General features: G+C 40.0%; 1 protein-coding gene across 3 annotated transcripts; it reads left to right on the forward strand.

The window, feature by feature from the left end:
* The first annotated feature begins 11,800 nt into the window (after nucleotides 1-11,800).
* Nucleotides 11,801-403,251, forward strand: LOC124605368 (nardilysin). 3 transcript variants are annotated; one of them, XM_047137001.1, is made up of 21 exons: nucleotides 11,801-12,141; nucleotides 46,769-46,857; nucleotides 49,514-49,650; nucleotides 110,032-110,172; nucleotides 126,912-127,080; nucleotides 131,566-131,771; nucleotides 131,855-132,019; nucleotides 138,684-138,805; nucleotides 138,886-139,006; nucleotides 201,933-202,151; nucleotides 205,404-205,527; nucleotides 207,444-207,699; nucleotides 234,599-234,749; nucleotides 271,216-271,352; nucleotides 293,755-293,989; nucleotides 297,706-297,849; nucleotides 297,930-298,066; nucleotides 317,478-317,685; nucleotides 347,820-347,912; nucleotides 362,884-362,911; nucleotides 403,023-403,251. In XM_047137001.1, the coding sequence occupies exons 1-21, from the start codon at nucleotides 11,891-11,893 to the stop codon at nucleotides 403,160-403,162; spliced, it is 3,273 nt and encodes a 1,090-aa protein (XP_046992957.1). In that variant the 5' UTR covers nucleotides 11,801-11,890; the 3' UTR covers nucleotides 403,163-403,251. The 3 variants fall into 3 exon arrangements, with proteins under 3 accessions (XP_046992957.1, XP_046992974.1, XP_046992965.1); XM_047137009.1 differs by having other exon boundaries at nucleotides 11,802-12,141; nucleotides 271,219-271,352; XM_047137018.1 differs by lacking the exon at nucleotides 362,884-362,911.
* Nucleotides 403,252-576,716: the final 173,465 nt, after the last annotated feature.

The raw sequence follows: 576,716 nt of genomic DNA on the forward strand, positions 1-576,716 counted from the left end.
GCAGAGGTCAACACCATTGTTATAAATGATAATGGCCATGCGACGTAATAAATATTTTTAATATTTGCTAATTTTGAGAAACAATAACAATAAATGTAAATGTAGGAGATTTCTCTTGATTAGAGGTTCTTCTTTTGAAGCAGTAATAGTAGTCAGCCTTTTTAAAATTGAACTATACTTAAAAACGTGATTTCAGTAAATTTTTTTTATCGCCACTTAACGGAAATTGCGAGAATCTCCTCAGCATTGCAAGATCACAAAAGTAAAACAAATTATTATTTACACAGCTGTATATCTGGAAGATTGTTTGTTGGTGGTGCCTTTTACTATAAAAACAGCTTCTCTAGAAAACTAACTGCGAGAACAACCATAACAGAGTCAATGACATAAATAATTTTTCAGTTGTGAAGCAGGCAGAATATCACATACTAACTTTAACTTTACATAACAAACAAATACCAACAATGCATATGTATAAAGAACCTCCACAACCAACATCTAAGTCACGTGAGTCGGGGCAGGTAGTTTGCCGAAGTCGAGTTGCTGCTATTGCAGTTGCTCGGTATATGTGTTAGCACACGACTTCTGGAATACGTTCAATTTATCGCGAGTGTAGTATTTTCATTTACAGTTCTGTATTGCAAGGTGAGATCTTGTACAGCATTTGGTTGCACCAAAAGGTGTGTGAAAGGAACCAATATTTCGCTCCATAGGTAAATTTCTTTTAACAATACAAAAAGCTTGTGAACACTTTTGTAAGTCTGACTTAGTATATTTCCAGGGTGGAGTATTTATTTGTGTCTACATATAAGATAAGAATCATTATACTATAAATTTTTCTTGTGAAGATAAATGTTTTACATAGTCTCAAAATTGATCACAGTTTTCCCAGAGATAAAGTACAGAGAAATATTTGGACCCTGGTCTGGAAAGAAAAAAATTTTAAGCAACCAACCACACAGTGCTGTAAAGAAAACTTTCACCAGAAAGTTTTGATGCTGAGACCAGTATAGGAAGGAAGCTCAAGCCAGATGCTGTACCATCAATTTTTTATTTTCCTCCATGCTTAGCACCTAAAGGAAGAAAGAGGAAACCACCAACTCAGAGAAATGCGCAAGAGGCATCGTCTAGTTCGCGAAATGATGTGTAAGATGCATTTTATTTGTACTATTATCAAAATGATTAAAGAAAGTTGTTGTGCACAAGTTTGGTTGACTTAAATCTATAATTTCATTCCAACTGAAATTACATTTAGCTCAATATTGGTTTAGTTTGTATAAAAACACTGACTAGTGTTGCTGAGGAAGATTTGTTGTTAGTAGAGCATTGATAGGCTACTAAGATCAAAGCATTTGATTTATTTATTTTTCTTTGTTTCCATGTCATTACATTATGTACAGTGTGTGTACTTGTGATATAAGACATATCAACTTGATCCAGTATCTTAAAATGCATAGAGTACATGTTACAATATAAAGCTTAAATTTATTGATAATGGTAATATATAGCATGGATTTTTCTCTTGATTGATGTGTAGGTCTTAAAGCTATTTGTACATTACTTAATTTCAGATCAGGCAGCCAAACACATATCCTGAATAATTTTTTCCGTGAAATAATCATTTGGCTCTTTCTAGAATACCTTTTCACTCATATTGCCCTGTAGACTCTTAAAAATTGTACAACCAGGTGCCAAGGACTTTTCTCAGCAGCTCTCAGTTTCTGTGGCATACTTTCCAGTTGGCCTTTATTTCATTTCGTATGAATTAACACATTTTTTTCTGGTATTACACTGGCTTTGATTCGCAAAATTGTTCTCTTTATGTACATTGATGGTAATTTCAATATTTTTAGATTATGGTAGGCAGTTCTGCATGAGTCAGTTTTTTTATTGAAGATGGTCTTAATGGTCTTTTTTGGCGATTCATAAACTCTTTTAGTATTATTGCTGCTGGGATTTTCCCAAGCAGTAATATACTACTGTAAGTATGGTTCAAAAAGAACATGGTATACTATACACAGAAATGGTTTGTTAGCATAATTTGCAAGCTGTTTCATGACAGTGTAAGTAGCTGACTGTGGAGTAAGGTTTAAAACTGTAGTTGATAGCAGTAAATTGTTAAATTTGTGTTCAAAATCAGTGTAGAAAATTTTGTCATTGTGTTGCTTTTTTTTAGTCCTGTCACTGATGGCCATCAACTAAAATGGCCAGGAACATTCAGGAAATCCTATATATGGGATTATGCGAAGTAAGCAGTAATTGTGTCTCCCAATAAAGTAACTAATCTTGTGGAAGTTGCTAAGAGTAGACGTGAAGTGGCAAGGAAAACGATACATTTAGAGAGACAGAAATGCCATTCTTTAACAAAGTCAGTACTGGTGCAGCACTGCTGTCAGAATTAAAACAGAAGCAGATGATCACTGGAAGTATAGCTCACATGTTGGAGGTAAACTAATATTTCTAAATTCTGAGTCTTATTACTCATACAGCGCTGCAAAGTTAAGAAATCTACAAAGTAAAATAGTAGTGTCAACAGTGATAACTGTTTTGTGTGTTGTACAAACGCAAGTGTTGGATCTTAAGGGAAGTAATATGCACCTACCATACTCTTGATTTTACTACAAATAAGTTGTCCATTTTTCTACTTTTGTGCAAATATATTATTCAATCGTTAGTAAAAGTTGTTCCTTTTGTTTTTGTCGAAGCTTCTCCCATCAGTTGTTGTTCATCTTTTGAGAAGCTTTAATGGAGAACATGGAAAGGAGTATCTGGAAGAGCTACATAAATTTGAACCTACTCTCAACTTTTTTTCAGTATTGGTTAAAAACAGTCTTGGTTGTAATTTTTGGTTTTTATTTTTCAAATACGCATTTCACCTTATTTAGGCATCTTCAGGTTATCTTAATTTGGTATTTCTTGGAAGGATCCTTTAGTCAGCGTAGCCAAAGGGCATTGTCGAATATATCAGGCAACATCGCCTTCGTTAAACTCAGTAAAAACTTTTCTAGATGGACGCGAGTGACATCAAAAACTGCATAACGCATTCCCGTTCACAGGAGCGAGTAACAGTTTATTCCGTTGCTCGTTCCTGTGAACAGGAACGCGTTATGCAGGTCTTGATGTCACTTTCGTCCATATAGAAAAGTTTCATCATGTCTTGCCACAAAAGGGGCTATTTTCAGTAAAAATGGCCCAATTAAATGGAGTTCCAGAGGGACTGCATTTGGGGACAAAACTGGCGAAACGCCATATTAAGTGGCACAAAGTACCTATGAAGGTTAAATCTGCTGCTCACACATTCAGGTGTTTCCAGTGCCCTTACATACTGTGACAAACATTTGGGTCTCTCCCAGTTGCAGGGTTGTGAAGCAATGGAGAAATCTGTCAGGTTGATGAATAATTTACTTGACATGTTAAACAGTAGGAATCTATTTTGCAAGGGATTCAAAGGACGTATGGTCCCAATTACATACAGTGATGTACGCAAATACGTAAAAGAAGCGAAAGATGGGGTGTTTACATTTTAAAAAATCTGTTGAGGGTACATTACCGGTGCATTGCACAAGAAGAATTGAGTTTCTAGGCATGATCATTAGTCTGTACTCGTCCTTAGCTGTGTATGAGGATATTACAGATAGATTTGCGCCAGGAATTACATTGTTATTGACTCACAAACTTAGTGAAAACCACTTGGAAGTATTTTTCAGTGCTGTGAGGAGTCGTGGGGGGCGAATAATACACCCAGAGCTCGGAAATTTGAAGCTGCGTTCAAGAGACTTCTGGTTCATGTCCATATTCGCACACCTGCAAGTTCAAATTGTTCTGCCATTGATGCTACCACAATTCTCAGTGTAACGTCAAGTACTATCAAAATGAGGAAGTTGAATGCAGTGTGTTGCCTTCTGTTCCAGGAGTGACATGAATAAATTATGACCATGGTTATATATTCCATCCAGCTTCCCTCACGTTATATGTGAATGATGTTGTTGAATATATTGTTGGATTTGTGTCCAGGAAACCTGTCAAAAAAGTGCAATATTAGCCAGTTGGCACCATGTTCCAATGTTTCAGGTTAAGGGCTGTTGAACATAAAGAACAGAGGTGGCTTGTCTATTGCATCGGATGATGATTCTTCTGTTTATAAAATGGGCGAGGGAGCAAGAGGCAAACATCAATTTTAAATGTGAAGAGCGCCTTGAACAAACTGATCACAGCAGGAGTTAAAGAATGATAGTTTTCCTCAGTTGAACGAACATCTCAATTTGTCCCCCATTCACCAGATAAAAAAATTTGTACTCACTTAAAATAAGGCTGCATCATGAAGCGAGACTCTGCAGCGAGAGACTTCATGATGCTCGGATTAGGATTTTCTACACCAAAATAGTATTGTATAAGAATCAGTGATTGTGTGTTTTCTGAATGGATGTCTGTGCTGATAGTGACAGAAGTCTGACCCCTACAGACAAACTATAGTTTTTGTTTTTGTGTGAAATAAATCAATTTTAAAACTGACTTAAAGTATTTGTCCTTCTTCACTGAAGTTGTTTCTTACTAACTTACTTTGTTACAATGTTTATTTCTATTGTCTTTGTTGCAATTATTTCTTGTCACTTTCCTTGTTGCAGTTATTTCTTATCACTTTCTTTGTTGCAGTTATTTCATTTCACTTTCATTGTTGCAGATATTTCTTACACTTTGTTGTAATTTCGTGTCAGTTCTTTGTCATGGTTCTTCATTGCAGGTTTCTGTATTGTAGTTATTGAGTGCTAATTTGTTTACTAAAGAGGTTTCTAAGAAATTCGAGACCGTCCAGTGGGTTCTGTATTTTCGTGAGGAATTTTCCAGCTGACACAGTTGCAGCGTGTTTTGGGAAAAGGACGAGAGTGAAGTGTGCTGACTATTTGCATATCCACATACAAGACAAACAAGAAAACAGATTTTGTTCAGATTTGGAATAAGTGTTCTCATTTGAAGACTGTTTCAAAGGGAAGATGTTTCCAGATACGACTTTTTGTGTTCTAAATGTTTTGACAGAATAACAACACTGGTAGCATCTGAAAAAGGTGAAGCCTCCCATGGTGCAGATGATGCAGATTTTGCATCAATAGAGGAAGAATTAAATACTCTGAATCTGTTAGCTACAGAGGTAGGTGTTAGTCCTGTCATGGTCAGTGAAGTTGAGCCACAAACTCTATGTGTCAAGAAAGTGCAGAGAAATTACTAAAGCTATGGATGAATACACTACAGCAAAACTGACCACACTCTTCAAAGTAGAAATTCCATCTACAAAAGAAAATGAACCAAAGCACTTTTCACAAATATCAGTATAGCTGTTGAATATTGTGTATCCTACGGTGAAAAGAGGCAAGTTTTAACTATTATTCCACAGACATTTTCAAAGACAATGTTTTGAACCACGTTTCATCAGTATCAATGTACATGGTAGACAAATCAAGAAATGTGAGATCTGTGAAAGGAGTCTTTAGATGACCAGATCTGTACTATGGTCACCCTGCAGAAGTAGCTCAAGTTCAGATAGTGCAGTCATTTTATCTGGAAGATAAATTGGACTGTTCTCACCAGAGTGCCAACATAGAAGGCAATACAACTGTAACAGTTGAAGGTCAAAAAGTTGAGAAAGTGAAGAGGTAGATGACTTGCAGTATTAAAGAAACTTTTGCAATTTATAAAAGCAACTACGCAACTTCACATATTGGAAGATCAAAATTTTATGCACTACGACCTAAGTGGGTAGTTCCACACCCACCTAGAGATGTCTGTTTATTTGTGTACTGTGTGAATTTTGAATTTTGTGTGGTAACTTTGAAGAACTTACTGGAGTACATGACATACAACACATTGGTTGGGTGCGTGAAGTTATTAGTTGTCTGTGACGTAAAGCGAGAAACTTGTTTGTTTCAAAAGTGTGGTGACTGTCCTGGAAAGGGAGGACTGCCTTTAGACACTTGGCCTGGAAGACATAGCAGATAACTCTGCAGAAATTACATATGAGACATGGGAGGTAAAAAAACTATTTAAGAAAACTGTTGCCTTTGACAGTTTCATTGAAGAACTTGGAAAATGGTCAGTGAAATCAGTAACACACCAGCATCTGAAGAAATTGCAACAACACATTGCAGAAGTGAAAGGGCGTGTACATGCTGATGAAATATGTTTAGTGCTTAGCTGTAATTTTGCTGAGAATTTGTCTATGGTTCTCCTACAAGAAGTACAAGGGTATCATTGGAGTAATGACCAGGTTTCAATTTTTACAGGAGTGACATATTTTCAAAACGAGACAACAAGTGTTGCAGTTATAACTGATGGCACAGGACATGACTCAGCACATGGTTTGCTAGCGATTCGCGATATTCTTCAACTGCAAAGGTGCTCCTAGTCATTTTAAAAATCGTTACCAGCTGTTTGAACTGGGTAAGCCGCTTCTGCCAACTGACTGGGTATACGGTGCTACTGGTCGTTGCAAGAGGCCTTGTGATGGTGTAGGAGGCCTGCTGAAGCACTATGCTACAAAACATAATATTTCCAGACCAAATACAGCTGCGATTCTTTTCTCGAAAGAGGAAATCGAAGCATTCCATGAGCAGAAAAAATAAGAAAGGTCCAAACAGATTACTCCTGTGAAAAGAATTCAGAAGACACATTTTTGGACTCAAAGTGATGGGCGAACACACATTTCACACAGGAGCAAGAAAGAAGAAATTTCGTTCGTTCGGCCAACACTTCAGAAAGAGCAGGATAATTTTCAGATTCACAACCTGAGAAGGAGGTTGTTTGTGGTGTGCTTGTGTGTGTGTGTGTGTGTGTGTGTGTGTGTGTGTGTGTGTGTGTGTGTGTAACTGTGACTGGTGGCTTGCAGAGATTATAGACACCAGTTATGAGTTACATGAAATTGTAGTGAACTTTATGCTACCACATGGACCAGCTGATGGATATAGGTTTCCAGCTGAAGCACAGCAACAGCGCCATCAGTGCTCATTTCCTGTTGACAATGTTTTGAATATTGTAAGTGCTCCAGTTCCTGTTGGTTCAACAGGAAGGCTTCAACAGGAAGGCATAGCTCTATAGCAAAGGAAGATATTGAAGCAGTGGAACATGTTTTTAGTTCATTGAGTGGCTTATTTCAGTACAAAACAGAGTGCACAGAAGTTGTATAAATTGAAACCTTTAAGTCTTTGGACCTTTCGCATACATATTGGACCCATTTGAAATCCTAGAATAATGAGTCTCTTACTCATCTTTCAAAACTACAATTGTGTTAAATAAGGCTAGTTTTTTATTTTAATGAGCCCCTTATGAGATAATGTGGTAATAGAACAGGTTTTATGTATGGAAAAAATTTCAGTTGTCTATAAAACCTAATGAACCTGAAAGTGGAAGCTCTCCTTTTCAAGGAATGTAAAACTAATGGCACTAATGAACAGAAAAAAGTCAAAATTTTATGGTCTGGAATTTTCGAAAAAGGCATTTTTTTTCCATAAATTAGGAAAATTTCAGAACGCTATAGTAAAAGAAGTTTGACACAGGGTAACTGTGTTGCAGAATGTCTCCATTCAACAATTTCCTTTCAAACAAATACTTGGAAAGAAATCTCTGTTTATCCGAATATGCACGCTCTGGCATCACAAAATCAGATATTCTATCACAGTCTAACGACACTCACTGCTGTCAAAGCTGTTACGGTTTGACAGATGGAGCGACACTAGTGCTCCAAGCGGCGAGTAAGGTGAACGTCAGACGCATCCATGTCCGCATTTTGCATCCATGTCCGACGTAATTTACGAAAAATTTGAGTTATTTTGTTGCCTCCAAGGGTTTGTGTAGTATCACAAGGAATATATGTTTCTAAAAATGATTCTAAAATAAGCGCAAGTATGGACAAAAACCATGACTTGAGTGGCAAGCTACAACACATTCGTGAAGAAAAACTTGTGACGTTGGACAGAATTACAGCTTACCATGTTGATACCAAAAGAATATAAACACACAGATTCACATGTAAGAAGCACAGACATGTACCTCTACATGCAAAAGCGATCGACAGCTCATTTATTGTTCTGCAGGCCTGCAATATTTGTCATTGCCGAATGTTGCCACAAGTACGACCTTCATCTTTACATTATTCTAAGTGGGACAAACAACTCTGAAATAGTGGGAGAAATATGTTAAAAACATTGCAATGAGCTGATTACATTACATTTCACGCAAAACCAAATATTTGAAGAATTTTCAAACAGTCTGTTTGTGAACAAGGTGCTGACAAAATAATGTCATCACAGGAAAGAAGCAAGAAAATTTAAGTGACTAACAACAGAAGTGAATGAAATGCTTATCAAGGAAATCAGCAGCCCAAGTAAGCCAACTTCTATAGTTTATTATTTGCTTTCTTGTTGTTCGAAAATATGTCTTGATTCCAATAAATATCGGGATCCTACTGTCTTCAACATTCGTTTGTCCTTGTTCTCTTGATCCTTCTGATAAAGTTTCTGTCGCTGTCTGTAGGCACTTTCCTTGTCCCGTAATAGTTATTCTCGAAGTCTAGCGATCTGCACATTCTGACACTTCACACGCTTTGGTAAGACACGAATAACTGCACTCAATCTAACCACTTCATCGTCAAAGCAGGTCTGTGCTGACGATTCACACGAATCTAGCACTGATACAAGGAGAGTTGAACTGGCTGCTTCTGTATCACACGATTGTTTTACAATTTTAGATGGAATGTCGAATCTTTGTGGCAGTTTCCTTTTCGTCGTCAGTTGAGATGGCTTATTAGGGATGTCAAACAGTGTGGATACTGCATTCCACACGGGTTTATTATTTTCTGCGTTCATGAACTGATTTTGCTCCAAATGTAGCGAACAAATCCTAATATTATTATACAGGTAAATTGGGTCTTTTTTCGTAAGGTCTTCTTGTCTGCTATTAACTAGCCATTTTCCGCTCCTAAAACGAAACACTAATCATTAATACACATGTAGTTTACAAGTGAATCCTGACGATACAGTTTAGTAACATGATGGTATGTACCTTTCAGGATCCTTAGGAAACCTTTAAAGACAGCTGTGGTGTCTTCTTCCTGTTGTTGCTGCAATTTATTGCGCTACAAACGCTCCCGCTTGCAAAAACCATTGTAGAAATGAAAATAAACAACCACTATTCGCTGTCACGATCGCGCCGAACTCACAATTTAACTTACTGGTCGCTTGGTGCGCTGCTGGAGCGGTAGGCAACAAAATCGAGGCGAAGTGTCGCGACTGCTACGTTAGACTGTGGTTTCTATTCTGATTAAATCTGTATCGTACTACTTGATCTTGTGTTTTATCACTGATCTCCCAAAAAAAGAATCTTTATCAACAGTAGTGTCTGATGCTACGACCATAGATATTTATAGACTGGTCATGACGTATATTTCGTGGCACCAACATCTCTACTGCTATACCACGTGACTATTGGCAAAAAAATGGTGGTATCCTGTTGTGCTTGTGGTTGTACCGAGCGTTTTGTGAAGGGAAGTAACATTGAATTTCACGTGCAAGTATTATTAGTATAATTTAGCGGCATTTCTTGAATACTGATAAACTATTGTGTGTATCACATCCTTACCCAGAACGCCACAGTTACGTAAATTGGCGGTTTGAAGTGCTGTGTGTGTTTCCAGGGGCACATTGCAATCGTATATATTTCATGAAATGGTAAGCTATACAGCTGCTTTTTCTCTTTCGTATAGGCTTCCAAAGGATGAAGGGCGCAGGCAGATGTGGATACAGGCAGTGAAACGAAAAGATTTCAAGCCTACTGCGCACACACGCATCTGTTCGAAGCACTTTGAAGAATATATATATATATATATATATATATATATATATATATTGTGTGTGTGTGTGTGCGTGCGTGTGTGTGTGTGTGTGTGTGTGTGTGTGTGAGAGAGAGAGAGAGAGAGATATTTATTACCAATAACGCTTCCCACTCCAAAAGCAATGGCAATGTGCATTGCTACTACATAAGAAGAAAGGATGATTTTTACTATCCTGGATTAACTCTGACTTTGGTACAAAAAGGGGTGAATTATGCTGGTATTATTTTAAAGAACAATTTGCAAAAACAAGTCAGGAGTTTGATTTCTCACCAGGGTTTAGTTTTATTTTGTACTTCCCAGTTACAAAACATACGAATATCAGAAACAAATACTGAGTACCATTTGCAGAAAGGTAGTTGTATGGCCTATGTTAGTTTCCAGATAATAAGCTGTAATGTATGGGATAAATAATATGCTGCTACAAAAATCTTTGGTCATTTACCAAAAAGCATTAAAAGCCTGACAGATAGCCAACCAGCATTTAAAATCAAACTAAAAGAATCTATGAATGACAGCTCCTACTCAGTAGACGATTTTTTAGGTATAAATAAGTTATTGGAAGAATTGTCGTGTAATGATAGGTCTACCTTTCATTAAACTGACACATCATTGTGAAGTATCGTATTCATGATCTGTGTAACAAGTATTCATGTAAGTAGGTACTGATTTTGTAGATATCTTATTTCATACATCTACGAAACAAACTGTTTAAACCAAAAAAGAGTTTTCTAATGAAACTGCTTTACGTTTTGTGGGTGAACGACACAATTCAGTTCGTTACATTCGATGTGAACACGTGTGTTTACGTTACAGGTTTCGTTGTATATGCCGATTTATGAAGTCTATAACACTTTCTACAACCAAGGCACTAATGCACCCACACACGCAATATTTACATTTTATGCAGTGCATAACGCGTATTGTGAGTAGAGAATGCATCTCATAATTGGTAACACTGAAATATTGGCGGCGAATATATTGCCGAACATCGAAAGTGTTTCAGCAGTTCACAAAGTTCATTGTGAAGTAATGGCTGTAAAACTAAATTTGTACAGTGATTACGCAATAATTTATCACTTCTAGCTGTGTTTATATAAGCTACATTTAATGTGGTGAAGTTAGCAGGAAATCCACTGAGAAATACTGGAAGTGAAATCAGGAATCAGAATGCTGCCTTGAACTCCCGCCGACGTTCTGTCAACAGTCACGTGATTCTATGTTGCAGCCACGCCAGATGTATAGCCGCTGCACTGCTTGACCAGTCTATTAGTATCTATGGTCGAAGGTCTGATGAAACTTCCCCTTGCCCCAACTGTGGTTCACTTGCTGTGTAGTTATTCGTTTGTTTGTTATCAATTTCAGAGTCACTATCGTCGAGCCTTCTATCGGATAATAGACCAGTGATGTCTAGCAGCGCTTTCTAGAAGGCGTTGTCTCTGGACTACACATTAACGCTGAGCAACGATAATAAACTCTTCCATTACGGCAAAGAGCGTAAAACAATCTCTGTCTGATAAGACTGAGCTATTTCAATTCCATTCATGTTATTAAATATAACTGTTCATAACAGTAAAATTAAGAGTACTATATCCCTATTTATGTACCGTGGGTAGGTTTGATATGGTTACACTGTTTTCTGCTAGGCAGAGCGAAACGACGACGCGTTGACATTTCATCGTGCGTAAACACACCTCCATTTGTCGTTGACTCCACCATACGTTCCATTAACATCCACTGTATATCGAAACTATAGTTCTAATTAAGTTCACTCAAATTTTTCACTGTCGAAAAACCGTATCAACTCTTGAAGCAGGCGCATGCGCAATGTGTTCATCATTCTAGCAAGTGCGAAACATGGGTGTGTGACACATAGTATCGATTTTATTGTCTATTAGTAAAATCGTTGAAGCTGCATTTACTGTAATTTATTGCCCTGTTTAGTAAAATCTTTGATATTGTTCATGTACTGTTTACCTTGAGCGAAGTCGTATCAAAATGTAAAAATTTAAACTCATGTTTAAAAATGTTGTACGTTTGAAGAATCTGGTGCCACTCGTTTCTAGAATAACCGGAATGTCTAAGAGAGTGGCCAATGAAGGGAATGGACATAACCTCCCAGGTCCCAAAATGTCAAGACGCGATGACATTGTTGCCAAAAATGAATCATCTACTAATGAGATTTGCAATACCAACGGAAGTGTCAGTCAGAAGTTCATTGTTCTCCCTACACCAACGAAATCGGAAAATGATAGTCGGGAATACAGGTAACGTTTTAAGGATTCTGTAAGTGACATATGTGTATTCGGAAGCCACTGTTGCTACGGTTTAAATGGCAGGTTAGAAAGCGTCCTCGCACACGAATGAAATTGTGATTTCGGGTTTTATATCCATTGACTAACCATGAATTGACTGTTTTTGAGTACGCTTTCCAATTGTAACATTCAGTTAATGTAGAGTAACTGCCAGATCATCAAGTTTCATGATTATTCGAGCAGATTCGTGAATTTTAACACACACACACACAGCAGTATTTATAATATTCATCTCTCCCTTGTCACAATCCACGATATTTATTGTTGATCTTATGTGCCCCGTATTAACTTAACCGTATATAAGTGTACGTGTGTTACAATGTGTCCTTATTTGACCATGTGAAGAATTTATGAAATGTCATAGTTCACCATTTAGGAAACGGTTTGGCTGTTGTATATTCATTAACTTAGAAGTTTCTTTCATTCCTGATGTGGTAGCACTTCCACATATTAGGAGCATGCGTACTAATGGCTGTACAATGTTATACGGTGCTACAGGAAGCCTTGTATGTCTGGTAGTTGATACTGCGCGGGTAATAGAATATACTCATAACGTATTTTCATTGTAAACATCATTTGTGTCGCATGCAGGACACAAACTTTAATAGAGAGAAATACTTGTGACAGCACCGGTAGAATTTGATCATAAATGAACAATGCCTTGGTGACAACTATTGGGTGATCCCACGTGAAACAGACTGAATTTTTTTAAATTTTATTCATCGTTTAAAGTATGTCATAGTTTCCTGAATTTGCAGAAGTTAAATTTTTCTGCCATGGAAAAATAATAAAAGTCACAACATTTGTTGAGGAAATGCATACAGTGTTGACACTGCTATAGGTGAAGATGGAGTAAAAGAAGATTAGATTTTATTTTGAAACTATTTAAATTTAGTTTACAGCCATTATTGTTTAGTGGTAAAGTTTAAAAAACAGAAGCTTATCTTTCATCATTAGGTAAGTGTCCCATTCCACCCATATGCTTCGACCCTTGATTTATTTTATTTTTCATTTATATGTATGTCCAGTTCTGTAGGACCAAATTGAGGAACAAATTTCTATGTCATGGAATGTGTCAGTACATGAAATTACAACATAAAAGTATAAGAGATAAATAAAATGTTTATGAACCCCAAAACGTCAAGCCATAAGTTTAAGTAAATCCAATCAGCACTCTAATGTAAGAATCAGCTTGATTTTTCAAGGAACTCCTCAGCAGAATAGGAAAAGTAACCCATGAGACAACTCTTCAGTTTCGATTTGAAAGCACATGGGTTACTGCTAAGATTTTTGAATTCTTTGGTAGCTTATTGAAAATGGACGCAGCAGTATGCTGCACACCTTTCTGCACAAGACTTAAGGAAGTGTGATCCAGATGCAGGTTGGATTTCTTCCAAGTATTAACTGAGTGAAAGCTGCTAATGGTTGGAAATAAGCTGATATTGTTAACAAGAAAGGACAGTAAAGAATATGTATATTGAGAGGCCAATGTCAAAATACCTAGACTAGTGAACAGGGGTAAACAAGAGGTTTGCGAACTTGTACCACTTATTGCCTGAACTGCCAGTTTTTGAGTCAATTATATCCTTTTAGAATGGGTAGAGTTACCCCAAAATATAATAGCATATGACGTAAGTGAACGAAAATAAGCAAAGTAGACTAATTTTTGTGTCGGGTGATCTCTTATTTCAGATACTGTTTGAATAGCGAAAATGGCAGCATTAAGTTTGTGAACAAGATTCTGAATGTGGGCTTCCCATGATAATTTACTATCTCTCTGAACACCTAGAAAATTGAGCTGCTCCATTTCACTGATCAAATGCCCGTTCTGTGTAATTAAAATGTCGGGTTTTGTTGAATTGTTTGTTACAAACTGTAAAAACTGAATCTTACTGTGATTTAGCACTAGTTTATTTTCTACAAGCTATGAACTTATGTCATGAGCTGCACTATTTGAAACAGAGCCAGTGTTGGCCACAATATTCTTTACTACCAAGCTAGTGTTATCAGCAGACAAAAATATTTTAGAATTACCTGTAATGCTATAGGGCATATCATTAACATAAATAAGGAGCAGGAGTGGTCCCATCACTGATTCCTTGGCATCCCCCACCCCCCTGCCCAGTTAACTGTACCTCACTCAGACCCCACATCACAGCCATTCTGAACACTGTGGATAATGACCTTTTGGTGTATGTTGTTGAAGTAAGAGGTGAACCAGTTGTGAGCTACTCCTCATATTCCTTAATGGTCCAACTTCTGGAGCAATATTTTTTGATCAACACAATCAAAAGCCTCAGTTAAACCAAAAAATATTGTTAGTTTTCAAAACCTTTTGTTTAATCTATCCAGTACGTCACAGGGAAATGAGAATATAGCATTTTCAGTTGTTAAACCACTTCTAAATCCATACTGTACCTATGATAGCAAATTATGGGATATTAAATGATCCATTATCCTTACATCCTAGCCTTGTCAATAACTTTAGAAAACACTGGTGGTATAGAAATAGGGTTAAAATTGTCTACATTATCCCTTTCTCCGTTTTTATAAAATGGCTTTTCTACTGATTACTTTAATCGTTCAGTAAACTGACCATCCTCAAAGGAAAAATTATAAATACAGCTAAGTACAGGGCTAACATGTGCAACACAGTACTTTCAATATTCTGCTAGGCACTCCATCATATCCATGACAGTCCTTAATTTTCAGTGATTTAATTATTGACTCAATCTCCCCCTTGTCAGAATCACAGAGGAGTGTTTCAGACATCAGTATTGGAAAGGCGTTTTCTAGGAGAGTTACACGATTCCCTTTAGAAACTAAGTTTTTATTTAATTCAAGAGCAATGCTCAGAACCTTGTTGTTAAATACAGTACTATATCTTACTTATCATAACAGAAATATTTTTACTACGAATTGACTTTATATCATCGACCTTGTGTTGCTGACCGACACTGTCTTCACAACTGACCATATGGTTTTAAATTTATCCTGTGAATTAGGTATTCTATTTGCACACCACATACTCTTTGCCTTGGTAATAACATTTTTCAGCACCTTACAATACTGTTTGTAATGGGCTACTGTAGCTTGATTGTAACTACTTCTAACATTTTGATATAATTCTCACTTTGTTCTACATGATATCCTTAGCCAACTAGTCAGCCATCCAGGCTCTCTTTTACTGCTAGTACCCTGTTTAGAATGTTCTAATGGAAACCAGTTCTCAAAGGGCATGGGAAATGTTTTAAGAAAAGCATTATATTTGTCATCTATTTTATCGGCACTATAAACATCCTGCCACTCTTGTTTCTTAATGAGGTTTAAAAAACTCTCTGTTGCCATTGCATTAGCTTTCCTGTATAGCTTGAAATATATGTGACATTTGTTTGAGTACATTAGCCTTTTAGTGTTAAAATTTGTGCATCATGGTCTGAAAGGCCATTCATGCTTTTACTAACAGAATGCCCTTCTAGTGATTAAGAATGAATAAGAATATTGTCTGTGCCTGTGCTACTGTTCCCAGCACCTCAGTTGGAAAAAACACAGTCTGCATCAGATCATATGACTTTACGAGACCTTCCAACATCCTCTTTCTTGCACAGTCATATATAAAATTAATATTGAAGTCAGCACATGTAACTGATTTTTGGTATTTCCTATAAAGTGAACTAAGAACCCTCTCTAGCTTTAGCAGAAATGCTATGAAGTCTTAGTTAGTGGACCTATGAACAACAACAACTATAAGATTAGTTTCACTAAATTCAACTGCTTCTGCACAATATTCAAATATCTGTTCAGTGCAGTGCCATGGTATATCTATGTACTCAAACATTTTATGTATGAGGGGCGTTTGAAAAGTCGGTGCAAAGTCTGAGAGATGGCACCACCGGAATGTATTGAGGTCATGTTTAGTTAGTAGCATCTTTGGAAAGAACACACACCAAGTTTCAGCCATATTGGTCTATTTCTTTGTGTTTGGCATTTGTGTGAATCAAAGAAGTTGAGTGATTGTCAAAAAATGGACGAAGAAGAATTTTGTGTGGTGGTTAAACATTACTTTATGAAAGGCAAAACACGTCAGGAGACTAAAGAGAAGCTTGATAAACATTACGGTGACTCTGCACCTTCGATTAGAACAGTTTATAAGTGGCTTCAAATTTTTCGGAGTGGCCTTATGGGCACAAGTGATGCTGAACGTTCTCGACTCCCTGTGGAGGTTTTGACTCCAGAAATCATTGATAAAATCAATGATATGGTGATGGATGACAGAAGAGTTAAGGTGCATGAGATTGCTAGTATTGTGGGCATCTCAAATGAACGGGTACATAATATTTTGCATAAACATTTGGACATGAGAAAGCTATCCGCGAGATGGGTTCCGTGTTTGCTCACACTTGACCAAAAATGGAATCGTGTGAAGCGTTGCAAGGTTGCTTTGCAGCTGTTTAGGAAGAATCCGCAGGGCTTTAAGTGTCGTTTCGTCACTGTGGATGAAACATGGATACATTATTATACTCCTGAGACGAAACAGCAATCTAAACAATGGGTTGCCAAGGGAGAATATACACCAAAAAAGGCGAGGACCAGTCCTTCGATCAGAAAGGTTATGGCAACTGTCTTTTGGGATTCGCAAGGGATAATCCTCATCGACTATCTGGAAAAGGGTAAAACTATTACAGGTGAATATTATTCATCATTATTGGACTGTGTGAAAACCGAGCTGCAAGAAAAACGCTGGCGATTGGATCGCAAAAAAGTCCTTTTCCATCATGACAGTGCACCAGCACACACTTCAGCAGTTGTGGTCGCAAAATTAATGGAAATAGGATTCCAACTAATTTCACGTCCCCCCCCCCCCCCCCCTCCCCTATTCTCCAGACTTGGCTCCCTTGGACTCCTATTTGTTCCCCAATTTGAAGAAATGGCTGGCGGGACAAAGATTTTATTCAAACGAGGAGATGATTGCAGTAACTAATAGCTATTTTGCAGACTTGGAGAGTTCCTATTATTTGGAAGGGATCAACAAATTAGAACAGGATTGGACAAATTGCATAAGTCTAAAAGGAGACTATGTCAAAAAATAAAAAGTTTACCCCAAACAGGTAAGTAGTTTTTATTTTTGCAAGGACTTTTCAAATGCCCCTCGTACATGGCCGCTCCACCACTTCGCAAGGAACCCCTTGGCGTCATCAGTATGCGGCAACGCCTACTTCAAGTGTATACAAAATGGCGATGTCACCACTACACACTCATGCCAACAAATGAGAACAAAAATAAAAGTCTCACAAAAATGTCTCACTCCAACAATAAAATTAAAGTAATGGACAACTGCAGCGGGAAATAGGGGGTTTGGGCTGGGGAAATGTAAAATATATAACAACACAAAATACTGCACCATCCACACCGTCCCCCTCCTCCCCCGCCCCACACCCCAAAAGAAAAGGAAAATCGCAACTTATGACATAATGCTACAGTCACAAAACCAACAGGAATCGTACACTTCACCCGACCTTTATAGCACAAATGAAGCCCATGATACAAAAAAACCAACATCTGCAGTTTCAAAAACCGGAATCTGATGTATCCTTTGACCAATGTAGCTCAAACAAAGCCCTCAATACCAAAAGACCAACACCTACAACTCTGAAAAGTGGAATCACACATTTTTCTTGAATTATATTGCTCAAACGCAACTCTTGATACCAAAAAAATAGTACCTATAACTCTGAAAAGTGGAATCGAACATTTCCTTTGACCTACACAGCTTGAACACAGCTCTTGAAATGTATAGGCTAACAAGTAATTGAAAACCACGATGACAAACCTTACACACCTGCCATACATAACTCACAAAACACAACCGAAAACACAACAATTCGAAAACCCAAAAACCCCATATTCACTATATCAATTAAAATGCAGCTGAAATTCTATAAATATGAAACAGACGCAACATTACATTTACTATAGAATGAAACGAAAACAAAAATTACTTACCAACAAAAGCCACCGAAGCCTCCAACAAACAAAATCACTTAGGTCCCTCCCCCTCACTGAACACAAAGCAAATACTTCCAGATCCACATTACAGCACTCTTCCCTGCAAGTCTGGGGGTTAGAATAGGCTCGAGGTATCCCTGCCTTTCGTAAGAGGCGACTAAATGGAGTGTCTCACTTTTTGGCCCTGTAAGTTCAGATTCCATTTTATACTTTGACCTGCCACTTTCCAAATTCTACAAAAGTGCAGGCCATACGGGGAATGCCGCCCTAGGTGGTGCATGAGTTATCTATAGTGCCCTTAGATTTGATCTCCTGAACCTCTTGTCATGGCTTTGCATCTCTACCTACAATTCAACTATTTGCGCGAGGACACTTTCCGGGGTATCTCGTTTTCCATTGTCTCCTGTCCTCTTTCGCCCCCATGGCAATGTTATTTCTCTGTGCTCAGTATCTAGCATGGTAGTCAGTGCGTTGTGGTGGGGCTGTCGTGTACCCATTTGGTGGTAGCCCCCTGACAACACAGGGATCACACTGCTGAGCACTGAGCTGTAAACTCCCCACGAATGCCAAGGAGTAGATACCTGTCTTCCTGGGGCATCAGGACTCCCGGAAACAGCCATCATGCCCTGATCAGAGTGGGTGGCACCAGGACGGATGACGATGACCCGCAATGAAGTGGACTAAGTCATCTCTTGCTGGGACTGTACGGTGCCAGCAGTCTCTAAGAAGGGTAAGATCGAGTACAATGCTGACAGATATGACCCTAAATCGTTTCCATCCCTCACAACACCATGGGAGGAATGTAGGGTTACGGATAGAAGAGAGCCATAGTATTTAGTCTGTAGCAGAATGGACGGGGTCTCCTTTCTACCAATGAAGCCTCAATTTTTTGTTGAACATCTTGAGGATAAGCTTTGGGGAAGTGACAGCACTGTCCAAAATGAGAAGCAGTGGTCTTCATTCAGACAGGATCCTCAGCCCAAATCCTGGGCGTTACTTGCTTATGACTGGCTGGGTGATATTCCTGTTTCCATCACTCCCCATAAAAGCCTCAACATGGTCCAGGGGATTATTTTACATCGTGACCTCCTCTTGCAGTCTGAAGACGAGTTCTGCACCAATCTAGAACAGCGGGGTGTTCATTTCATCTGGCGCGTTTACAGGGGACCCAAAGACACCAGGGTTGCTACCAATGCCTTCATCTTGGCCTTTGAGGGTGATTCATTGCCTGAAAAAGTCAAGGTGATGGTTTACCACTGTGATGTTAAACCTTATGTCCCACCCCCTATGTGGTGCTTTAAGTGCTGGAAATTCGGGCATGTCTTCCCGCTGCACATCCAGCACCACATGTCGAGACTGTGGACGTCCACTGCATCCAAATACTCCATGTGCACCTGCTCCCAGTTCTGTCAACTGTGGAGAGCAGCAATTATCGTGCTCGCCAGAGTGCACAGTACTCCAAAAGGAGCGGAAAATCTTGGAGTACAAGACACTGGACTGGTTGACTTACCAAGAGGCTAAACATAAATTTGAACGATTACACCCCATTCAGTTGATGTCCACATATGCTGCAGCTACATTACCATTGCCGTCACAAGTACCAGTTGTACCACACAATGTGCCACAAACAGTGGGCCCTCTGGGCCTCCAGAATGCATCCACCCCCTTGGTGGTTGGGGGGAAATTCTCCTTCCATTGCTCCCAAAGTACCTACTTTGGGAACAAGGCCCCCCCCCCCCCAAATGCAGGGGACATCGGTCCCCTTCCCCCAGCTCTTCCGGCTCCCCTAATGCGGAAGGGGTCCCTTGGGACCCTCTCTCCCAAGGTTTCCACTAATGCCACAGTGTACACTCGCCAGTGGCTAAAGGAACCAAAAGCTGCTGTACAAAGAGCTTCATGGTCTTCCTCTGTGCCTGAAGCTACTTTGGAGAAGCCCTTCCAGCAAGCCCCTAAAGAGAAGTGAGAGGTCAAGCAAACAAAGAAGTTTGCTAAGAAAAAGGACACTCCGGTGGTCCCAACACCACCACTCCCAACCAATTCTGCACCTGCAGATGAGGTGGAGGTCTCAGCTTCCCCTGAGGACCTGGATCTCACTGATGCATCATCCAGAATAGGAATGGATACAAATACTCAGTCAGTGGCAGCAGATGACCCTGGGTGTAACCTGACTCCTTGCGTGCTTCATGCCTTCCCAGCCTCACAATAACCTCATCCTCCAGTGGAATTGCTGCAGTTTTTTCCACCACTTGGCTGAGCTAGTGCAACTGCTTTCTGCATTGCCCTCCAGGAAACCTGTTTCCTGGCAACAAGATCTGTAGTGACTATAAGAGTGTCAGGTGGAGTTTGTGTCTATGTTCCGAACTCAGTGTACAGTGAACCTGTGCCCCTTCAAACCCATCTTGAAGCTCTGGCTGTCAGGATAAGGACAACACAGGAAATAGGTGTGTGGAACGTATATCTTCCTCCAGATGGTGCAGTACCCCTGAATGCATTGGCTGCACTGATTTATCAACTCCCTAAACTTTTCCTACTTTTGGGAGATTTTAATGCCCATAACCCCTTGTGGGGTGGCCAGGGCTTACTGGCTGGGGTAGAGGTGTCGAAACTTTCCTGTCTCAAATCAACCTCTGCCTCTTAAATAGTGGTCCCCCCCCCCACACATTTCAGTGTGGTTCACAGCACATACTCAGCCATTGATTTATCCCTCTGCAGCCCAGGACTCTTCCCATCTATCCGCTGGAGAGCCCACAATGACTTGTGTGGTATTGACCACTTTTCCCTTCATGTCACTCCCCAGTGCCATTCCCCTGGACGTCTACCACAGTGGGCTTTAAACAAGGCAGACTGGGAAGCTTTCACCTCTACTGTCTCCATTGAATCTCCCCCACATGGTACTATCGATGTTGTAGGGTGCTCCTGACAAAAGTCAGTACCTTGGTAGTGGAAATCGCTGAGGCCATTGAAGAGCGTTCGCGAGCTCTACAGTGACATAAGCAGCACTCTTCCCTAGAGCACCTAATAGCTTTTAAATGGCTCCATGCCTGCGTTCGCCAGCTTATAAAAAGGCGGAAACAGGAATGTTGGGAGAGGTACGACTTGACCATCGGGTGCCATACGTCACCTTCCCAAGTCTGGACAAAGATCAGACGTGTTTGTGGGTACCAGGCCTCGACAGGTGACACTGGCATGAACATCAATGGCGTGTTATGTACCGATGCAAACACAATTGCTGAGCACTTATCTGAGCAATATGCTCGAGCCTCTGTGTCTGAGAATTATCCCCCAGCATTTTGCACCCTCAAAACGGTGGATGGAAAGGAAAGCCCTCTCGTTCACTGAACGTCACAGTGAACCCTATAATGCTCCATTTACAGTTCCTCATCATCCTTCCACATTGCCCCGACGCAGCTCTTGGGCCGGATGAGATCCACAGTCAGATGATCAAACATCTCTCATCCAACTACAAGCGTCATCTCCTTGTCATCTTCAACTGGATCTGGTGCAATGGCATCTTCCTATCGCAATGGCAGGAGAGCACCGTCATTGTGGTGCTTAATCCCAGTAAAAACCCACTTGATGTGGATAGCTATCGGCCCATCAGCCTCACCAACTTTCTTTGTAAGCTGTTAGAATGTTCGGTAAGTTGGCAGTTGCATTGGGTCCTGGAGTCACATGGCCTTCTGGCTCCATACCAGGGTGGTTTCCCCCAAGGTTACTCTACCACTGATAATCTAGTTTCCCTCGAGTCTGCCATCCGAACAGCCTTTTCCAGACGTCAACACCAGGTTGCCTTTTTTTTTTTTAATTTAGGAAAAGCTCACGACACGACCTGGTGATATCATATCCTTTTCACATTATATGAGTGGGGTCACTGGGGCCCGCTTCCGATTTTTTTCCAAAATTTCCTCTCGCTCCATACTTTCCAAGTTGGTGCATCCCGTAGTTCCCCCCATATCCAGGAGAATGGGGTCCCGCAGGGCTCTGTATTGAGTCTCTCTATTTTTAATGACCATTAACGGGGTAGCAGCAGCTGTCGGGCCGTCCATCTCACCTTCTCTGTATGCAGATGACTTCTGCATTTCGTACTACTCCTCCAGTACTGGTGTTGCTGAGTGGTGCCTACAGGAAGCCATCCCCAAGGCACAGTCATGGGCTCTAGCCCACGACTTCCAGTTTTCAGCCGGAAAGTCATGTGTCATGGACTTCTGTCGGTGTCGTACCATCCATCCAGAACCAGAACATTACCTTAATGACTATCCACTCACTGTAGTGGAGACATACCTATTCTTAGGACTGGATTTCGACACCCAATTGAATTGGCTTCCTCACCTTTGTCAGCTGAAGCAGAAGTGCTGGCAGCACCTCAATGCCCTCCGCTGCCTGAGCAACACCAACTGGGGTGCAGATCGCTCTACGCTGCTGCAGCTCTACAGAGGCCTTGTTCAATCCCGCCTTGACTATGGGACTCTGGCTAACAGTTTTGCGGCGCCGTCAGCATTGCATTTACTTGACCCAGTACACCACTGTGGCATTGGACTGGCAGCGGGAGCTTTTAGGACGAGACCAGTGACCAGCGTCCTGGTGGAGGTCGGAGTCCCTCCATTGAAGGTTAGGGGTGCATAACTGAATGGCAGTTATGTTGCACACATTCATAGTTCTCCTGAGCATTCTAATTCCCATCTCCTTTTCCCACCCACGGCAGTTTATCTCCTACATCGGAGGCCAAGGTCAGCGCTTACGATTGCGGGTCGCGTCAGATCTCTTCTGTCTGAAGTGGAGTCCTTGCCATTACCACCTATACTTGAGGTCCATCCACATACACCTCGTCCTAAGGACTCAGTTGACCCCGCAACTCTCTGCTGTCATTTCCTCTTGATTCTTGACGTGTACCAGGACCATGAAGTGGTTTGCACCGCCACCTCGTCGGCTGATGGACATGTTGGCTTCGTGTATGTTCATGGAGGACATATTGAACAGCACTTCTTGCCACATGACTGCAGAGCTAACGTCCATTTCTAGTGCTCTTGAGCGCATCCACTCATGCCCTGGCAAGTCATTTCTTCTCTGTACTGACTCCTTGAGCAGCCTACAAGCTATCAATGAGTGCTACCCCCTCCATCCTTTGGTAGCGATCATCCAGGAGTCCATCTATGCCCTGGAATGGTCCACTCATTCTGTGTTGTTTGTATGGCCCCAAGGTCATGTCGGAATCCCAGGAAATGAACTTGCCGACAGGCTGGCCAAACAGGGTACACAGAAATTGCTTCTGGAGATCAGCATCCCCTTAACTGACCTGCGATCATTATTATGCTGCAAGGTTTTTCAGCTTTGGGAGACTGAATAGCATAATCTCAATATGCACAACAAACTTTATGCCATTAAGGAGACTCCGAATGTGTGGAAGTCCTCCATGTGGGCCTCTCACAGGAACTCTGTGGTTCTCTGCTGGCTCTGCATTGGGCATACTTTGCTAACACATGGCTACCTTCTCCGTCACGACTACCCACGTCGGTGTCACTGTTGACTCACATATGACTGTCATCCACATTTTGCTGGACTGCCCACTTTTAGCCCATCTGCGGCGGACTTTTAACTTTCACAGACTTTTAAATTTCTGCCTCAACAGCAGATTTAGTTTTACATTTTATTTGGGGGGGGGTTTATCGTACCATCTAAGCGTGGGCATTTAGCCATCTCTCCAAGGCTGCCACCCTCCCTCCATTTTAACTCTGTTACACTTTCTTTGCATTTGTTTGTCTTGGTGGTCGTCTTTTCCCTACAAGTGTTCATCTCGCCTTGTCTTTTTGGGGTGGGCATTTTAATGTGTTGCAGAGTGGCTGGCTCATCCTCTTTTTATTATTGTGATCAGCCAGCCCAGACCATCTGCTCTATGGTTTTAATACCTTCTTCTGCATTTCCTTGTGGTATGTTTTCCCCATTTTTTGTTTGTTCTATTCATTTTCTTTTTAGTTGTGGTTACCCATTCCTTTTCCCCCTTTTACTTTCTCAAACGTACTTTGGCTGTTTTTGTACCTTGAGCCTTGCTTGTGTCTGGAAAAAGGGACTGATGACCATGTGGTTTGGTCCTTTTATACCCCAACCAACTAACCAACAAACCAACCAACCAAACAAACAAACATTACAGCACTGACTAATCAGATTCGAATAATCCAATGTTACCATAGTGATACATATCAACATCCACCACCATCAAACACAACAAGACATCTACAAACATGAATCAACTCAAAAACACCGCGCCATAGTGACGTCACACGCTACAGCACTATTACGTCATGGGTTAAAGTAGACAAGAAGAATAAGGTGCTTCCAGTGACCCCATCTTTTCAGAAGAACTTGAGTTTTCAAGGAAAGAAGAAATATTTAGTATGCAGCTATACTGTCAAAACAGTTATGTATTTCGTGTCCCACCTATGACAAAAAAAAGTTACCCTCTATTTGTTTTAGAATTAAGGAAAACTGATAAAATCATATAGCGACACATAAAGAAGTGCTTAATATGTAAACGACCTTATATAAAAACAAAAACAATCTTTTTTTTTATTCTGGAAATAAATTGTGTCTCACCAAAGAAATTTTTTTTTGATGTTACTGAAATCTAGTCTTGTCAGTTTTTAAGTTATGTTGGTTAGTATAATTAGCATCTTAGTGGTTTACATTAATATTGGCTTATTGTTTATTCAAAGATTGAGAAAAACAATGTCAGCAGAGTGAATGTGAAAACTTCGAGAAAAGTTGCAGAAAGATATCAGCAAATGCAACACGCATAAAGAAAAGAAAGAGAATGAGATTAAAGAAGATTGGAAAACATGAAGATAAAGACATCCTTGTATGAAAAATATTTACTTTGGGATTATAAGAAGAAAGCTGAAAGAAAAGGAAAATAGAGGCTTAAGCTAAAATCCGTACCAAATCAAAATAAGTGAGAGTCTTGTGCTTCCCAGATCATATAAATGTGTTCAATGCTTCAGCAGATCTGTTTCTCGGGTAAAGATAGTAGTAGTAGTAATAGTAATAATAATAATATAACTTCTAGTTGTTTTTTTTGTCTTCAGGTGAAGACTGGTTTGATGCAGCTCTCCATGCTATTCCATCCTATGTGAGCCTCTTCATCTATTGCAACATATATCTTTTTGAATCTGCCTAGTGTATTCATCTCTATTCATCTCTTGATCTTCCTTTATCTTTATGATTCCCCCCCCCCCCCCTCCACACACACCCTTCCCACAATAACTAAATTGGTGATCCCTTGATGCCTCAGAATGTATGCTATCTGCCAATCCCTTCTTTTGGTCCAGTTTTGCCCCAAATTTCTTCTCTCCCCAATTATATTCAGTACTTCCTCATTACTTATGTGATCAACCCGTCTAATCTTCACTATGCTCCAGTAGCACCACATTTTGTAAGCTTCCAATTCTTTATTTTATCTAAACTGTTTATTGTCCATGTTTCACTTCCATACAGTTCTACACTCCAGACAAATACCTACTGAAGACTTCATTATACTTTAAATCTATATTAGATGTTAACAGATTTCTCTTCTTCAGAAATTCTATCTTTGCCATTGCCAGTCTACATTTTATATCTTCTCTACTTTGGCCATTATCAGTTATTTTGCTGCCAAAATATCAAAACTCATCTACTACTTAAGGTGCCTCATTCCCTAATCTGATTCACTTAGCATCACCTGATATAATTTGATTACATCCATTAACCTTGTTTTGCTCTTGTTGATGTTCATATTATATTCTCCTTTCAAGAAAATATCTATTGCATTCAGCTGCTCTTCTAAGTCCTTTACTCTCTCTCTCTCTCTCAGAATTACAATGTCCCACCTCAAAGGTTTTATTTATTCTCCCTGAAATTTAATACCCACTCCACATTTTTCTTTGATTTCCTGTACTGAATGTTCAGTGTGCAGATTGAACATCATCAGGGTAGGCTGTGACCTTGTCTCACTCCCTTCTCAGTCACTGCTTCCTTTTCATGCCCCTTGACTCTTATCACGGCTGTCTGGTTTCTGTACAAGTTGTAAATAGCCATTCACTCACTGTATTTTATCCCTGCTACCTTCAAAATTTCAAAGAGCATATTCCAGTCAACATTGTCAAAAGCCTTCCATGAGCTTGCCTCACCTTAACCTATCTTCTAAGATCAATCGTAGGGTCAGTATTGCCTCGTGTGTTCCTATACTTCTTCAGAATATTCTCTGAGGCCTGCTTCTACTAGTTTTTCCATTCTTTGTGTTAGTATCTTGCAACCATGACTTATTAAACTGATAGTTTGGTAATTTTCATACCTGTCAGCAACTGCTTTCTTTGGAATTGGAATTACCACATCCTTCGTGAAGTCTGAGGGCATTTTGCCTCTCTCATACATCTTGCGCGCCAGATGGAACAGTTTTGTCATGGATGGCTCTCCGACGGATATCGGCAGTTTTGATAGAAGTTATCTGCTTCCGAGATCTTCTTTTGACTTAGGTCCTTCAGTGTCTGTCAAATTATTCTCGTAATATCATATCTCCCACCTCATCTTCATTTACATCCACTTCCCTTTCTGTAATATTGTTTTCAAGGTGATCCCCCTTGTATAGACCCTCTATATACTTTTCCATCTTTCAGCTTTCCCTTCTTTGCTTAGAACTGGTTTACTACCTGAGCTCTTGATATTGATACAGGTGCTTCGCTTTTCCCCAAAGGCCTCATTAATTTTCCTGTAGGCAGTATCTATCTTTCCCGTACTGAAATTTGCTTCTAAATCCTTGAATTTGTCCTCTAGCTATCCTGCATAGCAATTTTGCATTTCTTGCCAATCTCATGTTTTGGACATCTTTATTCCCTTTCACCTGCTTCATTTGCTGCATTTTTAAATTTTCTCCTTTCATCAGTTTAATTCAGTATTCGTTGTGTTATCCAAGGATTCCTACTAGGCATTGTTTCTTTTTATCTATTTTATACTCTGCTGCCTTCACTATTTCATCTCTTAAAGCTACCCATTCATCTTCTACTGTTTTCCTTTCCCCTGTTCTAGTCAACCGTTGCCTGATGCTCCCTCTGAAGCTCTTAACCTCTACTTCTTTCAACTTACCCAAGTCCCATCTCCTTAATTTCCTAACTTTTGTAATTTTTTTAGTTTTAATCTAAAGTTCATAACCAAGGAATATTGGTCAGAGTCCAATCTACTCCTGGAAATGTATTACAATTTAAAATCTGGTACCTAACTCTATTTAACCATTATTCTGAATCCTTCCAATGTCTCCAGGTCTCTGCCACATATTCAACCTTCTTTTATGATTCTTAAACCAAGTGTTAGCAGTGATTAAATTATGCTCTGTGCTAAACTTTATCAGGTGGCTGCCTCTTTCATTCCCTTCCCCCAGTCCATAGTCACCTACTATTTTTTCCTTTTCCTACTATCGAATTCCAGTTCCCTGTCATAATGAAATTTTCATCTCTTTTTAACTATCTGAATAATTTCTTTTACTTCTTCATACATTTCTTCAATCTCTTCATCATCTGTGGAGGTAGTGTAAACTTGTTTTGCTGTGGTAGGCATGGGCTTTGTGTCTCTCTTGGCTATGATAATGCATTCACTATGCTGTTCATAGTAGCGTACCTGCATTCCTGTTTTCTTATTCATTAGTAAACCCACTCCTGCATCACCTTTTGTCTTTGTATTGCATTGTGCTGTATTGTATTGTCCTGTATTCACCTTACAGGAAGTGCTGTTCTTCCTGCCACCGAGCTTCACTAGTTCCCACTATATCTGACTTCAACCTATCCCTTTTCCTTTTTAAATTTTCTAACCTGCCTGCCCAGTTAAGGGCTGTAACATTCCATGCAATAATCTGTAGAATGCGAGTTTTGTTTCCCCTGATGATATCATCCTGAGCAGTCCACGCCTAGAGATATGAATGGGGGACTATTTTACCTCCGGAATATTTTACCCAACCATCATCATTTAACCATATAGTAGAGCTGTGTGTCTTTGGGAAAAATTACGGCTATAGTTACCCCTTGCTTTCAGCCATTCACAGTATCGGTACAGCGAGGCCATTTTGGTTGAAGTTAAAAGGACAGATCAGTCAATCATGCAGACTATTTTCCTGCAACTACTGAAAAAGCTGCTGCCCGTCTTCAGGAACCACACATTTGTCTGGACTCTCAACAGATATCCTCTGTTGTGGTTGTACCTATGGTTTGGCTATCTGTACCTTATAATAATACTTATAGCAGTAATTAAAAATAGTGTTTGGGAAAACTTTCCTAAAGAAACAAAGCAAATTTTCTATGTAAACAAGAAAACTTCATCTTGTGGACTTATATATGATAATCCGCCCGAAAATACAAAATTTTTTCACAAATGATAAAATCTGCAATTACCTTTGAGAGTAAAGGAAATATTCCAGATATGGGAATAAAGTTTTTGAACTTAGACCCAGTTTATATTTTCTCATCTGTACAGATTCTAAAATGAGTAGTTAACAATCATATCTTGATAATGTGCAGACAAAATTTCAAACAAATTACAGGGTCAGAACTAGCTGTGGAAAAGATCAGGGTTGAAATTCTGGAAAACCTGGAATCCTCAGGGAATTACGTTTTATCTGAAAAAACCAGGGAATTTCATAAAATCTCAGGGAATAATGCATTTTAACATGATACTGAAATTGAATTTTATTGAGTTTTCTAAATCACAAATTGTAAAATACATAAATCTAAAAGTGTGTTAATTAAATGAATATAATTCCATATAAATTAGTGATGATTAAAAACTGTGGTTAAACTACTGCATATGGCTGGTATATAGCCCAGTTGAGAGGAAAGAAAAGTTGTTATTGTTGTATTGCACCCTCTCCCGTACCGACTCACCATAAATATATCATAAGCTTCTTGAAACCATCTTGATCCTCACATCTGGAGTTCTCAGGGATTTTTTTTCCAAGTTTGAATAGCCATCATGAAGATCATGCCAGGAAATTTTTCTGGTGAAGTTTCAAGTTGCAAGAAAGTAAATGAGAAGGATGTGTCATATATTAAGTGTGAATAAGTTCTTTCTGTTCTTCTGAATCCATACATCAGAAATGTTATGAACACCTTAAAGTATGAGTTTTCAGGAATTCAAGTATTTTTGAAAGTGGATGAGTAATCAGCTGCGTAGCCTATTTTAGTGGTTGATTTTTTAAAAGTGGAATACTATAACTTAAAGTAACATTGTATTGAAACTTATGTTACTTTACAATAACAAAACTTTCCTACAAGATTATTTAAATAGAATTGATATAATAAAATTGCTTTTAACTGATAAAAACAGATTGTAATTTGTGAGGCTCCCACCTGTGACAATTCCTAGTCTGACTGGTGAAGATCTTAATTGCAATTTTTATAAATAAGTATTAATAATGTAACATTTATTGATATTTCATCATGTAGAGAATTCTTGTAACAGTGTGAACTCAATGTTTTCAAAACACGATATTTGCAAAATGTTGGTGAACTTTCAATACTATGTCCCGTGACTCACTTTTTGAACTTGTGATATTTAGATTTAAAGGGAGGGTAAAACAATTATTCATGCTATCACCAATCAATTTTTAATGTATTTCTATGTATAATTTTTGTTACATTAACTTTTGACTTTTGAAAAATGTAGTGCAACTATCCCACCTGTGACAGTGGCTTCCCCCTTTGTTTTATGTTGTCAATTGAGCCAACATGTTCACATACAAAAAGTAAAAATATGAAGCAAATTGTGGGCTGTAGAGACTTTGAGTGTAGACAAAGAACATTAAATTATCCCTGCCCACCACTTCCCAATGCCCATCCCCCAAAGCATTTTATTTAAACCATTCCTGTACTTGTGCAGCATAGTAATATGGTGTATCAGTCTTTATTGGGGGAAAGAAAAAAATCCTACTAGAGGACACTTGAGAATTCAATCCATTAATCCGTGAATGACTTTTTTGTTGATTTTTTCCATTTCTTACTATTACATTGTTTGTTACATTGGAAAAGAAACATTTACAGGGAAAAAACACAATTTTACTTTTCTAATTATTATACAGGATGGTCCATTGATAGTGACCAGGCCAACTATCTCACGAAATAAGCATCAAATGAAAAAACTACAAAGAACAAAACTTGTGTAGCTTGAAGGGGGAAACCAGATGGCGCTATGGTTGGCCCACTAGATGACACTGCCATAGGTCAAACGGATATCAACTGCATTTTTTAAAAATAGGAACCCCCATTTTTTATTACATATTCGTGTAGTACGTAAAGAAATATGAATGTTTTAGTTTAAGTTTTTCGCTTTGTGGTAGATGGCACTGTAATAGTCACAAACATATAAGTACGTGGTATCACGTAACATTCCGCCAGTGCGGACGGTATTTGCTTTGTGGTACATCACCTGTGTTAAAAAGGACCGTTTACCAATTGCAGAAACGGTCGATATTGTGTTGATGTATGGCTATTGTGATCAAAATGCCCAACGGGCATGTGCTATGTATGCTGCTCAGTATCCTGGATGACATCATCCAAGTGTCCGAACCATTCGCCGGATATTTACGTTATTTAAGGAAACATGAAGTGTTCAGCCACATGTGAAACGTCAACCATGACCTGCAACAAATGATGATGCCCAAGTAGGTGTTTTGGCTGCTGTCGCAGCTAATTCGCACATCAGTAGCAGACAAATTGCACGAGAATCGGGAATCTCAAAAACGTCAGTTTTGCGAATGCTACATCAACATCGATTGCACCCGTACCATATTTCTATGCACCAGGAATCATGTACAGTTCTGCCACTGGGCACAAGAGAAATTACGGCACGATGACAGATTGTTTTGCACGCATTCTATTTAGCGACGAAGCATCATTCACCATCAATGGTAACGTAAACCAGCATAAAATGCACTATTGGGCAATGGAAAATCCACGATGGCTGCGACAAATGGAACATCAGCGACCTTGGCGGGTTAATGTATGGTGCGGCATTATGGGATGAAGGATAATTGGCCCCCATTTTATCGATGGCAATCTAAATGGTGCAATGTATGCTTTTTCTACGTAATGTTCTACCGATGTTACAACAAGATGTTTCACTGCATGACAGAATGGCGATGTACTTCCAACATGATGGATGTCCGGCACATAGCTCGCGTGCGGTTGAAGCGGTATTGAATAGCATATTTCATGACAGGTGGATTGGTCGCTGCGAACATTATGGAAGGCGAACTACTCACTGTTGAGAGGAATGTCATTACACGTATTGCCAAATGCATTGAGGTTGATGGACATCATTTTGAGCATTTATTGCATTAATGTGGTATTTACAGGTAATCACACTGTAACAGCATGCATTCTCAGAAATGATAAGTTCACAAAGGTACATGTATCACATTGGGACAACCGAAATAAAATGTTCAAACGTACCTACGTTCTGTATTTTAATTTAAAAAACCTATTTGTTACCAACTGTTCATCTAAAATTGTGAGCCATATGTTTGTGACTATTACAGTGCCATCTATCACAAAGCGGAAAAAGTGGTTCAACTAAAACATTCATATTTCTTTTTGTACTACATAAATATGTAATAAAAATGGGGGTTCCTGTTTAAAAAAACGCAGTTGATATCTGTTTGACCTATGGCAGCGCCATCTAGTAGGCCAACCATAGCGCCATTTGGTTTCCCCCTTCAAGCTAGACAAGTTTCGTTCTTTGTAGTTTTTTTCGTTTGACGCTTATTTCGTGAGATATTTGGCCCGGTCACGAACAATGGACCACCCTGTATATGGTATGTAATGGTAAGCACTACTGAGAGCAAAACATACATTTATATGAAATGGGTATACATTTATGTGCTGAAAGAAATGAACTAAACATTAGTACAAATTAAAAATCAGAAACAAAAATAACAAATTATTTGGCATGATAAGCAGCAAAATATCTGTCACACAGCCTCACCACATTTGTTACACTGGCTAAGTGCTGATGTCTTACAGCTTATTCCAACATGTCTTGTTTTGAGTTCCTGTATTTCCACACACAGGTGCTTCATTCCATCCAACAGGAGCTCATCTGCTACAGTACTTGAGCAAGGGGTTCGTCCAGGCCCTTTTGGTGGTGTCGTGTACCTCTTCATGTATACTGTCACAATTTCTTTCCGAAAATTTAAATGAGAGACTGTTTCTCCATATGTGCAGTAGAGTACCTACGCATTGTGTACAGTGACATCCAGTAACCAACTGAAAAGAACCCAGTACCATTTCCTGTTATCATTATTTATCTTGTACTGATTAAAATTTTGATCCATTCAGTTGTTTCCACCCCTTTGTTTGCTGTATTCTGTCAGAATGGAGGTTTGTGGAACTGCAACATGTTTCCTCACAAACAATGGAGGTATGATGCCATTTACACAGAAATGGGCCATTGCCCATTTATGTTGCAGAATGAATAGTCCCCATTTCACCTTTGTGTTGCCCTCCTGTGGGAGAGGGCTATTTTAGGGGATACAATTTTCTGTCAGAGTCCCAGTGCCTTCAGAATATTACAGAATTACAACAGCAGTGGGCATAATGGAATAACACATTAAAGTGCAATCAGTAGTGCTTAGTGTCACCTTTATGTAACTCCGAACTTGTAGCCTATGTCCCTATGATACAAATAATAGTGATAAATTTAAATAAATGGTATGTGGTTGTTGGGGTATTAGGGAACTGTCCATAGCTTTTGAACTTGAAAGATAAAATGTTTTATACTTACTCTAAATGCAGGGTGTATTAGATTCAAGCTAAAATAAAAAATTTAAATTCAGTTGACAGTTGGTCCCGTTAATGAACCAGTTCTCTCAACTGCTAACACAGAAATGGAGGAACAGATGTTCAGTTGTTAAATAAGCATAACAAGATTACAGAAGTTCATCATTGTCCAGAAATTGCTAAAAGTCAAAGGTGAAATTAAATTGAAACAGTGTGTGTCTCCCCATCTTTCTCTATTCCTGTTTTTAGACCTCCTGCGTCCGTTCATGAACAGAAAAAAAGAAAAAAAATTAGTGTGAACAAAGACAGGCAAGCAGAAATGAAAGCAGGCAACAGAATACCAGAAGAGTGACTTTTTAAACCCTATAGGAATAATATTGTAATGACTCTGAATATTCATATGGAGTTGAAACAGAAAGGTGTGCCAATGTGTCACTAACCTATTAGAAGGTTACTCTGTGTTACTGTAATGATTGATGGAGGTTAGTGAACTGCTGATCCAAAGAGCAGTTCAGCAGGATGCATATACCACATTCACAGTGGATGATGAGCTGCTAAACTAGTTATTTGTGTAACAATTATACTTTTTAAAAATATATAAATGTCTCTTTTAACAGGAGTATAATTGACTACTTATTTACATTCTAACCTATTTTTGTGATTGTCAAAGTATATATGTGTAAGCTTCCGTTTAAAAAAAAATTCTGAAACCAGTCATAAATTTGTAATTAAAAAATATCACTTTTTCAAACCAACAGTGCAGTACATGGAATCAGTACTAAAAATAAGAATAATCTTTACAAGGATTTAAAGTCACGTACTCTTGTACAAAAAGGTGTGCATTATTCAGGAACACACATTCTCAATATCTTTCCAGCAGCCATAAAAAGCATAACATCCAACGAAATTCAGTTTAAGAGAAGCCTAAAGGATTTATTGGTGGCCAACTCCTACTCCATTGATGAATTTCTCAGTAGAGCCAAGTGATTTTTTGTTTGTTTGTGTACATATATAAACAAAGATGATGTAACTTACCAAACTAAAGTGTTGGTATGTTGATAGAGACACAAACACACACACAAAATTCAAGCTTTCGCAACCCACAGTTTCTTTATCAGGAAAGAGGGAAGGAGAGGGAAAGACGAAAGGATGTGAGTTTTAAGGGAGAGGGTAAGGAGTCATTCCAATCCCGGGAGCGGAAAGACTTACCTTAGGGGGGAAAAAGGACAGGTATACACTTGCACACAAACACATATCCATCCGCGCATATACAGACACAAGCAGACATATGTAAAGGCAAAGATTTTGGACAGAGATGTTAGTCGAGGCGGAAGTACAGAGGCAGAGATGTTGTTGAATGACAGATAAGGTATGAGCGGCGGCAACTTGAAATTAGCGGAGGTTGAGGCCTGGTGGGTAACGGGAAGAGAGGATATATTGAAGGGCAAGTTCCCATCTCCGGAGTCCTGATAGGTTGGTGTTGGTGGGAAGTATCCAGATAACCCGAACGGTGTAACACTGTGCCAAGATGTGCTGGCCGTGCACCGAGGCATGTTAAGCCACAGGGTGATCCTCATTACCAACAAACACTGTCTGCCTGTGTCCATTCAGGCGGATGGACAGTTTGTTGCTGGTAATTCCCACACAGAAAGCTTCACAGTGTAGGCAGGTCATTCGGTAAATCACGTGGGTGCTTTCACATGTGGCTCTGCCTTTGATCGTGTACACCTTCCGGGTTACAGGACTGGAGTAGGTGGTGGTGGGAGGGTGCATGGGACAGGTTTTACACCAGGAGGTAGGGTAGGAGCCAGAGGGTAGGGAAGGTGGTTTGGGGATTTCATAGGGATGAACCAAGAGGTTACGAAGGTTAGGTGGATGGCAGAAAGACACTCTTGGTGGAGTGGGGAGGATTTCATGAAGGATGGATCTCATTTCAGGGCAGGATTTGAGGAAGTCGTATCCCTGCTGGAGAGCCACATTCAGAGTCTGATCCAGGCCCGGGAAGTATCCTGTCACAAGTGGGGCACTTTTGGGGTTCTTCTGTGGGAGGTTCTGGGTTTGAGGGGATGAGGAAGTGGCTCTGGTAATTTGCTTCTGTACCAGGTCGGGAGGGTAGTTGCGGGATGTGAAAGCTGTTTTCAGGTTGTTGGTGTAATGATTCAGGGATTCAGGGCTGGAGCAGATTCGGTGGAGAGGTTGCATCAGTTACGTTTGGCGCGAAATAGCATTTAGTCATAATGGCGTGCTGACCCCACAGCATTGTGTGTACACTGTCAAAGCATTTTGTCAAAATGGTACTTCATACCAGCTAGCATGTCATACATTCCGAAACCACGTCAACATCAATCAGGATTGGCCGATGCCATCTGCCTGTGTGTTGAAAAAGTGGGTTAAGAACATTGAGGAGATGACGTTATCGAAAGGGATGTAACTGGGAGCAAAAAGTTGTGCACACACTTGAAAACATCAAACGTGTAAGAGGTGCCATTGAGTGAAGCCCTCATCGCTCAACTCGCTGGCACAGCACTACACTTGGGATTTCAAACAGAACGGTAAGAATAATTTTATACGAATATTTGCACTTTCACCCCTACAAAATCTAAATGGTTAGGCCCTTAAGGAAACAGATTATGTGAGCTGAAGCCAGTTCTGCTTAGAATTTTTGTACATGATTAATCAACGCGAGGATGTTGTAAACTGTTTGTAGATGAGTGAGGAAGCTCACTTCCATCTCTCCAGTATTGTGAACAAACAGAACTTTTGATTTTGGACTCACATTAATTCTAGAGAACTTCATCACCAACCATTCCACTCCACAAAAGTTACTGTATGGTGCGTCGTGTCTTTATTAGGGATCTTAGGGCCATACTTTTCCAAGATGGCCTTGGCAATGCTGTAACAGTGACTTCGGGGAGATACACAGACATGCTGGAAGACTTTTTTACTCCACAACTGGCACACTACATAGTGAATGATGAGGCATTTTTTCAGCAAGACGGAGGAACCTCCCACATTGCTTGAGTAAGCATAAATATTGTCAATTGTTTCTTTCCAAATCATGTGATCTCCTGAAATGGGGATACTGCTTGGGCCTCTCATTCACCAGACCTCACATGTGATTTTTTTCTTGTTGGGTTATCTGAAAAGCAAAGTTTACCAGGATAACCCTCTTTGAACAATTGAAGTGCTGAAAGAGCGGATCAGGCAAGAAGTTGTTCAAATCCCATTGGCAGTGCTGCACAATGTGATGAGTCACTTCAAGGTATGGCTGGAGGAATGTGTGCGTCTAAATGGACACCATCTTATCAGAGTTATCTTCAAAATATAAATGATGTTTTACTGTTGCAGAAAATGCTTTTTCTAGTATTTTAAGATTACGAAATTTAAAAAAATTAAAGAATTTTTTAAAATCGCTCTTTATTATGCCTCACCCTGTAGTTGGAGGAGTCAAGACTATTAGCAGAGACCTTCTGCCAGGTATTCACTGTTATTCGTAATGACAGTGGTGATAAGGTCAGGATCATTTTTGAGACTGTGTATGACTGTTCTTTCTTCTGCTGAATGGGTGGTGTTTTTAGGAAGGAACCTGAGGAAGGACGGTGAGGTTAAGTTGGAGGCCAGAAAGTCCTGGAAGGTGACCAGGGGGTGGTTAGGTGGGAGGAGGGAGGATCACTGAGATCAACTGAGAGAGGCAGGGTTCAATGTTGGGATTAGGTTGACTTTGGTTGGAAGGATTGGTTACTAAGAAGTATTTCCATTGTAGGGATTGGGAGAAGGGGAGTAGGTTTTTCACAAGTCCGATAGGGTTAAACTTGGGTGTAGAACTAAAGGAGAGGCCTTTGGATAGTGCTGAAAATACTGTGGGCCTGAAGATTTTGGTGGTAAGGCTAACAATGGTGTTCTGGGATTGTTTTGGCTCAGGATTTAGTGATGTGCTGGAAAGGTGGTTTGGGGGATATGGCAAGTTGAGGTGGTCAGCTAGGCAAGGTTTATGTGCTGCGAGGGGTTGATGAGGTGGAACACTATGGGTAGGGTAGGGGTTAGATAGAGGTGCCCCAAGGTGGCATTGGGAAGCTAGCTCACTGGATAACTTATGCTCTTCCAGGTGTTGGAGTGCAAGGGTTTCAGTTTCGGAGATGTGGTATATTTAGTTAAGTTTTGGACAGAACAATATCTTGAGAAGGGAGTGGAAGTGTTTCTGGAATGCCTGTGGCATGGAGTGGTGGTTCTGCAGTACCAGGTTTGTAAGGGATAGAGACTTGTGAGGTCCATTGTGGCAGGATGATGTTGGGGAAACGGGCACTGATGTAGGAAAGGGCAAATAAAATCATTGGGTGATTGTGAAGTGAGCTGAACAACAAGAAGAGATGCATAAAATATGTACAGATATGCACAAATATGTAAAAATGCACACAAATACAGACAAAAAGTGGGAAAGAGGAATGGAACAAATGGATATGGAAGAATGTGTGTGTTGGGCTAAGGGAAGAGGGGAGGGAGATTGTTTAGTTTCAGATGTTCACATGACACAGGTAGGTGTGGACAATAACACACAAAAATACAAGACGATGAGGGAATAATTGTGATCATAGGAATAATTATAATATAATATATGGTAATGACGCCCAGTGACCTACCCATAAAAAATCCTTTCCCTGGATCCAACCCCTCCTTTCACAATGACCTTCACCTTTTCATATTCCGCCAGCCCCTCTCCCTCACAAACCTGGTACTACAAAAACACATCTTCATGGTACAGGCATCCTAGAAACATGTCTGCCCTCTCCACAAGATATTGGTACTGTGCAGTCCCTACGACATACGTCACATACATGAAACTGAGTCCCTTCTTCTCTAGTACCTGGAAGAGCATTCCAAACACCATCTCCATAAGTTATCCAGCCAGCTGAAGTCCCATTGCCGCCTTGGGGCACCAATACCCAACCCCTATACTACCCACAATGTTCCTCCTCATCAGCCTGTCATAGCATCCAGAACTGCCTAGCTGACCTAATCAACTTGCCACAGCCCCTAAACTTCCTTTCCAGCACATCACTAAATCCCAAATAAAAAAAATTCAAGAACACTGTTAATACTACCTCTCTCAACATCTTTCAGTCTCCAAACCGTCTACCTCATTCCTCATACACCTTACTAACTATATCATTTAGTGGTGCCAGAACGCACACATGAAAGACTGTTGTGATTGGCAAGCTTTTGGAGCCAGTGGCTCCTTCTTCAGGCAGAAGGGTTGAAGGGGAAGGAAGAATGGTGAAGTAAAAGGAATGGAGAGGTGTAGAAAAAGGGATAGGTTTTGGGAAATTCACCCAGAATCATGGGTCAGGGGAGACTTACCATATGACATGAGAAGGAAAGACTGATTCCTTTTATGAATAATTGATTGTTTACTAACTATATCATAACACGCAACTACTACTCCTTTGAAGGGAAGGAAGGTGGCAATTTGTGGCACAGCCATTGGCACCCACGTAACACCCTCCTATGGCAACATGTTTATGGGCCTTCTAGAGGAAACCTTTCAAGCTTCCCAAAGCCCCGTACCCCCGGTCTGGGTCAAGCACATTGATGATACTTTCATGATATGGACTCAGGTCCAGGACACCCTACCCTCGTTCCTTCACAATATGAGCACCTCTCCCATCCACTTCATTTGGTCCTCCTCAGTCCTGGGTGTCACATTCCTGGATATTGATCTCTGATGGATCCATCAAATAAGCTGTCCACATTAAACCCATCAATACCCGCTTTTCGATAGCCATCATCCTGTCCTCACAAAAAAAGTTCTCCTGTACAGTGTGACCACATGGGGACGGGGTATCTGCAGTGACAGGTGCTCCCTTTCCCAGTATCTTTAAGATCTCACAAAGTCCTTCAGAGACTGACTCTGTCCCCCAGATGTAGTCTGCAAACACATTTCCTGTGCCGTATCCCTCACATCCCAATCTTCTCAGTATCCAGGAGAACAATTACAAAGGAGCAACTCCTTTTGTTACCCAATACCACCCAGGACTGGAACAGCTGAAACACATCCTCTGTCATGGCTTTGATTGTCTATAACGATGTCCTGAAATTAGGGACATCTTACCCAGCATCCTTCCCACTCCCCCTAAGAGGTGTTCCTTTTGCCACACTACCTCCACAAAATGCTAATCTGCCCCATGTCACTCGCAATATCAAACTTGCCATAGGGCTCATGTCCCTGTGAAAGATTCAAATGCAAGGCCACACTACCTCCATTGGCCGCACTACCTCCACAACATCCTAATCTGCCCCATGTCACTCCCAATATCAAACTTGCCATAGGGCTCATGTCCCTGTGAAAGATTCAGATGCAAGACCTGTCCAATCCACCTACCCAACACATATTAAATCAGTCCTGTCACAATCTTATCCTAGCTCATCAGACATCGGGCCATCTGTGAGAGCAGTTATGTCATATACCAGCTCTTCAGCAACCATTGCTCAGCTTTTGCTATTGGTATGAGTACCGACCAGCTGTCCACCAATATGAATGGCCAAACTGTGGCCAGAAACAAAGTGGACCAACCTGTGGTTCTATGTGTAGCTGTACATAACATGCTTGATTTCAATGGCTACTTGACAATCTGGATCCTCCCTACACCACCAGCTTTTCTGAACTGTGCAGATGGGAGTTGTCCTCATGACACATTCTCCGTTCCTGAAATCATCCTGGCTTCAACTTAATGGTAACCTGCTGACCTCGCACCTTCAATGCATTTCCGCCCCCCCTATGTTCTATCACCTCCTCACAATTTGCCACCCCTCATCCCCGTTGTGCGCTGTTCTCTGCTGTCCACCCACCAGTTTTTCCCCTTCTCTCATCCTCTCCTTCCTGCTCCCCATTTCTCCCCACCCCCTCTCCACCCCGTAAAGCCTCCTTTTGCTGTATCCGGCAGCCCTGTCCTGCCACCTGTAGTCGCTGCACGTTCCGCCAGACAGTGCTGATTCCTCTTCCTCCACCCGTACTCTGCTGTCCTTCCATTTCCCCACCCCACTCTGGAGTGTGCTTCCATTCTATTTGTTTCAGTTGCATCTGGCTGGGGATAGCGGTTAAGTGTGTGTGTGTGTGTGTGTGTGTGTGTGTGTGTGTGTGTTTTTTTCTGAAGAAAGTTTCGGTTGAAAGCTTATTTGTAACAGTCTTTTCATCGTGTCTGTCTGCTACTGAAATTGTAATCTTTACAGTGAGTAGCAATCTATTCTTTTCATAAACCTTTATGAAACTCTTTTCTTGCGGACACTCCTCAGAGATTGATGAAACGAAAAATTTTATCGCTTTTCTTGCAGTAAACCTTCAGCATCCGAAATTATGCTTTAGTTTATTACTTTTCTACTACCAACTCTATTCGCAACACAGTTTGCAGACAATATCCGCATTACCACTAAATGTGCCCGCAAAATTGCTTCTTTGTGCAGCACATTTTCAGAATATATGAAATCATAAATGTTTGTATGTGTGAAAAACTGCCTTCTCCAAAACTTTATCAGGCATGACTTTTAATTATTTCTTTACTAGTTACTCTATTCCCAACACACTTTGTAGACTGTATCTGGATATACCACTGAATGTACGTGCAAAATTATATCATCGTAGGACACACAGTTCAAGAGCTACGACATCACGAGCATTGAGATATATGAAAAACTTGCTCTTGCTTAAAATGGAGCACAAATTTTTCAGATGGACTACATCTAGTGTTTCACAAAGAGAGTACTTATTGACTTCCAACAAACTTTAAGCATAATTCCAACCCCATTTCTAAACTTTTTCTCACTTACATGCTTAATATAAAGTAATCAGACCCTTGGAGCTGTTTTATATGTGGGAATCAGTTTCTATAAAGAATCAGGGGTTTACTGGTAAAATACTAAACCATTAATTACATAAAAATGCAGCTTCGTTAGCAGAAAGTTTTGAGTGACAGTCAGATGACTTGGAATATTTGCAAGCTGTAGCAAACAGTGATACTTCATCATGCTCTAAAGATCAGTGTTTATTAACATATGTGGGATCATTTATATTTACCTACAACATATCCTGCAGACAAGCGTGAAACGCATGACATAGGGTATGTAGCATAGTACCACATGTTCGGGTTTCTTTTCAATCTAGCCACCTACAGATTGTGTGGAAAATAACTTCTAAAATGCCACTTTGCATACTGTAACTAATGTAATTTTGTTTTCATGGTCATTACAGGAGTAATACATATGGAGCTGAACAATGTCTAAAGTTTTTTCACTTAGTACAGGTTCCTGAAATTTTATAATAGGGTTGGGGGGGGGGGGGGGGGTAATTTGCATGTACCTTCAAGAATCTGTCAATTCAAGTTTTCAAAATTTCTGTGAATGTCATCAAACAAACCTGAAACCATTTGTGCTGCCCTTCTTTATATATGTTCAGTATCCCAAGTTAGTTCTATTTAGTTTGGATCCCACACCCTGGAGCAATGTTTCTAAGGCAAAACACACAAGTGATATGTAGGCAGCCTCCTTTGTATTTTTCTAGTTTCCTGACAGTGAACTGTAGTTTGCCACCTGACTTACCTACCCCCGAGCGTATGTGATCTTTCCTTTTATAGCCCCACAAACTGTTACACCTTGATATATGTAAGAGGTGACTGACTGTAATTGTACTCATTGGTTTCATAGTCACAGGATATTACCTTTTTACATTTGTAATGTGTGTAATTTTATATTTATGTGCATTTAAAGCAGATCACCAATCTTTACATCACTTTGAAATCTTATCAAGATCTGGCTCGATATTTTTGCAACTGTTTGAGACAGTACTTCATTATAGATAACTGCATCATCTGCAAACAGTCTGAGGTAGCTGTTGATACTGACTGGCAGATCATTAATATACAACATGAACAAGAAGGGTCCCAACATGCTTCCCTGGAACTTCCTGGCAGATTAAAACTGTGTGCCTGACTCAGACTCGAGCTCGGGACCTTTGCCTTTCGCGGGCAAGTGCTCTACCATGTGAGCTACCGAAGCACAACTCACGCCCGGTACTCACAGCTTTACTTCTGCCAGTACCTCGTCTCCTACCTTCCAAACTTTACAGAAGCTCTCCTGCGCAGTATCCTTTCTTTCAGGAGTGCTAGTTCTGCAAGGTTCGCAGGAGAGCTTCTGTAAAGTTTGGAAGGTAGGAAACGAGGTACTGGCAGAAGTAAAGCTGTGAGTACCGGGTGTGGGTCGTGCTTCGGTAGCTCAGATGGTAGAGCACTTGCCCGCGAGAGGCAAAGGTCCCGAGTTCGAGTCTCGGTGGGGCACACAGTTTTAATCAGCCAGGAAGTTTCATATCAGCGCACACTCCGCTGCAGAGTGAAAATCTCATTACGCTTCCCTGGAATTCACCTGATCTTAGTTCTACTTTCGCTGCTGACTCTCCATCAAAGATAATATTGTGTCCTCCCCACCTATAAATTCTCAACTCAGTCAGAAATTTTGATTGATATCCCACATAACCATATTTTTGTTAATAATTTTTGTGTGGTACAGAGTCAAAAGCTTTTAGAAAGTCAAGAAATAATCCTTCTCATACATAACCAATTAATTATAATATTTCAGTTTGTCTGGGAAGTTACACCAGAAGTAATGTTACCCACACATACACAAACATGCATTCGGTGTAACCACAAACAGTTGTTGAGTTCCTTACATAAGAAACAATGGAAAAAACTGAATGGAATAATAAGAGTATTATGAGAAGGACAGATAGCTTCTCACGAAATAGAGGAGATGGTGAGTCGCAGATAGGCAAAACAAAAAGACTGCTATACGTTTGAGCCTTCAGCCCAAAAGGCCTACTTCTAAAGTATCATCCAATCACAACTCATACACACATGACCACTGTCTCTGGCAACTGTGTGTTTCCTACCTTAGAAGTTCAGATGTATAGCAGTCTTAATGTTGTGCCTGTCTACGACTCAACGTCTCACGTATATGATGGGTAGTTATCTACGCTTTTCATAATATTGATTATGAACATAAAATATTCTGGGACTGGAAATTTGTAGTATCTCATGACAAATACTATTAACCCCACAATAACTTTTACTATTACAAGAGTTGATAACTTACCTTACACGAGAGAAGAATATAGAAGAAGCACAAATTAAAATGAATTCCCTGCTTGTTGCGGCTTCATTATAATTGTCAGCTTTTGCTATAAAACAATTTGAACCAATTTTTCCATTCATATTTGAAAGGTAATAATTAAAAGAATTGCTTACATGAACTTTCATGTTGCTATCATCTGTAGAAATGCTGGTGTTAGTTCTCTCAATTAGGTAATTTGAATTTTGCAGCTGGTTGCATTCTCTCCTGTTTGTTAACAGTTTCACATAGAAATTTAATTCCAATGCATCTCACACATACTATTGGATTTTTAAACTTGCCTTAGTGTGGTGCAGCACTATTTTATTGTGAAACTACTTAAAAATCATTGCTCATTATATAGATTTCCTTCAGATTTCTAGACACTGGATGCCTCGGTGTTATAAATGGTGGCTTAAAGGCTTTCATAGTTCCACATGCTATACATATTTATTTTTTGGGGGAAATTGTTTTAAGAAATAGAAAATCTGTCTCATGGAGGGTCTCCTTTTTTGCAGAGGATAACAGTACTGCAATTATGTCAGTATGTGCAATTGGCAATTCTTTATGTTTGGTTGCTTTTATGGACACTTCTGAATAATGTCTGTGAGAGAGTGGGGAATGGACAAGCTGTGTTCAGATTTAAATGCGGGAAAATGCAAATCAGTTTGTCTTGGGAAGCTACTGAAGCTTCAAAAACTAATTCTGAAATGAAGGAGGCATTGCGAGATGGACTGTATTATTCTTCTTGTGTCCAAAACAGCTTTATGCATGGGTCAAAAAACATTGCACTAAAAATAAGACCACTAGACAGAAATGCTACAGATATTATCTATTGCAGTTGGGTACTACAAACCATGATTTTTCACATATAGAAGATAATTTAGAACAATAAAAATGTAGTCAGCTTTCTGCTTGTGAAAGTTCCTGACAAAACTATGTGCCAGAATGGAATATGAGCCTGGATCTGTGCCTTTCAAGGGACAATGTAAGATCGTTCTGGACTTTTAAAAACTGTTATCCATGAAGAATGAGACTATGTTCACATTACATAGTATTCACGTATAGAACTGCATATAGTAAATAATAAAATTCTCATGCAGAGATATAGGGAATTTGATTTTTTTGTATGTGAGAATTTGAATATTCGTAGTTTTGGTGAATCAAGGAAAGAGAATTTTAAAAAATGTTGTGAACTGCACTGAAATAAATTGTACATACTAGTGAAGGAAAGAGAGGAAATAAATTTTTGTTACATTGTTATACACTCCTGGAAATTGAAATAAGAACACCGTGAATTCATTGTCCCAGGAAGGGGAAACTTTATTGACACATTCCTGGGGTCAGATACATCACATGATCACACTGACAGAACCACAGGCACATACACACAGGCAACAGAGCATGCACAATGTCGGCACTAGTACAGCGTATATCCACCTTTCGCAGCAGTGCAGGCTGCTATTCTCCCATGGAGACGATCGTAGAGATGCTGGATGTAGTCCTGTGGAACGGCTTGCCATGCCATTTCCACCTGGCGCCTCAGTTGGACCAGCATTCGTGCTGGACGTGCAGACCGCGTGAGACGACGCTTCATCCAGTCCCAAACATGCTCAATGGGGGACAGATCCGGAGATCTTGCTGGCCAGGGTAGTTGACTTACACCTTCTAGAGCACGTTGGGTGGCACGGGATACATGCGGACGTGCATTGTCCTGTTGGAACAGTAAGTTCCCTTGCCGGTCTAGGAATGGTAGAACGATGGGTTCAATGACGGTTTGGATGTACCGTGCACTATTCAGTGTCCCCTCGACGATCACCAGTGGTGTATGGCCAGTGTAGGAGATCGCTCCCCACACCATGATGCTGGGTGTTGGCCCTGTGTGCCTCGGTCGTATGCAGTCCTGATTGTGGCGCTCACCTGCACGGCGCCAAACACGCATACGACCATCATTGGCACCAAGGCAGAAGCGACTCTCATCGCTGAAGACGACACGTCTCCATTCGTCCCTCCATTCACGCCTGTCGCGACACCACTGGAGGCGGGCTGCACGATGTTGGAGCGTGAGCGGAAGACGGCCTAACGGTGTGCGGGACCGTAGCCCAGCTTCATGGAGACGGTTGCGAATGGTCCTCGCCGATACCCCAGGAGCAACAGTGTCCCTAATTTGCTGGGAAGTGGCGGTGCGGTCCCCTACGGCACTGCGTAGGATCCTACGGTCTTGGCGTGCATCCGTGCGTCGCTGCGGTCCGGTCCCAGGTCGACGGGCACGTGCACCTTCCGCCGACCACTGGCGACAACATCGATGTACTGTGGAGACCTCACGCCCCACGTGTTGAGCAATTCGGCGGTACGTCCACCCGGCCTCCCGCATGCCCACTATACGCCCTCGCTCAAAGCCCGTCAACTGCACATACGGTTCACGTCCACGCTGTCGCGGCATGCTACCAGTGTTAAAGACTGCGATGGAACTCCGTATGCCACGGCAAACTGGCTGACACTGAAGGCGGCGGTGCACAAATGCTGCGCAGCTAGCGCCATTCGACGGCCAACACCGCGGTTCCTGGTGTGTCCGCTGTGCCGTGCGTGTGATCATTGCTTGTACAGCCCTCTCGCAGTGTCCGGAGCAAGTATGGTGGGTCTGACACACCGGTGTCAATGTGTTCTTTTTTCCATTTCCAGGAGTGTATATTAGATCAATTTGTACATGGTTGTGGGGCACTAAAGACATGATTATTGTACTAAAGATGTTAGTTGTTTTATTATGCCTGTTTTTTTTTTTAACTATTCAGTATGTGTACAAGCACTTAAAATAAACCATATACTGCTCGACATGCCATATTGCAAGTTGTCATTCTGCTGGACACTGAGGCTTATAAAAATTAGGTAGTTGATAGAGATGTGGATGTTAGAAGTGAGAAAAGTGTATGCTTGAACCATGCATACTTTCATTACTACTGTATTGTTGAAGTAAAAATGCATTTAGAAGAGTATCAGTTAAAAAGCGAGGAACGGAAAATTATGATCAAGCAGTAGACTCGTCACAAGAAGTGAGGATTGCCTTGCTTGAATTAAATGTTTATCCATGGATTGACAGCGAAGTGTGTCTGCGGGAGTGCAGGACATATGTTGCTTTTTTTTATTTGCTGTGCTTAGTTGATATTGAAATTGCTTACAAGTTGGAAGAACTTCAGTTATAATAAGGCATTTTTGTTTTAAGAACTTGTCTATGTAAATATGAAACAGGTAATTTTTCATGAACTGCATATTCCACAATTCTGATGAACAGCCTAGTACAACAGAGGAAGTAATTGTCATTTATCTTTTCTCTCTTTCTTTTTCAAAGTAGTTGTAAGATTTTATTATTTTGTTTATAACTACAAATAGAATATATGACCTTAATGGTAATGGATAGTACTGCCCACAAAATTGGTTTGAGAGTTACTTCTCTCTGTTAATTTAGACTTACTTTGTGTAAATATGTGTTTTGTGTAAATGTGTGTGTGTGTGTGTGTGTGTGTGTGTGTGTGTGTGTGTGTGTGTGTTTGTACAAGTAGTGAGTCATAGCATCATTTTAACTGCCACTATACAAGCTTTGTATTTTTTGTTTGTTTCCATTATACCTACGGAATATTCTTTTGCAGAGTTATTAAACTGAAGAATGGTGTGACAGCCCTATTAATCTCCGACGTGGAGAATTTAACGACACTTGACCAGGAACCGATTAATGAGGGTAACGTGTATAACAGTTTCAAAAATATTAGAGAAGTAGTATAGACTACCATATTACTTATGTTCATATAAGCTCAATAAAAGAGGTAAGAAATTATTGTAACAAGGTATTTGCCAATCTAACCTTACAAATAGGGACTCCTATTTCAAATGATGTTAATACTCATTCAGAATAACATTTACACTCTCAATGGTTTCTCTTAATGTTTCCTCAGAGCTGCCTCATTTAACAATGTAATAGTGCTTTTATAGCAGAAATCGGCTACATGCAACTATTAATAAAGGAAATCATATTCATTGTGTTGGGTCCAGAAAGTTTTGATACTTACAATATTGCTTCTGAGCCATTCCTAAAACGTCAAGAATAACATCCGTATGCCGCATGAGCAAACTTTGACACTAATAAGATGCCTATTATGATGGCAAAAGCTTCAAGACATTGGATTCTTAAAACTGATATTCAGCATCCCTCGTCCATTACCCACAGTGTGCAAATTATTGTTTCCTTTAGGAGTTTGGACAGTATTAGTGCATTTTCACTGAAGCAGACATTGTTTGAACTCCTACAGGAATATTATTTGCAAGTCAGGGGTTAATGGGCAAGCGATGCATTGCACTGTGCAATAAGTTGGAAATTTGAGTTGGTCAGGGACTGTGTCCGGATGGCTCAGCGGTTGAGGCAACTGCTCATGAGAAATGGTAAATCCTGATGTAAGTCCTGGTCCAACACAAATTTTCAGCTTTAGCCATTGTGTTAACACAATACCCATCCATCCCTTCCCTTTCTTTCTCCATTCTCTGTTATATAAATGTATGCATCAGCCTTACCATCATTAGTGGTGTCTGTTCTGTCGGACACGTCCGACATGTGATGAAAGTAAAAAAATTTATCGCTGACTACAGTCTCGCTGATCATGCTGTAAAACTTGAGTAGCAGACATGATGTTTCAATTATTACTTGTTTACTAGTAGTTGTTTTCCCAGCACAGTTGGAGACAGTATCCACAAATACCACAGAATCTTCCTGCGAAATTATATTATTGTACAACACACAGTTCGGGAGATATGAAGTCATAAACATTTGCATGTGCGAAACACTAGCTTCTGCTTAAAATTCAACTTCAACATCAGGCATCTTTACTCCCAAATCTATTTGCAAAACACTTTGCAGACAGCATCTACATATGTCACTGAATGTGCTTGCAAAATTATATAATTGTATGACACACACATCAGGAGATATGACATTATAAACATTGAGATGCATGGAAAACTAACTTTTGATTAAAATGGAGTGCAAATTACCCAGACTATATTCATCTGGTGCTTGATAATTAGAGTACTCAGTTAGTTCCATCAAACTTGGAGCATAATTTCAACACTATCCTAAACTTTTTAGTGCTTACTTTATTAAAGTCAGATATTTTAACACATTACTCATTTGTAAAGTGATCAGACATTTGGAGCAGTTTTATACATGGGAGTTTGATTCTTTAAAGAACCGGGTTACTGGTATACCCTAAAATTATTCTGACCGATTGTTCTTTGTATCTGTTCTGTGGGTACTTCTTTCTTTGTGTTTTTAAACAGGAGGTAGCTATGTTATGGTAGTTTCAGTTTGTGGATAACTGTAATATTCTCTCTCTCTGAACACAGTGTCATGATTTAGTAGTATTTCACATTGTTCTAACCTTTGTGACTGTTGTTTGAATGTCTTCAGCATCTTGACATACTAATAAAGAATAATGGTATAGTGTTTCATTTGGAAACAGTTACAGTTCATCTACTTTTTAAGAAAGTAATGCTATTTTATCCTAATGGTGAGTGACTACTTTACTTTTACCAAATGATTACTATATTAAAAGTTCTTAACATTTGGATTTTGTTTTGTTTTGTGGGTGATATCAATGTTTTTAACATTTGTCATATGTGCTGATAGTGCAGTAATTTATACACTTATTGGAGATTGTGAATAATGTTATGACTTTCTCATTTTTGTAATTTTGAGAAGCTCTTCTGTAATTATTACATGTGATGGAGGTACTGGAAAAGTCAGTTTAAACACTTTTTCGGTCACTTTCAGAATTTTGAATTCCTCCTCGTTCATTAGCAAGGCATAACTGCCATGGAGATAATGTACAGGGATACGAATTTGGGAGGAATGCATGTAAATGAGATAAAGGGATAGGAATGTCGGAGGAATGAGGAGAGGACCACAGTTAGTACAGAAACTAAGTTAAGTGCTACGGAAATTTGAAGGAAGCAAAGCAGGAAACGGAAGTCATAAGAATAGACATTACAATTGGAATGTGCTGAATCAGGATTGTTGCAAAAATGTAGATGAAGTGTTAGCTCTTGCTGAATTTTGTGATAGCCGGCTGTTTCCTTGCTGTTTATCATTTGTGTTCGCATTTTTTTTATTCTCAGATTTCTGTGTGCTGTTAATGCTAATAATTCATGTGCAGTAGTTGGTATTTTTCAACTTTTATGACTGAAGTTTATTAAATGTATTAAAGTGTATTATTCTCCTGCTGAGTCATTCATGAGTCTTCAGATAGTGGAGCATGTAAAGCTGAGGTTAAGGGAGAACTTTTAGCTAGGATTTCATTTGACATAGCTTTAGTGTAATGGCATATAATAATTACTCTGTTGTACAGATGAAACTGTGGAAAACCAATCTCACGATGAATCTGATTCTTCATCTGAAGAATCTGAAAATGAAGGCAACTCTTCTGGAAGTTTGTCAGATGGTGAAGGCAGTGAAGTGGAGTCTCTGAAACAAGAGGAAAAATTGGTGAGAAAAAGGGTTACATTTTACAGTTTAACTATGATTTAGATAATCCCAAGAAAATGGAAATGCTCTAATGAGCCAAATCATTATGACCTCTACCCACCACAAGATTGGATGACACCTGGTGGTCTTGCAGGCACGGGACAGTAAAGAAAGTATACGAGTGGCATGGAGACAAATGAGGAATCATTGTAGTGACTATACGTGCTGCAAATGGGGACCGAGCGAGGTGGCGCAGTGGTTAGCACACTGGACTCGCATTCGGGAGGACGACGGTTCAATCCCGCGTCCGCCCATCCTGATTTAGGTTTTCCGTGATTTCCCTAAATCGCTCTAGGCAAATGCCGGGATGGTTCCTTTCAAAGGGCACGGCCGACTTCCTTCCCCGTCCATCCCTAATCTGATGAGACCGATGACCTCGCTGTCTGGTCTCCTCCCCCAAAACCAACCAACCAACCAACCAAATGGGGAAATCAGCTGTCATCAACAATGATAATAAATAGTGGATTGTTGTGGCCCAGCACCTGCAAATGAGCAAATGAGCTCATGAGGATCATGTACGGGTGTGAGCATCAGTGGAAAGTGGTTGAAGGACAATGCAACCACTAGTAGATTACAAAGGGTTGAGTGTCCACACTTCATCACAAAATGTGGAGATAATAGACTAGCTCACACACTCTGTAAAGCAGAACAGGTTGTGACCCGTGGCAAATCTGCCAACAGAATACACTGATGGTGCAGGAACAAGTGTTTTAGAGCACATTGTTGAACATGGGACTCTACGGCAAATAATCTGTAAATATTTCTGTGTTCACCCAGTGACACTGTCAATTGTGATAACAGTGGACGCGAAATCGTTGAGACTGGTAGTGTGGATTAATGGAAACATGGCATTTGGTTATGGTGTCTTCCTGCAAGACAGCTGTCCCTGACACAAGGCCAGAATCATGATACAGTGATTTGAGGTTCATGATAGTGAATTCATACGATGCCTTGGCCACCACCATTCACCTGATCTGAACTTGATGAAACATATCTGGGACACCACTGAATGCCAGCTCCACACCCATGAATCACCAGCCCATAATTTACGGAAATTGTGTGCTATGTGGGTGGATTTCTGATGCCACATACCTCTGGAAACCTACCAAAGACTTGTCAAATCTTTGGCATGCATTCCTAGGTGGACCAAATCTCTATTGAGCGGGTGGTCTTAATGCTTTGGCTTGTTGGTGTATAATTGTTTGATTGTCTTGCTTTAGCTCGTTGGTGTATAATTGTCTGATTGTCTAGACGTTGACTGTACATTAATCAGGAACACAGTGAGACATATTGACTTTTGTTTGTCTGTGACTGTGACAGAAATGTAGCTGTTGGCTTCAACCAGTCATGTAAAATTATTAATTCACATGTTTACTTGTTTACGTAGTCATAGCACTATGCGTTGCAGACTTTTGTTCATTGGCAGATCTAAAAAATAAAATTAAAAAAAAAAAAATAGGATGGATTTTATTTTATACTACACTGATTAACAAGAAATGAGAAGAAGAAAAGGAAACAAAACTTCATGAATTGTGAGCATATGCAATGTTATTGCAGTGATTACAAAATTAAATAAAACTGAAAAGGAACTTACCAGTATGAACCCACTTATCAGTGTGATATTGCACCACCTCTAATCTGTATGCATGCACAGATTCATTTGGGAGGTGTCATAAAGGTGTTGTACCCTTATCTGAGACGAGCTGGCCCACAACTGTATTAACATGTCCTGGAAGCTAACACAGGGTCTGTATTGATATTTGAGCAGGTAAGACACATTTGATCAAGGGTGGATATGGGGAGCTCGATGGCTGTGGGAATACATCAAAATCACTGTCACATTCGAATGATCCACAAATCTGCATAGTAGACAGTTCATCCAGCTGGCCAAATGGAGATTCACATTGAGACCCATTTCAGACTTTATCAGGTGCTGATAATGCTGTATCATGTGAGTTTGTGGCATCTTTGTGACCTTCATAGTGTTCACTCAATATCTGACACTGTTCTTATTCCTTATCTATCCTTCCAGGCCTGGTAACAATGCTACACACAAACAACACTAATACACTCTGGTGGTGCCTGTTCTACCTGTCATAGAGAATTGCAACTCTAATCATTTACCTAACCACTGATGATGTGTACATGTATGAAGGTACACTCTTTGACATAAAACTTGACCGGCGGCCGGCCGCTTCAGAGGCTAAGTCCGCGCCGATCGCGACATGGGACAAAAAAACTGGCCAACTCGCTAATTCTCTAAGTCCGGTTATCTGCACAATCTGGCAACACTGTAGACTGCAGCACTTCCTGGGTGAAAACTTGTCCCATGATAGAGAGACTCTATGCTGACTACGCCTGTGGTCTAGCGGTAGCGAGCGTTGTTTCTGTTCATAATGTCAGTGGATCGAGAGCAGCTGGTATAAAATATTTTTATAGCCTCTTCTGTCTGAATGCTGAAGACGTGAATGTAATGGTAGCGCAGATTCAATCTATTTCGCTTTGTGACACACCGATATCAAAATTTTATCCAGTAACGATTTTGCGGCAGATTTCCTGCAGACTGTCCTCCTCTGGACGCCGTATGCGGCAAAGCTCCGGGATCCATTTGCTGGCTACTGGCAGTGGCCGTGGCGACAGCAGCGGCGCTGCACTCCCCCGTTCTTTATCGAAAGCGCCTGCTACCGCTCATCTCTTTTGATGATTTAAAACGCTTTATTATTAAATGTTGCTCCACAGAAAATTTCTACAATTTCCATTCACGCTCAAAAGCAACGGAGACAGACGCCCTGATTAGTAGGCGGGTATTATATTACATTAATCGGCAAGAGCTGAGTATGGCCCGAAGTTAATTTTATAGACTGGGACGAAATGAAACCAACTCACTACATTCGATGAATTTATAAATGCTTCATATCTCGTTTCTTTTCCTTTCAAACTCAATTATTTGTGCAACTTTTGGTCAATGTTTGGATGTTTTCGTCAAGCCAGAGTGAGCGTCTGTGGTGTAAAGTGTATTACAGTTCTTGTTTCATTCCTTATGGTCAGTCTATGCGATAAACTGTGTGAATACCTTGCAATGCATGCTCTGTAGCAGTGCAGGAACACTGCACATTTGGAGTTCATGAAGTATTTATTGTTGATCGGAAGTGATAGTTAAGGTCATCAGATTTAAACCAGAAAAATTTGTCGTTTTGAAGGTTTCAGAGAACGGAAAGGAATTGCTAACGCCGGTGTTAGAAAACGTCTACAGTTAAATGCTATTGCAAAAATTTGGAAGAAGGGAACTATATTAATGAACATGTGCACTTCATAAACAACCTTCTGACATGTTAGACCTATATGACGAACAAAGCTCAAATTTATATCGTTGACAGTCGGTTTGAATCTTTTCAGGGTCTATTTTACAGTGAAGCACCTTGGAATTTGCAAAGCAGAAATCCATGATATTAACTTAATTTACTAAGTCGAAATCGGACGAAGATTGATGTTTAAAGGCATTCTTCAGATTTCGCATAAGAAATTTTTACTAGCAGTTTGCAACTCCATTAATTAAAATGGAAAATAAAAGGTTGTAGTCAGCGGCTTCTACCGTGATTCGAACTGCTATGTCTTATAGTACAAGCACTGCAACGCACAAGGGAACCTCTGAGCTAACGACACACTGGCTGCCAGAGGCGGAATGTAGTCACTGCGATGTTGCCTGTTCCTCAAAACGCAACCTTAAACACACGAACAGAGGAGGTGGAGATTACTGTTTTAACGTCCCGTCGACAACGATGTGATTAGAGACGGAGCACAAGCTCGGATTAGGGAAGGATGGGGAAGGAAATCGGCCGTGCCCTTCCTAAGGAACCATCCCGGCATTTGCCTGAAGCGATTTAGGGAAATCATTGAAAACCTAAATCAGGATGGCCGGGCGCGGGATTGCACCGTCCTCCTCCCGAATGCACACACAAACAGGTGTTACTTATGTGAAAAACGCCGTTCTTGGAGTCCAGAAATTAAATATACTTTCTAATTGTGTCATCTTGCAGTGGATTATATCGTACGAGTCTTCGATGTGGAAAACGAATGTCAAGTGAATTTAGCGAGGTAACGCCGACCTACACCCGGAAGTAAATGCACTATCGGAGTGTTGACAAATACTTGCTACGACGCTGCCATTTCTAGGCTCTCTGACGAGGCAGCTCTTCAGCGAAATGCTTGCCGTGATTCTCCGATACGGTTCTTCAGAGTGGAGACGCGCGCGCACGTTTGGTTTTTATGCGGCGTTCTCCCCTGATGGTTTCTGACGTCGCCTTGTGGGCTATGTATACATATGAGACATTCAATTATCATTAATCCAGAATCATACAAGTTTCAGCTTCCGGCGTGGAAGAAGGCTGTTGACGCCGACATTATATCATTTCAACGTAGGGAAAGCAAAACGGATCATTCAATGTTTCTCATTCAACATAAAGCATGTGAGATAATTTTCCGTAACGTTCATAATCATCTAAAACTACAAACGAAGTAAAAATACACCGGAAGCTTATTCGAATTGAATATAACGCTTTGCACCTCGATGTCGAATTTGTCCACTTGCAATCTTTTGCAGCATACACATAGAATGTCATGATTACCACGAGAATGAAGAAATATGTTGGTAAGGATGGAAGAAAGAAGAGACGCAGTCAACAAATATTCTATTCCTCATGGCATTCATTTCATTTGACACGTAAGAAGAGGTAAAGCGGGAATTTACTTTCGTTAACACGAAAGATATGCCGCACATATTGATAACGAGGAAGTCTGCGTCTTCATACGTTTCCTCCTTGAAATCTGTATGCTCTATTATATACTAAGTAGCCCGATCATTGTTTCAGTAACGTTACCCTCTTGTTTGACCCCGTAACGATGAACAGATTCCAAATGCATGTCTCCCTTCCTGGGTTGTTTTTTGTGTTTTATTGCTTGGAATTCCTGAAGCAGACCACTGTGCCTTCCCCCCTCGTGGGTTAGGTCTCAAAACTAAACCGCTTTGTATCCAATGGCATAATTTATTCAGACAGCATCAGCATAAGACTATCAAACAAAGCCTTCCATTTACAGTTGCAGCACTCTAACCAGCACTGACCAAAGTGTAATCCACGGTCATGGTCCTAAATTACCAGCTGTCTGCTACTGTGGCAAAGTCCGTACTACACTTTCGATTCCGCAGCACCATTTTATCTTGTAACACTGTGTAGTTGCACAGTTGTGCTACCAGGTCTGTCCTCACACTGTCAACTTTATGTATCTCACTTTTCCTGTAGCGTAGATCACGAGGAGCCGAAGTAAATGAGTGTATTCTGCATGACGTAACATTCAGTATTCCCTTCTTTCATAGCCACTCTTCATGTGCATCGATACCAAATAGGACTGCGAAAACTCTTGCGAGTGAGAGAATGACAATAACAATCGTAACAAGAACAAGCAAATAATGAATGATGTTTATTCCAACGCAGAACGAGAATGGCTTTAAATATAAAAATCTGTATCTATATCCATATCCATATCTATTGATCATTGAGTTGGCACAATGCAAATATATTCTTAGCATTTAGTTACTGAATTTAGTTCTGGATGTTTGCAGAGAAAAGGAAAAGTCGGTACTTCTCGCTAGTGTAATATAATGTGAACCAGCAACTATCCTTTCCTTAGAACACGACTCAAGCAGGTCCTCAAGTAGGTAGCAAGGCACTGCTGCATTCTGTTCCCTGACATTGTTCTGATGACGGTTAATGCAGATAGTTCCGATTATGAAATACAAAACGTATTGCAGGTTAGTTCCTAGGATAGTAACATTAAATTTGCGTTGTAGACGGCACATGAAGGTGACGACTATCCATATTACTCATCAATATAAAAAGACAATATTTTGGGAATTTAGCAGGATTACTCAAAATGAATTCTGAAATTGGGTGACTGACTGCACAGGTGCTAAACGTCGTCAAGAGTATACGATGTCCTAATCGCATTAGGAATATGAAGATCGTCTTCGACAGCTCGCAACTTTCACATTGCTATCGCCACCCTACTCCAGACAGCCCTCGGTGGAGTTGCACTACGTTGCCGATGTTATGGAAGGCCTTCAAACCGACAACAGACCACATATTGAAAAATACAAGCGAATTCTCTTGCAGCGTAAGCTTATTGTAACTAATCTAAAAATTATTGGAGAGGAACATTGTCCTATTCAAAAAAAGTAAAATGTTACACACTGTTGACGTCAAACGGACATTATCTATGTCCTGTCTTGTGTCCTACTCATCTATAATATCAAGTGTACTATGAAAATGATTATATATAATGGATGACAGGGTAATGCATTGATACCAGATGGTGGGGGCCGGCCGGTGTGGCCGTGCGGTTCTAGGCGCTTCAGTCTGGAACCGCGTGACCGCTACGGTCGCAGGTTCGAATCCTGCCTCGGGCATGGATGTGAGTGATGTCCTTAGGTTAGTTAGGTTTAAGTAGTTCTAAGTTCTAGGGGACTGATGACCTTAGAAGTTAAGTCCCATAGTGCTCAGAGCCATTTGAACTATTTAACACAAAATGACATTAAAAATTAAAGTTATTCACCAGCAGCTAGTTGAGAATATGTATGAACATTAAATGACACGACGAACTGAAATAATATGACGAAGAGTTCAGCGCTCACTGGGAATAGAGCCCCACACATATCGTTGTTGACTACACACAAAGAGACGTCAGCTACCGAATTTTTCTCCACCAGCTGCTCAGAATAGCATCTTGAACTTACAGTCATCTCGCAAATAGTTCTGTGTCTCACTGGGAGTTAAAAACGTCAGATATCGTTAGTGTTGACAACGAATGAAAATACATTAAAAATCAAAATTATTATCCACCAGCAGATAGGTGTTCTCCTGATAGAGCTTGATAATACATAATTAAATCTTTAGTGCCGGGCCAGGATTCGATCCCATTCACGCGTAATATGTGAAGTTGTTGAGGAATCTGCAGTTTTGAACAAACAACAAATTGTAGCCGAGCTGTATTGCCACGAAGGGATCAAATTCCGCGTTAAGGGCGGTCTGAGTTGCATTCCCAGTTTAGAACCAATTTTATCGACATACAGAAGCTCAAATAAAAGATGGAATAAGTGTCCTGTGACCATACATAGCGGTTGTGTCGTCACTTGAAATAAATAACTAGTATAAGAAAGGTTACTGGTGATAGAGTTTCTACATGTCGCCACTCCAGACTTTATTGTGGTTCAACCTACCGTCTACGTGGTAAAGAAGGAATATCATCTTTAATGTGAATTTTCAGACCACGCAGCCATTATATCTCCTTCACTTGGTGTAGCCAGGAGAGAATGGAATCTGTCTCTCCCTATCTAAAATCATTGACGGAAGTGGGAATCGAACCCAGACCATAGGTATAACAACCTACCATCCGTCCAACAGACCACGAAATCCTCTTCTCTGCGAGTCATTTTTCTATAGTAACGCAGTTGCGCCACACTGGATGAGAATTCTGACACACAGGCTCCATGTAGTAATTTGCAGCATGTTCAGTAAATTCATTTACTTGGTTGACCGAATCACCATGAACTAGCTGCCTCGGCTACCCAGTGCATACATTCGACTAGTTTGTAATCACAGAAATAAAATCACGTAACTGACACCTACACACAACTGCCAACAGTTTAGGATGCAGAAGTTTAAATAGGAAGTGTTCCTTTCCACTTGAGCTATTCTGTTGCGCTATCTGTTACTAGAAAACGTCGTTCAGTCCAAAAGAAAAGCTGTAACTGTTTGTCTCTCAGAAGTCAAGACCTGGCCATATGCATAATCTCACAGTGCTGTGGAATCCAAAAGTTCTGGAGGAATAGTTGCCGAGCTTTGGAGCTTATGTAGCTACGTGTCAGCTGGTAGCATAGATAAGATGTCGCGAGTTCGAATACATTCAGTGCTACATTTCTTAAAACGCAATTCTGCTCTCTGCTGAAGGTATCAATCTAATGGAACTTTGAACATAATTCCCTTCACTTCTCAACCCACAGTAGTCGCATGTGGAAAAAGGGCTAACTACTGTGACATTTTGTTCTATTCAGGTTTAATAGACAGCAGGCAGCAGATGCATCTCGAAGATGTGCAGGGAGAGCGCATCGTGCCATAATATGTCAGAAAAGTGTTTTCTACATTAGCCGTCGTGTGGTAGTGATATTTTATTCTTCTTCAAACTTTGTTTGACAGCTTTAACTCAGAACAAGTTTTCTACATGCATGTAATCAATAAACTGCATGTGCATTGTCAGACTGCCATAGGTAACATCAGAGATTAATTTCTCTCTCATGTTTACTATTGTTTTAACAACACTAAAGGAAACCTTACGAAAATTGTCCACTGTATTATAAGAAATGAAATAAAACTAACCATGATAACCTTACGACGAAAGTATCTGTACACAAGCATGCCTCTATCGACACGAATTAGTCAAATACTACTCACTTAGATTTTGATTGGGTCTGTGTTTAATTGGTATGCTGTGTCATACTCAAGAGGTGCAAATGTGGCAATTCATAAATATAGTTACGTATTCCTAGAAACCCAAAATTCGCTTGGCAGCAGCGGAAAGAGGCCTTACCTGTTGTGCAACATTGTAAGTTTTTCAACATTGCACTATGAGCTGAAAGCATTTTCTTGCGATTTCCTTATTGATGTTTGATCTGACTGCTTGTAGCTCTTTCACAGAAGGGATAAAAACGTTACAGTCAGTGAGACTGGAACTGCGAACCGAAACAGACGCTTTTTCACAGGTCAGCACGTTACCACAGAGCTGGTGAGGAGGTATGGGTCTGGGTTCCCTATTACGACGGCAATAGGAACTCGAACTCGTAAACCGCTATTTGAAGGTCGAGATTAGTTGCGGTTTCCACCTGCAACGACTTTCCTGGGCTGAAAACCGTAAATTTTCAATCTTTTGTTACCCTTCAAGCGATAATAACTCAGATTATTCAATGGAAATGACAGGTAAAATCAAGTGAACTTTGAGGCTTAATTCCGTGCGCACCAGGAAGTAACTCGTCGATCACAGAGTTGCCAAACATACGTTGCCTTGTTGCCAAATCTCAGTTACAGTACCAGCTGGAAGAAGACGAACCGATGTGATCCTACAGCGGTCTAGGAAGTGACCATAGCTGGTGTCTCCAAGTCGCGGCTGCTACGGCCTGGAATACGTAATGCGTCTGATTCGCTTTCTGTAACAAGGTTTAGGGACTGGAGCGTAGTTACTAATAATACTCAGAACTGACTGCAAACTGAGCATCATAAATCAGTAACTCTCATTGTTGTTTTTATATTTCTTTCGTAAGTGTACTCAAAACTAAGAAAGTCATTCACACGCGTTTTCGTGCCTCGCCGATAGTCGAGCACAACATACAAATAAAAATAAAAAAGAATGTGTGTGTGTGTGTGTGTGTGTGTGTGTGAGAGAGAGAGAGAGAGAGAGAGAGATAAATAAAAAGCAATGAGAGAGAGTGTAAAAAATAGTTGTAAAGAAATTGAATCATGGTATTTAAAGAAATCTTTCATTAAAATGACACGTTCCACATCATTACGAAATGTCGTATTCATGATCTATGGAACAAGAGTTAATCTAATCTAATCTAATCTAATCACATCATATTGATGATTAGCCATGAAGAGTCATGAATTACCGAAATTTTGGCCCATACCAGTAACCAAATCTAAACTTGAAAATAAAAGACGACAATTTTTGTAATAAACCGTGACTCCTATTAAGACCCTTTCGTCCCTGTTATCTAACCACGAAAGATGTCTGATATACATCCATTCTGAAGTAACAAAGTGTGCATGCATTTAAAGATGAAGTGCATGATGTGAAGTTCTGTGACGGAGATACGAACCCAACACGTAATCCGATTGTTAACTAAGAACAATCAAATGTTACGTATCGGTTTTTCTTACGAGCCGCTAGGTGTCTGAATCTAAAATAAGGATACAAACTTTTGTGCCTAAGCGACAATCGAACTGCACACCTACCGTGCATCCACGAATATAGCTTAAGTATCAGTTGCTTACTCATGAACAGTAAGATGTGTGCGTGTTTGACCAGAAATAACGACACCTGTTGCGATTGTTGGAAACACATGAACAGACATTGAAATTGCGCGTTAATTTTCACTAGCAGGTGGGTGTGCACTTGATAAAGCTAGAAATGAAATTATGAATATTTTTGTACTGGATCAGGTTTCAGACCCACATACTTACCTTTGGAGGAGACCTAGAGAAGATTGCAGTCTTGGGAAAAGGAACGAAATGACTGAACTATACTGTTCCGAGAGATTCAGATCCTCGAAAGAGGAGATACGAATTCGAATCACAGTCCAGCACCAAATTTTTAAACGTCTCTAGTTCAATCAAGTACAAGTAAAATAAGAGCCCTGTCCCTTTAAATGGCTATCGGTTCATCAAATAAAATAAAATTTTCTAATGTAAGTAAGCTTACTGGCGACTGTGTTTCTGTTTACCATGACTTCCGCTGTGTCATTTCCCAACGTAAACCGGCCCTGCCCAGTTGGTAATGAAGGAACATGATGTTTAATGCGGATTCTGGATTATAACGTCTTTCTCTTGAGGTTACCACAGGTAAAATAAATCTGTTTGTGCCTCTTAAAAGTAAATGCCTGAACCCACGCATTGCACCTGTGATAGCTCGTTCCACCATACCATTGTGGCCACATTACCCAGCCCCAAGAGTGTGCTGTAACGGATGATGTGCTTAGCTTACAAAATTAGTCACGGTGGAAAAAATGCGAGTCTATTAAATGGTCAAGTAGAAGCAAGCTTCTGACGCAGAGATTATGCTATTCTCATGTCAGCAGGATGTAAAGACTCTTCTAGGCATCATAGGCTGGATGTGAAGCCATTTTGATTTTTCACAAATTCAGCAAATTTCTTAGTTCGAGAAAATCCACTGCAAAGTGTGAAGTTGCCGGATAATGCGATTATTACTGTTATTATTGCTATCATTTTATTCATACCGCTGCTGTAACACAAGTGCTTGAACATCATTTAATGCCTTTTTGTCACTATAGATGTAGATTCCCAAGAACAGGTTCTTTCCCTGTCTACGGAATCCTTTTCATGTTAATATCAAACACCAGCAATTACTCGTAGATTACTTTAAAACTAAAGTAATTGACGAAGACATTACTTGGTAACAAAAACGCATTGCCTTTCTTCATTTACTTTCGCCTAGAAATGGCTATCGAGTACTGACAAACCAAAAGGCAAGAGATCTTACTGCCTTCCGATATACGTTGCTTTTAGTTCTTCCACATGATTTGGTCAACATGACCTGTTTCAAGTTGTGTATGACAGACAGTGTTTTAGAAAATCTATTGTTTCCATTAGAAATAAACAGAAGTATTTTCATTCTAAGCTGTCCAAGTACAAAATTTTCGCAATATTAGTTCAAATTTAATATTCGCTTCTATAATGTAGGAAAGTATTTCACAGTCGCAAAACTCGCATCCGAAACGTTGACCTTACACTTAGTCGCTGACCATAAATTCTAGCTCAGAGTGACACCAGTTCAAATAACCTAATGTAGCGAAGACTGTTTGCCAGTGCTCTTTCTCACCGGAAAATACGCAATTCACTCATTTGGCTCCATAAGTACACTGTAACAGTAATTTCTGTGTGAAATTTGTCAGTAAGCTTTTGCCTTCCAACCGGCAAAATACGGCAGAGTACGGCCGGTAAACAATTCACAAACCACGATTTAGTGCCAATAAGACGATTTCTTTAAACATTGTCGAAGCTGAGGGAATTTAGTTTCTGCTTAAAACGTCTTAAGCAGCAACGTTCACAGATATCTCATATAGGAAAAAGCTGAATATCCAGGTACGAAGGTTGTAAAACAAACTTCCCACAGTTTGTGTCAGGTTGATCTTTTCGTCTGATAACACTGCTTAAGTATTTTGTCTAAGAGGTATCACAAGTAGTATCCCTGTAGCTGTGGGAATCATTGGTTGAAAACGAGTTTAACACCAATGGGAACAGTGCTGCTAAATTTTCACAATTATTATCAACCTAAGTCTGAGTTCATCCACAAACTGAGGCGTATTTATAATATTGGAGCTAGACTGTGTATCCTTGTCTTTCTTGAGTGGTCATTGGAAGTCGTTTACACACACGTATACAATACTATGAATACTTCGAACGCTATGGTTAACGTTGCTCTCATAAACTACTTTTTTTTAAATTCTTCTGGGTCTTCAGCGTGCAATATGTGTTGTAGATACAGTCTCAGACCAACAAATTGACCGCCGAGTCGTTCACGTAAGGTGGACAATACAGTCGTGCTCCTCTCAGAATTCTATGTCTGGCAATATGCTCGATCTAGCAACATGTAGACTGCGGCACTTCCCAGAGGAAGTCTTGACTCCAGTCTTAGTACATTACTCTTGACTACGACCGTAGTCTTGAGGTAAAACGCGAGACCAGCTGATATGATATTGTAGATTCGCTTGAATTACACTCATAACTTCAGCACCGAGAGGAAAGGGGCGATAAAGATTTTGTCGATATGTGCTTTCGGTCGCCAGACGTCATATTAGCTGGTCTCGCGTTTTACCTGAAGACTACGGTCGTGTTCCAGCAGCGGTATGAATAAAATGATAGCAATAATAACAGTAATAATCGCATTATCCGGCAACTTCACACTTCACAGTGGATTTTCTCGAACTAAGAAATTTGCTGAATTTGTGAAAAATCAAAATGGCTTCACATCCAGCCTATGATGCCTAGAAGAGTCTTTACATCCTGCTGACATGAGAATAGCATAATCTCTGCGTCAGAAGCTTGCTTCTACTTGACCATTTAATAGACTCACATTTTTTCCACCGTGACTAATTTTGTAAGCTAAGCACATCATCCGTTACAGCACACTCTTGGGGCTGGGTAATGTGGCCACAATGGTATGGTGGAACGAGCTATCACAGGTGCAATGCGTGGGTTCAGGCATTTACTTTTAAGAGGCACAAACAGATTTATTTTACCTGTGGTAACCTCAAGAGAAAGACGTTATAATCCAGAATCCGCATTAAACATCATGTTCCTTCATTACCAACTGGGCAGGGCCGGTTTACGTTGGGAAATGACACAGCGGAAGTCATGGTAAACAGAAATACAGTCGCCAGTAAGCTTACTTACATTAGAAAATTTTATTTTATTTGATGAACCGATAGCCATTTAAAGGGACAGGGCTCTTATTTTACTTGTACTTGATTGAACTAGAGACGTTTAAAAATTTGGTGCTGGACTGTGATTCGAATTCGTATCTCCTCTTTCGAGGATCTGAATCTCTCGGAACAGTATAGTTCAGTCATTTCGTTCCTTTTCCCAAGACTGCAATCTTCTCTAGGTCTCCTCCAAAGGTAAGTATGTGGGTCTGAAACCTGATCCAGTACAAAAATATTCATAATTTCATTTCTAGCTTTATCAAGTGCACACCCACCTGCTAGTGAAAATTAACGCGCAATTTCAATGTCTGTTCATGTGTTTCCAACAATCGCAACAGGTGTCGTTATTTCTGGTCAAACACGCACACATCTTACTGTTCATGAGTAAGCAACTGATACTTAAGCTATATTCGTGGATGCACGGTAGGTGTGCAGTTCGATTGTCGCTTAGGCACAAAAGTTTGTATCCTTATTTTAGATTCAGACACCTAGCGGCTCGTAAGAAAAACCGATACGTAACATTTGATTGTTCTTAGTTAACAATCGGATTACGTGTTGGGTTCGTATCTCCGTCACAGAACTTCACATCATGCACTTCATCTTTAAATGCATGCACACGCTGGCCGTGGTGGCCAAGCGGTTAAAGGCGCTACAGTCTGGAACCGCGCGACCGCTACGGTCGCAGGTTCGAATCCTGCCTCGGGCATGGATGTGTGTGATGTCCTTAGGTTAGTTAGGTTTAAGTAGTTCTAAGTTCTAGGGGACTGATGACCTTAGAAGTTAAGTCCCATAGTGCTCAGAGCCATTTGAACCATTTGCATGCACACTTTGTTACTTCAGAATGGATGTATATCAGACATCTTTCGTGGTTAGATAACAGGGACGAAAGGGTCTTAATAGGAGTCACGGTTTATTACAAAAATTGTCGTCTTTTATTTTCAAGTTTAGATTTGGTTACTGGTATGGGCCAAAATTTCGGTAATTCATGACTCTTCATGGCTAATCATCAATATGATGTGATTAGATTAGATTAGATTAGATTAACTCTTGTTCCATAGATCATGAATACGACATTTCGTAATGATGTGGAACGTGTCATTTTAATGAAAGATTTCTTTAAATACCATGATTCAATTTCTTTACAACTATTTTTTACACTCTCTCTCATTGCTTTTTATTTATCTCTCTCTCTCTCTCTCTCTCTCTCACACACACACACACACACACACACACACACACACACACACACACACACACACACATTCTTTTTTATTTTTATTTGTATGTTGTGCTCGACTATCGGCGAGGCACGAAAACGCGTGTGAATGACTTTCTTAGTTTTGAGTACACTTACGAAAGAAATATAAAAACAACAATGAGAGTTACTGATTTATGATGCTCAGTTTGCAGTCAGTTCTGAGTATTATTAGTAACTACGCTCCAGTCCCTAAACCTTGTTACAGAAAGCGAATCAGACGCATTACGTATTCCAGGCCGTAGCAGCCGCGACTTGGAGACACCAGCTATGGTCACTTCCTAGACCGCTGTAGGATCACATCGGTTCGTCTTCTTCCAGCTGGTACTGTAACTGAGATTTGGCAACAAGGCAACGTATGTTTGGCAACTCTGTGATCGACGAGTTACTTCCTGGTGCGCACGGAATTAAGCCTCAAAGTTCACTTGATTTTACCTGTCATTTCCATTGAATAATCTGAGTTATTATCGCTTGAAGGGTAACAAAAGATTGAAAATTTACGGTTTTCAGCCCAGGAAAGTCGTTGCAGGTGGAAACCGCAACTAATCTCGACCTTCAAATAGCGGTTTACGAGTTCGAGTTCCTATTGCCGTCGTAATAGGGAACCCAGACCCATACCTCCTCACCAGCTCTGTGGTAACGTGCTGACCTGTGAAAAAGCGTCTGTTTCGGTTCGCAGTTCCAGTCTCACTGACTGTAACGTTTTTATCCCTTCTGTGAAAGAGCTACAAGCAGTCAGATCAAACATCAATAAGGAAATCGCAAGAAAATGCTTTCAGCTCATAGTGCAATGTTGAAAAACTTACAATGTTGCACAACAGGTAAGGCCTCTTTCCGCTGCTGCCAAGCGAATTTTGGGTTTCTAGGAATACGTAACTATATTTATGAATTGCCACATTTGCACCTCTTGAGTATGACACAGCATACCAATTAAACACAGACCCAATCAAAATCTAAGTGAGTAGTATTTGACTAATTCGTGTCGATAGAGGCATGCTTGTGTACAGATACTTTCGTCGTAAGGTTATCATGGTTAGTTTTATTTCATTTCTTATAATACAGTGGACAATTTTCGTAAGGTTTCCTTTAGTGTTGTTAAAACAATAGTAAACATGAGAGAGAAATTAATCTCTGATGTTACCTATGGCAGTCTGACAATGCACATGCAGTTTATTGATTACATGCATGTAGAAAACTTGTTCTGAGTTAAAGCTGTCAAACAAAGTTTGAAGAAGAATAAAATATCACTACCACACGACGGCTAATGTAGAAAACACTTTTCTGACATATTATGGCACGATGCGCTCTCCCTGCACATCTTCGAGATGCATCTGCTGCCTGCTGTCTATTAAACCTGAATAGAACAAAATGTCACAGTAGTTAGCCCTTTTTCCACATGCGACTACTGTGGGTTGAGAAGTGAAGGGAATTATGTTCAAAGTTCCATTAGATTGATACCTTCAGCAGAGAGCAGAATTGCGTTTTAAGAAATGTAGCACTGAATGTATTCGAACTCGCGACATCTTATCTATGCTACCAGCTGACACGTAGCTACATAAGCTCCAAAGCTCGGCAACTATTCCTCCAGAACTTTTGGATTCCACAGCACTGTGAGATTATGCATATGGCCAGGTCTTGACTTCTGAGAGACAAACAGTTACAGCTTTTCTTTTGGACTGAACGACGTTTTCTAGTAACAGATAGCGCAACAGAATAGCTCAAGTGGAAAGGAACACTTCCTATTTAAACTTCTGCATCCTAAACTGTTGGCAGTTGTGTGTAGGTGTCAGTTACGTGATTTTATTTCTGTGATTACAAACTAGTCGAATGTATGCACTGGGTAGCCGAGGCAGCTAGTTCATGGTGATTCGGTCAACCAAGTAAATGAATTTACTGAACATGCTGCAAATTACTACATGGAGCCTGTGTGTCAGAATTCTCATCCAGTGTGGCGCAACTGCGTTACTATAGAAAAATGACTCGCAGAGAAGAGGATTTCGTGGTCTGTTGGACGGATGGTAGGTTGTTATACCTATGGTCTGGGTTCGATTCCCACTTCCGTCAATGATTTTAGATAGGGAGAGACAGATTCCATTCTCTCCTGGCTACACCAAGTGAAGGAGATATAATGGCTGCGTGGTCTGAAAATTCACATTAAAGATGATATTCCTTCTTTACCACGTAGACGGTAGGTTGAACCACAATAAAGTCTGGAGTGGCGACATGTAGAAACTCTATCACCAGTAACCTTTCTTATACTAGTTATTTATTTCAAGTGACGACACAACCGCTATGTATGGTCACAGGACACTTATTCCATCTTTTATTTGAGCTTCTGTATGTCGATAAAATTGGTTCTAAACTGGGAATGCAACTCAGACCGCCCTTAACGCGGAATTTGATCCCTTCGTGGCAATACAGCTCGGCTACAATTTGTTGTTTGTTCAAAACTGCAGATTCCTCAACAACTTCACATATTACGCGTGAATGGGATCGAATCCTGGCCCGGCACTAAAGATTTAATTATGTATTATCAAGCTCTATCAGGAGAACACCTATCTGCTGGTGGATAATAATTTTGATTTTTAATGTATTTTCATTCGTTGTCAACACTAACGATATCTGACGTTTTTAACTCCCAGTGAGACACAGAACTATTTGCGAGATGACTGTAAGTTCAAGATGCTATTCTGAGCAGCTGGTGGAGAAAAATTCGGTAGCTGACGTCTCTTTGTGTGTAGTCAACAACGATATGTGTGGGGCTCTATTCCCAGTGAGCGCTGAACTCTTCGTCATATTATTTCAGTTCGTCGTGTCATTTAATGTTCATACATATTCTCAACTAGCTGCTGGTGAATAACTTTAATTTTTAATGTCATTTTGTGTTAAATAGTTCAAATGGCTCTGAGCACTATGGGACTTAACTTCTAAGGTCATCAGTCCCCTAGAACTTAGAACTACTTAAACCTAACTAACCTAAGGACATCACTCACATCCATGCCCGAGGCAGGATTCGAACCTGCGACCGTAGCGGTCACGCGGTTCCAGACTGAAGCGCCTAGAACCGCACGGCCACACCGGCCGGCCCCCACCATCTGGTATCAATGCATTACCCTGTCATCCATTATATATAATCATTTTCATAGTACACTTGATATTATAGATGAGTAGGACACAAGACAGGACATAGATAATGTCCGTTTGACGTCAACAGTGTGTAACATTTTACTTTTTTTGAATAGGACAATGTTCCTCTCCAATAATTTTTAGATTAGTTACAATAAGCTTACGCTGCAAGAGAATTCGCTTGTATTTTTCAATATGTGGTCTGTTGTCGGTTTGAAGGCCTTCCATAACATCGGCAACGTAGTGCAACTCCACCGAGGGCTGTCTGGAGTAGGGTGGCGATAGCAATGTGAAAGTTGCGAGCTGTCGAAGACGATCTTCATATTCCTAATGCGATTAGGACATCGTATACTCTTGACGACGTTTAGCACCTGTGCAGTCAGTCACCCAATTTCAGAATTCATTTTGAGTAATCCTGCTAAATTCCCAAAATATTGTCTTTTTATATTGATGAGTAATATGGATAGTCGTCACCTTCATGTGCCGTCTACAACGCAAATTTAATGTTACTATCCTAGGAACTAACCTGCAATACGTTTTGTATTTCATAATCGGAACTATCTGCATTAACCGTCATCAGAACAATGTCAGGGAACAGAATGCAGCAGTGCCTTGCTACCTACTTGAGGACCTGCTTGAGTCGTGTTCTAAGGAAAGGATAGTTGCTGGTTCACATTATATTACACTAGCGAGAAGTACCGACTTTTCCTTTTCTCTGCAAACATCCAGAACTAAATTCAGTAACTAAATGCTAAGAATATATTTGCATTGTGCCAACTCAATGATCAATAGATATGGATATGGATATAGATACAGATTTTTATATTTAAAGCCATTCTCGTTCTGCGTTGGAATAAACATCATTCATTATTTGCTTGTTCTTGTTACGATTGTTATTGTCATTCTCTCACTCGCAAGAGTTTTCGCAGTCCTATTTGGTATCGATGCACATGAAGAGTGGCTATGAAAGAAGGGAATACTGAATGTTACGTCATGCAGAATACACTCATTTACTTCGGCTCCTCGTGATCTACGCTACAGGAAAAGTGAGATACATAAAGTTGACAGTGTGAGGACAGACCTGGTAGCACAACTGTGCAACTACACAGTGTTACAAGATAAAATGGTGCTGCGGAATCGAAAGTGTAGTACGGACTTTGCCACAGTAGCAGACAGCTGGTAATTTAGGACCATGACCGTGGATTACACTTTGGTCAGTGCTGGTTAGAGTGCTGCAACTGTAAATGGAAGGCTTTGTTTGATAGTCTTATGCTGATGCTGTCTGAATAAATTATGCCATTGGATACAAAGCGGTTTAGTTTTGAGACCTAACCCACGAGGGGGGAAGGCACAGTGGTCTGCTTCAGGAATTCCAAGCAATAAAACACAAAAAACAACCCAGGAAGGGAGACATGCATTTGGAATCTGTTCATCGTTACGGGGTCAAACAAGAGGGTAACGTTACTGAAACAATGATCGGGCTACTTAGTATATAATAGAGCATACAGATTTCAAGGAGGAAACGTATGAAGACGCAGACTTCCTCGTTATCAATATGTGCGGCATATCTTTCGTGTTAACGAAAGTAAATTCCCGCTTTACCTCTTCTTACGTGTCAAATGAAATGAATGCCATGAGGAATAGAATATTTGTTGACTGCGTCTCTTCTTTCTTCCATCCTTACCAACATATTTCTTCATTCTCGTGGTAATCATGACATTCTATGTGTATGCTGCAAAAGATTGCAAGTGGACAAATTCGACATCGAGGTGCAAAGCGTTATATTCAATTCGAATAAGCTTCCGGTGTATTTTTACTTCGTTTGTAGTTTTAGATGATTATGAACGTTACGGAAAATTATCTCACATGCTTTATGTTGAATGAGAAACATTGAATGATCCGTTTTGCTTTCCCTACGTTGAAATGATATAATGTCGGCGTCAACAGCCTTCTTCCACGCCGGAAGCTGAAACTTGTATGATTCTGGATTAATGATAATTGAATGTCTCATATGTATACATAGCCCACAAGGCGACGTCAGAAACCATCAGGGGAGAACGCCGCATAAAAACCAAACGTGCGCGCGCGTCTCCACTCTGAAGAACCGTATCGGAGAATCACGGCAAGCATTTCGCTGAAGAGCTGCCTCGTCAGAGAGCCTAGAAATGGCAGCGTCGTAGCAAGTATTTGTCAACACTCCGATAGTGCATTTACTTCCGGGTGTAGGTCGGCGTTACCTCGCTAAATTCACTTGACATTCGTTTTCCACATCGAAGACTCGTACGATATAATCCACTGCAAGATGACACAATTAGAAAGTATATTTAATTTCTGGACTCCAAGAACGGCGTTTTTCACATAAGTAACACCTGTTTGTGTGTGCATTCGGGAGGAGGACGGTGCAATCCCGCGCCCGGCCATCCTGATTTAGGTTTTCAATGATTTCCCTAAATCGCTTCAGGCAAATGCCGGGATGGTTCCTTAGGAAGGGCACGGCCGATTTCCTTCCCCATCCTTCCCTAATCCGAGCTTGTGCTCCGTCTCTAATCACATCGTTGTCGACGGGACGTTAAAACAGTAATCTCCACCTCCTCTGTTCGTGTGTTTAAGGTTGCGTTTTGAGGAACAGGCAACATCGCAGTGACTACATTCCGCCTCTGGCAGCCAGTGTGTCGTTAGCTCAGAGGTTCCCTTGTGCGTTGCAGTGCTTGTACTATAAGACATAGCAGTTCGAATCACGGTAGAAGCCGCTGACTACAACCTTTTATTTTCCATTTTAATTAATGGAGTTGCAAACTGCTAGTAAAAATTTCTTATGCGAAATCTGAAGAATGCCTTTAAACATCAATCTTCGTCCGATTTCGACTTAGTAAATTAAGTTAATATCATGGATTTCTGCTTTGCAAATTCCAAGGTGCTTCACTGTAAAATAGACCCTGAAAAGATTCAAACCGACTGTCAACGATATAAATTTGAGCTTTGTTCGTCATATAGGTCTAACATGTCAGAAGGTTGTTTATGAAGTGCACATGTTCATTAATATAGTTCCCTTCTTCTAAATTTTTGCAATAGCATTTAACTGTAGACGTTTTCTAACACCGGCGTTAGCAATTCCTTTCCGTTCTCTGAAACCTTCAAAACGACAAATTTTTCTGGTTTAAATCTGATGACCTTAACTATCACTTCCGATCCACAATAAATACTTCATGAACTCCAAATGTGCAGTGTTCCTGCACTGCTACAGAGCATGCATTGCAAGGTATTCACACAGTTTATCTCATAGACTGACCATAAGGAATGAAACAAGAACTGTAATACACTTTACACCACAGACGCTCACTCTGGCTTGACGAAAACATCCAAACATTGACCAAAAGTTGCACAAATAATTGAGTTTGAAAGGAAAAGAAACGAGATATGAAGCATTTATAAATTCATCGAATGTAGTGAGGTGGTTGCATTTCGTGCCAGTCTATAAAATTAATTTCGGGCCATACTCAGCTCTTGCCGATTAATGTAATATAATACCCGCCTACTAATCAGGGCGTCTGTCTCCGTTGCTTTTGAGCGTGAATGGAAATTGTAGAAATTTTCTGTGGAGCAACATTTAATAATAAAGCGTTTTAAATCATCAAAAGCGATGAGCGGTAGCAGGCGCTTTCGATAAAGAACGTGGGAGTGCAGCGCCGCTGCTGTCGCCACGGCCGCTGCCAGTAGCCAGCAAATGGATCCCGGAGCTTTGCCGCATACGGCGTCCAGAGGAGGACAGTCTGCAGGAAATCTGCCGCAAAATCGTTACTGGATAAAATTTTGATATCGGTGTGTCACAAAGCGAAATAGATTGAATCTGCGCTACCATTACATTCACGTCTTCAGCATTCAGACAGAAGAGGCTATAAAAATATTTTATGCCAGCTGGTCTCGATCCACTGACATTATGAACAGAAACACGCTCGCTACCGCTAGACCACAGGCGTAATCAGCCTAGAGTTTCTCTATCATGGGACAAGTTTTCACCCAGGAAGTGCTGCAGTCTACAGTGTTGCCAGATTGTGCAGATAACCGGACTTAGAGAATTAGCGAGTTGGCCAGTTTTTTTGTCCCATGTCGCGATCGGCGCGGACTTAGCCTCTGAAGCGGCCGGCCGCCGGTCAAGTTTTATGTCAAAGAGTGTACACTGACATACATCCATGTCTTCCGGGTGCTTCACTTTTTTGTCAGCCATTGTATATATAGGATGCGGCAAATAAAAGTGACCTGGAGAACAGAGTTGTAGGGTACAAAGAAACACAGCAGAGGAAAGGAAATACAGCATTAATCTGATTATAGCAGATGTTGAAAGTGGCCACCATTCATATCTTGGCACTTTTGGTCCCTGGTCAGGAAGCTGCTGAAGGCAGATCGAAGCTGCCCCATGTCTTTATCACTTCCCACAACGAGTACGTGGTGCTCCACTGAGAGTACCATCGTCCCCTGTGCACTGCTTCACCCACACGGACACAGCCTGCACTACACTCTGAACCAGTGTGGATCATGTGGTAGGTGTACATGTGGTGGGTGCATCACGGGGTGTGGTTGTATGCATGCACTCATATCAAATCGCATCCATCTGGGCCACTGCAGACATGATTAGTATAACAATAATTGAAATTCCTACATGTATCAGTATGTAAAATAAGGTATGAGCAACACCTGTAGTGGACTGATGTGTGGAGCATAGAAAACAGTATTCAGTCTAGATTTCAAGTTCTTGTTTTTTTTTTCGCACTGTGGGATTTGGGTGTCTATGTGGTTGTGTGTGTGTGTGTGTGTGTGTGTGTGTGTGTGTGTGTGTGTGGTCGTATGTGCTATTATTAGCAAAGCAGCAAGAGTGTGAAAGCTAGTGTGAAATGTATACTCCACACATCAGTCCAATGTAGGTGAGTGGTTGCTTTTCCCTTATTCTATGTAGATATGTTATGTGTTAGAGTTTAGCGTCATAAGGCACAAAAGATGAACAAAAGTTCTTAATGTATAGTTCTTTATCCTTATATGCAATTAAAATATGTTAATTGTTAATGCTATTGACTGGTTGTAGCCATGCACATGCAGCTGTATATATTCATTTTTGTAATACTGGCATCACTGTAGTGTGAAATGTAAAGTTTTTATTCTTGTCCAATCATTACGAGAGTGGATTGAAATAGAGGATGAAAATCAAAAATAAAAGGTCTGAACAGGTGAATTGATTAGGTCTATTGATGTAACCTATGTTATGATAGATGAAAGTAATAGCAAAAATGTTACAACTCTTAATTTACTGTGTTGAGCAACATCTAGGCTGAAACACATTACGTACAACATTCTCATGAGAGACAGAATGATAGAGAAGGAAGACCAAGATTAAATGGTTTTTCCAATCAAAAGGAAAGAACTGATTGAATGTCGTAAGAGTATGGTTACTGTGAGTTTTGTCTCATAAAATGAAATGAATTGAGGATGGAGTCATGTGAGCAGTTACACTGTTATTGAATAATTTATTTAGTTTCAATTGTTATTGTAGAGATTGTTGAGTTTCAGATTTGTGTTGGATTTACTGGCCTCCCAGAAGAGGAGTATGTGTTTTTGGGACATTCTTGTTCGGGATTTATGTACCATTAAGACCATTTTGCATGATAAACTTTCTTGTTCCAATTGACTTCTTGAGACAAGTAAGTGTACTGAAATGTCCCTAACTTTTTATTCCTGTATGGAGTCTCATGTGTTTTGAGTGGTCATTTTTGTTTACACTTCAGTGCCAAAATTACAGGTGTTGTGAGAGCTGTCTATTATGCAGTTTGACTTCAGATTGGTGAAAGTGAAGCTATCAGGTACTACCCTTTTCATGAAAAAGTCAAAATATAGGTACTAAATGCAGGAACAACCACTGATAATAGAATTTATTTATGACTGTAGCAGAATTAATAGTGGAAGCTCGTGTATAAATGAAAGAATAGGAAAGTGTCATCTGATAGTAGGACTAGTAGTAGCTGTAGCAGTAGTACATGACAGTGGATCACTTGTACAAAGAAATGTCATGGTATTACAGTTTAAGAACAAGAACTGTAATTCATATATACAGGAAGTTACATACTTGCAGGTCTAATTTGACAAGGGTGGAACAGGTCATCGTCTGTGATCTTATAGCAGGAATCACCCTGGCATTTGCCTGAAATAATTTAGAGAAACCATGCAAAACCTACACTAGGATGGCTGGATGCCAGTTAGAGTCTCTATCCTCGTGCATACAAGGCCAGTCTATTTAACAGTGCAATATAATTCAGATTGTCCCTCGTGCACAATAATGTTTTGCAAACAAGTTAGTTAATACTGTAAAATGACTATTATTATTATTATTATTATAATTTAGTCATGTTACATTTTTACCAAATTCCTGCTCTCTATTATCTAAGTAATCCTTCACAGTATGCAATGAAAATTGCTTGACATGTACATTTTAAATGCCTTTTTAAGTAATGTCATTTTAGTAAGCTCTTTAACCTGCTCACTAGGTAATTTATTTTACAGTTATTTGCTTTATAGAAAATATTGTATGGTGTCATTTTATTTTATTTTAGCAAATGTAAATTCAGTCTAGAGCTTATTCTGCAGTCTTGGATAATGTAAAGAGTTGTTTTGTGCAATAATTATCAAGGTTGTTTTCGATGTGCATAACTGTTTGGTAAATGTACTCATTTGGTGTAGTGAAAATCCCTAGTGTTTTGAAGAGCTCTTCATAATGAGCCAGACTACTGTTCCTTGTTATTATTCATATGGTCCTGTACTGCAGTTTGAAAACTGTGTTCATATTTTATGTTTTTGTTCCCCTGAAATGAATAATGTAGATTGAAAAGACACTGGCTGTTACAAAATGATTATGGTATTCTAACGGCGTAACATACTGATTATATTTTGTTTGCAAATATGTTTGTGTGTATCACATCTTCAACTGAGACTCAGTATTAATTTTTGGAAATGTTGTGCTTGTTATGCAATCTCTAGAAGCAATATCTACATTTAATTTAACATTGCCATTTACCCTCTTCAAACTAATGTTCAGTGCAACTTTATTGCGTGTTGACTAATTGTTAACATTTTCAAGGGTTTCATTTGCTTTTTCTGCAAGGATTTATTTTGTTTTCTCAATGATTATAATATTAATGTCATCAGCAAAGACAATTTTTTCCCTTTGACAAACACTGTGGGGAAAGCTATTGATGTGTATCAGGAACAGCACGGGTCATAATATACTACTGGGAGGAGATCTTGTATTTCTATATTTTCATTGTAATAAGTGTTTCCTTGAAGGTTTAGCCTTGTTAGAGGTTTTGTTCTCTCTGCATTTTGTATGCCATTTGCTAGGTGTGTTCAAATGCTCCATTAGCTACACCTATCATATCCAGTGATTCTAGCTTATTTAATAGTATCTTATGATCAGAAATATTGAAAGCCATAGAAAGCTCTAAGAATATGCCAGTGACACAATCACTCTTGTCAAGAGCATCATGTCTGGTTCTGTACTTCTGCCACTTTGACTCAAACTGTAGGCTTTATTAATTCAAATAGTCTATTAATGTGTTGATCATAATTGAGTCTTTTAGTTTTGAGAATGATGACAGAAGAGAAATAGGCCTGTAGTTTCCTACATTGTCTGCCTTATCTTCCTGTAGCAGCAGCACAGCTATTCCTTGTTTTAAATACTGTGAAAAGTTCCCCTATGTGAATGACTCATTAGTGATGTTTCTTAAGGTGACTGGTATGCCTTGTTTTAGCACACAGACTGATACTTCATCTAAAGCAACTGACTTTATATTTTTTTGATTTTATACAGTTTTTTTGATCTTATGTTGTGTGGTTAGTAATAAAATTATTGTACTTTGTGCATAATTATTTACACATGATATATTTGTTTTGGGGTTTTTGTTAAAATCTCTCTGTAATAGTTGTAAATTGCTCATTCACGAAGTTTGCCAGAGTGTGTGGATCATTTGTTACTTTATCCCCCTACCTTACCTTTATGCTATTGTTCTTTAGTCTGTCTCCCCCAGTTTCCATTTTAATGACATCCTAGATTACTTTGCTTTTATTCTCTGCATTATACAGGGTGTCCCTCCTAAGAGGCATCTGGCACATTTTCCATTGCATTTCACTGGATATTTGCAATGTAGTTTTTTCAGTGGGGAATACTTGAATAAGTAATTCACAGTTTGAGTTGAAGTGGCAGAAGTACAGAATCAGTCATAGTAAAACTTACAATTCTTGCTGCTCTTGACAAAAGTGAATGTTCGCCAAAGGCACATTCTTAGATCTTTCTATGGCTTTTGGTACTCCATATTTCAAGTGGCACCCAGTGTCAACAGAAAGCGTTGATTTTGTTTTTCATAACAAGCAAATTGATTTTCAAAGCAGAATGTTATGTGCCCATGTGAGAGAGCAGTTCCAAATTAGTGTATTGCAGTATCTAGTTTATCAATATGTATTAACAGTGAAAGTGAGACATGAAGTGAAACCACTGCCTTTGCCCGCGCTGACTGCTACCACCATGCAGCAGTACTGCACAGTTGCTGCTGGAGTATTGGCTTGATTGGTTGATGTATGCAGGTGACAAAACAACAGTGGTTTTAACATACTGTTGCCTGCGCCAAAACTGAGTTAATTGCTTGGTTTCTCTCCCTGTATTTCTAGTAAAGCCAGGTGGCCTTTTACTAGTTCTGTATTCAGGAATTAATGATCTGAATATCCAGTATCTCTTTAGCCTCCAATGTGAACAGTTACAAGATTAAAGATGGTGCTTTTGTAGCCCACTCACCTTATAGTCTGCCCTTAAGAGACTTCTCTCTCTGTATCCATTGTGTGCTGTTAAAGTTCCTATTTGTTTCTGTCTCGGGTTCTTTGGCCGATGTTCATCTGATGATTTTACTGATGTTTCACCAGCATGAGTGGCTGTCATTGTCAAAGCTTCACCCTCCATTGCCGGTGGTGAAGTGGAGCCGAGCTCGCAGCCGCAGACTATATGTACCTGATGCACCAACATCCGAGGGCTTCTCCGTGGTCATTTTTGGTGCTGTTCTCCTCTTGCTACCTGCGACGGTCATTTGCTCCAGTACGGGGAGCCAGGACCCGTTTACCTTAAAGCTTTCTTCTTTCTTGTTGAAGCTATTCCCGTATTTGTGTATTTCTACAGTTCCTCTGAACAAGCGGGTGTGATAGTGCTTCTCTACAGCGAGAACTTCCATGTCGCTGAATTTATTACATGGTCGGTCTCACTCAGCATGGCCAATTTCTCAACCTGCCCCAACCTGCAATGTCGCTTATGTTCTTTGATCCTAGTGTTGATTGATCGTCCAGTCATTCTGACATAAACTTTTTCGCATTTTTCGCATGTGAATGGTAATCGGTATATTACCGACATTGCAAGTGAGTCCCTTTTATCCTTTGCTGATCTAAGACAGACTTTGATCTTCCTTGTCAGTTTGAAAATTGTCTTTACGCTGTGCTTGTGCAATTCTGTCCGTCACTCTGGGAATGTACGGCAGAAAGGCCGTACCCGACATTTCTTTCTCTGACTTCTTACTTCGCTGAGTGTTTGGCTCTGTTACACTTCTAATATAATTTGTGGAGTCACCATTGCTCCTCAGAACACTTTCCAGGTGTTGCATTTCACGTTTGAGGTGCTGCAGCTCACATATCCATCCTGCTCACGTTATGAGCGTATGAATCATGCCTCTTTTCTGGCTTGGGTGGCGGTTTGATAGTTTTTGCAGGTATCGGTCTATGTGTGTTGGTTTTCAATACACGCTGTGTCCCAGGTTATTGCCGTCCCTTGTTACCAGCGCATCTAGAAATGGTATTTTTTTGTCCTTTTCTACTTCCATGGTAAATTTTATGTTGCCGTGGATGCTGTTCAAGTGTCTTAAGAAGTCACCAGGCTGTTCTTCACCATGGCTCCACACAATGAAAGTTTCATCGACGTATCTGTACCACACCTTAGGTCTACAAGTCGCCGAGTCCAGTGCCTGTGCTTCGAAATGTTCCATGAAGTAGTTGGCCACCACTGGAGTAAGAGGACGACCCATGGCAAGGCCTTCCAGCTGTTCATAGAAATTGCCATTCCACATGAAATAGCTCACGGTAAGACAGGCATGGAAGAGCTTTGTGATGTCTTACGGCAAAATGGAACTGATGTGATCCAGAGTGGCACTTTCGTGAACAAAGAAACAATATCAAAGCGGACCAGGATGTTGTTTGGTGCAAGTTTTAGTTTCTTCAGCTTCTCAAGGAAATGTCCTGAGTCCTCTATGTATGTGTCGGTCTTCCCCATGTGTAGCTGGAGCAGAGAGGCCAAGCATTTTGCCAGTTTATACGTCAGTGAGCCAGGAGCTCTAACAATCAGTCTTAGTGGAACTTAGTTCTTATGAATCTTAGGAGTCGACTCGCGGCTGCAGACTATATATACTTGGCACACCAATGTCCAAGGGCTTCCCCACGGTCATTTCCAGTGCAGTTCTGCTCTTGCTACCTGCAACGGTCGTTCGCTGCAGTATGAGAAGCCAGGATCTGTTTACCTTAAGGCTTTCTTCTTTCTTGTTGAAGCTATTCCCATGTTTGTGTATTTCTACCGCTTCTCTGAACAAGCTGGTGTGATAGTGCTTCTCTACAGCCAGAACTTCCATGTCGGTGAATTTTATTACATGGTAGGTCTCACGCAGGTCTCTGCCACGGCCGAATTCTCCATCTGCCCCAACCTGCAATGTCACTTATGTTCTTTGATCCTGGCGTTCAGTGATGGACAGAATCGGCTTTATATTTCACAAACATGGTGTAAAGACAATTTTCAAACCGACAAGGAAGATCAAAGAATGTCTTAGATTGGCAAAGGGTATAAGGGACCCATTTGCAATGTGGGAATATACCGCTTACCATGCACATGTGGAAGAGTTCACGTCGGAATGACTGGAAGATCAATCAGGTTCCAGTTCATCACCAGCAATGGAGGGTGAAGCTTTGAGAATGCCAGCCACTCGTGCTGGGGAAACATCAGTAAAATCATCAGACGAACATCGGCCGAAGAACCTGAGACAGAAGCAAATAGGCAGTTTGTCAACAAGTGGCCACGAAAGCCTTAACAATTTTGTGTTAAAAGTTCCAACAGACAGTCATATGTCGCCTGTTCAAGATGTGGCTTTGGCGGCATTAGCTTGTCACACTTTTTTGATCTAATATTCTGCATGCTCCTCCTATTCCAACTCTACCTCATGATGACTGGGTGTTGTGTGATGTCCTTAGGTTAGTTAGGTTTAAGTAGTTCTAAGTTCTAGGGGACTGATGACCATAGATGTTAAGTGCCATAGTGCTCAAAGCCATTTGAACTATTTGAACCTATTCCAACTACATAGTTTTGTTCTTACCATCACCTAAGTGATAGGACAGGTTCTGGCCCAACAAATGGAGTCATTGTATCTGTCCTGGTGGTTCCTGAGTGATCAGGGACCCACAGCTGATTCCTCCTGTTGTATTCCTCTAGCCTCATAAGGGCTTCATGGCATTCTGCAGTGGTCCTTGCTCTCGTTGCAAGACTGATAGTGATTTCAAAGCTACCTGGCTATCTAAATGAATGTAGGTGCTACAGTCCTTGCAGCGTCTGCACAAATTCTCCTCCATGCACACTGTGTAGCAGATATTTCCGCCTACGGAGGTTGCTGTCGCTAGTGTAGGCTGTAACCTGTATACCAAGATCCCAGCACCTTTGTCTGATTTTGGTCCATCGGTAAACCAGACTGTATCTCCTGAGCATTATCAAAGTTCATTCTTCCACTGCTCCCTACTGCCAGTTATTACATTGAAAGGTTTACTGAAGCAACTGGAAGTTGTACAGTCAGTTGTCATTTGCCCGACTGCTCTTATATTTACCACATTCACGCTATTGGTATGAGATTCTGGATTTCCTAAAGGTTTCCAGCTATTTCCAGTTTTTAACCTGTATGCCCGTGCTGCTGCATCCATTGTAACCCAAAGGTGTAAAGGGGGACATGTCCAACATGGTCTCCATTCGAAGCTCAACGATGAAAAGGAGCTCGCCTACCAGAATCCATAAGGGCACAAATAGGTTCGCCACAACTAAATGCCCTGTTTGACCGTACCTGAAAAAAAGCCGCCATTCCCCTGTAGCAGACTCAGCTGATGTTGGTAGTCCGGAGTTCCCCTTGGTGGCACCCACGGGCTGAATTTTAACTTCACGGTGTCTATCGTCCGAGAGTGGCGACGCGGATATCGCTACAACGGTGGCACAAAGTTCTTCCCAAGTGGAGGGACGACCATGAAAAACAAAATGTGACCTATCCGCCGCTCTCATTCCCCTCAGGACAATTGAAACTAACTCCCGTTCTGGCAAGTTGACTAACAAGGCTAAACAGGCTGTCTTAACCCTTTCCACGTATTGATGCAACTCCTCCCTATCTTGCTGCATCTGCCGAATATAGCGACACTCGAGCTGTTTACGATTTTCCGTGGTCAATCTTTCACTGGTCACAAGTTCCCTCAACTGCTGCAATGAAAACCTTTCTGCCATAGCCCTGGATACTAGAGTCCTCAATTCGCTTCTAGTTAAAGGATACACTAGAGACAAAATTACCTGGTGTGAAACATTAAACATATCAGCGTGTTGCTCAGAGTGAACCAACAACCATAACAACCTTTCAATCTGCTCAAGTCGGTCTGTAGCTAATTCAGTGATGTCTCGAAACAGATGCACCAGGGATTAGGCACTTTAGCAAATGCCCCGGCTAACCCTTAGGAGGACATAAGGTTGTTATTCCTGGGTTCGCTAGTGCACCGCCCGGAAGATAACAAATCCTGCTCCCCCGTCCTCTTTCCATCAAACTCTAAACATATGACCTTAAACTGCAATTTATTAACCAAAGACCCCAACTCAGCGGTTGATTCCTTATCACGATCCTCTAACTTTAATGCCCTTACATCAGATATCTGGTTGGTTAAATGTATCAACTGTGCCTGCACCCTGTCTAACTGACTGCCACTAGGTTGAGTGACCCTCTAAAAACCTAATGTCCTCAAGATGCCTAACAGCTTTAAATAAAAACTCAACGGCTGCCTTTGTCTCACCCACAACATCTGGCGTGACATCAACCGGCTGAAGAACGGTAGCACGCAAGCGGGCTGCTAAGTCCGGAACACTACTCTCAATATGCTGGATTCTTATCGCCAGCTCATAAGTTAGGTGGTCCTTCCTCAGTTGGCTGATCCCGGCGCACTGCCTGACTGCCATTACAGTGTTGATCACTTAAAACAGAACACAATACCAAAGGCAGAAATCATACAACACTAACAGAGTTAAACAAATCAAACCAACAGTAACTGAAATGGCGATAATACAATCGTAACCATGCTGTGCTACAAGTTGAAACCTGGTATTCAAGGAAGGCAGGATTCGGTTACGATTGTAGACGGGGCTGTAATCAGTTACTATTGGTTTCCTTTTTGCAATTACACAAATTTATTTTAAATGGCAATTCCAGACTCAGCATTAATACAGATATCACATGTTATTAATGAAAGAATAAACAACTGTGTAATTAACAGTGCTTTAAGTGCTTTAAAATTTACCAAATGAGCATAAAATACAGACACAGCAAATAATGTTTTAAAACAAGCTAATGTGATCTCAATTAGAATTTTAAGGCAAGTAAACAGAGTCATGGCTGAAGGCCTTTAATGCCAAGAATGGAAATTATAAAAAATTTAAGAAATACACCGTAAAACAGGTTAATTTAAAAAGACAGACAACTGGTCACCAAATGGGTGAGACAAAATGATCGTAAATTTGGTAGCACAACCATTTAAACCTGCTGTAATGCCAAGAATAGCAATTATATAAAAAATTTTAGAAACATGCAATAAAACAGCAAATACAATAATATGACACAAGTGCCAGTCACAACAGATGCACCAGGAATCGACCTCTGAGTAGGTCCGGCAAAAAACACTTTCGTGAGCGATGAGATAGGCAGCCAAGAGCTGCATTCACTTCACACAATGGTTACTCATATTAGTGGCAGTCTAACAAATGACTAATGATAACCTTGCTGAGGCTATCTGATATCCAATAAACCAAATGTGAGATGTAAAAATACGTCAAAGCTGGAACTGGCAGTCTGGACTGTCCGCAGAATACTGTGCTTAGAGGGCATGGAACGAGAACGGAATCACTACCACTGGAGTAGAAGAATCGTCAACCAACCTACAATTAAGAAAGCTGTCAAAACTACATGCGTCACTGGACAGCAGCGGCAACGTGAGGAAATGTACACTGCCATTACATACACTAATCCCTAGGGCATGAAACTGGGGTGTTAGCGCCCACGAGGCAGGAAAAATACTGCTGGTTGAACTTAACAAATAGTAACAAACTGAACACAGTAAATAGTAATTAGAAGTCCAGGAAAGTTAATCAGATTTGCCTTCTCCAAGCACTCCACTCACTGCTCTTCGCCTCAGCAACACTACAGGCAGCAACACGAACCCATCACTGAAATATTGCAAGATGTCACAATGGTGGAGATTTCTCTACTTGAATCCGAATGCACTTAACTTAAAGCTTACAGGATCCGGTTTATGATGAGGTCGTGCACCGTCATGACCACAAGCCTTTGGTATAGCAGTCTATGCATACCGCCAGTGGTCCCAGCATGTTATCATACAGCACGGACCTGGCTCCTCCTGAGTCCCCAACCTATTTGCACCCTGTCACTACTCAGAAGAACCACATCACCACCCCAGAGATAGGGCCACAATTACTACATATCAATAACCGCCGCTGCTGCCACTAGCGCACAGGCAATGCTTGCAAAACCAAGTGGCACCAGTCAACACGAGAAGAAGACAAACAACCACAACCACGCAGCTAAACGATATGGTCCGGCCTCCAACAGAGGACGGAAACCTACAAACAGCACCAATGTGAGCCGCAGTACGGCTCAGTGTCCTTGGCAGAAGTATTTAACTGTTTGATGAGTTCGCCGACCACTAGGTTTCACAGTAGTGATGACAGAAACCCTCCTTGTGGACAGCCTCTGGTGGTGTTGATCACTATTTTCTCATTCAGTGTGATAGCTTGTGTTTTTTGTTTACTCAGTATGGTCTTAATCGACCTACAAATGGTGGTCTTAATACCATGTCCTTCTGCAGATCTATCCACAGATTTGAACGTTGTATTGCTGAAAGCACCTTCGATATCTGGGAAGGTGCAGAGAGCAATTTTCTGAAAGTGTAGTGCTTTTCCATCTTACAAACATGTTGATAAAGTGCTGTTTCACATGATTGCCTGATTGATATGCATGTTGATTTGCAAATAAAGAAACCTCTGTTAACCTCCCTTCTGCAACATTTGCATTAACTAGTTTTCCTTATGTCTTTAGGAGAAAGGATAACTAACTGATCAGTCTCATATCCTTAGTCCTGGTATGATCAGAAAATAGGTTTACTGCTTCTATTCGGGATTTCCAAGTTACAATTTATCATTCAAGAAGGTAAGCACCTCTGTTATTGGTGTTGCTGCTTCCCCATGTCCGATTATGGGCACTGGCATCACAACCAATCAACAGTTGTTCATTCAGCTTTGAACAGCTGTCTACCAGTCTCCTCACTTACTGGAAGGAGGGGAACTGTCCATTTAGCGCTTCCCTCCTTTTGCTGATTCATCCAGATGGTTGCTAATCCTTGGAACAAAATTTCACTATCAGAATGAATGAAATTCCATTCTTGACGTAAATGCGTGTTCTGGAGTTTTTGAGATTTCCAGCACTAATCAACTTAAATCCAGTTCCTCTGAGGCTTGAAATGCCTCCTTTATATAAATAGGGTTTCTGGCCCTCTTTATATAAATATGGTTTCTTGGGTCAGGGCCACATGTACCTTCTTTGTTCCCAGAAGACAACGCAGCTCAAGTTCATCTGTAACACTTGCAGCTGCTGCCTTGCTGCCATTGTCCCTTTTTGTGATTGTAACCTGTGAGATCTTTAAGTAGTTTGGCTTCCTGTTCTTGCTTTGCCCTCAAGGATTCTTCACCGACTTCTGCAACAAGAGTTTGGCTGTCCGATAAACCCTCTTGTGTGATTACCTTCTGGCTTTGCACCCATTCTGTCTTTAACAGAGTCTTTGGAGGAGTGTACGTAAGAAGTAGTGTTATCAAAATTAATATTGTTGTGGTCTTGAAGAGCTCGGGCAGTTTTGCCTCCTCCCAGGGAGATATCTTGGACACCATCTTCTTAAGCCAATCCACTGTTTTTAATTCCCTCACAGACAAAGATTAGAGTGTCTTTGTCCAAATAGACCCTCGTGAATTTGGGACATGGACTTGTGTCTTGCCTCAGTCTTCTCAAAGACGGCCATCTGAACAAGCTCCACCTGCTGTGAGGTGATGTTGGCCAGTGGATGTCCCTGTTGGATAACTGCCTTTCTGAAAACCAAGACTGCAGTACTATAAGTCTGTTTCCCTGTTTCTTGCCTGGGATTTTTCTCAATCCATTTATCCTGCTCATTGTCTGTGAGGTAGAAGGTGTCCCTCTTAGACAGTATTTTTTAGGAGATCTTAGGTTTGAGACCTTTAAATTTCCTCCATTTCTGTTTAGGAAGCCTTCCCTTTCTTTGAGGAATTTTCTCCTTCGAGCCTCAAGATTTGATCTTAACCTGATCCAACTTTTGAGTGATGATTCCAGCTCTAGGACTGAACTACTGCCCCGTCCACTTGTGGAGACAGCTTCCGTTGTTTCCAAACCCGATACTTGGCTATTTGAGATCGTATCATGTTCCTCAGTTTTTTTGTTTTGTTCTGTATTCTCCATTTTGGTCCCACAAGAATTAAAGATTTATTGGATCGACACTACATAGCCCCACACGGTGCAAAGCTAATTGAATACTTGCTGGCAAAAATGTTGTAACTCTCAAAAAGCCAAGTTTTCAGGAGAGGAGAACAACAAGGAAACCAGTGAATTGTTTGCAAATGCTTATTCTGGCATTGATAATCTGTTTGAGTCCAGTACAATAATTGTGGCAGTGTGCGGTTTTAAAATCAAGATATGAGAAGTGATCATTGGATGTATATGCAAACACATTGTAACTCTAACGTAAGTAGCACATTTTTGTGGGTTACAGCTTTGTGCAACTGAAAGCCCTTAATAATATTTCTTGGTTTTACTCTGTATACAAATAATGAAACAGAAACCATATTTGCAATTTGCATTATTTGTTGTTAGAGCTTCCCATTATTTAACAGAATTCACTGAATGCTAGAAATATTGTTGCAAAAGAATGTTTTGCAATGATTAAGCATTACATTGTCACTTCACTTTACCTTTAGGTTCTCGTAAAAGGTTCAGTACTTTTCAGGAATCTTTAGGTTCTCGTAAAAGGTTCAATACTTTTCAGGAATATATCTACACATGTCTAGCAGATTAGCTCTCTTTTCCACAGATACAGGCAGTGGGTCTCCATGCAGTCTGGGTATACTATTCATGCCGATTAGCACAGGTGGAACTGTAATAGTGTTTTTACATCTACAAAGTTTGGCCAAGTTTGCGGAGTACTAAGGTAGCTGTGGCTCTTGCAGCTCTGAAATAGTATTGGAGAGTCTGAGGATACCTTCATCCAAACATAATCTTTTACTTTGCATTTTGAATCTTTGCAGATCTGCTTTTCTGTAGTACTCAGATCAGTGAAATCTTCTGGCTGCTTGTAACAGACCAAAAACAAGTTGTCTGGTCTTGCAGTTGCTATTACCTGGAACCATTCAGATGGCTTATACATGAGGTGGGTCTTCTTCTTTCTCTCAATTAAAGCAAAATCTCTTATCACAAGGCAAAGAGCTGTGCCCTGTGATTAGAAATTTTTTATCCACAGATGTGAAGTACCTATACAGCAAGAACAAACACGATTTATGGTACATAGTACTTTATAGAGCAACACATAAAATACAGTGAAGTACAGGTTGTGTGTACCATTGAACACATTGACTTGGCAACAGCAATACAGGTTACAAAATAGGCCGAGCACACATCTGCAATCACTTAAATAATACTGCTTCTTTGGCAGCTTACAAGAGTGCGCCAGGGGGACTGACCCAGGTGGCCTCTATAAGTGGGCATGTGAACTGTATGGACTGCTATCTCTGAAATTGCACATGGGACGAGTGAAGGTACATCACTACTCCTTTCTAGGAGGTGGGAAAACCACATACTTGCATATAAACACTAGGCACAGAAAAATACGTGGTGCAGAAAAAATGGATGGCACAGAAAAAAATGCATGATACAAATAAAAAGCACTGGTATCGAAAAAAAATGGTACTGTGGAAAAAAAAGGGGTACTGATCTCACAAAGCTCTGAGAATGTGAGTCACAGAAAACACCAGTGGTTGCGCTGACATCCATTTCACTGCTCAACGATTGCAGCTGCTGCTAATTGAAGTGGGCGGTCACCAGCAAGTAGGTGCGGAAGTGATGAGGGGTCTGGTTGGTGAGCCATCCCTGCTCTCCTGAGGAGTAAGGCAGGACCAGGGACTGCATCTCCATTGCAATATCCTCACCGAGGTTAGCGGTTGGTGATGGAGGCCAAACCTATGTACTCAGTGGATGACAGAAAAAATTTAGATTTGGCAAGATTGCACTTGAGACCCACAGACTACAAAACAGAAAGCAACAATCAGAGATTGCTAAGATGGTCTTCGGTGGAAGAACCCAAAACAAAACAACGATATTGTTGAGGTAATTGATTTTTGAGGTTTTCAGCTGTTCCATAAAAACAGTGAAAAATTGCGGGTACACTAGCGATGCCAAAAAGCAAGTGTTGCTATTGGTATAGGGTGGAAGATGTAGTGACAATGAGAAGGTGACTGGTGACCTCATCCAAGGGGATCTGGCGGTACACTTTTGACAAATCAATCTTGGAAGAGTAGTGACCGCTTGATAATTTCATGAGCAACTTGTCAGGGCAGGGCAAAGGGTGCGTATCAATCATGGACTGTGCATTAATCTTGACGCTGAAGGTGCTGCTGAGATGAAGCTTACCCATCAGCTTCTTAATGACAACCAGTGGTGTAGCCCATTCAATGTAAGAAATAGGCCGAAGGACATCGAGCAACATCAAACGATCTAATTTGGCTTTAACAGATTTGCCCAATGTGACAGGCACTTGCTGTGGCCGAAGAAAATGAAGGGGAGCAGACACTTTCATGATAATATGGGCCTACAAACCAGTAGCCCAGGGGAAAACAGAGGCAAAAAGTTGGAGCAGAGGACTCCACCTGCTGATATGGAACTTGATCTGACATTAAATTCACATCACCGGCAATGGAGAAACTGAAAGCATTAATGCATCTAACCTGAATAGGTCTGCAATATGGGCAAGATGAAGAACGAGAAGGAAGGTGAAAGGGTGAAGACAGATTTGTAAGACACAGGAGTGGAGAACTGATCTAGATCGGAATCTTCTGTTTGTTGTAGCTAACCAACTTCTGTGAAACCTGTGTGAGGGGAGAGGCTCCAAGTCAGTGTACTTTTGCATGTTTACTAAACTCACTGCATCTCCTGTATCCACTTGCATTTTTAGTGGTTTATTAACCACGCGCAAGTCAATAAACATTTGTTTCGGGAGACAGTCATTGTAGAGATACAGTTTATGTCCATCAGTACAACTGTCCCCACCACATTTGAAGAGGAGTTACACACCGATGCAATGTGCCCTTTCTTTCCACACTTGTTGCAAACAGCCCAACACTTACGGCGTGCAGCATGTTCGTGTAGGGTGAAGCAGTATGGGCAAGACGGAAGAGGGGAGGGAGGAGGGGTGCATGCATCTGCTGTTGTGACATGGCCTGTTGCTGCTGTAGCTGTAATTGATGCTGCTCCATGTGATGCTGAGTGGAAGGTTGTACTGCTGCAATGGCTGCCCCATTGTCCTGAACATGTGCAGCATACCTAACAGGGGTTGACTGAGCAACTTCTGCAACCTCCTACCACACAGCAATCTGATCGTCTGCAGCCTATTACATTTCAGAGGACTCTGTCATACTGAGCACATCTATAAGCATCAGATTCTCTCAATGAAGTGCTTTTTCGTGGACTTCCCTATTCGAGATCAGACAAATAATGACGTCATGCTCCAGGTGGTCAGCTTAGGATTTGCGATGGATACTAGTGACAAATGTATAATGACAGCTGAGCTTGCATAAATCTGCAGCCCAAACTTTGTCAGATTGGTTTGGGCATTTCTGACAATGGTAAAATTCTACACGCATCACAATGACATGCATTGTGTCACAGTAATAAGTTGAGAGAAGATTGAACGTATCATCAGAAGATAAGCTGGCTGGTTCATGCAAAGGTGCAAGTTGGCACAACTATTGATAGATGTGTGGCAAAAGCCAGGAAAGAAAGAAAGCCCCACACTGGTTTGCATCGCCCATGTGAAAAATCTGGAAATGTTGGCATAACTATGTTTGTAGGAGTCCCAACCTTCAGCTGATACATCATATGCTGGAAAAGATGATGGTTGCACTGATGAGAGGGTAACCTGCACATACACATAGATGTCACTTCATTGAGTGTGGTGATGAGAACCTGCTGCTGTTCTGTGAAAACTTGCTGCTGGGCAATGATACGTTGGAGTATTTCTTCCATCAAGATGTTTGGCAGCTGACTGAACAGTGACACTAATATGCAGAGAAAACTTAACCCTCACTAGTTGCCAAGTTTTCTATAGCAAGAACAAACACAGTATGGAACATAATACTTTATAGACCAACACATAAGATACAATGAAGTACAGGTTGTGTATAGTGCTGAACACATTGACTGGACAACAGTAATACAGGTTACAGAATAGGCAGAGCACTGGTTTTCTATCGCTTAAGTAATACTGTTTCTTTGATGTCTCACTTGTGTGCTGGGCTGACCCAGGTGGCCTCTAAACCCGGCCTCTGAACTTTATGATCTCTGAAATCATGCACTTCATAAGTGAAGGTACATCAACTTCAAGTTCAGCAGATATTGATACAAAACAGTTGTTTTTCAGTTATTGTTCTGATCTTTACATCGATTTCACCACACCAATAAATTTCTTTCTTCACCCATGTTTAGTACTGAAAATTCAGAGGTCGTATACTTCAGGTGGCAAAAGGTAATTTCTGCTGATCCCCAGCTGGCCATATTTCCAGGCCATACACACATCCTCACCTTGCTGTCACCAACATTACATGTTGCTTGATTGTAGGTTGACAGCTGTTGTTGATAGCATACTGCAGAATGGTAGAACATTACACCTGCTGGAGGTCTGTGCAAACAGCATAGGGTTTTTTTCATTTTAACCTTCACTGTGTCATTTTGCAGCATTGAATACACTGCTTCTGTTCGAAGATGGTGCAGTTTGCTCTCTTCTTTAATTTTCTTACCTTCTGTTTCATTTTCACTGTTAATCAACTGCAAGAACAGTCTGTCATATCTACTTGAGTCTGAATGTGGTAATCCAAAGTGTAAATTATATTCTTGTCTGAAAATAACTTTGTCCTGTCGTTCACTGCATTGTACAGTAGGATTCACTCCTTTAAAGAGTTGGTGAAGTTTATTAACAGTCAAATCAGCAGAGATTTCCATTCTTATGTTTCGAGTAGTGGCTTTCTTGTTTTGGTAACTTCTTTGTGGTTTCTTATCAAATCCTTCACATCATCCTACAATTTGTGTGAGAGATTCTCATGCTCACCCCTTCTGTCTTCAAAGGGCATATCACATTTCATCTTCTCCTGGAGCACTTGCAGATAAGTGATTCTACATACCAAGCACAAAGTATTTTTGATATACAATAATGTGTTTTTGCATTTCTTCTCAAAAAATCCTTAAATGTACAGTGTCTGCATGAAATGGACTCCTTAGTATCCCCAAGTTCGATATCTGCTATTTCACTACATGATGAGTATATGTGTCTCATTTGTGCATTATAGCCTAAATGTGTTTTGTTGTCTTTCAAGCCTAATGTTGTTGTTGTTGTGGTCTTCAGTCCTGAGACTGGTTTGATGCAGCTCTCCATGCTACTCTATCCTGTGCAAGCTTTTTCATCTCCCAGTACCTACTGCAACGTACATCCTTCTGAATCTGCTTAGTGTATTCATCTCTTGGTCTCCCTCTACGATTTTTACCCTCCACGCTGCCCTCCAATACTAAATTGGTGATCCCTTGATGCCTCAGAACATGTCCTACCAACCGATCCCTTCTTCTGGTCAAGTTGTGCCACAAACTTCTCTCCTCCCCAATCCTATTCAATACCTCCTCATTAGTTATGTGATCTATCCATCTAATCTTCAGCATTCTTCTGTAGCACCACATTTCGAAAGCTTCTATTCTCCTCTTGTCCAAACTATTTATCGTCCATGTTTCACTTCCATACATGGCTACACTCCATACGAATACTTTCAGAAATGACTTCCTGACACTTAAATCAATACTGGATGTTAACAGATTTCTCTTCTTCAGAAACGCTTTCCTTGCCATTGCCAGCCTACATTTTATATCCTCTCTACTTCGACCATCATCAGTTATTTTGCTCCCCAAATAGCAAAACTCCTTTACTACTTTAAGTGCCTCATTTCCTAATCTAATTCCCTCAGCATCACCCGACTTAATTAGACTACATTCCATTATCCTTGTTTTGCTTTTGTTGATGTTCATCTTATATCCTCCTTTCAAGACACTGTCCATTCCATTCAACTGCTCTTCCAAGTCCTTTGCTGTCTCTGATAGAATTACAATGTCATCGGCGAACCTCAAAGTTTTTATTTCTTCTCCATGAATTTTAATACCTACCCCGAATTTTTCTTTTGTTTCCTTTACTGCTTGCTCAATATACAGATTGAACAACATCGGGGAGAGGCTACAACCCTGTCTTACTCCCTTCCCAACCACTGCTTCCCTTTCATGTCCCTCGACTCTTATAACTGCCATCTGGTTTCTGTACAAATTGTAAATAGCCTTTCGCTCCCTGTATTTTACCCCTGCCACCTTTAGAATTTGAAAGAGAGTATTCCAGTCAACATTGTCAAAAGCTTTCTCTAAGTCTACAAATGCTAGAAACGTAGGTTTGCCTTTCCTAAATCTTTCTTCTAAGATAAGTCATAAGGTCAGTATTGCCTCACGTGTTCCAGTGTTTCTACGGAATCCAAACTGATCTTCCCCGAGGTTGGCTTCTACTAGTTTTTCCATTCGTCTGTAAAGAATTCGTGTTAGTATTTTGCAGCTGTGACTTATTAAGCTGATAGTTCGGTAATTTTCACATCTGTCAACACCTGCTTTCTTTGGGATTGGAATTATTATATTCTTCTTGAAGTCTGAGGGTATTTCGCCTGTTTCATACATCTTGCTCACCAGATGGTAGAGTTTTGTCAGGACTGGCTCTCCCACGGCCGTCAGTAGCTCCAATGGAATATTGTCTACTCCGGGGGCCTTGTTTCGACTCAGGTCTTTCAGTGCTCTGTCAAACTCTTCACGCAGTATCGTATCTCCCATTTCATCTTCATCTACATCCCCTTCCATTTCCATAACATTGTCCTCAAGTACATCGCCCTTGTATAGACCCTCTATATACTCCTTCCACCTTTCTGCTTTCCCTTCTTTGCTTAGAACTGGGTTTCCATCTGAGCTCTTGATATTCATACAAGTCGTTCTCTTATCTCCAAAGGTCTCTTTAATTTTCCTGTAGGCGGTATCTATCTTACCCCTAGTGAGATAGGCCTCTACATCCTTACATTTGTCCTCTAGCCATCCCTGCTTAGCCATTTTGCACTTCCTGTCGATCTCATTTTTGAGACGTTTGTATTCCTTTTTGCCTGTTTCACTTACTGCATTTTTATATTTTCTCCTTTCATCAATTAAATTCAATATCTCTTCTGTTACCCAAGGATTTCTACTAGCCCTCGTCTTTTTACCTACTTGATCCTCTGCTGCCTTCACTACTTCATCCCTCAAAGCTACCCATTCTTCTTCTACTGTATTTATTTCCCCCATTCCTGTCAATTGCTCCCTTATGCTCTCCCTGAATCTCTGTACAACCTCTGGTTCGTTTAGTTTATCCAGGTCCCATCTCCTTAAATTCCCACCTTTTTGCAGCTTCTTCAGTTTTAATCTACAGGTCATAACCAATAGATTGTGGTCAGAGTCCACATCTGCCCCTGGAAATGTCTTACAATTTAAAACCTGGTTCCTAAATCTCTGTCTTACCATTATATAATCTATCTGATACCTTTTAGTATCTCCAGGGTTCTTCCATGTATACAACCTTCTTTCATGATTCTTAAACCAAGTGTTAGTTATGATTATGTTGTGCTCTGTGCAAAATTCTACCAGGCGGCTTCCTCTTTCATTTCTGTCCCCCAATCCATATTCACCTACTATGTTTCCTTCTCTCCCTTTTCCTACACTCGAATTCCAGTCACCCATGACTATTAAATTTTCGTCTCCCTTCACAACCTGAATAATTTCTTTTATTTCATCATACATTTCTTCAATTTCTTCGTCCTCTGCAGAGCTAGTTGGCATATAAACTTGTACTACTGTAGTAGGTGTGGGCTTCGTGTCTATCTTGGCCACAATAATGCGTTCACTATGCTGTTTGTAGTAGCTTACCCGCATTCCTATTTTCCTATTCATTATTAAACCTACTCCTGCATTACCCCTATTTGATTTTGTGTTTATAACCCTGTAGTCACCTGACCAGAAGTCTTGTTCCTCATGCCACCGAACTTCACTAATTCCCACTATATCTAACTTCAATCTATCCATTTCCCTTTTTAAATTTTCTAACCTCCCTGCCCGATTAAGGGATCTGACATTCCACGCTCCGATCCGTAGAACGCCAGTTTTCTTTCTCCTGATAACGACATCCTCTTGAGTAGTCCCCGCCCGGAGATCCGAATGGGGGACTATTTTACCTCCGGAATATTTTACCCAAGAGGACGCCATCATCATGTAATCATACAGTAAAGCTGCATGCCCTCGGGAAAAATTACAGCTGTAGTTTCCCCTTGCTTTCAGCCGTTCGCAGTACCAGCACAGCAAGGCCGTTTTGGTTATTGTTACAAGGCCAGATCAGTCAATCATCCAGACTGTTGCCCTTGCAACTACTGAAAAGGCTGCTGCCCCTCTTCAGGAACCACACGTTTGTCTGGCCTCTCAACAGATACCCCTCCGTTGTGGTTGCACCTACGGTACGGCTATCTGTATCGCTGAGGCACGCAAGCCTCCCCACCAACGGCAAGGTCCATGGTTCATGGGGGGGGGAGCCTAATGTTAGACATCGGTATTTAAATTTTCAGGTAGCAATCTGTAAAAAGAGCAAGACATATTTATAAGTGAAGTTAATTGTAATACAGGTGCAATAAAGGATCTGATTAAGCATTAAAATATAATATATGCAATTAAAGTTATGAATCTCTTGTTAAACACATTAATAAAGGATCTGATTAAGCATTAAAATATAATATATGCAATTAAAGTTATGAATCTCTTCTTTAAACACATTAATTTTGTCAGTTGGCTTACAACGTTTTTGCACCCACCTGCTCAGCAGGGGCTTCCGCAGGCACTGTTTTTTATTTATTTATTTATTTTTTATTTATTGTGGGTGAAACATGATAGCCCCAAATTCTGTTTGTGTTTCTTCTCATTCCTTATCCATTTATTCTACTTAATTTTGTGTTTCTGTCCACTGTTTATATCTTTGCAATTACTCCATCTTAGCAACACACGATTCCTTCCTCCATTGTTATTTCTGCACCTGAGTGACCTGCAGCGAAATTACAACAAAAGAAAAAGGGCACTAAGTGTACATGTTGGCCGACATAACTTCATATACCCCTCACTCTTACTGGATACACCGTTTATATGTCAAAACTCAGCATTCTAGAAAAATGAGGGCTACAACATTTTTACCAGAAGGTATTTAGTTACTCAGGGAAGTTGCCCTGAGGCTCCATTCATATCACACCTTTCCATGTCCCATGCACTCATTGGTGTGGTAGTTTCACACTTAGAATTGGGTACCTGGGGAATTGGGGAAGGAATATGGGAGTGGGTGTAGGAGAAATTGGGCATTTTGGAACACACATCATCTTATTCATCGACCAAATTCTCTCCACCCACAAGGACAGTACTTCGGCAAGACAGTGTCCCTCGGAGAGGGGAGTTCTGGTCATTTTTCATAATTTATTGTCCCTTTTAATTCTTATCAATAAAAAAATTGCACTAAACTACTTTTGGAGCACTCTGTCAAATAGGCACATACAATTCTGTTTAAAAATAATTTTGTTTTAAATGGGTAACAAATAGAGACTTTCTGTTGACAGCAGGCATCACTTGAAAGATGTTATGAGCATTATTTGTTTTGGCTGACTAGCTACACATTGCAAAAACAAAATTCCAATTATCTGCCAAAAACATCAGAGAAAATGCATCCGATGACATATAGGAGTGACACCCAGTATGTTAGTTGATCATTGAATGTTTTGCAGCAGTCAGGACCTCCCTATAAATATTTATGTATCTGTTGCAAAAAATAAAAATTAAAATTAAGAACTCTGGCTCATTATGACTTTCTTCACGGAACTGTGAAGACTTTTTAATAGTGTCGGTCAATACAGTTCAATTCAGTTCAAAGTATAGCTTTGCTGGATGGAGTTCTTTATGTCTGCAGCCATTGGGATAGTGAATGAAGGAACCTCTGCATCCTGCAGAAAATGTAAGCCTAAATGGTGTACTGCAAAGTGCCTTGTGATTCATAGGCAATAGGTACACTTCAAGAATATCGAGTTAATCACATCAAACAATTGGCAGAGTGCATCCTGAGCCAGAAAGCTCAACCAGCAATGGAAAGGCTTACATATTTGATGCTGCACATCACTGCATCTGTCCCAAGGGAACTTATATCAGTTGACATTATGGGAAGTCCCCAGTAGATGGAGTTGGAGCTCAATTTCTTTTGTGATACTAGACATATTTACAAAATACATTAACACTAGAAGGACCCTTTCCGAACTTTGCACTTGTTTTCTGAGCAAAATGTAAACTGGATTGACTTGATATTTTGTGACTTTTCATCAATTATATGAAATATTAACCACTCCTTCTTGGAGTGTCCTATTTTTATTAGGTTGTGAAACATGAAGCTATTATACATAGAAGGACGGTAGGGCCAACTTGGCCCTTCACAACATTTCTGTGTATTTTCAGGCTACTTGTTTGCAGTACTGCATATGAAATCACATCAACTGTAGTCCCTTTGTTGTTCAGATATGCATCAACAATGCCATTCAATGCTATGCTTATTTGTGGTTAGCTGAAGCAAGGATTTCAGTTATTGTCTGTTATGACGGTACCTGATAGTAATTCCTGCAGTCATGAGCTATGGCTACAGGAAGCACCTAACAGTTGCCGAAATACTAGAAGAACTGAGAAAAATAGAAGATGAAAGCTCAGGCGAAGAATTTCAGTTTTCTAACAGTAATCAGGACAATGAAGAAAGTGTTGTGGTTCCAGTATCTGCAGAAGAAGAATGTGATTTGTGCAACAAAAATGATGATGTAAACATGGTCCAGAATAGTTTTCCAACAAATTTGGGGAAAAAATGAAGCTTCTACATCCAACAAGCCTTCTGATGTTCCAAGTTCTAGCACTATAAGATCAGCAACCCAGAGAAGAGTTATCTGCCTCAAAGTCAGTCAAAAACTGATACGGGTCTACAAAAACCTTCCGAGGAAAGAGAAACAGCAAAAGATAGGACGGTGTGGAAAATTGTACCAGTGGGTTCTAATGCAGGTCAGTAATATTTCTGCTCTTTGTGAACAGTTTTAGTTTGTAAAATTACAATAAAGGCTAACACAAGAAAAAGCTTGTACAATAAATAGTAGTAATAGCAATTTAGTGTGCTATTGTGTAACAAAATAGGATATTGTACTACAAGAACAGATGCACTCATATAATATCGGTGCATTACACATTATAAAAATACAGTAATTTTTCATATGTTTTACAGGTCGCCTGCAAAGTCATAACATTTTGCAGGACATCCGAGGACCAACACCATACACTAAAAGGAAAATTCAAAATGGGAAACTTCTTAGTGCTTGGTGATTAGTTTTCAGTGCCTCCATGATATGCCACATCAAGCAGTACACTTGTCATCGAACACAAGACAATACCTGGACAGTAGACATTGAAAAATTGGATACATTTTTCGCCATAATGTATGCAAGAGGAGTGTATGGTGCAAAGAATTATCTTCTCAAAAGCCTATGGTCAGTGGTATGGGGGTCCTGTGTTTTTCAAACTAACTATGGGGCGAAACAGAGTTATCAAAATAATGAAATATATAAGGTTTGACACAAAGACCACTAGACCTGAACACCTCAAAACTGACAAATTTGCTCTTGGGTCAGATATTTGGAATGCTTTATAGAAAACAGTTCATCATTCTATAAAGCAGAACATTATCTTACAATTGATGAACAACTTTTGCCATCTAAAACAAGATGCCCATTCACACAGTACATTGCAGGCACGCGAGACAAGTTTGGTATAAAACTCTGGTTACTTGTATGCGTGACTGTACATATTGAGTGGATTCCCTTACATTAGTGCTGATTCCCATCAACCAGCTGACCAAGACGTAGATGGAAATGTTATGCTTAGGCTTGTGGAGCCATACTTAGACAAAAGTTTGAATGTCACTTTGCTAACCTTGCAAACTGTCTGAGGGCAGCAGCCGCAACTTTAGTGGGTACTTGGAATCATAATCGAAGGGAGTTACCTCCTAATGCAAAGACTGGAAAACAACCAGTTCACTCGACTATTGTGTATAAAAATGATGATGGAACAACCTAACAGTTTATCAAGGGAAAATTAATAAGACTGTTTTTCTATTGAGTTCACTTCACTCTCATGTATATCTGTCCAAAAGCCAGAACAACACCCCTGAAACAGTGTGGTTTTACAGTGAAAAAAATTTGGGGTTGACATTGTGAATCAAATGGCAAGGATGTAATCCACAAAAGATGGTACAAGACGTTGGTCAATACACGTATTTTACAACACTCTTGATTTTTCTGACATAAATTCCTGGATGTTGTGTAAGAAAGTGACTGGTAGGTGACTTATCAGGCAGAAGTATATTTTTGATTTGTGTGAAGAGCTTTGGGCGCAGTATGCATCAGCAAGAAATAAAGAGCTGGACCAGGAGCATGCAGACACTAAAGACTAAAAGGGCAACAAAGGGAGAGAAGTGTAAAAGTCGTACTTCATGCAAAGGAAATCATACTGCTACTGTTTGTTCAGGTTGTGAGAAAACAGTATGTGAGACACACACACACGACCACGGTTTCTAGCAGCTGTGGTCCTGTGTGTGTGGACTGTGTTTGCGTGAGTCTGCGTTTCTATGTTGCCTATTTTTGAGGAAGGCCTTGTTGGCCAAAAGCACACTTTCCAACAGTTTTTTTTGTTGTGCCTGTCTGTGACTCAGCATCTCCATTATATGGTGCATAGCAACTATCCTTTTCAAAATATTGTTACATTCCATCCTGGGTTTTCCCTATATAATGTATTTATTTTGTTAATAAAAATCAACAAAAACTGTATAAGTGTGTTACATTCCATTACCTGTGACAATCTGACCATACAAACAAAGACAAACTGACTTTACAAGCAATAAACAAGCATGGGCCCAATTTGACCATAGTGGTCCTTATAGGTATTTGCCTGCATGCGGTCCTTTTAGTTTTTATTTCTACCCAATGAGAACCACTTTGAGTATAACAGGTTTTGATTATGATGTGTTCCACGCAATATCTGTCACTCTGCTGTTATGTGTGCCAATGTTTACCATACAAGTATCTTGCGGTCGCCATTCTTGAAATTATTTGCTGTAGTGGACCTGCTATGCTGTGCCACTAGATTATGACGTGTGACTACTTCACCTTTTGCGATGGGCGGATGCTGGAAGAGAGCTCCAATCTATTCAGACCAATAAATGGCATAAACAGTTTTATGACAACTCGTATGTATTATTATTACAATGTTTCCATTGTACAATTTCGTTTAAAATTGCAGGTGATACAGATCGCTCATAACTTGTAGCTCACAATAGATCATAACATGTACTGCTGTGCTCATTTGACATTACAAAATGATTTTTCTGATTTATATTCTTCAACTGTCCTGGTGTTGACATTATTGCCCATGCCCTTTGCTCCACGGCTTACAAGGCACCGCCAAGCTACGACACCAAACAATAAGCGGACCTACAACAGGTGGAGACACACACACACACACACACACACACACACACACACACACACACACACTGTCACATCCTGTCGATGTTCTGAACTGGCGTGCATCAAATCTGCACATGTGGCAGACCAGAGTGTCCAAAATGGGATTTTTCGGTTTCCACGAACATCTTTTGTCGGGCTAAGTAGTTAGAAATGGAACATATTATTCTGCAGAATTGACATGTTGCACTACACAGTTCAGCAGTTGTTCTTGTGAGATGCCTATGACGTTACACCAAGACATTCAGGAACCCCAAATGTGTCTTACCTGACAACAGCCGACAGTGTGTTCATGTGCTTGGATCACTGAGATGTGGTGGTGAGGAGACACTATCGACAGGATAAGTGTGTATTGTGCTGTGGCAAACCCAGTCGAGTGTTGTTTCAGAGAAGTTGGGAGACTAATAAGAATTCACTGCTCGACTAAGCATACAAGATGGCTTGAATATTTTCTGCAGTTTGAGGAAGTTATGAATAGTAAAATACACGGCTTCTTGGGTTATGCACTGGCTGAACTCATGCTAGAGAGGCCAGTAATCATGGCAGCGAGAGAGGCAGCGCAGTTACCCCCTTCCCCCGAAGACAATTTGCAGTGAAAGTTGTCAGTTGCCTTGAGAAGAATTAGACGAAAAGAAGCATTAAGAAAAGGGTGACATAGTCACACTGCCTAATAATACACGTCTCTTGGCTAGCAACCTTCAGTTTTTTTTATTTTTTCTGGTTAAACATTACTCGCTCTCTCTAGACCAGGCTTTATTTAGATTTTAATTATGATTGATGTATGTATTTTTAGTTTTGGTCCTTGTTCTACAACAAGGAGGCATCTCACCAAGTCATGCACAATTGTGAATGCCTTCCATAAAATGCTGTGATAGGCTACCTTGCATTTGTGTGTCTACCTTCAATACATCGGTGGTTATAATTACACTAATGATATTCTGAGCACTGCAGTGTGGGTTGTACACATCGCAGTACGCTGAAACATCATAGGTGTGTTCATTAATCAGTGTGCACGTGGAGTATGCTGAGAAAAATAATAGTTCTGCTGTCTGCCACCAGGTGAAAATATGGCACTGGAAGCAGTCATAATGTGGCATGGCTGCAGAAAAAGGGGAGGAACGATCAAATACATAATAACAGTGGTCCTGACACACTTCGTAGGATATGGTCACAAGTTGCAACATGTGTTCAGTGTTGTCTCCTGACTCAGCATCATACTGCATCCATTACACAGTATGTCGCCAAGCAACAAACAGCATACTAACATCAAAATTTCACGTTCTGACTTCTTATAGTGCCATATTTTCACCTGGTGGCAGAAATTGGACCTGCAAAATTTCAGACCAATATCCTTAACATTGGTTTGCAGCAAAATTCTTGAGCGTATTCTGAGTTTGAATATAATAAATTTCCTAGAGACTGAAAAGCTCATATCCATGAATCAGCATGGCTTTAGAAAGTAACACTTGTGCAAAACCCAGCTTGCTCTTTTCTGACACACTGCGAACTATGGATGAAGGGCAACAGGCAGATTCCATATTTCTAGATTTCCAAAAACCATTTGACACGGTACCTCCTACAGACCATTAACACAGGTATGAGCATGTTGAATAGGCTCCCAGATATGTGACTGGCTGGAAGAGTTCTTAAGTAATAGAACCCAGTATGTTTTCCTCAATGGTGAGTGTTCATTGCAGACAGGGGTAACATCAGAGGTGCCCCAGGGAAGTGTGATAGGACCATTGCTATTTTCTATATACATACTCATAAATGATCAGGCAGACAGGGTGGGCAGCAATCTACGGGTGTTCACTGATGATGGTGTGCTGTACAGGAAAGTGCTGAAAATCAGTGACTGTAGGATGATACAATATGTCTTAGACAAAATTTCTAGTTGGTGTGATGAATGGCAGCTGGCTCTAATGTAGAAAAATGTAAGTTAATGTGGATGAGTAGAAAAAACATACTCGTAATGTTCGGATACGGCATTAGTAGTTTCCTGCTTGACACAGTCACATCGTTGAAATATCTGGACTTAACATTGCGAAGTAATATGAAATGGAACTAGCATGTGAGGGCAGTGGTAGGGCAGTGGTAGGGAAGAAGTATGGCCAACTTCGATTTATTGAAAGAATTTTAGGAAAGTGGTAAATCTGTAAGAGAGACCACATATCGGATGCTAGTGCGACCTATTCTTGAGTACTGCTTGAGTGTGTGCGATCCACACCAGGTCAGATTGAAAGAAGACATCTAAGCAGTTCGGAGGCAGGCTGCTAGATTTGTTACTGGTAGGTTTGGGCAGTAAGCAGTTGTCACAGATATGCTTCGGGAACTCATTTGGGAGTCCCTGGAGGGAGGAAGACATTTATTTTGAAGGACACTACCGTGAAAGTTTACAGAACCGGCATTTGAAGCTGACCGGCATTTGAAGCTGACTGCAGAACGATCCTACTGCCGCCAAGATACATTTCACATAGGAGCCACGAAGATAAGATACGAGAAACTACGGCTTGTGCGGAGGCATATAGACAGTCGACTAGTAGTGGTATAGCGTACCCTCCACCATGCGTCGTGCAATGGCTTGCATACTATGTATGTAAATGTAGATGTAGATATAGATGTGAAGTCTGGACAGTAGTATATGGTAATCTGCCACCACAGACTTCTCATGGAAACAAGATGATGTGTGAAGCCATTTAACAGCTGATACTGACTTGAATCATACTATTCTTTGCATGTTTTCAATCTCTTGTGAATAAAAAAAAGTACAACAGGTTGCTTATCGCCTTGTTGACAATGTCAACATACTTGATAAACTTGCCAAGTCAGGTGTCAGGAGAATTAAAACAACTATATAAGATCTAATGATGGTTAGTTTGCTAGACAAAACTAGTAATCCATCCAAATAAACAAGATTTTGTGTGCAATCTTGACTTCATGCGTTTGCAGACACTAACATAAATAAGGAAAAATTACAAAAGATCGCATATCTCCTCATTGAAAATGTCAACAAACTCCAGTAACAACTTGCTCAGCTGTTCCTTTGAATTTTTCATCCTCTGAGGCCAGCTAAGATTCGGTTCTCAATGAACACTTCCTCTAGTATTTTGCCCAGTCTCTGTAAACCAAAGCCTGATAATCTATGCAATTAGAAAACTCATTGCTACTCTCCTGGAGGGTGCTTGAAAACAAATTTTTGGGCCCTTCTAAAGCTCTTGGCTGCTTATCAAGTTTTACTGATAACTTAACTAATTTTGAACTATGACCATCTAATGGTAATCATAGTTTCTTACTACTTTGAGCTTGTAGCTTGTAACTTGGAACTTTTCTCATTGAATTTCTTATCCAGTTTATCTTAATTCTTGCACTCTGTGCGGCAGTCGTGGCCAGTTACTGACCCAACATACCCTGTGTCGTGTCAATGGCAACATCTGAATGTGGAGCAGTACCTGGTTTCTGTAGATTTGAATATGCAAGTGCTGGCATCAAGGCACATGTGCTGAATCCCTTGTCATCGATGTGCTGCAACAGAGTAGCATTGCCCTGTGTTGGCAGTGGCTTCAATGTCCGCAACTGCTGTAATGGTGGTGGCAGTGCTCGTCTCTTGGCTGGGGAGCGTGCAGGCACCAGCTGTAATGTTGCCAGCCAGTGCTTTGTCAGCTGCTAGGACATTGGGGTGGCTCATCTCCCCTTCCGTGTGGGCTGCTGATCTCCCACCATGCGGTATTTGCCGCCACATAGGGGCAATGTTCTGCGGCAGTGGTGTAGATCACCTCACCTCATAGGGCATCTGTTCATTCTCCTTACTCTTTGACAGGCCCATCTGCCCTGCTCCATAAATGGTCCCTTATGGCTGAGAAGTTGCAATAAGCAATGGAAAATAATAATAATAATAATAATAATAATAATAATAATATATGGATGATCTAAAACTACTGGCAGCAACAAATCAACCAATTACTAAAGATAACAGAAGTATTCAGCAATGATATAAATATGGCTTTTGGAACAGACAAATGTAAGAAAAATAGCATAGTCAAGGGAAAACACACTAAACAGGAAGATTACATATTGGATAACCACAGCGACTGCATAGAAGCGATGGAAAAAACAGATGCTTATAAATAACTAGGATACAGACGAAAAATAGGAATAGATAATACAAATATTAAAGAAGAACTAAAAGAAAAATATAGACAAAGGCTAACAAAAATACTGAAAACAGAATTGACAGCAAGAAACAAGACAAAAACTATAAATACTTGTGCTATACGAATATTGACCTACTCATTTGGAGTAGTGAAATGGAGTAACATGGACCTAGAAGCACTCAATACACTTACACGATCACAATGCCACAAATGTAGAATACATCACATACATTCAGCAACAGAAAGATTCACATTAAGCAGAAAGGAAGGAGGAAGGGGATTTATCGACATGAAAAACTTACATTATGGACAGGTAGACAATTTAAGACAATTCTTTCTAGAACGAGCAGAAACTAGCAAAATACACAAAGCAATCACTCATATAAATACATCAGCTACACCACTGCAATTTCATAACCACTTCTACAACCCTTTAGATCACATAACATCAACAGATACGAAGAAGGTAAATTGGAAAAAGAAAACACTACATGGCAAGCACCCGTATCATCTAACAACACCACACATCGATCAAGACGCATCCAACACATGGCTAAGAAAAGGCAATATATACAGTGAGAGAGAAGGATTCATGATTGCAATACAGGATCAAACAATAAACACCAGATATTACAGCAAGCATATTATTAAAGATCCCAATACCACAACAGATAAATGCAGACTTTGCAAACAACAATTAGAAACAGTAGATCACATCACAAGCGGATGTACAATACTAGCAAATACAGAATACCCCAGAAGACATGACAATGTAACAAAAATAATACATCAACAGCTTGCCTTACAACATAAACTTATAAAACAACATATTCCCACATACAAGTATGCACCACAAAATGTACTGGAGAATGATGAATATAAATTATACTGGAACAGAACCATTATAACAGATAAAACAACACCACATAACAAACCTAACATCATACTCACCAATAAAAAGAAGAAATTAACACAACTAATCGAAATATCCATACCCAACACAACAAATATACAAAAGAAAACGGGAGAAAAAATTGAAAAATACATCCAACTGGCTGAGGAAGTCAAGAACATGTGGCATCAGGATAAAGTTGACATTATACCAATTATACTATCGACTACAGGAGTCATACCACACAATATCCACCAGTACATCAATGCAATACAGCTACATCCAAACTTGTAACTACAGAAATCTGTAATTATTGATACATGTTCAATTACTCGAAAGTTCCTAAATGCCATATGACATACCGTACAGTTAAAAGGAAGTGACGCTTGATCAAGGTCCGCGTCACTTTCCATTTTAACCAGACTAACGTATGAGACAGGAAAAAGATAAAAATAAAAATAATAATAATAATAATAATAATAATAATAATTACTCTTTCTAAAAATGTCGATTGAATCTAGCAAATCGGTCGCCGCCTACAGCGTGTGGCTTGCGGGAATAGGACAGTACTACCATCATCAATACTAGATTGGCCAAGGGCGATCAACGACAACTGTGGTGAACTTTCAATAATTAGGGTAGACAACACATGACCATAGAGGATTTGGTGACTGTGAAACATAGTCGAGTCTTATCACAGTTTTACCATATCTGTAGTGACTGGTCTGTAGCTGATGAATTATACGATTAAAACTAGCGAAATCACTGCCTATAACCATTTTCCTTTCAGTCAGTGTGCTGTTCCTGAACATGGAGACATCTTCACTTGGCAGGTGTTTAATTGCCTAATTGACAAATTAATTTAAAGAACAGGAACAGTGGGGAAGCTACAGAACAGTAATAGCTGTAAATGGTATAAAATTTTGTTAAGGTGCCGCCTTGCTGCAGGACGAGGTCTTAGACTAAAAAAATACAAACATCAAACATAGTGAAAATCTAAACAGGCCCAGCTACTAGAGAGAGTGAGATATCTTTAATGGAAACAAATTGGGAAACTGAGAGTTGCTAGTCATGATTTGTGTGTCATGAGCACAGATTCGGGGGCTGAACGACAGGAATTACTCCATTGCGATCAATGGAGTCGTGATGCTGAATACTTGTGGTGAAAAACAGTCTGATTGCGTGAAATCAGTTACCATAGTTGCTGCACTTTTCCTAATAAGAAACATACTGACCAAACCTTACAATCTTAACAGGAGTCTGTTCCCAGGGTGGTGGAAGTCAAGAGTTGCACATCAGAATGGTGGTAACTGCCGCACTCCTGTCTGTGAGGTACACTTATCCGAGATTGGTAACCGAATGGTGTTGGAAAGTGACTCTCCATGCTATTTGGGAACTTGGATGCTGTATTGTCGTGTGTATATGCAGTTAACAAATGGGTCCCCACAGCCAACGTGACTGGGAAAGGAAATGAACCATTGGTGTGGCCTCACCCTGGTGCTCAGCTTGATCTCTTTGACTCATAGGTTGGAATATCTATTTGGGTGTAAATGTTCTGATTGAGGAAGAAACTGATAAGCTTCTATCATTGCATGGCTGCACTTAAATTCAAACGTAACGACCAGGAACTTTTCAGAATTTCATCCTTTTCTGCATTTTCTATAGTAAACAAATGGAAAGCATGTAAATTATTTTGGCCTCTCCATTCAATGGTCCTCCATGCAGGCAACCCATCAGTGATACCGCTTGGCTGGGGAAAATTCTAATTTTATAAATTGATTAATTAAGGTTTATGGATTTTCAATTAATTAACTATCTGGTCTGAGATTGTTACCAATAATCTCAAAATTTTGTAGGCAATGCTAATTTTTGTTTGAAATTAGGAAATTAATTTTATTTGGCTGTATTTCTTCATGATACAACTGGTGTGGCCAGCGATTGTGGCAGTGCCATGCATGTCGTATGCCCTCTGAAAATCTCTGTGTTATAGTATGATGTTCTATACTTTATCACATTTTTCATGCCCCAGTCACTACCACACCATCCTGTAATGTGCCATGATATCCAACTGATGTATCCCAAGAATCACCAGTAACACTTCAGTTGAAGACAATGTGCTCAGACACTGACACTGAATAACGCGCAATGTAATTTATTGTCAGCAGTCATATGCAGGGGTATTGTTCACAGAATTTTGATCATTTTCAGAGTAACAGGTTTTAGCTGTTCTTGAAAGTTAATTGCCTCATCTAGAAGAATGCCTAGATACCTGCAAACAGAGCTACATGTTTTAGGGATTCCATCGAGCTTCAGTGATAAATATCTGGTGAAAGAAAATCTTCCTTCAGAAGTATGCATGTGATTTAATGTATGGCTATAGCCAGTTCATTGCCCATGCAGCACCACTGCATTTGAATGAACTTGTGATTCATCTTCTTCTCAAGATTTGCTCTGGAGTCTGCAGACACTATTACTAGGATATCATCCACAAATTAAACATCGTCTTCAGCATTACCTGTCCTTCTAACAGATGTAAGTGAGGTTCAACATTTAAGATCTGAGGGAACAATTGTCCACTTATGGAACCTTGAGGACTGCTATTGGTAATATTTTTGATTACCTTGCTGTAACCCACAAACCAGAGGGGGCTGGTATGTCTACTCCAGTTACTGATACAACTCTTGTACAGACCTACAAATCTCAAAGCAGTTCATCACAGGCTACAAAAAATTGTTGAGTCCATGTGGAATGTCAGTTATGAGTGCCGCCACATATTTCAGACTTGAATTTTCTACAATCTGAAAAGCTCTGTTGTTGTTGTGGTGTGGTCTTCAGTCCTTACAATGGTTTGATGCAGCTCTCCATGCTACTCTATCCTGTGCAAGCTTCTTCATCTCCCAGTACCTACTGCAACCTACATCCTTCTGAATCTGCTTAGTGTATTCATCTCTTGGTCTCCCTCTATGATTTTTACCCTCCACGCTGCCCTCCAATACTAAATTGGTGATCCCTTGATGCCTTAGAACATGTCCTACCAACCAATCCCTTCTTCTAGTCAAGTTGTGCCACAAACTCCTCTTCTCCCCAATTCTATTCAATACCTCCTCATTAGTTATGTGACCTACCCATCTAATCTTCACCATTCTTCTGTTGCACCACATTTCGAAAGCTTCTATTCTCTTCTTCTCCAGACTATTTATCGTCCATGTTTCACTTCCATACATGGCTACACTCCATACAAATACTTTCAGAAATGACTTCCTGATGCTTAAATCTATACTCAGTGTTAACAAATTTCTCTTCTTGAGAAACGCTTTCCTTGCCATTGCCAGTCTACATTTTATATCCTCTCTACTTCGACCATCATCAGTTATTTTGCTCCCCAAATAGCAAAACTCCTTTACTACTTTGTCTCATTTCCTAATCTAATTTCCTCAGCATCACCTGACTTAATTCGACTACATTCCATTATCCTTGTTTTGCTTTTGTTGATGTTCATCTTACATCCTCCTTTCAAGACACTATCCATTCCGTTCAGCTGCTCTTCCAGGTCCTGTGCTGTCTCTGACAGAATTACAATGTCATTGGCGAACCTTAAAGTTTTTATTTCTTCTCCATTGATTTTAATACCTACTCCAAATTTTTCTTTTGTTTGCTTTACTGCTTGCTCAATATACAGATTGAATAACATCGGGGAGAGGCTACAACCCTGTCTCACTCCCTTCCTAACCACTGCTTCCCTTTCATGCCGCTCGACCCTTATAACTGTCATCTGGTTTCTGTACAAATTGTAAATAGCCTTTTGCTGCCTTTTTTTACCCCTGCCACCTTCAGAATTTGAGAGAGAGTATTCCAGTCAACATTGTCAAAAGCTTTCTCTAAGTCTACAAATGCTAGAAACATAGGTTTGCCTTTCCTTAATCTATTCTCTAAGATAAGTCATAGGGTCAGTATTGCGTCACGTGTTCAAACATTTCTACGGAATCCAAACTGATCTTCCCTGAGGTCGGCTTCAACCAGCTTTTCCATTCGTCTGTAAAGAATACGTGTTAGTATTTTGCAGCTGTGGCTTATTAAACTGATAGTTCGGTAATTTTCACATCTGTCAACACCTGCTTTCTTTGGGATTGGAATTATTATATTCTTCTTGAAGTCTGAGGGTATTTCGTCTGTCTCATACATCTTGCTCACCAGACGGTAGAGTTTTGTCATGACTGGCTCTCCCAAGGCTGTCAGTAGTTCTAATGGAATGTTGTCTACTCCCTGAGCCTTGTGTCTACTCAGGTCTTTCAGTGCTCTGTCAATCATATCACCCATTTCATCTTCATCTACATCCTCTCCCATTTCCATAATATTGTCCTCAAGTACATCGCCCTTGTATAGACCCTCTATATACTCCTTCCACCTTTCTGCTTTCCCTTCTTTGCTTAGAACTGGGTCTCCATCTGAGCTTTTGATATTCATACAAGTGGTTCTCTTTTCTTCAAAGGTCTCTTTAATTTTCCTGTAGGCAGTATCTATCGTGTCCCTAGTGAGATAAGCCTCTACATCCTTACATTTGTCCTCTAGCCATCTCTGCATAGCCATTTTGCACTTCCTGTCGATCTCATTTTTGAGACGTTTGTATTCCTTTTTGCCTGCTTCATTTACTGCATTTTTATATTTTCTCCTTTCATCGATTAAATTCAATATTTCTTCTGTTACCCAAGGATTTCTACTAGCCCTTGTCTTTTTACCTACTTAATCCTCTGCTGTCTTCACTATTTTGTCCCGCAAAGCTAACCCATTCTTCTTCTACTGTATTTCTTTCCCCCATTCCTGTCAATCGTTCCCTTATGCTCTCCCTGAAACCCTGTACAACCTCTGGTTTAGTCAGCTTATCCAGGCCCCATCTCCTTAAATTCCCACCTTTTTGCAGTTTCTTAAGTTTTAATCTACAATTCATAACCAATACATTGTGGTCAGAGTCCACATCTGCCTCTGGAAATGTCTTACAATTTAAAACCTGGTTCCTAAATCTCTGTCTTACCATTATATAATCTATATGAAACCTGTCAGTATCTCCAGGCTTCTTCCATGTATACAACCTTCTTTTATGATTCTTGAACCAAGTGTTAGCTGTGATTAAGTTGTGCTCTGTGCAAAATTCTACCAGGCGGCTTCCTCTTTCATTTCTTACGCCCCAATCCATATTCACCCACTACATTTCCTTCTCTACCTTTCCCTACTATCGAATTCCATTCACCCATGACTATTAAATTTTCATCTCCCTTCATTATCTGAATAATTTCTTTTATCTCGTCATACATTTCATCAATTTCTTCGTCATCTGCAGAGCTAGTTGGCATATAAACTTGTACTACTGTAGTAGACGTTGGCTTCACGTCTATCTTGGCCACAATACTGCGTTCACTATGCTGTTTGTAGTTGCTTACTCGTACTCCTATTTTTTTTTATTCATTATTAAACCTACTCCTGCATTACCCCTATTTGATTTTGTGTTTATAAACCTGTATTCACCTGACCAAAAGTCGTGTTCCTCCTGCCACCGAACTTCACTAATTGCCATTATATCTAACTTTAACCTATCCATTTCCCTTTTTAAATTTTCTAACCTACCTGCCCAATTAAGGGATCTGACATTCCACGCTCCGATCCATAGAACGCCAGTTTTCTTTCTTCTGATAACGACGTCCTCTTGAGTAGTCCCACCCGGAGATTCGAATGGGGGACTATTTTACCTCCGGAATATTTTACCCAAGAGGATGCCATCATCATTTAACCATACAGTAAAGCTGAATGCCCTCAGGAAAAATTACGGCTGTAGTTTCCCCTTGCTTTCAGCCGTTCGCAGTACCAGCACACCGAAGCTGTTTTGGGTATTGTTACAAGACCATATCAGTCAATCATCCAGACTGTTGCCCCTGCAACTGCTGAAAAGGCTGCTGCCCCTCTTCAGGAACCACATGTTTGTCTGGCCTCTCAACAGATACGCCTCCGCTGTGGTTGCACCTACGGTATGGCTATCTGTATCGCTGAGGCACGCATGCGTCCCCACCAACGGCAAGGCCCATGGTTCATGGACTGTGTTGACTAGAGACCTCAATTTTCTGAACCCAGTTTGGTGCTTCAAGAGCTCAAAGGAGACACTCCTGGATGTTGGCCAAGATATTCAATAGGCAAATGTGACAATAATCCTTTGATGCTGTGTCTTTACCTTTTCCTTTTGTAATCACTACTGCCTGAGCTCTGAGATAGAAATAAGAATTTTTGACCAATAGGCTATTTATACCAAAATGTACACTAGCTCAGTACTTATTTAAACAGTATTGACTTCTGGCTGCAAGGACAGTAAAAAAAGGAATCATTGAAGCTTTACAGTTCATTGCTTGCTGTGTTTTAAAAGTAATAATTTATGATTCGTATGTAAGTAGATGCAATTAATTACAAATGTTGCATACTAACTATTGTTTGATGAAAAGTAATTTCAGTATGGTTGTAATTAAACATTCATTACTTGAGCCAGTCCAGGTGGAAAGCTATTTACTGTATGGGTACCCAGCTTTATAGGAATGATGTTCAGACTGTGTGATACAGTGTTTGTGTTGTTAGTGGTATTAGTGTCATGACTTGCCAGTAGGCACCAGTATTGGTGCTGACGGGGTTGAAACACAAGCATAAGTGTGCATTACAGTTGCAGACAGTCTTCATGGGTCTCAACAGTGTGAGAAGGGCTTTACTCGTAAAACCATTTTATCAAAACAGCAGCCAATTGTGCCACAAATTGTTGAAGATGTTAGTTTTTCTGTGGCTGAGAATGCTGGAGGCAGTGTGCAATCTTCAAACAGTCCACGATCTGTGTCATGACAGTGAACATTCCATGGTCCACTGTTGTTTCGGGCAGCAGTAGAGTAATCTCTAGTGCAATTCCGTTTATGCAGATGGTCGTCACATTGAGCAATGTTTGTAACCTTGAAAGTAAACATGGTATGCAATTAACATATGTTTCCTTCCAGTGTTGAAATGAAAATGTGTTTCTTTCAATGGTCTGTTCATTATTTCTCTTCTGCATGCTCTTACAAGTGCTCCCATAAAGTTTCATTGTCCTATGATCACTTGTTTGTCATGGAGGCCCTCTCAGGTAGCAAAAGTTTGATTATAACCAACCTGTATATCATGTTCTTTTGTGGCAGCAATATTCATTCATGTTTGTGTTGCATGCATTGTTTATTACAATTTCTCATGTTTTTCAATTTTTTGCAGGCTGCTGTAGGTTTGTGTGTTGGAGTTGGCAGTTTTAGTGATCCAGACGAGATTCCTGGCCTTGCGCATTTTCTGGAGCACATGGTTTTCATGGGCAGTGAGAAATATCCTACAGAAAACAGCTTTGATGAGTTCATAAAGGTCAGTGTGTCTTTAAGTAATTGGTGGAATAAACGCTCATCTTACATATAAAGCAATGAATATGAAAACTTACTGTGTACAATCAACATAAAGATGGTAAGTGCATGAACATATTTTGTATGTGTATGGTGTGAAATAAAATTTGATTATACAATATGTGGGAGGTTCTACTTTGTGGCTGAATGAAGGAATTTTAAGTTTTGTCCGGGTGGGTTTCACTTCATTTATTTTTGAAGTGTCATTAGCAGCTTTTGTTTATTGGTTTCAGTCTCTTGGTGAGGTGTCACACTAATTCACACATCATATCTTTTATTTCAAAAGCACATGGTTGGAATATCCACTTCGCTAACTGATTATAAGTTTTCCATGTTTGCTGTACATCATTTATAGTGAATGCCAGACTAGCTTCTTCAATAAGGCCATGACTGATTCTTTCTTGCACCTCTCTCCAACTAAGCAAAGCACTCTATTTTAGATAAGTTCACTGTCAACAGGCCAGTTCATAACCTCCCTTACTTCCAGTTGTGTGTTACAGGCCACTGAGGATTTTTCAAAAATCAATGGAGTGTGATGTATCTGGCTAAAATGCAAATGTTTTTCATTTAATTGTAGAACTTAATCTTTCAGGCAAAAGAAAATCACAATGTCAGCAGGTACTCAGCTTGCTGACTGTGCTAGAGAAATGTGCAGCGATTGCTAGAAAATTAAAGAAGGTAGTCATAGTCACTTTCACAGTGAGCAAAACTGTGTAAATTTTTGTGATTCATTGGCAGTTCTGAGACATAGTGATATATTCTTGGAAAGGTTCCATTTAATGCAGGTGTCTACATAGGTGATTCTATCACTGCCACAAACTTACAAAAAACTTTTAGTTTCAGTGTTTTAAAGGTTGTGTAATTTGTTATCAATAGCCCCTCAGCACTCCCGTCAGTAAATTACGAAATAAATACGAGGATAATAGCTTATACATCTTTACTCTGAAAACCACTGTGAAGTGCAGATGAGTCTGCATTTTCTGTCATACGAGTTATTATGACTTTTTCCCCTTCCAGTCACATAAGGAGCACTGGCAGAATGACTCTTTAAATGCCCCTATGCATACTGTTGTTTAAATGCCCCTGTGCATACCATAACTTGCGTAATCTTATCCTCATGTTACTGATGGGAGAAATGCATAAAGGGGTTGGAGTACATTCCTAGATTCATTATTTACAGCTGATTCGTGGAACTTCATGTGACTATTCCTGCTGCTGTTCTCTGTATACATTCAATATCCCCCATTTTTCCTAACTGGTACGAGTACCATACACTTGAACCATATGCTAGGATGGTTTGGATGAGTGTTTTGTAACCAATCTACTTTGCACTCTGATTACGTTTATCTAGTATTCTGTCAGTGACCTGAAGTCTGCCACCTGATTACTTTTGCTAGTATTCTATCAATGACCTGAAGTCTGCCACCTGCTTTACGTACAACTGAGCCTATGTGATTGTTCCATTTCATATCCCTACAAATTGTTACTGTCAGGTACCTTGTATGAGCAATCAGTTCCAGCTGTGACTTGTTATTATTGTCGATATCGGGTAATAGATTTGTTCATTTTATTAAGTGCGCTGTTTTATATTCCTGAACATTTAAAGGAAGTTGTCAATCTTCGCACCGCTTTAAGATCTTACCAAAATCCAACTGAAAATTTGTGAAGATTTTTTGAGACAGTACTTTATTATAGATTACTGCATCATTTGCGAAAAGTCTTGAGCTTACCTTAAATATTGTCTGTGAGGTTACCAATATTCACCATGAACAGTAAGTGTCAGAACACACTTCCCTTGGGCAAACATTTGTTGATGATTCTCCATCTGAGATAACATGCTGTGTTCTCGCTGCCAAGATTCCCTCAATCTAGTCATAAATTACACTTGATACACATTTTTGACAATAAGCATAGGGTTGGTATTGTGTCAGATGCTTTTCAGAAATGTAGAACTACTGCGTATGAATGCGTTGATCCATGGCTTTCAGAATGTTATGTGATAAAAGTGCGAGTTGGGTTTCACATGATCAATGTTTTTGGACTGTTACTATTTTGCATTGAGGAGTTCATTCTGTTCAAGATGCTTTGTTGCATTTGAGCTCAGAATTTGTTCTAATAGTCTACAACAAGTGAATGTTAAAGTTACTGGGCAGTAGTTTTGAGTATCACTTCTGCTACCCTTCTTGTAGATGAGTGTAACTTGTGCTTTTTTCCAACCATTTGACACAGTTCCCTCCTCCCCCCTCCCCCAAGGGCTAATTGTGCTCCAAATTCAATGTAGAATCTGATAGGGGTTCCATAAAGACCTGGAGCTTTGTTGATTTTAGCAGTTTCAATTGTTTAGCAATGTCACTGACACTAGTCTGTGTATCACATCGTTTTGCTATGGTGCATGAATTAAATTGGGACAGTACTCCTGAATTTTCCTTTGTAAAGAAATGTTTGAAAACAGTTGAGTATTTTTACTTTTGCTTTTGTACCCTTAATTTCAGTTCCTGTCTCGTCCATGAGTGGAGTGAATGGACACTAACTCTGATACCAGTAAAACCTTTACATATTATCAGAATTTCTATAGGTTTTGGGAAAGCTGCTCTACAGAGCTAAATGGTTTGAGTTTCTTATTCATATATGAAAACATTTCTTTATTTAGTTTGGTGAGTGTATAAATAATTTTGCTTGTGTGTCCTTTGTACTTTGGTAATTATTGTTGCTACAGATGCCTGATGAATACTGATTACCGGTAAGCTTCAGTTTGGACATCCTTAAAGTGCTTAGGTCTATTTACTGCTGTTAGATCCAATATATTTCCATCATGATTTGGCTTCTAAAATATCTGCTCTAGGAAGTTTTTGGAGAAGGCATCTAGTAAAGTTTTGCAGGAGGCCTTGCCTTGCCCACCACTTCAAAACTGTAGTTTTCAAAATTGATTGTTGGGTGGTGATGAGTGTATGATCGGGGTTTATGTTCTACTGAATTTTGCTTTTCTCTCAAGGTTGCAGGATAAATTCATGGGCAAATGCCCAAAATTTAAAAATGCCCAGACATTTATGCATTTTAAAGATTAATTGACAAGTGGCACATAAAAAAAATTTAAGCTGATATTTTTTATTGGAAAAGGTGCTTTGGAACACTGCTGCTTCAGTGACTGGGTAACCAAATTGCAAAAGCTGCTTGAGAGTTAGGGGAGAGTTATTAGGGGAAGTAAACTGGACTTTTTGCATATTGAATGAGGTCAGTTCTTGGGGTAGCACATAATAATAATAATGATAATAATAATAATAATAATAATAAAAGAAAAGAAAATGACACTCAAGTTTAAAAGTAATTTTTGGAATAAAGTGTTGTTTATATTGAATATCTGGCATATAGGTAGTATTTTTACTTACACTACACTACTACAAAAAATAAATAAATAAAAAGCTGTTCTCATTCACTGTACCTAACTCAGGCACTTTTTCGAATTCTGAGGGCACTTGATACACTTTTTGATATGCTTTTCCATTTTGTTGGAATGTGACTGTTTGTATTCCGTAAAACAATATTTACAAGATACTCTTTTTCTATTTAAATTGAAAAAGTTCCAAACAGATCCTCTTTTCTTAACCATCTTGCAACTGTTCAATAGCATGTTGTCTATAACACTGTAAATAACACAGAGATGAGGTTATATTGCTTTTCACTCAGCCACATAGATTTGAATGACTGTCAGATGGTCAGACCGGTGTTACCAATTCCAGATAACTAAATAACCCTCAGAATTGCACAAATTACCTGAAATTATCAGCCACTCATTCAAAATTTCATCTACTATATACTTGCAATAATAGCAATGGCTCTAATATTTACTTAGAATAACTGGAATTAGATCAAAAAAAGTTTATCCATAATGATTTTAGTTAGGGATTTGTCACGTACTGATTCTGATTCCACAATTCATGAATGCAGATTGTCTAGGAATCTACTAATATTGGAATTATCTGATTCCAGTGTCTTGGGCATCGATTCTTTGTTATTAAATCTTTTTTATGTTAGTGTTGCCATTTTATCTTCACAGCAGTGCAGTTACACGAAAGTAGATGAAGAAAGGAACAGAATAGAAAACTATAGTTTGTCTCAAATGCCACTATATCTTATGAACACCCCCCCCCCCTCTCCCCACTGAAAATAGTTTAACATTTATCATGAAGAACATATAGCTAGCAGCTATTTAATACATTCAGTAATAATTTTGTCATCAATAGTTGTTCTTCAATAATATTTAGAGGTTTACGAAGGATTATAAAGTGTGTTACATTACAAAGCGATGACGTAAGGACAGTGTTTGTCATAGCAGCTTAGCTCTACACAGCTGGTCAATGTTGTGTGTGTGTGTGTGTGTGTGTGTGTGTGTGTGTGTGTGTGTGTGTGTGAGAGAGAGAGAGAGAGAGAGAGAGAGACTGATAGTGAAGTGTAGAACTGGTAAAAATAATGACATTATATATGATAAGCAGCTGTCAGCAACTTACACCCTTTCTTGATACAGCAAACTGGAATGCTAGTAAAAGAAGAAGAAGAAAAAGGCTATTGACACTTTCATCCCATTCCCCTATTTTAATTAATAAATTATACATTCTAGCAGAAAAAACTGAAAAATGGCTTTTTTATAAATGTCCTGATTTTGGACAAACTTTTAAAAAAGTACTTTTTTAGTAAATGTTGAGATTTTTGGCATTTAAAACTACTTTGGGCATATGCCCATTTATAGATGTCTGCCCACTGGATATTTGCCCGTCTCACATCACTAATACTGAGTCTTGCCAAAACAATCTCACATGCAGCTTGAATTTCTGTTTATGTGGATTTGATTTTCTTGTCTATTGCAACAAATACACCACCTCTAGCCCTGTTTCCTTAATGCATGAGCAATACAAAACCATGACATACTCATAAGCAGTGGTGCAAAAGTAAATTCTCCTACTGATAATATGGCATTAAGTTCCTTTCACAAGATTCAATAGTTTTGATAATAACATTTGAGTATAAAGTAGATGAGGGTGATGATGTGTGTGTGGTGTCAATATGTAATTTGTGCATGTGTAAATGCTAATTAGTGGCTGCTTGATAGCATTGCTTGGCTTGGGATGAAGAAATTGAGTCACTAAATAAAGCCCTGAAAAAGCCAAAAATGGAAAATGCTCTTATAAGTCAAGCAGTCATCAACCCTAAGATCACTCAGTACTCTTCAATGTATAATTGGACATGACCCTATTGAATGTGATTTACCCTTGTCTTACTATAACCTGAAAATTGAGTTATCCAACCAATTATAGGCAATGTACAGTTCACATTAACCATGATGTAATATGGAATTTTTTGTGTGCACATAGCATCACTAGATGTGGAAGTACAGTAGTGTTGTATGACAGAAAAAAATACTGGGACTAGCTGGATATTGAACTCAAAACCTAGGATCCACTCAATGACCAGACAGTGCTACAATAATGTGAAAATATAAGAACAATTTAGAAATTGGAAGTATATCATACTGGCTCTGTAAAACCAACATTTCGAAGAGAGTTGAACAAGTTGTGCAGTTACCCCTCTGGCAGTTTGCTTATGAGGCAGTTTTCACACAAATATTTGGATATGCATGCTACTTTTAACGTCATTATCTGAAGTCATAGACAACATACCAGCCACATCATGGATTGCCCTCTCACCATCAAACTCGTACTTTTATTGAGATATACATTAACTGTAATCGTGACAGGAGCTTGAGTACTTGAAAGCACACAGTGCACCTCGACAGTAAAGTCAGTTCGTGTCAGTGGGCAGTAAATTGTGCTGCATTGTGAATAACGTAGACCCTTCAACCACAGTATCTGACAAATTGTTTCACAAAATCTCTACATACACTGGTACCTAGCTGTGTGATACCCCTTCCGCAGGTTTTGTAGACAGAGAAAGCAGCTTAGAATGATAAGGTCTTCATTCCGTTTTGAGTACATGGGCACTACATAGCTGGAAAACCAACTAAGGAGTCATAATCAAGAAGAGCAGAGTTCACATCTTCACCTTGTGCTCTTGATTTGGGTTTTATTTGATTTTTGTAGATCACTGTGGGTGAATGCAGGAATGGTAGCTTAAATCGCCCATAACTGTTTCGTCTTCTCTCATCACTGCTGCTCTAACCAAAATCGATGAGATGTTAAACACTAACATTACTTACTTAGGGAATCTGTGCAGTTATTGCATGTGAAAGTCCAGTGCAACTCATGTCCTCCAAGTGCACTTGAGATTGCAAGTTTCCATAGGTTGATCTTGTAGGTTTATTTATTTATTTAAATTTTCTGCCTGTAGCCATTAAGCTGGTGACTTTTGCAGATGTCGTATGTAGGTTCAGTAATAAAACAACGGAAAATCCAGGATGGAATGTAACAATATTGTGGCTGAAGAGCCCAAATGCAGCTGGTCATAAGGCTTCACGCTCATCCTCAGTCCTGGAGACTGAGCCAGTGAAGTCCTCCCAGCCAGGGAAACCCAAGGAGCAATGAGAGAAATCCAAAAAGAAAACCCCTAAGACCAAGGAAATAGCAGTGGCACCCACACCAACGCTACCTTCAAGCTCTGTGTCTGAGGATGGGGTGGAGATTTTGGCGTCCGCTGAGGACCTAGATCTCCCCAGACCCTCAGACATAATGCTTATATACTGCTCAGGCAATAAGTCGGTGGCAGCAGGTGACTCTGAGGCGTAAACTACCTCATTGAATGTTCCATACCTTCCCACTCTCAGGATGACATCATTTTCCAGTAGAATTGCGGCGGTTTTTTCCACCGCCTGGCTGAGCTATGGCAACTGGTTAGCTTTACACCTGCTATCCGCATTGCCCTCCAGGAAACCTGGCTCCCAGCAATGCGGACCCCTGCCCTCCGCAGCTATAAGGGATATTACAGGAACCATAGTGACTATAATCGAGTGTCAGTTGTAGTTTGCGTTTATGTCCTAAACTCAGTCTGTAGTGAACTTACACCTCTTCAAACCCCTCTTGAAGCTGTGGCTGTCAGAATAAGGACGACGCAGGAAATAACTGTCTACAATGTATATCTTCCTCCAGATGGTGCAGTACCCCTGAGTTTATTAGCTGCACCGATTGATCAACTCCCTAAACCTTTCCTACTTTTGGGAGATTTTAACGCCCATAACCCCTTGTGAGGTGACACTGTGCTTACTGGCCGAGGCAGAGATGTCGAAACTGTACTGTCTCAATTCGACCTCTGCCTCTTAAATACTGGGGCCGCCACACATTTCAATGTGGCTCATGGTAGTTACTCGGCCATTGATTTATCACTTTGCAGCCCAGGACTTCTCCCATCTATCCACTGGAGAGCACATGACAACCTGTGTGGTAGTCACCATTTCCCCCATCTTCCTGTCATTGCCCCAGCATCAGGACCATGGATGCCTGCCCAGATGGGCTTGAAACAAGGCAGACTGGAAAACTTTCACCTCTGCTGTCACTGTTAAATCTCCTCCACACGGTAACATCAATGTCATGGTTGAGCATGTGACTACAACAATTGTTTCTGCGGCAGAAAATGCAATCCTTCACTCTTTAGGGAGCCCAAGGCATAAGGCAGTCCCTTGGTGGTTGCCAGAAGTCGCTGAAGCAATTAAGGAGCATCGGAGAGCTCTGCAGCGGCATAAGCGGCACCCTGCCCTGGAGTACCTCATAGCCTTTAAATGGCTCCGTGCCCGCGTTCGCCAACTTACCAAACGACAGAAGCATGACTGTTGGGAGAGACACATCTCGACCATTGGATGCCATACGTCACCTTCCCAAGTCTGGGCAAAGATCAAACGTCTTTTCGGGTACCAGACCCCAACAGGTGTTCCCTATTATCTACCAATGCAAATGCAATTGCCAAGCACTTTGCTGGAGCCTCTGCATTGAAGAATCCCCCTCCCCAGCCTTTCGCACTCTCAAATGGCAGCTGGAAGGGAACATCCTCTCATTCACTACACGCCACAGTGAATCCTATAACGCCCCATCAAAGAGTGGGAGCTCCTATGTGCCCTTGCTCATTGCCCGGACACAACTCCTGGGCCTGACCTGCTCCACAGCCAGATGATTAAACATATCTCATCTGACTACAAGCGACATCTCCTCGTCATCTTCAACTGGATCTGGAGCGATGGCATCTTTCTATTGCAATGGTGGGAGAGCACCATCATTCCGGTAAAAACCCGCTTGATGTGGATAGCTATTGGCCCATCAGCGTCACCAACGTTCTTTGTGTAGCTGCTGGAATGTATAGTATGTCAGCAGTTGGGTTGGGTCCTAGAGTCGTGTGGCCTACTGGTTACATGTCGGGGGCTTCTGCCAGGGTTGCTCTACCATTGATAATCTAGTTTCCCTCGAGTCTGCCATCCGAACAGCCTTTTCCAGATGCCAACACCTGGTTGCCGTGTTTTTTGATTTACGAAAAGCATATGACATGACCTGGCGACATCATATCCTTGCCACATTGTGTGAGTGGGGTCTCCGGGGCCCACTTCCGATTTTTATCCGAAACTTCCTGTCGCTCCGTACTTTTTGTGTCCAAGTTGGTGCCTCCCATAGTTCCATCCATATCCAGGAGAACTGAGTCCCAGAGGGCTCTGTATTGAGCGTTTCTCTATTTTTAGTGGCAATTAACGATCTAGCAGTAGCTGTCGGGCCCGCCGTCCCACCTTCTCTGTATGCAGATGATTTCTGCATTTCGTACTGCTACTTCAGTACTGGTGTTGCTGAGTGTTGCCTGCAGGCAGCAATCCACAAGGCGCAGTCATGGGCTATAGCCCACGGCTTCCAGTTTTCATCCGCAAAGTCATTGTGTCATGCACTTCTGTTGGCGTCGTACGTTCATCCGGACCCAGAACTTTACCTTCATGACGGTCCACTCACTGTAGTTGAGACGTATCGATTCTTAGAAATGGTTTTCGACGCTTGATTGACTTGGCTTCCTCATCTTTGTCAGCTTAAGCAGAAGTGCTGGCAGCACCTCAATGCCCTCTCTTGCCTGAGCAACACCAATTGGGTTGCAGATCACTCTACGCTGCTGCGGCTCTACAGAGCCCTTGTTGAATCATGAATTGACTATGGGAGTGTGGTTTATGGTTCGGCAGCAATGTTGCATTTACTCGACCCTGTTATATAGCACACATTTGTAGTTCTCCTGAGCATCCTAATTACCGTCTCCTTTTCTCACCCGCAGCAGTCCATCTGCATCGGTGGCCCAGATCGGGGCTAATGATTGCGCTTCGCGTGCGATCGCTTGTGTCTGAACTGGAGTCCTTGCCTATACCACCTCTCCTCGAGGTCTGAATATGTACACCTCCATGGTGTACGCCTCGGCCGCAGTTTCGTCTGGACCTTTCATGTGGCCCTAAGGACTCCGTTAGCCCTGCGGCTCTCCGCTGTCATTTTCTCTCGATTCTTTACGTGTTGCGGGGCTGTGAAGTGGTTTACACCAGTGGCTTGATGACTGACGGTCACTTTGGCTAGGCCTACGTTCACGGCTGCCATATTGATCAGCATTCCTTACCCGATGGCGGCAGTGTATTCACTGCAGAGCTGGTGACCATTTCTCGTGCACTTCAGTATCTCCGTTCATGACATGGGGAGTCTTTTCTTTTATGTACTGACTCCTTGAGCAGCCTGAAAACTAACGACCAGTGCTACCCTCGTCACCCTTTGGTAACGCCCATCCAGGAGTCCTTCTATGCCTGAGAACGGTCCAGTCGTTCAATGGTGTTCGTCGGAACCCCTGGTCACGTCGGATTCCCAGGAAATGAACTTGCTGACAGGCTGGCCAAAAAGGCTACATGGAAACCACATCTGGAGGTGGGCATCCCCTTGCACCGCAAGGTTTTTCAGCTTTGGGAGACGGAATGGCAAAATCTCAGTATGCACAACAAACTGTGAGCCATTAAGGGGTCTCGAATGTGAGGAAGTCCTCGATGAGGGCCTCTCGCAGGGACTCCGTGGTTCTCTGCCAGCTCCACATTGGCCATGCCTAGGCAACCCATGGCTACCTCCTGCGCTGTGAAGACCCACCTTAGCATCGGTGCGGTGCCTGGTTGACAGTGGCCCATATTCTTCTGCTCTGCCCTTCTTTTGCTGCCCTCCAACTTCATCTTCGGTTGCCGGACTCGTTATCATTGATTTTAGTGGACAATGCCTCATCGGCTGATTTTGTTTTACGTTTCATCCATGAGGCTGGGTTTTGTCATTCGATCTGAGTTTTCGTGCATGCCCTTTGTCCCTCTGTGTCCTCCACCCTAGTGCTTTTAGGGTGGAGGTGTTGCAGAGTGGCTGGCTTTTCATTTTTATTTCCGTGGTCGGTCAGCCACTGTAATCTGCTTCATTGTTTTACTCTCTTCTAACTGTTTTTTGCATCTCTCTGTTGTTTTCTTGTCCTCTTTTGTTCCTTTTAATGTTCCTTGCCTTTCTTTTGTTCTTGTGGTCTTCTTTTCTTTGTGTTTTGTGTTATATGTCTCGTCTGTTTTATTCTCACACTTGTGTCATTGTTTTATTAGGAACAAGGGACCGATGACCTCGTAGTTTGGTCCCTTCCACAAGTATCAGTTCTTATCACATAAGCCACAACAGATTGACAGGATGTGCGTGAAGCAGTCAAGTTGGCCTTTCTGCTGCGTCAATGCTAATATGCCTTTGGTCTCTCTGTTTGCCCGTAGCATGTAATCACTCCCTCAGTGGCAGTACTTAACCATATCACCAGGCAGCCCCTCATATAACTTCATGAGGCCAGGCTGAACTGTTCTCTTCAAGGCCTCTTGTGTTTGCCATTGGCAGTATCTCACTTTTACCCAACTGTGCAAAGTAAATTAACTACAGCATAACACACCTCTGTTCTTCAAGAGATCCCGCCTAAGGGATCTCGGCTCATGACACTTCTGCAAACTCTCGATATAAATTTATAACTTGGCAGATACATGAAGCACATTTAGTTTTCCCTGCACTAGTTCAGCTTAAACCACAATGTCCATTGGCTGTACTTCTAACCTAACAACTATTTCCCACATAATCCAACGGACTTCCTTTGCTCTCCTACAGAAACATCTCTCCGTTGAACTATCCCTTACAGACTAGTAAATTTTCATCACCAAACTCTTCATTGTCTACAAATTCCTTAGCAGTCACTTAACAGTAAATTCTTTCTTTAGCATTTCTCCTTGTGTAGCAGGTGGCTTCTTGTCTATTATTACTTAGCTAACCATTACTTGCTTCAGGTAACCCAGTCCACTGGTAGTTGATGGTTAATTTTCTGCATGAGGTGGATGCAAGCTTGCATGAGCTGGATACAAGCTTACAGGAAGCAAGATCAGAAACTCAGCAATATTGGAAACTCAGCAGTATCAGAAACTGAGGTGGTCATGATCATAATATTTCTGCAGTGCCTATCATGGTGCTGCCATATATGCTGGAACATTTGCTCAGTGATAATACGAACCTTCTGTGATGATGTTATAAGCACATCCAATGAATAAAGGAGGTGTGGTGTTTGGGTGTCATTTAAATGGGTAAACTTGGTTTCCAGCATATCTAATGGTTTATCTGGCCAGTACAACAAGGGTTGTGTCAGGTTCATTATGGTTGTTCCAGTAATGGTAGCTGGGAGATGGAATTTCGTAACTGCTATACCAGTGACTAATATTCCACTGTTCTGTAATTCCATCCTTGTCATTCCTTTGGACCGACCATCTTCATAAAAGTTCACTAACTCTGGCACAAATATGATATAAAACCAGTGCATACCAATCCTTTGAAAGTATGAGAATGACGTCAGGACATCCCTCTGGCATCCTACCACATCTGCTGTACCCATGAATAACTGCATGTCACATATTCGTGTGCTGGTCTGGACTGTCCTGGTTGGACATATCGTAATCGTCTTCCCTTTGGCTTCAACAGAGCTCATCTGGTGACATAAATACATAGTTATCCCTCTCATTGATGACTGACAATGTCACATGTATTTCCACCTGTAAAAATTTCTTATTGGTTTCCCAATTCACTGGGTAGGGGTGGGTTGTGAAACACTGTTAATGCACATTCAGTCTTATCACAGGAAACTGAACCAATACATGAAGCCTGGTTCCAGTTGTACCAATCTCAACTGTTGCCATATGCTAAAATAATGACAAATTATCTTCCATTGGTTTTACTGTATGCAGCAGCTCTGGCATAAATTCTTGCTGCACTCTTGCAGGCCAGTTAGAAACTGCCACGGAGGTAAGCAGTGTAGGACTTAATTGTCCATGTACCACGTGATGTATTGCCTCCTGCAATGGTATCACTTCTGCCCTTGGGTCACATTGGTTATATACCAGGGATTGTAGCAACCTTGCAATGGGCACTCTGACGTTTAGGAAGTTCAGTCAAGCTTGTACCATATCCAAATCCCAATCAATTGCTCCCATAGTTGTCTTCATATATTCTGTTAGTTCTGTAGTAAATTCTTGTACTACCCTGATGTTATACAATAGACCTTACTGCAGACTTGCCAAGTGTGTAGTATACAACTCCACAGCTGCTCTGTTGATATCTGCTACCCCCTGCACCAGCATGTCCCAATGTGTTGTTTAATTCCTGGATGTCATCACCATCTGATGTACTAAACACTGTCCTCAGTAACTTTTCACCTGCATTGAACCATTCCCTCTTCCATCGTAATGATGTATGTGATCCTGAATTCATCACTTAGTGCAGCTGGTTCCATAACTGCTCTTGTACGGTGGTAAAAAACATGCTAAAAATCTCACTCATAGGGGATGAGCATAGGAGTCATCATGGGGGGCCATTTAAAAGTCATTTCTTTGAGTTTCTTGAATAACTCAAAAACCATGGTTTCTAGCAAAAATGTTTCCCAATACAAAATTAAACTACCTTAAATTTCCTACAAAAAAGGTCCTATTCATTTTTTTCTCTAAGACCATCCAAGGTTGGTGTGGATAAGTTTGATGGAATGGGACTGCTCATTTTCAAGTCTAGAACAGTAATCTGCTGTAATGTTTCCATGTTGTAGGGGATGGAAAAATCACTGCACCTTGCTGCTGTCTGTCATTGACAGCGTATTGTAAACCTGTGTAATTGCTTGTAATCACTTGGTGGTGAATTATGAATGGCCAAAAGCTTGCTGCACTTCTCTCACCATCGATTGTGTTACCGTAAATTGCATAAATCTCTTCCATTGAGGAATTGGGGGCACTTGTAGAATTGGCTGCACTGAGTGCAGCCACTTACCACAAATCCACAGTATATCATCAAAGGTGGGTGTGGATAAATTTGATGGAACGGGACTGCTCATTTTCAGGTCCATATCAGTAATATGCCGTAATGGTAGCTTGCATTATTTTGGAATATCTGAAGTTCCATAACATCTATGTGACGCACTTGTTTTGCAAAGGAAGGCAATTTAAGCCTCTGGGCCTCTTCAGATGCTGAGAGAGCTGAGGCTGGGTTGATGTATGTGATACCCTTCATTCTGGGAAAAGTATTCCAGCCAGGAGACAATGAAACTGAAATTGTAATTACGTGTTGACAGCATGTTACTTCTGGGGTAAGCTTTTCGGTGTGGTAGACAGCTGACATCTCCAGCTGTTGAACTTTTTTTTGTAATACCTCACTTAACATCTGCAAATAAGAACTCATTTAATAAACTGAAAAAAAAACTCCGCTATATAAACATGAATTAAGTGAAGTTAATTCATCCACTCACACAAGAGAACTGGGCAGAAAATGCTGGGGAGGTATAGGCTGTCTGCAAAATAAAAAGCTAGGAGCACTTGTGGTGTGGAGTTGCCGTTCCTGGAAGAGCACTACATCTACATATATAACTACATCTATATGAATACTCAGCAAATCACAATTAAGTGTCTGGCAGAGGGTTCATCGAGCCACTTTCACAACAATTCTCTATTATTCCAATCGTGTATAGCGCATGGAAAAAATGAACACCTTGTGGTGCGAGCTCTGATTTCCCTTATTTTATTATAGTGATGGTTTCTCCCTTTGTAGGTCGGTGTCAGCAAAATATTTTCACATTCAGAGGTGAAAGTTGGTGACTGAAATTTCTTGAGAAGATTCCATTGCAATGAAAAACACCTTTGTTTTAATGATGTCCACCCCAAATCCTGTATCATTTCAGAGACACTCTCCCCTATTCATGATAATGCAATACAGCCGCCATACAAGATGACTACGAATCAATTTCCATTCTAGCAGTGTAGAACAATGTGCATAGATTATGTCTGTATGTGTTTCCTGCATTAGTATTATTAGAAGCTAGTATCTGTTAATGCACTTTGTGAAAAGTAAACACCTCCCAGAAATGTTTGCTCATGCGTTGCCAGTGATGTATAATGAGCAATGTGGAGGGTCAGTATAACTTTGTGAAACACCCAAAAGCTACTTCTTGTGGTGTAGTGGGGTAGATAGAGTGGAAATTGCCTGCTTGCTCTTTAGTTTGCAGACCTATGAAGGAGGGAGCAGCATGGCCACAATCTAGTGGCCTGCCTCCCCTTGCACCCCCAGCACACAATTTGTATCTTAATATGGCTACTGCACTTAGACATAGTACACTTATTCAACATTTGTTTTAACCCCTTCATTTAACAGTAATCAGTAGTTTTATACCCATAAAACTATTTTAGTAATCTGTGATTTTTCCACTCATAGACTTGAACATGATCAGTCCCATTCCATCAGACATATTCATGCCCACCTTGGAAGGTATTCTGTGGATGTGTGGTAATTGGCTCCACTTAAATAAATGCAGCCTATTCTACAAGTGCCAGCGATTCTTTAATGGAAGAGATTTGCACAGTCTACCAGTAACACAATTAATGGTAAGAGAAGTGCAGTAATTTTCTGCTTATCCAGTAAATCACCACCAGGTGACTACAACACAATTACACAGGTTTACAATACATTGTCGACAGTTGACTGCAGCAAGGTGCTGTGATTTTTCCATCCCCTGCAATGTGGAAACCATTAGCCCTAGAGAAAAACTGAATTGAACTATTTTTATAGGAAATTTAATTTTAGTTTAATTTTGTTCTTAGAAACATTTTCGATAGAAGCTGCAGTTTTTGAGTTATTTAAGAAAAACATAAAGAAGTGACCTTTAAATGCCCTTCCGTCCCCGTGCTCACACTCCATCGGCTGGGAGTTTTAGTATGTTGTTCATTACACTCATACCACTGTACAAAAATTTGTAACTACGCGATCCCCCCCAATTAGCCTTCGTTGACACTAACGTGCTCATCCAGAGTGACAAGAGTAGAACCGGATGTTGGAACTACATCTGAATCTTTGTCCTGCTCTAAAAAGTTTTTGTGGACTGTCGTGTCTGAGAATTGTCTATGTACTTTAGTAAATTCCTATTGCGAGAAATCTTTAATCTCTTTTAGATCCTTATTTACACCTCTAAATTGCTCATTAATTTTGTTTTGTATTAAGTCATCCTGTTAATCACTTCTGACAGTAACTCCTCTGCTAAAGATGAAACAGCATACTGTAATCATGATATCTTGCTGTTCATTTCTACAATTCAACCTTATTTGCTTTTACCTTAGTAATTAAATCAGCACTTGACTTATAACTAGTTTTCTACTGTGTCAATTGCAACAGTTTGTATATCTCTTCATTAAAAAAAAATGCTTTTCACACACAAAAATTTTATTTACTCCACATCATAAATCACCACAAAAATGATAAAAATAAAAATAGAGATAAAAAATTCAAATTGGCTTTAACACAGTCCAACTAACAATGCCTGAATAGCTCACTGCATTGCAGTGTCAACAGGAAGCAGGATCGCGCCACTGGGTTACTATTGGTGGAGGTGTGGCTGGATCACTGCACTGGGTTACTATTGATGGACGTGTGGCTGATGCTGCTGTTCCTCAACACTGCAGAGGATGAAACAATTGTAGTCCTTCTGTATATCCTAGCTGCCAATTTTCCAACTCATAGACTTTATAAAATCTTTTTTTACGTAATTGTTGTTGATTGATTTAATGAGTACTCATCAACAATTTAGTTGTTCTTAAATCTCATTGAAGGCACTGCTGCCAATGGCTTGTGTACTGTGCCACAATTTATGCTGTTAACTTGGATCTCAGTGATAGTCAGTGCCAGATGCCACTTCAGTGGTGGCTTTTGAAGCCCAGTTGGGGCATTTAATGCAAACGAGTAATCTGCGCCAGGTGGTGAGACACTAGCTAGAAGCTATTGATAAGGGAAGGTGAAAGGAGCTTCCTTGGCTCAACCTCTCTCACTCAAACCAAAAACCCCACCCCCCAACTCTTTACTTCGTACTGATTCTTGTTCATGACATAATTTGCATCTATCTACAGGAATCTAACAATTTCTGTTTTTTTGACATTGCTACGAGACTTTCTTGTGAATCAATAAACATATGACCATTTATGCCACCCTTCTTTGTATAGTTTCGATGTCCCAAGTTAATTTTGTTTGGTTGGTCCCAAACATGAACTGTATCAGATGAGTTCAAACGCAGTGAACCCTCACCTCAGTTACTACAGTTTCATCTAGTTGTATGAATGAATTGATACTTTACCATAATCTAATGTTTCTTTATGGCCTAATACAGAACTTATTTCTTAATAGCATTGTGTCATTTTTTTTCTCCATGCAGATACGTGGTGGATCTACTAATGCAACAACTGAAACTGAAACTACAACATTTTATTTTGACTGCCATGAAAGACATCTTTCTGCGGTTATTGACAGATTTGTTCAGTTCTTCATTTCACCTCTCCTACAAAGAGAGGCCATGACACGTGAAAGAGAAGCAATAAATTCAGGTATGTATGGAGGTAATTTTGTCTGTGACATTTTATTATACATTTAAAAAAACTATAAAATTACAATAAGACAGAATTACAGGTTAGAACTCAACTCATCAGGTGAAATTCTATTGGTAGACACATAAAAAAAGAGAATCTGTTCTATCTTTTGGAACTGTTAGTTCCTTCTTTGTGGAGGAAAGAAGAAATGGCTAGAAAGTAGGGGCAGATTGCTTTGACCCTAGCTAGTGAGGATAAGATGAGAGGAAGAGGAAGGGGGTAATACCAGAGATTGTATGACATGAAAGATAGTACATTGATAAGCACTGAGACAGCTTCAGTACAGAGATGGTAGAAGGACAGAGTGAGTAGTGAAGATAGATTTGTAATGAGATTCAATATTTTCTTGATTTTTGGAAATGTCATCTGGACACCTGTATTTCACAGTGAATCAGCATTTAATTTTTTTTTTTTTAGTTTAAAATATTGTCCTTTATCTGTATTCAGCAGCACTTAAATTTATTTGTTGAAAAAAATGAGCAACCAGTTGCGCAAAATGCATTTTATTTCTCTACCTAACATCCTTCTTCAGAAGACTGTACAGAAAAATATTGCACAAACAAGTACAAGCTAGATAAGAATATTTACATTTAAGAAAGAAAAGTTAACAATTTGAAGCTAAAGAGATGGCACATACTTAGAATTATCACATTATTAGCAAGTGTCAAAAACAAGAAGTTGTATGCAGCATATTACTGTTGTCCTAAAAAAATTCAATGTACAGGGCTATTACAAATGATTGAAGCGATTTCATAAATTCGCTGTAGCTCCATTCATTGACATATGGTCACGACACACTACAGATACGTAGAACAACTCATAAAGTTTTGTTTGGCTGAAGCTGCACTTCAGGTTTCTGCCGCCAGAACGCTCGAGAGCGCAGTGAGACAAAATGGCGACAGGAGCCGAGAAAGCGTATGTCGTGCTTGAAATGCACTCACATCAGTCAGTCATAACAGTGCAACGACACTTCAGGACGAAGTTCAACGAAGATCCACCAACTGCTAACTCCATTCGGCGATGGTATGCGCAGTTTAAAGCTTCTGGATGCCTCACGGTTAAAAGTTTAAGGCCCCTTTTTCTTCTGCGAAAAAAACGTTACAGGACACATGTATCTGAACATGCTGGAAAATTGGCTCATGCCACAACTGGAGACCAACAGTGCCGACTTCATCTTTCAACAGGATGGTGTTCCACCGCACTTCCATCATGATGTTTGGCATTTCTTAAACAGGAGATTGGAAAACCGATGGATCGGTCGTGGTAGAGATCATGATCAGCAATTCATGTCATGGCCTTCACACTCTCCCGACTTAACCCCATGCGATTTCTTTTTGTGGGGTTATGTGAAAGATTCAGTGTCCAAACCTCCTCTACCAAGAAACGTGCCAGAACTTGTGAGCTCGCATCAACCTTGCTTTCGAACTCATTGATTGGGGACATGCTGCGCCGAGTGTGGGAAGAACTTGATTATCGGCTTGATGTCTGCCGAATCACTAAAGGGGTACATATCGAACATTTATGAATGCCTAAAAAAACTTTTTGAGTTTTTGTATGTGTGTGCAAAGCATTGTGAAAATATCTCAAATAATAAAGTTATTGTAGAGCTGTGAAATCGCTTCAATCATTTGTAATAACCCTGTAGTAATCAAATTTGTTTATGCAAAGAGAGTTCATAAGTGCTTACATATGGATCATAGAGCATATTCAAATATGGTATAAGGAAACCAAACAGTAAAAGCAGTCATCAAGCCAGAAATGGATCATCTTGAGGTTGGTCTCAGATTGGGTGTAAAAGCATGATAAAATAATGAAACAAAAACTTGCACAACTATAGTAGCCTTAAAACATAAGTGAAAATGTAAGTGTGCATAACCAGTGCATTAACTAATGTATAAAATCCTTATGATACATAAAATAAGTTAATACAAACAACATCTGGCACTATGGGTGGGAAGTTTAGGAGGTAATCGCTGGAACAAGTGTAGTGATGTCAGTAGTCAACTAGGAGGGAACCAATCGGCAAAAACAAAGTGCAAAGCATATCATTGTATTGGACTGTAGCTGGATTAATGGAGAAACAATTCTCAATCAGTAGCTGATATGAAGGGTCAGAAAGTAATTACAGAGAAAAGGAAGTATGGGCACTATTGTATACTTCTATTACAGTGAAATAACTGGCACCAGAATATCACCAGGTTGCAGACACGATTCATGAAACAATTGAAAGTAGTGACATTTGGTTTAGAACACATCGCTTAACTCATGTAGAGAGGTCAATAGCATGCTCACAGGAAATAAGGCCGCACAAACAACGTGTGGGATGCTCCAAGGAGCCAAAAGCAATAACTGGAGTAACTAGACAAATGGTTCCTAACCAATAGCCAAAACAAAGGATCAAAAATAACTGCACGAGAAAAGAAAAGTGGACATAGCCGTATGATCCTGTTATAGTGAAATATATGGGGCAGTCAAAAAATTTCCATGCAAAGGCCGTACAGACCAGAATGAGTATGCCAGTTGGGCAAAATTGCTGCCAGCGTTGAGACAGTCATCCTGTCAATGCATAAGGTTGAAGACACCCGTTTTTTTAAAACACTACGTCCTGTTGCCTGCAGAAGTCTGTAACTGCCTGCTACACATTGTCATCTGACTGGAATTTTCGACCCTTCCATGCCTTTCTTAAGGGACCAAATGCATGAATATCATAAGGGAAGAAATCAAGACTATATCATGGTTGCTCGAGTGTCTCCTATTGATGTAACTTCTGTGGTACAACGTTTACAATATGTTTTCAATATGGGGATTGTGATTATCGTGAAGCTGCGGCACTCCTTACCACAGTTTTTCCAGTTTACAATCAACATGCTGCCTTTTACACATTCTTCATTCTGTGGTGGATGTGTAGTTGTGTCTTTCCTTCAGCATCCAAGAAAAGAAAAACAGTACATTGGTCCTATTTGTATGCATTTCGTAATAACATTGCCGTAGTTCACATTTCTGGATTTATGGCACACACCAACACAAAGACGTAAATGCCACATTAATCCCTTGCCTATATCTCATTGGTTATATACCTGCATCAAAATCGCACTATGTTGGACACCTGTAGCAAAAATGAATCATCACCTTTTGCATTTTGTTTTCATCTACAGATTCCCTGATAGCATGTTATTGACCTCAGTGCACTAGTTTCAGTGATTAGTTCCTAAACTTCCCATCCCTAGTGCCACATGTTATTTTGTATTAACGTACTTTATTCAACATTAAGATTTTAAATGTTAGTGAATATGCTCTTTATATATTTTTGTATATGTTTTTTTAGCAACTACTGTTGCATAAGTTTCTGTTTTATTATTTTATCATACTTTTACCTCCACTCTGAGACCAATCTTAAGATATGCACGTCTTTAGCTTATTAGCTCCAGTTCTGGCATGATGTCTGCACTTATTGTTTGGTTTCCTTGTGCCATATTTGTACATGCACTGTGATCCACATGTAAGCACTTACGAGCTCTTTTTACATTAACACATTTTATTATTGTGTTAAGTCCACCTCCGAAGCATAGCGGTAGTGTTTCCACCTACCACGCAAGGGGCCCGGGTTTGATTCCCGGCAGGGGACTGGGCGTTGTGTGTCCTTCATCATCATTGACCCGCAAGTCGCTGAAGTGGCGTCAACTAAAAAGGACTTGCAGTATGGCGGGCGAACTCCCCCGCCTGGGACCTACCGGCCAACAATGCCATATGATCATTTCATTTTTTTCTTCATTGTATTAAATTGTGTTCTTGTATTTTTTTAGGGCTACTGTTATATGCTGAATACACCTGCTAATATTTGATGCTCTATAATATGCGATAATTCTCAGTATGTATCATTTACCTTCGAATTGTTAAACTTTTCTTTCTTAAATTTTAAAATTTTTTCTAGCTTTTACTTGTTAGTGGTATATTTTTCTGTAGAGCCTTCTGAAGAAGGGCGCTTCTTTTTATTATATAACTTTCTCCTTCATGTTCATACGTCAGGTATATGCTAGTTTTTTTGCTCGAAACACACAAAAATGTAAAGCTGAGGATTTCAATACATGTTAAAATGTTATTTTCTCTGGGTGTGGTATAATGCATTGGTTATGGGATCATTGACACTGGACTGGAGATGACCAGTGTGAGGAGGTATCAGACACAATTCTCTGAAAGGTTGTGACCTGCTTAAGGTAGACCAAATGTAAAATTTCAGTTTATCCGTGTATGAGGTTGTTCATAAAACTTGTTTTACTTATACTGAAATATTAATTGATTCTTTGCATAACTGAAGACTTTTGGAAGTGCATAAAATTGTAACAACTGAGGTCACTGTTGGGAATTGTATGGAATGCAATGGCTGACTATTATTTTTTGGCTGTTTTTAATTGGTAATCAGTGCAGGTACATTTACTGTTTCAGAATTTCAGATGGCTGCACCACGGGACTCGGTTCGCAAAGAACAGTTTCTCTGTAGTCTTGCAAAAGAAGGTTATCCTGCAAGAAAATTTACATGGGGTAATATGAAAACACTAAGAGATGATGTAGATGATAATGTCTTATATGAAACATTGCATGCTTTCCGAAAAAGGCATTACTCCGCTCACCGGATGACTGTTGCTATACAGGTGCGTTCTTAGCATTACAGAATCAGCTCTCCTTTTTGTATTTGGTATCAGTTGTCTGTAGACTGAAGATGGCATATTTTCAGGCTCGTCTGCCTATGACAACACTGGAGGACATGGTTTGTGATAATTTCCTGGCTATTCAATGCAACAATGAACCTCGAAATGACTTCTCAGAGTATGTCAATTCTTTTGACACTGATGTATTTCACAAACTATATAGAATGTTGCCTGTGAAAGAGCTTATTCAGGTAAATATATTACGCTGTTTTGAATAAAATTGTGGCACACGAAAGCTGGTTGGGAAGGCCTTTGTACCGCCATAGGCCGCCTCCTAATCAGTTCCAATTATATATTCTGTGTCAGTACAGTAACTGTTTATGCACTTTTGGACATAAACAAATTTATCCAGTTTCATTATTGTGGTTTCTGTGTGATATGCAGATTGCAGAATATTATTTTAACCAGTGTCCACCTGAGAACAAAGTCATTTAGTTTCATAATCACCTTCAGTTAGGATGCAGACAGGAAAGACCAGCTTGATAAAGATATTTTCCTCTTAACCCATCTGTTTTTCAGTGTAGTTTTCCACAAATCTGGTTCTTGGTATTGATATGTTAATGCTTGTTGAATTTATTTTTCTTAATCCAGTTGCACCTTTTTATATGTTTACTATCATTTTCATACCTTGGGGAATGTCAAACCTACCAAGTCATGTGTCTTCAGTTGCCAAGCATTCAGAGTGAAATATGAAACACCCTACATCCTTGGAATACGTATAAACATTTCTGCATTCACATTACTTGATCAGACAAACAACAACCCACTGTCTTCCCTTCTTACTAGTAGTTACCCTATCCAACTCCACAACTGATTGTTGTCAAAACAACAGAGAGGGTGTGTCTATCATTATGGAATATTATAGTTGTCTGGAATAAGAAACCCAGGTTCTTGATTGGAACAGTTATCTTCTCTTGCCCAATACTAAAATGAGGTCCATCCTGCTCATTTCTTTCTGCACATAATTTGGAGTAATACTTTGCTGTCCTCCCATCCTGTACTGCAGTAATGTGTCAGAGGCACTCCTAAACTAACTATGTTGCCATGTGGTTAATGCACTTATGACTCTCCTGGTGCAAAACTTATCTGGGACCCTCACTGTGGGGTAGTTGCTTGTATGAAATCCAGTCATCAAAACAGCTCAGATTTTAGCTAATATTCCAATTTTTGGGTATATCACTGTCCTTCCGTTTTGTTTATTGTCTTCTTATCGGTCTTATGGGTCTTGCGTCATTTTTTATCTTCCAGTGTTCATGTCTTCTTCTTACATCCATTTAATTAATTGCAAATTTTTCTCTTTCCCCACTCTTAACATTTCTGAGTTTGTGTTTTGTTCAGTTAATGTTATTTCCGTCCATTGTTTATTCTATATCCTTAGCTTCCCTCCTTCTCCTCCTTCGCCTTGTTTATGGTTTGCATGTCCAATGTCTCATTCCTTTCTGTTTGCCTCGTTCCCCAAACTTCTAACTCCTCAAGTTTTTGTATCTTATCCATAACTGTATTATCCTTCCTTTCTTTTCTGTATTCTTGAGTAACTTCCTTCACTAATTGTTCTATAGATTTTTTCCCTCCAACACTTTTAGCAGATGGATGAATCCTACTTTTTTTTTTAAATCTGTCACTCTGTTACTATCTGGTAAGTAAATATGATTTCTTTAGCCATTAGGTTGTAGTGTTATTTTGGTTAGCACTTCTCTTTACAGAGCAGTAATATCTGCATTAAATATCTCATCATTATAGTCTTCTTTTGACAGTTCCCTGCGAATTTATGACAATAATTTATGATTTATGTGTGCCTGAATATACTTCCACCACACTTTTACACACCAAAGTCACATTCGGGAAGAGCAGGATTCAGTATCTGTGCATTTGGTATTACAACTAATGTTAGATCAAGCCTCTTTCAGATGAACTTATGTTTAATAAGATCAGTTACTGTGGACACAGATACCTATCTAGCTACTGAAACATGAGTTTTTCTTAATTTCTCTAAATAATTTTCCATGAACAGCAGGCTAGTTCTGGAAACACTGTGGCCAGTTTCCTGACTCTATATTATGTGCTCCACCTCTAATGTCTTCCTCATTTTATGGAATATTAAATCTTATTTTTTCCTTTTAATTTTGAGTTTCACATTTTTCACATTTGGCATTTATTTTTGATCTGAATTGTTGTATTCGCTCTTGTTACCTTGCCTCCTCTTTCATATTTTACTTCAGTTCTATTTTATATCCCATTATTCAGCCATGTTTTTCCAGGTTGTTCTTGAAACAACTCATTGCATTCAGTGTAACTATTTCATGCTTCAGTTTGGTTTGTATCTCTAAATGTTCCATGGACCCCTTTTATTCTGCATAAATTCACAGCAACATATTTGCCAGGAGTGTAATGTTCACTGAGAATTTGAGAACCGATATGTTTCTTTGTTTGTGGATATTTTTTATATTGAATCACTTTTGTAGTAGCAATGACAAAGTTTTTTTAATATAAATAGACCCCTTTCATAAGAATGCACTACCAATGAGAGCACAAAAATTTTCTTTTTCATGTGTATGGAAATATCTGTGTGTGATGGATTTCCTTATAGGAAGGAAGGTGTTGTACCTAGCTGAACGATGAAAGCTTTATTTGGGATTCAATTAGTGATGAACAAATGATTCACCTAGATCTCTGATCTAGCCATCATATTGCAATGTTGTTGTTGTTGTTGGTCGTGGTTTGCAGCCCTAAGCCTGGTTTGATGCTGTCCTCCCAGCTAGTCTGCCGTATGCAAACCTCATCACCACCTCTGCTACCCCACTGCAACCTATATACATTTGAACTGTACAATTTTTACCCCTCCCCCCAAGTTCTCTTCAATACCAAATTGGCAATTTTTTAATGCCTCTGTGTGTATCCTATTAATTGATCCCTTCTTTTAATCAAGCTGTGCCATAAATTTCTTTTCTTCCAAGTTTGATTTGGTACCTCCTTATTAGTTATGCACTCTATCAATCTAATCTTCAGCATTATTCTGTAGCACCATATTTTAACAGTTTAAACAAATACTTTCTAAAACTTAAATTTGTATTCTTTGATAAAAAATTCCTCCTTGTCAGAAATGCTTTCCTTGCCATAACCAGGCTGCATTTTTTTATCCTTTCTACTTTGGCCATCATTACTTATTTTGCTGCCTAAATAGCAGAACTCATCTACTATTTTCAGTGTCCCATTTCCTGATCTGATTCACTCTGCATTCCGATTTTGTTGCTCTTGTTTTACTTTCGTTGGTGTTAATCTTACATCCTGTTTCCTAGACACTCTGCATTTTGTTCAACTGTTCTTTCAAGCCCTTTGTTGTCTCTTACAGAATTACAGTGCCTTATACAGAATTACAATGTCTTTGCAAACATAAGTATTATTATTTCTTCTCCCTGAACTTTAAATCCTTTCCCAAATTTTTTCTTCGGCTTTGCTTTACTGCTTGCTTCCATGTATGTAATCTTCTTACATGATTCTTAAATGGAGTGTTAGCAAAGATTAAATTATTCTCTGTACATAGTTCTACGATGCAGGTTCCTCTTTCATTCCTTTCTCTTACTATTTTCCCTTCTCTTCCTTTTTCTACTGTTGCATTCTGGTGGCCCATCACAATTAAATTTAAATGTTTGAATAATTTCTTTTATCTCACCATACAGGGTGATTACAATTAAAGCTCCATTTTCAAAATGCTGTAAAAAAAGAACCACAGTTCAGAATGTTGTTGAACTGGAACAGAATGTTATGGAAGAAGGGAGAAATGTTTAACAAAAATTTTCCTATTAGGTGGTGCTTATTGCATGACCACACAAGTTTAGCATTAACAGTTGTGACGCTATTAATTAGTTAAGGCCATCCACCGTGCCAAGGTCCTGAGGCCAAAAACTTCATGAAAAGCAACAATGAGATCGGTTTTTAAATTTCGTGAGACTGGCACATGACATGTTCAACAATATGCTGTCCACCATTTTCTGCCACAAGTTGAAATGGAGAAACGGCATATTCCACAACTTACTACATTGTCTCAGGGGGTCACATTCAGAATGCATTGTGCAATTTGTGCCTTCATTTGAACTATGTTTGTAATTGGAGCACTGAACACAGCATTTTTCAAATAACTGCACATCCAAAAGTCACATGGATTAAGATCAGGTGATCTGGACAGCCAGACTGTGGGAAAATGGTGGCTGATAATTGTAGCATTTCCAAAATGCCTTTAAGTAGCTACTTTCACTGGCTGTGCAATGTGTGGAGGAGCTTCATGTTGCATGAAAATGGTCCCACCTACACTTCCAAGCTATTAAAGTGTTGGAATGAAACTGGCGAGTAAAAGACTTCCATAGCATTTAGCAGTTATGGTACAGGTAACAAGGCCTGCAGGACCTATCTCCTCGAAAAACTATGGCCGTATCATAAATGATGCCATCAACCCGCACCACACAGTTACCTTTGCAGAATGAAGTAGTACCAGTTGATGTTTGTATGAATTTTCCATTGTCTGTCTTTTGCAATTCTGCATATTGACTTGTTCTTAGAGATGGAAATAGGTTTTGTCTGTTCACAGAATATTTCATGGTCATTTATTGTCCACTAAAGTAGTAAAGTAGTTTTGCTATTTGGGGAGCAAAATAACTGATGATGGTCGAAGTAGAGAGGATATAAAATGTAGACTGGCAATGGCAAGGAAAGCGTTTCTGAAGAAGAGAAATTTGTTAACATCGGGTATAGATTTAAAGAAGTCGTTTCTGAAAGTATTTGTATGGAGTGTAGCCATGTATGGAAGTGAAACATGAACGATAAATAGTTTGGACAAGAAGAGAATAGAAGCTTTCGAAATATGGTGCTACAGAAGAATGCTGAAAATTAGATGGGTAGATCACATAACTAATGAGGAGGTATTGAATAGAATTGGGGAGAAGAGGAGTTTGTGGCACAACTTGACAAGAAGAAGGGACCAGTTGGTAGGACATGTTCTGAGGCATCAAGGGATCACAAATTTAGCATTGGAGGGCAGTGTGGAGGGTAAAAATCGTAGAGGGAGACCAAGAGACGAATACACTAAGCAGATTCAGAAGGATGTAGGTTGCAGTAAGTACTGGGAGATGAAGCAGCTTGCACAGGATAGAGTAGCATGGAGAGCTGCATCAAACCAGTCTCAGGACTGAAGACAACAACAACAACAACAACAACAACAACAACAACAACATATTGTCCACTTCCACGTGAGCAAGAAATTCCAGTGCAAATGTTTGCTGTCAAATCTGCAGGAAGTATCTCCTGAAAATGGGTAATTTTGTGCGAGTAGTGATGCAGGATGTTTCATAGGATTTTGTGCGCTGTGCTCACAGGCATGTCCAAAGTTTGGTCAATTTCCCATGCACTGCATGTGTGCACACCGCTGCTTGACTCCTGCAGTGCTGTGGCTCCATTTTCTACTGACATGGAATCAGTTGTTTTCCTCTCTCTGCCACATTGCATCTCAGAAGAGACTGTCTTTTTTTAAATTTCATGGTCATTTTCTCTAGACTCTTGGCAGACACAAAACCAGTGCCTTTTATACCCTTAAGTATCTTGAACTTCTACAGAGCTACTGGTGCACATTCACCATTCTTGTAAAAGAGCTTTATTTATGTTTGATGATGAACTACAGTTTCATACCAATTGTAATAAGCGGGAAATCTGAGTTCGAGTCCTGGTCCTGCACAAAGTTTCATATGTTTGTGCAGGTGATGTCTATTACTGTTAAGTTAAATTTGGGGAATCAATTTCAAGCAGCTTTACCAGCAGCTCGTAGTCCTGCATTGAGACAGTCATGCCAAGCATCTCAGAGGCAAATGGAGGGACAGACATGCACCCCATGTCTCTTATTTTGCTTTTCCTACCACTTACAGTACCATTTAGTGGTAAAATTGTTTCCATATCATTTCTCCCTTCTTTGATAATATTCTGTTCAAATGTAATATTGAACACAGATTCTTTTTCTACTGCATTTTGTAACTGGAACTTTAATTATAGTCATCCTGTACATTCTTTCAATCTCTGTGAATGTTGGCTTCGTGTCTTCTCTTGGCTACCTAATATTGTGTACCAGAAGAGAAGTGTGACAAAATGCAAAGTGTTGTTAATTTTATGGTGAAGTTACAAAATCTGATAATTTTTTGCTGTGCTCAATGTTGTTTCTAATTGCATTAAAACCAGAAGCTAAACACAATGATTATCACAGTGCACAGACGCCTTGGGAACGTGATTGAATATTTATTTCATGGGTGGTGAAATGTTTTATGTTTCCCTCAACTACTATTTTGAATTTGGGGATTTCACAGTGTGCACTTCCATCTTCTTTTGGCAACAAGGCTCAGCAATTCATTTTTTTTCATAGTACCTCATAAAAATGTCAGTGTACATACAGATCCCAGGGAACAGAATTTGGAAAAGATTGGACACAGTTTCCTGAAGCTAATTTTTTTCCAACACAGGTTGTTCCATAACTAATCTTGAAGCTTCTGGTAAATCCATCAGTACTGTGGAAATAACTCTTCTCTTGCCACAAAACACAGTGCCCACCACTGGTACAGATTTTTCAATTACAGAAAGTAAGCAGCCAATGAGCTTAACATGTTTATGTTTTGTGTTTGTTATCCGACCTTTGTGAACAATCCAAAATGTTTGTGAAATCTGCTGCCATGCAGGGGATTGAAATCATACACTTCATAAGTCAGATTTATTTCACAATTTGTACTTCCTGCCTACATTTTATTCCAGTGATGGAAGAACAAATATTCTGACAATTATATGTAGATCACAGTTGTAGTAATACATAAGCTTTCAATGTTTTAGGTAGACCTTACTTGGGCGTTTCCACCAATGTTGGCAAAATATCGCAGCAAACCGCACCATTATCTCAGCTGGGTCCTTGGACATGAAGGGAAAGGTGGTTTATTTGCGTTGTTACGTAAAAGGTATTTTATTCAATGTTGCACATTCACCTTCTTTGAAAAGTTTTAGTTTGGTTTGTGGTATAATTATGTGTATGTTTCAGATTATGGGCCACTGATATCTACTGTGGGAATGATGAAAGTGGTGGTGCAGAAAATTCAATGTACTCATTGTTTACCATAAGCATTGTACTCACAGCAGTGGGGTATAAAAATATTGATCAGGTAAAATGATTTTATCTTTTTTCACACTTATGTTACAGAATTTTAAGAGAAGTTGGTGTATGTTAACCATATAGTCTATTATAATGTAATTATGCAGTAAATGCAACAATGCAACACATAAAACATAGACAATTGTGAAATCAAATTTATAAAAGACATATCTGTTCTCAGGGGAGTCAAGGGAGTGAATGTGCTTTCAGGTGGAGTGTGATTCAAATCACCATCTGGTCATCAGCTTTAAGTAAATTACATAAAGCAGATATTGGGATTGGGGGGGGGGGGGGTGGGGGGGGTGGGGAGACATTAATTTTTCTTCCCATCCTTGTCCAATCTGAACTTGGGGCTTCACATCAAAGGGACACAATTTTAATGGGACTTAAATCTGTAATCTTGCTTTGACCAGCGTAAGTTTTCTTTCTGTATATCCATCATATGCCTTTCCCAGCCCATAGTATTCTCTTTGGCCAAAGTGCACATACAGGTGTCCATGGATCTTCCGTTGCTTGCTGCTGTTGGCAAATTTTTTTATCATTTGTCGTAGCCAAACAGGTGATAGTATTTGGTACCCAGTGATAATCACTCAGTCTTATAGTCTTGACTGTTACAAATATTTGGCTGTTTTTTTTTTTTTTTTTAATATGCCTCGATTTCTGATGTAGTGGTTAGGTTGTTACCTGGTAGTACAGCTTAAATATCTGAGAGTGAATGAGCAGCAGTGAAACTTTTAATCTGTGTTGTGATAAATATGTGGCTATTTTTTTGTGAATATGTCATGGTTTCTGAGGTAATGGTTAGGTTGGGACCTAATAGGACTGCTTAAATGTCTGGGAATGGAATGACCAGTAATGAAATGTATAATCTTCCTTGCCACAAACATTTGGCTGTTTTCTCTGAACATATCATGATTTATGAGCTTGTGGCTAGGTTGTGACCTAACAATGCAGCTTAAATTGCTGCAGGTGAAACAAAGTAATACCTGTTTTCTGTTATGAAATTTAGGATCGTATGAACAAGCAATGTGATTGCTTACCCATATCAGACTCATGATTTGTCGTGATCAGTTTCACTAATCATCACACAAATCATTACCAACAGCAGTATGCAACGGAAAAGCTGCAGACACCATAGCGCATTTTACCAATTTTTTTAATGCAGTGGATAACAGCAATATCTTTGGTATGTTCTCTATATTGGTGATTATTAACTAAGTAATCATCCATTTTCCTAACACTGAACATATTATTTCCTCAGGAATCCACTGTTACTATTTACAGGTGGACCTGTAACATCACAGTTCTTAATGAATCATTAAATCCGCATTGCTCATGTTTGATGGGTTACCATTTATCCTTTAAAAGGAATCCACATAATTAATTGTGATGCTTTTCCTATGTTGTTCAACAAAGCTGGATTTTTTGATATATGAGCCTTTTTTAAAATTATGTATAACAACTTCAGATTACAGGCTGTTGACCTGAGGCTTCAGTATACGGTTAGAAACAGTTTCGTAGAGCAAAATGCTGAGTCTGTTAATGTGAGTCTCTTCCACGTTGTTCAGACTGTCCAAAGTTCTTGATTTTTTACATCATTCATATTGATGTATATCTTTCTAAAATCTTTAAGAATGTCTTTCTCCCAAATATTGTAAGATCTTCCTTACGTCTTTGGTCCATTACAGTAATTTTGAAATATTTTGTAAGGCTTCTATTTAGAGCTTTTCATTTCATATGACAACACCACTGCAGTTTTTTGGGCTTCTTGACAAAATGATTTAACAGTACATTTATATGGGATGAGAAATTCCGCCTTAAACAAGGCACCTTTTTTCTGTTTTGTTTCACCCATATATGTTTCAGCACTTTTGTGCTATCTTCAGTGGGTTTAATTTTTTTTATTTTTATTTTTAATTTTTAACTGTTACGTATGTTACATATTAACATTTGTGTTGTTTATAACATTATGTCAAAGTTCCATTTATACCTTAATTGGCAAAAAGTGGATGTATGCATTAGTTAACATACCTTACATGATGCTAATGTCCATTTATTTTGGTAGCTATTCTGCTACACAATATATCTGTACCAATATATTATTTTGTACTGTTTTAGTAAAAATGGTGGATATGTTATGCAATTTGCTAGTTCTGTATAGTTCAATATTCAGAGTCTGTTATTTGGAATACAAAGACCAGATTTCTTGCTTTATGCACATGATTTCCGCCTTATGTTTTGTCTGCTGTGCGGCTGGTGACATGTTGTTTACAGTTATGGTTACGTAGTTAGGTACTGTTTTATAAGCCAAACAGAGTTTGTTGAATTTTATGTTGAGTACGGTTTTATGACGTCTGGGTGCCTTGCATAAGACAGAATTTCTCATCCCATTTTCGTAGCCAGCACGGACATAACAAGAAGAATTGCACCACAAGATGATTAGTAAATTTATACATTTTTGTAATTTTGTGCTTTATATGACTTATACATTATTGGACAAACACTCCTTATCATCCTGCACTACAATCTCATGCATTGCACACACACACACACACACACACACACACACACACACACACACACACACATACTGATTGAATTTTCTCAGTTTGAGAGAGCTATGCTGTCACCTTCAAGTTTTAAAATCTTTTGTTGTACAACATGTTCATTTCACACTGACCTCATGCACAAGATGTCAGGCGGATAAAAATAGCACATAATGAAAGGTTTGATATTGCTAAAATATTTAAAAACGTAAAGCACCATATGCAGCAGGCTGTGTTCATGTATGATTTGCGACAATAATGTAATTAGACTGTTTTTCTTTGCAAGATGTGGCAACCCTGCAGGCTTGCGTAGGCAGAATATCTTCGATGTTGGTCTATAATTTGCTTCTAGTCCAAGCGGCACATCGATGCAACTGCTCAGTCGTGAATTGTGCTGTAATAAGTTAACACGTGTGTGTGTCTCTCATCATGGAAATGGAACCGCATAATATTGCGCAACGGTATGCCGTTTCGTTTTGCGTTAAATTGGGTGAAAATGCGACGACAGCTTATGGTAAGCTTCAGAAGGCTTTTGGAGAGGAAGTTTTTCATTGGCATAAAATGTTTAGTGAAGGCAGAACGAATGTTGACGATGAAGACCACAGTGGACGACCATCAACCTCACGGACGGATGTCAACTTGGCCAGGGTGCGTGAACTCATACGATCTCATCGAAGATTATCCGTGGAAATGATTGCAGAAGAACTGAACGTCAATAGAGAAATGATTCATCTAATAATAACTGAAGATCTTGATATGAGAAAGATTTATGCGAAAATGGTCCCCAAAAATCTCACACCACAACAACGAGAAACACGGAAAAATGTGGTGGCCAGTCTCTTAGAGCAAACGGAAATCAATCCAGAATTGTTGAGCCGTGTTATCACTGGTGATGAAAGTTGGTTTTTTCAGTACGATCTAGAGACAAAATGCCAAAGTTCGCAATGGTGCTCAAAGGGATCACCCATACCAAAAAAAAGCATGAATGTCAAAGTCAAAAGTGAAATGCATGCTTGTGTGTATCTTTGATTCCAAGGGAATTGTTCATAAAGAGTGGGTGCCTCCTGGACAAACAGTTAACCAATATTACTACAAAGAAATTTTAGAAAGACTTTGAAAAAAGAGTTCTTTGTGTCTGTGCCAACATTGCTGATAATTGGATTCTGCATCATGATAATGTGCCATCCCATACTGCTCTGTCAGTACAGCAATTTTTAACCTCAAAACAAATTTCAGTACTACTACAGCCACCTTATTCCCAGATATCGCTCTGTACGACTTTTTTCTATTTCCAAGAGTTAAAACGGCAGTCAAGGGACACCATTTTCGAACAACACAAGATGTCCAAAAAGCTGTGATGAGAGTCTTGGAGGATATTACAAAAGATGAGTTCCAGAAATGTTACTATCAATGTTAGAAGTGCTAGAAAAAGTGTGTGCAAATTAGAAGGGAACTACTTTGAAGGAGACAACACTAAACTTGACTAAAACGGTAAGCAATATTTTTTTTCACATCAGTCTCATTACTTTATTGTCGCACCTCATACATATTGCTCACAGTTGCTTGTTGCATCATACAAACATTGCACACTACAGCACAACTGTTTACATGTGCTGGACATATTCTAAACAGCGTGGAAAAAAAAAAAGTGTCTTATACGATCTTGGCTGTTGAATGTCACACACACACACACACACACACACACACACGCACACGCACACGCAGGTGTGCGCCTGTCTGTCTGCATCAGTGGCAATACCTCAAAGTAGGAAAGAAGGGGAGGTGGTGACGTATACCAGATACACAACAACCTTGTAGGTTTCAGTATGTTCATGTCTAATTCATATATTTGAGACTAATCAATGAACACCCATTACACCTCTACCTCTATTCAGATATTGAGTCCATCAGTTGGTGGGTCTCTTCCTTTATATTTATACAGATGGAGCAAAGAATGTCCAGCTGTAAAAAGACATCCCATTGTTGTCTAATGTTGTATTTTGTTGCAATAGTACTCCACTTGAGTGAAATTTAGTGTCTTTATGACATGATGACCTACATAAAATGACACAAATATTGTGAGATCCTAAATAATTACTATATTGTTAGTAACTGTGAACTCCGGCCGACCAACCAACCAATCAAAACTTTCCTGGAACTTTAGGGTGGCAGGAATAAACTCAATAACACAATAATAAGATGTGCAGGAGGTTTTTAGAAGTGCTCCAAACATGAACAAGTGCAAATCCTTTTTGGGAGCCACCATATAAACAAAGATGTGTGATAGTGCAGAATTACAATTTGCTTACTAAAAACTGATAACAGGGACGTGAAAAACTGACATTTTGCAATAAATGCAAAAAGAATGTGAATTCTGTCCCAGAATGCGAAAACACAAAATTACTTAATATGTGCTGTGGCGTAGTGAATTGTACCCAGATGAACTATTTTATGGAGATAGTTTTAAACAGCTTTATCTTCTGCGTATATCAAAAATGTAACCAGTTTTTGGATACTGGTATTGCATGTCATCTGGCGAAGCCAGGTTTGGGAAGATACTGGGCGTAAGACCATGCTTACAAAGTAAAAAGTACAAGAAGGCAACACTGTATTGCTGTGCCTAGTGCTCTAGAACCACATCAGTTGTGGGCTGTAGAATGGCATGCATAACATAAATGCTGCATAATGCAATGTAGGGCACAGCTGTGAGACTTAGCATCTTAGAACAAAGAAACAAATGCATCTGTCTGCTAGCTAAAATTCAAAAGTTGGCATAATGTGGATACATTTAACATGGCAGTTTTAGGTAGTGGCTGTTATGAACTGTGGTAGCACCAGTAGAACTTGGGCCTAAAGTACCTCGTTCACAACACTGCCAACCTCACCAAAGAGTTGCGTGGTAGCCGTTGTGTGTTGTGCATTGCCCATTACTTCCTTTCCGTATTTTGAAATGAGAGAAGAGACTAATCCTGGTCCATCATGGGACTAGAACCCTCACAACAGCAGAAAGGGCCAGTGATCACTTTCAACCTTTGGCCATGTTTTTCTTGTGCTTTCGCAAAAACATACAGAGAAGTCATCAAGGTGTTACTGCTGCTGAATAAACATCAACAAGCAAATCAAATGTCAGATCACTTCCACCACAGGCGGTGTGTGTGTAAGTGTACACCCTTACACCCTTGCTGTGAACCAAAATCTGTGACGAGCATGCACAGTACTGCCACAGTGAAGTATGTAAGGCTGCACATGGCACCTCGTTGTCAGTCTTGCAACTCATTCTGAGGATGGCTGGATGATATGTGACTGGAGGGGGGAACTTAATTTGGTGGCATCAAACGTATTAAGACATTTTGTCAATAATTCATATATTTCATAAGATATTATATAAAAAAATGTATAGGGAAACAGAAATAAACACTTATTACAATAGCACCCTTCTTATGCACAGTGAGAGTTTGATATATTCCTGGAGAACATGATAGCAAGTGTTTGTATAAGAGGGGGGTGGGGGGTGGGGGGGGGGGGGGGGAGAGAGAGAGAGAGAGAGAGAGAGAGAGAGAGAGAGAGAGGGGGGGGGGGGGAGGGAGAGAGGGGGGGGGGGGTTGCTTTAGCTATCTTTTTACCATGTCTGCATGAGATATTAAATGTAACACTGACTCCGAAACTCTCTCTCTCACACACACACTCGTATGCACGCGCGTGCACACATATCAACAGCACAATTCTTCACTGCTCACAGAGTATGTGCAGTCACTTTTATGTGGCAGTCGTAAGTACGGGGTGTTTTGATGCATGGTTGCTCAAGATACCAGTGGTGATTGGGGCTGAACTACCACATTAACAACACTGCCAATTTCAGCTAACAATTGCGCTCTACCTATTACCTAATAATTTATATGCACTGCTTTGTTTGAGTTGTGCTTGCTGATTGTTTCCTTTTCTTATTTTGAAATGAGTGCAGAGAACAATCTTGCTCTGTCACGGGGTTTATATATGACTCACACAACAACAGAAGGAATCGCAATCCATGTGTCCATTATTACATCGGTTCTGCCTTTCCAGGAGCACAGAACATGGTCGTAGGCTGCCAGCCCTGTGAGACAGAGGCATGGGTTGTTCTCCCACTCCACTCTTCTCCCCTCGACAGCCAGAACTCCTCGTTTGTTTTATGTTTGCAGCAGACTGCCAGAAAAGTATCCACTACAACATGAGTATCGGAAATAATAGAGCATGTATAAATTATTCGAAGTTGTAATCTGGATCTTGCAAAGCAAAATTTAATCAAATTACTGACATTTAAAACTAAAGGCACTATACTCACCAAAAGCAGCAACTCCATGATTTTGGGATGACAGCTTCAAAATATTTAGTAGGAACGGTAATGGAAATCCATTCCTTGTTGGCAAATAAATCTGTCACTCTCAAATTGAAATCTTCAAAGTTACACACAAATGACTTTTCACAGGATAGCATCCCGAAGGCACTCAGTCGTTCTTCTTTCATCAGGTTTCACAGGAACGTTTTAATTCCCTTGAGAACGAAAAGAATCACTCGGCATCTAATGTCAAGATAGGCGTTGTTATTAGCAGTTCCAAAACTTTTAACAGTCTTGTTGAATGAGTCGCAAAGTTCATCCTCTAGAATCAGCGAAAGAAACGAAACTGTGTCAGAAACTTCTGTCAACTCAAGCTAACATAGAAGTCTTGAAGCTCAACCTTTCTAATTTCTTTTTTCCAGAAACGTATATGTGTCTGTAATTTCAAGGTGTTTGTGCGGAAAATTTGAGGTGTGTTTGTCAAACTAATTTATATCAAATAAGTTGGCTGCAGTCAGGTGTCCAGTGAACTGAAAATATAGTTTTGTTTCAGAAAGGATGGCAATCCACACTTCCAAAGCATCTCTTTGTTTTTATGCCCATAAAAAAATCCAAGGCTTCTTGGCAGGCATCATTTCGTCATTTTTGAAACTAATGTTGTTAAGGATTGAGTCAATGTCATCTCTGAAGTTTCGCGTTACCACTTCAAAGTTCTGGATGTCTTGTTTTGCTTTGGTCGGTTCGGTTATCTTCTTTTGAAGCTGATTAAAAAGTATGCGTGGATGAGGAATTATCTTATAGAAAAATAATAGCAGAAAATGAATTCGTTATCATACAGTCTTTGTTTGTATGAACCAGCTTTTTCAATAGTAGAAGATAGTTTTATGCTCTCACTTGTTTCAGTGACTTCCATAAAAGCAATAGGATCTTCCCTGTTTTCAAAAACGTCTTTTACCACTCCAGAATGGTAATTCCATCTCGTTACACACACACACACACACACACACACACACACACACACACACACACACACGGGCCAAGCTTTTGTAACATTACGAGTCAAGACAGCTGTAACGGAACTTGAATAGCGTAAAGTTATCGTTAAAAAACGCACGCCGCGCGATTTGTTATGATTTGGTTGGTCATAATAGTAGTAACATGCTTTTGAATACAATTAAAATATAACGGCGATACCTGTTTAGCGTTATTGAAAATAATATGTAATAAATTAATGAGTAAGGTAGCCGATCCTATAAGAAGAGGTAAAATTGGGCATATTAAGGTGTTTTGCTTTATATCGACTAAGCCGATGATACGGCGTCTTTTTTTTTCCGTTTACTCTTAGAAGAAAAAAAAAAGAAAACCAGTAACGAAGTGCTAATTGTGCGTTGTGAAAAATATAGGGGCGAATTTTAAATAGCTACAGTGTATAATCAGACTAACAAATGGACATTCAGTTACGCGAAATAGCAGACAGTGAAGTGTGGTCATTAAATTGAGTACACCTACAGGGCGGTCAATTCCAGGATAAGTCTATTCGCGTCTCACGAGGCACGCGGTATTGAGACCGGTTTTTTTTATTATATCACGGAGAGCGGGCTTCAATTTATAAAAAGGAGAAAAGCTGTATCATTATCATTGACTGTTGGTGTTATGCAACCAAAACTGTTCATCAAAGGGTTTCGGTGAATGAGTGATGGATGCGAAATGAAACTGTGAACGAAGTTATGTTAAATAAAGCAGAAGAGACAAGACAGTTTGGTCGTATCTGTTATTATTCTATAAACCGTAACATGTACTCTCGTTGTACGAAGCCTTTATAGACGATCGTTATGACAATTTGCTTTGAAGGGATCTCGTTACGAGTTAAGTTTTGGGGACCTGGTCAACAGGGGATAGTTTGTAGATCTTAACTACTGCAGCTATTCCGGAATCAGGTGCTACCGTGACCGTCGTGTGTTGTCTATGGCTTAAGGTCATCATATCTCATGCTCTAAGATCGACGCGCCTTTCCTCTTGGTATAACGGTGTCTCACGGTAACCACGACAACACCGACGGCGAAGGAAGATACGGTAGAAGTGGCGCCACAATGTGCGGCTCGAACGAGGAGGATTGCTGCATCGAGTCGAGTGTCATCCGGATTCACGAACCCTCGAGTTGGAAAATATTGTAGCAGCCAGTGAGTCTGTCCAATGAAAGAGGTATTCTTCAATAATCGCTAAAAGTGAGCGATACTACCAGGTATGATTAAAATAACTGTATAATTATATAAAAAAAAAAGGAAGTTGAGACTTGTGATTTCGGAAGATAAATATATATAAATACATAGTGAAAATAAGTGTATGTCTTGGTAGTGAATAATCATGTCAAAACGAACAAAAAGAATACATGATAATGTGCAGTTGAGTAGAGTAATGAGTAGAGAGAGAGAGGAAAGTGAAGAGGAAAGGGATGATGCATCCCATGAGCTCAATGTGGGACAGGAGACATGTACAGATAATAATACAATTATTGATTTAGAGCCGTTAGGAGATTCAAATACGATGATAAGTAAGGTAAGCAGCGTGGGAGAACATAAAGATCTTGAGGTTTCGGATGTAGATCAGCAAGTTGATCCTCAAAATGGAAATATTAATCAAAAAATGTTTGATATGCTGGTATCAATAAATACTCAAATGGGTGTAATGAATGGAAGACTTGGTTCACTAGAAAAAGATAATAAGCAATTAAAAGAGGACAATCAAAAGTTAAATGAAAAATTTGAGGCCAAATTTGGTTCATTAGAAGTTAAAATGGATTCTTTGGAAAGCAAACTGAACACCTTTGATTATAAACTGGAAAATACTAAGAAAGAATTAAAGGCGGACTGGGAGACTCAATTAAATGCGAAATTTGGAGAACTAGATGTAGAGTTTTCTAACACCTTAGAAAAGCAATATAATAATTTAATGGGAAAACTTCATGGCGTAGAAAAGAAATATAAGGTAGTTTCGAAGAGTTATGATGGCCTGTCCATTAGGATGGTTAAGTGTGAAAGCAGCTGTTTCAGTGCTAGCGCACAGATAGAAGAGCTTTCGAAACAAATAGTCGAGTTTGAGTCTGATGCTTGTAAGGGGATTGACAAGTATTTAGTAGATCAAACTAAAAGACTTGACGAAGATCTATCTGAATGGATAGAAGTAAAAGGAAATGAAATTGTAGACAAGGTTAAGACTACTATTGGATCCCAGCCAAATGAAAATATCAATGAGGACCTGAGTAGAAATGATGAATTAATTAAGCTCTTCACTAGCGAATTTCAGAAAATAAAAGACAAAATAGTTGATGAGTTACCTAAATGGCAAAAGGAAACCAATCATAAATTGGCGGAGTTAGAACGAAAGTCACCACAAAATTTGTTGACAGAGGACAAACGTTCGGAGAATAGGTCGAAAAACAACCGAACATGTGATAATACGAAGTACAATTGTGGTGAAAATTTGCATTGGGAAGTTGATGATTCGGTTGGTAAAGATGATGATTCTTTCGGCCAGCGAGGATATTTGTCTTCTTTAAAGGTGGAGAACAGCATTTTTAAAAGTAGACAATTCCCAACATTCTCCACTGAAAAGAACAACCTGCATCCGAAAATCTTTATCAATAATTTCAAAAGAATATTTCCGCGTAGCTGGTCAGAACACGACCGACTTCACTTTATAGTATCCAAAATTACCGGAGAAGCCGCATTATGGGCTGCCGAAGTAAGTGAAAGTTGCCATACTTGCGCTGAGTTTGAGCAACTTTTTTTGGCTAAATACTGGTCGTCGAGTAAACAAGAGAAATTAAGAAAAGAGGTTTACCAACCTGAGTATTTTAACAGTAAAAGGAGTACTTTATGGCAATATTTTGAAAAGTACATAAATAAGACACGTTATTGGAGTGATCCAATTTCTCACAAGGAAGTGATCAGAATTTTGAAGGGAAGGTTGCCCATAAATATACGTGAAAAGTTAATAAATGTTCCTGACCACGATGTAGAACAGTTCTTGTCGGTGATTGACTCTATAGATATGATTATGGAAGACGCAAGACAAATGAGTAGTAATCAAATGTCGACTCACACTCATAGTAATACGAATAATTATAATAATAATTTAACGTATGATAATAATAATACCGAAAACCAGGTCAAACCAGCATCACAGGAGCGTGGACAATCTTCATCCTATGGTTGCAATAAAAACAATGATTATAATAAATATAGAAGAGATACTTACTGTGCTAGAGGTAAACCTCGATATGATGACGCGAATGTGCATAGTAGTGATATTAATAAGAGTAACAGGTACCCAAGTGATGAACCCAATTGCATTCGACCTTGGGAAGATAATTCGAAGCATAATGTTCATCGGCAGGATGGAACAAATGCCTCGAGTCCTCATCCAGCATAAGGAGTTATACCAATGGGCGAAGGAGCCTCCAATGTGCGACGGGGTGAATACCATAACTCGGATCATACTGTACGGATTGTGGAAGTTCATGAACCCCCACCGATGACTCAACGAGATAGATTAAACTAATACCAGTCACCAAATGCCTTCCTAGGATGACTGGAAAGGAGAAGGAAGGCAGGCATCAATTTGAACTGAGAGTATTAAGGTACAATAATGATCAGGATATAAGTAATGAATTAATTGAAGAAAAACCTGAAGTTTCTAATAAATGTGGACAAATTTTACAGGCAATAATTCCAACAAGTATAAATAATGTTGATGTTGAAATATTAATTGATACTGGAGCAACTATTAGTGTCATGACGTTGGACTGTTTAAAACAGATAAGCCGAGGGGTAAAAATGCCCACTTTTCCTATCACAGGATGTACCGTGTCTGGCGCGTTCAGCGCAAAAATGCAAAAAGTTGTGAAACAGGTACGTGTTGACGTTACAATACAGGGGGCTCAAATAGAAAGTACATTCCTGGTTGTTCCTAAAATGACAGTACCATGTATCTGGGGTTTGGATTTTTTATGTGAGACCGGTGCAATCATTAATTTAGAGAAAGGTGAATGTATATTTAATTCCAATGGTAATGTTTTGACAGCCACCCTGAGAAAGGGCCGAGTAATTCCAAATCAATTGTGTATAAATCTAATGGTAAAATATGTCAGTATTGATGATGAAAATGTGTATGATATATGCCTTATTGAATGTTCTGAAGAAATGATGGATAAAATGTCATTGCAGGAAAAGGTGTTAGAATCAGAATATTTATCTGTTATCGAAAGGGATGAACTGTACTACTTGTTGGAAGCATATCAGTCAATTTTTAGTAAACGTCTGGGTATAATAAAAGACTTTGAATACCATATAAAGACGTATGCACATAAACCCTTTTGTCGTACTTCCTATTCTATCCCATGGACAAAGAAAGAAGTAGTCAGAAAGGAAATCAATAAAATGTTAGAATGGGGTATTATTGAGCCCTCAGATTCTGAATATTGTAACCCTCTTGTGGCGGTAATTAAACCCAATGGTGACATCAGATTGGTGTTGGATGCCAGAGAGATCAATAAGATCATTATACCTGTACAAACGCGACCGGAGAACCTAGAAGAGTTAGTACAAAAGTTTTATGGTGCCCGCTTCTTAACTTCTTTGGATATGCGTAGTTCATATTGGCAAACTAGAATATCGAAAGAATCTAGAAAATATACTGCATTCGTTTTTCTGGGCCGAAGTTACCAGTTTACTGTCATGCCATTTGGGTTGAAAATAAGCGGTGGTGTTTTCATATCGGCATTAGATACCGTACTGGGCAGAGACCTTTTGAATGAAGTTACTTTATATGTGGATGATTTGCTAATTGCTTCTGAAACTTGGGAGGAACATTTGGACTTATTAAGAAGAGTTTTTGTGAAATTTTTGGAATACGGAGTTACTGTAAATTTGAGCAAATCCAAGTTTGCTCATAACCAATTGAAATTTCTTGGACATATAATCACTCCTGAAGGGATAAAACCAAATCCTAAAAAGATGGATGCGATTAACAGATGTGCTTATCCAAAGAATAGAATGGAATTAAAGTCATTTATCGGCTTAGTTTCATTTTTTCGACGATTTTTACCCAATCAGTTAGGAAGCCAAGACTGTTTGTTACGGCTGTTAAGAAAAAATGTCATGTGGGAGTGGAATTCCGAATGCACGCAAGCTTTTGATAACATCCGCAATGCTTTGACTAATGCTCCAATGTTACATCATCCGAGACTTGATCAAGATTTTTATATTGCTGCGGATGCTTCTGAAACAGGATTGGGTGCCACTCTTTTCCAGATGGACAATCCAGAAGATATCAGTACCATCAAGATAATTGGGTTTGCCAGCAGAACACTCTCTAGCTGTGAACGTGCATATTGTACTACTGAATTGGAAGTACTGGCCGTGGTCTGGTCACTTAGAAAGTTTCGCTATTTTGTATATGGAAAGAAGATCATTGTATTCTGCGACCACAAAGCTTTATCTTTTATTTTAACAGGAAGGATGTTCCATTCACGTTTAACCCGGTGGGCCTTGCTACTGCAAGAATATGATATTACGCTCAAATACATCAGAGGGAAAGACAACATCATAGCCGATGCTCTTTCAAGATTACCGAAAAGAAAGAATGCTGACGAGTGTGAAGAACGGACTATTGACTTTAAAGTCATGAATTTATCAAGGCAATATTGTGAGAGGCAGATTTCACAGCTATCTCGAAGTCTTCCACAACTGAAAGAAGATGATAAGTTGTGGAAAGCCATTAGGCATGCTGTTGAAAGAAAAACGCTAAGTCACTCTCAAGAACAGTATCAATTAAAATCCGGAATATTGTATCGGAGGAAGGATGAAGAAGATGTTTGGAAAGTTTGTGTTCCAAATAAATATTTAGAATCACTAGTATGGTACACTCACTTGAATTGGGGTCATTTTGGTGCCGCTAAATGTACAGCCAAAATAGCACAATACTGCTATCATCCAAATTTGGGACGTATAGCTACAAATATTATTAAGAAGTGCAAAATATGTCAGAAGGCGAAACCCATAAACTATTGTCGGAAGATAGAATTACATCCTATCATCCCACAACAACCTTTAATGTTGGTGTCATGTGACGTCTGTGGGCCATGTCCCATGACACGTGGACGGTTCAAATATGTATTGGCTTTCTATGATCTCTTTTAAAAATATGTGAAATTATATCCTTTGAAAAATCTCCACGTTCGACCCATGTTACGCAAATTTATCAACAACTATATAACTGAGCTTGGCAAACCTATAATGATCTTGACAGACAACGCTGCTTATTATACAAGCAAAGTATGGAGAGACACTATGAAGGAACAAGGAATCCAGCACATTTACATCTCAAGATTTGACCCTTGTGGAAATCCGGTTGATAGAATCTTCCGAGAGTTGAACCGATTTTTACGGACGTACATACCCAAACAACATTATAAATGGATCGATTGGATTTATGAATTTGAGAAAGTGTATAATGACTTACCACACTTATCGACAGGTTATTCACCTAACCAAATAGTATTTGGTGAAAGTATTGTGCCAGAATGGATGAAGAAATTACCTGCAATAGAACAAAATATTACCAAGAAAGAAGATATGGTGAAGAAGGTCTACAAAAACCTGAAGCATCAAGCACAATTGAGAAAAACCCGTTTTGATAAAAATGTGAAGAAAGTAGTCACATATGATGTAGGGGAAGAAATTTTATTGAGAAATCACCCAAAAGCATCAACCAGGAAAAGACTGAATAAGAAATGGCAATATTTATATACAGGTCCATATAAAATAATGAAAATACCTCATGAAGGGAGTTACCTCCTGGCAGATTGTGATACTGATGTAATTAAAGGCTTGTTCCCCCACATAGACCTGAAGAAGTATTATCAATAATGAGCAAAATATAGATTCAAGAAACACTGAATGATACAAGACTGCACTCAGTGGACTAAATAAAAGCACCAATGGATAAATACGTACTTATACTAACTTACAAAGAAAATTAAAGAATGTACCGACGATTTCCATGAGATACCTTCTTGGTATCAGCAACAATGACGACGCTGAAATACGATTTATCCTCTCACCAAACAGCGAGGATGGATGATTTAAAAGTGGAATTAAGAGGAAAAGAAAAGGACCAAATCCTCTCTGGTTAAACAAGTGGCCTGATAAGGGTTTTGGGATAGGATGCCAATCGTCGAACCCGGCTGTGATCCCTGCCTTGCACAGTCGGTTGAAGAACTGAGGGCTTCATCCAAGAAAAAAAAATGTGGTGTGAATATGAAGTGATTAGTGCGAAGTGCTTCTAAGACAACCTATAAACAAATGTGGAATTTAGTTAAGGGCATTTTGTCTAGGCCCATTAACTCAACTTAAATATTGTAGAATGTATGTACTGACTTGTTGAGTGAATCTGAGAGTGAGTGTATTCGCCGAAACAAATACCCTCTCCTGTCACAGTACAAAAAAAAAAAAAAGCCTGTTCTGTCTGGAACCCTCTTCAAGACATCACAGTCTGGGGGGCCGTGTAACATTACGAGTCAAGACAGCTGTAACGGAACTTGAATAGCATAAAGTTATCGTTAAAAACGCACGCCGCGCGATTTGTTATGATTTGGTCGGTCATACTAGTAGTAACATGCTTTTGAATACAATTAAAATATAACGGCGATACCTGTTTAGCGTTACTTTGTTGAATAATGCTATGCAGCAACTTTGATCTTTGTGGCGAGTAAAAAAAGAACGAAGAAATACCTGAAAGACGTTCCAAAAAAATGCGGGCTTTGTGATTAACAAAGGCTGCCATAGATATAATAAGGTTGAACTGATGCTTATAACAGTGGATGTAGTTTTCATTCGGGTATTGGTCTTTAATTAGCTTCTGAACCCAATTCGACTTGTTACTTGTAATGTTTGCACCGTCGTAACTATGAGCTATTAGTTTTGCTCCGTCATCTCTAATTGTTTAATTTCTTTCAGAGTACTCTCAGCTATAGTAGGAACATTCTGAATTCCTCGATTAACAAAGTTTAAAATCTTTCAGGTTTCCCTCAACAATACAATGCAGAACAACCACCAGTTGAAATTCGCAAGTCACATCTGTGGTTTCATCTGTGATGATTGCAACATAATCAGCATGTTTTATCCCTTTATGAACTTCATCACGGTACACTTCCAACATGCATTGCAGTAGTTCGTTCTGAACAGTCTTAGGAATGCCTTTGAACACTGATGCTTGACTAAGATGAATGTGAAGATCTTTATCCTGTTCCACACTCAAGTGAATCAGCTCACGGAAAACCCCCTTAATTTGAAAGGCATCAGATTCATCGTGGCCGCTGAGAGCCAGTTCCAAAACACCACAGAATTGAAAACAGTTTACAATTAAATTCAATATATATCTCTTCTTTTCTACATGTTTGTTGTGGCTGTCAGTTGTTTGCCTATTTAGCGAATCTAATTTCTGCTGAATGTTGGTTTGGGCTAGAAATGAAAGGCCAAGCACATTGTTCATGTGTCGCTTTGACATTTCATGTAATTTTATTTTAGCCCATATGTGCCCAATATCAGTTATTTTGGTCATACCCCAATGAACATCTTCCCCAAATAACACACAAGGAAAACAAAAAACAACATTGATTTCTTCAGAGCTACAAATCCATTTGTTGTTTGGTAAATTTCTGGATTGATCTTACGACATAGATTTTTTGTTTGCTGCTGCAGATTTAGATTCGGGAGTGGCCTACCTAGTGTTTTTATCTGAATTTTTTCACTTAGAGTCCTGTCACTAAATGGCATTTTTAATAACTCATTTACTTTGTTCACGTTTGCTATTTTCACAGTCAACTAAATTTTCCCTTACAGATAACACTGGGCACACAGCTATATAAGGTCAATTACCTGGATACCGATGCCTCTTCTTTGGTCTTTTTCTTCTTTTTGTTTATCCTGGCTTCTTGAGATCTCTTGTAAAGAGACACGATACAACAAGTTCTGTAGTGGTGTAGGACAATCGATGAAGTTACACAACAGTTAATAATTTAACTTTTGAAAATGCGAGTTCATTGGCATTTATGGAAAGAAAAACACTCTCATACTCTCATGCGGTCAAGGAACTTCATGTAAAATTTTGTCTGTGTAATGGGCCTTACTACATCACAAATCATTCTAATGCTTTACAGTGTTGCTAGGCAACGTAATCAACAAGGTGATATGTATCTCAATGAAAACTGGACCTCAATATTTTGAATAAACTTTTGGTTCATTTTTTGTCAAAATCAGCACTTGTCTCAAAATTAATTTCTAACTTGGTGCATTAAGTCCAAACACATTTGTAACTATTGTACGTGATTTACTGGACAGCCTGATCACGCACTGGCGTGTAACGTATTTCAAATCAAGTGTGCAGGTTTCAGTTTTCCCTAATGGGCAAAATGACTCTTTTGTAATAACGTGATGTGTCTATCTCACGTAAAGTTTAAATGAAACTGGATTTACTCTCCATTCGGGTCAAGATCACAAAATAAAATTCACCACATACGTCATCAAACTGTACACGCTCACTTTTAGCACTCTGAGTGATAACTCGTCTCAAGCAAAAGCTGCACATAAATTCACATTTCTTTTTTATGCATACAAAATTAAAAACATCTTTATATTAAGCAAATAAATTATGGCATGTAATTACTAATTAAACATTTCCAGTTGTGAATAAATTTCAAGAACTTGTTTTTCATAATCAGTTGAATTTTATCGCCTGAGAGAAATTATTAGTTTGCTAAAACAGATTCAGATTACAGTTGACTTGTGTCTGGACAATGACGTCATGAATCGACACTTGCTTGGAATGAACAAAATACCTGTACTGAAAAATACTGTCCATTGAGTAATTTACTGACTTTTATAACAAAATTGGTACCCCTTGCATTGCTACACCTGACCTTACATAAGCTTGTACAGAACTGTATTACATGAACGTAACAAGTATAAACAGAAATACTACACTGTTCTTTGAAAAACAGATGCTCAACATGTGGTGAATACGTTAGATTTTTTGTTCTGTTCCTATAGCCCTGCTGTTGTGAAATATACCAATATTGAAACAGTGCATCTTAGTTTCAAAATCTAAGTGCATAATTATATTAAAATTGTACATAACTATTTATAACAATAATTAAGTTTATTGTTTATGTATTTGATTTAATTAAGCATTAATATGCATTTAGGAATGCTTTAGCATTAACTTGCAGAAATATTATAGAACTATGTTACAAGAAATTTGTGCCCCGATGTATTCTAACATAATCGCTACATGGCAGACTGTGCTTCTAATAGGTCCTTTCTGGTAGCCAGACCAGCTGTGGCTCCATTCACCGCTGTAATGAGTGTGTAGAAACGGATGGCCCACTCTTTCACTGAGAGAAGCAGTGCCAATCTGCAGTTGGCTCCAAGGTTCAGAAAACCACAGCGAGAGCGCACACGTCAAAATGTGCCTTTTCAAATCAGAAAATACATACTCTGAAACAGTGTTCTACACGCAATCCATGTAGATTTCTCTTTCTTTCTTTTTCATACAACTGGTGCCACGGCACAGCAGCACTGCCTCAGAAGCCACTGCTGAGTATTTGTGAGGCTGCATGCCCGAAATTTAATGGATGTAACCATTCCACATATTTTGACTGCTGCAAAATTTTTCCCCTAACATGTGAAGACAGTTATTCTCAGTTCTGCTTCGCTGAGTGCCATGTAGGTTCAATGTATAGCACTGTCAAGTACACTTAGCACGGCTATGAATGAACAAAGAAAAGGGGAAACATTCCAGTCAAAAAGCTCTCCAATACCACATTTTTTTTAAATAAAGAAAGACTTTTTCAAGCAATCAGGCTTTGTCTTCGGGCACATAGCATAACAGCCTTTTAAATTCGTACGTACGAATTTTGTCTAAAATAGGTGCTCCATTTACAGATTACATTTACTGGCCTCTACTGATAACTCTAGGAAGAGAGTGCAATTACTAATCAAATGAAAATCTAGTTAGTTGTTTATTCATTTGTAGATTATTCACAAAATTATTGTAGATGTGTCATCTTAATTGAAAAAGGAAACAATTTTTGGAAAGTAATTACTTCATGCATACAGCAATATTATCTCAAGTAGGTCTAGATTAACATGTTGTATTGTTAATTTTGGTATATTGTATTCACTGTTTTTTATGCATGTACTTATGCATAAAGAATGAGATGTTGAGCTCAAGAAAATGGAAAGAGATTAGAATTATCCATCACAAATTGTGTGCGTGGGATTTTACGGTAAGCAGTGGCAGAACACACACATAAAAGATGGTTCCAATTGGCAAGCTTTCAGAGCCATTGGCTCAGTCTTCAGGCAGAAGGCTGAAGGGGAAGGAAGAGGGCTGAAGAAAAAGGACTTGAGAGGTTTAGGAAAAGGGGTAGATTTCGGGAAGGTCACCCAGAACCGTGGGTCAGGGGAGAATTACCGTAGGTAAGGTTTGTCAGTAACTGATTGTTTTCGTTGTTGGATTTTACCGTAAGATTTCTTTGACTATGAAAGTTCACTGAAACTGATTGTTGTTTATTATTATTAAATGTTATTCCCTACTCAGTGTCATCAAAATAATCCTTGGCTTTGTAGTTAGAATTATGTAAGAGGTATTGTATTGTATTGAACTGGTGACTAGAAACAATGGAGAGGCTTAGTCCCTCATCCCTGCCATAAGCCCACAGTGGTACTCAACCCCACAACAGGCTACAGCAGTCTATTCACCCTACTGCCCCCCCCCCCCCCCCCCAACAAACCCAGGGTTATTGCGCAGTTCGACCCCATGTGAACCACCCCCCCCCCCCCCTCCTCCCCTCCCAGTCCCTGGGAACGTCTCACCAGACAAGTGGAACCCCAATGTTTGTGTGGTAGGGTAGTTATGGTGTACGCCTACGTGGAGACAGTGTTTGCGCAGCGTTCGCCGACATAGTGTAACTGAGGCGGAATTAGGGGAACCAGCCCGAATTTGTTGAGGCAGATAGATAACTGCCTTAAAAACCATCCACAGACTGGCTGGCACACCGGATCTCGACACTAGTCCACCTGACGGATTCGTGCCGGGGACTGGCTCACCTTCCCGCCTGGAAAGCAGTGCGTTAGACTGCACAGCCAACAGGTAGGCATTTAAGAGGTCAGGGTGTATACGACCCGGGACAACTGGGAGATCCGGGAAAAACCTGGGAATTTTTTAGAATTCTGGGAATTTTTCATTGTTTTAGTTTTCAGTTGAATTTTTTTGTAACATTGATCAATAAGAACCAATACTACAACAAAGGATATTACTGTATTTCGCTACTGCAGAATAATACTGCAGCAATAAAACTTGAAAAAAAATAAATAAATAAAACAAAAGTTGCCAAGGAAATGCGCCATATACAGCAACAAAACACAGTGCTCGCACAAGCATCTGCCAACAGTAAAATGTGTCAACGGGTTTAGGAAGACTATGTAATGCTTCATAACAGCAAATTGCCTCTGGTGAGTGTGATATCACAACTGCTTACTGTAGATTCATTTGTGCAGTTGTGAGTGAGCTCATGCGCATACACAGTTGAGTCGTGTATGAGTAGTACCTTCTCCCGCTTTTTTGCCAGAATGCTACACTGGTAAGGGCCAGTTGTACAGTCCTTGGCTAGCAGCCACTAAAGTTCTATTGTGGGAGCAGTGCGGAAAACGCGTTGTACGAACATGTGATAACGCGTAAACGGAGAAAAAATGCGGAATAACTAAAACGGTGATTGTGGCAGGGCCAGTCAAGTTAACCGGAGAATAAGTTTTAACCCTGGCAGGAATAGTCACAGAATTAGTGATGACAAGATTGTTAGAACGAGGAAGGAAAAGAAACGGGGACATCACACAAATTATGGAAGAATATGAGGACTCCAAATTTATATAAAAATTTCGTACTACTGCTTCAGAAGCTAGAGCGTATGAATGGAATGTGAAACTATTTCTTAACATGAAACTTTTTGCTTGTAGTAGGCCTAATAGGCATTTGATATTGGTACTTCGTGATTATATATTCTGTCGTGTTATAAAAATGACCATTTGTGCCAAAACAGTGTCGTTTATTCAGTGTGTGTTACAATTGCTGCAATATTAGGCAGACCTATTTCGTGACAAAATACACGTTATCAGATTGAGAAACCACACCAGTCTTGGGTTCTATTCGTATTAATAGTTTTGGTTTTTTTCATGTAGCAAAACGTTTGACGAACTTTGATGAGCTAATAGATTCTTACCCAAAAGGAAAGCACGCCATGTAAAGCTGTACTAAGGTTAGTGAGAAAAACAATGCAAGGACTTAAGGATTGATGAAATGTGTACTGTCTTGCTTGTCTATTGTCTTCACCAGGTTTATGTATCCTATACAGGGTTATTACAAATGACTGAAGCGATTTCACAGCTCTACAATAACTTTATTATTTGAGATATTTTCACAATGCTTTGCACACACATACAAAAACTCAAAAAGTTTTTTTAGGCATTCACGAATGTTTGATATGTGCCCCTTTAGTGATTCGGCAGACATCAAGCCGATAATAAAGTTCCTCCCACACTCGGCACAGCATGTCCCCATCAATGAGTTCGAAAGCATCGTTGATACGAGCTCGCAGTTCTGCCACGTTTCTTGGTAGAGGAGGTTTAAACACTGAATCTTTCACATAACCCCACAGAAAGAAATCGCATGGGATTAAGTCGGGAGAGTGTGAAGGCCATGACATGAATTGCTGATCATGATCTCCACCACGACCGATCCATCGCTTTTCCAATCTCCTGTTTAAGAAATGCCGAAAATCATGATGGAAGTGCGGTGGAGCACCATCCTGTTGAAAGATGAAGTCGGCGCTGTCGGTCTCCAGATGTGGCATGAGCCAATTTTCCGCGGGTTACGCGTGAAACTTGCCCGCACGCGTTCAACCGTTTCTTCGCTCACTGCAGGCCGACCCGTTGATTTCCCCATACAGAGGCATCCAGAAGCTTTAAACTGCGCATACCATCGCCGAATGGAGTTAGCAGTTGGTGGATCTTTGTTGAACTTCGTCCTGAAGTGTCGTTGCACTGTTATGACTGACTGATGTGAGTGCATTTCAAGCACGACATACGCTTTCTCGGCTCCTGTCACCATTTTGTCTCACTGCGCTCTCGAGAGCTCTGACGGCAGAAACCTGAAGTGCGGCTTCAGCCGAACAAAACTTTATGAGTTTTTTTATGAAATCGCTTCAGTCATTTGTAATAGCCCTGTATTTAATTTTATGTCACACAAAACATAACGTTATTAGCTAACAGGCAATAAAAAGTGCAAATTTTCTGAAGAGTTACTGTTCTCCTGATTACAAATAATCCCATCCAGTATTTGTTGTGAGTTTTTTTTTTAAACAGGGGCAGGTTGTCAAACTGGCCAATTGGGAGCAGGAGAGGCACCACAGGAAATTTTAATTTCCACTGTCCTCAATATAGTTTGATGGCACCCATTACAAAATGTTACATGTTTGAGTTCCACAGAACGAAATTCAGTGACGTGCGATAGAATGCTGTGTGAAGAGGCGAGCAATTGCACTTTGGCACATTTAAGACCAAACAATATGTCTTACATTTCCTCAAACACATATATTTTATGTATCAGACTCTTCAGAAAGATGTGTGCTACAAAATGGACATTTTTTGAAAAGTCAATTTTTAAAATTTTATGTTTTCTACCTCAAATGCTAGAGGGTTGGGTGGGGCACTATCTAGTATTGCCCCGGTTTGGAAATATCGTAGATCCGGTGCAGATCAGTATTGCCCCGGTTAGGAAATATCTTAGATCCGGTGCAGATCTACAGAGCAGTCTTAAGTTGTAATGGGGAAGTGGGTAGCCTCACGTGACCCATGTTTACATTTGGTGATTTTGCTGTTCCCTTTTCGTTTATTGCTCTTACATCAAATGAAAACAAAACTGATTTCTGTGACTGGGAGCTATCAAGTGAATTACATAATTACGGAAGGATAAAATATATTATTAGTTTCAGATTTTATTTTATTTCCCCTTTCTGACAGTCAAGCATTAATTGCATTGCAGAACGATGAAGTTATTTCTGTTGATTTGCTAAAGAAATTTGGCTTTTATTAATCTTTTCCACTGAACCAGCCAATTTATTTCCAGTTTATTTGAAATGGAGTGTTTAATTCCACAGTATTGGCTAGTTTAAACTGTTCACTGCATTTCAGGTGCATGTTTTCATCTTCTATAAGATATGGCATTATGCCATAATAAAGAACCAAACATGAGATAATACAGTACTGGTACTCAAACAATATTTACATCCGACTCTGGACATACGAATGCGCACTTTAAGCCGAATTATGCATGGTTCACGAAATACCCATGCTCTTAGAGTATCCTCTAATGTCTTGTTTCTTTTATGACATTATGTAAGTCACTTGTTATCAGGCGTCATCTGGCAAGTGCTGAAATGAACCTATTTCTAGCAGGTCGCTGGAAAATATTGTGAATGGTGGTTTGAAAATCGTTAGTTTCAAAGTAAATTTCCTTTTATGCAAGATGAATTATGTGCGAGAATGTACGATGAATTTCATAAATCTCAGAGCTTTTGACTCTTCATTTAAAAATCAACTCTTTGAGTACGATGATTTAGAATAATTTCGAGCCCAGAAGATCTAACATTATGTTGTTCTTAAACATTTTACTGGCACATTTGTGTGATGTATCATAAAGTGTAACACGCGCAGAAAGGGGCAACAGTATATGTGAAAGCTTTTCTTTTCTTGTAGCAACACTACGTGTATTAAATTAAACTATTAACTTTCCCTATTTGTGTGTTTGCGTTACCTAACAGTGATGTTGCTTTTGGCCGACTACATCACGTGTCCTACGCTCTGAATATCCGCTGTCATCGGCTGGCGAGATCACGTGAAGTGAGCTATGACTGACTTACAAAAGTGCATCGCAGTCACGATTTCAATGCTTCAGTAAGTAACATGCGGTGTTTGGTGGAATTCGAATTTATACTTTCGTAACATGAAAATATGCAGTGTACATGTTGCTGCACATCAGACATCTTCCCAAAACGTGTTTGGTTCCCAGAGTTCCATTTTCTAAAGTGCCGGGAAATTCTACGCCCATGTATAAAACCATAACCATTCAAAAGACTAAGTTTTACAGTTCCGAGGAAAAGTATACTCTCACTTAACACGGAAAAAGTGTATTTTTAACCTGGGAGGAAATATACTTTTAACCGGGAATTCCGAGAAAAATCCAGGAATTTTTTTTCCTCGTCCACATATACACCCTGGAGGTATACTCTAACTGACCTTTTAAATATTTGAATTTTAGTTGTCTCAATCTCCTTAGGCAATTTACTGCACAGTTTTTTCCATTGTAGAAAATCCTTTTTTGTGTTTCTTGTTTGCTATCTTTTAATTAGTTTAGTTAGGCTCTTGTTACACAATCTACTACTGTTTGTGAAGTAGGTGCTGATACTCTTCTTGATGTGCATAAATTGGTAAATGTATGAGGGTAAGTTAATTATTATCTGCAATTTAGCTATATTTTTGTTTATTTTGGTAGTACTGTCATTTTATGTTGATGATGCATGCATTGTTTATTTTTTGTTATATCTTTGCAGTTTTCAAGCTGCTAGTTTAGTTTCGCTATCACTGCTCCGCAGTCTATTTGCACCAAAGAAGAGCAACATTCAGTGATCCGCTTTTTGTGGTCAGAATGCGTATCAGGGGCCGAAATTCATCGAAGGTTTTCAATACATTACGGGAACAGTGTTTTGCCACAATGGAGTGTCCACGATTGGATCGAAAAATTCCGAAATGGTCGCACAAATGTTACGCACGATGAAGGAGCCGAACGCCGTTTACCGCCACAAATGAAGAAACCATTGAGCGTTCACATGAAATATTTCTCTTAGACGATTAACTATTGAGGAAGTGGCACATCGTCTGCAATTTAGTCACAGTTCTGCCTACGAAATCATCTACAACAGACTTGGGTTTCATAAAGTTTGTGCAAGATGGGTCCCAAAACAACTCACACTGTTGTGTAAACAAACATGCTTGGACATCTGCAAAAAACATTTGGATCACTATGGTAACGAAGGGGAGAACTTCTTAGATAGGATCATTACTGGTGACAAAACGTAGATCCATCATTACGAGGTGGAGAGTAAACAGCAGGGTATGGAATGGAAACATCCAAATTCTCCATGCAAGAAAAAGTTCAAGACCCAACCATCCACAGGAAAACTGATGCTTACAGTTTTTTGGGATGCACAAGGTGTAGTACTGGAACATTATGGGGAAAGGGGCACAATAATAAACGATGTACATTCAAGTGAGATGCTTACTGCCAGGCTAAAGCCTGCAATTCGAAGCGAACACCGAGGATTGCTGTCAAAAGTTGTGTTGTTGCATGACAATGCCCGTCTGCCTACAAACTCAAATTTGAAGCACTGGATCATCCTACATATAGTCCCGATTTTGCTTCTTCTGACTATAACTTGTTTGTTCCACTGAAACAGGCATTAAGGGGCCGTAGATTTGCCTCGGACAAAGCAGTGAATGAAGCGGTGCATTCCTGGTTCGCAGCTCAACTGAGAACCTTCTTTTATGAGGGCATCAGGAAGCTTGTACAACAATGGACCAAGTGCGTTGAAACACAAGGAGACTATGTCGAAAAATGATGATCTTGTAAATTTCCTATTTGATTACAATAAAATTTTATAAATACTTTGCAAATAATAATTGACTTACCCTAGTACTTCCATGGTGCAGTTAAAATCCCCCACCTGTTTCAACAGAAGACAAGTTGATTCTTGCGTAGCAGGAAACAGCAACTAGCCATGTTATTAATGCCATTTATTTGCACAAATAGTGTTGTTACTGGTTTCGAGGCAACAGGTTCGCCTTTAGGCAGCTTTTCTTGTTTAGATTACATTTGTTGTTGTTAACATTAGTTTTTGGCCATTTTTTCCCCATTGTGCCGGAAGATCCTTGGGATGATGGTGCCGTATAGCAAAAACGATGTGGGAAATAGCCTATTTAATTGCAACTGTACTTACTGATGAATGAAAACAATTAAACCAAATCTCTAAGGTATAACTGGATTAGTTTTCAGTTACTAATGTTGAAATTCCTGCCTGCATCATTATTTTGCACTCTTGACTGCAGATAAAACAGCGCCAAAGAATTTCTCTCTCCGAGAAATTACAATGTGTACGTTGATCTGACAGCAGAAGATTTAGAATGTATAATTGTTCCATTGTATGCAATTTACATTGAATGAGTATTGTTAACAAGTAAAATAAACAAATAAAGTTTTGTTATATGCGAAGGGAACAAAATAAGTATAAGAAAGAATTGTACATAAATAAATGTTATGATGGTGGACATTATGCTTACAAGTGATAACTAGTTTAAAATTCATATTAATTTAACTATTTTATTAATTTATAACTAAGTTGTTATAAATTTTAATGTACCATTTCATGTTGGGTTAGTTTCTACATGTTGTTATTGTCAAAGGGGGTAGTATTTATTTATGTTTTAAACTGGAAAGCAGGCAAATGAAATTTTATAGAAAGGCTGCATTGGCTGACTCATTCTGTTTATTGAGAAGATTATGATGGTGATCAGCGTTTATGTACATATATTTCTCTCTCTTTGAGCAGATTCATGAGGCCTTCTTTCTCAGCTTGGTGCAGCATCTCAACATAGTTTTGGATGTTTTATACTTGATGACTGTTGAGAGTTGTGTACATTGCTATTGTGGATTTTGTATGTTGTTCAAATTATGACATCTACATTCTTTTTGAACTTGATCTTGAAGCTTCTCCTAGTTTGTACTGTATAGCAGCAGTTTGTATATGTCTGATCGTTTGTCTTGGTCGTTGTTATTCCTTAAGTTATGAGTATCTAATCACTTAAGTTTATTGTTTTTGTGGAGACGTATCTTCATATTTGTAAACAAATTGCTGATTTTATCAGATATGGTCCCTAAAAAAGAAATTACAAAATATTTTTTGTTCTTTCTACTGTCTTTGGTGTTAGCTGCCCAGGTGCCTTGATTTATGTTGTTTTGATTTTTTTGTATAGTTTATCATAAAAGGACTATATCCATTGTTTGAACCTATGAATTTAATCTTGTTAAGTTTTTTTCATTGTTCAACGTGTATTTTAGGCAGCTGATGCTCTTTTTTCTTCGCAAGAGTCAACTTGTATTTTGTACACATCCACAATCTCAGGAGAATGTCAGTTTTTGACAAAATATGAAAAACAGGTTTTTACAAGGCCCTCGGTTACTATTTTCAGTTGTTACTCTAATGGCTCTGTTCTGTAGTTTGAAGACTGTGTCCATGTTTTGTCTTTCGTAACCCCCATAAACCATACCATAGCTAAACATGGATTGCATATAGGAATAATGTATATGTATAAATCATTGTCTCTTACATGTTGAGGCCAGGGCTTTAAGGGCTCATGACATGTTATTTGCTGATGCATTCATGTGTTAATTACATTCTGGCTGACACTCAATATTAACTCCTGATCAATCAAACAACGGGAAGTCCAGGTTGGAATATGATTATAGAAGTTCCTAAACAATTTCATGTATGCTGTACAGTCTACAAAATTCTCATCCACATTTAATTTTGCGGAATTATCTTCAAGTAAAAATTCATGTGTTTGTTTTCATATTAAATTCGTTGCATGGTGCTTGGTTATATACATCCTTTATACTTTCATTTGCTTTCTTTGATGCTACTTCTGCTGTGTTATTTGTTATTAGCATGTTGCTGTCATCAGCAAGATGAAAATTTTACTGGTGTCAAACATTGTGTGGGATGCCATTAGTGTATACCAAAAACAATATTGGTCTTAAGATGCTGCCCCGAGGGACTCCTACTCCTTAATGTGCCTGGAATCTGATAAATGTTTCGCCAAACATTTTGCTTTATTGGAAGCCTGTGCTACCTCTCCCCTTTGTGCTTTGCTTGTCAGATATGATCAGAAAGAATTACTAGCATTTCCTCTAATTCTTATCAGTAATTATTATAGATTTTTTAGTAGAATTTTGTGGTCAATAGTTGCAAAGACCATAGATTGATTAAAAATATACCTGTGCAGGGTGCATATAACTCGGCACAACTGGGAGATCCGGCAAAAACCTGGGAATTTTTCGTTGTTTTAGTTTTCAGTTAAATTTTTGTAATTTTGACTGGTAAGAACCGATACTCTAACAAAGGATATTACTGTATCCCGCCACTGCAAAATAATACCGCGGCATAAAAATATGAACGAGAGAAAAAAACGAAAATATAACTTAAATTGCAAAGGAAATGCCCCTATAAAATAACACAGTGCACGTACAAGCGTCTGCCAACAGCAAAATGTGTCAAAGGCTTTAGGAAGGCTATGCAGTGCTTCATAACAACGAATTGCCTCCAATGAGCGTGACGTCACAACTGTTTACATTAGATTCATTTAAGCAGTTATGAGCGGGCTCATGCACACGCGCATTTGAGTCGCGTATGAGTAATACTTTCTCCCGCTTCTGGCTACAGAAATGTGGCTGTTGGCTGTGTAAGCAGCAGTAGCAGCAGCAACCACCCACATGGGGTACCCGGAAAAATTTTACTGGCGAGCCCAAGGTTTTTGGACAATTTTGAACACATTCTAAGTTGATTTGTGCCAGGGGAATCCTCGTCACATCTAGAAATGAACTTTCCTGTAAACAAAATGGGACTGGGCTATACGAGCTGAGCGGAATAAGACCGAACCGCTGAATGCCAACTGCTGCTTGTTTAGATGGTTGATTCGGGTTGCAACGTTCACAGTTGTTATAATGACTAGCGAAATCCATAGATACAGACTACCAGAGTGGAAATAAACGACTAACAGGAATAACAGGTAAGAAAGATTATGTATTGTCATCTCGGTGTATCGAAGTAAGTGAAAGTCTGACGAAAATATTTGACCAGATTGCTACACTAGACAGGGCCAGTTATAGTCATCGGCTAGCAGCCGCTTAAGTTCCATTCTGGGAGTAGCGCGGAAAACGCGTTATACGAACACGAAATAATGATTAACCGGAGAGTAATCGCTGGGTAACTAAACCGGTGATTGTGACAGGGTTAGTAAAGTTAACCGGAGAATGAGTTTCGACAGTGGTAGGAATAGTTACAGAATTAGCGATGACAAAATTGTTTGTTAGAACGAGGAAGGAGAAGAAACGGGGGCATCACACAAATTATGGAAGAATATGACGATTCCAAGTTTATACAAAAATTTCGTTCTACTATTTTTCGGTCTCGTTCAAGAGAAATTGGAGCGCATGAATGAAATGTGAAACTATTTCCTAACATAAAGCTTTTTGATTGTAGCAGGCCAAATACGAGGGCAGTTCAATAAGTAATGCAACACATTTTTTTTCTGAAACAGGGGTTGTTTTATTCAGCATTGAAATACACCAGGTTATTTCCCAATCTTTTAGCTACACAACACTATTTTTCAACGTAATCTCCATTCAATGCTACGGCCTTACGCCACCTTGAAATGAGGGCCTGTATGCCTGCACGGTACCATTCCACTGGTCGATGTCGGAGCCAACGTCGTACTGCATCAATAACTTCTTCATCATCCGTGTAGTGCCTCCCACGGATTGCGTCCTTCATTGGGCCAAACATATGGAAATCCGACGGTGCGAGATCGGGGCTGTAGGGTGCATGAGGAAGAACAGTCCACTGAAGTTTTGTGATCTCCTCTCGGGTGTGAAGACTTGTGTGAGGTCTTGTGTTGTCATGAAGAAGGAGAAGTTCGTTCAGATTTTTGTGCCTACGAACACGCTGAAGTCATTTCTTCAATTTCTGAAGAGTAGCACAATACACTTCAGAGTTGATCGTTTGACTATGGGGAAGGACATCGAACAGAATAACCCCTTCAGCATCCCAGAAGACTGTAACCATGACTTTACCGGCTGAGGGTATGGCTTTAAACTTTTTCTTAGTAGGGGAGTGGGTGTGGCGCCACTCCATTGATTGCCGTTTTGTTTCAGGTTCGAAGTGATGAACCCATGTTTCATCGCCTGTAACAATCTTTGACAAGAAATTGTCACCCTCAGCCACATGATGAGCAAGCAATTCCGCACAGATGGTTCTCCTTTGCTCTTTATGGTGTTCGGTTAGACAACGAGGGACCCAGCGGGAACAAACCTTTGAATATCCCAACTGGTGAACAATTGTGACAGCACTACCAACAGAGATGTCAAGTTGAGCACTGAGTTGTTTGATGGTTATCCGTCGATCATCTCGAACGAGTGTGTTCGCACGCTCCGCCATTGCAGGAGTCACAGCTGTGCACGGCCGGCCCGCACGCGGGAGATCAGACAGTCTTGCTTGACCTTGCGGCGATGATGACACACGCTTTGCCCAACGACTCACTGTGCTTTTGTCCACTGCCAGATCACCGTAGACATTCTGCAAGCGCCTATGAATATCTGAGATGCCCTGGTTTTCCGCCAGAAGAAACTCGATCACTGCCCGTTGTTTGCAACGCACATCCGTTACAGACGCCATTTTAACAGCTCCGTACAGCGCTGCCACCTGTCGGAAGTCAATGAAACTGTACGAGATGAAGCGGGAATGTCTGAAAATATTCCACAAGAAATTTCCGGTTTTTTCAACCAAAATTGGCCGAGAAAAAAAATGTGTTGCATTACTTATTGAACTGCCCTCGTAGATATTTCCTATTGGTACTCGGTGAATTATATTGTCATACTATAAAATGATCATTATTGCCAAAACAGTCTCGATTATTTTGTGTGTTACAATTGCTGCAATATTAGAAATGCCTATTTTGTTTTTTCCAACACACGTAATCAGATTGGGAAACCACACCAGTCTTGGATACTACTTGTATTAACAGCTTTTTCAGTATTAGACGGCGACATTTCGATTTTTCATGTAGCAAAACGTTTGACGAACTATGGTGAGGTGATAGTTCTTTCGCAGAAAGGAAAGCACACCATGTAAAGCTGCAACAAGATTAGAGAGAAAAGTCACTAGGACCTAAGGATTGAAGAAATGTGTACTGTCTTGCCTGTCTCTTGTCTTTACTGGTTTTAGGTTCCCTATATTTAATTTTATGTCACACAGAAGAGCAAGCTATTAGCTAATAGGCAAAAAAGGTCCAGATTTTCTGAAGAGTTCTTGTTCTCCCGGTTACAAATAATCCCTTCCAGTATTAATTGCATTTATTTTTATTTTTTAGAGGGGCAGGATGTCAAACTGGCCTACTGGGAGCGGGAGAGGCTCTGCAGGACATTTTAATTTCCACTGTCCTGAAATAGTTTGATGGCATGCATTGCAACATATACACGTTTGAGTTCCACAGAGCGCAGTACAGTGAAGTGCAGTATAAGAATGTTGTTTGAAGAGGCGTGGCACTGCACTTCGGCACACTAAAGACCAAATAACATATCTTACATTTCCTCGAAGATATATGTTTTATGTATCAGGCTATTCAGAAGGATGTGCGCTACAAAATGAACTTATTTTTGAAAATTAATTTTTTTTTTTAAATTTTTGACGTGCGCAGAGCAGTCTGAGTTATACTGGGGTGGTGGGTAGTCTTCACGTGACCCGTGTTTACATTTCGTGATTTTTTTATTTCCTCTTCGTTTACTGCTCTCACGTCAAATGAAAACAAGACGGATTTCTGTGGCTGGGAGCTATCAAATGAATTAAAATACATTCACATAATTACGGAAGGCTAAAATCGTTACTAGTTTCAGATTTTATTTATTTCCACCTTTCTGACAGTCAAGCATTAATCGCCTTGCAGAACAATAAAGTTATTTTTGTCGGTTTGCTAAAGAAATTTGGCCTTGATTAAGCTTTCCTGCTGAGGCAGTAAATTTATTTGATACGAAGTGTTTAATTCCACACTGTTGGCTAGTTTCAACTGTACGCTGTATTTCAAGTGCACTTTTTCATCTTCTAGCACGTATGGCGTTATGCCATAATGAAGAACCAAACATGAGATAATACAGTACTGGTACTCCAAGAAAATTTACATCCCGAAAACCATACCGAAAAGCTTAATATCAGGTCGAGGCCTACGTTATTGGGAATCTGGGCATACAAATGTGCGCTTTAAGGCGAACTATGCATTTTAGTATGGTTCACAGAATTCCGACGCTCATGGAGTATCCTCTGAAGTCGTGTTTCTTTTATGACATAATGTAAGAAAGATCTTTTAATGTTTTACACGTACGAACATACTGGCTTCCTACGTCACCGTAGCTGCGCAAGCGCGGTGACGCCTATTTTCTGGCGCTCTCTGGCAACTGCTGAAATGAATCTATTTCTAACAGGTCGCGGGAAAATATTGCGAATTGTGGTTCGAAAAGCGTTATTTTCAAAGTAGATTTTCTTTTACGCAGGGTGAACTATGTACGATGAATTTCTTAAATCACACAGCGTTTGCTCTCATGTAAAAATCAAGTCTCTGATGACGAGCCATTTAGAAGAATTTTGAGCCCAGAAGATCAGAGATTTACGTCGGTATTAAAAATTTTACTGGCGTATTTGTACGATGTATGTGTAACATGCGCTAAACAGATCAACATTCTATGTGAAAGCTTAGCTTCTCTTGTAGCTTATTAATCTTAGAGACAAATATTATATGCGAAAGGTTTGCTTTTCTTGTAGGAACACTATGTATAGTAACTTAAACCATCAAGTTTTCCTGTTGGTGGAATTCGAATTTATACTTCCGTAATACGAAAATGTGCAGCGTACATGTTGCTGCATATCAAAGATCTTTCCAAAACGTGTTTTTTCCCCTTCAGTTTTGTTTTCTAAAGTGCCGAGAAATTCTACGCGCTGTACAAAACCATATCCATTCAAAGGATTGATAAGTTTTACAGTTCCGACGGAAAGTATACTGTCACTTAACATGGAAAAAGTGTATTTTTAACCGGGAGATCCGGGAATTTTTTTTCCTTGTCCACGGATACACCCTGCTGTGACACAGTTGTTCCTGTCTAGTGCATCAAGTACTGCTTTTATTAACTGTTAAATGGTTGTTTAAATGGTTGGTTCTGTACATCTGCAACTAGATAAACCAAACTGTGCTTCACTGAGGAGATTATATTTATTCAAGGAATTCAGCAATATTAGGAGAAGGATGCATTGCTACTCACTGTAAAGATGACACATTGAGTTGTGGACAGCTGCAATGTTGTGTCAGTCTGCAACTCAACGTTAAACAGTGGTGAGCCCATTTGGAATATCAACAATTATGAAAATGATAGTTTGTTACTCACCGTAGAGATGACACATTGAGTTGCAGACAAGCACAGTGAAAACACTGTTACACACTAAGCTTTTGCCCAGGAAAAAGCATACACACAGTCACACAATTCATTAGACTGGCTTTCACAATGAGTTGTATTATTTTTGACAATGACAACTACTGAGAAATGGGCATACAGTTTTCTATATACTATGCCTCACTTTTCTTCAGTAGAGGCACAACTGCTGTGTGTTCCAGATAGTCTGGAAAGTTACCTGAACTGAAAGACTCGTTTATTTTTTATATTAATGAGGCTTTTATACTGCTTATGCATTCTTTAACTACAAAGATTGGTTTTCATCTGTACCTGCTAACTTCTTACTTTTTAATTTTGGTACTGTTTTCCTGAGTTCACAGTGTGGTGGGTAACATATCATTATATTTGCCTTATAATTTTTTTCTGGAACATCATTTGGTTTTGGGAATTAATGATGTAGTTTCTTTGCTATACCTGAAAAATATTCATTCCAAAAATTTGTTACTTTCTGTGAATCATTTATTGCCATTGTTAGCTTACTTTTGTTACCTTCTTTTTTGTTTTACTCCTTTCCAGACTACTTTGCTTTCATTCTCAGCATTAAATTGTGCCGTGACACTTCAACTACTCAAATTAAACTCAGAAAATGAGTACAGAGTGTCATTTATCAAATATTAAAATTATATTTATCTAATATGTTACAAACCCTCATAATAAAATATTCATAGAGTACATAATATAATTAGGTTCCACAGTAGGAATACTTTATGGCCTAGAAGCCATTACAGAAAGATAGTTCATGATGCTTCAATGCCACTTAAATTCAAAAGCAACACCACACAGCTTTCCTAACATATATTTCCAGACGCATAAGTTATGACATTTCACATCAGTAATACCAACCATTAATACTAACAGGGCACATATGGCTCCAAAACAAGCTCAGTTCAGAATTATTTCAACACAGATTTTACTGTGAACCTTTTATATACTCCCAGTTGTTCTATGTCCATGCCGCATGGGCCTCGTTCCTCTCTGAAGGAAATGATTCGAGATCTCTGTAGACTTAACTACAGTAATCACTGCAAATTCCCATGTCAATCACAGAAAACTGATTGCAGTAGCTCAACTTGTTAAACATATGTTTCATTACATCCTGCCCCTCACACAACCCACTTTTTATTGTTATGGCTGCCACTGCCATCCTCCCAGTGGCGCACAACATGCAGCCTATTGAGTGCTACGTACTATTGATACGCAAAGACATGCCAGCTGGCACAAAATATTCTGCAGCAAGGCACACTTTGCGTAAAACTTTCGGTAATAATTTAAGAGCTCGGGCTCACTATGAGTATTTCTTATGGAACTGAGATATTTCTTATACATGCTATTATTTCTTTATTGGGTGTTGCTATTGATGTAGAAACTTTTGCAAATGACTGCTCCAAAGTTTAAGCATTGTACAGAACTTAGAGAATTTTGCATCCACATTGTTTTCTGTATACAGCTTTGGTTTAACAGTACCCTTAAAAATTTTGAATTTTTTTTTCTGTCTTTTGTTGATTAGCTTATCCAATGTGGCTTTCAGTTTCATTTAGTGGCAGGGATAATCAGTGTGTCCAAGATATTTTACATTTGCAACACAGTGTTTCTTGTATTCATTTGTAACATGATCATCAATCACTGATGCTGAGGTTTTTGTTACCTGTCTTGCACGGTTGACTAACTGTGGCCAACTGTGATAAGCCAAAACCATGAAGAATGTTAACGTGACTACAGCTGGTTTCAGCTATGATATTTGTTGATATTTATGTCTGCATAAGATTATCTTGTTCTTGGGTTTTTAAACTTTGTTAAAAAAACTCTCAGTTAATTTATTCAAAATGTGTGTGTGTTGTCACTAGCCGGCCAGTGTGGCCGAGCGGTTCTAGGCGCTACAGTGTGAAACCGCGCGACCGCTACGGTTGCAGATTCGAATCGTGCCTCGGGCATGAATGTTTGTGATGTCCTTAGGTTAGTTATGTTTAAGTAGTTCTAAGTTCTAGGAGACTGATGACCTCAGTAGTTAAGTCCCATAGTGCTCAGAGCCATTTGAACCATTTTTAGTGCTCAGAGCCATTTTGTTGTCACTAGGTGATTGGTACGCACTGAGAACTATTATTCTTCTTTTATAAATTCCAATACCTGTTAGTTCAGTAGCTGATGTCTTAAAATGTTTGTTGTCATTAACTGTGGTAAGGTCATGTCTGAGTTTGTACTGTGTTCCCTTCATGGTGTTTAGACAAAGGTATCCATCTTTAAATGTAACATCCAACATGGCCACGAACGTAGAAGTGTGTGATCCTAATTTCAGAAATAGTTGTAATTGTGTGGTAAGAAGGGAGTTTGTAAGAATTGAACGAATTTCAAGCTTAAAATTCATAGTTAGTGCTTTAAGAAGCATTATTGATTCACTCAAGAAAGAAAATCGGGATCTACGATCAAAGCCAACACCAAGTGAAGTGATGTAATTCAAGAGTAATAAATTGTCTGAGTGAATAAAAGTTCATATAAAGATAGTTTTCCAACTGTCAAAAGAACAACAAACTCTTCTAAAACTGTCACATTTTTCCATAAAAACAAATATCATGTTTTGCAACAAGTAATTGTGATAACAACTCTCCAAATGATCGTGAATTTGTAAAAATCAGTGAACTGAAAATGAATAGTGTTTTTGCAAAAAATGTAAACAACGAACACAGATCATCAGGGAAAAAGTGTAATGTACTGTTACTACCAGTCAGTCATGGCAGAAATCTATCCAGCATGCTCCACGAGAAAAATCGCGATATGGCAGTGACCAGTGTAGTGAAACCAGGAGCAGGGTGTAAAAATATTGTAGACACTAACTGGGGTAAAAATATTGTAGACACTAACTCTCAGACAAAATGAATGCAGTAAAATGACTTTATTGTCTGTATAATGGGTTCAAACAATGTGGTAAAAAATGAAGCAAGGGTTTGCATGAAAATGCTGCAGAACCTTTTATAAGCTATCAAATGCAGAAATACAGTACTTGCCACACTGCCTCATAGGCATGATCTAATTTATAGTTAGTTTGTAAACAAAGAAATGCGGAAAACAGTCATTAAAATAACGAAATTGTGTTCTCAATACGCTAAGTGCTATGTACTGGATATAAGCAAGCTGCATCAAAATCTGATCACGAAACATGGAACGCATTTGAACTGTGAAGGGAAAAGGTTTGTTTGTGATTGTGTTAGTGAAATAATTAAAGAAAGACTTATAAGGAATAGAACAACAACAACAGCGAGGGGACACAACCTGCTAGAGGAAGACAACCACCATCAAGAAGTGAGGATTTTTACTGGCCACAGATGAGGACAGCACCTCCGTAGTTCATCCCAGAAGTGTTCTTCAGATTTGAACGAAAGGAAGGCAGAGACAAAGAAAGGTAAGTGATGAATTAGATATATCAAGGAGAAACCCCAAGTTTGTAATTGTCCATCAAAATGTGCAGTCATTTTTAGTGAACGTTGACTAACTGATGAGATGATAGCAATCACAGGTATACAGGGTTATGTTATGAAATCTCGTTTCTGTAGAAAAATATCTACACATAGAGGAACATGTATATTTGTGATAGACAGTATTGGCTATTGCTGCCTAAAATCTCTCGAAAAGTTAGGAAAATAATGTGATTTTGAAATTTCTGCTGTAGAACCAACCTCAATAAAAACAAATGTCATTTGCCTGAACAGAAGTCCTAACTCAAACATTAAATAGTCTTTAACCAACTTGAAGGTAGCCTTGACAGTATCCAGGGACCTAAACAAAACAGTTATAATATGTAGAGACTTTAACATTGACTTAAGAGTTTCAAAAGATAGAGATGATCTAATGGCTATTTGTGCAACATACTACCTGCTCCCAATTATAAATTCCCCTACCAGAGTTACAAGTATATCCAGCACCACTATTGGTATGATACTGATAAACAAGGAAAGCCATGAATATGCAGCTAGAAAGTTCAACATAGGTTTCAGTGACCACTATGCACAGCTTCTTGAAATATCTTCAATGCTGAACTTAAGTAAACAAACAGAAACAATAAAAATAAGAAGAACCTTCAGCCATCAAAACATTGAATACTTTAGGAATTTACTAAAGAAGGTAACATGGACTGAAATACACAGATACGAAAACACGGATGCGAAGTTAAACATATTTATGGATATATCTACACATTATTTTAACATCTCATTTCTAGCTAAAAATCAAGTGCAGTAGGCTTAACAGAAAAATATGCTGGTTGACAACAGATATAAAAAAGTCGTGCCGAAAAATCCTCAAGTCTCCCATGGTATCCAATGAATTCCTTGCATGTTTCAGGAACTATAAAATGATACTTAAATAAGCTAAAAGTAATGGCAAATGACTGCTATATGAATAACTCCAATAACAAAATGAGAGCTGTATGGAGTGTAGTGAACCAGCAAACTGACGTTGTTACTCCTCAAAATTCCAATATTAAATTGAATTGTAACAACAAAGGAATTAATGATCCTAAAGAAACAGCAAATGTGTTCAATACTTATTTTAGCAATTAATTGCTGAAATAAAACCTTGCAGTACAAACTGCCCAGTATCATATGTAAATACCAACATAAATCCTACTTCACTGTTTCTCTTTCCAACAACCCAAAACGAAGTCCTGTCAATTATCAGAACTTTAAAAGTGAATCATTCCACTGGAATAGATGGCACCCCAGACAGCCTTATTAAAAAGTGTGGAGATCTCATTATTGAACCATTACCTCACCTTTATAATAGTTCATTTCAAACTGGAATTTACCCATCATGCCTAAAAACAGCTAAGCTCAAACCACTTCTCAAAAAAGGTAAAAAGGATGAAGTGAAGTGGCTAACTACACGCCCATTGCTCTACTATCTGTATTCTCAAAAATCATAGAAAAAATTTTTCAAAGGAGAGTACCAATAGTAGATTTTCTGGAAGAGCACAAAATACTATCCACAGCACAACATGGTTTCAGGATAGACCAATCAACTGATACAGCAATTTTTGAACTATTAAGTGAAGTACTTCAGAAACTAGATAATGGAGAAAATGTCATTGGAATATATCTAGAGCTCTCTAAGGCTTTTGATATCATAGATCACACAAGACTATTGCCTAGGCTTGACAACATGGGGATTAGAGGAACATCTAACAGCTGGATAAAGTCATACCTAAGCAGTCGAAAACAAGTGGTTGAAGTGCACCATCAAATTTCATCAAACTCACTCAACACTATTCAAACTATGAAACCATCAAATATGGAATGCCACAAGGCTCAGTTCTGGGACTTTTCTATTTCCGTTATATGTGAATGACCTAAACACATTCTGCGAAAACATCATCCAGTTTGCGGATGATGCAAGTGTGCTAGTGAGTGGGAAAGAAATGGAAATGCTTCAGATGTCTACAACAGAGACACTAAACAATATTGAAAACTGATTTAGTCACAGCAAATTGGCAGTGAATGCAAGTAAGACAGTGTCACTAAGTTTTTATTTTTATGTGAAAAAAAGTGAGAAAACTGTTCAGATTTCTGACAAAGACGTTCAGAATGTAGACAACATTAAGTTCTAGGGAGTATGGCTCCAAGATAATCTTAAAAGGGGAATGCATATTGAAAAAGTCTGTAACAAATTAAGCACTCACAAAACTGAAATATGGAATTATTTTATGGGGAAACTCTTCTCTTAGCCAAAAGCTCTTTAGGCTTCAAAAAATTATTATAAGAATAATGGAGGTTGTAAAATGGAACAAAACCTGTAGACTATTCTTTAAAAAACTAGAAATCCTCCCACTTCCATGTATATATGTGTATGAGATAACCGTGTTTGTGAAAAAATATTCAATGGAAAATCCCACTCTCTTCCAGAAAAATGAAAATATCCACTCCTATAACACCATGCAAAAAGGAAACTTTCATTTAGAACCCACCAACACCACCCTGATTAAAAAATAGCAACCCTGTATTGTGGGAAAGTTATTTATAATAAACATCCCCTACAAAGTAAATCAATAAATGACCAGGCAAATTTCAAGTCAACTGCTAAGGTGTATTTGACTCATCACTGCTTCTGTGGCCTCCACGAATTCCTTCAGGAAGTTCACTAACAATTTGTGTCTTTACCTTAGTGATGTATTGTATAAATGTTACTAGAACTTTAAGGATTTGCCATGTAAATGTTGCTGAATAAAAAAAAAACAAAAAAAAAAAAAACAAAGATGAGGTGACTTACCGAACGAAAGCGCTGGCAGGTCGATAGACACACAAACAAACACAAACACACACACAAAATTCAAGCTTTCGCAACAAACTGTTGCCTCATCAGGAAAGAGGGAAGGAGAGGGGAAGACGAAAGGAAGTGGGTTTTAAGGGAGAGGGTAAGGAGTCATTCCAATCCCGGGAGCGGAAAGACTTACCTTAGGGGGAAAAAAGGACAGGTATACACTCGCACACACGCACATATCCATCCACACATACAGACACAAGCAGATATATACACACACACACACACACACACACACACACACACACACACACACACAAACTGTTGCCTCATCAGGAAAGAGGGAAGGAGAGGGAAAGGCGAAAGGATGTGGGTTTTAAGGGAGAGGGTAAGGAGTCATTCCAATCCCGGGAGCGGAAAGACTTCCCGTGGGGGGGGGGGGGGGGGGGGGGGGGGGGGGGAAAGAAGGGGTATACACTCGCGCGCGCACACACACACACATATCCATCCGCACATACACAGACACAAGCAGCCATTTGTAAAGGCAAAGAGTTTGGGCCCAAACTCTTTACCTTTACAAATGTCTGCTTGTGTCTGTGTATGTAATACTGTACTCTACTCTACTCTACTCTACTCTAATTTTAAAGAAGTCTTACAGTATGTCGTGAATCACAGTAGAGCAGCGATTAGCAGTCTAACAACACTTCATTTCATAGTCACAGAACATACAATACAACATGTCAAAGATACAATGTCCTAAGAGTAAACAAACAGTCGCTCACTTGCCCGAAGTACATCACTATGTGACATCCTCCCCATCCTGGTTGACCTCCAAAGGTACGGCCAGCTGCACAGGACGACTAATGATGTGACCTTCTGGTGTCCGGGGTATTATCGTCCTTACTCTGCCGTCTCTTCCTGGGTAATGCTTTTTCTATCCTGGCCCTCTTCCACATGTCATGGACGAAGGTCCTCTTGGATCAGCACGAAGTCGCCAAAGCGAAAGGAGATGACTTCATGGTAGTTTCGGAGCTCCAATAGGTATTCTTTATTCCAACAGTTCCAAAAACTGTCACAGAGTTGCTGTCTCAGTCAGAATTCCTTTGTTAAATTCGTGTTCGCTGAAGGCTCTGGTCCTGTCGGAATAGACGTAAGTTTTTCTCCCATCAGAAAATGGGAAGGTGTGAGTGCATCAGAATCATCTCCTAGTGTGATGGGCTTGGAGTTCACCGCGGCTTCAATACTGATGAAGGTGGTGCTCAGTTCCTCAGTGAGCTTTGCGAGTCCCAATGCCTTCCGTAGGCAACGCTTTATAGTGCCCACCACTCTTTCCCACCATCCTCCCCACCAAGCCGCCCGGGAGACAATGAATTTCCAAATAATACCATGGTGGGCAAGGAACTGATAAGTTGTTGTGGTGGTTAATGCCTTCCAAAGTTGGGCTAGTTCCATATTCGTGGCGTGGAATGTTTTTGCGTTATCTGTATATATTGTATGGGGTAGTCCGCGTCTTCCGGCGAAACGCTGAAGTGCCATAAGAAACTTGTCCGTTGACAAGTCTGTACAGAGTTCGAGGTGTACAGCTTGTGTGGTAGCACATGTGAAAAGAATGTTATATGACATGTGCGTTTCCTTCCCCACTTTGATGAATAGTGAGGCAGCAAAGTCTGTTCCGGTTACAGCAAATGGTTTGGCAGGCGAAACTCGTTCAGGTGGCAGTGGTGCTTCGATCTGTTGCCCTCGTGGATTCTTCAAGATCTTGCATGCAAGGCATGAGTGTAGGATTCTTTTGATGGCCTGACAAACTCTAAGGATCCAAAATTCGGTCGCAGTTTGGATAGTACAGAACGAACAGCAAAGTGATGGAGGCAGATGTGTGTCTCTCGAATAACCAATTGTGTGAAGTAGTGGGAACCATCAAGGAGTACAGTATGTTTTTGTTCCCTATTTAGGCTAGTACACTGCAGTTGACCTTCTAGACGTATCAGTCCATCTTCTATGAAAGGATTGTATCGTGCAATTTTTGACTCTTTTGGCAGTGGTAAGTTATTCTGAAGTGCATTTAATTTGCTGGGGGAGGAATCTCTCTGACCCACTCGAATCCAATACATTTTGGCAGCTGGTAATTCGCTGGCTGTAAGTTCTCCTGAAGTTTTATTCTTGTGACGAATGTTGTGTAGGAAGCGGAGAGTCCATGCTGTGACACGGATGAGCTTCCAGTATGAGCTGAATTTAAATAAGTTCAGAAGGCTGGTTGGCGTAGATATTGACAAGACTTGTCTATGGGTTTTCTTCGTCATTTCTTCGGGAGGAATTCGTTCCATCGTTGGAGTATCGTTTGGCCAGCATTCAGGAGGACGTGTAAGCCAAGGCGGCCCATGCCACCAAATATCCAGAGAATTCATTTGGTAGCCGAGGAGTCTACGTGAGAGGTGGTCAGCAGGATTGTCTGGTCTTGAGCAGTGTTTCCATTGCGTGGGAGTCGTGTGCATTTGTATCTCGGTTACACGATTACAAACGAAGGTCTTCCATCTGTTAGGATCACAGTGAATCCAACTTAGTGTTATTATAGAATCCATCCACAATATCACGTGGGCAATGTGGTATAAGTAACACAATAGTCTGGTCCCAAATACTGCCGCTAAAAGTTCGAGTCGAGGCAATGTCACCTTCTTAATAGGAGCAAGTCTGTTCTTGCTACAGGCTAAGTGGGTTACGATGTCATCTACAAATGTACAAAGCTGCTCCATATGCCTTTTCCGAAGCGTCACAGAATACGTGCAGCTGAGAGTCTCTTCCATGAGTTGCAGCTATCCATCTAGGGACATGTATATGTGACAATGAAGGTAAGCTAATTATCCAGGTGCGCCATCGTGCCCCTAAGTCCCAGGGCATAAGTTCATCCCAGCCAATTCCTCAGCACCATGTGTCCTGGAATAGCAATTTCCCAACAAGAGAAACGGGGGAAAACAGTCCGAGTGGATCATAGAATTTAGCCTTACATTGTAAAAGGAGTCGTTTAGTGGCTGGCTCTTCTGACGACCTTCTGATGATTTTGCTGGGATCGATACAGAAGTAGTCACGTGCTGTGTTCCAGTCTATGCCTAAAACTTAAGTCTGGGTGTGGAGTTCTCGCCCTTCTGCTCTCCAGATAGTTTCGAGTTGTTCACAGTTGGTAGCCCATTTTGATAAGGGGAGACTGATCAATTTTATTAGGATTACAAGTTCATAGTATACAGTTATCACCAAGTTATCGCCTTGTACTGAGATCACAAAGTCGTCCATGTATGCAGTCTTGTTTATAAGTGGCGCTACGGTGGGAAATGCTGTCATACACTTGTTGGCAAGTTCTCTTAGTGTTGCAGAAAGTAAAAATGGAGCTGCAGGTCAGGCCGAAAGGGAGTCTGTTAAAATGGTATTCTGTTAATTCGTCCGTCGTTTGAAGATTTCCTGTTTGATCCTGGCTAATTTTGAACCAGAAGAATCTGGTCAAGTCTTTGTCCTTTTCGTTCAAGGTTAATTGAAGGAAAGCTTGTGTGCTGTCCGAGACGATAGCCGTAGAATATAGTCTGAAACGCAGAAAAATTTCCAGAATCTCTGGTAATTGGTTCAGTCCTACTTTTAATACCTCATTCAGAGAAGGTGCATTGTTTTCGTGAGATGAGGCGTCAAAGACTATTCTCCACTTAGTGGTTCCGTATTTCTTCTTCCTCACTGCGTGATGAGGGAGATAAAATAGCTCCTTTCCTGAGAGTGGGGTAGGAGCGACCTCTGCTTGACCCCTTCGTAATGTAGTCTAGCATAAGATCGAAATACATTTGCTTAAAGGTCTCTTGACACTGAAATCTTTCCCTAAGGTGCTTGAATCGTTTTTCCGTGATCGGTCTGTAACTCGAAAGCACTGTATGTTGTCTTTTGGGATGTGTAACCACTGCTTGATGATCCTTTACAGAGAAAGATGCTCTAAACTCTTCAAGAAGTCTCGTATCCTTGTTGTTCACAGGTAGATTCTGATCGGCAGTAATCCCTATAGTTTCCAAGTCCCAAAAGCGTCTGAAATCATTGTCCGAGTGCAGGGGAGATCGGTCAGTCTGAGCAAAATTTACCACGGTTGCATGCACACAAGCTTGTGACTTGAAACCACTGAGTATCCAGCCAAACAGAGAAGAAAGTAACACTAAGGTTTCAGAGATGCGTATGGGCGAATTGTGCTTCACTATCTTCCAATAAAAATCGCCTCCTACACGAATCTCCACGTGAAGATCTTCTGTTGAATCGGTTTTCCGATCTGCTAGCGTAATCTTACGGGCATCTGGTAAACTCTTTATATGTTGTGGAATCAAAGGCTGGTGAGAAATAACGTGAGTGATTTCGAAGGCAGTATGTGGCACTGAAGAATTCTGCCACAGCCCCTTCATATTAAACTGAACAAGCCTGCGGTGGCGTGGGTGTGTAGGGTTTGATTCAGAGGAACAAACGGTTAGTTCTTGTCGGTCTGCCGTTTGCAGTTTCAGATCATCAATCAGTGATTTTGCTGTGAAGCTGGACTGACTACCTGCGTTCAGTAGACATCGCATTGTCCTTCTCAATCCTGTAGGTCCTGAGACGCATACTTCAGCTGTCTGAAGGTACGTGTATCTGTGGGGAGAGACAGATACCTTTCCCATGGAAGTAAAGAATGTCTGACCTGCAGGACTCCTAATATCCTTTCGTTCCTCACAAATGGACTTATGATGCTGTCTTTTACAGATAACACACCGAGCCTTTTCTTTCTTTTTGTAATTTTACACTTTGTGCCCACGTTGAAGACAAAGAAAGCATCTGTTTGCTAGTTTCAATTTATCTATTCGATCATTAACGCGTATGATCTTCTTACAGTCTTGCGCCCAATGACCGCAAGATTCGCAAAAGACGCAGAATTGGTCCTTTACGCTGGTATCCTTTGGAGTTGATCTTTTAGATTTCGCGTGTACGTGAAGTGTGTACGCTGTGGGTAGATTACTAGAAGTGATAGAAGATTCACCGCGTATCTTCTGCATGGTAAGTGCCCCGTCGACTTCCCCATTCAGAAACTCCATCAGTTGCAAAATGTCCCCTTCGGATATTCCCATACGCTTGGCGTGAATTATCCACTGGCGGCATATGTCGTCCGGAAAACTGCATAAAAGTTTCAGCGAGAGGACTCGACCGTATCCGTTCACGTCTTCCCCAAGTGCCCACAGAACTTGAATACGTCGCTGGCATTCAATGAATGTTGAATTAAGTTCCTCTGGGGTGGACAGCTGAATTGGTTTTATGGCTTCGAGATAATCTAAGTGGGCTTGAATTATTCGATCTTTGTTGCCATAACGCGCTCGGAGAATCCTCTTCGTTTCTGCGTAAGTCTCGGCCATCACCGCAATACTGTCCACTAAATGCCTTGGTTCTCCCGAGAGAGAGCCGCTAAGAAAGATGTGTTTATTAATTGTAGTTACCGTCGGATCGTTGTCAACGGACTGCTCAAACTGCTCCCAGAATCATGCCCATGTCTCGAGATCGCCTGGAAAAGGCTCAAGCTTGATCGGCGGAAGTTTCACTGACGCTGTGGGAACACTAATTGTTACAGATTGTACTGGCAGATTGTCGGGAATATATATATCTGCTACCGATTTTGCAAGCTGTTTCTCTATTTCGTGAGACAATCAAGAAATTGTGAGTTTTGTGGTGTCTATATAATTTTTGGATTTAAGAACATCTTCTTCATATTTGTCATCGTCTAACAACTCGTGAATATCCTCATCTAATTTAACGAGGCAGTTCAGAACGCTTCCCAATCTGTCATTGTAATATTTTTAATCCGCGATTTCCGATATGTCTGACAACCTTGCAGCTTCTGGTATGAATCGCGTAATGTTTGCTCTTTCTCTCATCCGTTTTCTCTTTAGAGAGTGTAATTGTGATTCTGGTTTGTGGTCTGGCATGTCCATTCGGTCCGATTATTCCAAAGTTTAAAGCAGTGTCGGCTAGTGATCAGCTGGTCCTAGTAAGGCATTATCTTTGGATCGCTAGTCAAAGTAGTTCAATTGATGGTCGCCAGATGGCAGCACTAGTAATAAACAATCTACAGACGTAGCGTAGGATCTGATAATTCGTTAAAGCGCTAATCGAACAGCTACAATAGCAGTACAGAGCGGCAATAATGTAATCAGTTGCCTTTACAAATGGCAGTACAAAACAAGTCGCTTGATAATTCAGTTGGACTTAACTGTGTATACAGGTGGTTGTCATCGAAGAGCTTGTTGCGTGGTATGACAAATCGCTACAGTAAGCCCCATTGTAGTATTGCCGCATGGCGTGCGTCTAGAATTTGTGGTTCACAACAGCAATCGTGGAAATTGTCTCCCGGGTTTTGGCACCAAATTCTTATGTTGTGAATCAGAGTAGAACAGCGATTAGCAGTCTAACAACACTTTATTTCATAGTCACAGAAGATACAGTACAACATGTCAAAGATACACTGTCCTAAGAGTAAACAAACAGTCTCTCACTTGCCCAAAGTACATCACTCTGTGACACAATAATAGTTGCTCTCTCATATGGTGGAATTGTTATATTTTACATTTCTGAATATTTACACCAGTATTTATGCAAAATATGGTACACTTTAAAACTTTTCATTTCAACTATAAATTGCTGTATTTTCTTTGTTATTGACTGAATACTTTGATGAAGGATTGTTAAATCTGCATGAATTGCAGTATTACTTGCATTTATGACTTCTTCTGAAATTCTGATGCCTAATAAGAAGGTGTTTTGCTGTGATGGAATCTTACCTCTAGTGGGCTAATTGGAGAAGTTTCTCCACGTTTAGGGACATTTTTAAATAGGGGCACATCTTTTCTTGATTGACACTGAAAAACCCTAGTCCTGCTACAGGTTGATGGAAAAATATTATTTAAAGGCAAGAAAACATTTTATTAGCTTTGTAATTACACCCTGGATACGAAAAAAAAACACATTTACTGAAAGAAAACACAGAAGTTACACACAAGCCAAGAATAAAGATATTGACAGCAGAGTCATGGAGCAGCACATAAATATAGACGTCAAGGAATTTTTTTCTTTTCTTTTAACACTTCCTCCAAAAGAAAAAAATCATGAAATTATTGCTTTACTTTCTACAACTGACTTGTCCATGACATTGCACCACCTGAGTACTTTGCAAGAATTCCAGTTGTTGAGCGCCTTGACTGGTTATCACCTGCGAAATCTGCATCAGCGTAAATCTTTAGTTCTTCTTCAGTTTTGCAATACTTTGCCATTCTTCGGGTGGTCAACCAGCACCCAGGTATTGTTTTTCTTTAGTGATTGAGGTTCTTCACTGATAGCGTGCATCCATTCTTCCTTCTCGTTTGACTGCAATATTTCTGAAAAACAGTTTGGATCTTTGTATTCAAGTGCATCAACTTTTGTTGCCATACAAAATTCACCACTTTCCATCCAGGTTGGTTTTCTTCGTTGTCTTTTATTCTTCTGTTTCTTTTCATTAGAAGATTCAGCAGCTTCTGCTTTTAGAAATTCTGTTAATTCTTTATTTTCATCAGATTCACTCGACTCTTGACTTTCTTTGGAATCAAGAATGCCAATTTTTTCTTGAGTTTGACTTCCTCCAGAAGTGTACAGCCCAGGAGATTTACATTGGTCGTCTTTAGATGAATTTGGGTCATTAAATTCTTCCTGAGGGACTTCAAATTCAACATGATCACTATATTCAACATGATCACTATGTAAAACACAAACAATTTCTGGATTAAATTTCACATCGTGACTCAACACCACTTTTCTTTTAGATGGAATCCAAACTCTAAACCCATCCTTGTCATTAACATATCCAACAAGTCGTCCAAAACCTGCCTTATCTTCAAACTTGGAACGGAATTGTTTGTTAATGTGAACATAGCAGCCTGTGCCAAAAATTCTGAGACGATCAAGTCGTCCTACTGGTCGATTAAACCATAGTTCATAAGGGGTTTTATTTTCAACTGAAGATTTTCCAGTACGATTTATTAGGTAGACTGCTGTGTTACATGCCTCTGCCCACAACCCTTTAGGTAATTTACTCGGATTTAGCATTGACCGGGCAGCTTCAACAATGGTCCTATTTTCCTGTTCAGCCACACCATTTTGTTCAGGAGTGTAAGGAGGAGGAATCAGAAGCTCTATTCCCCTGTCTGCAAGCAGTTCACTGACATTATTATTGTTAAATTCTTTGCCACCATCACATCTAAATTGTTTGACAACATATCCATTAGTTCGTGCTTCATTTAAAAACTGCTTAATCACAGTACACACTTCACTTTTGTGTCTTAAAAAGAAAATTCGATGAAATTTACTAAAATCGTCTTTGAAATATACGTATTAATGCTTGCCTCCAAAAGATTTCGTGCTCATTGGTCCATTGACATCTGCGTGGATTAATTCACCAGTACTAGTAGCGCGTATTGTTCGTGTTTTGAATGGCAGCCTATGCATCTTTCCAACTGCACAGCCATCACAAAATTCACTCTCGACATCTTCCACATTAATGTTCATTCCTTTTAAAATATTCTTCACATGTTGTTTATTTTGGTGACCAAACCTTTCATGGTACACTTGCAATGTTTCAGATGAAGTCATCAAGTTTACACGACTCATTTTTGCATTTCTAACAACACGCATGTTCAACACATAAAGTCCATTTTTCACATAACCTGTCATAACAATATTGCCACTGACTTGTTTTCGAACACAGACATTATTATAACTAAAATTAGTACTGTAGCCTCTGCAGGCAATGGCTCTCACAGAGAACAGATTAGCACTTGCATCAGGGACGTACAAAACATTGTCCATTCTAGCATTGTACCATTTATTGTTTCATCGAATTTGGATGTAAACTGTTCCTTGACCGTACGCACACATTTTGATATCTTGCTTTCCCAATGAAATGACTTGAGGAACATCAAATTCACTGTACGAAACAAAATACTGTTTGTTGGGGGTGATATGATTTGTAGCGCCACTGTCACAATACCATTTATTTGGGTCACTGTGATTACTGGTACACACACCCGTAGCGTATGAAGTAAATGCAGCGTGTTCACTTTCTCACTTCTTCTCTTTTCTTTTATTGCTGTCATGAGTGTTCTGTGGACACTCTGTTACCCAGTGACCTAATTGTTTGCACATATTACACGGGAACTTCTGTTTTAATTGTGACTTCGTCATCTTTACTTGCTGATTACTTGTTTGCCGTTTTCTTGTTTTAGAAACGACAAAAGCTGCACTTCCATTAATGTCTTGTTCACGCAGTTCAATAGTACAGAGTTTTTCAATCAATAAATTAGCTTTGCTTTTCTGTCTGTATCGTATTCCAGAGATCCTTAAAATTGTCGTAGTCTTTTCCCAGTGGAGACAAAATTCGACCATTTAAGATTCTTTCAGATAGCGTATTTTCTTCATGTTTTGCTAATTCATCATTCAGGTCCACAAATAACTTTTGCAGTTTGGCCACATGTGCACTAATATCTTCCGTTTCATCACATTTAACACGGAAAAATGTTTCAATCAACATATTCAAACGCTGAGTACTGCTACGTTCAAATCGGGCGCGTAATTTGTCCCAGATTTCTTTAGCATTCTTGCACGTTAAGACGAGTTCTGCAACAGGTTTCCTTAGTGCACTTGCTGTAAGACTTGCTGCCTTTGCATCGTCCTTGTGTAATTCCACAAACGCTTCTTTTTGTGCACTTGTCGCATCTTGCGGCAACTCTACACACCCACGTGTACCGTTAATAATATCTTCTAGTCCATATGAACGCAGCACCATAGAAATATGCCATTTCCATTTGTCCCAGTCGTCAGGTCCTTCAAGCTTATCAATGCTGACCTTATAATCACTGCTAGCAGTCATGTTTCTTTAGAGACATAAGCTCATTTCAAATATTGTTTTAATTAAACTATGTTGTTTGCCTTTACACGTGTACTGGGCCCATAACCTGATGAAAAATATTATTTTAAAGGCAAGAAAACATTTTATTAGCTTTGTAATTACACCCTGGATACGAAAAAAAAACCACATTTACTGAAAGAAAACACAGAAGTTACACACAAGCCAAGAATAAAGATATTGACAGCAGAGTCATGGAGCAGCACATAAATATAGACGTCAAGGAATTTTTTTCTTTTCTTTTAACACAGGTGTTGGACTGCCAGGTGTAGAAGTATGAAACCAGAATTACCCTACAGATGGTGCTAGTCATCAGTGTAGGGCCCGTGAGACTGCGACTGCAGCACCATTTGCTTCCTGTAATGTCTGACAACAAATGTCAACACACAGTAAACCAAGTTTCATACGTTGGTGTCTGTTTCAAACTCGTAAACATACCGAGTTTTGTGCCTAAGAACTCTGATTTGTGGACAGCATTGGTTTCCTGTTATCATTTGAAGAAAACTGCTGCAGAATCACATCGAATGCTTGTCGGAGCTTTTGGCGAACATGCTCATGGGAAAACACAGTGTTTTGAATGGTTCAAAAAATTCAGAAGTGGTGGTTTTGACGTGAGAAATGACGAGCGCGGTAAACCACTGAAAAAGATCAAAGACAATGAATTGCAGGCCTTATTGGATGAAGATAATATTCAGACTGAACGGGAACTCGTAGAACAATTGAATGTCATGCAAAAAGCCGTTTCTCTTTGGGGTTGAAAGCTGTGGGAAAGGTGCAGAAAGTGGGAGAATGGTTTCCACATGAACAGAATGAAATGTACTAAGCAAATCGAAAGAAATGCTAGGGTATGTGGCTTATTCTCCAGACTTGGCTCCATCCGATTATCATCTATTATCATCACTGGGCGACACTATTGCTGAACAATGCTTCAATTGATATGAAAATGTACAAAAATGGCCCGCTGATTGGTTCGCTTCAAAAGATGAACTGTTTTTTGGCTTGGTGTTCATAGCTTGCAGGAGAGATGGAAGAAATGTATAAATAGCAATGGAGATTATTTTGAATAAAACATTGTTTATCAGTTTCAAACAACAGACATGTAATTATTCAACCAAATTCTGTTTTTATACTTCTACACCTGGTATATGTGGTCTGAGAAAAAATTCCGTGGAAAAGAAGAATTATACAGTATTACATCTTTTTGGAGAATTGATGCTGTTGAGTTGATAGTAAAATTAAACTGCAATAAGAAATGAACTAAAACGTCAATTTAACTTCCTCTTTTCATTCTTAAGTTCTGTAGGGGTTCTCAGAGTGTGCTTTTGGACTGTTGAGTAACACACGACTCAATATTTGAATGTGCACCACTATGTGTGTGACAGATGAAAAGTGTTTGCTTGACTAGTATTTGAAGAAGAATTTTTGTTGTATATAAATTTTTAGGAAAGAGGGAGAGGAGCAGGGGAGGGGTGGGCAGTGGGATGGAGGGTGGGGGAGTGTGTGTGTGTGTGTGTGTGTGTGTGTGTGTGTGTGTGTGTGTGTGCGTGCGTGCGTGCATGGGTGTGCGCGTGTGCTACTCCATAAGGTAATCTTTGACAGCTTACTTTTGGTACTGGATATAGCTGTGCAGATGTACATGTGAACCCTACAAGCATTATTAATTTGCCAAGACATTCATTACTTGTTTGTCTTTAATGAGACAAGTAATTAACATTAATAATCGTTTCTCTTTCTGTGGCCAGTGGCCTTTTAATGAAGTGTGTGTTACACTAGGTATCATGTTTATTATTGTATGCATTTTTGTTACAACTGGTTTTACGTACCAAAACTGTGTGTTGTGCAAATTGTACAAACATCAGGCAGATAGACCCAAGTACTTTTTGCATCAATAATTGTAGACAAGTAGAAGTACATAGGAAAGAGGCAAGAGTGAGGGAGAAAGCGGTAGTCTCGGACAAAAAAGATACTGTAGGTATGGATTATATTCTCATTACATTGGGTATATAATAATCTTAAATTATATAGCAATCTTATCCAAAATGTTTTTAGCAGTTATATGAAAACCTGGAAGTTGTTTGAAAATTTCGCATTGAAAGTTACGGATTCAACAAATATGTGCATTTTATGTAGGTGATGGTAGATGTACTAGTAATACTAAGACATTGACATATAATCTCCTCATCATTAGCAAGGGAAAAAAGGTTCACTGTAAAGACAGGTGCAAAACAACGAGGCTGTTCTGCAGTTTAATAAAACTTCAAACGATTATGTTGAGGTATTGTGATGTGGTTGCTCAACAATGCAGTTATTACTTCTCTTAATGAAATATTATTGTTTAATCTGACTCATTCAGAGTCTCTTTCTCATTATTTTGCACAATCAAACAGAATCATACAAAAACAAGAACTAATTGTGTAACTGTTATTTGAATATCTAGTAAAATAAATGACTATAGCCTGATTAAAATTATTTGTTTGTTGTTTGTTTGTTGACATCTTGTTGCTATAGTGTTGCCATATCAGTTACCGGCTACAGTTTTTATTATACACTCCTGGAAATGGAAAAAAGAACACATTGACACCGGTGTGTCAGACCCACCATACTTGCTCCGGACACTGCGAGAGGGCTGTACAAGCAATGATCACACACACGGCACAGCGGACACACCAGGAACCGCGGTGTTGGCTGTCGAATGGCGCTAGCTGCGCAGCATTTGTGGACCGCCGCCGTCAGTGTCAGCCAGTTTGCCATGGCATACGGAGCTCCATTGCAGTCTTTAACACTGGTAGCATGCCGCGACAGTGTGGACGTGAACCGTATGTGCAGTTGACGGACTTTGAGCGAGGGCGTATAGTGGGCATGCGGAAGGCCGGGTGGACGTACCGCCGAATTGCTCAACATGTGGGGCGTGAGGTCTCCACAGTACATCGATGTTGTCGCCAGTGGTCGGCGGAAGGTGCACGTGCCCGTCGACCTGGGACCGGACCGCAGCGACGCATGGATGCACGCCAAGACCGTAGGATCCTACGCAGTGCCGTAGGGGACCGCACCGCCACTTCCCAGCAAATTAGGGACACTGTTGCTCCCGGGGTATCGGCGAGGACCATTTGCAACCGTCTCCATGAAGCTGGGCTACGGTCCCGCACACCATTTGGCCGTCTTCCGCTCACGCCCCAACATCGTGCAGCCCGCCTCCAGTGGTGTCGCGACAGGCGTGAATGGAGGGACGAATGGAGACGTGTCGTCTTCAGCGATGAGAGTCCCTTCTGCCTTGGTGCCAGTGATGGTCGTATGCGTGTTTGGCGCCGTGCAGGTGAGCGCCACAATCAGGACTGCATACGACCGAGGCACACAGGGCCAACACCCGGCATCATGGTGTGGGGAGTGATCTCCTACACTGGCCGTACACCACTGGTGATCGTCGAGGGGACACTGAATAGTGCACGGTTCATCCAAACCGTCATCGAACCCATCGTTCTACCATTCTTAGACCGGCAAGGAAACTTGCTGTTCCAACAGGACAATGCACGTCCACATGTATCCCGTGCCACCCAACGTGCTCTAGAAGGTGTAAGTCAACTACCCTGGCCAGCAAGATCTCCGGATCTGTCCCCCATTGAGCATGTTTGGGACTGGATGAAGCGTCGTCTCACGCGGTCTGCACGTCCAGCACGAACGCTGGTCCAACTGAGGCGCCAGGTGGAAATGGCATGGCAAGCCGTTCCACAGGACTACATCCAGCATCTCTACGATCGTCTCCATGGGAGAATAGCAGCCTGCATTGCTGCGAAAGGTGGATATACACTGTACTAGTGCTGACATTGTGCATGCTCTGTTGCCTGTGTCTATGTGCCTGTGGTTCTGTCAGTGTGATCATGTGATGTATCTGACCCCAGGAATGTGTCAATAAAGTTTCCCCTTCCTGGGACAATGAATTCACGGTGTTCTTATTTCAATTTCCAGGAGTGTAGATGACACATAAACATGGCAGGTCACTTCATAAGTGTCGTTACTTTAAGTGTAATGCCAGCATTGTTGGAAGTGGCTACTGTGAGGTATGATGGGAACACAAGATGCTCTTTTGATAACTGATTTTAAGACTGAACTTCGCCATACTTTATTTTTGGTAGCCCTGAATTTAAACTCTTGTCCTAACTTTACCACAACCACATGATATGCTATCTGAGTAAACGGTGGACAACAATTTGCAGCAGATCTACACGAGATGCTGCATTATCAACTGATGAGCAGTCCTGGTTACATAGTATAGGCAACAAAAAATAGGAAGAAGAAGAAGAAGAAGGAGTGGAACAAAAAATAAGAGCAAATAAAAAAGTGAATATGATGGGGTGAAGTATTAGAAATAAAATTATTACATTTAAACTAACGTATTGAATAAAAATAATAATCAAAGTTGTTTTGGTAAGCTTTAGAAATAAAAACTTTCAAAGCAAGTGATGAGATTTGAATCCATGACCTTCTATATTACAGGAATATATCTTAACCACTAAGCTACACCACTACCCTAGGTTACATTGCTATGTTTTTGTCTTTTCAGAACCAGTTGCAGTGATGATTTGCTGTCTTCAGAAAGTTTGGTGTCACTTACAAAGCATATTTGATGTAGGCCAGCCTCTGTGATTGTAATAATAATAATAACCACAGCGACTGCATAGAAGTGATGGAAAAAACAGATGCCTATAAATATCTAGCATACAGACAAAAAATAGGAATAGATAATACAAATATTAAAGAAGAACTAAATGAAAAATATAGACAAAGACTAACAAAAATACTGAAAACAGAATTGACAGCAAGAAACAAGACAAAAACTATAAATACTTATGCTATACCAATATTGACCTACTCATTTGGAGTAGTGAAATGGAGTAACACAGACCTAGAAGCACTCAATACACTTACACGATCACAATGCCACAAATATAGAATACATCGCATACATTCAGCAACTGAAAGATTCACATTAAGCAGAAAGGAAGGAGGAAGGGGATTTATCGACATATAAAACCTACCTTATGGACAGGTAGACAATTTAAGAAAATTCTTTATAGAACGAGCAGAAACTAGCAAAATACACAAAGCAATCACTCATGTAAATACATCGGCTACACCACTGCAATTTCATAACCACTTCTACAACCCTTTAGATCACATAACATCAACAGATACGAAGAAAGTAAATTGGAAAAAGAAAACACTACATGGCAAGCACCCGTATCATCTAACACAGCCACACATTGATCGAGACGCATCCAACACATGGCTAAGAAAAGGCAATATATACAGTGAGACGGAAGGATTCATGATTGCAATACAGGATCAAACAATAAACACCAGATATTACAGCAAGCATATTATTAAAGATCCCAATACCACAACAGATAAATGCAGACTTTGCAAACAACAAATAGAAACAGTAGATCACATCACAAGTGGATGTACAATACTAGCAAATACAGAATACCCCAGAAGACATGACAATGTAGCAAAAATAATACATCAACAGCTTGCCTTACAACATAAACTTATAAAACAACATGTTCCCACATACAAGTATGCACCACAAAATGTACTGGAGAACGATGGATACAAATTATACTGGAACAGAACCATTATAACAGATAAAACAACACCACATAACAAACCTGACATCATACTCACCAATAAAAAGAAGAAATTAACACAACTAATCGAAATATCCATACCCAATACAACAAATATACAAAAGAAAACAGAAGAAAAAATTGAAAAATACATCCAACTGGCTGAGGAAGTCAAGGACATGTGGCATCAGGATAAAGTTGACATTATACCAATTATACTATCAACTACAGGAGTCATACCACACAATATCCACCAGTACATCAATGCAATACAGCTACATCCAAACTTGTAACTACAGAAATCTGTAATTATTGATACATGTTCAATTACTCGAAAGTTCCTAAATGCAATGTAACATATACCGTACAGTTAAAAGGAAGTCACGCTTGATCAAGGTCCGCGTCACCTTCCATTTTTAACCAGTTATAACGTCTGAGACAAGAAAGAAATAATAATAATAGTATTGTGATGCCGTATCTTGTCTTGTGTGAAAGTATCCAGCAGTGTTTGATTAGTGTTGTATATGGAGGGTCTGTAGTTTGTTAGCATCATTGCGTGTTTCCATTATGTCTGATGAAATGCGAAATAAAGGGCGGGCCCATGAATTGGGCTCCAGAATTCCGAACACATCAAGAAAGAAAGCTGGACAAGAAATTGGAAGTGTGCTGACAAATTGCTGTGGCAGTTTGGCAATGATGAACAGTTTAGTCGTGATGTGGATGATATGATTAAACTGGCTCAAACACGTGAATTGTCAACCCACAAGTTATTTTTATCAGACTATAATATTAAAATGTGAATTATCAATCACTTATAAATCTAAATGAACCGGTCTTTGAAAGTTTCTTTCTAGTAATTTAGACCGAGAACCAAACATGACACAAAATTTTGAAGCCCTAACGACATTCATATTTTCAAATAGAATCAGAACCAGAATTTTATTGTCTCATAACATACATGTCAAATCACTGATTTATTGTACAGGAGACTCATCAAGCTTACAACAGTGTGCTCCCTGCCGCCGTTGGATAAGCAGCTGCAGCAGCAAGTCGTATACTCTTAGCTCACTTATTTGTTACATAGTTTAATTCTTAATTTCTTTGTGTGTTTTTGGTATTTGCATTGTTTAATTCATAAATTTCGGGCATATTATAGTATTTGAGAGTTGTAGCATCGCGTTTTAGTACCTGAATAGTGTAAAATCGGGTAATCTCCTTCCGCCGCCGAGCAGTGTGTCAGCAGTGCGCAAGTAGCAGCATTACTGCATTTAATAGGCAATCTTGTATTTTAATAACCATTTAAATTTTGTGTCGATTTGTTTGCGCTCTCTGTAGATTAGTTCAGATGTTCTTTGCACAACAGTTTTTAGCATGGATAGGGACTGCAACCGCTGTGTTCGGATGCAGGCTGAGTTGGCATCCCTTCGCTCTCAGCTTCAGGCAGTGTTGGCTTCGGTCACACAGCTTGAGGCTGTTGCCAATGGGCATCGCAGTGGGGGTCCGGATGGGGGTTTGTCGGGGACTGCCAGCTCGTCCCACGCATCCCCCAATCGGACTACGACTGTGGTTGCCAGGGATACTGCCCGCATTGAGGCTGATCCCTCACCTGTGGTAGAGTGGGAGGTCGTCTCGAGGTGTGGCAGGGGGCGAAAGACATTCCGGAGGCTGAACGGAAGGCCTCTCCAGTTTGTCTGACGAACCGGTTTCAGGCTCTGTCTCAGGCTGATACTGATCTTCGGCCGGACATGGCCTGTTCCAGAGGTTGCCCCTCAGTCTGCAAGATCCGGGCGGTTGCAGAGGGTGGGCTTACTGGTAGTTGGGAGCTCCAACATCAGGCGCGTAATGGGGCCCCTTAGAGATATGGCAGCAAGAGAGGGGAAGAAAACCAATGTGCATTCCAGATGTGGAAAGGGTCCTTCCGGATGCCATGAAGGGTACAGGGTGCACCCATGTGCAGGTGGTCGCTCATGTCGGCACCAATGATGTGTGTCACTATGGATCGGAGGAAATCCTCTCTGACTTCCGGCAGCTATCTGATTTGGTGAAGACTGCCAGTCTCGCTAGCAGGATGAAAGCTGAGCTCACCATCTGCAGCATCGTCAAAAGGACTGACTGCGGACCTTTGGTACAGAGCCGAGTGGAGGGTCTGAATCAGAGGCTAAGACGGTTCTGCGACCGTATGGGCCGCAGATTCCTCGACTTGCGCCATAGGGTGGTGGGGTTTCGGGTTCCGCTGGATAGGTCAGAAGTCCACTACACGCAACAAGCGGCTACACGGGTAGCAGGGGTTGTGTGGCGTGGACTGGGCAGTTTTTTAGGTTAGATGGCCTCGGGCAAGTACAGAAAGGGCAGCAGCCTCAAAGGGTGCGGGGCAAAGTCAGGACATGCGGGGGCCAAGCAGCAATCGGTATTGTAATTGTCAACTGTCGAAGCTGCATTGGTAAAGTACCGGAACTTCAAGCGTTGATAGAAAGCACCGAAGCTGAAATCGTTATAGGTACAGAAAGCTGGCTGAAGCCAGAGATAAATTCTGCCAAAATTTTTACAACGGCACAGACGGTGTTTAGAAAGGATATCTACATCTACATCTACAACTATACTCCGCGAGCCACCTTACGGTGTGTGGCGGAGGGTACTTATTGTACCACTATCTGATCCCCCCTTCCCTGTTACATTCATGAATTGTGCGTGGGAAGAACGACTGCTTGTAAGTCTCCGTATTTGCTCTAATTTCTCAGATCTTTTCGTTGTGATCATTACGCGAGATATATGTGGGCGGTAGTAATATGTTGCCCATCTCTTCCCGGAATGTGCTCTCTCGTAATTTCGATAATAAACCTCTCCGTATTGCGTAACGCCTTTCTTGAAGTGTCCGCCACCGGTGGTGGTGTGTTCGTCGCTGTTAGTAGTAGTTTATCCAGTAGTGAAGTAGAAGTGGATAGTTCCTGTGAATTATTATGGGTGGAGGTTACACTCAACAACTGAGCTAGGTTAATAATTGGCTCCTTTTACCGACCTCCCGACTCAGCAGCATTAGTGGCAGAACAACTGAGAGAAAATTTGGAATACATTTCACATAAATTTTCTCAGCATGTTATAGTCTTAGGTGGAGATTTCAATTTACCAGATATAGACTGGGACACTCAGATGTTTAGGACAGGTGGTAGGGACAGAGCATCGAGTGACATTATACTGAGTGCACTATCCGAAAATTACCTCGAGCAATTAAACAGAGAACTGACTCGTGGAGATAACATCTTGGACCTACTGATAACAAACAGACCCGAACTTTTCGACTCTGTAAGTGCAGAACAGGGAATCAGTGATCATAAGGCCGTTGCAGCATCCCTGAATATGGAAGTTAATAGGAATATAAAAAAAGGGAGGAATGTTTATCTGTTTAGCAAGAGTAATAGAAAGCAGATCAAAACGAAAATTTCTGTTCCGACACTGACAATGTTGAGTGTTTATGGAAAAAGTTCAAGGCAATCGTAAAATGCGTTTTAGACAGGTACGTGCTGAGTAAAACTGTGAAGGACGGAAAAAACCCACCGTGGTTCAACAACAAAGTTAGGAAACTACTGCGAAAGCAAAGAGAGCTTCACTCCAAGTTTGAACGCAGCCAAAACCTCTCAGACAAACAGAAGCTAAACAATGTTAAAGTTAGCGTAAGGAGGGCTATGCGTGAAGCGTTCAGTGAATTCGAAAGTAAAATTCTATGTACCGACTTGACAGAAAATCCAAGGAAGTTCTGGTCTTACGTTGAATCAGTAAGTGGCTCGAAACAGCATATCCAGACACTCCGGGGCGATGATGGCATTGAAACAGAGGATGACACACGTAAAGCTGAAATACTAAACACCTTTTTCCAAAGCTGTTTCACAGAGGAAGACCACGCTGCAGTTCCTTCTCTAAATCCCGGCAAAAGCGAAAAAATGGCTGACATCGAAATAAGTGTCCAAGGAATAGAAAAGCAAGTGGAATCACTCTACAGAGGAAAGTCCACTGGACCTGACGGGATACCAATTCGATTCTACACAGAGTACGCGAAAGAACTTGCCCCCCTTCTAACAGCCATGTACCGCAAGTCTCTAGAGCAACGGAGGGTTCCAAATGATTGGAAAAGAGCACAGATAGTCCCAGTCTTCAAGAAGGGTCGTCGAGCAGATGCGCAAAACTATAGACCTATATCTCTGACGTCGATCTGTTGTAGAATTTTAGAACATGTTTTTTGCTCGAGTATCATGTCGTTTTTGGAAACTCAGAATCTACTATGTAGGAATCAACATGGATTCCGGAAACAGCGATCGTGTGAGACCCAACTCGCTTTATTTGTTCATGAGACCCAGAAAATATTAGATACAGGCTCCCAGGTAGATGCTATTTTTCTTGACTTCCGGAAGGCGTTCGATACAGTTCCGCACTGTCGCCTGATAAACAAAGTAAGAGCCTACGGAATATCAGACCAGCTGTGTGGCTGGATTGAAGAGTTTTTAGCAAACAGAACACAGCATGTTGTTATCAATGGAGAGACATCTACAGACGTTAAAGTAACCTCTGGCGTGCCACAGGAGAGTGTTACGGGACCATTGCTTTTCACAATATGTATATAAATGACCTAGTAGATAGTGTCGGAAGTTCCATGCGGCTTTTCGCGGATGATGCTGTAGTATACAGAGAAGTTGCAGCATTAGAAAATTGTAGCGAAATGCAGGAAGATCTGTAGCGGATAGGCACTTGGTACAGGGAGTGGCAACTGACCCTTAACATAGACAAATGTAATGTATTGCGAATACATAGAAAGAAGGATCCTTTATTGTATGATTATATGATAGCGAAACAAACACTGGTAGCAGTTACTTCTGTAAAATATCTGGGAGTATGCGTGCAGAACGATTTGAAGTGGAATGATCATATAAAATTAATTGTTGGTAATGTGGGTACCAGGTTGAGATTCATTGGGAGAGTCCTTAGAAAATGTAGTCCATCAACAAAGGAGGTGGCTTACAAAACACTCATTCGACCTATACTTGAGTATTGCTCATCAGTGTGGGATCCGTATCAGATCGGGTTGACGGAGGAGATAGAGAAGATCCAAAGAAGAGCGGCGCGTTTCGTCACAGGGTTACGGAGATATTTAGCAAACTCAAGTGGCAGACTCTGCAAGAGAGGCGCTCTGCATCGCGGTGTAGCGTGCTCGCCAGGTTTCGAGAGGGTGCGTTTCTGGATGAGGTATCGAATATATTGCTTCCCCCTACTTATACCTCCCGAGGAGATCACGAATGTAAAATTAGAGAGATTCGAGCGCGCACGGAGGCTTTCAGACAGTCGTTCTTCCCACGAACCATACGCGACTGGAATAGAAAGGGAGGTAATGACAGTGGCACATAAAGTGCCCTCCGCCACACACCGTTGGGTGGCTTGCGGAGTATAAATGTAGGTGTAGATGTAGAACTGTAATAGGTTGTACATGGAATACAACATTTACTGGAACTATTACTTTTATCCTGCTCAAATGGTCAGATTATCATTAAAAAATTCATCAGTAGAGTCGTAGCATTTTTGTACCAGAGTGCTATATAATTTTCCTTTTCTGAAACAGTATCAATCTTTGGAAAATTCTATTTTAACTTCTTGTATATTTTTATTCCCATATATTGTGGGGTCTGCACGTAAAGATTGAGTCTATGTGTAGGAAGCATGAAACTTCTTTGTTTATAGTTTCATATCCACGATGGAAGTTATTTGGAGCAAACAATTCTGGCTTATTATTTGTGAAAAGAATAATTTCATATAAATATAGTGAGGGGACACTTAGTATATTTATGTCTCTTGATAGTGGCCGACAAGATTCTCTTGGCTTTGCACTACATGTATTCATTATATTTTTTTTTTTTTTCTGCAAAGTTGATATTTTTGTCAGATCACTTGCATTTCCCCAAATGACAATGCCATATCTCACTATTTCCTCAAAGTAGCTATGGTAGAGTATCTTTTTCATGTCTATGCAGTGACATTGGTTGAGATTGACATAGCAAATACCAGGCTGTTCATTTTATTTTTTAAATAGTCTATACTTGAGGACCATGACAGATTTATGTCCAGCTGCATTCCTAAGAATTTAACACGTTCTGCTTTGTTTGGTTCCAGGCATAATTTGAATATCATTTATTTTTGACTGTTTTGTCTTAAACTGCATAAGCTGTGTTTCTGGAATATTTAGTTTTAGGTCATTTAGATGGAACCACACATCCAGATTTTTGGGAGTCTTTGGCATTTTTGGGAATTTCTTCTGCATTTTTATTTTCTATCAGTACTGATGTGTCATCAGCGCATAAAACTGATTGATGATTTATATTTATGGATAAGCCATGTATGTAAAAGAGAACTGTATTGGGCCTAGAATTGATACTAGTGGTACCCCTTATGAGACAGTTCTCCATTTCAAGGAACATTTTCCTTTGTCTAGTGTTATGACTATCCTTTGCTGCCTCTTTCTCAAATATGGCTTACACCACTGTAAGGCACTGACTCCGTACTTTTGCATTTTATGTAATAATAGTGTTTCACACAGTTGAACACTTAAGATAAGTTACAGAAGATTATTGCAACTTTTTGTGATTTCTCTAAGGCGGAACTAACTTTATATGTACATTCAGTAATTGTATAAATTGTACTTTTGCATTTTTGAGGTTACATTGAATTTGTTACAAAAATTTTGAATCTGGATTGCAACGATCATTTCAAATATTTTAGAAAACACGGGAAGAAGGGAAATTGGATGGTAGTTTCTCATATCTTCTTTAGAGTCTTTTTAAAATAATGATATTTATATTTCTGCATATTTTAGAACATCCGGAAAGTAGCCTTCTTCAAGCAATTTATTAATTATTTCAGACAGTGGGTGTGCGATTGTATTTGAAGCTACTTTGATTAACTAGAGGGCAACTCTAATGACAGGTTCACAGCTGCTGTCTTCTCAAATAAAAAATAAAGGTAACTTAAAACTTGGAAGACAGAAGTTAATACACTGAAAGTACAACAAGTGATTAGTCTTCTGGTGGAGGGTGTATCTGTCTGTCATCCGGGTATGTCCAATTTCAGCTCTCTTAGGACAACTTGATGCAACTGGATTGGAAGAATGCCAGCTCATCAATAAGAAATGTTACTGGAGTGCACTCTGTTGTGTTTGTCCTACAGTTCTGTGCAGCTGACAAGGGGTGTAGCTGGCAAGGAGCTGCTAGCTGTGTTATGAAAGAGATGGAGCTTATTTAGCACACTTTTTGTGACTGTGCATGGTACTCAACATGCATGTCACATACTTTAATATTTTGTGTATTACTTGTGAATTCTGGCAGTGGCTAATGGCTCTGGATGACTTAGCTGTAGTTGTCATACAAAATGTGACAACACAATTGCATACCATCTTCACACAGCAATATTAGTTCTTGTAAGTAGAGAACAGGCACTTGAAATCATAAGCAGCTTACATTGAAGAAGATTAAATATGGCGTCCAACTAGATACTGAGCTCTCATTTCCTGAATTTTTTGTACAGAGCTAAAATTTTATGCTGCTCATTGCTTTGCTTCACATGATTATTTATTTAAGCATATTTTATATTTATCGTGTTGGTGGTATTTGATTTTACTTTTGTCTATGTTGATGCTACTGTGATCTGATTTTGATATTTAAATTTTGAGTGTGCTTTGAAGTCAGATGGTGGATACATATCTTTTGTCACAGGTCTTGAATGTAACATTTGGTTACATAGAGCTACTCAAGAGAAAGGGTGCTTCATTCAGTATTTATGAGGAACTTAAGGCTTCTGAGGACATGGATTTTCGATTTGCAGGAGAAGTCAATGCATCTGAATATGTTGAACGCCTTGTTGAAGCAATGCATTATTACCCACCTGAGGATTACCTGACAGGCAGTGAGCTCTATTTTGAATACAATCCAAAGGTCTGTGTATATGTCCAATTACCTTGTGCAATATGTGATTATAAATGAGAATTTTTTTTTACTTACGTTCTGTATTACATGTGTATGTTTGGTTTGTTTAATCATAATTGAGGCTCATGCTTTAAATACAAAGGTGCAAGTTAATAAAACTTCTTACTGTGAAACATGCACACAGTCGCTCTGTCTCATCCTTTCCCCACCTGTAAGCCCAACTAAAAATGAATTGTTGCGCTAGATGGAATAGGAAGATATGGGAAGACAAGGTGTAATGAAGAAGATATGGATAGAGTAGGAATTAGAGAGACCTCCCTCATTTGCATGTTGCACATATGAATGGAGGGAGGAGGTGGGGTCAAGTAGAGCAAACTAAACAGAGGCCATTAAGAAAACAAGGTTGAGGATGCAAGGTGATAACATATAAGTTATCCAAAGAATGTTGTAGGATGAGAATATAGAAGTAGCAAATATAAATAAAGTGAATGAAAGGAAAGAGTGTGAAGCATAAGGGATCTGTTTCTGAATGAGGAAGACTTTTGCAACATCTTCAGCATGTTGAGAAAGAAATTGCTTATCTTTGCATATATATATAAAGTATCACTGTGTGTAAAGACTGTAAGGAAGGGACTTCTTGATATTTAATGGGTGGTAATGATCAAAGTGCATATATTTGTGGTGGCTGATTATACAGGGGGGAGAAAAATTGTGTCATGAAATATTAACCCTGGATAGCCGATGTCAGTAGGAACCAAAATTACTAATTTTTTAACTATGGAAACTTGGCGCCATATGCTCTGATTGGCTGTGGGGATTGCCCTGTTGCCGTTTGTCGGTTGACAGGCAGCGCTATGGTTGTTGGTTCCCACATACAAACGTCCCTCGTCCCCGTCACTGCCCCAATGTGTTGAATAGGTCTTGCTGTTTGTCTCCACCTCACATTATAGGCGTTCACATGTAAGCTTCGCTTCGGAGCATACACACGTCACCTGCGATTTAGTCATACAGTAAGCATTGCAGCACAGTATTCGTTTGAAGAACAATGAGATATGGTTTTTGTTTATGGGCTATCTGACAGTAATGCGCATGAAGCTCGACGGTTGTGTGAGGAACAATACCCAACAAGACGCCACCCAAAACCACAAATGTTTACAGCAATTCACCGGTGACCTGACAAAACAGGCTCATTAGCGGGATATCTTGGTGATACTGGAAGACTTCGAACACAACGGGATGCTGCATTTGAAGATACTGTTCCCTAGTGCTTCAAGGAAGCACCTACGACATGTACTCAAGCGATTGCACACAACATGGGGGTCACTCATCAGTTAGTCTGGGAGGTTTTGAGGAATGACGGCCAGCATCCATTTAGTTCTCATCCTGTCCAAGACCTAAATCCTGTGGCGGACTATGAACACAGGGTAGGGTTTTGCCAGTGGTTTCTGAAATGTGTTGCACGAGATCCTGACTACCCCACCATTGTGTTGTTTACCAATGAGTGCATCTTCCATCAGGATGGCCTTTACAACGGTCAAAACGTTCATTACTGGGCAAGGGGAAGTCCTCACATCACATACGTCCACTGACACCAGGAACGATTTTCGCTCAACATTTGTGCAGGCACTGTGGGTGACCATCTGATTGGGCCGGTCCGTCTACCTCCTTGACTTACAGGTGCAAATTACTTTCATGTTTTGCAAGAAACTCTACCCGGCCTGCTGGAAGATGTTCCCCTGGACATATGGCTACGTATGTGGTTGCAGCATGATGGGGCACCCTCACATAACAGTCGTCCTGTGCGCGGATATTTGAATGAACTCTTCGACAGCTGGGTTATTGGCAGAGGTGCTCATAGGTCATGGCCCAGTGATCGCCAGACCTCGTGCCATCAGACTTTTTCCTTCCAGGTTCTAGTTCACCTGCCAGGATGTTAACCACGTTGAAACAAAGGGGAATTAATGGATCGCATGCCGCCAATCACATCAGGGCAATGCCAAGAATCTTTGAAAGAGTTCAGCAAAACACTGTTCAACGTTTCAGAACTTGTGTCGCATCAGAGGGTTGCCATTTCGAGCACCTGCTTTAAGTAAACAATGTCCTAGCTACAAAAAAAGCCCTTTTCAGGGCCAACACTATTTATAAAAGACTTTCTGTATGCAAACTATCAGCTGTTGACGGGTTGGTTCCTGGTACTTCTTATCATGAAACTACAATGGATGTGTCGGGACGCCAGCAGGTTTGCACCCAGAGTGGAATGCTGGTGCACTACCACCGAGCCTCTGGCAGGCAAAGCATTCTCGGTCATGCGTTGTCCAGAGCATCCGGCAACAGGGCAATCCTGCGGCTAATTGGAGCATGTAGGGCCAAGTTTCCGTACTTTAAAAATTGTGTGTCGTCGTCCTACACAACATTAGTAATTTTGGTTCCTACTGGCATCAGCTATCCAGGGTTAAAATTTCGTCACACAAATTTTCTCCACCCTGTATATGAATTTATTAAACAGACGGAGGACAGGGTCCAGGAAGGCAGCTAATTGATCTGAAGTGAAGTGATTAGACAGAAGGTATTGAGGTACTGGTGCAATGAAACAGGCTGTCTTAGCTGTAATATTCTAAAGATATTGTCACTGATTCTGTTAACCAGATGAGATGTGTGGGATAGTTAGGAAGACTTCTTCATACATCACACCATCATAATGAATTTGTCATGTTGGCCTAGCATATAATGAATTTGTTATCTTGACCTGATAGGAAGTAGACTTTCAAATGGAATTAAGTTAAGTCAAACGTTAGATGTGCAGCCAGTGGTTTGAGAATGAATGCACTGTTTCAAAACTTGTCATTATTAAAGATTATGTGCAACTCTGACAGGAAAGTAAATAAATAATAAAAACAGAGTGATAGCTTGAAAGCTTAAGCAACTGGCATGTTGTTGGCTTTTCTCATTTTCATTTATTGAAATTGTTGTACCTTTCCTAATTCACAGTCATTTCTCATAGTATTGATATTTTAACATATAAATAGCTACACGCACAGCAAACTTTAGTTGTTAAATTAGATACTCAAAAACTACAGTTTACAAAGATGATTAATGTAATTTTTTATTGTTGCATTTCAAAATTTAATAAACTTTTAATATCAGAACAAGGATGTTTGGTTTCCAGGAAACGTATTTACTTGACAGTGAAAACCTTAATTATAAGTTCTCAAAGGAAAGCTCTGAAAAGTTAATCCACATTTTTCTGTATTTTAATTTTAGGCAATAGAAGACTGTATAAGGCTGATGAGCCCAGATACAGTTAATGTACTAATACTGACAACAGATAGCTCAATTAATTTTGATAAAGAAGAACCGTGGTTTAAAGCACAATATCGTTGTGACGGTGAGTGTATCATTGTAGAAAATTTTAGTGTCTCTACAATTCCATATCGGAAAGTTGTGATATACAAGAGTTTTATGCTGATTGATGTTATCATATTACTAGAGCTATATGGGCTTATTATTTCTGCAGCATATAGCCACAGCCGTTTTTGTTTAACCATAGAGGAACCAGCTATCACAATTATGTGGTCTAGTGCATGAACCTGTTAACCCAAAGAATTTTACTTCCGAAATATTTAATAAAATGAAAACTGGTAATATTTTGCTGCTGCTGCTCTGGTGTTTGTTGATGGTACTTTGCTCCTCCATCAAAAATTCTTGATGTTGTTCAGATATCAATTGACACAGATTCCACAGTTCCTTCAATTAAGCTGCACTGATTAGTAGGTGGTATTGGTGGAGAATGGTTAGACATGTTCTAAGTATATTACCTTTCTATGCTTGTTAAATCCTTTGCATTGTTCCATTTCTGGATTGTGTGAATATGCAATTCAGTATTTTCCTGAATATGCAAAGCTGCATTTTCCTGATAAGTGGTGGATAATCATGATGCTTGGAGACTTTTGTATTCTCATAATGTTGTTATCAGTGTCTTTCTTCCTAAATATTAGACGGTTCTTCATATTTTCAACTGACATTAACTCAACCTGGGCCATTTGTTTTAATGAAAAGGCTGTTTCATTTTTCGTGTTTCTACTATTTTTTGCCAACCTTCTGGTGTATATACAGCAGGTATTTTTTGTTTTCTTTTTTTCTGCAACACAAAAGTCACAGTTACAAGATAAGAATGTATGCCCAGGTATTTTCCATTGTATGAAGTAATATCCATACGTGAACAACAAAGTACCAAAAGGATACCAAATTCACATTTTTGTTTAGGCTTCTATGTGACTCTGGCAAAGTGATTACCGTAAGTGTTTCGCTTCTTTTGGTCGTTCTCATTGTTTGAGGTATGTATGTAAATGTGACAGTACTTCCTGTGATCCCCAGCCAGCAATATGCTCGGATCACATATGCGTGTGGGATTCTTCTTTAGAGTTGTGGACACAAAAGGTTTTGTGTCCACGATTTCCTGGCATGAAATGTGATACTTGTGAGAATGTGTAGAGTTGTAGGCTGTGCTGTGTATCAAAAGTTGTTATGAGAAGTGTTTCACTTTGAGCAGCTTTCTCAAAATCATTTTTCGTTTGCATTTGGGCTTTTTCAGCTTTTTGAAGGTGCAGTCCTTCTTTACTCTGAGGATGGTCCTTTTCTCTGTTTCTTCCTAGAGACATTTATAGCAAGTCACACAGTTTACAAGTGTCTAAACTGAGTTTGCTGAAATGTAAATTAAATTCTGTTCTGAAAATGCATGTGAAGAAGGTGGATGTTTTTGGTTCTTGTGCATTACCAGTGGTTTCTTGCACAAGAGAAGGCTTAGCTACAAATACACACAACCACTAGTGGCCTCTGGGCGTGAGACTGAAAACTGATATAACTCCATTATTTAGCAAATGATGGCAGATGGCGTTAGCAGTCACTCAGTTGCATGAACTCAGTTTTTTGATGTGGGTCACAAGGTTTATACACTGGCCACAGAATTGTATTCATATTCAAAGAGTGTTAACTGATGATTGATTTTAAATTAATTTTCTTTTTGGTCCTTTAAAAATTTCCAACATTTTGACCTTTTTTTTAATTTAAGCAGATCCATTTGGTTTTTGCTACTGAGTAATTTTGTATGAGCTTGGTATTAAAATTTATTCAAACTTAATCAATGGCCATTTTTCAATGTCAAATCATTTTTAAGAAAACTTTCTGTCGAAACTTTATTTCTTTGTTGTATTTATGTCCAACAGCAGAATTGAAACTTAACTATTGATATTTTGTACTATGATGAATGAATGATTAACTGATTGCTTACTAATTCTGTTTAAGATATTCCAACTGAGTGGATAGAAAACTGGAAGAACCAGGAACCACACACAAGTTTTGACCTACCAGAACCCAACATGTTTCTGCCAACAGACTTTGAGATCGTGGAACATGACGACCCAGTTCCAGGTGCTCCAGTATGCATACGAGCAGATGACTGGACAGAGGTGTGGTACAGACCAGATGACAAGTTCAATAAGCCTCTCACGTACATATATTGCAGTGTTTCTTCACCTATGGCATCAATCTCAGCTTACAAGTTAGTACTCATCAACAATATGTAATCATTTTTTGTGGCAGAATTATTTAACTGTCTGGACCCTGAATGTGTGTGAACAAAGAATATTTAGTCATTAACTGCTGAAGAAAGGCCCCCTCCAGACTTCTCCATACATTACAGTCTTCAGTCAAATGCATCCCTTGTGCTTCTGGACATTTTGTAAAGTAATCTACATCCCTTTCATTAGATTGTGCCTCAGTCTATTTCTGTCATTTGAAATCCAGCAGATTACTTCCTTGGCTCATTGACAATCCGGGGGCTTTGCATAATGCACCTCATCGATTTGTTTCAGTTTCATTATAGTCATAATTACATCTTATCTCCAAGTTGCTTTCGTATGCATTTATTGCTTACCCTGCTTCCTTATCCATTTATTTTTTTCTCATATCTCTTAGTTATTCTCATCATCCAACTCTCCATTGATTGCTAAACAGTGCTGAGAACCTGTGTGTTATTTGCTGGTAAGGCTCTGTGGTGTAATTTTTTTTTTTTGACAGATTAGTAATTCAGTTTTGACAACCCTATTTATTTACCAAAAACTTTCAGGCCCATTTGTACTCTTTTGATAATTTGGTTTGCTGTCCAAAGAGTTGTTGTCTTCAACTGCCCTCAATACAGAAAACTCATAAACTGATTATGCAGTTTTCTCTTTAATATGTTTGTTATTCAGTGAAACGTAACAGTTACATTTTTTACTTTATTTATTACTTTATTACTATATCTTCGTCATTTATGAGCCATGGCTGGACAGACTGCGTCACAAATACAATGTTTATCAACTAACATTTATACAACACCATGTACAAAATTTATATTACAAATAAAAGAAAATATTTATGCAGTGCACAAAAACACATAGAACATAGAGAAAATGAAATATAACTAAACAGGAAAGTAGAACTTCATAGCAGCAAATGAAACTACCATAAAGCAAAATGTTTACAAAACCATGTAGATCACACACACAAAGTTTCGTTTTGGCAAAATATGTACTTTAAGTAAGACACAAAATTAAATGTGCAGTTAACTAAGAACATAAAAAGAAGATTTAATTTAGGCAAAATTATATATAAAACATAACAATATTTATTATTTTGTCCATTCACTAGAACCACTGTTGAAAAACTCTTCCAAGGAATATAGTGGATGTTGTTTCAAGTTCTGAGCAATTTTTTTCCGAAATAATTCAGGTGGCAGGGATTTGACTTCTGGAGGCAGTTGATTGTACATTTTTAGGGCGACTCTTGGAAAGCTGTCTTGTGTGCTTGATAGGCGACACCTTAGCACTTCAATGTTCCTCTTACGAGTGTCATGATTATGTATTTCTTGTCTTATGCTAAAATTCCTTTGATTTTCTTTTATATAAATGAGGCAGAAAAACACATACTGGCTAAAAACAGTCATTATGCGTAGCCTGGTGAAAATGGGCTTACAGTGGTCCAGTCTTTTGCTAGAGGATATGATCAAAGATGATGTGACTTACCATACAAAAGCGCTGGCAAGTCGATAGAAACACAAACAGACACATACATACACACAAAATTCAAACTTTCTCAACAAACTGTTGCCTCATCAGGAAAGAGGGAAGGAGAGGGAAAGACGAAAGGATGTGGGTTTTAAGGGAGAGGGTAAGGAGTCATTCCAATCCCGGGAGCGGAAAGACTTACCTTAGGGGGGAAAAAAGGACGGGTATACCCCTAAGGTAAGTATTTCCGCTCCCGGGATTGGAATGACTCCTTACCCTCTCCCTTAAAACCCACATCCTTTCGTCTTTCCCTCTCCTTCCCTCTTTCCTGATGAGGCAACAGTTTGTTGCGAAAGCTTGGATTTTGTGTGTATGTTTGTGTTTGTTTGTGTGTCTGCCGACCTGCCAGCACTTTCATTTGGTAAGTCACATCATCTTTGTTTTTAGATATATTTTTCCTACGTGGAATGTTTCCCTCTATTATAACCATATATATATATATCTAAAAACAAAGATGATGTGACTTACCAAATGAAAGTGCTGGCAGGTCGACAGAAACACAAACAAACACAAACATACACACAAAATTCAAGCTTTCGCAACAAACTGTTGCCTCATCAGGAAAGAGGGAAGGAGAGGGGAAGACGAAAGGAAGTGGGTTTTAAGGGAGAGGGTAAGGAGTCATTCCAATCCCGGGAGCGGAAAGACTTACCTTAGGGGGAAAAAAGGACAGGTATACACTCGCACACACGCACATATCCATCCACACATATACAGACATATATGTCTGCTTGTGTCTGTATATGTGTGGATGGATATGTGTGTGTGTGTGCGAGTGTATACCCGTCCTTTTTTCCCCCTAAGGTAAGTCTTTCCGCTCCCGGGATTGGAATGACTCCTCACCCTCTCCCTTAAAACCCACATCCTTTCGTCTTTCCCTCTCCTTCCCTCTTTCCTGATGAGGCAACAGTTTGTTGCGAAAGCTTGAATTTTGTGTGTATGTTTGTGTTTCTGTTGACCTGCCAGCACTTTCATTTGGTAAGTCACATCATCTTTGTTTTTAGATATATTTTTCCTACGTGGAATGTTTCCCTCTATTGTAACCATATATATATATATATATATATATATATATATATATATATATATATATATAGAGGGAAACATTCCACGTGGGAAAAATTATATATAAAAACAAAGATGAGGTGACTTACCGAACGAAAGCGCTGGCAGGTCGATAGACACACAAACAAACACAAACATACACACAAAATTCAAGCTTTCGCAACAAACTGTTGCCTCATCAGGAAAGAGGGAAGGAGAGGGGAAGACGAAAGGAAGTGGGTTTTAAGGGAGAGGGTAAGGAGTCATTCCAATCCCGGGAGCGGAAAGACTTACCTTAGGGGGAAAAAAGGACAGGTATACACTCGCACACACGCACATATCCATCCACACACACACACACACACACACACACACACACATATATATATATATATATATATATATATATATATATATATATATATATATATATATATTATAGCAACACATCTTTGCAGCCTGAGGAGTGTCCCCACAACAACAATCCATAGCTAATGTGGCTGTGGAAGAGTCCATGGTGTGAGAAACTGCTCAGTTATCACCCTCTTCAGCATCCTCAGGAGGTATATCACACGAGAAAGTTTGGTGCATACATATGCAGTGTGATCATTCATGGAGAGTTTGCTGTCAATCTTGAAGCCCAGTAGTCTGACAGTCTCCATATTTTCTTGCTCTTCAATGTTGGTTAGATTGCATATCAAATGTTGGGTTTTTTCTTCATTAATCGTCATTTTATTTATGATGAACCATTCTTTTATTTCTTCAAACATCGAATTTGATGCATCAAGAGCTTCTGTGGCTGTATGTCCTTTGGCAATAAGGGTAGTGTCATCTGCAAACTGCAACATTTGTCTATTACAGCTCGTATCATTGAAATATATGAGGAATAGGAGAGGTCCTAAGACTGATCCTTGGGGCACTCCATGTTCTAGTTTTTGTTCAAGAGAAGTTGCTCCGTGCACTGATACTACCTGCTTTCGGTTTTCCAAATAAGATTGGAGTGTTGGTAGAATAACACCTCCAACACCATAGCATCTTAACTTGGCTATTAGTGTTGTGTGTGAGATGCAATCAAAGGCTTTGCTGAGGTCACAGAGTGTCAGTGCCACACTCTCTCTCTCTTCAAAACTCTGTCGAAATGTTTTTAATAAGTCCAGTATGGTTGTCACTGTTAATCTCCCTTTGCGGAATCCGTGCTGATGCTTTGGAATAAGTTGTTTTCCTCAAAGTAATTCAGTTTCTGGCAGTACATCACAGACTCAGTAACTTGGGCTATTACTGGTACCACTGAGATTGGTTTGAAGCTGGACACCTCGCATGGATCCCCCTTCTCATATATTGGTACTGTGCGCGCCAGTTTAAGGAAGTCTGGGAAGACACCAGAAGATAGACATTTGTTTGTTACTATGGTTAGTGGCTGAGCTAATTCTGCAATAACTTTCTTTAGCAGTGTGCAGGACATGCCATAGATGTCTACACTGTGAGTGTTTGTAGGAGTTCACAATTTTTATCGTGTCTTCAGGGTGTACTTCCTTCCAGTTTTTAATACTGCAACTGTCTGCATTTATTATGTTTGCAGTCGGATCTAGGTCAGAGTGTGTAATTTCACTCACTGTCTTTCCACTATTCTGACAAAATATTCATTGAAGTCATCAGGGCTACATGAATTTAAGCAGGAGGTGCTTTCTGTTCTCATTTACAAGATTCCAGGCAGCTTTACAAGGATTTTGGGCCTCTTTACTGTATGTATCATTATATTTCTTTTTTGCATCCTCTACTGCTTTCCTATAAGCTTTTTTGGCTTTTAGGTAGTTGTGGTGATGTAATTCTTTAGCTGGAATGTCTAAAGCTGATATCATTCGGTCCTTGCACATTGTTACAATACACTTCAATTTGTTGAGCTCGGGTGTGTACCATTGTTTCACATTGATACCTTTCTGCCTGCCTTGTGATTTGTCCACAGGATTCTTCACTGGTCTTACCGGAAACATGTCATCAAATATTGCTTTTAAGGTTTGTAGCAGACATAAGAAAGAATCACTGCCTACTAACTCTGCAATTTTTTGCTGCCAGTTTACACAAGACAGAGCTTCTTTGAGATCATTTAGTCTCTCTTCTTTAACAAATCTTCTTCTGAATGAGTAGTTTGAATGCCATGTGCTTATCTGCAGCTTGCTCCTCATACTGGTTTCCATTACTAGCGCACAGTGATCTGCTGTCATAGGTTCAACTACACTGAATTTATAATCCCAGATGTTGAGTTGGTGATTATGGTATCCAGGTACGCACCACCTCTTGTTGGGAGCTTATTTGCAATAAACAACCCATAACTGGCAATTAATCTCATAAAGACCCCCTCTCTGGCATCTCCATCACCTATGTGTATGTTGAAATCTCCACACAGTGTGATTTTTGACTTTAGGCGTGTTAGGTAACGCAAACAGTTCTCCATATGTCCAATAAAGTTCTCAAAGTTACCATCTGGTGAATGGTACACAGCAACAACAACTAAATCAATATTTGTTTATAACAGTGCAGCTAATTCAAGATCAAAATCCACACAAAAACTGCTTAAATCAATTTCCTTGATGTTATGATCTCTGTTGGCATACACAGAGACCCCACTGCGGGTTGCAGTTCTTCGAAACCAAGCACTGGCCATGTCTAAGTATTCAACAGATTTATAGAAATCACCTTCTGCTTCAGCTAGCCAGTGTTCACAAATACATAAAACATCTGGTTTAATTTCTTCTATAAAAATGATAGGAGATCCATTTTGGTTCTTATGCACTGCACATGTACATTTGTAATGATTATAGGCATATTGTTTTCAGTACTAGCAACATTCTTGTACAGTGATCCTTGATCCTTGTTTTTAATTTCATAATCTATTTTATTGGCATAATGGTTGGTCTCTGGAACAAAAAACGCTTAATTACAACATTTTTGGGCTTTAGATGAAAGTCTACACCAATCTTAAAACTACTATTTACACTCTTGGATTCCAATTTTTCTACGTGAAAGTTGCTATGACCTGGTAGGATTTTCTTCAAAAAGTTAATTACGTTTTCTGCTGTCGTTCCACTTTTCACCTTTCCTAAATGAAACCATGCTCTCTTTTTCCCCATAGGACTTATAGTGGAAAATGTGGGAAATAACTTTTTAAGAAGTAAAAGTTATGTATAGGATCCCCTCTTGCATTATCATAGTTTATGTATGATAATATGTATATGATAGGCATCAAAATACTCATCAGGGACTTGTTTATTATCCAGTCAAGATTGTCTCTATTTTGAACTATGTTTAGTTGCTGACTCAATATGAACTGGTAACTGTCTGGGAAGTAGAAATATGTGACTTAATTTCGTTCATCATAATCAATGTATTTGGAAAGCCTGCACTTGTGTATTCGTTATTTAAATAAAGAAACACTACACCTGCTAAACATTTTTCATCCTTAGCTTGATGATTTCCGAGAATGTTTTCTCATTGTCAAGCACAAATATTTACATAAGTATTTCGTGTGATGTTTGCATATGTCTCACTCTGCGTCTCTTGCACTGTAGTCATCTTTTTGAGGCTATAAGGTAGTGTGCCTCCTCCCTTATGCAGAAAACCACACTAATCACCACTCACATTGATTGTATGTGAAATATCACAAAAAATATTTATGTTAAAATTTGCATTTCACAATGAGAATAAATTCTTCAAATACATTTTGCTAAGCCTGTAAAAATACCTAACTGAAGCAATGCATCCTTACTTAAATCAGTAACATTTGAACAATGCATAGAGTGTGAAGGTCTTAACTAAACTTCAGGAATCCAACCAACGAAACACCCCAAATAAGCATTGGAGGTGTTATGACAATCACAGTGCTCATGAAGTTGTGCATGCACAGTAGAGATAGTTTGAAAACTGTTGTGATTGGCCATTGTTTGAGCAAAAGCAGTTACTTCCATCAGCCACCATTCCGAGTAGAGCTTGGCAATAACAGGAGATAAAGTATGAATTTTTCTGACATTTACTGATGGAAATCTGTTGACTAGTGTGCCCTGGTGTCAAGCAACTTAACTGTGTAACTTGTGTAAACACTACTTGAAGGCCAACACCATGCCAGTGTCATTTTATGTCAGTTACTTCAGTTATTTCCCCTGAATATTGTTCCATAAAGCTAAATGATGGGAGAATTATAATTAACACAAAATTGGATGTGAATTAACATTGTGAATGTAGGAAATTTATGGAAGTGATAAAAAGTGTCATAAATGGTGGGAAAACATTAATTCGAGAATGTAAAAGTGGGGTTATACTATATATGACTAGTAAAAACTGTGTTCTACACTGAGATTTGAATCTTGATCCCCGTTTTTCACGGCAGTGCACTACTGATTACGCCAGGCCCTTCCAGCTCAAATGCCTGTTTGTTGGCAGCTGGGACCGTGCTAGCAGTGATTAGCAGGGTTCAACAAGCAGCTGATGCATGGGTAGTCGGACAGCTGGACTATAGGCTGTGTGACTGTGTGTTCTGTTGACAGTGAATGTGTTCAATAGGGCCACATGGTGGGTAGCTTGTACTTCCTGCAGGTGAGATGACAGGCATTTGTGGGTGCCAGTGGCCAGTGGGGCAGTAGTGGAACATTACGAACTAAGCCTTTCAAGCATACTTCAGTCTTTTCTCTGCATCCTGGGACCAACTGCATGGAGCTCACAATGATGATGTCAAACTGGAGAGAGCTCTGGGCATCTTTATTGGCCAAAGACCTGCTGCTGAAGTGTGATATCTAATTGGGTGTTGTGTGGTTCCTTGGATTCAGTGTGAATGAGTTACATGTGATATCTACATGGGTTTTGTGTGATGCCAGCTGGCTCTACATGATTTTCATAAAATTGACAGCCAGCAGGCTGATTTCAGAGAAGGCGTCAGCTAGGGAGCTGATATTTGTTACCCTTGCTCCTGAGGACATTGTTTGACAGCAGTGATACCATCTTCTATGCTTCTTTGTGACACTGGCTCCTGCCCTTTCCAAACTCTGAAGAGTCTGTCTTATAGTGCTGTGACACCGACACCTCTCAAAGAAAGGATATAGCAAGGAGTTCTGCCTTTTCCACAGCCTCAAGATTGTTGCTAAGAATGAATTCTTTTACTTTCTGATAAATGTACACTCCATTCATTATCTTTGAGAAGTGAAAACAGTTTTAATAATCAAACATAATTCCTGGAGAAAGCTATCCAAGAATAGTTGAATGAAATGAACTGACATAATACTCTTAATGGAATCGGATTAAGTTACCCAAATTCTGGCCTTAAATTTGAATACCTTACTTTCACGGATGATCTAAAATTTAGAGGATAGAATTACACATTTCTTTTGAAAATAAAGAGAAATGAACATAGATGCAAAAGATCCAACATGGACAGTGGAGACTTGCAGGATGACACCAGGTGAACACAGAAGTTCAAGTAACTAGGCGAGATTTTCAACCCAAGTGCCAGTGAGAGGCAGCAGTTGAAGAAATCACGAGATAGATGGAGACAGTACTCATACTCTGCCAGGACACTTGCTAATCCAGATCCCTGTGTTATTGTGATAAATTGACATTCTACAGTAACTTAGCTAAAGCTGAATATTTATATTCTGCAGTGACAATTGCCAGAAAAGGACTCTCAGAAATAAATGAAAGGAAAGTAAACTTTTAAAGAAAATCCTGGGTCTCTAAAAGGAACAGCAGATGAGTTTACATAATTATCATTTAAGATCAAACAAAGAGTTATGTGAATAGTTCGTAAGATCTCAACAACAATGAATAAAGAAGGCTAAAAATAACAGAAAATCTTGCTAATAAGGAATTGATTTAGCAATAGAACAGAAATGCACATATCTCATTGGTTAAAGAAGTACATAAGGACCTAGGGAAGTGTGCAATCAGTAAAGAAGGTGCAGGAAACAGAGAGGGGGTTTAGAGCAAAAACCACTGGAAGTGATAGACCTAGCTGACTTCTTTCCCCGTCCTTCCCTAATCCGATGAGGCCGCAACAGAGTTTTCTCAGAAGAAGAATGAAAATGATTTATTTAGAAAATGTAAGAATATTGGAAGAGAGAAGAACTCGAGAAGTGATGGTAATTATATGATTGTAGCCCATATGTGGCTAAAATGACGAAATGAAATAAAAATGTAAATCTAATGCAATCAATGCAGCATATACTCAATAGAGAGCAAAAGACTTATTTCTCAGTAACATCACCGGAGTTGAATGTAAGCCACCTCTTTAAACAATTGGGCATACTGGCAAAAGCATTGCAGTACATTTACTCTGGTATGTAGCTTGTTGTTAATAGTCTCAGTTAAAGAACAGCAGTGGCATTCATATATGTGATACTGTTAGGATAAATGATTTATATTATCCTTTACTGAGACTGAATGAAGTATACAGAGATATCGTTGACTACCTAACCAGTATTATAAAAAGAATTTAATACATAATAAATTCAGAATGTGTGTGTGTGTGTGTGTGTGTGTGTGTGTGTGTGTGTGTGAGAGAGAGAGAGAGAGAGAGAGAGAGAGAGAGAGAGAGAGAGAGAGAGACTGACTGACTGACTGACTGACTGAACATAGTTAAATATAAATTACTGGAAAAAAATAAAAAAGCGTTTTAAGTCAATTATGTAAATAGTTATCATGTTGCCATTCAAATATACAATAACTGTTTAATTGTAAAACTGCCTCATTCTATTTCCCTGAGAGAGGTTGCAGTCATGATCCATGATAAAAGCGAATAACTAAATTAAAATTTCTGTTATATCCTTTTTCATGAAAGCACAAATCTTCAGCATCATAGGAAACTCTTTGCAGGGTGTAAGACGGAAAGTACAGACACAAATGACCAGTTGAAGCTTTGAATGGGACCACTAAGACATGCTTGGATGGTATAATGGGTAGCATACTATCCATGAAAGACATGGATACTTGTTTGAATACCGGTTTGGCACACATTATTGACTAACCACACATAAGCAACGCATCCCACACTCAGCAGAAAATAAGACAAGTAACCCATGACCAAGCAAGGTGGCTCAGTGGTTAGCACACTGGACTCACATTTGGGAGGATGACGGTTCAATCCCACGTCCGACCATTCTGATTTAGTTTTTACGTAATTTTCCTAAATCATTCCAGGCAAATGCTGGGATGGTTCCTTTGAAAGGGCGCAGCTGACTTCCTTCCCCGTCCTTCCCTAATCCGATGAGACCGATGACCTCGCTGTTTCATCTCTTCCCCCAAACAACCCAACCCAGCTAACCTGTATATTGATTATGCACTGCTCTTGTTTTATTGTAATTGATTTTTAGTTGCACTTCCAAATTTGCTGTATTAAGTTCTTCCATTAGTTGTTGATTTTTTTTCTGTGCTGATGGAAATAGTGTACTGCAATAATCACCAAAACGAAGGCTACTTAAATGTATGTTCCATTAACGCACATTCTTTCTTCAGTGTTCCAGTTCAGTCTCCTTGAAGCTTCCTCGAGGGCAACTGAATATAATGGCAGTAATATAGGATGTCCTTTTCTGATGTCAGTCAAGGTATTCACAATTGCAATTATGGGCAATCATCAATTGTATAACTGAATGATGACAATGAAAATTTGTGCCAGACTGGGACTTGAACCCAGGTTTTCCACTTATCACGAGAGGTTGCTGTACCATTAGGCCATCCAAGCATGTCTCATGGCCAGACCGAAACTTCCATATGCCATCAACCATGTGTCTACAACCTGTACTCGTATATCCACTATGCATATTTGTGTGCAGGTGAGACCTTTTGCTTGAAAGTTGTTTGCCTGGTGTTGGCGAGTAAATACAGTATTGCAGTGCATGTGATATCCTGACTTATGGTACTTCATGCATGTTTAAAGGAAAATGGCATCATGTTTTTCCACCTACACCAGAAAGTGACTTTAAAGTAAAATGTCTCGTGTGTACAGGGATATACATAATGGATGTAGCCTGAGTACAGGGTGTAGACACATGGTTGATGACATGTGGAAGTTTGGGTCTGGCCAAATCATGTTCAGATGCCTAATGGTAAAGTGAACATTTATGATAAATGGGAAATCTGGGTTCCAGTCTCAGTCTGGCACAAATTTTTATAGTTGTCATTCCATTCTGCAGCAGATAGTTGTCCACATTTGCAATTGCGAATACATTTCATGGATTTTATGATGCTTGAAGTTGCCACAGTGCCTGTTCTCGTGGATATGGATGCATGTACAAAGAAACATTACGTCGTAATCTGGAATAATACAGACATTGCAATATCATATTTTCTGACTTCTGTTGTAATTCAGAATTTCCAAAGACCTTGTGAACTCTGCAGAATATATGCAGCAGTGTTGAAATTACCACCAGTGTGCTACCATAGATAAATCAATGCCAGGTTTCTCAAGGACTGTTAGTGCAGATCTACTTGAAAATGGATCAAGAGCTTTCCCAAAATCTGTGAATATTAACGATTATTTATACTCATTGCTTGGGTCAGTAATTTCATTTACAACTTGCAAATAGTCTGTTGTGTTAATCCAGTTGTAAATCTTGCTTGGTTTGTGTAATAAAATCCAATATTTTGTCTATGCCACTGGTAATCATCAAATGTTTGTAGAGAGCATGTAGACGAGTGTAATGTGCTGCAGATATATAGAAAGAAAGATCCTTTATAATTTAGCTACAATATAGCAGGTCAGCAACTGGAAGCAGTTAATTCCATAAATTATCTGGGAGTAGGCATTAGGAGTGATTTAAAATGGAATGACCATATAAAATTAATCATAGGTAAAGCAGATGCCAGACTGAGATTCATTGGAAGAATCCTAAGGAAATGCAATCCGAAAACAAAGGAAGTAGGTTACAGTACACTTGTTCGCCCACTGCTTGAATACTGCTCACTGGTGTGGAATCCGTACCAGATAGGGTTGATAGAAGAGATAGAGAAGATCCAACAGAGAGCAGTGCGCTTCGTTACAGGATCGTTTAGTAATCGCAAAAGCGTTACGGATATAATAGATATACTCCAGTGGAAGACTGCAAGAGAGACACTCAGTAGCTTGGTACGGCCTTTTGTTGAAGTTTCGAGAACATACCTTCACCGAGGAGTCAAGCAGTGTATTGCTCCCTCCTACGTATATCTCGTGAAGAGACCATGAGGATAAAATCAGAGAGATTAGAGCCCATTCAGAAGCCTACCGACAATCTTTCTTTCCACGAACAATACAAGACTGGAATGGAAGGGAGAACCGATAGAGGTACTCAAGGTACCCTCCGCCACACACAGTCAGGTGGCTTGTGGAGTATGGATGTAGATGTAAGTGTAGAATTTCATCTCTTTTTGTTGATAGCTGTACATTATGTCAGCACAACTAAAGAAACATGATCATATTTTGTCTTGTTCATTTACTTAGTGTTTCTAATAAAATTTTCTTCAACCTCCTCAGGTACTGCCAAATATATATTTTGATTAGTTCTGCATATTTTCCCTTGCTCCTCTTGTTTTTTTGCTTGAACTCTTGTATATCCTTAATGACCTACAGTATATTATGCTGTTTGCCTTATTAATTTTATTGAATAGTTGTCCTTTTTATCTTTGCCTGTGTAGTATCTGTCTTAGAAGATACTGAACGTGTTGCTTAGTTTGAGCTGGTATGTGCCCTGAATGTTAAATAAATTTTCATAATTTGTATTCCTTATTTCCTGTCTCGTGTTTATTTGTTTCTAGGTTTATATCTACTTTTACTTTGGATCTTAATAGTTCCTGATAACTTGAAATTTTGAAGAGATCGAGTACTGTCACATCCTGTACAATTTTTTCATTGTTCAATAAACTATGTTCTGCTTCAGTTTCAATTCCAGTTGGTCATTTGCAGATTACTTGGAGATATATTTAATTTACATTGGAGCAATGAGAAGTTACTTGAACAATTTATTGAGAAGTAATTGTGGCTTCTGAATAATTCCCATCAACATCTGCAGTGCGAAAAACACATAAAGTTCATCTTTGTCAGTATCTACCCAGTTATGTAGCCAAGAACGAGGTTGTTACACAATTGTTTCTACGATAGTTTCCCTGAAATACAGCTTGAACGCTTCAGCTGCAGAATTTACCTGTATCACAGGTCCACATTTACCAACAAATGGTGTTTTCAGAGAGACATAAGAGCTGTCAACTTCTTGCCATTTCCAGTCTTCTTCATTCCGTGCGCGTTTCACTGGTGCACTTTGTTTGATGTCATCGTCACTATCCGCCGTTTCTTCTCCACTTCTTTCGGGTGTTTCTTCCAAACAGTCAAAATTACTTCCATCGTCAACGTCTAGATCACGCCAGCTGTCATTTATACTGTCTAAACCGTTTGTTGGTTCATTGAGAATTGCGAGAATTTGCTCTGAAGTAAGACCACGCGAAGTGTTTGGTTGCATTGTTTTGCATTTGAGAGTGTTGCTCAGACTGTAAGATACAACACGTTATTTCTCCCGACTGCCTCACTTCATGACAAAGATCTTTGAAGCAGAGCAGCACAGATATGTCTGTAGTTAGCTGACGAAGTAGTCTTGGCTGTCGTCAACAGATGGCAGAGCAATACAGTTTTACGTACAAGACTGCAACTAGCGAGTACGTGGTCGGGATGCCACCAGTGCGGACATTTGCAGTGCGCGAGTACGTACTTGGGCTCCCGGCTTGAGGGGTTAAGAGAAGTGTTGGATGCATACAAGAGAGATATGGAGGGAGAGGGGTAACCATAAAGGTAGATAACTTTCGCACTGAAGAAGTGAAGGAAGGAGACGTTGATAGTGAGTTTAGACATACTGTTTGAGGATGAGTGGTGCTCAAGGAGTGTGAACCACAAATAGCTGCAAGCTGCCATTAACACTGCATTATGTAGGAAATTGGAGCAACTAAAGGGAGTGGAGGCAGAGTGGATGGAATAATTGCTGTTCAAATTTGAGGATTTATTTTTTCCACAGGGTCTGCTGCCAGCAACACCTGTGACTCAACACGCAACACCAACATGGAACGAGTCACATGTGCGAAAGCATATCACATTGCTAGGTATTTGCAATCAATTACGGAAAATTTTATTAACCAGCAGATAGCTGATGCGATAATAGAAGAGAGTAGTAGTTCATGGCATGCAGGAATCGTACCCATACTGAAAAAGTCTGTGTGTAGGGTTCTAGACCATACAGGTTCAGCTGTGATTATTGTCACCTGAACGGCAAGACTGTAACAGATGCGCACCCCATCCCCAATGTTATTGAAAAGATAAATAACTTGGGATAATATGTGTACTCGTTGATCATGGATTTGAAGAGTGATTGCCATCAATTGGAGGTTGTTTGTGAAGACCCATTGAAGACAGCATTTTCGGTACCATGGGGGCACTTTCATTCAAGAGAATGTCGATTAGATTGAAAAATGTGCCTGCAACATTTCAGAGATTATTAGACAATGTGTTGAAGGTTTGAAATTGCATCACAGTGTCTAGCTTACATAGACAATATCGTCATATTCTCAAATGTTATGGAACAGCTTTGACAATGTGTGAAGGAAATGTTTTAAGAGATTGAAGGCTGCACGTCGAACTTGAGAAGCACCATTTTGCATTAGAAGAGCTAGGCTATTTAGGCCATGTAACTGGTAAAGATCTGAGGATATACCTGAGGCTAGTGTAATTTGTATGAGAGTCCCACTGCCTTAAAGCCTATTAAGGAACTGCAATTTTCTTTGGGAATCTCAGAGTACAACAGGAATTTCGTGAAAGGGTTTGCTGACATAGCATGACCATTTGCGCAGTTGCAAAGAACCGGTGTGAAATTCATGTGGACAGAGCAGTGCCAGGGTGTATTTGAAGAATTTAGAGAGAGTTTTGCCATTAGCCTGGTTCTAGTGTTCCATACTTCCAGAAGGAGTTTATCCTTTTATGTGACCCATCTAATCGTGCTTTGGGCTGTGTTTTGAGCCACAAGATTAATGGTGAAGAGCATTGTGTAAGCCTATGTGTCAAGAGAGCCAAATGCACCAGAGAAGAACTGTTCAACAACAGAGGAAATGTTGAGTCTTATTAATGGTGTCACATATGTTAGGTGTTATCTTTATGGGAAAAATTTTGCACGTGACTGACCATGCTGCTTTGAACTGATTATTGGGACTGATGGGCCCACCTTACAGGCTGACAATATGAGGCCAGAGACATAGTGAGTTCTACTGTGAAATAGTACACAAGCCGGGAAGAAAAATGGGATGCAGATGCATTAAGCAGGAAGGTAACAGTGGTGAAAGTTCTGGGTCATGATCTTGCAGAGTGGCATGCCGTGCAGGGCACTGACAGTGACTTAAATAATACTGGACACAATCACAGTTTAGTACACATGATGGATTTTTGGGCAAGGAAATGAGGGTGGTACTGCAGGTAGTAGTACCAATGAACTTTAGGGAGGAGACTTTAAAGGAAGCATATGACCATGTTATCTGGTCATGGAAGTTGCAGAGCAAGAAAATGGAGAGGGGCGAAGAAATACTGATGGAGAGAAGGAAAGTGGGTGTGGATCAATACATGAGGAATTGGGTACAATGTGCTCAGCAAACTGACTTGTATCATAAATGAGTCCATTTCAGTGGCTACCACAAGCAGCAAAACCGTTTGAAATGCTTGGGATTGTTGTGACTGATTTATATTAACAATAATAATCACTTTTCTCGTTATGTGGAGATGGTTCTGTGCCAACCAAGCAGGCAGTGACAAACGTGCAGGCAATGGCTAACAACTGGATATTGAAGTTTGAAATGGCAGATACAATAAATATGGTCCAGGGTATGAATTTCAAGTTGGATTAGTGAAGGAGCTGTTTCGATAATTGCATGTGAAGTTAAGAACTAGTCCTCTTCATCCACAGGCCAATTATAGAATGGAATAGATTCGTAGTACAGTTGGGAAAATATTAAGTTACTATGTGAAAGCAAATCATATTGATTGAGATACATGTTTACGGTATTTCATCCGAGTACGTAATTCAAAAGTACACTTGAATTCTGGATTGTCCCCCTACGAGGTGGTGTATAGTCAGAAAATGCCAGGTGAAGCTGGAGGTTCTGTAAACAAATTTGCAAAAACATTACATTAAGTATGGAAATGAATACAAAAGGCAAATACAAAGGTGTTAGAGAAGCAGGATGAATCGGCGTAACATATTGCAAGTTTACCGCAGCATGAAGTAGAACAGTGGATGGTGTTATACAGTCCTCACACACCGAAGGCCAACACAAGATATCAAGGACCCCATCAGATGGTGGAGACTACTTTGGCAGTCAACATGAAACTTCAGTTACCAACAAGAATGACAAAAGTACATGTTAGATGTCTGTGACCTTTCCGAGGTAGTCCAGAGTCATTTCCAGGAGTTTCAAGGATGGAACCAAAAAAGAACATGAGAAGAAGGAATCAGAGGAAGGTAAAAGATGTGACTGAGCTTGTGCACAAAGTACCATATTCATGAAGATCAAGATGACGGAGTGTGTTGTCAATCATTTCTTTTGTTTATATGTGTGCATATGTATAGGATTGTGGTGAGTAAGTTATGTTAGCATAGAGATTTTTGTTGTTGTTTATGAATGGACTTCTTAGCAGCAGCAGCCTTCTGTGGAAGGAGGAGGGGTGATATTTGTCCCTGTCCTCAGGTTGCAATACTTCAAGGGTGAGAGTGGTATGACTGGAAGTCATAGCAGTATTGCAGTTTATCATCTGAACAATACTTGTTGCGGTTACAGAAAACCTGTAGTGAGCTACTGCTTGAGTTTGACCTAATCGTGGAACACAGTAGATAAGGCCTACCTTTCTACTATCTTGTAGCATCAGTAGAAGCAAAAACTGACTGAGCACGATTGTATATTGTAATATGATTCCCAGTTACAAGAAGACTTGCGCAGTTTAAGTGTATTACACTGTTCACACCTGCCTAGTGAAATGGAGAGGTCTTGGAAAATTCATACAGGTAAGGATCATGGATCCAAGGGATATTACTTATTTTGGAAGACTGTAGGAGGCATGCAGTAATGTTGAAGGTGGAGTTACAACATTGTCCAAGGGGAAGGTCACATTGTGTCTGACCAGGGTTGTACAAATCAGCCAGGTCACATGCACAACAGAGTTGTTCTTAGTTAGAGTGAAAGAACTAGATTGTCTAAGGGATACCTTTGTAACCCAGCCCGCATTTCCAACAAGCAGATTTTCATTGGATTTACTTCACTTACAATGACTTGACAGAGAATCAGATGAATTGAACTTATGAGAAGTGGGTAATTAATCGTTGGGACTACATGTGAATTAACAGCGCCAACCACCCATCTACATGCCATGGTTATGGAAATGACACAGGTGAACTTTCCACAACTGTAGTTGTATTGGGCAGATGTACTTTTGGAGTTATTTCCAACACTGAATATAATATTTCCAAATCAAACTCTAGAGCCTGACCTAATCCATTCCTTGATTGAGTCTTTGTTGCACAGGAAGGGCACAGTTCAGCCGAGCAGCCAATACAGCACATAGAACAGTTCAGAGCAGGACGATGACACGTAACAGTGATTTGAGTGCTGCAATACCAAGTGCCACTTTGGCTCAGCTCTGCTGTGCGTAGCTTTTGTTCTTTTGAGTCAGAGAGCTGACTGTTAACATAAATCACCAATAGCCAGATTCCAGTAGACTGGATTCCTAGAGTGAGAATGTAACCTGTTAATGTGAATGTGGAAAAGATGTAAATTTAGGATTAAGAGAAAAGGAAGCACCGGGACAAGCTGTTGAAGGTTGCAATTGCCAGAAGTGGAAAACAAATGCAATAAATAGACTCATAAGTAAAGCAGCATTAAGCAACATAATAAGAAAGATTGGGTGCAGTATCTAACCAGTGTGGACAAGCCACCAGTTGTTTGGTTATCAATTTCTCTGCATCTTGTACAAACATGAAGCATAATATGAAAATGTTTTTAACTCTCAACCGGGCACACCTATGTATTAAGTGTGTTAACTATAAATAACATTGTCTGTTCTGTTCCATAGTTGTTTTACAATTGTGACTCCGAGTCTCTTCCTTCATTATTGCTTCAGCTAAATAGTGATAAGTTGTGTTGTCTTATGTCAAAGTGAGCAGTAATTATTTAAAAGCAAACCAGGTGAGAAAGAATTTACAATCTGTACAAGAAAATGACCCAGTTTTTGAGCTAGCAGTAGAACCCCACAGTGAGGCAATTGTCTACGAGATAATTAGTAATTAGGTAAGTGTTTGGCTGAGATGTGATGCAAATGCACTGTTTAATGCTCTGAGTGGGTCATTACTCTAGGGTAACACTAGGGGGCGGAAGCAGACTGCAGGTCAGCAAGGATGATGTCGCTGTAATAATTCAACAAAGCCAATACAATTTTGTGAGGCAGGTTAGTTTGTTGAAGCAGCAGGGAAGCAGATTTCCACACTGACGATGACAGTGGTGTAGGATATGGGGCAGATAGTGGTGCACATGCACAAAACGTGCACTGCTGCTAACTAAGTACTATGCATTTTTATATTGGAATTATTCTTAGTCTCACAGCCCTACCCATATGGTGGGGCTCTTCCAGACGAGGACGCCACATGGTCCTGCTCGCATAAGTCGCCTGTTGGAGGCCATGGCAGGGCAACAGCTTTACACACAAATTTACTCCCTGGAGTTACTGCCGTCGTGCAGCTGGCCATTCCATCGTCTCCAGCAGCATGACTGTCTCCTGCCCTGGGTGCAGTGAGTTGCATCTCTTGCGCACCAGCAGTCATCCACCATTGCTGTATGGGTGTCTCAAAGAGGTGGGCATCCACCACTGTGTTGCAGCCAAGTGTTACCCAGGGCTGGAACAGATACACCATCATCAATTACACATCACTAGCATTGGGACCATGTGTCCAACTAATGTAATGATGCTGCCAGCACTCTGTGGAGTAACTGCATAAGCATCCTGCAGTGAGCAGGCAACCAGCCCAGCAAAATTTGGTGACCAGCCGACCACTGACCTGTTTTATCAAGCAACACAAATGTGTCAATAAAGAATGTGTTACATTGGCAGCTGCCTTTCTCTGGAGCCTCCTGGACTCTTGCCCCTGCCACCCACTTGCACCAATATGCTGTCAGAGGGCTCAGCACTCGATTGCTGGGTATGAGCTTGGCGACCCAGGTGTTCCTGAACTGGGGACTGGTGAGAGCCACTAGTCCTCTGTTACTGTAAACTCTGAGTATGTTTCAGCGACCACCATGCGGCAGGGTGGTGGAACATTCTGTGTCACAGGGAACGGAAATCTCAGTTTAACTTGCTACATCGCGAGAATGGCAGAACCTCTATAAAAAACATCAGTGTCATCAGTAGAACAGTTGCTAGCAGGGAACCTATGAGGAACCTGCGGCACCTCAATTATATGAGGCTAAGTGGGGCTCTGTCTGGGTAGACTTCCTTCCCTAACTGTTCGTGGGAATTCCATGAATTGTAGATCTGATTTTTCTACTTCCAGTGGTTTGGGTGATCTGTTGAGCAGCATTAATACCAAAAGTCCTAAGAGGCTTTGTGTGACCGGTCCACGTTGGTCATCTCTGAAAGTCAGGCACAGTATCCACAGTACCGGACTACATCCTGTGTAGAGAATATCATTGTTATGATGAATCATTTGGATGATTCCATTGAAAAATGTCACCATTCTGCGTCCATAAAGCTCTGGAGAGGCTTTCAGGGCAACTCAATTCTATCAAGAGGCTGTGCAGTGGTACTCTTCTGCTTGAGACTATGAAAGCTCCTCAAGTACAGAAACTAATGAATGCCAATCTGCTTGGCCAGTATCCCATCAACATTGAGCTGCGCATGGGGTTAAATAGCATTAAAGGAGTTGTAACATGCTGAAACATTATCGATATGGATACAAAAGAACTGCAACAGCAATGGGAAAATGCAAGGTTGACTAAAGTCCAGAACGTTCTGAAAAACATTGATAGTGATATTCAGAAGTCAGTGTCTTTCAGCCTGACATTCAGTGTACTGAAGTTGGCTGAGTATATTGCAGCAGGGGGGTTTCTCTGCATGAAGGTTAATCCTTATATCCCAAAGTCAAGCACTGCTTCAACTGCCAACACTTCAGTCACACCAATGTGGGCTGTAGTGATCGGGCTACATGTGGAAGGTGTCGCACTGTGGCTCATGAACAAGGTTTCCAATGGATGGCCTGCCAGTGTGTGTTAATTACTTCCAGGCCCATCCTGTTTGCAGCAGGCACTGTTTGATCTTTGCTGAAGGAAAGACGATTCAGGGAATAAGTCACCCAGCGTGTCTCAACTCTGACATGAAGAAGGAATGTAATGCTGATCATTCACCAAGTTTCGTGAAATCTTTTGCCTTGATGTTGAATCAACATGTCCAGAAAATCAGTGTTAGCACTCAAATTATGATGGCTGAGCAGGGGACATCTTCCTGCACTTGTAAATGCAGCTTCCAGCCTGTGCCACTGGTCCTGCAACACAGCCCTCCTCTTGCTGCAACATTAATAATTACTGACCGTAATGTTGGCCAATGTAGCAATTCTCTTGGCAGACATCAGAAGAAATCCAGCAGTGTGTTTCTGTTACATCAGCCGTGCCACTGTCCCCGAAAGCCAAGCAAGGGACGAAGACCAACAGTCCAAATAATCCGCTCTGAATGGACCCTGTGACCTTGGTCCTGTCTGAAGGCTCTTGAGTATGAACATACCATTGCTGGTATGGATGTCGACATTTGTCTGAGAGAACCAGCGAATTCCTCAAGTGAACCGGCCTGTGCTTTAGTCTCATGGCCATGGTTGAATGACAGGGGGCAAGGCAGGGGTAAACATCACCTATAAGATGGCTTTTATACTTCGGTGGAACTTGCAAGGGTTCAGGACACATATGGAGGAAATACATCTACTGGCTCAAGATAGATCACTGTGTATATGTCTTCAGGAGACTAATTTCAAATCATCTGATGCCCCTGAGCTACGTGGCCATTTTCTCCAAAAAAAAGGGCAAACTTAGTGGAGAGAGAGCTAAAGGAGAAGTCACTCCTTGCCCGTCTCCCTCATGACTAGCTTGCAAGCAGCTGCAATGTCCATGTATATATGTCATCTGTTGACTGTATGTTCCTTTACCTGCCCCACACAACATGCTCAACAGAATGGATCTCCATGACCTCCTTACTTAGCTCCCAAACCTTTTCATCCTATGTGGTGATACTAATATGTACAGTATGATTCGGTTCTCTACAGCTCCCTGTCTGTGAGGTAGAGCAGTTGAGAGGCTTCTCCTGTCCTCACATGCATAGTTGCTAAATAGTGGATAGAGCACTCACTTCTGCACTGTAACAGGGTTGTTCTGTGTTATTGATGTCTTGCTTTGCTCTCCATCCTTCACCCATACTGCTTAGTGGTAATGGTCGATGACCTGCATGGCAGTGATCACTTTCCGATCTGGATTCACCTGCCACACAGTGTTGTGCCTGACAGAAAATCACCACAGTAGAGCAGATTGGACACCACAGTAGAGCAGACTGGACACTTTACAGATGCCTTGCTGAGTTTGAACATCATGAATGTGTCCAGGAGTGGGTGGATCATAAGATCCAAATGATCCACCACACCACAGAAACATCCATTCTGCAGTTTTCTGGGCAACTGAAGAGGCTGCCTGTCCCTTGATGGAGTAATGACTGTCACTTTGCAGTCAGCTTGGTGTATGTTCAAGTGCTGTCCAACTGCAGAGAACCTCACAGCCTTTTGGCTAACAAGGGCTAAATGGCACTGAATGATTTGAGAAAGTGAGAAGAGATCATGGTAACAGTTCCTGACAACCATTAACCTTTCAACACATACTGTTGTATGGGAAACCATCTGGAGGATTTTTGGGAGAGCAGGGAGGTGCCCAGTGGCTGCTTTAGGTGTAGAATAGTAGTCCCCAAACTGGCCCATGATACATTGCCCCGACTATGGCACCCTGTTTTGCCAACGTTACTGTCATAGCCAGTAAGGATCCAGTTTAATGGTGCCACAGAGTGGCTGCTGAGAGGGGCTATTGGGACTTTCGGTCCACCACTGATGAAGAGTACAATTGCCCCCTTTTCCATGTGGAGCTGAATTCCACATTGTCTGTGGCATGTGGCACGTGCCCTGATCACAGTAGAATCCGTTATAATAGGCCACAGCACCTCACAGGATAAAGCAAAGAAATCTTCCTCGCCCTTTTTAACCTAATTTGGGGAGGCAGGTCACATTATTGACTCATGGTGAGAGAAAATTTTAATTACACTTTTAAAACCCAGGGAAGACCTCAGGCACCCAAGTAATTATTGTAGGTTGCCCTCACCAGCTGCATGGGGAAAACCTTGGAGTGGACGGTCAACTGCTGCCTTGTCTGGATCTTAGAATCCAGGCAGCTCCTTAGTCACTTGCAGGTATTACTCCACCTCTGATAACCTGGCCTTTCTGGAGATGGCTATATAACAGGCTTTACTGCACCAGCATCACCTTCTGGCTATATTTTTTGACATTGAGTAGGCCTGTGATACTACTTGGGGGCATCTTATCATCTGGCAACTTCACGAATGGGAGTTTTGTGGATAACTTTCCACTTGTATTCAGTCCTTCCTCTAGCTATTTTCAGTACAGAGTCCTTCCTCTAGCTATTTTCAGTACAGAGTCCTTCCTCTAGCTATTTTCAGTACAGAGTCAGTGATGTCGTCCCAGATTGCTTTGAGCAGGAGAATGGTGTCACTCAAGGTAGTGTTTTTAGTGTAACAGTCTTTGCCCTTGGTATTAATAGCATGACTAATATCAGTAGTAAAATGTCCTGTCAAGTGTTCCTTGTTTGTGGATGGCTCCTTTGTCTTTTGTTCTTCTTCAAGCCTTGCAACAAAATATCAACTGCAAATGACTCTTCAATGGTTGGATGAATATGCCGAAAAGAGGGGTTTCTAGTTTTCAACTGAAAAGTCTTGTGTGTTATTTTTAACTGTTCCCATTCTGGTTTAAACTTTGAGTTGAGGACAAGGGACACTGTTGTTCATTGCAAGACATAGTTAGGTTTCTGGGCCTTAAGGACCTTAAGGTCGCTCAAAGCAATGAGTATTTAAAATCTAACAATGGAAAATCCAGGATGGAATGTAACAACATTTGAGAAGGAAAGTTGCTACTCACCATATAGTGGAGATGCTGAGTCGCAGATAGGCACAACAAAAAAACTTTCACAATTAAAGCTTTTGGCCGATAAGGCCTTTGTCAGCAATAGATAGAGAGACAGTATTTAAAATCTCTCAGCTACAATTAATGGGGGGAAGGGTATGGAGGCAGATAGGACATGTCTGACCCAGTTTTACAAATCCTTTGTACAATCTTGACTGGATTATGGATGCCCAATTTATGGTTCTGCAAGACTGTCTTATTTAAAGATGTTTGACATGATGCACCATGAAGGGATTTGGATAGCCACTGGGGCATTCCAAACAAGCCCCAAACTGGGCCTCTGCACAGAGGCCACTGAGCCGCCATTCCACATCATATTGTGGCATACTTATAAAATGCTGCCCATGCCATACATGCCTGATACTATGCTGTAGCTCAGCCTCCAGTGGAAAGACTTTTTGTAATCAGCAATGAGCAATGAGGCCCTGTGGGATTCGTAAGAAGGATTGCCTTTCGGAGATGAGTGTTGGAGCAGATGTACACTTTGGCCCCTCAAGAGGGCCTGTGTTTTTCACTATTTTAGATAGGCTTCATAGTTTTACAATGGTGTGCACTGATGGCACCAAACATTGGGATTTCCTTGGCTGTTCTGTCATGTTCCCCAACTGTGTCATCAGTATTTGCCTCCCCATTCCCAAAGGCACTGGAGCAGATGCTGTTTGCTCAGGGCACACAGTTTCTCATCTACTCGAATTCATTTGGTACACTAAAATCAATGCAGAACCTGCGTCCAATTGAGAAGTTGTAGCAGCTGATACATGACCAACTGTACTTCCTCCAACATAGGTGTCATTCTTCTAGGTGCCAGTGCATGTGGGGATTCAGGGAATTGAAGAAGCTGATTGGAGGAGGCCTGCAGCAGACATAATGTGACACTTTGTGCTATTTCCCTGTGGGCTGTCATTTCTGTGTTAAGTCAGAGGTACATGCAGGTGTGGGAGGAGGAATGGTTGGTAGTGACTAACAATAAGCTGTGAAGTCAAGTATCCAGCTGTGGTGTTCCTCCTGCCAGTCACTCACGCAGAATGAAGTAGTCCATACATAATTCCAATTCAGGCACTGTCACCTTGCACATGGCTTTAGTCTGGTGAAAGGACCCCACACTCCCGATTCTGTGAGGCTTATAGTGTGCACAAATCACTGTACGCCATATTTTAATTGAATGCATTCTGTTACGATGACAGGACAGAAGTGAGTCTTGGTGGGGATCTGCCCTCTATTTTAGCTGATATGAGTCAAGTGTGGTCAAAGTTTTAAGGTTATAGGATGTGTCTGGACTCTGGCATAAGCTTTTAGGCTGGAGGTTTAATGTGCTACAGAGTGACTGGTTCATTCTCTTTCTTCCTATGATCATCCAGCCATGGCTGTCTGCTATGTTGTTTTAAAGTTGTTCTATCATTTTCTCCTTTTAATCTTGACATGATAACCTCTTTTCATGCTTTGGTGTGGGTCCTCACATGGTTTGTCATAGTTTTGTTACCTTTACTGTCAGTTGTTCTTTTCTAGTCCTGTTTAGTGTATTTTGCTGTTGCTCATGCCTTACTATTGTCATTTGGGTGTGAAACACCTGTAGTGTGCCCAAACCATCTAACTGTGCTACTGTGTTTATTTTAGCTGCAGGGAAATGCTAAGTTATGTATCATAATGTATTTGATGAACTATCAGATGCTAACTTTTGTCGTAAGTCTGTTGCCTTAGGCTTTTGAAGTGTGACTTGTCATTCCCTGTTGTTCATTGGCTGATGAGAGATGCTGATGAGTTAAGGTAGTTAGCAAGTAGGAAGCACCTTACTTTTGGGAGGTGCTTTATGGTCTGTGCAGATTGGAGTTGCACTGATCAAGTGCTGTTGGCTGGGTGGACTGCAAATGGACACTTATACCTGCTGGGGTAGAAGTCTGTCCTTTGGTATTGCGGGTGAAGGACGTGGAGAGAATAGGATTTAATACGATTTGCGAGAAGTCAAAGAAATGCTCTCCAGAGAAAACTGATGTTGACATTTATTTTTACCAGTTGGTATTGCCCTGATGGACTCTGAGAGACACACATTCTCTTGCCTGTCCGGAATACATGCAGATTTAGTCAGTTTGTCATCATCTAGAATTGTATATTATAGGCAATACATCAGGTTCAAACTATCGGGACAGGTTATTCCAGTGGATACATTGAATGACAGAAATCTCTTTCAGTACTTTTAGATGCAAAAGGAGAAGTAGTCTACTTAAAAGAGTTGATCCATGGTTAAGGAGCATCGATTAGTGTACCGTTTCAGCACAGGAGTTATGGTGACCAATAAATATATTGAAAGTACTTTGAAGAAATAACCTACGAAAAGTCTGCAGGTTGACTAACAAATTGTATTACCTGTCAACATATATCAGCAACAGGAAAATAGGAAGAATTGTGACTAATACATATAACTTGATGTTGTAACCTTGTGCTGCAGTGAACTGCTGTGGATATGCCGGCAAGCTGCAGATGCTTCATGGAAATCAGTTGTAGTGGGCTGATGTTGAAACTGCCATGGTATAGCAGGTGGTAGGTAACTAGTGGCACTATAGACCGCATGTCGAGTTAAACCGCTGCCAAGGGGTCCGTCCTCTGCTACAAAGTTGGCTCACTACTTCTCAAAAACTAATGTAACTCTTCTGCATTGCAACTGCAAATGTGTGTATGTGACTGATGTCTACTAATCCATTAACACCCACAGTGTTTTAGTGGCTGACTCTCTTGCTTTGTACAATCAAAATTCATATCTTCCTATTATAAAAATAATTTCTTCTTTTTCTAATTACAAACAACACAAACATCTTCTACTTTAATATTTTACTGATTTGAATCCAACCCCACAGCATGTGCTTTGCTAGACTTTCTGTTGTTGACTTTGATTGCCCTGAGCAATGACATATCCTCTTGCTTAATTTCGTAAAAAGGGGGAAAAAATTCTGTAATCTTCTTTTCCATACTTTTTTCACACCTTTTTCCTTTCACATCCTGTCACATCCTCAACTGAAATGTTTCTTTCTGCTTTTACTATTTTGGTGATAGGTGTTCATAGGTAAAACAGTTCATTGCTCGATCTGTAGAATTTTTGTAATTTAAATTCATCAGAGGACTTGCAATGTATTTATCAGTTGCTGTAATTCTTGAGCTTAAAAGATCCTGCTAATCAGTACTCCTTTAACCATGGATCAGATCTTCCCAGTAGACTCTTCTCCTTCTGTGTTTAAAGGTGCTGAAAGAGAATTCTGTTTTCCAATGTATACACTGGAATAATATGCCAAGATAGTTTGAACTTGATGTATTACCAATCATATACAGTTCAAGACAAATATAGATCAACTGTATCTGCTTGTATTCCAGTGAGACAAGAGAATATGTATCAATGAGAGTCCATCCAGGAAATAACAATTGGTACAAATATATTTCAACACCATTTGTTCTCTGGCAAGTACTTCTTTGACGTTGTGAAGATCACATTTTCTCCATGCCCTCATCTGTGTCACCAATGAGCAGACAACTCCACCCAGTGGGTATAAGCACCCATTCGAGACCTGTCTCATAGATGGCACAGAATTGGTACAACTCTGATCTGCACTCACCATTAAACACCTCCCAAAAGTGAGGTGCTTCCTACTTACTAACTACCTTAACTCGCAGACATCTTTCATTGGCCAGTAGAGAGAAGGGAAATGGGACATATCATTTCCAGAATGACGTGCCACACTTCACTTTAAAAAGCTTCATCATTGCATATTCTCTGTTTATTTGCAAAGATTCTCTGTCTGCATCATTATTCACAATGTGAATAGAAACTTTTTGTGCTACTTTCCACATTATGACCTCAGTGTTTTAAATTACCCAGTCCAAAGTTTCAATCTAATTTTTTTTTAATAATGGCAATTAAAATTTCTGACTGGCTTTTCAAGTATGTGGCAATAATGGCATTTAACTAGCCTTGTAATAATAATTAACAGTCAATATAAGTTTTGCTGTAATAGTTCTTTGCGTTTCCTAGCTATGTAATGTTGGAGTTGTTTGTGAAGATCTTCAACCGACATGTTGCAGAAGATTTGTATCCTGCTGAAGTGGTGGGAATGAAAACAGTTATTACTGCAAAGCCACGAGGAATTGTTATCAAAATTGATGGATACAGCCATAAATTGCATGTAAGTATTTACTACAATCCTTTAATCGAATGTGAACTTGCAGGATTAGTGTCATCTGTTTTGTGTCGGAATCGCACACATTTTATGGTACAGCACAAGAAAAGTTCTATAGTAAATTACTAATCCACACCTAGTGATTTGGGCCAGGCAAATTCCCAGCGGGCAAGACATTTGTAAGTGAGCATTTGCTTAGAAATTTGACCAAAGCAGTCTTAAGGGCCCAAAATCTGGGCATTTATGAAAAAGTACTTTTTAAAGTTTTTACTGCTAGACTGTGTAATTTACCAGTTAAAATAAGGGATGGGATGGTACTCCCGGTATTAAAAGTTAGTAAATGTTTACACTTAAATGGTCATAATAGCATTCATTGCCTTTATTACCAAGAACATAAGGAAAGGAGAGAGAAGCATGATTGGTGATTTTTTACTAGCATTCCAACATGCTGTACTAAGAAAGGGCACGTGTTGCTGACAGCTGCTTGTCATTTATAATATCCTTTTTCTGTCTGCCAGTTCTTCTCTCTCTCTCTCTCTCTCTCTCTCTCTCTCTCTCTCTCTCTAACATGCGTGCCCCCCCCCCCCCCTCCCCCCACCACACACACTCTCTGTGTTGAACAGCTGTGTAGTGATAGGTAGTGTAGGGGAAAAAAAATGCCCTTAGGTCATTGTTTTATAATGCAACACACTTCATAATCCGTGTCAATCTCTGAATATTACTGAAGAATGATTATTGATAGCAAAATTATTACTGAATGAATTAAACAGTTGGCATGTGTTTCTTCATGGGGAAAAAAAAAAAAAAAAAAAAAAAAAAAAAAAAAAAAAAAAAAAAAAAAAAAAAAAAAAAAAGCTCCATTGTCAAATGTAGGAACATTCGAGATAGACTATAGTTTCCTGTTATTCTGAATTCTTTATCTACTTCCATATGATTGCATTGCTGTGAAGAGAAAACTGATCTCATTAAAGATGTAAAAAGTTATCTTTCTTGTCCAATTTGTTTCCTCAAATAACTCTACCATAACTATCAAGCAGCTTTATCAACTTGGTTACTCAACCACTAAAGAAGCAGTGTTGCTAAACACCTTTTCCAATACAAAATATCAGCTTACTTTTTTTTTTTTATAAGTGCTGCTTATCAATTAATCTTTAGAATGCATAAATGCCTTTGCACTTATGAATTTTGGGCATTTGCCCAGGTATTTTACACCACTACCCACACCTATTCAAATGATTGATTTCATTGAAATTTTGTCCAACTTAAGGGGCTAGTTCAAGTCCAGGCTAAGTTGCACACTAATATCCCACAGCAGTTTAGTATTAAATGCAGTGGTCATATTATTTCATCGGTTTCTGTTATAGATATTTTGCTGTATCTTAGTAGAGGTTCTTCATTAATAGACGTTACTTCTTGCATCGGGATATTTATGTAGAGGTTTGTGATGTCAAGAGAGACAAAGTTGCCATTTCTAGGTATTAGTACATCTTTGATTTTTTGTGTTTGAACAACATAAAAATAAAATAGGAAAAAAATAAAAAATCACAGAATATTATGACAAGTCAACCACAAGCTAACATCTATAAACAGGCAGTGTACAGTCAGTGCTACATAGAGTAAACAAACTACCTTTAAGCCAAGAAAACATGCAATAGGAAATAAACACAGTGAAACAGATTGCAGTTGTCAATAATTATACTGCTTGCATGGTTGACACAACTCTAGAGAAAGTGAAGAACAACCCAGACACCACAGAAGAAAAAGATAGAAACAAATATATATCTAGCATCCCATATATTGGCACTCTTATCACATAAGATTCCAAATATTTTCAAAAACCCCAAAGTAAAAATTGGGTTTTCCGCATCTAATAAACTATAATGAAAGCTAATACATAACATGTAGTGTGATCATGACCCATTCTCAGACTCTGGATTATACAGAATATCACACGAAGCATGCTCCGTGTTCTACCTAGGACAAACAGGCCAAGGTTTCAACACCAAGTACACAGAGCACATTAAAGCCTACACACAGAACACCAGCAATAGCCACAAATGTACAAAATACAGGATACCCATTTGAAGAAATAGAACAAAATGTCAAAGTACTCCACCAATTAAATAAAGGGCATAAAATGGATATGTTAGAAGAGATGAAGATGTATTCACATTTTAGAAAATATGAAGATAAGATATTGAACTTAAAAACTAAAAGTGAATCAGTGAATTTCTAGGTGCTTCAAAAGTATACGCAAATAAAAATAGTAACTCACAGAAATAAGCACCATTGTAAAGAAATACAACCAAATTATGATTGAGTTGTTAGGATAAATACCCTCTGTACAAAAGCATATCGTACTCTGTGAAAGACATATAACATTATCTCTGTTGACTACACCTACAATGTCTTTGTAACTGGTTTTTAAATCTTAGTTTGTTATTCTTGATGTATGCTCTACACGGAAAATTGTGTGTGATATTAAACATGTGTGAGAGACCGTAAGTTTAGGAAAACTGTAAGTACATGTTCTTTCAAATTTTGACACTAACTACGTATATGAAGATTGATAATCAATTAAAAATTGCGCTTTTTTATATAATGCAATAAAGTCAAGAGAACAAAGCAGAACCACACAAATAAATGTGGCATGTACACAGAGTACTGCTGGAATGGGAGCAGGGAAGGGGCTGGATGGGTGAGGACACGAATAACGAAGGTTGAGGCTCAAATGGTTCAAATGGCTCTGAGGACTATGGGACTTAACATATGGGGTCATCAGTCCCGTAGACTTACAACTGCTTAAACCTAACTAACCTAAGGACGTCACACACATCCATGCCCGAGGCAGGATTGGAACCAGCGACCGTAGCAGCAGCGTGTTCCGGACTGAAGTTCCTAGAACCTCTCGGCCACTACAGCTGGCAAAGTTGAAGCCAGGAGGGTTACGGGAACATAGGACGTATTGCAGGGAAAGTTCCCACCTGCGCAATTGAGGAAAGCTGGTGTCATTGGGAAGGATCCATATGGCACCAGCTGTGAAGCAGTCATTGAATTGAAGGATATCATGTTTGGCAGCGTGTTCAGCAACAGGGTGGTCCACTTCTTTCTTGGCCACAGTTTATTGATGGCCATTTGTGTGGACAGACAACTTGTTGGTTGTGATGCCTACATAGAATGGAGCACAGTGGTTGCAGCTTAGCTCGTAGGCCACATGGCTGGTTTCACAGGTAGCCCTGCCTTTGATGGGATAAGTGATGTTAGTGACTGGACTGGAGTAGGTGGCGGTGGTGGGAGAATGTATGGGACAGGTCTTGCATCTAGGTCTATTACAGGGGTACGAGCCATGAGGTAAGGGATTGGGAGCTGAGGTTGTACACAACCTTCTCCTTCGAAGGTATTACCTACAAACAAATCCATGGTACCACTATAGGCACCCGCATGGCACCATCGTATGCCAACCTATCTATGGGCCATCTAGAGGAATCCTTCCTCTTAACACCCAGAATCCTAAACCTCTCACCTGGTTCAGATTCATTGATGACACCTTTGCTATCTGGATTGAAGGTGAGGACACTCTATCCACATTCTTCCAGAACCTCAACAAATTGTCCCCCATTTCCTCACCTGGTCGTACTCAACCCAACAAGCCACCTTCCTAGATGTTGACCTCCACCTGGAAGATGGCTACATCAGTACCTCTGTCCATATCAAACCTACTAACCACCAGCAATATCTTCACTTTGACAGCTGCCACCTGTTCCATACTAAGAAATTCCTTCTGTACAGCCTAGCCACCCAACGTTGTCACATCTGCAGTGACGAGTGGTCTGTCTTGAAATATACCATGGGTCTCACTGAAGCCTCCACTGACCGTAATTATCCTTCCATCCGTGGACAGAAACACATCTCCCATGCCTTATCTTTCCAGTCTCCCACCACCTCCCAAAGACCCACCGTCAGGCCTCAGAAGAGCATTTCCTTCGTATATTCTCGTCCATCCCCGGCTCCGAATCCCTTACCTCATGACTCATACCCCTGTAATAGATGAAAGACCTGTCCATATGGATCCTTCCCAATAACACCAGCTTTCCTGAATTGCGCAGGTGGGAACTTTCCCTGCAATACGTCCTACGTTCCCGTAACCCTCCTGGCTTCAACCTTGCCGGCCGTAGTGGCTGAGAGGTTCTAGGAACTTCAGTCCGGAACACGCTGCTGCTACGGTCGCTGGTTCCAATCCTGCCTCGGGCATGGATGTGTGTGACGTCCTTAGGTTAGTTAGGTTTAAGCAGATGTAAGTCTACGGGACTGATGACCTCAGATGTTAAGTCCCATAGTCCTCAGAGCCATTTGAACCATTTGATCCTCAACCTTCGTTATTCGTGTCCTCACCCATCCAGCCCCTTCCCTGCTCCCATTCCAGCACTACTCTGTGGACATGCCACATTTATTTGTGTGGTTCTGCTTTGTTCTCTGGACTTTACTGCATTATATAAAAAAGCGCAATTTTTAGTTGATTATCAATCTTCATATATGTAGTTAGTGTCAAAATTTGAAAGAACATGTACTTACAGTTTTCCTAAACTTACAGTCTCTCACACATGTTTAATATCACACACAATTTTCCGTGTAGAGCATACATCAAGAATAACAAACTAAGATTTAAAAACCATTTACAAAGACATTGTAGGTGTAGTCAACAGAGATAATGTTATATGTCTTTCACAGAGTACGATATGCTTTTGTACAGAGGGTATTTATCCTAACATCCTCCCATCACCACCTACTCCAGTCCAGTCACTAACATCACCTATCCCATGAGGGCAGGGCTACCTGTGAAGCCAGTCATGTGGTCCACAAGCTAAGCTGCAACCACTATGCTGCATTCTGTGAAGGCATGACAACCAACAGCCTGTCTGTCCGCATGAATGGCCACAGACAAACTGTGGTCAAGAAACAAGTGGACCACCCTGTTGTTGAACCCACCGCCAAACATGATATCCTTCATTTCAATGACTGCTTCAAAGCCTGTGCCATATGGATCCTTTCCACCAACACCAGCTTTTCTGAAATGCGCAGGTGGGAACTTTCCCTGCAATACATCCTACGTTTCTGTTACCCTCCTGGCCTCAACTTTCATTAGTCGCTGTCCTCACCCATTCAGCCATCATTCCACCACCACACCCAGCCTTTATTTATTTATTTTTTATTTTATTTATTTCTTTTTATTTATTTCTCTCTGTTCCTCTCTATGTCTCTCCTTTGCTGCTATTCCCCCCCTCCCCACCTCTCCCCTGCCCGCTGCCCAACCTGCAGCACTTCACAGTTCGCCATCCCCACGATGCTATCCCTCCCTCACCCTGTCAGCACTCACATCATGCACTGGTGCTGCTGGTCACAGTGTGGTTTCAGTTACCTGAGACTACAGTTGTGTGTGTGAGTTGCGTATGCACGTGTGTGTGTGTGTGTGTGTGTGTGTGTGTGTGTGTGTGTGTTTGCTGTTGACAAAGGCCATTGGCCGAAAGCTTTAAGTGTGAAAATCTTTTTGTTGTGCGTATCTATGACTCAGCATCTCGCTATATGGTGAGTAGCAACTTTCCTTCTCATAATATTGTAACATTCCATCCTGGATTTTCCATTGTTTGATTTTCAACATTTTTGACATTTATATTTGTGGATTGTATGTATTGAAAAATATACAGCTTATCAAACAGTGGAAAATCCAGTATGCAGTGTGACAGTATTATGAAAAGGAGAGTTGCTACTCACCATATAGCGGATATGCGGAGTCACGGATACGCATGAAAAAAAGACCGTCAGAAAGTTAGCTTTTGGCCAACAAGGCCTTCATTGATTGAAATAGACACACACACACACACACACACACACACACACACACACACAAAACCTCCATCTGGCTGCTGAGGCCAGACTTCGAGCAACATCACTATACTAACTCATAATACGTGCACCTGCTATCACTCACAGGCGCTGGCCACATATTGTCTGTGGCCATTCTTGTGGGCAAACAGCTTGTTGGTTGTCATGCCCATGTCGAATGCAGCTTAGTGGCTGCAGCTTAGCTTGTAGAATACATGAATAGTTTCACAGGTAGTCCTGTTCTTGTACAAGATTGGGAGGATAGTTACAGTCTGTGAAGACCTCGGTGAGACTCGGTATAGTTAGAGAGCGACTACCCGTCACCAGAGATGCGACAGCCAAGGGTGCCTAGACTGTATGAAGAGACTTCTTGGTATGGAATGAGTGGCAGCTGTTGAAGTGGAGGTAGGTTTGATATGGATGGAGGTTCTGATGTGGCTGTCTTTGAGGTGGAGGTCAACATCAAGGAAGGTGGTTTGTTTGAAGTGAAGGTCAACATCAAAGAAGATAGCTTGTTGGGTTGAGTAGGACCAGGTGAAGTGAATGGGGGAGAGCCTGTTGAGGTTCTGGAGGAATGTAGATAGGGTATCCTTACCCTCAATCAAGATCATGGAGATATCATAAGCGAATCTCAACCAAGTGAGGGGTTTGAGATTCTGGCTGTTTAGAAAGAATTCCTTTAGATGACCCATGAATAGGTTGGCTTAGAACGGTGCCAAGCGAGTGCTTGTAGCTGTACCTCAGATTTGTTTGTAGGCAGTGCATTCAAAGGAGAAGTAATTGTGGATGTGGAGAGTCAGCGGAGGAAATAGTTGGTATATTTTATACTGAAGGATAGGCTGTGGGTAATAGGATGAAGGTAGAGATTCTCTCAGTGGGGACAAAGTAACTGGCCACAAAGGGGCATCCTGGGTGGTTGAGTTTATGGTCTTTAGGTGACATTTAGAAGGTAGGAGTGCAGGGAGTGGAGGGATGGGCCAAAGGATTTGAGGAGAGACTAGAGATTTCTGGAATGGGGTCACTGTGGCAAGGTTTGTAGATGGGTGAATCTGGCAGAGTCCTTCTGCCAAGTAGTCCTTGTGTTCAAAACAACAGTGATGGAGCCTTTGTCAGCAGCTAGGATTATAAGGTTGGGAATGGTTAGGTGGTGGATTGCAGTGATTTCTGTGAATGTAAGGTTGGTTTGCATGCTGAAGAATTTGGGGAATGATGATGAGGCAAGGTTCAAGGTTAAAAAATTCTGGAAAGATTACAGGGAGTGATTTGGGTCAGTGTGGGTGGATCACAGTTGGATGGAGGGGTGCATTGAGTCAGGCAGGGTTCAGCATTGGTCTCTGATTGGTAGGGCTGGCAATGAAAAAGTGAATCCACTGAAGGGAGCAGGAGAAGGTACTTTAACATGTCCTGCATGATTGAATTTGTTGATGGGGCAAAAGGTGAGACCATCGGAAAGGACTGATACTTCTGTGGGGCTAAGGCTTCTGGAGGAAGGATTCATTACTGTGTTTTGTGTCTTAGGTTCTGGATTCTGGAGTGGAGTGGAGTTTTTAAGGATGGGATAAATATAGTAGCTCTGTGAGATATGGTTTGTCAGTTAGGGGATGTGGGGGAGGTAGCCGTAGAGATGGTGGATAGTGGAAGTCCACGGTGGGAGTAGGAAGTGATTAGGTTAGAGAGTTTTTTGAGGTGATGTTCTGCATGTTGCTCTAGTTTGTGGAGGGCAAGAGCTTCAATGTGTAATATCGGATCCAGGAATTTGGGATTGAATAGCAGGAGAATTGTACGGATTGAGAGGAGGTATTTCAAGGTGGTTTGGGCCTGATTGATATGGTTTTGCAGGACTATGTCGATGAGGGTGAGATGGGTAATTTGATGGTAAGGTCATTTAGGGGCATTCCATGAACCAAGCAACAATGCAGGGACAGTATGTGGGACTGTGTTCTGGCTAGGGATAAGGAAAATTTTCTGTATTGACGCTGGTAGGAGGAGCAAGGATCCATGGTGGAGGATAAAAATGCTTAAAAATACGTAAATAATATAGAAAGACATCCAAAAATATTTGCAAAAGTACACCCAAACACATGGGAAAAAATCACGAAGAGAATGAAACAGATGAAGTACGGGAAAACAAGATGAAATCACAGCGAATAGGTCAATAGTGAAATGCGAAAACCAACTGAAATTGGCATGAAGACACATTGCGATCAAAGAAAAAATAAATAAAAAGATTGTAAAGTGGGTTGCAGGTCTGTGTGTGGATAAGTGGGAAGAAGGGGGCAGCAGATGTGATTAGATTAGGTGAAGTTAGTAGGTGCGAACTGGAATAGAGAGGAGAAGGAGTGAAATACGAGTTCATGTGGGACAGGTAGGTACAGGAAATAACACATGAAACTATGCAAAAAGAGATCAATCTGAAGGTCTAGGAATAGTGATATAGGTGGGATTAATGTGAGATGTGAAATACTGCACCAACAATCAGCAAGGTCTTGTAGCCATGTGTTGTGAGTGGCCGAGACAGTTGATACACTGTGGCTCGAAGTAGAGCGAGCAGTGTGGTTTGTAAGGTGACATATGAAACATGGGATGGACACTGAATATAGTAATGCAGGGGAAAAAAGGAAAACAGCACTGAATAAAAGAAAAGCTGTTAGCCATAATCAAACAATGGAAAATCCAGGACTGTAACATATTGTGTAAAAATTTGAAGCAAATGTATGTTCAGAGATTTTTAGTAACTACATTGAACGACAATGTATTTTTATATAATAGTGTAGGTTGTATTATCCATGTATTACATAACATCTGTGTTGCTTATGTGTTCTACCGTCATATACTCAACTTTCATTACTTCACAGTTTTGGTCTTTTCTTATCTTTTTCTGTTTCTCCCAGTACCCCCCCCCCCCTCTTTTTCTGTTTCTCCCAGTACCCCCCCCCCCCCCCCCCCTCTCTCTCTCTCTCTCTCTCTCTCTCTCTCTCTCTCTCTCTCTCTCTCTCTCTCTCTCTCACACACACACACACACACACACACACTCACACTCTACTATTCACTGAACAATCCTCAGATTTCAATTTTTTCCGCATTGACATCTATCACTGCAAACAATCAAAACCGTGTAATACAACCTGATTGTATCAACTTTGTTTTGCAGACATCAGGAACTTGTTTTAAAAACTCTATTTAATTTATTAAATGCATTCAGTATCACTTCTCACATCCACTTGAAGATTTTTTTCAATCTGGCTTTTATGATGAATTGTTTCATTGTTGAAATTTAGAGTAGAACAGATATTTATATTTGAGCTACATGTCCTTTTCAGCACAGAAAAATATTTCCATTAAATCATTTTTTAGTAAAAAAACTAATTTTTGCACAAAAAAATTATAGGGGAGGAAGATTCAACAAACACCTGTAACTTTATTTTCACTTGGTAGCATTTATATTTGGTAAAGTTGCATCTATTTGTGGTGAAATTTTATATAACTTTTTTTTGGTGTGTAAATGATGTGACATTCAAATTTGAAAGGTTGTTCTGCTAGGTGCCTGAAGATGAAGACTTAGTGCTTTTAAATTTACTGTTAAAGAAAAGTGGTGATTGGGGATCTCTTTAATTGAAATGTTTGCTTTTGTAAAAACTTCAACAGTTTTTTAATAGTCTTTGTTTGTTCTCTCCTTTTGGCTGCATTTAAGCTTTCAACAAATGAATGTTTCTGTTGAAAAACAGCAGCATTTTCCCACCAGTGAGCTGAGTGGTCATCTGAGTTAAGGTCTTTTTCAACATTATTTTCTTTTCTCACCTAATGTGATAATTACAAAATCTACAGTATATTGTTTTCTACCTTGTATGGGCATTCATAGCTATACGACCCATAGTTGAGAATGCTATAGTTAGAAATGACAAGGTACTTAGCATAGAAATATAATAAAAAATACACGAGGCACTTGCTAATTTGACCGTTCCTTACACATATGAGTGTGTCAGACTGTTGACAGTGTCTTAAATTTATTGTAAACGCATAGGGATTATACTTCATTAAATCCAAAGATACATTAATTTTTGTAGAAAACTTAGTCCTTGAATGCGTACATGTACAGTAGTATCACTCACTATGAAATATGTCCCAAATTTTTACTTGTCTCAATGATGACATGCAACGGCCAGTATGTTCTGTCGCACAATGCCTTTACAAGCATTGCATTGGTACTGCATGTACACGGTTGTTGCATAACACTTCAGGAAGATGCCTGCAGCTTCAGCACTAGCAGTGTGACACACCTTCATGTTCTCTCTTCTTGTGTCCTCTTCTTCGTCACTTTCATCGTAGCTTTCCTACACACTTTTGATTATTCTTTGTCTGTTAACATGTGGTTATAAATAGTTGCCAGTTCAGCAGTGGACTCAGTGGCAATGGCTTTTAGCAGTGGCATTGGCTTTAAGCGAAGAACCTTAGTTCAGTTTTTCTCTAATTGTGAGTTTCTGTTTGAGGTCTAGCATGAAGAGTTTTATTTTAGAAGCCATAATACTGAACCATAATGAAAGCCACAGTTTTAGACATAGTGCAGCATTGTTTAACATTATAACTTAACACACACCATTATTTGTACATGAGAATTCACTATTGTATGCACCATTTCTGCTTAAGCAGCTAGAGACTGGATGTGTGCTGCATTACTGAGAAGCTAGACTACTGAGAGCTGGATTAGTGAAAGTCTAGCGTAACTCTGTTGTTGCTGTAGGGGAAGATTTTCAACATGGTCGAAATATGTTGACAGGTTTTATTTTCTTGCCAATATGGTGTAGAGTGTGGCCAACATAAACTGGCAGTAGGCCACAGTTGTAAACAAACTAGAATTATGATGCCTCTCTCTCTCTCTCTCTCTCTCTCTCTCTCTCTCTCTCTCATAGTAGCAGCCTGCAGCAGTATTCTCCCTTTCTGCAAAAGCAGAAGTGAACATGGCCACAGGGATTGCCAGTCCCTTTTAATGTTGCAAGGGTCATAATTGAACTCTGTGATGGACCAGGACTAATCTTGTCTTTTCATTCATTTCAAGATAAGAAAAGATAAAATGAACAGTGCACAACAAAAAGTATTCGGTAACAGTTACCGTGCAGTTGCTTGCTGAAGTTGCTAGTGTAGTAAATGAGAGGTAGTGCAGGACTGACCTCTGTCAGCATTTGACGCAACCGCAGTTCAAAACTCCCGCCACATAAAACTTCAATGTTATATGTGTCCACATTGTACCAACTTTACAACTTTATCTAGCAGACAGATCCACACTTTTCTTTATTCTAAGATGCAGGGCTCCATATCCAAGTCCTATGTGAATCTTAAACGTACTGCTGCATGCCAGCCTTGTATATGGAGTAAAGCCCCAGAGCGAAGCTATCTCGGCACATTACAGCAATGTGGACATGAGGCAGCCACAAAGAAAACATTTTGCTTCTGAGACTGGGTCAGGACAAAACACAACATCAGTGTTTCTGTTGAGCCAGGCAGCAGACTTCAGCTGAATGTAGTGGGACAACCAAACAGGATCACACCATCTTTGTTATGTGCCGAAAGAAAGGTATAAAGAGCTTTTATGAACCAGTTCTGTACTATACCAAACTCATTAAGAAAGCAAGGTGGAAGGAAAACCACTGGTACCTTCATAATGGCAAGCCGTATGCAGTCAGATGAGTGACATCAGGTAAATGTTAGCCATTACTTTGCTCCATAAACTACCCCAGCAGTTTAGCCCAGTTTTTGTCTCAGTAGGTGCCATGGTTTGTTTACTGAGGTGTTGTGCATCATCACTGGCTAGGTGCAGATGAGTAAGTGTGCCCCTTCCCTACTCCCTCATTATCATTACTTCTCCCCTTCCTACCACTCCTCTCGGCTTTGCTATCAGTGCTGCCACCAATTCTTGCCACTAGCCTAGCAGCTGCCGATAAGAGGCAGGGATGTATGAGGAATGGTTTGTTTGGATCTGATTTTCAGAGACCGTAGATGCAACGGCTATAGAGAGCAGTCGTGTGCATGAATTGTGTCTGAGTGATTGTGTGAATGTGTGATGTGCTCTCGTTTTCTGACCAAAGCTATGGCTGAAAATTTAGTTGCGAGAGTGTGATTGTCTTTTCTATGTACCTGTCTGTGGCTCAGCAATCATCTTTACTATTCTAATTATTATTGAATCTCAAGAGTATTTGAACAAGTTATCTGTTGCATGGATTGATCACCATGGTCTCATTTCATCATCATGATGCCTGTGGCTCATGAATAGCTGGCCACCCGAGTGGATTTCTGTGATGGGCCAAAATCGCAGGCTGTTTCTATGGGTATCTGTAATGGATTGGGCCTGCTGATTGGAAGTTATTTGGTTCCTACTAACGTGCAGGCCTTACCTGTCAGATCTACTCTTACTGATCTGCCTGCAGGCCGGATCTGTATGTGTGTGGTGTAATGCAACGGATTTTCATGTTTTACCTATGCACCCAGGACTGTGGTACTCTCAGCAGGCCAGAAGCCATTTACGATGGATTTCAGGAATTGTGACTGTCTCACTGCAAGTACGTTGTATAGTTTGGAGTTTTATAGACTTTTATTTACTCTAGAAATTTTGACACTTCAAAATTAGTTAGAAAGTGTGGACAATAAGAAGAAGAAAATTGTGTCAGTCGCTGGCAGTTTGTATGCTATGCACTCATATATTTCTAAAGAAAAATCGCAAAATACCTGTAAAATAATGAATAATGGGCAATAACCGACAACGACAAACATAGTAGGACCAACATTTTATTGGTGGTCACCTACAGTATTGGTTTACTCAATTCTTCCTTGCCTTATCCATTTCTTTCGAGAGGCCTACTTTTTTGTGAGGTTATTTCAGAAATCAGTGAAGGTATTTTAAATCTGTCTTGTGACTTCAAGGAATTGCGAATTTTTGTCACCAAATGGGTTTCATTTTATTCCAATAAAATAATATCAGTGGTCTTAATGAAACACACATACCATTTGGCTTGCTTAATCCATCTAAAAACAGTTCATTCAAAAGATGTTGACATTAGTACATAAGATTTTTGCTCGGGAACACCATCTATTTTCATGTTTTTTATTGATATTTTCTTGTTGGCACTATTGTTGCTTGTACTGTAGCTGCAAAGACAGATCGTCAACTTAACGTCTTAACTTACCCTTGAGATCTCAAAATTTTTCAGGGCAGAATGCTGAAACTTGTCTGGAAATCAGGGAAATATCAGGGAATTTCACTTGGGGAAACTTGGGGCAACCCTGATGGTGATTGCACTTGATTCCCTGATTACAGCGAAGTGATATCTGGCGCAAGTCTGTTGTAGATTTCTTGCATACTGTGGACAACAGCCACTACTGGAAGAGATGGCGACCCCGCCATAATCACCAGTCACAAAGTTCAGCACCACAATCTGCCTATTTCGCAGATGGGAGGACTTAGAATTCTTTCCCACTAGGATCAGGGCATCTCAGCATTTCTCACATTCCTGCAGACTGAGTAGGACCTACGTAGATGGCAGGCCAGTATCATCGAACCTCATGGCAACACGGCAGCCGTCATCACTGTACGACGGGTGACAAAGTAGGGTGGTGAGCAGAAGGGGACAGAGCACCTCCCAAGATGGCATGTGTAAGTTCAGTACACACACCACCATCACTCGCTGCCATTACTTCACAGATAAAGCCAATGCAGGGAGCACTTCAAGCGGCACACCACCAGTGTAGCAACTGGCTGGAACAAAGTGTGTGGTGTCAGGTGTTTTGAGCGAGCTGAAGGTCGCTTATGACATGATTCCTCAGTGAGCATTGACATACAATGCCAACCACAAGTCAAGACGCTACCTGCATTTTCATGGAAATAAATGGGTACCAACGACCACAGGTCACTACCATCTTTCTGAGGAAAACTGGCAAGGAGCGAACTGGGAGTGTGTCTTCTGACACAGAACCAATCTTCTTACGCCCTTCCAGAGTCGTCTCTTGCAAAATTTTTCTCAGGGGAAGTGGTCATGCTTCTGATGTTGCAGAATCTGCATCTGAAGGCTGTACAAAACATTTTGTACAGAGCTATACCAGTTACGACAATTCTGGGGTGAGTCACCAAAAAGCTTTGTTTCTCACACAAGTATGTTTTGGTGGTGACCATGTCCAGAACAATACAGTGAGTTCAGAGTTACTTTTTGCAAAGCTTAGTACCTGAATTTAAGACGAATTATGGTAAAGTTTATTTTCTACTCATAGATGAAAATGTTTGTAATTTGTCTAGGCACAGAGTGCCTTGTGATGGATTTGTTCCCATAATACATTCCACTTGCAATATGATCATGCAAAAGAGATCTTATTTAAGTGTCATTGGGTTTCAGTGTGATAAAGTAATATGTAAATGTTCATACTCATTATAATGTATATTGTGTGGTGTATAAGGCTTATTGTGATAGAAAAGGAAACTGCACAAGTATGGTGCAAAAATGAGCAGCTACTACAGCGGACATGGCATCAGTTCTAACAGAACAGGTTGAATTATTAAAAGAACAGAATGAGCAAATGCCACTGGCAGTATTGATCCATGGATCTTGTAGCTGCTATTCTTACTTTCCTTTTTTCTGACAAAACATTTGAGGATGTCATTATTTTTATTCAGAATGTGTTATCCACAGCCATCTTATGCAACAGGTCTGCACAAACATCACTGTAGATGGCCAAATTGAGCTTGTCAGGTGATGCTAAGATATACAACATGTACCATAAGGTTTTCGTAAAGTAAACACATTAACAGAGTTGGCAAATGCTTTAAAGCAACAGTTTAGAAAACAAAATAGTGCTTGTTTCTTTTGAGAGAAGTTAAGTACTTGAAAACAACTGCCAAATGAGACTGTTGAAGCATTTTCGGACAGGACATGCAAGTTGAATGCCCAAACTTATGAGTTGACTTACAAACCGGCGGCTGGTGCAGTTTGATTGAGAGAGGCTGAGGATAGGGTGTGGTATGTGCTTGTAAGAGGGATTTCTCCAGAATTTTCTCTCGGAGAGAAAATTGAAAATTCATAAGATGTAGCAGCAGCACTGCAGATAGATAATGCTACTAAGTCTCTGAAGATCAGGAAATGTTTGTGTCAAACAGAGAATATTATCGCTGCTGAAGAAATGGTCACTTTAAAGCACGGTGTTGCCAACTGTAATGTTTTAATTGTCAATGTATTGGTCATAAGGAACAAGAGCATAGTTCAAAGAAACTGGGTAACTATAATGGGAAAAAGAAATCATTAAACAACAAAGGGAATCTTCTTTCCAGCGAGAGGTGTTTCCGTTAAATAGAAGTGCATTCAGCAAGCATGCAGAGACAGATTGTTTGTTGATGGCTTGTTTGAAAGGGAAACATACGAATTTTTGGTAGATGCAGTGGCACACATATTAGTTGTCAATCTGGAACTCGTGGATAAGAGTAGACTACAAGAGTCAAGCTGTAGGTTGCTCACAATAGACGGCAATGCATTTCATTCAGTCGGGACAATATGTCTCCCTTTTAAAATAGGAAACACAAGGTTTCATGAGCAAATGGAAGTGTTGCCACCTGTGGGACAAGGTGTCACTGCGATACTTGGGTTAGATTTTGTGGTTAGGCATTGTGCTAGAATCAACCTTGGGCAATGGACAATTGTACTCGATGGTAGGTTATTTCTGTTGGGTATAACAGTTGAAAATGATTCTACATCACAAGATGCATCCACTGCAAAAGTGGCATTGAATAAAATGTTTATAAGTGCATTAAAAGCTCTTTTGCATGAAATAGTACCAGCAGGTACAGTAAAACTAATCTGGGTTCCAGTAAATAGCAACAGTCCACAGGGTATAGTATGTTCGGTAGAACCACTGACAAGTAATGACCTGCTTGATAAGCAACATTGTTTTGTACATAGATGTATAGCGATATTAATGGTCAGGTTATGGTGCCGATAAGTCTGGATAATTTTGGGGGAGATGAAGTGAATCTTCCAAAGGGGTTGCTGATAGCCTTGTTAGAGGTTCTCGAAGAGAAAGACATTGAGGGTTCTGGGGTGCAAGGTACAACAGAGCGAACTGTCGACATACCGCATTCACCTTCAGGGTGAAGATGGGTCATCAGTGGAATCCGTGTTAATACAATATAAAGATTTGTTCGATCCTCAGGAAGTGTTACCTGCTTCACTAAACAGCATGGAATACCAACAGGCAACCATCCCCTAGAATTTAGAAAACAGTATCGCCTACCTAAGCATTTATAGCCTTTAGTAGAGGAAATGGTGAATTATCAGTTATCAGATGGGATTATAGAAAGTAGTGACGTCTGTGGTCGACAAATATCATGATTGTAGGTATTAAGTCAACAGAAGGAACAAAGAAATGCCAGTTTTGTTACAAATACAGATTCTTAAATGAAAAAACAGCAACAGATGTGTACCCAATTCCTAATATTACTGGCACATTAGATAATTTTGGTTAGTGCAAGTTCTTTTTAACCCTAGATTTAAGAAGTGGATATCATCAAATAGAGGTACACCCTGTGGTTAGACCTAAAACACCATTCACAACAACTTCTGGTCACTACCAACATTGCAGGATCCTTTTTGGGCTGAAAAACGCACCAGCTACATTTCAGTGTTTATTAGATGGAGTCCTCAGAAGTTTAAAATCAAACAAATGCATGGTGTATCTTGTCAGTATAATTATATTTGCAAAAACCCCAGAAGGGTATGTTCAATATTTGGAGATGATATTTGACATGGTGAGAAAGGCTCAACTTATGCTTAACATTGATAAATGTCACTTTGCACAATCACAAGTAAACTATTTGGAACATATAATAAGTCAAGATTGAGTAAGAACTGATTCACATCTTACATCAGCAATACATGACATTCTGGCCTCTCAGACAATTAAACAATTACAATCTTTCTCTGGATTAGCAAACTACTATAGAAAATTCGTGAAGGGGTTTGCTGAAATGGGACACCCGCTAATGAAATTAGTGTGGAAAGTTATTACATTTAGCTGGACAACTGAGTGTCAGACAGTATTTCAAAATTTAAAAGTTATATTAACTTCAGATCCAGTTATGATTTTTCCATATTTCATTAAAGAATTCTTATTGTCATGTGATGAAAGCGGTACAGCTTTGTGAGTGGTTTTAGGGCAAATCATTGGTTGGAGAGAACACCCAGGTGCATAAGCATCTCGCCAGCTTAATAAGACCGAACGAAATTATTTTACCAACGAAAAGGAGATGTTAGCATTAATATACAGTATTTCTAATTTTAGATGTTCACAGTGATTACTGATCATGCAGCTTTAAAATGGCTACTAGCTCTAAAAGATCCTTCAAGTTGTCTAACTAGGTGCACTTTGAAACTAAGTGAATTTCAATATCGTGTGAGTCACATACCGGGTGTTAAACACACAAATGCAGACCCACTTAGTAGGAAGACTGGGCTATTGCAAGTCTCTGGATTTAACCTAAGAGATCTGAAGAAAGCACAAGCAAATGACAAAGGTTGTCAAGTTCATTGCAAACAGCCACAGTTTATCATACAAGGTGTGGTTTTGTATAGGTCAACCAAGTGTGGACTGCATGTTGTACTTCCAGCAGCTGTGTGGACAGAAGTACTACAGCAAGCACATGATCATATGTTATTGGGTCATGGGGGGGGGGGGGGGGGGGGGGGTAAGAGAACAACGGATAAAATAGTAGCAGAAAGGTCCTGCTTGCGAATTAGATGTGCTGATGTTCAACAGTATTTCAAAAGCTGTATTTCTTGTGCATAATGTGCTTATTTATGTCATCAAAAGATACAATTACAAAGACTAAAAGTCCAAATGATAGGAGCAGATATTTTGGGTCCATTTTACAGGAGTGAATCATAACAAGTATGTATTAACAATTATTAATCACTTCTCAAGGTATCTGGTAAGATCAGAAAGCAAGCACACAGTAGCTCACACTATGGTAAATCATTGGATTCTTAAATTTGGGGTGCCACAAATGATTATTACAGACCAGGAGACAAGTTTCGTATCCGATCTCATTAAGCAGTTGTGTTGCTTACTGAAAGTGAAGAAATTACAGGCAAGTCCATTCCACCCACGGACAAATGGTTATACAGAAAGAGTTCATTAGATTATATCTAAGATCCTAAGCATTACGTGAATTCTCAACACCTAGACTGAGACATATATTTAGATTTTGTTCCCATAATTCAAAAACTCGTACAGGAGCAGGGTTATCACCTTACAAGGTCCTATATAGATGAAAAATATCTTCTCCATTTGATGTGATTCAGCCGAAGTAGGGAAAAGAAGGTGTACACATCAAGGCATTTGCAAAAACTCTAAAGCAAGTCTGGCAAAAGATAAAACGGGCTAACACAAAAGAGCTAGAATGTCAAGAATGTGTGGGGTTAAGTAAGAGGAGTTTACAACAGTATTGGGTAGGTCAGTGGCCATTATTGCAAACTGGGCATTATTGCAAATCATTATGCTCTCAAGGGTAAGACAAAAAAGTTTTTGATGAAGTTTCAGGGTCCTTACCAGATGGTTGAGGTAAAGTTGTCTGTAAATGTAAGTTACAATTTCCTAGATGAACTTCAGTAGTCACCTTTTCAAGGGCCATAGATTTCTTTCCTCAAGTACCAGCAGAGGTAGCATATATTAGAATTAAAAAGCAAAAGAGTAAAGAAATGCTGGTCGGGGTGGCCGAACGGTTCTAGGCGCTACAGTCTGGAACCGCACGACCACTACGGTTGCAGGTTTGAATCCTGCCTGGAGCATGGATGTGTGTGATGTCCTTAGGTTAGTTAGGTTTTAGTAGTTCTAAGTTCTAGGAGACTTATGGCCTCAGAAGTTAAGTCCCATAGTGCTCAGAGCCATTTTAACCAGTAAAGAAATACCACAGACTGGGCCATACAGGTTGAGGTCAAGGAATATATAGTTGTGGATGTGGAGATGCATAGGTAACAGTAGGATTTCTTCCTTTTTTTTCATTGATTCATGCAATTTACATAGGAATATAGGTATTTTTATTGTATTCCCAGTTTTTTCTAAGGAGGTAGGGAGTACATACAAATTATTTCTTCTAGGTGAAGGCAAGAGTGACGCCTATATGAAGTATAGCGGGTGTTATGACTTTGCTCATCATTAGAGCAGAAGGAATTGTCAGTCAGCTTTTACAGAATGGAGTTTTGTTCATGCAGCAGCCAGATGAAGTCCTCACGAATCACAGGTGGTTGTTGAGACTGACATTCAACATGTGGGAGGTAATGGACAAAGTGAGGAGACTGCAAGATATATCTTTAGAAGTACTAAAGGAAATGAAATGGAGCACCATGATAGGGGATATGCGAAATGAATGTTATGAACTTGGGTTCTCCTATGATAAGCTGAGAACAGTTGCGGCAAGTGACAGGTACAGTGCCATATTCTCTTGTACAGAAGAACAGGGGACAGCTGAATGCTGGTGGGAAACTACTAAAAACAGTGTTAGGTGCAGCAGATAGTGATGATATTTCAAGTTTGAATAGGACAATAGGCCAAGTGCAAGAAGTAGCGAGGCGTACAGAAACAGTAATGGATTGGCATATGATGCAAATTATATGTATGGAGCAAGGGTTGTTAAATGTAACTAAAGCATTGCATAAATTAACAGTGGAATTACAGCAGTATGCTAATGACACAATTATTACCATAAATATGGATTTAGGTATAATATAGCCTCATCTGAAAACAACAAAATAGGCACAGCTAGGCTAATGAGAAAATTAGCAAACAATGTAAGTGATGCTAGAATAGAACTAGAGAAAATTCAAGAAGCTATCCACCATAGTGCACATAAACAATGAAGCACTGCAATGCTAGCACCTTACATTTTTTGCAACAGCTATTGCATGTGAAAAAGGATTATTTATTACATGTCTTCACGTGTTCCTTAGTTAGTTTTAAGTTAACAATATTATGAAAAGGAAAGTTGCTACTAACCATATACCAGAGACACTGGGTCGCAGATGGGTACAATAAAAAGACTGTCACAAAATAAACGTTCGGCCACACACACACACACACACACACACACACACACACACACACACACACAAATGCAACTCAGATGCACATGACTGCAGTCTCTTGCAGCAGTGCATGATGAGAGTGGCAACTGGGTGGGGATAAGGAGGAGGGAGGCTGGGACGGGGAAGGGGAGGGATAGCAGGGTGTTGGTTGGGGACAGTGAAATGCTGCTGAGGACCATGCAGGGACGAGGTGAAGAGAGGGTAGGGCAGCTAGGTGTAGTCAGGAGGTTAGACAGAGGGCAGGGGAGAGGTGGGAGAGGGGGGGCTAGCGGAAAAGGAGAGAAGTAAAAATACTGGGTACGTTGGTGGAATGAGGACTGTGTAGTGCTGGAATTGGAACAGGGAAGGGGCTAGAAGGGTGAGGATAAAGACTAACAGAGGTTGAGGCGAGGAGGATTAAGGGAATGTAGGATATATCACAGGGAGAGTTCCCACTTGTGCAGTTCAGAAAAGCTGGTGTTGGTAGGAAAGATCCATATGGCACAGGCCTTGAAGCAGTCATTGAAAGAAAGGATGTCGTGTTGGACAGCATGCTCAGCAACAGGGTGGTTCACTTGTTTCTTGGCCACAGTTTGGAGCTGGCTATTCATGCAGACAGAAGCATGTTGGTTCTCATGCCCACATTGAATGCAGCACAGTGGTTGCAGCTTAGCTTGTAGATCACATGACTGGTTTCACCAGTAGCCCTGCCTTTGACAGAATAGGTGATGTTTGCGACTGGACTGGAGTAGGTGGTGGTGGGAGGATGTATGGGACAGATCTTGCATCTGGGTCTACTACAAGGATATGAGCTATGAGGTAAGGGGTTGAGAGCAGCAGTTGTGCAGGAATGGAGGAGCATATTGCGCAACTTCGGTGGATGGTGGAATACCATTGTGGGAGGGGAGGGAAGAATAGTTGGCAGGGCATTTCTCATTTCAGGGCATGACGAGAGGTATTTTCCCTCTTCCTACTCCAGTCTCGTCACGAACATCACTTATCCCATCAAAGGCAGGGCTACGTGTGAAACCATTCATGTTATCTACAAGCTAAACTGCAACCATTGTGCTGCATTCTATGTGGGCATGACAACCAACAAGCTTCTGTCCGCATAAGTGGCCACCACCAAACTGTGGCCAAGAAACAAGTGGACCATCCTGTTTCTGAGCATGTTGTCCAACACAACATCCTTCATTTCAATGACCCCTTCACAGCCTATACCATATGGCTCCTTCCCACCAACACCAGCTTTTTTGAATTGTGCAATAGATTCTATGTTCCCATAACCATTCTGGACTTGACCTTCGTTAGTCATTGTCAGCATCTCTGCTATATGGTGAATAGCAACTTTCCTTTTCATAATATTGTCACATTCCATCATGGATTTTCCATTGTATTAATTAAATTATCACTATTTGTCCTGCACAAGTAGATCAAACAGATAACCAGTTGTGTGAAGTACAGTTAACTTTGGGAATTAAGGGTGCACGAAAATGTAAGAAGGTAGTTATGAAGCCACAAACAAATTTTCTCTGTGTTGGAAATTGTCGGATTTATTCTGTATACAAGTCACAAATAGTAATAGTGATCTTCAATAAAAACAAGACTTTTATAGGAATAACAAGAGTAGAATTACAGCTTACTGGTATTTAATCAGCGGGACCTTCATCTACCAGCAGCCATCATGGGGACTACAGTAATTACTAATGTGAAACTGACATTGTATTGGCCAGAAATTCCCTTCAGGTTATCTATTCAGAGTAATCAGTTTCTAAACTACACACTAGATGCTACAGTACTACTTTGATTAATGAAGAAAAAGAACAAGCTGCTGTCAATCAAATATTGAGACATGTTCACTGAGGGTGAAAGCAGAACACAATTGTCATCAGTGTAGCAAGCACTAGTATAATCACAGTACTAGCAGTAATTTATGCAGTTTATCTTTTCCTTGGGAGTGAAATAATGAAAGCAGACATGAATCCCACACATGAAATCCCTCTAGAATTGGTTGTACCGGAAAGGAGAACAGAAATTGTTAGATAGCATAAGTTGATAAAGAATTCTATAAGTGGAATAAGATTAATGTAATAAAGGTTAAGTTTTTTCATAAAAATTCAAGACGAATTTGTTTTAGGGAAGAGGGATATGTTGTATGCCAATCTCATACGAGACAGTAAAAAATTTTTAAAGTTCCTGATTGAAGCTATCTCGCTACATTTCACTATCAAGACTGAGTCAGAGCAAAACACAACATCGTCATTTTTGGCGAGCCTGGTATCAGACTTCTGCAGGATGTAATGGGTCAGAGTAGCCTAACAGGGTCACATCACCGTCGTTATGTAACAAAAGGAAGGCTAATGTGTAAGCAACAAATGGTGCCAAGAGCTTTTACAAACCAGTTCTGTACTATAACAAACTCTGTAAGCAAGCAAAACAGAAGGAAACCCACTGATACCTTCATAATAACAAGTCCTATGCACCCATGATGAATGAAATCAGATAAACATTAATCACTACTTCGCTTCATAAATACCTCAGCCGTTTAGCTCCCAAGGCAGATGGTCAGCTGGATCAGTGGTGTATATGACATTCACACTTGATTCCTTGATTACAGTGAAGTAACATCTGGCACAAGTCTGTTGTAGATTTCCTGCATACTATGGACAACGATAGCCACTACTGGGAGAGATGGCTACCTCGCCATACTCGCCAGCTGCAAAGTTCAGCACCGCAGTCTGCCTCTGTCACAGATGGGGGAGGACATGGAGATCTTTCCTTCCCACCAGGATCAGGATGCCAGCATTCTTGGCATTCTGGCAGACTGAATATTGCCTACCTCGATGGCAGGCCAATGTCATTGAACTTCACATCAACTGTCATCGCAGTATGACGGATGATCAGCAAGGGTGGTGAGCAGGAGGGGACAGAGCATCTCTCGAGATGGTTCAATACACATACCGTTGTCACTCACTGTCACAGTGCCACAGGTACAGCTGGTGCTGGGGCCACAGCAAAGGGCAAGCCACCAGTGCAACAACCGGCTCGAACAAAGTGTGCGGTGTCAGGTGCCTTGAGTAGGTGGAAGGCTGCTTACGACACAGTTCCTCAGTGGACATTGACAGATGATGCCAACCATGAATCGAGGCACTATGGAAATAAATGACAACCAGTGGCCACAGGTCACTATCATCCTTCCAAGGAAAACTGGCAAGGAGTGTACTGGGAGAGTGCCTCCTGATACAGCACCAACTTGTCTTACACCTTTCCAGTAGTCTCTTCTTATAGTACTATTTTCCCGACCACTAATGACGTGGCAGCAGGGCATCAAGTGCAGTGATATGTCCTTGCATTCATGCACTTTTTTTTTTGCGTAAAAATTCGTACGCACATTATCTTTCCAAACTGGGCTTTGCCAGGTGATGTGCAATATCATTTATCGAAAATTGGTAACATTTTCGATATTTATATGCAAAAATTAACACTATTTCAACTACCTCTTATAAAGCAGAACTCACTTGTGTATTCGCATTGATAGCAATGAGTAAATTTTTCAGGTCCCCAGGCATTGCTAGAAACTTTTCAGGCCCGTTCCACCCTACAGTTAGCATCTATCCACCACATGAGATGAGCTTCGTGTGTCTTTAACAATGGTTGTTGTGTATGGTGCATGAGGGACATGGCACATCATAAACTGAGGTGACGGAAGTCATGGGATAGCAATATGCAGATACACAGATGGTGGTAGTATCGGTTGTACAATTTATAAAAGGGCAGTGCATTGTCAGAGCTGCATTTGTAGTCAAGTGACTCATGTGAAAAGATTTCCAATGTGATTATGGCCACATGACGGGAATTATTGTGGAGTGGTAGTTGGAGTCAGACGCGTGGGACATTTGATTTTGGAGTAGGGAATTCAGTATTCTGATATCCGCAGTGTCAAGTGTGTTCCATGAATACCAAATTTGAGGCATTACTTCTCATGATGGCCAATGCACTTAACAACTGAAAGCAATGGCGTTTGCATAGAGAGGTCAGTGCTAACAGACAAGCAGCAATGTGTAAAATAAGCACAGAAATCAATGTGTGATGTGTGACAGATGTATCCATTGTGACTGTACAGCAAAATTTGGCGTTAATCAGCTATGCAAGCAGAGTATGGCTCAGACCACCCAAAGCCATGGACCCAAGTTGTTAACAAGGCACTGTGCAAGACAGTGTTATCTCCATAATGTGTGGACTATGTCTACATGGAATGAAGTTGATCCACTGGCCCAGCTGAACTGATCGTTCAGTGGAAATGGTTATTTCCAGCTACTTGGAAACTATTTGCATCCATTCATGAACTTCATGATCCCAAACAGCGATGGAATATTTATCGATGACATTGCACCGTGTCACTGGGCCAGAGTTTTTCTCTGAAGAAACGATTTAAGTTCCATTCTATACTCTTGAGCGGCCTACATGCGTACAGAGCCACACTAATTAATAAAGATGACGATAAATAATGTACTGGAAGAGGCATGCAAGCTGGTTCGGAGATATTCCAAAAAGCTAACAACTACAATAAAGTTTAAGTAGTTAGTACCTCTTAATCAAAGGTAGTGGGTTGTTGCTTGTGGTGGAGGCTTTGACCAGATGGACAATGAATGGTTCACAGTACTTTGTTCAGCATCATCTGGCATCATGGGGAAACTTGCTTCAGTGACATGCTTGGCGGTAATGGGTTGTCACAACGGTCTGGAATAGAATGATAATAAACCTGGCTGATACCCCTGACACACACTGTGCTTCTCTGCACTATTTACACCATACTGCACACAGTATTACAGGTGCTAATACTGGTGGATAAACTGGGTGTCAGTATGAGGTTTTGTGCAGCCGCAGTCAGGGGAAGCCCCTCTATGGAGCACAGGTCGGGATGGTGATGTGGAAGATGTGGTAGCACCCCTCTCATTAACTGAACGACGATGAAACATTGACACTGGATGCCAGTGCAAAATCTGTTGTCACGCATACTTCAGTGGAGTGCGGCAGCCAATGATGTGGGCCAAGTGGTATTGCTTGAGACGAACTGCTGAAAGCGTGGTTTGGTAGTGTTGCCTCATTGAAGCGACAGAAGAGACTGTACAAGTGATAGTTTAGCATGTGTGGCGACTGGAAAACATGCCAGTCTTAAGTTCTACCTCCGATGGAAATAGCCGACGAGGGTGCTAGGGATATGCAGTGCTACCTTTGCTGGCAGGCACATCACTTATCACTGGTTTTCAGTCAGTGCAGGATGTCATCTGCTGCTAGAGGTGGATTCAAATGAAAGGAGTTGCTACAAAGCTCCCTCCTTCTGAGAGCAAAACACTGACGCCGACTGCACAGAGGGGTGTTTATAACTAACTGAGGATGCTTGCAGGGGGCCATGCACTGGTTATCACTGCTGTGCCATGCTTATGCTGTGGTTTCTGGTGAGAGGAGGGGTATCGGCAGGTCTTGTGCGCGGCATTGGGAGCATGTGAAATAGCATCTCTGCTCCAGTGGTGCAGGTGATAGCGGGTGCAGATGTTAGCAGAGGTGGTAATGACACTATGTCGAGAGTGGCAGCCACTTGTGGGAGCAGGACAATGTTGGTGCCGGCTGGGGCTGTGAATAGGGCAGTATGGTTTTGACATCAGTGTCCCAGGCACTGGGGGATGTGTCAGTTGCATAGTCGGTTGGCAGTGGGCCAGAGGCAGTGTCAGCTGGCGGTGTGTTGGACATTGCGTCAGGGGTGACATTAGCCGGTAGCATGTCGGGAACAGCTTAGGGGACAGTGTTAGCCTGCACTGTATCTAGGGGCTGGTGGTGGTGTGACTGGGTCAGTGGTAGGTGGAGTCATCTCCGCATCGATGGTACTCTGCTCGTTGGTTGTAGGTGGCTCTAGGATGTAAGCTGGCTTGAGCCTGTCTATGGAGACAGTTGTTGTGGCCCTGTTTAGACGTATGGAGACCATCTTTTCCTCATGTTGCAAAACCAAGTGTGGGGTCAAATACTGAGGGTGGAGTGGTGGCTAGTACACTTCCATGTGAAGCACAATGTATACCTGAAGCAGGACATGTTTTTATGCTGTGAGGTCACAGTGGATGAAGGTATGATGCTCAGCATGCCATTTCCGAAGTGTTCGTCTCAGCTGACCATGAAGCCTTCGTACTGCTGCAAGAAACTTGAGACTCTGCTTTTGGGAGGAAGTTGTGTCGCTTCCAAAAAATTGCTGGGAATGGCAATGGCTGTCCATATAACTGCTTGCTGGCAGAAGTTCCCAGGTTGGTTCTGCGTGCAATCCACAATCCTAGAAGTACTGGGGGCAGGGCAGCAGACCATGCTGTTAGCCGCAGGGTCACAACTGGTGGTATGGTAAAAATTGGAGCCACAAGTGGCTGTCAGAGGTCAGAAGAGGGCCAAGATGAACTGGCACCAGTGACCTATAGTGATGTTGCGAGTACATCCAAAGTGGGACACTCAGGTCTGGACAAATGCTGCAGCCACAGTTTTGGCTGAAATGTCGGGGATGAGGGTTGCTTCCGGCCAATGCATAAATCTCTCAGTAATTGTCAGCAGGTATCAACATCCATTGGAGGAGGGTAGTGGGCTGACAATATGGAGGTGTACATGTGTGAACTGGAGTTGTGTATGTTTGTGTGTGTGTGTGGGGGGGGGGGGGCGGTGTACGGTTGGAGCTGGATAGCTGGATATGGATCTTAGCTGGAGGTTGAGACCAGAGTCAGCATTCTGAAGGGTGTGGGCCAGGTATGGGCCACCCTCTTAAGCAGTAGCCAGGCCATTGCAGTCTAAGGGTTGGGTGATAGCACAAGAGGGACTAAGGCTATCTGTCACAATGGTATTGATGCTGGAAACATGCCAGTTGTCAGTAGTGAGTTGTGAGATACACTCATGTAGTCTAAACTGTCCGGCTGTCATGTGTTCTATGTCTTTTCTGCAAAACCTAGAGATGAAGGGGCATTGGCCTGTAAAGATTGTAAAGACACGTCTCTTGATTGAAGATCGGAAATAGTGGACAGGTTTGTGGACTACAAGCAACTCACGGTCATATACTCCAGTGAAGTTGTGGATTAGAGTGCTAGGACAAAAAGAAGGTGAGCAGTTACCAGATGTTCTGACGCATCTGGTTTGCATCTGCCACTTTTGTGAGGGGGCCACTACAATGAGGCTAAGCCAAAAGGATTGCATTGGCGAGGTCTCATTTTGTTTTTTTTTTTTGGAGCTCCCCATCATGGCCTGGGTCCAAGGGAACACATTTGTTTTTATTACCACATAGTGCTGTATACTAAGGGGATCGTGGATGGCAGCGACATCCTCAAGATGGCGCCAGAAAAAGTTGACCAAGCTGATGAAATGCCAGAGGCCTCTGAAAGTAGTAGGGTGTGGAAAGTTCGCTACTGCCTGTACTCTCTTGGGGAGTGGGCAGGAACCCGAAGTGGAGACTTAAGTGTCCAAGGAATTGGACACTTCACCCTGAAAAGGCATTTTGCCATGTTGAGGATCATTCCAATTCTGCAGGTGAGAAATTTTCTCGTAAGTGTTTTTGGTGTTCAGTAGGGTCCCTGGAGTAGATGAGTATACCATCTGGGTGGGCAAAACATCCCCGTGTGCCCAGAGGATGTTGTCCAAAAATCTCTGCTATGTTTGTGTGGCATTGTGGATGCCAAACTTCAAGAAATGCTTTCTCAAACAGGCTGAAAAGTGTGATTATGGCTGTTTTATGAATGCCCTCTGGGGTGACTGGGATTTGTGTGTAGGCTTTTGTGCAGTCTGCCTTACACATAGCAGATCCTGAGATGGTGTCATTGTAGGTGCCAAGGAGTGGGATGGGATAGTGGTCAGGGATGGTGCGGGCATTGAGTTTACAGTAAATGCTGTAAGGATGCCAGGAACTGTCCTCCTTTGGGCAAGGTGAAGAACTGAAACCCAGGGGCTTTTGGAATGGTGAAGTTTGTTAGTGATGAGTAACTTTTAAAACTACTTTAGTGTGATTTTGTGCTTGTGTTGTGTGTGTGTGTGTGGGGGGGGGGGGGGGGGGGGCATGACAGAAAACCTGGGGGGCCAGGTGTAGTGGCAGTGTAATGCAGAGTGCCTTGCTGAATGTTCTGGAGGGCTAAGGGCGGCTGGATGAGGAGGGGGAATTCGACAGGGAGCTGCGCTTATAGGCCTGAAATCGTTAGCTGTTTCACAGCAAAACACAGGAGCTGCAATGGACTGACTTATTGGAGGTGCTGTTGACTAAACGACACTTTGCTGCATCGGCCAGTACACTGTATAATGACCGAGGAAGTGTGTGCCCAGAATGGGGTTGGTAATGTCTGTAACTATGAAGTCCACACTGAAGGCCTAAATCGAATGAGCAGGTATGCATGCCTTTAGATGTCTAGGTTGTTGGAAATGGTGAGGAGGGTAGAGGGAGGACTGGGATGTAGGAGTAATTTGCGGGGAAATATGCATAAATCAGAGTTGTTGTCCATGAGAGAGGGGAATTAGCATCATTCAAATTCTGTATGAACAGGTACTGTGAAGTGATACAGCAACTTGGTGCACCTGCTGCTGGTCGTTGCTGGAGTTTGGGGACTTGGTGCATGGTCTGCAGTTGGTGGTGGTCTCGCCAAGTGTCTGGTGGTACCAACAACCATAGTTCACAGTGGTTGTCAGGGGTACAATTAAAACACAGGAGCTTGGGGTGGGATGAGAGGGGTGGTTGAATAGCCAGCTAGAACCATGGGGAGGGTAGCCAGCATTCCATGCTGCAGCCGTGGTATGGAAGGAGTGTTAAAACGGCCAGGGATGGAATGAAGTAAACTCGGCTGGTTCTCCTAGCACTTCCCCACACTATTTACACTACAATGCACACAGTATTCATGGTCTTAATAGCAGAGGGATGAACCGTGCATCTGACATCAGGCTTGGTTGACTCGCAGTCAAGGGAAGCCCTTTGAGGGTATATGGCTGAGGGAGTCAGAAAAACACTGACAATGGATGATGGTGCAAAATCCTGCTGTCCACGCATACTCCAGCTGAGTGTGGCAGGCGATGACTGGAGCAATGTGGTGTTGTGCAAGATGACTTGCTGAGAGCACGGCAGGGATGTGTTGTGTTGTTGAGTGAAGGTTCGGCATGCATGGCGTCCATAAAGTGTGGCATTCTAAGCTCTACCTCTGGCAGAAGTGACCAGCGAGGGTGCTGGGGCATGCGGTGGTACCTTGGCTGGCAGGCGCTTTGCTGATCACGAGTTTTTGGTCAGTGCTGCCGATTGTCTGCTGCTATAGATGGAGGGGAATGGAAGGAGTCGCCAAAATGTGATTGGTTTGAAGAACTTTTTGGACAATTCTAGTGAATGATTTGGCCCTCCAAATCACCCGATATGAATCCCATCTAATATTTATGGAACATAATCGAGAGGTTAGTTTGTGCATGACATCCTGTACTGGTAACACTTTTGAAATTATGGATGGCCATAGAGGCAGCATGGCTCAGTATTTCCGCAGGGGACTTCCAACAACTTGTTGAGTCCATGTCACATCAAGTTTCCACACTAAGCTGGGCAAAAAGAAGTTGAACACAATATTATGGTATTCCCATGACTTTTGTCACCTCAGTGTACACCATTGACAGTGGAAATACAGGGTGGTCCATTGATAGTGACCGGGCCAAATATCTCACGAAATAAACTTCAAACGAAGCTGTGAGGACAGGGCGTGAGTTGTGCTTGGATATCTCAGTTGGTAGAGCCCTTGCCCGCGGAAGGCAAAGGTCCTGAGTTCGAGTCTCGGTCCGGCACACAGTTTTAATCTGCCTGGAAGTTTCATATCAGTGCACACTCCGCTGCAGACTGAAAATCTCATTCTGGATCAAACGAAAAAACTACGAAGAACGAAACTCATCTAACTTGAAGGGGGAAACCAGATGACGCTATGGTTGGCCCACTAGATGGCACTGCCATAGGTCAAACGGATATCAACTGCATTGTTTTAAATAGGAACCCCCATTTTTTATTACATATTTGTGTAGTACATAAATAAATATGAATGTTTTAGTTGGATCACTTTTTTCGCTTTGTGATAGATGGCGCCATGCAGTGATCACGCGTTTGTTGGTGAATGACATGAGTAATCTGGCATGTTACTCTGTCTTCAACATTACATATTTTGCTAGTGGTGACATTAATACTTTGCAAATGAATAGAAGTACGTTGAGTGACAGAAAAAGTGAAACACCCACAAACATGGTTGGATGTCAGTGTAACTTCATACATATACACATCATCAGCAGGTATGTAAATGTTTGGAGAATTGGAGTTCTCTGTGGCAAGTAAAAGGACCATCGTAGTACATCTGATCTATCCGTGTTGAGTGTTATTACCGAGCCTGGTAGTGTATGTAAGGGTCATGAACATTGTCAGATGTTGAATGATCTATGTGAAGGATACATAGATGTCAAGTACTTGTGTGAGACAGTATTATCAACACGTGAAAGAGTTTGAAGGGGACCTCATTGGGGGTGGGGTGGGGGGGGGGGGGAGGGTGGTCTACATTTGGGTGATTTTTTAAAACTGGGCAATATCCAGATTTGTTGCATAGTCAGATGTGACAGTGGCCTGATGTTGGACTATGTGGGAATGTGAAGCCAGACATACTTGTTGCCAAGGTTCCAGTTGACCATATCTAACCACCACAAGGGTGAATTGCCATATTGTGTAATGAGCACATGTAACCCCTTCACATATGCATATGCCATCCAAGAACAAGTAACGGACTTTCTGCAGCATTCTGTGTCATTCTGTACCAGTGACTGGAGACTAGCAACAGCTGGACTAGGGAATTGCATGCCTATGCATAGGCCAAAATTAACACCACAACAGAAATGGCTGCATTTGGAGTGGTGCCATGACCAGAAAGCTGGGACTTAGCGACTCTTGCCATTTGTTGGTGTTGTATGCAAAACTGTTGACTTTGTTCCCTTGGCAACATGTGTATGTAATTGTGATTGAAACTGTAATGGATACTGTGGATAAATGTGTGAGCTGGAGTTATTATATTGAATTCCTTTGAAATATTAGTAGTAGCACCATTTGGTGCCAAAACCTGGTGTTATAAGAAGAGATTATGTGTTATTACTGTTGATGGAGAACATTTTGAGACTTACATCTCGAAATACCATCGTGCCATGTCACGTTCGGTTCATACAGATAAGTCTTGGCATTTGCTGTGCTCCACTCACTGACATTACTGGCTATAGTTCGTGTATGTGGTTTTACGTAGTACATGCTTGTTGGTGGCAGAGCAATATTGTGCATTTGCCATATTATTCACACAATATAAAGGGGACTCCTAATTCATTAGCAGAGTGCGGCACGATCTGTTAGCAAACAGTGAACTTACCTAAGGGTTGCTCAGGGTGAATACTGCACAGCTGCACCATCTCTTAATGACAGCGGATATCCCATTATGGGGGTGACTGTACAGACACACCCTATTTGCTACGCATTCAATGTTTCTATGCCAGCAGAGGAAGTCAGACACTGTCAGGAGTGCCTACAGGAAACTTTAGAAGAACTGATCACACTCAGTGAATCAATACAGGGTTTGCTGGATGACATGGAGTACAAGGCCGACACAGAAGCTTTTGAAGACTACACCAACAAATGCAATCACACCATCCGGAAGGTGAAAGGCCTTTTAGGAGGAACACATTCAGGGGATAGAAGTACAATTGATACATATTTGCCAACCTCAGCAGCTTGCCAACATGCTTATGTGGACATCAGGATAAGACCGTCGGGCAGAGCACAAAGTCTGTTGCGATGACATACTGATCAGTGGGCCTGATTCCCTCTTTGGTGAGTCAGTGCTCCAAATACTCCACTCCCATCTGAAAAAACTTGCACTTCTCTGGTCAAGAACACAGGCCAGTATGCTGTAGGGTCGTAAAAAGGATGCAGGGGTTTTGAATGGTCCGGGCAGTGTAATCATGTTACAGTTAAAATATGCATTGTCAGCTCTTGCAGAAACCATTAAAAAATTTTGGGGGCCGAGGCAATGCCATATGGGAGCCGCTCGTACTTACACAATCCAAAAGGCAAATTAATGACAACACTGTTCTGTGATTCATCGTTTAAAGGTAATTGGCGGTAAGCATTAGTGAGGTCGATCGTGGGGTAGTATTCCCCTCTAGCAGGTTTAGTGAGAAGGTCTTCTGGCTGGGAGGGAGCGTAAGTTTACACCTGTGATGGAGCATTAATTGTAGCCTTCAAATCTCCACACAATTGGAGAGAAACACTGGGCTTTCAGTGATGACTAGTGGAATGGGCCATGTGCTAGATTTCACCAGCTCAATAACTCCAGCAGTCTGGAGACAATCTAGTCCTTCACAACAGCATGTGAGGTAACAAGAATTGGACTGGTCAAGTAAAAAACTACATGGCGATCAACTGAAGGGTGATGTGCACCTGAAAGTCTGTAGCACTCTCAAAATCTGGCTGAAATACAGATGAAAATTCAGTGCAGGTATTGTACAGTTCTTCGAAAGAGACTACAGTTTATGACCATGACTTCATCAGAAATAGAAAACCCAAACAATGTAAAGGTGCCAAGGCCAAAAATGTTGGTGGCAGATGAGTTTCTGATGACAAATAACTTGATCAGCCACATAATGCTTCGAATAGACTGCAGTGATCAAGAACTACTCACAAAGAGGAGTAGAACCCCCTTGGCCAACAGATGCCATGAGGGTGGAAACAACGTGTGTATGCCCAGTTGCGCATATGTTGCCTGATTTATCAAAAAACTGGTGGTCCCTTTGTCCACATGGAGCTGGATATTCTGGTTGGAAATGCAAAGTATGAGAAACAATTTCTATGGTAAAGGGGTCGTCTGAAGGGGCTACTGAATGCAGCACATGTACAGTGTCCTAGCATACTCATGGGACAGGATGGGAGTGTGTTGCATGGCTTTGACACACTGAGTGAAGATGACCATCTTTGCCATATGTATGCAAGCTGCCCAAAGATCAGGACAGTTTGCTCAGCAGTGAGTGAAAAAAGTGCAGGCATAAAGGGAGTGGCGCACCTGACCATTGACAAAGATGACTGGAGGCTCGGATGACATAAAGATGTTGGACAATGACAGATTACAATGTTCCTGCAACTTGTTAGTTGTAACTTAAGCACTGGTTAGAGAATAATCACAAAATACTGCCCTCAAACACTAGATTACTGCTTAGTGTAACACCTTTTTTAGGTTCCGATACAAAAGGGGCTGCTGAGAATTGATTACAACACAGTTTCAATAGAGATTAGGAATATGCACTTAGTACATGGATAGGGGGACTTTGGATAATTTAAAAAGGCAAAGAATGATGTCCAAAAACATCTGTGACATTGTTTACTTTGAGTTTGTATAAAATCCAAGCTTTATGCTATGTAGCTCACATTTCAGTGCCTGAAGATTAATTATTTTCTAGTTGTATTCTGTATCATGCAATTAATTTTATAGTATAAGCAAGGGAATAATGTTTACTATTCTTAACCCGATAAAAAAGTTATGTGCTCAGCAGTGTAGCTTTTGGTATCACAGTTTGCATTCTAAGAGCACAATATTATCCATTAGGAGCTCAGGGTTTTCAGAATATGACTACAAAACTGCTACAAAAGACACAGTAAAAAACAAAATTGTTAGCATACATGAAATCTCTCCAAGTTTAAGTCATAGATTACATATGCTCAATATGGCTACTGATTGTGATGTGAAATATGACAGTATGCTGTATTAACTCTTCCCTTGTATGTTCCAACGTGTTGTGACATCTCTAGTCACAATGGATTTTTTTCTCTATTGCAGTCAGTAGGATAGGGCACATGTTATTTTTCATGAGACATTGAGTAAAGATGCATGTAGCCAGCATAGAGGAGCTAGTTGTCATGGCCAGTGACGTGGTCATTGCAGTGGTTGTGTTCCATCGAGAGCTGAGAGAAAGGGAACTAGCTTATGTGAATATTGTTTGGTAGTTGCTAGAGTGCTTGTTCTACTTGGGAAAGAATGAAAATTGCACAGATAAGAAAATTATTTAATAGATATCAATTTGTATGTGTAACAAAATCTGAATACAAAATAGCCATACTGTGTGTAAAAGTAGTTTGCTGATGTTGCTGTAATTATTGCACTTAATTGTATCCATGAGTATTAGTATGTGAAAGTGCCACAGAACACATCCATGTAACAAGCCTACATGGAAAGGTGTTTCCAGAAATGTGCTCTTTTCTCCAAGAGCATATTAATGGACAATTGAACAGGAAAGAGGGTATGCTGATGTTAGGGGCTGATTCAGAAGAATACTACATACAGCTGTTTCTTAGTGCAGTTGCCTTATAATTTGAAATCACATGTGTGACTGGCACATGTTGTAATTATGAGTTTCAGGAGCAAACCAAGTGCATAGAAACTGTTAACTGTATCTTCAGTTTACTGCGAAGAACTTACATTGTCATGGTGTATATCTACACTTACATCCACAATCCTTGTGTGCAGATGTTCCATATTACATAACTTTAGAGGGGCAAATATATGATGTTTATGTAATGCCGTAAGAAAAATTGCATGGAGCTGTACTGGGTGACAATGTATTTGCATAAGCATTATTGAGCAGAACGGGGAGCAGTAGTGCAGAAAATTGGTTTTATGATTACTCTTGCAATGAGTAGCAAGCCTTTTTAGTACTTACCTTGTTTTTGTAGATTATTTGCTGCTCTGATTGCCATCTCGATAATGTCTAGGGTATGATTTTCAGGTCTTGGCTTTGGGATGTTAGTTATTTCCGCTTATCACATGCCAAACAATCAACTTCAAGTCCTTCCAATTTGCACTTTTTTGCTAAAGACAGTCTTTCATATTATAACATTATAAATTGTTTCAGATTTTTCTTGAAAATCACAATTTGGAATATAGAAAATGTACATAGCACACATCTAATTCACACTACCATATGCAACTCTAAAAACATTATATATTCTGCCCCAGTTCCAAACGAAGACTTGGTTACTCAGTTTCCAAAACAAGACTTGCCCAATCCACCTTCAAGACAAGACTAATTTCTTTGAAAGTGAATCTAAGACACTTTCTGGTGTGAAACACCAGTCATATACTTGTATTTTACAGCATTATTTATAAAAATAAAATAATTTTATGTTACTGAACATAATTTTGAAATGGAGTTTTCATAAAGTGTATGATGCTCGTCACATTCCAAAAACGACCTTATACTTTCTTCCTTGTGACTGTTTTTATGGAGACTTGTAACATTTTATCATTCAATTGATTGCAAAATGTCATTAGAAGACTATATAACCAAATATTGCACAATGCACAATCATTGTCAGTTACAGTCAAATCAAAGAAATGGAATTTATAGGATAATTAACTTCTTTAAATTCAGAGATTAAATTGGTACTCCAAAATATTACAGAAAACGTAAAAAGCATGAAATATTTATAAATACTCTTGTACTATCCATCAGTCCCATAGGTTCCCTTTCTGAATATCGGATTTGTATTTTCAGATAAAACATAGCTGGAAAAAAAGAATGAAATTGCAAATTTTGTCAATCAGGCTAGGTATTGTAATAAACCACTGATCAAAGCTCCATGTAAAATAGGTTCATTCTATCATGAAACTCAGTGAAGATGAGAGTAATTCAGCAATTGCCAGTAACAATACTTGATATAGTTTCACATAATGTCATTTGCATAGAATACACTAGATCACTCTCTGCAGTATCTGCAACATACAACTCTCACAATTTGTGTCCCCCCCCCCTCCCTCCCCCCAAGGGGGGGGGGGATTTTGGTGTACATCTCTTGCACGTATTCCAGGTTCCCTGCAGGTTGTGTTTCCACAGTGCACAAACATACACTATCACTTAATTTGCTGTGCCATCCATAAGCTGTATCATCTCATTGAACTTCTGTGTGGTATATTGTGTGAAATCTCCAAACAGGCACAGCTGGTTCATGTTTGGCAGATTCAAAGACATACAATGTTCCAGTCAATACCATCTTTGCTATGGTTTGCCTGTCTGCCTCCGATGCTTCCTTTGCCTCCTCCCATATGCCTGCAAGTGCGCGCGCACCCCCCCCCCCCCCCCCTCCACACACACGCACACACACACACACACACACACACACACACATACACACACACACACACACCTGTAGTGACCTGTGGGCATTCGCTGCAATTACAGTACAGTGGGAATTGTGATTCAAAATGTGGACAGATCCGGAACTGATTAATTACAAATCTTTTTGCTTTCTCTCATCTTGCTGCAGTCATATTCCGAAGAACCAGATGTATTTATGAATGATGACTCAGTTTCCACTGTATGTTGCTATAAATGTGTAATAAATTGTAGAAGTGTTGCTTCAAACATGTAGTGTCTGTAAAATTTTAACAACTTGTATATATATACTTCTGTGAAAGCAGCTAATATTGGAACTGATTGCGCGCAATCTCGCATCATATGAGGATATGCTGAATGAATCAGTTTGTGACACCATGCTGGAAGAACTGAAGAAAGCATACTTTAATGAATTTGTCAAGCCTTCTGCATTGAACAGGTAAGTAGATTACTTTTATTTTCATCTCGGTTTGAAAAGCTGCCGCTTTTGCAGTTATAACAGTGTACATGTTTTTCTTTTATGGCATTGCCGTCATTGATGTTGAATTTATGGCACACTGGAAACCCAAAATCTCTCCTCTTAAATGAGTATGCTACCTCATCATTCATATTTTTTTATTGTTTCCTTTCAGTAATAGTAGACAAGTGATTTGTGTTGATAAATCTCAAATTAATGTAGTCTATAAAGCTGTCCTGTACACATATATTATTTGTTGCAAGTTGAGGATAATGTGATACAGTGAATATTAGTATGGCGCAGTGGATGGGCATCCGTAGAAATTTATCCAAGTGGAAGAAATGTTATAAAAATTTATATTTTTTATGCAAGTGATTCAGTGAATTTGGTAATATGTCTTACCTCATAAATAAATTCAACTGCAAATACACAAAATGTATTGTATGCCAAAAAGATGGTAGTTTAAACTAAGAACTTTTCGTAGGTAGATTAGATTGATACCTAAAAGATTGATACCTAAAAGATCAGCATACTTAATTAGTACATGCAAAGTACTTCTTTTTATATTATCAGTAAGAATATTGATGCCACCTCTTTATCTGAAATTGCATGCCCATAGGATTAAATCCAGCGTAACCAGTGAGTAGGGAAATCAAGGTAGAAAAATATTCACATTGAATATTTTTGCTCGTTTACTGTTAATATTATGCCAAAACAGTGTGTTGAGGAAGTTTTGTTGGTTACTAAGAAAAATAACCCACAAAAATAGCACTAAAACTTATTGGCATATTAAAACTCTGCTGGACTGGGACTGAAATGCAAAACATCGCCTTTTGCAGGCAACGCCACATACATCAGGTTTTCACAGCGTGATTGATTAATGGTGTGCAACAAGGTATCCTACTGAATTGTTCTTTCCATTTTATGCAAAATATTTTGATGATCGACCCAGCATTCTTCTTCAGGTACCATGAGCTTTGCTGTCATGTTTACTCACAGAACGTGAAGAAGACATCTAGACTGGTTGTTGAAATATAGTTCATAAACTGAAAACAACTTGGCAGAACATCTGGATTCTGTGCGTATGCCCTTACCGGCACAACTCTTGACCTGCCCTCACAGTTACAGTCCTGCCAGTGCCTCTCTTCTACTTTCCAAACTCTAAAGCTCTGAGGATGTCCATTGAGTTGTGCCTGGATAGGTCAGAGTCATGCTTTCTATTTTTTAAAGTTCACTGGTATAATTTATTAATGTGTTTTGAAAGCTACATCTTTTGGTTTGTTTGGATAAAGTATACCCTGAGATGGCTTTTGATAGAATGTGGAAAACCTCGCAATACAACTCAAATTGGCCAGTACAGCTCTGGTAGTGGGTGCCAAAATCTGTTCACTAGCATGTTGGAATGATACCTTTCTGTATCCTAACCTCCGTTATTGAAGCACTTGGAGACTAGCATGTCAGATATTTAGCTTTTCTGTTATAGTTTAAGCCTTAAATTATTTGAAAGTTGTTGTGTACTTGTATAGTTTAATTCTTAAATTCATTGCGTATTTTTGTAAACATGTCAAAAAAAGTTTTGCATCATCTCGGTTCCGAGAGGTTCGGAACCTGTACAGAAAATTGGAGGAGGAGGAGATTAGTGTTTAACGTCCCATCAGCAATGAGGTCATTAGAGACAGAGCACAAGCTCGGATTAGGGAAGGATGGATAAGGAAATCGGCTGTGCCCTTTCAAAGGAACCATCCCGACATTTGCCTGAAGTGATTTAGGAAAATCACGCAAAACCTAAATTGGGATGGCCGGACGTGGGTTTGAACCGTCATCCTCCCGAATATGAGTCCAGTGTCAGAAAATTGTAATAGAGATAAACATAAACATCACATCTGCCCTTTTTATTGCTCATGAAAACCACACATTGCTTGTTGTAGCACCATACAGCGAGACCTTCAGAGGTGGTGGTCCAGATTGCTGTACACACTGGTACCTCTAATACCCAGTTGCATTGATGCATGCCTGTATTTGTTGTGGCGTACTATCCACAAGTTTGTCAAGGCAGTGTTGGTCCAGATTGCCCCACTCCTCAACGGCAATCCGGCGTAGATTCCTCAGAGTGGTTGGTAGGTCACATTGTCTATAAACAGCCCTTTTCAATCTATCCCAGGCATGGTCAATAGGATTCATGTCTGGAGAACATGGTAGCTGCTCTAGTTGAGCGATGTCATTATCCTGAAGGAAGTCATTCACAAGATGTGCACAATGGTGCCATAAATTGTTATCCATGAAGACAAATGCCTTGCCAATATGCTGCCAATATGGTTGCACTATGGGTCGGAGGAAGGCATTCGCATATTGTACAGCCATTACGGTGCATTCCATGACCACCAGCGGCGTACGTAGGCCCCACGTAACACCACTCCAAAACAGCAGGGAACCTCCACCTTGCTCCACTCGCTGGACAGTGTGTCTAAGGCATTTATCCTGGCCGGTTTGCCTCCAAACACATCTCCAACGATTGTTTGGTTGAAGGCATATGCGACACTCATCGGTGAAGAGAATGTGATGCCAATCCATTTGGCATGTTGTTGGGCCCATCTGTACCGCGCTGCATGGTGTCGTGGTTGCCAATATGGATCTCACCATATACATCGGGAGTGAAGTTGTGCATCATGCCGCTTATTGCACACAGTTTGAGTCGTAACACAATGTCCTGTGGCTGCACAAAAAGCATTATTCAACATGGTGGCATTTCTCTCAGGGTTCCTACGAGCCATAATCCATGTGCAGTGGTCATCCACTGCAGTAGTAGCCCTTGGGCGGCTTGAACAAGGCCTGTCTCTCTGTATCTCCTCCATGACCGAACAACATCGCTTTGGTTTACTCTGAGACGCCTGGGCTCTTCCCTTTGTTAAGATCCCTTCCTGGCACAAAGTAACACGACCTAACCGTGTTATTGACTGTCTAGGCATGGTTGAACCACAGACACACGAGCCGTGTACCTCCTTTCTCGTGGAATAACTGGAACTGATCGGCTGTCGGACACCCTCTGTCTAATAGGTGCTGCTCATGCAAGTTTGTTTACATCTTTGGGTGGATTTAGTGACATATCTGAACAGTCAAAGGGACTCTGTCTGTGATACAATATCCATAGTCACCGTACTTTACTCTGAGACGCCTGGGCTCTTCCCTTGTTGGGAGCCCTACCTGGCTCAAAGTAACGCGATCGAACCGTGTTATTGACTGTCTAGGCAGGGTTGAACTACAGACACAAGAGCTGTGTACCTCCTTCCTTGTGGAATAACGGGAACTGATGGGCTGTCGGACACCCTCTGTCTAATAGGTGCTGCTCATGTATGGTTGTTTACATCTTTTGGTGGGTTTAGTGACATATCTGAACAGTAAAAGGGACTGTGTCTGTGATACAATGTCCACAATCGCCATACTTTCTTCAGGAACCAGGGTGTTGCAAAACTTTTTTTGATGTGTGTATTTGAGACATGTAGTATTGCATTTTAGTAACGGTATTGTGTACATTTGCGCAGTCTGTCATGCAATAGTCATTTGTTTGTTTATTTTGGATTGGTAGTAACCATTGATCAGCTCAATGGTGAAGCACCAGGAGATTAGCAAGTCTCATGTTTAACTTTTTCTGTTTGTTTTCACAGTTTAATTTGTAAGTTAGTAGTAGTAGGGTGGATAGGGTGTGTGCATGCTGTATGTGAGCACCGGTCGAGCTGGCCACAATTTGCAAATAACTGAAGATATTAATAACCCTGGTCAGCCATCTGCAGGTTTCTGCCTCTGAATATAACATCAGCAGAGGAAGTGGCACATCGCATGAGACACCTCAGGTGTCACTTGTCTCACCCTTGGACTCTACTCTTGAGGCATCTTGTAGTGTACTCAACTCAGGGAATCTGCATTCACTGCAGGATAAATGGCAGGTTGTTACGTGGTCGTGATGCTTGAGGCTAGGCATCTGGCCTTGCCTATCTACTTTGTGAATGCACTGGTGGCCACTATTTCAACAGAGTTCGATCAGGCACATGGGAGGAGAGATTTGTTAGCTATCGGGAGCTCAAGTGTTAGGTGCGTTATGGAAGCTCTTAGGGAAATAGCATCTGCAGCTGGAATGACTTTCAGTATGCACTTGCTGTGTCTGCTGGGGGTAGGGCATATCAGACGTGTGGAGGAGGCCCTGCCATTGGCAATCGAGGGTGCAGCGAGCAGAGGGCAAAAGTCTACTAGCTGTTGCTCATGTTGGCAACAATGACGCGTATTATTGCTTGGGTTCTGAGGCCATCAGCAGTTCTTACAGGAGGCTGGCGGGGGAAGTGCTGAAGACTGCTGATGTCGCTTGTGGGGTGCAAGCATAGCTCACAGTTTGAAGCATCATACCCAGAACTGATTGGGGTCCTTTGGTTTGGAGCTGAATAGAGGGTGTCAATCAGTGGCTTTCTGCGACCATCAGGTCTGTGACAGAATTCCTGAACTTAGTCCCTCCAGGAAAGTACCGTATTTACTCTAATCCAAGCCTCACTTTTTTTCCGGTTTTTGTAATTCAAAAAATCGCCTGCGGCTTAGAATGGAGTGCAAAGTAAGCGGCAGTTCTGAAAAATGTTGGTAGGTGCCGCCACAATCAACTTATGTAGCACTACACAGGCATGCTTTGCAGGCACAAAGATAAATACTGGCGCCAAAACCTCTGCCTCAGTAAATAAATTTAAAAAAAGGTAGAAGACTAGCTTTTTCTTCCTCGCCGATTTTCGAACACTGCTTTTTCATACGTTATCCAACGAAGTAAATAGAAATTCCGTATTGTTCATCTTCGAATGTAACAGCCTTTCAAATACTCGTAGCAAAAAAAAATTAAATTTCTTTACACAAAAATACCAACAATGCACAAGGCTGTAGGATTGTTGCACGAGTTGATACGCTGGGGCTCATTACCTATTGCTTCATGGAATTCTGTGAAGTGCTTGTTGGTGTTAGTGAACCATAATGAAGTGCTTTCATTATAGTGCCAAATTCAAGAGGGGAGTTATTTCTTTTGCGGAACAAAGTTCTAATCGTGCTGCAGGTCTGTGATACGGGACTAATGAGGAAACGTCAGGCGATGGCAACTGCAGAGAGACGAATTATTTTAATGTTCTTGTAGCAGGAAAGCATTTAGTGGGCCAAAGTGTGGCCGATATCGTGCATTAGAAGTGATGTTAAATGAATTTGTTAAGTAACAGCGTCAGAAATTCCTGCCTGTGAACGCCGAAATTTTAAAAATTAAGGCACCTGAAATTGCTAGAGAGCAAAAAACCGAAAATTGGATTCATCTGTTTATGAAGCGCTGGGGTTTTTCACTTCGGAGGCGTACTTCAGTTGCACAGAAGCTGCCAAAATATTATGAAGAAAAACTTTTGGAATTTCAGAGCTTCATAATTAGGCGGCGCACAGAAAAGCAATACCTTCTTGGTCAGATAGGAAATGCTGACCAGACTCCTGTATATTTTGACATGCCGTCAAATTATATGGTTGACACCAAAGGAAAGAAAGACATAAGAAGTTCTTAAATCAGGGGGTGAAAAACAGCGGATGTCCGTCATGCTTGCTTGCGCAGCAAAAAAATGGCTCTGAGTACTATGGGACTTAACTTCTGAGGTCATCAGTCCCCTAGAAGTTAGAACTACTTAAACCTAACCAACTTAAGGACATCACACACATCCATGCCCTAGGCAGGATTCGAACCTGCGACCATTGCAGTCGCGCAGCTCCAGACTGTAGTGCCTAGAACCGCTCGGCCACTCCGGCCGGCGCTTGCACAGCTGACTGACATAAATTACCCCCATTCATAGTTTTCAAGCGAAAGACTTTACCAAAATCAGAAGTGTTACCAAAACCTGTAATTGTACGAGCGAACGAAACTGGGTGGTTTTCGGAGGACATGGTGCTGGAATGGATTGGGTTACGCAGGCCATACAACACCTGCAGTAAAACTAAAATTAGAGGAAAGCAAAATGGATTTGGCAGTAATTCCAGGTGGGGTGACGTCAATTCTGCAACCATTTGATGTTTGTTTGAATAAACAATCTAAGGACAAGTTTAAACGCATGTAGACTGGCTTTCCAAAAGCAACAGACATCTGACACCAACAGGACGTGTAAAACGCGCAAGGTTGTCGCAAGTGTGCCATTGGATTTATGATGCATGGAAGTGTGTTACAAATCAGACTGTGCAACAAGCATTTAAAAAATGTTCGATATCCGATGCACTAGATGGTACGAAGGATGATGCTCTGTATGAAGAAATGAGCAACAAAGAGTTGAGTGATAGTGATTCAGAATCATGACTGATATTTTAAACATTTCGTATAAGATGTATTAGAAACCTAATAAAATTTTGTTTTAAATTTCATTTTAAATTTCAGAGTTTAATTTCTAAGTTATTTTCATTCTTATGTTATAAGTGTTGCTGCTCTGCATTGCACAGGATAGAAAAGTGTGGAGAGCTGCATCAAACCAGTCTATGGACTGAAAACAACAACAACAGCAACACACTCTGCATTTGAAGTCATCACTAAAAATCTACTACGAAAATCCGACTGGCAAGACTGTTTGGGATGTATGTCAATAAAGCCATCTCTAAGTTTTGAATTTTTTCCTACCTGTGACAAGAGATGGTTGCTAATAGGAACTATTATGAATCATAAATCGCATGCAGTATTCTCTTCACCATTAGAATAATACGAATGTAAACATTATGCCATGTATTCTTTTGTGTTTGCTGCTATCTCATTTAAATCCTGTCTGCCTAATAAACTATGAAACTAGTGAGACAACAGCAAACGCCGAAGAATATACATATCATGTCATGTTTATAATCATATTATTCTTATGCTGAATAGTGATACAGTCAGAAATGAAGCACGGCAACTGACTAGATTTTTAAATCTAAGATGACTCTAATTTCTGTGCAGAATGTAATGTACTAAAGAGGCGTCTACAAAGATTTTCAAACAGAGACAAATTATCGCTAAACTGTCGTTCAGAACATCTGCTATCATATGCAGTCTATTGTTTGGTTCTTGTTGATCATCATCAAAGAAAGCAGCAGTGTAAGTAACAACAAATAGCAGTCTCTTGGCATTGTTTCGCTAATGAGACAATTCCTCTTTTTTATTGTAAGCGGCGGTAGCACGCACGAAAGCAAGCCATGCCGCGAGCGGCGACAGGTAGGAAACACTCATTATCAAAATGCAACAAACAATACACGACACAGTACAATAATGTATTTTCAGCGTAGTGTGACGTAAATACCTACAACAAAGAGAACGACACTTATCAGATCAAAGCAAAATAAGCAATCGATTCTAACCAGACGAAGTTCGTGAAAAAGGAAGGGTACCCGTATAAGTCTCATGTTACAATGGACCAACTTTGTTTCGATTTGGAGGTGCGGTCTAAAACTTTCCCCTTGAATTTCGAGTCTCAAATGTCAGGTGTGGCTTAGATTCGGGAAATTTTTTCCCCTTGATTTCTAGTCTCATTTTTCAGGTGCAGCTTAGATTTGAGTAAATATGGTAGTCATGCTCAGATTATTCTCAGGACCTAAATCTGGCTAAAACATGAAATAGAAGCCCTTGAAAAAAGAAACAAGGCATGACAAGCATGTAGAAAAGACAGATTAGATGCCATATGAGGAGGAGTGTTCACTGCTGTTGACATAAATGTTGGGTCTATTGAGGTCAAATTTGTGTCCGACTGTGAAAATGTCTGAACACGAGTAGCAGCATAGGTGAACTCAGGTCAATTATTGGACACTTTTACCAGCCATTTCTTTCTCCGTAACAGTTATAGGATCATTCAAGGAAAGTCTCTGGTCCAAATACAGAAATAACCAGTATTAGTTTGATGCAGCTTTAACCTATGCTGAAGCTGTTAAGTGTATAGACTGGCATCTCTATGGATTCACTGCAGGTACGAGTAAACTGTCTTCTGAGGTACTATTGAACATGTTTCCGAAAAACAACCTGGAACAACTTGTTAGCCAACCAACTTGCAATGGAAATATTATAGACCTTGTATTTACATTCTGGCCTGACCTTATTGACAGTGTCAGTATAGAGACAGGGATTAAAAAAATGGTTCAAATGGCTCTGAGCACTATGGGACTTAACTGCTGAGGTCATTAGTCCCCTAGAACATCAAAACATCAAAACTTAGAACTAGTTAAACCTAACTAACCTAAGGACATCACAAACATCCATGCCCGAGGCAGGATTCGAACCTGCGACCGTAGCGGTCTTGCGGGTCCAGACTGCAGCGCCTTTAACCGCACGGCCACTTTGGCCGGCAGACAGGGATTAGTGCTCATGATGTCACCATAGTGACAATGGTTATTAAAGTTAATAAATCTATCAAGAAGGCCAGAAGAATATTTATGCTCGAAGATGAAGATGATGATGATGATGATGATGTTTGATTTGTGGGGCACTCCACAGTGCGGTCATCAGTGCTTGTACACATTCCCAATCTATACAAACTCCAATCTAGCCACCTTCATGAATGATGATAGATTCATGAGGACAACAGAAACACCCAGCCCCTAGGCAGAGAAAATCCCCAACCCAGGCGGGAATTGAACCTGGGACCCCGTGATCCAGAAGTAGCAACACTAGCCACTAGACCATGAGCTACGGACTTGGCTAGAAGAAGCATATAAGCAGTTGTTAGCATACCACTTAGACAATGAATGGACATAATTTAGTTCCAGTATGATGGTTGTAGAGGAATTACAGGCAAAGTCTAAACTGGTTGAAAACTGCTCTATGAGATGTATGTACCAAGTTAGTGGATGAAGAATGGAAAATACTGTCTGTGGTTTAAAACTCAAACTCAGAAAATTCTGAGGAGACAAAGTTGTTGCACTCTTAGTTCAAAAAAGAACACGCAGATGTTGACAGGCAAAAGTTAGTAGTTATTTGTGTGCCCATAAGAAGATCAATGTGTGAAGCATACAACTTCCACCATCATACCGTAGCAAAAGGTCTTGGCGAGAACCTGAGAAAATTCTGGTCATATGAAAAATAAATAAGCCATTTGACAGCTTCTATCCAGCCGCTCGTCGACCAGTCCGTTGTGGCAATAGAAGACACAAAAGGAAAGCTGAAGGTGTAAATTTCACATTTAATAAGTCATTAATGCAGGAGGGTTGTACAAACATACCTTTATTTGACTGTCACACAAGCTCCCACATGGAGGACATAGAATTAGGAATCCCTGATCTAGAAAGCAAGTGAAAGAGTTGAAAACAGATAAGTTGTCAGGTTCAGATGGAATCCCAATTCAGTTTTACGTAGCTTGCACTTACCATGAATCTCTTGCCCAGTGAAAATTCCCAAGTGACTGTAGAACAGCACAGGTGACTCCTGTATGTAAGAAAGATGAAAGAATAGACTAGGATAATTACAGACCAATATCCTTAACATCAGTTTGTGCTGCATAATTCTTGAACACATTCTGAGTCTGAATGTAATAAATTTACTTGAGATGGTAAAGCCTCTATCCACATATCAGTATGGATTTAGAAATCCTCACTCACGCAAAACTAAGCTTACCCTTTTCTCATATGGTACCCTACAAACCATAGATGGAGTGCATCAGGTAGATTCCATATTCCTAAAATTCTGGAAAGTGTTTGACGCAGTGCCCAACTGTTGACGAATGCGCAAGCAAATGGATTAGGTTTTCAGATATGTGAGTATCTCAAAGACATTTTAAGTAATAGAACCCAGTACTATGTTGTCATTGGCGAGTGCTCATTAGAGACGAGGGTATTGTCAGGGGTGCCCCATGGAAGTGTGATGGAACCACTCTTATTCTCTATATACATTAATGATCTGATAGATGGGGTGAGTAACAATTTACTGTTGTTTACTGATGATGCTGTGATGTTAGAAAGGTGTCATCATTGAGTGACTGTAGGAGAATACAAGATACCATAGACAGAATTTCCAGTTAGTGTAATGAATGGTAGCATGCTCTAAATGTAGAAAAAATGAAAGTTACTGCAGATGGTTAGGAAAACCAAATCTGTAATGTTTGAATACAGCATTAGTAGTGTGCTGCATGACACAGTCACATCAGTTAAATACCTATGCTTGACGCTGTAGAGCAATGTGAAATGTAATGAACTTGTCAGGTTGGTGGTAGGTAAGGTGAATGCTTGTCTTTATTTTCTTGGGAGAATTTCAGGGAAGCACAATTCATCTATGAAGCAGGCAGCATATGGAACCCTAGTTTGAGTCATTCTTGAGTATTGCTCAAGTAGGATTAAAGAAAGACATAATACCAATTCAGAGACATACTGCTAGATTTGTTACCAGTGGGTTCAATCAGCATGCAGGTATTACGGGGATGCTTTGTGTGCTCAAACTGGAATCCCCAAATGGAAGACAGCACTCTTTTTCGTGAGTCACTATTGTCAATGTTGCAGAAATTTAGGGAACCAGCATTTGAACCCAATTACAGAACAATTCTACTGCTGCCAACATACATTTTGCATAAGGAGCTCAAAGATAAGATGAGAGAAATTAGGGCTTGTATGAAGGCTTATAGAAAGTTGTTTTTCCTCGCCCTAATTGTGAGTGAAACAGGAAAGGACATGACTAGTAATGTACATTGTACCCTCTCCCATCTATACAGTGGTTTGCGGAATATGTGTTAGATGTAGATCTAGATGTAAATGTAGAAATTTCTGAACACTGTGTTCGGTACTTTTTACACTGATCTGATAAATACATCATTCATGCAATCTTGATGGATGCCAATGTTTTGAAAATTTCTGATTGCATTTAAATGAAACTTTTTGTACTGCATTTTTGTCACATATATTCGGAATAAACAAAATGAATTGAGTATTGCCATATCCAAAATATGAAAGAATAATTTCCTGTTGCAGACTTCCGTGTACTTTTCACTGTTTTGATGAGCAAGTCTCTTCAGTTGACTAGTCTCACTGATTTATTTTTATCAATTGCCAGATTCAGTTTCAATTTTGGGTCATTAGTCTAGTGATCTCGTTTTGAAGATAGAATCATTTCAGCATTGTGGAATGTTGACAAAATTGAAACTTACATTGCATTTCAGAATGATTAGTTTTCTGGTTTTAATTATTGCAATGTCATTTCTCCTTTCTTCAATTTCTTGTCCATTAGTGGCATTCCTTTGATGTTTGCATTTGTTGCTCTGGTATACAGTCAACAGTACAGCTCTAGGCTTGTATGCAAGTTATTGATGATCAAAGTATGTTCTTTACAGTATACAATTATTCTAGTGGATAGAAATTACAAAATTTTAGGCTAATTATCTTGCTCTTTACTGCAATATATTACTTTCTTTTCAGATGACCATAGATGACATGTGGTTCATCTCTACATAGTTTTTCAAAGAGGCAGAAAGTTTCTTTTGCATATGTTCTGTAATTGGCCGTAGTTTCAACAAACAGTCCCCATTTTGAGGCAAGGTGTTATTGTGAAACTCAACAGTAGAAGATAGTACTTTGGAAAAAATTGGAATTTCCGAAAGGAAAAAAGTTCTTAACATTTTTACTCTTGCCATAAGAAAAGATGCAATAAAAACATACATTTCAAGAATGTTTGCATTACTCCATTGTTTATTATAGGGTTTGACATCGCTTTACTATTTTCTAATCTGTATTATATAATAATTATTTATCTCTTGGCAAATCTTTCTAAAAATTTGTGTATCCACAACATGTTTAAGAAAATGCAGACAGCTGTTGTGTGCACTTACGTCAGCTTTCAGACCTGATGTGCATCTCTCGAATGGATACTGCTTTGTATTTATAGCTGCATGTTTCGATTTCAGTTATGTTTTACCTGTTGGCTGTTTTGGTTATTTATCAAAAGATGGGGAGCTCTGTATGTTTATAGACAGCAAGATTCGTCCTCTCATTCTGATTGGCACTACATTGGTAACTGCAGGTTATAAAGAGTGAGAATCAGCAGGAACAGATATATGAACAGAAAATAATTCACAAAAGAATCTTCATCTTCTGAATCCATCTCTGTTCATGAACATAATGATTCTTCAGGATCACCATCATCTGTATTATCTCAGGACCTTTTTGTATGCCAGGACAGTTAATAAACAGCACTGTAATGTAACAAACTTTATATTCTACCATAGCTGAGCAATAATCAGGTATATGTCTCAGAACTTTTTTAGCAGTCAATTGCACCATGGGTAGCAGTTAGCCACAGGCAAAGGAGTAGTAGTAAAACACTCTTGTTATTTATTCTGACTGGAGCAGTTCATCTAGGTGTGTTGCAAGGAACTGCTGACATATTTTTACTCCACCTACTTAATTCGAACTAGCCATATATGATAGGTAGGATGTTCTAATTTCTTCTTGAAATTGGCAGCTGAGTGTATATAACAACAGGCCACAAACTACTTGATGAGAACTTATGATGAAGCAGAGCAGTTCAGTAAAATTGTCATTTACATTATATGGCTTTCAGCAAGAGCACCATGAAGCCATTTCCAGAAAATTCTTCAAATTTTAATGTCATGGTGGCAATGATGACATTACAAGCAGAGCACCCACTCATTTGGAGGGGCACTCGTGAAAAGGCTACTCATGGTCTTGTTAGAGAAATCATCTGACTTTCAGGTAAATGATCTGGGTAAATCCAGAAATCCCAAAACACAACTACTAATAGCCTCCAAATGCAGACAAAAGACCTGCAGTCATGCAGAGTAAATATTGATGCTATGTAGAAGAAAGCAAATCCCTACTTCCCGTAAAGTAGACACATTAAATTGCAGATGTTACAATTGAAAGACACTTGCACAAAGTGTTTGGCCAAAGCTTTCATCAGCAAAAGAGAAACACCCATCATTCATACACACAAGCAAGCAAACCTCATGCACACATGACAACCAACTCCGACAGCTCGGGCCAGAATGAAACTACCATGTGGGATGCAAGCAGCAGTTTGGAGGGGCTGGGGAAGGGGGAGGGATAGCTGTGTACAAGTGGGGGGGAGAGACGAAGCTGTCTGACACAGTGTGCAGGAACTAGAATACCAACAGGCACAGCATCAGCAGGTTGTGGGACAGGGAGGTGGGGAAAAAAGCAACAAAAAAGGGGAGGAGCAGGCAAAGATGGGCGGATGCGCTGACAGAGGGCAGCAAACAAAGAGTTTGAGAAATAAGAATGGAGAGGAGATGATAGAATTGAGGGGGTGGAAACTGTTAGGAGGAGGGTGTGGGGTCAATATGTTACTATAGGTTGAGGCCAGGATAATTATGGGAGCGGAGAACGTGTTGTAAGGATAACTCCAATCTGTGCATTTCAGAAAAGCTCTTGGTGGAGGGGAAGATCCAGATGGCTTGGGTAGTGAAGCAGCCATTGAAATCACGCGTTGTGTCACAGGGTGGTCTACTTTGCTCTGAACCGCAGTTTGGTAGTGGCTGTTTGTCCTGGTGAACAGCTGGTTGGTAGTCATACCAATATAAAAAACTATGAAATGATTGCAGTAGAGCTGATAAATGATGTGGTTGCTTTCACAGGTGGCCCGGCCACTTATGGCAGAGGATAAACCTGTGACAGGAGTGGAATAGGAAGTACTGGGTGGATGTATTAGGCAGGTCTTGCACATGGGTGTTCCACAGGGATATGATCGTTGTGGCAAGGGATTGGAGTTGGGAGTGGCATAGGGATGGACTAGGATGTTGTGGAGGTTGAGTGGGCAAGGGAACACCACTTTAGGAAGGGGGTGGGGGGAGGGGGAGGATCTCAGGTAGGATGGCCCTCATTTCAGGGCATTATGATGAGGAATCAGAGCCTTGGCTAAGGATATGGTTCAGTTGTTCCGATATGGGGTGGTACTAGGTGATGAAGGGGCAGTACTTTGTGGCTGGTGCTTGGGGGTGATGGGAGGATTAGGGATGTGAGGGGAAATGGCACGGGAGATCTGTCTGCAGACTAGTTCTGTGGATAGCACCTGTCTGAAGGCCTTGGTGAGACTCTCAGCATTCTGAGCAAGGGAGTTCTTGTCACTGCAGATACACTGTCCTTAGGTGACTGGGCTGTACGAGAGGGTTTTTTGGTGTCAAGAGATGACAGCTGTTGAAATGCAGATGGTCAGTGGGTTTAATGTCAACAGAGGTGCAGATGGAGCCATTAGATAGGAGGAGGTCAGTGTCTAGGAATGTGGCATGCTGTGTTAGGATCAGGAGAATTGGATGGGAGAGAAGGTGTTGAGGTTGTGAAGGAACAAAGGAGCCCAGATCATGATGATATCATCAATGAACCTGAACCAGACTTGGACTTCGTCATTTTGGGAGGCTAGGAAGGTGTCTTCTAGATGGTCCATAAACAGGTTGGCATAGGAGGGTCCCATGTGAATGCCCATGGCTGTGCCGTGGCATTAGTTATAATGATGTATCAGCAATGAGTTAAGGCTGCCTGTGGATGGGAAAAGTGAATTACTATTAATGATAAAAATAAAACAATTTTCTGTGTCAGTCACTCACTTATTTGGTCACCATCATCTTCAGGTGGAGCATTGTTTTTGAAGAGCACAGAAGCCTTTCCACAGCAGCAGACTGAGGGCTATATTGGTTATGTTGCATCTTTGCTGATGTTGAAAACTTTTTTGGTACAACACTTTTAAAGTTGAAAAAAGAAACTCAAATTTGTGAGAGTAAATTGTACTTACAGGGGCACTAGAGTCATAAAATGCCTGCATGCTGCTACTTGTTGTACGACCTCTCCACTGTACATTATTTTTACACCGTCATGTCAGAGATGTTATACATATTAGAGATATGCTGCGTACTTGGGATACAAAGGTAGTTGAAAGGTGTTGTAGCTGGAGCTTGGTTATGTGCTACTCTACATCACAATTCAGTTACTGAATTAAATGGTTACGTACATAAACATGTTTTTCTTTTATTTTAAAAATATGAGTGGACTGCAACAGAATTAGGACATGTACACTATTCAGTAATTGTATTAGATCATTATACATAAAGAAATGTGTTCTTCCTGTATTTAAAAAAAATATGAATCACCTTCAACAATGTATGGATTTGTGCACAAGCAATTATTATATTAAATGGTTCTATATATAAAAAATGATTCCAAGAGACATACACACATATTTTAGGTTGAAGATAATGGAAAATGAATGGGGGTGGTTAGGTAAATTACTGTGCATTGAAATTGTAAATTATGAGAATGCTTTAAGTATTTTGTGAAAGATTTAGAAAAGGTTAGTTGAGTGTGTTTCATTATTGTCATCCAGTAGAGTTTCCTTGAGTTTGTTTCAGTGTCTATAGATTTCAAGTTGTTCATACGGAGGCATCTTGTGTCTTCAGTGTTTGTAGTGTTATAAGATTGCTTTGGGTACTGCCAGATGAATGTCTTGTCTCTTTTACGTGAGAGGGTATTGCAGATTTATATTGTGTGTTGTGTCAGAAAGTGTTGATGAGTTCTTTGAATCTAATATGGAAGTTACAGCTTGTCTGACCTATGTACTGAGCTGGGCATTTACGACACATGATTTTATATATGGCAGAGGATGAAAATTTATTTTGATTATTTTTAGGTTATGAGGCAGCCTGTGGAAAATTTTATTATTTCTCTAGAATGCAATTCTTATGTTATGTTATTTGAAGGTATTGACAGTTATTTGGGAGACATTGCTGTTGAAGGAAATGCATGTTATTAGTATATTTTCTTGGTTCTTGATGGTTATGTTGTTCATTTTCTGTTTTAGATAACAGCCAAAGAATTGAGAACAGTGTATTCTAGTATCATGGAATTGTATATCTGGTGAACAGTTTTTGTTGCTTATTCCTTGGTGTTCAGTTGTTGGTAGTGTTTCAAATAAAGTAGCATACTAGAATATTTTACATCTGATTGCTGTGGACTTTTCTAATTGGAAGGAAGTAACCACCAAAGTTACGACCCCAATGTTATACATTGTAAATATTAAATATTGTGAATGAAGTGGTCCCCCCCCCCCCCCCCCCCAAAGAGAATCACCGAAACAACCCTACAAACAACTGCAACAGAACTCAAAATAGAACAGCTCGTGTAGCATCAACTACATTGCAACACACAGACACCAACATCATTTGTCAAGATGCAAGTTCGATGAATCATCTGGGATTTGTCAAGCTTCCACCATGTTGACCCAACTGCCCAAAGACTTGGTTCATGCAAATTGAGGATATTTTCCAACAGCACTGCCTTTGAGGTGAGGATTTATCAGAAATGACTATATGTCCATCACACCAACACAATATAGATGCACAACAGCAAACAAGTCGGCCATTGAAACCTATGCAGAACAGAGACACACTGGACTTGGGTCTTTAATTTGAGCCTGTGTGGACATTCATAATCGCAAATGTCACTGGCCCCATAATCCGTGCCGACTTTGGTTACATTTCCACCTGTTGCCAGAGCTAGAAAAATTAATCGACTGTGCTCGCAACAGGATGACAGACCAATTGGAGGCTTTTCGCTCATTGGGAATGGATACTACATCATACAGAGATGAGCAGTTCACTACCAAGATGACATAGAGACACTCTATGAGACACCACACTTGCATGGTGCTGGCCAGCCCTTTGCAACTCTCCCAAGATCACTGCCACTGGACGAACTCTTGGGAGCATTGCTTGTGTTTGAAGAGCTCCGAGGAAAGCAGGTATTGTAGACAGATCTGATAGCCTGTGGACATCTGACATCTTCCTTACACATGATGAGAAAGAGAGCTGGATCATGTATGTGAAGACTATAGAGCACTCAACATGTGAACAATAACTGACCATAATCCAGTGCCAGACTTTAACAGTGCTATTGTCCATGGTCAGTTGTTTAGTATAGTTGACAATGCAAAAGCCTGTTTGCAAGTTACCATAGCAGTGGCAGATGTACCAAAAGCCACGGTAACATCACCTTTTGGGCTTTTTCAGTACAAATTTATGCCCTTTGGACTGAGGAACACTGGAGAGATGACAGCATTTTATGCACGGGATATTACAAGGTCTGCAAGTTTTCTACTGTTACATGGACAATATTTTTACATTTTCAACAGTAGCCAAAAAAAGTGCTCTATTTGGGGATAATAGTTATTCCTGATAACTGTTTATTCAGCAAACAAGAAGTGACTTCTTACAAGGGAACGTCCCCATCGCACCCCCCTCAGATTTAGTTATAAGTTGGCACAGTGGATAGGCCTTGAAAAACTGAACACTGATCAATCGAGAAAACAGGAAGAAGTTTTGTGGAACTATGAAAAAAAGAAGCAAAATATACAAACTGAGTAGTCCATGCGCAAGATGGGCAACACCAAGGCTAATGTTAGCTCAGGAGCGCCGTGGTCCCGTGGTTAGCGTGAGCAGCTGCGGAACGAAATGTCCTTGGTTCAAGTCCCCCTTGGAGCGAAAAGTTTACTTCCTTTATTTTCGCCAAGTTATGATCTGTCCGTTCGCGCATTGACGTCTCTGTTCACTGTAATAAGTTTAGTGTCTGTGTTTTGCGACCGCACCGCAAAACCGTGCCATTAGCAACGAAAGGACGTGCCTCTCCAATGGGAACCGAAAACATTTGATCGCAAGATCATAGGTCAACCGTTTCCTCCACAGGAAAACACGTCTGATATATTCTACACGACACTGGTGAGGGCATGTGCGTCACATGACAGGAATATGTTGTCCACCCACCTAACTTGTAGACTTGGCGAATGGGTAAAAAGATTCTTCTACTCTGCCCGATTAGGTTTTCTTGTGGATGTGATTATCACTCCCAAAAAAGTGATGAAAACATAAGAGTTTGTCACATAAACTAAAAATAAAAAATTAAAATTTCCACACAAGGGAAGATTTGAACCAAGGACCTCTCGTGCCGCAGCTGCTCACGCTAACCACGAGACCACGGCTCTCCTGAGCTCACACTAGCCTTGATGTTGCCTATGAGGCGCATGGACTACTCAGTTTGTATATTTTGCTTATTTTTTCATAGTTCCACACAACTTCTTCCTGTTTTCTCGATTGATCTGTGTTCAGTTTTTCAAGGCCTATCCACTGTGCCAACTTATAACTAAATCTGAGGGGGCTGCAATGGGGAGGTTCCCTTGTTAGGATATTGGGCGGTCTGACACGGTTGCCGGGATAGGTCGAGGTAGTACAAAATATGCCCATACCAGCAATGTACAAGGGATTACATAGATTTTTAAGTATGGTAAAATTTTATTGATGGTATCTTCCAGGTCCAGCAAGGCAGCAGGAACTGCTCACTGCTTTGCTCACAGTCAAACATGTGACCGGCAGTTGGAAATTACCTTGGTTACCCACTACCGAAGCCACATTTTTCAGTGTCAAGTGTTGTTTGGTGCAAGTGGCACCATTGGCTTATCCAAGAATTACGGCTGCCTTGGTCATCATGGTGGACACAAGTCAAAAAGCCACAGGAGCATCCTTGCAACAAAAGATGATCAGCCAATGGCAACTACTTGCCTGTTATTCACATAACTGCACTCCACAACAAAAGAAATGAAATGCTTTTGATTGAGAATTGTTGGCAACCTATACAGCCATTAAACACTTTCGGTCATCAATAGAGAGCAGTCATTTCACAGTCTTTATACAACATGGACCACTAATGTCGTTCTTCCAACGTGCCACAGATCACAGCTCGCCATGATGGTACATACAGGCAAAGTATACATCACAGTATACAACCAGTGCGCAGCTTATTTCCAGAAAGGACGTCATCCTCATCACGGATTGTCTTTCCCATAATTGCACTAGTCTGAGAGAAGTACCATGGGTGAAGATAGTGCTAAAGCAGTGAGATTATACAGTACTAAACGACTTGCTCACAAGTGAAAATATGGCCCTACAGGTGCGATGCATTCCTGCCTCATGTGGTGATATAAGCATTTGGTGTGATATAGTGTGAGGATTACAGTGACATTACATTCCCACAGAATCTAGACATAGGGTTTCCCGAGCACTACATAATTTGGCCCACCCAGGCATACATGTTACGCCAAATTAGTGGCAATCAAAGTGGAGTGGCTGGGAATACAGAAGTATTGCAGAACCTGGACGCACTGGTGCCTTGAGTGCCAAGACAGTAAAGTTAGTCGAGGTGCTTTAACAGCAGTTATGCAGTTTTCAAGACCCATGGTCAGATTTTGCCACATAAACATTGAGCACCATGGGACTGTTATCACATTTGGATGGCCATCGTTGTCTGGTTACAATCATAGATTGATTCATGAGATGGCCAGAAGCTATGCCTGTGCCAGACATCTCAACAGAGATGGTGGTGGAGGCATTAGTGATTTTCAAGATGTGGTATTCCGCACTTAATTACAAAGGATCACAGATGACAGTTAAAATCATAGCTTTTTGTGAAAATACTACAGCTATGTGATTGCAGTTATCTGTGCAATATGAGCTATGACCCTGAGAGTAACAGGGTGGTGGAAAGGCTGCATCATACAATAATAAAGGCTGCACTGATGTGTTCTTCATCTACATAAACACAGACAGTACCACTGGTATTACTGGGTGTGCACACGGTGATTGAGGAGGATTTACAAAGCTCACCAACTAGGGTGGTCTACAAAAAACAGTTTAAAGCACCATGAGGGCTCATGCACGTGACAAGAGTTCAAACCCCAGTACCAGAAGTAACGGAGTTCACACGGCAGCTCAGCATATATGCGAGACATTTGTGGGAAAGCCCACCAGTCGGACACAGAGAAAGATAGCCTTTCGTTCACAAGGACCTATGGCCTACATCAGATGTCTCATTCTGAGACCACATACGCCTGGCTCCGAGACCATACAGTGCAGCCCCCATCATGCAGACTGTATATTGGACCATACAAGGTTCTTTTGATGCACACAAGCACCTTCATAATTCACCAGAATGGTAGACCCCATAGACCGGTTAATGCTGGCATGTCTAAACATGGGGGAACTGGCACAACGCTGATTTGTGAATTCTATACTGATACAAGATGATCCGACAACACTGATTGACTCCAGGAAACATTGCTGTACCACTCACTGCTACCCTGTCAGAGCCTCTGTGGGCTGTTGTTATGAGGGCTGGGGGTCACCTCCAGCAGCAATACCCCAACATTGCCAGGGCATCAGGCTTAAAGAAGGTTTGGAGGTGACAGCTGTTGTGGTGACACTGGTAGTGCACTGTAGCATCAAGGAATCTGTACATTAGATGAACAGTTTTTGTTGTTTACTCCTTGGTTGTTCAGTTATTGCTAGTGTATTATACAAAGTAGCATATTAGATTATATAATGTCTGGTTATTCTGGCTTATCTTAATTGAAAGAAAGTAACTACCAAAAGAGAATTAGCAAATGAGAGAGTATCTTTTATTGGGTGTCTACTTTCAAACACAAATGTATCCTGTAGGAGCTTGTTGAGTGTCTGTAGAATTTTATTCCCAGGATAATTTATTGAGTTTGAGGTTGGTCTTGTGGAGCCATCTTTTTTGTGACCTTTTAATTGAGATCGTAGGCGTGATGCTGTTGGATTCAGCATATACAGTGGTGGTTTCCTTTTTCAGCAGGTTGGATGTTAGTATTTTTTTAGGAGGAGCTTAACTTCAGTTTGGAATTGTCTGACATAGAACAGAGCATAAAGGAATCATTGATCTATTTCAGTTTTCAGATTCATTTGTGAACTTGGAAAGTATTTGTCTTCTTCAGTATTCAGATAAATACTACTCTTTATGTATTATATAATTGTACAGCTCATTGGGAGTAATGTAATTGAAAATTATCATATTCATACTTTCATCATGCCCTACCAATGAAACTTAAACATTGAGTGTATAATGCTCTCATCTGACTGATAGTTTTCTGTAGATGTAAAGTCTGTATGAACTATTACTATAAAGAATATATGATAGATACTAGTACAGGATGATGGAGACAACTAGGGAAACATATCATTTGTGGAGATCAAACATGGGTAGTCAACTAGCTGTAAGAGGCAGTAACAACAGTGTGAAGGGCCTCATCTAGAAATGAGCATAAAATTTGAAGAAACGTAACAAGAGAAAAAATGTTAATAACTAGAAACAGGCAGCATGTAACAGATGATGGTGAAGGGTGTATACAGGGTGCAGTGCTTAAATCCAGACAAATGAAACTTTTTGTGAAAAACGAATTTATTAAAACAAAATACAAATGAAAATCCTTTTTGCAAATAAGTAATGGTATCTCTAAAAGTAACATTACTAGATGTAACCCCCTTCAGCCTCAGTGACCTGTCCAATCTTGTACTGAAGTGATCACACACACACACTCTTTAAAAACAGCACTGTCCATATTCGTTAATGATGCTTTGATAGCGGTGGGTAGAGATGCAACATTAGGGCACCTCGTCTTATTGGTAGCTCTTTTGAATACGCTCCAAACATAGTAGTTGAGGGGGTTCAATTGACCAGAACACCTCAACATTATCAGAGAGCCAGTTGTGGACAAAATGGCTTGTATGAGGTCCTCCTCTGCCATCCAACAAATTGTTTGCTTGCTGACATGCAGTACCGATGCTAATTTCCTCAGCGATTGCCCCAAAATCAGCGCCTGAACCTTTTCAACTACCGCAGTTCGTGACAAGCGTTTCCGCGAATGAAGATTCCTCACCGGGTCAGTGGAACCTTCCCCAGACTTCTATGAAGCATTATACTTGGCCACAATATTGTAAGCAGTTCCTCTCTGATACCTGAAGAATTGAATTATTTCAGTGGATGCATGCCCAGTGTCAAGAGTTGCGATAATCGCCGCTCTTCGGTTGTGCTCTGCACCTGTCCATAAAATCTCGGCCATTTTGAGGTTCTGACTGTTTACTAGATGCCTATGGCCTTCAAGAATGCCAATCACGACCTCCACCAAAACTATTATATGGTGGGAAATTCAAATTGGGATTTGTCTGGATTTAAGTGCTGCGTCCTGTGTAGGAACAACCAGAGCGTTACCTCTGTTGTTATGCCACAAGAAGACATAGTGAAATATGTGGAAAGCACAGCGGATAACTGACATGTGTAGTAGTTATGTGGTAATTTTATTATTAAAAATTATGTGCGCAAATATGCACAATTTATTGGCAGTGCCCTAACTAGGTCAGAATAGTTAGTTAATTAGCACAACTGGTTAATATAAGTAGTAACAAAAGCATTCTCTTACATGTAAAGTGTGTGAAGAACATCTCTTTTTATTTTCTTTAATGAAATTAATAAACAGAATAAATATAAGAATGTTTTTTGAGAAAATTGATTTAATTTTGTGAATATCTGAAATTTTGTCCTGCAGGGATCTGCGATTTTCTGTTCTGGTGCATAATTATTGGACTAATCTTGAAAAATATACAGCAGCAGATAGTGTGACATTTCTCAAATTAAAAGATTTTGTCTCCGAAATGTTAAACAATCTGTATGTTCAAGTACTTATCCAAGGTAATTACAGTGAAAAACAAGCACTGGACATCAGTGACGTATTGATATCTTCTCTGCCATGCAAAATTCCTGTTCCAGGAAATGCTATACGGGTAAGGTATTCATATCTGTTTGATTTTTATGTGGTTTCCTGCATGACTATAATCTTTTTTATTACATTTCAGTGATTATAATATGATCCACATCCAGTTAAATTATGAGCTCCATTTTTTAATAGTTTTCCCCATAAAATCATGTACCTTTACTTTTAAAAAAAAATATTGGCATGTGTGGTATGCGGAGTCATCTTGTAACAGGTTATTTACTTCAGTGTTCAATACAACAAACAGTGGCTTAAATTATTCATTTAAGATTTACTTATGTAATAAGCACAGTTAAGTTGTTCTGCACTTTACTTATGTAATAAGCACAATTAAGTTGTTCTGCACTGACATGTAGAGAATAAGATTAATATGTACTGATCATCAGACCAGATTTACAGTGGGTTTCAGCACTTCATGGCAGACAGAAACTGATACATTGCCCTAGGATAAATGAGAGTTGCAGGGGCTAGCAGTTGACCCTGATTGTAAATAAGCATAAATAAGCACAGTCTGTTGTGCATAAATATACTAAGAGATCTGTTAATGTTTAATAGTGTGCTTCTGGATGATGCTCTGCCATGTTTCCATTTTATGCCCATTATTTTGACAACCAACCCAGCCATTTTCTTCAAGTCCTTTTTTAAAGTTTTGCTGTCACTTGTATTCACTGCCTGGACAGTCTGAAGTTGACGGCTGGGTTGGTCATCAGAATATTGTGCATAAAATGGAAACAATAGTCCACAGCACTAGTCAGTCATGTCAAGGAAACTGGTGAGATCACTTCATTAATGTTTGATTACACTATTGTCAATAAAGCAATGAAAACAGTAACAACCATAAAATACCTAGCCGTAACTGTCCAGAGTGGCATGAAGTATATGATCACTTACTTGTAGAAACAATAGATGCCAGTGTGAGATTCCTAGGACGAACCTTTAGGAAATATAATTCATCAGCAAAAACACCTGTAAAATTAATTGTGCTGCTGTCCTGGAACACTTACCTCTTTCCATTCATAGCAAAAATAGGGAATATCCAATAAAGAGAGGCACATTTCATCACAGAATCAAGTAGTAAGTGCTAGAGCATTGTGAAGATGCGCAACAAACTCCTGTGGTATATGTCACAAAAGAGGTGTTGTGCTTCACAGAGAGGTTTACTGTTTAATATTTTGAAAACATACGTTCTGAGAATACTCGGACAACAAATAACTCCTTCAACATTCATCTTGCAAAATGTTTTATCAAGTCCTTGTTCCTGTACATAATTTGTGAATGGTGCAGGAAAGGGAGGAAATCCTAGAGGTATTAGAAGTGTCCTCATCCTCACACCATAAAATGGGTTGCAGTATACAGTGATACAGTTCTATGTCAGTGTAAATAAAATACAGATATACAGCAAAGACACTTTACTGCCTTTATTGCAAGTGACAAATACTTCAGCCAGGACCAATTTGAGTACATTTTCCCACACAAGTGAATTATCATTTGTAACCCTCCCCCCTCTTTTCCTTTCCTTCATACACTTTAACCCATGTGACTTTTTACTACTTAGTGTAATACGCACTCTACACAAATCTCACACTTGAACAGCTTTAGCGACCCTCTAAGCTTGATGCCCCAAGTGGACACTCCTGATTGTGGTGCTTCTTGTATAGAAGTCTTATAGTTGTGGTGTCTTTTTACCCCTCTCAGCTTGCACCCAAAGCAGTGTCTTGTATCACTTATGCCTTAAACCAGCCCTGACGTCAGCTCAAAGTGGGTGTGTTTCTTTCTACTGTTGTGGTCATTACACACACAATTTGCTTCAAACTTAACAGACTTGTTTGTAGTGAAGTATATAAAGAAACACACACACACACACACACACACACACACACACACACACACACACTTGGCTAAGTTTAGCGTAACATGTAAGATGCATAACACAGTTTAACTTTGTTCTTGGACTCACAAAAATAGATGTTCCATTTGAAATAATTAATTCGTAACTAATACTAACAGTCAGAAGGAGTATTTCAGAAAGTCGTGTATGAAACTGTTGAAAGAATGTGGAATTCTCACCTCCTAAATAGTGGTAATTCTATGAGACAGGAATCAGTAATCCAAAGTAGTCTACAGAATTAGTTTTTGCAGTTGATCCTCTTCCTTAACAGACACTTTAAACCTTTCCTTATATGTGTGGGTCCTTTATATTGTAATGTGTGGAGTATGATAATAGAAGAAGAGTGATTAAATACTCATGATATTCTTGTGTTGAACAGTTACACTTAAACACATACAACAGAAATGGAAACTTACTTATTAGTGATATTATGTGACAATTGAAAATGTTGGAACACTTGAGGCAATACTGACCTTACGACTTATCTTAGAAGAAAGATTAAGGAAAGGCAAACCTACATTTCTAGCATTTGTAGACTTAGAGAAAGCTTTTGACAATGTTGACTGGAATACTCTTTTTCAAATTCTAAAGGTGGCAGGGGTAAAATACAGGGAGCGAAAGGCTATTTACAATTTGTACAGAAACCAGATGGCAGTTATAAGAGTCAAGGGGCATGAAAGGGAAGCAGTGGTTGGGAAGGGAGTGAGACAGGGTTGTAGCCTCTCCCCGATGTTATTCAATCTGTATATTGAGCAAGCAGTAAAGGAAACAAAAGAAAAATTCAGAGTAGGCATTAAAATCCATGGAGAAGAAATTAAAACTTTGAGGTTAGTCGATGACATTGTAATTCTGTCAGAGACATCAAAGGACTTGGAAGAGCAGTTGAACGGAATGGACAGTGTCTTGAAAGGCGGATATAAGATGAACATCAAGAATAGCAAAATGAGGATAATGGAATGTAGTCAAATTAAATTGGGTGATGCTGAGGGAATTAGATTAGGAAATGAGGTGCTTAAAGTAGTAAATAAGTTTTGCTATTTGGGGAGCAAAATAACTGATGATGGTCGAAGTAGAGAGGATATAAAATGTAGACTGGCAATGGCACGGAAAGCGTTTTTGAAGAAGAGAAATTTGTTAACATCGAGTATAGATTTAAGTGTCAGGAAGTCGTTTCTGAAAGTATTTGTATGGAGTGTAGCCATGTATGGAAGTGAAACATGGACAATAAATAGTTTGGACAAGAAGAGAATAGAATCTTTCGAAATGTGGTGCTACAGAAGAATGTTGAAGATTAGGTGGGTAGATCACGTAACTAATGAGGAGGTATTGAATAGGATTGGGGAGAAGAGGAGTTTGTGGCACAACTTGACTTGAAGAAGGGATCGGTTGGTAGGACATGTTTTGAGGCATCAAGGGATCACAAATTTAGCATTGGAGGGCAGCGTGGAGGGTAAAAATCGTAGAGGGAGACCAAGAGATGAATGCACTAAGCAGATTCAGAAGGATGTAGGTTGCAGTAGGTACTGGGAGTTGAAGGAGCTTGCACAGGATAGATTAGCATGGAGAGCTGCATCAAACCAGTCTCAGGACTGAAGACCACAACAACAACATGTGACAATTTTGACTATCATATAGTTTAAGGCCTGCACTATATGTATGAAATATGTTCATATGTTAATTTGAGAATGACTTGTTTCAGTCCCTGAAGATTCTTCTTCTTGATGGGATTTGCAGAACATAATGAATGAATAATTGAATGAACGAATGAATGAATCTGTGTTGTTTGTAATTATTGTCAAATATACAGAGAATACTTCTGTTGTCTTTTGACTACTTAGGCCCGTGTCCGTGAAGTAGCTGTGGGAAAATTTTCATGTGCAGTTCCATCCTTTAATGATGATGACACAAACAGTATTGTCACTAATTACTATCAACTTGGACCTATTGATTTAAAATCATCCTGTCTTCTGGAAATTATTGTGGTAAGACAGACATGCCAGATCCCATTTAACATTTGGTTTAATGTTGTTATAGCGTCTTTAATTACTATATTGTATTTCAGATGCTTATGCAGGAGCCATTATTCAACATTCTTCGCACAAAGAAACAGTTAGGATATGATGTTTCTTGCTCATATCTGGACACATTTGGGATGCTGGGCTTCTGTATATCTGTTTATTTCCAAGCATACAAATTCACGTAAGAGAAATTTATTTCAGACTTCATATATAAATATTTTGTGTGTGTGTGTGTGTGTGTGTGTGTGTGTGTGTGTGTGTTATTTTGTGTGTGTGTGTGAATGGCCATTTTGATGCAATAAATCTTTTCTTTTTTCAATGCTTTGATTTTTGTGATGTATGATTGTAAATTAACAATAATTCCTCTGAAACTCTGAAAAAATATAATTTTTTTTTTTTTCTAACGGATAGCAAAACTATTTTGAAAGGGTGTTTATCAGTAGACTGGTAGATGGAAGATATGAAGACTTTCATGCCCCATAGTAAATGCATTAATTCTTACAAATGTGTATGTGACAGTGAGAAATAATGTAACTTCTGAATTGTTTCTTATCGTAAGAGACAATCTTGGTAATGATGATGATTTAAGTAGAAAAAACATAGTTCAAGGAAATAAAAGTAACTGATACCTATACAATTTCCAGGACTTGGGTTTAAGACGGACCGTAGCAGGGAAGGAAAAAAGTGAAATCAGCAATGAAAGGCTGGTAATAGTCAATCTTTGACAATCTGCAAAGTGATTTGTCCAGTTTTCAAAATCACATCTCATTTGGGACAAAAAATTATCATTGTGTACATTTTACTTCATTGTGTTAAACCTACTAAAAAATATCCAAACTGAATCCAAAGAGTATAATATCTCTCTCTCACGCACGCACGCACACACACACTCACTCCCCCCCCCCCCTCCCCCCCCCCCTCCCCCGCCATGCAACAATAAGGCAATTGCCAGGCTGAAGAGCAGCACCCTCTCATAAACCACCATTCGTGATTCAAAAAAGTCTTCAGGCAAGCACACAAAGAGACAATTGAGAGTTGCTCCTTGTATGAGCAGTATTTGTTTGGGCTGACCCCTGCTAAAGAAATATAAACTCCAGCTAAAGAAATATAAATTACAAATATCTGCTGCAACACCAGAGAAAATGCACCCAATGACTCATAGGAGGGCCCTCCCATATATGACTTCTGTAAGAGCAGCATGTAGATTTAATTAGTTTTGTTGTACATTTCTTCAAAGAAAGTCTGTTTCTGTGCTGTTAAGTTTTGATATTCCAGAAAGAGCATAAAGCAAGGAAAAGCTAATAACAGTGTATTAAGGAAAACAGCGGTCAAGTGGGAGGAGGCAAGAGAAGGTGGGAGAGGGAGGAAGAAACACTGATGAAAGTAATGACACTGATGTTTCAAATGGAGAATTGATTCAGAAGTAGAGGTTAGATGATTTAGTGTAAGATGGAGGTACATCATTAATGAGAAGCAAGGGGAAGCCTCAGAAAAAGTCTCTCTATAGGACTCTGGGTCACTTGTAGCAGGAAAAATCAAAATTGCATTCATGCTGAAACAAGTATAAAGATTACAGCTATTGAGTTGCAGACCATGTGCTAAGGCAAGGAATTGTTTTTATCAATACATACCATTGCTGACAGCTTAGTGATCATTATACTGACCTAAAAAGCTGAACAGTAATTGCAAGTCATATGATATGTGCAATTCCTTATCCCACAGGTGTTTCTTCCTTTGATGGAATAGATTTTATCAGTGAAAGTCATAAACATATGAACCAAATGGAAAATAAATGGGTGATGGAGGAGCATATCTCTGGATTCACAGTAATACACTCCTGGAAATTGAAATAAGAACACCGTGAATTCATTGTCCCAGGAAGGGGAAACTTTATTGACACATTCCTGGGGTCAGATACATCACATGATCACACTGACAGAACCACAGGCACATAGACACAGGCAACAGAGCATGCACAATGTCGGCACTAGTACAGTGTATATCCACCTTTCGCAGCAATGCAGGCTGCTATTCTCCCATGGAGACGATCGTAGAGATGCTGGATGTAGTCCTGTGGAACGGCTTGCCATGCCATTTCCACCTGGCGCCTTCAGTTGGACCAGCGTTCATGCTGGACGTGCAGACCGCGTGAGACGACGCTTCATCCAGTCCCAAACATGCTCAATGGGGGACAGATCCGGAGATCTTGCTGGCCAGGGTAGTTGACTTACACCTTCTAGAGCACGTTGGGTGGCACGGGATACATGCGGACGTGCATTGTCCTGTTGGAACAGCAAGTTCCCTTGCCGGTCTAGGAATGGTAGAACGATGGGTTCGATGACGGTTTGGATGTACCGTGCATTATTCAGTGTCCCCTCGACGATCACCAGTGGTGTACGGCCAGTGTAGGAGATCGCTCCCCACACCATGATGCTGGGTGTTGGCCCTGTGTGCCTCGGTCGTATGCAGTCCTGATTGTGGCGCTCACCTGCACGGCGCCAAACACGCATACGACCATCATTGGCACCAAGGCAGAAGCGACTCTCATTGCTGAAGACGACACGTCTCCATTCGTCCCTCCATTCACGCCTGTCGCGACACCACTGGAGGCGGGCTGCACGATGTTGGGGCGTGAGCGGAAGACGGCCTAACGGTGTGCGGGACCGTAGCCCAGCTTCATGGAGACGGTTGCGAATGGTCCTCGCCGATACCCCGGGAGCAACAGTGTCCCTAATTTGCTGGGAAGTGGCGGTGCGGTCCCCTACGGCACTGCGTAGGATCCTACGGTCTTGGCGTGCATCCGTGCGTCGCTGCGGTCTGGTCCCAGGTCGACGGGCACGTGCACCTTCCGCCGACCACTGGCGACAACATCGATGTACTGTGGAGACCTCACGCCCCACGTGTTGAGCAATTCGGCGGTACGTCCACCCGGCCTCCTGCATGCCCACTATACGCCCTCGCTCAAAGTCCGTCAACTGCACGTACGGTTCACGTCCACGCTGTCGCGGCATGCTACCAGTGTTAAAGGCTGCGATGGAGCTCCGTATGCCACGGCAAACTGGCTGACACTGACGGCGGCGGTGCACAAATGCTGTGCAGCTAGCGCCATTCGACGGCCAACACCGCGGTTCCTGGTGTGTCCGCTGTGCCGTGTGTGTGATCATTGCTTGTACAGCCCTCTCGCAGTGTCCGGAGCAAGTATGGTGGGTCTGACACACCGGTGACAATGTGTTCTTTTTTCCATTTCCAGGAGTGTAGTTTCATTAACTTCAGTAATACTCTCATTTTATTAGTGTTCCCATTAAAATTCAGAATGAAGAGAGATTGTCTCGAAAGAAATTCCAAGTAGGTGAGCATGTACTAGTGGAAAGCATTCAGTGTGTGATGGGAAGTTATCTTTCACTGATATTATAAGCTGATGTGATCTACCAGGAACTGCCAACAGTTAAATATTGTCTCATTTCAACAAATTAAGCAACATTATATCATGCAAAATTACAGTTTAACTGAGTAAAATGTTGTTGAAAACCATGGTATTGTACTTGAGTCATTTAAGTTGGAAGATAAAGACAATTGTATTCCCGGTTTTGCTCAAACTTCACAATTTCACAGATCCAACTCCAGTATGGTACATGCCAAATAAATCTCTAAAGTGATTTACAACTCATAAGGTTTCACTTGATTTAAACCGTGCACTTTCTAATAAGAACTACTGACATTCTTAATAATGCCTGCTACCAGCATAAGCCAGTTTTAATCCTATTCCACATTCACAAGGACCATTTCACTTAGGATCTGTGGGAGGGATTTCAATATCTTTTTAAATATGTATTATGTATTCTTGTATAATGAAATTTTCTACATCCTGAGTATCATTGAGTATCTTCTAACTGTGAATCTATGGCACAAAAAGTACATCTGATCTAACCAAACAACTATCACTCTCTTAGAAACATACAATAAAACAAGTTCAAAGGTAATTGCACATTCCTATTTTCATTTTTACCACCAGATTCATACTCAGTCACAGCACTTACTAATACAAAGAATCAAAGAAATGGTTGTGATAAATTGAATGATGAAAAAACTGTTTCATTGTTATATAGCATTTAGTTATTAAAAGTAGCTAAAGGGAAGCTGATTTTGTTTCTGCACTGGCAGTTACAAAAAAGAATGATTGCTAATATTTATGGAGACTGGCTTTTGATTCATAATGATGAAGACTGATAGAAAAATGATTCTACGTAATTACATTCATAGTATTAAAAAAATAACATTAAAATGTTTTGTAACTTTCTTTCAGTTGAAAGGAGAGGCAGTTTATATGTCTGACATGCCTTCTTTTCTCATACCTACCAATGAACAATCAACTAATATCAAGTTATGATCCAGATGTGCTGATAATGAGTGTAACACACTATCTGCAAACAATGTAATAGCCTCAGCATGCACAGGCTGCTTAATTTACTGCTTCCAGATACTGTGTTAGACTCATTATGAGCAATTTGTATCAGGAATTGAAATGATTTGATGGTTCATTGGTGGATACGTTAAAATTTGACAACAAACAAATACAATTTCAACTACATGAGACAGTAAAGAGTGCTATTGTACACCCCTATGCAATCTTCTTTCATAAAATCTGAAAATGTTTCTTAAATCACTATTATAATGCTATTTAATTCTTCATATTAACGGCTCCAGTTTTATTTTAGGTTTGTTATTTTCCATTTTTGACTGTCAAATCTGGATTGTAAGATGCTGTTAGCTGATTTTAACTGACATGTTAATTTCAGGTGTACACATAAAATACCAACAAAACAAAGTAAGAACAGTAATATTACATCTATAATCACACAGTAGAATACCCGAAAGTTAATTGTCTGTATTATAATTACATTTCCATTTTATGGAATGTCAAAGCATCATGGATGGATTTATCGTACATATTTTTGATAGCATATAGTTTGAGCTGTATCAGTTGATTGTTATACAGTGGAGACTCAATTAACTGGACTAATTCTTGTCATAAGTCATTCAGATAATCAAAATCTGGCAGTTGAATATATAAACAAAAGCTATGTCTGTATTATTAACTCACAAAAGATAACCTGTGTTGCCCACTTACGATCGTCTTTTACAGGCATTGTCATATGGTATTCTTTCTAGGGTTAATACATAATGTTAAGTGTTTATTCAAAACAACAAAAACAAATTAAACTTATTAAAATAGGCAAGAATAATTTTTTGTTAAGAGACTAGAGATCCTTTTTCATATGTATGTACACATTTTATTGAAGTAGCTAAAATACTCCAACCTTAATCATGAAATACCTAACAAAAGTTGCATAGGACAGTCACTGTAGTTAAATTTTGTTTAAAATATGTGGTAGTTGTCATTCCACATGAACATTTTTTGCTCTTCATTTGCTATGCCACAAATTCATTTGAACTGTAGTTTTTTGATTAATTTGAAAGCTCTTTCCACGGCTTGAAATGCTTCTACATGAGATGGTCCAGCATCACTTTCTGCATTGCCTGCTGTTCGTTTGCATGCAATATGTTTTCAACAATTTCGTCATCTGGCATGATATGGAAGCCTTGATCATTACTATAACAAAATAGCCACTCTGTCATTCAATAAAGTCACATTTCTGGCATATTTGTATGTTTGTCCTTAACTCATTTATATCCTCCATAACAGAAACATCCATATTGGTTATTGAATTACTGTGGTCTCGTTTTAATATTCTGTTCTGAGCTTTGTTCAGAGTCATTCTTTCAGTTGAATCCCATACATTTACAGCCATGTAACAACACTCCTTTAAATTCATTTTCTTGAAAGATCACAAAATGACTTCTTCATTATCTTCATCAACAGGTAACAATCTACATAAAAATTGTTTTCTATCAAGTGGTTTTAATTTTTCAGTAACACTTTCATCCATTGGTTGTTGTAAGGCTGTCACATTAGGAGGCAAAAAATTTACTGTAAATATTCCATTTTTCTCTCTTGAAAATTTCAGCTGATGGGTGGGTTGGCACTTTCTCCAGTAAAACCGGAACTTTTCCTTGCTTACCAATTTAATTTTGAAAGTTTTTTTGTTGCAGGTATAAATGCATTGCCACGCCAGTTAATGAAAATGCAGTCTTCATCCATGTGCTATTTTCGTTTTTATAAATTAAGGGAAACCTGATATTGTGAAGCATCTCGGGTTTTTGGATCTTCTGATGAGGAACAAAGACATTTTATGGGTCCCAGTAATGTTTGCACAGATTAATATTTTTCCTCACTCATTACTAATTTTGTCTAATTTCATCTCACTGAGAAGCTAATGATTTTGATGGCAATGATTTTGTCATGCAATCCGATTTCATCAACATTGTAAATGAAGTCCAAGTCGTAGTCATTTTAATATGAACCTTTTTTAAAACCATCTTTAAAAGAATTTGCTGCATGTAGGTCAGTTGTTGTTTGTTGTTGTGGTCTTCAGTCCTGAAACTGGTTTGATGTAGCTCTCCATGCTACTCTATCCTGTGCAAGCTTCTTCATCTCCCAGTACCTACTGAACCTACATCCTTCTGAATCTGCTTAGTGTATTCATGTCTTGGTCTCCCTCTACGATTTTTACCCTCCACGCTGCCCTCCAATGCTAAATTTGTGATCCCTTGATGCCTCAAAACATGTCCTACCAACCGGTCCCTTCTTTTTGTCAAGTTGTGCCACAAACTCCTTTTCTTCCCAATTCTATTTAATACCTCCTCATTAGTTACGTGATCTACCCACCTAATCTTCAACATTCTTCTGTAGCACCACATTTTGAAAGCTTCTATTCTCTTCTTGTCCAAACTATTTATCGTCCATGTTTCACTTCCATACATGGCTACACTCCATACAATTACTTTCAGAAACGACTTCCTGACACTTAAATCTATACTCGATGTTAACAAATTTCTCTTCTTCAGAAACGCTTTCCTTGCCATTGCCAGTCTACATTTTATATCCTCTCTACTTCGACCATCATCAGTTATTTTGCTCCCCAAATAGCAAAACTCCTTTACTACTTTAAGTGTCTCATTTCCTAATCTAATTCCCTCAGCATCACCCAATTTAATTTGACTACATTCCATTATCCTCATTTTGATTTTGTTGATGTTCATCTTATATCCTCCTTTCAAGACACTGTCCATTCCGTTCAACTGCTCTTCCAAGTCCTTTGATGTCTCTGACAGAATTACAATGTCATCGTTGAAGTTCAAAGTTTTTATTTCTTCTCCATGTATTTTAATACCTACTCTGAATTTTTCTTTTGTTTCATTTACTGCTTGCTCAATATCCAGATTGAATAACATCGGGGAGAGGCTACAACCCTGTCTCACTCCCTTCCCAACCACTGCTTCCCTTTCATGCCCCTCGACTATTATAACTGCCATCTGGTTTCTGTACAAATTGTAAATAGCCTTTCGCTCCCTGTATTTTACCCCTGCCACCTTCAGAGTTTGAAAGAGAGTATTCCAGTCAACATTGTCAAAAGCTTTCTCTAAGTCTACAAATGCTAGAAACGTTGGTTTGCCTTTCCTTAATCTTTCTTCTAAGATAAGTCATAAGGTTAGTATTGCCTCACGTGTTCCAACATTTCTACGGAAAAAAAACTGATCTTCCCCGAGGTCGTCTTCTACCAGTTTTTCCATTCATCTGTATAGAATTCACATTAGTATTTTGCAGCTGTGACTTATTAAACTGATAGTTCGGTAATTTTCACATCTGTCAACACCTGATTTCTTTGGGATTGGAATTATTATATTCTTCTTGAAGTCTGAGGGTATTTCGCCTGTATCGTACATCTTGCTCATCAGATGGTAGAGTTTTGTCATGACTGGCTCTCCCAAGGCCGTCAGTGGTTCTAATGGAATGTTGTGTATTCCCGGGGCATTGTTTTGACTCAGGTCTTTCAGTGCTCTGTCAAACTCTTTACGCAGTATCTTATCTCCCATTTCGTCTTCGTCTACATCCTCTTCCATTTCCATAATATTGTCCTCAAGTACATCGCCCTTGTATAAACCCTCTATATACTCCTTCCACCTTTCTGCCTTCCCTTCTTTGCTTAGGACTGGGTTTCCATCTGAGCTTTTGATATTCATACAAGTGGTTCTCTTTTCTCCAAAGGTCTCTTCAATTTTCCTGTAGGCAGTATCTATCTTACCCCTAGTGAGATAACCCTCTACATCCTTACATTTTTCCTCTAGCCATCCCTGCTTAGCCATTTTGCACTTCCTGTCGATATCATTTTTGAGACGTTTGTATTCCTTTTTGTTTGCTTCATTTACTGCATTTTTATATTTTCTTCTTTCATCAGTTAAATTCAATATTTCTTCTGTTACCCAAGGATTTCTATTAGCCCTCGTCTTTTTACCTACTTGATCGCCTGCTGCCTTCATTGCTTCATTCCTCAGAGCTACCCATTCTTCTTCTACTGCATTTCTTTCCCCCATTCCTGTCAATTGTTCCCTTATGCTCTCCCTGAAACTCTCTACAACCTCTGGTTTAGTCAGTTTATCCAGGTCCCATCTCCTTAAATTAGCACCTTTTTGTAGTTTCTTCAGTTTTAATCTACAGTTCATAACCAATAGATTGTGGTCAGAGGCCACATCTGCCCCTGGAAATGTCTTGCAATTTAGATCTGGTTCCTAAATCTCTGTCTTACCATTATATAATCTATCTGATGTCTTTTAATATCTCCAGGCTTCTTCCATGTATACAACCTTCTTTTATGATTCTTGAACCAAGTGTTGGCTATGATTAAGTTATGCTCTGTGCAAAATTCTACCAGACGGCTTCCTCTTTCACTTCTTCCCCCCCAATCCATAGTCACCTACTGTGTTTCCTTCTCTCCCTTTTCCTACTGACGAATTCCAATCACCCATGACTATTAAATTTTCGTCTCCCTTCACTACCTGAATAATTTCTTTTATCTCATCATACATTTCATCAATTTCTTCTGCAGAGCTAGTTGGCATATAAACTTGTACTACTGTAGTAGGCGTGGGCTTTGTGTCTATCTTGGCTACAATACTGCGCTCACTATGCCGTTTGTAGTAGCTGACCCATACTCCTATTTTTTTTATTCATTATTAAACCTACTCCTGCATTACCCCTATTTGATTTTGTATTTATAACCCTGTATTCACCTGACCAAAACTCTTGTTCCTCCTGCCACCAAACTTCACTAATTCCCACTATATCTAACTTTAACCTATCCATTTCCCTTTTTAAATTTTCTAACCTACCTGCCCGATTGAGGGATCTGACATTCCACGCTCCGATCCGTAGAACGCCAGTTTTCTTTCTCCTGATAACGATGTCCTCTTGAGTAGTCCCCGCCCGGAGATCCGAATGGGGGACTATTTTACCTCCGGGATATTTTACCCAAGAGGATGCCATCATCATTTAATCATACAGTAAAGCTGCATGCCCACGGGAAAAATTACGGCTGTAGTTTCCCCTTGCTTTCAGCTGTTCGCAGTACCAGCACAGGAAGGCCATTTTGGTTAATGTTACAAGGCCAGATCAGTCAATCATCCAGACTGTTGCCCCTGCATCTACTGAAAAGGCTGCTGCCCCTCTTCAGGAACCACACGTTTGTCTGGCCTCTCAACAGATACCCCTCCGTTGTGGTTGCACCTACGGTACGGCCATCTGTATCGCTGAGGCACGCTAGCCTCCTCACCAATGGCAAGGTCCATGGTTCATGTAGGTCAGCTGACATTTTTTTTCATGAGTTCTATGATGAGATTTAAATCTGTGCAACCATCTGCTATTTGCCACAAACAATTCATTGTTACCTTTTTTTTATTTGACTGTAATGCATTTCACATTCAAAGGACCATATATCGATTACCCAGTTGATCGTGTTTGTAAAAACAATCAACACAAAAGTTCATTTTACAGTTTTTTCTAACGTCTCGATGTTTACTCCCATCTTCACAGGTGTACTTCAAAATTCATCTGTATTCTTCTTAGTGTTGCCTATTGTAGAAGTACCTATACCATATTTATCAGCCATCTTACAACAGGTTTCTCCTTATTTTAGTGAAACTGCGATAACACAACTCTTTAGTGCTTTGAAATTTTTAAGCACAGACACGATGTGGCACAGTGTTTTGTAACTATCTAACTCAAACAATAATGAAACATGTGGGCCATGAATAGCTAGTGTCATCATGACATGTCCATATATGCACAGACTAGAGTATAAAGATATTTGTTCATGGTTGACAATCCGGACAACCGTAAATCTGTGTAACTGAGGTGCAGATAATTGAGTCTCCGTTTTATATGAATGATAGTCTCAGAATGCATGCTGGCACAACATCACAACGTATACACTTGGGAAAATGCTAACACCACATGTATTAACAAAAAGTCCAATATCACAGGTGACATATTTCCACATGCAGATTGAAGTACTGTATGTCTTGCTGGTACATAAAAAGTCAGTGAAAGGCACTGCTAGTGTACATTAGATCTCTCAGCTACCTTTGTAATGTACTAGAGCACACACACACACACACACACACACACACACACACACACACACACTTGTAGGGCTACATTGTGGCAGCTGAGAACAAGAATTTATCGGAAAGCTAGCATAGTTTCAGTGGTGCAGTGGTGTTGTTTATGTGCCTTTTGATGACCTAATGCCTCTCCTGTTCTGTGATTAATTCTTCTTATTGCTACTTAAATTTTTTTCTGGGTTAAGCAAATGTACACAGTGGTGGTACTCACTTGAAAGGAAATGGATAGAGGGTAATACTAATGTATTGAAATTAACTGCAAAGCCATGTAAGGTATATTTTCAATTATTTCTATCTTGTGAATAATTATTTCTATTATATATAGCACACACAATACCTGCAATATAAGTGTGTGTGGAAATACATGCTGTTTATTTACAATAAGAACAATAAAAACAGTCAAAAAAGATATTTCAAAACAAATCTACACATTTAAATGATGCTGACCTTGGTCATAAAATACTGTATAAACACATCTATAAAAACAAGAATGGATTTAAAAATTTCAAGTACGCATGTACTTGAACCTGGTAACATAAGTGAAGTAACTGCAATTTCAAGTATAAAAATATAGTAATAAAGCAAAAAAAATACAATTGTCCAGAACATTTTATGTATTTAAATAAAGTACATTTGCAATGGAGATGAAGAGTTGTAATATATGTATAAATTGTTCAAATACCTTCTATTTTTTAGGTGTGTTTTCCGTTTTAAAATGTTGACTGTAGCTTTTGCACACATTGTTATGAGGGCATGACCACCGATCAGCTATGTACCTGAATGAGTAATCACTCCTAGACTGTGGTCAAAGAACAGAGATGACCACAAGTGAGAGAACATGCCGCTGAGCGCAACGTTCTAGACTTTAGTGACAGTTTCACTATCTATGCCATCTAGATCTTCCCCAACCCCCTCCCCCTCCTAAACCCCTTTCTGCTCTCACCCATGCTAGCTTCTCTTAGCTAGATATTTGGGGATTCATTAAACAATTAGCACCTGTCCCTCACTCACCTTCTCCTCTTTCTCCATTTAATCTTTCTATACGTGAACCTATATTGTTTTGCACATTTACATGCCCTGCATCCATTGGACCCGTTACATTTAATATGAAATTTTAAATGAAAACAAGTATTTTTTTGGTCATTGTCAGGCAATAATATTTGATTTTAAAGTTTATCAGTATAATACAAGGCAGGTGAGGTTATTTTAATGGTTTTATTTAGGCAAAAACAATATATTCGTAGTCCTCTGTAATTTTCATTGAATAAATTACATTATGAAAGCTGAAACACAAGCCATCACTATTATCTATCACAAACTATTCACAAATTGGTGTCATAATATCGACAAAGAACAAATCATTAAACAAAAAAAGCATCAAATGGATTTTTAGAATTGTTGCACACCACAAGCTATAGTCCTGACATACAAATTTTGTGCACTTAGAGCACACTGTGCTTTTCTATTTTTTCAAGCAGGATGTACTGAACACCTTCTCTTCTTACTATGCACCATACTGTTGCTGTGACTACTGCCATTTTGTGTTTGAGGGATAGTAACAAACTTCTGCATATCCAGGTGTATGAGATTATAAGATCTTAAGATCATAAACAGTTGGATCAGTTCCCTTGAAAGTTCCTTGATGAAAAGCTTCCTCTTGCGCAAAAGCCCTTTGTGATATGAGGGATGTTGTGCTGTGTAGGGAATGAAGGCAGTTCGAGTGCATTTGTCCATAATGTTGCAATGGAGAGCTTTGGACCAGTGATTAGTTTGTCTTTTGCGTGTATAATTGTCCACTAGTTGATCCATAACTTCCATGCCACTCTTCATTTGGTTATGAAATTTCACAACCTCAGGCTTCTGTTTTTGATGTTGCTCTATAGAGTTAACTTTATGCATGGTACTTACGAGGATTACACACTTGTTTTTCTTCAGCAAAAAACTAATCAGTGTCATCTCTTTTGTAGATGAAAATAGATTTGAATTTACTTGTCTACTACTATTTGGCTTCACCTCTCTTGAATTTTTTCTTTTCTTCAACCTCATTGTTCCCACAACAGTTAGGTTTTTACTCAAGAGATGTTGTGTCACTATTACACTTCTAAAATAATTATCTGCATTAACATTTGTGCCTGAACCAGCAATATTATCTGCAAGGATCTTCACTGTGGTAAGGTCCAAATTTTTCTGCGGTGGCCCAACTGGTTGTCTTCGTGTGCACACAGTCCCATCAATTGCATAACCAGTTTCAGCTTCACACATCCAGAATATTTTTGTTCCATACTTTCCGAGTTTATTAGGCATGTTGTTGTGGTCTTCAGTCCAGAGACTGGTTTGATGAAGCTCTCCATGCTACTCTATCCTGTGCAAAGTACCTACTGCAACCTACATCCTTCTGAATCTGTTTAGTGTATTCATCTCTTGGTCTCCCTCTACGATGTTTACTCTCCGTGCTGTCCTCCAATACTAAATTGGTGATCCTTTGATGCCTCACAATATGTCCTACCAACTGATCCCTACTTCTAGTCAAGTTATGCCACAAATTTCCCTTCTCCCCATTTCTATTCAATACCTCCGCATTAGTTACGTGATCTATCCATCTGATCTTCAGCATCCTTCTGTAGCATCACATATCGAAAGCTTCTATTCTCTTTTTGTCTAAACTATTTATTGAGCACATTTCACTTCCATACATGGCTACACTCCATACAAATACTTTCAGAAACGACTTCCTGACACTTAAATCTATACTCGATGTTAACAAATTTCTCTTCTTCAAAAACGCTTTCCTTGCCATTGCCAGTCTACATTTTATATCCTCTCTACTTCGACCATCATCAGTTATTTTGCTTCCCAAATAGCAAAACTTATTTACTACTTTAAGCACCTCATTTCCTAATCTAATTCCCTCAGCATCACCCAATTTAATTCGACTACATTCCATTATCCTCATTTTGCTATTCTTGATGTTCATCTTATATCCGCCTTTCAAGACACTGTCCATTCCGTTCAACTGCTCTTCCAAGTCCTTTGATGTCTCTGACAGAATTACAATGTCATCGACTAACCTCAAAGTTTTAATTTCTTCTCCATGGATTTTAATGCCTACTCTGAATTTTTCTTTTGTTTCCTTTACTGCTTGCTCAATATACAGATTGAATAACATCGGGGAGAGGCTACAACCCTGTCTCACTCCCTTCCCAACCACTGCTTCCCTTTCATGCCCCTTGACTCTTATAACTGCCATCTGGTTTCTGTACAAATTGTAAATAGCCTTTCGCTCCCTGTGTTTTACTCCTGCCACCTTCAGGATTTGAAAGAGAGTATTGCAGTCAACATTGTCTAAAGGTTTCTCTAAGTCTACAAATGCTAGAAACATAGGTTTGCCTTTCCTTAATCTATTTTCTAAGATAAGTCGTAAGGTCAGTATTGCCGCACGTGTTCCAACATTTCTACTGAATCCAAACTGATCTTCCCCGAGGTCGGCTTCTACCAGTTTTTCCATTCGTCTGTAAAGAATTTGTGTTAGTATTTTGCAGCTGTGGCTTATTAAACTGATAGTTCAGTAATTTTCACATCTGTCAACACCTGCTTTCTTTGGGATTGGAATTATTATATTCTTCTTGAAGTCTGAGGGTATTTCGCCTGTCTCATACATCTTGCTTGCCAGGTGGTAGAGTTTTGTCATGACTGGCTCTCCCAAGGCTGTCAGTAGTTCTAATGGAATGTTGTCTACTCCCGGGGCCTTGTTTCAACTTAGATCTTTCACTGCTCTGTCAAACTTTTCACGCAGTATCATATCTCCCATTTCTTCTTCATCTACATCCTCTTCCATTTTCATAATATTGTCCTCAAGAACATCGCCCTTGTGTAGACCCTCTATATACTCCTTCCACCTTTCTGCTTTCCCTTCTTTGCTTAGAACTGGGTTTACACATGAGCTCTTGATATTCATGCAAATGGTTCTCTTTTCTCCGAAGCTCTCTCTAATTTTCCTGTAGGCAGTATCTACCTTATCCCTAGAGATATACGCCTCTACACCCTTGCATTTGTCCTCTAACCGTCTCTGCTTAGCCATTTTGCGTTTCCTGTCAATCTCATTTTTGACACATTTGTATTCCTTTTTGCCTGCTTCATTTACTGCATTTTTGTATTTTCTCCTTTCACCAATTAAATTCAGTATCTCTTCTGTTACCCAAGGATTTCTGTTAGCCCTCGTCTTTTACCTACTTGATCCTCTACTGCCTTCACTATTTCGTCTCTCAAAGCTACCCATTCTTCTTCTACTGTATTTCTTTCCCCCATTCTTGTCAATCGTTCCCTAATGCTCTCCCTGAAACACTCTACAACCTCTGATTCTTCAGTTTATCCAGGTCCCATCTCCTTAAATTGCCGCCTTTCTGCAGTTTCTTCTGTTTTAATCTACAGATCATAACCAATAGATTGTGGTCAGAGTCCACATCTGCCCCTGGAAATGTCTTACAATTTAAAACCTGGTTCCTAAATCTCTGTCTTACCATTGTATAATCTATCTGAAACCTGTCAGTATCTCCAGGCTTCTTCCATTTATACAACTTTCTTTTATGATTCTCGTACTACTGTGGTAGGCGTGGGCTTCGTATCTATCTTGGCCACAATAATGCGTTCACTATGTTGTTTGTAGTATCTTACCTGCATTCGTATTTTTTTATTCATTATTAAACCTACTTCTGCATTACCCCTATTTGATTTTGTATTTATAACCCTGTATTTACCTGACCAAAAGTCTTGTTCCTCCTGCCACCGAACTTCACTAATCCCCAATATATCTAACTTTAACCTATCCATTTCCAATTTAAAATTTTCTAACCCAGCTGCCCGATTAAGGGATCTGACATTCCTCGCTCTGATCCGTAGAACGCCAGTTTTCTTTCTCCTGATTTGGCATATATTGCACAAATCCACAATGGCCCCTAAATGGGACCATTTGATCATCTGATGTGGCGTTAATTTTAGGTAGCATTACTTGCCTGGACTGTCCTATAAATACACTGCCGGGGGAGGGAGAAATATTACACCCTTTTTGGAGTGTCCATTTCGTAAATGAAGTATTGTTGCAACAGTACATATAGAGTGCATGAAATGATTACATTTACACAACAATAGCAAGTACGGTTCTCAGGTACCAGTTACAAACCCATGCTGAAACATCCATATTAATAAGTGATGTAGCCTCCATGGGGTGGCAATGCAGGGGCTGACATTGGCATCCAGTCGATCGTACAGGTGGAAAGTACTGTCCTGGATATGTTATGCCATGCCTACTCAACGTGTGGTCTAGGGGTAGCGTCTTTGATTCATAATCAAAACATCATTGGTCCCTGGTTCGAATCCCACCTCTGCTTAAATTTTGATTAATAATCAGCCTTGGCGGCCTAAGACTTCTGGCATAAGAAGTCACCCTCATTCTACCAATAGCCTTGTCAAAGATGGCGGAGGAGCGGACAGAGGTTCAGGGCACTCTCTTGTCCTAGGGGTTGGAAACTGCCCATAAAGGCAAATGAATCAGCAATGATCAACGGCATGAGGATGGAGAAGGCAGTGGAAAACACTGCATTAAAGACACGTAACATGTATCCACAGGACATGTGGCCTGTAATTGGAGAAGTGTCATGATGATTCCTCCAATCGGATCTGCGGGACGGGACTGCCGAGGGGGAGGTTACCATAAGAAATAGATTGAATAATCAACAGGAGGATACTGTTCTATGAGTCGGGGCATGGAGTGTCAGAAGCTTGAACGTGGTAGGTAAACCAGAAGATCTGAAAAGGGAAATGCAAAGGCTCAATCTAGATACAGTAGGGGTCAGTGAAGTGAAGTGGAAAGAAGACAAGGATTTATGGTCAGATGAGTATAGGGTAATATCAACAGCAGCAGAAAATGGTATAACAGGAGTATGATTCATTATGAATAGGAAGGTAGAGCAGAGTGTGTATTACTGTAAAAAGTTCAGTGACAGGGTTGTTGTTCTCAGAATCAACAGCAAGCCAACACTGACAACGATAGTTCAGGTATACATGCCGACGTCACAATCTGAAAATGAAGAGATAGAGAAAGTGTGTGAGGGTACTGAAAGAGTAATACAGTATGTAAAGGAGGATGAAAATCTAGTAGTTATGGGAGACTGGAATGCGGTTTTAGGGGAAGGAGTAGAAGAGAAGGTTGCAGGAGAATGTGGGCTTGGGTCAAGGAATGACAGAGGAGAAAGACTAATTGAGTCCTGTAACAAGTTTCAGCTGGAAATAGCGAATACCCTGTTCAAGTATCACAAGAGAAAGAGGTATACTTGGAAAAGGCTGGGTGATAGGGGAAGATTTCAGTTAGATTATTTCGTGGTCAGACAGAGATTCCGAAACCAGGTACTGGATTGTAAGGCATACCCAGGAACAGATATAGACTCAGGTCACAGTATAGTAGTGATGAAGAGTAGGCTGAAGTTTAAGACATTAGTCAGGAAGAATCAATACACAAAGAAGTGGGATACAGAAGTATTAAGGAATGATGTGAGACGCTTGGAAGTTCTCTAAGGCTTTAAATGCAGCAATAAGGAATAGCTCAGTAGGAAGTACAGTTAAAGAGGAATGGACATCTCTAAAAAGGGCCATCACAGAAGTTGGTAAGGAAAACGTAGGTACAAAGAAGGTAACTGCGAAGAAACCACGGATAACAGAAGAAATACTTCAGTTGATTGATGAAAGGAGGAAGTACAAAAATGTTCCGGAAAACTCAGTAATACAGAAATACAAGTCACTGAGGAATGAAATAAATAGGAAGTGCAGGGAAGCTAAGACGAAATGGCAGCAGGAAAAATGTGAAGACATCAAAAAATAAATGATTGTCGTAAGGACAGACTCAGCATACAGGAAAGTCAAAACTACCTTCGGTGACATTAAAAGCAAGGGTGGTAACATTAGGAGTGCAACGGGAGTTCCACTGTTAAATGATGAGGGGAGAGGAGATAGGTGAAAAGAATACATTGAAAGCCTCTATGAGGCGGAAGATTTGTCTGATGCAATAGAAGAAGAAACAGGAGTCGATTTAGAGCAGATATGGGATCCAGTATTAGAAATGGAATTTAAAAGAGCTTTGGAGGACTTAAGATCAAATAAGGCAGGCGGCATAGATAACATTCTATCAGAATTTCTAAAATCATTGGGGGAAGTGGCAACAAAACGACTATTCACGTTGGTGTGTAGAATGTATGAGTCTGGCGACATACCATCTGAGTTTTGGAAAAGCGTCATCCACACAATTCCGAAGATGGCAAGAGTTGACAAGTGCGCGAATTATCGCACAATCAGCTTAACAGCTCATGTATCCAAGTTGCTTACAGGAATAATATACAGAAGAATGGAAAAGAAAATTGAGGATGTCTGAAAGCATAGAAACATTTGTAGTGTTACGGTACTTATGTGTACATCAACTTTACGTGTCTGTCAACTACTCAACACATTTACACCTCCCATCGTTCCTCTGTATTTAATGTGGTATCTTTGCTAATCGTGTATGTACAGGGTAGCCTAGGTATAATTTAAAAGTGAAACCAATCTCTCTCACTGTCTGGTATTGTATGAAGCAGCACAGTGTTTATGATACGGGTCTCGGATTTGGGAGGAATAAGGATCAGATTCCAGTCTGATCATTCAGATTTATCTCTTCTGAAAGTGAACACTAAGTTTTTTGAAAAGACCACAGCCTGTTTCCTTCCTCCTTTTCAATCTTTGCTTTTGTAAAAAATTAAAAATAATTAAATTGCAGCCCTCATGTCTTAAAACCACATTGTATAAATATATTAAACATGTGTTTAGTCTTAAGCTAGATATTGAAATGATAATACACTGGTCTTGTTTTAATGTAATTTTGCCCCAATTTTATTAGAATAAAATTGTGTTTATTTTCAGTTCTATTCGTGTTGCTGAAGAAATAGAAACATTTCTGAATGGTTTTATGAAGCATCTGAAGAAACTAAAGATAAATGATTTTGAGAAAGCACGAGATGCAGTTATAGTGCAGAAGCAGTGTGTTGATTTACTTGCTTATAGTCGTCTCTAATGACCCATTTATCAATATGACTTTAAGGCCTAATCCTTTCCCTCTTCTCCATATTATGTACAGTGTACAGCAAACTACCAATATTACAATAGGTACTATTCTCTGAAAGAGTAATTCATTCTCCAGTGAGACAAAAAGTAATTGGCATGGCTTAGACGTCATTTAAATTCATAGAGGAATCACTGGATTCCAGCAAAATATGCACATCACAGATGACTATATCCACTATCTTCTAAATGTTATAACAAGTCTGATATCCATGACACCTTACACATCATTTGTGTTCACCACATTTCCGTTGCAGTAATAGCTACTTTCAACTGAAATGGTTTCTATATTGCCATGCCACATGTCAATTTGTTTGCCATAAGTTACTGATGAAATCAAGATAAACAACCAAAAACATTCCGTCATTCTTCAGCATGATTGACAATGCCAGTACTCACACAGCACGTGAGACAGTTGAGAATTTGATGGGGAATAAAATTGAAATAATTTCTCAACATCTGTATTCATGTGATTATCACCAAACGACTTCTTTTTACTCCCTTATGTTGAAAAAATTAATAATAATAATAATTTAGATAGCAATTTTCATTGCTTCCTTTGAAAACTATGTTTTTCATAGCTCACATCGCAATGAAAAATGTTTCCTGAACTGATTTCATGGCACCCAAAAGTCTATAAAGTTTAAACATGGGTATTTTGAGAAACAATAAAATGATTTGCACTAAAAAATTCTTTTCAATCTTTGTTTCTGTAAAAAATTAAAAATACAGCCCTCATATCTTAAAACCACGTTGTATGAATATATTAAACATGTGTTTTGTCTTGAGCTAGATACTGAAATGAGAATACAGTGGTCTTGTTTTAATGTAATTTTGCTCCAATTTCATTAGAATAAAATTGTGTTTATTTTCAGTTCTACTCATATTGCTGAAGAAATAGAATCATTTCTGAATGGTTTTATGAAGCATCTGAAGAAACTAAAGCTAAATGATTTTGAGAAAGTACGAGATGCAGTTATAGTGCAAAAGCAGTGTGTTGATTTACAGCTAAAAGATGAAGTTGAGCGAAACTGGTTTGAGATAGCATCTGGAGATTTCCTATTCAATCGTTGGTGTAAAGAGGTATGTAGTGTTTATAATTATACAACAAACAGTTTGTAACACAAGGTAAGCAATAGTATAAAAAATTACCACTGGTTTCTCTCATCGACTGCTCACATTTTTTATACCTCCAAGTGTTAGTCACTGTTTTTTGCTGTATCATTACTTCTTCCCTACGTGTGCAAATTTTCTTCTCTCTTGTTAATTATATAATTTATCCTATATCTTGCAAAAGTTGTACACTACTGGCCATTAAAATTGCTACACCACGAAGATGATATGCTACAGACATGAAATTTAACTGACAGGATGAAGATGCTGTGATATGCAAATGATTAGCTTTTCAGAGCATTCACACAAGTTTGGCGCCAGTGGCAACACCTACAACATACTGACATGAGGAAAGTTTCCAACCGATTTCTCATACACAAACAGCAGTTGACCGGCGATGCCTGGTGAAACGTTGTTGTGATGCCTCATGTAAGGAGGAGAAATGCGCACCATCACGTTTCCAACTTTGATAGAGGTCGGATTGTAGACTATTGTGATTGTAGTTTATTGTATCGCAACATTGCTGCTCGCATTGGTCGAGATCCAATGCTGTTAGCGTAATATGGAATCAGTGGGTTCAGGAGGGTAATACGGAACACCGTGCTGGATCCCAACGGCCTCGTATCACTAGCTGTTGAGATGACAGGCATCTTATACGCATGGCTGTAACGGATCATGCAGCCACACCTCGATCCCTGAGTCAACAGATGGGGACATTTGCAAGACAACAACCATCTGCACGAACAGTTCGACGACGTTTGCAGCAGCATGGACTATCAGCTCAGAGACCATGGCTGCTGTTACCTTTGACGCTGCATCACAGACAGGAGCGCCTGCGATGGTGTACTCAACGATGAACCTGGGTGCATGAATGGCAAAACATCACTTTTTTGGATGAATCCAGGTTCCGTTTACAGCATCATGGTGGTCGCATCCGTGTTTGGGGACATCGCGGTGAACTCACATTGGAAGTGTGTATTCGTCATCGCCATACTGGCGTATCACCTGGTGTGATGGAATGGGGTGCCATTGGTTACACGTCTTGGTCGCCTCTTGTTCGCATTGACGGCACTTTGAACAGTGGACATTACACTTCAGATGTGTTACGACCCGTGGCTCTACCCTTCATTCCATCCCTGCGAAACCCTACATTTCAGCAGGATAATGCACGACCGCATGTTGCAGGTCCCATATGGGCCTTTCTGGATACAGAAAAGTTCGTCTGCTGCCTTGGCGAGCACATTCTCCAGATCTCTCACCAATTGAAAACGTCTGGTCAATGGTGACCGAGCAACTGGCTTGTCACAATATGCCAGTCACTACTCTTGATGAACTGTGGTGTCGAGTTGAAGCTGCATGGGCAGCTTTAACTGTACACGCCATCCAGGCTCTGTTTGACTCAATGCCCAGACGTGTCAAGGCCATTGCTACGGCCAGAGGTGGTTGTTCTGGGTATTGATTTCTCAGGATCTGTACACCCAAATTTCGTGAAAAGGTAATCACATGTCAGTTCTAGTATAATATATTTGTCCAATGAATACCCGTTTATCATCTGCATTTCTTCTTGGTGTAGCAATTTTAATGGCCAGTAGTGTATATTGTTGCGATAGGATCACATAACAGTCTTATTGACTTTGTTTTAGGGCATTATATTAGCAGTGATATATTTGGAAGAGGGTTTATTTTGAATAGAAATGCTGTATTTCCAAAAGAAAGAAATTGTTGTGTGCACAGTTTCAGAGTATGTAAGGTGTATGAACATTGATAATGTTCTTGCTGGAGTATTATGTGACTTCAAATAGTGTAATCAAAGGTGTATACGCATAACAGTCCATCAAATGTGTTAACCTTTTTTTGTAATGGAGAAGCTTACTTCTTGTTCTCTCACAATAAAGTAACAAAGAAGAAAGCAACAAACTATGCAAAAACTGTCTTGATCATTTCTTCCAGTTGAATTGCATTCGTATTTTACACTGTAGGTTTTTCGGGCTTCAGGTACTATATCAGAGGGACTGCATGTCTGAAGTCTTTATGGTTTATATGTGGGGAAAATCAGCATCTAAATGTAAAGACAATAATCACTTGGTACATATTGTTAAGAGCTTCAATATTATGTTGTTTTTTTGTGATACACAGTGATATGTGAATTCATTCTGTGTAGCTAAGTTCATGAATTATTTTTATGAATTCTAGAGATTGCACATCATTAGATAATCACTATAAACATTGTCCTGATCTCTAACCAGGCCAGTAATAATGCTCCGTTAGTTGTCACAATAGCAAGAGTGTCATGATGAACACATATTTGTTGTGTTGCTCTCAAATTTCAACCCACATTTTATTTACTTATTTTCTTAGCAATCATAAAGAAACACAACAGGTTGTATCTGTACTAAGTAAGTTTTATGGTACTAAGAATGCTAGTGCCAAGACTTTCAAATCATATTTTCTATAATGCTATCTTAGCGGTTCAATGTGCAGCAAACAAAGGTACTCTTTAGGGAAATGACAGCAAATGGTGAGAAGAATTGCCTTTTGCACTCAACTTTTTATGCTTGGAGGCATCATTCAATATGTTGAGAAGGCTATTCTGGGTGATACTGAAAGAATAAGGTGCAACCAACCACAGGCCGTGACGCACCTTGAAACAAATAATGCCTGTTACCTGGGCTATGAGATCATAATAGAATGATTGTAGTGACTGGCAAAAAAAGGTTTGAAAACAGTGTTGCTCATGGAATTTCAACAAGGTTCACAGTCTGAAGCAGTGACTGAGAACTGATCACAACCTCTTGGGTCTGAGTGGAACACTGAGACTAGAGACTTAAAAGGTTCTGTGACAAATTTGGCTGTGATTTCCTAGACTTGCACCACTTGAGTGCAAGTTGTAGGCATCCTTAAATGTTTCATGGATGCAGAGCATGTTAGAGGCTTCTTTCCAGCTATCTGACTGCATGTGAGGCTAATACAAAGGATCTTTTAATTAGGTGGCTCTCCATCCAGTCAAGGTAATGATAGCTGTTGAAGACCCCGAAGTATTAATGTGAGAAATGTCCCCCACTGATGACACTATCAAAATCCTAGTGATCAACTTCTCAAACATTCACAATGAAGTGTCAGAGCTGGAAACACTCCGAAAAAATTGTAGAATTGAGGAAACCAATCTCATAAGACCTGCAGCAGCAGCAACCTGTAGTTCCCATACCTTCACCATCATCTTTATAGCACTTCATGCTTGCATTTTGTTTCAGGTTTACGCAGTTTCCTTTCCTGTGTGATCATTCATCAGGGGCTTTAATTTTCTTTGCTTTCATTTCTTGTGGTTGCTGGAATTATTTTATTTGCTGTTTGTTGTGTGATGTTGAACAGTCTTAAAAGCAAGTTATGAGTAGGAACATAGAGAAAAACATCTGTGTGTTACATATCTAATTCGAGGAAGAAAAATGTACAAATTAGTAGTAGCAATAATAATAATAATAATAATAATAATAATAATAACACCCATGTAAAGGTTTGGAAGGAAATATATGGATAAGAAGGGGGAGCTAAAAAATAAACAATGGTGAAAGCTGAGGACAAAAACACCGTTTGAGTAAATGATAACAAAAATAGATTCATTTGCTGAGAATTCGATACATCATTACATTCATGATCATATCACAGAAAGATATATCTGTCATTCAGCAAATTATACAGCACTGTCAAGGAAGTGAGTCTTTTACAAGATAGTCATACTTTGTTACTTACAGTTAAGCCCAACGTGGGCCCTCACTGTGGTCAGTTATTTGGCCATAAGTTTTCAGTGTGTGGCCAACCATAAAATATAATAACAGGTTAATCATAAACTAAGCAGTCTGCTTCTCACAGTGAAATCCAATAGGCAATCAATAAGCTCTTGATACATGACTGAGTGGAGCATTATGTGTGACATTTAACTCAAAATATCATTTGTTAGAGAACTCTAACAAAGCTCAGGTTTGGAGGAAATGCAAATACACTATGTGATCAAAAGTACCTGTACACCTGGCTGAAAATGACTTACAAGATCATGATGCCCTCCATCGGTAATTCTAGGATTCAATATGGTGTTGGCCCACCCTTAGGCTTGATGACGGCTTCCACTCTTACAAGCATATGTTCAATCAGGTGCTGGAAGGTTTCTGGGGAATGGCAGCCCATTCTTCATGGGATGCTTCACTGATGAGAGTTATTGATGCTGGTCGGTGAGGCCTGGCACGAAGTTAGCATTCCAAAACATCCCAAAGGTGTTCCATAGGATTCAGGCCAGGACTCTGTGCAGGCCAGTCCATTAGAGGGATGTTATTGTCTCGTAACCTCTCCGCTACAGGCAGTGGGAAGCAAGAATTTGCTTAAAACATCAATGTAGGCCTGTGCTGTGATATTGCCGTGCAAAACAACAAGGGGTGCAAGCCTCTCCATGAAAAACACGACCACACCGTAACATCACCGCCTTGGAATTTTACTGTTGGCACTACACACACTGGCAGATGACGTTCACCGGTCATTCGCCATACCCACACCCTGCCATCGTATCGCCACATTGTGTACCATGATTCGTCACTCCACACAACGTTTTTCCACTGTTCAATCATCCAATGTATACGCTCCTTACACCAAGCAAGGTGTCATTTGGCATTTACCAGCGTGATGTGTGGCTTATGAACAGTTGCTCGACCATGAAATCCAAGTTTTCTCACCTCCTGCCTAATTGTCATAGTACTTGCAGTGGATCCTGATGCAGTTTGGAATTCCTATGTGATGATCTGGGCAGATGTCTGCCTATTACACATTACAACCCTCTTCAACTGTCGGCAGTCTCAGTGGCACTGGGGTAGATGTCCGGACACAATTGCAGATAGGACAGAAACCAAAAGTCAGGGTGGCAAAGGAATACTGAACTCTGCTTTCAAGCCTTATTTTGCAACAGAAGACAGAGGGGTACTACCACAGTTTAATTCTTGCACCACTGAAAAGAAGAGTGAATACACTGTTGGTGACTAAAATGCAACACTGTGAAGGCACCGTGCAATAAACATCAAATTGGCATGAAGTATACTACATGCTTGGGAAAGGAAGTGATAAGCATTTCAGCACAATTGCACAAAGTACATAGTAGTAACATCATCCATCTTCTTTAAAAGTGGAAGGATTGTGCAGCAGATTTGCAACTCAGAAAATGCATTTGAATGTTGGGTGTTTGTGAGAAGATGGTGTTATGCCTTGTGTAAGTGGAAAAAACACCTCCACTCATGTCAAATGGGATCCCACAACCATTATACAGGGGTAAGTAAATTATTATCCGCAGTTTAGTTATATTTTTGTTTATTTTGGTAGTATTGTTGTTTTACATTGATGACGCATGTTTTGTTTATTTGTTGTTATATCTTTGCAATTTTCGAGCTGCTAGGTTCGTTTTGTTATCGCTGCCTTGCTGTTCATTATGGTTGGTCCACTGTCTATTTGCACCAAAGAAGAGCAACGTTCAGTGATTCGTTTTTTGTGGTCGGAGGGCGTATCAGGCTGAAATTCATCGAAAACTTTTGGTACAGTACGGGAATAGTGTTATGCCCCAATGGAGTGTCTACAAATGGATTGAAAAATTCTGAAATGGTCGCACAAGTGTTACACACGATGAAAGAGCCAGACGATCATTTGCCACCACAAATGAAGAAACCATTGAGCAGTCATGTGAAACGGTTCTCTCAGACAGACGATTAACTATTGACAAAGTGGCATATCAGCTGCAAATTAGTCACGGTTCTGCCTGCGAAATCATCTACAACAGACTTGGGTTTCATAAAGTTTGTGCAAGATGGGTCCCAAAACAACTCGCACAGTTGCATAAAGAAATGTGCTTGGACATCTGCAAAAAAAAACATTTGGATTTCTGTGGTAACGAAGGTGACAACTTCTTAGATAGGATCGTTACTGGTGACGAAACATGGATCCATCATCACGAGCCAGAGAGTAAATCCCAGAGTGTGGAATGGAAACATCAAATTCGCCATGCAAGAAAAAAGTTCAAGACCCCAGCCATCCGCAGGTAAACTGATGCTTAAGGTTTTTTGGAACACACAAGATCCAGTACTGGAACATTATGGGGAAAAGGGCACAACAATAAACAGTGTGTGTTACAGTGAGATGCTTACTGCCTGCTATTCTAAGCAAACGCCGAGGATTGCTGTCAAAAGGTGTTGTGTTGTTGCATGACAATGCCCGTCCCTGTACTGCTGCCCACACTGCTGAAACATTCCAGAAACTCAATTTTGAAGTACTGGATCACCCTCCATATAGTCCCAATCTTGCCACTTCTGACTATTACTTGTTCAGTCCACTCGAACAGGCATTAAGGGGCTGTCAATTTGCATTGGATGAAGCAGTGAGAGAAGCGATGCATTCCTGGCTCGCAGCTCAACCAAGAACCTTCTTTTGTGAGGGCATCAGAAGCTTGTACGACGATGGACCAAGTGCGTTGAAACACAAGGAGACTATGTCGAGAAATGATGTTCTTGTAAGTTTCCTATTTGATTACAATAAAATTTTATAACTACTTTGCAGGTAATAATGGCTCTGAGCACTATGGGACTTAACATCTATGGTCATCAGTCCCCTAGAACTTAGAACTACTTAAACCTAACTAACCTAAGGACATCACACAACACCCAGTCATCACGAGGCAGAGAGAATCCCTGACCCCGCCGGGAATCGAACCCGGGAACCCGGGCGTGGGAAGCGAGAATGCTACCGCACGACCACGAGCCGCGGACTTGCAGGTAATAATTGACTTACCCTTGTACAAATATGAAATAAATGGTTTTAAGAGGGCCATACATAATCATCGCCGTGCAGGACCTCAACAAACTCACATGACTCGAGCCCAAGAGGATGGACATATTGTTCACTTACCTGTGCAGACTTATAGAGTAAGGTCACGTATCATGAGTCAGAAAATAGGCTTGTCCACAGCAGAACAGCTATCCATGTGGCCTGTGTGATTTCTGGGGTAACACAGATTGTCATAATTGCTGCTTCCAGTGATGCAGTAACACTGGGAGACTTGCCGACAGTGATGTGCCCATTGACAACACTTGTCTTTTCAGACAATTCCATAATGAAGCATGTATCTCTGTATGAAGGTTAGGAGGAGAATGAACATTACCCAATTGCATATGGTCCAGTGCTTGGTGTTATGGTATAAGGTGTTATTTACATCTATGAGTGGGGGCCCAAAAATAATCGGACTGAGAAGGTGCTGCCATTTGTATATCTATTACAGAGTTCTCCTGCTATATGGTGTTAGCAGTGACCTTCAGGAAGCATCTGTGCAGACAGTGGCAGTGTGTAGGTGAACATTTGAGCATAAGTGTTGTGGTTTTGTGACTGTTGGTGTGTTCCTCTTGCAAAGCTGTTAGGGCAACTTCAGCAGAACAAAGAGTGAGCATGAAATTTTGTTTCATACTTAAAAAATAGGTGACAGAGACTCGCCAAATGCTTCAAGAGTTGTTCTGGGAGGATGCTACAAGCTGCACACAAGTTTTTGCCTTGTTTGGGCACTTTCAATTTAGTGAGATGAATACTGAGGACCAATCTCATTCTGTATGCCCTGGAACATCGCAAAATGATAGAATGTTGAAAAAAATCTGTCAAACAAGCAACGAGGATCATTGTTCCATGATTGACCAAATTTCAACAGATTTTGAGTGAGGATTTGCATGTGCCACGTGTTGCCACTAGATTTGTTCTGCACCTTCTCACACAGGAACAAAAAACCATGTGTATGAATGTGTGTCAGGCCTTGGAAACAAAGACTGAAAGTGATCCAAACTTTTTGAACAAACTGATTTACAGGTGATTAGAGTTGATGTTAGAGATACGACCCAGAAACCAAGCAAGTAGCAAGCTAATGGAGGTCTCCCAACGCTACCAGACCAAAAAAGGCAAATTAGGTCAAATGTGAAGATGATGATCATTGTATGTTTCGATGCTTGTGGAATTGTGCATCAGGAATTTGTACCCCCTTGTCTGTTATTCCCCACCCTCTGCTTTCTCCAGACCTAGCCGCTTGTGACATTTTCCTATTCCTGCAAATTAAAAAAACACTGAAAGCGAAGTGTTATGATGATGTGAAGATAGTAAAAACTGCATTGCAAAGGGCACTGGACACTATCAAACTTGAAGAGTCCTAGACATGCTTCAAACATCGGGAAGAATGACTTGACAAGTGCATCACATCTAGTGGATGGTACTTAAGGTGACTGAAGAAATTTTGTAAAAATATTAATGAATAAATTTTTGATAACAAAAATCCTTGCCCTCATACAAACATATTCCTAAGCCACCTTTCAATGCGCAGCGGAGTACAAGTTATTGCTATTTCTTCACCACTCACCACAATCTGACTGTCAATACGCCACCCTGCAAACCTAATTTCTCTTATCTTGTCTTTCTTTGAACTCACAAAGAATTTCCATAATGTGTTGATTGAAACTCCTGGTGTCAAATCTAGCAGCACACTTCTGAATTGCTACAATATTTTCCTTTAATCTGACCTGGTGGGGATCTCAAACACTTAGGCAGGACTCAAGAATGGTTTGTACTAGTTTTCTTTCTATGTATGATCTCCTTTATAGATGAGCTACACTTCCCCAAAATTCTCCCAAGAAATCAAAGTCTACAATTTGCCTTCCCTACTGTCAACATTATGTACTCGTTCCAGTTCATGTTGTTGCAACATTATGACTAGATACTTCATTGACATGAGTGTGTCAAGCAGCACACCACTAATACTATATTATAATGTTACAGGATTGTTTTTGCTGCTCATCCTGCATTTAGAGCAAGGTGTCTTTCATCGCACCAAATAGAAATTCTGTCTAAGTCATCCTATATCCTTATACAGTCATTCAGAAACTTCCGTACACTAGAGCATCAGCACCAAAGACTTTCAGACTGCTGCTCACACTATCTGTTAGATCATATGTGTATGTACTCCTGACAATACCCTTGTCTAACGAACCCTCACCATTGAGGGCAACATACTGGGTTCTATTCCTTAAGATGTCATAGAGCCATTCACATATCTGAGAACCTATTCTGTATATTTGGACCTCCATTAACAGTCTACAGTGAAATATTGTGTCGGACACTTTCTGGAAATCTAAGAATATGGGATTTACCTGTTGCTTTTCATCCAGGAAGCTGAGTTTCACATTAGCAATACTTTCTAAATCTGTGCTGACTTGTGGACAGAAGAGTTTCTGCCTCGGAGAAATTAATTATATTTGAATTCAGAATATGTTCAAGTATTCTGCAGCAAACTGATGTTAAGGATATTGATTCATAATTTTGTGGTTCTGTTATTTTACCCTTCTTATGTACGGGAGTCAACTGCACTTTTTTCCAGTCATTAGGGACTTTGCACTGGATGAGAAGAGATTCATGATAAATGCAATATTAGTAAGGGGCCATTTCTGAAGAGCACTGCCTATAAAACTGAATAGAGTTCCATCAGGACCTAGTGACTTACTTGTTTCTAGCTCTCTCAGTTGCTCCTCTACACCAGGGATGCCCGTTTCTGTGTCACCCATATGGGAGTGTGTGCGATGGGCAAACAATGGTATATTTATACAATTCTCCTGTGTGAATGATTTCTTTTAAATGCAAAATTTAAATCTTTAGCTTTCTTTTGCTGTTTTCTGGTGCAACACCAACCTGATGGACAAGTGACTGAATATAAGCCTTCAACCTGCTTAGTAGTTTTACATCGGACCAGAACTTTCTCTGGTCCTTGGCAAAATCTTTCACTAAAATATTGTGATGAAAGCTGTTATGTGCATCACACTTTGATCTTTTTATAGATGCACAGATTTCTAATAATGTTTGCCAGTTCACATTTCCACACTATTTTTAGAACTGAGAGTGCAACATTCTCCGTTTCGTCATGATTTTCAGATTTTGTTATTAAACCATGATGGGTCTTTTCCATTTTTAATCCACACATTTAGTTCATATATCTCCAGAACGTGATTTACGATCAGTTTAAACTTTACCAATAATTCCTTTACTTCCGTCATATAGAAACTAAATAATGCTTATTGACGCTCTAAATAGGGTGCTAACAATTGCCTATCTGCTCCTTCCAGTGTGAAAACTCTCCTAGTCTTCTTGACAGATGCATTAACTGTAGCAACCATTGTTGCTATGATGACATCATGATCTCTTGTAGCCACAAGATCTAAAATATTTCCAGCACATGTGGGTTGTTGAATGAGCTGCTCAAGACAGTTTCAGAAAATGTGTTTAGAACTGCTAAACTGTCCATAATACCTGCCATGAATCCATAAACGCCTCAGTCTGCATTTGTGTGAGGGTCTTTGACTATCTTGCATCTTCAGTGGAGTGAACATCCACTAGCTATGGACAAAATCATTTTTTGTTTTGTATCACACTATTCTACTAAAGAAGTAGCACCATTCCTCAAATACAGAATAAAAATTTATTAATTCTTCTGAACATAGATGAATACAGACAAACAAAACTCACCAATCGTGTTCTCATGCCAGAAACAATTGAATTTTCTGTTGACATTCGTGTCACTCTATGTTCTGGTTTTCAGTATTCCTTGGGAGCTGCACATGGCCTGGGGTCTCTTTGCTGCTACTTGTGATGACATCACAGGCAGCCTGACTGCTCTGTGCACCGCACTTAGCTTGAAAGGATTCCTGCAGACAAGAATACAACAGCAGCAGACTACAAAAGCAGAACTGTTCTAAAAATGAAATAAAAATAATTAGCCCCTTAACAAGAAACACTATAATTCTCAACTCGTTCTTCTTGTTCATTTATTTGAAGCTATACAATGTGGACATAGAATCAACATATGTAAGGTAGACTTTGTACCCTTACACAGTCTTACCCTTATAAGTGAACAAGCAGGAAAGGAAGTAAAGAAGAAAAATAAACAAACAAACATAAAAGAGAAATATTTTTACAATATTGTGAAATGATAAATTAAATTGTGAACATCTTCGAGTCCTCCTTTAACTGTTCTCAGTTTGTCTTCAAAGACAATAAGTCAATCTTTTATTTATTTGTTTTACTTTTTTATGCTTTACAGGAATAACAAACCACTGTAGCTGTAGTCTGAAACGTTTGCATCTTTACAACCTAAGCTGATCGCTTGAATACTTCAATTACATAGTACAGCAGTGTGATAATTATCATTTGTAAACCATTAAACTAATATTAGAACCCAAGGATCTTAGTTTATATTTACATGCAAAGACTCGCATAACACTTGCTGGGGTGTTGTTATGAAGCATAGTTTCCATTATAAAATCCACTATAATCAAACAAAAAAACAAATAAAATGTCACATACACAAAAGGGAATAACAGGTCATAAGCATTTTATATCTTGTAAATGTCAATTTCTCATTACCTACTTCTGATAAAACTTCTCTTAAGTGAGAAATAATATTTAGTGACTTGTAACATGGTTATAAGTGGAGGAGCTGTGGAAAGGTTTCATTTCTGCTCAGTCATAATGCTATCAGTCTTAATATTAGTGTAGACATTATACATCACTTCATTACGACGTACACCTTTGGCATACCTAAAGCATGCATAACAACCCCATGATCGAGAACAGACTCCTCATCTTTGAGCTGCTACTGTATACATGCAGCAATATCAAGTACCTTTTATCAGTTTGGAAACCCTTACAGGGAACAAAAATTTCTTATTGTTTTTCTTTTTCCTGATTGGTTCACTGCCCAACTTAATACCTCATACTGAGTCCAGTCCTAACTTTCTCAACATCACCACTCACAGTGTAATCACCTTCCTTTTACTGCCCCTCAGTGAGGACACACTAAACAGTATACATCATTTTATTAATACCATAATAGTGAAAGTATACATTAGTCTTACCTCTAGCCCACTGATCTAAATGATGGGTTACCATCCTTATATCAACTCTGCTGATCACTAACTGCATACTATTTCTGAATTATTTAACGTGTTAGAAACTGCCTAATTTACTTGTTACACCCTACAATTTTGGAAAAAAAGGACTGGTACTCAATCACTTTTTAATTTCTTCCCCACAGGGGGCTCACAGTTCTTTGTGAGTTCGTGCATGGCGGCCCATTCTTCATTCCCTGGCTGTTTTTCCTTCACCATGCCCCCTCCCTCACTATACTCGCCCCTGCCCCGTTGCCACCTCCTTCCCCTCTCTCGGTGTTCTGATTTAGCCATATGGGGAAGAACTCCCTTCTTAGCATCCACAGTGTGGATTCCTCCCACTCCCCCCCCCCCCCCCCCTCTTCCTTTCCCTCTCCCTTCCCCACTGTACCCCCTTCCACCATGCTAGGTCACCAGCATGAGTAGCCCGTCCGTGTGGTGGGGCTGTTATGTACCCATATGGTTGAGCCCCCTGACAACACAGGGGTCACACTACTGATACCTGAGCTGTTGCCTCCCCATGGAAGTGATTGCTTATCTTCTTGGAGCATTGGAACTCCTGGCAATGGCCGCCATGCTGGATGGCCCTTGCTGTGGCTGGGTGGTGCCCATGGGGAGAGCCCCTGGTTAGAGTGTGTGGTACCAGGGCAGATGCTTGGCACATGAAGTGTATCAGGCTGCAAAAATCTGGTCGTTCTCAAATGGCATTTTCTTCGAATATGACCCGGCAACCTTACCTTACCTTACCTTGCTGTCTTGGAATGTAACCATCTCCCCCTTACCTCGTCTGTACTAGGATAGATGGGGACACATTCACCACCACTAAGCCATTGTTTTTCTTGGAAAATATCGGTGACAAGTTTGGTGAAGTGGAGTCTCTTAGTAAGATCCAGTCTGGCTCCCTGTTAGTCAAAGCTTCTTCTGCCACCAAATCTGCAGCTCTTTGTGCCTGTGATCGTCTTGGCAATGTCCCGGTATCTATCACTCCTCAGCAACCTCTGAACATGGTCTAGGGAGTAATTTTTCATAGGGACGTCATCCTGCAAACTGATGAGGAACTTCAGACTAATCTGGAGCAGTGTGGCATTGATTTTATTCTACGTGTGCAGAAAGGTCGCCAAGACAACCACACTGATACTGGCACCTTTATTCTGGCTTTCAAGGGGGATACCCTCCTAGAGAAGGTCAAGGTTATGTGCTACAGATGTGACGGAAAGCTGTATCATCTCTCCACATATTCAGTGCTTTCGATGCTTGCGTTTTGGGCATATGTCTTCCCACTGTATGGTAGACTTTTTGTAGTGACTGTAGCCACCCACTCTATGATGAAACCCCTGTGTTCTGCTGCTTGTGTGGGTCAGTTGTCCTGACCGCCACTCCCCTTGCTCACCGGATTGCCCAGTGTACAAGAGAGAAAAGAAGATCCAATAATACGAGTCTCTGGATCACCTGTCTTATGCTGAGGCTCGCTGGAAGCATGAGAGACTCCATCCAGTGTCAGTATATTCAACTTTTGCTTCTGTTACTTCCTTTCCTCCTCCTCCTCCTCCTCCTCCTCCTCCCTCGTCATTACCTCAGCCCCATCCCACTCTTCCCTCCCCCTCTCCTGCAGTTCCCACGACCTCCTGTCAGGGAGCCACTCCCCCTCCCTGGCCAAAGAAGTGCCTCCCTTCTTTGGCATCTGCTGGTGATCGGGCTTCCTTCTGGGAACCTTTTTCCTGGTGTCTCCTAGGCCAGAAGACTGTTACCACCACTTGGCCATGAGGGGCACCATCCGTGTGCCCGAAGATCACTCGCTCTCTTTCAGTTCCAGAACTTGCAGAAGCCTGCACTACCCCTGTGCGCTGCCCTCCTCCACCTCAGAAAGAAAAGAAGAAGAAACATAAATCCCAAGACAAGGCGTCCCCTGTGCCCCCAGAGGTGCCATCTCCCCGCCTGCAATCTGAGTCTGACATCTTATTTATGGGTGTCACCCCATCCTTGTCCGTGACAACTACTCACCGAGTGACCTGACCTCCTTCTCGGCTGTTTCATGTCTATCTTTGACTCATGCCACAAGATCATCCGATGTAATTGCAACGGATACTATCATCAGCCATCGGAAATGCAACGTCTTGTCTCCTCTTATTCTGCGTTGTGTATCGTTCTTAAAGAAATGCATTTCTGTGATGACCACTCTTCAACTTTTTGTGATTCTCAGGCATTCTGTTGGAACCGCGCTGGCCCCAGGGCAGCATTTGGTTGGGTCTGCACTTTGGTTCACTCTGATGTCAGTAGTGACTGGATACACCTATGTACCACGTTGGAAGCAATAGTGGTTTGAGTGCAAACGACTCCGGCAATCACCATTTTCATTGTCTACCTACCTCCAGGTAGGCCACTTCCTTACGTTGCACTGTCTGCCTTAATCCAGCAACTCCCGTCCCCATTTCTCCTCTCCACTGTGGGGAGAGTCACACCAATGGGTAGTGGTATCCTAATTGACCTACTTATCATGCACCTCAATTTGTGTCTCCTCAGTGATGGTTTCTTTAGCCATTTCAGTGCCGCTCATAGCACCTTCTCTGCTATCGATCTTATAATCTCCTCCCCTGCTCTCATGGCTTCCCTACATTGGTCATCCCATGATGACATTTGTGTCAGTGACCACTTTCCAGTGATTCTATTGTCTCCCTGCTGCCGCCAGTCAGACAGGCCCAAGTTGGGCATTCCGCAGGGCCAATTGGCCTTTATATATGCCTCCTGTGAACTTCGCCACGTCCCTTTCGAATTCCATTGATGTAGTCATGCAAGGCATCTCTGTCACTATTCTTCGTGCTGCTGGCACTGCTGTCCCCTTATCCACAGGTCCCCCCTCATCGTCGGCCAGTACCGTGGTAGACCAAGGGTGTCGCAGTCACTGTCTAGGAACATCGATGGGCACTTTAGCTATTTTAGTGACACCCTTCACAGACCAATCTCCTTACTTTTAAGCGTCCCTGTGCTAAGGCTTGTTACCTTATTACGTGGAGTAAAAAGGAATGCTGGGAGCACTGTGTTTCCTCCCTAGGGATGTACGCCTCTTCGTCGCTGGTTTGCTCAAAATGCCGTAGCCTTCTGGGCCCCCAGCGACTGTCAACTGTCCAGGGTCTGAACCTCCACAGTGCTCTGTGCACTGATCCATTGATCCTCGCAGAACACCTCGCGACACACTTTGTGACGGCATTGTCATCCTCTTCCTACCCTACTACCTTTCTCCAGCAGAAATGCAGAGTTGAACAGACCCCCCTCTGTTTGATCCCAAATCACGTTGAGCCCTATAAAGCACCCTTCGCTGAATGGGAATTGGTGCAGGCTCTTAGCTCTTTAGGAGACACAGTCCCAGGGCCAGATCCCATCCACAACCAGATGATCCAACACTTGAACATTCCCCAGAGGCAACAGCTCCTCAGGGTCTTCAGCCACATTTGGCTCATGGGTGCTTTTCCGTCACAAAGGCGAGACAGTATAGTTATCCCTGTCCTTAAGCCCGAGAAAAACCCAATGTCTCTCAACAGCTACTGCCCAATTAGCCTTATGAATGTATTTGTAAACTGCTCCAAAGGATATTATGTTGGGTACTTGAATCTCAGGGCCTTTCGTCCCCATATCAGTGTGGCTTCCAGGCAGGGTGATCTTCAACCGACCACTTACTCTGTTTGGAATCAGTCATCCGACAGGCCTTTACTCACTGCCGGCATCTTGGCGCGGTCTTCTCTGACCTACATAAGGCAAATGATGTGGCTTGGCACCACCACATTTTAGTTACCCTCCATGACTGGGGCTTCCATGGTCCCCTTCTGATTTTTATCCTTGAATTTTTATGTTACTGACTTTTCCGGGTTGGAGTTGGCACTTCACTCAGTGCCCCTCAGATTCAGGACAGTGGTATCCCACTGGGTTCTGTGCTAAGTGTCACACTCTTCCTCATTGCCGTCAATGGGTTTGTGACCTCTGTTGGGCCTCTGGTTACCCTGGTGTTGTACATTGATGATTTTTGCATCTGGTGCAGCGCCCACTCAGTAGCATCTGCTGAGTTCCAGCTCCAAGACACCATCCGATGGGCCTCTGTATGGGCCATCACCCCTGACTTCCAGTTTTATCCCTCCAAAACGCAGCTTATGCATTTTTCTCATCTACCCACAGTACAGTCCAATCCAGAATTTTATTTAGGCAACCTGCTCCTCGATGTTGTAGCACAGTCCCATTTCTTGGGTCTTATTTTTGATAACAAGATGACATGGCTGCTCCACATTCCCCATCTAGACTACATGTATGCGGAAGCTTAATGCTCTGCCTCCTGGACCACACATCTTGGGATGCAGACCATTCCACTTTTCTCCATCTTTACCATGCTCTGTTCTCATCCAGATTAGATTATGGTAGTCAAGTTTTGGCTCAGCAGCTCCTTCCACTTTGAAACTCCGTGATCCTGTCCATCATTGTGGGGTGTGTCTGGCTTTTGGTGCCTTTCTCACTAGTCCTGTTGATTCCCCATCTACACATCCGACAGAGCCAACTCCTTGTTTCTTAAGCAATCACCATTCGCCAATTCCCTGGCCATCCTGTGTACACTGTGCTCTTCGCCAATGAGGAATATGTCTGTCATAACATCCGCCCACAGGTGGGATTGCCGATTGGTATGCATCACACTTTCCCGCTGTTGGGATCTCCATCTCCACTCACTGGACTGCACCCTGTGTCTTTCCTCAACCCCCCCCCCCCCCCTCCCCCACCAGATGGTGCTTAGGCCACGGATTAGGACTGATCTATTCCAGGCTCCTAAGGTCTCTGTCGCTCCTATGGTTTCTGGCGCCTTGTCTGTGCCATTCTTGCAGAGTTCCAGGGTTCACCATCTTTTTACACTGATGGTTCTAAGACTGTTGATAAGGTGGGATATGCTTTCACATTTCCTACTGGCTACAAGCACCATGTATTGCCAAGATCATGTAGTGTGTTCACAGCAGAACTTCTAGCCATTCACAGGGCCCTCCTTTTTGTTTCTCACGCCTCCGTCCGCAGTGTTTTAATTCGTTCAGACTCCATTAGCAGCCTACAGTCTGTTGACTGATGCTTCTCTCATCACCCTTTGGTCTCTGCTATCCATGACCTTCTTTTTGCCCTTGAGTGTGATGCTTGTTCACTCGTCTTTCTGTGGGTCCTAAGTCATGTGGGCATCCCAGGGAATGAATTGGCTGACTGTCAGGCTAGAGAAGCAGATACTTACCCTCATTTCCTTCTATGATTCCAGCTGCGCATATGCGAATCTATGCCAAATCTCTCTTTGCCTAACAGTGGAATGCCATCTGGAGCACTACTGCTCATAGTAATAAACTCTGCACAATCAAGGTGTCTACTGCAGTTTAGTGCTCTTCTTTCCGCTTCTCTCAGAAGGAGTCCACTGTTTTATGCCATTTACGCATTGGTAGTACATGGCTCACCCATGGTTTCCTCCTATGTAATGACCCACCTCCACAATGTGGTTGTACAGCCTGATTGACAATATCTCACATATTGTTAGAATGACCCCTTCTTTTGGCCCTTCATTTTAAATATAGCCTTCCCGATTCCTTAAATTTAATATTAGCAGACAATCCACAGGTGGTTGAACTGGTCCTCAGTTTCCTCCGTAAAAGTGGTGTTTATTTCCAGTTATAAAGTTCTCATTTAGTCTTGGAGCAGGGGCAGGTTGGTTGTGGTTGGGACTTCTTTTACAGTCTTCTCGATCTGTGACACCATGACTGTGCCCTCCTTTTATTCCAGGTTTTAGATTTGGTCTCACCTTCTATGCCTTTGCTGTGTGGGTTTTTATGTTCATTATTTTATAATTTGACTCCCCAGTCTGGTTCTGTCAACTTTCAGCAGACACTCTTTCTTCTGTAACTCACTACGGAATTACAGGACTGATGACCTCACCATTTGGCCCCATGACCCCCTCTCAATCAATCAGTCAATCAGTTTCATTTCTTACGAGTCTCGTAAATCTTGGGTATTATACACACCCTTTCCTTTGCTGGGTGTTGGTTTTGTTAATATTACAGTGGTATCCTGGTTATTATGAATGACCCATCATGCAATGGGTAAAACTTTCTCATTGCCTTTCCACGCTTGTCACTTCTCCTTTGACTTTTAACCAAGACTACATCTCCCAATCCGTAAGATATAGGGGTGCCTTTCTCCCATCTCTTTTTCCATTTTTCAGCTTCCCTAGCCATCTCTTCTGTAATATTCTTCGTTAAAGTTGATTGGAGGGCAGAGTTTTCTTCTGGCCACTTAACCCATTTCAAGAAGAGTTCCCTGTCTACTTGTTGTCCTATGACCTCTACCTGTGACACATTAGTGACCCAGTTGGTATTTCATTGAACACTAGTTCTAATTCACTTACTAAGTCTGTCCACTTTGAGTGTTTAGTTGCACAGTAAGTATGGAATAAATGTCCCTGTTCATGTATAGTCTATCCTGATGGATTACTTTGTGGATGGTAGTGTGAAATCAAAATGTGGTTTACATTCTCCCATGTGAAAAACTCGTTAAAGTTGTTAGATGTAAATTGGCTGCCATTGTCCATTGAGAAGTTCTTTGGTTTACCAGCTATTTATAAAACAGTGGTCTCAGATATTATTTACTACACTATTGGTTGTAGCTTTTTTTAGCTCATTAGCACCTTCCACTTTGAAACTCCATGACCCTGTCCATCATTGTGGGGTGCATCTGGCTATTGGTGCCTTTCACACTAGTCCTGTTAATTCCCCCTCACACATTCGATGGAGCCAACTCCTTGTTTCTTATGCAAGGCATTGACATATGCTCTACTGTCTATTGCAAAACATTTTTCTGAAATATGCAGCATCTCAGGCTATAGTCGGATGCGCCTGCTGATTAGTGGAATAGTAGTGTGAAGTCTGGGTGAAATAGTGTTGATGAATTTGCTAAACTTTTCTTTATATTGGTATACTCCTTGGTACAATGTTCACCCCAATTCCAAGATGTGTTTGCTTTTAATAATTTCAATAAGTATGGTGCATTCAGTACTGCATGTGGAACAAATTTTCTGTAAAATCCTACCATTCTCAAATATGATTCTAGTTATCTTCTGTTTGAAGGTTCAGGACAAAGTTTAATAGCATCTAGTCTAATAGCATCTAGTCTATGTGGTTTGTTTCCTGTCATACTCACTATATGTCCCAAAAATTTCACCTCATTCCTGCCAAATTGTGATTTTTATAGTTTAATCATAATTCCTTGTGATGTTAGTCTGCTGAAAATTTCATTTAATGTTTGTAAGTGGTTATTCTACGTGGTAGATATAACAACAATGTCAGCAACATAAATTAAAATCTTATCTCATAAGTCATGATTAGTGGTGTTGCCTTATGCTCTTATAAGCACTGCCACTGAACTGTTCATTCCAAAAGGTAATACCTGAAACTTGAATGGTTATCCTTCAAATAGAAAAGCTGTGTACTTTCTGTAGTCTTTATGAAGCCATATTTGCCAATATCCAGCAGTGGAATCTGTTGCGCTGATGTATCTTGTTCCTGTAAATTTGGTTAACATTTCAGCTATTGTAGGTGGTCTGTCCCTTTCATGTTTAATTATTTTATTAACACCTCTTGCATCTAATACTAGTCTCACAGTTCCATTGGGTTTTTTGACTACAAGTAAGAGGTTAATGTAATAACTATCAGAAGATTCAGTGTTGATCTTCTCAATTTCCTTCTGAACTAACATTTTGATAGAAACATGTACTGGATATGGTGTTATGTAGAATGGATTGCGTGGCTTAATCTTTAGGGTACAAACAAAGTGTTTTATAATTTATAGTCTCATTGAAAAAGCATCTGTTTGACTGCTTGATGAAGAAGCCATCTGCTCTTTCTTGTTTGTGTTGAGTTTACTGATCTGCTTATGTAGTTAACTGTGTTCTCTTGATTTGTCAGTAGGTTTTAATCATGTAATTTTCTGTCATCATCATTGACTGCACTAGCTTCTACTACTAATGCAAGAGTCACCTCTTGAGTAGTCACTGGATCAAACTATAATGTGACTGTGTTTCCGTCATGTCTGTATGGGAATCATACTGTGCTCATTTGAAAACGTAATGTGGTCTTGTGTTCTGTAAACCAGCCTATTCCAGTACATTTATATTTATGTATTATATTTAACCCTGTGACCACAAACATTGGGTTCTGAAATGTATATCCACTCACTCCAAATATAGTCAATAATTCCTTATGAATTGGTTTGCTTGTGATTCCTGTTATCCCTGTGATTTTAACTCTTGTCAGTGACAGCCTTGGAAACATATGTAAAAGTAACTTTGTTATAAAATCCCGTAGTCTACTATACAAATATTGCTGCCAGAATCTTACTGCTGTATGTCTGACTACTCTGTAAGGTTTTGGTCGAACATGTTGCTTAGTGGGTTGTGTTCATTCTTCTAATAGAGTGTCTGTTAATGAATTTCCATTATCATATCTTATTGAAGTAGCAGTATTATTGTTAAATATTGTATCTTGGCATTCTGTATCATTGTTACCATTTCTCTGCCTATGTCCTGCTCTGTTACTGCCTTGACCACTGGACCCTCTGTACACAATTTTTGCATTAGTTTCTCTTGCTCACAATTGTCCTCTGTCGTAACACCCATTAATCATGTTGCATTGTTGCTGTTGTTCTTTTATTGATATCGCTCTGATTGTCACTCAGTGGTGTCTGTTCAAAATATTCTAAATATTCTAATAAAGTTCAAGTCGCCCCCAGCTCAGCAGTTTCCAGGCGGTGGTATGCGCACCACTGATGAAACACAAGGACATGTCAGGTGGTATGTGTACAAGTGAACAAAATACATAGTGTTACAAGAAAATTACTCTTTTATGTTACTTTATTTGTAAAGTAAAATAATCGAAGGCTGATTTATAAAAGTATCATCTACATAATATTAGAAAATGGGTTTGCCACAGAATATTGCTATTGATTGTACGCAGGACTCATTTGTAGTGTCTTTACCTTGTACACAATCTGATTACACTCTGTGCTTATCGACTGGTGAGCATTTGTCAGAGGACCTCAACTATTGCCTGGCCAAAGAAAGCCCCATATGCACTTCACAAGTATTCTCTTACCCGAGTAGCTGCTTCCTCGGTGTAATGAATGCCTGTTCTATCAAGGGGAATACTACAGTTCTCCACCTGATAGCACAGGTCCAGAAATCTGCACCCTAGACCATCACAGAATCGCTGGAGCCTCTGCTTGAGACCTTCTGTTTGACTCCAAACAACAGGACCATGATCAGTTTTGGGTATGATACTGCAAGTTGTAAGCTCTGCTTTCATCCCACAAGTGAGACAAGCAGTCTTCATCACTTGTGCCAGCCACCTGTATGAATTGAGAATGGCATCAAAGTCCAAGTGATGGGTATCATAGGTGCCAACATGTTTCACAGATTGCATATAAGTAATCCCTGCATTCTTAGTAGCCACAGGCAGGGCCTCCTCATATTGCACAAGGCCCCCCAGCAGTCATTTACATCTACCTATTCATGATTATTTTGTAATTCATACTCAAGTACCCAGCAGAGGGTTCTTCAAACCAATTTCACGCTATTTCTCTACTGTGGAGAATCCAGGATAGTATGTAACAACATTATGAAGAGGATAGTTGCTACTCACCAGGATAGCGGAGATGCTAAGTCACAGAGAGGCACAATGAAAAGAAAGACTCTCAGAAAATGAACTTCCGGCCAACAAGGCCTTCATTCGAGATAGAACATACACACACACTTATGCATACACAACTCACACACTTATGAATGCACCACACACACACACTCACACACACACACACACACACACACACACACACACACACACACTGCGCAAACACAGCTCACACACACATCGCTACAGTCTCTGGCTGCTGAGGTCACAATGTGAGCCACAGTGCAAGATGGAACACACGACTGGATAGTGGGAGTAGGGAGGAGGCTGGGGCTAGGAGGGGGAGGGATAGCAGGTAGGGGTGGGAGATGGTAAAGTGCTGCTTGTGGGAGCTTACAGGGACGAGGTGGGAAGAGAGTAGGACAATTACGTGCAGTCGGGAGGTTAGACGGAGGGCGAGGGTACTTTGGAACACAGCTCTTCTAATGAACAAGTGCTCATAATTTTTAAGGTACGCATTTTCGAGTACATGTTTACTGGACGTTTTTTTCTTGTTTTGATCCATATTATCACTTCCCAAAATATGGAAAGCAAAGAGCTTGCAGTAGAAGAGATTTGCTTCACAGTATCGAAGATGAAGATTGCTCTTAGCTGTTAAGGTATGCATTTTCGACCCTATGTTTACTGCAACTTTTTTGCTTCTAGTATTGTGTTCTTTCAACTGTTTGTGTTTACGTCATTAATTATGATACACCCTTTGTATTCTACTTTCCCATAACCCTCCTAGGTTCACCCTCCAGTAGTCTTTGTCCTTACCCTCTAGCCCTTTCCCTGTTCCCATTCCAGCACTTCACGTTCCCTTGTTCCACCAATGCACTCATAGTCTTTTAACCTCTCTTCTTTTCTGCTAACCTTCTCCCACCCTGTGTCTAACCTCCTGATTATATCTAGTTGCCCTACTCTCACTCCACCTTGTACCTGTATGCTCCCACAAGCAGGCTTTACCATCCCCCACCCCTGCCCTGCTATCCCTCCCCCTTTCTGCCCCAGCCTCCTCCCTGCCCCCAGAAGTTGGTTGTGTCCCATCTTGCACTGTTGCTCGCATTGTGGCCTCAGCAGCCAGGGACGGTAGTGGCGAGTGTGAGAGTTGCGTGAGTGTGCATGTGCGTGTGCGTGAGTGTGTGTGTGTGTGTGTGTGTGTGTGTGTGTGTGTGTGTGTGTGTGTAAGAGTTGTGTATGCATAAGTGTGTGTGTGTATGTTCTATCTTCAGTGAAGGCCTTGATGGCTGAAAGCTCATTTTCTGACAGTCTTTTTTTGTTGTTGTACCTATCTGCAACTCAGCATCTCTGCTATGTAGTGAATAGCAACTATACTATTCATAATATTGTTATGTCTCTACTGTTCCACTTTTGAATAGTGCACAGAAAAAAAAACCACTTAAATCACTCTATGCAAGCTCTGATTTCTCTTATTTTATTACAGTGATCATTTTTTCCTACTTAGGTCAGCATCAACTCACTTCCGGAGGAGAAATTTGGGGATTGAAATTTCATGAAAAGATCTCACTGTATGGAAAAACTCATTTCTATTAATCATTGCTATCCCAACGTATATATCATATCTCTCTCTCTCTCTCTCTCTCTCTCTCTCTCTCTCTCTCTCTCTCTCTCTCTCTCTCTCCCCCCCCCCCTCTCCATCTCCCTCTCACCCCCTCTCTCTCTCCCCCTCTACGTCTCCATCTCATCCTCTCACCCTCTCCCTCTCTCCCCTTCCCTCTCACCCCTTTCCTCTCTCCCCCTCCCTCTCACCCCTTTCCTCTCTCCCCCTCCCTCACCCCCCCCCCCCTCCAATTTCATGGTAATGCAAAACCAGCTGCCTTTCTTTGAAATTTTTCAATGTCCTCCATCAATCGTCTCTGGTAAGGATCTCAATATCGCACAGCAATACTGTAGGCAGTGTCTTTATTGGACTGGTTGCAGGTTATATGTGTTCTGCCAATAAAACACAATCTTTGGTTTGCCTTCCCCACACATTATCTGTGTGATTGTTTCGGTTAAAGCTGTTCTTAATTATAATGGTAATGGATACCCTGGCTGCAGCAGTATGTAAAATAAGGCAACCATTCAGCTTCAGCAGGTTGATGCTTGGAGCACAATAACATGTAACAGAAAACAGCATTCACACTAGCTCTCAAGTCCTGCTCTTTTTCCAGCAATAGTACACACATTCACCCATGCAACCACACTGATGCCCAAGCCACACTCCTGTGCACATGGCAAGACTTCTCTTCCAGCATGTAATGTTGCTGGGCAATTGAGAGCATTCGTTTGACCTTCTCCATCCCCTGTGGTGTGATAGTCTCTGCTCACTCTGAGAAACCATTGTCACAGTTCATCACAGCTCACTCTGAGAAACCATTGTCACAGTTCATCACAGCTCACTCTGAGAAACCATTGTCACAGTTCATCACAGTTCTGTGACCTATTCTTATTTTCCATTCTGCGTTTGGTACATTTGGTGCTGCATGCACATCTTTGTGGTTCATGCCAGTGTTGTCCAGCACAGATATGAAGTTGAGGCCATTGAGTCACATGAAATTATTATTACCACATATCATACATATATATTTTCTTCTTCTATACATTTACATATTAAACCTCCCTCCATGGTTTCAGTCTGTATATCATCATCTCAGGTCATGGTAATCGTCAGCATATCTGCCTAGTAAGCAAGAAGACCCGGGTTCAAGTCCCGGTCACAGCACAGCATCTATATGATCACATGTAGTAGAGCACTTCCCTATTACGTCCAATGCTAGGGTGCTATTCCAATGTCGGAGAGCCGTGGTAATAGTGACAACATAAGGGGAGATGTGAATTGGAATTTGTATTGGGGAGGGTACTTGGCTTGGGTAGTTCACGCAGCTATGTTGACCATAATGTTGCAGTGATGTAATGGTCAGCATATCTGCCTAGTAAGCAAATAGGCCTGGGGTCAAGTCCTGGATGCAGCACAAATTTTAATTCACTTCTTCAGCTTCCAATGCAACCCAGAAGAATTGCCATCTCTTTTTCATTGCCACTACATAAAAATAATCAAGTTTTTCTTTTGCTAATGTATAACATATTTTGGTAAAATAAATGTTACATTTTATGTAACAGAGCAAATTGATAAGTCTTATTACTTTTTGTGATAGCTTTCACCAGTTAACCCAGAAAAACAATTACCAACAATTTATTGTTGAAAGGAACAGCATCTGTAAGGCTTCATGGATCTTCTCCAGGGTTTATACGACCCGGACAACCTGGAGATCTGGGAAAAGCCCGAGAATTTTTTCATCCGGTAGAAAACCGGGAAAAATCAGGGAATTTTTTTAGAACTCCAGGAATGTTTCATTGTTTTAGTTTTCTGTTAAGTTTTTGTAATTTTGAATGGTAAGAACCGATACTCTAACAAAGGATATTACTGTATCCTGCTACTGCAGAATAATACTTCAACAATAAAACATAAACGAGAGAAAAAAACAAAAATAACTTAAATTGCAAAGGAAATGCGCCGTATACAACAACGACACACAGTGCTCATGCAAGCATCTGCCAAGAGCAAAATGTGTCAAAGGGAAGTCACAGGTGTTTATATTAGATTTGTTTCAGCACTTACGAGCGGGCTCATGCGCATGCACAGTTGAGTCGCGTTTGAGTAGTAGATTCTCCCGCTCCTGGCTACAGGAATGTGGCTATTGGCTGTGCAAGCAGTCGGAGCAAGCAGCTAGATGCTACCGGGAAAAGGAGGCACCAATTTTCACATTCTTGAGGAAAAAAAATTTGCTTCACAAAGCGCCTAGCATCCAGCGCGCGTTGGCCTATCGATTATTCATATGATTTTGAAACTCATCCCTGTTGGTTTTTGAACATTTTTGAACACATTTTAAGTTGATTTCTGAATGAATCATAAGTTGATTTTTGGATGTGTGCATAATGTACGTGATGCCTCTGTCAGGTGAATCCTTGTCGCATCTAGAAATAAACTTTCCGCAGAAAAAAGGGGACGGGACTATACGAGCCGAGTGGAGTAAAGCCGAATGGATGAATGCCAATCGGTGTCTGATTATATGGTTGATATGGTTTGCGAATGATCAGCGTTGTTATAATTAATAGCGAAATCCATAGATTCAGACTACCAGAATGGAAATAAACGACTAACAGGTGAGAAAGGTTACATATTATCTTCCTGGTGTATCCAAGAAAATGAAATTTTGACAGAAAATTTTAGGCCAGATCGCTACACTAGTAAGGACCAGTTGTACAGTCCCTGGCTAGCAGCCACTTAAGTTCTATTCTGGAAGTAACACGGAAAACGTGTTGTACGTGTAACAACGCCTAACCGGAGAATAATCGCAGGATAACTAAACCCATGATTCTGGCAGGGGTAGTGAAGTTAATTGGCGAACAAATTTTGACAATGGCAGGAATAGCTACAGAATTGGTGATGACAAGATTGTTAGAACGAGAAAGGAGAAGAAACGGGGACATCACTCAAATTATGGAAGAGTAAGACAATTCCAAATTTATATAAAAGTTTCGTTATACTACTTTGGATCTCATGCTCGAGAAATTGGTACGTATGAGTGAAATGTGAAACTATTTCCTAACATAAATTTTTTTGCTTGTAGTAGGTCTAATAGGCATTTGATGTTGGTACTTCGTGAGCTATATTCTGTCGCGTTATAATAATGACCATTTGTGTCAAAACAGTCTCGTTTATTTGGTGTGTGTTACAAAATTGCTGCAATATTGGAAAGGCTTATTTTGTTTTATCTAACAGACAGTGACAGAATAGATGTAATCAGACTGAGAAACCACGCCAGTCTTGTATATTATTTGTATTAACATCTTTTTCAGCATTAGGTTATGACATTTCGATTTTTCATGTAGCGAAACGTTTGACGAACTTTGATGAGGTAATAGATTCTTTCGCAGAAAGGAAAGCGTGCCATGTAAAGCTGTAGCAAGATTGGAGAGAAAAAAAATGCTAGCAGCTAAGGATTGAAGAAACGTGTACTTTCTTGCTTGTCTCTTGTCTTTATTAGTTTCATGCATCCTTAATTTTATGTCACGCAAAACAGCAAGTTAGTAGCTAATAGGCAATAAAGAGGGCAAATTTTCTGAAGAGTTCATGTTCTCCCGATTACAAGTAATCCCATCCGCTATTAATTGCGAGATTCTTTTTTAAAGAGGGGTAGGCTGTCAAACCGGCCGACTGGGAGCAGGAGAGGCACCACAGGACATTTCAGTTTCCACTGTCCTGAATTTAGTTTGATGGCATTCATTACAAAATATACACGTTTCAGTTCCACAGAGCAAAATACAGTGACGTGCGATAGAGGAATGCTATATGAAGAGGCGTGGAACTGCACTTTGGCACACCTGAGAACAAATAACATGTCTTACATTTCGTCGAACACATATGTTTTATGTTTCAGACTTTTCAAAAAGATTAGCGCTACAGGATGAAAATATTTTTGAAAATTCGTTTTTTTTTTTTTTTTTTTTTTTTTTTTTTTTTTTTTTTTTTTTTTTTTTTTTTTTTTTGACCCGATTAGCAAATATCGTAGATCCGGGGCAGATGCGGAGAGCAGTCTGAGTTATAGTGGGTAGTCACCTCGTGATGAGTGTTTACATTTAGTGATTTTGCTGTTTCCCCTTCGTTTACTCTCACGTAAAAAAAAGATATCTGTGGCCAGGAACTGTCAAGTGAATTAAAATACATTCACATAATTAACCGTTTCCTCAGAGGCAGACAATGTATTTGAAACGCAATGTTTAATTCCACAGTACTGGCTAGTTTCAACTGTTCGCTGCATTTCAAATGCATGTTTTCATCTTCTAAAACATACGGCATTACATTATAATAAAAAACCAAATATGATGTAATACAGCACTGGCGCTCCAAGAAAATTTACATCCCGAAAACCACACTGAAAATCTTAATATGAGGTCGAGGTCTACTTCATTTCTGGAATACGAATGTGCACTTTAAATGTACACATTTTAGTATGGTCCACGAAATTCTGATGCTCGTGGAGTATCCTCTGATGCCTTGTTTCTTTTATGACACAATGTATGATCTTTCTATGTTTTACACGTACATAGATACGGGCTTCCTACGACATGGTAGCTGTGCAAGCGTGGTGTTGCCTGTTATCTGCGCTCTCTGGCAACTGCTGAAACGAACCAATTTGTAACACTGAGTCTACGGAGCGACAAGCAACTACGGCACTGGAGCCACAGACAAGTTTTCTAAACAGGTCGCGGGAAAATATTGCGAATGGTTGTTTGAAAAGCGTTACTTTCAAAGTAAATATCCTTTTTCGTAAGTTGAACTATGTGCGAGAATGTACCATGTATTTCTTAAATCACAGGGGGTTTGACTCTCATTTAAAAATCAACTCTCTGATGAAGAGCCATTTAGAAGAATTTCGAACCCTGAAGATCAGACATTTATGTCATTATTAAAAATTTTACTGGCACATTTGTGTGATATATCTTAAAGTGTAACACGTGAAAAAAAATTTCAACATTATATGCGAAAGCTTAGCTCCTCTTGCAGCTTATTAACCTTAGAGACCAATATTATATGTGAAAGCTTTGCTTTTCTTGTAGCAAAATACGTATACTAATTTAAACTATTGACTTTCCCCGTTTGTGTGTTCATGCTGCTTAACAGTGATGTTGCTGTTGGCTCACTACATCACGTGTCCTATGCTCTGGATATCCGCTGTCATCGGCTGGTGAGATCACATGACATGAGCTATGACTGCCTTACAAAAGCGCACCTCAACCTCGATTCGGAAAGTAACATGCGGTGTTTGGTGAAATTCCAGTGTATACTTTCGTAATACGAATATACGCATCGTTCATTTTGCTGCACATCAAAGATATTTCCAAAACGTATCTTTTTTCCCTGAGTTTTGTTTTGTACAGTACCGGGAAATTCTATGCCCATGTATAAAATCATAACCATTCAAAGGACTGATAAGTTTTGCAGTTCCAAGGGAAAATATACTGTCACGTAACACGGAAAAAGTGTGTTTTCACCTGGGAGAAAGCGTATTTTTAACCGGGAAAAATCTAGGAATTTTTTTTCTTGGCTGCGTATACACCCTGTTCTCCTCTTAACATTCGTGTCCTATGCTGCAGGTACAGCTGTCGTCAGATTATTATTATTATTATACAGCATATGGTGGAGAACTATATTGTTATAAATGAAAAAATTAAATATTTTAAATAATGGTCCATTATAACAAATTACAGCCAAACTAGATGTTACTAAAAATTACCTGTGACTGCACTGGAAACAGGAGTAAATTTGTATGATTTATATTTTCAAAACATTATCTCATTCATACAACTACTTCAGTAGTGCCTCTTTTCTTGCCCTGCTAGCACTGCATCCAATGAGGAAATCTGCTCTAGCTACAGGCTTGTTTGCTCAAAATTAAGAAATAATTTAGGAAAGAAAAGACCTAAGAAATTATTGAAGATCTATAAATTTCTGCATGCTTCCAAAAAGTAATAAATTGTACTTTACAGTCATTATGATTTTAAATAAAGTTAAAGTTTTTTCTGTGACTGTAAATGATACTTAGCTGTGTTTCTTAGTTTGCAAGAAAAGTTAAAACACTGTATTAATAAAATCTACCCATCATGTAATTTGGAAAACACTATCAAGATACAAAAAACTTCTCTTACAGTGATGCTCCAAGTGCAGTATATTCAGATATGTAAATTTATCTGTCAGATTAGCAAATCCACCACTACCTTCAGGAAGCTGGAAGAAGATAGTACACTGTTGAATTTATTAAAAACTGGAGGGGCCGGGATGGGGGGATAAACTTGCTAGTGGGATTGTCTGCAATGAAAGTATGTTTGAAGCAACACAGGCATCCAATGCCTGTGTTGCTTCAAACATACTTTTCTCTTTGTCATACAAAAATGTGATAGTCTGTTAGTAATATGTTACTTTAGAAGTAGGGTGAACAGTAAAAATAATTCCTGTCTGCATGAAATGTATCTCCTCAGTTGTTGAGGAGTAATCATGATATAGTTAGTGCTTTGCAAGCCATTGTCTTCTCATCCATAGACAATTATTAGAGTAAGAAGATTTGTTCGATTGTGATTCTCGCAGTATTGTTTACCACTGTTTCATGTTAGTGTTTCTGTAGTCGTAGTGGTCCATGTTGTCAAGGTGCCTTAAACCTCAGTGTACTAACAAAGAAAAATTGTACTTAAGTTGTCATTTTCTGTGCTTTAGTCTACAAGTCCAAATAATTAATGTTGGTCTTAGAATTAGTAATTGGAATTTCCTTTCTGTAACATGTTTTAAGTATAAGTATTATATGCTGTTTATGTGATTAGATTTCATGCATTTTCTTGTTTGCAGATTGAATATCTTCAGCAAATCCAGTTTCCAGACGTTATACACTGGTTTGAGAGGACTGTAGTGTCTGGTAGCAGCAGAAGACTTTCTATTCAGGTAAAGAGACTGAAAATCAATGATTTCCACTTCATTTGGCATTATCTTGCCTATGCTTCTATTTAACTCGAGTTATTGTAATATCTGAAGGGTAAAATGTAAGAGGGAAGATCAGAAAGTAATGCATAATAATTTCATTAGCAAAAAGGTTTAATAGGTAACAAAACAAAATGAATCACAAACAAACTTACATCTTTTACCTACTTTTCTACATAGTCAACAACATTCTCATCACATTTCTCGCATTGTAGCACCATTTTCAATGTAATCTATTTGTTGAAGTCTGTTTGGTTGGAGTATAGCCATCTCACTCCTGCATCTGTTTCAAACCATTGGCCGGCCAGGAATTTCTTCATGGGATCAAACAGATGAAACTCGAATGATACAAGGTCCAGAATGTATGGTGGATGCTGGAGCACCTCACACCTAAATATGTCAGTTTTCTCACAAATAGGAATAGCAACATGGGGGTGTACATCAGCATTAATGTTGTCGTGTTTGTCACAAAGGGCATTGCGCAACTTAACCAAAGTTTTAATGTAGCCTGCAACATGCACAGTGGTCCAGTGTTCAGCGAAGTTCGCTAGTAACATTCCACGCATATCCCAGAACACTGTCATAAGCACATTCCAAGCAGACTGACCCACTTTGAATGTTTTCCGTACTAGGGAACCAGCGTGTTTCCGCGTCATAGAGTCGTGTAGTGGTATGCCCATGACTCATCACCAGTGAATTCCTTTCAGAAAGTCATGCATTTCTGTGGCATAACATGTTAAGTTATCCAAGCCTGCCATTGTTTGCAAGCCCTTGCGGTTGTCTGTCAGCTTATTAGGCACCTAGTGAGCAATAACTTTACAAAATTTCAACATGTCATGAACGGTATTGTACACTACACCATAGGAAATGTTGAACTGCTTTGATAAAAATAGATCTATGGATGGCTCTAACATTTGCACGGTTGTAGCTGTTATCAGCCACCTGGAACATGGCGAAGCACTAAGGTTCATGTGGCTCTCTTAGAAGAATGCACAGCAGCTGGAGCCATTGTTACAGTCTATACAGTCATCCCTGTACGCACTACGCATGTCACTGTGCGTTTCAGTTAGTTTATGCCATTTGGCCCACAAATATCAAACTGCACTTCGTTGCCCTTCACAAGTTGATTACAGTAACAGTAACAATATTTGTTTTTGTAGTTCAGATTTCTCTTGCTAGATCTGCACATGCAAACAAAATACACTTTGCAGTGCAAACTTCAAACTATATTGTCATCAAACTTCAACATTCCAGCTGCAATACCAGGGGAGAAAAAAAATTGTGCATTACTTTCTGATCCTTCCTCATAAATATGGTGTTAGTAGGGAGCAGAAAATTTACTGCATTCTATATGTAATTGAAGCGTTGGTCTATTTCATTGGAGGATACCACAATTGAACTATAGTTGTTAGACTACATGAACTGTTGTCTATTTTCTTTAATGACAGGGCTGAATAGTCATATTGTTGAATGGTTGAACAGCCAAATCTAGTCAAACTTTGAAAATCCAGAGAGAAAGTTGGTACCATTTAATATGCATAATTTTATGGGTTTTAGTGCATAAAGTACTCAGTGTTGAATGTTGTATTTAATTAGACAGCAGTATAGGGGGACTGTAACACAGTAGTAAAGAGTACTGCACGCCATAGATGAAGAGAATGATGAAATTTCAAATTTTAGACATAAACATTTCCTAAACTGGATAAGAGAATGAGTAAGCTTTACAGAGAAACTTCAAGGAAAAGAAAATGAGTAGAGTAGTTGATGGTGGAGAAGAATGGAGAAAAGGTAGAGGAAGTGAAAAGATTTCAAATCAGATGGCTCTGAGCATTACGGGACTTAACATCTGAAGTCATCAAGTGAAAAGATAAAAGAAGACAGAGAGTACAGTTTATTGTAAATGTTTTAGAGAACTTGAATCCTAGGAAACACACATAGTAACATGTAAAAAAAAGTTCTTTAAGATGTTCAAAAATTAGTATATTGTTGTGGAGTCAAATTATTATATTAATGTGTAGGGACAACTGGTCTTACAGGAACACAAATGTATTTCAATAAACCAAATCACTGACAGCAAAATAAAAGATGTAGAAAATTTGTGTCAGAAACAGTTGCTCTTGTCAAATTTTATTGCTTAGTAGAAGTTGAGAAAGGACACATTAGGAGGTTTAGTTTTAATGTAATTAAATTTTTTGTATAAAACTCTAATAAGTCCAGTAATGTTAGATAATGAAGAACCAGCTCTACAACAAAGCATGCTAGATACTGGGAAGAGGATACAAGGGAGGAATAATCAGAAGAATAGGAACCATATGGCAAGATATGTAGGGTTCAGAAAAACATTGGCAAATGCTATAGGATTTAAGCAGAATGATACAGTGGTTGGATGTGTGATGAAAGTTATTCCACTTAGTCCGGGGAGGAAGATGCATGGAGTGTCCCATATTTCATAAAAGTCACTACTCTTATAGAGACATTGGTTCATGAATTCCAGGCCAAGGTTGTATTGAGTAACATGAGTTATTTTTAGAGTGGTCTGTAGCTTTAGATTTGAGTTAGGTGGCATGAAGAACCTGCTGGAGGAACAGTTTGGTGCAGTAATTACATAACAACGCTGTCCGTGTCCCTGTCCCTGTTTTTTATTTCTTTCTTTCCTTAAATAGAAGCCAATAGTGACTTTGCTGAATTCCAAAAAGGCTGTTGGAGGGCTGTAATGGCATTTTCAGTTTATTTAGTAATATATAAACTTTAGATAAATTTCTCAATGCGTAAGTTCCTTTTCTTAATAGTAAAATTATGGGTACTGCATTGTATATTTTTCTTTTGTAATTTTAGTTAAAGTGCAATGCAATGCAAATAGATAAAAAGCTCTTGGGTTCTGACATGGGTGAGAGTGTTGAAATACCATGACATCTTCACATGTGTCGTACCCATTATCTTCTATTCGCCAGAAGATGAGTATGACACTTTTCAAAATGCAGCAGTATTACAACACTGCCACGTGGCTGAACACCTGAATGTATACAGTATGCAGCAGCCTAGACTATGTCTACGTAATGACAATGAGCAGTTAGTTGAAAATTATATTTATAACTAAACATTTTAAGTCTTCTGTAATAACTTCCTAAAACAGGTCTGTGAAAAAATGTACGAATACGGACGAGAGATACATCTCCTGTTTGTAGACTTCAAGAAGGCTTACGACAGTATACATAGACCTAGCCTGATTAGAACTATGACAGAGTTTGGTATACCAAAGAAGTTGGTCAAACTGGTAGAGGTATGCCTAAATGACACAAAACTTAAGGTTAAGATAGGCAATCAAATGACAGAAAGCTTCCAAGTTGTAACAGGATTACGCCAAGGAGATGGGCTATCACCTGTCCTCTTCAACCTGGCACTTGAGAAGGTAATGCGGGATTTCAACAAAGAAAACATCAAGGGCATTCAAATTGGTAATGATCACATTACATATCTGGCCTATGTAGACGACATTGCACTATTAGCATGCACACAAGAAGATCTGAAGAGAAGTATCCAGACCTTGGAGTTATTGGCAGCTAGGATCGGTCTACAAATTAGCTCTGAAAAGACAGAGTATATGACCATAGGAAGAAAGATCCAGAACTCTCAAGATTTAATTGTGAACAACACCAGGTATAAACATGTGAAAGAGTTCAAATACCTTGGATCATTTTTTACAGAAGTAACATCAACTGAAGCAGAGATAAAAGCACGACTGCAGGCGGGAAACAGATACTGTCACTCTCTAGACCCTATATTAAAATGTAGAAGTGTCTCGCAACAACTAAAGCTACGGTTGTATAAGACATTAATAATGCCAGTAGTACTTTATGGTTCTCAAACCTGGAGCACTCGAAAACAAGACCTTAAGCGACTGCTAACATTTGAAAGGAAAGTCCTCAGGAAAATATTTGGACCAGTCAGAGATCAGACTACTGGAGAATGGAGAAGACACCATAACACTGAATTAGAAGAGCTGTACAAGGAGCCTAACATCTTGGGAGTGATGAGAAGCAAAAGAGTGCAATGGGCTGGACATGTTGTTAGAATGGAGGCAACAAGATGGCCCAAAATCACAATGGACTGGATCCCGTCAGGCAGCAGACCAGTGGGAAGACCTAGAAAGAGGTGGATCGATGGAGTGAGAGAAGACCTGTTGCAGCTGGGAGTCACGGAAAACTGGAGACAGATAGCAGAAGACAGAGGCGGATGGAGAGCTCTAACTGTGGTGGCGCGCGGTCCTCTGGGCCTGATCGTGTGAAGAAGAGAAGAAGAAGAGTAATAACTTCATTACAGGTCCTACAGCTGAATATTTTTTAATAAAGCATTATCTTCATCTTGGCACATATATTGTTTTCAGTCATAACTGAACTTTGAATAGTCACTTCTAGATTATTTTTATTATTGTTTTTTCAATATTGAATAGGAGTGGCTTATGGTAACAGGGTTGCCATAAATTCTGGAAATCAGGGAATAACAGGGAATTTCAAATGTTTTAGGTAAATCAGAGATCTTGTTTTTGTCTCAGTAAATGAAATGGTTTGTTTACTGAGATGTTATGCTACGTCGCTGGCTGGGCGCAGCCAGGTATGCACACCACTTGCATATTTCCTCATTCATACTGCTTCTCCCCTTCCTACCACTCCCCCCAGCTTGCAGTCAGCGCTGCCACCACTACTTGCCACTAGCCTAGCAGCTGCCGATGAGGGGCAGGGAGGCGTGAGGAGTGGTTTGTTTGGATCTGATTCTCAAAGATTGTTGATGCAGCTGCCAGAGATGATGGTCATGTGAGCATGACTTGTGTGTGAGTGATTGTGTGAATATGTGTGTGCACTCTCATTTTCTGACAAAGGCTATGCCTGAAAATTTAGTTATGAGAGGGTGATTGTTTTTGCTACATGCCTATCTGTGGCTCAGCAATCATCTGTATGGTGAGGTGCTACCTATTTTCATTTGTATTGATTCACAGAGTATTTGCACAAGTTATCTGTTATGGATTGATCACTGCAGTCTCATTTTATCATCATGGCATCTGTGACACATGAATAGCTGGCCACTAGAGTGAACTTCCACGACGGGCCAAAACCACAGGCCATTTCTGCGGGTATCTCTAACAGATCTGAAGCCCGTCATTTCCCATAAATGTGCAGGCCCTACCTGTTGGATCTAGTCTCATCCATCTCGCTGCAGGCAAGGTCAGTTTCTGTGTGGCATAATGTGGCGGAGTTTCATGGATTATCCATGGATCCAGGACTGTGGTGCTCCTCGGCATGTGATGGATTTCAGGAATTGCGACTGTCTCACAAGTACATTGTGCAGTACAGCATTTTATAGACATTTTATTTATTCTAGTACACTTTGGCATTTTGAAAGTAGTTTATTTGTTAGAAAGTATGGACGATAAGAAGAAGAAAATTGTAGCAGTTACTGGCAGTTTGTACACTATGTACTCGTATATTTCTTGAAAGAAAAATAGACATATCACGGTGGGCAATAATCAACAATAGAAAGCATAATAGAACCAACATTTTACTGATGGCCACCTATAGTATTGGTCTACACAACTCTTCCCCACTTTATACATTTCTTTCAAAGAGGCCTCCTTTTTTCTGAGTTTTTTTTGGAAATCAGTGAAGATATTTTAAATCTGTTTTCTGACTCCAAGGAAATGCGTATTTCTGTCACCAAATGTGTTTAATTTTATTGAAATAAAATAACAACTGTGGTCTTATTGAAACACATATACAATTTGGCTTGCTTTCTACATATAAAAACTGTTCATTGCAAAATATGTTAATGTTAGTACTTAAGATTTTTGCTCATACGGGGGAGAAATACAGAAGTCTTACATTTTTTGTCAACTTCTACCACTTTCGACGACAAGAAACGATGTGTAGCTGGTTTGCCAAATTCACACCTCTCTCACATCAGCTGACTTACTTGGGATGCGCAGCCGATCTTCTTCTCGGGAAAGTCGGCCATGTGGATCTCCAAAAACTACTTCTCTATATATGACACAACTTCCACAAAGAACAAATTCACCATTTCTCCCATAAATATTCGAAAGTTTGCAAGTCTACCAATTTGTCTCGCATTAGACTTGATTAAATACATTTACAATAACATTGGTTTAATAACCATATAATTTATGAACATGTCTTGCTTCTAGCAAGTCCAACACATGAATTACTTAAAAGTCTAATTTCATTTCTTCATTTGTCCTTAGAAATCATCCCGTCACTAAAAGCACAGGATAATGCATAAACACTCCTTGTTCTTCTCTACACATACACTGAAACTCTATGGATTGTGCAGCAGTTACTTGTCGGCCGCCGCATCCACAATTTGCTCATGAATGTTTTTAGACCTGCACACACAAACATACAGTGTGCAGTAGGTCAGATTCATCTATCTCACACTTCTATTTAAAATATCCTGTGTTCGAGAAGGAGGAAGACCAGGTGGTTCTAGAATTTATGCAGAAATTCTTGAAGCAATACATATCCCCCCCCAGCCCCCACCCCCTGATTGAACATGTGATGTTTTATATACAATCATTATAATCATTATGTACATTTGTATTACATATAATAACAATTCATATTTCAACAGTATACCTTGTTCTTTTCATATCCGTGAATACCAGTTTTCTTATTATTTAGCTATTCCTTATTTTTTTCATTTTACTTTAATTTTAAAACGTGAACATTTCAATCAATGTTGAATTCGTTTTCTTATATCTAGGAATCGTGAGGACTAAACCTTCAGTTTCCAATCGTAATCTCCAGATGTTCATAACACTTGAGTACTTTATTCTTTATTCTAATTCCTTGTACTATTTTTTCCTTAGTACGTACTAGTATTATTATTTGTAGTAGTTTGTAGTCTGGAGGAACTCTGGGCAGCTGAAAGTGTTCTTTTCAACATTTCTAAATTCACATAAAACATAATAATGCTAGTGATATATAGAATTCAAACTTACCAGAATAATTCCTATTAAACATGTGACTTTTGTCACGATACTGTCCTTTTCCCCTAGGATGAGTACCTATACCTTACATGTGGGTTGACCCTATGAGTTCATTCCTCCTTCGGTTCTGGTAGGTATGCCCTTTTATAAAACATCCCTCTTCATCAGGCCACAGGTCGTCCTATCTGTATGTAGGTACATCTGCCATATATCCTTAGCAAATGCTGACTGCGCCCCCGTTATCCTTTATGAGTAGGCCTCATGGTTCATTGCCCTAGTATACATCTTTATGTACATTACAATTGAATATTTCCTGGTAAAATAAAAATCTGTTTTACACTTCACTCTCACTTCTTAGTACCTCATTTAATACCCTAGAGTCTTCCTCTACTTTTCAACTTCTATAATCTTAGTAGATACTATATCTACACATATTCTTCGACTCATGGTAGACATTATGTATACCAGTCCCACTATCCTACTATTCATCAATTTATCCGAGTATTCGCTACACTGACTTTTCTTAAACAAGCATCACAGTTCACTCCAATCTGGCTTGTATTGCCCTTCATTACTCATGTTTCCTGCTTATGTATACTTGTAAGATCGTCATAGTTTTTCTACACTTATGTACATATGCGATATGGAATCTTCCTTGTTCTTATACGTAATGGCTTTTCACGCAAATAGGTGATGTAGAGCCGTCATAACAAAAACAATGTGTGCATCTTTCTAGATGTACATATATCTTCTCCCCTACAACCCTTGGCGGTTCTTACATCTTTCTAATCTGTGACTTCGTTGTTTGTGTACTCGTATTTCTTTGTGTGTATGCGTAAGTGTGTTCCGATTTTTCGGCCTTCTTATGTGACAATAAGTTGTAGGTTATTGGAAACAACGGAGACTAGTAAGAACTTCTGTGATAGAAGTATATGAATATGGAAAGAGGGAAAAATAGTTAGGTCCTCAAAAGAGAAGTAAGAAAGGAAAAAATAGAAATGGTTGCTAAGATCGAAGAAGAGAAAGGAGACAGCCTCAAAGACAGGAAACCCCCCCCCCCCCCCCCTTCCCCAGGATCCCTATCTAGCTGGTACTTGAGTGAGAAGCTGGAGGAGGTATGGTGTCAAATTGTCTCCTACAGAACGGACTTTCCAACCTTCACGCTTGAGGTCCCTGAAGAAAATCTTAGCAACCCTATGGAAACGGCAAATGGTGAAGAACCAGCCACACTTGTTGGCGAGGGTTGTTTGAAAGGTGTGATGTGTTTTCTGTATTATCCATGATTTATCTGTTGGTGTAAACCATATTCTTATCTACTCTACCCACCCCATTTCAAAATCAATACAAGCCTTCCCATCTACATCACACCTCTTAAAAGGTATAAAATATTCTATAAAAAATAGAAAATCCATACACTACAGTCTAACGGTTGTTCAATTAGTTACTTGATATTACCTTTTTCCACAAATATAGTATTATATTCTGTTCATTTTATCTAGAGATCACTGTATATCCGTGATTCTCTTAAATTGTTTTTTATTTTGTTGTCATATCCAGTTTTCTCAGTACTAAACTTATAGGATAGTTTAAGATTTGAAGGGAATTTGGTGCAGGAAACTATTTTGGAAGAAACACCGAAAACAACTCGGGATCCGATGGTTGTCACTCTGCCCGTTATATCTCTGGGGGATATACAACATTATGTCCTTTACATTGTACTTTCATTTTTCTGATCCAGTTATAGGATCCACTAAAAATAATGTCATGGGATGGATTATTGTTTGTATTCGGTAAGGTTCTTCATATTTTTGGAAGAATTTGTGTGTCTCTTTTTGCAGGGCAGAGCTCTGAAGGTTCTGTTTTACAAGGACTAGGTCACTGACCTTGTACTGCAGTTCTACAGCTTTTTCATTATGCTTACTCACTCTTTGTTGTGCCTTTTCAACTAAATTTTTGGAAACTATTTCCTGATTAAATTCATAATCGACAGTAGGTTGTTCAGGCCCATTAAAATATTTAATAAGAGGTTCTCCTACAAAGGGTTTGCGTATTGCTTCTGAAGGTGTTAATCCAGTTGATATATGTGGTAATTCACTTTTAAAAAATTCAACGTCTTTAATTTTCATTGCCCATAAAGTATGTTTTTCATGGCAGTAGGTACAGCATAATTTCCCAATTTCTTTCATAACTCTATCACATGGATTTGAGGATGGGTTATAGTTGGATATTAATACTTGACGAATATCTTCCCAAACTGGAAATTCTTTTAAGTCATTACTGACGAATTGTGGTCCATTATCTGTGAGAAATCATTTTGGTTTTCCTACCTCCAGAAAGTACTGTTTTAAACATTATATAACCATCTGTGTATTTGCTCTTTTGATAGGATATAACTTAACATATTTTGACCAGCACTCTATGATGACCAAAATGTATGACACTCCTCCCTTTCCTTTCAGAACTGATCTAAACAAATCTGCTGCTGGAAGATCGTGTAACGACTTAGGAATAATTGGATATATTTTGTGTTTAACATGAGTGGTACTCTCTTTCACCTTCTGACAGATTTCACAGGTCCTTATTAAAGATGCTACTTAAAATAATAGAACTTATTTATAAGAGCTATATACTTTTTTATTCTGAAGTGTCCATGCCCCATATGAACATATCACACAATTTTGTCTTCCATTAACTTCAGAAAACATATGCACCAATGTTGTGATATTATACTGTCTCTCCAAAACAAATTATGCCCTATAATTTTCCACTTCCCTGCTTGATTAGGAGGTAAGGAATTTCTGACATGCATAACAAACATTTCTGTAAAATAGGGATCATGATGGATGTTTTCTTTTATTATTTGAGCCATCTCTTGTACCCTGGTATGCGGATATTCTACTGTCATAAAATTAATTGCAAAATTACACCGGGTCCTTCCGTACGTTTTAATTCTTCCATCCCTACGGGTAATCTAGACAAACAATCTGGTACAATATTCTCAGAACCTTTTATGTATTGTATCCTAATATCACATTCCTGGAGGAAAAGCATCCTGCGCATTAATCTACTATGTAATAACCGACTATTCATTAAAAAAGATAGACCTTGATGATCTGTATAGACATGGATTTCTGACCCACATACTAGTGTTTGAAACTTCTGGGTACTCCACAAATTGCTAACAGTTCCTTTTCAGTAGCTGTGTAGTTTAATTCATGTTTATTAAGACTACGGCTAGCAAAAGCTATGTATCTGTGATTTACATTATCTAGACCCCAGTCTCATTGAAAAAGCTCTGCTGTGATACCATAATCAGATGCATTGGTTGAAATTTTAGATGGCTCGCCCATATTCGGATGATAGAATATGGGTGATTCTACCAGTGCTCTTTTTACGTTTTCGAATGCATCATTTGTGTCTTTACCCCAAACCCACAGTATTCTCTTTCTTAACAAAAATAAAATTCTTGGGTCATTCAGTTCTTGACCCCGTATACACCGTCTATAGTATCCAGCCATTCCTATAAATCCCTTAAGTTGTCTTATGTTTCTAGGGGGTGGACATTCCTTAATACTTTTATGTGCTCAGAGTCTGGTCTAATCCCCTGCACCCCTACAGTATGCTCTAAAAACTTAAGCTCTTTTCACACAAAGTGCGATTTAGACAATTTCATTGTAATACTTACTTATTTAAATTTTTTCAGGGTGTTAATCAAGGTTAGACAATGTTCTTCCCAGGTAGCTGAGATTATGAGGATATCATCTACATATATTATTAAATCCTTTAATAAATCTCTTCCTAATGCCTCATCCGGAGTATATATATATATATATATATATATACTGAGATATTTAGTCCGAACAGTAATTCACTGAAATGATAACGATTTACCATCAAACAGAAACACTGTATACTTCTTTGATTCAGGATGTGGCCTAGTTTGCCAATATTCTGCCACCAGGTCCATCGTGCTAAAAACCTTGCTTTCTCAAATTTGGATAATAATTGATTGATGTTAACTGGTCTGTCTCATTTTGTCTCTATACACTTATTCAATGTACGTGCATCTAGCACTAATCGCACACATCTTGTAACTTTTTTTACCACTACTGAAGGGTTATTCATGATGCTAGAACTGTGTTCTATTATTTAAACATTTTGTCAATTTCTTCCTTAACTGCTTCTTTCAAACTCACCGGTATTGGATATGGCTTGCAGAAAAATGGAATGTCATTTTTGTTTTTAAACTTACATATGTAGTGCTGATATTACCGGGACGGTCGGAAAATACTACTTCATATTCCATTAGAATTTTATATAAATCTAGGTTTTGTTCACTGGTTAATATTAGAGATTCATTTACTTTGTTTTGTATGTCAGCTCGATGGGATACGTAATTCACATTATCGATCTCTGGTGACAATCGTGCTGTAGTGGTTAATCGTAACATTTGACATTTGGTTGTTTGTCTTGCAATGTAATTATCGGTTACAAACACTACTACTAGTGTTTTACCACCTGAAGGAGGTTCTTACTCTTTGGTCTGAAGATGACCACAGTAGTGGTCGAAACCAGTCACCGTAAATAATAAATAAATTGTGATCAAGACTGTTTTCGATAGTAAATTTTTGATCTTTTTTTATAAGAAATTTGTAGTTACTTTAACCTGTGAAACCTTGCTTTGCAACTGGGCTTTGGTTGTATTCAGTAACTTTTGAATGATCAAGTCACTTGTATTTTCTGTGAAACATAATATTGTCTGTTAACTTGTTTTCATTATATTCTGAAGGTGCAAAATTTCTATATTTATTTGTTCTGTTTTAATTATTGTTCAGAGTTCATGCCCAAACACTGCTTGAAGTAGATCCATTTTTCTGAATTGAAATCAACATAAGACAAGAAAGATAGTTCATTTTGGAAAAAGTATTTTATTTTGCTATTATCACTATCAAGAAGTGAATTGCTTTTGCACCTCTACAAATTTAAAATAAGATGACATATTCCATATTAGCCAGAATTGAACAAATTCTAAAAATACAATAAAAAAGTCTTAGTTTGAATCAGTCTAGGATTGCTTCAAAATGCACAGATACATCCTCTTTCAGCTGCATTCATAATGTGGCACCATGCAGCAGTACTACCGTATTTACCCGAATCTAAGCCGCACTCGAATCTAAGCCGCACCTGAAAAATGAGACTCGAAACAAAGGAAAAAAAGATTTCCCGAATCTAAGCCGCACCTGAAATTTGAGACTCGAAATTCAAGGGGAGAGAAAAGTTTTAGGCCGCACCTCCAAATCGAAACAAAGTTGGTCCATTGTAATATGAGACACAATTTAGGTCGAATGAATGACGATACAGCTACAGTAGTTTGGTTCGAGTCGTAAGCTTTACCAAGTAGCCATTGCTATGCGTCAGGCGCTCCATCCGTATTTATACGGGTACCCTTCCTTTTTCACGTGCTTCGTCTGTTTTGAATCGATTGCTTATTTTGTTTGATCTGATAAGTGCCGTTTTCTCTGTTATAGGTGTTTACGTCACTCTAAGCTGAAAATGCATCACTGTACTGTGTCATGCATTGTTTGTCGCATTCTGATAGTGCGTGTTTACGGCCTGTCGCCGTTCGCGGCATGGCTTGCTTTTGTGCGCGCTACCGCCGCTTACAACTAAAAAGAGGCGATTCGTCTCATTAGCGAAGCAATGTCAAGAGACTGCTATTTGTTGTTACTTACACTGCTGCTTTCTTTGAAAATGATCAACAAGAACCAAATAATAGGCTGCGTATGATAGAACATGTTCTGAACGAGAGTTAGGCGAAAATTTTTCTCCGTTTGAAAATCTTTGCGGCCGCTTCTTTAGTACATCAAATTCTGCATAGAAATTAGAGTCATCTTAGATTTAAAAATCTAGTCAGTTGCCGTGGTTCATTTGTGACTGTATCACTATTAGGCTAAGAATAATACGAATATAAACATGACACGATAAGTGTATTCTTCCGCGTTTGCTGTTGTCTCACTCTAGTTTCGTAGTTTATTAGGCAGACAGGATTTAAATGAGATAGCAACAAACACGGAAGAACACATGGCAAAATGTTTATATTCGTATTATTCTTATGGTGAATGGTGAAGAGAATACTGCTTGTGATTCACATTTCATCAGGTTACTATTAGCAACCATCTCTTCTCACAGGTAGAAAAAAAAATCAGAACGTAGAATTGGCCATACTGACAAACATCGCAAACGGTCTTGCCAGTCCGATTTTCGTAGTACATTGAAAAGCTGCTACATTCGAAGATGAACAATACGGAATTTGTATTTACTTCGTTGGCTAATGTATGAAAATGCAGTGGTCGAAATTCGGGACGGAGAAAAAAGCTCGTCTTCCACGGTTTTTTTTTTTTTTTTTTTTTTTTTTTTTTTTTTTTTTTTTTTTTTTTTTTTTAATTTATTTACTGACGCAGAGGTTTTGGCGCCAGTATTTATCTTTGAGCCTACAAAGCATGCCTGTGTAGCGCTACATATATTCGACGGCAGAAGTTAGTTGTGGCGGCACCTACCAACATTTTTTTGCACTCGATTCTAAGCCGCAGGCGGTTTTTTGGATTACAAAAACCGGAAAAAAAGTGCGGCTTAGATTCGAGTAAATACGGTAGATAATAATGTTATAAATGTGGCTCCATGATTAGTTGTAGAGCCACTTTAACGTACATGAACACAAAAGATGTAGCTGGATGAGTGTTTTACCCACGTACACTCATGAGCAACTGAATTAGACATCTAGTTAATAGTGTGTAGCATACTTTTTTGGAAATCACAAAACAGATTTCATGAATCATCAAAGGTATTGAGAAGGCATTCTGACCCATGACTGCTTTATCACTGCTCACAGGTCTCAGATACTGGTCAGAGCTGATCACAAGTGAAACCTATCTCCCTCAATGGCATCTGCAGATAAGTTCAATAAAATTGTGGCCAGAAGAACTGAGGGGGAGGGGGGGGGGGTAATCCCAAAAAAAATCCTGATGTTCTCAAACGGTTTAGGATCAATGGGGTGGTGCATTGCCATGCAGATTGTATAGGTTGTTGTATGTGAAAAAATAGATGCATACAGTCGTAGGTTCCTGTATCATGTGCATGTGAGAAATGATGGCAGAGATATTCGAGGTCTCATTTCATCCCTTGTGCACATCTGTTACTAATACCATCACTGCTACTTGAATAGTGTTTCCAAACTCAATGCATCACCTCATGAGGCTTTTGGCATACTCTGCCCTTGATTCATCTGTCCTTGAGAACACTTCTCATGCTTTGAGTGTGTGAGGGTGGTTTTCCTGTACACATGCTAATTTATATTGATGTGTGGGGTGCAGGCACCTGTATCCCCAATAGTGAGAAAATGCTTCTCAATTATCTGGCTATTTAACTATTGTTGATGCTGCTGCTTTTGTGCTGCACTGAATTGGTGAGCAGTTTGCTGTATTTTGCCCTTTCTATCTGCTGTTATATAATCTGTGACATCAGCAACATGTCAATGATTGCTCTGGTACCAAGATATTCATAGTATCTTGCCATGATGAAATGCGTTCATATTCCATGACTTCTCCATCCTGCACTTAGCCATCATGCTGATGGCCAATACAAGGTCTGACAACATACCTACTATTCCACACATTGCATCAGTTGCTCTTGAGGCTACATCCTAACATCTCTTCTAATGGATTACATTTTCCATACTGCTACAATATACTAGCATCAATTTTCATTTTAAACCTGTACCTGCTTATAACAACTGAGACACAGTAATGAGCAAAATTTTGAGGAAAAATTTTGTGTATCATTACAAATTGCTGTGAAGACATATAATTATGCAAAAGATACGTGTTAAATATTTTCAGATACACTTTTAAGTTATATTTCATTGTAAGTCTTTTTTTTTTTCAGGTGGTGGGATGTAAGGATGCCCGAAAAGGTAGGTTAAATGCTTCTTTGGTAATCTGAGTAATTCTAATTCTTGAAATTACCTGTTACTATTTGTGATTGATGAAGTAGAACACTTACAGATTTTTTACGTCTCATCTTATTTCTACAGCATTTCTGGCCTGTTGCCATTTCAGTGCTTTGTGGTGGATCAGTGTACCCCTAACCCTTATTTTATATCATTGTACCAGGGCGACATCATTGGGAAGTGAAGTGAAGGTTTTTTTTTTTGACAAGAATCAGTTGAGGAGATGCAGCAATCTTGTTTATTTAAATCTTTCAGTATAAGATTGGATGAGCAAATAATTTTCAGTCCCTGGGACTGGATGCAATTTTGGAACACCAGATGTCTAAAGAGCAAACACTGTGCCACACATCAGAACTTGCCCCAGCCCGATCAGTGCATCATTGGTAACAACGATGGCTTGAACCCTGAAACTGATGAGGCTGGAAGACATAAGGAAGGCACAGATGGCCTTACTCCAAAACAGAGACCTTAATAACTAACATGATCTATTAAATGTTTTAAATTCTTTCTCTCCAAAACCAGCAGCACGACTGGCTGTCAACATTCATCTTTAAAACACACCAATTATTAACATGCAATTAATGAACAATTTAGGACTTGATCAACAATGACAGTGAATTGAATGCTTCAAGAAATTAAAATTCTGATATCAAGGAATAGTGAATGTCAAGGCAGAAAAAGCTCTTCAACTGGTCAGAGAAACACAGCCACCTACTGATATTGATGAACAATGACAACCACGCCTGTAGCAGAGTTACTTACCTACATAACTCAGATATTACCAAGTACTCAGTAGTAATGGTTGGATGAATTATTTGGCACTAGCAGCAGCTTACTAAGCTACAGCCAAGCTAATTCTCAACCTACGGCGCTCATTTCATATCAGTAACTTTGTTAACAGTACTGGACATATACACCCTGGGAAAAACCTAAAAATTTTTTCATCTGGGGAAAAAACCCGGGAATTTTTTAGAAGTCTGGGAATATTTCATTGCTTTACTTTTGAGTTAATTTTTGTAATTTTGATGGGTAAGAACTGATACTCAAACAAAGAATTTCACTTTAGCTCACTGCTGCAGAATAATACTGCTACAGTAAAACGCAAATGAGAAAAAACACCAGTATAAAACTTAAGTTGCAGAGAAAATGCACCATTTACAACAACAAAATGCAGTGCATGGACAAGAGTCTGCTGACAGCAAAATGTGTCAAAGTTTTTGAGATGAAGACAATGCAATACTTCGTAACAACAAACTGGTTTTGATGAGAGTGCCATCACAACTGTTTAAATTAGATTCGTTTGAGCAGTTGCCAGCAGGCTTATGCTGCAGTCACATGTGAGAAGTGCATTCTCCTACTTCTCACTACTTGAAGCATGGCTGTTAGGTGCATAAGCAATAGCTCCAAGCAGGCAGATGCTACCCAGAAAACTTGTTCTTGCACGCCCAAGCTGCCAGATTTGAACATGCGCAGAGCAGTCAAAGCTATAGAGGAGAGTAGTCTCCACATGACATGCGTTTACGTTTAGTGATCTTGCTGTTCTCTCATCATTTACAGCTCTCAATTCAAATGAAAACAAAATGGATTTCTGTGGCTGGGAGCAATGAAATGAATTAAAATACATTAATATAGTTACAAAGACTAAAATATGTTATTAGTTTCAGTTTCCTGATTTTATTTTATTTACACATTATTGGCAAACAAGCAGTAATTGCTTTGCAGACTGATGAAGTTATTTTCATCAGTTTGCTAAAGAAATTTGTCTTTTATTAATCTTTTCTGCAGAGGAAGTCAATTTATTGGAAAAGAATTGTTTCATCCCACACTGTTACCAAGTTTCAACTGTGTACCGAATTTAAAGTGCATGTTTTCATCTTCTTGCACTTTTGACATTATGTCATAAGAAAGAATCAGGTGTGAGATAATGCAGTAATTGTACTCCAAGAAAACTGACTTCCCGAAAACCACTCAGAAAAGCTTTAGCAGAGTTTTATATAAATTTTCTCAAGTCTTTGTGTGGGTAAAGGCCCTTGTCTTTACCAGTGTTCACATGTGCCAATCTGTATGCTCCTGGGTAGGGGATTTTGGTAATTATGTATGGTCCTGTGTATAGTAATTGCCACTTATGGTTCAGTTTTCGAATTTTTGGGGATTTGGGACGTGTTCTATGCAACGCCTTTGTCCTGTGTAAAACTGTTTTGTATGTTTCAACTTTCTGTCATCAATTCTTTCCTATATTTAGCCCATATTTGTTGTACTTTATCATCCAGTGATAATTCCAGTATTTTTATCTTGGGTAAAGGTTTTTCCCGTTCGTCTACCTGATTGCAATTGAACAACAGCTCATTAGGTGTAAATCCAGCTGATGTATGGGGAAGGTTGTTAACAACTTGTAAGAAAGGAATGACATATTCAATCCACTTGGTATGTTTACGAGGTCTGTAGGTCCTCACAAACCTGTTGAATTCCTTAAACACACTTTCTATAGGGGCACTTCGGGATGAAATTTGGATACTAAAATGTGTTTGATTTGGTTGGGATCTACAAACTCCTTCCATTTACATCCCATAAAATATGAGGCATTATCTGATAACTTCTGGTTTTCCTAATCTTGCGACTCCTCTTTAATTCGTCTTATAATTGAACTGCCTGTAACTTTCTGTACAGCATACAGTTTTATGTATTTAGTGAAAATATCATACAGGCCTACTATATATTTTACTTCCCCTTTACCTCTGGGAAAGCGCCCAGCCACATCTAACGATACCTTTTCAACAGGTTTCTTAGCCACAATGGGATGTAGTTCTGTCTGTTTGGAGATGTTTGAATGTTTTGCTTTCTGGCAAACAATACACTTTCTTACCACCTGTAGTACTCTTCACCTAATGTTAGGGAAATAACAATATTTAGCTATTTTATCAGTGCATTTTGCAGTGCCTTAATGGTGCCAAGTATTGTGTGTGTATAAGGTAAACTCATTCACACATTCCTCTGTGAAACACACACACCATTTCTCTTGTTCAGGAGGTTTCCTATGGAACAAGAAACTTTGTGAATAGTGAAAAACCTTTTTGATTTTTCATCGCCATTATGTGCAAGTTTTGCTCTTACATTACTCCACCATGTGTCTTCTGCTGTAATTGTTCCATGTTTGCACATGTGAACATAGTATGGTTGGAGTGTTTTGCCCTCCATCAACATAGTTCTTATTTCACCTTCCTGTTCTAAAAGGTTGTTGAATTCCTCTAAACCTTGTGGAAGTCGAGAAAGAGCATCAGCTATTATGTTTTGATTTCCTTTTATGTATACTGTTTCAAAGTTGAATGAGACTTCCTTCTTCTTCTTCTACCATTTGGAAAAGGCATGCACCCAGACCGTAAGAAGATGCGTCGATCCAGAATCAAAAATCTTTCCTCATGTCTGTTTGAGATTAAATATTAGCGTTTAATAGGGCTCGCTTGATGTTTTCAAAGTCGCTTTGACATTGCTTGTCCGATACCCAAGGTCTGTTTTTCCGGGGAAGATTGAATAGAGCGTCACTGTTCATAAGTTGGTTAGGGATGCATTTCCTGAAAAATGACACTAGGCTTAAGTAGGCCTTAATTGTTTATGGTTTTGCAGAATAGGGCAGTCCATAAGAGCTTTTTAGGATCTGGCATTATGCCTTACAAAGAGATTATGTGTCCTAAAAATTTTACCTTTTGTTGTTCAAAATTAGATTTCTTGAGATTTGCTGTTACTCCATATTCAGAAAAACGGCTCAATACTTGTTCAATTAATCTTAAATGTTCTACCCAAGTGGGTGTAGCGACTAAAAGGTCATCCACATATACTGTTACCTTACTCAAAAGTTCAGGCCGTAGCACTCTGTCAAGTGCAGAGATAAACACACCTGTACTTCATTCAATCCTAACGGTAATATTTGAAATTCGAAGCTCCTGGCCCCCCCCCCCCCCCCCCCATACAAAGGCGGTATACTTCAAACTTTCTTCATGTAGTTTTATTTGCCAATATGAAAACCGGAGTTAGATTATAGTAAGAAATTAAGCACTATGGAATTTCATAAGCTGTTCTTCTAAATTGTTTGGACATGTTCGGACTGGTACAATAATCTTACTAATGTTACGTGTGTCGAGGACCAACTTCCAATATGTTGACCCCTGGCATTTGGTTACACCAATTAGTGTCCTTAGAGGCTCTCGACTGAAATTCTCTTTGTCTCTGCGTGTTATTCAGCATATGTGTGTTACTTTGGTGGCCGAATTCCACTGTCTGTGGGTTGTTCGGTTGTCGGTTATTGTTTTGTGTTTGCCAAGCGATCGGCTGATTATTGCCAGTATCTTGTGTCTGTACATATTGTACAGCCTGGCCAAATGCTACTCGTCCTTTGTAATTGTGTTTACTAATTTTTGCCCATTTCTTGTATATCCACCTTTGTATTTACGTCTTTCTCCATTTCCATTGCGATTACCATTACCATTACCATACGTCTGTGTGGGGTAAGGTTGTCATCCGTGTTGTTCTATGAATCCATTGTTTACTTGTTGGTCCATAAATCTCTGTGTTGCTATCAGCATATTAACAGGTTTCGGTTGTACTGGTCTCTCTTCATATATTAAATCTATTGATTCCAGTACAGATAGAAAGTATTCAGTGGCGTGTTCCGGGATGGTAATGAGTTTTTCCTTAATATGGACAGGAAGACGGCTCTTTAAAATTAGCTTCTTCTACAGTATCTACATAAATTTTGCTTTCTGACACTACCTTTTTAGCAAGGGTCCTGCCCTTATCCAGCATCCTGGCTTCAGCTTTTTCAGTTATTTCCTTTACATCTGCACATGACTTATCTCTCTGTTTTTTGGCAAATTCTGACTCTAAACTTAACTGATCTACTCTTAGACTCAACTTGTGTATTTCTGTAGGTAGGTTTTTGCATATGTCTTGCAGATTGCTGACTGCGTGTGTCCCATTTTTTACCGACGCATTCACATGGGATTGCATATCCTGAACTTGGGAGTATGCTTCACTGTGGTTTTGCAACTCACCTGCAAGTTGTTCCGGTTTTCAATATACAGAGGTTACCTTTTCTGTTAAAGTATTTATGTTGTGGGACAAGTCGGTAATTATTTCTTGTTTTAGTTGTTTAACTTCCTGGATATTTAACTTCCTAGATAGTTTGTCAGATAAGTCAGTATGTATATTTTTGATCTCCTCACTGAACTGTTGACTAATACTATTCTTGAGATCGTTAAATGCCTGATTTTGCTGTGTAAGCTGTTGCCCTATATTTTCCTGATGTTTTGTGAACTGCTATGTTACACTCGTGTTACATTTTCTTGAAATTCCTGTTGTCTTGTAAGCTGTTGTGTTATTAGTTGCACGAGTTGTGTGAAATTGTGGTTGGCACTAGTATTTACATTCCTTTTTTGAACTGTTTCCTGACCTTGCATTCGCGACGTACTGAGCAAATAGTCAGAGGAAGTTTCGCTGTCGCAAGCTTCAGTTTCACTATTTGGAAAAATGTTGCCCGGTGAGAACTGAGAAATTGCCCATCGAGTATCATAAAAGTGACATCATGATAAGTTATATCACCAGTGTCATCATTTTTTAATAATGGAATGCCAAGCTGGTTGTTTTGGTAGCCATCAGTCAGTTCACGAATTGGCGCATTACTTTCAACTGTTGGTAAGCTCGGATTTCTGCCATCTTGGCATATTGCATTTTGTAATGAATTTTGAACAGTGGCCTTTTCCTTTGACTCCATTGTTAAAAAATGTTTAACAAAATTATTAAAAGAAAAAAAAAATCCAAAAATGGAATTTTGTTTGTATCGGTATCTTTCAATTAAATCAGTTTCATGTGTGTTTTCATTAATGAACCTGAGTATTCTCTGATCTTACAGAATTTGCAAGAATTATTTTGCACCGTAATGTTGACTTTATACAGATTTTTGTCTTTTATAGAGAAATGCACTTTCTGTGAAGTATATTAACGAGAAGGAAAAGAGATTATTTACTGTGAGAGAGATGGCGCCAAGTGCGGCCATGTAAGCATACAGCGTAGCAGCTTCCTACCTTAACTGCTGAAATCTGCATTCCTGGCGTGTCTTGATTGTAGGCATTATTTAATTTTTAATTTGCTCCTTCAAGTTGTTAATAGTTCCAATCTCATGGACTTGTAACAAATGCAACAAAGGCCTCATTAGTTTCTTGTAATGATAAAATGGATTGGAAACTTTAATAAAAATTTACTGCTTAAATAATTAAAAGGAAAATTTTGAAAGAATAATTGAAAAAACAAAATTGGAAAGTACTCATATTCTGGGTGAACTTTAACTGGCACTAATATAAACAGACCTTCAATATTGAATACGTATCTTCAGCATCTAACATTCGTAAATTTATGTACATCCTCTTTTGTTACCACTTTTGTGTGTGGAGATTGGCATGATAATACTGGTTCCAGATCGCCCCTCCTCTGCTCACGCAGTCCTTTTGATGCAGGATTCTTGGCGTGTCGTGAAATAATGAACAGAAAATGACTGTGTGAATAAACTTTACTATCTTGATGACACTTTTTTACTGTACAGTTGAAATACACAATTTTTAACAATGTTAAGTCGGCAGAACTTGCAATACGTCCATCCGCTATCGCATATAGAGATGAACAGCTGAATCTAAAGGAATTAAAAAATTGAAGAGCATCTCTCTCCTTGTTTTGTGTCTTATATGTATAAAATGAAAAGAATGAGATGAAGAAAGGAAATAATAAAAATAATAATATGGTTCTTCACACCTTCCGAACAAAATGCTGGACTGCTGCACATGGTCAGGTGATGCTCCACTACACATGAAATTCCAAACAGAAATGGGCAAAAGGTGTACGAGCAGAGCAAACACCAAGTGTGAACTTTCTACATCATTGCAGCTGTGCATGCACAGTAACTCCTGTATTCTGCCGCTCTCTGGCAACTGCTCAAACAAACCTGTTCCTAACAGGTTGTGGGAAAATATTGCAAATAGTGATTTTAGAAGTATTATTATCAAAGTAAATTTCCTTTTGTGCAAGGTGAATGTTGTTACATGGGAGGATGTGTGATGATTTTTTAAAATAACAAAGCATTTGACTCTCATTCAAAACTTAACACTTTGAGAACCAGCCCCTTAGAAAATTTTTGGGCCCTGAAGACCAGACACTTGTATCATCATTGAAAATTTGTGTTGAATATGTCTTAAAGGGAAACACAAGCAAAAAAGATCAATATTGTATGTGAAAGCTTAGCTTTTCTTGTAGCTATGCCCTATGTATATAAATTTAAAGCATGAACTTTCGTATTTGTGTGTTCCTGCTGCTTAACATTGAGTTTGCTATTGTCTGACTGCATGACATGTCCTGTGCTCTTGATATCTGCTGTCATTTTCTGGTGGCATGTCCTAGGCTCTTGATATCTGCTGTCATTTTCTCGTGAGATAACGTGACGTGAGCTGAGTTTTGTTTTGTAAAGTGCCGGTCTATAAAACCTTTACCATTCAAAGGATTGATAAGTTTTACAGTTTTGAAGGAAAGTTTACTGTCACTGAACACAGAGAAAGTGTATTTTCATCTGGTAAAATGTGTAGTTTTAACTGGGAAATCTGGGAAAAGTCATGCAGTTGGTTTCCTTGTCCATGTATATACCCTGCAGTGACGTAACTTACACCTAAGGCTCTAGCCATTTATTGAAAGATATCACTGAGAGTTGTCTGTCAATAATCCTTATATCCAAAGTTAGTATTATAATCAATCAGATGAATGATTGGTGTTGACAATTCAGGTGGGCAGATGGAAGTGTTGCTGGACATGGCTTATGGCAACTCATGCCCCATTGGTGCTGCTGCTAGCATTCTCTAGGGGGCTGGTGGGGAAAGGGGGGGGGGGGGACTCAACAACAAGCAGGTAACATGTCTATGCCTGATTTTATTTACAGTTACTTATATATTTGCAATACATATACTAAAGGGAAAATGCCATTCTGATTGCTGTCAGAATCTGATTTAGAATGGTCTTCTTGTGACTACTCGAGCTATCACTGCTTCTTTTCAGATGTATAAATAGCTTTTCAATGGATTCCTCCACAACACCTACATTTTTGGGTGCCTTTCTGATGACACTTGCAATGCTGTTCACAATTTTCGTCCAGGTCCTGCTTGTCACTTGCCTAACAACTTCCACAAGTAGTTTCTCTTCAGATATGGCAACTTCTATGGCATTGAAGTGCCTCAATATTGAGTAATTTGCCGTTCTTCAAATTTGCTTTAAGATCCACTTTTAAGCCACTGAATAAGTTTGTCTTGCTTCATTGCTGAAGTTTGTGTCTTACCATGAACAGTGGAATAATATGGAGCATTATCCATGATAGTCACAGATGATCTAGTCTGATTTTTCATAAGCAGTGTCTTGAGCTACTCTTGAAAAACTACACAGTTCATCTCTTCATGATAATAAACTTCCTTTCTCAAACAAAACATTAACAGGCAACTCAACACAAAACTGTCCTATGTGCCTGCACATAAAACAAAAGTAACATATGCACTACTGTTGTCCACTTGGGCATTTTATCATTCCAACCTCTGTGTAATGAATGGCTGATAGTAATCCAAGTTTCATCTAGCCACACTGTACTTTCCATTGTCACACTAATGATCCTACACAGAAATTTGCTATACCATGCAACAACATCTGCTCATTCCATTAAGATTTTACATCTGTTAGACACTGAATAGCTGAAACATATGTCTTTGAGTGCTGTAAGCAATGATAATTTGCTTCCTTTTAAAAAATTGTCTTTCCAAGACAACACAAACAGTCTAGGTAGTGTGGTGTGTTCCTTTCTCGTGTAATAGAAATATATACAACAGCAAACGGCATCTTTCTAGAAATCGTCTAACACTATCACTTTCATTTTCCTCAGATGCTTTTTTCCTGTGGCTGCAACATTGTTGTGCCACTCCCATCACAGTTTGTTTTGTACTGTTATATTTCTCTATTGTTTCAGCAGTATGGTTGCTTAATTTCAAAGCTGTTGCAGTTCTCTTAATGACATGAGCAACAGGAAATAAGGATTCACCTATCCCTGTTTCTTTCCGAAAAACAGTTCCTCATCAAACACACAGATTCGTGGGCCTGCATGTGTAGCATTCTTTTCTTCCTCTGTTTCATTTCATGTGTCGGGCTGGCACTACTTATCGCACTCTTCATTGTTTGATATGAAACAGAGGAAACTAAACACTAAATCCACAAAAACAAAATAAACTATAAACCAAACTTCTATTTAGACAAACTATAGCACTGGTTACAAATTAGAGAGTCACTGGTATGTTTCAGAGAGGTGCGTGCATCACATTTGCAGCACAGCAATGTTTCTTGTGCTACCTACTCAAGCACAGTCTGCTATTGGTTGGATTACAGCAACTAGGCAATAGAAGAACACTACTGAGCTGTTAATACCTAGGAGTCATCTCCCATATGGACGTAGCTTAGGTATAACCTCAATGTACCTTTATAAATGCACAGGCTTTGGCCTAGTGAATACTAACAGTGCCATAAAATTGTATGGCAATAGCCTTGCTAGTAATAAACACACTAATATCGGCTTATCATTTGGTATAAGCAGATCCAGTCTAGGTACAGGCTTTTGCGGTATAGAGCTCAGACTACCCTCTGATTAAGGAGGTGAACTGTGACAAAGCACATACATTATTCTTTACAATCGTTCATAATTCTCAAACACATGAGGGCAGTATGTTCTGATCATCACAAAGGCAACCACTTAAAATACAAACAAAGATGTATGTTCACTAAACACAGCCACAAGATTAAGAAACAAAACAGACAGTGAGAATACTCGAGGCAGACAGTGAGCAACTTAATGCCACAAGTCAAAATTGATAGGCAGATTTGTTTTTGAATAATGGCAAGATACACAATGAGAATACTCGAGGCAGACACTGTCCATCACAAGGCAACAGCATAACTAGATGTGCACATGTTCATCCAATACTCACAGCCAACAAGATCAAGACGGATTCATAAAACGTAGCCAGCTGAAACTCAATGCTCACTCAGATACATCTTTCCTGAACCACCCGTCCTCAGCCAATCCAAACAGGGACACGTGTGACTGAGTGACAGTTCTAACAGAAGTGGCTCAGCTGGTTTTAGTTTTGCCAGTCACATTCAGTTACAGTTGCTTAACACTTACAGTACCACAAGTGGCACTGATTGACCATTTCCTCCCAAATGGCACATGGGTTTCATTCCATATCACTGAACTTACAATGTGAATGGTGCAAGCATTGATATAGGAAATCAGTACAAGAATTCAATCAATTCCACAACTCAACAATCTCAAAACACCGTTGATAGCGCAAAGCATCAGATTATTGATCCCTAATCTTGCAGTTGTTTTGCACACAATGGAAACAAAAATCTCCAAAATTACCAACCACATGTCACTGCAGAAGCACCGAGCGAGGTGGCGCAGTGGTTAGACACTGGACTTGCATTCAGGAGGACGACGGTTCAATCCCGCGTCCGGCCATCCTGATTTAGGTTTTCCGTGATTTCCCTAAATCGCTCCAGGCAAATGCCGGGATGGTTCCTTTCAAAGGGCACGGCCGACTTCCTTCCCCGTCCTTCCCTAATTCGATGACAACCAACCAACCTAACTCATCGAGCAATTGCCCTGGTTAGCTGATTTCTGGCAATCAAATTCAGGATCAGAGCTTGATAGAAGGTGGAATAACGCATCTGCATTAGGATGCTTAGCAGAAATGTGGCAATGAATAGAATATTGTAAATTTGCCAAGTAGAGTCATACGCTGAAGATGAAACGTGGGACTGATAAATCCCAAGATAGGAGGCTACTTGGAGGGTCAATTTTAATTTCTGAAAAGCCAGATTGCACCCTTCAGACCACTAAAAAGATAATCCTTTCTTGTGGAAACAGGGCACCGGTTACACCAAAGTTATCCTGTTACATTGATATAGTACAAATTGTGTGTTCAGGACTAATATCTCCTGACTGTTTTTGTCAAGAGGCAAATGAAAATACACCTGTATAAGATTGGCTTTGGAGATTTGTCTACCTCCTAGAAGTTTAGAAAAGAGTTCATCTGAATAAGGCAATTTATAAGAATCAATGTTCTGAGCACTAATGGCTTTTTAAGTCTTCAATCAGTTGAATAGACGTGAGCCTGCTGGTTTTCTATCCAACACTAATGGTGTTGCCCACAGACTGTTGGAAATGGAGACAAAATTTGTTGTGCCCATGTGTCAAGCCCAGTATTTACATTATCCTTAATGCCCATTGGCATCAAACAAGTTTTGCAAAATCTTGCATCTGCTGTCAGATTTAAAACTGTGTGGTCATATGACAATCCATTGCGTTCGCCAAACACACGTTTAAACAGTGGTACAAATTGCGTATGAAGCTTGTTACTCAAGGTACCAACGAGCTAAGGGTACACACTGCATGATGATGAAGATGTGGAGATGGAGTATGTATCAAGGTCAAATATATTGTTGACTAACAGATCTGCTACAAATGACTCTATTCGAGACACCTGGTTGTAAGTGACTGTTAGTTGCACAAGTCCTAGAAGTGACATGTCATAATGGCTGTCTGCTAACAATTTTGAATGTTGATTGCACTGCACTCAGCAAGGGAGTGCCCACACAGGTTTATCACTGAGATTGAGACACCAATAACAAAAAGAACAGTTACTGGAGTGTTTGGTATGGTTGCACGTAACAAAATTTTAAGTAGTGTCAGCATCTGATGATTGCTAGAAATTTTATTAATTTGCGTTCGCTGGGGCCACTGGCTGGTGTCCATCGTGCTGTGGGATACCTCCACTATGTAACTTTGATGTGAACAATCACATCATCATCCTTGTAATGTGGACATTCCCATTTGGCATCTAAGCAATTTGGAAACAAAGTGTACCACCGCAAAAGATGCACAACATTATCCAGGGATTTCAGAGAACAAAACTGGTTGGCCACTTCCGAATGAAACTTGTTTACCATTTTGGAATTGGTGATGGAAACTCGCTGTACTGTATCATGTCGGCTCTGGGCTACCTGTGATGTTACTACAATGTGCATTTTTTTGGGGAAATGATGAGACAATAAAGACATACGTCAGACAGTGGTAACACTGATGGACTGGACAGAGGGATAACTTTTGAACCAAGGAATATAATTGAGGATTTGTAGACAGCGGAAAGGCCTATTAGTTGTCTGGACATTTAATCTTACTTGCCTGGAAATACTGCACAAGGGGTTTTTCACGTACTTCCCAGTCCCGTTGATCCTTGTTAAATGACTGAAGCTGCTGCCGTTGATTCTGTTGTAGTTTTAGCCTTTTTGTTGATTTAGCCGTTGCTGCTGTTTCAGCTTTGTTGTTGTTGTTGTTGTTGTTGTTGTTTTAGTTGTTTCTGTGAAAGCTCGAAAAATCTGGTGTCCATTATTGCACTTGGTGGACCAAAGTTGTGACGGTCTCATCGCAAATGTGACTCTCACTTCAGCTCACAAAATTTATTGAACTAAATTACTTTTGCAACAATAGTATCAACTGTCAGTCTGTGAATCGAATAGTAATGGTTCTTAGTAAAATATCCATCTTGCAGGAGGAGAGTCTAACACATGGGTTACCGATTTTGATTAGTTTTTGCAAGGACATTTTATATTGAAAATAGAGAGACATGTTTCGGATTTTGCCAAAAACTCCCTAGTTTTTGAAAAAATTGAGGTCAATATTGATGACGGCAAATCATATTTTCAATGCCATACATCCAAAGATCATTTAAAAACAAACATTTTTTGTTAATATAATAATGGGTCTGAAGTTAATAACGTTTGAGTTACTAACATTTTTGTGTTTTCATGCAGTAACTTAGGTACCCATCATACATTGTATGTAGCAGACTGAGGTCTTCAGTTAAGCGGCCAAGGCATTTGACTGCCAAACCAATGATCCATTTTCAATTGTGGTTGTAGCATTTTGTTTATTAATTTTTTTTTTCATTGCATCTGATAATTGCAATACTTTTCTTTGCCTCTTTTTTTCTTTGTAAAATATCAGGAGGTGTGATTAGTAATCAAATAATTATATATTTAATGTATTGACAATTATTTTCTTCATGATAAATAGCACAAAAATACACCTAAGATATGTTACTGCATAATCCTAAGTCATTGTCTATTCATGAGCATTCTCTTAAATGGCGGGGTGAAACTTATCATAAGCAAAACATAAATATTTCTCACATCATGCACAATGCATGAATGAAATCTCACCGCATTTACATGTTTTCCAGTACACTGTTTGTGGGAAAACAGATCTATCAGACATCAATATAATGTGTACCAAAGGTATAAAAGCACATTTTGAAACAGGTGTGAAAACTGGTTACAGACCTACACACAGATTTTAATAGGATCTTCCCTGTCTTGTAATTCTCTGCAGTTCTGTGATGTCACGTGGTTTTGAAGTCGTACGATGAAATTCCTTACCTGTCAAGTAAACATCACACAGCTGACAGAGAGAGATACATTCCTGTGGTATTGCTTTCACAGTGCAGGTTGTTTGAGCATCATTATCTACTGAAATTCCTATCTAATGCATCATGTATCATCATGAAAATAACTGTCAATTCCTTATATATCCTTATTTGATTATTAATCACAACCCGTGACGTGTAGCTGCAGCTGCTGAGCCAAGATGATGCACAGCAGCAGCAGCAGCAGCACTTGTCTGATAAACAGTAAATTAACCCCCTTCTGCAAAGAAGTGAACTGTACATGTGTATTTTACTGTGTAGACTAGTGCTTAGAAAATAAATCTTAATTTCTGTTTTTGTGTAAGTCTTGTGAATATTCTTGTGCAGGGCGGCTTCCTAGTGTAAATTTTCCCACCGCCAGAAACTCTGTCAGCCACCAAGTTTTTATTTTGTGCTAGTAGGCAGCACACAGTTTAAACCAGTGCAGTCTAGTTTGAATATTTATCTCATCAGTAACTTTTTGGCAAACAGATTTTCTAATAACAGGTATCTGTAAACACATCAACTTCAGTAGAGAAATTAATTTCTGTTTAATAGCTTGCGGTCTCAGAGTACAGTGAGAAATCTGTACAGCAACTTTCAGTGTTACTTTAGTCTCTTTTGGTATATTTTCAAACTCAATAGTGCCATTTGAGACCTTACGTCTTTTATACACATTATGATATGGCTAGGTACAGTGCTTGTTGTGAGCGGACACAAGGAGAGTTGGCTGCTGTCTGTAAACAGCTGGAAGCTGCATTGGCTGACATCAACAAGCTTCTAGCTAATGTTCGATGTTGCTGTGATGTCGGGGTGCCAGTGACGAGACCTGTAACAGCTTTAGTGCCACTGGAATCCCATGGTGACCTGGACGTTGCTGGGGTTTCCGATACATAACATCTGACTGGCCCGTCCTCTCTCCAGAGTGGGTGGCAGACAATGGTGGGTTCGCGTGTCACAGGGTGGAAGACAAAAGAGGGAGCAGGCCATGCAGCTAGCTCCCTACGTCCTAGCAACAGATACGAGGTGCTATCCAGTGTTGATGATAACTCTGAGCCAGCATGGGATGCCTCTCCTGTTGGGCCAGTGGTCGATTTCCCTGCTCAGCCAAGACAAATACAGATGGTGGGTATGCCAGTCATTGGGAGCTCCAATGTTAGGTGGGTGATGGAGCCCCTCAGGGAGATACCAGGCAAGGCGGGAAAGAATTTCAGTGTTCACTCAGTATGTTTGCAGGGTGGTCTCATCCGTGATGTGGAGGAGGCCCTGCCGGTGGCTGTCGAGCACACTGGGTGCAACCGGCTGCAAGTAGTGGCACATGTCAGCATGAATGATGCCTGCTACTTGGGTTCTGAGGCCATCCTCGGCTCCTTTCAGTGGCTGGCTGATTTGTTTCAGTGGCTGGCTGATTTGGTAAAGGCAACTAGCAATGCACGTGGTGTGCAGGCTAAGCTGTCTGTTTGTAGCATCGTATTCAGGGTTGATCGTGGTCCTCTCGTGTGGAGCATAGTGGAAGGTCTAAACCAGAGGCTCAGACGGCTCTGTGACAGTATCGGATGCAAATTTCTGGACCTCTGCTATCGGGTGCAGAATTTTAGGGGTCCCCTTAATAGGTCAGGCACGCACTACACACAGGAAGCAGCTGCTAGGGTAGCGGAGTAGGTATGGCGTGCACATGGGGCTTTTTTAGGATAGAGGACCCCTCCCTTGGGAGCAGAGACAATTTACCTGTTAAATCAGCCACAGTGACCTTAGATACTCTTGGTCCTTGCAGATCAGAGATAGAAAATATTAATATGATTTTAGGAAACTGCAGGAGCATCCTAGGAAAGGTCCCAGAATTAGTATCGCTTACTAAAGGTTGCAACGCACGGATAGTATTGGGAGAACGCTGGTTGAAACCAGATGTCAATGATAATGAGATCCTAAGTTCAGACTGGAATGTTTATCGTAAGGATAGGTTAGTCACAAATGGTGGCAGCGTGTTTATTGCAGTAAAAAATTCGATAAAATCTGGTGAGGTTATCTCGGATTCTGAATGTGAATTAACCTGTGTTAAATTGAGTATCAAATAAGTCAAAAATGGTGATTGAATGATTTCATAGAACACCTAGGTCAGGATCTGTAGTTGTAGAGTGCTTCAGACAGAATTTGCAGAATATCATTAGTAATTCTCCTGATCATGCCTTTGTAATAGAGGGTGATTTCAGCTTTCCAGGCAGTGTCATGCCATCAAAACTGGTGCCAGAGACAGCAAATCGTGTGGCATTGTTCTGGGTGCCTTGTCTGAAAATTACCTTACGCAGATAGTTAGAGAACCAACTCGTGAGGGCAACATCTTAGACCTCCTGGCAACAAACAGACCTGAACTGATTCAATCAGTTAATGTAGAGGAAAGTATCAATGATCATAAGGCTGTGACAGCATCTACGATGACGGGTCCAATAAGGAATGTTAAAGTTAGGAAGATATATTTGCTCTGCAAGGAATACAGGCTACAAATTTCAGAATATCTCAGCAGTCAGCATCAAATATTCGGTGATGAGGATGAAGATGTGGAGAACAAATGGAAAAAAATCAAAGGCATCCTTCAATATGCCATAGACAAGTATGTTCCGAGTAAGGATTTAAGGGATGGGAAAGATCCACCATAGTTTAACAGCCATGTTAGAAAAGCACAATGTAAACAAAGAGCTCTCCATATCAGATTGAAGAGAAGTAAAAACCTAGCTGACAAACAAAATCTGAATGAAGCGAATATGTGTGTAAGGAGAGCAATGGGAGAAGGGTTCAATGATTCTGAAAGTGAGACGTTGTCAGCCGACCTGAGTGAAAACTGTAAGAGATTTTGGTCATATGTAAAATCAGTAAGTGTGTCAAAAGTCATCTATTCATTGACTCGGTGACCACACCTGCGCCAAAACAGAAGATAACAGAGAAAAGGCCGAAATACTGAATTCAGTCTTCCAAAGTTGTTTCAGCGCGGAAGAGCGTAACACTGTCCCTTCTTTCAATCGTCATACGAACATCAAAATGGCAGATATTGAGGTAACCAATCGCAGAATTGAAAAACAGTTACAATCTCTTAGTAGTTGAAAGACTTCAGGACCAGATGAGATACCTATAGGACTCTATAAAGATTATGCGAATGAACTTGCTCCCCTTCTAGCAGTAATTTATCATAGATTGCTTGAGCAACAAAAGGTACCTAACAACTGAAAAAAAGGGCAGGTCATTCCTGTTTTTAAGAAAGACTGTAAGACAAATCCACACAATTATAGACCTATATCATTGACGTCAGTCTGTTGTGGAATTATGGAAAATGTCTTATGCTCAAGAATTATGAGGCTCTCGGAAAATGAACATCTCCTCTATAAAAAATCAGCATGGATATCGCAAACAGAGATCCTGCAAAACTCGGCTCGCTCTGTTCCTCCACGAGATCCACAGCACAGTGGACAACGGCGCCACAGTTTGATGCCGTGTTCCTTGATTTCAGTAAGGCATTTGACACTGTCCCGCATTGCCATTTAATTGGGGGGGAAAGCTTATGGAGTTTCAGAGCATCCCTGCAATTGGATTCCAGACTTTCTTGCAGATAGAACTCAACATGTCACTCTTAACAGAACTAAATCGACAGGTAAAGATAATATCCTGAGTACCACAGGGAAGTTGGTGTTTACAATATATATAAGTGATCTAGTAGAAAGCGTCGGATGCTCTTTAAGGCTATTCGCAGATGATGCAGTTGTCTGTACCAAAGTAGCAATGCCAGGAGATAGTAATAATTTGCAGAATGACCTGCAGAGAATTGATGACTGGTGCAGATTCTGGCAGTTGACCCTGAACATAAATAAATGTAACATATTGCGCAGACATAGGAAAAGAAATCCACTTCTGCACAGCTACACTATTGATGACAAACAGCTGGAGACAGCATCTGCTGTAAAATATCTAGGCATAACTATCCAGAGTGACCCTAAGTTGAATGACCATATAAAACAGATAGTGGGAAAAGCAGACACCAGACTCAGATTCATTGGAAGAATCTTAAGGAAATGTAACTCATCCACAAAAGAAGTGGCTCTATTCTTGAGTATTGTTCATCTGTCTGGGATTCCTATCAGGTAGGACTGATAGAGGAGATAGAGAAGATCCAATGGAGAGTGGTGCGTTTTGTCACGGGATCGTTTAGCTGGCGGCAGAACGTTACAGAGATGCTAAACAAATTCCACTGACAGACATTACAAGAGAGGCATTGTGAATCATGGAGAGATTTAGTATTGAAATTTCGTGACAGCACTTTTCAGGAGGAGTCAGGCAGCATATTACTGTCCCCCCCCATCCCCACCACCGCAATACGTCTCGCATATTGACCACGAGGAGAAAATTCGAGAAATTAGAGCCAATACAGAAGCTTACTGACAATTGTTCTTCCCACGCACTATTCGCGAGAGGAACAGGATTGGAGGGATTATATAGTGGTACTGAAAGTACCCTCCATCACACACCAATAGGTGGCTTGCAGAGTATGATGTAGATGTAGCTGTTCTATTTAAAAAATAGGAAAGAAAGGTATCAAAGTATTATCAGGATAAATAAAAAAACTGAAAGCAAAGAAATTCCACAGCCAAAAATCAACAGTTTGGCAGTCTGCTGTGTTGACTGCAAGACTGCCGACATCGCTCTGTTACACACATTCAATGACGGATACTCAAGCTACAACATGAAAAAACAAGAACGTTAACAACTCAAACTTTATTAACTTTGGACCCCGTATTATTATCATTATTTATTTACTTTTTTTAAAAATTTGGTCACCTATGGTCAGCATACAACTTAAGACTTATGGTGTTTCTTTTCCTTCCATTCTTCCCAGTACTTCTTCATTTTCTCGCCAACTGCTCGTCTCAACTCATCTCTCCACACTCTCTTGGGTCGAGGTTTTGGCTCATTTTCTTCATAGTTAGCATTTTCTATCAATAGCCTGAAGTGATTCCTGTCACGTATTATTTCTTCTGCAACATCTATTTTGTTGGTTTACTGTTTCTATCCATCCTACAGTTTTTTTTTTAGCTTACTAACGTAATTAAAAATTTTCTTTGTAATCCGTGTTTCTTCCATTCTTTTTAAATGTTCATAAAATTTTAACCATCTCTTCCTCATTGTATCTGTGATCTTTTCTATATTTTTGTATTTCATTTCTCCTTTTAATACACCTGTTTTCCTTGTTTTTCTCAGGACCTAGAGTTTTTCTTAATATTTTTCTCTCTCTTTTTTCTAGTTCTCTTAATTCGCCTTTATTATTCAATGTTAGGCACTCTGATCTGTATGTTGCTTGTGTCCTAATAACTGAGTTATAATGTTTAATCTTTGTTTGTATGGAGATTGATTTCTTATTGTAGTAGTTTTGTGTTAATTTATATGCAAATTCTAACTTTTTTTATTCTTTCTTTGTTTGTTGTGTTATCCAGTCCATTGGCTTGGATCCACTCCCCCAGATATTTGGATCTAAAACTCTTTTAATTTTTTCATACTTTGTTTTCATAAACTTTTCTTTATTATTTTTGTGTTCTATATACTTGGTTTTTTTCATAGGATATTTTTAGCCCAGTCTTTTCAGCCATCTCGTGTAACAGATCAAGCATAACTGTTGCGTCTGTTCGATTTTCAGTTATCAATACCATATCATCCGCAAAGGCTAAACATTTCACTTCAAATATATTCTTTCCTTGGCCCATGCTTATACCCTTTGTGCCTCTGTTTTTAATGTGCTTTCCCATGTTTTTACTATTTTATCTAAAACCAAGTTAAAGATAATTGGGGACAGTCCATCTCCTTGTCGAACTCCTGTTTTGATTTTGAATGGCTCAGAAATTTCGCCTTGAAACTTAATTCTTGATGTTATATCTGTGAGCGTTTGTTCAACAAGTCTTCTGGTGTTTTCATCTATCCCTGATTCATAAAGTATCTGAAATAGTGTTTTCTGTCAACTGAGTCATGGACCTTCTTGAAGTCTACGAAAGTAATTACTGTATTTTTATTTTGTACAGCTCTCACTATCAAAATTGTTTTTAAATTAAGAATCTGTTCTGCACATGATCTACCTTTTCTAAATCCTGCTTGATAATCTCGTATATTAGGTCCTGCTTGTTCCTCTATTCTATCTAAAAGTGCTTTAGAAAGTATTTTGTATGTCACTGGTAACAAGGATATGAGCCTGTAATTGTTGGTGTCTGTTTTATCTCCTTTTTGATGGAGAGGATGGATCAGTGCTTGTTTCTAGTAACTGGGTATGATTCCTTTTGTCCAAATGTCTAATTACTTTGTGAATTTTCTGCCATGTGGATAAGCCCCCTAGTTTCCACATTTCTGCTGCTATCCCATCCTCTCCTGGTGCTTTGTTATTCTTCAATGCTTTGATAATCTTTTTCTAGTTCTTCTACTGTAGGTGGTTCCGATTGTGGATTTTCATGTTGTGGTTTTTGAAATTGTATTCTGTCATTAGGCTCTTCACAATTTAATAGCTTTTCAAAGTATTCAGCTAAAATTTGGCAGTTCTCTTTATTGCTTAAAACCATTTTTCCATTTTTATCTTTAAAATGTAAACTTGGTGAATGGAATCCTGTTAAAACTTCTCTGAAAGTCTTATAGTAGTCTCTAGTGTTGTTCCTTTTAAAGTCTGAATCCATTTCTTCTAATCCGTCTTTGTCATATTTTCTTTCCACTGATCTGATGATTTTTGCTGTCTTTTTCCTTTCTTCTTTAAACTAATCCAAGTATTCATGTTTCTTATTACTGTTCCATTTTTTTCCATGCCTTTAGTCGATTGTCGATTGCTTCATCACACAGTTCGTTCCACCATCTGTGTCTTGGTATTCTTTGTGGTTGTCCCATTTCTTTAACTGACTCTAGCATTGTTTCTTTAATTTCTTCCAAATCATCCATTTTTCTTGTGTTTAGTATATCACAGAATTTGTCACGATTTTGTATGATAAATCTAGTGTTTACTCTTGGAAATCATCTTGGTTTTGGTTTAGGTTTGTTCGGTTGGAACATGGTCTTTATTTCAGTCAGATAATGGTGTGAGTCTATGTTTAGGCCCTTCCTCACTCTGACATTTTTTTGTAGTTGCGAGTTGTTATTGCCACATGGTCCAACTGATGTTCACCTGATTTGGATTAGGTGATACCCATGTTTTTTTTCTTTCTTGCAAGTTTCCTGAAACATATTGACATCAGAATGAGATTTTCACTCTGCAGCAGAGTGTGCGCTGATATGAAACTTCCGGCAGATTAAAACTGCGTGCCAGACCGAGACTCGAACTCGGGACCTTTGCCTTTCGCGGGCAAGTGCTCTACCATCTGAGCTACCGAAGCACGACTCACGCCCGGTACTCACAGCTTTACTTCTGCCAGTACCTCGTCTCCTACCTTCCAAACTTTACAGAAGCTCTCCTGCGAACCTTGCAGAACTAGCACTCCTGAAAGAAAGGATATTGCGGAGACATGGCTTACCCACAGCCTGGGGGATGTTTCCAAAATGAGATTTTCACTCTAGTTCTGCAAGGTTCACAGGAGAGCTTCTGTAAAGTTTGGAAGGTAGGAGATGAGGTACTGGCAGAAGTAAAGCTGTGAGTACCGGGCGTGAGTCGTGCTTCGGTAGCTCAGATGGTAGAGCACTTGCCCGCGAAAGGCAAAGGTCCCGAGTTTGAGTCTCGGTCGGGCACACAGTTTTAATCTGCCAGGAAGTTTCATATTGACATCAGTTTTAGATTAAATTGTTTACAAAAATCTATGAGTCTTTCTCCATTTCTGTTGGTTCTTGCATGTGCTGGATAATCTCCAGCTACTGATTTAAATTTTATTTCTTTGCCAACTTGTGCTTTAAAGTCACCCACTAAAATTTGTATATATTCTTTTGGTAATATGGATGATTCTTGTTCTAGCATTTCCCAAAAATCTTCCAGTTTGTCAACGTTTGTTCTGTTATGTTGGTTGATAGGTGCATGTGCATTTATAATAGTGTAACATTTATTGCCTGACTTGAATGTCAGAAATGAAATTCGTTCTGATGGGGAGCTAAAATTAGTTATTGATTCCGTAGGTTGCTGTTTGACGATAAATGCGGTCCCTAATATAGTTGTATTATTGGAATTTTTAATGGCTGGTTTTCCTTTGTAGATCCTGTATCCACCTGACTTTAATGCGTTTTCATCCAGATACCTTGTTTCTTGAACTTCTAATATAAGTGTGTTGCGTTGACTGAGAATGTCTGTTAGGTGTTTTAGTTTTCCAACTTTTATAAGTGTGTTGCTGTTCAGAGTCCCCAGTAGATGTTTTTGCTCGGATCTTAGCTTTGAAGAAGTACTAGGAAGCTCTGACTCTTCCTTACATGATGTTCTAGGCTCTCCAGAGTCCAAAGGTCTAGTTGCACCACCATGAACGGCAATGGAAGATTGGTTACTTCCTGGAGTAGTTTTCCTTTTGACATTTACCACCATGTCTTAGGTTAAAGTTTGGTTTGGGGAAAGGTAGTTGAACCTTTCAATGATAAAAATTCAAGCATTTAGCTTAGAATTATAAGTGAGGCTGCCACTAACATTTGGGACAGATGACTTTTGTAGCCGCCCATTGTGGGAACAGACACTACAGTCTGTTGCTTTTATACAAAAGCCTGCCTCTTCCGCCAGTTCCACCATTCTGATGACCTTCATCGTCCCATATTATATTAATAAAAATGTATGTTTTAGATACTCTTTTGATGTACAGCATGGCAAACAAAATTTTCTGTCATCAACTTTGACATCAGTTATTTCAAAACCTTGATAATGTGCAGCAAAAAGCCATAATACATTTCTCTTCATATTCAATGTAGTACATTCTTCCTAAACTTAATTAAAATCAGTGACCCACATGTTAGACCCTCCCCTTGCCATACACAAACAGAAATTATTTTAAGATTATTCCAGATAAGAAGAATAAAATCAACAAGACTTAGCCAAATAATGCGTTTTTTTGCGGTCTGAGTTTCATACATGCAAGAGGTAATGAAAACAGAGTTCATTATTCATCATGCTGAACAAACTGTAAACAACTGTGGCATTGCAAAGTCCACTTGTAGAGCCTAATCAGCAAACAGTAACTGACGCAGAGACTGCCGCTAGGTGGCCCTATTTTTGCTTGCTACAGAAACTCTATATGATCTACCTGTGATATTGGCCTTATTCCCACTGTACGCATCATCACTGGACATGTGCGACATTACACATATCAAAACATTTGTATCATTCATCTGCACAACCAGCTGGTTTACTAAAACCAACTTCATAATTTTTTTGAAATTCTAGATTTATATTAAGATACCTTGTAAAAATTACTGGAAAAACAAATCTGAGATCTGTGTTAATTTAGCATTATACAACTAGTCTCAGGTTCAGTATTGGCTATTCTAACAACTGATTTATTTTACAACCTGTCCGCTTCAGAAGTAACCAATCAGGCTTGTGTACCCAGTTTTTATGGCTGCTAATAGTCCAATAGTGTTTGTGGCAGTGTACAGTGAGATCAGTTGCTGTGTGATATACTCTTAGTCTTCTAGTCTGGAGGAAGAGTCTTTGGTACTGACAACTCAATAGTGTTGTTTCGTTGCCCCATGATTGCAGGAAACAAGGCGTGGTTGAGCAGACAGAAAGAACCACTTTTCAATTTGCTTCTTTGTGATGTTTTTAGTGTTTATTCTCTGCTCCAATGCAGTGCAATTATTGGTGTAAGCCCAACAAAGCATGCTGCACAGCCAGGCTCATGAATTTGTGTGCTTGGTGAGGGACCACTTTGACAAAGAAAAGGAAAAAGGTGATCCCAAATATTATGTTGCCCAGACTCTAAAGAGGAAAATAAGCAAAAATATTTGTTCTAGCAATAAGGAAAGAAAAGTGCAATCTAAATTGTGATAAGAATGACAGAAGGCTGCAAACACCAGGAAAAAGGTAACTGAGGAAGAAGCAACTGACAGCTTTGAACAGTTTTTAAGAACACACTATTCATCATCATAACTGTTATAAGAGAAGGGAACTTCCTGCACTACCAGAAGTGCTTTTGTCACTTCAGAAAAGTGATCTTAAACTGCAACAAATTTTCATTGTGTACAGTGCTCAAAGACAAAGGCTTCAGTTATTTTGTGTTTGACAGACATAATATATTAATAATGGCTGGAAAGGACAGTTGTTTGTTCATAGTGGTGCAGATTTATGTGCAGAATCATGAATGTGATATTTAAAAGTATTGTACAGCTAGATAAAACTTGGGTTAAGACTAGCCATTCATTATGTGGGGGCCGGAGTGATGGAATTCCTGAGAGGACAATAACAGTGCTGTTGGAAAATGAGGGTGAATTACTGTTTTACATCCAAGTATGTTGGAAGTTTTGTGCCAAACTGCCTGTTGTTGTTGTTTGGTCCCAAAAATACAGGTGATTATCACGAATAGGTGAACATTAGTTTTCAAGAAGTGGTTCAGAACATTGCTTCTGGCATCAGACAAGGCAATCTTTGATTATCATGGATAATGTAATTTGAATAGTATGAATAATGTAATTTATTTGTTTATTTATTTATTTGTCCAAAAATCATTTTAGTATGTTGTTTGCACATGTGATATAGGACAGTGGTAAACCTAGTTAATTTACAATACAGTAGTCATTTTGACTACATTGTTGACATAATCAAAATGCATAATAATATAGATTGGTGTACTACATTGCTTCTACATGTGATAATAGCAGTTATTAAGTGAGATGTCACGATAAGCACAGTGTAAACTATATTATGAATTGGCAACTAGTAAAATTTGATAAATGAGGTTTACTTGTTACTATGTGCCATAAATTCAGTTCAAGCAAGAGCTGTTTTAACTTTATTTTAAATGCATTTGATGTTGGTATGCTTTTTAGGTAAGAAGGCAAATGGTTATGTAACATAGCTCCAGTCTGGTACACTCCTCTTTTGCATAAGTTTGTGTTCATGAGTAGGTTCATCTGCTGCCTAGTTTGATATGTGTGTATATCATAGTTATGTCTGAAGAGATTTTCCTTCTTGATGCTCCCTTTCATAAAAATTAGTATTTCATATATATACAAGCAAGGCAGCAGCAATATTTTGAGACTTTTAAAAAGGGGTCTACAGAAATCCTTACATATAGCTTTTTTTATCACCCTGATAATCTTCTTCTGTATTTTAAATGCTTTTGTAGAATTTATGGAATTCCACCAAAATATTATTCCGTTCATAAGTAGTGACTGTGTACTACAGTGGTACATTGTCGGCACTGATGAACAGCTTGTATTCTGAGTGACGATCCTAACAGCATAGGGTAGTGAATTCAGTCTCTTATTTAAATTTGTTATGTGCACCTCCTACTTCAGATCTGCCTGAACGTGAATGCCTAAAAACTTTGTATGGTTGACATTTGACACATTATTTCCTTCGATAGTGAAAACAGGATTTGCAGGATGGAGGTTTTGTGTGGTGTGGAAGTTAACTGCCACAGTTTTTTTCAGAATTTATTGTTCCTGAACCAGTGCATTAAGGTATGCATAACTGATATTGCAGCCTCCTGCAGATTTCCCTCATTCTGTGATTTAATTAGAATGGTAGTATCATTTGCAAAGAATGCAGTGGTCCCATCATGTGTTTTACTAGCCAAGTCATTTCTATAGAGCAGAAACAGGACAGGTCCCAGAACTGATCCTTAGGGACTCCATACTTGAGTTTTTCCTCATCACTGTAAAAACTAGAAATTTTTTGTGTTTCACTATCTTTGTGTGTTATTTCTGTAATCTGCTGACAATTACTGAGGTACAATTAAGTTGTTCATGGTAAGACACTGACTTTGGCAACAAGAGAAGACTTTATTCATGGAAAAAATGAGATGTGGATAGGAGAGAATATTTGAAGAAGTTGTAGAGTTAGTTACTAAGTTTGCATTTGTTGTGAAGTACACCAAATAACTTTGATATTAAAGCATACTAGAGACTAAATAGTTCTTTACAGTTTTTTTTAGTTTATGTATTACAGCAAGTAACTGTAAATAAAATCAGCCTTACAAATACAAATTGCATGTCACCAAGATATTTCTTCTTGCCATAAGGAATGTGAGTAGTAGCGAATGGCACAGGCAGCTGTAAGCCGAGTCCGGCAGCATTGCCATCTGGCCATGTGAACTGTCAATGCCAATAATTTCTCTCGCAGATTATGATTTCACTGTTTCTCATAAAGTAGTAATTTGGTTAGTTATACCATATCTCTAAAACATATTCGAGACATGGACAAGAAAATATAGGAAATGATATAGCTCAAGAAGAGGGTTAAAATTCATCTCTTTCTTCCAGATTTGCCAAATGTGATTTTACGCTGGAATTTCTACTTTCTTGTGAAAAACAGTTGTGAAACTTACATAATTATGATTTTGAATATGTTAATGGAAAGCCCATGATGGACTAAAACCAGGACTTTTTTGCCTGGAAGTTTAAATATTTAACAGTCTTTTTCAGTGTGCCTGTCTGCAACTCAACATTTTCTGAATATGTTAAACATATTTTTAAAAAGTCAGCATAGCACATGTGTAGCTGTATAAAGCAGATTTTCCCGTGAAAAAATATTTGTTCATATTGGAAATTAATCTTAATAATTGCTTGTGGCAATAGGTTGACTGCTAAAACTAGTATCAAGTTTGATACTAAAAACATGAACAAGGTTTAATAATGATGTTAAGAAATTGTAGAAGGCTTCTGCAATTACTGTGGAGGAGAATACAGTTATTGGACCTGACATTTGTTCTATTATTATTAGTGCTGTTTCCCTTTTCTTCATCTCTCCATATTCACAGTTTTCATAAGCATATAGTAGATTAGCCAATTGCTCCTATAGAGTACCAGTCACTGTCTTCATCTGCTCCCCCCCTCCTGCCCCCCCCCCCCCCCTTTTCCAGTATCTGCATTTATTACAAGGTAAGGTTAAGCCACTGGACTCAGATTCTGGTAGAGTTAGCTGCATACAGCCATCCCTATTTATGTTTCCTTGATATCTCTTAATCAGTTATGGCAAAAATCCAGGTTGATTCCCTTGAAAAGGGCAGAATAGATTTTTTCCCCCTGGTTTCCAGTTCAAGCTTGCATTATGTCTGGACCTGATTCTCTTTATCCAGTATTTTGAAAGTTTACTACTTCCATCTTTCAGATAAGAATCTCCCGGCTATCGTACTGTAAGACACAAACAACAGAATTTCCAAATATAGGCACAAACATACAAACAATCCATATACTAATACAAGCAGTTGCTGACAAAAAGGAAGAAAAGGACAGGCAATGAGGGTGGAGGCAGACATGGTGATGGTGATCGTCGCCGTGATATGAGGTCACTCCAACAAGTGACTAGGTGGGCATCATGAAGCAGATGAAGGATGGTGCATGACTGGTGACCATGTAACTTCTTGGCCAGACTCCAATCCCCATTGGTATAAACCTGCAGAAACTCAAGAAATATGTCAGGGTATTGTCAGTAGGTGGAGTCTGCAACATACTTCTTCTTTTGAACCTTGAAAGTGTGGACAAGATGGTCTGCCTCATCATTAGATTTGGGGTGAAAAGGGGTGAATGCCTTGATGGGCTCAAAAACTGTGGAAGACATTAAAAAAAAAATTGGAATAACATTGCTTACTAGGCGTGTATAACACAACTCATTGCCAGTACAGTGCTGCCTTTATTGTTAACCTAGCCTGCTTTGTTCATCTGCAGTGATTGTTTTTGGTAGCACTGTTTTGTTCTTGTATCATTTTTTATGATGGAAAGTGTAAGTGAACAATGTGCAGCTGTGAAATTTTATTTTCTGCTCAGTAAAAATGCTGATGAAACTGTTTTAATGTTGAAAACAGCTTGCCAAGATGACTCTATGGGAAAAACTCAAGTGTACAAATGGTTTGCTTGATTTAAAAATGGCAACATGTCAATTGATGACAAATCTCATTCTGGATTCCATCAACTGCCCGAATCGATGAAAATATTGAAAAAAATTATGAGCTTGTGTTCACAGACCGTCAGTAGACAATTGATCAACTATCAGAGATTCGTGGGTTATTTTGTTTGTCAAAAAATATCCGATTTGTGGCAAACAGGAGACTGATTCTTTCACTACTACAAGGCATCTGCACAGACAGCCATCTCTGTTAGACAGTTGTTGGCTAAAAATGGCAGAGTTCTGCTGCCCCACACAAGTTACTCACCTGGCTTGGCTCCATGTGACTTTTTCTTCTTTCCATACATGAAAAGGGACATGAAAGGGCACTGATTTGACAGCATTGAAGAAGTAAAGAAAGAAATAAGGGAGGTGCTGTCAGCCATTTCTAAAGATGACAACAAAAAATGTTTTGGACAGTGGAAGCACCAGTGGGACATGTATATTAGTTATAATGGAGAGTACTTGGGATAAGGTTGTTTTGTAAACAGTTTGAAAATATACCACTTTTAAAAATTAATTTCATTTTTTTGTCTTGGGTGCCCCCTCATGTAAGACAGTCCTTCGATAGAAAAATTTTAGGGAGCTCCTGAATCATAGCCACAGTGACGTCAAAGGACAGCGGATAATGTATGGAAACAAGGGAAAGCATCAACCAGGAAGAATTTAGGAAGGGTCCCATGTAATCAACATGGACTCATTTCCACAGACAGTGCAGTGCAGCCCATGGAGAGAGCATTGCCCACTGCGCCACCTATTGGGTAGGGTGATGTCAGGCCAACATGTGTCAACAGGCCAGTAACTTGCAAAGTGAGACTGCCTGATATTCACGAAGCTTTTCCCGCCATAAGGCGGCCTGGATCACAAACCTCGGTGGCAGACCATCCATAGCTAAGAGAACAACATTGCCAATGACTGGAGGGCAGCAAAAGATGTCAAAATATGTATGCAATGTATCAGAAGCCCTGCCCGGTGGGATGTTTGGCCAACCTATCATGATGACGTAAAAGTTTAATACTGTCCTGAGAAATCTCAAACTCCGAATATACAATGGATGTCTGAACAAAATATGTCTTGGCCAAGTTGCATTTCAACCCTACAGTTTGTAAGACTGTGAACAAGGTGTGTAAGTTACATAAATGCTCTTCCATGGATGCAACTGTCGTGACAATGTCATTAAGATAGTTAATGCACCCTGGAGCAGACATCGTCAGTTGTTTCAAAAAAATGCTGAAAAATCCCTGGGGCACTAACAACACCAAATGAGAGGTGCTGATATTCGTACAACACAAAGGGTGTGTTAATCACAAAAGAGTTATAAAGAATCCTTATCCAACAAAACCTGTAAGTAGACTTTGGATAAATCATATGTGGTAGCTGATCAAGTTGTTAACATTATTATGTCATCTTTACATCATATAAATGTCACTACTATAACATGTAAATAAGATTTATAGCACCAAGATTACAGCCAAAGGTATGAATACCATGGTGCACTCACATTTGTAATTGTATCTCATCAACCATTAACAAATACTATGATATCCCTAATTTTTATATTATGTTAAATTTAAATGTGCTGTTTAACATGAAATCTTTTGATTCTTTTATTGCTTAAATGCTTTTATGTACATGACATGTTTCACATACCTGTGTTACTTGCACTTACTCGCAAATAATGTTCCATTACATGTAACAGGATTTATCGCTTCAAACCTCACTGGTTAATTAATGAGTGAGTAGAATAAGTAATTGCACTGTATTGTATTAATTCTGAATTGAGGCAAAATTACACAACTTAAGAGTTGGCCATGTGTTAATGTCACATACAAAGCCGTATATTTACCTACTAAAATGTACTTTAAACAATGCCAGTGACTAGCTAGACTTTTATATTTGTGTATGCATCGAATATTATTGAGAGGTTTGTTACTGTTTGTTTATGGGCAGGCAACTTCATTGTATACTAAGATAAACAGGTATTGCAAAGATGTAACAACTACCAAAGAAAATAAATTTCTCATAACCTTTCCTGTCCTACCGGACACTGAGTCAAAAAATCACCTGCTTGTAACAGGAATTTCTTTGACCAAGACAGTTTGACACTTAGCCAACTGTCATTCAGTCAAGATGGTGTACTCAGTAATGAAACAAAGCAATAGTCTCTGCCAGAAATATCTACTCTTAGACAGTGTATCTAATAGTGTATTTTAATATGACAGTATGCTATCTTAGGCAATTTATAACACTTACAAGTAAGTATTACAAATATGGATTGTCACATGATTTTATCACTTTTTATGTATTTCAGTGTTATTGTCTAATCTGATTTCAGAAAACACTTGATAATGGCACTTTGAAGCAGAAATCATGATTGTGTAAGTGTAAATGTAACACTGTAAATAAACAACAGTCTAATCATGGTACTGATTTAAATATATTATGAATGTGGCCCTGCATTATGAAAAAATTATTCAGATAAATCATTTGTGAAGATGAACTGACCCTGGCAGGTTTAGCCAATAACTTGTCTGGGCAAACACTAGGTATCTATGATAGATTGAGCATTAACTGAAACTTTAAAAGTTACTGCAGAGGTGTAGCTGACCATTTGGTTTTTTAACAAAACCTGAGGTTAGTTGACCACTCAATGGATGGAAGAGGCTGTATGACACCGATGACATCAGCCTGTGCAATTCTGATTTCACTTGATCACACAAAGCCACTGGAATAGGGAGCACATGGAAAAAAGTGCAGCCAAGCTATAGGTTTCAGGGTATTGTGGGCTGCAAAATTAGTGACAGAGCCTAACCCATCTGAGAAAAGAGATGAGAACTCAGAACACAGACAATCCAACTGCTTGTAAGGGACTTGGTTGGAAACAACGCACACTGTATCCAAAATGGAAAAAACCAAAACCATTTGAAGCATCCATACTGAACAAATTTGCTGTACCAGCATCATTCACTACCAAAAAAGTCAAGGAACAAGCCACAGATATATATATATATTGTGGGAGCCATAAATAGTCCCAAAATTGGAATGTGCTGCTTGTTGTAACTCACCAAATGTCGAGTAACCCTCAAGCTGAAGATCCCAAACCCACATAAGTTTGTGAGTTCAGCAAAATCATGTGTCCACTTGTAGTCTCAGCTCTTTGTCCATCACTCACATTTGATAAACAGTTTGTTATGATTCGTACGTACTGAAGACACACAATTAAAATCCATGTCCAATACCACCGGAGGTGGCTGGAAACGACACACAGATGTTTTATGTCTTTTTTTCCTAAAGTTGTTGTAAGTTTGTTGTCAGTCACCAGCACTTAGGGCATGCTGTTCTACCATGCACGAAATAGTGTGGGCAAGATGGGAGCACAGAGTGCTGCCATTGCTATGGTTGTTGTTTGTTATGTCGCTGTCCAGTACGGTACAGAGGCCACTTTTGTATGGCTGCCACATAGTCCTCCTCCCCCCTCCCATCCATCCCCCCTCACTGCCACCTGAGAACTGACTGCCTCTAAGCAACCAGGAACAGGAGCTAACACAGCATTTTTGTGCCAAGCTTTAATTTGATCACCAGCAGGACAAGATATTTTGAAAGACTGAGCAACATTTAGCACTCAGCCAAAAATGGATCTCACTCTGCAGTGCATGTTGACGCTGCTCCTTGTCAAGAGCCAACCCAATGATGACACCATGGACCATAGAATCAGCATAGGAATCACGATGAGCATCAGTAACAAACCGACATTTATGACTAAGGCCACGGAGTTTGTCTGCCCAAGGCTGGTAGGACTGGTAGACTGTTTATGACAGCAGTAGAACTCTACACATGCTGCAGAACTTCACACATGGTGCAGTGACGTGCGTGTGCGTGTGTGTGTGTGTGTGTGGTGATAATTTGACAACTTATACATTTTATTGAACAAAATTAATGCGGGTTACTGGAGTGGGGCTTACTGGCACAGCAACTGGTAGAAATGAGGAGAAGTCCAATAAAGAAACAAAGCCTTACACATGTCTGCATCGGTGACACCAGAGCAAGGAAGTGTTGCCTAAGCCAGTTCACATGAGCCTCCCAGTCTTTGAATGCATTGTTGTAAAGGGGGAAGGGTGGCAGGTATGCCATCAGCATACAAGCCTGCCTAGCCGATGTGGCCGACAAGTTCATGATAGCAACCGTAGTAGCCTGCTGCTGCTGAAGGAGAGATTGGAGCACTTCCTCCATAGACAAAAGCACCGAAGGAACAACCAGAGAGTCTGAGCATGTGGACATGAACACCATACTCTTCACCATTTGTATAATATGAATGTACCAACGTTTATTCTTCTACCACATACAAGTGAACAACAGTCGAGAACACAGACACAAACATAGAAACAATCCAAGTACTGATACAAGCAGTTGCTGCCAATAAGTATGAACACATTGTGAGGGCGAGTGCCTCGTGCACTGTGCTTATAAAAGAGGAGGATCATGGTAGACAGCGCAGCAGATGCTGCGCCCTGTGCACAACCACCACAGGCAGCCTCTGGGACTGGCCCATCTTATTCAAAGTGTAGTGCACTGGTAACCTGGTGCCACAGCATGTGTTCAAGTATTATGGACAGGGTTATAACACTTAATGTTGGGTTAACCTTGGCTCTCTTCTCATGTGCATATGCACCATTACATTACTAAGGGAGAGGAAAAATGTCGTTTTATTAAAGGCTGTCAACATATTTTCAGTCTTTAGTTTTTTCTAGATTTGATCACTCTGCATTTCTTGTATATTTTGTTCACATTTTTCTTGCCTCGGCATTTGTTATCACACCTTACATAGTTAGAATGATAACTTATTATTTGACTTTGGTATGGAAGTAAAGAAATGTATACTTAAGTTGTTCACATAAAATAAAAGTAACCCTGACCTCAACCTGAAGGTTGATTATCTTTACTAGGCATGGTACTGTGGGATAGGCTTGGTACTATGGGAAGTGCTTATGATAACTACAATCCTCTCTAGGTGTTAGGTCTGTAGATGACCTAATATGGCCAAAACTGGTCATTAAAATAATATTTAAAATTGTGATATAGATCATGCTTTGTTCTTGAATTCATGGACTTATCATCAAATCAGTAGTTCCCTCAAACTGGATAGGCATCCATTGTTTAGGATACATGATGACACCATTGAAACCAGTAGGGATATTGCATTAAAGAGGTTCAAAGATTTGTTTAAAACTATTATAGTTTATCTAATTTGATGTGGTTAATAGATACTGGAGCACATATGTTCTCAAACATTTGTCACAAGATAGTTGATATGCTACCTCTGAACACTTGCAAATTGCAGAATCATGTTGTAGGAAGAGTATGTATGGTTACTACAGTACCTCAGGTGTATGCCTTTTTGAGAAAGGCTTTTCTTTATCTCTATGAAATGTCTTCCAGAGCTACTTTAAAAATCAATCAATATTTAGATCACGACCTCAGTTGCATTATACCAAGGAAGTGGAAAGTTCTGTGTTAAAATTGCTCAACAAAAACTGTTTTATGCCTTTTTGGAAGAGAATATTGAATAATTAAATACTGTAAGTACTACAGGAGGAAACAGGTGATAGCCAGAAAAGTGTCTTTTAATAACTAAACAGTCCGAATACAAAAACAATATTACGAAAAGGATAGTTGCTACTCGCCATATAGCAGAGAAGCTGGGTTGCAGATAGGCACAACAAAGGCCTTGTCGGCCGAAAACATTCTGTGAGAGTCATTTTGTTGTGCCTGTCTGTAACTCAGCATCTCCACTATATGGTGTGCAGCAACTATCCTTTTCATAATATTGTGGCTTTCTATCCTGGATTTTGCATTGTTTGGCTATAAAAAAATTCATTATTTGTAACGTTGTGTGATAAAGATTGTGTTACATCCGCACTGAATGTAACTTCAGGAAATAGTGGTTTAATATATCTCATATAAATTTTGAGATTACTTTTGTTCTTTACCTAATTAAATTGTATTAGTTTTTTAACAAAACTATTATGAACTATGACAGAACAACATAACTACAGAACATATTGTGTGACATTTTTTAACCATTCTTTATATACTTGTCACTTGCATTTCATAATTTTATTCACAAAGAACTTGGTTTTAAAATCTATATTTTAAAACTGTGACACACAGTATTACAGTGAATCATGACAGTTGCAGCCATCTTGAGATGAAGTACAATTTCTTAAACAAATAAAAAATATTAGTTATAAAAGCAACCATTTATGGAGCACTGTACACAGAATCTGTATCTTTCAAAAGTTGTGACTCATTTTATGAATGCTGAGCAATTTAAAGAATTAGGTAACAGGGTATAATACATGTAGATAAAGGAGGTCAACACAAATGGTCATAAGTTTGTTTAACCCATCAGAGAGCATCGCGGAAATGTTGAAAAATGTAAATTGGCAGATACCTGAAAAAATAAATAAACTATCATGTGACAGCGTACTTACAAAATTTCAGTAGCCAGCTTTAAGTGATGTTATGATACCCTACCTTTGGGACAACGAAGACAAGGTCAGACTAATAACAGCATGCACAGAGGCATTTAAGCAGTCATTCTTCCCACACTTCATATGTGATTCGAATGGTAAGAAAGCCTTAAATGTGCTACAGGGAAATAACCTCAGCCATGCACTTTATAATGGTTTCTGGTGTATGTACGTAGATGATCTCCCTTATCATTTTTAATTTGTTATAAAAGTATTATCATGTACTTTATATGTTAAATGAGCATATGGCTCTAATTTTTACCAAATGTCTTCAGTTTCTAATCTAGACTCTGTTTTTAATTTGTGTGTGTGTGTGTGTGTGTGTGTGTGTGTGTGTGTGTGTGTGTGTGTGTGTATGTATGTGTTCGTGTGTGCATGTGTGTACATTTGCATGATGTAATGAGCAATTTTCCATTTAATCATGAAGAAATGAGAACTAATGTTGTGAGATAATGCAAAAATAATTCCAGGACACAAATAACACAAATTTCATATATAAATAGAAATGTTGAGCGTTGCCAATGTTTAACCAATTTGTATTTCTCATGCCATACCACGTGTGACATTTGGTAGTCTTGTAACACTATAATTCCAAAATATAGCTTCGTTTTTCTGTTCTTGATACAGGTACAAATAGACGGGGTGTAATATCTCACACTTTTCCCCTGTTGTGACATAGCACAGTCTGTTTAGTTTCATGGTTGTAATGTAGCTTTTTTATTTTATTACAATCATATTGACCAACTAGGATCATGTTAACAACTTCAGTTCCTCTTCTTCCTTTGTTGCTGTTTTCCTATTTTTCCAGTATTTCCTCATTTTCTCCCTATGAAGTCTCTTCCTTTCTTCTGTCCATGTTGTTCCCGATTTTTTATTTCTTCTGCTTTGAAAGCCTTCCAAATTCAGTATTTTATATTTAAAATGTTTTTTTTCTGCTATTTCTGATTTTTTGATATTGTTTGTTTCTAGATCTTTCCTTACTTCTGTAATCCATGCTATTGTCGATTTCTTCTTCCAGAAATATAGGAGTATTTGTTTTGTTAGTCGGAAGAAGGTTAATCTTCGTTTGGCCATTACTTCAGATATTTTCTCTGTATTTTTGTAGATCTCCTCATTACTTCTTATCTTCCAACCCTCTGCAGTTTTTATTGCATCCAATATTTTTATAGTAATCCTTCTTTCCAGTACCTCTAGTGAAAATGAATGCTGAAAGGCATAATCAGTCTTAAATGTTGATGATGATGATGATGATGATGATGACTACCTCTAGTTTGTCCATCTTATAGTTCATCGTTAGGCATTCAGATCCATGTAAATATTCTGGTTGTGCCACTGTGGTGTAGTGTTTTAGTTCCGTTTTTCCAGATATATATTTCTTGTTGTAAATATTTTTGGTTAAAGCATATGCTCTTCCTATTTTGTTAATTCTTACATCTATTGCAGATTTTTCTAGTCCATTCTGTTGGATAGTTTCTCCAAGATATTCAAATTTATTTATTTGCTCTATTTTACCTATTTGTGTTTCTACGAATTTTGGCACATTTTTTATATTTGTCATTAATTTTGTTTTTTCAAGTGAAATTTTGAGACCAGATCTGTTTGATATTTTTTCCAGAAGTTTTATTTGAATAAATGCTTCTGTCAGGTTTTCTGAAAGTATTTCAAAATCATCTGCAAAAGCCAAGCAGTTTACCTTAATTTCGTTTGTTTTCCTTCCCAGGGTTATTGGTTCAATTTTGTGATTTTTTTTTTTAGCTCCGAAATCCAGATCCTTACAATTTTTTTCTAGAGCACAATTAAACAGTAAGGTGATAAACCATCACCTTGTCTAACACCAGTTTTTATTTCAAATGGCTGAGATACTACTTCCATAAATTTGAATTTAGATATTATACCTGTTAATGTTTCACGAATTATATTTGCTAATTTTGATTTAGCACCAAATTCTCTAATGTTTTTCTGTCTACACAATCAAGTGCTTTCTTGAAATCAATAAATGACACTATTATTGGTTTGCTGGTTAACATTCTATGGCGAATTATTGACGTTAAGTTAAAAATTTGTTCTGCACTGGATCTTCACTTTCGAAAACCACCATGATATTCTCCCAGTATCTACCACTCTGTTCAGGAGAATTTTTGATAATATTTTGTATGCCACTGGCAGAAGTGACACTCCACTGTAATTATTAACGTTTTGTTTGTTTCCTTTTTTATCTCAAAAAGAGGTTGTACATCCCTTATGATTCTTGGTTCTGACCACTTCAATAATTCTGCTGTAATGGAGTCTTCAACACTTGCTTTATTTTGTTTTTATTTTTTTTCCAGTGTTTTGATGGCTTCATGAATTTCTAACTCTGTTAGTGGGAAATCATCCTCTATATTTTGAGGTCTCACTGGAAGTGCTAATTGATCTGTTGGAACTGGACAGTTTAACAGCTTTTCAAAAAATTTTGCTAATATTTCACAATTTTCTTTGTTATTTAATCCCATTTTGCCATTTTCATCTTTGAAAAAAGTACTTGGTGCTTGGTGTCCTTTAAGTATGTGTTTAAAAGTTTCAATAAGCTGAGAATTTTAAAAGTTTCTTTTGATTTTCCGGATTATTTTTGATGTTTGTTTTCTTTGTTGTCTGAATTGTTCAAGGTCTTCCTCTTCTTTTGAACATCTCCATTTTCTCCATTTTTGAGCTCTTTGTATTACAGGGTGTATACGACCTGGGAGATCCGGGAAAAATCCAGGAATTTTTTCATCCGGCAGAAAACCGGGAAAAACCCGAGAATTTTTTAGAATTCCGGGACTTTTTCATTGTTTTAGTTTTCAGTTAAATTTTTGTAATTTTGACTGGTAAGAACCGATACTCTAACAAAGGATATTACTGTATCCCACTATTGCAGAATGCTACTTCAACAATGAAACATAAACGAGAGAAAAAAACGAAAATACCTTAAATTGCAAAGGAAATGCGCCATATACAACAACGACACACAGTGCTCTTGCAAGCGTCTGCCAACAGCAAAATGTGTCAAAGGCTTTAGGAAGACTATGCGTGCTTCATAACAACAAATTGCCTCCGATGAGCGTGAAGTCACAACTGTTTGCATTAGATCCGTTTCAGCAGTTTCGAGAGGGCTCATGTGCATGTGCAGTTGAGTCGCGTTTGAGCAGTAGATTCTCCCGCTTCTGGTTACAGGAATGTGGCCGTTGGCTGTGCAAGCAGTCGCAGCAAGCAGCTAGGTGCGTCCGGGAAAAGGGGGCGCCAAATTAATATTCTTGAGGAAAACAAACTTGTTTCACAAAGCGCCTACATCCAGCGCACGTTGGTCTGCCGATTATTCATATGGGTTTGAGACGCATCCCTGTTGCAGGGTGTATACCACCCGGGACAACTGGGAAATCCTACGTCAAATGAAAACAATACTCCTAAATCAAATGAAAACAAAATGGATTTCTATCAAGTGAATTAAAATACATTCACATAATTACGGAGGGTAAAAACATATTTTTAGTTTCAGTTTACTGATTTTATCGTATTTCCAAGTTATTAGCAGTCAATCATTAATCGCCATGCAAAACAATAAAGTTATTTTTGCAAGTTTGCTAAAGAAATTTGGCTTTATTAATCTTTCACCAGAGGCAATCATTTTATTTGAAACGAAGTGTTTAATTCCACAGTATTGGTTAGTTCCAACTGTTCGCTGAATTTCAAGTGCACTTTATCATTATCTGCCATGTGTGGCATTATGCCATAATAAAGAAACAGAAATTAGATCGTAGAGTACTGGTACTCCAAGAAAATCAACAACCCAAAAACCACACTGAAAAACTTAATATCACATGTGATCTACTTCATTGTGAATCTTAAAAAACCAATGTGCTCTTCAAGCCGAATTATGCGTTTTAGCAATTGTTTATGAAATTCCGATGCCCTTGGGAGTTTCCTCTGATGCCCTGTTTCTTTTATATTGTAATGTAAGCTCTCTTAGTGCTTTGTACATGCAGGCCGAGTTGGCCGAGCAGTTCTAGGCGCTACAGTCTGGAACCGCGCGACCGCTTCGGTAGCAGGTTCGAATCCTCCCTCGGGCATGGGTGTGTGTGATGTCCTTAGGTTAGTTAGGTTTAAGTAGTTCTAAGTTCGAGGGGACTGATGACTTCAGAAGTTAAGTCCCGTAGTTCTCAGAGCCATTTGCTTTATACATATTTACATGTGGGCTTCCTACGCCACTGCAGCTGCTGACGCGCAATAATGCCTGTTTTCTGGCGCTCTCTGGCAACTGGTAAATCGAACCTATTTCTAACAGTCTCCAGATAGTATTGCGAAAGGTGGTTTGAAAAGCGTTGCTTTCAAAGTAAATTTCTTTTTACGCAAGATGAATTACGTTACGTGTGAGAAAGTGAGATGGATTTCTAAATCACAGAGCGTTTAAAATTGAGCAGTTTGAGGACCAGCCACTTACAAGAATTACGAGCCCAGACATTTGTCATAATTTTAGATTTACTTGCACATTTGTGTGATGAATCTTGAAAGTATAACACAAGCAAGAAAGATTAATATTGCATGTGAAAGCTTAGCTTTTCTTGTAGCTATCCTATGTACATTAATTTAAACAGTTAACTTTTTTTCGTTGTGTGTTCGCGCTACGTAACCAGTGACTTGCTATTGGCTGGCTATAACACGTGTCTTATGCTCTGAATATCTGCTGTCATGGGCTGACGAGATCACGTGGCATGAGATACTGTATGGTTGGCTTACGAAAAGACATCGCATCCTCGGTTTAAACGCTGGGGAAACTAACACGCTGTGTTTGGTTTAGTTCGAATTTATACTTTCGTAATACGAAAATATGCAGTGTATGTTGCTGCAAATGAAAGGTCTTTCCAAAACTTCTCTCCTCCGTCTTTTTTTTCCCGGGAAGTTCTATGCGAGTGTATAAAACGTCAACCATTCAAAGGATTGATAAGTTTTACAGGTCCGAGGGAAAATTTACGGAAAACCTACTGTCACTTAGCACGGAAAAAGTGTATTTTCGCCCGGGAAAAAGCACATTTTTTAAACGGGATATCAGGGAAAAACCGGGATTTTTTTTTCCTTGTCCCCGTATACACCCTGTATTAGTGCTTCTTCACACTCCTCATTCCATGGCTTGTTTTTATTCTTGGCCATTCCTAAAGTTTTCTCTGCTGCTTGAGTTATTTGCATCTGGAGTTCACGCCAATCACCTTTACTTGTCTCAATTTCTTCTCTAAATTTTTGTATATTTTCTTTTGTAATATTAGCTGTAGTGGTGTTGTATCTGATCACTTTCTTGTTTGCCTGTTTCGTTTTAGATGGGAGAAATTTTATTTTTATCTTAGAGAGACAATGATCTGAAACGAATTCCCCATTTCTGACTATTTTAACATTCATAATTTTGTGATCTACCTTTTAGATATGGCTACATGTTCCAGTTGAAATTCTGCTAGGTTTGGATTTGGATGTCTCCCAAGTTTTGGAGTAAAAATAATTACAAATTGTGAGCTCCCATTCTTCACAACACTACTGCCACCTATATCATGACCACAGGCATTTTCTTAGTTTATTTATTTATTTTTTGTTCCTACTTCTTTTGATGCCAGTTAGGAGCTCACTTGAGCACCTGTTGCCAACTCAGTTTATCGTCAACAGGGGAGGAAAAGGAAAAAAAGATAGTGAGTCTGTGTGTTCTGGTAGCAGTAGTAGTGTGTGGACATAAGCCAGAAGTGGATTCTTGTTTTGTTACTGATTTTGCTTAATATTGTGCACAGTTGATGAAAAATTTTGTGTGTATGCGTGTGGGTGCGTTTGGTGCCTCAGTGTGTGCATGTATGCATGTGTGTATTCAAATCACTTTTGTTAATAAGTAATGTCATTATTGTCATCAATTTATAGAGAAGTGAAAATTGATTATTAAGACTGAAATGGCTAATTTGTTACAGGAAAACAAGGAGGACACAAGAAAGTAGATAACGCCTCTCGTACACTTGCACATAAGCAAGATGTAGAGAATGTTGTGAGAGACATTACTGCTTACAGGGAAAATCTGTTTCTTCATCCAGTCATTAATATAAAGTTGTGATCTTTTTGGTATGGTTTATTTTATATTTGTAAATATGCTGTATTTATATAACAATATTATTAAAATTTATGTGAGTTTTTTACAATCTGTGTTGAGTTTTTGAAAATTCCTTCTTCCCGATTCCTTTGAAACACACACACAAACACACAAACAAACAAACACACACACACACACACACACACACACACACACACACGCACGCACACACACAATGTGATGTTGTAGATCTGAGGATGAACTTTCCAGTATGATAAGAAAATGTCTGAACGCACATTCAATATTACATTTGTGTTCTGCCTACCACAAATCATGGATAAAAAATTGCAAAGAAAGAGAGAGAGAGAGAGAGAGAGAGAGAGAGAGAGAGAGAGAGAGAGAGTGTGTGTGTGTGTGTGTGTGTGTGTGTGTGTGTGTGTTAGCGTGTGTGTGTGTGTGTGGGTGGGTGAGAGAGAGAGAGAGAGAGAGAGTGTAAACAATGTTAAAACTTAACAATGGAACACACTAGGATTACAAGCCTGATCAAATCCCAGTCCAATATATAGCTTTAACTTCACAAAAAGTGTACTCGCTGAGAGTAAAAAAAAATTCCAAATTGTGAGCTCCTATTCTTCATGACACTACTGCCATCTATATCATGGTCACAAGCAGCACTTTAACCTATTTACACTCTTCATTGTCTTGAGTAACTGAGAATAAGCCATCAACTGGAGACAGACTCACATTTATTAAATGATTTTGTAGTGTGAAACTGGTTCTTAGGGCCAGCCATTAATGCAATTCACATTTTCCCCTGGTTTCCATTATCCAAGACTGGTTCTTACAGCAGCAATTAATGCAGTCTACATTTTTTTGTGGTTATGACTAGCTGAGAAACAGAAAATGTGATAGATCCATTTTGGTTTAACCATTAAGTATATGTCATTTAATAAATATTGGAACACCGTATGGGACAAAGATGCAATATAAGCATGCCTGCACCAAAAAGAGATATGCGCAAAAAGAAAGATGAACATATATCAGTATTTTATTGTTTTCTTAGGCCAATATCAAATTTTTGACTCTTCAGCTATATGTCTCTTCCCATTCGTGATTCCGGCTCGATGTGTGTCAGGCAGCTTTGTGTATATGTGTAAAAGTTTTTTACAATATATCTACTGGAAGAGTAGGCAGTTTCTTTCATTTCTAAATTACTCATTTTGGAATTAAGACCTGATTACACTGCAGCCTGCAATCTTCGCATATAACGGCGACATTGTTTGTGATTGTATTATGCTGCATCTTTATCACAGTGATGAATGGTGCATACGTTTTTTTCAAGAAAGAAGAGATAAATATCACTCTGTTCAAAGGAGACTTAATTTATCAAATCTACATCTACATCCATACTTCGCAAGCCGCCTGGCGGTGTGTGGCGGAGGGTACCCTGAGTACCTCTATCGGTTCTCCCTTCTATTCCAGTCTCGTATTGTTTGTGGAAGGAAGGATTGTCTGTATGCTTCTGTGTGGGCTCTAATCTCTCTGATTTTATCCTCATGGTCTCTTCGCGAGATATATGTAGGAGGGAGCAATGTACTGCTGGACTCTTCGGTGAAGTTATGTTCTCGAAACTTTAACAAAAGCCCGTACCAAGCTACTGAGTGTCTCTCCTGTAGAGTCTTCCACTGGAGTTTATCTATCAACTCCGTAACGCTTTCGTGATTACTAAATGATCCTGTAACGAAGCACGCTGCTCTCTGTTGGATCTTCTCTATCTCTTCTATCAACCCTATCTGGTACGGATCCCACACCGCTGAGGAGTATTCAAGCAGTGGGCGAACGAGTGTGCTGTAACCTACTTCCTTTGTTTTCGGATTGCATTTCCTTAGGATTCTTCCAATGAATCTCAGTCTGGCATCTGCTTTACCGACGATCAACTTTATATGATCATTCCATTTTTAATCACTCCTAATGCGTACTGCCAGATAATTTATGGAATTAACTGCTTCCAGTTGCTGACCTGCTATTTTGTAGCTAAATGATAAGGGATCTATCTTTCTATGTATTCGCAGCACATTACACTTGTCTACATTGAGATTCAATTGCCATTCCCTGCACCATGCGTCAATTCGCTGCAGATCCTCCTGCATTTCAGTACAATTTTCCATTGTTACAACCTCTCGATACACCACAGCATCATCTGCAAAAAGCCTCAGTGAACTTCTGATGTCATCCACCAGGTCATTTATGTATATTGTGAACAGCAACGGTTCCATGACACTCCCCTGCGGCATACCTGAAATCACTCTTACTTCGGAAGACTTCTCTCCATTGAGAATGACATGCTGCGTTCTGTAATCTATTCAATCCAATCACACAATTGGTCTGATAGTCCATATGCTCTTACTTTGTTCATTAAACGACTGTGGGGAACTGTATCGAACGCCTTGCGGAAGTCAAGAAACACGGCATCTACCTGGGAACCCGTGTCTACGGCTCTCTGAGTCTCGTGGATGAATAACGCGAGCTGGGTTTCACATGATCGTCTTTTTCGAAACCCATGCTGATTCCTACAGAGTACATTTCTAGTCTCCAGAAAAGTCATTATACTCGAACATAATACGTGTTCCAATATTCTACAACTGATAGACGTTAGAGATATAGGTCTATAGTTCTGCACATCTGTATGACGTCCCTTCTTGAAAATGGGGATGACTTCGGCCCTTTTCCAATCCTTTGGAACGCTACGCTCTTCTAGAGACCTATGGTACACCGCTGCAAGAAGGGGGGGAAGTTCCTTCGCGTACTCTGTGTAAAATTCGTTTAGACTGTTTCAGTGGTGAACGTAGTGGGAGACTGTGGAGGTTCGAACTTAGATGTGTGGATTGCTGCTGGTGAAAGTATCCATAAAATATCGAAATAATCCACATTATTTCCATCTCCTTATGGTGCCAGTACTTAAATAACAGTATAACATATTTGCAGAAGACCAAAGTGAGACTCATATTCAGCAAATGTTCCTCAGTTACAAGACTGAATGTGGTGATCACAAATAGCAGTCTGTTGCTTCTGTTGTTCCTCACTGTTTTGACCAGCCAGGAGGGACAATGCTACCTTGCTGAGAATTAAGGAAATAACACATGTTGCTTCTAATTTGTTGGCTTATTTTAATACTGAGCAAAGCATTAATTTTTTTTTTTTTTTTTTAATAAGTCGTCTGCGGACAAGAAAGCCTCATCAGTAATGTGAGGTTTGACAAAAAAAAAAGTGACTACTTGATTTCTAAGGAACTATTTGTTCTTGTAAATTAATGTGGAACAGTTTTTTGTTTTGAGCTGTGCCCTTTATTCTGTCTGAATTTCCTCAATCAACACAGGGTCAGTCGATAAGCAAGTAATTACAGTAGTGTTCTTCTGCTGATAGAAATGGGAATGGTGCTTCACATTTATGTGTGTACCACATATGTTCAATTAATAGTGCTCTCCTTCAAACTAGAACCTGTTTGAGGCTGCAAACATTTGAATTATTTCCTTTGGCTGCTTAAAAAACTTCTGCTGTGCTGTTTTCTTTGGAATTGTGCAGTAATGACATCATTATCTGTGAAGCTAGAACATTTCTGTAGTAAACTCATCCATTTATTTGAGGTGATTGATTTTAATGAAATTTCTCACAGCAGAATAACAGTTTTGAGGTAAAAAAAAGGATAATGTACATGTAAACTTATTAGTGTAAGTGTCTCTTTCCTTTTCTGTCGGATCACGTCTGACACAATATATAGTGTAATAACCTTTGTAATAAAAATCAATGAGAGTTTGTTTTTCCAAACCCTAGTCAGTCATTTTTAATTGGTTTTAAAAGCCTACAGCTGTAAAATAGTCGTTCTATTTTAATTATCGAAACATTGGCTGCTGCCAGTCTTAAAACTTTAATTTATCTCATGCATACTTCATTTAGTGAATTAAGTCCCATTGAAAAACTTGTTTTTGATTTATCATCACAGTTAATGACTTAAACACAAAGTTTACTATATGTGACCTGCTGCAACATTCTGGAATCTTCACTCTAAGGCAAACACATGGAATTTTTTATCTCTAGCTATTGAATGTCTTAGAGGTACTGGGAAGTATGAAAGGAAATTTACCTCCTGATTCTGAGTATTCTGTTATGTAGAGACTCACACATGTGAATAATCACGTACATAGTTCCATGAAGTATTTAACAAAATAGCTTCAATAACAAATAAACTAGTCACACAGAGATGATGTGGTCAGATTAAGCACTCATCACACTGATCTCCCAAAGACACCAGTAATGGTTTTCACTGGTAACTTCAGCATAACTTGGGGCAGTGCACATGCTTTATTTCGTCAAAATCCAATCATAAAAATAAAAGATTTCATAATTTAAAGCTTTTCTAAAATTTTCCTGTCTTTCTCGCTGTTTGATTGTGCTAATCTCTGAAACTACTAGATGAATTTTCATGACGTTTTTGCACAAACCTGAGTATAGCTTTGGGCACCGCATAGGCTTTATTTCATAAAAATGAGATCACAGAAAAAATATATCCATACACATTATAAAAATGTGTGTAAATATGCATGTTCCACATCTCTCACAAAATCACTGGACTGATTTCAACCAAACTATGTACACATATCACTTACTGTCCTGAAAGAATCACTGTGGGTTTGCGAACCACCAACCTATCAAAGGGATGTAGGTAAAGTAGAAATGTAGACCACGACGTGCAAATACCCACATTTTATTCATTCAGTATGTGGGAAAAACAGCCCTTTGTAACTGCCAACAACCATTACATATCATTTTAAACCTTTACAAAACTTTTTCGTACTGACTCCCCTTAGAAAATGATTAAAGGAACAAAATGTATCACATTTTTGCTGCTCATTTTTGCATTAAGTCTGTTTTTAGGTATTACTACTTTACTAATAACTCTATTCATGACACATTTTGCAGGCAGAGTTCATATATATCACTGAATGTACCTACAAAATTATATCATTGTGTGACACATAGCTCAGGACATATGATGTTATACACACAGAGATGTGTGAAATTTATTATTACTAACTAGCTGAAATGATTTCAATGAAATTTTGGTAGAATGGGATAGTTTGAAACCTGAGTAAGAACTTAGGCTACTTTAGAAAGCGAGTAGGACAAGTTACTTAATTATATGAAGAATGTTACGTGAATTAAGGAAAAATATTTACTCTTTGAAAAAGCTGTTTACTCTTGGACTTTTGAACTTTATCGTATTTGTGAAAATGCTTTTATTGGTTTCTAAGTACTGTGTGATATGGTTCACATTAAGGAAAACAATGCTTATACCGTCTTCATTGTGTTTAATCGATACTTCCTCACTATTTGTTGCATAATGTACACATTGCGTAATGTATAGCTATGATGCGCACTATCTAGTATTTAAGAATGATAGCACTTAGTGTCTTGCAACAAACTTTACACACAATTTTAAACCTTTATGAAACTTTTTCTCACTTACAACCCCCACAAAATCATGAAAGGAGAAAAGCTTATGACTTAACAACCTTTTTTACTAGCCATACTGTAATACTGTCGCATCAGGCATGATGTTTACATTTAGTACTTCTTTGCTACAAACTTTATTTGTAACACATTTGCCAGATAATGACCACATATTTCATTGAATGTACCTACAAAATTATATAATTGTACTACATAGAGAGGGGGAGGAGGAGATAGGCAGGAGAGAGGGGAAGAGGAGACGGACAGAGAGAGGGGGGAGGAGGAACTAGAGAAAGAGAGAAGGGAGTAGCAGATCGACAGAGAGAAGGGGAGAAAGAGATAGATGAATAGAGGCCCAGAGGAGATGTATGGAGAGGGGGAAGGAGGATTTAGAATACTAGAACTGAAATATGTACACACTCCCAGGCAACACCAGGTACTCAGCTAGTTAAGCATAAACTGAAACATGCTATTCATCTTTTAGATAGTTGATATGCACATATCAAAAACTTGAAACACTTATAAACAAACCAAACACAGAGATATATATCATCAACAGATAGTACACTACTCTACAAAACTTAAGGATGAGATTGATAAAGTAAAGTATCATATTAATAACTGGTTGGAGATAAATGAAAGTGCTGGAGCATGTTGCCAGATATTTCCAGTCATGCACAGAAAGTTGGTGTGTGATGATAGCGCCAAATGGGGCTCGCCCCACAATGCGAGAGCTGTTGAGGAAATGGGAAGAAACTGTGTTTGTCTATCAGTGAGCAATTACATTAAGCTGTGGAGATATTCTTCATTACAACATGGTGCAGAGACAACATCCGAATGACTTCACAGAGGGAAGAATCATTGGGAAACTGGAAAAGGACAAAGTGTAATGAGTGTAGCGCAGGAGTTTGATGTAGCTCAGAGCATTGTTTCACATGCATGGGGAATGTTTCGAACCATAGGTACTGCTGCCTGAAGGAGAGGACATGGTCTTTCGTGACCAAACAGCAGCAGGTGACCACTGCATTGTGCTACAGGCAAGAAGGGATCCATGTTAAACAGCAGGTGCAATTGCAATCACATTTAACAGGACAACAAGGCATACAATCTCATGCTATACAGTGGCATGGTGACCGCATGGGGTTGGTTTCTTTGCCTGATGACCGGTGTGTTGTGTTCCATTGACACCTGCACAGGGATGGCACTGTTTGCGTTGGTGCCAAGAGCATAGGGACTCAAATGATGAGGAGTGGGGTCACATGCTCTTCTTGGATGAGAACAGAGTACTGTTTCCTGACCTATTCTCATATGGCAAGAAGTGGAAACACATAGTGCACCCAGGAAAATTCTCGAACATAATCATTTTTGTGGTCCATTTGTTGTGGTGTGTCAAGGCATAACATTGTGTGAGCATACTGACCTCCAAATCTTTGAATACAGTACACTCGCCACTCAGCATTATTGTGACAATGTACTTCTTTCCCTTGTAAGTCATTTTAGCAATGCATTTGGCTCTGATTTCATGATCAACCATGTGGCCAGCATGAGAACACATTGCATAACATGCAGTTGTATCTGTGGTGGTAACACAACCTAGAAAGAACTATGTCCTGCCTTTTGTAATGTCCTGGGGACAATAAAAAATCACAGTGACCTCAGCACAATTATTGACTTTCAATGAAAGTGTCAGTTCTGTTCGTCTCATTCCATATTTCTTTCTGATGCCTTGTATACTATAGTGTAGCACTTCTTTCTGTGTGGTCCAGCTTCCATCAAGCTACGTTCCTTGGCAGTAACACACCATTTGAAAGTTACTTTCATCCTTAAGTTTTGCACATCAATGTAGATGGTACTCTCTCAATATACGAGGCGTTTTAGAAATATAGAGAATGTATATTGCTGATGTAATAACCAAAAGGTTTACTTTTTCTACACTCCAGCATAGTAATTTTGGCTAACTTAAGAACGTCATTGAAACATATGAAGAAATTCATTGAGCCTCTTCTGATTTGCCATTTAGCATTTTGTTTTAATTTTTTTAATGGTAATATATATCTAAACCTTCGAATACATCCATATCATGAGCTTTATTTCATCAAGAAGTACTGGAATGTTTTGTTCTGTACATCCAAATTGGTGTCCTGTGTTGTGAATCATTAAGGGACTTTTCATTTTGTGTGAAAACTGTTGTGCCTGTCACTAAGAGCACTGGCTTGGCAGTAGGGATGCTGTTTGGTTCTGTCATGCTTGCTTCCAGAATCAGCTGGACCCCTTGCAGCATTTCTCACCTGGGTCAATTTTTCTGTACATAACACTCATGTCCAGCACCTCACCAAGAACCATAATCTGCCCATTGGCCTCAATTTTTACAATAGACTGTGCACTCCACCCAATTGTGTTTGAGAATGGCCCCCAACTTTATAGCCTCAGCATTTAAACAGTTGTGCCAGCACAACAGCTCAAGACACCTGATCACTGCCTCCTTTGTAATTCTGAATGCTAAGCAGATGGTCAGGACATTTAAGATGCAAATGTGAAAGGTTATGCGAACATCGACAGCTGAGGAAACACTCATTGCTTCCTTGCTACCTTGGCCACATTAATGGAAGTAGCCCAACCATAATTCTGTGTATACTCAGCCCCATATATTATTCGACCTGCTGTGCACAACACATTGAGCCCAAAGTCCCAGACTGTACACACCCAAAGCCTGCCGTGCACAAATCAACTCCCTCACAGAAGCAGCAGTGGTACAGTCTTTTACTCTGCCCCCAGCCACAGCAGCTCACAGGAAGACTGACAGAGTGATGATGATGTTGGTTGTCATTCGAAATGGAACCCTGCCCACCATACTGACAACTCCAGGCACTTACTATTTTGCGTATGAGCTTGAGACATGCATTGCAGGCCCGTCCCATGAATCTACAACACCACCAGTTGGCTTCACCTCCAACATCTTTATGCAGGAGGTTATGGATGATACTTGTTGCCCCATCTGTCCTTGTTCCACTCCTTCAATTGTTATACCAATGTCCCAATACTGATTTGTAGACAGAGACCTGAGCAGTGTAAGAGTCTGCGCCTTCACGTAACATGTATGCAAGGTGTCAGTGGTGGGAACACTGGGCATGCTCTTAGCAAGCCGTCGCTAGCATTTTTTGATTTATGTCTAGGAAGCTTAAAATCCTGCTTGGCTTGCCAAGCTGTAATTTGCTCTCTTTTAATGAAGCTATTGATAATGCACCACAGCAGTACCAATACACCAATGCAGAATTATTTTATTGGACTGCACTTTTTGGAATTTTTTGTTGGTGCTAAGGACTTGGCTCATGGTGCCCTTGGTGAGTTATGGTCTTCAATTTTCTACTGATTGTTGTTGGCACTCTACTCACTGGTTGGACCACCTATAGTTCTAGCATTTTATGCTACCTTGGTTTCACTGCATGAGCTTGTGACTTCTACAGCTTTGCTGCTACCATGACCAACAGAAAAGTTTGTATCTAATAAAACATCATCATCCCTGAAAAGCTACTTTCTTAGATTCCACCATTTCAAAGTAGGTTATGATCGTAGCTTATATTGTGCATTGGCTTCTGGTAGAGTTTGTTAGCTTAGAATCATATTTTTACCTTGTGGTTTTTCAACACATTTTCGATATTTTGTCCTATATTTCGAATATTTAGGATTCTAGGTGAACACATAATTTCCCTTCTACAGTATAGTTTGTAGCCATTTTCTTCAATATTTTCTCATCTGTGGAGGGACGGGAGTCATTGCCTACCACGATCTGTTAAACTGCCTGATTACTGTTGCATATTTTCTTTTCTCAAAAGGTATTTTGGTTGTCCTGTGTTGCCCTGTTGTGATAGATCTTATTTTAGTTCAGCAATAATGTACAAAGGGCGTTAAAAAAGTTTTGCTCAGTCGTCTCTAATTTTTTAATTTTTTTACAGGAGGAGAGTGAAATTTTTTGTGAACATTTGGCTATAAGTTGGTATATAAAAGTATTTTCTTTTATTTACAGGTGAGTCATAATGGACTATGAAGTAGATGTCAGGTTGTGACAACGGTCTGTGATGGAGTTCCTCTTCAAGCCTGGGATGACTGTGCCACATTGATTCACAGGAAGATGCTCCCTGTTTATGGGGAGGATGCAGTGGATCACAGTAGTATCCAGTGGTGTTGCAGAGGTTTAAAGAAGGTGATTTCTCTTTACTGGGCAATCCATGATGCAGTTGACCATTGACGGCACTGAGTGATATGAATAAGGAGACCATTGATCAAATCATCCAAAATGACAGATGTGTGATGACACAACAGCCTGATGAAATGATTCATTTGTCATTGGGTAGTGTGGTATCACTAGTACAGTCACTAGCATACAGAAAAATCTGTGCATGTTGGGTGCCTAGATTATTGACAAGAGAAATGAAAACGATGAGGAAGAATGTGTGCGAGGGTCTCACAAAGACCTTTACGGAAGAGTGGAAACAGTGTTTTGACAGCGTCATTATCTAGGATGAAACATGGTTGTTTTTGTCCAAACCCGAGAGCAAAACCCAATCCATGGAGTGACGTCATCCAGGTTCCCCTCGGAAGAAGAAACCAAGACTTTCACAAACAGCAGAAATAAAGATGATGGTGTCCTTCTTCTGGGATCAGTGTGGTGTCATTTTCATTGACTTTTTCGGCCCTGGCTCCACAATTAACCGGGACCATTACTATTTGTCATTGGACAATCTGTGACGTGCCATCAATACCCACAGACCACAGCTTCAGGGTCAGTTCATCAGACTACATCATGACAATGCCAAACCCCATACAGCCCTTATGACACAGGAGAAAATCAGAAAAATGAGCTGGAAAATTGTTCCTCATTCTCCCTACAGTCCGGACTTGGCTCTGTCTGATTTTTACCTCTGTGGCTGTCTGCAGCCCCACCTGTGCGGTAAAACATTTGATAGTGAGAAAGACCTTATTTCCTGTATAAAGCAATGGTGTAAAAGTCAGTTCCCAGAATTTTACCAAGTGCAGTTACATCATGGAAAAGGCATTGGGCCAGATGTGTCACAGCTGATGGAGATTACATTGAGTAGGCTTAATGTGTAGCTAAATCTTCCAAGTATGTTCACAAAAAATTTCATTCTCCTCCTGCAAAGAATAAAAAATTACAGGCGACTATGCAAAACTTTTTGAACACTCTTTTTGTTGTTGTTGTTGTTGTTGTTGTTGTTGTGGTCTTCAGTCCTGAGACTGCTTTGATGCAGCTCTCCATGCTAATCTATCCTGTGCAAGCTCCTTCATCTCCCAGTACCTACTGCAACCTACATCCTTCTGAATCTGCTTAGTGTATTCATCTCTTGGTCTCCCTCTACAATTTTTACTCTCCACACTGCCCTCCAATGCTAAATTTGTGATCCCTTGATGCCTCAGGACATGTCCTACCAACTGATCCCTTCTTCTAGTCAAGTAGTGCCACAAACTTCTCTTCTCCCCAATCCTATTCAATACCTCCTCATTAGTTACGTGATCTACCCACCTAATCTTCAACATTCTTCTGTGGCACGACATTTCGAAAGCTTCTATTCTCTTCTTGTCCAAACTATTTATTGTCCATGTTTCACTTCCATACATGGCTATACTCCATACAAATACTTTCAGAAACGACTTCCTGACACTTAAATCTGTACACTCTTTTTATATGTCATTTAATAAGCATTGGAACACTGTCTGGGACAAATATGTGACAAACGTGCCCACATCCAAAAGAGATAATTTCCAAAAAGAAAGATGAACATATCTCTGTATTCTAATGTTTCATAAAGTGATATAAAATTTTTCACTCTTCAACTATCTGTTGCTTACCATCCCTGATTCTGGGTGGAAGTACTGTGTGTATGTCAGACAACAATATAGACATTTGTATAAAAGTTTTTACAATATATCTTCTGGAAAGGGAGATAGTCTTTATCTTTTGTAAACTGCTCATTGTACCTGGATACACTGTGGTCTGTGAACTTTGGATATAATGACATTATTTATCATTGTATTGTACTACATTCTTTGTCACAGAGATGGACAGTGCATCATTTTTGTCAAGAAAGAAGAGATAAATATCACTCTATTCAAAGGAAGTTAATCACTTTAGACATGATAATTGTAGCAAGAGACTGTGGAGATGTGAACTTAGACACCTGAGTCACTGCTGGTGAAAGTACCCACCAGCCACACACCTCAAAACAATCCACATTATTCACATCTCCTTATGGCACCAGTACTTAAATACCAGTATAACTGGTGACTGTAAAAAGGGCAGTGCCAGGTATAGATAACTGAAATAATTAAAATATATACAACATGTTATAATTTTCCATTGTATTAATTATATTTTGGTTTCTCTGATACATGAAACGAATAATGTAGCCAAGAGAAAGAGAGGAAGGATCACGAAAGAAAGATATTCGTGGACAGAGAATAAAATTTGTATGGGATCTATCACAAAAAAATGGTGAAACCCAATGAGAAGGTAGGGAAATAGTAACTTACAGCTTGCACGGGTATACTTGGTAGTGCCTCACTCATCTGCAATAGTAGTAGTACCTCTCCCCTCCCATCCTAAAACTTGGAGCAATTTAAATTGTAGTAAAATAGTGTATCTACTAAAAATAATTTTTTGGCTGATAAAAGTGTAAGTGCGGCAACAGTGAGTTGCAGTATGTGTTTGGGACACGTCACAGGATAATTTAGAAAATTTTCTCAGAGTAATTAAGAAAGGGATATTCATTTTAAAATTTTGCAGTTAGTAAATCAAAAGGACAGAAATGGATATAGCAAATAAAACCATTGTTGACAATTCAGTAATTAAGGTAGAAGCACAAAATGTGGCCACCTAACGTGACGACAAATGATAGTGAGTGTGAAAATGTCATTGGGTCAGATGACAACTGCGAGTATTATTTAAGGTCAACTGTGATTGAGGATAGCAATGTTTTGATTAATGATGTGACTTAAATTATGGCAGATGAAATAAATTCGCAAATATCAAAAGGAAGCCTTTTTTCACATGGGACTAGTGAAAGGTGCAGTAGTGCAGATTCTAAACTTTAATGATCTAACATGAAAATTTAATAATTTAACACAAGAAGTTGAAGATTCTTCAAACCAACAAACACAAACATTTAATGCTTTTAGTAATCATGTGACATAAAAATCTGAGGAGCTTTTAAATGAACAGATGCAAAAATTTGATGACCTATGGAAAAAAGTTGTGCATTGACATGTCAAATAAGCTAGGTAAAATGGTAATGGATGTTGACAGGGTGCAGGAGGAAATGGCAGATAAGCTGAAAAATGTGAGTGATGGACAGACTGAAATGCAGGGACCCACCCAGAAATTAATAAAAGTGTAAAGAAGATGCAAGATACTGTTATCAATTTGCAAACTATATGTAGAGTTGGCTGAGGAAGTACAGGAATACAGTAGGTACCTAGTACACAGCCTTTGTATATGGGGTCAGATGCTATGAATTTTGCATCTTGCCTTTTGGCTTAAATGTGAGCACAGGTGTCTTCATTTCCATGTGAGACAAAGTTTCAGGTCCAGAGATAGTTAATAAGTCACTGTTTATGCGGGTGACTTGATAATAGCAATGCCTATCTCGGAAGAGCATTTATAACTTTTTGGACAAGTACAATTCTCAGAATATGGTGTTACAGCAAATTTAAAGAAGTATGCATTTGAGAAGGAAAAGGTCAAATTCCTAGGACACGTTACGTCAGTCCAGAACCAGGGGAACTAGATACAATCAGATATTTTCCCCTGTCTCAGAAGTGTGTCTCTTTAGAAATTCGTTCTTGACGAGTCACTGAACACCAATGCCTTATTAAACTTGTTACTGCAGAATGATCCATGGATATGGCCAGTCAATTAAAAACCAACTTTGAAAGCATAAAAGGAACTACTCAATTCAAAGCTGTTGTGTCACACAGACATGTCCCAAAAGTTTTGTTTCAGCACTAATGCATCTCCACAGGGTCTGGGGGCATACCTATACCAGATGACTGAGACAAATGGATAGCACACACCCAAGATAATTAGTTTTTCAAGCAGAAATCTTACTGAATTTGAGCAATCATATTCAGTAATAGAGCTCGAAGCTCTGTCGATAAAGTGTGGTCTTTTAAGAAATATGATATTATTAGTGAGGAAAACACAGCAAAGTCTACTGTGACCACTAAGCACTTTCTTTTCTCTTGATGTGCAAATTGCAGCACGAAAGAACAGCTAAGTGGTGTCTTTACTTGCAGAAATTCAGATTCAAGGTACTGTACACCAAAGGTAAACAAAACATGATTGCTGATGCCCTGTTGAGGCTACTTCAAAAGGTTAAACGAATTTTAGAACTCATTGATCAGAATTCTGAAATCCGTGTCCTACGTATGCAAGATAAAACACACCAATCCTATTATGTAAAAATGTGCAATAGTCTGAAGCAATTGCAAGAAGAAGATCCACGCTGGAAAAAGATAAGACTCAAATGATGTGAAGGAAATGATGGTAATAACTTAAAAAATTTTTGTGCTGTTTCATTGATGTACACATAATCAAGAACAGTGGCATATAAGTTTACTTGAAAAGTTTGTAGATTAATTCATTCTTCACACTCACAAGGTATGGGATCATTGTGGTGTTTCTAAATGCACTGATATGGAATCCGCAGCTGTGATACATTGTTCATAAATTGAAGGCATAAGGGGAGGGAGGAGAAAGGAAAGAAAGGAAGGGACTATTGATGTCAGCTGCATCGGGACATTATGCGGAATCAGCGGCAATGAGTGAACATGAGTGCCAGACTGGGATTCGAAGCGAGAATCTCCTGCTTACTAGGCAGGTGTGTTAACCACAGCACCATTGTGGCACAGTGTTACTGCAACTGCTTGGAATATCTCAGTACACTTCATGGCCAACCCACACTTCCACCGAGCTCCACTTATCCACAGTTCCTATCCATTTTCTCCATGCTTGCTACTCTGAGATTCCCACAGGAAGTTGGATGTACTTGTGAACCGCACTGAAGAAGATGGATCCATTGCTCATCTAGGTGAATTGATGATATGAATGCATGGTGTCTGTTCTTTCGAACATGTGGGATGGGGGTGGGCGGGTGAGGGAAAGAGAAAGGAAAGGAAAGGAAAGGGAAGGGTTATTGATGTCAGCTGCATCAGGAAATTATGTGGAATTTACACGTAAACATGTACTGTTACTTCCCCAACATTCAGCGCTGAATTATCCAAGTTGTTCAAAAATGTATTACTTGTCAGAAGACCAAACACTTCAATAAATCAAAGTTAATTGAACTGCATCCAATAGTTCCCTCAAAACCTTTAGACTTAGTATCATTGGATGCTACTGGAGATTATCCAAAAAGAAAAGAGGTGTTAAGTATGTAACTGCCTTATATCATGTTTTTTTCAAGTGTGTTAAGTTATATGCAGTGAGGACAGTGAGTGCCAGTTCTATTGTTAGGAGAATTATAGACAACTATTTTCTGAGAGTAGGAAAGCCACAGATACTGTTAATTGACAATGCATCACACTTCACAGGTAATGGGTGGAAGGAATTCATGGCCATAAATAAAATGATACATGTACTGGTACCATGATTCCAACCCGAAACAAGCCCCATAAAAAGATGTTTAACTTTCCTTTGTTAACGTGGCATTATTTTACACAAGTGGTAACATGTGGTCCAGTCGATCCCCATGATGTGTTAATGCTGCTACATATGTATAATATTAATAACTAGGTTATTTAATATAAAATAACATAAAGGAAGCTGTATAAATTGTGAAATTGAATCACTTAATGCTTATTTGAACAAATAATTCATTTTGTTACATTAGAAAACAGGCAATACCTACAGTTACATTTACACTATCAAAACTGAACATTCAATGATTCAACAGTAGTCTTCTGATGACTCATTACAATTACCATTCAGACACTGATCACAGACTGTAAGCAAATGTTTCATGCATATATGTTTTCCACACTGATGAGAAGTAAGTCAAGTTTTTATGCCTTATTTATAGGTCAGTTGACGCACCTTCTTTTTGCAGCTGCATTCTTCTTTTGCTGGTTTCTCATTGACAGCGGATGCTGATCCACTCATCCTTTTTTTTTTGACAAATTTCTGTGGGTAAGTGAACCATTATTGCCCTCTTCTTTAGCCAGTCTTGCACTAAACTGAATTCAATTTCCCAAAGCAAATCCTTCCTTGCTATTTTCTTTTCAGGTTTATTGCTTCTAAATATTGCAAGGCTATTGATTCCAGCTACATCAATCGCAGAAGAATATCATCAGAGGCCATCTATTGCACTTCCATGCAGCTGAGTATGTGGCACACAACTTGCCCACTGTATCAACACACTAGTGTTGTCGTAGAATGTGACTAATTTTTGTTTCTTGTTTTCACTGGAGATAGGGTCTACTGATGTATCTTCAAGATTTATAGAAGAAATTAACAGTACATCTGTATTCTTCTTTGGGGTGAGTAAAGTGAAGTCATTTTGAAAGCCAAACATTGTGGTTTTTACATCTCTCTTCTTAGCCACAAATTGGGAAGGAACCTCTTGCTTATTCCTCTTCAGCATGCTGACAAATGTCAGGTTTTCCCCAAACAATTTGTGGACAAGAGGAATACTAGAAAACCAGTTATTTCCAGTTATGTTCATACCTATGCCACTCAGTGGTTCTGCCACTCTCATAACCACATCAGCTGTAGAGCTGGACAACTTGTATGGAACATTATTTTGAGTTCAATTGTAAATCTCCATGGAAATAGTGTACCAAGGTTTCACATGTGTCAGATAGAAGATTTTGAGGCCATAATAGGTCAGTGTACTTGGCAAATATCGTCAGAAGTTACTGTGACCTCTGAACGGAATGACCTGCTCATTTACCGTCAAATATTCAGAAGGTACATAATTGGCTCTGCAGTTGTGTATGAGATATTCAGATATAAACTGGACCGGTTCCAATTTGTTTTGTTGTTAAAGTTGTGTTCAAGTCTTTATGCCATCAAACTGCACATACCCTAGAAGAAATTGGAAATGTTTCAAAGTGATTGTTATTGGAAAAACTTGAATTTCCATTCTCTCTACATTCCACAAGTCGGGCAAGTTTTGGTGACATGAGCGAATGAATCCTTCTAAAATCAGAAGTCAGCCGGCCGGTGTGGCCGTGCGGTTCTAGGCGCTTCGGTTTGGAACCGCGTGACCGCTACGGTCGCAGGTTCGAATCCTGCCTCTGGCATGGATGTGTGTGATGTTCTTAGGTTAGTTAGGTTTAAGTAGTTCTAAGTTCTAGGGGACTGATGACCACAGATGTTAAGTCCCATAGTGCTCAGAGCCATTTGAACCATATTTTTAAAATCAGAAGTCTAATGACAGCAATTACTTCATCATCATTAGGCAAATATGCTGTCCTGTCATTCTTATTCCTTTCCTTGTATTTATCAGTTTGTATATTTGTACTGACTGTGGCAGCCCTAAGAATTGTGGTGTCTGTTAGTGCAGAGAAACAATCACTGGGAGATTTACAAGTCTTTGCTGATTCCTTTATTCCAGGAAGATGAGGCATGATGTTTCTCTTTCTAGCTGCGACCACTGACTGGCAGGAACCTTCCTCCAGTTTGTCTTCTCTTTACCTCTGAAAAAATTAGACTGGTTTGAATCTGCACTATCTGAATCACCAGACTGCTCACTAGTGGTACTACGCTCAGGTTCGATGCACTAGTCTGATACTGAATCAGAAGACAATCCATCTAGAGTTGCATCTTCATCTGAATCCTCCTCAATGAAGCAGTTGGCAGCATCTTCTTCCATCATCTGTTACAAAAATAAAATCAGTTCATGAGAAATGAATGAGCAATACAAGAATGAAAAATTGGTGCCCGGAAGTAAACGGATGTGTGAGAGGAATGTTAGATGACAGTTAGTGTTGTTAACTTTGCTCATACAAATTTAGCTAAACTAAATGTGCAGGGGCCGGTTGGACCCCACGATAATGATTGAAGGTTAAGGAATATAAGAGATTGATATGCTGTGACACACCACAGGAACATACCAAATGGATCGATTTCATCTCACAATTTCAGCAAATCATTAATAATTTGCCACATCCTTCTAAAGGTTTACACCAACTGAATTAATGTTTAAGAACTGAGAAATGGACAACTGGGGGGGACCACTGCCTGAAGTACCCAAGGGAGATATATGTCATCTGAAGAAAAAATGTGCCAAGCCTTCATTGATCTAGGAGAAAAGGCCAAGCACAGAAAAGTCTTATGATAAAAGATTAGAGTGCACTGCACAATTCCATTCAGGACAAGAAGTGTTGTGAATACATTCAGAGCTTATCAACATGGGAAACTTAACTACAAATGGCAACTCTTATACTCTGGTCCAATTGTAATTACACAAGCCCCACATCCAGGATCTTACAGATTAATTTACGCCATAAGTGGAAAGGACAAGGGCCTTTATCCACACAAGAATCTAAAGGAATTTATACGCTTAAGGGGTCTGACAAAAGATTAAACCAGCTGATGAAGTTATTGTGCTTAAGTATAGTGAAAATATTTCACTATGAATTATGAAAGATGTTTACTTAGTTTTAGAGTAAGTTATTTATATGTGTGTAAATAGAAATATAAAAGTCATTAGTTATTTAAAAAGGATAGTGAGAAATAAGTAATAAGCCGAATTTAATTGCCATGATGCGAATTTATTACTAAAATACATACACCTTCCAACACAAAATGATAAATGTGGTGGAGGGAAATAAATGATGTAGCATTACAACGAGATGCAGCAAGCAAGTGCAGTAGAAATTTGCATTGCTGGACAATGACTGCAGCACCTGGGTGAAGAAGAAATGAGTCCAACACGCTGCTTAACACTGAGATGCTCAGCTAACATTAGTATCTGTACACCAAGTAGAATATATCCAAAAGATTATGGATTTAAATTTATTATTAAAATTAAGAGTCAGTTGTATGCTATAAGAATAACACTAATATCGGAAAAGAGAACTAAGATAAGGAAATATTTACATGGAAGGAAAGAAAGTGAATTAACTATGGGCAGATATGTACACAATAGGTTTCTATTTACAATATATACACAAAAATCAGCATTATGGCTATATATAAAATAAACTAAGCACCACAGTACAGGAAATATATAGGTACTATGAAAGATTGAACAATTTAAGGTATATGCTAATGCTCTGAATAAGGTATGAGAGAAGGTAATGACACTTAGCCTTGTTTGGGAAGATATCCGTTAGTTTCATGTGCACTCATTATAGGAATATGAAAGAGACAGAAAAGTAAGTCAGAGTGACAGACGTGCTGTTAACATTCACATTTTCACAAAAAAGTGTTGGATTCTGAGAATCAGTTACAAAATGATGAACTAAAACCATTTATGTACTCAATGAAAATATTTATGTGATTAGTGTGAATGATATGTTGGTTGGCCTTCGAGCAATTGTGTACTTAATTTATAGGTTAGAATTTTTACAGGGAACAATGCAAGGATATGTACTAGTAAAGGGAGGAAAGAGAATTTAGGTAGCTGGTCGCAAAAAAAAAAGCGCCACACCATGATATGAATAATTATTTATACATAAATATGTGTGTGAATATGATAGTGTGAATGTTACATGTGAATATAAAGAAGTTACAGTCCACAAAATGTTGTGAAATGAAGTCAAGGTCCTGACTACCAAACGATAAAAAAAGGTCATACTTACATTAAAGAATCCAAGTAACAGATATGAGTGTTGAATATGAAGTGCTGTGTTACGTGCAGTGTAATGCTATGTGTGAGTGATCGTCATTTGCAATTATTATCTTTGGCGCAGTCTCTGACCTATGTTTTCTCTTCTATGTTTTCTCTATGATGGATGTACTTTGGTGTTATTTTCGTAGTAAAGCAGTTGTATGAATTGTGGTGTGTTTTTATGCTGCAATTAAGTGAGTACACCTAATCTTGCAACACTGGTGACCCTTACGTGATAACCGAAGGTCACTAACGTGAAATTCGATGATCACTATTGCTCCGTATTGTGCCGCATTGCATTAAATAGTGGCATCCGCACCACCCGCATCGCCCATCTTCCATGTTCCATTTTGCCGTAACTCACTGTTGCGGCCACATGTAGTAAGTGTTGCTTAATGCAGAGGAGAATGGAAAAACAGAGGCACACCGGCAACTGAGGCTTTGCAAAGCAAGCATGCACAGATAGCCTTGCTGACAGCAGCAGTCTACCAACAGGCTGATGGAAGGATGCACACAGACCGAGCTCCAAGCAAAGCCTGGAGAGTGCTGAGTAAGGGGAAGTGAGGCCAGCACGCTAAGTTATGCTGCAATATATTGCAGGAGTAATAACAAAAAGCTACCACCGAGGGTAAAAAACGTCCTCCTGCCGGATATAAATAGTGGAGCGCAGGCAGCAACAGACAGACACCATTAGGAAGCAGTTCGGTTCTGAGCATGGACGTGGTCCATGTCTGAATGTTCAATCTTCATAGGTGATGATTCCGGACGTCTGTTCCAGCTCGCAGGAATCATCCGTTTGCCACCAGATGTCAACTTCAGCTCTGGAGGTCGGCCCGAGTCAGGTCGGCACCGTGGATGACTAACTACAGTGAGAACTTCCAGCAGGACCAGCCGCAGCGTGGTCTTGGTCACAGGTGCCACCAGGGACTGACACCCGGACTTCACGGCAACCTGGCCCCACGGCACGTGGTCCATCCATGATAAGGCCTTGTGGACATCGCGACTGACGGATTCCCAGTCACCGATGCAGCAGGTGTCGGCAGCTGACCTCACGGCGACACGGCTCCATGAGCGTGCCCGTACTGGGGCGCCGAGCGGCGCCGAGTTCATCTCAACGACAGGGCGTCCTGGCTTCAGCAGAGCACTGGTGGCCTGAGGCTCCCGGGTGTGATCAGCGGCACACGTTACGCACATTGTCGGACAATCTACACATCAGCAGCCAGGCGGAGGGATCCGTGGGGCTGGGCAGCGACGACGCTGGAGAAATTGTAAGGAAAGTTCAATAAATAATTGTAAAAATCCATGCCGTATCAGTCTTTGGCGCAGCCACTGTGTCTGCTGCTAACAAGTGGTGCCAGAAGCCGTAACAAGTGATGTCAGGCGCACCCACGCCACGAGTTTGACTAGCACCATACGGAGCAACTGAGAAACACCGAATAGGGTGAGTCCAGCAACTGCCTACTCTCTATGTTGTCTGTGTAGCTAGACATGTCAAGGGTAATGTTAAGGGATGTGAGAGTGTCATTTGAAAGGCCTAGCAGCCCTGTAGACTTATCACAGTTTTGTGGGAATGATAGTCACGTTAACTTAGTACCATCTAAATGTGTAGTGTGTGGATTAACAGGTCACATCACTCCTTGCGATAAATTTGTACCAAGCACTTGTGATTTGTGTGGCTTCTATAGTCATGTAATGGGGCAATGTCGTGAGTCTAGATGGCTTGCCATTAGACGTGCTAGGAATTAACTTGCATCTGGGTAATACAATTTTATTTTTGTGAGGTGAGGTATACCACACGGAAAATGCGAGATACACATGCAACTGGGTCAAGTGACGCCATAGTCGCTTTGACAGAGTAAGTTAAGAAACTGATTGAAGAAAATAAGTTGCAAAAGCAGCACATGCGGAAGATGGAGCAACAATTGTTGCAGAATACTCAATCAGGCTCGCGAAGCGATAGTGTAGAATGCAAGGACACTGTCTTTTCCCGTGTGGCAGGTTGTTCAGTGGCTAATTTGTTACCTTCCTTCTTGGGTAAAACATCAGAGGATGTGAATGTTTTCATTGGTGACGTATGTAGTATGGCTAGACTGTGTGGCTGGTTGGATAAAATGTGTTTGCAAATCACGAGGTTACGGTTAGTAGGTGACGCAAAGATTTATGTGGCATACCACAAAGGGTTAAAGGATGCTACTACATTCACAGAGTTAGCTGAGGGATTATTGCAAAGGTTTAGGAAACAAAACAGTGCCAGATTTTTTTAAAGAAAAATTGGGGAGGATGATGCAAAAAACGGGTTGAAACAGTAGATGAATTTTCAGACAGAATTAGGAGAACGAAGGCGCACACGTATGAGTTAACACAAGATGTGAGTGCAAATGAATTTCTATTGAAAGAAGCAGAGAATAGAGATTTAGATGCATTTTTGCGAGGGGTCTCACCGAATTTTTGACGCCAGATACGGATAGAAAATCCAATAGCTAAGGTGATACCAACTAAACTGCGTACAAGTGCATTAAAGATGATTTCGTGGGACAAAGTACGAACAGGTACAGGGAAGTTGATCTGGGTACCGGTGGATGTCGATGTGCCACAGCAGGGGTTATTCTTGGTAGAGCCACTACCGAGTAATGAGGTTTTAGATGAAAAGCATTGCTTTATTCGTAGGAGTGTATCACGGGTAACGGACATAAACGGGCAGTTTATGGTTCCAGTGAGTTTAGATAACATCCGGCGGGATGATGTTGATCTGCCAAAGGGATTAGTAATAGCCACAGTAGAGTTAATGGATGAAGAGTACATCGATAGTTCGAGGCTAGACTATGACGTGAAGCAAACCGTCAGCACTTCTGCACTTCGTGACAAGGTAAACCATTGGAGAGCAAATGATCGTTCAGGTATGGAAGCATTATTACTAAAGTATAAAGCATTGTTTGAAGCACAGGGTACGTTACCTGCTACACCAATAATAGTGCATCATATTCTGACAGGGAATCATGCTACAGTGTATCATAAGCCATACAGACTACCGAAACAATTACAATCAGTAGTAGAGCAATTAATAGAGCAGCAACTGAAAGATGTGTTAATCCAGCACAGTAATAGTCCTTGGTCTAGTAGTGTGATCCTAGTTCCAAAGAAGACACTGGACGGGTCGAAAAAATTGCACTTTTGTTGCGATTACAGACATTTGAATGAACGGACAGTGGCGGTTGTATATCTGATTCTGAATATCACAGAAACGTTTGACAATCTAGGGCAGTGTAAATTTTTCTCCACTATGGATTTGTGAAGCGGTTATCACCAGATTGAAGTATGTACAGAGGACAGGCCAAAAAACAACATTTACTATGCATTGTGGTCACTTCTCATTGAGTGAATGAGTTGCGGTGTGTTTTTATGTTGCTAAAGCGGTGGTGGTTTTACTGTCACCTGATTAATTACTGTGCCAGTAAGCACTTCTGTAGTTGGTGGTGGGTCTGCCATTGTGATGTTACGACTCTTGGCACCACTTGTTAGCAGCAGACATAGTGGCTGCGCCAAAGACTGAGATGGTGTGGAGTTTTACAATTATTTATTGAACTTTCTCTACAATTTTTCCCTCATTGTCACTGCCCAGCCCTGCGGATCCCTCTGCCTTGCTACTGCTGTGTAGATTCTCCGACAATGCGTGCAACATGCACTGCTGATCACACTTGGAAGCCTCAGGCCACCAGTGCTCCGCTGCAGCCAGGATGCCCTGTGGTTGAGATGAACTCAGCGCTGCTCGGTGCTCCAGTACGGGCATGCCCACGGAGCCGCGTCGCTATGAGGTCAGCTGCCGACGCCTGCTGCACCGGCAGCTGGGGAGCCATCAGTTGCAATGTCCACAAGGTTACGTCATGGACGGACCATGTGCCGTGGGGCCGGGTTGCTGTGAAGTCCGGGCATCTGTCCCCGGCGGTGCCTGTGACCAAGACCGCACTGCTGCCAGTCCTGCTGGAAGTTCTCACTGTAGTTAGTCAGCCATGGTGCCGACTGAACTTGGGCCAACCTCCAGAGCTGAAGTTGACATCTGGTGGTAAATGGATGATTCCTGCAAGCTGGAACAGATTTCCAGAATCATCACCTACGAAGATTGAACATTCAGACATGGACCACATCAGTCCTCAGATCTGAACTGCTTCCTAATGGCTTCTATCTGTTGCTGCCTGCACTCCACTATTTATATCCGACAGGAGGACGTTTTTTATCCTCAGTGGTAGCTTTTTGTTATTACTCCTGCAATATATTGCAGCGTAACTTAGCGTGCTGGCCCCACTTCTCCTTACTCAGCACTCTCCAGGCTTCTCTCGGCGCTCGGTCTGTGTGCGTCCTTGTGTCAGCCTGTTGGCAGACTGCTGCTGTCAGCAAGGCTATCTGTGCGTGCTTACTTCGCAATGCCTCAGTCGTCCGTGTGTCTCTGTTTTGCCATTCTCCACTGCGTGAAGCAATGCTTACTACATGTGGCCGCAACACTGCCTCCTTTTAAAAATTAAATTCGTCCCCGAATTTACCCTATATGTTAACTCTAGTTCTATTCTATATTCTGCTTCTTCCCTATATACATCTAGGTTGCCCTGACTCATGCCCTACTGGTAATCAATTCTACAGGAATCTCATGGAGTGGTCTTGCATTAACATGCTGAATCATCGGTTTTAATAAGTCATATACCACACCAATAAATACAATCAACACTGTAGTAGTACTGGTTGAAATACCAATGGTCACTATGCTACGTTTCCGCCTGGTATTGTACACCTCCACATGCCTTAATAATTGCTGCATTGAAATTTAACCTTTCTCTGAATCTACTAGTTTATCTATCATTGGCAATAGTGTAGCATCCAAGGTGTTGTTAATATACATCAAATTTTCTCCTGGAGTGATGCTGAATGACGCATCTAGCCAGTACAATGTCAGATGAGTATCTGTAACCTTGGTAACTCCTGTGACTGTCGCTGGTAAGCTGAAATGATCCCCTACTATTTCACAATTTCTCCTGTTGATTAGCAAACCACTGTCCCTTAATTCCATATCCATGGTTGCTGTCCAATTCCCATTGTCATAACACTTGGCTGATATTCTCTCCATAGCGGATACTGAATACAACCAATGCCTCCCAACTTGCTGAAAATGTGGCGTAGACTTCACTATTATTCTCCGACACTCCGAAGCTTCTGCTTCTGCCCTAAATAACTGAATCTCACAAAACCCCTTGCCCATGAAAACAACCCATGATGGACAAATGGAAACTGACTCCGTTAGACATCTACTTAACTCTAACCTCGACATAGTAGCATGAGTAACCCCCTCCTTAGAAATTAATAAAACCTCCTGTGTCCTGAAATGTACACCCTTCCCCATGCACTCCCATCTGACCGGATAAGGATGCACTGTGTAACAGTGATACTGTCTCCACACACTAGTTACTGGAAGTCTAATCTCTATATACATCTTAACTAGATCCGTTGTTACCTTAATCCTAGCCATATGATAAAAAAGTGACATACTCACTTCAATTATCGGCACTACGTGCTCTACCCCCTCTGGAAACTCTCCCTCTGCCTGCTTTCTGGTGACATCAACATCACACTCACCTGCCCGTGCAATGCGCTTTGTACTGCCTCTTGCAATTCATCCATCCTCACTTGTGCATCACCAGTGCTGTTAACCAGTTGCCACAGCAGTTTAGCCATTTCCAGTTTCCTTTCCACTATATCCAATCGCGTTTGTACCTGTTCCAGATCCGTATTCAATAATTTTTGTGTTTGTTCTATATACGCTCGTAACCCTTTAGCCATCCCATGCACCACACATGTCACATTCACCAACTATGTACCTAATCCCCGCACCTCTGTTGTGTGTATATCCATTAACTTCCTTATGCTTTCCTTCCTGTCACGAATAACTGTTAAAGAATTGTTCAAACCCTCAATATCATCTCTATCTGCTGTTCCAAAAATTGTTTTAACAACTTCCCACCTGCATTCAACCAACCTCTCTTTACTCTCTTTCTCCTCCCTGGAATCGTGCTCACGACTTTGTGCAATTATTCCCTCATTTCCTTACATGACCTATCCAAAGCCTTGTACTCTTCTTGCATGTTCCGTAATATTCTGTACTTAGATGCAACTGTTTCCACACTTGATACCACCTCCTGTAGCTGCCGCATCTCATTCCTTACCTGCAGGATGTTGAGTGCCAGCTGAAGCATCCACTCATGAGGACCACATCCGGTTGTTTCCCGAACAACACTCCATTTCGCAACGGCATATCCTGTACCTGTCCAGCTTGTGTCAGCCGCCAGAGGACTACACCCCGTACTATCCACTTGTACCCCATCCTGTGCCACCTACAGAATGGAGAGAGAAGGAAGAAACTCCCATCTTTACCCCTTAATACCAATAAAATAACCCTAATCTGTGCACAAAATAATACACACATGATAATTACTGCTACCTACACATCCCTCGAACGCAACTTATACTTAATACCTGGTTTACTGTCTGCTTCTGGTGCTTCTTTTCGCTTTCTGCCAGAAGGAGAAGTACATATACATGGATCTACTAGCCCTGGAATGGCTTAACTCTACTAATGTGAACCACCGTTGTCTTGGTAGGCAATTGTAATTTTACATTGACAGGTGATGTCATTTCCACTACCTGGTACAGTTCCTGGAACTTGTTTGTGAACTTCTTGGTTCTCTCTTTTGAAACATACGAATTAGCTAGTAGCACCCATTGACCTACTCTTTACTGTGGCAACTTCCTCGTTGTACCTCCCATCTGTTCTTGTCATTCCAATGCTTTCGTGTTAGCTCGTCTAACTCTCTGCCATACTTCCTTAATGGTTTTTGCAAATTGCCTTACATGCTTGCCCTCCTCTCCCTGCCTTTGACGTTGTGTCCTCCACCAAAACTTCTCCGCTATCCGCCTATCCATAGCTCTTCTCCCGCAATGTCCTGAAAGAAAATGGTCTTGCGCCTCTTGCAAAACTTCAGTACTTAACACTGCTGGTACGACGATGCACGGGCCGCATTTCGTCCACCTACAAAGTAACCCGTCCTGTACTAGGAACTGTGGTTGCTCTCTGAACAATTGGCAATCACTATCCACAGCTTGTGCCCTTTTCCACTCATCTTCAGTCACCCCTGTTACTTGTAATACTCCAACTTTCGTGCTCAATGCGTCAGCATTGGCTTGTTTCACACCTGGCTTGTGTATCACCTCATAATTGAACTCACTGAGCTTCAGCACCCACCTCACTAGCCTGCTCACTGGGTCTTTCAGACCTAATAACCATTTCAGAGCTGAGTGATCCGTCACAACTTTAAACCTTCTACTGTACAGATAACATCGAAAGTATGAAATCCCATATATTACTGCTAACAATTCCTTCTCCATCGTGGAGTAATTTTGTTCCGCCTTGTTAAATTGACGAGACGCAAACACAATCCGATGTTCTTTGCCTTCAATTTCTTGCCAAAGTACAACCCCAAGAGCTTGATTAGATGCGTCACATTGTAGTATAAACTCCTTTGAAAAGTCTGGAAACTTCAAAACTGGATCTGATGTCAGTATCCGTTTCAACTCTTGAAATGCTTTCTCGCACTCTGACGTCCACTGGAAGGTAACACCTTTTCTTAGCAACTTAGTAAATTCTGCGAACCCCTGTAGAAATTTTTGATAATAGCTCGCAAGAGCAATATACGATTGCAGTTGTTTAACCGTTTGCGGAACCAGAAAATCTTGTACTGCAGAAGTGAGAAGAGGATCTGTCCGTACCCCGTCCTGACTGATAACATGCCTGAGATAAATAACTTGCGCTTGCGCAAATTTGCTTTTGTCCAAACCTAATGTTAGCCTTGCTGCCCTAACCTTTAAACACCTCCACTAACCATTTCACATGCTGCTCTATATCTCTTGAAAAAACTATAATGTCATCCAGATACCCGATGCATTATTTTGGTTTCAACCTGTGAAGGCTTCCATCCAACAACCTCTGAAATGTTGCTGAGACGTTTTTTAGTGCAAACAGCATTCTTTGATACTCGAAGTGTCCACAATGCATTGTAAATGCTGTTTTTTGGCCTGTCCTCCGGACATACTTCAGTCTGGTGATAACCACTTCGCAAATCCATAGTGGAGAAAAATTTACACTGCCCTAGGTTGTCTAACGTTTCTGTGATATTTGGAATTGGATATACGTCCGCCACTGTCCGTTCATTCAAATGTCTGTAATCACAACAAAAGCAAATTTTTTTCGACCTATCAGGTGTGATCTTCAGAACTAGGACCACACTACTAGACCAAGGACTATTACTGTGCTGGATTATCCCATCTTTCAGTTGCTGCTCTATTAATTGCTCTACTACTGATTGTAATTGTTTCGGTAGTCTGTATGGCTTATGATACACTGGAGCGTGATTCCCTGTCGGAATACGATGCTGTATTATCGGTGTAGAAGGTAACATACCCTGTGCTTCAAACAATGCTTTATACTTTAGTAATAATGCTTCCATACCCGAATGATCATTTCCTCTCCAATGATTTACCTTGTCACGAAGTGTAGACGTGCTGACGGTTTGCTTTGGATCATAGTCTAGCCTTGAACTATCAATGTCCTCTTCATCCATTAACTCTACTGTGGCTATTACTAATCCCTTCGGCAGATCAACATCATCCTGCCTGAAGTTATCTAAACTCACCAGAACCATAAACTACCTGTTTATGTCCATTACCCATGGTACACTCCTATGAATAAAGCAATGCTTTTCGTCTAAAACCTCATTACTCGGTAGTGGCTCTACCAAGAATAACCCCTGCTGTGGCACATCGACATCCACCAGTACCCAGATCAACTTCCCTGTACCTGTTCGTACTTTGTCCCACGAAATCACCTTTAATGCGCTTGTACGCAGTTTAGTTGGTATCACCTTAGCTATTGCACCTTGCGACTCTGAAACATTTGCAGTGGCTGTACCCATTCATAACAAGCTTCCATCGAGTTCCGTCGTATGTTGTGAAAGGACAATTTTGGTGTGATGTTTAATCAGAAAGTCCAACCCAAGTATCGCTGAAATCCCTGTCTCACAGTTGACAACACTTCCATTTGCTCCCGGAACCACACGTTCCCTATCTTAAACTTGAGCTGTGCTGTCCCTAGTGCATCTAATTTTTTATCACCTACTGCGCACAATCTGTATCTCGGAGCTTCCAATCCTTTCTTGCCCATGAGGTCCACACTGACAACTGATACATGTGCTCCAGCATCTACTAAAACTCTTAGCCACTTATCTTTTATCCAAACCATCAAACTACAATCCACCTCTTCGTGCACTCTCTGAGTACCTCTTTTTACTGGGAATGCTCCCTTTTTCGCTTAACAGTTTTTTACCTGCTGTATCATTAACCCGTTTTTTTGCTTTACACTGCTGTGCCTTATGCCCTATTTTCTGACAATTGAAACACTGTGGTTCCTTACATTGTCCCTTAAAATGACCTTGCTTCCCACAATGGTAACACTCTTTGGAAGATGAAAAAATTTTCTTGTCATTGCGACTTCTAGTGGGGCTATCCACTTCCTGCAAATGTGTAGCTACGCGCAATGCTGCTGCTAAGTCACTTGGATTTTCCATCCGTATCCGATGTGAAAAATCCGGCGAGACCCCTCGCAAAAATGCATCTAAAGCTCTATTCTCTGCTTCTTTCAATAGAACTTCATTTGCACTCATAAGTGTGCGCATACATTCTCCTAATTCTGTCTGAAAATTCATCTACCATTTCACCCATTTTTTGCACTATCCTCCCCAATTTTTCTCTAAAAAAATCTGGCACTGTTTTGTTTCCTAAACCTTTGCAATAATCCCTCAGCTAACTCTGTGAATGTAGTAGCATCCCTTAACCCTTTGTGGTATGCCACATAAGTCTTCGCGTCACCTACTAACCGTAACCTCGCGATTTGCAAACACATTTCATCCAACCAGCCACACAGTCTAGCCGTACTACGTACATCACCAATTAGCCGCTGAACAATCTGCCACACCGGAAAAGACAGTACCCTTGCATTCTACACTATCGCTTCCCGAGCCTGATTGAGAATTTTGCAACAATTGTTGCTCAATCTTCTGCATGTGCTGCTTTTGCAACTTATTTTCTTCAATCGGTTTCTTAACTTGCTCTGTCAATGCGACTACGGCGTCACTTGTCCCGGTTGCACGTGTCTCTGGCATTTTCCGTGTGGCATACCTCACCACACAAAAATAAAATTGCATTACTCAGAAGCAAGTTAATTCCTAGCACGTCTAATGGCAAGCCATCTAGACTTACCACATTACCCCGTTACATGACCATAGAAGCCACACACATCACAAGTGCTTGGTACAAATTTATCACAAGGAGCGACGTGACCTGTTAATCCACACACTACACATTTAGGTGGTACTAAGTTAACTTGACTATCATTCCCATGAAACTGTGATAAGTCTACAGGGCTGCTAGGCCTTTCAAATGACATTCTCACATCCCTCAACATTACCCTTGACATGTCTAGCTACACCACAGAAAACAATGAGAGAAGGCAGTTGCTGGACTCACCCTATTCGGTGTTTCTCAGTTGCTTCGCACAGTGCTAGTCAAAGTCGTGGTGTGGGTGCGCCTGATGCCACTTGTTACGACTTCTGGCACCACTTGTTAGCAGCAGACACAGTGGCTGCGCCAAAGACTGATACGGCGTGGAGTTTTACAATTATTTATTGAACTTTCTTTACAATTTCTCCCTCGACGTCGCTGACCAGCCCTGCGGATCCCTCTGACTGGCTGCTGCTGTGTAGATTCTCCGACAATATGTGCAACTCGGGAGCCTCAGGCCACCAGTGCTCCACTGAAGCCAGGACGCCTTGTAGTTGAGATGAACTCAGCGCCCCAGTACGGGCACGCTCACGGAGCCATGTCGCCATGAGGTCAGCTGCCGACGCCTGCTGCACCAGCGGCTGGGAAGCCGTCAGTCGTGATGTCCACGAGGACTTGTCATGGATGGACCATGCACCGTGGGGCCGGGCTGCTATAAAGTCCGAGCATCAGTCCCTGGTGGCGCCTGTGACCAAGACTGCGCTGCGACCGGTCCTGCTGGAAGTTCTCGCTGTAGTTAGTCAGCCATGGTGCCGACCGAACTCAGGCCAACCTCCAGAGATGAAGTTGATATCTGGCGGCGAATGGATGACTTTTCCGAGCTGGAACAGACTTCCGTAATCATCACCTATGAAGATTGAACATTTGGACACGGAACACGTCCGTCCTCAGATCCGAACTGCTTCCTAATGGCTTCTGTCTGTTGCTGCCTGCTCTCCACTATTTATATCTGGCAGGAGGACGTTTTTTACCCTCGGTGGTAGCTTTTTGTTATTACTCCCACAGTATATTGCAGCATAACTTAGCGTGCTGGCACTACTTCCCCTTACTCAGCGCTCTGCAGCCTTGGCTTGTCGCTTGGTCTGTGTGCGTCCTTCCATCAGCCTGTTGGTAGACTGCTGCTGTCAGCAAGGCTATCTGTGCGTGCTTACTTCACAACGCCTCAGTTGCCGGCGTGCCTGTGTTTTGCTATTCTCCACTGCGTGAAGCAACGCTTACCACATGTGGCCTCAACAGTGAGTTACGGCGAAATGGAACACAGAAGTTGGGCGATGCGGCTGATGCGGATGCCACTATTTTATGCATTGCGGCACAATACGGAGCAATAGTGATCATCGAATTTCACATTAGTGACCTTCGGTTATCACGTAAGGGTCACCAGTGTTGTGAGATTAGGTGTATTCACTTAACTGCAACATAAAAACACACTGCAACTCATACAACTGCTTTACTACCAAAATAACACCAAATAACAACCATCATAGAGAATGCAGAGAAGAGAAAACATAGGTGAGAGAGTGCACCACAGATAATAATTACAAATGACAATCACTCGCACATAGTATTACACTGCACGTAACACAGCACTTCACCACTGCCAAGTACAAGGTATTCTGGCATCACCACTGAATATTGATCACTACACAACCATGAAGAACACTCTGATAACCTGGCTCTCACAGTCCGAGACGAAAAGATTGGAAAAGCTACTCCACACAGAAGAGCTAGGCGATCGCACGCCATTGCAGCTACTATGCCAACTGCATACATTAGTGAGCAACGCAGTTAGTGATGATAACATTTTGCAGAATATTTGGCTATCACGCCTGCACCTGACTCACAGCAAATATTGACACTGTGTGCTGGCGATCTGGATGCACTCGTGCAAACTGCAAATTTCATAAGGGAAATGTATTCATCCCCATGCATCGCAGCAGTTTGCTCACAGCCTCAGGTGGATAACACTCTTGCTGCACTACAAGCACAGGCTGCTGGGCTCACCTTGCAAGTAGCTGCATTACAGACCCAGACTACCAGCTGCCGATCTCGTCGACACCGCTCACCAGGTAAGCGCAGCCACTCACCTTCATCAGCAAGAATCTGTTGGTATCACCGACAGTATGGTTCTGAGGCACACAAGTGTAAACTGCTATGTGTACAGGGAAACTTAGCAGGAAGTCAGTGATGACGGCCATTGGCTCTCCAGACGGCAGACGTCAACTGTTTGTAACGGGACGTAGCACAAAGTTACAGTATTTGGTACACATGGGTGCTGACGTGTCAGTCTATCCATCTGCCATGTCGCAAGTGTGATGACTGCCACCTTTTTGCGGCCAATGGTTCCACAATAACAACGTATGGTTGTGTCACATTAGTTTTTAACTTGGGCCTGCGGCAAAAATTTGACTGGCAATTTGTCATAGCAGATGTGATGCACCCCACACTTGGAGCAGATTTTTTATCATTTTATTGGTTCCCACCTGACCTCCATCACTGATGCCTTCTTGGCACTACTACCAACCTAGGAAGCCAAGGTAGAATGTGTTGTGTGGAAGACACAGCAGTACGGATGGTTAATGGTGATTCTCTATTTATAGAGCTCCTCAGACAGTTTCCGGAGATCACATGCCAGGCTCCCACACAAGAACCTGTGCAGCACTCAACAATGCACTATATTTTGACTATACCTGGGCCACCACTATGTGCTAGATTGCGCCGCTTGACACCCCAGAAACTGAAGATAGTTAAGCAGGAATTCTCGTACATGCTAGCACAAGGAAACTGCCGCCCATCGAGCAGTAGTTGGTCATCTTCTCTACACATGGTACCAAAGAAGAATAACGGATGGCGTCCATGTGGCGACTACAGACAGCCGGCTGCGGTGGTCTAGCGGTTCTAGGCGCTCAGTCCGGAACTGCGCAACTGCTACGGTCGCAGGTTCGAATCCTGCCTCGGGCATGGATGTGTGTGATGCCCTTAGGTTAGTTAGGTTTAAGTAGTTCTAAGTTCTAGGGACTGATGACCACAGATGTTAAGTCCCATAGTGCTCAGAGCCATTTGAACCATTTGACTACAGACAGCTGAACGGCAGAACCATTCCAGATCGTTATCCAGTCCTGCATATCTAAGATTTTACTTTCAATGTCCACAGCAAGCAAATTTTTTCTACATTGGACTTAGTTCGTGCGTTTTACCAGATACCTGTGGCACCTGACAACATTGCTAAGACTGCTGTCTGGATGCCGTTCGCTCTCTTTGAATTTACCCGAATGCCTTCTGGACTTTGTAATGCTGCCCAAATGTTTCAACGGTTCATGGATGAAGTGACACGTGACTTAGACTTCTTTTATGTGTATATTGATGATGTTTTGGTCATGTCAAATTCAGAGGCAGAACACCTATCGCACTTACGACATATCTTCACTAGTTTACATGCATGTGTCCTGCTCATCAACCCATCGAAGTGCATTTTTGGAGCAGCTGAAGTACAGTTCCTTTCAACACTCAAGGCATATGGCCATCACGGGAAAAGTAGATGCTATACTGAATTTTCCCCAGCCTATGACAGTTAAAGAATTACGTAGATTTCTTGGCATAACCAATTTATACCATCAATTCATTTGCAATCATGCCTTTCTAGTTGCACCACTGAATAAGTTCTTGCAAGGTTCACCGAAGCCAAAAGACAAACTCCAGTGGGACAGTGAGGCCGAGTTGGCATTTAACAAGCTGTAGGCTGCCATCGCAGAAGCTACACTGTTAGCACACCCAGTTCCTGATGGTCAATGCATCTGCAACAGCAATCAGTGCTGCACTGCAACAGCAAATAGATGGGCACTGGCAGTGCTTAGCCTTTTTCAGTAAAAATCTATCGCCATTTCAGCAGCATTGGTCCACATATGATTGCAAACTGTATGCTGCATATGCTGCTATTAAGAAATTTCGTCACATGTTGGAAGAACAGCAGTTCACTCTCATCACAGACCATAAGCCACTAACATATGCTTTCCGCCAGCATCCTGAGAAGGCATCGCCACATCTGCTGCGACACCTCGGCTTTATCGGACACCACCAATATTGTCCACGTTGAAGGAGAACTAAATGTGCCAGCTGATGCACTCTCCAGGATTGAAGCAATCACTGAAGCAGTTGATTTTGAAGCTCTCGCCGTAGCGCAAGAATCTGATAGTGAGCTCTGAGATTTGTTGTTGCAACCATCATGCCTACAACTTTGCCGTATTACACTGCCACTGTCAACTGTGCCACTGTATTGTGATGTTGCCACCAACAAACCGAGACCTTTTGTGACTATTGACTTTCGCCAACAGGCAATCGCCTCTTTACATAACATGTTGCACCCTGGAATACGAATCACTACCAGCATGATGAAGCGAGCTTTATTCTGGCCACATATGGAGATAGATTGCAAGAAATATGTGTGACAATGTGTGGCCTGTCAAAGGAAAAGACTGCAAGCAATTTTTGTGGCAATGTGTGGCCTGTCAACGGAATAAAGTTAGCTAGCACGTTAGGTCACCTCTTGGCATCATGTCCACCTAGACCTAGTAGGACCTCTCCCACCATTGGAAGGATACACCTACTGCCTTACAGCCATTGATAGTTTTACACGTTGGCCCGAGGTGTTCCCGATCACTGACATCACCGCTGAAACTGTCGTGACTGCATTCTTCATGGGATGGATCACCCATTTCGGAGTGCTTTTACGAATCACAACAGCCCAAGGAAGACAGTTTGAGTTGTATTTGTTCAAAGCACTCTCTAACCTACTGGGTACAAAGCACATTAGAACTACAGCTTACCACCTGTTAGCAAATGGTTTAATTCAATGCATGCACCGCCAACTGAAACTGTTGCTTTGATGTCACGACTCACAGTGGTGGACAGAGACATTGCCCATTGTCCTCCTGGGTCTCCGTGTGTCGCTGAAAGAAGATCTGAACACCATGACTGCAGGACTTGTTTATGGCCAGCCAATACGACTTCCCAGCGAGCTCTTTGCTAATGTGCCAGACTATGGCATTGACATTTCAGATTTTGTACAAAATCTGCATACGCAAATCCAGCAACTACACCCCATTGCTCCAAGGCATCAGTAGACCCGTCACCCATTTGTGTTTGACGAGCTACGGGAATGCCACTATGTCTTCTTCTTCTTACGGTATGATGCAGTACGCAAGCCACTGGAGCCATACTATGACGGACCTTATTGTGTCATCAGTAGGGATGAAAAGACAGTCATAGTCAATGTGATGGGTACACCAACCATCGTTTCCATCGACTGGCTCAAACCAGCTTTCCGCACTCCCTACACTGGTACAGACGCATCTATCCACACTACAGACATGACCGAAACTCCAGCCACTCCACTGCACATCACAGGTCAGCCTCAATGGACGTCTGAGGCTACCTCTACTGCACCATCAGCAGCCTGTGCATGACCTGTTGTAACCCGCTCCGGATGACATGTCTATTTCAACACAAAGTACTGTTGACGCTAAGGGGAGAGTGGTGAAGTGCAGTGTTACATGCAGTGTAAGACTATGTGCGAGTGATTTCCATTTGTAATTATTATCTTTGATGCAGTCTCTGACCTATGTTTTCTCTATGATGGATGTTCTATGGTGTTATTTTGGTAGTAAAGCAGTTGTACGAGTTGCGGTGTGTTTTTATGTTGCAATTAAGTGAGTAGACCTAGTCTCGCAACAAATACAAGTGTTCAAGACACAGTTACACATGATCATGGTTTATATGAATGTCCTTCCATGAACATTTCTTTTGATACAACTTTTGTAGCGAAGTATTTTCATATAATCATTTTATAGTACACGGGAGCTGTATCCCAAGGTATGAATTAAGTACACTGAAGGACAATCACTACAGGTACTTTTAAGCAAATGACATTAATAAAATGGTCACAATAATGTTAGAATTTTATCTTTAGACCTGCGAACATGGAGTAAATAGTTCATCACAAAACACAAAGAAGTTTGTAGAGAACTGGCTCAATCATTGTGTGATCTGCCAAGCTTGCATTTCAGCACAAGATGGTAAATGCATCTTTCCATTCCTTAACGTAACTCCCTGTAGGTCGACCACCTCCTGGTAGAATAGAGAGAGGCTTGGCTAACCGTAGTTATGCTAATTTGTGTTGGAAACAAGAGAGTGAGGTGTTATGTTTCTTTCTTTAGCAATCTGGAATTACAAATGCTTGCGTTAAATGAGATGATGGTAGTAATTCATGGTTACCATCAGATTGCATATATGTGTATTGTTTTTTCAGTCCTAACATGTAAGATATTTTGCAAATTATTCATGTAAATGAAGATTACATAATGAGTTTTAAAAGTTAAAGGGAGTACTAGTTTATCATACAAGTTGTAAACATAAATGTTTTGTTAATGATGAGAATTAATGTGAAATAACTTGTATTGTAAATGTTGCCTTGTGAATTTTGAAGCCAAAAATGACTTCTTAAATGTTATTCACTTTTATTTAAATATTGCCTCAGTTGTTGTCTTATGAATTTTGAAGCCAAAAATGACTTCTTAAATGTTATTCACTTTTATTTAAATATTGCCTTAGTGATACAGATAGCCATACTGTAAGTGCAACCACAACAGAGGGGTATCTGTTGAGAGGCCAGACAAAGGTGTGGTTCCTGAAGAGGGGCAGCAGCCTTTTCAGTAGTTGCAGGGGCAACAGTCTGGATGATTGTCTGCTCTGGCCTTGTAACACTAATCAAAACGGCCTTGCTGTGCTGGCACTGTGAACGGCTGAAAGCAAGGGGAAACTACAGCCGTAATTTTTCCAGAGGGCATGCAGCTTTACTGTATGATTAAATGATGATGGCGTCCTCTTGGGTAAAATATTCCAGATGTAAAATAGTCCCCCATTTGGATCTCTGGGCGGGGACTACTCAGGAGGAAGTAGTTACCAGGAAAAAGAAAACTGGCGTTCTACGGATTGGAGCATGGAATGTCAGATCCATTAATCGGGCAGGTAGGTTAGAAAATATAAAAAGGGAAATGGATAGGTTAAAGTTAGGTATAGTGGGAATTAGTGAAGTTCGGTGGCAGGAGGAACAAGACTTCTGGTCAGGTGAATACAGGGTTATAAATACAAAATCAAATAGGGGTAATGCAGGAGTAGGTTAAATAATGAATAGGAAAATAGGAATGTGGATAAGCTACTACCAACAACATAGTGAACGCATTATTGTGGCCAAGATAGATACGATGCCCACGCCTACCACAGTAGTACAAGTTTATATGCTAAATAGCTCTGCAGATGATGAAGAGATTGATGAAATGTATGATGAGGTAAAAGAAATTATTCAGATAGTGATGGGAGACGAAAATTTAATAGTCACGGGTGATTGGAACTCGACAGTAGGAAAAGGGAGAGAAGGAAACGTAGTAGGTGAGTATGGAATGGAAGTAAGGAATGAAAGAGGAAGCCGCCTGGTAGAATTATGCACAGAGAATAACTTAATCATAGCTAAAACTTGGTTCAAGAATCATAAAAGAAGGTTGTATAAATGGAAGAAGCCTGGAGATACTAAAAGGTATCAGATAGATTACATAATGGTAAGACAGAGATTTAGGAACCAGGTTTTAAATTGTAAGACATTTCCAGGGGCAGATGTGGATTCTGACCACAATCTATTGGTTATGAACTGCAGATTGAAACCGAAGAAACTGCAAAAAGGCGGGAATTTAAGGAGATGGGACCTGGATAAACTGACTAAACCAGAGGTGGTACAGAGTTTCAGGGAGAGCATAAGGGAACAATTGACAGGAATGGGGGAAACAAATACAGTAGAAGAAGAATGGACAGCTCTGAGGGATGAAGTAGTGAAGGCAGCAGAGGATTAGTAGGTAAAAAGACGAGGGCTAGTAGAAATCCTTGGGTAACAGAAGAAATATTGAATTTAATTGATGAAAGGAGAAAATATAAAAATGCAGTAAATGAAGCAGGCAAAAAGGAATACAAACGTCTCAAAAATGAGATCGACAGGAAGTGCAAAATGGCTAAGCAGGCATGGCTAGAGGACAAATGTAAGCATGTAGAGGCTTATCTCACTAGGGGTAAGATAGATGCAGCCTATGGGAAAATTAAAGAGACCTTTGGAGAAAAGAGAGCCACTTGTATGAATATCAAGAGCTCAGATGGAAACCCAGTTCTAAGCAAAGAGGGGAAAGCAGAAAGGTGGAAGGAGTATATAGAGGGTCTATACAAGGGCGATGTACTTGAGGACAATATTATGGAAATAGAAGAGGATGTAGATGAAGATGAAATGGGAGATACGATACTGCGTGAAGAGTTTGACAGAGCACTGAAAGACCTGAGTCGAAACAAGGCCCTGGGAGTAGACAACATTCCATTAGAACTACTGACGGCCTTGGGAGAGCCAGTCCTGACAAAACTCTACCATCTGGTGAGCAAGATGTACGAGACAGGCAAAATACCCTCAGGCTTCAAGAAAAATATAATAATTCCAATCCCAAAGAAAACAGGTGTTGACAGATGTGAAAATTACCGAACTATCAGTTTAATAAGACACAGCTGCAAAATACTAACGCGAATTATTTACAGACGAATGGAAAAACTGGTAGAAGCCGACCTCGGGGAAGATCAGTTTGGATTCTGTAGAAATGTTGGAACACATGAGGCAATACTGACCCTACGACTTATCTTAGAAGAAAGATAAGGAAAGGCAAACCTACATTTCTAGCATTTGTAGACTTACAGAAAGCTTTTGACAATGTTGACTGGAATACTCTCTTTCAACTTCTAAAGGTGGCAGGGGTAAAATACATGGATTGAATGGCTATTTACAATTTGTACAGAAACCAGATGGCAGTTATGAGAGTCGAGGGGCATGAAAGGGAAGCAGTGGTTGGGAAGGGAGTGAGACAGGGTTGTAGCCTCTCCCCAATGTTATTCAATCTGTATATTGAGCAAGCAGTAAAGGAAACAAAAGAAAAATTTGGAGTAGATATTAAAATCCAGGGAGAAGAAATAAAAACTTTCAGGTTTGCTGATGGCATTGTAATTCTTCCAGAGACAGCAAATGACCTGGAAGAGCAGCTGAACGGAATAGACAGTGTCTTTAAAGGAGGATATAAGATGAACATCAATAAAAGCAAAACGAGGATAATGGAATGTAGTCGAATTAAATTGGATGATGCTGCAGGAATTAGATTAGGAAATGAGACGCTTAAAGTAGTAAATGAGTTTTGCTATTTGGGGAGCAAAATAACTGATGATGGCTGAAGCAGAGAGGATATAAAATGTAGACTGGCAATGGGAAAGAAAGCGTTTCTGTAGAAGAGAAATTTGTTAACATTGAGTAAAGATTTAAGTGTCAGGAAGTCGTTTCTGAAAGTATATGTATGGAGTGTAGCCATGTACAGAAGTGAAACGTGGACGATAAGTAGTTTAGACAAGAAGCTTTCGAAATGTGGTGCTACAGAAGATTGCTAAAGATTAGATGGGTAGATCACATAACTAATGAAGAGGTATTGAATAGAATTCAGGAGTAGAGAAATTTGTGGCACAACTTGACTAGAAGAAGGGATCAGTTGGTAGGGCATATTCTGAGGCATCAAGGGATCACCAATTTAGTATTGGAGGGCAGCATGGGGGGTAAAAATCGTAGAGGGAGACCAAGAGATGAATACACTAAACAGATTCAGAGGGATGTAGGTTGCAGTAGGTACTGGGATATGAAGAAGCTTGCACAGGATAGAGTTGCATGGTGAGCTGCATCAAGCCAGTCTCTGGACTGAAGACCACAACAACAACATATTTAGCATTTAAATGTATGTACTTCTTTTTCTTGTGCTCACGCAAATTATTCTTGTCTGCTTCCATCCTCTTGATTCAGGATTCTCGGTGGGCTGCAGGGAGTTGAACAGATGTCGTAAGTGTATGAATAAATTTTGCTATTTTGCTATCTCATTCACTTTCTATGAGACTTTTTAATGTACAATTGGAGAACACATTTAAGAATATTTATTTGACGGAACTCATCATACGCCCACCCACTATCACTTATAGAGACAGACAGATGAATATATAAAAATTCATCAGTTGAAGAGTATGTCTCTACTTGTTTTGTTTGTGACCCAATAGTACCGCTGTTACAAAATAACTTATTATTTTATATATGTATCTTATTGTATAACAAGAAAATAACATAAGGAAAGAATAATAATAATAATAATAATAATAATAATAATAATAATATGATTCTTCACAATTCCCCCCCCCCCCTCCTCCCCCCTCCTCCCCCCTCCTCCACTGGGCACTGATGTCATACGGAAGTGCACAGTGTCTGAGCTTATTTCTATTTTTATGGGTTGATATCTCTGGCCGGTATGGGAATAGCCTTTTCGGCCTTTTGTGTTATGCTGTATGGTTACTAATTTATATAGGCATGTCAGCTCCCTTAACACATACATAAATAAGTTTTCCTTCATAACAAAGCACTTACTGTCAGCACATAGTCCCATTACTGCTAGTCAGTATCTGCGCAGTGTTTAATTGCGAAGCATGTGCATGCAGCTCGACGACTGTTACCGTCCTTGCTCACTTTCATATGTTTAATACAAAGTCAGAGTGCCATGTTGCTCGTTCACATAATCTTCACTGCACAAATTGAATGTTTTATTTCAGAAATGAGTCAAGTTCCAAAACCAGTAAGAATGAGTTAAAGGCGCCATATATGTCTTTGAGGATAATTGCAAATTTCAGCATAGAAAGCAGTCAAATGTCTGCAACTGTTGTTGTCTGGCTTTACATTTAATTTTGCATTTACATCAGAAACCATTCGAACAACTCTGTTTGTCTGGTTTCTGCAGTAAACCGTGGGGACACTTTGTGTTTCTTTGTTGTCAGTTGGTACTCGAGTTCTGAAGCAACAATAGTAAAATATCAAATGTCTTCATTGTCATCACTGATCAGTTAGCTTGAATAAGTCTGTTCCATTTTCCAGTATTAATAGGTTTGTGATAACAGTTGCCTAAGCCTATATCAAAGTGAGATGTTTGCAAATTCAGAAGATGAACCTCAATGCAAAAAGAAATGAGGAGTAGTAAATGATGACTTGTGCAAACATAATTGTATTCAGAATGCAAGGGTGAAAGGAGAAGGTTATGTTTCTTAATCAGGTAAGGAAGTACCTACGAAAAAGAAGCCCAGCGGTATCATTCGCAAGTGTAATGACAATTGTTATTTAGACATTAATCAGGATGTCATTAAAGAAGCATGGAGATATTTTCATTCTCTTGAAAATAAAAAATGTCAAGATAGCTATAGTCAGACTTTGATTGAGGTTAATGAAGTTAAGCATAGACGGGGAAAACAATGTCCGCACAAAAGATCAGGCAAAGAAAGTGGTAGGCATACTGAAAGCAGTTTTAAAAGAAATCATTCTTACAGATATATTGTAAAGATTGGTGGAGTACTACTGTAAAACATGTTTGCAAGAATGTGTTTCTGGAGATCCATGGTATATCACGTAACAGATTAGCGAGAATTTGCCAAGTGTTACTTCAAAATACATAGCATCCTTGTATCTCATCATTATAAAAATGATGTAGGATTTGTCATATATTGCCTTACATAGAAAATAGCACATGAAAAGATTTACAATTATATGTCCATAAATAAAAAATTGTTACATATAACATGAAACCATATGCATAACAACATTCATAATATGCTAAATTAGAATAATAGATGAATAAAATTTAGTTTTCAATGAGCATTTTGGGTCATTACAATGAAGGAAATAAGCTACTATATATTGAATGCTGGTAATTTAAATATTCCTTGACACTATAAAAACTCTTGCTAATTAACATTTTTTAAAGTTCTTTTTTGAATATGTGGAATTTTGGTATGCTTTTAATTTCCTTTGGTAGTGCACTAAATACGATTTTTGGCTGATAAAGAACACTTTTTGTTGTAACCAAAACCAACTGCGGGAACGCCTTAGGCTGTGGATCGGAGCCGCCAGGTGGGGAAGTCGCCGGCGGTGGAGCACGCACCACCGGGTAAACACAGGACGAGTCGGACGACAGACCAACGACAACTGACAACAACCGACCATGACCGACTATGACTGACACAACAAGGAAGAGATAAACAATGGAGGCTTGTGGAAACAACAACACCAAACACCAACAGTAAATCCACTCAGAACCAGAGCCAGGCAAATGTCAACAATGAGCAACAACCAGAACGCAGTACCGCCGAGATAGAAACGTAATCCAGAGTGAGTACCAGACTGACAGGACTGGGGCAGAGTGGGTCCCTATATACGAAACCAGAGGGAGCGGCTATTGGCTGCTGTCTGCACGTGGCGTCGGTGGTGGCGTCCTCGCTGCGCGAGAGCCACTCCGCAGAATAGCCGCCGCGGAGGTGGAGCCCTCTATGGGCTGACCAAGTCCATTTGTTCTGGCGCGTGTTCGACTTCCGTGGCTGAAGGCACTAGACTTTTTTGATACATAGCTTTCATGTGACTTTATGAAAGTCGTCTCTATTTCTCGTTTTGTAGTTATGAACTTGACTGTTTAACAAAGAATGTTCCTGGTGTGCCTTCATAAAACGTATACTTTCATAAATATAGATACATGGTAGTGTCATGGTTTGTTGTTCCTTGAAAAGTTATTTACATGATTCTCTGTGTCATACCTTTGATTGTCCTTATTGCCCTGTTTTGAAGCACAAACAAGTGTTTGGCCAAACTGGTATTCCCCCAAAATATGATACCATATCTTAGTGTGCTATGTATGAGTGCAAAGTATGAACATAACACTGCATCAACACTATAGGAATTTTTTAGTATTCTAAGAACATAACAATACTGACTTAATTTTTTGTTTAACATTTCTGTGTGTTTCTCCTACATTAAATATTCATCTAGCCATAATCCTAAAAATTTAGTGTGGGGGGTTTGCTCTATCTTACACTGCCCAAGTTTTACCATTAGGTCAGATTTTACTTTGTTTGCTATATGTCTGAAGTTCATCCAAACTGTTTTCTGTCATTAACAATTAATTTGTTGTTTGTAAACCACATGTTTGCTTCTTCTGTGGCTACTGTGACTCTCTCCAGTAAGTCAGTTTCATTCGTAACTTTCCCAAAAGACATGAGGGGCCAGTGCAGGAGTGGCAATGCTCTTCCTGGTAACATTTGTGTATCTATCCATGAACATATTGAAAAAATTAAAGTTAAAGACACCCACTAAGGTGGGCAACACAAAAAGTATTTGTATGCTCATTTAAATGTCACAAAACTTCATGAGATGTTCGTTAATGACAACCCTGACTTATAAGATACTTTCAAGTACCATTTCTAGAATTCTTATTTTCATGAAACTTTGGGTACTCGGCCGGTCAACCACAGGTTGATGTATGCAGTCAATGTGAAAGCCTAAACACAAAATTGAAGGATAAATCCTTGAATGATAATGCTAAATGTATGGCAACTGCAGAACTCATTGTACACAAGAAGAGGGCCAAAAGGCTTTATATTAGTATGAAAGAAGCATCTCAAAATGATGACGAAGAAACCGCCGCTTTATGTTTTGATTATATTCAAAACTTGCTGCTCCAGAATATTCCTGTTTAGAAAATTTTTTTACATGTGGCAGTTATTGGTTAACATTTTTAGTACGGTATCCATGATTTGGAAAGCAACAAGCCCAAAACCCACCTTTATCATGAGGGTGAAGGTAACAAGTCTCCAGATGATGTGTGCAGTTTTTTATTGAATTACATACAGACCGAAATATCCAGTACAGTAGAGAGACAGACTCTTTTTAGTGTTGGTCTATCAGGACAGAACAAGCTGTTAGGTTTTTGATGAACCTCTGTGACAAAGGGCGATTTGACAAAACAAGTTGTTAGGTTTTTGATGAACCTCTGTGACAAATGGCGATTTGACAGTATCACCCACAACTTCCCTGTTCGTGGTCACTCTTATTCAGCATGTGACAGAGACTGGGGCTATAAAGGGTATCATGAAAAAAGTTGATCAAGTTTATACACCAGAGCAATATATGGAGCTTATACTGAAAGCCAGTAAAACAAGTCATTTTACTGTGCACAAAGTTTTGTTCCAAGATAGCAGAAGTTTCGAAACATGATGGCTTCATGCATACAAAAAACTTACAAACTCAGATGAAACTTCTGTTAGAGGTGTTCCTAAAGATCAAAAGGAGGATTTAAAGATATCCACATACCAACAATTTTGTTACAACAGTAATACACTGGGAAAAGTGACAGTGAAGCCACATATTGATGGAATCATAACAGAGCCTGCTCCTGACTTACCAGCCAGTTTTACCTACCCATCAGGAAAAGTTAATTTTATAAATAATATATTAGGCAACTTACACAAAAATTACTGTTAGGTGTTTACTTAAAATATTGTAGTATAGTCTGAAATAATATATTTTTTGGCCATTCTCCGTTTGTGTTTAGGTCTTCGTTATTTTTCAGGTTCCTATCAACATCCAGAAGCTACAAGACATAAATGCCCTAAGACCTTACCTGATGGGGAATGAAACATTTTATGACAGCATTTTACATTGGCCTGCTACAGAGGCAGAATGTGCTGTGGAATTTGTTTATGAGGATTGAGTAGCTCCTACTGTGATGATTGAAATAGTTGATTATTTCATTGTGTGTTAGTAATGTAGTCTTAATATCATTAAAAATTCTGTCCTTTCCCAAATATAGGAGTTTTATTTGCTCTACTTGTTTACTGCAGAAACCAGTTAAGTAAAATGTTTTTCATTCCAATGACAGCAATGTTAATTAACCCAAAATATTATTTTTTTTCAGAAAAAAGTACCAAAATCACTAACGAAACATCTGGCATAATGGTAGACAGTTTTTTGTGTTTTCCCAAAATGGACAAAGTTAGAGCTTGACTGGTTTCTGAAATAAATGATTCAGTTTGTGAAGCTCGTCTTCAGCGACATCATCCTTTGTGAAATCTTCGTGCGTTGACAACTGGTTTCCATATCAGCAGACCGAGGAATGTGTTTCAACTCCTCGCTTGCACTTATTCAGTGGGTATACCAGCCGTGCATCCAACGTCCGCCAACAAGGTAAGTTTCTTGCCGCTTCTACACCGTTGTCAAGCAGGGAAAATGCATGTATTTTCGACACTTGACCACAGAAAATTCATGCGACATGAAGTATTGTCTTTCACGTGCACACCTACTTATCTCACACGCACACTTAACACTTTGCAGGCAAGTTCTGTAAGTTTTTTGTGCTTTGTTTTTGAGTGTCTTTCATACCGTTGCATTACACAAAATTTCTGTAGTGTCCTTTCCACATACTATACACATAACAAAAAAATAGAAATACAACTACAAAAATAAACTTACCCTATTCGTTTGCTGGCATTCCATTATCGTTGCTTGTATGCATTACAGCCTGATTGTCATTTTGTTTAGTACATTTTGTTAAATTATAATTTCATTACATTGTTCAATTCCAATTATATGAGTACACTTTTTTCTCTCTTTTAGTTTTAAATTCTTTGCATAACATTCATACAATAATATATTCGTTTTTTCTTTATAGCATAAATTGACATACATTTCATTTCAGTTTACAGTGACTTCTTGTCGGAGCGTATTTATCAAGTTAAAAGAATTAAAGAAGTAAACAATAGTCGCTACAACAGATTCTACGTCCTGCTTAAATAACTACGCGTGGCCTCACCTCTCTAGCTGTCTCCAGGAAGGATCTACACACTACAGGGTTGAAGAAATTTCACAGAAAGGCATTTATGTGCTCAGTTACGTCTCGTTACTAGACTTAATTGTGATCCCAAGAACAAAATAGTTTGTTGTTTATAAACATAATGCAAATCTGACGATACCAATCGTATTGAATACTTATTTTGTATTTAAAGTGCACTTCAATATTTACTTGTTATGTTCATTGTATAAAGGATAACCATTTCATATACTGAGGTATATAGAGTTGTAACATCAATACTACACTCCTGGAAATGGAAAAAAGAACACATTGACACCGGTGTGTCAGACCCACCATACTTGCTCCGGACACTGCGAGAGGGCTGTACAAGCAATGATCACACGCACGGCACAGCGGACACACCAGGAACCGCGGTGTTGGCCGTCGAATGGCGCTAGCTGCGCAGCATTTGTGCACCGCCGCCGTCAGTGTCAGCCAGTTTGCCGTGGCATACGGAGCTCCATCGCAGTCTTTAACACTGGTAGCATGCCGCGACAGCGTGGACGTGAACCGTATGTGCAGTTGACGGACTTTGAGCGAGGGCGTATAGTGGGCATGCGGGAGGCCGGGTGGACGTACCGCCGAATTGCTCAACACGTGGGGCGTGAGGTCTCCACAGTACAGCGATGTTGTCGCCAGTGGTCGGTGGAAGGTGCACGTGCCCGTCGACCTGGGACCGGACCGCAGCGACGCACGGATGCACGCCAAGACCGTAGGATCCTACGCAGTGCCGTAGGGGACCGCACCGCCACTTCCCAGCAAATTAGGGACACTGTTGCTCCTGGGGTATCGGCGAGGACCATTCGCAACCGTCTCCATGAAGCTGGGCTACGGTCCCGCACACCGTTAGGCCGTCTTCCACTCACGCCCCAACATCGTGCAGCCCGCCTCCAGTGGTGTCGCGACAGGCGTGAATGGAGGGACGAATGGAGACGTGTCGTTTTCAGCGATGAGAGTCGCTTCTGCCTTGGTGCCAATGATGGTCGTATGCGTGTTTGACGCCGTGCAGGTGAGCGCCACAATCAGGACTGCATACGACCGAGGCACACAGGGCCAACACCCGGCATCATGGTGTGGGGAGCGATCTCCTACACTGGCCGTACACCACTGGCGATCGTCGAGGGGACACTGAATAGTGCACGGTACATCCAAACCGTCATCGAACCCATCGTTCTACCATTCCTAGACCGGCAAGGGAACTTGCTGTTCCAACAGGACAATGCACGTCCGCATGTATCCCGTGCCACCCAACGTGCTCTAGAAGGTGTAAGTCAACTACCCTGGCCAGCAAGATCTCCGGATCTGTCCCCCATTGAGCATGTTTGGGACTGGATGAAGCGTCGTCTCACGCGGTCTGCACGTCCAGCACGAACGCTGGTCCAACTGAGGCGCCAGGTGGAAATGGCATGGCAAGCCGTTCCACAGGACTACATCCAGCATCTCTACGATCGTCTCCATGGGAGAATAGCAGCCTGCATTGCTGCGAAAGGTGGATATACACTGTACTAGTGCCGACATTGTGCATGCTCTGTTGCCTGTGTCTATGTGCCTGTGGTTCTGTCAGTGTGATCATGTGATGTATCTGACCCCAGGAATGTGTCAATAAAGTTTCCCCTTCCTGGGACAATGAATTCACGGTGTTCTTATTTCAATTTCCAGGAGTGTATATGTTATGTACAATGAGCATAAAACAGTGTTTATATAAGTAGCAAACATGTATAAAAATTGCAATGTAAATTAGGTGCTTGTCACTTTCATGAGTAGTTGACGCTCACAGTAGTTCGATTTCGACCCCTGATTATTTGGTAGTGCTCCACCTTAGTTCAGGATTGCGATATGCGACGTACTGCAACTGTATTTTTCTGCACATATTTTCACACTTACTGCAACTGTATTTTTCTGCATATATTTTCACACTATCACATTCATATATATCATAAACTTAACAACTATTTTATTTGTGGTGCAGTCCTTTCTTATGTTCATGTGGTACCTAACACTCGACAAGCATTTATCTTTCTTCACTTTAGGACATGTCGATCCATCATTCCGTGGAAGATAAAAACTTAATACTAACTTAAAAACTAAATCTTGATAGATAAGTGTACAGTGGCTCGATGGTCACTAATACCTCTTTCATATATTCAGCCATGCATTCATTTACCTTAATGTACAGTCATGCTATCAGAAACTCATTTAATGTGTGCATCTCTACTTACCTTGTAAATCGGAAAGATAAGGTGTATTATAGGCATGATGCAACCTCTTATTCAGTTTTCCAGTCATATTGAACTCGCTTGTTTACCTGCAGCAAGGGTTTTCTGGCCCTTTTTTATAATCAGTGTATGTACTTTCAATAATTAAATTTGTAGGGTATATATATAGGTATATAGGTATAATGTACATATCAGTGTAACTATAGTAAATATCTCATAGTTTAGGATCCCTTTCCGTGTATGTAATCCCTTAGCTTATCCTTGTTTGTGTGTATTGTGTAGATAGTCATAGTTGTAGTATAGACTCTCCCTTAATTCTCAAAGTCCCTGTTTATGCAATAGGTTTTAAAAATGGTAGTGCAGGCTGTAGCTCATAGGGTTTGTTTGTTTTAGGTGCTCCAACACTTTCAGCTGTGTTTTTTGCACATGTGTTTTCGATTTGTTGACTAGCTTTCTCCCCAATGTGCATGTGCTGTGTCACTCTGTTATCATGAACATCATGGCGAGTTGTGTATTGCATTGCACACTACTGTGCATTTCACACGTTCGTTTATTAATTTACAACTGGGCTACGCACAAGGCAAAGTGTTGTGTTTAAAGTATCGTCATCTATAGACACGTGAAACCAAAGTTCTTCCTCGTTACATCCACTCACCTTATCATTAACACATTTTACATATAAGAAAGAAAGAAAGAAATTTTTTCTGATCAACTAACAACATAAATTCTGGAATGTGATTTTCCAGCTGCCTAAATGTAATATTATTATACATATGTACAACTTAGAGTGTATATCTACCTGGATTGTATCTGATAAAGGAAGTCTCGATTAAGTTCATGTCCCCACTCCCCTCCAATGTCACAGGACTGGGGCTTACCATGACCAATTCAAGTTATCTGGTGTCGCGGTGGCAACGATCTCTAGGTTAGGGGTAACTTCCATGATGTTGATCATTGGTATTTTGGTTAAGCCAATTAGTGTCCTGAGAGGCTCTTGACTAAAATTCTCTTTGCCTTTGGTGGCCAAGTTCCACTGCTGGTGCATTCTTCAGTTGCCTCTTATTGTTTTGCATTTGCCAAGTGATTGGCTGATTATTGCCAGTAGCTTGTGTCTGTAAATATTGTACAGGCTGGTCATATGCTACTTGCCCGTTGTAATTGTTTTTGCTAAATTTTTGCCCATTTCCTTTATATCCACCTTTGTATAAATGGCTTTCTCTATTGCTGTTGTGATTTCCTGTACCATTACCTCAGGTCCATGTGGGGTAAGGTTGCCACCTGTGTTGTACTATGAATCCATTGTGTAGTTGTTGGTCCATAAATCTCTGTGTCGCTATCAGCATATTAAGAGGCTTAGGTTGCACTGATCTCTCTTTGTACATTAAATCTATTGTTTCCAGACAGAAAGTATTTGGTGTCGTGTTCTGGGATGGTAATGAGTTTATTCCTAATGTGGGCAGGAAGATGGCTCTTTAAAATGTTCCGCACGTCTACTTGAGATATCGGGTTCATCCAGTATCTGGTTTTATTCAAATATTTTTCAAAATAGCCCCTTAAGCTTTCATACTTGCTATAGAACAGAGCTGGGTTGAATATTTCACATCTGAGCCTGTCTTGTATGGCCTCAGACCAATATTTATCCAGAAATGCTCCTCTCTCAAACTGTTCAGAATAGTGGCAACGTTCCACCATGTCTGTAGCAAACAGCAAAACATCAACCTGTGTGTATCCAACAACAAATCTAATTTTCCAAGCTTCTGTCCAGGTACAAGGTAAAACACTTTGAAATGCTCTGATAAAGACCACAGGATTTGTTCTTTACCCTTCAGAAGTAAATATTGGAAGTTATTGATGCCTATGTAATCCCTCATCTGAAATTAATGTTGACAAACACACTGTGCTGTCACTGACAGGTGTGTTTATGTTTGCTTGTGGGGTAGCACATGGCAAATGCACTTGCTCAACAGGTGCAACTGTCGGCAAGTGTTGTTGTACTGTGCAACTTCCGGTATTGTCCTTCGACGGGCTAACCCCATATTGTGGGTAACCAGTGAAGGTATCTAAGTTCTCTAAATGCTTAGGTTGTTTTTTGTCATATGTTGTTTTGGAATGTCCATAGTTTTAACAACACTGCCTCATAACCTTTTGTCTGCTTCCTTTAAACCCGAGTCTATTGTAGCTAGAAGCTGACTTCCCATCTGTTTTAGAGCTTCTTCTACAGTATCTACATAAATTTTGCATTCTGACACTACCTTTTCAGCAAGTGTGCTGCCCTTATCCAGCATCCTGGATTCAGTTATTTCCTTTACACCTGCGCATAACTTATGTCTCTGTTTTTTGGCAAATTTTTACTCTAAACTTAACTGATCTACTCTTAGACTCAATTTGTGTATTTCTGTAGGTAGGTTTTTCCATATAACTTGGAGTTCACTGACTGCGTTCGTCATGTCTTTTACCAATGCATCCACTTGGGATTGGATCTTCTGAGGTTTTACACCGGGGGCGGTTACAAGGGTAGGAGCCAGAGGGTAGGGAAGGTGGTTTGGGGATTTCATAGGGATGAACTAAGAGGTTATGAAGGTTAGGTGGACGGCGGAAAGACACTCTTGGTTGAGTGGGGAGGATTTGATGAAGGATGGATCTCATTTCAGGGCAGGATTTGAGGAAGTCGTATCCCTGCTGGAGAGCCACATTCAGAGTCTGATCCAGTCCCGGAAAGTATCCTGTCACAAGTGGGGCACTTTTGTGTTTCTTCTGAGGGAGGTTCTGGGTTTGAGAGGATGAGGAAGTGGCTCTGGTTATTTGCTTCTGTACCAGGTCAGGAGGGTAGTTGCGGGATGCGAAAGCTGTTGTCAGGTTGTTGGTGTAATGGTTCAGGGATTCCGGACTGGAACAGATTCGTTTGCCACGAAGACATAGGCTGTAGGGAAGGGACCGTTTGATGTGGAATGGTTGGCAGCTGTCATAATGGAGGTACTGTTGCTTGTTGGTGGGTTTGATGTGGATGGACATGTGAAGCTGGGCATTGGACAGGTGGAGGTCAACATCAAGGAAAGTGGCATGCGATTTGGAGTAGGACCAGGTGAATCTGATGGAACCAAAGGAGTTGAGGTTGGAGAGGAAATTCTGGAGTTCTTCTTCACTGTGAGTCCAGATCATGAAGATGTCATCAATAAATCTGTACCAAACTTGGGTTGGCAGGCTTGGGTAACCAAGAAGGCTTCCTCTAAGCGACCCATGAATAGGTTGGCGTATGAGGGGGCCATCCTGGTACCCATGGCTGTTCCCTTTAATTGTTGGTATGTCTGGCCTTCAAAAGTGAAGAAGTTGTGGGTCAGGATGAAGCTGGCTAAGGTAATGAGGAAAGAGGTTTTAGGTAGGGTGGCAGGTGATCGGCGTGAAAGGAAGTGCTCCATCGCAGCGAGGCTCTGGACGTGAGGGATATTTGTGTATAAGGAAGTGGCATCAATGGTTACAAGGATGGTTTCCAGGGGTAACGGATTGGGTAAGGATTCCAGGCGTTTGAGAAAGTGGTTGGTGTCTTTGATGAAGGATGGGAGACTGCATGTAATGGGTTGAAGGTGTTGATCTACGTAGGCAGAGATACGTTCTGTGGGAGTTTGGTAACCAGCTACAATGGGGCGGCCGGGATGATTGGGTTTGTGAATTTTAGGAAGAAGATAGAAGGTAGGGGTGCGGGGTGTCGGTGGGGTCAGGAGGTTGATGGAGTCAGGTGAAAGGTTTTGTAGGGGGCCTAAGGTTCTGAGGATTCCTTGAAGCTCCGCCTGGACATCAAGAATGGGATTACCTTGGCAAACTTTGTATGTGGTGTTGTCTGAAAGCTGACGCAATTCCTCAGCCACATACTCCCGATGATCAAGTACCATGGTCGTGGAACCCTTTTCCGCCGGAAGGATGACGATGGACCGGTCAGCCTTCAGATCACGGATAGCCTGGGCTTCAGCAGTGGTGATGTTGGGAGTAGGATTAAGGTTTTTTAAGAAGGATTGAGAGGCAAGGCTGGAAGTCAGAAATTCCTGGAAGGTTTGGAGATGGTGATTTTGAGGAAGAGGAGGTGGGTCCCGCTGTGACGGAAGATGGAACTGTTGCAGGCAGGGTTCAATTTGGATAGTGTCTTGGGGAGTTGGATCATTAGGAGTAGGATTAGGATCATTTTTCTTTGTGGCAAAGTGATACTTGCAGCAGAGAGTACGACTGTAGGACAGTAAATCTTTGACGAGGGCTGTTTGGTTGAATCTGGGAGTGGGGCTGAAGGTGAGGCCTTTGGATAGGACAGAGGTTTCGGATTGGGAGAGAGGTTTGGAGGAAAGGTTAACTACTGAATTAGGGTGTTGTGGTACCAGATTGTGTTGATTGGAATTTTGAGGTTTTGGAGGGAGTGGAGCTGGAAGTGGGAGGTTGAGTAGATGGGAGAGACTGGGTTTGTGTGCAATGAGAGGAGGTTGAGGTTTGCTGGAAAGGTTGTGAAGGGTGAGTGAGTTGCCTTTCCGGATGTGGGAAACCAGGAGATTGGGTAGTTTTTTGAGGTGAAGGGTTGCATGCTGTTCTAATTTGCGGTTGGCCTGTAGGAGGATGCTCTGAACAGCCGGTGTGGATGTGGGAGAGGAAAGATTGAGGACTTTTATTAAGGATAGGAGTTGACGGGTGTGTGTGTTCATTGGCTGAGTTGATGCGCAGGTGAAGGATTAGGTGGGTGAGGGCAATGGATTGTTCAGTTTGGAACTGGTATAGGGACTGATGGAAAGAAGGGTTGCAGCCAGAGATGGGAACTTTAAGTGTGAGGCCTTTGTGGGTAATGCCAAATGTCAGACAAGCCTGAGAAAATAAAATATGCGAGCGTAATCTGGCTAGGGTGAAGGCATGTTTGCAGAGGGAATGTAAATAAAACTTAATGGGGTCGTTGTGGGGGTGTTGTGAGGGTGACATGGTATTAGAAGGTGGAAAGTGTAACATGAGGTTGAAATGAAAATGAAAATAACTGGAGAAAGTAACTGGAGATCTGTTGTGAAAAAAGGCGAAAAATTGTTGGTTAAAGCTGGGCTATGTTGATCCTGTCGTGAACTTGGGTTGGTAGACAACGATGTGCACAAAGGTTAGGTGGTTGTGTTGCCGCCAAAACACGTTAAAGGATGGAGAGATTCGGGAATATTTCGAAAAAACGGCGTGTAAATGTATTAAAAAGAGTGGTTTTGTGGTGGCAGATTATGAAAATGAGGCTAACAATTGTCTGGCGAAGAAATAATGACGTTAAAACCTGTGGGAAGCGGCTAAAAATTATCAGTGCCCGCGTGGAATGTTTCCCTATTATATATATATATATATATAAAGAAAAGAATGACAGGAAGGGAAAAAAATAATATTAATATGATTCTCCACTATGAAAATGTTCTAAGTGCCCTTTTTAGTGGCATTGGACACTACACTTTACTATGAACGAGGAGTCAAAGCAAGTAATTTATGGACTTACCTGGAATATGGTGAGCTCTTAACATGATGCCAATGATATGGGATGGCCTTGTGGACACTGACATATCTGATGGATGAAGTGGTCTATATAACCATGGTCAGAACTTTATGGTTTCTCCATCATGGCTTCAAACTTTTTAATCTCTCTCTCTCTCTCTCTCTCTCTCTCTCTCTCTCTCTCTCACACACACACATACACACACACACACACACACACACACACACACACACACACACACACACATTTACATGCATTTATCCTACAGAACTATCCTCTGGACACTAAAACAATGTGCAGTTCGATATTGTCTACAAAGTTATAGATCTGAGGCTGAACTGTTCTCCTTAGCTGCAATGATGGTACTGCAAGGGACGCATACAACAAACACTGCTTAACATGTGGAGATGTGGACATGCAAAGTATGGGTGGCTTCTTGTTGACTCATGATCTCTCAGAAACTGAACCCTTAAGTTTTGTAAATATCTTGTAAATTAATTATAATAAAGCTGACATATGCAGGGGATCTTAAACTTGGCCACAAATAAAGGGATTTGCTCCCCAGCCAGGCCAAAAAGTAGTTAAGTAGTACTTCCATATGAAATTTGATTATTTATTTATGTATGTTTGTAAAATGGACTGCTACTGTATACTGTCATCCTGTAATCATGGACAATGCCAATATACAGAAGGGGAGCAGTTGCAATAGATATTATTTTGGTCTAGCCATAAAGTATATGTCACTTAATAAATAACTGTGCTGGCAAAGATGCAGTACATACATGCCTGCACCAAAAAGAGATATGCATGAAAAGAAAGATGAACGTGTACCTTTTTCTAATGTTCCATAAGCCAAATAAAATTTTAGAGTCATCTTAGATTTACAAATCTAGTCAATTGCTGTGCTTCATTTCTGACTGTATCACTATTAGGCATAAGAATAATACGAATATAAACACAACATGATATGTATATTCTTCCGCGTTTGCTGTGGTCTCACTCTAGGCAGACAGGATTTAAATGAGATAGCGGCAAACATGAAACAATACAGGGCAGAATGTTTATATTCATATTATTCTTATGGTGAAGAGAATACTGAATGTGATTCACAATTCATAAAACTTCCTATTAGCAACCATCTCTTCTCACAGGTAGGAAAAAATTCAGAACATAGAGTTGGCCATATTGACGAGTAGAGTTGGGCATAGTGACAAAGATCCCAAACAGTCTTGCCAGTCGGATTTGCATGGTACATTGAAATGCTGCTACATTTGAAGATGAACAATACGGAATTTGTATTTACTTCATTGGATAATGTATGAAAATGCAGTGGCCGAAACTCGGAGCGGAGAAAAAAGCTCGTCTTCCACCTTTTTTTAAAATTTATTTGCTGATGCAGAGGAGTTGGTGCTAGTATTTATCTTTTTGCCTAAAAAGCATGCCTGTGTAGCGCTACATATATTCGATGACAGAAGGTAGTTGTGGCGGCACCCATCAACATTTTTCAGAGCTTCCGCTTGCTTTGCACTCGATTTTAAGCCACAGGCGGTTTTTTGGATTACAAAAACCGGAAAAAGTGCGGCTTAGATTCGAGTAAATACGGTAAATATCACTCTGTCCAAAGAAGAGTTAATATATCAATCAATTTAGACTGTTACAATGGTAATTGTAGCATGAGATTGTGGAGATGTGAACTTAGATGCGTGAGTAGCTCCTGGTGAAAGTATCTGCCAGCGACACACCTCAAAATAATACACATTATTCGCATCTCCTTATGGTGCCAGTGCTTAAATGCTAGTATACTGTGTATCATTGGTCAGTGCATGGTTGTTAGTTAACTTTGGAGTAACATGAAGTTGCAGGAATTGTAATGTTTCTCATTGCCTCTTTCTTATGAATAGCTAGTTAACGTTTTTGCTGTTTTGATGTTCAGTTACAAATACTGTTTATTGTGTAGACTATTATGTCTTTAGCAATTACTTTGATTGATCAAACTTGAATAAATGATTATGTTTCATAAATACTTGAAGTTGACACACGTTTGTACATTTTTAAAACATGCACAGAAGTTGTTGATACAAGAAGACAACAGCATATTTACAAGAGCCAATGTTATGTATTGCTACATTTTAATATCAATCATGTGTGTAGTGCATCTATTTATAAAGCAAGAACACCATTGAATTTTGTGCTCTTGTTTGAGACCAAGTGCTATCAAATAAAGCTTATGCACTACCTGATTCTTCAATGGATACTACTTCAGTAAAAATTCCCATCAAAATGCATTATGTAATAGCATGAGATGAGTGTACAAACAAATAAGCAAGGAAAAATTCTGAAGACTGAATTGATATGTTATGTGCCAGATTTGTGGATCATCCAACTGATTTGTTTTGTGTGACATTTTATTTTACTTTAATGTTGCATTATTTTATCCCCCTGACCCCCTTCCCTACCACCTTGTAAAATTTCTATCTACATCTTTCCTCCCTGGCTGCCTCTGATGCTCTACCAGAACCAGTTATTTCTTCTGTTATCCATGGTTTCTTCACAGTTACCTTCCTTGTACCTCTGGTTTTCATTCCCACATCTGTGACTGCCCTTTTTATAAACATGTCCATTCTTCTTTGGCTGAACTGCCAACTGTGCCATTCATTACTGCAATATCCATAGCCTCAGAGACCTTCAAGCATCTCTCTTCATCCTTTAATGCTCCAATATCCTACTTCCTTGCACATCGATTCTTCCTGACTAGTCTCTTAAACTTCAGCCTATTCTTCATGATTACTAACTTGTGATCTGAATCTATATCTGCTCCTAGGTAGCCTTCCAATTCAATATCTGATTTCGGAATCTCTGCCTGACCATCACGTAATCTGAATGAAATTTTCCTGTTATCTCCCAGCCTTTCCTAAGTTTACCTCCTTCTCTTGTGATCCTTGAACAGAGTATTTGCTATTACTGACTGGTATTTATTGTAGAACTCAGTGTTTCTCCTCTCTCGTTCCTGCTACCAAGTGCACATTCTCCCATAACCCTTTCTTCTACTCCCTACCCTACAATTGCATTTAAATCCCCTAAGACTATTAGATTTTCATCTCTCTTTACATACTGAATCACCCATTTAATATCCTCACATACGTTTTCTATCTCTTCATCCTCTACTTGCAACATCAACATGTATACCTAAACTATTGTTGTTGGTGTTGGTTTGCCATTGATTCTGATGAGAACAACTCTTACCACTTAACTCTTCACAGTAGCTCACTCTCTGCCCACTCTCATGTTCTGCTGCTGTTAATATTACCCTAAACTTGCCTGACCAGAAATATTTGTCATCTTTCCATTTTGCTTCACTGACCTCCACTATGTTCAGACTGAACCTCTGCATTATCCTTTTCACATTTTCTATCTTCCCTAGAGTGTTCAAACTTCTGACATTGCACACCCAGCTGTTAGATGTTATCCTTTCATTGATTATTCAATCTTTTACTCATTGTCACCTCCCATTTAGCAGGCCCCTCCCACAGAACTTAACAGGGGGACTAGACCAGAATCTTTTGCCACTGGAGAGATCATCACATGTCCCATGGTTGCACATTATATGTCTTTAATGTGGTGATTTCCATTGCCTCCTACATCCTCATGCTGTTGATCAGTGCTGGTTCTTCCATCTTTTGTGAGCAGTTTCTCACCCCAAGGACAAGTGAGTGCATGAATCTCTGTATACTCCTCTACTCTCTTTGACAAGGCCACTGGCAAAACGAGGGTGACTTCTTATGCCAGAAATCATCGGCCACTATTACTGGTGATTATTATTAAAAATTTAAGCAGTGGCCAGGTTCAAACCCAGGACCAAGGACACCACTTCTAGACCACAGGACATACAATAAATCATAGATTTTTCTTTAAACATAAATACTTGGAGTTGTTTACCATTATTAATGCTTTTCAGTTACAGCAATTATTTATTTCATGTTTTGCAAAGACATCTAACACAGATCTGTTCAATCACAGTTTCATTTGTAAAACCCTTTCCATTTTCACCCAGCGAGGCTGCAGGGCATTTATGTAAAGCCGTATGTCACACACCAACAACAGAAACAAACAACCATCATCACTCATGGTCATTGAGTACACTGAAGGCCTCTGCAAGGGGGACGACCTACCTCATGATAGTATAGAAGGAGAAACAGGAGTTGACAGGGAAGAGAGAGGGGATACAGTATCAGAATCAGAATTTAAAAGAGCTTGGATGACTTAAGATCAAGTAGGGCGGAAGGGATAGGTAACATTCCATCAAAATTTCTAAAATTATTGCGGGATGTGGCAACAAAAGGCTACTCATGTTGGGGTGTAGAATGTATGAGACTGGCAATATACCGCCAGACTTTCAGAAAAACATCATTCACACAGTTCTGAAGGTTGCAAGAGCTGAGAATTAACACACAATCAGCTTAACAGCTAATGCATCCAAATTGCTGATGAGAATAATATACAGAAGAATGGAAATTGAATGCCAGACTTCCTCAAACCTAAATTGTCTTTAACAGAGCCAAGAAATGCTCGAATCTTAGCTGGCAGACAAAAAACACATCTGATCTCATATTTCTTCAAAAGTCTACCTATCTTGTCCAGCTAAGATTGGAGCATTTCTTGGTTCTGTTAAAGATGATTTAGGTTTGAGGAAGTCTGGCATTTACAAAATACTGTGTGAGTGTGGGAAAATTTACATTGGGCAAACCTTTCGCACCATTAATGACAAGTGTATTGAACATCATTGCCATACACGATTATTACAACCAGATAAATCTGCGGTAGCTGAGAATTGCATTACAGAGGGACACAGGACGCTATACAATGAGATGCAAGTAGTTGCAAATGCTTCTCGGTACTGGGATTGTGTTTTAAAAGAATCTGTCTAAATTCAGACTAGCAGATAATATCATTAATCATGATAATGGATACCCACTAAGTAAAACATGGAATCCTGTTTCATCAGATTTGAAGAAACAACAGCATCTGAATTGGCTGGCTATGAATAATCATTTGTAACAATATATCGTTTTCAACATTATTCACCACCGGAGGCACTGCAACTCTTTTTGCGCCAGGGGGCAGTAGGAATGCTTGAGTGCGTGTGCACTGTATCTAGTGCATGCGCTGTTGTACTTCTGATGCATATAAAGGTGCAGTCATTTGCAAGTGGAATCAGTTATTGGCGAGAGCAGCATAGCTTTTCTCACCTGATGATGGCGGCCAGGTGGACCGTTGAAATATTGTGTTCAGATAACAGTTTGATCCGGCTGGAAACCCGACAAGAATTTGATATAAGTACATAATATGGATTGAGAGTAGCCAGAAGACGAAAGTTATGAGAAGCAGCAGAAATGATAACAGCGAAAAGCTTAACATCAGAATTGGGTATCATGAGGTAGATGAAGTTAAGGGATTCTGCTACCTAGGCAGCAAAATAACCCATGACACATGGAGCAAGAAGGATAGAAAGCAGACTAGTGTTACCTGGTAGGGCATCCTGGCCAAAAGAAGTCTGCTAGTATCAAACATAGGCCTTAATTTGAGGAAGAAACTTCTGAGAGTGTATGTTTGGAGCACAATAATGTATGGTAGTGAGACATGGATTGTGGAAAAACTGAACAGAAGAGAAGTGAAGCCTTTGAGATGTGGTGCTATGGAAGAATGCTGAACCTGAGATGGATTGGTTGGAATAAGAAGGTTCTTCACACAATCAGCCAGGAAAGGAACATATGGGAAGCACTACATCTACAGGGGTACTCTGCAAATCACATTCAGGTGCTTGGCAGAGGGTTCATTGAACCATCTTCACAATGATTCTCTATTATTCCAATCCCATACAGCATGTGGAAAATACAAACACCTATCTTTCTGTGCATGCTCTGATTTCCCTTATTTTATGATGATGATCATTTTTCTGTGTGTAGATTTGTGTCAACAAAATGTTTTTGCAATTGGAGGAGAAAATTGGTTATTGAAATATTGTGAGAAGATTCTGCCGCAGTGAAAAATGCCTCTGTTTTAATTATGTCCACCCCAAATCCTGTATCATTTCAGTGACACTCCCTCCCCTGTTTCACATAAACAAAACGTGCTGCCCTTCTTTGAACATCCTTGATGTACTTTGTCAGTCCTATGTGGGAAGGATCCCACATTGCACAGCAGTATTCTAAATGAGGATGAACGAGCATGGTGTAGGCAGTCTCTTCAGTAGACCTGTTACATTTTCTAAGTGTCCTGCCAATAAATGCAGTTTTTGGTTGGACTTCCCCACAACATTTTCTGTGTGTTCTTTCCAATTTAAGTTGTTCGTAATTGTAATTCATAGATAATTAGTTGAATTTACAGCCTTTAAATTTGACTGATTTATCGTGTAACTGAAGTTTGATGGATTCCTTTTAGCACTCATGTGGATGGCCTCACACTTTTTGTTATTTATGGTCAATTGCCAATTTTTGGACCGTGCAGACATCTATTCTAAGTTGTTTTGCAGTTTGTTTTGATCTTCTGATGACTTTACAAGCTGATAAATGACAGCATCGTCTGCAAACAACCTAAACCGGTTGCTCAGATTGTTTCCCAAATCATTTATATAGATAAGGAACAGCAAAGGGCCTATAACACTACCTCAAGGAATGCCAGAAACCACATCTGTTTTACTCAATGACCTTCCGTCAATTACTATGAACTATAACCTCTCTGACAGGCAATCGTGAATCCATTCACATAACTGAGACGATATTCCATAAGCACATAATTTCACTACAAGCTGGTTGTGTGGTACAGTGTCAAAAGCCTTCCGGAAATCTAGAAATATGGAATCAATTTGAAATCCCTTCTCAATAGCACTCAACACTTAATGCGTGTGAAGAGTTAAATGTGTTTCATAAGAATGATGTTTTCTAAATCCATGTGAACTTTGTGTGAGTAGAGTGTTCTCTTCAAGGTAATTCATAATGTTTAAACACAATATGTGTTCCAAAACCCTGCTGCATGTTGATGTTAATGATATGGACCTGTAATATAGTGGATTTTCCTGATTTCTTTCTTGAATATTGGAGTGACCTGTGCAGCTTTCCAGTCGTTGTGTAGGCATACGGAACTGTTGACAAGCGAACAGTTGTATCTAAGTATGGAGCTATTGCATAAGCATACTCTGTAAGGAACCTACCTAGTATACAGCTTGGACCAGAAGACTTTCTTTTAGCAAGTGATTTAAGTTGCTTCACTACTCTGAGGATATCTACTTCTACATTGCTCATGCTGGCAGCTGCTCTTGATTCAAATTCTGGAATATTCACTTTGTCTTCTTTCGTGAAGGAATTTCGGAAGGCTGTGTTTAGTAACTCTGCTTTGGCAGCACTGTCATCTGTACTATTTCCATTGCTATCGCACAGAGAAGGCATTGATTGTGTCTTGCTGCTAAAATACTTAACATACGACTAGAATCTCTTTGGATTTTTTGTCAGGTTTTGAGACAAAATTTCATTGTGGAAACTATTATGAGCATCCTGCAGTGACGTCTGTGCTAAATTTTGAGTTTCTGTAACAGATTGCCAATCTTAGAGATTTTGCTTCTGTTTAAATTTGGCATGTTTTTTTCATTGTTTCTGCAACAGTGTTCTGACCAGCTTTGTGTACCAAGGAGGATCAGCTCTGTCATTTATTAATTTATTTGATGTAAAACACTCAACTGCTGCTGATATTATTTCTCTGAATTCAAGCCACATGTGGTCTACACTTACATTGTTAATTTGGAAGGAGTTGAGATTGTCTCTCAGGAAGGTGTCAAGTGAATTTTTATCTGCTTTTTTGAATAGGTATTTTTTTTGTTTATTTTGGGAGGATTCGGGAGTTACAATGTTAAATCTCGCTATGATGACCCTGTGTTCATTAATCCCTGTATCCATTTTGATGCTTGTTATTAGCTCAGGATTATTTGTTGCCAAGAGGTCAAGTGAGTTTTCACAACCGTTTAGCATTTGTACAGGCTAATGAACTAACTGCTCAAAATAATTTTCAGAGAATGCATTTAGCACAATTTCGGATTATGATTCATGTATTTTTGCCAACATATTGAGGGTAAATTAAAGTCACCAGCACCTATAATTGTATGAGTCAGGTTTGTGTTTGAAATTAAACTCAAGTTTCCTTTGAACCTTTCAGCAATTGTATCATCTGAATTGGGAGGTCGGTAAAAGGCTCCAATAATTATTTTATTCCAGTTGCCAAGAATGACCTCTGCCCATACTACCTCACAGGAACTATCTACTTCAATTTCATGACAAGAGAAACTGCTTCTGACAGCAACAAACACATCACCACCAACTGTGTTTAGCCTGTTAGATTTTTTCAAAAATTTTGGCTGGACTTATCTCCAGTTTTAGCCAGCTTTCAGTTCCTACAATGATTTGAGCGTCAGTGCTTTCTATTAGCACTCAGAGCTCTGGTACTTTCCCAACACAGCTGCAACAATTTGCAACTGTTATATTGAGGTTCCTGTGTCTATGTTCTTCCTGTGTTCTGCCTGCACCCTTTGAGGGTGCATAGTCAGCAGTTTCATTAAATTTGGCAGTTATGTTGCACTTCAGCATAGAGGATGAGCGTATGATAGGGCATCTCTTAAGACTTAGGGAATAACTTCCATGGTACTGTAGGGAGAGACTGAAATACATTCAGAAAATAATTGAGGATGTAAGTTGCAATTGCTACACTGAGATGAAAAGGTTGGCACATGAGAAGAATTCATAGTGGGTTCCATCAAATCAGCTAGTGGACTGATGACTCAAAAAGTTCTTATGAACACTTAGAGAGTGGTGGCCTTACAAAGAAACTGGCAGAAATGAATGGAGTATTATTTAAATCAATGTCCCATGCAGTTACGCTTGTATATTTATTCTTTAGTAAAACTGTAAAGTCAGTTCACAAAAATACAGCAATCTCTATTTGAAGAAACTTGGAACCCGCACAAAACCAGTAGTCTTTAAAAAAACATGCTAGAAACCATTACGAAAAATAGCTTAATTATTAAAATTCCCAAGCCATTCCAACAACCACAAAAATTGTGAAGTACAAAAAAACAATCACTTTTAATGTTATGTGACCCAGCTCCTACCTCCGTGAACAATTTAACTGTGATGGACAGCGAGCACACTGATGGAGGGACTTAAATATGCTCATCCCTCATGATGAAGTGCCCAAATTTAATGAAATTGCTGACTATGCAAATTTCTGTTACTTAAGTATGTGGTAAAGTTGTTATCAACTAGAAGATTGATTTGAACACCACAGGGCTTTACTAGGCATGGTCCTGTTATAGATGTAACACTGGTAACATCTGATTATCGGCTGAGCAGCAACTAACTTGTTTCAGTAACACAGTCATTCAGGTATAAGTGGAATTATTGTGGAAGCCATTATGGTTTTGTAAGCACACTGGAAGCTTGTGCCCATTGCCCTTTATCACTTCAGCATTTGGGGAATCGAAGTGTTACCATTTGCCTTCGAAATGGTGGCTTGTTTTTTTCGTTGTTTCTGACAGTGTTCTGACCCGCTTTGTGTACCAAGGAGGATCAGCTCTGTCATTTGTTAATTTATTTGATGTAAAACACTCAACTGCTGCTGATATTATTTGTCTGAATTCTATCTGGAATCTATTCTGTGGATGACAGCAGCTTCTTTGTGTTGACTACTTAGGCCATTAACAGCCAAGCAGTGAGAATTACCTTACACAGTCTCTCCTAGTAATTCCCAACATGCTTCTATCCATTGTTTGCTGAGGTATACTTGTCATCAACTTGAAGGTTTTTTTTAACACAACACTGCTTCACGAGGTGTGGTTCTAGTAGGGGTTGTATGCTGCTGTCTTTCTCTTACCTCTGAAATGACTTATGCAGCTATTTATAGGGGACCTAAAGTTTCACGTGGATTCTCAGTCTCCACGTGTCATTTTTCACATTAACAAACATGACCAGAAGTGAAAGAAATAAACAGTGACGGGTGAAAATCCGAGGACTGACCAGAAATCTTACATCTTTAGAGTGGAAGTTTGGGACATTACCACTGAACTACACCAAATGGTTATCACATTAAAAGTCCATGTCTCAGTTTCGCAGGTCAAAACTGGAAGTATGCTGTGACTATGTAAACATTTGGAAAATATTAAATGAAGTGTGTTAACATACGAGAGGACTACATTGAACAGTTTATGCATTTTACACATGGTCTCGAAATGCTAGGCAAATAATTTTCTCAATGATGGTTACAATGTTTGTGCTTATACAGTGTCCGCATCTTCACATCACAGTGTCCTTCAGACATGCATGCATTTGTGCACTGTTCTGATGATTACAGCTTTGGTAATTATTATGGAATAGATTTGTGCCAAATGAAAATTTGTGCAACTTCTGGTCCAGTACAAATTTTCATCTGTCACAAACAACTGACATCAATTAGAATTTGCAAAATGCAGATCTATTTTGTAATAAATAATTTTCTCCTTTTTCTTGTGCCTATTCTTTTAACCTTCTTATTGACCAGCTTGAATCATGGAACAGCTTTGTTTTTTTATTGAGTTAGTAAAAGAAATTCATGTACCACAATCTTTGAGAAATAACGATAAGGTTGGCTGCATACATTATTTTCAATTTTTTAATTAAAATGGTTGTGAACTGTGTGTATATGTTAGAATGAATTTTTGATAGGAAGAAATGGCAGCTTTTGTAATGAAAGTACCATTGTTTACAGAGGAGTTTAACATTTACAAAATTACATCTTAGTGTAAATCGTAACATCAAAGAAGATAATATGATGGTTTACACCATTGATTTCTCCATTTCTAGTTGCCCTCCATTGATAAATTTAGAAACAGAAGCAGCAGCCTTCCATCAGATGTTTCTTCATGTCTTGTCAAAAGGATAATGTCAGGATGGACAAATACTAATAAAATTACAGTAATATAACATAGGTAGTTGGTTCTTTGAGCTCCACATGGAGCAATTCAAACAGCAATCACACTGTATGGGTCAATGACACCAGTCTTCTATTTCCATAACTTCTGGGCACTTCAGCATTCAGTGTTGGGCATGAGAGTGAAATACTGTGTTCTCTATAGAGTAAAGATCTCAGTTTCATCATAGAGGAGCAGGAGTATTGGCCAGAATGTCCATGTCTTCCTTGTCTGGGACACAGCTTAGTTGTAGCAGTTATATGAAGCCATAAGGTGTGCTCTGTGAGTTCATTTTCAAATTTATAAATCCTTTTAGGATTGTTCATACATGATTAAAAAAATTCCATTTGTTTAAGTGGGCCATCAAGGAGCTAGAGCAGGTAGCCCTCCTGAGCAGCACAAAATTTTTGTTTTTATGGCCACTTGTTGATGTGTTGTCCATTGGCTTCTGTCTCATGATCTTCGGCCAAGATTTTAATGATTTTCCTGACATTTCACCAGCACGAGTCACTAGTATTATCTAAGATTCACCCTCCACTGCTTGTGATGGACTGGGGTTAAGCTCACCTGTCACACCAGTGTCTGATGGTTTTCCTGTTGACAATACCTATGTGGTTTTTGCCTTACTACTATTAGCAGTGGTTGTTTGTTGCAGGATGGGTATCCAGGTTTCATTTACCTCAAAGTCTTCTTCCTTCTTGTTGAAACTATAGTCATGTTTATCATTTCTATAGATTTCCTGAACAAGCAGATGTGATAGCTCTTCTCTACAGCTAGAAACTTGGTGTTGGCGAATTTGATTATGTGGTTGGTCTCACACAGCTGATTCCTCCACCTGTCCAAACCTGCACTGTCATTTATGTTTGGTGATCCTAGTATCGATGAATTGTCCAGTCATTCCAATATTGGCTTTTCTACATGTACATGGTATGTGGTATATTCATGACAATGCTGAAACACTGTTTCTCTTCTTGGTCAGTTTGTAAATAGTCTTTATGACATGTCTGTGTAATATATATCTGATTCTGTCTGTCACCATGGGGTATATTGCAGAAAGGCCACACCTGATACTTCTTCTTCCACATTGCAACTTTACTGAGTGTTAGGTTTCATGACACTTCTTATGCATGTGGTGGAGTACTCACTGCTCCCCAGTTCTGTCATGAAAAAGAAATTGTGGGAAAACATATCTCTCTTCCGTGTACATAAGGTTTTTGGAGATAGACGCAGAATTTGGAAACAGAGAATAAGCTTTGATGTGAAAGTCTTCTCATTCAAAAACAGTTCTGCTAGAGTCAGATATACTATACTCATGCAACAGCAAAAATGGGGGGGGGGGGGGGGGTTATTTGACTTAACTGTGGAATAGTTCAGCATTATAAATCCTAATATAGAGATATTATGCATGCTGATATTTCAGGACTTCTAATTAGGTTTAAGGGTTATGAGTTTCCAGAAATAGTAATGTGCAGACTTTTAATAACATAAAAAAGCTGCAATCTTTGTTTTAGGATTCAATATTACATTAATTTTATTATAATACACAGACTGCTATATGTATGTTGGTGAACCTTACACTCTAATTCTACCTTTCTCAGCACCTTTAGAAATTTTCCAAAAAATTTTAGCATGAAAACATATTCACACTCTTTTTGACATGCAGCTCACCTCTCACTCCTACAATCTCCCCTAACTGTAACCCGCTCACACCCACTAGTCCATCTCTGTGAGGTGGTCATACACATCCACTCCTACTTACCCTTTCTCCCTCACCCATTCAGCCCAACTCATTGTCATTATATCTCTGTGTCCCTCTAACTGTCACTGTCTCTTGACACACAGCTGCAGTCTACTTCATTCTGTCCTACTATTAATGTCTCCGCTCACTGTCACTGCTTCTCTCTTGCTCTCCCATAGTGCTTCTCACTGCTGCTGTCTCTTCTCACTGTCACTATCTGTCACTTCCTTGTGTTGTCATAGACTCTGTCTCTCATTATCAATGACTCTCGATCACTTTTACTTCCTTCTATCTTTATTCCTCTCCCAATGGTACTACCTCCCTCACTCTTTTTCTAGCACTTTTCTGTCACTGTCATCTATGTTCCACTGCCACTATGTCCCTCTCTTTCTCTCACATTGCCATTGCCTCCTTCGCTCTTTCTATACCACGACCATTGTCTGCTGTATTCCTGTATGTATTACTTTTCCACCTTTTCCCAACTGTCACTGTCTCATTATCTCTCAGTATAAAAAAAAATTATGAATATTCACACACCATAATCTTTTGAAAAATTGTTATAAGTGCTGAGGAAGGTAGAATGAAGCAGCTGGAACCCCATTATTCAGTTAGAGTCTTTTAACTATGAGCATTTGTCACCTTAGTTGTTGTTGTGCCCTAAAACAAAAAGAGTCTTTTAAGCAGGAGCATATTTACCATTTTCTGCTATGTTAGGAGCAACTTTCTGCAGATTCCCTTCTTTTCCATGCCTCAGCAGGACATGTGGCTCATATGAAAATAATTTTATGGGCCAGTAAAATTTTGATGCTTTACTAATTTTATGCCTCATCCTCAATTTTGTGGGCACAAAAATTTTGCATGTATTTCAGTACTACAAGATGGGATTCCCAGAAACCATCTGATGATAACAGAGACACTTTACAGCATATTTGTCCATGCTGTGTCACTTTACAAACTACATTTTCAACTGACAATGGATTTTACTTTCATATTTTGTATCTCAAAAATGGATAAAGATATCAAGAAAATTTTCAAGTTCGTTCGAGACCAGGGTCTTAGGCCATTTGCTGTGTGTAATTGTCTTGAAATCCATAGCTCAGTTTTGATATGAAGAAATGGTACAAACAAACCTTTTACTGGGGTTTTCTAATGAACCATACATGAACTATCTGTGCCTCCATCAGTTCCTTAAGGCCCACCATAGATGACATCAAATGCGAAAAGAACAAAATGATTTGCTCAATTTGCCTTAGCAGGAGGAATGTTTAATATTCATATATGACCCTGTACTGTAGTATAGTGACACACTATAGGGTATACAAATGGTCCCTAGCCCAAGGGCTAAGCAAAACACTTGACCCTATCTTTCTGTCACCAATAGAACCTGTGGCACGAGCTCTAGAAGATTCCCATTTTTATGCACCTCACTTTGGAACATATTAAATAACACATGCTCTCACAGGTAGTTCCTCTAGTTGGCCCTCTATACTATTGATTGGTCTGTAAATGTTGCCAATAATGGCTCTATGACTCTTGTAAGCCACTTCTATGCCTCTTACAGCATTCAGCAGTTTTTTTTTTGTTTTTTAATGCACTACTGCCTACAAAGCTTATGTGTAACTTCGCTAATTTCAGAGACCACCAGCTGTTGCTATAAACTGAAAAGTTAGAACCTGTTTAATAGAAACATTATTGTTAACCGTAATTTACATTACACAGTCCACATATTTCAATAAATTATAGAATAAGTGACTGATAAGGTGCTCTGGGGTTGCAGCTCACTTTTATGTCCATGTTTGCTGACAAATAAAATTCGTGTTTGGATGGTTTCTGCATTGACCAAACACAGTTTTCCTTCTTTTTACACAGACATGTTTTGATGGAGCCCATCATCATGAGTGGTAACAAGATAGAGAATAAAAAGCCCAATAATGATGCTGTAGCTCCATCGAAACATGTTGGGGTAAAAAGAAGAAAAAATTGTTGTTGCTATGGTGGAACCTATCCAAGAAGAATTTTAAGATGTTCTTATAATTCTTTTTTGAATATTTTGGGATTTCCAATTTTGTACCTGATGTTACTGCTAACCAATTAAAGACTTTTGCTCCATAAACTATTCTGTACCCTGGACAGGGACAAAATTTTTTATTTCTAGTGAACTGTTGTGTACCTTTTGCAGTTGTTCCTAATTCACTTAATAAAACCAGAAATATCACTTTGGAATAAATGCACTGGCATGTAGTATCAGAATGCCAAGGTCCCTGAAGAACCTTCTGCAAGCTGTTTGAGTATCACCTCTACACAATGTTCGTACTGTATTTTCATGCAGTCAGTCCAAGGCAAGCTATAGTAGAGTGCAAACCAACTTTGTGTTACAGAATCCAAATAGACTATGCAGTGTAATGTATCATATTATTATTATATTATTATTTTTCTTTTCATAATAATCGAAACAAACAAGAGGAATTTGTGTGAGCAGAGGAGCAGAGGAGGGGCAATTGTCATAACCAGCTCTATACATAATGGCGATAATGAGAAATATGTAAATTTAATTGGTGAATGTTGACTTTAAATGTATTGAATATTGAAGGTCTGTTGATATTAGTGCCAGTTGAAGCCCACTCGGGATGTGTGTACCTTCCAATTTCTTTCAATTATTCTTTCAAAATTTCTTTTTTTTAATTATTTAAGCAGCAATTTTAATCAGTTTCTAATATATATTACATTATATTCCCCCACCCCCCACCCACCACCCCCACCACCACCACCATCACTATTCACTAGTCTTTTTATTGATTAATGTTCAAAAGGTTAGTTGGGAAAATTACAATTAAGAAAAATTTTTTAAGTATGGACATATATTGTTACCACTTGTTTAATTAGTGTTACACTCACCAAATTCTAGTAGTTTGCTGACTTTTTGTGTGCAAATATGAAATTTAATATATGAAAAGTGATTTCTATCAGGTTGGTCTGTGCAAATGAGCAAGTGTAAAATAAAAATGTATTTAAATGGTGGTGCTGAAATTTAGTCAAAACAGCAGTAATCAACAACTGAAATTTGGAAAAAGAGGAAAACTTAGGATCCTACGATCCTGTCTTTTCTTTAACATCAGGGCCAATCACTTTTTCCATTACTAAGGTCTTACAAAGTATCTTCACATTGGCATTTTTTCCCTGTGTAAACTTCGCCCTTTTTTCTTTTGCACATTCTTGAAATGAGATATTCTTCCTTGGTATTTGGTTGAAAAATATGCTTCATACATTAATGTCATACATCCTTCTGTCTATGCACATTTACATGAGCAGACAACATTTGCTCACATGCATGTTGCTGTAACTGAATGTTTGTAGTATTTACAGTCTTGAGAAAAAAGATATCCTTCCATAAATCATTATATTTTTCCCTTTATTTGATAGTATGTTACATCTTTCTCATCAACTAATATTGAAGGTTACAGGAGCATTTCTCTGTGGCAGCTCCTTCTTAGCATTTTGTTGTTGACTATGGAGCAAATTGTGACTCCACATCATGCTTGGTGTTGGTGACACTTCAAAAATGCATGGTATGTCTTTAACTGAAACTATGTCTTTGCTCACTTCATTAACACAGACCTCAATCTGCGGATTCACCCGTACACCAAGTTCCAACCTGCAACAAAATTGTGTATCAAATGCTTGATTGGAGTGAAAAATAGAGTCCGTAGAAACTACACATTGAATTTTTGTCTCAGTTCTTTCAGCCCAATGAAGAGTGGAAAATGGACAAATGGGGCATCAAATTGACGAGCATAATGTCTAAACCTGCACGAAAAAAAGTTTAATTGTTGAAAGTTATCAGGATAATTAAGAAAAATTTAGTTAATGATTGAGCAAGGACTGAAATATTTCATGAACAGTTACTCATAGTTTTATAAATGAAGTATTGAAGAGTTCATCTATTTTGTGCCTAGCTGTTTTGTACATAAAAAGTTTCACAGAAATTGTGGAATTAATAATAATAATAATAATAATAATACAACAAAAAGCGATAGAGCAATTAGATGAAAAGAAGCAGAAATTACAAGCATTGGCCAAACGACTTAGAAGATACAAAAAAAGTGAAAATAGAAGGAAACAAAACCAAACATTCAACACAAACCAAAAGAAATTTTACCAGACAATAGATAACACACACATTAAAATAGACAATCCACCAAACATAACAGACATGGAACACTTCTGAAGCAACATTATGGTCAAACCCGGTACAACATAACAGGCATGCACGGTGAATACAAGCAGAAACAGACACATACAAGATGATACCACAAATGCCTGAAGTGATAATTTTGCAACATGAAGTCACCAAAGCAATTAATTCTACTCACAATTGGAAAGCCCCTGGAAAAGATAAAATAGCAAATTTCTGGCTAAAGAAGTTCACCTCAACACATTCAAATCTAACTAAATTATTTACATTCCGCCCGCAAACATGCCTTCACCCTAGCCAGATTACCCTCGCATATTTTATTTTCTCAGGCTAGTCTGACATTTGGCATTACCCCCAAAGGCCTCACACTTAAGGTTCCCACCTCTGGCTGCAACCCTTCTTTCCATCAGTCCCTATACCAGTTCCAAACTGAACAATCCATTGCCCTCACCCACCTAATCCTTCTCCTACACATCAACTCAGCCAATGAACACACCTATCAACTCCTATCCTTAATAAAAGTCCTCAATCTTTCCTCTCCCACATCCACACCGGCTGTTCAGAGCATCCTCCTACAGGCCAACCGCAAATTAGAACAGCATGCCACCCTTCACCTCAAAAAACTATCCAATCTCCTGGTTTCCCACCTCTGGAAAGGCAACTCACTCACCCTTCACAACCTTTCCAGCAAACCTCAACCTCCTCTCATTGCACACAAACCCAGTCTCTCCCATCTACTCAATCTCCCACTTCCAGCTCCACTCCCTCCAAAACCTCAAAATTCCAATCAACACAATCTGGAACCACAACACCCTAATTCAGTAGTTAACCTTTCCTCCAAACTTCTCTCCCAATCCGAAACCTCTGTCCTATCCAAAGGCCTCACCTTCAGCCCCACTCCCAGATTCAACCAAACAGCCCTCGTCAAAGATTTACTGTCCTACAGTCGTACTCTCTGCTTGAAATATCACTTTGCCACGAAGAAAAATGATCCTAATCCTACTCCTAATGATCCAACTCCCCAAGACACTATCCAAATTGAACCCTGCCTGCAACAGTTCCATCTTCCGTCACAGCGGGACCCACCTCCTCTTCCTCAAAATCACCCTCTCCAAACCTTCCAGGAATTTCTGACTTCCAGCCTTGCCTCTCAATCCTTCTTAAAAAACCTTAATCCTACTCCCAACATCACCACTGCTGAAGCCCAGGCTATCCGTGAACTGAAGGCTGACCGATCCATCATCATTCTTCCGGCGGACAAGGGTTCCATGACCGTGATACTTGATCGTCGGGAGTATGCGTCTGAAGGACTGCGTCAGCTTTCAGACAACACCACATACAAAGTTTGCCAAGGTAATCCCATTCCTGATGTCCAGGCGGAGCTTCAAGGAATCCTCAGAACCTTAGGCCCCCTACAAAATCTTTCACCTGACTCCATCAACCTCCTGACCCCACCGACACCCCGCACCCCTACCTTCTACCTTCTTCCTAAAATTCACAAACCCAATCGTCCCGGCCGCCCCATTGTAGCTGGTTACCAAGCCCCCACAGAACGTATCTCTGCCTACGTAGATCAACACCTTCAACCCATTACATGCAGTCTCCCATCCTTCATCAAAGACACCAACCACTTTCTCGAACGCCTGGAATCCTTACCCAATCTGTTACCCCCAGAAACCATCCTTGTAACCATTGATGCCACTTCCATATACACAAATATCCCGCACGTCCAGGGCCTCGCTGCTATGGAGCACTTCGTTTCACGCCGATCACCTGCCACCCTACCTAAAACCTCTTTCCTCATTACCTTAGCCAGCTTCATCCTGACCCACAACTTCTTCACTTTTGAAGGCCAGACATACCAACAATTAAAGGGAACAGCCATGGGTACCAGGATGGCCCCCTCGTACGCCAACCTATTCATGGGTCGCTTAGAGGAAGCCTTCTTGGTTACCCAAGCCTGCCAACCCAAAGTTTGGTACAGATTTATTGATGACATCTTCATGATCTGGACTCACAGTGAAGAAGAACTCCAGAATTTCCTCTCCAACCTCAACTCCTTTGGTTCCATCAGATTCACCTGGTCCTACTCCAAATCGCATGCCACTTTCCTTGATGTTGACCTCCACCTGTCCAATGGCCAGCTTCACACGTCCGTCCACATCAAACCCACCAACATTATGACAGCTGCCACCCATTCCACATCAAACGGTCCCTTCCCTACAGCCTAGGTCTTCATGGCAAATGAATCTGCTCCAGTCCAGAATCCCTGAACCATTACACCAACAACCTGACAACAGCTTTCGCATTCCGCAACTACCCTCCAGACCTGGTACAGAAGCAAATAACCAGAGCCACTTCCTCATCCTCTCAAACCCAGAAACTCCCACAGAAGAACCACAAAAGTGCCCCACTTGTGACAGGATACTTTCCGGGACTGGATCAGACTCTGAATGTGGCTCTCCAGCAGGGATACGACTTCCTCAAATCCTGCCCTGAAATGAGATCCATCCTTCATCAAATCCTCCCCACTCCACCAAGAGTGTCTTTCCGCCGTCCACCTAACCTTTGTAACCTCGTAGTTCATCCCTATGAAATCCCCAAACCTTCTTCCCTACCCTCTGGCTCCTACCCTTGTAACCACCCCCGGTGTAAAACCTGTCCCATGCATCCTCCCACCACCACCTACTCCAGTCCTGTAACCTGGAAGGTGTACACGATCAAAGGCAGAGCCACGTGTGAAAGCACCCACGTGATTTACCAACTGACCTGCCTACACTGTGACGCATTCTATGTGGTAATGACCAGCAACAAACTGTCCATTCGCATGAATGGACACAGGCAGACAGTGTTTGTTGGTAATGAGGATCACCCTGTGGCTAAACATGCCTTGGTGCATGCCCAGCACATCTTGGCACAGTATTACACCATCCGGGTTATCTGGATACTTCCCACTAACACCAACCTATCCGAACTCCGGAGATGGGAACTTGCTCTTCAATATATCCTCTCTTCCCGTTATCCACCAGGCCTCAATCTCCGTTAATTTCAAGTTGCCGCCATTCATATCTCACCTGTCATTCAACAACCTCTTTGCCTCTGCACTTCCACCTCGACTGACATCTCTGCCCAAACTCTTTGCCTTTTAATATGTCTTATTGTGTCTGTGTATGTGTGGATGGATATGTGTGTGTGCGAGTGTATACCCGTCCTTTTTTCCCCCTAAGGTAAGTCTTTCCGCTCCCGGGATTGGAATGACTCCTTACCCTCTCCTTTAAAACCCACATCCTTTTGTCTTTCCCTCTCCTTCCCTCTTTCCTGACGAAGCAACTGTTGGTTGCGAAAGCTAGAATTTTGTGTGTATATCTGTGTTTGTTTGTGTGTCTATCGACGTGCCAGCGCTTTCGTTTGGTAAGTCACTTCTTCTTTATTTTTAGATATAAATTATTTAACAGTTACATTGCATACCCATACACATTCCCTGATACACTTACACATGGAATAACTTATCTGAAACCTAAAGATCAAGCAGACACAGCAAACCCAGCTAAATATCGCCCCATAACATGCCTACCAACAATATACAAAATATTAACCTCAGTCATTACACAGAAATTAATGACACATACAACACAGAACAAAATTATAAATGAAGAACAAAAAGGCTGTTGCAAAGGAGCATGAGGATGTAAAGAGCAACTGATAATAGATGCAGAGGTGACATATCAAGCTAAAACTAAACAAAGGTCGCTACACTACGCATACATTGATTACCAAAAAGCTTTTGATAGTGTACCCCTACTCATGGTTACTACAAATATTGGAAATATACAAAGTAGATCCTAAATTGATACAGTTCCTAAACATAGTAACGAAAAATTGGAAAACCACACTTAATATCCAAACAAATTCAAATAATATCACATCACAGCCAATACAAATTAAGCGCGGAATATACCAAGGAGACTCATTAATTCCTTTCTGGTACTGTCTTGCTCTGAACCCACTATCCAACATGCTAAATAATACAAATTATGGATACAATATTACTGGAACACACCGACACAAAATCAAACATTTGCTATACATGGATGATCTAAAACTACTGGCAGCAACAAATCAACAACTCAACCAATTACTAAAGATAACAGAAGTATTCAGCAATGATATAAATATGGCTTTTGGAACAGACAAATGTATGAAAAATAGCATAGTTAAGGGAAAGCACACTAAACAAGAAGATTACATATTGGATAACCACAGCGACTGCATAGAAGCGATGGAAAAAACAGATGCCTATAAATATCTAGATACAGACAAAAAATAGGAATAGATAATACAAATATTAAAGAAGAACTAAAAGAAAAATGTAGACAAAGACTAACAAAAATACTGAAAACAGAATTGACAGCAAGAAACAAGACAAAAGCTATAAATACTTATGCTATACCAATATTGACCTACTCATTTGGAGTAGTGAAATGGAGTAACACAGACCTAGAATCACTCAATACACTTACACGATCACAATGCCACAAATGTAGAATACATCACATACATTCAGCAACAGAAAGATTCACATTAAGCAGAAATGAAGGAGGAAGGGGATTTATCGACATAAAAAACCTACATTATGGACAGGTAGACAATTTAAGAGAATTCGTTATAGAACAAGCAGAAACTAGCAAAATACACAAAGCAATCACTCATATAAATACATCGGCTACACCACTGCAATTTCATAACCACTTCTACAACCCTTTAGATCACATAACATCAACAGATATGAAGAAAGTAAATTGGAAAAAGAAAACACTACATGGCAAGCACCCGTATCATCTAACACAGCCACACATCGATCAAGATGCAACCAACACATGGCTAAGAAGAGGCAAGATATACAGTGAGACGGAAGGATTCATGATTGCAATACAGGATCAAACAATAAACACCAGGTATTACAGCAAGCATATTATTAAAGATCCCAATACCACAACAGATAAATGCAGACTTTGCAAACAACAAATAGAAACAGTAGATCACATCACAAGCGGATGTACAATACAAGCAAATACAGAATACCCCAGAAGACATGACAATGTAGCAAAAATAATACATCAACAGCTTGCCTTACAACATAAACTTATAAAACAACACGTTCCCACATACAAGTATGCACCACAAAATGTACTGGAGAATGATGAATACAAATTATACTGGAACAGAACCATTATAACAGATAAAACAACACCACATAACAAACCTGACATCATACTCACCAATAAAAAGAAGAAATTAACACAACTAATCGAAATATCCATACCCAATACAACAAATATATAAAAGAAAACAAGAGAAAAAATTGAAAAAGTCAAGGACATGTGGCATCAGGATAAAGTTGACATTATACCAATTATACTATCAACTACAGGAGTCATACCACACAATATCCACCAGTACATCAATGCAATACAGCTACATCCAAACTTATATATACAACTACAGAAATCCGTAATTATTGATACATGTTCAATTACCCGAAAGTTCCTAAATGCAATATAACATATACCGTACAGTTAAAAGGAAGTCACGCTTGATCAAGGTCCGCGTCACTTTCTGTTTTTGACCAGACATAATGTCTGAGAAAAGAAAGAAATAATAATAATAATAATAACAGAATACTGATTGATATTTAAATGTATTATATCAAACATTGGAAGTTTCAGGTTGGAATATCAACAATGTAGTAAGGAAAAGATGATTGCTACCTACCATGAAGATGACACTTTAAGTTGCAGACAGGCACAATTAAAAGACACTTACACATTAGCTTTTGAGCACAGCCTTAATCAGAACAAGAAAGATAAATACACACCATTATTCACACAAGCAAGCACACCTTACACACATATGACCGCCAACTGCAGCAGCTCAGACCAGAATGCAACTGTCACATAGAATGGAAGTAGCAACCTGGTAGGGGGCAGGATAGTGAAAGGGATAGCAGTGCATGGGTGGGTTGGGGGGAAGAGTGCTATCTGGCAGGGTGCACAGGGACTAGACTGCCAACAGGAGCAGCAATTGGAAGGCTGTGGGGCAGGTTGGTGGGAAAAACAGAGTGAAAAAGGAGAGTTGTGGGTGAAGATAGGCAGGTGCATTGGCGGAGGGCAGCATACAAATAATGTGGGAGATGAGAATGCAGAGGTGGTGATATAACAGAGGGATAGGAGAGTGTGATACAGTATGTTGCTGTAGGTTGAGTCCAGGATAATTATTATTGGGTGTAGGTTGTGGGGAGTGTAAATTACCTTATGTTGAGGCCATGACAATTATTGTTAAGATGAATGGACATTTAAATAATTTAACCATGACAATGGCAACTATGATAGAAGCACAAAATTCTATGGGTGATTAATAAAAAGAATTAACCATGAATGTTCAGGTACAAGCCACAGAAGAAGTTTTAACAAACAAGTTCAGGGAGCATGAGTGATGACTGGACAGAAAATTTCAAGATCAGTAATGAAATTTAATGGAAAGATTACAGAATATGGAAACTTACTTCTCTGCTCATACTCTGCAAACTACTGTGAGGTGCATGGCAGAAGGTACTTCCCACTGAACCAGTAATTAGGCTCTATCCGACACCAGTTACCATGGTACATGTGAGGAAGGCTTGCTTAAGTGCCTCTGTGCCTACTGTAATTAGTTCTATCTTGTCTTTGTGATCCCTATGGAAACAATTCATAGGGTTTACATACCACTTTAGAGGAGTGAAATATATCTTTACATACACTACTGGCCATTAAAATTGCTACACCAAGAAGAAATGCAGATGATAAACGGGTATTCATTGGACAAATATATTATACTCGAACTAACACGTGATTACATTTTCACGCAATTTGGGTGCATAGATCCTGAGAAATTAGTACCCAGAACAACCACCTCTGGCCATAATAATGGCCTTGATACACCTGGGCATTGATTGAGTCAAACAGAGCTTGGATGGCATGTACAGGTACAGCTGCCCATGTAGCTTCAACACGATACCACAGTTAGTCAAGAGCAGTGACTGGCGAATTGTGATGAGGCAGTTGCTCAGCCACCAGTGCCCAGGCGTTTCCAATTGGTGACAGATCCGGAGAATATGCTGGCCAGGGCAGCAGTCGAACATTTTCTGTATCCAGAAAGGCCCGTACAGGACCTGCAACATGCGATCATGCATTATCCTGCTGAAATGTAGGGTTTCGCAGGGATCAAATGAAGGGTAGAAGGTTGTAAAACATCTGAAATGTAATGTCCACAGTACAAAGTGCTGTCAATGCGAATAAGAGGTGACCCAGACGTGTAACCAATGGCACCCCACATCATCACGCCGGGTGATACACCAGTATGGCGATGACGAATACACGCTTCCAATGTGCGTTCATCGCAATGTCACCAAACACAGATGTGACCATGATGATGTTGTAAACAGAACCTGGATTCATCTGAAAAAATGAAGTTTTGCAATTCGTGCACCCAGGTTCGTCACTGAGTACACCATCGCAGGCGCTCCTGTCTGTGATGCAGCGTCAAGGGTAACCGCAGCCATGGTCTCCGAGCTGATAGTCCGTGCTACTGCAAATGTCATTGAACTGTTCGTGCAGATGGTTGTTGTCTTGCAAACATCCCCATCTGTTGACTCAGGGATTAAGACGCGGCTGCACACCCCGTTACAGCCATGCGGATAAGAAGCCTGTCATCTCGACTGCTAGTGATGCGAGGCCATTGGGATCCAGCATGGCGTTCCGTATTACCCTCCTGAACTCACCGGTTCCATATTCTGCTAGCAGTCATTGGATCTCGACCAACGCAAGCAGGAATGTCACGATACGATAAACCGCAAACGTGATAGGCTACAATCCGACCTTTATAAAAGTCGGAAACATGATGGTACGCATTCGTCCTCCTTACACGAGGCATCACAACAATGTTTCACCAGGCAACACCAGTCAGCTGCTGTTTGTGTATGAGAAATTGGTTTGGAACGTTCCTCATGTCAGCACAGAATAGGTGTCGCCACCGGCGCCAACCTTGTGTGAATGCTCTGAAAAGCTAATCATTTGCATATCACAGCATCTTCTTCCTTTCGGTTAAATTTTGTGTCTGTAGCACGCCATCTTTGTGGTGTAGCAATTTTAATGGCCAGTAGTGTATTCTTACCAGTAAATGACACTTGTGAAGGAAAACCATAAAGTAAGTTACTGTAGAGGAGAGCACAAATAATGTTCAGGTCTGTTACTTTATTTGCATGTGGAGAACCATGCCAAGTGAATGAGTCATGTATTCAAGGTGGGACAGTGATCATGGTATTTTTGCATGAGAAAATATCTGTGCAGACTCAAATATAGATGCTCCTAGCTTCACTGACATACTTTGTAGAAGTGTGAAGTCCTCACAGAACATACATTGTTTGACTATGGTTATGATGTTGGTCAGACAAATGAAATATTACATTCAGTTCATTCTTTTTTTTTCTTTTTTTCTTCTTTTGACAGACTTCTATGCAGGGGTTTTGTAGCTGATGCTGTGATTTCTTGGAAGTCTGATGTTATCTAATTGATAGAGTAGTTTATGGACAATATACAGATTATAAGTACAAGAGGTCTTCATATATTATTTAAAAGAAGTTAGTGTAGCAGCATTGAATTTGCTTACAGCAATAACTCGCAATGAGGAGACTATGCCTGTCGCAGTTTTAGACCAGGCCACAGTTGAACAACATAGAAACATTACTAAATCTTCATTAATTAAATCAAATCCAATGAAATGGAACACTACAGTGGTTGTTGTACATTTCAAGATTCGTCACCTAGAAAGCAGGCTTTCAGTGGATAGTTCATGATGTCTATCTTCAAGTGCTTGCCAGTTTGATTTTTTTCAGCATCTCCCTGGCAATCTCTCATGGGTCAAACAAATCTGTTACTGTTTCTGCCACGTTAAAAGTGACTTGAACTTGGGTCCTTTGCCTTTCGCAGGCAAGTGCTCTACAAACTTAGACAACCAATCTGCTGTCCCAGCTAAACTTCTGCCAGTACTTCATCTCTTACCTTTCAAGTTTAATAGAAGTTCTCCCATAAAAGTTGTGGGTCTAGTGCTCCTGGAAAAAAGGGTAATGCAGAGACATAGCTTACCAAAACACACAGGATGTTTCCAGAATGAAACCTTTGCTCTGCAGTGGAGTGTGCACTGATATGAAACTTCCTGGCAGATTAAAACTGTGTGCAGGACTGAGACTCAAACTCTAGACTTTTGCCTTTCATGGGCAAGTGCTCTACTGTGGAGATATAAGGACAGGTCTTGAGTCATACTTGGGTAGCTAATTTGGTAGAGTACTTGCCTGTGGAAAGCAAAGATTCTGAGTTCGAGTCTCGGTCGAGCACACAGTTTTAATCCACTAGAAAGTTTCATATCAGTGGAGACTCTGCTGCAGAATTAAAACTTCATTCTGGAAATATCTCCCAGACAGTGGCAAAGCCATGTCTCTGAAATTCTGCAGTACCCTTTCTTCCACGGGTGCTAGTTCCACAAGTTTTGTCGGAGAACTTCTATAGAGTGTGGAATGTAAGAGGCCATGTGCTGGCAGAAATGAAGCAGTGAAGACAGGTTTTGAGTCGTGCTTGGGTAGCACAGTTGGTGGTGCACTTACCTGTGATATGCAAAATTCTCAAGTTCAGTTCTCAGTCTGACACAGTTTTAATCTGGCAGGAAGTTTCATATCAGTGCACAGTCCGCTGCAAAGTGAAAATTTCATTATAGATGTTACTGTTCATGTTGCCTTCTTTGTATATGTTCAATATCCCCTGTTAGTCCTATGTGGTACAGGTCCCCCACACTTGAGCAATATCCCGGGATGGGCCACAGAAGTATTTGTAAGCAATCTCTTTTGTAGACTGACTTCACTGCCCTAATATTATAACAATAAACTAAAGTCTGACACCTGCCATACATACTGCTTGTGCGATTTTTTCATTTCATATGCTTACAAACTGTCGCACTCAGCTAAACATATTCCAGTTGTAACTCACTGGTATTGTAATCATAGGGTACTATATTTGTTCATTTAGTTAAAAGTATAGTTTTACACTTTTGCACATTTGAAGCAAGTTTTCAGCTTTTGTCCAGTTTTAAATCTTATCAAAATCTGAAAATGTCTGTGTAGACAGCATTTTGTTATGGATAACCACATCATCTGTAAAAAGTGTTAGGTGGCTGTTAAATCACATGCAGTGTCAAATGCAATCAATAAGTGAAGAAATACTGCATCTACCTGATTACCTTGATTCATGGCTTTCGGGATGCCATGTGATGATAGTGCAAGTTGGATTTCACGTGATGCATGTTTTCAGAATCCATGATGATTGTCTTGGAGAAGGCCATTATACTTGAGATATCTTATTACTTTGTCTTGGAAGAGGTCATTGTACTTGAGATACCTTATTAAATTTGAGCTCAGAATATGTTCTAAGATTCTACAAACACAATTTCAGGGATATTTGGTGGTAGTTTGTAGTTCACTTCTGATATCCTTCTTGTAGTCATGCTTGACCTGTGCTTTTTGCCAACTACTGGGCACTATTTTTTGTTTGGTTGGTCTGTGATGCATTAGAGTTAAAAGAGGAGCTAACTCAGCCACAAATTTGGTACAGAATCTGATAGGAATTCCATTTGCCACCATAGCTTTGTTTAGTTTTAGGGATTGCAACTGGTTCTCTACTTGACTAACACTATCATCTATGTCACTTTTCTTTGGAGTGATGCATGATGGTCTATCTTCCTTTGCAAAGGGATATTTGAAAATGGAGTTCATCACTTCTGATTTTGCTTTGGTGTCCTCAGTTTCAGCTCATGTGCTATCTGTGACTGTCTGCACACTAACTTTGGTACCACTCACAGCCCTTACATATTGTAGTGCTTCAAGAATTTCCACGTAAATTCGAGAATCACTCAGCCTTCTACCATCTCAAACACATGATATTTTAAATATAAGTGAGAGAGAGCCTATTTACTGCACATCACCTGTCTGTGTGTGCAGGTTTGAAGTTTATCGTGAGACAACTATAGACGTGGTGATCAAACGGCATCGACTAGCATTTGCCAGTCACGCCATGGAAGCTGTAGTGAAATAACAAGGAGTGTTTATGTATTCTGTGCTGTTTTATAACTTTGATGATTGTAGTGGGAAAAAAGAACAATTTAAATATTGTTAATTAATGCTCATTTTGGACTTTGAAAGGACAAGATGTATTTTACGATTTTGTGAAAAGAGGAATGGTTACTAAACCAACTCTCTCATAAATGTTATTTAATTGGTCTCTGTAAGTTAAATATTTAAGTGAAGATGAAGAAACTTATTGTGTTTCGGGTCAACTACATCGTTAATCGATGAGTATTTTGACAGTAAAGTGTGTATACGTGATCATCAGATTACAGAAATAAGAAAATATTATTTTTTTGCCTCACGCATCGCAAAGCATTAGAATGTCGCAACCTATGTGAAAGGACAGAAGAAAACAGGAATTTTGAGACAAAAATGAGATACGAAGATATTATGTGTTGCCATAGCAATCGAGTATAACAAGACGAGAGAACCATTACGAGAAACTGGACTAAGCCTAAATATCAGATGAGGAAAATTAGTAATTGCAACAAATGGGAAGACGTAAGAAAGTCATAATGTTAAAAGAAAAGAGAGAAGATCTCGACGTATTAGACTAAGAAAAGATACACTGAGAACAGTTCAACTAAGAAAATATACTGTGGGGTGTAGACAGCTCTTACACAAATCGCAAGGACGCAGATGCAGAAAACAACATCCGACACCACCGGCACCAGTTGCTGTTCATTGGTGCTGACCTGCTTCCACGTCTGCTCACCAACGTCGACGCAGAAACCTACATTTGACACCACTGGCACCAGTTGCTGCTCACCGGTGCTGATTCCACATCCACTTGCTGAAGCAGCCTAAACTTTATGCTGGGTGATTGTAAAACAGTACTTTATTGTTTGAGTGTAAAGTTGGATAAACTATTGAGTGAAGTGTACTCATGTAGTTGTTATACTAGGAGTGAAGTTTTTAAATGTTTACTATGTCAAAAGCATTAGAATATCACCAGAATTTTTTGGATTTTGTGGGAAATATTTCAAAATGATGTGCTACAGTATTCATTGAAGGCTTCAGGCATTACTCTCATGACAGCCGAAAGCATTTCAGTTAGTATCCCTGTGTCTACATCCCTGTGCTTTGTCTGCACCTATCATGCCATAGTCCAAGTTTATTGACACTGACTCTATGTCATGGAATGGCCCTCTCATCATAAACTGTTCTATTAAGTACATGTCTATCCAGAGCATGATCAGCTATTCCTTTGAACATGAGCTGTAGTTGTACTACACACTCCTTTCCAGAGCTAAATGTTTATTCAGATACTAGCCTAGTGCTCAACCCTTCACTCTCATTTGTGTGGTAATAGCAAAAAAATAAAAATTTTATAAACATATAGTAGTCTTACTGAAAAGTTAATGTATTATAGAGCCATTTCTTTTTCTATGCAATTCTGACAAATTTTTGTTGTTGTTTTGACTGTTAAATAGTTGTCTTTAATTTAGGTCACAAACCGCAACACCTACTACACTTTTTATGCTAATTAAGGCCATAAAAGCATGGTCTTTTTTGAATGTATTTCTGACAGAAAAGCAATTATGATTGCTGGAGTCAGAGGTTTTTGTTAATCCTGCCTTTTGAGTTCTTGTGCAAATATTTCCATAAAACTTTCATCCCCTAACACATGTTCGTTTATTTCTGACCAAGAAGTCAAATACTAATTTTCATAGAGTTAGTTTTAAAATTTTTTTAGTGTAAGAAAATATTATGATAAAAATTTTCATCCCTTAATTTAACCCCCTTAGTGGCTGAATTCCCAAAAACACTGACACACATATTATTTTATTACTAACTGGAAGTCAAATACCAGTTTCATAGATTTAGCTTTAAAACTGCTTTAATACTTCTTTAACGGCGATTTGCTTAAAATTTCCAAAAATATTGAAACATATATTTTTTATTTCTAACTGAGAAGTCAAGTACCAGTTATTATACATGTGGCTTTAAGAATGCTTTAGTAATTCTTTAATAATGATTTATTTTCAAAATAAATTTTCACCAAATATTTAACTCATGTAGGAACTGAAGTTCCAAACATGCGAAAAATACTGAAACACGTATTTTTAATTTTTAGCTGAGAGCCAAATGTCAGTTTTTATAATTCCTGTTTCAAAATTGCCTTAACAGTAAAATATTTTCAAAAAACCTTTCATTCCCTATTTTACCTCTTTAGCTGTTGAAATTTGAAAAATTCCTTCTTAAATGATGCCTACAGTATGAGATAAATCCCCTCTCCAAATTTTTAGTTTCTGTCCTTAGCTGTTTGGACTGGGCAATGATAATTCAGTCAGTCAGGTCAATGCCTTTTCATATATGAGGAGGTACCCACAAGATACTGAAGATATATATATTTTAACTTATTTATTCACATTTTAAGCACAAACCTTCAGTCTCCTTCAAAATACACTCTGCTTGCACTGATACCCTAGTGTAATCTTTAATTCCATTTTTCAAAACATTGTTTAAATTCATCTTTCGTGATGCTTGACAGCAGCTCTTTTTTTTCTTCACATCAGCAATATCAGCTAAACACTTCCTTTTCATGTCTCTTTTAATTCTAGGCAACAAAAAGAAGTCGCATGGGGCAAGATCAGGTGAGTATTAGGGGGACGGAGGGGAGGGGCAGGGGTCATACCGTTTTTAGTCAAGAATTGTCATATACATGGGGCAGCATGAGCAGAGGCATTATCATGATGGAAAAACCAGTCACCAGGCCATTTCTACCACACACTGCTGCAGAGTCTTTTCGAAACATCCAAGTACAAAGCCTGGTGAATAGTCTGACCCATGGTAAAAAGTTGGAATGGACAATTTCTCTCTCACTGAAAAAACAAATCAGCATTGTTTCAATGTTTTTTAATTCAGCAGTGTCTTGAGGTGAGGCGAACTTGAAACCTTCCACTGCCAAGATTATTGCTTTGATTCAAGTTTGTAAGCTCAGCACCAATTTTGGTCACCTGTGACTATTTTTGAAAAAAAAAAAAAAAAAGTTTGAATCATTTTGGGATGCTTCTTTTAAGGCCAGCACGCTTACACACGACCTTGTTTTTGTTCAGCTGTCAGCAGTCATGGTACGAATTTGGCATTCACCCGTATCATTTCCAAATCGTCTGTCTCGCTTTGCTGCACTGAACTTCAAGTCACCCCTGACAGTTCCACAGTTTCATCAATGATCCATCAGTGATCTTCATGGATGTTTCCACAAATGTTTTCAACATTTACATGTGTTTGGACCTCAGAAAGACAACAGAACAATGTTTGTCATAAAGTAATATTTCACAATTTTTGAAAAGTGAAAACCACTCAGATTCATGAGTTTTTCTCATAGCATCATCACTGTACAGCATTTTTAACATTTCAGGATTTTCTGTTCCATCTTCTCTGAGCAAAAAGTAGAATTTCACCACCACACACTGTTTGCAAAAATCAAACCTTGCAGAAATGACAATCACACAAAACACTTGTCACTATAAATTCTACTGGAACTAGTCCTGACTTCCTTCAGTGACTGAACTCAGCTAAATGACTCTTGAATATTTGCTCTATGCACTCATGCTGAGTGAGGTGGCGCAGTAGTTAGCACACTGGACTTGCATTTGGGAGGATAATGATTGAAACCCATGTCTGTGGTTCAAACCCATTTCCAACCATTCCGATTTAGGTTTTCCATGGTTTCCGTAAATCGCTCCCAGCAAATGCCAGGACGCTTCCTTTGAAGGAGCGTGGCAAATTTCCTTCCTCACCTTTGACGCCATCTGAGCTTGTATTCCATCTTTAATGACCTCATTGCTGGGGGGATGTTAGAACCAATCTTCTTTCCTTCCTTCTATACACTCCCAGCGGCAATACACAGTATTGCAAAAACTCTGCACACCAAACAATTAGTTTGGTTTCTTCTGGGTACTACCCCATATATAGATGACTTTACTGCAGCTTTATCTAATTTGCTTAACATATGAATCTTTCTACTTGTTGCAGTTGCCATGTATTTTGGTAATCATTATTGACTCATGAACATTGATACCAGTTTCAGTGTGGACATCATCAAAGGGGTCAAGTCAGTCTGTCGCCATTCAATCCAATATATTTCTACCATGAACAGTCTTCCAAACTATCTGTTACATGTAGTTTTCAGAGAAAGCATATAGTAATGACTCACAGAATGTCTTGTCATAACCCTCACTTACAAAACTGTAATCACACCAATTGATAGTAACATGAAGTATTTTCTGAAGTTTCAGTTACGTCTGGGGGTGAGTCCGGTGGTCAACAAAAATATCCAGTTATAAGTTTGTACCCTCCCTTGACACTGAATCTTGCCCAAACTATCTCAGATGCTGCTTCAATTAACATTTCAGTGGATTTGAGTCTCTTATCTACTGTGGGAAATACACCACTTCCTTTTCCCATTTGTCGTCTTTTTGTACCTAGTATTATGTGAGCTCGGCTGATTTTTAGGTGTGGTTCAAACTCACTCACTTTGTTCTCTAGGATTTTAATATTCTTGTCTGTGGGATGTATTTCTGTGGATCTTACACTGATACTTCAGGGTCTCCTAGAGCTACCACATTGGAAGCATAAACAGAAATATGAGCAGTTTGTGTAAATGTTAGTGGTAAATTCAAAGAAGGACATGAACTGTAAATCAGAAAAATTTCTGAATGCATAAGCTGAGGAACTGTATTTGGAATTCTAATAATTTTCAAAAATAACTAGTCATAAAAAGATGTGTGCACTGCAAAAATAATGAAATTGCAAATCAGTTCATTTGAGAATAACAAAGTGGAACTTGATGGTGGAATTTATAAATGGTGCTGGACATAAAATTTAATCCGGAAAATGTGAGACGCTGATGAACCAAGAAGATTTGGCCTCAGCAGGCAAGTGGAAAACGGAAGAAAACTGTATCCAGGAAGCACAATCTCAAAATAACAGTGAAACTTCTGTGTGTACAAAGAGTGAAACTTTGTTGCATAAAAACTGTCAATCTTGAGTGCATAAACACTGCTGAAGATTCAATGATTACATGGGCTGAAGCTGAAAAGTTTGAAATGAATCGCAAAAAATAAACAGACCAGTGCTAGTCGATCTCCAGAGTGTGAATATTGGAAAATAAGAGAGGGATAGTCATGGCCAGGGAATTTCTGCAATGTTAACAAAAAAATACACTCCTGGAAATGGAAAAAAGAACACATTGACACCGGTGTGTCAGACCCACCATACTTGCTCCGGACACTGCGAGAGGGCTGTACAAGCAATGATCACACGCACGGCACAGCGGACACACCAGGAACCGCGGTGTTGGCCGTCGAATGGCGCTAGCTGCGCAGCATTTGTGCACCGCCGCCGTCAGTGTCAGCCAGTTTGCCGTGGCATACGGAGCTCCATCGCAGTCTTTAACACTGGTAGCATGCCGCGACAGCGTGGACGTGAACCGTATGTGCAGTTGACGGACTTTGAGCGAGGGCGTATAGTGGGCATGCGGGAGGCCGGGTGGACGTACCGCCGAATTGCTCAACACGTGGGGCGTGAGGTCTCCACAGTACATCGATGTTGTCGCCAGTGGTCGGCGGAAGGTGCACGTGCCCGTCGACCTGGGACCGGACCGCAGCGACGCACGGATGCACGCCAAGACCGTAGGATCCTACGCAGTGCCGTAGGGGACCGCACCGCCACTTCCCAGCAAATTAGGGACACTGTTGCTCCTGGGGTATCCGCGAGGACCATTCGCAACCGTCTCCATGAAGCTGGGCTATGGTCCCGCACACCGTTAGGCCGTCTTCCGCTCACGCCCCAACATCGTGCAGCCCGCCTCCAGTGGTGTCGCGACAGGCGTGAATGGAGGGACGAATGGAGACGTGTCGTCTTCAGCGATGAGAGTCGCATCTGCCTTGGTGCCAATGATGGTCGTATGCGTGTTTGGCGCCGTGCAGGTGAGCGCCACAATCAGGACTGCATACGACCGAGGCACACAGGGCCAACACCCGGCATCATGGTGTGGGGAGCGATCTCCTACACTGGCCGTACACCACTGGTGATCGTCGAGGGGACACTGAATAGTGCACGGTACATCCAAACCGTCATCGAACCCATCGTTCTACCATTCCTAGACCGGCAAGGGAACTTGCTGTTCCAACAGGACAATGCACGTCCGCATGTATCCCGTGCCACCCAACGTGCTCTAGAAGGTGTAAGCCAACTACCCTGGCCAGCAAGATCTCCGGATCTGTCCCCCATTGAGCATGTTTGGGACTGGATGAAGCGTCGTCTCACGCGGTCTGCACGTCCAGCACGAACGCTGGTCCAACTGAGGCGCCAGGTGGAAATGGCATGGCAAGCCGTTCCACAGGACTACATCCAGCATCTCTACGATCGTCTCCATGGGAGAATAGCAGCCTGCATTGCTGCGAAAGGTGGATATACACTGTACTAGTGCCGACATTGTGCATGCTCTGTTGCCTGTGTCTATGTGCCTGTGGTTCTGTCAGTGTGATCATGTGATGTATCTGACCCCAGGAATGTGTCAATAAAGTTTCCCCTTCCTGGGACAATGAATTCACGGTGTTCTTATTTCAATTTCCAGGAGTGTACAACTTCAAGGCATCTGGATTCATGAAGCCTGTAGCTCCATTATGCAAACTAACGAACCTAACAAAATTAAGTGAAGTAACTACACACATTCTCATAAATTAAGGATAATGCTAATACATGGTGAAACAACGCCGAAACTCAAAAAATTGGAGAAACTAAAAGGAGAAGAAAAGCTTAAAAATCCACTACAGAAAGGGGTTGGTTGTCCCCAAAAAGAGCTTCAAATGACTGACGTCATCTCACTGGCACTAATAAACTCGAGAATGCGATCTGCCGAGCGCGTGTCATCTGCTAAAATGGAAGATATATTAGGCGACATCTGTAGACGGGCGCGTAACGGAGTAAAAAAGGGGCACTCAATTAAAAGGTGTCTTACCATCCACAGCTGAGAGCAGTGGGGACAGAGTGGGGGAGGATCACTGCTTAAAAGATGTCGATGGCTAAAAAGACAGTGCCCTATCTGGAGTCTAGTTAAAATTACCTCCTCCTGACGACGCGTTCGGGAGGAAGAGGTCCAAGCACAGGGAAGAGCTTTCAAGTCCCGCAATTTATTATGGGGACATGTCGACCAATGTGCATGCCATAAAAGAAGAACATGACGACATAAAACGCCCCGTAGATGGGCGAAGGGAATTGATCGAATAGCTGGCCGAACAAGAGAGACTGCATCCTTGGCCGTTATATTGATCGCCTCATTGTCACGGATAGCAACGTGTCCTGGGAGCCAGAGAAGCGCCACAGAGACGCCCCCCAAATGGAGCAAGCACAGGCAGTCCTGAATCCGGTGGACCAGAGGGTGGACAGGGTACAGCGTAAAGCTCCGCAGTATAAACCGAACACTGGTCGGGAAGCCGAAATCGATTGGGGGTGTCGCCAACAATATAGGCACTCTCTACACCTAACGATGTTTTCGAGCCATCAGTGTAAATAAATGTGGCTTCCTTCATTTGTGCACATTGAGCAGCAAATGCCCGACGATAAACAAGTGAAGGGGTACCATCCTTGGGAAATTGACAAAGGTCATGGAGCAGGCAGATCCGGGGATGGAGCCAAGGTGGTGCTGTACCCCAAGTTGTCAAGAAGGTTTTAGGAAAGTGGAAGGAAAGAGAATGAAGCAGTTGACAGAAGTGGACTTCCGGTGGTAGTAGGGAGGAAGGGTGGCCTGCATACCCTACATCCAAGGAGGCGTCGAAAAAAATGTCATGGGCCGGATTAGCAGGCATGGAAGACAGATGGCTAGCATAACGACTCAGAAGGACAGCTCGCTGATTGGACAGCAGAGGTTCAGCAGTCTCAGCATAAAGGCTTTCCACAGGGCTGGTGTAAAAAGCTCCAGACACTAAACGTAATCCACGGTGGTGGATAGAGTCAAGACGCCGAAGAATTGACGGCCGAGCAGAGGAGTAAACTATGCTTCCATAGTCCAATTTCGAGCGCAGTAAGGCGCGATAGAGGCAGAGAAGGACCACTCGGTCCGCTCCCCAGGAGGTACCATTCAGGACACGGAGGATGTTGAGGGATCGCAGACAGCGAGCCGAAAGATAGGAAACGTGAGAGGACCAGCACAGTTTGCTGTCAAACATAAGACCCAAGAATTTAGCAACATCCGAAAACAGAAGGTTGACAGGTCCTAGATGTAAGGAGGGTGGAAGAAACTCCTTACGTCGCCAAAAATTAACACAAACGGTCTTACTGGGAGAAACACGGAAGCCGGTTTCGATGCTCCAAGAGTGGAGGCGATCGAGACATCCTTGAAGACGTCGTTCAAGAAGGCTGGTCTGTTGAGAGCTGTAGTAGATCGCAAAATCGTCCACAAAGAGGGAGCCCCATAATCGGATTTATGGCAATGGCAAACAGTACAATACTCAGCACGGAGCCCTGGGGTTCCCCGTTTTCTTGGGAGAAAGTACGGGAGAGAGTGGTGTTCACCCGCACTCTAAATGTGCGCTCTGCCATAAATTCATGAAGAAAAAGGGGCAGCTGACCTCGAAAGCCCCAAGAGAACAGTGTGCGGAGGATGCCTGTCCTCCAACAGGTATCGTAAGCTCTCTCCAGATCAAAAAATATTGCTATTGTTTGGCGTTTCCGGAGAAAATTGTTCATGATATAAGTGGAGAGAGCAACAAGATGGCCAACAGCAGAACGATGCTGTCGGAAACCGCATTGGGCAGATGTTAATAGACTGCGGGACTCCAGCCACCAAGCTAAATGGCAATTCACCATACGCTCCAAAACCTTACATACACTATACACTACTCGTGAGAGAAATGGGGCGATAGCTGGAGGGGAGATGTTTGTCCTTTCCAGGTTTCAGAACAGGAACGACGATAGCTTCCCGCCGTCGTCTGGGAAAAGTACTGTCAGTCCAAATTTGATTATAAAGGTGAAGGAGGTAAAGTAGACTATGGTATGATAAATGCAGCAACATTTGGATGTGGATACCATCCGGTCCTGGGGCGGAGGAGTGAGAAGAAGAGAGTGCATATTGGAGTTCCCGCATGGAGAAAACAGTATTGTAGCTTTCGCGATTTTGAGAGGAGAAAGCAAGAGATCGCACTTCCGCTGCACGTTTCTTTGGGAGAAACGCTGGTGGGTAATTTGAAGAGCTCGAAATCTCAGCAAAGTGTTGACCCAATGAGTTTGAAATTGCGACGGGGTCTACTAATGTATCATGCACGACAGTGAGCCCAGAGACCGGGGAGAAACTAGGCGCGCCTGAGAACCGTCGAATCCGACTCCAAACTTCCGAGGAGGGAGTGAAGGTGTTAAATGAGCTAGTAAAGAATTTCCAGCTTTCCTTCTTGCTATCGTGGATGATGCGACAGCATCGCACTCGGAACTACTTATAGTGGATACAGTTGTCCAAAGTAGGATGGTGGCAGAAAACGCGAAGAGCACGTCGCCGCTCACGTATTGCATCACAGCATGCTGCGTTCCACCAAGGAACTGGGGGGCGCCGGGGCAATGCGGAGGTGCATGGTATTGAACGTTCTGCAGCTGTAAGAATAATGTCTGTAACATGTGTGACCTCATCGTCGATGCTAGGAAAGTGACGGTCGTCGAATGTCGCTAGAGACGAAAAAAGTGTCCAATCGGCTTGGCCAAACTTCCAGCGTTGCAGGTGCATATATGGCTGTTGAGGCTGCTGTATAAGGACACATGGAAAGTGGTCACTCTAGTGTGTATCATCAAGGGCGAACCATTTGAAGTGCGGAGCTAGCGGAACAGTACCGACCAAAAGGTCCAAATGAGAGAAATTTGTCGTGGAGGCAGACAAAAATGTAGGGTCCCCAGTGTTGAGGCAAACTAGATCCGCTTGGTGGAAGACGTCTAGCAATAGTGAGCCACGCGGACAAGGATGTCGAGATCCCCAAAGCGGGTGGTGGGTATTGAAGTCCCCAACCAGCAAATAGGAGGGTGGAAGCTGACCAAGAAGATGAAGGAGATCAGCTCGTGCCATTGGTGTGGACGATGGAATGTATAGAGTACAAAGAGAAAAGGTATATCCAGAAAGGGAAAGACGGACAGCGACAGCTTGGAAGGAAGTGTTTAAGGGGATTGGGTGATAATGGAGAGTATCATGGAGAAGGATCATGAGTCCTCCATGTGCTGGAGTGCCTTCAACAGAGGGGAGATAAAATTGGATGGACTGAAAATGGGGGAGAACAAAGCGGTCATGGGGACGCAGCTTTTTTTCCTGAAGACAGATGACCGGCGAGTAGGATCGTAAGAGAATCGACAATTCATCCCAATTGGCTCGAAGGCCGCGGATATTCCAGTGGATAATGGACATAGGGTGAACAGAAAATGGAGGAATGTGACCAAGGTTGCCGTCAACTTAGCGACTGCTCAGAGCTTGCGACCGACAGCATGGAATGGCATTCAGCCGAAGGCAGAAGATCCTGATCCATAGGTTGTTCAGGAGCAGCTCCTGCCACCAGCTATTGGCCGGTTGATCGGCCGCCAGCAGAAGACGGCGACACAGAAGATGGCCTAGGGCGATTACCGCCAGGTGGTGCTGTAGATGAGACACGCCTTGACGGTGAAGGAGAGGAACTGGGTTTCTTACTAGCCTTCTTGGAAACATGATGTTTAGATGAAGGAGGAACCGATGGTTGTGAAGTTGGGGTACGTAAAAAATCTTCACGAGTATGCTCTTTTTTCGAAGTCTTGGTGTCTGACTTTTGGGCTCGAGATTTAGCAGAACCTGATGAAGGGTGAGCCATAGAGTGGGCAGGCGAAAGTGGGGAGGTTGAACGGGCGATCTTTGCGCTGACCGAACTGACGACTAAAGGTAAGGTCACAAGTCTGCGTGGCCGTCTCCTTTGTTGGCCGAGGAGAGGCAAGGACAGTGCTGTATTTTCCTGTCTGAGGCATGGTGGGCTGTCGACTGGCGAATAATTTTTGAGCAGCAAAGGTTGCCACCTTTTCCTTCACTCTGATTTCCTGAATGAGCTTTTCGTCTTTAAAAACGGGGCAATCTCAAGAGGAAGTAGTGTGGTCACCCATACAGTTGATGCAACGAGGGGATGGAGGTGGACAAGCACCCTCATGGGCATCCTTGCCACACGTAACACATTTGGCCGGATTGGAACAGGACTGGCTGGTGTGATTGAACCACTGACACCGATAGCAATGCGTAGGGTTTGGGAGGTAAGGGCGAACGGAAATTATCTCATAGCCTGCTTTGATTTTCGATGGGAGTTGAACTTTGTCAAATTTCAAGAAGACAGTACGGGTTGGAATGATGTTCATGTCAACCCTTTTCATGACTCTATGAACTGCCATTACGCCTTGGTCAGACAGGTAGTGTTGAATTTCCTCATCAGACAATCCGTTGAGGGAGCGTGTATAAACGACCCCACGTGACGAATTTAAAGTACGGTGCGGTTCCACCCCGACAGGGAAGGTGTGTAGCAGTGAAGTACGCAGCAATTTTTGTGCCTGGAGGGCACTGACTGTTTCTAACAACAAGGTACCATTTCGTAGTCTGGAACAAGACTTTACAGGACCTGCAATTGCGTCGATACCATTCTGAATAATGAAAGGGTTGACCGTGGAGAAGTTGTGATCTTCGTCAGACTGAGAAACAACAAGGAACTGTGGCAATGATGGAAGGACTGTCTGTGGCTGAGACTCATTGAACTTATGCTTGTGAGCTGACATAGTAGAAGATGAGGAAATCATGAAAGTATCCCCCATGATTACCGGCGTCTCCGATGGTGCGCTCCTTCCTTGTGGGGGCCCTCTCTGAGGGCACTCCCCTCTTAGGTGATTGTTCACACCTCAGGTCACACCTTCCGACAAACGGACGGAGGGACCAATTGGCACTTTTGGAAGGTATCAGCTCAGGTAATCATCCCTCCCTGGGCCTGGCCGTTACCAGGGGGTACGTACGTGTCCTAGCTGTCTACCCGGGGTGGGGAATTACGCGTTACCCCGTCACCGGCTACGCATGGAAATGCGTGGGTCGGCCTTCAGACACGCACAGGGAGGAAAAAAGAGAAAGGGAAAGGAAAGAAGAGATGTCTCAAATGCCACAGCGGAGAAAAGGGCAAAGAGAAGAGGTAAGGAAAAGAGAAGGACAAAGGAAGGACGAAGACTTGCAAGCGGAGAAAGCAAAGAATTTGTTACAGTTTCGAGCGTCCGTCTCCGGACGTAGGCACAAAACATACTCCCAGAGGGGGAGAAAGGGAAGGAAAGAGGAGGAGTTGAGGGGAGGGGGGCAAAGAGGGGGGATGGGGAAGGATGCGGAAAGGGAAGGTATGCAGCCCGGAAAGGAAGGAAGGTCACATTAGCTGGGGGTCCCATGCTCGCTACGCACGTATCCACAAGAGAGTTGTGGACCCCCTGGGGGGAGAACGGTGTAGTGAGTAAGTGTGCAGATGTTTTCAGACGTGCTAATAGTGACTGTTTGTTGAAAATGTCTCAAAGAACATGTATTCATGTCGTTATGAGGAGTAGGGTACCAGGGCGACTGGAGGCTGGCCAAACACAGCAAGTAATAGCACAAGCCCTCTGTGTGCCACAAAGTGTGATCTCAAGATTATGGCAACAATTCCAGCAGACAGAAAACATGTCCAGGCAACTACAGTACAGGACGTCCACAGTGTAAAACACCACAAGAAGACCAATATCTCACCATCATTGCCCACAAACAGCCACGGAGTGCTGCAGGTAGCCATGCTCAGGACCTTACCGCAGCCACTGGAACAGTTGTCTCCAGACAAACAGTCTACAGATGACTGAACAGTCATGGTTTATTCGCCTGGAGACCTGCAAGGTGCATTCCACTGGCCCCTAGTCACAGGAGAGCCCATAAAGCCTGGTGTCAAGAACACAGTACATGGTCATTGGAACAGTGGTCCCAGGTTAAGTTCACAGACGAGTCCAGGTATAGTCAGAACAGTGATTCTCGCCAGGTTTTCATCTGTCATGAACCAGGAACCAGATACCAACCCCTTAATGTCCTTGAAAGGGACCTGTATGGAGGCCGTGGTTTGATGGTGTGGGGTGGGGCTATGATTGGTGCACATACACACTGCATGTCTTTGACAGGGGAACAGTAACAGGCCACATGTATCGTGACATCATTTTGCACCTGTATGTCCGCTTTTTCAGGATTGCAGTGGCTCCCACCCTCCTATTGATGGTGATAACGCACGGCCCCACCGAGCTGCCATCATGGAGGAGTACCTTGAAACAGAAGATATCAGGTGAATGGAGTGGCCTGCCTGTTCTACAGACCTAAACCACATCAAGCACAGCTGGAGTGCTCTCAGTCGACGTATCTCTGCATGTCTTCAAACCCCTAGGACACTTCAGGAGCTCAGACAGGCACTGGTGCAAGAATGGGAGACTATATCCCAGCAGCTGCTTGACCACCTGATCCAGAGTATGCCAACTCATTGTGCACATTGTGCAGCCTGTGTACATGTGCATGGTGATCATATCCCATATTGATGTCAGGGTACATGAGCAGGAAACATTGGCTTTTGTAGCACATGTGTTTCGGGACGGTTTTGTCAACTTATCCCCAATACCGTGGACTTACAGATCTGTGTCATGTGTGTTCCCTATGTGCCTATGCTATAAGCACCAGTTTTGTGTAGTGCCATGTTGTGTGGCACCACATTCTGCAATTATCCTTAATTTACGAGCATGAGTGTAGTTTGATTAAGGATGATTTTGTTGTGTTGCTGGGAGGATTTAATGACATTTATAGAAATGAGACTTACAAGACTAGCACAGGACTGAGAAAGTGTCTAAATAATTTAACTCATACAAATGTACTCACTGTGAATGTCCCACAATGTCATGTTTTACTGAGTTGACCACGTGTGAATGCAAAATTGGTGTCACGAACAAGAGTTTCGCAGAAATATGTACTCATTTCCAGCATGTCAATGTTATAGACACAAAACATTTTGGGATGAAGCTTCTATACAGCTCATGGCCTTCATTTAAATACATCAGGAAAGGCTGTACTTGCTGATAAAATATTTACTCATATTTCATGGAACAATAAAGAAAGTAGGACAAGTGGCAATCAAATGCTAATCACAAAGTGTTTTTGGCAAGCAGCAAACAGTAAGGCCATCAATCAGTTGCAAATTATGAAGTGGTTTAAACCAAGAAGGCCAGAAAGTAACAACCAAATATTAACCAGACACAAATTATGAAATGGTTCAAGCAAATATGGATGGAGGCGAATGAAGCACAAATTTTGCAAGCTCCAAAAATAACTTCACCACTTGACTGCCACCAGGAAGCAGAAGCCACACTCAACAATTACACCAAGAATTTTTTAGGTATAACATCACCTGCAGAAAAAGGAACAGAAGTACCAGTAGCAACAGAAGTAAACACAACAACCAAGCAGATTGCTCAAGGAACAGCCAGCAGGTGGAAAGTAGATACCTCCACAACCTGTCTATTTTTCATGAAAACATTAGGGGACTTAGCAGGAAATTAGAGCAGCTATCAGTTAATATAAATGACAGAAATTGTATAAACAATGCTCAAATACAGATGATGCAGTTGGTGAAAGGTTCAAAGGAAACGTGAGTTTGATTTCAAACGTGTAACCGACTCATACGATAATAGTTGGTGGTGATTTTAATTTACCCTTGATATGTTGGCAAAAATACATGCTTAATTCTGGACATACATATAAAATATCATCTGAAATTCTGCTAAATGCATTCTCTGAAAATTATTTCGAGCAGTTAGTTCATGAACCCTCACGAATAGTAAATGGTTGTGAAAACGCACTTGACCTCTTAGCAACAAATAATCCTGAGTTAATAACGAACATTGAAACCAATTCAGGAATTAGTGAACACATGGTTGTCTTAGCGAGAATGAATACTGTAATCCCCAAATCCTCGAAAAATATGCGAAAAATATACATATTAAAAAAAGCGGATAAAAATTCACTGGACACCTTCCTGAGAGACAATCTCCACTCATTCCAAATTAATAATATAAGTGTAGACCAGATGTGGCTTAAATTCAAAGAAATAGTATTGCCAGCAATTGAGAGATTTATACCAAATAAATTAACAAATGGCGGAGCTGATCCTCCTAAGTACACAAAATGGGATAGAACACTGCTGCAGAAACAATGAAACAAACATGCCAAATTCAGACAGATGCAAAATTCCCAAGATTGATGATCCTCTACAGAAGCTCGATATTTAGCATGGACTTCAATGCGAGATGCCTATAAAAGTTTCCACAATGAAATTTTGTCTCGAAACCTGGCAGAAAATCCAAAGAGATTCTGGTCGTATGTGAAATATGTTAGTGGCAAGAAACAATCAATGCCTTCTCTGTGCAATAGCAATGGATGTACTACCAAAGACAGTGCTGCCAAAGCAGAGTTACTAAACACAGTCTTCCGAAATCCCTTCACAAAGGAAGATGAAGTAAATATTCCAGAATTCGAATCAAGGACAGCTGCCAATAAGAGCAACATAGAAGTAAATACCCTCGGAGTAGTGGAGCAACTTAAATTACTTAATATAAGCAAGTCTTCTGGTCCAGACTGTATACCAATTAGGTTCCTTTCAGAGTATGCTGATGCAATAGCTCCATACTAAACAATCACATACAACCATTCGCTGGTCGAAAGATCTGTACCCAAAGACTGGAAAGTTGCACAGGTCACACCAATATTCAAGAAAGGTAGTAGGAGTAATCCACTAAATTACAGGCCCATATCTTTAACGTCGATATGCAGCAGGATTTTAGAACATATATTGTGTTCAAACATTATGAATTACCGCGAAGAAAACTGTCTATTGACACACAGTCAACATGGGTTTAGAAAACATCGTTCCTGTGAAACACAACTGGCTCTTTATTCACATGACGTGTTGAGTGCTATTGACAAGGGATTTCAGGTCGATTCCGTATTTCTGGATTACTGGAAGGCTTTTGACACTGTACCACACAAGCGGCTCATAGTGAAATTGTGTGCTTATGGAATATAGTCTCAGTTATGTGACTGGATTTGTGATTTCCTGTCGGAGAGGTCACAGTTCGTAGTAACTGATACAAAGTCATCGAGTAAAACTGAAGTGATTTCTGGCATTCCCCAAGGTAGTGTTAAGAGGCCCTTTGCTGTTCCTTATCTATATAAACGATTTGGGAGTCAATCTGAGCACCCGTATTTTGGTTGTTTGCAGATGACCCTGTTGTTTATCGACTAATAAAATCAGATCAGAATAAACTGCAAAATGATTTAGAGAAATATCTGAATGGTGCAAAAAGTGGCAGTTGTCCCTAAATAACGAAAAGTGAGAGGTCATCCACATGAGTGCTAAAAGGAACTCATTAAACTTCAGTTACACGATAAATCAGTCTAATCTAAAAGCCGTAAATTCAACTAAATACCTAGGTATTACAATTATGAACAACTTAAATTGGATAGAACACGTAGAAGATGTTGTGGGGAAGGCTAACCAAAGACGTGCGTTTTATTGACAGGACACTTAGAAAATGTTAACAGATCTACACTACGCTTGTCTGTCTCTCTTTTAGAATACTGCTGCATGGTGTGGGATCCTTACCAGATAGGACTGACAGAGTACATTGAAAAAGTTCAGAGAAAGGCAGTCACGTTTTGTGTTATTGCGAAATATGGGAGAGAGTCTCACAGAAATGATACAGGATTTGGGCAGGAAATCATTAAAAGAAAAGCATTTATCATTGCGACGGAATCTTCTCACAAAATTCCAATCACCATCTTTCTCCTCTGAATGCGAAAATATTTTGTTGACACTAACCTACATAGGTAGGAACGATCACCACAATAAAATAAGGGAAATCAGAGCTCGTACGGGAAGATATAGGTGTTCATTCTTTCCACACGCTGTACGAGATTGGAATAATAAAGAATTGTGAAGGTGGTTCGATGAACCCTCTGCCAGGCACTTAAATGTGATTTGCAGAGTATCCATATAGATGTAGATATATTTGCTTTACAGAACATTATATTACAAATGGCATTAATTTATTACATTTAGATTCTAACCACAACATTGCAAGCTACTAGTCTAGGGACAACAAGGAAAGAGATGGTGCAGCTATTTTTGTTAAAAATATTGTCATATTTAGATCTTTAAATGTAAGGAAATACTGTTTAGAACAACTATGTGCAACAGAACAACAGTGTACAATAGAAGTTACAATAGATAGCTCCCCAGTAATAGAAGCGGCAATTTACAGGGTACCTGGAACTAGTTTTAGGGTCTTTTTGGTTCAAATAGATCTATTGTTATCTGCTTTATTTTCTAAAAATTATGAAATTGTTATTCTGGGGGAATTTAATAAAGAATTTCCAACTGGAAACAACACTAAAGTAGACCTCCAGCATCTGATGAATTCATATAATCTAATTCCAATAGTTGACTTTCCCACTGGGATCACACCTGAGAGATGGACTTTGATAAGACAGTATATTTATAAATTTAAGTAGGTACCATAACTTCAGTCACCCCTGTCTTGGACTGTCTGACCATGATGGACAACTCCTCACTCTGCATGATAGTAAATGCCCCAAGAAATTAATCCCCACCTGGAAATCTACTAGGTCAATGACTAGTAATGCACCAGAAGTCTTTAAACACAAACGGAAACATGTGGACCGGGGCCCAGTATATAGGGTGGATGACAATAATGCTAAATTTAATATATTCATAAATGAGTTCTCAGCTGTCTTTGAATAGGTATTCCCAAAAAGTTTGTTAAAAGCAATACTGGGTACATCACCAAACAAACTCTGGATCACAAATGGAATTAAAAAATTATGTAAAACAAAGAGTGAACTTTACATTACTGTTAGGATGTCTAAGGATGCAATGAAAACTGGCTATTATAAAAATGTACTTTAAGATACTAAAGATGGTTATACAAAAATCAAAAGCATTGTATTTTGAGCAAGAAGTTGATAATGAAGACTATTTGGAATATTACTAGAAGGGAGTCAAGGAATCTCATAAGAAATTTTGAAGAACTCATAATTAAACATGAAGGAAATATAGTACATGATCCTGGAAACATATCCAATATTTTCAAGAACCACTTCTTGGCAGGTTCAGAACAAATAGGTTGCAAGGGGTCTGTTAATGGAGTTCAGGGTCATATGCAAAACTCATGCAGGTAAAATTCATATTAGATCTGTAATGGCATCTGAAATAAAGAACAATTATCTTCCTCTAGAATACATATTCCACTTGCACAGATAATATCTCAATTAATTTACTAAAACAGAGCTGTGTTTTTATTAGTGATTACTTAGCCACATTTTCAATGCGTCCTAACAACAAGGAACTTTGCCTGACAGACTCAAATATGCTCTTGTAAAATCTCCTTTTTAAGAAAGGTGACAAAACCAAAGTCACAAATTACAGATCAGTTTCCTTTCTAGTTGCTTTTTCAAAAATTCTGGAAAAGCTCGTGTATATGAAAATTTTGTAAGATGTAGATAAATATAACATTCTCAGCAAAAGGCAGTTGCCGAAAGGGTCTGTCAACCAAACAAGCAATCTATGCTTTCACAAAGAAAGTTTTGGATTGAATTAAAGACAAAATGGTAACAATAGAATTATTTTGTGACTTGTCAGAAGCCTTTGATACTGTGAACCACCAAATCCTATCACAGAAAGCAGACCTATTAGGAATAAATGGTGTAGCAAGTAAGTGGTTAGAATCGTACCTCATAGAGAGAAAGCAGAAAGTAGTAGTAGATAGTACTGATGAGATTCATAGTGGCCCAGTTTCATCTAATTAGAGAACCATTCAATGTGGAGTTCCCGAAGGATCCATTCTTGGTCCCTTACTGTTCTTCATATTTACAAATTATCTATCTCAATGTACAAAGCTACAGTGCTTTTTTGCTATTTTTACAGGTGACACCAACATTATGATTGATGTGAAGATCTTCAAGGATCTATTAAGAATGTTATTATTGATTTCATGAAATTTGTTTAACATCAATGGACTCTCATTGAACTTTAATAAGACTAATTGTATTCATTTCACTGTAACTGCTGAAACTGAGGACACATTAATTGTCAAGTGTGGCACAAAGTCAATAGAAAGAGTTGAAACAGTGAAGTTTTAAGGTGTTGTAATTGACTGCAGAGTACACTGGTCATGTCATATAACAAATCTTCAGAAGAGACTCAGCTCACTGATTTTTGCCCTACACATTCTGTCCAAGAGGGGAAATATAGACACAATGAAAGTAGCTTACTGTGGATATTACCTTTCTCTTATAACATATGGTGTTATATTTTGGGGAAACCAAACACTAGCAAAGAAAGTACCCATGGGCCAAAATTGTGTTGTAAGAATAATAAGTGGCCTAAACTCTAGATGTAGTTGTAGAAACCTTTTCTGGAAACTAAAAATTCTTACTTTTACTTCCCAAAACATATTTTGTCTTATGTGTTATATCAGCAAAAATACCAAGTTTTATGAAAGAAATAGTGAATACCATGGATATGACACTAGGAGAAAGCATGATTTCCACAATGATAGTAAAAACCTGACTATGGTGCAAAAGAGTGTGCAGCTCTCTGGTGCAAAACTTTTTAATGCTCTCCCTCCACATATTAAAAGCAAATTTTATAATCATTCCCCTTTAAGGGAGCATCTGAAGACATATGTGAAGACATTAAATGTTTTTGCTTTTTCATAAGCTACTGACTTTACTTTTCCTCAGTTCCTCTCTTAATAAACTTAAGAAGCCACTGTTTTTGAATTCTCTTGCAGTTGTGTCTGCACAACATGTTAGTGAGGTGAGACAGTGTAAACTCTCCTGTGTTTTGGCAAGCGAAGCAAATTTTGACATAGCAGCCAGAGAAATTTGTAGGTTTTACTCAAAATTCGCCACTCATGACATTTCTCTGAAAGTTACATTTGGTTAACAAGCAAGGCAAAAATAAATCATTGCAGTTTCAAATGAATTCTTTTGAGATACTAACAATGGTCAACATGGAAGTGTGGGCATGGAGGGGCCACATTTAACATTTACAAAAAATGTGATTGTAGGCTTCAGTTTAGAATAGCACTTCCACTCCAGTGCACAGCATTTCCCCTACAGTGCTGTGAGTGACCCCCAACCACTGTTGCACTCCCCATGCTTCCCCAGCTGACTGCACATTTAACAGCCATGGCATTTTGCGCAAACTGTAATACAAGGATTCTGGAGGACTGGAGTAACAGAACATCTTAAAAAGTCAAAATTTGGAAGCTAAGAGATTACATTTCTTGGTCATATTTCATCAGAAGGAAGAATACCTGACCAAAGTAAGATTACAGCACTATGAAACTTCCCTAAATCTGTTGTAAGAAGCAATTGGAATCATTCATGGGATATTGTAGCTTTTTAGGCCGAACATCTGTTCAGGAACAAGCTCTGAACAGTGAAGCACTACACCAACTGTTTAAGATTAAGACACATATGACATGGAAATGGACAGCAGAAAGCCAATTAGGTTTTGATGCAGTTAAACAAGAATAGAGTGAACCCAAGATGTTATACCACCTGATTTTAAGGCTTGATTTTGGATTAACAATGGAAGTCTTGTGTAGCCTGGGAATTCAAGAGATTTAATTTTTATTTAGCAGTGACCGGACAAAAATATACAGTAACCAAAAAGTACTATGTTCTCTACTCAGCTGCAAGTTTCTGCATCTATGTTTTTCATGATATGCTTTGTCTCTGCAGGAGTATAGTTTTGAAGCAATTTACACTAATTTAGAAAAGAATATAACTGTAGATGCCTTATCATGTTTACCAGCGGGCTTGGAGTAATTGCCTCTATATAATGAAACAAATACAAATGTAAACATTTGTTGATGAGCCAAATCCAAGAAGCAGGTTGGCCTGGCCTAAAGTAAAAGAAACACTGAAAAATGAACCAAACGACAACTGTAAAACACATTATACTCTCAACCAAGATGTATTGATTTATAGGAGAAGAGGTTTAAAATACCGCTACAGTTGTAAAGTTCTTTTATCATCATACAACTGGTTTCGGGCTCTTATATGCTCATCTTCAGGTGCTTTAACTTGCTTGCTCTGGCACTTGTATGCAGTACACCGCACCTCATACATGCCACTGCAGCACTCGGGGGTCACAGCACCAATTTAAGGCACCTAAAGATGGGCATATAAGAGCCTGAAACTGGCTGTGTGATAATAAAGCAACTTTACGACTGTAGTGGTATTTTCAACCTCTGGTATAATGCTCAGTTGTGGATGTTCCTCCAACAGGATTGTTTCTTATAGGAAAAGACGTGACACACTTGGTCTGGTGCAATTATTTGGTTGTTGTTCTGCGTTGAATCTCCAAGTTGTTGATTGCTAGACTGCAAATTACCTGATATTATTGTGGATGAAATACAGAGTTAGTTAGAAAGTCGTGCTCTCAGTCCATTTGTACTACAGATTCAGCTTGGATCACTGGTTTTGTCACAAGGAAAAGGAGCTTGGAACATGTATTCTTTCAACCACATCAGTTAAAGAAGCTCTAAAAATTGACTAGTCCAGATCAACTCGAGAACCATAAAAAAGATCAACTGCTTTACTGTTCTGAATGGTTGACTATCATTTAAGTTCAGAGATATAGTGCTCTGAAATGGCTAGCTGTTTGTTACAGCGGTGAGTAAATTTTATTTACTGTAATAAAGGCTGAAAATAGATGGGGATGGTTCATGCTCACTACATCCATAGCAATTTGTAGGCTACACATGTCTTTTGGATGGTGTTAAATGGAGAGCAACTCATGCAGAGAGCTTTGGTGAATGAGAAGTTCCCAAGTTCTATGTTGATCACTGCTGTCAGTTCTGTACAACCATAAAATGTAAGGCATGGTTCAGCAAGCACTATTTGGTATGACAGTGGAAAGCTGTGCATACTTAAGAGTGAAGATCTTGGCTTAACTGCTCACATTTTGAGTGTGGTACAAATTTCCAAAAGAAACTTCTCAAACTTAAGGTGTAATACATATCACTGAGGTTTCCTTCTGTTGAGGCAAAACCATTTTTTGTGAGAAACCTCTGAGTACCTAATGTACACCAGTTCTATAAGGCATACCAATGCAAGTGGTGTGCTGTCTGCATGGACTTTTATAGCCCTACTTGCTCATTGGAACACTATGATGTCCATGAAATCCCCCCAAAAATTGAATCCTTTGGCCTTTATGGTCCATCAGGCAGTAAAACTTCAATTCTGTACAGGGAAGATCTGGAACAGGCATTTTGAAAAATAAAAGTAATGTACTGCAATAAGGCATGCCCAGGGTGTCAGAATGTATCTAGTGTGACTGAAAGAGGATATATTACACTTCTGTTTTTATAACTTGACCTTGAAAGTTTGGCTGGATCCCTAAAATCCATTGTGAGATTGTACAATGGATTATATTTATAGAAACAGCAACATCACAGCAAACCACTAGCCTTTGAAACCAAACGGATTGAAGCTGTACATCATTGTAATGGAACTACACCACAGCTTTAATCACAGCAAGGGGATGACAACATACATGTGGAATGTGAATAGGTTCAGAATATGTGGAGAAATTGAAATTTTTAGCACAGGGAAGACCTCAGTGTTTGTGACTACAGGAAACATATTTTAAACCTACTGATGTCTGTGAGCTCACAAGAAAAAGAACTTATGGGGCACAGGGCTATGGGCAGAGTAGCTATCCATGCAAAAGGGCTATCCATGCAAAAGACACTTATCACACCACTCTTGGCCCTCTCTTAACAAATTTTCAAGTAATATGTCACTTATTTTGTACCAAATTCAGCTCTGTGTAATGAGGCGCTCTCTGGCCTTATGTTTTATTTCTGCAAACACTCCTACTTGAAGAGGATTTTAATGCCCTCAGAGGACATGTAGTTGATTGATACAGTGTTTCAGAAGACATATATCTTCTAAATACTGGTGATATCATTCACTTTAGCACTTTAAAGGGCCAATTCTCCACCACTGATGTTGCGTTTTGCTTTCCTGCCATTGTAGATACTGTGCAGTGGGAAGTGTTCAGTGGCTTGTATCCAGAACTCTTCAGTATGATACAGTATGCATTGATCCCAAGGCCATCAGGCTGACTTCAGTAACATGCCCCACTATGGAAAACTAAGTGTTAGTTTACAATTAGAGTCAGTTGCACAACTTTCAGTAGGTTCAAATGCCAACCATTTGCTGAGAATGTGGCAGCCTAGAATTGTGGAAATTACTTAGTCACTTCCAGTCTGAGTTCATTAGATATTGTGCAACCCTTAACAACCTCACCCTTCTTGAGGCTGCAGTACAACAGTCTTTCTCATGCAGACATAAACTAATAGGTATATCTAAAATCAAAGATGAGGTGACTTACCGAACGAAAGTGGTGGCAGGTCGATAGACACACAAACAAACACACAAAATTCAAGCTTTCGCAACAAACTGTTGCCTCATCAGGAAAGAGGGAAGGAGAGGGGAAGACGAAACGAAGTGGGTTTTAAGGGAGAGGGTAAGGAGTCATTCCAATCCCGGGAGCGGAAAGACTTACCTTAGGGGGAAAAAAAGGACAGGTATACACTCGCACACACGCACATATCCATCCACACATTGTCTGCTTGTGTCTGTATGTGTGGATGGATATGTGCGTGTGTGCGAGTGTATACCTGTCCTTTTTTCCCCCTAAGGTAAGTCTTTCCGCTCCCGGGATTGGAATGACTCCTTACCCTCTCCCTTAAAACCCACCTCCTTTCGTCTTCCCCTCTCCTTCCCTCTTTCCTGATGAGGCAACAGTTTGTTGCGAAAGCTTGAATTTTGTGTGTATGTTTGTGTTTTTTTGTGTGTCTATCGACCTGCCAGCGCTTTCGTTCGGTAAGTCACCTCATCTTTGATTTTATATATAATTTTTCCCACGTGGAATGTTTCCTTCTATTATATTGATATCACTAATAGGTATATCCTTTGATGTACTACTGGGTAACGTAACGTTCTTAGGCGGCTCCCCTCTGCTATAAACAAACTGGATTGTATTTGGGAGGATAAGGCTCCAGTCACCATCCAGCCATACTGATTTAGGTTTTCCATGGTTTCCCTAAATTACTTCAGGTTAATGTTGGAGTGGTTTCCACTATAAGGCCATGGCTGTCAACTTGTCAGTCCTTGTCAAGTTAAACTTTTAATTACACAGCTGCATGTATATAAGAGTAGTGCTTAATCATTCTTAAACTGTAATACAATGATATATCCTTGTAAAAATGATCCACGTTTGAATAACACTACTACTACTACTACTACTACTACCACCACCACTACTGCCACACCACTAACATGTTTTCTTCTCACTGTATGATAATGTTTTTGTAATTTTATCCACAGTCATTTCTTTTGATGTGCCACTAAGTACCCATAAGCTTCACACACACACACACACACACACACACACACACACACACACACATGAAGTACTATTACTACTACTGTCTACCCGTATTGATATGGGACTTCCTTTCCAGATATTTTTTAGGTATCTAATCAGTGGAGTCACGTCAGAGTGATTCGAGCTGAGGAATGATATTCCTCAGTGATCTGTTTTAATCATGACTGTAATCACTACTACTATATATGTATTTAACTCTCCCATTCAATGTTCATTGCTAAAGGGTGACTTTGCTATATTCTGCTACTCCTTCAATCTTGCAGCAGCTGCTCTTCAGTTGCAGCTGACAATAAGACAATTTGAGTTGTTCATTATGGTTTCTGAATCTCACTCACAGTGGTTTACATGCTTACTGAACCTGAATTATTTAAATGCTTTACAGTACTGAATATATTGAAGAGCATCAAACTGATCATGAGAAACAGACCAAACAAGACTGCTGCAGATTTACAAGGCTTTTGTGTGGTTCCACCTCAAGTTTGAATGCACAGTTTATGGCTCGGCTGGGACTTCATATCTTAAAATTTTTGAAGCCATACACAATGAGGGTATTGGGCTAGCAACAGGAGCATGTAATAATAGTAGTAATAGTAGTATGATTCCCAGCATCTGTGTCAAGGCTGGTAATCTACCACTTGCCATCCAGCAGCAGATCCTCATGGTATTTCATTTTTACAGCCTACCGGTACTCTTGACTCCATAGTAATCAGTAGTGCATACTGTTGCTTGATTTCCAATGTAGCAAACATTATTAAAGCAACCATTAGCAATGACATCATTTAGGTTATTCACTAACCATAAGAACATAGTCAGTTTATTCTATATTTAATGGAGGATGGTGTCATTTACCACCATTGTTAATATGAAAACCCACAATTAGTTTACATTTATTAGAGTACAGGATGAATTGTACTTTGACTAAATTTTTATATTCATGTTTTATTGTATTTTATCTGAGTACTGCAACAATGTTGTAGTTTCCTCTGAAGGGTCTAAGAAGTGTGTGCTATTTCCTAATAAATTCTCAAGATTCCATAACCTAATGAATTGATGGTGTTCAAAGTTGCAGTTAAGTCCCATAGTGCTCAGAGCCATATTGTTCAAAGTTGAATTATATGTGATTTTTGGGATACTGGAGCAAATGAGATGTCATCATGCTACTAGATTCCTCATCTTCTCTGATTTCCAAAGTATCTTCAGGTTATCCATCCATCATGTGTGCTGAAGCAGACAATCAAGTACTGACAAAGGCAGAAGGAGGTGGTATCATTCTGCTGTGTACCAGGGCACCAATGAATTCAGGGAAATGAATCAGCAAATGTAGCAGTTAAGGATATCTGCATTACAAATACAATTGCACAATATACTGTCTCACAATACATAGAGTCATCTTGCTATTGAGGCACAGGATTGTGTTTAACTGCAACATAGAGTGGAAAGGGTTGAGTAATAATAAGTTGCAGTTGTTGAAACAAATGATACAGCCACAGTGACCCTCCCACTTTCTGCCCTCTGTGGTGGGAAGAAGTAACTTTAATACATTTTTGGGTAGAGCCCTGTTGTATGATGAATGGGTTCCTCCTCCAAATGAGGGTACAAGATGCGTGCAATATTTGTGGTATACAGATATCTGTTTGCAATATTTGAACAGAATGTGTTTTATACATGCTAGCTGATCCGCCCTTTATTTAAGGAGTTGATGAAACATATACCACCTATGCTCGAACAGTCCACAGGTATACTGCTAGTTTATAGTGTCCAACGGGCACAATATTTCAGTGATTAGACATGTCGCATGTCTGTGGCTAAGCCATGTCTCCGCAATATCCTTTCTTTCAGGAGTGCTAGCTCTGCACATTTCGCAGGAGAGCTTCTGTTAAGTTTGGAAGGTAGGAGACGAGGTACTGGCGGAAGTAAAGCTGTGAGGATGGGGCGTGAGTCATGCTCGGGTAGCTCAGTTGATAGAGCACTTGCCCGCGAAAGGCATAGTCCCGAGTTCAAGTCTCGGTCCGCCACACAGTTTTGATCTGCCAGGAAGTTTCATGTTGCCATCGTCAGGTGTGCTGATGAACTGAGCTCCTGAGGGCGGGCGGCCAATTTAAATCCCCTCCCCCCACAAGCCACTCTCTTCGCCGTCCGCGCCTCAAGCCGGTGGTCGCGAAGACGTGCGCATCAGAATCTGTCGTAGCGTCGATGTGCTTGCTACGTCTGCCCAGGTCACCAGTTCGTACTTCTTGCTGAGAGTCTTCTTAATTATATTCAATGCCAGGTCCCAAGCCTTGCTGAGATTGTAACTGCAATCTTGCTTGATAAGATCTTCCCTGGTGCAAATTTCGATAGCCTCCCTTATAACACTGTCCCAATTTTTAGAGGTCTGAGCCAGGATCTTGGTACACTTTTTTTTCCATCTGGTGTTTCTCGGACAAACAGTGCTCTGCTACTGCTGACTTATTTGGATATTTCAGTTGAGTGTGCCTTTGATGTTCTCGGCAATGATCTTCGATGGTGCGTACTGTCTGTCCGATATAAGTCTTCCCACACTCACAGGGAATTTGGTGTATGCCGGCCTTCCTCAAACCAAGGTCATCTTTCACACTTCCCAGTAATGCCCATGTTTTATTGGGTGGGCAAAAGACGGTTTTAACTTGGTGTTTCTTTAATATACGGCCGATTTTCCCTGATAGCGTGCCATTGTATGGAATAAAGGCAGTGGCTACCTCTTCTTCCGTGACTTCATCTGTCTCCACAGGTTGTTCTGTAGTGGTGGGATGGAGAGTGCATCTAATCTGCCATTCTGAGTACCCATTTTTTTGGAACATGGTTTTGAGGTGTTCCAATTCCTGGGGCAGATTCTCTGCATCTGAGATGCTGCGCGCCCTGTGTACTAGCGTTATTAGTACTCCATTCCTCTGACAAGGGTGGTGGCAGCTGTCTGCATGCAGGTACAGGTTAGTGTGCATTTTCTTCCTGTACACACCATGGCTCAGGGTACCATCAGGTCTTCTCTTGACCATGACGTCCAGGAATGGTAATCTTCCTTCTGCTTCGGTCTCCATAGTGAATTTGATGTTTGGATGTATGGAGTTTAGGTGTGTAAGGAAATCCAGGAGCTTGTCCCTACCATGGGGCCAGATGATGAACGTGTCATCAACATAACAGAAGAAACAAGTAGGTTTCCAATTGGATGACGCCAAGGCTTCCTCCTCGAAGTACTCCATGTACGAATTCGTGACCACCGGCGAGAGTGGGCTGCCCATTGCAACTCCATCCATTTGCTCATAGTATTCCCCATTAAACAGAAAATACATTGAGGTCAAGACATGCCTAAAGAGTTTGGTGGTCTTCTTGTAAAATTTCTGCCCAATAAGCTCGACTGATTCCCTGGTGAATAGTGAAACCACATCGAAGCTCGCTAGGTTATCAGTGTCTTTCAGTCTGAAGTTGTCGAGATGTTTCATGAAATCCACAGAATTACGGATATGGTGAGGGCATTTACCTACATAGGGGCTAAGTAATTTTGCCAGCAAGTGAGTAGGTGCCCTAATGTTGCTGACAATCGGGCACATAGGTACCCCCTCTTTGTGGTTCTTAGGGAGTTGATAAAGTCTTGGTGGTACAGGTCCTTGAGGTGACAATTTTCTTGGCATCCCCCTCTGGTAGATCTGCGTCCTTGAGTAGAGCCCTGGTCTTGTTCTCCACCTTCTTTGTGGGGTCAGCGTTGATCTTCCTATAGGAGTCATCATCTAGCAGGTGCTGCATCTTCTCAATGTAGTCCTTATGGGAAAGAACAACAGTGGCATTGCCTTTTGTCAGGAGGTAAGATAACAATCTCAGAGCACTCTCTTAGGTCCCGAATGACCACCCTCTCTCTACTGGTAATGTTAGTCTTCATAGCTTTAGTTCTGGTCAGAGCCCGGCAGGTTTCCCGACGCACTTCTTCTGCTGCTACAGATGGTAATCGTGGCTGCAACCTGTTCCACTGCACTGCCGGTGTCCATGACCGGCGTGAACCTAGGGGTGGGAGCAAAGCTGAGTCCCTTCTCCAGAACCAAAACCGCCTCGTGATTCAGGCTATGTCAGTGTTGCATGGTGCCTCCAGCGATGGTTTATCCGAGAGACGTGAGAATTTTGAAATCTGATGTCCAGTGGCCTTTTTATGTGCAGAATCGGCTGTCGTCCAGGTAACACCATCCACCCAGTCCCAGGTCCACGAATTAAACTGATTGGCCAGTTTAAGATGAAGTTTAAATAGTTCCTGGGAGTTGTATTCAAGGCTGCAACGAGTAAAGTGCACCCTCTCATGTACCAAGGCAAGGCTGGCCCGTCTCTTAATTCTCTTGGCTGCTGCAGAATCGATGTGATGTCTGATCACCGAAATATTGTGCCCGTTGGACACTATGAACCAGCAGTATACCCGTGGGCTGTTCGAGCAACAAATATGCCGGGAGAAACTGTAGAATATACCACCTATGTTTCTTGATTCTGTGTAGCACCTGATGTTCATAGTTATTAGGTCGCAAATTTTAATCTGTTTTCAGACTGACTAACTTATTCTTTTTCACTCCATTGATCAACCAATAGTAGTCCCCTGTTCAATTATTTTAGCTTCTGTATAGTTATAAAACATGTATTATAACACATGATTTCATAAAATGACAGTAGACTGTGTCTTATGTCTTTTGTGAGTCGGTGTGAAAGTATTAGTGAATGAGACTGTGAATGAAAAAGATTGGACCACATTTTCATTCTATAATTTACCATTTATAACGCAATTTTAAACATATTAACCATATTATAAATTATTTTAGTAAGGGCACTGATGATATTAATGTTGAGTGCACTATAAATTCAACACAGCACTCCACCAATATGCACTGCCTGACAAGAAAAATGAAGCACCTAGGAGACACAGCTGGATGTCAATGTAACTTTGTAAACATACACACAATCAGTGAGTACGTAGATGATTAGAGTTGCGATTCTCTGTGACAGGTAGAATGGCCACCATTGTGCTGTTGCCCCTGTTTAGTGTTGCCACCAGACCTGGTGGGGTATTTAAGGGAAGTTGTGTGATTACTGTGAAGAACATGGGGATGCCACGTGTTTTGTGAAACAGTGTTATCGGCACCTGACAGAGTTTGAAAGGGACCTCTCTGAGGATCTCCATTTTGCTGGCTGGTTTAATCAGCAAAATCCAGATTTGTGGGACATTTGGATGTGACAGTGGCCCAATGTTGGATTGCATGGGAATATGAGGGCAGCATAGTCATTGTCAATGTTCCTGTTATTCACGTCTGACCACCATAATTGAGCACATTGTGATCCCTTCACATCTGTATCTGTCATCTTGTCATCTAAGAACAAGTAATGTACTTTCCACAACATTTTGTGTCATCCTGAACCACTGGCCAGAGGTTAGCAACAGCTGGAACAAGTAATTCCATCCATGCATAGGCTGCTGTTAACACCACAACACAGTTGCTGCATTTGGGATAGTATTGTGACCAGGAAAGTATGGACTACTAGTGACAGGTGATGAATCCTAGTTTTGCACTAACCCAGATGACAATGTTCCGTGACTGTGGTGACATCCTGGAAAGAGGTCATATTCTTCTAGTGTTTTGGAGAAGCACAGAGGTATTACTCTTGGTTTTGTGATGTGAGGAGCCATCTGGTATAAGTTCAGGTCATGGATTGTTGTGATTGAGGGAACTCTGATGGCACAACAGTACATCGTGGACATCCACCATCCTCATGTGTTATGTCCCATGCAACAGTATTATGTTGGTATTATGGTGTCATCTTTCAACAGGACAATGCTCAACCACATGTGGAAAGTGTCTCTATGTGCTGTCTGTGTGATACGGTAGTCCTCCCATGGCCAATGAGATTCCCAGATGTGTCCTCGATAGAATATGTACAGGGCTAACTTGAATGCAACTCTGTCCAGAATATCAAGGACCAGTTACAAAAGTTGTAGCTTACCTCAGGATGGTTTACAATGGCATTATGACTCCCTTCTCAGCTGTATCAGTGCATGTATCCATGGAAGAGGTGGTGCAGTGTCATCCTGATTAAGTCAGTTTATGCTGCCAAGTACTTTGCAAATTTGTCTTGATGTTTTAATCACTGAAATAACACCAAAGACACTCATAACTCATGAAGTTTCATTATGTTCCCTTCTCCCCTTCTCAGTGCTTAATTTTTTTGTCAGGTAATGTAGTTTAAGGGGCTTGAGACAAAATATAGACTGATCAGTCATCTACTCTGTCTTAGTAATGATGTGCTTAGGAGAGTTTGTTCCAATAAGTCAGAATTTTTAACTGTACTTACATGCATTTAAATGTACTTATATGCATCAATTTATTTGTGTCATTCAGTCAAAAATCTGAGAGTATAAATGCCACAGAATGCGGATGGATGGTTGGAGTGGTCTTCAGCACCCACTCAGTAACTGATTGAGACGGATGTCAAGAAAAGACTCAGAATAGTAAGATGAAACAGAATGTAAAACACAAGTAACAAGCTTGGAAAAATATGTGCCTACCCACACTGAAGCATGGGATGAAGCATGCCATCAGCAGTTAAATGTGGACAACACAGGAAGAAAGTGATAGAGGGAGCTAAAACAATATAACAGATGGAAGTGGCTGGCTGACTGCAAGGAATAAAGGGAGCAGCCAGCCACTTTGCAATACACTAAAACCTCCAGCCTAAAAGTTTAGGCCAGAGTCCAGACACACAACAAAACTTTAAAATCCTAGACACACATTTCTCACCATTAGCTAAATCACAGGGCAGATCCCCATCAACTTGTGCTTCTGCCCTTGCATCACGGTATAAAATGCAGTCTGTTAAAATGTGGCGGACAGAGATGTGCACACCACAAGCATCACAAAACAGGGGATCCTTCCACCGTAATAGAAAGCTATGTGTGAGGGGACAGTGCCCAATCCGAAGATGCAAGAGGGTCACTTCTTCCTGCCTGAGCAACCAGAAGGAGGAACGCCAGGGCCAAGTTGTTGACTTCACCAATCGCAGTTTATTGGCTGTCACTGCCAGTCATTCTCCCTCCCACAACTCCATGCACTTCTTGTGGAGTGCAGAAATGACAGACTGCAGGGGAATAGGACACTGGACCACATCCTGCTCTCTGCAGGCCTTCTTGGCAGCCCAATTGGCCTGTTCATTGCCCCATATTCCAACATGACTAGGCACCTAGAAGAAGGACATCTCCTTACCCCATCATTGGAGCAAGTACAGTTGGTCATATATCAGCTGGAGCATCTCCTCAATTGGGTACAGATTCTGCAATGATTGTAAGGCTCTAAGAGAACTGGAGCAGAGGAGAAATTGATTGCCCTGAACACGATTCATCTGCTTCAGTGCCTTCAGGATCATGTGGAGCTCCGCTGCGAAAACGGTATATTCATCAGGGAGGCAAACCTGGGTAACATGATCAGGGAACACTACAGAACAGCCAATGAAATTCTCCTGTTTGGAGCCATCAGTGTGAATGATGGTAAAACAGTGATGCACATCTAAAATGTTAATAAACACAGATTGGAATGTAAAATCTGGCGTACTATCTTTCTCAAAATTAGTCAAATGTAAAATAAGTCTGGGTTTCTGGAGGAGCCAAGGTGGAAATCTGCTCCAACCACCATGGAAAACATGAAGACCTGCCATATCCATCACAGAGAGGCAATCCTGTGCTCGAATCCCGTAGGGCCATGTCACTCATTGCCAGTTATGAAATAGCCGTGTCAGAGCAAGCTGAGCAATGGTATGGTATGCAGGTGTGTATGGTGAGCAAAAGTTTTATATGCCTAGAGCACTGTAAGTAGCTGCTGCCACAGAGACTTGGTATGGGGCTAGTTCTGAATGCCCCAGTGGCCAACCGAAGCCCTTCATGGTGCACAACGTTCAACATCTTTAAGTAAGAAGGCTTCGCAGACCCATACACAATGCACCCGTAATCGAGCCGAGATCGCACAAACGCCCTGTAAAACTGGAAAAGACAAGTCCTGTCAGGCCCCCATGTACTGTGGCTAAGATATTTTAAAATACTTATAGCCTTAAGTGACCATAGTTACAGGTCTTTAAGATGATGTAACCATGTAAGCTTCGAGTAAAAAATGAGTCCCAGAAATCTCACCACATTTTTAAAAGAAAGGATAGTGTCCCTCATCCTCAACTCAGGAAAGGTTAAAATTGAACGAGAATGGTGAAAAAGAACACATATGGACTTCTTGGTGGAAAACTTACAACCACTCTTCTGCGCCCAGTCATCCAAATGTCTAAGAGTAAGTTGCAAGTGACGTGTTGTCATTGCAAGGCTTGAAGAAGAGCAAAACAAAGAGAAATCATCCACAAACAAGCAACACTGGAATGAACTTTTCACTAGGGAGGTAATGCTATTAATAGCGATGGCAAAGACAGTCACACTTAAAATGCTACCCTGAGGGGCACCATTCTCCTGCTCAAAGCGGTCAGACAGGACGTCACCAATTCAGTATCTCAAATATTGTGGCGAGAGGAAAGACTGAATTAAAAGAGGAAGACAACCACGAAAACCACATTCGTGAAGCTGCTCCAAGATGAGACGCCCCCAAGTGGTATCGTAGGCCTTCTCAATGCCAAAAAATATGCCTGTAAGGTGATGACAGCGTAGGAAAGCTTGTTGTATAGCCGCCTCCAGGAGGGCAAGGTTATCGAAGGTGGAACAAAACCTCCTGAACCCACACTGAAAGCTACTAAGGAGTTGCCGGGATTCTAACATCCAGACAAGGTGGCGGTTGACCATCTGCTCCAAGGTCTTTCCCATGCAGCTAGTGAGGGCAACACTACAGTAGCTACTCGGGCTCATATGGTCTTACCCAGGTTTTAAAAAAGGAATTAAAACTGCCTCATGCCATGAGTCAGGAAAGTGACCTGACGCCCAAATGGCATTAAAAGTGCGAGGAGGATTTCTTTGTTGCGCCTTGTGAGGTGCTGTAGCATACTGTAGTGGATCCTGTCATGGCCAGGGGATGTGTCACGAGTTGCAGACAATGCAGAATCCAGCTCCCACATAGAAAATGGGCAGTTGTAAACTTCATGAGAGATGGACTGGAAGTCCAGACTACATCTCTCAGCAACCGCTCTATGGCACTGGAAACCCGTATCCTGACTTGTTGTTGCAGTAACCATGGCAAAATACGCTGCCATAGTCTGGGCAGTGTCTTGCAGATCCATGTGGAGAGTGCCGTTATTCATTACAGAAGCCATGGGGCACCTCCCTCCTCTCCCAGAAATTCTGATGGTCTCCCACACAATGGAACTTTTGGTGGAGTGATTAATGGTGTTCAGGAACTGTTGCCACGACCTCTTCTTGCTCTCTCGAATAATGTGGCGACAATTTGCCCTCGCCACCCGAAAGGCTGCTAGATTCTCAGCAGTCAGCTGACACTGGAATCGACAAAGAGGCGCACGCCTGGTCCTGATTGCAGAGCAGCATTCAGCACTCCACCAAGGGACAGGTTGCCTCTCCAAATGGCCTGTGGACTGTGTAATGGATGCTGCAGCTGCGTGGTAGACCATTTTGGTAATATGATCCACCCATGCCTCAACATTCGCACAGTGTTCGAACTGGGCCAACTGGCTATAAAGTGTCCAATCTGCCCCACTGAGCACCCATCTTGGTGGTCTTCTTTCGGGGCCCATGTCATCTGGCAGGTGAATTGAGATTGGGAAGTGATCACTACTGTGCAAGTCAGTGACCACTTCCCATTGAGCAACAGTGGCAAGAGCAGGAGAGCAAAGCGAGAGATCAATGGCAGAGAAGGACCCAGTCGCTGTACAGAAGTGAGTGCTCTGTCCTCCATTGAGCAAGGAGGCACAGGATGACAGGAGAAGCCTCTCAATTGCTCTACCCCTGGGACAGGTAATTGCAGAGCCCCAAAGCACATTGTGGGCATTAAAATCACCACAAATAATGAACAGCTGGGGAGCTGTGTAAGAAGGTCGGTGAGGGCCGCTTCATCAAGTGCATCATGTGGGGGCAAGTAAAGTGAACATACAGTCAATGGATGACGCACGTGCACAGACACAGCAATGGCCTGTAAAGTCGTCATCAGCAAGGGAAGCGAGGAGTGGTAGTCCTTCCTGACAAAAATACGCAGGTCATCCTTTATGTTGAGTGTATAGCCTCGTAGCTCAGGGGAGTATGATGGACGGAAATAAGTCTCCTGGAGACACAGACACAGTTATCTACCCTGAGAGAGTAGAAGAAGTTCCTCCACATGCGTCCTGAACCCCTGCAAGTTCCACTGATGTATGGTAGCCATCTATGACAGGGGTAGCACCTTCATCCTGTCTCTCTGATGGGGTGAGGAGACTGCAGCAGGTGGAGGGGCAGGCATGGGGTGAGATGATTGCCCCACACATATGTCGTACTCCATCAGCTCTGGGGAAGAATCAGTTGAAGCCCCACGTAAAATGACATCTGCATGGTCAGATGGTTTACCACGTGATTTGACCTACTGTTGCTGCTTTATAGGAGCTTTCTGCGGTTTGGTGGGCTTTGGGGGAGCAAACATGGGAGCGGTAATGGCTGTACTGGGCTTCAGAATGTTTTTTTTTTTCCAGAACTCATTTATGATCTGCAGTACCGTGCAAAACTATTATATAATTGTGTCCAACACAGAACTTGACGAACTAATGGTGTTGCTGAAACTTTCATAAGTCAGTGATAGATATCTGACTGTCAGATGCGAATAAAGGCTATTAGTAATCCATCCATTGGTCCTCTACCTTGATACATTATCTGCTAAAGTCATTCAGAAAGCAAACCAAAATAAGGACACAGGATATCATTATCTGCTTCATGCAGAAATGCTGAATGGTATTGCCTGAAATGACACTAGAACAAGTAAATCAAGTGGGAGACTGACTTGTAAAAGAATTGGAAGAAGAAGAGGTTGGACCCAGCTCCCATACATGTCTTCAGTGAGGAACCCCACTTTACGATGATTTATCAGGTATTTAAGAAACTGTGAACAAAACAAAATTCACACAGCATATAATAATGTGAATCTTTACCATATTCACAATATGACAACAGCATACTGTTTGTGGTATTGACAATGTTATAAACTGACATTTATTTTTAAAATGATGTATAATAAAAAAGTACCATCAAATACCTGAGTATTTTATTTCCAGCATTAAACTGTAAACTGATATTGGATTGATCCAAAATGCGAAATCCTATATATTTATTGACTTTAAGCACAATTATCTTCACTGGAGTACATTTCTCAGGGCTAAACATAAATGTTTTTCTTGTGTGCAATTGTCTATTATTTTCAGACACAAATTGTCTTGTTTCCTGTCTTGTTCCCTTCAGATTGCCAGAAGTAGAAACAAACTTCTCCAGTGAGATTTTAGCATTGTCATGACCAGTATCGAACTTATGTTCAGTAGTAGATTTCGGACCAACAGAAGATTTTTTTTGTGCAATATTACTACTGCCTTGTGTCATTAACTGCATCTGAGATACTGGTGTTTCCTTAGGAGCTTGTACAGTGTCTCTTGCTGATTTCTTGTCACGTTCTTTTTCCCTCATGTCAAAAATTGACCTTGCTTGCTCTACAATCTCCTCTGGTATTTTGTGACATTGATTTGCAGACTGCTTTGAGGAAACAATTTTTTCAATTTCTGATGCAATTTTCCACTTCCAGGGAACTGGTAACCCATTTGGTGTGTCAAAAAGAACACCTTCTTTCTGTGTATACTTTAATCTGTGCAAGTTGAAAACAGAAAAAAAAGAGTTACAGTATGGCAACAAGAAATGTCATAGAGAATGGTCCATTATGTGTAATAAATATAAGCAATATTTAGAAATTGCAAAAAGATTATGTATTCTACTCATTGGTTCCGTTGATCCTTGATGTTGCTAAGTTCTCTTCATTACTGGTAGATTTAATTACACTATAAATATTCTAGTGGAGAAATTGAGACAGAAAGGTGAAACTGGAACTTACCTGACCCCTCCTGTTTATAAGATGTTCACTTTTGGTTTTTAACTGCATCTGCTTTTTTTAAAAAAATTAAATAATAGTTCATTCAATTCAGTTATTGGTTGATCAGATTTCAGTTAATTATGACGACAATTTTAACAATTTTGCTTTATTTAGTCATATTTAAGGTAAACACTCTGGCAATGTCAAATTTACTTCCAGTAGTATATAAGACTGAAACATCTATGATTGTAGTTACTAGCAAGTGGCAAAAGATTTCATATGCAGCCAGATAAATTTATTAACTCTTTTGAATGAATATATTTACAAGCATTATTACCTCAATTAAATTTACACAGTTGCAAAACTATAAAATAAAATACGCATAATAGTATTGTAGGAACCCTTCCAATGCAAGGAGTTAACAGTTTATGATCACCTCCAATATAAATATTAACTGAGCTCACTCAAGGTCATGACTTTTCTCACCAAAGCACTTGCACCTTAAACAGGAACAATTTTGGTGACATCCATGAATATTGGAAAAAGGCACTAATTTATGGCAAATAAAATATGGTGTACAGCTACAGTAAAGCCACAGTTATGATCGAATAATTTTACTTACACACTGAGTAGCTTACATAAAAAAACATGAAAAATAGAGCATATTTGTTAGGGCAGAGTTGAAGCACATTACCTTTTTATAAGGATTTTTCATAAAGGTTTCCATTTCAGTTTCTATACCCTGAATATAACAAATAAGAATGTATGTTTCCTTTCTGTATCAAAATTTCGAGTAAAACAAGATATACTACTGTAATCATAAAAATATTAGGGTGCAAATCTAGTATCTGAAATTTGCAGTGTTACTTGAAAAAAGGAAAACATATTTAGTATATCAAAACAATTTGCATCAGGAGTGTTACACAACATTCTAAAAGATCCAGCCTGTTGTTTTGAGATGTATCTCCATAACAGGCTATCTTAGACAGTAATATAAGATTCATAAAGTTGGTGTACTATTAATAGAGAATACATCAAGAAACACGCATTTGCTTACAAGAAATTTGGAGCAATATTCTTGTAAAACTGAAATCATAACTGATAAAGAGAACACAATAACCAGGGCTGAAATTACATCATATGTTAAATGCTGTGGCTGTAGCTATTGTTGTTACTGCATTTTTTTAATACAAGGTATTTATCCATACAATCCTTACTACTCATGGTGAGACTATATCTATGTAATTCTGGAATACTGTAGATGGTGATACAGTTGCAATCAGTGGTACATTACAATACAATCATCTAATCCTCGTGACTTCGGCTAGGCATATTTTTACACTCCTGGAAATGGAAAAAAGAACACATCGACACCGGTGTGTCAGACCCACCATACTTGCTCCGGACACTGCGAGAGGGCTTTACAAGCAATGATCACACGCGCGGCACAGCGGACACACCAGGAACCGCGGTGTTGGCCGTCGAATCGCACTAGCTGCGCAGCATTTGTGCACCGCCGCTGTCAGTGTCAGCCAGTTTGCCGTGGCATACGGAGCTCCATCACAGTCTTTAACACTGGCAGCATGCCGCGACAGCGTGGACGTGAACCGTATGTGCAGTTGACGGACTTTGAGCGAGGGCGTATAGTGGGCATGCGGGAGGCCGGGTGGACGTACCGCCGAATTGCTCAACACGTGGGGCGTGAGGTCTCCACAGTACATCGATGTTGTCGCCAGTGGTCGGCGGAAGGTGCACGTGCCCGTCGACCTGGGACCGGACCGCAGCGACACACGGATGCATGCCAAGACCGTAGGATCCTACGCAGTGCCATAGGGGACCGCACCGCCACTTCCCAGCAAATTAGGGACACTGTTGCTCCTGGGGTATCGGCGAGGACCATTCGCAACCGTCTCCATGAAGCTGGGCTACGGTCCCGCACACCGTTAGGCCGTCTTCCGCTCACGCCCCAACATCGTGCAGCCCGCCTCCAGTGGTGTCGCGACAGGCGTGAATGGAGGGACGAATGGAGACGTGTCGTCTTCAGCGATGAGAGTCGCTTCTGCCTTGGTGCCAATGATGGTCGTATGCGTGTTTGGCGCCGTGCAGGTGAGCACCACAATCAGGACTGCATACGACCGAGGCACACAGGGCCAACACCCGGCATCATGGTGTGGGGAGCGATCTCCTACACTGGCCGTACACCCCTGGTGATCGTCGAGGGGACACTGAATAGTGCACGGTACATCCAAACCGTCATCGAACCCATCGTTCTACCATTCCTAGACCGGCAAGGGAACTTGCTGTTCCAACAGGACAATGCACGTCCGCATGTATCCCGTGCCACCCATCGTGCTCTAGAAGGTGTAAGTCAACTACCCTGGCCAGCAAGATCTCCGGATCTGTCCCCCATTGAGCATGTTTGGGACTGGATGAAGCGTCGTCTCATGCGGTCTGCACGTCCAGCACGAACGGTGGTCCAACTGAGGCGCCAGGTGGAAATGGCATGGCAAGCCGTTCCACAGGACTACATCCAGCATCTCTACGATCGTCTCCATGGGAGAATAGCAGCCTGCATTGCTGCGAAAGGTGTATATACACTGTACTAGTGCCGACATTGTGCATGCTCTGTTGCCTGTGTCTATGTGCCTGTGGTTCTGTCAGTGTGATCATGTGATGTATCTGACCCCAGGAATGTGTCAATAAAGTTTCCCCTTCCTGGGACAATGAATTCACGGTGTTCTTATTTCAATTTCCAGGAGTGTATTATTATTATTATTATTATTATTATTTTAATGTGAGATTGCTGATTAATATCCATGTCTAGAGATCTATATTTTTTATGTCATGTTATTTACTATCTTTTATTCTGAAAACCTTTAAAAAAACTATCTAATTTTCAAACTTAAGAAAATGTAATTATATCCAAATGTATTTATATTACACTAATATTGTGTGTGATTAAGAATCATTCTGAATCATACTCTGTGAACTGTTGGTATAAATGTATCTTTGGTTTATTTTTACACTACGGGGAGTAATAGCAGCTTTCTCTGGTGTTTCATTTTGAAGATGTTACTTTTAATACCTGATTATGCCATTTTGAGAGCACAGCTAATTTTTGTTATTGATGACTTTACTAAATGAAGGAATTACTCCATGATATCGATAGCAAGAGGAAGATTAACATATTATCATTAAACACTTACACAACTAGGAAACTCTTGGATACCATACACTGTTTATTTTAAGGACAATGAGCAACAACAATAGCAACTACATCATCAAAGTGAGTAATGAAACTTCCTGGCAGATTAAAACTGTGTGCCAGACCAAGACTTGAACTCGGAACGTTTGCCTATCATGGGCTGCTCTACCATCTGAGCAACCCAAGCATGACTCACAACCCGTCCTCACAGCTTCAATTCTGCCAGTACCTCGTCTCCTACCTCACGACGGGTCGTGAGTCTTACTTGGGTAGCTCAGATGGTAGAGCACTTGCCCACGAAAGGCAAAGTTTCCAAGTTCAAGTCTCGGTCCAAAGCACAGTTTTAATCTGCCAGGAAGTTTCATATCAGTGCACACTCCACTGCAGAGTGAAAATCTCATTCTGAAGATGAGTACTGTTTTGACTATTGACTTCCTACAATGAGCAGTGTTATTAAAAGTAATTCTAGGGACATTGGTCTGCAACTAATCTTACTCAATCCTATACCTGGAAATTTCTGTCAGAATTGTATCTGAACTTTATTTTGATCAGTTATTTAATAATATTTCAGTTATAGGCAGGACTTAGAGTTCCATTAGACACTGACCCACTAATATACATGAGGCCATAGCAAATAAATTATACAACAAATTGAACAAGAACATGGTACGCCCTTTCAGTTGGTAGTATGCAGATGGTCAAACAATATGAGTATGATATACTGGTGAATGCTCTAGCCAGAGGAATTCATGCATAAGAGAGCAGTACCCAATATGTAGGACAGTTTATATTGTTTTTTTGTACTTCTGTGGCTGCAAGGAACTATGAGATGGCCTAGTAGTTGACTGCACCAATGATCATTTGGTTTCCTTAATTTCAAGTCACTTCTCACAATATTCAAAAGTGGAGGCAGACCATTTCACCCTCAGGTAAAGATGGCAGTTTGTCCACATCAAAGTGTGACATCAGAAGACAGCTCATGTTGTGAGAGGCAGTGGTGAATGTTTGAATGTTTGACGGCTCATACAGCCAGATGGCTGAGACGAGGAAGCAAAGTGAAGAATGTGAGGCATCCTGGTGCTTGAGCACTGGAAGCACTATTTTTCCAATGAGCAGTTACCAATGTGAGCAGTGCATGATCTGATTATTTGATAGTTTGACAAGTTTTGATATTCAGGTGTTGGTCATGCACTATCGCTTTAAAGCACATATATGGGACACAGATCTAATCCGTAAACCCTTTTTAGTAAATTAACATATTCATGAAACAAAATACTATAACTAAATAAGGGAATTACTGGATGAATATTGTAGGATTAATTATGTAGGTAAAACCAGAGGGTTACATTTAAATCAACAAATGTTTATTACTTAAGTTCATATGTATAAGAATTGCAGTTTCACATGGACTTTGGACTCAAATAAAAAGTTAAATTAAACAATAAATAATTTACAGAGTTATGTATTTTGCAGTGTCAACAGAACACTGAATACAGAAACAAGTAAGCATTCATAAAACTGAAGCAGATAAGTTCAGTGTGCATTCCACAGCATATGGATCGGGCAGTTTATGATGTAATGCTAAATCTCTAAGATTTGGTTTCCAGTTGCACCTTTCACACTCAAAATGGTGTTTTGCAAAACTATTGAATTAAAGATACAGTAAATTCCATTGAATGAATGCACACATGTATTTCTGTTTAGAGTTTTTTTGTACAACACTATTCTGAGAAACTAATACTGAAGAAAGGTCAGTACAAACAAAATAATTTATTAAACCCAATGACATGCTATTTCATAGCTAAATCATGAAGTAGCACATAGCAGTCCTTCAATGATGGCAACTATAAATACATGAAGATTACCAAACACAAGTCCACAATTCATAGCTGTATTAATGTTTGAAAATATGTAGTATTCAGTGTGGAGCCCATAGTAGGTGATACATGGTGAGTGTGCTAAGAGAATGAATTGCAGACTTGCACACCAGGATAAAAGCCTGGTGGTAGGCTCTGTGAGTGGCTCACAAATTGTGCCTGTGGTGTTGGTAGTGAGAGGCTATGCAGCATGTTATTGTGGTGCTACCTGGAGGCCACAGGCCATATCTACATTCAAGAATCTACACCAAACTTCACCATAGCAATTTTTAAGCATAAGATAAATGGTGGTATTGGCTGTCAGCACTGTTCCAGCTATTGCAATTAAAGAAGCGTCAATAGCAAAGGATGCCTGTGATGCAGGCGTGGCCACAGCTACTTGTAGTGTCACATCAACTACATTCCAGCAATTTCAATAATGATGAGTTGATGTTGTGATAATGGCTGGGAGTAGAATGATGGCCTGCCACAAATTATCGCCAATGGCTCCCCATAGGCTGACGTGATCCTTTATGAACTTTAGAAATCTGTTGAGGCTTCTTCCCTGCAAGCTGATGGCTACAATTTCTTCATTTTAACATTAAATTCCACAATGAGATTCTCAGCTTCACTACTTGCTTCCAGCTGAAATGAAGGTGTACACTGGCAGCATATTCCATTTCAGTTGCTGCAACAAACACATATCCAGAGATAGAATATTGCTTGATTGGTATAATGAATGGATAGAAACATAAATTGGTTAGCCACAGGTGCTCACATGTTGGTGGCAAGTCTGGACCTCAAGGGAAAGAGGTGGCTAAGCTCTGCACAATATAGGTTATGTGAAATTAGGAGGAATGATGTACATTCACTAGGTACAGTTTTCAGGTAGGAGCAAAGTGATTATGAGAAAATATGGAAGTTTTGCCCCATATATGAGAAGGTAAAGAGTTCTGCATGATCCCAGATCTAGAAGTATAATCATCATACTGAAATTGACATGGACAATGATTGACAGAACTCATATTAACACTGATCCATCTCATGAAAGAAGAATCAATGAGATCACTGAGGATCAATTCATGTTATAAAGTCCAGCAAGATACAGAGAAAGTACTGTGGGCGAATGTTTAAAAGTAATTCCCTGTAAGCATATTATATGTTGTGTGGTGGAACCACTGGAAGAAAACAATGAGCTATATAAAACGTGGTGTTCTCTGCACAGGAGCATTGTATACCTTTGTGATATAGATAGTGAGCGAGTACTATTGGGAGGTGTTGATAATTCTGGGACTGAAGATTTAAGTCTGACTTATGGTCAACAATTTAGATGTTTTATATGAAGATTACCTATACAGGACAGGTTTGGAACATAGCCGTGAGCAAGACATGCATCTCAATGCATCACATATGAAAGTAGCACACTACAAATAGTGGGAAGAGTAGCAATGGAGAAGTTGCTTTTAGAATTTGAGGACCTATTTAACCCCCATGGGCCATTAACAGCAATCCTGGTGACACAATACAGTATCCCAGCTGGGAATCAATCGTATAGGATGTTATATCATCTACAGCTGGTAGTGAGGAATTCATTAACCAATGTTATGTGATGGTATCATTGAGGAAAGTACCAACTTATGGCTGCACCTATGGTGATAGTATTGATGAAAAGTTTGGATGGAGCATGGAAGTATTGATTCTCTTACGACCACAGATACCTCACCAGGTGTAGGATTGCAGAGGTGTATTTGATAGTGAATATAACAGAAACTCTTGATAATTTGGGACAATGCAGGTATTTCTCCACAATAGATCTAAGAAGTGGCTGTCATCAATTGGAAGTAGTAGCAAAGGACTGACCAAAAATTGCATTTACAGTTCCTTGAGTTCATTATTAGTACTGGAAAATGTCAGTTGGTTTGAAAAATGCACCAGCCACATTTCAGCAGCTGTTAGCTTGAGTTTTGAGGGGATTACAGCTGAAATAGTTTATGGTGTATCTAGACAATACTATTGTGTTTGTTGGTGATATGACAGTGCATGTGCAGCAGCTGAGGGAAGTTTTTAAGACTGGTGCCCACCTTATCTAATTCTTGGGATAGAGAAGTGTCATTTTTCACCACAAAAAATGAATTATCTGGGACAGGTAATTAGCATAGGTGGAGCAAGAACACAACCAAGATTAGTGAGTGCTACACAGTTTTCTGATATCTCAGACAGGCAAGGACGTTCAGTTGTGTTTGGGATTAGTAAATTGTGATTATAAATCTGTAATAGAGTTTGCAGAAACACCACAATCTCTCACATACATATCAAGAAAAGCATGAAGTTCCATTGGACTCTGGAGTGCAAAAGCATGTTTGAAATATTAAACGAATTAACTAACAACTAGTTCAGGTTACAAAAATATATTCATATTATCATGTGACAAAAGCAACCATGCAGTAGATCATATCTGATGTACACATTACAACAACTGAAAAAAATGGGGAGAAATTATTGTACAACAGAAAAGGAGATGTCAAACTTGATACACAGCATGACATACTTCCATTTCTATTTATATAGACAAAAATGAAGGTGTTACTGGAACAAGCAGTGCTGAAGTGGCTATTGGGATTAAAGAATCCATTAAATAGACTTACATGATGGGTATTAAAAGTGAGTGAGCTTGATTTTGAAATAGTTCATAAACTGGGTAAGAAACATGGCAGTGCAGCTGATTTTACAGAAATGACTGGTGTAGTATGGGCATTAGGTCATAGCACATCAGAGTGGCAAATAGCACAAGCTGCTTATGTGGATTAGAAACTATAATGTAGGTCATAGCATAGCAGAGTGGCAAACAGCACAAGCCGCTGGCGCAGATTACAAACTATTTGCAACACAACCACAGCTCACCAATCACAATGGTGTATTGTGTAAGAAAAAGAGACTTGGGAGTTAATAATGGTGCCTGTTGCATTGTGACAGAAGTATTGAAAAAAGACCATGATCATCTGTTATTTGGTCATGGAGGGTATAGAACCACAGACTGAAGAGTAGCTGAAAATTACTGGTGAATAATTATAAACAAGACATAGAATCGTATGTTAAGAACTGTGTGCCATGTGCGTAGTGGGTGGAATTAAGCCATCCATGTACAACACTACAGAGGTTGCCAATAGTTAGTAAGCTTTTTGAAATGTTTTGGAAAGACATTTTAGCCAAACACCAGCAGGAAAATCAATGCTTTGACCATTATAGATCATTTCTCATTCACTGTTAGCTGCTCCAAGCAGAAGACTGCTTTGTTGGTGCTGCACAATTTTTGCAATTTTGACTGAGATAAACTGATGCTCCAGTGTTCATCTTCAGCACAACAGTGTAGAATTTATCACAGAACCAACTAACTAAGAAATCCATGCAATTTTTATGTATAAAACCTGACTTCTGAATTACCTTTATTGTGAGACTGCATGTGCCATACTCACATGCTAATTTGAAATTTTAGATTCAGGTATTTTACTGCTTTCATTGCTTTCACATCATCTTTCACTGATTGTGTCAATACTCATTTGTATTGTGACATATTGTGAACTTTTGAACATTTTTGAGTGCCACGGTAAACTCATTCTATTATTGCCAGTTGTAGGCCTAAACTTAAATTGTGTTCTTTTAAAAAATTTTGGCAACAGTAGGCCCATCCTCATTTGAATACAATAATTCCCAAATTTAACTGTATAATTATGTGAGAAACAGAACTGCTTGTGGGAAATTTTGGATGTTTAATGAAAGCATATTTTCGAAAGTTTTCATGAGGTTTGAGTGTCTGCAATTCTTGTCCCATAAAGTGAACCATTAATTTTTCTATGTCTGTTGCTGTACACAAAAATGTTGAGAAAATAATTTTAGTCAGTTAAATAACATGTGGGTCTGGGTTGTATAGATCTTCCACAAAAGCCAAAGAAATTCTGGTCATATGTAAAGGCTGTTAGGGGTACAAAAGATGGCATCTAGCTGCTTGTGGATGAAGCAGGAACTGATTTGAGGGTAGCAAAGCAAAATCAGAAATGCTTAATTCTCTTTTAAAATGTTCCTTTACAAAGGAAAACTCAGGAGAGTTGCCCTAGTTTAATCCTCCTACCACTGAAAAGGTGACTGAAGTAAGGATTAGTGTCAGTGGGTCTGAGAAACAGTTGGAATCATGAAAACTAAACAGAACTCCATGACCTGATGGAACTCTATCAGATTCTATACCGAATTTGCAGCTGAGTTGGCCTCCATATTAACTATAATCTATCACAGATGCCTCAAACACCTAAGCTTATTCTCAGTAGTAAATTTTGCACCGAGTATGCGGAGGAACTTGGCCCTCTTCTTGTAGCAGTGTACCGTACGTCTCTAGAAGAGTGTAGCATTCCAAAGGATTGGAAAAGGGCACAGGTCATCCCCGTTTTCAAGAAGGGACGTTGAACAGATGTGCGGAACTATAGACCTATATCTCTAATGTTGATCAGTTATAGAATTTTGGAACACGTATTCTGTTCGAGTATAATGACTTTTCTGGAGACTAGAAATCTACTCTGGGGAATCAGCATGGGTTTTGAAAAAGATGATCGTGCGAAACCCAGCTTGCGCTATTCATCCACAAGACTCAGAGGGGCATAGACACGGGTTCCCAGGTAGATGCTGTGTTTCTTGAGTTCTGCAAGGCGTTCGATACAGCTCCCCACAGTCATTAAATGAACAAAATAAGAGCTTATGGACTATCAGACCAATTGTGTGATTGGATTGAAGAGTTCCTAGATAACAGAACTCAGCATGTCTTCTCAATGGAGAGAAGTCTTCCGAAGTAAAAGTGATTTCAGGTGTGCCGCAGGGGAGTGTCATAGGACCGTTGCTATTCACAATATACATAAATGACCTTGTGGATGACATCGGAAGTTCACTGAGGCTTTTTGCAGATGATGCTGTGGTGTATCGGGAGGTTGTAGCAATGGAAAATTGTACTGAAATGAAGGAGGATCTGCAGTGAATTGACGCATGGTGCAGGGAATGGCAATTGAATCTCACTGTAGACAAGTGTAATGTGCTGCGAATACATAGAAAGTAAGATCCTTCATCATTTAGCTACTATATAACAGGTCAGCAACTGGAAGCAGTTAATTCCATAAATTATCCGGGAGTAGGCATTAGGAGTGATTTAAAGTCATCTGTAAAGCAGATGCCAGACTGAGATTCATTGGAAGAATACTAAGGAAATGCAATCCAAAAACAAAGGAAGTGTACCAAATAGGGTCGATAGAAGAGAGAGAGAAGATCCAACGGAGAGCAGCATGCTTCATTAGAGGATTATTTAGTAATTGCAAAAGCGTTACAGAGATGATAGATAAACTCCAGTGGAAGACTTTGCAGGAGAGATGCTCAGTAGCTCAGTACCGGCTTTTGTTGAAGTTTTGAGAACATACCTTCACCGAGGAGTCAAGCAGTATATTGCTCCCTCCTATGTATATCTCGCGAAGAGACCATGAGGATAAAATCAGAGAGATTAGAGCCCACACAGAGGCATACCGACAATCTTTCTTTCCACGAACAAAACATGATTGGAATAGAAGGTGCCCTCCGCCGCACACTGTCAGGTGGTTTGCGGAGTATGGATGTAGATGTAGATGTAGAAAATTGTATGGGGTGTCAGATGAATTTTGTGACTGAACTGGGTATTCTTTAGTAGGAAGGATTCAGTGTGTTGTAATAAATCATCCTCCTCTAACATTACCCCCCCCCCTTTTTTTTTTTTTTTTTTTTTTTTCGGAGACAACTGATACCATGTATAATCTCCAATCTCACATGGCTTAAAATTATATCAGCTGTTTCATTAAAAGAATTCATATGATTTTGTATACAATGTATTATATTTGATGCTAAAATGTATATAAAAAAAAGAAATTAATATGTTACAATCAATATGTACTCTTGGTTAAAATTACTCTTTTTTGAGAATAATTGAAACTACAAAATTTATGGTATACTGAAAATTCATATTATCAATTGCACAATCTAACACTAATTATTAAATTCATTTCTGGATTAATTTATAAATGTTCAAATATGTGTGAACTCCTAAGGGACCAAACTGCTTAGGTCATCAGTCCCTAAACTTACACACTACTTAAACTAATTTAAACTAACTTATGCCAAGAACAATATACACACCCATGTCCGAGGGAGGACTCAAACCTCTGGCAGGTAGGGCCACACAGTCCATGATATGATGCCTCAAACCACGCCGCCACTCTGTGTGGCAATTAATTTATAAAACAATGATATATTTTAGCGATGATTCATCTTTTGTTTTGTAAAATTTTTTTGTGAAGTCTTTGGGATATCATGAATACTGCAAAACGTAGGTAGTGGTGGGCATGCCGGAGATGGAAATGCATAGTTTGCTAACCTTGTCTCTAACAATGTAGGTGTGACAAATATGGAGATTGTGAAGTCAGTGTGGCATAGAAGAATGAGATAAAATAAAAAGATATTTGTAGCAACTGGCAAATCTTTATCAGTTATTTAATGCAGCAAGACTCGGTTAAATTGAAATTTTCAGCTGCAAAAATATACTCATAGACAAGACTTTGAGCCATCAACAGAACAACAATGAGATAATGAAGATAAGTAAAAAAAAGTCCTTCTTTTGTAATCTTATTTCTCTCAAAGTTTTCAAGATTTGTCCAAGGAATGTGACTTTAAAGGTGATGTATGGGAGGGAAAGATTACAATGTTCTCTTGGATAAAGAATCATTGACAGATGGAGAAGTAACTTCGGCCGTGGCCCATGGAAATGTGTTGGAACCCTTGCTGTTTCTATTGTACAGGGTGTCTACACTGAAATTCCATATTTTGTGAGGAAATTTAAAAACAGTAAATCTTTCTCTGCTTCAGGTCTGACTTGTCCATTGGGTACAGAAGAAAAAGTTGCTGACTAAATTTTTTCAACATCTGGTGCAGTTTCATTGTTGAATTGCTGTCCATAGAAGCAGAAATGGTGTCTGTTCAGGAGAAGGCACAAACTGTGCTTTGGTACGCAGAGTTTAAATCCATTCTTATGGCACAAAGGCAGTTTTGTGGTGTTTACAGGAAAGCAGCACCAGATGCCAAGAACATAAATGCATGGAACTGTTGGTTTCTGGAAACTGGCAACATTGCAAAGAGGCATGGAGGAGGTTGAAAAACAAGTTGAGAATATCTGCCAAACATTCCAACAAAGTCCATGAAAATCACTTAGTCAAGCTTTACAAGACCTTAAGATGCCTCGTGCAACTGTTCATAAAGTCCTCAGAAAGCAACTGTGTTTGTATTCATACAAGGTGCAGATGCTGCAGGCCATAAAGCCTTATGATAAACAGGTACAATACGAATTTACGTGTCAATGCTTAACCGAATTGACCAGAATCCTGCGTTCCTGTCAAGTGTTATGTTTTCTGATGAGGCCACATTCCATGTCTCTGGAACTGTGAACAAGCCTAATGTTTGAATTTGGGTGTCACAGAAGCCGTACAGTGTCAAGCAAAAGGTACAAGATAGCCCAAAAGTGAACGTTTGGTGTGGCCTCAAGTGTGACAAGATAATTGGACCATTCCTCTTTGCTGAAACAACTGTCACAGGAACAATGTATCTAGACATGATGGAGATCTTTGTCTTTCCCATGTTGAATACTTGCAACCAAACCTCTGGTTTCAGCAAGATGGTGCTTGCTGGATGTTCAGAAAGCTCTAAATGCATTTTCAGGATGCTGGATTGCTTGAGGTGCACCCATGAATTGGCCTCCATGTTCTCCTGACATCGCATTGTTGGATTTTTTTTTTTCTATGGGGCTACATCAAGGACAGAGTGTCTGCCACTGCAGTGTGGTACATTCAAGACTTCTGTACTCAGATTGTTGAAGTCATTGACACCATTCCTTTGGACATGCTGCAGTGTACCTGGATGGAAACTGAAAACAGACTAGACATTCTTTGTGTCACCGCAGGGGCTCATGAGGAAGTGTTTTCAAAACTTATCTTCACATACAACCTATTTTTGTGAAAAAATAAAGTTATTTCATTCAATTTTTTATATGGAACACGTTTAAAATAGGGAGTTTTGGTATAGACATTCTGTATACTAATAACCTTGTGAACAATATTAATAATAACCTCAGATTTTTGTAGATGATGCAGCTATCTATTATGAAGTACTGTATGAAAGAAGCTGCATAAATATTCAGTCAAATCTTGATAAGATTTAAAATTGGCAAAAAATATGGCAACTTACTTTAAATGTTCATAAATGTATCCTATGACTACTATGTGAATGAGTCTCAATTGGAACTGGTTAACTCATACAAGTGCCTGGGTATAACACTTTGTAGAGATATGAAATGGTATGAGGACATAGGCTCAGTCATGGTTACAGCAGGTGGTAGACTTCATTTTAGCGCTAGAGTACTGCAGAAATATAGTCAATCTACAAATCACTCATATGAATCATCCTAGAATTTATGTTGGAATCCACAAGAATGCTGTGTGCAGTGGCCTCTGGATATACAAATGGAAGAATGCAGGGATCAGTCGGGAATTACCTGAATTTATTGCACATTGATTTTGACTATAGAATAGTCATCATCAGTGCACACATCATCCAATATGGTCATGTCAGACTTGTGCTTCAACACATATATCTTTCAAATCTGAATACACAGTTGCAGGCATAAACATAGTGGGAGAAAGAAGTAGCATATCTCAGAGAATACACTCATGTTACATTAGGTATCTTTCTCCCAATAGGTTTATAAGTGTGACTATGTATTCAAACTTGAAATACTGTATATGTGTTTAAGCACAAGTTAGATGTGTGACCACATTGGGTGATGTATATACTGATGACGGCTATTCTATAGTCAAAATCGATCTGCAATAAATTCAGATTATTCACAACAGATCGCTGCATTCTTTCATCCTAGAATATTGCTCAAGTGTGTGGGACCAATATTAAATAGGACTAACAGGGGATATTGACTGTATAGAGAGAAGGGCAGCACAAATGGTCACAGGTTTTTTGATCCATGGGAGAGTGTCACAGAGGTGCTGAAGAAACTGAACTGGCAGATTCTTGAAGATATCCTGAGAAAGCATACTTACAAAGTTCGGAGAACCAGCTTTAAATAATGACAAGAGGAATGTACTACACTCTCTACATATTATTCCCATAAGGATCATTAGGAGAAGATTAAATTAATCAAAGAATGCATGTTTCTATAAACTTATTCTTTCCATGCTCCAGAAACCCTAATAACCAGTACAATGGGCCATATCCTCTGCCATCACTTCACAGTGGTTTACAGAGTATAGATGCAGATGTGGATGAACATGTAGATGTAGATTCATGGAGATGGACATTATCCTGAATCAGCAAGCTGATATGGCAGCACTTCTGATCATCAATCTCTGATTACTGAAGTTCAGGGTTCTGGGGACCATAATCACAGAGCAAAGCTCCAACTTCATCAGAACTGGTGAAGCAGTTATATCACTTGTTGTGAATTCGAGAACTGAGAATGAGCCCATTATGTCTACAGGCTAACGTGTACATCAAAGGATAGGGAAAATGCTGTGCCAATATTTTGCCTAGCCATCACATTGATCTGAGTACTTTATTACTTTAAATTGTAGCAGCGTACCATTCTAAAAACTGTGGAGGTACAGGCTTGTCACTGTATGAGATGGTATATGGTTGGAAAATGCTGTCATCATTGGAAGTGATCAAATTGAAGATAGGGAAAAATGGCAACCCAATATGAAATTTCACAAGAGCATTAAGAGAAGTGTGGAAACAGGCACAAAGAACTAATGCCAAGGCCCTTTAGCATACAGAAAATGTAAGAGAGTGTAAAGCTAAAATACCATCGTACCATGTGGGTCAGTGGTTGATGCTGACAAGCCCATATACCCAAAAACATAAAACATGTGTTAAGATCACAAAAATAGTAGTAGTAGTAGTATATTAGAATGTTTATGTTTCTTGTCTTGTATTATATCATTTCCCAGAGAAACAAAAGTGTGTGAATTTTGTGCAGATAGTAAAGGAATTTATTGTGTTATTTCAGATGATAATTTCAGGGGAAATAACCAATGATAAGTTTAGGTTAGATGTCATTGTGTAGTAGGATAATGGTTATTTTTTGGGATGTCATGTATGTAGTTCATTTGGATTAATTTAGCATCTTGCCACCGTAATTCAGGAGTTGTCATGTTAAAAAGAAATGTCAGATGACGGGAATAGAATTTTTAATTTGTGGGGAATATAATTATGGGTGTTAGTTTGTACATGACAGACTTAAGGTAGGAAGGGACAGTAAATAAGTGTACTAGGGGGAATGTAGATGATTCATGATTTAGAGCCTTAAAACAATTTTTGTGATATCTAATAGAGAATTTACATGATATTCATGATATTCAGTGCATTGAAGATTTCTGAGTGATGAGTGGAGATACCTGTATTCATGTGCGTAGAAGAACATGGATTAATGGAAAGCATTGCTAACAGTTGCATTTTGTTTTTGTGTAATTTTTCACTTGGAAAACTGTTTATTTGTCTTGTTAGTGTAGTAAGCTGGGGGTTTTGATTTTTTTGCAGGTAGTACTCATAAGGAGACATTTGTTTTGTTGTAAGTAATTGTGTGTAGGCTTAGGGTGGGCATATCATAACTCACCATCTTTGGCATAGAAGTAACACACAGTGAATAGTTTTGTGTAACATGATTCCAAGTGATCCAGACTACCGCAGGAGCGTGTAAGGCACAATTATTATTCTTTGTGGGAACAGGACCAGAAGGACACTCACAGGATACTTAACACTACAACCTTGTTGTATTAAGAGAGAGGGTCCTCACTGTACATATTCCATATGTGATGCAGTGGTTGTTATCATGAATTTCTACGTGCAAGGATGACCTAAGGTATGGAATTATTGGAGCTGCCAGTTAGCAGCATGTTAATAAATAGTAGTATTATTTCTAATATTTCACACCCAACTTCACATCTTACAGCTGCAATAAAAGGAGCTACAGTTTTAAACATAACAGATCCTCTGATTAAGGGCCCAATAATCATTTAGATATACTATCAACCCAAAACTTAACATTCCTAAATAGTACCTTAGAACCAACCACCACACACTCTGGATGAGTTAATAACTGTGCAGAAGGGGCATATTAGCATGGAGCAAATGCTTCAGCATATATAATAATATCACTGTAATTACCGCCACAAAGTAGTAGCAAAAAGAGTTTCAACATCAGGTAGTATCTCAATTTTACTCTCATCTGTGCAGACTACACCTATTACCACTGAAAAACTGCCCAGCCTCCTGAATTCCCTATACATTAAGTAGTGACTGAGTGCATCACCCTTAGCAAATAATTAGTGATAGGGTATACCAACCAACTGACATTGTAATTCAGGCTGGAGTAGCAAAATAGAAACCTTAAACAAAAAGTACATAAACATAAAAATGTAAGACATATTTTAAATGACTGTCAGAAATAAAACCAGTCTGTGAACTGGTGGGCTGGACCTTACAAAGGGGAGGCATGTTGTGCCACTGTCTTTCAAATTGGCATCTGTAACCTTGTTGCTAAGTGGCCCTGTAGTTTGGCTCCCTCTCTCCAAACCAACCAAACAACCAACCTATTGCCAAGAGAGGAGAAAGATGTCACCATATTCCTAAACCAGAAGGTCAAAGAGTCTTTGCCAAGACTGGGCACATGGGCTGCCCATGGGCATTTGTAATGCTGTCCGAGCATGATGTGTATGCAGCTCACATTCTCTTACTTGCAAACTGAACCAAAGAATGATGGTAATACACAATCAACAATTGACCCTCAAGCCTCAAGTTTGTAGTCATGTTACATTGTTGAAAGCACTCTTTTAAACTTCATAATTATTATTATAGGACAATGCAAATATAACCTGTTCAGAGTATTTGTGGAAGCGTAGCCTTCCTTGTCGTAAACAAAACTTTTATCAAATGAGAAAGTAATAACACTGATTTTTGATATAGGCAAAACACAGTGATAGAAAGAAATAAAGAATAATCTCTTCACTGCTAATGCCAGAATGAGAAGAGCAGTGCTGCAAAGCAATACACTACACAAGTTGACAGCAGGCACAAACAACAGTATGATGCATTCCTGGTTCTGTCATTATTCCGTTCAGTGAAGAACTGTGTGAGTTTGTGTGTGTGTGTGTGGGGGGGGGGGGGGAGGGTGATTTGGGGGGGGGGGGGGGGTGTTGGAGGAGGGGGGTTTCTGGGATCAAGAAAAAGAGAACAAACACTATCACTCTTGCCAACTTAATTTCCCAGTCACAAATACAATGCAGACACAAAGTAATAAGCAGAGAACACACAATTTTTTTGTTGAATAGATTTTAATTTAATACATGCACTCTTCCAGAGAAAAGTTAAATTTCAGTGTTCAGAGATTGCTAACTACTCATGAAAAAGAGATGCATCTATTTTCATCATCCTACAATTGGTTTTAAATGTTTTTTCACTAACATCTCGATGTCTGGATTGAGATTACTGATCATCAAATGCATTGCCCGCTTCAGACATACATCACTAAAATTACTTCTGAGTTTCGATTCAGTTAATTTTATTGCTGAGAAAATACTTTCACACAAATATGTGATCTCAGATGTACAGCTATTCAAAACAACTGTGGAAACTATTCTCAAGGGAAGTTCTTGTAAATCATTCTGCAGTGCAAAACCCCACCCTGAGCAAAAGGCTACAATGAAAGTCAGTGATCTCCAACTGGATTTCAGGATGTGAACTTTCAGTGTCCACTGCAAAAGCAGTTGCAAAAATATTAAAATGAAATTTAAATTGATTTAAGTTACTAAATCTGCTAGACAAGTTTTCTAACAAATCCTGTAGCACAGTAACAAATTCACCAAATTGTTCACTACATGTTTTCTTTTCAAGGTTTGTTTCATTTGTAACTAGTGTAACATTTGAAAAGTGTGCAAATGACTCTTCCAAAAGTTGCTTTACCCACAACAGTAGTTTTCTTTTAAAACCCAAAATAGTGTAAAAAATGTCAATATTTTATGGCTACTCAGTAAAATTGTACTCAAGACAATGAATTTGTTTTTATGGTCAGTCAGGAATGCAAGAAGTAATACCCACTTTGCACCATCAGACTCTTGCACTTGTGTTCCTTTCATGTCCATTAATAACACTACGCCTTACGCAAATTGAAAAATGTTCTGAAACAATAACTCAACTCAACCAGTGTACTATACAAAATATGGCACATCACCATAGCCACACTCTAGCTCTTCCAGGAAGGATTTAAACTGCCGATGTCCCAAACAGTGTGATCTCTGTTTATTAATGGTTTTTGCATCAATGTCTATGACACCACCCATTTTGGCACATTTTGCAGCAGATTAACACAATGCAAGATGCAAAGTATCACTGGTATTTCCTGCTGGATATCAAATTCTTTCCCCTTTTTCTTATCAAATCAATGACACTTTTGCCCAGTTATTGGAGGAGCTCCACCTATTGTAATCAATAGATGTTTTTTATGAGCAAAGGTCATATTTGTCAATAACATTTTATAAGCAAGAAAATGTGTCATTGGCCATAGTTGTGTTGTGCATTGGCACTAAATCAAGGAGTTCCTCCATCATGTTGGGCTCTACATCAACAGCTTTCACCAATGCAGCAAGCTGAGCAACATCTACTACATCCTTGCTTTCATCCAAAGCCAAAGCGAAAAAAACTAAATCTTTAGTCTTATCTGTCTGCTGCATCTCCACATTGTTTTCCATTTCTTCGATGCATCTGCCAACTGGTCTCTATGAAAGAGGAACTGTTTTAAAAAGAGGAAGAGTCAATGGACAGAATATTGTTGCGGCAGCAACGAAACAGCCTTTAATAATTTCTCCATTGCTGAAAGGAGAGGCTGTTTTGGCTATTTTAAGGGTTACAAGATAGCTCACTCTCATTGCGCCATTATTGTGAGTGGCATGGTTCTCTTCCTGTAAATAAGTTAGAAGGAAGTCATTAACTTGAGGGCAAAGTCACATAATGGTTTAGAAACAAAAGGATTATTTTCAAGAACTGACATATATCTCAATAAACTTATTTCTTTCTCTTCTCTTTAAGCTCAAGAAGTTTGGCCTTCCTTTCCTCAGCACCCAAAGTGATCACAAGCTTCTCATGAAGGAGTTGAAAATGTCGCTTCATGTTGTACTTCTTCCATCCCAGTAAAATAGGCATTGAGGGCTGACTTGTGTTTCAATAAAAAAATAATCTTCTTCCCACTGTGGGTTGCACCATAGGGATTCGACTGATTTTTGTTTTGTGGATCTTAATTCCTCCTCAGCCATTTTCCTGTCACTAGTTTTGTCCTACAACAAATACAAATGAGATTTCGATACCGACAACACAAAGAAAACAGGCCTATCTTACTGCAGGCTAGCTGGAACAAATGAGTGAAATTAGTATTGAGGTGGAGTTGGAATTGCTGGCTGGCAGTGCCTAGAGGCAAGCAGTTTTGGCACTTGCAGGCACTTATGCCTGCAAAAGCACACTTGTCCACCCCTCACCTATGCTGACAGGATAGCAATATAAAATGAGTCTGTTTGTCACAAGACTTGCTGCATCAGCAGCTGTCAAGGGTGGAATGGTTGACACAGAATAATACGGGGGCCAAACTACGAGGGCGGTTCAGAAAGTAACCTCCGATTGGTCACAGTGCGGGTTGTGGGGGGAGTAGCGACGCCATCTGTGCGTTCACGCACTCAACAGGTCAGTCGGCATCAAGCCGTGGTCGAGTGAACGTCGTACCTGCGCTAGTTTAGTTTTTGTGGCAGTTTGAAACGTGTGCTGCAATAGAAAACCCCACCAAATGTGAAGTGCGTGCTGTCATAAGGTTTTTTACAGCCAAAGGATATTCTGCAGCAGCTATTCATCGTGAGCTTTGTGCCGTGTATGGACCAAGAGTTATGAGTGAAGGAGTTGTCCGTGAATGGGTACGTTTATTTAAAAGTGGACGAGAAAATGTTCATGATGAAGAGAGGAGTGGTAGACCATCATTGGTGACTGACGAACTCGTTCAGACAGTTGATGCAAAAGTTCGTGAAAATCGACGTTTCTCAATGTCGGAGTTGTCTACTGGTTTTCCACAGATTTCTAAGACTCTCTTGTACGAGATAGTGACAGCAAGATTGGGTTACCGTAAGTTCTGTGCACGATGGGTGCCCAAAATTCTTACCGACCACCACAAAACTCAAAGAATGGCCTCTGCATGAGACTTCCTGTCACGTTATAAGGACGAAGGAGAACCATTGTTAAACAGAATCGTGACCGGTGACAAAACCTGGATTAAGTATGTGAACCCTGAGACAAAAGAACAATAAAAGATGTGGGCACATTCAAATTCGCCTACCAAACCAAGAAAAGCCTCGCAAGATTTTTCTGCCAGAAAACTGATGGAAACGGTGTTTTGGGATGCCAAAGGGGTGTTGTTGGTTGAATTCATGGAACGTGGTACGACCATTAATCAAGACGTGTACTGTGAAACAATAAAAAAGTTACGACGGGCTATACAGAACAAACGCCGTGGTATGCTGACTTCCGGTATCGTTTTTTTGCACGATAACGCCCGTCCTTACTCTGCTCGCAGAACAACGGCCCTTCTTGAGTCCTTCAAGTGGGACGTTATCAACCATCCACCTTACAGCCCAGACCTGGCGCCAAATGATTATCACCTCTTCATGCATTTGAAGAAATGGCTCGGGTCACAGTGGTTTGATGACGACGAAGAGCTCAAAGATGCGGTCACAGGCTGGCTCCAGGCACAAGCGGGTGATTTTTATGCAGAAGGAATTTCAAAGCTTGTGAAGAGATACGATAAGTGCCTCAATCGCTATGGAGACTATGTAGAAAAATAGTGCAAAGATGTAGTTGTAAGATGTATATATTAAAATATTTTTATTTAACTTGGTGTATTTTTTTAAATCAACCGGAGGTTACTTTCTGAACGGCCCTCGTATCACAGAGGTGACCTGGATTACACCACATCTGAGCATGGTGCTGCACTGCTTCTGTAGTATTCTTGATAGGACATGATATCCTGTCACATTAGGTCTTGATGCAACAGTTATAAATACTTCCTACTCCAGCAATGCAATATTTTTCATTGACTGCAACCAGATGTGAGAAGTGCTCGATGCCAGTTGTTGACATAATCAGCATCTTCCAGCCTCAACTACTAATAGATGCTGCCTCCACCAGCCTGGCCCAGATGTTGCCAGAAACTGAACTGTTGCCTTTCAATGTAAAGTAATAAAATGGAATGAGACAACAAAGAGTGTGATACAGTACACATCATAGTAACTGCTACTAACTCCTAATGTACATCTGAACTTGCATAATCTAATGATCATACATAGTAATGATACTAGTTGACTGAATGCATGAAAATGAGATACCTGGTTGTAATTAATACTGGAATGTAGCAAAATTATGAAGAAATGTAGCTTCTATTCAAGATATGTGTAGTTAATGTAAGCAAATGTTTAAATTTTTATTTACAAAATTTCTACATAAATCTGATTTTAAGTCTGTTTCAGATATATGTAAAAATGCAGAATTCATATTAGTATCAAAATCAAAAGTTTATATAAAAATTTATAAACCAAACATTATCGTGAAAAGATATTTCATGTACATACTTTGGCAGTGATAACTGTATTATTTTGGCATGTTAATTATTCTGAAAATATCATAAAAAATTGTAAATCCAAATTCTGCAACTTTTTTTCAGAAAACCATTCAATTTTCAATTGTTTTAAACAAGTAATGTATTTATATTTCAATAATTATTGATCAGTGACAGTAGCCCTAGCAGGGCTAGTATTGTCTCAGCATTTGTGGAGTCAATGTCACATCATATTTGCAGTGCAAACAAACCAGTTATGAAGCACATTTTAGTTGTAGCCATATCATTTAGTAGATTTCATTAACCAAAATGACACTAAGAAACATACGTGGTGTGATCAAGACTGAATTTTTGAAAGAAAAATTTAAAAAAAATTTTTGATCAGTGTTCCAAAAATGTTTATTAAAATTGTACTAAGAAGAGCCTAAGAATTTCTTGCAGGTGGAGCTAATTGTGGCAAAGAGATACACACCTGAATTTTTGAATGTCAAGAAACTGACCATGAAGTATCTATTCTTTACAGCAATGAAAAATGGATTTTAATTTGGTGCTTTGAGTTGGGATACATTGGAAATCAGTTATCAATTGCAAGTTTCAGTAACCAACACATCACAAAATCAAAATTAAAAATGAAAAGTATTCCAAAGAGAACATATGGGTGACACTGACAACAATAAGAACCACAAGAGAAATGAAAGAATGGAGGAGGAAAGTGATGAACTGAGTAATTGGAAATAATTTGTGGGATGTCATCTTCAAAAACTTTGAAAACATAAGCACTTTGAAATTTATTTTTTCTCATTGTAGATGAATTCAAAAGTGCAACAGTCATTTAATGAACAAAGTAAGAGCATATGGACTATCAGACCAATTGTGTGATTGGATTGAAGAGTACCTAGATAACAGAATGCAGCATGTCATTCTCAATGGAGAAGTGGGAGTGATCTCGGGTGTGCCGCAAGGGAGTGTCATAGGACCGTTGCTATTCACAATATACATAAATGACCTTGTGGATGACATCGGAAGTTCACTGAGGCTTTTTGCAGATGATGCTGTGGTGTATCGGGAGGTTGTAGCAATGGAAAATTGTACTGAAATGAAGGAGGATCTGCAGTGAATTGACACATGGTGCAGGGAATGGCAAATGAATCTCAATGTAGACAAGAGTAATGTGCTGCAAATACATAGGAAGATAGATCCCTTATCATTTAGCTATAAAATAGCAGGTCAGCAGCAACTGGAAGCAGTTAATTCCATAAATTATCTGGGAGTACGTATTAGGAGTGATTTAAAATGGAATGATCATATAAAGTTGATCGTTGGTAAAGCAGATGCCAGACTGAGATTCATTGGAAGAATCCTAAGGAAATGCAATCTGAAAACAAAGAAGTAGGTTACAGTATGCTTGTTCCCCCACTGCTTGAATACTGCTCAGCAGTGTGGGATCTGTACCAGATAGGGTTGATAGAAGAGATAGAGAAGATCCAACGGAGAGCAGCGCGCGTCATTACAGGATCATTTAGTAACCGCAAAAGCGTTACGGAGATGATAGATAAACTCCAGTGGAAGACTCTGCAGGAAAGACGCTCAGTAGCTCAGTACGGGCTTTTGTTAAAATTTTGAGAACATACCTTCACCAAAGAGTCAAGCAGTATATTGCTCCCTCCTACGTATATCTCGCGAAGAGACCATGAGGATAAAATCAGAGAGATTAGAACCCACACAGAAGCATACCGACAATCCTCCTTTCCACAAACAATACGAGACTGGAATAGAAGGGAGAACCGATAGAGGTACTCAAGGTACCCTCCGCCACACACCGTCAGGTGGCTTGTGGAGTATGGATGTAGATGTATATGTAGAAGAATACAGAGAAACAGTGTAATGTTAGGAAGCAGAGACAGTGATGGAAGAGTAAAAGTAACAAAATTTATGGTAGGAGATCTGGTTCTTGTGAAAACCAATGAAAAATTAAAGGTAATTAGTGGAAAAATTAAGAATTTTTTTGACATTTATATTGGACTATTTGAGACATTAAAAATTCAACATCCAAATACTTATAGCCTCATTTGGTCTCAACCAAAGGCTTCATTGAGTCTGTGACAGCCTTGGTTGCAGATTTCCAGACCTGTGTTATCATGTGGGGATTTGTAGGACTCCCCTTGGTAGGTCAGGGGTGTGCTAGCCAAAGGAAGCAGCTACCTGCTTAGCAGAGTCCACATGAGGCAATTTTAGGCTAGGCAGTAGTTTGATGTATTCTGATGAACACTCACATGTCAGTATGCAGCAAGGGAAGTGAAACAGCTTTTGGAATAAAGACACTTCAACTGTTACAACTTTATCACTAAACTGTCAAAGTATTTGTAACAAAGTTCTTGAATTTACTGCCCTCCGGGAATGTTCTCACACTCAAATTATTCTTGGGGCTGAGAGCTGGCTGAAACCTGAAGTGAAAAGCTCTGAGATATTTAGCGACTCATGGAACATGTATTGGAAAGACAGATTAGAGGCCATAGGAGGCAGAGAGTTCATTGAAGTTGAGAAAACTGTTGTCTCTATTGAGATAGAAGTTGAGTGTGACATTGAAGTCATCTGGTCGCATATAACAGGTGTAGGTGAAACCATATAAATTGTTGGATGTTTCTACTGGCCACCCAATTCTGCTGTGACAGTTCTAAAGTCATTAACAGAAAGTCTATGGTCAATAGCACATAAAAACCCAGATCAGGCAATACTAGCTGGAGGCAACTTTAACATGCTGAGTGTAGACTGGGATGTCTATGGATTCATTGAGGGAGGGAGGGGGATACAGGTAGACAGTCATGTGGGAATACTTTTGAACATGTTTTCTGAAAATTGTATTGAGCACCTAGCTCAGCAGCTTATACACAATGAAAATATCTTACTCCTTGTAGCTTCAAATAAGCCAGACTTATCAACAGTGTCAGTATAGACATGGGAATTAGTGATCATGATATCATTATAGCAACTATGATTATGGAAGTCAATAAATCAGTCAAACAAGCTAGGAGAGTGTTTCTGCTAGATAGAGCAGACAAGCAGTTATTAGCATCTCACTTAGACAGTGAATTGCCATCACTTGGTTCCATTAAAATGGATTTAGGGGAATTATGGGCGAAGTTCAAGCAAATTGTAAATTGTGGTCTGGTGAGTTATGTGATTAATAAATGGATAAAGGATGGAAAACACTCACCATGGTTTTCTAATGAAATTTGGCAAGTGGTGAGGAAGTAGAGGCTATTTCACTCTTGTTTCAAGAGGGAATGCTCAAATGATGACAAGTGAAGGTTAGTAGAGATTTGTGTGTCTGTGAAAAGATCTGTGCGTGAAGTGTATGACAACTGCCACTGTCGCACCTTAGCAAAAGAGCTGACAGAGAACCCAAGAACATTCTGGTCTTAAGTAAAATTGCTAAGCAGCTCCAAGGCTTCCATTCAGTCCCTTGTTGACCAGTCTGGTATGGCAGTTGAAGATAGTGAAATGAAAGCTAAAGTTTTAAATTTCACATTCAAGAAATCATTCACACAGGAGAACCGTAAAAACTTACTGTCATTTGATGATCAGATGTACTCCCATTTGGATAACATAGTAATAAGCATATCTGATGTAGAGAAACAACTGAAAGATTTGAAAGCAAATACATCACATGGTCTGGATGGAATCCCAGTTCATTTTTGCAGAGAATGCTCTTGGCACCTTACATAGCATCCATTTACCATGAATCTCTCACCCTGCAGAAAGTCCCAAGTGACTAGAAAAAAGTGCGGGTGACTCCAGTATACAAGGGCATAAGAACACATGCAAAATTACAGACTAATATATCTACCTTCTGTTTGCTACAGAATCCTTTACCATAGTCTCAGTTCAAATATAATAAACTTTCTTGAGACAGAGAAGCTTATGTCCATGAATCAGTGTGGTTTTAGATAGCATTGCTCATGTGAAACTCAGCTTGCCCTGGTCTCACATGATGTACGGAGAACTATGGATGAAGGGCAACAGGCAGATTCCATATTTTTAGATTTCCAGAAAACATTTGACATGGTGCCCCATTACAGGCTGCTAATGAAGTATGAGCATATGAAATGAATTCACAGGTATGTGAGTGGCTTAAAGAGTTCTTAAATAATAAAACCCAGTATGTTGTACTCGACAGCGAGTGCTCGTCAGAGACAAGGGTATTACCAGGAGTGCCCCAGGGAAGTGTGATAGATCACTGTTGCTCTCAATATACATAAATGATTTGGTAGACATGGTGGGTAGCAATCTGCAATTATTTGCTGATGATGCTGTGGTGTACCGTAGGAAGATACAAGACTACTTAGACAAAATTTCCAGTTGGTACGATGAATGGCAGCTAGCCCTAAATGAGAAAAAATGTTAGTTAATGCAGATGAGTAGGAGGATAAAACTTGTAATGTTTGGATACAGTACTACTAAAGTGCGCGTCATATATCTTGGCAGCCGAGTTTAGGTTCGTTCTGCGCATTTGACGTCACAAAACACAGTCAGCCAATGAACAGAGAACGACGTTGCCAGATCTCGACTGCAGTGCAGAGCACAGACGAGTGTCTTCAGTTTTAGAAACGTTCAGTCATAAATAAAGTAATAGAACAAAAGCAATGTCTTGATAGCAGACTTTCTTTTATAGAAAGTTTGGAAAAAGCATTCTTTACACCAATTGCTTCATATTCTATTAATTAATTAAACCAAACAAGCAATAAGACTCCTAATTCAGGCGATAGCAAGGAAAGGTATTTGTTTCAATCTCACGAACTGCTTTTTCGCAATAAAGAACAGCGGTAATTGTTTATTTCCTATTGTACTTCGACGAAGCGTGAGTAATTCATAGTCATACCAACAATGTTTAGAAGTAGTTGCGTGAGGTGTTAGAGTCCTTATGGAGTTTCACTGTTTGATGAGCTGAGGTAGCGGAATGGTTAAGGTGTTGGGCTGCCAAGTGAAAGGTAATGAGTTCAAACCTTGTGCAGTGCTTGATATTTTCTTTATTTAAAAACAATATTGGAGTGCCTTACTTCACGAATTTTATTCGTTTGAATGAAATTTCTAGTGCTTTGCCTCTTCTTTAACTTTTTCGCTGCTGCAGACACGTGCTCCCCGCATTCCGCGCTGTGCCCGATTTTGTCATCACTGCACTTCTCGCCTGTGCAGACACATGGTGATCCCACTGCTTTGACACACGTATCATTCGATTTCACAAAAACTATTTGGCCAACAAATTTGATTTTTACACGTCTTCTTGACTGATACATTCCCCCCCATAAATGACTTAATTTTGTTTTGATGTGCAGCATTAAATGTAGTAAACCATTGCACGAAATTTTGAAGTGTTTGCAGGGGTAAAAGTCCATAGCGTATACTTTCCGTATGGTCGATTTTAGTTGCCACAAGGTTGAGAATGAAATGTGGACAAGATACCTGAATTTCATATAATATTTACTGTATAACAATATCTCATTTAATATACGTACCACATAGGTGTCGTATGTAATATTGAGAAATATTCCGTCTTTCGCGACTGTAATACAAGTTTTATTTACACAGGGCGCGTTTGGCTTTATTTTAAAGCACTTCCATCGGTGAAAGGTATGGCACATACACAATGGTACACATGTTCTATTTCTTGTTTTTGTTCCACAGTCGCAGTTTTACCAATGGTATTGAAATATATCCCTCTTCTGCAACTGTAATAAGCGACTTATTTAGACCAGACGCGTTTCTCTCTTTTGAAGCATCATAAGAGGACTGTATTTTGTGTCCTCCATTGCCAAGTCACCTTTCGTAGTTTTGTGCTGCGGTAGCACAATATTCAACGTTTGTGTTGGCTCATCAGTGTTTTAGCAAATAAATGCTGTTTGTGTGTGCCACACACAAAATTATATTTGACATAGCTCTGAGCACTTCACTGACAGACGGTATATTCAAGTCCTTATGTTTTTGTAAGTCCACAGTTTTGGTTAATGTATTTTGTCTACTTCCTTTTGATTGATTGAAGTGCTTTAAAATAAAGCCAAACGTGCCCAGTGTAAGTAAAACTTTTGTTACAGTCACGAAAGGTGGAATATTTCTCAATATTACATACGACACTTATGTGGTACTTAAATTAAATGAAATATATAGGTATCTTGTCCACATTTCATTCTCAACATTGTGGCAACTAAAATCGACCATCCGGAAAGTATACTCTATGGACTTTACCTCTGCAAACTCTTCAAAATTTCGTGCAGTGGTTTACTATATTTAATGCTGCATAATAACTGCGTTGAACATTGAATCAAAATTAAGTCATTTATGGGGGGAAGGTATCAGTCAAGAAGATAGGTAAAAATCTAATTTTTGAGCCAAATAGTTTTTGTGGAATCTAATGATAAGAGTGTCAAAGCAGTCGGAACACGACGTGTCTGCACAGGCGAGCAGTGCAGTAACAAAATCGCCCACAGTGCGGAATGCAGGGAGCACGTCTTTGTAGCAGCGAAAGGGTTAATGCGGCCGTGGTGGCTTTACTTCATGAACTGCGCGCTCCCCCCTAAACGTAAGCTTGCGAACTATGCTATACTATGGCGCTGCTTCTCTTGGCGCGTGCGTCGTGTGCAACTGGCAACGCAGCAATCTCCCGCGTCTAGGCGGGCATGCGCGAGCCGCCAAGATAAAAGAATTGAACTATAGTATCCTGCTTGATACAGTCAAGTCATTTAAATATCTGGGTGTAAGTTTGCAAAGCAATTTGAATGGCATGAGCATGTGAGGATTGTAGTAGGGAACACAAATGGTCAACTTTGGCTTGTTTGGAGAATTTTAGGAAAGAGTGGTTCACCTGTAAAGGAAACTGCATATTGAACATTGGTGCAACCTATTCTTGAGTACTGCTTGAGTGTTTGGGATCCATACCAGATCACACTAAAAAAAGGCATCAACACATTTCAGACATGGGCTGCTAGATTTGTTACTGGTAGGTTCGAACAACACGTAAGTGTTATGATGATGCTTCAGGAACTCAAATGGGAATACCTTGAGGGAAGGTGATGTTCTTTTCAAGAAACACTATTAAGAAAATTTAGAGAAACAGCATTTGTAGCTGACTGCTGAATGATTCTACTGCTGCCAACATACATTGCGCATAAGGAACACGAAGATAAGATACGAGAAATTAGAGTTCATATTAGATTAGATTAGATTAGATTAGTACTTGTTCCATAGATCATGAATATGACACTTCGTAATGATGTGGAACATGTCAGGTTAATAAAAGGTGTCTATACAAGATATTGCATTAGACAAAATATTACATGACACAAAAAAAATTTTTTTTCCACTTACTATATCCAAAAATTCATCTAATGAGTAGGAGAAGTTGCCATTAAGAAATTCTTTTAATTTCCTTTTAAATGCTATATGGCTATCTGTCAGACTTTTGATGCTATTAGGTAAGTGACCAAAGACTTTCGTGGCAGCATAATTTACCCCCTTCTAAGCCAAAGTTAGATTTAACCTTGAGTGGTGAAGATCATCCTTTCTCCTAGTGTTGTAGCCATGTACACTGCTATTACTTTTGAATTCGTTCAGATTGTTAATAACAAATTTCATAAGTGAATATATATATTGCGAGGCTACAGTGAAGATTTCTAGCTCTTTAGCTATATGGAGGCATATAGATAGTCATTTTTCTCTTGCTCTATTTGTGAGGGGAACAGGAAAGGAAATGAGAAGTAGTGGCGCAGGGTAACCTCTGCCACACACTGTATGGTGGCTTGTGGAATATCTATATAGATGTACATATAGAATTTTTCCTAAGTCTAGAACGTTATTCAGGTTAAGAAATACCATTCAGCTGAAGTGATACCAATATGTAACTAAATCTGGTAAACAAAGATTGTCATTACAAGAGAATGGTAACACCATTTTCTGTGTCATTCAGCTAATTCCTTCATGGCCCATATTTCTATCTTTTTTTTTCTTCTCTTTTTTCCCATGGGAGTGTAAAATAAATGACTCATTTGTATCAGGGAATTTTCCAAAGTATTTAAAATGACAAGAGCTGTGTCTCTGCTAAAGAAAAGTAATACTGTCATCATCATAAAAAATAATGGAATCAGTCATGAAAGACAAATTAATGAATAACATGAGTAAATAGGCCTTCTAAGTGGATTGTAGTTGGGGTTCTGAATTGTCAGAAGCACAGAATCAGCCACAGAATAATTTAAATTACTGGTATTTGATAGTATGGACATGGACAAGTGTGCCTTAGGTATATTCTTGAGTCTGTCCCAGGCTTTTGATACTTGTGTCTGTCATACTCAATGAAGTAAGCAAAAATTATTAGGAAAAAAAAGTGCAGTTGATGACTGGTTCTGATAAAACTTTGTTGGCTGGGTACAAAGAGATAATGCAAATTTCAAATAAGTCCAAACTTTTAGTGAACCACTTATGAGAACTAAAATACAAACAAATATTAAGACTAATAGTACTGTTGATATACATCTATGACTTTCCCAGCAGCATTAATCATGAGGAAAAAAATCTCTTTGATTATGACAAAAACTTAAGTCACTGAATAAACAAGAATATTAGTCCTTACAGAGAAAGCAAGTGAAGCCCTCAACATTGTTTACAATTTCTCAAAATCCAATAAAGTTACATGAATATAAAGGATACAAAATATTGAGACTTTCCATTTGAGGAGGGAAAATGACACCATAGGTAAAGTCTGAGATTAAAGTATCTCATGATAGGTCTTGTAAACCCTCTGGATATATCAAAGGAAGACACAGAACAGTCAACATGTGACATTATGAAATTCCCTGCCAGATTAAAACTTTGTGCCAGACCTAGACACAGACTTGAAATCTTTGCCTTTCACAGGCATGTGCTCTACCAACTGAGCTACCCAAACATGACTCATGACCTATCCTCACAGCCTTACTTCCACTGTACCTGATTTCCTACCTTATAAACTTCACAGAAGTTCTCCTGAAAAACTTGCAGGACTAGCACTCCTGGAAGAAAGGATATTGTGAAGACATAGCTTAACCATAATGTGAGGATGTCTCCAGAATGAAATTTTCACTCTGTAGCAAAATGTACCCCAATATACAACTTTCTGGCAGATTAAAACTGTGTACTGGACTGTCACTCAAACTTAGGACCTTTTCCTTTTATGGGCAAGTCCTCTACGAACTGAGCTAACCAAACGTGACTCATGACCCATCCTCACAGCTCTACTTCCACTAGTACCTCATCTACTATGTTCCAAACTTATGGAAAAGGTCAAGTTTGAATCTTGCTTTGGCACATAGTTTTAATCTGACAGGACATTTCATATCAGTGCACACACTGCTGGAGAATGAAAATTTCATTCTGGAAACATCCCCAAGCTGTAGCTAAGCCTTGTCTCCATAATATTGTTTCTTCCAGGAGTGCTAGTCCTGGAAATTTCACAGGAGAACTTCTGTCAAGTTTGGAAGGTTGGACACAAGGTCCTGGTGGAAGTAAAGCTGTGAGGATGAGTAATGAGTCATGCCTGGTAGTTCAGTTCGTATAGCACTTACCTGTGAAAGGTAAAGGTTTCAAGTTCACGTCTAGATCTCACACACAGCTTTAATCTCCCAGAAAGTTTCATATCAGTGCACACTCTGATGCAGAATGAAAAATTTGTTCTGGAAGTGTCATTATGCCCCTATCTAGTGAGAACACTGCAAGCAAGGAAGACACGGCATCTCTGGCAGAAAAATCATGTGAGACCAGCTAGCTGGATGATTTGAACCTGAGCAGACTCACTCTTCTGCTCTGTTAGTCAGCTGATGGTGTGTTCTGATCTGATACTACACTAGATACCGTCACTATATTTACAAACTTTGTTAGATAGTAAGGCATATTGTTCTTACTTTTGAATCAACTATGCCTGCATGTAAGAGTGCTGTAGTGAATTTTTGCTTCAACACCCATGGACTGGTATATTTACTCAGTCAAGTGAACTAACAAACTTGGTGGTTTGCACCAACATCTATTAATACCACCAGACCTGTGTTACTGTATGTCAACCAGCTAGTATTCAGTTTAACCAGCATTCACAGTGAATTACCTATGGAATTTTTTTTATTTTATTATGAACTTACTTTCATTTGTTGTACGTATTACCATATAAGAACAACACATAAAACTGGTGATGAGGAGCTCCTTACATGTCAAGGCACAAGTATCAAGGATACATTTAAGTGTTTCAAACTGTGACAGCAACAACTCAGTCTAAATTAGGAACAAGCAATGATTTTGAAGAGCTGAATGCTCCAGCAATCACAAGCACTGCCACCTATTCCAGGTTTTCAGCTATTCAATGTTGTGCAGGGACACTGGGAAGTATACCAAACATGGTTAGTGCTACATTTTCAGGCAAATGATATTAAGTATCCAGTCATTTTTGTGTTCAACAAATCCTCAGCTGTATTAGTTAGTGCAAAATTTGACTTAACTGCTGTACCCATATGTGCTGTGAGACATTTTTGCCTTGCTTTTGGCACACTTTTTCACCAAATCTAATTCTGAATGTTATACCTCATGGATTGCTGACCATCAATGTGTACATAGAAAGTGTAAATTTACATGCATATGTGGACAATCCTATGTTGAAAGACAACATCACAAATCCAATTCTGAAAGTTGTACATCATGAACTGCTGACCATCAAGGTTTCAATAGAAAATGTAAGTTTTCATGTACCTGTGGACAATCCTATGCTGAGAGTTTGATTTGAGATGTTGCAATCTATCTGGCCCCTTATAAAGACATGTACACACAGGCCTTATGACAGTCAGAACTCTTCCTAGCAGAAATGTGATGCATTGGCTGTGCTTTTGAAATCTCATAAGCTGCAGAGCACATGTTTTCTTCTGATTTCAGAAGTTTTACTATCACTTCAGCAAGAACAGATTTAGTGCGTGTAACTTCTGTCTCAGATCCTAAAGTGATAAATATGTCTCATCCGACTGCAGTCCAACAGCCATGCACTGTGCTGCCCCATTTTGATCCAACGTGCTCGTCATAGTGGGTTCAGTTGTTACTTATCCATCCAGATTGTTTTACGTAGCATGCGCAATAGAGTGTCCTCATTATGGAGCAGAATACTGGCACTGTTTTCATAAAGGGCATATTGCAGAGGTATTTCAGAGTTGAGGACGTAGGTTGCAAGTGCTACTCTGAGATGAAGAGGTTAGCACAGGAAAGGAATTCGTGGTGGGCCGCATCAAACAAATCAGTAGACTGATGACCAAAAAATAAAATTTCAGATTGTGGCAGGTATCAAGTAACATTGTTTGCAATTTAGGTTAATAACTGTTCTAATCAAAAGAACACAAAGACAATGATGGACACAACACTTAATTATGTCTAAAAGTAAATTGTTACAAGATGACACTTACCACAGAGCAGCTACAGTATTAGTCTGAGAATCCTAGTCAGAAAGTCAACATGTAATGAAAGTGAGGCTGGCTAGCCTGACTTATTAAGCTGTCAGTCAGCTGGTAGAATGCATGGAGGAGAGGCTGTTTGCACATCCATGAGATGTGGCCTCTAACAGTTCTAGTGTCTGCTGACTTCTGTTGTGTGCCTTGCAACTACATGCCCAGATCTGGGGTGTGGAATCTATCTGAGTCACTACACACCTCTCCCCATGAGTGAAGGAGCATGCTGATTCCTAGGGCAAGGTATGGACAGCCGCAATTTGGAGCCGTATGTCCATGGGGGTCTCGGATGTGATGGGGAGAGCAACTCCCAATCGGGTGAGGAGACAGTGTCCATGTCCAAGGAGGCCTCAGATGTGAGGGGAGAGAGCAACTTCCAGTCACTGGAGACCTTAGAATATGGGCAAAAGTGGCTGGCACGAGGAGTGTCCCAACACTCCCTCTCAAAGCACAAGATGACTGTACAGGCAGACCAAGCTGGGATCACTGGCACTGTCCAGCTGTGGTGTGAATGGTGGAGGCAACTTCGCCAAAGGCTGAGGCTGTGCATCAGACACAGAACTGGTGAGGTGCATTCCACCAGCTGGGGGTCCACTGGGGTTGCTGCCAGAGGCTGCAAAGTTGTAGGCTCATTGGGAGGAGAGGTTGACGCAGGCGGAAGAGGAGGCTGGAACACCAGCAGATAGGCAGCACCGAGTGAGCAGGGCAATGGAGCAGGTGGCGGTTCAACCTGGATGTGGGGGAGGGAGGAGGTTACCTACCCAGATGCAGGGCTAATTTTGATGGCACCGGACCTCTTGGTCTTTGGTCTGGAGGGCGTAGATGTGGTGGCTGTTCTGATACATGATGGCTCTCTGTAATCAGTGGGGGTACTGACCAAAACCACATGCTCAGACTACCCAGCAGGAAACCTGGTACAGCAGAGCACAATGGTGGGTGAGATCCCGGATCAAGGAGGTGGAGCAGTCTTCTCAACTGCTGCCTGTGGAGAAGCTCAGCAGTGCTACAGGAAACAACAGGAGTCATCTGTTAGGCTATCAGAAGAAAACTATAGTGCCTCCTCAGTGGGGAAGTCCTGCAGATATTTTTCCATCTTGATCTTGAAGATGCAAGCCATGCATTATCCCCCCGCATCAGACTGGGTGTGAAAGGGAGAGGAGTGAACATGGTTAATGCCCAACCACATAGAGAAATCACTAAGTGTCTGCGACAGTAACTGAGGTCCATTGTCAGAAACAAGAATAGCTGGGAGACATCCGACAGAAAAATTTTTTGAATAGGGAGCATGTACAGTGACTTTAATAGCAGCCCAAGAGCATTAGATCATGTATGGAAAATGCAAAAATGCTTCAATGACAATCAGCCAAAATGCATTCAGAAATGGACCTGCAGAATTTGCATGGATGCATCCCCAGGGTTGGTTGGTGGATGAAGATGATGATTATGTTGGTTTGTGGGTCACTCAACATCATGATCATCAGCACCCATACAAGTTCCAAATCTTTCCATTTCCAGTCTAGACATTTCCCAAATGATAATAAGGACCACTCAAACACCCAGTCCTCGGGCAGAAAAATCCCTGGCACGCTCATGTTGCTGGAGGCCATGGGGAGAATGAAGACTTGGGAGCTGCCTGTTGGCTAGCACACTGAGATATGCAGCAAACAAATGTTGCAACTCCCTTTGGTGAGGGAAACACCCCATTGATCCTCATGTAATAGCTGTAAGACCTCCTACTGCAAATTCCCTGGAATAACAACTCTGGGAGTTGTGTTGTTCGTGGAGAGGAGGAGGACCCCTTCTAAGACTGAAAGATGGTGGTGCAAGACAAATTAGTTTCAAAATGGATCATAAGTGCAGCCCAGAGGATGAGGATACCGACCTTGCTGGATGGGGTGGACTACCTCCTTGAGTATGGGTTTGGATGCTGTTGCCTTGCTGACTTGGACACCAGTGATTGGAAACCTGTCTTCCTCTTGCTGGGAGCAGACATCCACATGAAAACAAATGAGCTCCTTGTGATCAAATTAGGGGTCCAGGCCAATGGGCAGCCAGGATAGGGTGTCCATGTTTGCATGGCACTCAACGGGGCAACACTGAATGTCACAATTGTATTTGGAGAAGATCAAGGCCCATTGCTACAAACTATGTGCTGCCTTATCGGGTGGATGCAGTAAATAATGAAGTTAATGGCTTGTGGTTCATAATTATTGGAATTTAATGCCATACAAGAAAATGCAAAATTTTGTGATCACATACAAAATGACCAGAGGCTCCTTCTCGACTTGAGAGTAATGGACCTGTGCTGGACTGTGAGTTTGTGATGCAAATGCCAGTGGCTGCTCTGAACCATCTGCATTCTGATGGATGAAGACTGCTCCCATACCGTACTGCAAGGTGTTCATACCCAAAACCAATGGCATGTTGGGGTCAAAGGTAGCTAGACACAGTGCTGACCCAAGGCATTCCTTCAGTGTGGTAAAGGCCTTGTCACACACTGAAGACCTGACAAAGGAAGCATCATTCCCTAGAAGTAGATAGAAAGGGGTTGCAATGGTGGATGCACCAGGAACGAACCTGTGGTAATAAGCAATGTTACATAGGAAAGCCTGTAGTTCTTGCAAAGATCAGGACACAGAATTGCTCCTTACAAGTTGGATGTCTTGCCACAAATGGCATGGACCAGACACCCAAGAGAAGGTTGGAAAAAATTGGACTTTTGCAGATTACAATACAGACCCACAGCTTGGAATTTTTGAACAAGGGTCTGGAGATTGTGTAGATGGTTGCTCATAGTACGTCCTCTAACAACAATGTCATCCAGGTCACTGAAACAGGGTGGAATAGTGGATGTGACCTGTTCCACATAGCGTTGAAAAGTTAGGGAAGCAACTGCCATCCCAAACATCAGTCATACATATTGATATAAGCTGAAAGGCATATTACAATTCATGATATGCTTGGGTTCCTCATCCAGGTGTAATTGGTGATACACTTTGGAAAGATCAAGTTTAGAGAATAATTGGCCACCTGCTAAGCATGTGAACTGTTTGTCCAGACATTGGCAATAGGTATGTGTTGACCACAATCTGTGTATTCATGGAGACCTTAAAACTGCCAAGAAGTCACAATTTAACAGAGGCTTTCTTCACCATGACCAGGCGTATGGCCCATTCGCTAGATGAATTGGGAACCACAACCTAGAGAGAGGCAAGTCGGTCCAGATCCACCTCGACTTGGAAGCGTGGGACTACAGGAATCTGCCTAGCATGAAGAAATTTAGAACTAGTTGACTGCTTCTAGGTTATGTTGGCTTGAAAGTCTGTGGCACACCTTAGGCTTTCCACAAAGACATCCTGAAATTCTGAGCACAGAGTTTCCAATGGTTGATAGGGTATGTTGGCTGATACCAACTGCATGGAGTCTTTGACTGAAACGCTAAAGGCCTGAAAGCCATCAAACCTGCAAAGGTTTCCTGAACTAGCATCATGGATGGCAATAGAGGTATAGCTGTCAACTGGCCAATCAAGGATTGGCCAAGCAAAGATATTCTATTTGTCATGTCCCCCAAGGTGCCTGTTTACCAGTGACAGTGGCAGACAGCTGAAGCCTGAATATACACTCCTGGAAATTGAAATAAGAACACCGTGAATTCATTGTCCCAGGAAGGGGAAACTTTATTGACACATTCCTGGGGTCAGATACATCACATGATCACACTGACAGAACCACAGGCACATAGACACAGGCAACAGAGCATGCACAATGTCGGCACTAGTACAGTGTATATCCACCTTTCGCAGCAATGCGGGCTGCTATTCTCCCATGGAGACGATCGTAGAGATGCTGGATGTAGTCCTGTGGAACGGCTTGCCATGCCATTTCCACCTGGCGCCTCAGTTGGACCAGCGTTCGTGCTGGACGTGCAGACCGCATGAGACGATGCTTCATCCAATCCCAAACATGCTCAATGGGAGACAGATCCGGAGATCTTGCTGGCCAGGGTAGTTGACTTACACCTTCTAGAGCACGTTGGGTGGCACGGGATACATGCGGACGTGCATTGTCCTGTTGGAACAGCAAGTTCCCTTGCCGGTCTAGGAATGGTAGAACGATGGGTTCGATGACGGTTTGGATGTACCGTGCACTATTCAGTGTCCCCTCGACGATCACCAGTGGTGTACGGCCAGTGTAGGAGATCGCTCCCCACACCATGATGCCGGGTGTTGGCCCTGTGTGCCTCGGTCGTATGCAGTCCTGATTGTGGCGCTCACCTGCACGGCGCCAAACACGCATACGACCATCATTGGCACCAAGGCAGAAGCGACTCTCATCGCTGAAGACGACACATCTCCATTCGTCCCTCCATTCACACCTGTCGCGACACCACTGGAGGCGGTCTGCACGATGTTGGGGCGTGAGTGGAAGACGGCCTAACGGTGTGCGGGACCGTAGCCCAGCTTCATGGAGACGGTTGCGAATGGTCCTCGCCGATACCCCAGGAGCAACAGTGTCCCTAATTTGCTGGGAAGTGGCGGTGCGGTCCCCTACGGCACTGCGTAGGATCCTACGGTCTTGGCGTGCATCCGTGCGTCGCTGCGGTCCGGTCCCAGGTCGACGGGCACATGCACCTTCCGCCGACCACTGGCGACAACATCGATGTACTGTGGAGACCTCACGCCCCACGTGTTGAGCAATTCGGCGGTACGTCCACTCGGCCTCCCGCATGCCCACTATACGCCCTCGCTCAAAGTCCGTCAACTGCACATACGGTTCACGCCCACGCTGTCGCGGCATGCTACCAGTGTTAAAGACTGCGATGGAGCTCCGTATGCCACGGCAAACTGGCTGACACTGACGGCGGCGGTGCACAAATGCTGCGCAGCTAGCGCCATTCGACGGCCAACACCGCGGTTCCTGGTGTGTCCGCTGTGTCGTGCGTGTGATCATTGCTTGTACAGCCCTCTCGCAGTGTCTGGAGCAAGTATGGTGGGTCTGACACACCGGTGTCAATGTGTTCTTTTTTCCATTTCCAGGAGTGTATTTGGGCACTAAGTAGGGAAACTGCTGCACTAGTGTCTATCTACAGGTGCAGATGTCGTGAGAGAACCAAAACCTCAAGAAAAGCTTATTGGAATCCTGGTCAGTAACTGGCCCTGATGATGACACTTCCTGGATATCCATATCTATGTTTTCTGATTCTGTGTTCTGTGCAGTTGAGTGGCAGAGTATCACAACGTGACCTTTTTTTTCGAGGCTTATGATAGACAGCTCAATGCTGGAGATACTGATCTGTAATGTTGGGAGCAACAAACTGCACATGATGACAACAGGGAGAAGTGGCTAGAATGCTGTTTAACTGCTGTGTGGAAGCCACCAAATCAGCTGGCTTACACCACTTCTACATTGTTCTCCCCATATGCATTGGACACGATCGGGCCACCCTGCACTGCTGCAACATTGCACCAGGCTTCCAGCTATTGACTAGTAGCATGTGAGACCTCTGGACAATTGACAAAACCTCTTTGAGGGAGAGGTTATCTAACTAGGGACTATTGGACTTTTCATTCAGTTTTATATTTTGGTATTTTTAATACCTGTTTAAATACACCTAATATACTGTAGAATTGGTCAGTCAATTTTGTATAAATGGAGGGCCTATTGTGAGACTTCCACATCCAGTGCAGAGTGGATGATAACATCACAAGACATAACGTCAGCATATGATTACTTTGACTTGCCCATGACAAAATGGCACTTGCGACTAAGGCCTTGGAGGTTTGCAGCACAGGAACGAGACTGATGGGGCTGCTTCTTGAATTTTTAGAATTCAGGCTTAGCTGCCACAATGTGTGTGTGTGGAGGTGATAATAGGAAGACATTTAACATAAATTGTCAAACGACAATGAGGAAGGTTCCTACAATGGGGCTAACTGCTACAACATCCAATTCAAGGTGGGAGAAATCCTTCACAAAAACAGTGCATGGCATACATCCACATCTACAACATGAAAGGCATGGAAAAGTTGCCATAGGCAGTGTTCATACATTTCCCAATCATCTACTCCCTCATCACAAAGCCAGAATGGAGGAGGAAACAGAGCCAGAGACCACAGTTTAGAGAGCAATGCTTGCAAAGCGTGTTACATGACCATGATGAGATCCTTCTATTGTTGCATGAATGTTTGAAGCAGAGACTCCATGTTGTGACAAGATGTGAAAAGCAACCACATAATGAAAAAACACATTAAAATATGACCCTGTTGTCATCAGTGTGTTCTAATCACAAGAACACAAAGACATAATATTTTATTGCATCTAAAAATAACTTGTTGTCATGGAGTAGTTACACTACTAGTCTGATAATCCTAGTCAGAAGGTTAACATGTTACTGAGAGTGAGGCTAGCCAGTAGAGTGTATGGAGGAGGGGCTGTGTGCACATCCATAAATGGTGGCACTGATTGTTCTAGTGTCTGCCAACTTCTGTGGCACACATTGCAACTGTGTTCCCAAATCTATGTGGTTCACTGCAATAACAATATATACAGTGGTAATGTAGTAGTGCCTGGCAAGATAATGTTACATGCAGAGTTACATGAAGTGCCTGTGGCATTTCATTTTGATACTAGTGGACTGGTCTCTTGATAAATTAATCCACATATTTCAGTATTGGTGTTCTGCTGTTGGACAATGTGTGATCAAAATTATGGGCATATGGACATCATGGAACATCCCTGTTAGATAAAGTGCAAATTACTTGTATACTGTCTCTCATGATGGTTGCAGACACAGCAGACGAAAACATTTGGGTTTTCAAGTCAACATGCCTTACATTACGTCCACGAACTGGTACTATGTGAAGCAATAGACACTACCTGCTCTCAATTTGCACCACTGTTTGAGCCATGGTTTGGGAAAGCCGTGAACTTTCGTGCCAGGATAGTGTTGGAGTCTTCAGCAGGGTGTAATTCTCTCAAATGTATCAAATTTCATTAACACTTGAGATGAAGTAAAGCTAAAATTGGATGGATTGGAACACAAAGTGACTTCCCTCATCTCTTTTAGCTGATGCGTCTCTCCTTAGTCAGTAGTATGAAACAGGGTGGCTCCCTTTGCTTCCATGGTGATTTTAAACTACAGTTAATGCATAAGCAGAAGTAAATTCATCCTGATGAACTCTGTTTTAAAATTTTCTGCACTCAACCTTGCTCCAAAATTGATCTCACTGAAGATTATTTTAAGCTTCTGTTAGATGATGAGTCCATAAAAACTTCAGATACAATTTTTCAAGCAAGTAAATAGGAAGTTATGCTGTACAAAAGGGAAATCAAAGCTTATCATCTTGGTCCTTTGAAAGCATACATAAACAAAACAATATTGTACACTAGAGATAAATCAAAGGAAGTTATGCTAAATTAAACAGTTTGGCCTTGTATTCAGGACTGTAGATGCTTTCATCCCCATCCAGCCATCCTGATTTAGGTTTTCTGTAGTTTCCCTCAGTTACCTCAGGCAAATTTCTTCAAGGTTCATCCATTAAGCTCACATCTGAGTACCTGTCCTGCCCTTGCCACACTAAACCTGTCAGTATTTAAGTGCCTATATTTATTCATTATGATATTTTGTCTTGGACTGTAATACCATGATATGTCCAATATGCTTATAAAAGTGACACAACACGAATAAAACTACTGTACTAATAGTCTTAAGGACTTTGACTAACAGCTAATCTGTGTGAAGATCCACAGCTCAGTGCCTCTCTTGTTTTGTGCTCAGTAGCCTGTCTTAATGCAAATATTATATTCCAATCAATAATATTCAATATTCATAATAAGTATTAAATATCTTTTTAGTCATTCATGTGCCTGTCAGCTGTGCTGCATATTGGTAACTTGCTTTCTTCCATTTCTTGTAGTATAAAATCATATAAACACATGGATAATGCAGAATTATTGTTATCTTTGATGTCATAAGAGTCTATAAATGAAATTTTTGACCACACAATTAATTTTGTACTATATACTAGAAGCATGACTTTGCACTGTCACGAGAAGAGATAATCTCATCTATGTGAAATTGAATCATTGAAAAAATAATATGTTTTTACAGTATTTGATGATACTACATATGTTTGATTTTTTAAAGTGTCCTCTTAAGTAAAAAGCTTAACAGCAATCAATGTATTTTGAGAATATTTATTTTATGGTCTTCAAGGTATGGAAATTCCTAATTTCTCAGATAACCTTCTCAGATTAACTGCTGGGGGATTGCCCATAGAACAGCATAAACGTAGTCCCAAGAGTTATGGTATTTTCCTAATGCTGGTTTATTCTGAAATTTCAACATTTGTATTTAAGCTAAAAGTCGTGAAGAAATCATGTCTTTTAATGAGTACCACATACCACACTGATTCAACATGATTTCTCCCAACTTTTAACACTGATTTATAAATACACTGCTGGCCACCGTAAATGCAACACCCTGACGGAAGCATCCGAATCAAGTGAAATTTACACCATGGGTTTGCAGCGATGAGATATGCAACTGATTAGAATTTCAGCACAGACGCACAGCACGCACTCCTGTGGCACCACCTCATAGCGCCATTTAAGGCTTGGCGATTTCGACGAGTGTACGTTCGGCACGTGTGTTTACCTTGTGGTTGTTTCACAAGACGATCAGTTATGCCTCGTAGAAAACAGCGAACATCTTTTGATCAAGTATCTGAGTTCGACAGAGGAAGGATAGTGGCTTACCGAGATTGTGGATTATCATACAGAGAAATCGCTAGTCGTGTTGGACGAAACCAAACAACTGTAATGCGGATATGTGACCGTTGGATGCAGGAGGGTACGACAGACCGACGTGGTCAATTGCATTCACCTCAGTGCACCACTGCACGTGCTGATAGGCAAATTGTGCACATGGCAGTGACGTATCGCTCAGTGACATCCCAAACCATAGCACAGCACATTGCATCTGTAACGCATCATCCAGTGTCTGTGCGTACCATTCGACGCCGTTTACAGCTGAGTGGTCTGTCCGCAAGACATCCATTGCTTCGTCTACCATTGACACAGAACCACAGACGTCTCCATCGCCAATGGTGTGATGACAGACGGATGTGGACGGCAGAATGGAATGATGTTGTCTTTACTGACGAGGCACGCTTCTGTCTGCAGCACCACGATGGTCGGATTTGAGTGTGGAGACACCGTGGAGAGAGGATGCTGGACAGCTGCATTATGCACCGCCACACTGGTCTTGCACCGGGTATTATAGTATGGGGCGGTATTGGATATTACTCTCGCATGCCTCTAGTATGCATTGCCGGTACTTTACATAGCCGGCGCTACATATCCGAGGTGCTGGAGCCAGTTGTCCTTCCTTACCTTCAGGGCTCGGCCACAGCCATATTTCAACAGGATAATGCACGACCACACGTGGCATGCATTGTCCAAAGGTTCTTCGTCAATAACCAGATTGAAGTGCTTCCATGGCTGGCTCACTCTCCGGATCTTTCGCCGATAGAAAACATGCGGTCCATGGTTGCTCAACGAGTGACCCAGGTTACATCCCCAGCTGCCACACCAGATGATCTTTGGCAACGTGTGGAAGCTGCTTGGGCTGCTGTACCCCAGGAACACATCCAACGTCTCTTTGACTCAATGCCGAGACGTGTGGCAGCGGTGATCTCCAACAACGGCGGCTACTCTGGCTACTGATTCTGGCACGAACCACATGTCACAGACGTCTATAAACGTAATCATTTGATACTTGGTCAACATGTTATCTACAAAATAAATTTTGTTGTGCTACCTCTTGTCTTTCTTGGTGTTGCATTTATGGTGGCCAGCAGTGTACATCTTTTAAGACTTTTACACAGAGAATTTACCTTACTTTTCCTGATATGTCATATATAATACCATTTCCAAATGAGTCAAACATTGCTGCTAATGATTTTTGCCTGTAAAATCCAGTGTCATCTTTACCAGAAGGATTCAACACAATCATCCGTGTTCCTGAAATGTGATACAAATATGTATGTATATTAAACCTTAAAGAAAATGTCCTGCATACAATGATATTGTTCTACCTTAACTAAAAAAGCATTACCTATTTTGGCTCTATAGGCATTAATGAAAGAAAATCTTTAAGAGAAGACAGTCTATTAATAAATAAATAGTGAAATGGGAACAGCATGAATGTGCAGATGTAAGCAACAAACAGTGTGGCTAAGCGAGTCATGGAAAAGTAGATGCGAATGAAATGTGTAACGAGAATGGTCATTGTCGCTTTTAATGTCATGGGGACAATCTTGTATGGTATAGAGACTGAAACAGAAGTGTCTTTTTATTAATGTAATAGAACTGCTACTTATAATAAGTATTCCACTTGTAACTAGAACAAAAGTTTTGCATTTCCGTTGACGCACTACATGAAATTATGACTTTTACACCATGAATATGTCCACATTTTACATTGTATGTAGCTTTTGGCAGTTTCTTGTGCTTTTGGTTAATTGAAAGTATCATTTTATGAGGCTGAAAATAATTTCACTTGTTTCGTATGTCTCTCTTATACAGTAATTTTGAAGGACATTTGTTGGAGTATATATATTTACTTGTCTCTTCTGAGGTCTGCATATAATTTTGCTTCCTTAGTAAAAGTGCCATGATGGAGGAGGAGGAGGAGGAAGGGAATAGAGTCCCAGGGAAGTGTGATAGTACCACTCATTTTATCTGTATACATAAATGCTTCGACAGATGGGGTAAACAGCATTCTTTGACTCTTTACACATGATACTTTAGCCCAGATGACCCTATGATCCTTCCAGAAGGATTGTATGCATAGAATTACAATAATTAAAATAACTAACATTGTTGGAGTTGTGGAACATTTTTCAAACAATGAAACATAAGTTTTAAGTCCATTGTTGACAGAGTGTAGCCAAACAGTGTCATACTGGTGCCACAGTTGTCTGTGTTGTTCTTTGAAAATCACTCTTCTGCAGCAATGGATGAATGGACCAACATAGTTTTGTATGGGTGAGTAAACTTTATTATGAATGTTTATTATTTATATTATTTTTATGTTAATAACACCTTAAATGTTTAATCTTACATACAGCAGTAAAAATATTGTCTAAAAACAGTTTCATAGGAAGTATTTAGGGCCTTATTTCTAAACATCCTTCCGGGAGGATGGTAGGATTATGTGACATCTTTCCTATTTACTTGTGGTAAAAAGGGTTATACTAAATGAACTATACAATATTCTGTACAGCAATGATGATTTACTAAATAATAGTGTAGATTTGGTTCTAACTCCTCCTCTGAATGCCACAGGTAACATTGCTGATGAAGATCAAGGTGATGAGGATAATCCTTGTATAGATAACTTACCTGCATGTCAGCTAAATGCAAATGTTTTGATTACTGACCCACATATTTGGACTTTGACTCTAGATTCACCAATGGAAATAAATTGTCTTCAGAAGGAACAAATACTTGGTACATCTTCAGTGTGTAGCAACAACACAAATAATACTGGGAATAAGCATCAAATATCTCAGTCAGCTACTCCTCCTTCCTAAAAAAAATATAAACAGGATTCTGTTTCAAAATGTAATTCTAGGAAAAAAGAAAGTTGTAACTCAGCAAAAGACAGCATTCCTGAATCAACTGTAGAATGGCCTCTAATGAATAAAAGGTATGAGTCCTTTAGAATACTAGAAAATTTTTTTGAAGAAGAAGTTATTAGCCTGATAGTTACTTATACCAATCAGTATGCAATGAAAAGAAACAAATTGGGAGACTGCACTGATAATGAAATGTGGGTTTTTATAGCTCCTCTTCTCCTTAGTGGGTATGTTGTGGTTCTGAGGAGGAAGATGTACTGGCAAGGAGCAACTGACAGCCATAATGAACTTGTCTCCAATGCCATATCAAGGGACCAATTTGATTTTATTATGAACAATCTTCATGCTTGCAACAATGATGAACTGGATCCAAATGATAGATTTGCAAAACTCATGCTCAATGAGAGATTTATAGCACTGCCACCAAATGAATGCCATCATTCAGTTGATGAGTTGATAGTTCCATATTTTGAATGGCATGGGTGTAAACAGTTCTTCAAGGGTAAATAACTCATTTAAAAAATTACATTATGTCCAAATAATTTCAAGTGTTTTCATAATGGTATATGTTAAACCAATTCAATATGGATGTAAGTTCCATAAGCATTCAGCTTCTGCAAGATCTCAAGAAAAGAGGCACTGAAGCTAGTGGGACAATCTGCCAGAACAGAATACCTAAAAGCTGAATTTTGTCTCCACCAGAAAAATTTAAGAAGGAGAAAAGAGGAACACACAAGTCCTGTTCAGATAAAATTCTGGTAAAAGTCTAAAGGTATATGTTAAAATGTTATGCTTTGAAACAAGTCAACATGTTAATTAACTTTCTTTTGTTTCAGGAATATCAGTTGTCATGTGGAATGATAACAGTGTCATTACTTTGGCTACCAATTATGACCAGGCTCTGCCACTGAGACAGGTAGGCCGATTCTCCAGGGAGAAGAAACAGAAAGTGTCAGCACTTCAACCTAGACTGTTCCAAGCATATAATAATCATATGGATGGAATAGATCATGCCGAACAAACTACATATCCATAAGAGGAAAAAAGTGGTATTTTCCTATAATATCGCATCTAATCAATGTTGCTGAACAAAATACTTGGAATCTGTACAGGCATAATGAGGGGCCAATGGATCATCTCACATTTAGGCGCCATATTGCCACTGCCATACTTGATGGAAAGAAGAGGATTGTCCAAAGCAGATGACAACATTCCAGATTAAATGAAATTGAATCACGCTATGATGGGAAAGAACATTATGTTGGTGATTTAGCAATAGATTTTTTTAAAAAAAAAAAAGAAAAGAAAAAGAAAATACAACTGCAATGCAGAATGTGCAAGAAGAAGATCATCACTAAGTGCCTCAAGTGTGATTTGGCTCTTCATGTTTCATGTTTTCTGTCTTTCCATGCAAAATTGAAAATTGTAGTTGTAATATTTTTGAAAATGTAGTCATATTATCCTGCCATCCTTCCAGAAGGAAGACCTATTGTGACTAGACTATGAATGTACTTGTTGTAAAATCTGTTTTCTGTGTTTGTAACAACAAATGCTAATAAAATATTAGAATATAAACAAACATATTTAATATTTTATTCCAGGGGTATCTGGGTAAGTATAAGGGAAAGTATTATCACTGAATGACTGCTCAACAATTCTGGTTGATGTAGAAAGAATTTCTATTTGTTGTGATGAATGACAGTTTCCCCTAAAAGTAGAAAAATTTAAGTTAATGCAGATGAGTAGGAAAAACAGACCTGTAATGCTCAAATACAGTATTAATGTTGCACTGCTTGGCACAGTCATGTTGATTAAATATCCAGATGTAACATTGCAGACAGATATGAAGTGAAATGAATACGTAAAGATGGTGGTAGGGAAGGCAAATGCTCATCTTGAGTTACAGGGAGAATTTTATTAAAGAGTAGGTCATCTATACAGGAGACAATGTATGGAACACTACTGCAATCCAATCTTGAGTACTGCTCAACTGTTCAGGATCCCCACCACTTCAGGTTAAAGAAAGACATTAAAGCAGTTCAGAAGTATGCAGGTTTGTTACCATTAGGTTTGATCAACATGTGAGTGTTATGAACATGCTTCACGTTTCATATGGGAATTCCTGGATTGAAGACAATGTCCTTTTCATAAAACACTATGAAAAAAATATTAGAGAACTGGCATTTGCAGCTGACTGCAGAGTGATTCTACAGCCACCAATGTACATTTCATGTATGTTGTTGTTGTTGAGGTCTTCAGTCCTGAGACTGACTTGATGCAGCTCTCCATGCTACTCTGTTCTGTGCAAGCTTCTTCATCTCCCAGTACCTACTGCAGCCTACATCCTTCTGAATCTGCTTAGTGTATTCATCTCTTGGTCTCCCTCTACAATTTTTACCCTCCACGCTGCCCTCCAGTACCAAATTGGTGATCTCTTGGTGCCTCAGAACATGTCCTACCTACCGATCCCCTCTCTTCTAGTCAAGTTGTGCCACAAACTCCTCTTCTCCTGAATTCTATTCAATACCTCCTCATTAGTTATGTGAGCTACCCATCTAATCTTCAGCATTCTTCTGTATCACCACATTTTGAAAGCTTCTATTCTCTTCTTGTCTAAACTATTTATTGTCCACGTTTCACTTCCATGCATGGCTACTCTCCATACAAATACTTTCAGAAACGACTTCCTGACACTTAAATCAATACTCAATGTTAACAAATTTCTCTTCTTCAGAATCGCTTTCCTTGCCATTCCCAGTCTACATTGTATATCCTCTCTACTTCGACCATCATCAGTTATTTTGCTCCCCAAATAGCAAAACTCCTTTACTACTTTAAGTGTCTCATTTCCTAATCTAATTCCCTCAGCATCACCCGACTTAATTTGACTACATTCCATTATCCTCATTTTGCTTTTGTTGATGTTCATCTTATACCCTCCTTTCAAGACACTGTCCATCCCATTCAACTGCTCTTCCAAGTCCTTTGCTGCCTCTGACAGAATTACAATGTCATCGGCGAACCTCAAAGTTTTTATTTCTTCTCCGTGGATTTTAATACCTACTCTGAACTTTTCTTTTGTTTCCTTTACTGCTTGCTCAATATACAGATTGAATAGCATCGGGGAGAGGCTACAACCCTGTCTCACTCCCTTCCCAACTACTGCTTCCCTTTCATGTCCCTCGACTCTTATAACTGACATCTGCTTTTTGTACAAATTGTAAATAGCCTTTCACTCCCTCTGTTTTACCCCTGCCACCTTCAGAATTTGAAAGAGAGTGTTCCAGTCAACATTGTCAAAAGCTTTCTCTAAGCCTACAAATGCTAGAAACGTAGGTTTGCCTTTCCTTAATCTTTCTTTAAGGCATAAGGTAAGTATTGCCTCACATGTTCCAACATTTCTATGGAATCCAAATTGATCTTCACCGAGGTCGGCTTCTACCAGTTTTTGCACTCGTCTGTAAAGATTTTGCATTAGTATTTTGCAGCTGTGACTTATTAAACTGATAGTTTGGTAATTTTCACATCTATCAACACCTGCTTTCTTTGGGATTGGAATTATTATATTCTTCTTGAAGTCTCAGGGAATTTCGCCTGTCTCATACATCTTACTCACCAGATGGTAGAGTTTTGTCAGGTCTGGCTCTCCCAAGGCTGTCAGTAGTTCCAATGGAATGTTGTGTACTCCTGGGGCCTTGTCTTTCAGTGCTCTGTCAAACTCTTCACGCAGTATCATATCTCCCATTTCATCTTCATCTACACCCTCTTCCATTTCCATAATATTGTCCTCAAGAACATCGCCCCTGTATAGACCCTCTATATACTCCTTCCACCTTTCTGCTTTCCCTTCTTTGCTTAGAACTGGGTTTCCATCTGAGCTCTGGATATTAATGCAAGTGGTTCTCTTATCTCCAAAGGTCTCTTTAATTTTCCTGTATGCAGTATCTATCTTAGCCCTTGTGAGATAAGCCTCTACATCCTTACATTTGAGATGTTTGTATTCTTTTTTGCCTGCTTCACTTACTGCATTTTTGTATTTTCTCCTTTCATTAATTAAATTCAGTATATCTTCTGTTACCCAAGGATTTCTACTAGCCCTCATCTTTTTACCTACTTTATCCTCTGCTGCCTTCACTATTTCATTCCTCAAAGCTACCCATTCTTCTTCTACTGTATTTCTTTCCCCTATTCCTGTTGATTGTTCCCTTATGCTCTCCCTGAAACTCTGTACAACCTCTGGTTCTTTTGGTTTATCCAGGTCTCATCTCCTTAAATTCCCACCTTTCTGGAGTTTCTTCAGTTTTAATCTGCAGTTCATAACCAACAGATTGTGGTCAGAGTCCACATCTGCCCCTGGAAATGTCTTACAATTTAAAATCTGGTTCCTAATTCTCTGTCTTACCATTTTACAATCTATCTGAAACCTTCTAGTATCTCCAGGGTTCTTCCATGTATACAACCTTCTTTTATGATTCTTGAACCAAGTATTAGCTACGATTAAGTTATGCTCTGTGCAAAATTCTACCAGGCGGCTTCCTCTTTCATTTCTTACCCCCAATCCATGTTCACCTACAACGTTTCCTTCTCTTCCTTTTCCTACTGTCGAATTCTAGTCACCCATGACTATTAAATTGTCATCTCCCTTCACTAACTGAATAATTTTTTTTTATTTCATCTACATTTCATCAATTTATTCATCATCTGCAGAGCTAGTTGGCATATAAACTTGTACTACTGTAGTAGGCGTGGGCTTTATTTCTATCTTGGTCACAATAATGCATTCTCTATGCTGTTTGCAGTAGCTTACCCTCACTCCTATTTTTTTTATTCATTATTAAACCTACACCTACATTACCCCTATTTGATTTTGTATTTATAACCCTGTATTCACCTAACCAAAAGTCTTGTTCCCCCTGCCACCGAACTTCACTAATTCCCACTATATCTAACTTTAACGTATCCATTTCCTTTTTTAAATTATCTAACCTACCTACCCGATTAAGGGATCTGACATTCCACGCTCCGATCCGTAGAACGCCAGTTTTCTTTCTCCTGAGAACGACATCCTCTTGAGTAGTCCCCGCCCGGAGATCCAAATGGGGGTCTATTTTACCTCCGGAATATTTTACCCAAGAGGACGCCATCATCATTTAATCATACAGTAAAGCTGCATACCCTCAGGAAAAATTACGGCTGTAGTTTCCCCTTGCTTTCAGCCATTCGCAGTACCACAACAGCACGGCAGTTTTGGTTAGTGCTACAGGGCCAGATCAGTCAATCATCCAGACTGTTGCCCCTGCAACTACTGAAAAGACTGCTACCTCTCTTCAGGAACCACATGTTTGTCTGGCCTCTCAACAGATACCCCTCCGTTGTGGTTGCACCTATGGTACGGCTATCTGTATCGTTGAGGCACGCAAGCCTCCCCACCAACGGCAAGGTCCATGGTTCATGGATTATATCATTATATTATTATTCATTATTATATTATTTCATGTAAGGATTATGAAAATAAGAGATATTAAGGTTCATAGGGATGCATATAGGCAGTAGTTTCTCCATCACTCCATTTGCAAGTTGAACACAAAGGGAAATGATTGATAGTGGTACAGGGTACCCACCTTCATACACTATACACTAGATTGCAAAGTATGCATGTAGTTGTTGATGAGGAGGAGGGAGAGGGAGGAAGCAGGGCAGTGGGAAAAGGGGAATAGGAGAAGAGGAGAGAGAGTAGGAGAGGAGGAGGATGTGGGAGATGAGCAAGTGGATGAGAATGTGGGAGGGAATTGGGGGGTGGGGGAATGGAATGGAGGGTTAGTAGAAGCTATGATATAATATATTTAAAGTATAGAAGTTCATTTTGAAAGGGTCTCTTCATTTTATGTTGTTGCATGATATTGCTGTCAACATTAGCCAGGCATATCATCACAGATTTATGGTACTTCTGGAGTAGGGATTATATAAATAAAAATAACAGATAATTTGTGCTTCTGTTTCATCCAAAAATCAGGTCTTAATAAATTTTTTGTTTGCCTTTTCTAATTATAATATAGAAAAAGAAGTCTCTGAATAATTATCTCATTTTACAAAATTACTTTTGATAATTTAAAATATATGTTTGTTTTTACTTTCTTTTTTTTGTGGCTGGGGGAGGGGGGATGGGGGTTAATGGTCATCATAAATCATTTATATGATGGGAGGCAGTGTCAACAGCTAGTGATGTGTTAAGGAAAGATGTGTTAAGTTATGGTCGAGCAAACTCAGCCTCCGATAGTAGGTGTGCAAGAAAATGAGAATAAATTGAAGGATTATTGAACTTGGGTGTTGAAATTTACCAAAAATCATAAGTTCCACTTGTGCAAAATATTAAAAACCAGGCATCTGGTGTAATGAGTGAAATCAGAAATGATTTAGAGCATCAATCCAAAAAATTATGTACAAAATTTCTATTACTTCTAGCTCTTGAGTAATTTTAAATACATTGCAAGATACTTGTAATTTTGGGCTAGAATGCAATTAGAACATAATTCTGTATAAATACAGTCTTTGTGAACAAAGAGAGTGGAAGCATTACAGTGTCCAAAAGTTTATTCCACTATGTTTGCCATCAGTTTTACCAGTGATTCATTGTTAAGTTATGTTTGAGTGTATATTAAGATTTTTTGTGGAGTTGCTGTTTGGAAGCAATTTTTTGTTGTTGTACCACTTGGAACTATAAAATTATCTTACAATATTTGTTATGATTTCTGACTTTTCCAGCATATGGCTTTGTTTTCAGGTGTTCAGTAAATTGTTGTGAATTCTTCATACAATCAAGCTTCTAATGTGACCTTTGTACTTAGTTTCAAAATTTCTGTTTTCCTGCCCAACATTCTGATTGTAGTGCGGCATTTGTTGAGATTTTATTGTTACTGTATTTTAATTCAGTTAGCCAGTTTATGAAGTAATTGCCCACCACAAACATTGTTATTGACAATATTTTTTGCAGTTCTGGTTACTTCTATTGCAAAAATCTGGTAATTGCATTCAGGTTTCATACACTTCTTTTATTACAGAATATTAACATCTATTTGTATATCTATTAATTATTTTATAGCATTTGTAGAATAGTACTTTTTTGTGGAAAGTTTGTCTTAATGTCGGCAGGCACCAAAATGTACCTCAGACTTTATGTGCATGTACTTGTCAAAGCAATGATATTCTGTTATGTTCTAGGTAGAATATTGGGCTCTGGGGCTGCTTGAAGTACAGCTGCACAGTATTGCTATAACAAGAGAAAAGGTCATGTCTATGTAATGAACTAGAGCTTCATAAATGATTTATTGTCTAGTATTGGTGCTCTAGAAGATGAATGATATAGGTGCTGTTGTTTTCTCTGATCATACTAAAATTTGTGCAATCCGTCAGTGGCATACTACACCAGAGCCTGTAGTGGGCTGAACTGTTGATAATTTGGAAACTGATCCCTTCAGGCTCAAGTACAGGATAACTGAGGACTGTGGAGTGATCCAGAGTGTAATTTCAAGACTTTGGGTGTACTCTCATGTCAAGTTTCAGGATTGCTATCAGATCTAAAATCAGGTTATCAAAATATTTCAGCAGTCCATCTACTGTAACTTTCTGTATCTTACTATGAAAGACAACAACCTCATATAGTGTAATACCCATGCCTATATTTTATTCAGGATAATATTCATGACAGCATTGTGTGTGGAAAGTGAGTGAACATTAATCTTATACTCATGGTATTAATAAAAATGACTTCATTGTTAATATAATAATAATAAATAATTTAATATTTTGTAAAAAAATATGTCTCAGACATTACCCACAGAAAAAGAAATTGAAATTCTCAATCTTTTATTATCTATGATTCTTCTAGAAAAATCCTTCTTGTTCGAACTGTTGTACTGATGGGATGTGACTGATCTCTTGTAACACAAGAGGTCTATAAAAACCTGTATTATGTTGCTAATTTAATATGTGAGAAATAGAGTTTATGTGTCACTGAAATGAATCTTCTTTGTTTGCTGGTTACATATGATTACTTTTGTGCATGAACTTAGTGCCATTTACACTGCCTGACATACAATGTTGCTACACATTCCCAGGTGGAGATTTCTTTAACAAAATAACAATCATTAACTAGGAAAAGCAGTGATTAAATAAAACCTCTATGCTACATTAATAATAAGTAACTAGTTTTATTGTAATCTTGCTGAAATTGTGCAACATGCAATCAAACCATACAAGCCACAATAGACTACCAGGAATGGATGATCTGTGTGCCAAAATCAGTCATTATAGCCCCCACCCTTAATGATTTATATACATACAGCACAATCAAGTGGTAACCACTAGCAAGGAAGACTTCAGCTTATGAAAAATTACTGTTACACTCTTGTGGTGGTCAGACATATTATGTCCATCTCTCTGACTCTTTAATAAATTTTAACAGAGATTTTTGTAGAATGCACATAACAGGAGATTTATGCCTATTCTGAAGGTTGCATAGATTTTTTTGTTTTTAACAATAATTTGGCCACCTTTCACAAACTATGTTTTCCATCAAGAACATCAGTTACCACTAGAGAGGAAATAAAGAATGTTTGGCACTTCAGAAGTTTGGGTCTGGTTTCATAACATTATTGTTCTTGTTGACAATTTTATAGGAAAGCAAATGTCAAGTCAAGACAGATTCTTATTACAAAATGCATTCAATTTTGCATGCTCCTCTGTTTCCTTATAGCCACTACCTGTTTCTACCTTTTGTGTCTTAATCTTAAAATATATGCCAGTGTCATAAACGACCATCAGTCTTTTATTTGGACAGCTCTCAGTGCTGTATGATGATACACTTTTCATTTTCAGTAGTTGTCCATCACTTCCAGACAGTTCATTCATTAATATCATCAGATAAACCACTGCCTATTGCTTTTATATCTAAATGAAATTAGGCAGCTGAATCAACAAACAAACTGTCAAATGTCTTCCACTATATTTTTAAACCACTTAGAACTACATTTTGTAAAATATTCGAAAGCTGGACATCAACATTACTAGAGGTCAATACTATCTTACAGAATATCAACCTCAGCTAAACATCAAGAACATCATTTACCACTAGAGAGGAAATAAAGAGCGTTTGGCACTTCAGAAGTTTGGGCCTGGTTTCATAACATTATTCTGAATAATAATTTGATACCTCCAAGTTTTCTTTGTTATTTTCCATTTTCTTTTTTTGTCTCTCTTTAAATCCTTCCTACCTGTTCCCCACTCCCTCCCTCCCCCCATAACATAAGTTAACACCTATATTTTGAAGTTTACACAATGTTTGAAGTTTGCACAATGAGAGATATCTCTAAGTGAAGTGCTACCCTTCTCAGTGTCAAAAAAGCCATCTGCAAGTTGTGGAGCTGTCTGGATTCCAGAACCTAAGGAAAAAATTCCAAGGCCTTTCTTATGCACCCAAAGGAAGAATGCTGTTATAATCACTAACACAAGTTTTGTCACATCCTGGTTTCCAGTTGATTTTCCATGGACCATAATTTTGATCTCTCTCTATAATGTGGAAAAAGTGAGTTTTATAATTACAATACAGTTGAGAATTATACCAACATGCTAACCATTTACAACATGATTGTCTTAAGCTGTTGTTGTGGTCTTCAGTCCAGGGACTGGTTTGATGCAGCTCTCCACACTACTCTATCCTGTTCAAGCTTCTTCATGTCTGAGTAACTACTGCAGCCTACATCCTTCTGAATCTGTTTAATGTCTTGGTCTCCCTCTACGAATTTTGCCCTCCATGATTCCCTCCAATACTAAATTGATAGTCCCTTGATGCCTCAGAATCTGTCCTACCAATCAATCCCTTCTTCTAGTCAAGTTGTGCCACAAATTTCTCTTCTCCCCAATTCTATTCAGTACCTCCTTATTAGTTACGTGATCTACCCATCTAATCTTGAGCATTCTTCTGTAGCACCACATTTCAAAAGCTTCTATTCTCTTCTTGTCTAAACTGTTTATCATCCATGTTTCACTTCAATAAATAGCTACAATACATAGCTACGCTCCATACAAATACTTTCAGAAAAGACCTTCTGACACTTAAATCTATACTCAATGTTAACAAATTTCTCTTCTTCAGAAATACTTTTCTTGCCATTACCAACCTACATTTTATATCTTATATAGTTTGACCATCATCAGTTATTTTGCTCTCCAAATAGCAAAACTCATCTACTACTTTAACTGTCTCATTTCCTAATGTAATTCCCTCAGCACCACCTGATTTAATTTGGCTACATTCCATTTTCCTCATTTTGCTTTTGTTGATGTTCATCTTTTATCCTCCTTTCAAGATGAGGTACATTCCATTCAACTGCTCTTCCAAGTCCTTTGCTGTCTGACAGAATTACAACGTTGTCAGCAAACCTCAAAGTTTTTATTTCTTCTCCATGAATTTTAATCCCTCCTCCAAATTTTCTTTTGTTTCCTTTACTGCTTGTTCAATATACAGATTAAATGACATTGGAGATAGAATATAACCCTGACTCTATCCCTTCTCAACCACTGCTTCCCTTTCATCCCCCTTGACTCTTATAACTGCCAAATGGTTTCTGTACAAATTTGTAAATAGC

This window comes from Schistocerca americana, chromosome 1 (assembly GCF_021461395.2).
Source record: "Schistocerca americana isolate TAMUIC-IGC-003095 chromosome 1, iqSchAmer2.1, whole genome shotgun sequence".
In the NCBI taxonomy this organism is placed as follows: Eukaryota; Metazoa; Arthropoda; class Insecta; order Orthoptera; family Acrididae; genus Schistocerca; species Schistocerca americana.

What these genes read in the sequence shown, in the direction of transcription:
- LOC124605368 (XM_047137001.1), top strand. Translation starts at nt 11,891, where the DNA reads ATGTTTAAAAATGTTGTACGTTTGAAGAATCTGGTGCCACTCGTTTCT. An exon ending in TTTGCGTTGTTACGTAAAAG is followed by an intron (nt 138,806 to 138,885) that starts GTATTTTATTCA and finishes TGTATGTTTCAG; the next exon opens with ATTATGGGCCACTGATATCT. An exon ending in GCAGAAGACTTTCTATTCAG is followed by an intron (nt 347,913 to 362,883) that starts GTAAAGAGACTG and finishes TTTTTTTTTCAG; the next exon opens with GTGGTGGGATGTAAGGATGC.